At 38.6% G+C, this 576,716-nt stretch overlaps 2 long non-coding RNA genes and 2 pseudogenes across 5 annotated transcripts; 2 read left to right on the top strand and 2 right to left on the bottom strand.

Annotated features, from left to right (window-relative positions):
* The first annotated feature begins 22,013 nt into the window (after positions 1 to 22,013).
* LOC100356352 (GPN-loop GTPase 1 pseudogene) lies at positions 22,014 to 22,902 on the top strand (annotated as a pseudogene).
* A 99,657-nt stretch (positions 22,903 to 122,559) lies between these two features.
* LOC149127691 (uncharacterized) lies at positions 122,560 to 528,431 on the bottom strand. 3 transcript variants are annotated; one of them, XR_016229786.1, is made up of 6 exons: positions 528,132 to 528,431; positions 459,608 to 459,715; positions 227,287 to 227,383; positions 218,337 to 218,380; positions 200,596 to 200,719; positions 122,560 to 122,709 (listed from the first exon to the last, which is right to left on the bottom strand). It is a non-coding gene; the product is annotated as an uncharacterized LOC149127691 (long non-coding RNA). The 3 variants fall into 3 exon arrangements; XR_016229785.1 differs by lacking the exon at positions 459,608 to 459,715 and having other exon boundaries at positions 528,132 to 528,423; XR_016229787.1 differs by lacking the exons at positions 122,560 to 122,709; positions 200,596 to 200,719; positions 459,608 to 459,715 and adding an exon at positions 208,979 to 209,101 and having other exon boundaries at positions 528,132 to 528,423.
* LOC149127693 (GTPase NRas pseudogene) lies at positions 293,895 to 344,944 on the bottom strand (annotated as a pseudogene).
* On the top strand, positions 345,155 to 355,876 carry LOC149127692 (uncharacterized). 2 transcript variants are annotated; one of them, XR_016229577.1, is made up of 3 exons: positions 345,155 to 345,552; positions 349,264 to 349,355; positions 351,216 to 351,855. It is a non-coding gene; the product is annotated as an uncharacterized LOC149127692 (long non-coding RNA). The 2 variants fall into 2 exon arrangements; XR_016229576.1 differs by lacking the exon at positions 351,216 to 351,855 and adding an exon at positions 354,350 to 355,876 and having other exon boundaries at positions 345,158 to 345,552.
* Positions 528,432 to 576,716: the final 48,285 nt, after the last annotated feature.

The raw sequence follows: 576,716 nt of genomic DNA, 5'->3' as shown, positions 1-576,716 counted from the left end.
TTATAAAGTCAATCCCATAAAATAAATAGTTTTATACATTGATATAGAGTTGTCCCTTGTGGTTATTGGGAGATTGGTTTCAGGATCCCAGAATCCCATGGATGCATCCTAAAGATGCTCAATACAGTATACAAGAAATAATGTAATGTTTTCATATGACCTATACACATAATTATGCATTCTTAAAATCATCCCTAGATTATTTATAATACCTAATACCATGAGGAGGCCTTTCAAATACTTGTTAAAAGAAATAATGGCAAGTAAAAAAGCTTATACATAGATACATAGTACACACAAATTTTTTCATTTTTAAAATTTTGTTTAAGGAGTACAACTTCATGCATTTAATATATAAAAGTTTGGGAACATGGTGATTCTTATCCCTTCCCTCCATCCCACTCATACTCCCACCTTTCCACCTCCTCCCTCTTCCTTTCCCATTCTTATTTTTCACAGAGATCTATTTTCAGTTAATTTTATACTCATAAGATTAACCCTATACTAAGTAGAGGGTTCACCAAATAGTATGAAGAAAAAAAGAAAAAGAGAAAAACAAAAAAAGAAAAATATTGTCCCTCCACAGTCAAGGCAAGGGCTCTTCAAAATCATTGCATTTCAAGGTGTCAGTTCAGATTGCATTTTACGCACTGCATTAGTTACCACAGATCAAAGGGACCATGTGTATTTCTTTTTGTGACTGACTTATTTCAATAAGTATGATAGTTTCCAGGTGAACCCATTTTCTTGCAAATGAAAGGATTTCTTTTTTTTTTTTTTTTTTTTTTACTGCTGTGTAGTATTCCATAGAATATACAGACCATAATTTCTTTATCCAGTATGGGTTGATTTCATATCTTAGCTATTGTAAACTGAGCTAAAATAAACCTGGGGGAACAGATCACAATTTCATATGTTGATTTCATTTCCTTCAGATAAATTCTTGAGAGTGGGATGGCTGGGTCATACTGGTACATCAATTTCATTTATTTTTTTTTTCAAAAGAATAGCTCTTCACTTCACTGATCTTTTGTATTTTTTGTTTCAATTTTGCTTATTTCTTCCTTAATTTTAATTATTTCTTTCTTCTTACCAATTTGGGTGTTGGTTGGTTGTTTCTTTTCTAGGTTTTTGACAAGCATTGAAAGCTCATTTACTTGGTGACTTTCCAGGTTCTTGATTTATGCACAAATTACTATAAACATCCCTCTTAACACTGCTTTTGCTATATTCCATAAGTTTTGATATCAAATATTGTCACTTTTATTCATTTCCATAAATTTATTGATTTTTTATTTATTCTGTGAACCACTATTCATTTAGGAGCATGTTGCTCAGTCTCCATGTGTTTGCATATGTTCTTGAGATTCTTGAATTGTTGGTTTTGAGCTTCAATCCATTGTGATCAGAGAAGGTTCATGGCATGATTTTGACTTTTTTGAATTTGCTGCAACTTACTTTGTGACCTAGTATATGGTCTATCCTAGAGAAAGTTCCATGTACTGCTAAGAAGAATGTGTATTCTGCAAATGTGGGGAGAAAAGTCCTATAAATATCAGATAGGTCCATTAGATCCACAGTGTCGATTAGCTCTGTTGTTTCTTTGTTGATTTTTTTCTCTAGTCTATCCACTAATGAAAATGAAGTCTTGAAGTCCCACATTACTATTGTATTGGAGTCTATTTCTCTCTTTAGATCCATTAACAGTTCTTTTAACTAGCAAGGACCCTGTAATTGGGTGCATATGCATTTATTTTAATCACATCTGTACATTGTATTGATCTTTTAATCATTACATAGTGTCCTTCTCTATCTCTTTTAACAGTTTGTGTGTTAAAGTCTATTTTATCTGTTATTAGGATGGCTACATCTGCCCTTATTTCTTTCCATTAGAATGGAACATCTTTTTCCATCCTTTCAATTTCAGTCGGTGGGTATCTTTGTGGGTGAAGTGTGTTTCTTGTAGGCAGAAAATAGATGGGTTTTATGTTTTAATCCAATCTGCCAGCAGTATCTTTTAATTGGAGAGTTGAGGCGATTTACGGTCAAGGAAACTATTGATAAGTAACTACCTGGCCCTGCCATTTTTCTGTGAATATTCCTCTCATTTATTTTGGCTTTGTTTTGACTTTTACTGGGAGATTTTCTGTCTTCATTCTTTCATGATGATGGCTTTCTTTATGTATTCTTGTGTGTAGCATATCCTTTAGAATCTTTTGTAAGACTGGTGAAGTGGTGAGAAATTCTTTCAATTTCTGTTTGTTATGGAAGGTCTTTATTTCACCTTCATTCATAAATGAGAGCTTTGCAGGGTACAGTATTCTGGATTGACAGTATTTTTTTTTTCTTTAGTGTCTTAGCCTGTATCTCTCCATTCCCTTTTATCCTGGAAGGTTTCTAATGAGAACTCAGAAGTCAGCTGGGAGTCTAATTGGAGATCCTCTGAAAGGAATCTGATGTTTCTCTTGTGTACATTTTAGAATCTTTATTATGTTTTACTGTGGAATGTTTGATTACAACGTGTTGGCGTGAAGATCTTCTCTGGTCATATCTGTTTGGAGTCATAGCGTCTTCCTTATTCTTGTTTCTTGAATTTCTGCATTTATTTTTAAGCACTTGTAGAATTTTTTTTTCTTTGATGGCTTTTATCTTTGAGCTATGCCTCTGGGGCTTAGTGGAATGCCTGCCCTTTCAGTTAATACCAAGAGGTGGGTGGTGGGTGTGGCCAGAGAGATATGGTCAGTGCTCCAGGATGGAGTGAGTATCCAGGACAACACCCACGTTGGGCATGGTAGCTCTCCCATGGTAACTGGATGGAGAAGACTGGTCACCTCTGTTGTGATCACCCTTCTCCTCCAAGCTGAGGAATGCCAAGGTGTTAGCCCCAGTGTGTGCAACACTCATCTGCACCGCCATATGAACTGCACATACAATCTGCACAGTCCTTCCTGTGAGCATCATTCTCTCTGTTATGAGCTGCTCTCGGTAACCAAGAGCTCTGAGAGCACGCAGTAGCACTCTGTGATTGCCCAGTACACAACTATACCCTGCCTCTTCTCACACAGTCACAGTGTTTTATCTGTCTCAGCACCCAAGGATCTCAGGGTCAAGGAGTGCCAGTGGGGCCCCTCCATCCCACTAGCCCATCCTTTCTGCAGGGAGAATAAGGTGTTCCCAGAGCCACTGTCTGTGTGTGTTCCAGCCCACTGGATTGAGTCCGGTCCTCCCAACCAGATTCAAAATCTCTGGGAAATGGAGGTTTTCCTCTCTGGTAAGATCTCTGAGTCACAGGCATGCACAATACCTGCCAGTAGCAGCACTACTTGCTTCACAATTGTACTGGGTGTGTATGACAGTCTCCCAGACAGCACTTCCCTTTGTAAGGATGGCTCCCCTTCCCCACCCATTGCCCGGCGCAGTGGCGTGGTAGAGAACATCCCCATCAGTTGCTCTTGAACTGCTATGGTTGCCCATGCTGACTGGGTGGAGGATGACCCTGACAGTTGCTAAGTACATGCAGAAGAGCTGGAGCAGCTGCTACCTGCTTATGCCCAAAAATGGCACCAACCCCCCTGCTGGTGGCTGCAGGTCACTGTTATAGGGGCTAGAAGGGGAGAGAGAGAGATGCACCACTTTTTTTTCCCTCCTTCTCTGAGTGGGCAGTTGCCCCACTGTCCTGAAGACTCCGGGCTGGACTCAAAAACAGTGCAGTTCACTAAGTTCTCCCTACAGCTGCACCAACAGTGTTGCAGGCCCATGCTGTCCGATCTCACCTGGTTTGTCAGGGCTGGCGTTTCTTCCCCCACATCCAAGCTGCTGGGTTCTTTGTTGTTTGGTTGTTTCTTGCTGCATGTCTGCACCTTCCACATGGGTCTGGGCCATTTTACTGTTTTCGCAGAACCTCCCACAGCAGTTTCCCCTCCAGTTTTACCCTGAGAGTGCACTTCCTCCAGTTTTTTAATATTAATTTTGCTTAGCCTAGATCAAACCCCCCTGTCTCTATTCTGCTATCTTGGAACCCCTCTTCAAAATATTATTGATTCATGGCTTATTGAATCCACAGATGCAGAACTAATGGATATAGAGAGATAATTGTATTTGAAAGTTTCCTCTGAAGAACCTTGAAAACCCTGACTGATAGTGAAGACAAAAAGTAATTTTTCAATCCAATCAATGAGTTTTAGTTATAGTTTAAAGAATATTTTTGGTGATAAGGATGAAAATAAGTTGCCAGATTACAGGTTAATTTGTAAGATAAAATCAATAATATTTAGCAATGGATGAGATGTGGAGGGAGCTTCTGGAAAAGTCTATGTCAAAATAAGTTCTGATTTGCTATCAGAGATTCCTCCAAGAATTTCAAAAGGAGAAGTGATGTAGATGCTAGGTTAGATTATATCAGCTCGGAATTCAGAGGAAAAGTGCATTTAATTCATGTGTCATCTGGATACAGCCAAGATTCAAGCTGTTGTTGAAAAAGAGGCAGCCGGGCAGGGAGAAGGGAAAGGGCCCAGGATCAAGCTGAGAAACTTTTCGTCAATGAGAGCTCTTGAATCCTATGCCCATCAGGATCCAAAGGTGGGCAGTCCAAACTCCCAAGACTCTTTCCAAGACTTCTTGTTAAGGTCCATGCACATTAGCTATGAAAGAGAACTGTTTGTTAGACAAATTGGACATCTTTGACCAATTTCATCAAGTTTCCAACAAGCCGTTCTCCTCAAATAATCTGCATAACTAAAAGAAAGCACAAGGCTTTCCTCTCCCAGGAAGCCCTTATTGAGCATTTCTATTGCTGGAATTCTCATTCTTAGAGCGCACATTTCTATTTCAAAAGTTACAAATTTCTAGCTCCCTTTCCCAGCAGATGTTTTATATGCTAAGGTCATGACTATAGGACATTTATTTCCATATCCCCATTCTTCATGTGGCATTTACAGGATTCTCAGAACTATTATAAATACATGAAATCTTAGGAATGTACTATTTATTTTGCCATAACTTTTATAACTAGTTGTATCAGAGAATAAATATTTAGGCAGCTCTTAAAAACTCACTTGCAAACTTTCTATCTAAAAGGCATGCTGGACAAAACATGAACGGTCATAAACCTACATTCACCCTATGTATTTTTCTTCCATAATGTGTTTCCATCAATGATAACATTTTAATCAGTATTTTATGGATCCCTCCAAGAAAGTCATTTTCTCCTGATCTCAGCAATCTATTTCCTTTACATCAAGAGACTTCATGCAATGGCCCGAGTACATCAAAAGCCAGAAGCCAGGAGTATGAAAATGATAATAGAAAAGATGGTGTACACTTAGCTCCATGCTAAGCTATTACTATCCAAGTAGAGAAAGTAATCTGTAGGCCTTTATTCTGGTCCTGGTCCCCGAGGTCAACATTAAACATTTTATAGAATTGCCCCAAAGTGACCTCCTCTAACAACTTTTCCTAAAACTGTCAGGTTCTATGTTGTTCAAAATAAGAATTGTGTATGCTACATCTCTACTCAAGGTTATTGAAAATCCGCTTTTGAAAGGACATCAATGGTTTTAAAAATACACATAGAGAGAAAACTGAAACATGCATTTTCTAAGAAAAACAAAATTAAAGAGCATCTTCCTTTTTTTTTTTTTTTTTAAGCTAGAATCAGCTTTGATGTAATGGGTGCACTGAACATGTCAGGCAGAATGTTATCAAAAGAAGTAGTTTGAAGCCGTTCCTGGGGGAATATATATTTTGATGTCCGACTGTCCTTGTCTTACATGAAAGTATTTAGTTTAGAGGAAAATTTGCTTTGACCCAGAAATGACAAACACACACAATTAATTTAAAAACAACAAATCTAGGCCTTGGAATAGGGGGCTTTGAACCTTTTGATTAAAGTTGGTTCAAACAACCTGACCATACACTGCCTGCTTAAGAAATCCCAATTTGTAAGCTGGGAATAAAGTTGTTTCACTAGATCCTCTGAGAGAATGCAGGACTGGAGGCTGATGCTTGAGCATTGTTCTGGTCCCTAGAAGTCCACTAAAACCCATTGCTTCAACAAAGGTAAAGAATATTCCTATCTCTAGACCAAAATTTTTAAGCAGTTAAAAAATGAGTAAATTCTCCCACCCTTTCCTTTTAACAAAGCAATTGACAAGAAAATAACGGTAAAACAATTCTTGTTAGGAACCTGAGATAATTGGCAATCCAGAGCTGCTTTTTTCCCCATTTTTTCTGTTTTGCCTGAAGCTAATTTGAACTGTGAGCTAAGGGCATCCAGTGCATGCTAATGAAACCCAATCCTTTCTGATCATCATCAAACAAAAATGACTTTTCATATGTGAGATTTTAGTAACTACTGGGTGACGAATGTACACTTAGAGGAGTGAAAGCATTTGAATCTCAGCACGTTTTCTATCCTACTCACTGTCCATCTGATGCAGCCCTGTGGCTCTGCCCTGGGAACTTGGAACTTGAGCTGTTTGCCCAAAGGAGAAACATTGCCAAAAGAAAACTTTTCCTCCCCCATCTTTTTATTGTTAAAAGCAAATTCCTGCAGGCCTCTGTTCAGCCTGGAGGCACTTGTCTTACAAGTGGAAGGGCATCCTCAGAAGGATGAGGAGGGAAAGGAAACTGTCCCCCTTGCATTGGAGAACGCTAGCAGCTCTGGGCACAGAGAAAGGAGGAAATGAGTTGCTCTCTGTGTGCACAGTCCTTTGATAACCTCCGACAGGCTAAACAGAGCCACTTTAGAGGATGAGTTAGAGAAGTGTGGTAGCTGCAACCAGGGGACCTGTGCGGAGTAAAAGAGAGCTGAGCTGTGGGGTCAGGGAAGCGGAAGCTGCAGCCACTTCCCATTATGTTTCTCTTTAAGAAAAAACAGAGGGCATCTAGGAAAGGGGGCACTACCTAGGGTGAGGAGTCCCACCCCCGCTTCATTCTATGTTTAGGTTGTACCCATATATCCCAATATAGTGCAGGGAGTCGGTGTTAGCTATGGAGTAGCTCAGGGCTCTGGCCTCCCCAGAAAGGAGCGCTGGAAAAAGGAGACAGGAGACAGAGACCGATTTCAACAGAGACAGTTTGCTTTATCTGAAGCAAAGAGGTTGGCGACAGTCTGTTCTTGAGAAGACCTAAGAGACTGCATGCGGGGTGGGTTTAGAACTAAGTGTTTGATCCGGTTAAGGAAGGAATTTGCCACTGGGGAGGGAGGTGTAGAAGGCAGCTGGCAGAAGAGTAGGGGGCTCTTTGAAGCCTCAGGGAACTTCCCTCTTATCTGTTTCACAAGATGCCCTGGGTAGCTTATCTGCTTTGCCATTTGCATTGCAAGGAGTCCAGAAGGTCTGGTTGGCACCAAGGATCTCAACAAAAGGGAGGAGGAGGGGCGGAGAGGAAAAGGAGAGGAAAGGGAAGAAGGGAAAATTGAGACAAGTCCTTTGGTGAGCTCACCTGCATTTTTGAATTCCCAGCTCCATCAAGCCCAACTCAACAGAAACTACACTAGGGCTCTCACCGACCTGAAAAGTCCAAGACATTTGCATTTGACAAAGCTCCTATTGTACTATACAATGGACAAGTTACAGATGGAGTCTTTAAAATAGTGTTCCGATTTCAATGTTCACATTGAAAAACCCATGGAATAGAATGAGGAACTTCTCCCTATACCACTTAGTACATATTGGCTACCCAAGTAAATGTATATAGAACTTCATTTGCAGATGCTGTCCAAGCAGAGAAAATGTGACTTGGTCAAATTAGTCTTTCTGCTCCAGGGGCACAAAACTTACCTCCTGTCACTCCTCACTTTCCTATAGGGCCCTAAGCTAGGTACCAGGAAGTCTCAACCAGATGAATTAAAGATGCCTCTGTAGTGGCCAGTGTACTAGGGTCTTCTCAGTCTCCCTAGATGATGAGTTGGTGAGTGATAGCCTTCAATTTTGCTTCATGCCACAGAGAACCCACCTCTCATCTTCTTAGAGGAAAAGTTAAAGGGTCAAATTCTGAAGCCAGATGCCCAGGTACCACATTCCACTCTATCATTTACTGTTTATATTTGAGTATTTTGTGTCTCCATTGTCTCATCTGTAACATAGATAATTATTACAGTGGACTGATTGGGGTTGTCAAGAGGACTAAATCACTTAGTTCCTAAAAAGATATCTAGGAAAGTGCCAGGTGTATAATGAGCATCTATACAGCATTAGCTGCTAATACTACAGATTTACTCCTCATTATGGCTTTAGGCTCTATCTACTGTTATTCCATTTTAGAGAGATAATCAAGGCTTAAGCCATTTGGAGGTTGCCTAGGTTAAAAGATGTTTAGAAATGCTGGTAGAGGTTCAAACTAATTTGTCCCTCTTAGAGTGTTTACTGTATTGATAATCTTACTTTTTCATTGTTGACTCAGAGAAAAAGTTGGAATGGATGCAAAAAGTGAAGTCTGCAAAAACTGAAGTCAGTCACCTCTCTTAGAAGACAGAAAAATAGAAACCCTAACAGCTTATTTTACTTTCTCATCAGCTTCCTCTTTGTCTCCTCTGTTTCTTTATATTTCACTCCTCCTCTCTCTCTTCCTCTCCATAATGATAAAATGATCTGACATAACACAAAATGCAAATTAGGTGCTATTGCTTTAAATTGTTCCTGTTCATTTAGCTCACCATGAGCATTCATTACAGCTAATTATTGTAACAGATTTTTATTATTCATAATTATTTTTTCATGTTGTAATGATCATAAATTTTAAAATTCTGGTCATCATGAGTCACCATTCATGCTTGTCAGGGACGTTTTTCTCTCTTTTTCTTACAGAACATTTAGGTGCTCATTATCATCAATGTATTTGTAGGTTGTTATTATTCATAGCCAATAAAGTCCTTTTGGGGTAGTGGAGTGACTTCAAAATGCAGTAATTTTGAAGCCTAATGACAAACTGATGCTCTGCTCAATTTTAGAAAATCAAATTAGCTACCTCTGATTAAGTGTATGGAGGATTTCAGCATGTTAACTGTGTCTGGCTCATGACTGCAGGCAGAGAAAAATGATTTCTCAATTCACCACTATGCAAAAAATATTTTTTCTTAGAGATCACTCTCCAAAACTGTTACACTAGGTAAAGGCAAATACTCCCTATTAAGGGGAAAATGAGAGCAAACCCCCTCTTTCTGTTAGTCAGAGAAGTGTATTTATAAATCAGCCATTGGAACTAGGATATTCCTAGTGTAAGTCACCAGCCACATGAAACAAATTGTGTTTCATTGTTTTCTTTGGGTCCTTAGTCTCGGATAATCACTTCATTCCTTCTCTAGCTCATGGAAATTTCAGATACTCTTGACTTTTTTTTTTATTTTATTGCAAATTCTTCTTATTTCTCTTCATTTTATTTGAAGGCAGAAACACAGAGTGACCTTCCATCCCAACCAGTGATGGGCCAAGCTAAAGCTAGGAACCTAGAATGTGGCTCTCTCCCACATGGATAGCAGGGACCCAAGTACTTGAGTCACTACTGCTTCATCCATGGCGCATATTAGAAAAACCTGGGTCAGAAGTAGAGGAGCTGACACTGAAACCAGGCACTCAAATATGGAATGTGGGTGTTCCAAGCAGCAAATTAACACTGCGCCAAATGCCCCCCACTGGACATATTCCTAAAGTGTCACAGTCACTTGAATGCAACATTCTAATCATTGAGACTGTGCAATGAATGGGGATATATTCAATGCCAAGGTATCAGGTGGGCATCTGACACCTTGTAAGTACCAATCTGCCTCTGATGTAGGCAGGCAAATAGGATAAAATTGCTTAGGTCTGTAACCTGGAGACCACAGCCTCCACCATACCTCCTGTGTGATCTCATACCCCTACCTGATCTCACGTGAATGCCCACCTGCCCATCAGACTATGCAGCCACTCCCCTTTGGAAAGCATATAAAGGCAAGGACACCCCACAACCTCTCTCTGCACCATCACTTCGCCACTCATGCTAAGCTACTTGTGGCTGCTTGTAATCAAATGCTTCTCCATGTTGGTGGCTCCTGGCCTGCTCTTTGCTTGGCATGGACCCCAACTTAGCCTCCAGACTTTTCCTTCTCCACTAGATAAAGCCCTCACTCTCCTATACATTTCTCTCACTGAATACAATCCTTAAAAACTTACCATGTTGTCTGGTCTATTTGAGCCAGTATTCAGAATTCTTCTTTGAATATGTGGCAAGAACCCAAAAGGCTTATTGATATTGAAAAAATATTTATAAGCAAAATAGCATCACCTCTACAGCTAAACCTACTGCATTCAATTCTCCTCTGCCAATGTGCAGGAACAATATGAGATGTAATCCCCTCTTTTATATTCTGATTTTTTAAAGATTTATTTTATTTATTTGAAAAGTAGAGTTACAGACAGAGAGAGGGAGAGACAGAGAGAGAGGTCTTCCATCTTCTGGTTCACTTCCCAAATGGGCACAATGGCCCACAGCTGGGCCAGGCCAAAGCCGGAAGCCAAGAGATTCTGACAGTCTCCCACATGAATGCAAGGGCCCAAGTACTTGGGCCATCTTACATTGCTTTCCAAGTGCACTAGCAGAAAGATGGATCGGAAGTGGATCAGCCCAGACTTGAACCAATGCCCTTAGGGGGTGCCCATGTCACAGGTGATGGCTTTACCTTCTATGTCACTACACCAGCCCCTATATTCTCATTTTAAGAGATCTTCTCCCATTGCAAAGCATTAAGGAATATCCAATAATCAAGATTCCTAATTGCACCTCACAAGCCGTGAGTTACTCCTTCAGTCTCAGACTGTCCTTGATATCTTCTCTTATGTGCCTAATCTACATTCTGAAGTCTTTATGCCTCAACCAGAATAGCGATAAGCTGCCCTAAACCTGCTCCTCTAGAGTTTTCCCATTTCTACAAATGGTGCCTCCAGCCACTCACTCATTACCTTCAGTCTGAGTTCTCCTTCGTAATTTTCTTCCTCTCCTACTCCTCTGCAACCTCTGAGCAAACTGTATCAGCAGTATCTTCTGGAAATGGCCTGCATATGACCACTTCTCACCATTATCACAGCTAAAACTCAAGTTCATGCCCCATCACCTAACACCTGGACTACAGCAATTAACATCTTGACTCATGTCCCTTACAATCCATTCTCTCTGAAGGCAGACAGAGATTTCTAAGGTGTTATTCAGATCATGTCACACTTCTGCTTCAACCTAAGACTATGATCTGATCCCTGACTTCATCACTACTCTACCTCGTCATCCCTCTCCCTCATCCAGTCTTCATCCTCACCAGCCTTCTTCCTGTTGTTAAATAGAGATTATTTATAGGACTGTTCATGTTTGCTGGAACAGGTGTTACAATAACATACTCTACATGTATTTTTCCATTTAATCTTTATAACAGATTTCAAAATTCATTACAAGTCTTAAGCTATTTTACAAATGAAAAAACAAGATGGAGTCCTAGAAAGCATATGTTCTTATGAGGCAGATCAAGTGAGAGAGATACAAGAAGGGAAAAAAAAATGACACAATGCCTGGCACCCTGGCACTATTTCTTCTGAGGCTAGCACTCACAAAATAGATGCATCCCCCACACAGCAAAGCATTTTATCACAAGTGGTCACTCCTCCAACACATCTGGCTCCATCACAGTTACACTTCTCAAAGACAGCCATCACTTTCAACCAATTAAAAATTGCCAAGAGATTAAGGCAAAGAAAGAGTGTCTTTGAATCTGAGTATATTCTACTGTCTCTCTTGCCCCTGGCCAATTAAAACAACTGAAATTTCCATTAATAGAAGAATGGGTATATGCATTAGGCTTCTTCTTTATTAGTGGTTTTCAAATTCTCAAGAAAGGATAATTTTGTATCTGAGGGGACATTTGGTAATGTCTACAGGTGTTTTGGCTATCATATCTGAAGGGTAAGGAACTCTACTGGGTAGAGTCCTGGGAGGCAGTTAAAATTCTCAATGTACAGGACAGACATCCATAACAAATAGTTACCCAGCTCAAAATTTAAATAGTGCTATTGTTTTGAAATCTTGCTCATTATGCTGGGATTTTTTTTTACCTTAATAACAATGAGATTATTTGAAAAATGTGTATCATTACATGAGTTCAAACACTAAAGATACAAAATTATAGATGAAAAAATGAAAACTAAGTTTGTATACACTTTATGCTTTCAATAAAAATACACATCATACAAGTCTCTACTATAGAATAAGGAGATGTACAGAGATAGAGCCAAATAACCCCAATAGTTTTCTGTGAGTATTAGCATAGCAATTATAATTGTATTCTTTTGTTATTTTCCTTGTATTTCCGTACATAAACATATCAACTTTGCAAATGAGTAAATTCTTCTTTTCTTTTAAATATTTCTGAATCTTTATTTCTAGCCTTGTTCAGGGGTAACTGAGAACTACTCCATAGTGTCCTCCTAAACCTTCAGTTAATCTAGGAAATATCAGGAATAGAATAGTATTGAAATTAGAGACTAGATCATGGACTTATTTGTGTATTCTTTGAGCATTTCATCAAGGGTCACTAAATAGTACAGGCATTTTAATCAGCACTGGAAATACAAAATTGTATGACTGTAGACATGTTTTTGGATCATTGAGAAAGAAGAACACCTAATTCAGCCAGGCTTTTGTGCATGGATTATACTTTATACCAATCCACTTGAAGAGTTTACATTAAAATGCAGGGAAAGTAAGTGATATTACTAAATTATACCTAAAAAATGTTGACTGCCAAAGGTTGCTGAGCTTACACATTTTTTTTGTGGAAAGAGAGCCACAAGTATTACAGGAGTGTTAAAATGGCTTACTTTGAACTCCAACTGTCTCTAATCAAGGAGATTGAATGAGAATTGAAAAGTGAATTCTCATTTCCATGTCACTCAATGTTGTATAAAGCCCAATTATCTAACTTACTACCTAAAAATCAACCCCTGTTCCCCCACCAATAATTCAATGGGAAAAATCTATTCCAATCCAGGCCTTCTCAATTTTTAAAATACATTAAGATTATGTGACAATCTTATGAGAATGAGGATTTTCATTTGTAGGTTTGTGTAGATCATGGACTTTCACATATCTAATATCCTCCCAGCTGATCTTCAGGCCATTTTTAAGAGGACCACACTATGAGTAGCAAATCTGAAGATATTTTCATATCAGTCGGAGTAAATGACAAAGTTGAAAAAACTTGTTTAAGGTAATTTATTCAATAAGAAAAAGGAGATGAAGTTTACCTCACAGGCCTCTGTACATTGCTGCTCTCTAAGTCTACTCTTCACAAGACACAGTGTGGTCACAACCCCTCCAGGTTGGCAAGTAGCACTGCTTAGAGTCTGGGGGAATCTGGGGAAGTCTGGGAAGCCCCCTTGGGTCAAGTGTTTCATCAATAGAGTAATTGGCTGATCAGCACTAACCCCCAATGGCAGCTGATTATATTGGTTAGGTATCTATTAAACCTACACAAGCGTACATTTCACTCTGAAGGATGCCCACCTGGACAGCACAGCAGAGCTCAGCAGAAACTGACAAATTTCCTCACAGAGGGACCCCCGCTATTGGTACCCTCATTATGTTCTGCCTAAAAAGAATCCTAATGAAAGCAACTCTGACAATCCTAACTGTCCTGTCCCCATAAAAATGTGTGTTTTTCAGATCATCCCCGCCTGTCAATTTGACCTTGTTTAATTTATTAACCATAGTCTAGTTTAGTGCATATTCACCACACATCCCTTTACAGTATTCATTCAATGTTAAGCTCTTAGGATATGCCCTGGGCAGAAGAATTTTAAAAATGGAGGCAACCAGTTTCATAAGGGATGCTCTCTTATTTGCTTTTATGATAAAAGCATCAGTCACAGTCACAGCACTGGGTCCACACTGCATGCAGTCAGCCATATCTGACATACTCTGCCAAAAAGAGAAAGAAAAGACAGTTCAAGCCTCCAAGTACATGAGTCATAACATTGGTCACTTAATTAGGCTGATGATTTGCCTCTTCATGTCCTGGAGTCAAGGCCTTGGGCACAGACATGGCCCAGGGCAGTTATCACGGTCTCCGTTTCTCCAAGTTTAGAGTTCATTTGTCATCTCCCTATGCTCAGAAAATGTCCAAAAAAAAAAAAAAAAAAGCCATCTGATCTCGTCAGGCAAACTGCCAGTCAGCTCAGTGTAAAATAATCAGCAAAACTGACTGACCAGGTGTTTGGTAGTTTTTTTTTTTTTTTTTCTTCTCTGAATTGACAGATCAACTCAGTTGAAAGAAATTATCAGCCTCAGGGTGGCAAAGCCTTAAATTCTGTCTCCCCTGTACCCTTTCAAGGGAAGGTCCAAATATTCCAACACAAAACACAGCTAAACTCAGACTCCAGAGAGGTAGGGGGAAAGCCGTTTTATTTAGCAAATAAGTAGAGTTACTATGCATCAAGCACTTTCCTTAAACGTTGTACAAAATTGACTAGTTGAACCCTTTTAACAACCAAAGAAGTACACTATTAATCCCATTTTACTGATGAAGAAACTGATACAGAGAACTGTGTCTCTGACACAAAATGAGACAGACAATTGCTCTGGAGCCAGATATCACTCAAGGCCACCTGACTACTATTCTTGATACACTTCTGCTCTCAGAGACTACAACTTAGTATTTGCTTTCAACATTGACAGGTCTGAAAATACTAACAAGCTGGAGGTCTTGAACCCAGCAGGAGCCAAGACAGTGAAAAGAAATGGCAGAAGAGACCTGGTGGGGTCACAGTTTTCCTCTTCAAAGATCAACATGCTCAATACTCAGAAAATGTACATAATTATTCTGTTTCTCCAGTAGGCTAAACTGCAGTGAATGAAACGAGATGGATATGTTGTTTCATTCATTCTTCTTGCTTACTTTTTTCTTCCTCCCTTCAACACCATTGTGAGTAGAATGAAATAGTTAGAGCATGATCATTATGGTCAACTAAAAGTGGCTGTGGATGGCTCTGTGCTGTGAGGTTTTGTAGCAGCATGTGTAGTTGCCCTGGGGATATCATACTCTCTTAGTCTTGTTTCCTGGTCTCTAAAATGGGCCTGTACTGTACTTACCTCATAGAATAGTGGAGATTAAATAAAATAGGACAGGCAATGTGCTGACTCTAGTGCCTGACTTTATAAAATTAATTTTTATTAGCATTGCTTTTCTATACATCTGAGAGAAGATGAGATAAACAAGACATGTCATTGTCATTAGGCAGATGAACATTTCAGTACTGAACACCATGATGAGGAATGCACAGTTCTATGGGAACACAGAAATCAATAACTCTAACAGTGCAGAATGTTCCACCAACGTGGTCACATCTTTCAGGTATCAAAAAATAAATAGGTGACTTGTAGATAAGGGAAATATACATAGCAGAAATATTTTATGAAAATTCAGCTACACATACTTGTTTAAAGATAGATTTGGATAGTTGTGGTAGAAATATAGAATTTGGGTCAGATCCAATAGTTGGAGAACACACTGGGTTGGACATTTCTAACACATTGAGTCCCTCAGCAGTGGAGTAGACAGGCTTCTGCCAGGTCCAATATCCAAGGTATTAAACAAAGGCTGATGTCATCTCCCTCTCAAAGATTTGATTTTGCACAGATCACTTAACCACTTTGCATTTTAAGCTTCTCTGCAGTAAAAAGAGGATAAAACTCTTAAGAGGTGAATGTTGGCATCTCATGTAACTGAATGTGTAGACATACCTAGAATTATTTATCTACTCCACTCAGCAGCGGTTCACTGTCTACTACACTCCAACAACTATTCTAGCCACTGGGATGTGAGAGTAGACAGAATACTATCCTCGCACCCACAGGGCTTATCCTCCAATAATGGAAAGTAAAGACAATAAATGCAGATGTAAATACATGTGTTTTAGGGTAATAAGTGCTATGGGATAAGGAAGCCTCCTAACAGGGAGCATGGTGACAGGGTTGCTGTTTTATATATGGCAATGTGGGGAAGATCTCTAAAAAATTAGCAGTTGGCTTCAGTCCATGAAATGATGAGCTGGAGACAAAACAGCCAGAGATACTAGGAGTCAGCAAGAGTATGTTCCCCAGGAGCCATGGGTAGGCAAGGGGGCAAAGAAGAGTCAATAATTTGTTTTGTTAATGTTGCTAAGACATGGACTAAAATGACAATTAAAATAGTGAACGCTGAAATTGACCATGAGAAAGTAACAACTGTGGATCAGTTGTGATGGATTGTATTAGAAGGATGATGTGGATGGAAATCTGATGGGGGTGAATTTAAGAAGGCACAGGAGGGAGGTAATGAATATAATATAAATATAAATGAATATAAATAACTCGCTATGATTTGCTGTAAGAGGAGCAGAGAAATGGGGCTGTAGCTAAAGAGGAATGTGAGGTCAAGGGATGGATTTTTTTCATAATTATTTTTCTTTCCTTTTTTTAGATTTCAGGTATTGCAGCATATTATTTGCTGATATGAATAACTCAGAAAATGAGAAATAATTAAAAGTGCAGGAAGGAGATGAGTGGGTTGTAGTATCATTCCTTTAAGCAGAGGAGAGGGAGCAGGATCCAGTGCATAAAGGGTGGAATTGGCCCCAGAGAGAAGCAGGGGTATTTCATCTCCAGTAATAACAGGGAATGCAGAGTAAAACGGGCACTCAGCCAAGCAGGATGGAAGTCGTGATTCTTCCTGTTTGCTTTTTATGTTTTAATAAAACAGAGAGCAAGCTTAAAAGCAAGGAGATGGCATGGGGTGGGCAGTAACAGAAGGTTTAAGAAAAAAACGATTTAAAAAATAGGCCTCTAGGAGAATAGAAGACTGGCTGATTTTAAGCACACTCATCAAACTACAGCTGTGAGCCATGTCCAGCCCACTGCCTGTTTTTGTAAATAGTTTTATTGGATGGCAGCCACGCCCATTCATTTGTGCACTGTCCATAGCTGCTTTCCTGCCATGACAGCCGAATGGTGACGGAAACCGTATGGTCCCTGAAGCTTAAAACACTTACCATCTGACCCGTTACAGAAAAACATTTGCCAACTGCTGATCTGGAGAGTTTGACCCAGTGTTAGGAGCACAAGTTTAGCAGTCATAAATTTGAAGAAAAACTAGCAAGTTTGGGTGTGCCTCTGTGTGTATTCATGAGAGTTGAAGGAGAAGGAGGTCAGTTCTCTTTGGAAACGTGTGGCTGTTCAATTATGAAAGTGAAGAAAGAAGAAATTAGGAATTAATCATTGTTGGTGTTCAGCAAGGAAAATACAATAAAGGGAGAAAACGGTAGAAGATGAAAGGGGTTGAGAAACATATCCTGGAATCAATGCTATGTGGAGTCAGGACACTAAAACGAAGTCCCAAAAGACTCTAAATTTTGGTGGGCTTCAGGATATGTTAAATTGGGTTATTAAATGGAACAAGGACTAAAAGTATGAAGAAAGAGAAGATAATTGAAATTAAAATTGTGGAGGAGTTGCCATTTAGGATAATGGAAAAATAAGCGAATCATTACAGTGATTATAATGATCTGAAGATAAAATGATGCAAGGAGTATGCACTATTCAGAAGGAATATCTCACATAAACCTAAGAGGTCATTTCTAGTCTCTTCAATGTAATTTTTGTACCCCGTATAGCACTTCAACTTGTGGGACAGATTTTAAAAAGTGTGAGAAGTGAAGAGCTTTTCTTGTTTGTGAGTTTCTAAGAGATCAGTGAAATTGCATTAGGAAGAGGGAAAATCAAAAACAGATAGGGAAACCATATCAACTTTCATTGTACTTCTTATTAATAACACCATCTCCCCAGGGAAATGGCTCCAAATGAAAGACACTACCCAGAATTACTATCCCTGGAATGGCTTACATGACAGACAGAAAGCAGGAACTGCAGATTTCATTATTTCTCCCACACTGTTGATGAAACGGAGCACAGGCTGAGTTATGTGAGGTTTTTCAGGTCTTTCCAAACTAAACACAGTTTGTCAGTTTTTGAAATCATAAAGCATAACCCATCTTCCTACCCTTACCCTTGACCCGAGTCAGATAGCTTTCTCTTTTTTAATCATTTTGTCTCTTCCATCAAACACTCTCAATGGAAAGCATGCTGGTCTTAGCTGACTCTGTCCATGCGTGCCATCCTTCCTGATCCACCTTCAAAGTTATGGATGCATTCCAAACTGATTAAATGGGTCGCAGCCTTTTGGAGAGGCCAAAGGCAGATGGTTCGAGTCAATTGTGTTCCTTCCAATTGGCACACGATAAATGGAGGGGTTTTTTTCCCTCAGGAGGTTGACCCCACAGTTGGTGATTGATGACTTGATATTATTCCTCTTGGGCCAAAGAAACATCTCACTCTCAGCCAGAGTTCATGAATCTAAATGCTTAGCTTAGCCCATCTGCCCACCAAAAAATATGGATTATATATTTATCTGAATATTCATTTATCCATTCAAGCATCCATTTACCCATTTATTTTTCCAACTTATGCATGAATGGATTGGTCTATCTGTATTAATTTTATAGAAAGGCATAATATTCATATCAGTCTATCAGGCTGCAAAGGAGTAGAAATCAAATGGACAATCTTTCGTCCAAAGATCTAACAGGGCACTGTGAACACAGAAAAACATACAATAAAAACTTAAGTGTGATAAGTCATTGGATAAAAACAATCGGGAGGAAACTAAAAGAGGGGCATCTGACTTAGCCTGCAGGAGGGTTTCCAACTTCAGTACTATGGCCATTCCCAACTATATGATTCTTTGTAACCATGGTTGTTCTAGGCAGTAAAGAGCATTTAGTATCATCTCTGACCTCTAGTTACTGGATGCTAGCAGCAATCACCCAAATAGCGATAACCAAAAATGTCTCCAGACATTATCAAATGTCCCTGAAGGAGAAAGGAGACAAAATTGCACCCAACTGAGGATCACTAGGTTAAAGTACTGGCAAGTATCCCTGCAGGATGTGATGCTATAGCTGGGTCTTTAAGTATATGTAGTCATTTGTCTAATAAACTGTGAAATATGATACATGAAATATGCCATTGCAGGCATTTGGAGAGTGAACCAGTGGATGGAAGACTTTTTTCTTTCTCTCTCTGCCTCTCTATAACTTTTCCTTGAAATAAAAACAAATAAAAATCTTTAAAATATATTTAAAATAATAATAATGACAATTTGGAGAATTCAAATAGCCCAGGAGTGTGTTTATGTGACACATGAGCAACAATTTGCTATAAAAAGTGTTGCTCTATTTGACAGATGTGAAAACTGAGATGCTGAGTGAGAATGTCTATGATCTCATAGATAATAAGCAACAGACTCCAAATGAAATCTCTCATTATCCAACATTCTATTCCTTGCTCCTGATCATTGTGATTCAATCTTAATTATAAGAAGGATACTTATTCAAGCCCCAGTCATAGCTCTTCACAGATTCAATCATAAAATGTCTGACTCAATTTCTCCATCTTTATGTTAAAAACACCAATATATAATTTACCAGGCATTTTGGACTCACTGAGATCAAGCCTGAGAAAAGCACTCTATTCTGCAAATCATGATTATGTAAATTTCAGCCAACATGGTAGAATGTTTTGTTTACTGAGAAATCTAATGCAAAACAAATGAAAAAAAAATCTCCATTGCAAACTGTACAAAATTTTTGAAAATATTAAAAAAATTATGTTTGTGACACTAACCATATTAATGAATCCTAAAAGGAATGGACAGACAAAAAATGAACAAAAGTTCATGTTCAGGTTGGTGTTTGGGATAGGAAATAAGAAGCTGATTTCTAGATTTATCCATCAGAATTCTCCAGAGTAATAGGCAACACTGGAGGCCACCTGAGGATTGACTAGAACCATGGCCATGGCCGAAATGAGCTAGGTGTCTAATGCAGTAGAGAACTGGCCTCACACAAGAAAATAGCCAAGTCATAGGCAACCTCTGGTGCAAATCTTTGATAAGCCAATGGAGAAGTACACTGAGCTGCATTTGTAAAACCTGATGTGATGAGTGGAAGACAGAAGAGACCATTCCAAACTTGCTCTCCATGAGAATGCATGCATGGAAAATAAAAGAAGGGAAACTTCAGCCAGAATGAACTGCTACAGATAATATTGTATTAGAAAGATCAGCCACATCCGAAGATCTATCAGAGTCTTCAAGGTCCAGCTCAACAAAATATCCTCTCCACCACATTCCATCCTATTCAGAGTTAAGAACAGCACACTCTAGTCAGGAGCCTACTCTTTGGAGAGACCACCGATGTTTGAAATAACTGCTCTACTCTAGAACTTGGTGAAGTTACTTAAATATTGCCTCAATTGCTAAAATATTGCATTTCTGAAATGGACATGATAATAGTAACTACAATGACTAGTTGTCCAGAATACATGAATTATGTAACACACTGAGAACAGGACTAGGCTCATCGAGCCTCTCAATAGACAAATGTTAGTTTCACTTTGCAAAGCTGTCCATATAAAAATACACTGTCATTATAAAACAGGAGAGTGCTTCAAAAAATTAATGGAAAATGGAATTAAAGATAAGTTTACTTTGATATAAAAAATCAAAATTCATGCATAAGAATAGCTTTCAAGAAGTGTTATGAAAAACTATGCATAGATTTCAAAAACCTTTTACTCCAAAATAAACATATATTTTAATTTCACTTTTCCATGAATTTTCTAAGTACAGTCTTAGAATTGTGTTTCTGTCAAAAACAGATCTTACAAGTATAGGAATATCCCTAAATTATCTCTAAGCTGAAATTGTCTTACAGAAAGGTTAAACACATAGTGCAGTGATTCTGACTTGAAGTAATTAAAGACAATTATTGATGAAAATAGAAAAAGATATTATGATGGTCTATAAAAAGCACTGGATGAAGAGAAAGACCTTTTCCCCAATTCTTGACCTGATAAACTGTATGATATTAGATAAGTCATTCTTCTACTTTGAGACTGCACTTTCTCATTGGTGATAGGGTCACAGTAGTCTATGAGACTGCTAAGATCCCATCTATTGCTACAGTTTTGTGAATCTGTGTGTTCTGCATCTAAATTGATGCACTCAGTAACTTTGCAGTGGGTTATGTCACTCTTACATAAAACCTTAGTGATGACAGAAAAAAATCACATGTAATGTTGGGGTCAGGAATTTCTATATTTAACTCTAAGGGGAAAATAATATAATCATGTTGTGGCATATCTTATGTTTATACTTGGATTTTATCTACATATGTTTGAAAGATGGTGAAAAGGACAGAAAGTTTTTATGCTTTCATGCAGCTTACAATTTACTTGCAGCAAAAGAAATAAAACAATTAATAAAATAATTTTGTATGTGACATACGGTGTGAATGAAACAGGCACTGAAGTCAAACACCACAGTGCTGTGTTCAGAGATGTGTGAGGTGGTGAGTTAACAGGAAAGCCAGTTTTGAATTGTTGACATTCACCTGAGACAAAAAAAACCTGAAGGGTAAAAAGACCAAGAAAATAGATATTCAGGCAATAAAAACTGCCAACTCTTAAACCATGAGCTAAAAAGAAGTCAGCATATTGAAGCTTCTAGAAAGAATTCAGCTGACCAGTGAAAAGGAATGAGATACACAGAGGCAGAAAATGAGTCTGTTGGGAGCCATAGTGTTGGAGTCCATTGTATAATATTTAATTTCACTGATAAGAGTTTTGTAAGCAGAAAAATTATATTAAATATTAATTGAGTTGTTAGAACTTGTGAGATGTTTTCCTTTATGTGCTTCATATACTGATTTATTTAATGCTTGTAACACCCTATGAAATGGGAATGGTTATTACTCCATTTTACAGATTTTAATCTAGACAAAGAAAGCTTAGTTTAATTGCTGAAGATTGCACAGCCAGGAAGTTTCAAAACCAGATTCATACTTGGGCAGCCCAGTTACAGTCTGTGCTATTAAACAAGCTGTAAAATGGCTTCACGAAAGATGGCAGCGCTCACAGCTGCAGTGGATCTTCAGGCTTCCAGGGTCCTCGGCAATCAGTGTGTCTGTTGCTGTTGGGGATGGTGGCATCCGGGCAAACCACTTTTGTACAGCTGTGTCTTGACTGACACACCTGGACAGAAAGTCCAGAAATACCTGGAAGTATTCACCTGGTCAGCCTCTGGGACAATCATATCTGAGGCCCTAACATCCTCATATCCAACTGTTGTTGTCTACATAATAGACACATCAGTAAGCATCAACCCAAGGATCTTCATGTCTAATATGCTCTGTGCAGGCAACATCTTATACAAAACCAAGTAGCCTTTCATTGTGCTCATGGATAAAATGGACATCATTTATCACAACTTCGCAGTGGAGTGGATGCACGATTTTGAGGCTTTCCAAGATGCCTTGAATCAAGAGACTATATATGTCAATAACATGACTGGTTCAATGAACCTGGTGCTAGATGAGTTTTACAGCTCACTCCAGGTGGTGGGCATGTCCTCTCTTCTGAGAACTGACTTGGATGAACTCTTGGTGTACGTACCAGTGCTGCAGAGGAATATGAGAGGAAGTATCATCCTGAATATGAGCATCTAAAGAAATCATTGGACAGTGCCTAGAGCCAGCATCAAAAGGAAAAGCTGGAATGCTTTCAGAGACATATGGGCTTTGTGGCCTTGGACAGACAGTCTGTCTCCTGTGCTGGAGCCTTCTGACTTGATTCTGACTTGAGGAACATTGGATGAAAAGGATGAGGAAGCTGACAGTGATACTGATGACACTGACCACAGAGTTACAGAACAAAAGTCATGAAGAGCCAGCATTCTAGAATTTTATGCAAGAATTAAAGGCGACTGAGCAAAAATGGCAGATTAGGGAGTGACACACATCAAAGGGCTAGGAATATACAGTGAGGAGAAAAGTGTGGGAGGTACATACACTATGGGCAGAGAATTAGAGAGAAAACCACCTGGGAAGCCCCACAGGAGGAGATGAAATGGCAAGAACCTGCGTGGTGAGTGCTGACATGCAGCTACACAGCTGTACCATTAGAGAACCAGAGCCAGAAGCACTTTAGAGACAGAGATGCCAGACTGCACCAATCCATGTTGATGGAGCCAGGGAGAGAGTGTGGCATGCATATGGAATGGAGCCCTGGTGGCTGGCAACACTGCAGTCCCAGTGGAAGTGGAGGGGGATGTTCAATTCAAACCGATCTCTCCAAAACAGAACGCATGATCCAGCTGAGAGAGGGTAGGAACCATTTTGCAATGGGGCAACAACTACGGAAGCCAGTAGGTGTGCACATAACAGCTCACTGAGACAGGTCACCTGAACACAGTGCTGGGAGCAGTTGTGGGCAGGTGTTTGGGCCAGTGGCTCTAGAGTGCATGTGTGATTAAGAGCTACCAGTGGAGCGAGCAGCCCACAACCCCCTCTGACCCAGAGCTTGGCTGGGAGGTGGCTGGGCAGCTATGAGGGACAAAGAGGTACTTGTGCAAGAATCACCCTCTGGACTTGGTGATTGGGTGAGCCTTTTGTACTGAGACCTTGGGGACTCCATGGCTATATGAGAAGGTATAGGGTGTAGCTGCGTATTGAGCTCTACCACATCCAACTTGGGTGTTACCTGGAAAGTTGCTCCACCCTAGAGCATTGGCCAGAACCCCTGGCCACACCCACCACATACCTCCTGGTATTCAATGTAAGAGCAGACATTCCACTAAGCCACAGAAGCATATCCCCAAAGATAAAGTCATCAGAAGAAAAAGTTAAAAATCAACTCCACAAATGTCAAAAAACAAGAGCCAAAATTCAATAAACAAGAATAAGGAAGATACCATGACCCCTCCAGAGGAACACAACATTTCAATATTAGAATGTGAAGATGAAGGGATCAAGGAAAAGCCAGAAATGGAATTTAGAAAATTGATCATAGGATTACTCAAAAAAAAATAAGAAGCAAAGTCATGAACCCCCCCAAAAAATACATGACATGAACAAAAATTTTTATCAGGAAATTAAGAATTTAAAGAGAAATCAAAATGAAATATTAGAAATGAAGAAGTAAATGGCTCAAATAAAAAGTGTTCTGGAAAGCTTTAACAGCAGACCTGATGAGGTAGAAGAAAGAATATCCAAACTAGAAGACAGATCTTCAGAAATCATACAATTGGTCAAAAAGGGGAAAAAAGAAGAAGAAAAAAATAGAAAGCTTAAAAACAGTATTAGAGATGTATAGGATACTATCAAACAATCCATCATATGAGTATTAGGAATTCCTGAAGGAGTGGAACGAGAGAAGGGAACAGAAAGCCTATTTAGAGAAATAATTACAGAAAACTTCCCCAGTTTAGAGAAAGAAAGGGATGTTCAAGGAGAGGAAGCACAGAGAACTCCTAACAGGCATTACCAGAAAAAAATCTTCACCAAGACACATTGTATGCAAACTTTCCACAGTAAAACATAAAGAAAGGAAGCTAAATGTGCATGAGAGAAATGCCAGATTACATTCAGAGGATCAACAATTAGCCTCACAGCTGACTTTTCATGAGAAATCCTACAGGAAATGGTAAGATGTAGTTCAAGTCTTAAAAGAAAAAAAACTGTCAACCACATTACTGTACCCTGAAAAGCTGGCATTTATGAGTGGAGGTAAAATAAACACCATCCATAACAAACAGAAATTGAAGAATTTGTTGACCCTCATCCAGCCTTATAAAGGATGCTTAAAGATGTGCTACAGAAACACGGAAACACAGAAAGGTAGCCATCATTAAGAAAAAATGGGAAGGCAGAACCCATTCCCTCAGTAGAAGTACAAAATTCCAGAGTGAAAAATAGAAATATTTATGGAAAGATGGCAGGGCCAACTTGTTGTTTATCAATAGTCACCTTGAATGGAAATGGCCTCAATTCTCTAGTTAAAAGATACAGACTGGCTGAATGGATTGAAAAACAAGACCCATCTATTTTCTGCTTACAAGAAATATATCTTACCAACAAAGATACATCCAGACTGAAAGTGAAAAGACACAAAAAGATAGTCCATTGCAGGCTCAGAGTGTGAGGCCCACACTGTCGGGATGGTGGTGTGATGGCATTCTTCGAAAAGAAGCACCAGAGACAAGTTTTGGTGAAGATGTCTGTTTATTAACAACCAAGCATAAGCTGTTAAAGGGCAGGCAGAGGGGGCATAACTAATTCAGGGCATCACTAATTCTATAGGATAACGAGAATATTGGCACTGCTATGCTTATCCAATCAGCCTGAAGATCACATAGCCTTCATAGTCTTCCAGGTGGTGCTTATGGGTCTGGCCAAACCGGAGAGCTGTTTACCTGATTGGCAATTACAATGGCCTTCAACAGCATGCGGGGGAAGGGCGAAATGTGCCTGGGGTTCCTGCCGCCTGCCAGCAGTCAGGACATAAGGTCCTTCCCGGGAGGCATGGTGTGCCACGCCCTGTTAACCTCCTGCATGGGCTAGGCAGGCAGTCTCCTAGCCAGGCACAGAATCATTCACAGTCCATGCTAACAGAAGCCAAAAAAGAGTGGTGTTGCAATCCTAATATCACACAAAATATACTTTAACATAAAAACTGTTAAAAAAGATGAAGAAGGGCACTGTGTGATGATTAAGGGATCAATCCAACAGGAAGAGGTGACTAAAATAAATGTACATGCTCCCAATTACGGGGTGCCTGACTACTTTTAAGAAATATAAATGGACTTAAAGAGAGACACAGACTCCAATACAATAGTAATGGGGGACTTCAATACCCCACTTTCAGTAATGGACAGATAAACCATAAAGAAAATCAGAAAGGAACAATAGTCAATCAACACTATAGGCCAAATAGACCTAACAGGTCTCTACCAAACTTTTCATCCCTTGGGGCCAGCGAGCACTGTGATATAGCAGGTAAAGCCACTGCCTGCCGTGCTGGCGTCCCATATGATCACTGGTTTCGAGACCCAGCTGCTGCACTTCCAATCCACCTCTCTGCTATGGCCTGGGAAAGCAGTAGAAGATGTCCCAAGTCCTTGGGCCCCTGCACCTCTGTGCATGACCCAAAGAAGCTCCTGGCTCCTGGCTTCAGATAGGCCCAGCTCTGGCTGTTGCAATCACCTGGGGAGTGAACCAGCAGATGGAAGGTATTCCTCTCTCTGCCTCTGCCACTCTATAACTCTGCCTTTCAAATAAATAAATCTTTAAAAAAATTTTTATCCCACTTTCCTGATACATTTATAGAGACGGGCCATGGCTGAGAAATCAACCTTCTCTGCAGTACATCAAGTTAGGCACCAACATCCTGTGTTCCCACAGACTTTCTTCTGCCACCAGAGCCCTTTCCAGAACCAACCAACAGACACCTGACAGCCTTGATGATCTGCGCAGCTCATATTTGCCCTTGAGTTGCTTCTAGCATGTGTGATACAAGAGTAGCTAAATGTCAGTAACACGTAGGTGCCCACACAGAGAATTAGAGCCACTAAGATCCAAAGGCGTAAACACACCTGCTTTGTTTTAATAACACCTCAAGTATACCCATTATGTACAAAGTATATCACAAAGACTGCCATTCCTCATAATTATACCTCTTTCATATACCATTGTGTAAATGTTTGAGGGTAGAGGATATCTCTTATTTCAGAAAATTTTTCAATTCTTTTTTCAGTAGGAAAGATGTAATTAAAGATACTTTTAAGATCCTCTCGCTTTTTGTGCCTTCTCTATGAAGCATCATATGAGAAATGTTTGGGGTTTTTTTTTAGATAATTGCTGAGAAAACTTCAATTTTATGTGTTCTTCTGTGGAAAATAAAAAAAAAATAATATAATTGGCCATCTTTGTGCATTGATTACCACTTTTTGAGGTCACTAGAGAATTCAAGGCCAATTCATTCCATCTTTTTTTCTCTTCTTTTCATTCTCTTATCTAGCCTGGGGAAAAATCATTGCATTAAGTATTTTGTGACAATGAATAATTGGGGTGGATACCACAGCTATAGTCTAAAATCCTGTGCTAAGTATCTTAAAACAATTTTCACTGATGAGTAATAGCAAGACTAAAGGAGAGAATAAGGGTTTTTTTTTTTTTAACACAAATTCATCTGTAAAATTGTAAGTAAACTTAGTGCTTATAGTGTCATAATAGTTTTTCCTGCAAACAGGAAACATATTCACCTGTTTTTAGTAAATACATAGTAAGGTTAAATACTTAATTTTTAGAAAAAAAAATCACATGACTTTGGCAAACCATTTAACCAAGAGAGCATGTCTAGTCAATTACAAGTTAAAGTGGATATACAACACTCTTTGGTAAAAATCCTGCATATATTTGCACACCAAATACATACCTTTCATAATAAATATCTGATGATATGTGTTCAATACCTGCTATTCTCTGAGGTAAACAACTATTGTTTGACATTGTTGTTTCCTGGGAAACAGACTTTGTTCTTACAGAATTAGTTTGATTTGAATGAAAATAGTACCAACTGCAGCCTGAATCCATGCACAGGAAATTTGACTTTGGCCCAGTCAATTGTAATAGCCCACTTTACTAACTGGACAAAGACAAATGAACCAGGTCCTCCCCATCAGTCTTCTGGTTTATTCAGTTTGGAGATGGAAGTAAATATATCATGAAAATAAAATAGTACAAAGTCATTTCCTCCACTGTGTAGAAAAGAGTGACAAGTGTAGTATCAGAGAGAGAGAAAGAGAGAGAGAGATGAAAAAGGTAGAGCAGGAGAAAGACAAGAAGGAATGGAACAAAGAATGAAGAAAGGAAAAGGAGGAGGAAGAGAGGAGGAGGCAGAAAGAAGGGAGAAGATGAAGAAGAGAAGAGGTGGAAATCAAGTATTCATGGATAGATCTAATGATTTATAAATCATTTCTCCTATTCATACTTGAAATGGCTTTACTTCTGGACTCAGACTGAACTGAATTCCAATACATTAACTGTGGATGAGCTAACAATTCCCCTTAGCATTCATTCTCCAGCCATACTAAGCCATTGAACTACTCACTATTCCTAGGCTAACAAGGGCTTTTCTACACCTCTGCACATTGAACATATACCCTCTGCTTTGATTGCACATTGCTATGTAACAATGGCTACATACGGCTTCTAAGAGAAAATCATCCCAAAACATGGTGACTGAGTGTTTATTTTGGTTATACTTTTGAGTATCATTAATTTTGAGAGCCATTAGCTTCAACCAAGTTAGCTGTAGATGGAGGACATTCTTCTTTAGAATCTATTTTTAGCTATTTGAAAGATGGGGAAAAGGAGAGAAATAGAAAGAGGCCTTACATCTGCTGGTTTACCAAAATGACCAAATGGCCAGGGCTGGGTCAGGGTAAAGCCAGGAGCCTGGACGTGCCCCCCACATCCTCCAACATATACAAACTGTCACTTACATGAGAGGCAGGGCCCAAGTACTTGGACCATCTTCCACTGCGTACCCAAGTGTGTTAGCAAGAAGCTGGATTGAAAGTGGGGCAGCCAGTACTTGAACTCACACTCATACAGGACACTAGGGTTGCAGTCAGCAGCTTTATCAGCTGCACCACAAAAGCTGGCCTTGGAAGACATCTTTAAGCATATGTCTAGTGCCTTGATGTGAGGCTGTTGGCCTCTCCTTCTCAGTGTGAGGCCTCCTCCCTAACCCACATGGTTCAGGCCTCTCATGGCATGAGGAATCCAACTACATGGACTTCTGAGACGGCTTCTAAGAGAAAACACCATGAAAGAAGTGCTCTAAGAGGCCCAGCCTTAAGTGTAACACAACAGCAGTTCTGCCACATTCTGTTAAACAACAGTTAAACAAAGACCCTAGATTCAAGGCTTTGGAACTGCACAAGGGCAGGAATGCAATGAGATGGCTCACAGAGGAGAACTGAGATCCTTAGGGACCAGATACTATCTACCCACTCTCTAGAATAAAATGCCCTTGTTTTCCTGGTAACTCCTACACATCCCTCAGTTCTTAACATGAATATTTCCTTCTATACGAAGTATTTCCTTATGTGGGCAAAGCCCCTGTACATAGACCTGTCATAGCATGTGCTATATCCCTCTTAGCATGATTTACAAGTCTGCCTCTATGCTAGACACAGGACACCTTGAGGGGATTAAGAATGTCTTAATTTATCTTTGTATCTGAGATCTTAATAACTGGTGCTCAGTCGATGTTAGCCGGATGAGCAAGCTCATATGTGTCAACACATTTATTTCTAAGGATGAGAAAAATAGCAGTAGATGGAACAAGTGAAATTGTTGTTCCCAGGGAACTTTTTGGGTCATGAGTATGTCAGTTTGTGGACTATTACCCCCCATGATGTATTCCCATATGATGTCAACTAATATCAGGGTATAACAAATAGACTTGGCCTGAAGTAGCCAAAACAACTGATGTCAAAATGTTTCAGGATCCTGTCAGCCCAACAAATCTAATGCCCTGTCTTTTTCACACACTTCAAGAAAACTTACAAGTCATAACATTTATCTTCACAGTTAGGTTACAAAATCCAGGGGGCAGGACAAAATACGACTGATAATTAGTCAAAGGGAAATTATTTTTAAATGATTTCTCAGTTTGATACCTTATTATGCTGAGTATCTATTTCACTGGGAACTATATAGATGCTGCCTTTCCTAAAGGTACATTGTACAGCTTCCTGCAGATGAAAAATATAGACCCTTGCATTTGAGGCAAAATAACCATAGGGATGATATCCTCAATTCAATCACTGCAATGGAAAATTGGATTACTCCAAGCTTCTTTTCCTTTTCCTGACTGAGTTTAAACATATATGAGCTTAAAATTTTGGTTTTTTTCTATAATGCTCTGCTTCTTGTTCATAAAGATTAAGAGAGTTATCCAGCAATGAAACCAAGAAAAGCCATAAAAAGAATAGAAAGGAAATAATTGAATGCTGAAGTCAGTGAAAATAACCAATCCTAAGAAACAAAAGCAATAGAAAACCTAATTCGGAATATAGCAATGGGTTGAGGGATAACCCTTAAATGTCTTGGAAAAACTTTTTGTTACTGACTTTTTCAGAAATTCTGGTTTGACTCACTCCTATCACTCAACTAAGTTAACATCAATGTACACCCCACGATGCCATTAGACTTAATGAAGTAAGGTGATGGATGGACAGAAGTATTCAGAGAATACAATGAAGAACAAGCTGGGAGTGAATGACAGGGGGTGAGTTTGCTTCAGGATTTATTTTATCTATTTGAAAGGCAGAGTTTTAAAGTGAGGGACACACACACACACACACACACACACATACAGTGTTCTTCCATCTGCTGGTTTACTCCCAAAATGGCTGCAATGGCCTAGGGTGGTTCACAGCATAGACAGAAGCCTGGAATTTCATTTGTGCCTTCCACTGGAGTTGCGCCATCTTCCACTGCTTTCCAGGCACATTATCAGGAAATTGGACGGAAAGTGAAACAGCCAGGACTTGAACTGTAGCTCACAAGGGATGCTAGATTGCACAAGACCATCTCCCATGACACTATTTGATAATTAATAAGATGTTCCAGGCACAAAGCAAGACATACAGTGTAACCTACTGCATGCTTTTAAATTGGACCTGTGGCAAGCAAGAAACTGTGTGTTTCTAGAACTGCTGATTCTGAAACAACTTCCTTGTTGCTTCTTAGAAATGACATTAATACTTCCCACCAAATCTCTTCTTGAACACTAGAAATGAGTCATATGTTAAATGATTGTGCAAAATATAAGCCAGAGTTGTTGCCTCCAAAACATGATATTAAAGAGTGTGGATGTCGGTCAGGATATACTTTCTGTAAAAAGCCACTTTGTAAATATTTTAAGCTTTGTCACAACTACTTGACTGTCTACTAGCAGTAAAACAGTCAACAAAGTGGTATGCCTGAGTTCCAATAGTTTTATGTATGATTGTGGATATTTGAATTTCATTTTACTTCCACCTATTACAGTGTGCTATTCCAAATTTTAAAGACAAAAGAACATACAAAACAGGTGATAGGCTAGATTTGGTCCATGGTCTGTGGTTGTTGATCGCTAGTACAGATTAAATTTTATTAAGGAAGAATTAAGATTTAATTCTCTAAGTGTATATGCATATTTCATGTGTTGTTTTACCTAAATCTATCTTACTTTGACTTTATTTTTTGAAAGATTTATTTTATTTATTTGAAATACAGAGTTACAGAGAGAGGCAGAGACAGAGAGGTCTTCCATCTGCTGGTTCACTCCACAGATGGCTGCAATGGCTGGAGCTGCACTGATCCATAGCCAGGAGCCATAAGCTTCTTCTGGGTCTCCTACATGGGTACAGGGGCCCAAGGACTTGGACCATCTTCTACTTCTTTCTCAGGCCATAGCAGAGAGCTGGATGGGAAGAGAAGCAGCTAGAATTAGAACCAGTGCCCACATGGGATGCTGGCGCTTCAGGCCAGGGCACTTTGACTTTAGATATAACTGTTTTGTACCACTATTCTACAAGGTAGAAAGACAAGGACCTAAGTCTCCTCTCTCCTCCACTTCAGGTCTATCTCCACCTTTCTCCATTACACATTTGCCATCTTGCTTTTCTCTCCATCCATCCCTGAGTCATCATCCTTTTATAAAGTAGTACAATTTATCAATAACTTTTTCTGACATGAATTTGTAAATGGAGGAGGGGAAATGTTAAGAGAAGAATATATGATGACAAACAAATTATTTTAAGTTCAAATTTCTATAATAATAGTAATCAAATGTTTTTGGATTTCAACCATGCCAATGTATTTAGCTACTGTCCATGTCATGTCTTCTAACACATGCAATGTAATGTTGGCTTAGCTAAATGTTAATAACTGATGTAAAATAATAGTAATTAATATTAATTGTGTTTGTTTTATGCCAGTGTTCTGAGTGATTTACACATGATTATACATATGTAGAAAATAGTACTTACTTCCTAGAATGACTTAAAAACCTGCATTTAAAATAGTCTACATTTCAAAAATACAATCGTGTTTACTTTTATCAAGCTATACACAAAGCTATTGAGTTGATGTGGCATTTTGTCACAAACGATTATTTATTTTTTCCTTCTGATGTGAAATGAAAAATATTTTCAAAATAGCTACCTTTAAAACATATAGGCAAACCACATAGCTAACATGTCATTTTTGAGAATTAGCTGCCACAATTACAATTCATATTTTACAAATTAAGAAGGCTCAGCTTAGATTTGGTAGTTCAGGTCCTCTAAGAAATGCAAGATGGAATTATACAAGTGAGAGAGAAGAAAATGCCTGAGAAAAATCGGGAGGTAAAGGAAAGGCTAGGGCAGCCAGCAGAACATGTTGGAGGTCTCAGTCCTATGATGGAGAGAGAACAGAAGACTAGATAAGAAAAGTCTCAGACTGAGCAGTTCTAGAAGGTTTCAGTAGACTCCATAGGGTGACCTTGAGTCAAAGTTGCCCATCAAAACAATCACAGGGCTCCCAGACACATGCCTATCTCTGCATCCCTCCCACACTCAGTAATAGGCTTGGGCCATCATAGAAGTCTGGCCCCAGTATGAACATGGTGATATACTTCAGAGTATATCAATTAGACCATTGATAACTAGGCTTCTGCAGCAGGGATTTGGAGACTGCGTTATCTTTTCTACTACATTAAGGATGTTGAGCTTCTTCCCATGATCTATGAGCTCCTTAGACAAGACTGAAACCACAAGTTCCATTCCATGCCTTTTTACCCAGTGATATGCCCCATATTTAGTTTCTCATCAGTGTACTTATTAAGCATCTGTAATAGTTGTGGTCAGCTCTGCTGTAGCAGTAAAAATGATCAGGTATTAATAGGGGAAAATCTTGAAGCATAAAATAATCTAATTTGTAAATGTCTGCTATGAGTCAATTTCTAGAACACAGAAGAAATTACAACAAACCAACTGAAAAGGAATTATATTTACTGTATGTGAGAGTAACAGGTGTTTAATTTTATGCCTGGAATAATCTTTTCTTATTCTTGAAGTAACTTGCTTATTATCATCATTCCTAGTTAAGAAGAGCCATTTTCCAAACTGAATACTTTATCCAGGTTGCTTAGCAAAGAATATGGATCAGTATGCTTCACTGGAGTTTGAATTCCAAGGTAAAGAGAACAAGTGTGAGGCCTGGAGGAAGGGTAGATTGGATCATACATAAGATCCTACCAGTATCCTTGACCCTTTTCTTAATTTAGAGACCTAGGAACTACTGCCTGTTACTGTTTATATCCTCTAATACTATTTTTAATTTTTGTCTCTTTCAGGATGAGTGTCAGGCATTGCTTTGGTTTCTGTCTTTCCCACCTTATCATGTTTGTTCAGACAACATCTCCAGTTCTAGATTCAACCATATTGGATTTATGAGGAGAACTCTGGCTTCTGCAGATGCTATTCACGTGAACTGAACAACACTACACAGAGTGTGTGGGATTTACAGTTCTTGGGCCAATAACCAAAAGGAAATGGGAGATGTAGACCATCCAATAACCCTCTTTCTTCCTTACAGCCTGTTTCAAAGCACAGTTGTTCATATGACTTCTCTCAGTACACACTGTCCATATTATATAAGTAATCACAATGCTTGCTGGGGGTTGATAGGTAGGTTTGTAAGGTACCACTTTAGTTTCTTTTATTTTTTAACCATACTTCTACTATCTCACTCTGGCTGGAAAGTAAAATCTGAGCACATAAAGTTGACTTCAAATTCTAATTTTTATGAAGCCCAAGCTAAGATAGAAAGCAAGCAAAACAATGTCATCTGATAAAACCTGGCTTCAAAGTTAAATAGGATCAAGTATTTCACCACACATAATATCTTTAATACTAGACTGTCCTAAGTTCAAGTCCAAGCCCCAACTTATAAATAGAACTAAATCTAAATAATTTCTAAGCTACATATACATAACAAACTTTAATGAGGACTTTTTAAAAAAAATACCTAAAGAGAATGAATTCAGTCATCTGTTGATTAAATCACTTGCCCAACATTTAAAACTCTTAAATACACAGTTGAGGTTCAAATTTAACTTGGATTCCAGAACATTTTTTTTCTCCTACAAATCATATTTTGTACTTTTCTAAAGGGTCTGTAATTTTGTTTTCTTTTGTAGGCAAATCTCTGTAGGTAGTTCTAGAAACAATCAGGATAGAGATTGATTTCATCAGAGTAAACTATCTGGAGGGCCAGTGCTATGGCGCAGTGGGTTAATCCTCTGTCTGTGGTGCTGTCATTCCATATGGGTGCCAGTTCTAGTCCCAGCTGCTCCTCTTCCAATCCAGCTCTCTGCTGTGGTCTGGGAAAGCAGTAGAAAATGGCCCAAGGGCTTGGGCCCCTGCACCTGTATGGGAGACCAGGAAGAAGCATCTGGCTCATGGCTTCAGTCCAGCACAGTTCTGGCTGTTGCAGCCATTTGTGGGGTGAGCCAATGGAAGGAAGACCTTTCTCTCTGTCTCTCATTCTCACTATCTGTAACTCTACCTCTCAAATAAAATCTTTAAAAAAAGAGTAAAATATCTGAAATGAAAACTGTCTCAGAGAAATTAAATGAATTTCAAAAGAATCCTGAAGCTTCTCCATGCATTGTTACAGGAAGTAAAAGTGGGTGTAGATTGAGAAAAGTATAATAACATTTTTACTATTTTTTTAACTATAGAAAAGTAAGGATCATCAAACAGCTTTAGAAATGACAAGACAGACACTGAAACATGAATGAGTAGGCAGAGCTCTGGCTCTCAAGAAAACCACAGATCCCAGAATGGATGAGTTCATCTTCCTGGTTCCTTAGTGAGGGAGGCAGCACCCCATTTTCTATACTCTCCCCTGCAGGGCGAGAGAGCCCCTTCCTTCTCCTATTTAATGTAGTGTAATAGCCAGTCTGGAAGCTCCCGTTAGCAAACAAAACAAAATGATGAACTGACCAAAAGAGGTCAGCACTTAGGAAGTAAAATCAAGCAGAATGATGAAAATACTGGCCCAGTGAAAGATGAAAACAAGAGTGAAATGTAAGAGCACTTTAAAGAAAAATATATTCCAAAATACAAGTTGAAGTTTAAACCAAAAAAAAAGAATCACGACTTTTTCCATTAAGCCATCAGTAAACATTGAAAGCAGTGTTGCTGTTTGAGAAGAACAAGTGAGAAAAGTACCAATGAGCATAGGGGAAAATGTAAAAACCTGAAACAATGAAGAAAAATGTAAGATATTTAAAGTCTAGATTCCCGTGATGTGAAATTCAGATGGACCACATTGCCCCAGCTGTATGGCCCTTCAGGTTTGCTTCAGAGTTTGATCCAGGGTTGTCTACATCTGATGACTGGTCAGTAGTAGGCTATGAAGGCCTACCCATTTTGGTTTAGCTTTGGACAACTCTGCTGGCTATGGATGCTCCTGGGCTCAGTAGGATTTGTAGGGCTGTTTTCACTATTCAACCTCTCCCCTTCCCTCATCTAAAATTTTCTTTCCTTGTCTTCTAAAGGTGTTGATTTCTAGTAAATACTCTGAAGGCCAAATGCCATCCTAAAGGCCAATCTACTACAACTGATGCTGAGAGTGACCAGAGAAAACAGGTGCAATGAGAGATTTGGGAGGTGGATCACTCGCTCGTCAGCTAGCAACGGGACACCTTCACTGTGGTAGGAAGAACATCGTCTGCCCCTGGCAACATGTAGGCACACATTCATCAGGAGACAGAGCAACAGTACCCTGAAACTAATAGCCATAGCAGCTGCCTGGGTAATCAGCATCTTTGTACCCAGGTGTGGGGAGCAACTCGGACTAGACTAAGTTACTGGAATTAAGACTTATTCTATGCATCTGCTCTCCCACAATATGGCGCTGGGAGAGGAGAAAACAGCTTCTACACAGCTGCCTCCAGTTCAGCCAATAAACTGTAGGACTTGCTCCTGATTGGAGGAGAGCAGCGTACTCGGTGTGTGGGCAGCCGAGTTGGGATTGGCGGAGGAGGACTATAAAGGAGGAGAGAGACGGCATGCACCAGGAACATCTAAGAGGAACATCTAAGGGGAACACCTGTGCAGCCCCCGAGAGAGCTGGCCGGCGGTGTGCCGCTCCCCTGCGGAAGTGGGGAAAGTGGCCAGGGGGAACCGCCCTTCCACGGAGGTGGAAGGGACAGTAGCCAACCCGGGAAGAACCAGCAGCAAACCCGGGAAGGGCCGAGCAGACAAAAGAACAGCGCAGGGTTTAGTGTTGCTCCTCCACGAAGAGGGGGAGCGACACCCAGGGACCAACAGTGATCAAAAGGATTCACCATCTTGCAGAGATCATTGTCTCGGATTGTCAAGGAGATGTTATATTGATGCTACATTATGGAGGCAGAGAGGAATAGATGTGAGACTCGGGATACCTACGCAGACACATTTTCATGAAAAACTGTGACTTTTCAAATGTGATTTCACAATTTAAAAAAAATGAAACAACATATCAATTTTATTGCAGAAAAAAAAGCTACAATTCAAGTCTTATCTCCAGCTCAGATAATAAGTGTATATACAATAGCAGGGAAGAATCAGAAAATTTAACTTTTAAATTGACATAACTTATACAAAAATAGAAATAATTCTTTAAGAATTTGTTTTTCTTACCATGAGATATCATTTTAGCATACTAAAGTTGTTAAGAATGAAGATTCAATAGTACTATTGGGGAGGATATGTCTGAAGTTCATTTTGAAGTCACATCTTGAGGTTTATTAATTTGAAATTATTGAAGTAGTTATTATAGTTCTAGTTATTATTATTTAAGAGGCAGACAGACAGACAAATAAAGCTTCTGAATCTACTAATTCACTTGCCCCAGTGATAGGTCAGGGCTAGACCAAAACCAGAAGACAGAACTTCAATCTAGGTCTCCAGTAAGAGTTTCAGGAACCCAGTAACTTGAGTCATCAACTCTGTATCCTATCCCATGGTCTGCATTAGCAGGAAGCAGTAATGGGAGCCCAGGACTCTGACCCATGCATCCCAATATGGTACACAGGCAGGTTAATTAGCATCTTAACTTATAGGCCAAACAGTTGTTGAAATCTCTGGTTCTTTTATATATGATATATAACATTTGTATTTGAGATACCAGACTATTTTTTCTATAGTTGCTAAAATCACTAATAAATACAGAGAAAATTATGCCACAAGAAAAATATTCTCAATTCCATTTTCTGTGTTAAATTGCTAGATGCTGTTTTCCCTATATTCAGAGTACACTTATTCAAATATTTTGACAATAACCTTAATCAAATAATTTCCCTATTCATATTTAATGTTGCAAAATCAGAGCCGTAAAATTAAGCCTCATCAATTTCATTTTATTCTTTTCTTAAATACAAATTTAGCAGAGTACCAATGCCTTTTTTTAAGAAAGGTGTTTCAAAGCACAAAGAGGGAATTTCAAATTATACTTTATACAATATTTGAGCACTCTAATTTGTTCAGTTCCTGCTTTGATTTTGTTGTGGTAAAAGTCAAGGGCTTTCCATTTGCAAGCTTTGTTTGCAATAATTAAATTCAATAAAAGTGCCAACATTTAAAGTTCTAAGGAATCCTATTCATTAAGTATTTATTGAAAGTATTCAAATGGATTTTAATTTTAAAAAAGCGATTAGAATTTAAAAGATTCCATGACAGTAAGTAAAGTTGAATGCAATAAATTCAATATAGCTCACATATATTGACTTAAGTACTTGTTCTAAGGATCTTTTATAAAATCTGATTCATATCTTGGGAAAGAACAAACAGCTGTAGAATATTTTAGATTTATTTCATTTTCATTTTGAGGTTGATTAGTTTATTTTGAAAGTAAGAGTAACAGAGAGAGAGAGAAAGAGAGAGAGAGAGAGAGATCTTCCATTCACTGGTTCATTTCCCAGATAGCCACAACCACCAGCACTGAGCCCAGCCAAAGCTAGGAGCCAGGAGCTCCATCTGGTCTCCCAAGTGGGTGACAGGGACCCAAGCATGTATGCCATCTTCCACTGATTTTCCTAGGCCATTAGCAGGGAACTGGAGCAGCCAGGACAGGAACCTAGTGCCCCAATTGGATTCTGGAATCACAGGAGGCGGCTTTGCTAGGACATTATGCCATGACAGAGTAGCCCCTCAGATTTATTTTTAATTGTGATAAAATACATATATTGTTGCAGTAAAATGGATGCACCTGGAAACCATTATGCTTAGTGAAATAAGACAGTCCCAAAAAGACAGATACCATATGTTTGCCCTGATCCGAGGTAACTAATAGAGTACCTAAAATGTAATGTATTGGAGTGAAATGGACATTTGAGTTTGATGATTGTTTACAGCCCTTGTCTCTTCTGTTGAGGAACCTTTTTTTTTTCCTTCATACTATTTGTTGAACTCTTTTACTTAGTGTAATGTTAACTTCAAGATCATTAAGCAAACAAAGTAGATCTTTGAAAAATGTAGAGTGGGAACAACGTGAGAGGGAAGAGTAATAAAGGTTGAAGTATGGGTGGGAGGGAGTGTAGGGTGGAAAGTATCCCTATGTTCCTAAATCTGTATATACGAAATACATGAAACTTGTATAACTTAAACAAATTTTTTAAAAATGAAAAAAATAAAAAATACATACATTGTTAGGTTTACCATCTTAACTGTTTTGGAATGAATAATACATTTACATGTTGTCCAACCAATCTACAAAACTGAAACTCTTCATCTTACAGAACTGAAACTCCAATTAAACAAAAAAATCTCATTTTCAACTGCCCCAACCCTGACAAACGCTATTCTATTTACTCCCTGCCAATTTTAGTACTGGAGGTACTCCATATAAGTTAAATCATACAGTCGATGTCTTTCTGTGACTGGCTCATTTCATTAACATATTATCTTCAAGGTTCATCTGTATAAGATACATCAGAATGGATGTTATTTATTTAAGAGTTCCTGGATTTGAAACATGAAAACACTGCCTTTTTATTAAAGATTTATTTATTTATTATAAAGCCAGAGTTAGAGAGAAAGGGAGAGAGAGAGTGATAAAGAGACTTTCCATTTTCTGGCTTACTCCCCAGATGGCTGCAGCATCCAGAACTAGGCCAGACTGAAGCTAGGAAACAGGAAGTTTTCCCAGGTCTTCCATGTGGGTAGCCAGGGCCCAAGCACTTGGGCCATCCTCAGCTAATTTTTCCCAGGCCATTAGCACGGAGCTGGATCAGAAGTGGAGCAGCCGGGACTCAAACCGACACCCATATGAGATGCCTGCAGCTTAACCCACTATGCCACAGCACTGTCACACCTTCTTTTAAAAGCTAAATAATGGTCCATGATCATGTATATATCAGATCTTTTTTATTCTGTTCATCTGTTGATAGATATTTGGTTTGCTTTCACCTTTTACTATTATAAATAATGCTGCTATGAATATGAGTGTGTAAAAATGTCTTTGAGGTTCTGTGATCAATTATTTTGGATATGCAGCCAGAGGTATGACTCTGGGTTAAATAATGGTTCTATTTCTTCTTCAACACTGGTTATTTTCTGTTTTGTTTTGTATTTTACAGTAGTCATCCTAATGAGTGCAACATCTCATTATGGTTTTAATTTTCATTCCCCTAATAATTAGTGATGTTGAGCTTCTTTACATGTGATTGTTGGCCCTTTCTGTATCCTCACTGCAAAGATGTTTATTCAAGTCATTTACCATTTAAAAAATAATGTGAGAGGGAGGGAGGAAGGCAAGAGAGAAAGAAAGATTGCATTCTCATCCACTGGTCTGCTCCCCAGATGCCCACAGTATCTTACGGGGGCCAGAGCAAAGCCAGGAGCTGGGAACACAGAATAGATCTCCAGTATGAGAGGCAGAAACCAAATTACTTGAGCTTTTACTTGCTGCTTCTCAGGGTCTGCATCGGTAGGAAGTTAGAGTCATGAGCCAGAGCCAGGAATTAAATTAAGGCACACCAACATGGGACCCAGCAGTCTTAGCCTCTAGGCCAAATGCCCTCCCCTACATTGTCCATTTTTTTAAGACTTATGCAACATGTGATACACACACACACATACACACACACACACTATGGATTACTACTCAGCCATAAAAAATGAATAAAATCCTTTTTGCAACAAAATGGATGCAACTGGACATCATTATACTTAGTGAAATAAGCCGGTCCCCAAAATATTATATGTTTTCCCTGATTTGTGGTAATTAATATACAGAGCACAAAAATGTAATGTATGTGAGTGAAGTTGACATTTTGAGATTTAATTATTGTTTACAGTTCTTATTTATACTCTTGAGAAACAGTTTTTTTTTCTTACTACTTGAATTATTTTTTTGGTGCAGGGTTAAGCTTGTGATTATAAAATAAACTGAAAGTGTGTCATTGTAAAAAACAGTAGAAAAAAAAGAAAGGAAGAAGGAGGGATGGTGGGAGCATTGGGAAGAGGGAGGATAGGGTGGAAAGTATCATGCTCATAAATCTATATATATATGGGGCTGGCGCTGTGGCACAGAAGGTTAAAGCCCTGGCCTGAAGCGCCAGCATCCCATATGGGCACGGTTCTAGTCCCAGCTGCTCCTCTTCTGATCCACCTCCTGCTATGGCCTAGGAAAGTAGTAGAAGACGGCCCAAGTCCTTGGGCCACTGCACCCATATGGGAGACACGGAAGATGCTCTTGGCTTCAGATTGTAGCAGCTCCAGCTGCTGCGGCCATCTGGGGAGTGAACCAGCGGATGGAAGACCTCTCTCTCTGTCTCTACTTCTCTCTGTAACTCTGTCTTTCAAACAAATAAAATAAATCTTTAAAAAAATCTGTATGTATGAAATATATAAAACTTACTTAGTGTAAATAAAAAACTTTAAAATAAAAAGCAATAAAAATGATTTATGTATTTATATATTTGAAAGGCAGAGTTAGAGAGAGAGAGAGAGAGGGAGAGACAGAGAGAGAAGTTTTTCATTCACTGGTTCACTCCCCAAATGGCTACAATGGCTGGGGCTGGGCCAGGCAGAAGCCAGGAGCCAGAAGCTTCTTCTAGCTCTCCCACTTGGGTGCGAGGCCCAAGTTCTTGGGTTTTCTGCTGCTTTCCCAGGTGCATTAGCAGAGAGAACCAGGGATTTGAATAAGAGCCTATATGGGATGCCAGTGTTACAGGTAACAGCAATGGCAGTCCCTACTTGGTACATTTTTAATCTGAGTGTTTTCTGTTATTGTGGAGTTGAAGGAGTTAATGATATATACTGGACATTGATTCTTTATAAGATATATTATTGGAAAATATTTTCTCCTACTCTTTGGGAACCCAAAATAAGATCAGGAACTAAGGAGAGACAATGGATCTGAGATTGCTTGAATGGACTCAGAAATTCTTAGAAATGAGATTATGCATATGTATTAAAAGAGCCTGATAAATTATGGGATTTAAGTATTGCACCTGAAATGGCAAGGAGGCTACAGAATAGTAAATTATGAAGGAATAAATATTTTGCTTTCTGTTTATATTCCCAAGTGCAACAATTTCAATATATTATAAGTAGATAGGTGAACACACTGAAATATACCTAAGATACACTGTCAACATTTATGTTTTTAAGCCTGAGTTTAGGTCATTTCAGCTTTTTTTCTATCTAAATAATCAGAAGGATCCTTTGTATTAAATGTAGATACTACCATATTCATCAAAATAATTTGTAAGTTAACTTCCTCTTAAATACTGTCTTATAAATGATACCTTCTGAAAAGTGATATGATGCTTACAGTCTTCATTGACATATAGGTTGTCTTAAGATCTTGGTTACTGTGAACAATGCTGCAATTGACCTAGAAGTTCAAATATTTTTTAACGATATTGATTTGAATTCTTTTAAAATATTTACTTATATATTTGAAAAGCAGATAGAGTGAGAGACAGAGAGACAGACATTCACTCTCCAAATGCCTACAAGCCCCAGACTTGGCCAGGCTGAAATCAGAATCATGGACCCAAATGCTTCTGCCATCACCGACTTTCTTTTATGGTGTACACTGGTAGGAAGCTTAAATTCGGATCAAAGCTCAGATTTAAATGCAACCACTCCTATGTGAAATACACACATTCCAAGCTGTGCCAAATGCCCAATCCTCAATTCTTTTTGATATATGCCTAGAAGTGGAATTTCTGGATGCTATGATAATTATACATTTAAGGCTTTGAGGAGCATAAATGCTGTTTTCCACAGAGAATGCACCATTTTACATCATCAACAATAGTTTAAGGGGTTCCAATTTCTCCAGATCTTTCTCACCTTTCTCACACTTATTTGGGGTATGTGTGTGTGTGTGTGTGTAGTAGTCATCCTAATAGACAAGGTATTATCTCATTGTGGTTTTATGGTTTTCATTTCCATTTTCCTGATAATACTTGTCAGCCATTTGTAAAGCTTCTTTAGGAATCATCTATTTCAGTTCTTTGCCCATTTTTAAACTGAGTTATTTGTTAGCTTGAAATTGAGTTATATCAATATATATTTGGCTATTAACTTATCAAATATACAGTTAATGTATATTTTCTTCCACGGCACAGGTTTCTTTTCACTAGGTTCAAATTGCTTCTTTGATAAGCAGAAGTATTTAGTTTAATGTATTCCCACTGAGTGAATAGATAAAGAAAATGTGATTTATTCATACAATAGAGTATTATTCAGCCTTTAAAAAGAAGGAAATCTTGCCATAAGTGACAAGATGGATGAACTTGAATATGCTGCACTGAATGAAGTAAATCAGTTGGGACAAGTATTTCATGAGCCCTCTCTCATGAAGTACCTACAATAGTCAAACCTGTAGAAGCATAGGATACACTGTTGGCTAGCAGAGGCTAGAGAGGGGGAAATGGGCATTTTTTTAAATGGATATTGAACTCATTTTGCAAGATAAAGAGTTCGGTAGATTAGTTGTGCAACAATGTGAATATAATTATTATAACTGCTGAACTGTACACTTAAAATGGTTGATAATTAATTTTACATTATGTGTATATTTTATCATGATTAAAAAGTCTAAATATTATTTAGCAGTGTGCATGCTTTCTCCTTCTTGTCCACCATCAACTATATTTTAGAAAAAAAATGAGCTTCAGAACAATTTTGGTCAGCTCCTTGAGTACTGGTTGTTTATAGCAAGATTAACTGATCTTTCATCTATTCTCTTATGTTAACTTCACTGTAGTGAAGATGATCCTACAGAGACCTGGTCAGCAGTTGTGATAAACACTTGAAATTCTTTAGTGCAGAATACACTGCATGTGTGAGTAAACCTCAGGTTTGAATGATATATGATGAGAGTACTATTTATTTTTTATTTTTATTTTTTGACAGGCAGAGTGGACAGTGAGAGAGAGACAGAGAGAAAGGTCTTCCTTTTTTCTGTTGGTTCACCCCCTCAATGGCCGCTGTAGCTGGCACACCGCACTGATCCGAAGCCAGGAGCCAGGTGCTTCCTCCTGGTCTCCCATGCGGGTGCAGGGCCCAAGGACTTGGGCCACCCTCCACTGCACTCCTGGAACACAGCAGAGAACTGGAATGGAAGAGGGGCAACCGGGACAGAATCTGACGCCCTGACTGGGACTAGAACCCCATGTGCCAGCACCACAGGAGGAGAATTAGCCTATTGCGCCATGATAGTACTATTTATTAATAAGCACAGGAGGCAATTGTGGGCATAACTTACACTGGATCTTGTGGTGATGATAAATACCTTTTAGTTTTATTCTCATTTGGCTCACATGTTTTGTTTGAGAACATGTAAAAGTGCATGCACTTTAGTTTACAAAAGAAGTGTGGCATTTCCCTATTTGATGTGGACACATTTATTAATGTTTGAATGGGGCTTTCAACAGTCAAGCAGATTTAATTTGAAATATGAATAAAATATTCGCACAGATTATATTTTTCTCTAAGGCACCTGTATATTTTCTTTATTGATCATTATGTTGCACGACAAAGTTGTGCTAATTCTTTGTGTCACTATTTTGATTAATGTTTTCATTCAGAGATACCCCACAGTCTCTATGCATGGGTCAGAACTCTGAACTCTTTTTTCTTCAGCATGCTGTACTTTTTAGATAGGACTTGCATACAAATGAGAAGAAAATCCTTTCAGTTTCAAGTCATTTAAATGAATTATTTTAGGTTGATTTAGTAGAAAATATATAAAAACTTAATCACAACCCAGATTGAGATTCAAGACCACCCAATATTTTATAACAGGATCAGTTTCACAATTTTTAAAGCTTTGTCACATAGGAGCTATAAAATGTTGAGATACTACACATTTTGGAGGAATTTCAGAAAAGACCTTTTGGATTATAAAAGTCCAACTATCTCCAAGAGAAGGAAGGAGAATTCCTAAACCTCTCCTAAAACCTAGGCTTCAAATGGATACTCAATATGTTTACTATTTGTCTTGGAATCTTGAAAAATGATGTGGGTTCACCTCTGTCTCTTGCCTGAAAAGTTTAAAGTAAAAGGGAGACCGACTGAAGAGGCATTTCAATAGCATCACAGAAATAACAGCTTGGCAAGTTTGCCTATGAAGAGGCGCCCAAGTGCCTGGTTCCCATGAGCTACTAAAAGACCATGATGAAGTAAAAGGGAATGAGAGTTAGATTCTCTCATGGATGCACAGGTGAGGAATCTTGATGATGGTGATAATGATCATGATAATGATGATGATGAAGAAAATTCTTTCACCCAAAAGCTTAAGAAAAAGTCATGCCAATTCTTTCACCTAAAAAGCTTAAGAAAAGACATACCAATCAGATAATGATGCTGACACATTTGTCCACTTAGAGAATTCGTTGAGAGAAATCCCACTAATAGAAAGGGGTCTTGCGAGAATCCAGAAAGCTTATTGTTGAATGCATTAGTCAACCTCAAACACCTTCCCTACCTCATATTTGGTGCATAATTGTTCTTAATAGTTTCTAATGACGCTTTGTATATCTGTGGCATTAGATGTATTATCTTAACTTCCAATTTTATTTTATTTATTTGGAAGGCATATAGTCAAAGACATACACGCACACACACATACACACACACACACAGAGAGAGAGAGAGAGAGAGAGAGAGAGGGAGAGAGAGAGAGAAAGTGTCGGGGACCACGCAGCATGTGACCTCTTAGTTGAGAGACAGGGCTGGACAGGCCAGACCTGATAGTACTGATAACACAACCTTGTGTGACCTTGTGCCTTAAGGCCTTGTAACCTTTCCCCTACTTGCACTAGCATTGCAGCTACAAGATAAGCCCCCCCTCCTTCCCCCTCCCGATACCCTGCCTCGATGATATATAAGTGTGTGGTTGAAAAATAAAGTCGCAGCTTGATCGGCACCTGTCTTGCTGCCATCTTTGTGTCTCCTGTCCCTTTCATTTCTCCTTCTAGGTGCTCGGCCCCAGTTGCTGTCCCGCGGGATGGGACAAGAAAGGAGAGAGATGTCCTATCTGCTGATTCACTCCCCAAAATGTCCATAAAATCTAGGGAGGAGTCAAGCTAAAGCCAAGAGTTAGAAACTCAGTCTTGATCTTCTACATGGGTATTAGAAGATCCAACTACTTGAACTATCTCTTGTTGCCTCCCAGGGTGTTCGACAGGAAGCTGGGATGGTGAGTGGAGCTGAGACTCTAAATTAGATACTCAGAGATGGGGTGCAGGCATCATAAGCAGTGGTCTACATATTGTGCCAAATGCCTACTCCTCCAAATACATTTTTAATTTTATTTATTTGAGTGTTTTCTCTTTTTTTCTACAAAATCTAGCTAAGAATTTGCTGATTTTGTTTATGTTTTCCAAAAAAGGCTGTTTTACTTATTTTTCAAATATTTTTATCTGTATTTCATGTATTTCTGCTTTGATATTTTGTTTCCTTTTTTAAAACTGCCTTTAAGCTTATTTTGTTCTTTTTGTAGTTCCTTGAGGAGTAATATCAAGCTGTACATTTGAAATTTTTCTTCTTTCTTATGTATGTTTTGCTATAAATTTTCCTCTTAGGACTGTTTTTGGCATGTTGCATCTTCATTTTCATTTGTCTCAAGATATTTTTATATTTCCTGTTTCATTTTTTCTGAGATTCATTGGTTGCTTAAGGCCATGTAAATTTTCATATATTTATGAATTTTTCAAGATTTTTCCTGTTACTGATTTCTAGTTTAATACTACTGTAATTAGAAAATATACCTGAAAGCATTTCAGTATTTTAAATCTGTTGATGTTTGTTTTGTGGCCTAATACATAATCTGTGCTAAAGAATTTTTCTGTGTATATTTGTGTACACATTTTTTGTACATTTTGTATACATTTCAGAACAAAGCCTATTTTGTTTCTATTGGATGGAATATTCTGGGTATGTCTACTAGGACCATCTGACATAAGGGTTGTTCAAGTTTAATGTTTCTTTAGTGAATTTAGTCTACATATTTTGCCCATTATTGAAAGTGCAGGGTAGAGTTTTCCTACTATTATTGTATTCTAATATCTCTCGCTCTTAAGATTACATAATAATTGATTTACACACATGTTCTCCCATGTTGGGTGCATGCATATTTGCAATTGTTATGTCCTGTTGATGAATTAATTCCTTTTTTTAAAGATTTATTTATTTATTTGAAACTGAGTTACACATAGAGAGAAGGGGAGACAGAAGAGAAAGAGAGAGAAGTCTTTCATCCACTAGTTTACTCCCCAATTGACTGCAGTGGCCAAAACTGTGCCAATCCAAACCCAGGAACCAGGAGCTTCTCTGGGTCTCCCACATGGGTGCAGGGGCCCAAGGACTTGGGCCATCTTCTATTGCTTTCCCAGGTCATAGCAGAGAGCTGGATCAGAAGTGGAGCAGCCAGGATTCGAACCAGCGCCCATAAGGAATGCCGATACTACAGGCAGCAGGCAGTTTTACCTGTTGCACCACAGCACTGGCCCCTCATCCCTTCTCTTTCAAACTCTATATATTCCTACTAATGAAGTGATTCCCTTGTAGGCAATATAGGATGGGATTTGTTTCTTGTTTTTCAAGGCAGCCATTTCACACCTTTATACTGGGGCATTAATCTGGATACATTCAAGTAAATTATTGACAGATAAGAAGTTACTTCTCCAATTTTGTTGTCTATTTTCTGGATGTTCAGTACATCATTTGTTTCTTTCATCCTCTATTTCTTTTATTAAAGATTTACTTATTTTTTAAAGGCAAAGTTAGAGAAGGGAGGTGAGAGAGAGAGAGAGAGAGAAATAGAAAGAGATCTATCTGCTAGTTCACTCCCCAAAAAGACCACAGTAGCCAGGGCTAGGCCAGCTGAAGGCAGGAGCTAAGAGCTAGGAGCTTCATCTGCATCTCCCACATGTAGGGGCCCAAATACCTGGTCCATCTTCTGTTGCTTCCCGTGGCACCTTAGCAGGGAGCTGGATGGTACGTGGAGCAGGCAGGAACAGGCACCACAAGGGATGCCAGTGTTGCAGGCAGCAGCTTAACCCACTACACCACAACACTAGCTCCCTTTATTTCTCTGTGGTTTGGTAGTTTTCTGTGCTAGTCTTTTTTAAGTCACTTTTTATGCTTTGTGCACCTGCTAGGTGTTTTTGCTTTGTGTTTATCATGAAGCTAATATAAAATATTTTAAACTTAGACTGTTTTAAGATATTAACAACTTAAATTTCATTTGCAAACAAAACTCTAAACTTCATTTCTTTTTCCCAAATTTTATGCTTTGATGTTAAAATTAAGCTTCTGTGTAATCTATATCCCTTAACAATTCACTGTACTTAAAATTGTTTTGAGTGCTTTTGTGGTTTTAATCCTAATAGTAGAGGCAAAAATTGCTTAAAACATCATAGTTGCAGTTTCAAAGTATTCTGCTTATGACTATGTACTATTTATATTATTGATCTTTGTATAATTTTTATGTTGTGCATTATTAAAATTTTGTTTCAAAATAAAGAACTCCCTTAAAAAATTTTTGTAGAGTGGGTCTGATGAGGCCCTTAGCTTTCATTTGTCTCGAGAAAGTTTCTATTTCTCTTTTATTTTAGAATCACAGCTTTGTCATGTATATTATTTTAGTTGGTAGTATTTTTTCTTCAGCACTTTTGACAAATACCATATGTTCTCCCTGATCGGTGACAACTGACTGAACACCAAAAAGGAAACCTCCTGAAGTGAAATGGACACTATGGGAAACGGTGACTTGATCAGCATAGCCCTGACTGTTAATGAACAACTTAATACATTATCCCTCTTAGTAGCTTTTTTGTCTGTTCTACTTAATATGACTGGTTTAATTCTGTAATTAATACACAGTTATTCTTAAGTGTTAAAAATTAACTGAAATGTGATCCCTGTTAAACATAAGAGTGGGAATAAGAGAGGGAAGAGATGTATAATTTGGGACATGCTCAAGCTGACTTGCCCCAAATGGTAGAGTTAAAAACATACCAGGGGATTCCAATTCAATCCCATCAAGGTGGCATGTACCAATGCCATCTCACTATTCCAAGTGATCAATTTCGGTTCACAATTGATCATAATGAAAGGACTAAGAGTCAAAGGGAGCACATAAACAAGTCTAGTACCTGCTAACACTAACCGATGGAATAAATAAAGGGGAGAGTGATCCAACATGGGAAGTGAGATACTCAGCAGACTCATAGAATGGCAGATGTCCTAAATAGCACTCTGGCCTCAGAATCAGCCCTAAAGGCATTCGGATCTGGCTGAAAAGCCCATGAGAGTATTTCAGGCATGGAAAGCCAAGACACTCTGGCAAAAGATCTCTGCGAGTGAGATCCCAGTGGAAAGAACAGGTCTTCAAAGAAGGAGGTACCTTTCTCTGAAGGGAGGAGAGAACCTCCACTTTGACTATGACCTTGTCTAAACAAGATAAGAGTCGGAGAACTCAGAGGGCTTCCATAGCCTTGGAAACTCATGACTGGAGCATAGGGAGACTACTGATGTCATAGACAGGAGTGTCAATTGGTAAAGTCAACAACAGGAGTCACTGTGCACTTACTCCTCATGTAGGATCTCTGTCCTTAATGTGCTGTGTATTGAGATTTAATGCTATAACGAGTACTCAAACAATATATTTCACTTTGTGTTTCTATGGGGGTGCAAACTGTTGAAATCTTTACTTAATGTATACTAAACTGATCCTCTGTAAAAAAAAAAAAAGAAAAGAAATTATCAACTCCCAACTTGACTCTCACTGGGATTAAACATGACAATAGGTCTGCTCTGATTTCATCATCATTTAAAAAAATCATCTATTATTTTTCACTTTATGTTTCTGTGTGGGAGCAAACTGTTGAAATCCTTACTTAATGTATACTAAGCTGATCTTCTGTATATAAAGAGAATCGAAAATGAATCTTGATGTGAATGGAAGGGGAGAGGGAGTGGGAAAGGGGAGGGTAGTGGGTGGGAGGGACGGTATGTGGGGGAAGCCATTGTAATCCATAAATCGTACTTTGGAAATTTATATTCATTAAATAAAAGTTAAAAAAAAAGGAAAAAAAATATTTCATTTTTTGGCACTTCCTTAAATGCAACACATTTCTCAACTCTTGCTACTTTCAATATCTTTCTTGTCTTAGATTTTTGATAATTTGTTGTGCTTTATCTTGAGAATTTGCTGTGAATCTGATCGGAGACTTCTGAGATTCCTGCACCTGAGTGTTGTCATCTTTCCCCACATTTGGGAATATTTCAGCCATCATTACCTTAAGTGTGCTTCTATGTGCTTGTTTTTATTTTTTAATTACATATTTTTTAACTTTTATTTAATGAATATAAATTTCCAAAGTACAGCTTATGGATTACAATGGCTCCCCCACCCCCATAACTTCCCTCCCACCCGCAACCCTCCCCTTTCCTGCTTCCTCTCCCCTTCCATTCACATCAGGATTCATTTTCAATTCTGTTTATATATAGAAGATCAGTTTAGCATATATTAAGTAAAGATTTCAACAGTTTGCACCCACATAGAAACACAAAGTGAAAAATAATGTTTTGAGTACTAGTTATAGCATTAAATTACAATGCACAGCACATATGTGCTTTTATATTTCTTCTCCTGCAGAAATTCCTGTTATTCAGAGGACAGTTCTTTTGGTGGTATGCTATAGTTCCTGCATGTCTTCTTCATTCTTTTTCTCCTTCTTTTGTTTCTATTATATAATTTCTAATGTCCTAGCTTCCAGTTCAGTTATACATTCTTCTGTTTATCAAGTCTACTGTTGCAGCTTTTTACAATATTTTTTACTTTCACACTCTGGTTTCTCTTCAGATCGTATAAATCTTTTGCCTTTTACAATATTTTTTACTTTCATTATCCCATTTTTATCTCTAAGATATCTTTTTGATGCTTGTTTTCCTATTAACCACTTTTCATTTTGTTCATATATTGCTTTACAGATTTCACTGAATTTTCTACTCATATTTCCTTATAGTTTCCTGAACTTATAAATTCATTTTCTGTCATTTCATAGATCTCCATTTTTTCATACCCTGCTATTAAAACTTTATTTGTTTCTTTGAGAGGTGTCATACGTTTTTGATTTTCAGGTTTGTGCATCTTTGCATTGTTGTATTCCATCTGAGTAAATAGCCTGTTGTTCTTAACTAGTTAGTCTAGCCTTGGGTTCTGGTTCATTTGGTGGATACCCTGAAAAGGTGGACCTTACTGTAGTATTTTTCATCTGAGCTGGGCAGTTATCTGTGCTTTACAGTTGAGTAGAACTACTGGTTATGCCCTGCCATTCAGGAGACCCCATGTTAGAGTCAGCAAAAAGGCAGAGCTGATGGCTGGGCTCTGCAGGAACTAACTACTCAGTTGGCAGTGTTTTCGTAGTTTGTCTACCTGACTAACTAGTACAGCAGTTTGGAACCTGTAGTTGGACAGTGGACAGGTTGCCATGTTGGCCTACAAAGTTGAATGATGTCTGGAATTACGACTAAAGCACTCAGAATGTGTAGGGCCAAAGGCTATGCTCAAGAACTGTACAAGGAAATGAGCTTCACTCCAATGCTAGGGCAAACTCAAGCAGGGCATTACGTTTTAGTGGATTGCCATAAGTCTACAAGGCCAGAATAAGGCCATGTGCTCCTTCCATGAATACTTAATGATCTACTCTGGCCACACAGTCACAGGAAAGTTAAGGAGTGTACTAAGGCTGAGTGTGGAAGCCAGCCAGGGATTTAGGAGATCTGTCTACCAAGCTTGCTGCAAAAATCATGCTGCTGACAAGCTCCTTTGGTTGTACCAGTTTGCTGGGTAGAACTAAGAGAAATCACAAAGATCCCTGCACTGGTATCTGTGATCACCACCCCATTTATTTGTTTCTAATTGATCCTAGGTTGCCTAGTGCTACTTATACCCCATTGTTTCTCAGTGGCTGAGACAAGAACGTGCTCCGGCAAAGGTCCCAGCAAGGTAGGGAAGCCAAATATTGGTTTCAGACTCTGTCCTCTTTGTAAAAACTGCAGGTCCTAGGCAATCCCTTTTGTATGTCACTATGTCAGGTTGTAAGTGTGATACTGTGCTAAAGGTGAAACTGTTACTCTTATTCTTTGCATACAACTATTTTAAGTTCTATGGCCCAAGGGGTATCTCAGCTCCAATTCTGAGTTCTGGGATGTTTATGAGGATATTCTATTTTGTGGATAGGTATTTGGATTTCCATAGGAAGGAATGGAGGTAGAGAATTACTGTGTGACCACCTTCTCAAGTACTTAAATTTTAATATAGAGAAATATAATTATTATAATGATTTTTATTCAACTTTGGTAAACCTACATGTTAATTTCAGTAGCTTTCCTGTAGATTCCTTTAATTTTTCACAATAGATAGTCATGTTGCATGAAAATAAAGACAGTTTTACATCTTACATTTCTGGATATTGATTGTATGTATTTTTTCTTGCCTCAAAGAACTAATTAGAATATAGAGCATGATATTCACCGGAGTGACAAGAGTGCACATATGTATCTGGTACTCTGTCTTAGTAAGCAAGCTTAGTTTTCCACCATTAAGAACTTGAGGCCAGCGTCGCGGCTCAATAGGCTAATCCTCCGCCTTGTGGCGCCGGCACACCGGGTTCTAGCCCGGTCGGGGTGCCAGATTCTGTCCCGGTTGCCCCTCTTCCAGGCCAGCTCTCTGCTGTGGCCAGGGAGTGCAGTGGAGGATGGCCCAAGTACTTGGGCCCTGCACCCCATGGGAGACCAGGAGAAGTACCTGGCTCCTGCCATCGGATCAGTGTCGTGCACCGGCCACAGTGCACTGGCCACGGCAGCCATTGGAGGAGGGTGAACCAATGGCAAAGGAAGACCTTTCTCTCTGTCTCTCTCTCTCACTGTCCACTCTGCCTGTCAAAAAAAAAAAAAACAAAAAAAAACAAAAAAAACCAAAACTTGTTTATCTATTGTGAAAATTAAAAGAAAAATAATAAAGTAGGGAGGAGGGAGTGTGGGAGTTAGGGAGGGATAGAGGTTAGGGTGAGAAGATTCATTATGCTCTTTTTTTTTTAAATGTCTTTTTTTTTTAAATTTATTTGACAGATAGAGTTAGACAGTGAGAGAGAGAGAGAGAGAAAGTTCTTCCTTCCATTGGTTCACCCCCCAAATGACTGCTACGGCCATAGCTACACCTATCCAAAGCCAGGAGCCAGGTGCTTCCTCCTGGTCTCCCATGTGGGTGCAGGGCCCTAAGTACTTGGGCCATCCTCCACTGCTCTTCCGGGCCACAACAGAGAGCTGGACTGGAAGAGGAGCAACCGGGACTAGAACCCAGAGCCCATAGGGGATATCAGTGCTGCAGGCGGAGGATTGACCAAGTGAGCCATGGCGCCGGCCCTCATTATGCTCTTAAAACTGCATATATGAAATACAAGAAATTTGTTTCCCTTACATTAATAAAAATAATAATAATGTAAACAAATTAAGAAGTTGACTATCTTTTTATGTATCAGATTGGGAAAGTTTGTTTTTGCCGTTGGTTCACCCTCCAATGGCCACCACGACCGGCACGCTACAACCAGCACATCGCGCTGATCCGAAGCCAGGAGCCAGGAGCTTCCCCTGGTCTCCCACGCGGGTGCAGGGCCCAAAGACTTGGGCCATCCTCCACTGCACTTCTGGGCCATAGCAGAGAGCAGGACAGGAAGAGGGGCAACCGGGACAGAATCCGGTGCCCTGACCGGGACTAGAACCCAGTGTGCCGGCGCCGCAAGGCGGAGGATTAGCCTAGTGAGCCGCAGCGCCGGCCAAGTTTCTTTCTATTTCTAGTTTAATGAGTATTTTCATCATGAATACATGTTGAATTTTGTTAGTCATTTTTTCTGTATTTTGAAGAAATTGGATATTTTTATCTTTTAGATTGTTGGTATTATATATTATACTGATTAAAGTTCATATACGGATTAAAGTTCACATTCTTAAATTTAATTGCAGGGTCTGGTGCTGTGGCACAGCAGGTTAACGCCCTGGCCTGAAGCACTGGCATCCCATATGTGCACTGGTTCTAGTCCCAGCTGCTCCACTTCCGATCCAGCTCTCTGCTATGGCCTGGGAAAGCAGTAAAAAATGGCCCAAGTCCTTGGGCCCCTGCACCCTTGTGGGAGACCCGGAAGAAGCTCCTGACTCCTGGCTTTGAATCGGAGCAGCTCCAGCTGTTGCAGCCAATTGGGAAGTAAACCATCGGATGGAAGACCTCTCTCTCTCTGCCTCTCCTCTCTCTGTGTAACTCTGACTTTCAAGTAAATAAATACATCGTTATTTATTTATTTATTTATTTTTGACAGGCAGAGTGGATGGTGAGAGACAGAGAGACAGAGAGAAAGGTCTTCCTTTACCGTTGGTTCATACTCCAATGGCCGCCATAGCCGGTGCGCTGCGGCCCGAGCACTGGGCTGATCCGAAGCCAGGAGCCAGGTACTTATCCTGGTCTCCCATGGGGTGCAGGGCCCAAGCACTTGGGCCATCCTTCACTGCACTCCCGGGCCACAGCAGAGAGCTGGACTGGAAGAGGAACAACTGGGACAGAATCTGGCGCCCTGACTGGGAGTAGAAACAGGTGTGCCAATGCCACATGTGGAGGATTAGCCTAGTGAGCCGCGGCGCCAGCCTAAATACATCTTTAAAAAATAAATTTAATTGCACATTATCATGAGTTATTAAACATGTATATTTTACAAATATAATATATTTAGTTTTTAAAAATCAAGTTCTCAACCTGGAAATATTTGCCATCGGACAGCCTATTCTGTCCAACATTTGAATCTGTGATAAAAACAAATAAACAAATGGTAAAGTGACCAGTGCTAATGACAAGTAGCCAAATGTAGAATGTTGCTAAAGTAATGGATAGAGATTGTGTAACATTCTATGTGAAAGTAAAAAACAAACAGCATAATTGTCATACATTTTTTTTTTTCTAAAGAAACTATTCTGGAATGTTCTTGTTACATTTAAGTTAATACACAATGATAAGTTATAAACTCTAACTTAAGACTTTGATAGTCTTATGCTACATTAATAGAAGCACAATTATTGAAAATATTAGAAGCTGAAGTTTTGTTTTGTGGCACTCAGAACACATCTCTCTTCCATTCAGAGCACAATAATGTGTAAATATATTTGCATGTATAGACACATACACAAATATATATATATATATATATATATACACTAAGAATTTAAAACTTTATTCAGTTTGGGAAAATTTAAATGGATTGAAAACTTTATGGATTTTATATATTTCATTAATGGAAAATTTTTAGATTTAATCATTAATAATTAACTTAAGGGTGGTAGTTGTGCTGCAAAGGCCTAACCTACTGCTTAGAACACCCACATCCCATGTTGAACACCAGTTCAAATCCTAGCCACTGTACATGCAATGCAGCTTCTCCCATTGCATCCTGGGAGGCAATAGATACTAGCTCAAGTGCTTAGGCCCTTGCCACCTACAGGGAAAGCCTATGTGGAGCTGCAGACTCCTGGCTTCAGCTTGGCTCAGCCCTGGCTGTTATAGGCATTTGGGAAGTGAATCATGGATTGAAAATTCTCTTCCTTCCTTCCTCCCTCCCTCCCTCCCTCCCTCCTTTCTCTCTCTCTCTCTCTCTCTCTCTCTCTCTCTCTCTTTCTTTCTTTCTTTTTGTCTCACTCTCATCTTAAAGTACAAGAGAAAAGGAATTTAATTAACACAAAAATATACATAAAATATGTGAAATGTAGGAAGACTTAAGACGGAAAATATTCAGAGTAGAGTAAAAGGAGCTTAAAGAGAAAAATAAATAATGTAAAAAAGAAGTAGGAAGGAATTGGTAGCATTTTCCCAATACTAAATGATTTTTAGTTTAAAAGAAGATTAGGTTTGTGCTTAGAGTTAAAAGTCAAAATATTTACAGGTAGGGCCAGCGCCACGGCTCACTAGGCTAATCCTCTGCCTGCAGCGCCTGTACTCCGGGTTCTAGTCCCGGTCAGGGCACCAGATTCTGTCCCTGTTGCCCCTCTTCCTGTCCAGCTCTCTGCTATGGCCCAGAAGTGCAGTGGAGGATGGCCCAGATGCTTGGGCCCTGCACCCGTATGAGAGACCAGGAGAAGTGCCTGGCTCCTGGCTTCGGATCAGTGCGGTGCGCCGTCCGAAGTGCACCGGTCACAGCAGCCATTGGGGGGTGAACCAACGGCAAAGGAAGACCTTTCTCTCTGTCTCTCTCTCTCAGTGTCCACTCTGCCTGTCAAAAAAAAAAAAAAAATTTACAGGTAGGGAATGTTCACGTTTGGAAGTGTAAATTCCTAATCATTACAGTTATTAATGCTTAGAATATGGACCTTTCCTGATGGTGCTGTAGACACAACAGAGAACAGAATTGAGAGAATGGAGGCAGTGAAGGACATCATCACACAAATGACCTGCAGGATAGATTTCATCTTTCCCATCTGGAGAAGTGCCTAAAAAGGACAATAATATTTAACCAGTTATCGTCTATACTCTCGATTTCCATTCAACGGTGAACTCAGTATGCGTCCCAAGATTATAATTGTTAGTATATTTTCCAATATGAAGTTTAGTGGTATCGCAAGGACTAAAGTGGGCCAAAAATTCCCCAACAGATATGAACTTTTCCCTGATCTGTATGATAGTTTAGGAAGAGGATCTAGGGTCAAACGAACCAAAGAGAATGGTGTCACAACTAGCATATGTCTGACCTTTTTATAAAGTCAGAATTGAGAATTAGTTCCATGATCCTCTTCCGTTCCTTTCAAGAGCAGAGCCCGTGTTGAACCAAAGAGCATGAATAGACTGAAGATGGCTGGAGAAGCTGAATGAGTCTCTTCAATGAGATTTTTGGCTGTGAAAAACAAGATGGCACATGTGCTAGGAGATAACCATAGATTACCTTGGAGCCACATGAAGAATCAAAACTTCTGGTCATATGTTTCAGAAACAGATTTATCATAGCACCACATGCCCTAGGGCATTGTCTGGGTCTAATGCTTTCCTACTTTTGTTGTGTTATTTCTCCCAATGAATTTCTTCTGAACTATTTACATAGGATTTTTAACTTGTATTCCTGCTTAAAGTTGAAGACTTTTAAGAGTTGCCCCTCATCACAGAGATACCTAAAAACGGACTGTGACTTTATGATAACCAAGCTTTTCTTATGTCTGGTTGGTTTATACAAACAGATGGGAGAGAAGGAAGAGGGAAAGTGTTATGTTGTGTTTTACCTTATAAAGTTTCTTGTTTCCTTTTGGATAACAGGAAAATAGACACTTGTAAAGCTTGAGCCTTGCTCTAGGCTTCATGTTTAATGAGGTAAAGGATATTCAATAGTTTTTCAAAGTATAGCAACACAGCTAGAATAAAATAACACAAGTATTAGCAATTTGCATGCTCTATATACAATTGATGATATTTGTACTGAGCATTTAAACAATGCACTTGAGCCGTAAGGCAAACACACAGACATAAAGACATACTCTGTGGTTGCTAAGTGTTTCTTGCTCCTCACAGTGATCCATACAAACCTTCTAACAAGACAGATCTCCTATTTGACTGAACTGCTTCATTTCAGCAAAGACATCATATAGCTCTATAGCCTTAAAGACTTTGATACAATTCCTTTCTTTCCTCCCATTATATCTAAAACACAAAAATCTTCCATTGTGATTTAATCTCTTTTTTTAAAAGACTTTTTTATTTATTTGAAAGGCAGAGTTAAACGGAGAGATAGAGATAAACAAAGACAAAGAGAGAGGGAGAGAGCAACAGAGAGAGAGGTCTTCCACCCTCTGGTTCACTTGCCAAAAGGCCACAGTGGCCAGGGCTTGGCTAGGCCAAATCCAGGATCCTGGAACTCAATCCAGGTCCCATGTGTTGGTGGCAGGGCCCAAGCACTTGGGCCATCCTTTTCTGCTTTTCCAGGCACATTAGCAGGAAGCTAGACAGAAAGTGAAGACATTGAAGCTCATCAAATCTGTGTGGGATGCCAGCATTGCAGGCAGCAGCTTCACCCACTGGGCCACAATGCTGGCCCAAATTTCCATCTTACAATCAATTCACTTAAGCAAACATTGTGCTTGATGCCATATGAATTGCATTTTGAGGCCCACTTTCAAGGAAATCACACTACTTTAGAGATGAAGAAATTACACAAATAATTACTACAAGCTGATTAAGTAACCCTAGAAAAGGGAGGGTTGTATCCATTTGACTTTGAAATTATAGAAAATTTCAGAGAAGAGTTATGTCTGACTTGGATTTGTGAAGGATGAATGAAAATGCCTGCTGGTGGAAAAGTAAGGATGCTGCAGCTAGAAAGATGGTAGCCTGGCATGTTCAAGAATCTACTAGTAGCTCAGCTTGGGGGCCAGATTAACAAAGTATTACTTTGAGGGTTGGAGTGAGTCATAGATGCAGAGAATACTCACAATGGATAAGGGACACACCAGGAAGCTCCTAAGGATCAAGAGTAAGAAGCTTGACCTTTACTCTTTAGCTGATGGATAGCTTTTGTTGGATTTTAATCAGAGGAACATTAATCAGATCTAATATAAAAAGAAGAGACTATGATCACATGAAATTGAGGCATGACTGGAGACTGGTGGATCACTCAATACATCATTTAAAATTGGGTAGAAATAATCAGGGTTTGGAACTAAAATGCAGGGGAAATGATAGGGGTAAACTGAAGAGATATTTATGTTGGGGATAGACTACAAAAACTCTGACTGGAAATTGTCAAAGAGGAAGTGAAGGCACAGAGTTTTCGTGTAAAATGAGAGAAAGGGCCAAGGAAGAGTTTAACACTTCAGGAATTTCCTAGTTTGATTCTGATGAAACAAAGACATAGCCATAACCATTCTCCCTCACTGCCAAAAAGATAGATAACAATGGAATTTATTCCTTGCCCTTGAATTTGAATTGGGTCTCACACACCCTATTGCCTTTACACCCCACCCCTGCATTCTCCCCCAGTTTAGGAGGCCACTTGAAAGACCAGTTCCAGGAATTCACCTCCCTGCTGCCCACTACTCCCACACCCTTCACAAGTTCTTCTAAGATATAAAAAGGCCCAGCGCCTGGGGTCAGGGCCTCCTGCCGCCTGTTCCATCAATGTGCACACTGGCTATTGGTCACCTACCTCTGTGGATTTATTTTCTCTGAATAAATTCAGTCTGGTTGTAGGTTCCTATACTGCCTCCTCTCTGTTCTGCGTCTCTTTCCCTAAAAGATTCTTCTCTGTAGAAACACTGTGCTTCCCATCCTTGCTATTCTAAGTAGAGTCCATGCATAAACTGGAAGCCCTGGTATGACAAAGAAGTATAATGGAAGTACAAGCTATTGGCTTCTTTCAGAGAACTTCTGGGGAATGATCCAAGAATCAATCGTACTCTCTAGGCCATTTTTATGCGAGCTAAAACATCAAAGAAATGCTTGAGAAACATTATTGTGTGTGATTAAAACTAATATTCTGTACATCCACCCCATAAAAACTCTTCTTTTTTTCCAAGTCATCTCTGACATCTCTATTTCTCATTTTGTTTCTGCCTGTAAGATAAATAAAAGTAGCCTGTAAGAGTGGTATCAAAATTTGGAAGTGAGCATCCTTTTTCCAATACCAAATTTAAGGCTCATTAAATTGTCGAGATGTTTCACGCTCCACTTTGTGCAGTTCCAATATGGTATGTGCCTGCTTGTTATTTCATTAGACAAAAACACTTAGAAAGAATGGACACAGAAGTACTTGAACTTATGTCTATTTTCTCTCTACAGTTCTCATTTTGATACTACCAATGACGGCAGCGTCCTACTGTGATACTCTTTATTATAAATGCCTCCATTGTAAATAGAGCAGAAAAGAGAAGTTGAACTTACAATGCAATAGTGAAAGGATGGAAAACCTTGTTCCTAATTAGGCTCTTGAGTTTGAAAAACTCCATTCTTTTCATGAGAGGAAATACTTCAGACTGAGCATCAGGAAAAGAGATGGGACATAAGAATTGAGAATAGGAGATTGACAGACTAAAGGGAATATCCAATTTGTTGCATTTCTGAATAGAGGTTTTCAGTGTTCTATCCTAGATTGTTTCACACTACCTACCATTCTGTCTCTTGCTTTCTCTCCCCTACAATTGCAGTTTTTGGAGTTATAGCTTTCTCAATTCACGGCCCTCCTCTCAATTTATTAATCTCTCTCTCCTCAATGCTCTGAATGAGATATACTTTTAAAGGATTATACTTTCTTTTTTCAAAGAAACATCCTAACAAAATAAAAATGAAGATGTCTTCAGAAAGAAATGAAAGAGGAAAAAAACAAGAATGGCAACACACAAAAAAAATAGATAATGAAAGTCCCCTGTTGGGCTCCTACACAACTTAATAGGAGCTAGGCAGTGCTAAGAATGCAACAGACAATAAAGACAGCAATAACCTCCACTTAGCATCTTTGAAAGAAGAGAAAAATCATACTTCTTTTGATCCCGTGAAGGAACAACAGGACCAACCAAGAAACATAGAAACAGATGGGTCTTCCGTTTTCTTTCACCAGGAAAAAAAATAGCCATTGCAAAAATGTCTTCCAAAATACATCAAAGGCAATATGCTAAAACTGTTTCTAAGTGTGGCTTTTGGAAGCTCTCCATGGAAATGAGTGATGTTTCTTTCTAATCAGGTGCTGGAAGTATAAACTTACTCCAAAGCTTCTGCCAATGACTGACACACCTTGGTTTACCTGCCATGAGGTTGTGTTCAGGATAATATTTGCTCTTTCTTGTTCTGCAGGATCGTGGTCTGTTTGGGGGAGTGGGTTATGTTTATTTTGCTTATTTTATTCTTACTGGATGTTACAATGATGTGTCATGCAGATTCCATGGTTGAATTCTGAGTATCTGAACCTGAGAAAACTCTCCTAGATCCAGATCATAACTTGTTGACACTCACAGAATCAGAGGCAAAAATCAAAGCTGAATTTACCAGTGATGATTGCCAGCTGAGCTCCCTGTGTTTTGATTCCAAATCCAGAAGCTTATTTACGGTATGTACAGGCTCCATGACTCAGCACCAGTCTTCCCTGACTAGCCAAGCACCTCTGACATTGTTACCCAGTCAGTACTCCCAGTCATATGCAAATTGGATTTCAAACAAGGAACAGGCAGAATATGTCTACCTACTTTCAAGGAAACAAATCCAAGATATTTGGTAGCAAAATACTTCTGGTTCACTATTGTGTTTTTAAGCCCATCTCCATTCTTCTTTCAGAAGGTAAATTCTTACTAGATCCTATAAAAATGCTGATCATTACTCCTCAGTTTTGCTAGGAATGTCTTTTTTGGTAATTATGGAAATACACAGAAGCTCTGTACATCAGAGCTTTTTTCTTTTCTTATGCTAAGATATAACAAATATATTTGTTATTACAAACTAGATCAACCTAAATATTTTTCAGCCTTTTTTTTTCGGTTTTGGGACTGAGCAAAATAGAAATAGCATACATTTTTAATTGTTTTAATTTGCTTTTTATTTTTATTGACAGACTATTTTATTTATTTTTGAGAAAGCATATTTTTAATTTACATTATCATCAAAGGCTTAATGCTCTGAATTAGGCAGGTGTACAATAGTAGACCAGACCTTCAAGATGAGCCCCTGGAAAATCCAGATGCTGAATGGTTTACTGATGGCAGCAGCTATCAGAAGGAAGGAGTTAGAAAGGCAGACAATAGAAGCCCAAGCATTACCACACAATACTTTAGCCCAAAAGACAGAGCTTATTGCATTGACTAGGGCTTTACAACTGGGAAAAGGCCAGCGAGTTTATATATATATATATATATATATATATATATATATATATATATGCAGATAGATAGATAGATAGATAGATTCCAGATATGCTTTCCTTGTGTTGCATGCACACGCAGCAATCTGGAAAGAGAGGGGCTTAGTGACTGCAAAGAGTTCCCCTGTTAAATATGGAGAAGAGATACTGGCTCTACTTCGGGCAGTACTGGAACCTTTAGAAGTGGCCGTCATCCACTGCAAGGGACATCAGAAGGGAGATAATTATATTAACCAGGGAAATGCATTAACAGATAGAGCAGCTACATAGGAAAGTTTGGAAATGACCCTTATACGTCAATCTGTGGAAGTAGCTAAGGAATCTCACTATACAGAGCCTGAGAATGAATGGGCCCAACAGCGAGTCTATACTAAAAAAGCAAATGGATGGTAGATGCTAAATCACAGAATTATGCTACCAATGGCCACTTAATGGAAAATTACACAGCTCTACCCACTTGGGAAAGAGATGCCTTAGTACAACTGGTCTCCCGAGCTTTTGGAGGAAAGGGACCAAATATGGTCATAAAGGAAATGACTCGCTCTTGGCCTCTATGTTTACCAATATGCTCCCTACAAGTAATTATAGGTACCTTCTAGTCTTTATTGACACTTTTACAAGATGGATAGAGGCCTTTTCGACCCAAATGGAGAAAGCACACAAGGTGCTTAGAGCATTGTTGAAAGACATCGTGCCATGCTATGGACTCCCACGGTCACTCCAGAGTGAAAATGGACCTTCATTTGTACCTAAAATAACCCAGCAGAACCCAGCAGCTTCTGAGAATAATGATGACCATGCAGGAGAAACTGAGGATGGCAGTGACTGAAAGAAATCCAGCTCTGAAGTGAACTCATTACATGAGATAGGCAGAGACTCCAGACCGAGAACAGGCAGGGTCTGCGCCCCTAATCAGCAGGAAGTAGCTACAGAAGATGGAGACTCGACGCCCATCAACATCCCCTTAAGATTAAGGTCTGGAGTCTCTGGGGGGGGGAATGAAGTAGGCAGGCAAACAGGTTAAAATTGAGCAGATTTGTGAACTGGAAGACCACGCCCCTGTGTGACCTCATGCTCCTACCTGGTGCCTTTGCCATGCCCCTGTGTGGCCTCATTCCCCTACCTGGCCACACCGGGGTGCCCACCAGCCAATCAGGTTAATTAACCACTCCCCTTTGGAGTGGGTTAAAAGCCTAGGGCACAGTGTGCCTGGCCCCTGCTCTTCTTCCCTGGCCTCTCGCCAGGACAGGGCTTGCTGTAGCTCTGCCCCTTCAGGGCACATGGCCTTCGGGCCATGTGCTCTAGGCTTCCTGGCCTAGATGCTCATCCACGTGGCTGGTTCCTGGTGCTCGGTATGAACCCCCATTCACCTCTCTCCCCCAAATAAAGCTCTCACCCTTCTATGCATCTTTCTCCCTAAATAAAAGCTTAAAATGTACCATGCTGCCTCATTTATCTGTGCCGGTATTTAGAATTCTTCTCTAAATATTAAGCAAGAACCCTCTTGGGCTTATTAATATCGGGGATTTAGTAATAAGCCTGTGGTGAAATCGTAAGGCACTCCAAATTCCGGTAGCGCATGTGGCACCCTGGATAGCATTTCTAGGGAACTTTTAAGGGACCACATTTCAGGGTAAATTTTAGGGGGTCTTTTCTGATTTCAGCTACACTAAATAAAGAGTTCAGTAAATGAAAGGTAAAAATTCAGTGGAGCATTAAGCCTTTGACTATAATGTAAATTAAAAATATGTTATATCAAAGAGAAAACAATACTTTACATGTGTGAAGTTGAAAATCTTCTCCAAATGATTATTTATAACCTGTGCCTGTTTTTCTGCTGAAATATGGTCTTTTATTATTTTTTTACTTTTGTATTTGTTTGCTTTCACTTTTGTTGAATCCTCCTTTGGTTGTGACAGCCAACTTAACAAAGAGGATATTTCTATAAGCTGAGAACTACCATGGAGGCTATTTTATGTGGACAAGAAAGCTGCCTCACTTGCCTGTTTCTGGTAGCCTCATTCAAGCTGAGAGAATGATGTGGCTGCATCCTGTACTTGTAAGAGGCATGCATATCCCAGCACTCACCACCCTGGGACGGGGAACCAGCGCTGCCCTGGGCCTGAAGAGAGTTTAGAAGAGTTTAGGCATGGTTGTTAATTGGGCAAGTAATTCAGGATACTCTCAGAAGTCAGAACCATATAGACAGGGGTACAGAAAAACTTAACAGCAGGTCCTATTCAGAAAAACATAAAAGTTGTTGAAATTTGCTATTTAAATGGCAGGGGTTTGTGTACCAAACACAGTATGTGAATTTCAAGTGCTGGTACAAACTGTAAAGACTTAGACTAACAATTTAACTGTGAACTGATTTATCCACTTTATCAGTTCTGATAGCTTAAAAGTAGAATCTCATTCTCTATTTAATCAAATAATTAGATAATTAAATAAAGAATTAATTAAAGTAAATTAAATTAAGAATCTGCCAGATTGGGGCCTTAAAGAACTATCCTAATTATTATGAAATGGACTAAATTTTGAAAACTTTGTGCTATATGTTGCAATGTTTTAAAACACTGGAAGAGTCAATATGTTGCTTTTCATGTTACCTTAAAAATTGGATAAGCTTTATGCTAACTTTAAATAATGTGAGATCTACTAAATATCTAAGATATATTAAATATGCTAAGTTTAAATAATGTAAGATATACTAAATAACAGACTATGGGATGGCTATAAAAATAATATATATGTTAATTTATTTTAAGTATATATTCTTAAAACTGTTTCTAAACTGAACATTCTAATTTCTTGCTTCCAGTCTCCTCATTTCAGACAAATAGATCAGTGGACTTTAACTTAAAATGGAGTCAATTTTCTGATTGCTATCAATTAGATTTATATGCTTCAGATACAAAATTCTTCCTGTTTCCTAGCCTGTGCCCCCAGGTTTAGTCAGGTTTTAATATAAAACTCCTCCCTAATAGATATTGATTTTTCCACGCCCTCATTTTAGTCCAGATTATTATTACATTATACCTGCAAAGCTTTTTAGCTGCTTATAGCAGCTCTAAAATTCCACACTTCCATCGTTACAACTAATTTTTAAGAAACATACATTACACTGAATCTGATAAAATAGGAAACTGATATGGGTTATAAAAATGTGGAGAAAGACAAAGTATTCTCATTTGTAGACACTATGATTATACTCCTGAAAACTCAGAAGGCATCATTGTTAATCTATTACAACTAATAAATGAGGTCATAAATTACCCAGTAAAAGAGCAAATACACAGAAATCAATAGTATGCCCTACATAATAGAAAAAAGATGTTGAAAGAGATAATAAAAGAATGTTATTCACAAAAAAAGGTTGCCAAAGTAGTGCAAAGATTGTTTTCTGAAGGGTGAATGATCTATTCTCTGAACCCATGAGGAAATATAGTATGTCAGTCCCAGAACCACATTTTTGAGGTCAAATCCCAACCATCAGTAAGTCAGCTTTGACCTTAAGGAGGTTGAATAAGCCTAATGCTTGAGTTTCCTTATTTCTCAACTAAAATGATTTTTATTTTAAAAACCTAATCAGGGTGTTATTGTGAGGTCTATAAGGGTTTATATGGATTACTACAGGTTATAACTTTATGACTGTATACACTGTATATTTTAGGTTATGACTACATTATATGGCTTATCAATAATTCACATGGGATGGTGTCTTGCACAAATGGGAAACACTGAATAAAATTTCACAGTGATAATGTGCTACATGATTTGCCAGAATGGCACCCATTTTATGCTAGCAGTTGATTGCATAGGCTAACATCAGAAATACCTGGATTAGTCCTGGTACCTTTTTTTATTTTTTTTCTCTATTTGACAGGTAGAGTTGTAGACAGTGAGAGAGAGAGAGAAAAAGTCTTCCTTCCGTTGGGTCACTCCCCAAATGGCCGCCACTGCTGGCGCTGTGCCGATCTGAAGCCAGGAGCCAGGTGCTTCCTCCTCGTCTCTGATGCGGGTTCAGGGGCCCAAGCATCTGGGCCATCCTCCACTGCCCTCCCGGGCCACAGCAGAGAGCTGGACTGGAAGAGGAGTACCGGGACTAGAACCTGGTGCCCAGAAGGGATGCCATTGCTGCAGGCAGAGGATTAACCAAGTGAGACATGGCGCTGGCCCCTGTCCTGGTACCACTTATGATCCCTTCCAATCTTCAGATTTTTATGGTTAATTGAGATTTCAACGTGAAAATGGTATTTCTTATCTTCGTTGTGGTTTCTATGAGCTTGAACACCAGAGGCTTGGTATATATGTGTTCTTGTTCGTTCATCTAAAACAAATTAAAATTTAACATGTAGTGGAACAGTTTCAGCTGAGGATTCTGTTTTCCTTTCACCTGTAGAACAAATTGAAAATTATGAAAGGGATGATTGACAGACAGAAACTAAAGGAGAGCTGGGGATCTATGCCTCTGAAAGGATGGGCTGAGCCAGTCTGGTCTAAGAGGAATGTACAAAGGCAGGGTATTAAAAGCACAAAATGTGGGTCTAGTGCCAAACAGCCATTGTTTCAACCTGAGCTCTTCCATTTCCTATGGGGGGGGGGGGTTAGTACACTTAAATTCCTAGCCTAATTATTTTCACTCCTAAAAAAGAAACCAAATGGGAATCTGAGTCACAAAACTGAGTAAAATGGGAGTTGGGCAAAAATAATGTCCTATGGATATCAAGAGTTAGAGGTCTATTAAACAAGTAGCTCTTGATTTTCTGAAATGCAGAGACCCTTGTCCTATCCGTTTTGTGCTGCTACAACAGACTAATACCACAGTAATTTTTTTTTTTTTTGACAGGCAGAGTGGACAGTGAGAGAGAGACACAGAGAGAAAGGTCTTCCTTTGCCGTTGGTTCACCCTCCAATGGCCACTGTGGCCAGCGTGCTGTGGCCAGCGCACCGCACTGATCCGATGGCAGGAGCCAGGTACTTATCCTGGTCTCCCATGGGGTGCAGGGCCCAAGTACCTGGGCAATCCTCCACTGCACTCCCGGGCCACAGCAGAGAGCTGGCCTGGAAGAGGGGCAACTGGGACAGAATCCGGCACCCCGACCGGGACTAGAACCCAGTGTGCTGGCGCCGCAAGGCAGCGGATTAGCCTAGTGAGCCGCAACGCCGGCATCCACAGTAATTTTAAAAGAACAGAAATGTATTTTTCTTGCAGTTTTGGAGTCTGGAAAGTCCAAGAACATGGTGAAGGCATCCAATACAGGCCTTCTTGCTGAGCCCTCCCAGGGAGAAAGGTGCAAGGAACAAACAGGGACAAATTGTGTGTCCTCACTCAGTAGAAAAGCAGGAGAGAAAAAACCCACTCCCACAAACCCTTTATTTTATATTGGCGTTAATCCGTTCACAACGACAGAGACCTCACAACCTGAGTAGCTCCCAAAAGCACACCCTCCCAGTCCTGTTATGTTGGAAATTGGGTTTCAACATGAAATTTGGAGGGAAAAAAACCTTTGAAACTATACCACCTAAACAAGCGTCAGAAACAGTTAACACCATATCATTAAGGAATCTGGGAGGAGAGGGGAACGAATCATCTCTTTCACTTATTAAATCTCTTCAGGCCGGCACCACGGCTCAATAGGCTAATCCTCCGCCGGCGGCGCCAGCACACCGGGTTCTAGTCCCGGTCAGGGCGCCGGATTCTGTCCCGGTTGCCCCTCTTCCAGGCCAACTCTCTGCTGTGGCCCAGGATGGCAGTGGAGGATGGCCCAAATCCTCGGGCCCTGCAACCGCATGGGAGACCAGGAGAAGCACCTGGCTCCTGGCTTCCGATCAGCGCGGTGCACCCGCCACAGCGCGCTGGCCGCGGTGGCCATTGGAGTGTGTACCAATGGTAAAGGAAGACCTTTCTCCCTGTCTCTCTCTCTAACTGTCCACTCTGCCTGTCAAAAAATAAAAAAATAAAAAAAAATCTCTTCCACTGGGTAAAGGGAAAACCATGAACCATGTGAACTCTGAGCCCTTGTACTAAGAAAGGATTCTCAGTGCCCATTTCTATCCATAAATATGGAAAAAGTGGGTGAAGAAACATGATTTATAACTTTATATGAATTATCTATACCTGTGTTTGTGACTGAACTATATATAGTGACCTCTCCCCAGATTCCACTTCAGTGAAATTCTTTCATGTGGTGACTTATATTTGAATAATACAACTGTGAGGATAATCATAAGTCATGGGGTTAAATTAACTAATTGAAGAATCAAAAATTTTAGGCATTAAATCATCAAATGACTGGTCAGAATGAAAGATAAAGGCTTTGTGCATAGAAATCACCACAAAACAAAATAATTTATATGCAGATATCTCTTTCCATCTGTACAGTAAAAGCATCCTGAAGAAGCAGGGTCCTTTCTGCCTGTTTCTGACTACTCACTAATCCCCAAACTTGAAAATTCAGCATCTTACATATCTATTGTCCAAAGCCATCTCACTGACATTGTTACAGAAACATCCTGAAACTTGTTCAAGGACTGAAAGATGAAAATGAAAATTAATTCACATTTTTGCTGTTCCAAATGTGTAAAGGAATAGTGGACTTTTTATTTAATACACTACCAGATTTATTTATTTATTTGAAAGACAGTGTTACTAAGAGAGGGAAGAATAGACAAATCTAGCAACACCATTAGAAGAGTATGGTTAATATACAGAATTCCAACTCACACACTTGCATTTTATTTAGCGTTAATGAAGAATGGTGATTTGCTACTTCAATTGCCAAGGCTCCTCAAATTTCCCTACACTTGAGAGAATCGTCCACAAGAAATTAATTTTTGGAATAAAATAAATATTGCTTGTTTATCATATTACTTCTTCCATGCCAAGCCCTTCACCCAGACTTGAAGAATCAAAAGAAAGAATCTGTTTAGACATAAGGTAAAAGATTAGAAGTTATGCTTTACCTTTCTAACAATTCCAGCATCTAGCTGAAAGATACTTAGTTGATTACTGACAAGTAGCTGTCTAAGATAATTTTTTTTCTATTGAGTCAATAGAAGCTGTGACTGAATGGACAAAATTTTTGATGGTAAAGGACATAATTAAATAAAATCTTTGAATTTCTAATGCTAGCTCTTCAAATGATATGGCTACCAGAGGTTTTTGAGGACAAAGGTGAAGAGCAGGGAATTGGAAACATATGTTCTGATAGAATTCTTTATGTTTGATTCTGAGAAATGTAGTACAGAAATAAGAATAGAAAAGTTGATCAGTCCACAGAGGACTCAACTCACTCCTAGATAATTTTATGTTTTTACTGGTAGATTTCAATGATTGCTATTCATCAGCTTCAAGTATGAGGAATTGCAATATACAGAAAAGGGTAAGGGCTTTGGAACCAAAGAGTCTAAACCCCAAACAGGGCTGCTTTAGTGTTAGGTCTATAATCCTTGTAAGTTATTTAATGTGCTGAATGTCATGTTCCCTAGTAGTATGCTGTGGCTCTCTGAAGAAATACAAAGTTAAAAGAAGTTGGGAATTATGTGACATGAACTAAGAATTGCTGAATAAAGGATAGCTGGAGTGAAATTTTTCTCACAATAATAATAAAATTATACCATAAGGGGCTGAATTTTGATCCTGATTTTACCTGGTATAAAAATAGGACCTGGCCTGGCCTATGCATCTAAAGGATGCTCTTCATTTGACCTTATTTCAGGTACAGAATACAAATAGTTCTTGAATTCAACAAGAATGAAATTCTTGTCTTAAATATAACTAATTGGATTTCAAAAAGTTTTGTCTTGTTTGCGAGGGAGAGAGAGAAAGAAAGTGAGAGCACAAGAGCTCTTGTCCAGTGGTTCACTCCCAAATGCCTGCAATGACTGGGGATGGACCAGCCCCAAGCCAGGAGCTGGGAAACAATCCAAGTCTTCCACAATGGTAGAGGGACTCAACTACTTGAACCGTTACCTACTGCTGTCCAGAGTCTATATTAGAATAAAGTCAGATTTGGTAGTGGAGCAAGGATGCAAACCCAGACATAAAAATACAGGCTGTGGGTTTCCCAGTTGGTGTCTTAACCACAGTGCCAAATGCCTGCCCCTACACATTCTGGTAGTGGTCAATTGGGGAATACCCAGTAAGCCAATCAGAACTACAACACAGTACAACTTTATTAATAATAACACTGATTGAAAAATGGGGCATGGCCTGCTATTTCCCTCTCAGAGTCTAGAATGGAGGCCCAGAAATATCAAGACTTGTCTACTGAGTTGCAAGAGAAGTAATAGTAGGAGAAAATATATACATATGTGAACTGCTATTCATACAGGACAGGTGACTTTGCTCTACTCCCTGTGAGCACTGAATTTGATCTTTGACAAGTAAAAACATGACTTACAGGTGTCAGCACTCCCCAACTTTCCAGCTCAAATGCTACTCTTCCTCAAATTGATGCCCATGTGAATCAACTTTGCAGATCCCTGACCTTCTCTCTTACTGCCCTGGATCTCATTCACATCATTCTAAACACAGTAGTTCTTTATATTTACTTACTTAATTACTTGAAAGACAGACAAATAGGCAGAGATAGGTATCTGCCAAACTCAGGTTTATTTCCCAAGTGCTTGCATCAGGCAAGGCTGGGTCAATTCAAAGCCGGAATCTTAGAATCAAATCCAGGTTTCCCACTTGTATGACCACAACCCACGTCCCTAAGCCATCACTTGTTACCTCCCAGGGTGTGCGTAACAGGAACCTGGATTTGGAAGCAAAGCCAGGACTGGAACTCCAGGCACTCTGACAGGGAATACAGGCATTCCACCCAAATGGCATCTTAACTGCTTTGCCTAATGCCCACCCACCACAGCCATTCTTGATCAGTCCTTTATAGTTGCTGGTCCTGCTTCCAGAAGCAATAATGCCACTATGGTTCTTGCCATGATTCACAGTTTCTTGTCATTCTTATCTCAGTTCAAACATCACCATCTTGGAAAGACATTCAATAACCACACAAAATATGAAGTTGTTCCCTGATGTCTTTCTATTAATCACAGTACCTGAATTTATCTTGTTTGTTTATTTACCTGTTTGATGAATGTCTCATCCTGCTAGATCAGGGATCCAAAAACATTTTCTGTAAAGGTCTTGATACTGAATATTGTAGATCCATAGGATCTCTGTTTTAACTACTTAAGTCTATCATTTTAATACAAAAGCAGCTATTGGCAAAAACAGAAATAAATTACCACAACTACATTCTAATAAAACTTCATTTTCAGAAAGAAGAGCAAGCCAGATTTGGACTGGAGCCAGAGTTTGTTAACATCTGCATCAGATCCATGAAAAGAGAATTTGACTGCCATGCTCACTAATGCCTCCTCTTCACACAGAATAGTACCTCGAACATGACAGGTTTTAGAGAAATACAGTTTCATGGATAAATGCGTCCACGCTGAGGTCTGTTAAAAACCTCCTTGTGGATAAACAAGAAGGGAGCAAGAGACAGATTTTTCCCAAAAGTCAAATGTATTTTTTTAACTTTTCTCCATAAATATGCTTGAAATTAATTAATTTGAATTTTTGTTTTTATCTTCATATAAACTTCCTTCTATATCTCACAAACCGAAAAAAAATCACTGAATCAGAGATTTTGTTTCAAAATATTAATTCGTGTTGAAAACTAAGCCAAAGTGATTTAAGGCTTTTGCGGGATTAGTCAAATTGGATGACTAAAACAGCTAAGATTGGTTTTATAGCCATTCTTGCTAGAATGTAATTGTTAAGGAAAGGAAAGAATAATCAGGCTCAAAACCTAAATCCATTCACAGCTCTATCGTTAATTATTTCTGAGATTTCCAGGTCAGTTATTTTAATCTGAGTCTCACTTTTCTCCTCTGTAAAAATATTGGACTATCTCGCAATAATAAGAGCCCCATACATTAAGCAGTTACATTACACTAGGCACTGTTTTATGAGTGTGTTATACATATCTCACTAACTCTGTGAAGTTAGAACTTCATCCATCACATGAGGCTACTGAGGCAGAGAGAACTTGAGCTCCTGAAAAGTGGAAGACCCAAGAAACAGACGAGTTTTGTGACTCCAGTTCCATGTCCTTACCTTTCACTAGTCTACCTTGTCTCTAAGTCCATAGGGAAATGAACATAGCCTGTGCGTCTGCAGTGAATGTAAAATTTTAGCATTTTCTTGTTTTCCTTAAAATGTCTTTTAGGCATCCTATAAGGTCATCTTCATGTTGACTAATGTTTTGAGCTGCAGCAACAACAGCCAGCAGAACGTAAAAACTACCACAGTAAGAGGAAGTGCTACACAGCGTGTGGCAGTGAAAGTGCTGCTTTAGGACAACATGAGGTTTATTCCACCGCAAAGTAGCTTTTGGATTTTCTTTAAACTGATTGTGAAATTTGGGGACTTGAGGAGACCATTTACATCTTGTGTGCATTTTACAGGTAAATAAAAGCGAAGACTCTGAAAGGAGAACTGATTTGCCCGACTTCTCACATGGGGAGTCCCAGAATGAGATCTAGAGCTCCAACAGCTGAACTTTCAGATTAGGGTCAAATTCCAAATCTAAGATGGGATGAAATGGGGGCACCCATCCAGCAATATGATTTTGGTATTAATAAGAGAAACAGAGAGACAGAGACAAAGAGAGACTTCGTGTTGAGACTGATTTGTGCGCTGGGGACTGTGTTAGGCATTTTACATAAGTCACTCCATCTCTGTCTCTGTAATGATGCCATGACTACGTATTATCATCATTACAATGGTTTCACAAATGAAGAAACCAAACCCAAGAGACATCTGGTAATTTGGCGAAAGACACATAGTTGTAATTGTGGAAAAGTAATTTTAACTCAGGCAAAATGACTCTGGAACAGACTTTCTTTTTTCCATAGCAGTTGGCACACTTTAATATTCAAGAAAAATTAAATTCATTGTACACATTATAAGTATAGGAAAATTCATGTAAAGTTGAAGCTTCCAACTTAGCCTTTGTGGCAATTTTATAATTATATATATATATATATATGTAACACATATATAATTATATATATAGAGAGAGAGAGCACACAAGAGTATATTTCACCATTCCCTAAATTTGCAATTTTACACTATAATTTGTACCTACATGAATAAATTTTAAGTTCATTGCAAGGGAGAAAAACTTAAAATAATTATTTTGCTTTTTTTTGAAAAAAGAGATAGCAGCTTTAAGGAAGAATAATTATGAGGAATATTATTTAAGGAAAGGAATGTATGTATGCAGTTTTGGGAATAATTTAGAGATACTTTCATTCTAGTATTTTTTTTAAGATTTATTTATTTATTTGAAAGGCAGAGTTACAGAGTGGCAGAGGCAGAGGGGAGAGAGAGAGAGAAAGAGAGAGAGAGAGAGAGAGGTCTTCCATCCACTGGTTCACTCCCCAAAAGGCAAATTCATCCCCTGGAGCTGGGCCGATGCAAAGCCAGGAGCCAGGAGCTTCTTCCAGGTCTCTCACACAGGTGCAGGGACCCAAGCATTTGGGCCATCTTCTACTGCTGTCCCAGGCCTTAGCAGAGAGCTGGATCAGAAGTGGAGCAGCCGGGACTAGAACTGATACCCATATGGAATGTCAGCACTGCAGGCAGTGGATTTACCTGCTATGCCACAGAGCCAGTATTCATTTTTATAGCTTGTAACAAAACAGGTGATCTTTGCTTTTCTCATAGAGGCAAAACAGGTTGACACCAATAGATTTGCTTTATTACCTATTGTTTTCTTTTTTGTTGTAGGCTTTATTCTTCAATAATGTCATATATTTCTAAATTACATTTTATATTCTAGTTCTGAAAACAATTATTTTACTTGGTTTTAAAATTTTTATTATGACTATTTCTAAGTGTTCTACACATATCTGCATCATGTCTTTTCTTACAGGTTTTACAGTTAATGCATCATAAACCTGTATGCATAATATCAATCAATAATAAGAGTTATTACTGGAACCAATATATTTTTTTTTTTTGACAGGCAGAGTGGACACTGAGAGAGAGAGACAGAGAGAAAGGTCTTCCTTTTGCCGTTGGTTCACCCTCCAATGGCTGCCGCGGCTGGCGCACCGCGCTGATCCGATGGCAGGAGCCAGGAGCCAGGTGCTTTTCCTGGTCTCCCATGGGGTGCAGGGCCCAAGCACCTGAGCCATCCTCCACTGCACTCCCTGGCCACAGCAGAGAGCTGGCCTGGAAGAGGGGCAACCGGGACAGAATCCGGCGCCCCGACCGGGACTAGAACCCAGTGTGCCGGCGCCGCTAGGCGGAGGATTAGCCTAGTGAGCCGCGGCGCCGGCCGGAACCAATATTTTTAACATAAATCCCAAAAAGTGATGAGTCTTTCCTTTTGAAACAGTGCTATTGTCTGAGGTTCTTATCATGGACGCTAACTTGTTGGATCACAGACTAATCTAGAAAAACTTTCTGTGTGGAGAATCATGCCATGATGAAAAATTTTATTTTGTTGCCTAGACAGAGACTATAAGTAAATTCTTCAATATGCCTTGTGATTAATACATTTGGGAAATACTGACTTAAAGTGAACTACACATGTTTTATTGGTTTGCTTGTGAAAATTCTAATAAAATCAAATACTCTAAAGACCTTGTGAAGTTGAAAGAAGAGACTTAATACACTGTATTTCAGAATTTTATCTGCCCATGGAGCATTCCTTTACTGTATTTTGGAAAACATCTATTAATATCTGCCTGAAATAACAGTTTATATTAATTCATTTTTAGTAGTTTAAGATGTGTAGAAAATGAAGAGAGACTTTTACTTGGCCTAGCACTTAAGATCCCTGTGTCCCAGGGCCAGCACTGTGGCATAGTGGGAAAAGCTGCCTGCTGCAGTGCTGGCATCCCATATGGGCACCAGTTCGAGTCCCGGATGCCCCCGTTCCTATACAGCTCTCTGCTATGGCCCAGGAAAGCAGTAAAAGATAGACAAAGTCCTTGGGCCCCAGTACCTGTGTGGGAGACTTGGAAGAAGCTCCTGGTTCCTGGCTTCAGATCTGTGCAGCTCTGGCCTCTGTGGCAAACTGGGGAGTGAACCAGCGGATGGAAGACATCTCTCTCTCTCTCTAGCTTCTCCTTCTTTCTGTGTAACTCTGATTTTCAAATAAATAAATAAATCTTTTTTTTAAAAAAAAAAGAAAGATCCCTGTGTCCCACGCCAGTGTGCAATTTGTGGGTTCCTGGCTCTGGCTCCTTATTCCAGCTTCCTGCTAATGCAGCAGATGACAGCTCAAGTGAGTCCTTGCCACCTATGTGGAAAATCTGAATTGAGTTTCCAGCTGTTATGAGCATTTGGGGAGTGAACCAGAAGTAGTTGGGCACCCTATCACCTCTATCCAAGTTTCGTTTCCTTCCTTCCTTCCTTCCTTCCTTCCTTCCTTCCTTCCTTCCTCTTTTCTTTCTTTTCTTTGCATTTCTTTTTTCCCTTCCTTCCTTCCTTTGTTCTTTCTTTCTCTTTCCTTTCTTTCTCTTTCTCTATCTATCTATCATCATCATCATCAACTACATCTATTATTTGTAAAGAGTGAAGATCTAGATCTATCATAATGACACTCCTAATTTTATATAATCCTGGAAATTGATACCCAAGACATGGGAGTTGGATAAGAAAAAAAAAAGGCAGATAAAAGAAGCTTGAAATTGGAGGTGCAGTTGGTGATTAGAGATTATATAATTCTGTGAAAATATTGCACCCTGCATGTGTGCTGTGGTTTGGATGTGGTTTGCCCCTAGGGTTCATGTGTTAGAAATCTGGCTCCCAGTGCAGTACTGCTGAGAAGTTGGTGGTACCCTTAAGAAGACTGTTCTTGTGAGAAAGAGTTAGGTCACTGGGGATGCTGCCCTTGGAAGAGGTTAAGTAGTTCTTGTGAGCCCATGTTAGCTTCCCCAAGGACAAGTTGTAAAAGAGTAAGTCTGATCCCATCTTGCTCTCTGAATTCTTGTCTCACCCCACTGGGTCCATCTCACACATCCTTCTACCATGATACTCCCAAGCATTATGTTCTCATCAGAGTCTACATCAATAAGGCCACTAAACCTTGGATTTTCAACCTCCCAAGCTATCACCTTTACAAAGCACCCAGACTCATTTGACTATAGAGCAATGGAAAACTGACTAATACAACACATTAGGCAAAGGAGAGGCAGAGAAAGGGATTATGAGGGCATCAAACAAGCAGGGAAATGCAATGCCTCCAGAATCTCTTTTTATTTAATGCAATGCACTATAACCTCTCCTAGTTATAACCACATTTCAATCAATGAATAAAAATAATTTTACTCAACTGGTGATACTTACTATTAGGTGGCCTCTATCATATTTGTCTTACTGGATAAGGAGAGCAAGGTGAGAACCAGTTATACCATTGTAATAAGCTGAATATCTTCCCTCAAAAAGATACCTTCTAGTCCTAACTCCTGGTACCTGTGAATATAATCTTATTTGAAAATAGGGACTTTGATTATGTAAACAAGTTAAAATGAAGTCACAGTGGGTTAGGGTGTCTCCTGATCCAGTATGACTAATGCCCTTATAAGAAGGATGTGTAGACAAAGAGACATATATGGAAAAGGCCATGTGTTGGTGCAGGCAGATACTGCAGTGATGTAGCTATAACCCAAACAATGTCAGACACTGCTAGCCACTACTAGAAGGTAGGGAGATGAAAGGAGGGCTCTTTTCCTAGACACAGTATGGCTCTGCCAACATCTTGGTTTCAGACTTCTTCATCCTGAGCATTGGGTGAATAAATTTCTATTGTTAAGGCACAAAGTGTGCTGTTTTGGTAAAGCAGGCTTCGAAAAAGAATACAAACACAACATGAATTGTGGACATAAGGCAGATCAAAATTTTTCAAGTGGCAACAGAAATTAGCATATATGGAAAAAAGTTTTGCTTCTTGCAAATATAAGATTATAAAGTCTGCACAGTAAAACTGTACTTTTGGCACACATAGTGATATAGGTTGAAAAGTAAACATATTTATGAGGACAATTACATCTCCCAAAGTATTGCTAAAGTTGTCACCACTTTGATTATTGTGGACAGAAAATAAGATTGGGATAATTGAAAAAGGGTATCAGATATAACTCTAGGACTATAACCTTCCAAAACAAGAGTAAAAATAAGTCTATAAAGAGGTAAGATGTATGGCTCACAGTCAAAGCCCATCAGAAATCTATGGCAAAATGGAGACCATGGTGTGACATAAGTATATACAATGTCAATTTAAAAAATGAAAAATAATAAAGAAATAAATGGATATCAACAAATATGCCATCTTCAAGGTTATAATGTGATACGGGAGGTTGACCCAATGGAGTGTACCTATGAGTAATGAATAGGGAATATTAAATTCTCATTTTTATTAGTTATTGTAGGTAGGATTTCCTGGGAAACACACTGAAACTAAAATTTGCATCAGCTAGTGCTGGTGAAAACGCCAGAGATGTACCAGTGAAAACCGGGACTGCTGAAAACATTAGAGGACAACACCTGTGAGGGTGGAACAACTAGGTTTGGGCTGAGGGGAGAAACACGAGCTACTGTGCACTTGTTCTGGAATGTTCGGCACCATTCTCCTTCTCAAGAAAAAGGAGCTGGGTCTTTCCATCTCTGCTTCTATCGATGAGTGTTACATGTGGCCTGGCCTAGGAGTAAGAACATACCCTTGGACAAGGAGGCTCTTTCTGGCTAATATCCACAGCAGGTCTCGGCTGAGAACGAATGACTACCACCACTCCAACAGCTGAGGAAAAATGATGTGTCATGTCCTATCCTTGTCAGAGAGGAGTAAACCAACGAATTTCTCAGAAGAAACAAAACTTTATTCAGTAATAAATGATAAAGTAAAACCTGCATCTAAAAGAATGCATTGTAGAAGAATGGCACAATGGAATTACACCCAGAATATCACTTTACACAATTGCAGAAGATACAACATGGTGTTTTATATAATCATTTCTTATAAATATTCAGTGTAAAGATGGAACTGTAGAACTCAATAAAACTCCTCTTTCCCACAAAGTGCCAGATTAATTTGGTTCTGAAGCAAGTTCTAAGACTAGATCTTAAAAAAAGGTAGTCTCATAAATGGTGCTCTTTATAAGATTATTGAACAATAACTTCTTGTTAGCAAAAAGTTACATGGGGGCAGGTTCCTTAAACTTTTTAACCCTATACCCCCAGTAGTGAGAACAGCAGCTGATCCATAGTAGACAGTCCAAAATTCATTGCAGAAAAGAAGAGACAACAGATTCCTCTCTCACTGATGCACAGACAGTTTAAGGAGTTGTGTGTGTGTAGATGTGTGTATTATGAGAAAATATGTAGCTTCAAAAGTGATTTCAATACCCATTGGAATCTAGACACGTAGATGACAGAGTAATGAGAAATAATTTTAGACAGAACAAAATTATGGAAAACCTTGAAAAACAGTCAAAAGGAGTTAGATGTGAAGGCATAAGAAACAGGGAGCCAGTGAAGTTTCTAAGCAGGGCATCAGATAAAAGCATTGTTTAAAATAAATGATCTTGGCACTGGAAATGGGAAAAACAAATTTTTTCATCAAGCAAGTTGTTCCCAACATGGACTATTTAACTTAACATTTTATTTTTAACCCAAATTTAGTTGAACTACTTTTTCCTGTGGACATGCATAATTTTAGAGAATACTTTTCATAACTATAAAAATTAATTTGGAAGCATGAAAATGTAAAAAGCAGAACATAGTTACAACTCACTCCCATAGTAATTATTGTTAACATCCTTCCCACCTTTTCTCTGTGATTTACATACTTGAGCTCAGACTGTAGAGATAAGTTTCTTGTCTTATTCTTGTTTCAATTATATTTTATTCTTCATGTTGTTGAAAATTCTTCCTAAGTATAATTTTAACATTCTATAATATTCATTTTAAGGAAACATCCATAATCCACTTGACCTTTTCTCTGTTGTTGAGTATTTAAGGAATTTCAATCTTCCAGTAAGTATGCTATGTATAAATCATTTAGGATATTTCATATTACTTCCTTAACAAAATATTCCTAGAAGGCGGGCCTTATAGATCATATAATATTAATATTTAAAAATATATTTCCAAATTGTTTTCAAGAAAGTTTACATTAGTTTTTACTCCCTCTACCTGTTCAGAGTTTAACAGACTTCTACAATAGTCCTAGATATTTCTGTTTGAAAGGCAACCATTGATTTGACAGGTAAGAAATTGCTTTTCATTATGGTTTTCATATAAATTTATTTTTCCCCTAATGAGTTTGAATATTTTCCTCAAATAGTTATTAAACATGTGTATTTGCGTGCACTCATGTGCAAGTCTCATTCCTGGCTGACTTTAACTTCTACTTCCTAAGATGCCGAGAAAGCATTTAATAAAATACAACACCCGTTCATGATGAAAACTCTAAGCAAACTGGGTTTGGAAGGAACATTCTTCAATACAATCAAAGCAATCTATGAAAAACCCACAGCCAACATCCTATTGAATGGGGAAAAGTTGGAAGCATTTCCACTGAGATCTGGTAACAGACAGGGATGCCCACTCTCACCACTGCTATTCAATATAATTCTGGAAGTTCTAGCCAGAGCTATTAGGCAAGAAAAAGAAATTAAAGGGATACAAATTAGGAAGGAAGAACTCAAACCATAACTCTTTGCAGATGATATGATTCTTTATTTAGGGGACCCAAAGAACTCTACCAAGAGACTATTGGAACTCATAGAAGAGTTTGGTAAAGTAGCAGGGTATAAAATCAATGCACAAAAATCAACAGCCTTTGTATACACAGACAATGCCATGGCTGAGGAAGAACTTCTAAGATCAATCCCATTCACAATAGCTACAAAAACAATCAAATACCTTGGAATAAACTTAACCAAGGACGTTAAAGATCTCTACGATGAAAATTACAAAACCTTAAAGAAAGAAATAGAAGAGGATACCAAGAAATGGAAAAATCTTCCATGCTCATGGATTGGAAGAATCAATATCACCAAAATGTCCATTCTCCCAAAAGCAATTTATAGATTCAATGCAATACCAATCAAGATACCAAAGACATTCTTCTCAGATCTGGAAAAAATGGTGCTGAAATTCATATGGAGGCACAGGAGACCTCAAATAGCTAAAGCAATCTTGTACAACAAAAACAAAGCCGGAGGCATCACAATACCAGATTTCAGGACATACTACAGGGCAGTTGTCATCAAAACAGCATGGTACTGGTACAGAAACAGATGGATAGACCAATGGAACAGAATAGAAACACCAGAAATCAATCCAAACATCTACAGCCAACTCATATTTGATCAAGGATCCAAAACCAATCATGAAGCAAGACCCTAAACTTACACCTTACACAAAAATTCACTCAACATGGATTAAAGACTTAAATCTATGACCTGACACCATCAAATTAGTAGAGAGCATTGGAAAAACCCTGCAAGATATAGGTACCGGCAATGACTTCTTGGAAAACACCCCAGAAGCACAGGCAGTCAAAGCCAAAATTAACATTTGGGATTGCATCAAATTGAGAAGTTTCTGTACTGCAAAAGAAACAGTCAGGAAAGTGAAGAGACAACCGACAGAATGGGAAAATATATTTGCAAACTACGCAACTGATAAAGGGTTGATCACCAGAATCTACAAAGAAATCAAGAAACTCCACAAAAACAAAACAAACAACCCACTTAAGAGATGGGCCAAGGACCTCAATAGACATTTTTCAAAAGAGGAAATCTAAATGGCCAACAGACACATGAAAAAATGTTCAAGATCACTAGCAATCAGGGAAATGCAAATCAAAACCACAATGAGGTTCCACCTCACCCCAGTTAGAATGGCTCACATTCAGAAATCTACCAACAACAAATGCTGGTGAGGATGTGGGGAAAAATGGACACTAACCCACTGTTGGTGGGAATGCAAATTGGTTAAGCCACCGTGGAAGTCAGTCTGGAGATTCCTCAGAAACCTGAATATAACCCTACCATTCAACCCAGCCATCCCACTCCTTGAAATTTACCCAAAGGAAATGAAATTGGCAAACAAACAAGCTGTCTGCACATTAATGTTTATTGCAGCTCAAATCACAATAGCTAAGACCTGGAACCAACCCAAATGCCCATCAACAGTAGACTGGATAAAGAAATTATGGGACATGTACTCTATCGAATACTATACAGCAGGCAAAAAAAAAAAAAAAAAAAAAAACAACCGGGTCATTTGCAACAAGATGGAGGAATTTGGAAAACATCATGCTGAGTGAATTAAGCCAGTCCCAAAGGGACAAATATCATATGTTCTCCCTGATCGGCGACAACTAACTGAGCACCAAAGGGGAAACTTGTTGAAATGAAATGGACACTCTGAGAAACAGTGACTTGATCAGCTCTTGTCCTGACAGTTGATGTACAATGTACTACTTTATCCATTTTAGTATTTTTTTTTTTTTGTTCTAGTACCGTTGGTTGAACTCTGTAATTAACAAACAATTATTCTTAGGTGTTTAAATTTTAACTGAAAAGTGATCCCTGTTAGGAATTTGGTAAACATTATGCTGAGTGAAATAAGCCAATCCCAAAGGGACAAATACCACTTGTTCTCCTTGATAGGTGACAACTAACTGAGCACCAAAAAGGAAACCTGTTAAAGTGAAATGAACACTATGAGAAATGGTGACTTGATCAGCCCTCACCCTGACTGTTGATGAGCAACTTGATATGTTATCCCTCTTAGTATTTTTTTTGTTTGTTCTACTTAATACTTTTGGTTGAATACTGTAATCAATACACAATTCTTCTTAAGTGCTGAAACTTAACTGAAAAGTGATTGCTGTTAAATTTAAGAGTGGGAATAAGAGAGGGAAGAGATGTGCAATTTGGGACATGCTCAAGCTGACTTACCTCAAACGGTAGAGTTAGAAACATACCAGGGGATTCCAATTCAATCCCATCAAGGTGGCATGTACCAATGCCATCTCACTAGTCCCAGTGATCAATTTCTGTTCACAATTGATCATAATGATAGGACTAAGAACCAAAGGGATCACATAAACAAGAATAATGTCTGCAAATACTAGCTGATAGAATCAAAAAGGGAGAGAATGATCCAACATGGGAAGTGAGATACACAGCAGACCCATAGAATGGCAGATGTCCTACACAGCACTCTGGCCTCAGAATCAGCCCTTAAGGCATGTGGATCCGGCTGAAAAGCCCATGAGAGTATTTCAGGGATGGAAACCCAAGACACTCTGGGGAAAAAAAAAAAAAAAAAACCTAAATGAAAGATCTCCACAAGTGAGATCCCAGTGGAAAGAATGGGTCATCAAAGAAGGAGGTACCTTTCTCTGAAGGGAGGAAAGAACTTCCACTTTGACTATGGCCTTGTCTAAATATGATCAGAGTCAGTGAACTCAGGGGGCTTCCATAGCCTTGGCAGCTCATGACAAGGCCTAGGTTGATTACTGATGCCATAAACAAGAGTGTCAATTTGTTAAGTCAACAACAGGAGTCACTGTGCACTTACTCCTCATGTAGGATCTTTGTCCTTAGTGTGCTGTACATTGAGATTTAATGCTATAACTAATACTCAAACGGTATTTTTCACTTTATGTTTCTGTGTGGGAGCAAACTGTTGAAATCTTTACTTAATGTAAGCTAAACTGATCTTCTGTATATAAAGAGAATCGAAAATGAATCTTGATGTGAATGGAAGGGGAGAGGGAGTGGGAGAGGGGAGGGTTGCGGGTGGGAGGGACGTTATGGGGGGGAAGCCATTGTAATCCATAAGCTTTACTTTGGAAATTTATATTCATTAAATGAAAGTTTAAAAAAAAATAAAAAGAAAAAAGAAAAAGAAATGTTCCAGGTTCCGACTAACTAAAAACTGTATCCAAATCATCAAGCTACATCAGTACATGTGGTAACTTAACATTTGGAATTTCCTTATAAATGTTCTTTTCTCAACCCTTTGCTTTCAACCCGAACTTTTCATTAACTTAATCATTTGTTGTCATAGGTCTTAAGAGAGTTTGTTATATAATAAAGAAATCAATCTGCTTTATGCTGTATTTGTTGATTACTCATAGAAAATAATTTAAATTTCATGTTATTCAATTTTTAGTTAATATGCTTTTTCCTTCCAAGACTAGTTGCAATTCACTTTTCTGTACTTGCATTAAAAATCTAATTTTTAAAATGTGAGTCTTTAATCCATCTAAAATATCTTTTGATTTAATGAACAAAATTATATATCATATGGAAACCCTGATTGGAAACACTAGAAATTAGATGTCCCTGCCAATATCCTTAGGAAAAAAGCTAATCTAGGCAGTACCTACTTACATAGTAACTTATGACCTGATTCTCAAAATTGTAGGTGTCATTTTTGAAGCCCTGGTCATATGCCTCAGTCCAACTTCAAAGAAGACTGGAGGATAGTCCCAAATGCTCACTTATGAGAGGCAAAATTTAGAATGTGGGAAATTTTCCAAATGTTACATGGGTGTTCAAAAGATGTTCAATTCTTAAATAGTTCCTATAGGTGAGAAAATACATTGACCATTGTTGTAACAACTTATTGAATGTGATTATGTAAGTTATATAGTAAAGTTTCATTTATCCATGAATGAGTTGTACTTTCACTGAAACATGTTCAATTATTTCATGTGGTATGTTAAATTGATGGTTTGGGCGCAATTTTTGAATTAGTAGTATCCTGAGCATTTGAGAATTTTAATATAAGGGCAACACGAGTTAAGATTGAAACATTTGGTGCCAGTGCTGTGGCATAGCAGATAAAAGCCCCAGCCTGCAGCGCTGGCATCCTATGTGCGTGCCAGTTCAAGTCCCGGCTGCCCCTCTTCCTATCCAGCTCTCTGCTATGGCCTGGGAAAGCAGTATAAGATGGCCCAAGTCCTTGGGTCCCTGCACCTCCGTAGGAGACCCGGAAGAAGCTCCTGGTTTTAGATCAGCTCAGCTCTGGCCATTGTGGTCATTTGAGGAGTGAACCAACAAAATAGAAGACTTCTCTCTCTCTGGCTCTACCTCTCTCTCTGTAACTCTGTCTTTCATATAAATAAAAAAAAAATCTTAAAAAAAAAGGAAAAGAAAATGACTGAAACATTTGCATGCGTGCGCACACACACACACACACACACACACACACACCAGGAGATATAACTTCTTGCAAACCAGTATTACAACAGTGACTTTCATATGTATGCATCTTGTAACATTGAAAGTGTCTCTACCTCTACTGTTGAGTTATTTAGTATCTCTTAATCCTCAAATAATTAAAACTAATTATGGAAACCACAGCCCATGCTTTTAAACACCAATGTCAGTGCTATCTCCAACTTACAAATGATGAAAGCAAAGAAAAATCTGATCTAACTAATGTTGTAGATATGTGAACTAATATCCACAAATGGGAAATTCTTGCAGTGCTGAAGACAAGCATGCATGAACTTTGATAATAAATAACTCTTCTCCCCAAGGAAGTTTACATTCCTGTTCATTCAGGACATAGAACAATCATTCTGATGATTACTAAATCACTTAACACATTTCTTCAATTTCCATCAAGATCACATAATCAGAAAAAATCTTCAGCTCTCAAAAAATATAGAGAGGTGTTTTTCTTTTCTTTTTTTCTGCAAGTATTTTTTGGTAATGTTTTATTGAGTTCCATATTTTAGACTTGGGAGTGTAAACCTGACATGTAAGTTCCTTTATGGTTCTAATTAGAGGGTTTATGGAGGAAAAGAGCGTTCAAAGAAGAAATTAATGATTGTGTATTATATAAGGTTTTGAAAGAGACACATTAGCTGGCTATCTTTAGTTTGGGAATTACAGGCTACTTTGTCCAAATTTCATGGCTATGCAGTGGAAGCACTGTCTTAAGTTCTTTTCAACCCTGAAGGGTACAGATTTTTATCCCAGGTTTTGAAGATAAGGAAGTAGTTGGAGTAGTTTGTTGTTGGATTGTCTGTTTGTCTTGTTCCAATCCAGCTGTATATCTTCAAAGTCCACACACTTTCTGTAACTGCATCTCAAAGAAGCCAACGTTCTAACACATCTGCATCTCGTTTCTCTCCCTATATCCATGAACGCTCTGGTAGGTTCACAGTGTGAATCCGTGCAGAAGGTAGGCTTTTTTGTATGGTCTCATACACTAGGAAAGAACAATTGTTTAGGACTGCTGTACTAAAATTTTATTTTTATTAGTTTTATTGTTAGAAGTGGATATTCCAGGGATTTATAAGTTCATTAGAAATGTAGGATTTTGGGGTCGGTGCTGTGGTGCAGCAAGTTAAAGCCCTTGGCCTGAAGTGCCGGCATCCCATATGGGAGCCACTTCTAGTCCCAGCTGCTCATCTTCTGATCCAGCTCTGTGCTATGGCCTGGCAAAGCAGTGGAAGATGGCCCAAGTTCTTGGGCCCCTGCGCCCATGTGGGAAACCCAGAAGAAGCTCCTGGCTCCTGGCTTTGGATTGGTGCAGCTCTGGCTGTTGCGACCATCTGGGGAGTGAACCAGTGGATGGAAGACCTCTCTCTGTCTCTACCTTTCTCTGTAACTCTTTCAAATAAATAAAATAAATCTTAAAAAAAAAAAAGAAAAGAAATGTAGGATTTAATCAGAAAAAATTAGCAATATTTTCTCAAAATTCTTATAATTTTGGCCTCCTATAATGGGCCTCTGTTGTGGCCTAGCGGGTAAAGCCACAGCCTTTGATCCTGGCATCCTGTATGGTGCCAGTTCAACAAGAACAAGCTGCTCCATTTCCCATCCATTGCCCTGCTTATTTGTCTGAAAAGCAGTGGAGAATGTCCCAAATTCTGGGGCCTCTGCACCCATGTGGGAGACCCAGAAGAAGCTCTTGGCTCCTGGCATCAGCCTGGTCCAACCCCAGCCATTGAGGCCATTTGGAGAGGGAACCAGTGAATGGAAGATCTCTCTCTCTTTTTTTTTTTTTTCTTTTTCTCTTCCTCTCTCTACCTCTGACTTTCAAATAAATAAATAAATATTTTTTAAAATTCCTATAATTTTTCTGATTATTTTCCAAACTTATTAATTGTATGGACTTAAAAGGAATAAATTAAAATTATTATTTTGGAAATGGGTCACTAGTAACCAATGTGTGTCACTGGGCTATGTCTTGTTGGTGCTCCAACTACTTCCATCTCAACCACAAATAACATCTCACAGGCACCTGATAAGAGGAAAAGATGAACAACCATGAACAGGACAGAATTTTCACCATCTGAAAAGATCATGGGTGTAAATTGAAGAAATTGAAATGATGCATAAAGTCACTGACACTCCAGGGACTACACCGTATATCTTTCTCAGTTCACATAACTTCTCTTCTTTCCCTAAGTCCTGAGGTAGGCCACAATATTTTCATGCCATGTGGAGGTGAGGGTGACATGCTGTAGAAGTAAAAAGGAAGAGATAAAGACCCAGGAATCTACAGATGCAGGAACATAGGAGACAAAGGAGACTTCCAAAGAGTGGCTTTAGACGAAGTCCATGATGTCCTGAAATACCTGACAGCTATGACTCCAGATTAATCTGTGGTTATGTCAAGCTGCTTTAAAGATAATACCATTTTGGTGACAGGACAGTCTTGAAGTCCCATGTCTTTGTAAACACAAAGGGTAAAGTTAACTTCATACTTGGTTTATTAGATATTTATGAATTTTTAAAAAGATAGATTAGCAAAAATACAAACAGAATCCCTAAGATTTACAAATTTGCTATTGTTATTATTATTTTCAGGAGTTCTTGACCTGCATAAAAATTTTAAAGCTGAATAATAGTCATTATGGTTCTACATATTCTGACCAAGTTATTTATTTCATTTTAAAATATAATATGAAATGTTTAAGTTAAATTTTTAATAAAATTAATATTCAAATTAATAATGAACTATTTATAATGTGTACATTTTAAATACATGATCAGTTTCCTTGCTAAATGCAAGCTCAATAAAGGTTTAAAAATAATTTGAAATCAATAATTACTCATTAGCCAGCTTGCTATGATCATACCAATTTTTGTAGTGAAAGTGGTTTATAAAGGCTACCTATAATTCTCATATCAATATCAGTTTAAATTATAATAATCTCTCATTATCTTACTATTATGGACTGAATTATGTATCCCATCAAATTCATACATTGAAATTCTGACCTCCATATTAAAATTACCCATATTAGACATATGAATCATTAAGAGGTAGGTCATAAAACCTTCATATATGTGATAAGTGCCTCTGAGTGGTGAATGCTATAATCAAAACTGACAGGACTAAGGAAAGAAAGCTGATAAAACATGATTTCTGGAGTGTCTTTGACAAGGATTTTTCAGAAGGGACTGGCATTTGTTTCAGTGGACTTAGTAAAGATTTCTCTCATTAACTTGGGGGACATTATCCAATCTGTTGAAGTCCTGAGTAGAGCAGAAAGACAGGGGAAAGACATAAAGGAGAGGAATTCCCATCTTCTTGAGCTGGGATATTTGTCTTCTGATCTTGGATATTGACGTAGCTGTACTCTTGGCTCTTGGACTCCAGGGCCTACTGTAGAGCACCAGCACTTTCACCAGCACTCCCACCACGGTTCTTGGGTCACCCTAGGCTCTAGTCATGAGTTGCCAAGGCTATAGAAGCCTTTTGAGTTCACCGACTTCGATCTTATTCAGACAGGGTCATAGTCAAAGTGGAAGTTCTCTCCTCCCTTCAGAGAAAGGTACCTCCTTCTTTGATGGCCCCGTTCTTTCCACTGGGATCTCACTCGCAGAGATCTTCCATTTAGGGTTTTTTTTTTTTTTTTTTTTTCCCCAGGGCGTCTTGGCTTTCCATGCCTAAAATACTCTCATGGGCTCTTCAGCCAGATCTGAATGCCTTAAGGGCTGATCCTGAGGCCAGAGAAGAAACATAATTTTTAAAGGTACTTTTATATACAAGTGCATATTTTTCTTTTGTGTGTCTTTAGGTGATGTATAGATTCCTTTAGTTAAAAAATTTTTATCCCATTTATTGGAAAGGTCATAAGTTTTCAAGAAAATCAACAGCTTCAAGTTATGGGTTGACTCTTTCTGAATCAGGCTTCATGAAGCTACCTGAGCCGATTCACATCTCTGATATGTTGTGTGTTACTGTTGGCTATGAAAGACAAAAATGTTGCACCAATTTTGATATGATGGATGAGAGAAGTCACAGGCATTTAAAATATTCTGACACTCCAATCTTAAATAAAGTTTTCAAACTTATAGCAGTAAGTACAAGTAATATATCCTGGGATATAAATCATCTGTTAACACAGGAGAACTAAGAGAATTAAAAACCTTAGTTTAAATGAAATAAAATAGTAAGTATAGAAAATTCCCTGCCTGATCATGAGCTGAGAATGTGACTTGGATTTTTGAATTCCCCAAACTTGATTGTGCAGAGGCACCTGTTGAAACAGAGCTAGAAATAAAACTATTTCCCCATGAAAATAGGTAAGCCCATATTAAATAAATATCCATTGAGTGCCTTTGCCAGTCACTGTGCTACGGTGTTAATATAGGAGGGTGGAAGAAATAAACAAGGCCTTTGCCCTCATGAATTTGCAATCCAGTAGGGAAGGACACATAAAAGTGAAATTACAGTGGAGTTATATTATGAAAGGATTTCTGGGTCACAACTAGGTCCCTGGACTTTGAAAACTGCATCATTGTCAATAAATGTGTTTTTTCCCAATTATGTTGCTGCCCAAGATTGAGTCTATGGTAGTCAAACTCAACAGAAACACCCAAAGTAACTGAGAAATGTCACACATTATGTGTAGGGAAGTAATGAAGAATTTTTACAATTCATTTCACCTCTTTTCTACTTCAGTCAAGTTTTAAAGAAATGCATAGTGAGCATGTAATACAGCACAATGATAGATAACAAAGGGGAGAGTAAACAATATGAATTATAGGAAATCAAATATGTTCGACTCTTTTGATGTTACAGGACTTACTTGAGAGAAACAAGTGAAGGACTAAGCCTTGTATTTTTACAGAAATAATCTTTGGGGATAGTATACAAACCACAGAAGCAGCTAAGAATATTTAAGAAGCAGGTTTTTATAAGATACACAGGCTTTAGGGAAGACCATCTTTATGGGAGAGTTTGCTAGAACTTTCAATATGCAGGTGATACTGTGAATTTCAAAGAAATTATATAGCATGCAAAGTATCCCAAAAGTTTGTCTAAAAGAAAACCAATGTTGATAGCTTATCAAGGGTCATGAAACTTCAGGAAAGTTGAGTCGAAGTCAAGCTAGGAAATACTATTAAGTAAAGGTGTTTTGCAATGAAGGAGATAGCCTTACTCTAACCTTTTTCTATTTTAAAACATCACATAAAAGCATAAACTGTTTTCTTGCCAAAACTTGGAAGAAATTCCTTAGCCTGGGAGATTTTCCTCTCAAATAGGAAAAAATATGTGTTAGCTATTTTTGAGTAGTAGGAATGTAAAAAAAAAATGTATATTTTGAGGATTTAAGATTTTTTTGTCCTTGAATAACTCAAAACTGCTTTGTTCTTCTGAATCAAATTTAGCAAGTAATTAGTGCATAATCAGAGGCAGTTGTAGCATCAAACTCTATTTAGTTAAAGTACATTTAAAAATACATAAGAAGACAGATAATCTGAATTTTCTTTCTAATGATGCTAACTTCATGAAGTACTCTATTTGAAGAATGTAGGATTGGCTGAAAATCTGCTTTATTGACTTCCAGAAAGCTGTTGGTAATTTGTTTTTCTTGTCAAGTCTATTACAACAATATACCTGCTCCCATGGAATGGAATTTTGGTGTGTGTCAGTACTGGCCTTGGCCAGGCCTGGCAGGAATCCTGGGACATCACAGGGCCTGGTGACCAAGGTATGACCAGCCTAAAGCTAGTGTGAGCAGTCCAGGGGGCTGCCTCTACTACTCCCTTTATCAGACAGGAAGGCGCTGCAGGACTGTGTCTTGGGACTCAGAGCTGGGTTGGTAAAGAACAAGATTTGGCAAAGCTAAAGAATTTTGTCCCATGGCTGGTGCCGCGGCTTAATAGGCTAATCCTCTGCCTGCGGTGCCAGCACACCGGGTTCTAGTCCCAGTAGGGGCATCGGATTCTGTCCCAGTTGCTCCTCTTCCTGTCCAGCTCTCTGCTGTGGCCCGGGAGTGCAGTGGAGGATGGCCCGAGTCCTTGGGCCTGCACCCGCATGGGAGACCAGGAAAAGCACCTGGCTTCTGGCTTCGGATTAGCACAGTGCGCTGGCCACAGCAGCCATTGCAGGGTGAACCAATGGAAAAGGAAGACCTTTCTCTTTGTCTCTTTCACTGTCCACTCTGCCTGTCAAAAAAAAAAAAAAATTTGTCCCTAAATAGGTGCCCACAGACAGTCCCTGGACTTGTCCCAGTAGCAGATAGAAACCTATGCCTTCATAGAATGAACTTGTTTTAGCCTGAAACCACCAACTTCACCTGAAACTGGTATCTATACTCAAGACTGTACAGGTCCTGGTGATTGTGAGACCTAGGTGTGACCTAGCAAGTGCCTGCCTGAATAGTGGAAAGGCTGCCTCTAGAATCCTTCCTCTAACCTTGGGTAGATAGCAGGCAATTATTGGGCTGTTTTGATACCAAGTGCTAGGCTGATGTATCCCAGCACTGAGGAGTCCTAATAGTCTCTGTCTTCCAGGCTAATGCCTACAGACAGAGCCCGCAGAACTGCCTCAGCGCCCTTTGGAGTTCTGTGATTCCAACTGAGCAGCTTTATACTCAAGCCAAAATCAACAGCCACTGGTAGGTGTGGCACTGGGTAGTGAACTCACCTCCACAGCAGACAGACCACAGCAAGTGAGCTATACTCCTTCTTCCAGGATGAACTGGTCTTGGTGGACTGCGAATACCAGGTCTGATATAGCATTGTGGCATTTGTTGACAGAGGACAAGGAGTCTGAACCTACAACAGGCCCAGGAAGAAGCCTGTAAGGGTGAACCAACCCCTTTCAAGCACTGTCCCATTTCATACTGAATATACAGCTACTGTAGATTTGGGGCAAAAAAAAAAAAAAGATGCTAAAATTCAAATGGAAACAAAAGAGACCCCAAATAGCTAAGACAATCTTAAACAACAAAAACAAAGCTGGAGGCACCACAATACCAGATTTCAAGACATTATACCTGGCAGTTAGAACCAAAACAGCCTGGTACTGGCACAAAAATAGACATGTGGACAAATGGAACAGAATAGAAACCTCAATAACCAACCTATGCATCTACAACTAAAATTGACAAAGGAGATAAAAATCAATCCCTGGAGCAAGGACAGTCTCTTCAACAAATGATGCTGGGAAAATTGGATCTCCATAGCATAACAAGACCCGTACATTACACCTTACAAAAAAATTCTCTCAAAATGGGTGATGGATCTAAATCTATAACGAGATACCACCAAATTATTAGAGGAGAACATTATGGACATTCTGCAAGACATTTGCATAGGCAAAGACTTCTCTGAAAAGACCTCAGAAGCACAGGCAATCAAAACAAAATTAACAAATGGATTACACCAAACTAAGGAACTTCTGCACTGCAAAGGAAACACTTAGCAAAGTCAAGAGGTTACCAACAGAATGGGATGAAATAGTTGCAAACTCTGAAATTGATAAAGGATTAATATCCAGAATCTATAAAGAGCTCAAGAAACTCAACGACAACAAAGCAAACAATCCAGTTAAGAAATGGGCAAAGGATTTGAACAGGTATTTTTTCAAAAGAGGAAATTCAAATGCCAAAAGATACATGAAAACAAATCCTCAAGATAACTAGCCATCGGAGAAATTCAAATCAAAACCACCATGAGGTTTTACCTCACTCCAGTTAGAATAGTTCTCATGCAGAAATCAACAACCAATAAATGCTGCCAGGGATCTTAGGGAAAGGTACCCTAATGCACTGTGTGGGAATGTAAATAGTGCAGCCATTCTGGAAGACAGTTTGGAGACTCCTCGTAAACATGAAAATAGATCTCCCATTTGGCCCAGCCATCACTTCCTGGGAATTTACCCAAATGCAATGAAATCAGTACATGAAAGTGTGATCTGTACCCCCATGTTTATTACAGCTGAATTCACAACAGCGAAGGTATGGAATCAACCCAGTTGTCCATCAAATGTTGGCTGGATAAAGAAATATAGTATATAGTATGCACACACACACACACACACACACACTCTGGAGCACTACTCAGCCATAAAAAATGAAATCCTGTCTTTCCCACCAAAGTGAATGCAACTGGAAACAATTATACTTGGTGAAATAAGCCAGTCACAAAAAAGACAGATACGATATGTTTTTACCTGATCTGTGGTAACTAATAGAGAACAAATTGTGTATTGTACGGAAGTGAGACTGACATTTCGAGAATCAATTATTGTTTACAGACCTTGTCTCTACTGTTGAGGAGCGGTTTTCTTTTTCTTACTATTTGTTGAGTTCTTTACTTAGTGGATGTTTAAGCTTATGATTATAAAATAGCTAAAATATGTCATTGTAAAAAATAAAAGAATAAGAAAGGAAAGAGAAGGAAGGGTGGGAATGCGGATGAGTGGGAGGGGAGGGTGGGAAGTATTACTATGCTCCTAAAACTGAATATATGAAATCATGAAATTTGTTCAGCTTATATAAATTTTAAAGATTGGAAAAATAAAGTCCCTAGAAGCTATTGCCTCTCCTGACCCTCACATCTGCTGAATTGACCTCAGGAGCTACCTAGTCCTAACAAAAGTGTCACAGCTTCTGTTCTTTTCCACCTTCTAAAAATCATGCAGCAGCATTTATTAGAAAAAAAAAAAACAAGCTAGAAAACAAATCTGAGAATTGTAGTTCCTGATCTTCTAGTCCCTGAGATATAGGAAAGGTTATAAAGACACTGGAGTGTTCCTGAGGACTCTCCCAATCCTGGCTCATCCTGGCTCATGAGATTTTCCCAGTGTAAGACACTATGCAGCAACTTCTATCAGTAAACATTTTCAAATAATGTAGTAAAAATATTTACCTTTGCTTGCTCTTATGATTCTGAGAATATCCATGTTCTACATCTCCATAGCACATTTGGGGTCTTCCAGAGGAGAGAGGTGTTCCTTTTCCCCCTCTATAACTACCTCTGGAAATGCAACCATCACATAACCAAAAACAGACTGTGAAACAGATGTGGGAGAGCCATACAAAAACTTGCAACACAGAATGCAATGCTGCCAACTTCAATGAAAGACACATCATGCCCATGCCCTACACTCATTCTCACACAGATATATTTTGTACTAATCAGGATGAACATGGCTCTAAACTTAATTCTTACCCTCAGTAACATAAAGGTGTTACAGTTTAACCTGCAAAAACAAATCAATAAAAGCTCTATGGAAACTCTTGGTTTAATCCTGATAAAGTTTTAGCAAATCTTTTCAGTGAAGCAACTATTTTAAAGCCTGTGTTCAGCATGGTTTCCCACTGAGGTATAAGCCATTTTAGTTATGTGACTATAAGAATAAAGTGGATGTGAAAAACAATTAAGCACCTCTTGTATTTGTGATCCTGCTATCTCCATTCTCCCATGTCCCCTCACCTCCAATCAACTTCTCATCCTGGCATAGAGGTTGAATGTTTATAAAACTTATATTTTATTGTGTCCATAAATTACACAAATCACTTCAAAAAACTCTCCCATTTTTAAACATCAAGTCTCTCTAATAACATCTACCTGCTTCTTAGAGTCAAGTCCCTGTCAATCTCTGTAGCCAAAATTCTTAGACATGCTTTTCAACTTCTACTATAAATGGCTCTCTATGACCCTAGCTATAAATATTTTCAGGAAGGCTCAATGAGACAATGTAGGTAAGGCACATGGATGGTACCTGACATGTGGTAGGTTTTTAATAAGTCATTTTCAAACTAACCCTTAAAATACAGTTATATAGGTATTTCCATATATATATGAGGGGGTCATTAAACATTTAGGGACATAATGTATTATTAAAAATTTATGTATGGATTTTAAAATATTTTAACTGAAATACATTTATCTTTTCTCTCCATTTTTCCATGAACTTATTAAAGTACTCTAGTCATGTCCTTCAGCATTCATAGTCATCATTTTAGGAAAGTGACTATGATTTTTAACATCTCCATTTTGTTCATAAATAATCTGAGTCTCAGGAAGTTTATTTAGCTTTCTGTAAGTGCTACCATTGGTACATGGAAGAGCTACAGAGAAAGAGGAAGAGACAGAGAGAAAGAGAGAGATCTTCTATCTGCTGGTTCACTCCCCATATGACTACAATGGCCAGAGCTGGGCCTGACTGAAGCCAGGAACCTCATCCAAGTCTCTCATGTGGGTAGCAGTGGATCAAACACTTGGACCATCTCCTGATGCTTTTCCAAGTCCATCAGCAGGGAGCTGAATAGGAAATGGAGCAGCCAGGACTCCAACTAGCGTCCATATAGAATGCCACCATTGTAGGCAGCAGCTACACCCACTACACCACAAGGATGGATCTCATTAATCTACTTCTAAATAAAAGTGCATGGCCACTACACTATATTCATTTACTAGAAATATGTGAAAGTTACATTTAAGTAGATGCTGTTTTCCTTTGTCCCACTACCATGGTTCTGGACCAGTTATTTGCTCATTTTCTCTCAGATCAACTCCAAATTTACAGTGGGGTAATCCTAAAGATGTTTATCAAGCTCCTTTGTCAACAGGCATCTGGATATGTGCAGAGAAGGAGACAATGATGGGAGATTGAAGGCAGGAGAGAGAAAAATCTAGACTATTCTTTGCTGCCTCTCTTTTGTGTCTGGTTGCAGGTGTATCTTATCTATGGAGGCAGCATCTTCCAAGAAACCTCCAGTCCTCATATACAAGCTCTTGGTGGGCATCTCTAGCTCCTGGATGTTTTCAAACATCATTTTACCAATTCTAGGTGGCAGGCGATTGTTCCTCTAATTAGTAGTAACTTTGGCTACAATTTAGTCCTCAGTTTGGCCTTTTACCTTTTCTAAAATCTCTGTCAATTATCTCAGATTGATCCTTACTATATTTCCCATAGGATTCATTAGTTTATAAAGCCCAATATAGAATTTAAATATTCCAATCCAAGCTGGAATTACTATCTTCATTTAAATTAACTTATCTCATTAAATGAGTAAGTGTCTTTAGCGTCTGTCTCCACTTTTTCTGTCTTAACATTGATATGGGACTACATCAACAAAGAAAATTTTCATTTCCCAAGTTTTGTAACTGGAAGCATGTATGTGATTGAATTATGGTTAGTGAGATATAAGCATAGTTGTTGATAGAGCATTGGGGAAAGTGTGTGAAAATTACTTCACTTCAATCCCATATGATTGCATTCACCTTTCCAACCTCTTGCTGCCTGGAATACCAAAATGATGGCTAGAGCTATGCTTTAAACTTGTGATCACAAAAATATTTGGATGATATCATTCTTTAAGGATAAATAACAAAAATGAAAAGAAGCCTGGGTCACTGGAGACACATATGAAACACAGGTACTAGTATGGAACCACATATTGCATCATGTGACCAGGCTGGGTCCCAGGACAACCCTGGAGATTTCTCCAAATGCACATTAACTGAACTGGACCCTGGAACCAGCCCCTCAAGGATGTGGTGAGGCAGCTGATAGAGAGGACTAAGAGGGCCCTTGGACTGGTCACTATGGTAGCTGGTATGGCCGTAGCCAAGTCTCCCTTGTCCAACCGTGTGCCCCCAGTGTGGTGTTCACTACACAGCTGTTTGTGTCACTTGGACTGGGAAACTTGATATTGTAACTTATCATCCTGTATCAGGGGCCTTTGGGATGGGGAGTTTTCTCATGCATTCTTCGATTTAACCCAAAGCTTAATGTCACCTGCATTTCTATCCTGAGGTTGTCACCTTTACACAGGAACTGATCTGGGACTAGTAGACTGGGACAGGTCGATTACTGGTAGGGACTGGTAGACTGGGACAGGTCAATTACTGGTGTGGACTGGTGAAATTTGGTTCCATCCATATGCATTGATTATTGCAGTAGTAGTTATTGCAAGTTGCAGCTTATTGGTCTGTTTTTTTCCAGGCCATGCTAAACAGGGTCACATCTGCCGAGTGAAAGGCTGCTCTACTGGATGGGATTTTGGCCATAGAGATAGTCTGCCCTAAAACAGAGAGGGGAGATGTAGATGATCCTGTGCCCTGGTGGGAGACTGCCTGCCTAGCCCATGCAGGAGGTTAAGGGGCACTGGCACACCATGCCTCCCAGGAAGGACCCTATGACCTGATTGCTGGCAGGCAGCAGGAGCCCCAGGCACATTTCCCTACCCCCACTTCTTGTTGAAGGGCCTTGTAATTGTCAACCAGGAAAACAGCTCTTGTGGCCCAAACACATAAAAACTACCTGGAAGGCTACATAGGCTACATGACCTTCAAGCTGATTGGAAAAGCATAGAGGCACCAGTATCAGCTTTATCCTATAGATTTAGTGTTGCCCTGAACTAGCTACTCCCTCTTTGCCCACCTTTTAAAAGCTTGTACCTGATTATTAATAAATGGACATGTTCACCTAAACTTGTCTCTGGAGCTTCTTGTTGCGGAATGCTGTCCCCCCACCATTCTGACAATGTGGGCACAGCAGGACAAAACCACATAAAACCAACATATATTTGACCAAGGAGCTACATGCTCCCGAATGAAGAGTGGGTCATAGAAGATATCCAAAGAGAAATGAAAAAAATTTCTGGAAACAAATGAAGATGACAATACAACATATCAAAACTGATGGGACTCAGCAAAAGCAGTGTTAAGAAGAAAGTTTATAGCAATTGGTACCTAGATCAAGAAATTGGAAAGGCACCAAAAAAAATGAGCTATCAATGCATCTCAAGAATCTAGAAAAACTGCAGCAAACCAGACTCAAAACTAGTAGAAAAAAAGAAATAATTAAAATTAGAGAAGAAATCAACAAAATTGAAAGCAAAAAAAAAATACAAAAGATCAGCAAAACAAAGAGCTGGTTTTATGTAAAAATAAATTGACACACCATTGGCCCAACTAACCAAAAAATGGAGAGAGAAGACAAATCAATAAAATCAAAGATTTAAAAGAAATGTAACAACAAAAACCACAGAAATAAAAAGAATCATTAAATTACTACACAGAGCTGTATGCCAACAAATTGGGAAACTTAAATATGTGAATTTTTAAATATATCAATTATATATCAATAAAATATTTAAAGATAAAATAGTACTTTCATTTAAAAAACAAGATGAAGTGCTTTAGAAATACAATCCCATTCTTATATCAATCCTGTAGTGAAGCTCTGTTCATCTAATAAATAGGGAAATTGAGGTTTAGATATTTAAATAAATTGATCACAAGCTGATAAATGATAATGCCAAATTCATCTATCATTTGTCTTCACTCTGTTGATTGTTTCCTTTGTAATGTAGATGTTTTGTTAGTTTCAAGTAATCTCATTTTATCTATATTTGTTTTTGTTGCTGTTATTTGAGGGGTCTTATCCAAAAATATCATTGTCTATTCCAATGCCTTGAAGTGTTTTCCCTATTTTACTTCCCATATTTTCATAGTTTCGTGTCTTATATTTAGATCATTGTTTCACTCTGAGTTGATTTCTGCATGGCATAAAAACTCTGAGTGGGTTTCAGGCTTCCATATTCTATAAGTATATATCCAGTTTTCTCAGCACCAGTTCTTCAATAGATTGTATTTTCTCCAGGCTGTGTTTTCTGAGCTATTGTTAAAGTTGACTGTACGAAAGGAAACAGAAGCAAATGGATTCACAGAAACCAAAGGAGCAAAACAAGAGAGATGTCAACTGTGAGGATGCGTAATAAATCTTCTACCAAGCCCATAGTTTGGAAGGTCATTGCAGCCCTGCTCTAGCTGTTTCAGAGAAAAGTAAGGAAACTGTCTAAGCCAGAGACCTGTGACTATAGCAAATGTCTTCATAAGTTTGGCTGGGTTGTATAGAAAGTAGATATAAAATTCTTCTTCTAATCCATACCATTTTAAATCTAAGTGGAACACCTCTGATTGACTTTATTTAGAAGCAGAAAAAGAGATAATGATACTTAGAGTATGGATGCACCCGGATAATTCAGAGATACATTGAGCAAAGAGGCACAGTGAGCACAAAGGATGATAGGGAAATGTATAGATCCATAGGGAGACCTAATTTAATAATATAGCTAATGCTTGATATCCTTCTGATTTTTAAAACAAAGAAATGGATAAACTAATATGATTTTGTTTCCTTATTCACATTCCAAAAGGATAGGATGTTCTTTTTGTATTTTTCTCTGCCAAAAATCCTAAGCATACTATAAATGCCCATTTAAAACTCAACAAAGGAAATGTTGGCAAATAAATAAATATGAAATATTTCATGTTTTGATTATGCTCCAAATCAGGATCACCTGCAATCTCGATTTCTCAACGTTTCTCAAAAAGCTATTTCATTTGTCAGACTATGCTCTTTATTCATGTGACTTGAATATCTTTTTCACCAGAGTATTCTTCTAAATTATTTTCAGAATTATTAATGGAAACTGAAATCCTCACCCATATCTGTGTACTCTTCCTCTTGATAGACACATTACTAATTGTGGCATCATGTGATCAGGTCAAAGATGATGATATGTGGGCAGAAGTGAAGTCTACTATGTCTGAGACTGATCTTCAAAACTATGTACATAATTTCCATTATGGATCTCTTTCCTTCACATAGTAATGAGATACACAGGATCATGTAAAGGTCTCAGTGCTTCAGAATATGGATGTGAGAAGACTGGCTCATTGAACCACTTCACAGAGCAATGCTTTCCTGCTAATCAGCATTGCAACTGTGATATGATCAAGAAATGCACTTAGTTATTGGGGCTTGTGCTGTGGCACAGTGGGTTAACCTCCTGGCCTGAAGAGCCAGCATTCCATCTGGGTGTCGGTTCAAGACCCGGCTGCTTCACTTCTGATCCAGCTCTCTGCTATGGCCTGGAAAAGCAATAGAAGATGGCCCAAGTCCTTGGGCCCCTGCACCCATGTAGGAGATCCAGAAGAAGCTCCTGGCTTCTGGCTTCAGACTGTCACAGGTCTAGCCATTGCAGCCAATTGGGGAGTGAACCAGTGGATGGAAAACCTCTCTCTCTCTTTCTCTCTTTTCTCTCTCACTCTGCATCTCCTCTCTGTGTACATAAATAAATCTTTTTAAAAAAGGAATGCACCTACACTATGCTTTGCCATTGAGATATAGAAACTGTTCATTACAAACATTGTTATTCAGCCTAATACTCATATAATAACCTGACAAGGTTATCATTCTCTCTGCCATTCAATAAATAAATCAATTTTCAAAGAACATTGAAAAAAAAGGCTCTTTCCAGTGAACTTTTGCATTATTATATGTATAACTCCACACAAAAACATAACTTGTTCTTTTTTTTCTGATAAAATTGTATTTTAAAGTTTTTTTTTTTTTTTTTTTTTTTTTCAGGGAACATCACCCAAGAGTAGATAATAAGGTTGGCATTTATAAATTTAGTTTCATGAGAAAATATGTTTGGGAAACAATGGATTAAGCAAATTTGAATAAATACATGTGAATACAAATATATTTAATTGTAGAAATCTCTATACATTTTAATTTGTAGAAATTAAATTAATTTTAATGAGCTAAAGAGCTTTGTGAATTTATAAGGGTAATTAGACTACATAGTATTTCTAAAGTTCTTTAACCAAAGAATCCTTTTCCAAGGCACATTTATTAATGACTCTTTCTAGTATAGAAGTTCCCAAGTAATATGCTCTGAGATTTATAAGATATGCTTTAGTAATGACTATGATTCTACAAATCTAGTTCTATCTCACACTTATTTCCATGGTCACAGTAGATAGCGCATTAATAGACATACTATAATTACTTCTTAATATATACACATTATTCAATAAATAGTTTTCCTTTTCACACCACACTGATCTTTAAAACAATATTTAGCCTTGCATCTTCCCTCAAAACATATCTTGATTTCAAATTAATCATGAGAAGTGCAGACTTATTGAGGTTTACTAATTAGTGGAGTTTTCAGCATCTACCCATCTCTCTAGGCAGGATGTTTATACTAGAAAAAGAATTTGTCTGTCTCATTCCATATTTGTATTCTTTACTCATATTGTTCTTATAAAAATAGTTTTATTGTTTATTTTCTAATATCTCTCAACCAAATACAAAGAAAATTTTACTAATATTCATTAAAATTTGTATCATTATTTTGTGTATCTTGCCTTCTCTGAAAATGTATAGTAGAATTGCAATACATTTAAACTATATAATAGTTTGGGAATATATATAATATATTATACATAATATAATATATATATAATAGATTGGGAATGTGAATAGTCTAAGTAATTAAAAATATATACTATAGTTCTTGAGAAATTCATGCTAATAAAAGAAGAAAAATAAGAGAAGAAAAATGAGACAAAGGGAGAAGAAGGAGGAGTGTAAGAAAAAGACAAAGAGGACAGAGATAAAAGAAAAAACGACAAAAGAAGGCAAAGAAAGAGAAGCAGGAGTAAAAGAAGGAAGGGATAAAGGAAGAAGAGGAGGAGGAGAAGGAAAGATGAAAGTGAAGATGAAGATGAGCAGGAGGAAAGTGGTTTACTTGATAACTTTATATGAAGCTATAGTAATCAAGTTAATATGGTATTAGTAAGAGTAGACAAATATGTCAATGGGACATAATTGAGAGCCAAGAAATAGAGCCACATAAATATAATCAATGAATGTCTACCGAAAGAAACAAGGCAGTATAACAGAGAACTGTCTTTTCAACAGTGCTGGAAATATGGATATCCATAGGCAAAAAGAAAATATTTTTTAAAGATTTATTTATTTACTTGAAAGTCAGAGTTACACAGAGAGAGGAGAGGTAGAGAGAGAGGTCGTCTATCCGTTGGTTCACTCCCCAATTGGCCGCAATGGCTAGAGCTGAGCTGATCTGAAGCCAGGAGCCAGGAGCTTCTTCCGGGTCTCCCACGTGGGTGCAGGGGCCCAACATCTTGGATCATCTTCTGCTAACTCCGGCCATAGCAGAGAGCTGGATTGGCAGTGGAGCAGCCTGGTCTCAAACCAGTGCCCATATGGGATGCTGGCGCTTCAGGCCCAGGCATTAACCTACTGAGCCACAGCACCAGCCCCAAGAAAATATTTCTAAACATGGACTTTACATACTTTCCCAAAAAGAGTGATTTAAGATACATCATATATTTTAAAAGAAAATGCAAAACTACTAGAAGATAACGGTCAGATGTCCTTGAGTATAAAGATTACTTCAGATATAACACTAATGATACAAGCCATGAAAAAAAATTGCTAAACTAGGATTCATTAAAATTAAAACTACTTTGTGAGACACACTGTTAATGAGAAAACAAGCCACAGACATGGAAAAAAACATTCATAGAAAACATAGTTGATAAAGGATGGTTATCAAAAATATACAAATGGCTCCAAAAACTCCAAAATAACTCCAAAATAAGAAAAATGAACATCCTGCTTAAAACCTGAGCCAAAAGTTGAACAGCCACTTCAGCAAAAAAGATAGACATGTAGCACACAACCTTCCCAAAAGATGCACATCATATGTCACTGTAGAACTGCAAATTAGAACAACAATGACATGCTACTCCACATCTGTTAAACTGACAAAAATCCAGAACAATGATGATCTGGTGAGGATGTGGAACAACAGCAACTGTCATTCATTGTTGATGGGAATGCAAAATGGCATTGCCACTTTTAATGAGTTTGACAGTTTCTTGCAAAACTAAGTATTCTTTACTATGTGCTGCAGCCATCATGCTCCTTATTTACCCAAATGAGATGAAAACTGATGTCGACACAAAAGCCTACATGTGAATGATTGTGGCAGTTTTCCTCATAATTGTCAGAGGTTGGAAACAATCAGTATGCCCTTCAGTAGTTGAATGTGTCCATCTAAAATATGTTAGCACAAAGGAATGATTACGAAGCCATGAAAAGGCATGGATAAAACTCACATGCATATTTAAATGGCAGAAGCTAATGTGAAGAGACTACATACTGCATGATTCCAAATCTATAACATTCAGGAAAAGAAAAAAAAAACTATATAGAGACAGTACAATGATCAGTGGTTGCCAGTTGTTAGGGGGAAAGGATGAATACTTTATAGAGAAGTTTTTGGAGTAGTAAATATATTCTTTAGAATAATATAAGGATGGATATATATCATTATGCATTTGTTAATACCCAGTGAAAGTACAAAATCATAAGTCAACTATAAAGCAAATTATGCACTTTGAGTGATAATGGTCTCTCACTTAGGCTCAATAGTTGTGAAAAACATACCACTCTGTTGTTAAATATTGACAGAGAGGCTGTGCATGTGTAAGGTCAGAGGCCATATGGAAACTGTATTTTCTGCTCAATTTTGCTATGAACTTAAAACTAAAAGAAAAGTCTATTTTTTATATAGGCTACATACATCAATGTGACAACAGGAGGTATGGTCTATAATCTGTGAATACTAAAGAACTGTAGTATCCAAAATGATATAAAAAATCAGTCACAGGCACCAGACATTGCATTGACAGGGAACCCAATTTAAGAATTCTTGCCCTCTCAATTATTTATTACCAGCAAGGTATCAAGAATACTGCAATATTGACAGGCATTGTGGTGCAGTGTGTTAAACTGCCGCTTGCAATACAGGCATGTGATAATGGATCTCTGGTTCTAGTTCCAGCTGCTGTGCTTCAAATCCATCTGCCTGCTAACGTGCCTGAGAAAGCAGAAAAGATGGTCCATGTACCATTCCCCCCTGCCAGGCATATGAGAGACCCAGCTGGAATTCCATGCTCCAGGCTTTAGCCTGACCCTATCCTGACTGTTGCAGCCATTTGGGGAGTGAACTAGTAGATGGAAGATTTCTCTCTCTCTCTCTTTTCCTCTCTCTCTACCATCATTCTGCCTCCTGTCAAATAAATAAATAATTGTTTTCTTTTTTTAAAATTTGATTTATTATACAAGCTTCATATATTTCATATATATAGATTTAGGAACATAGTGATACTTCCTACCCTACGGTTCCACCCACCAAAGCTCTAACCCTACTTCCTCCCTCACCAATTCTCACTCCTAATTTTTTACAAAGATCTACTTTGAGTTTACTTAATGATTGCAGGGTTAACTGTACAGTAAGAACAAAGAGTTCAACAAGTACTATAAAAAATACACTGTTCCTCAACAGTAGAGACAAGGGCTATAAATAATAATCGAATATCAAAATTTTTATTTCACTCCAATATGTTATATTTAGGTACTAAATTAGTTGCCTCATATCAGGGAAAACATATGATATCTGTGTTTTGGAACTGGCTTATTTCACTAGATACCATGGTTTCTAGTTACATCCATTTTGTTGCAAAAGACAGAATTTCAACTTATTATAGGTGAGTAGTATACCATAGTCAATAAATACCATAATTTATTTATCCAGTCAATAGTTGATGGACATCTGGGTTGATTCCATATCTTTGCTATTGTGAATTGTGCTGCAAAGAACATGAGGTTACAGATAATTCTTTCATATTACTTCTTTTGGTTTGAGTAAATTCCCAGGAGTGGGATGACTGGATCATATGGTAGGTCAGCTTTCTAGAGTATCTCCATACTGTATTCCAGAGTGGCAGCACTAAGTACCATTCCCAGTACAGTGGATTAGGGTACCTTTTTCCCCACATCCTTGCTAGCATTTGTTGCTTGTTGATTTATGTATGAGAGCCATTCTAACAGGGGTGAGGTAAAACCTGATTGTGGTTTTGATTTGCATTTCCCTGATGGCTACTGATTTCTAACATTTTTTTTTAGGTATCTGTAGGTCATTTGAAATTCCTCTCTTGAAAACTGTTTCTTCAAGTCTTTTGCCCATTTCTTAACTGGATTGTTTATTTTGTTACTTTTGAATTTATTGAGCTCTTTATAGATTCTGGATATTAATCCTTTAACCGTCACATAGTTTGTAAATATTTTCTCCCATTCTTTTGGTTGCCATTCATTTTGCTAAGTGTTTCTTTTGTATTACAGAAGCTCCTCAGCTGGAAGTAATCCCATTTGTCAATTTTGGTTTTGATTGCCTGTGACTCAGGGGTCTTTTCCCAGTTTTGCCTATGCCAATGTGTTGCAGGGTTTTTTCAATGGCCTGTAATAATATAATGGTATTGGGTAGTAGATTTAGGTCTTTGATCCATTATGAGTAGATTTCTGTATAATGTGTAATGTAGGGGTGTAGTTTCATACTTTTGCATGTGGAGATCCAGATTTCCCAGCACCATTTATTGAAGAGACTGTCTATTGCATTAGTCTACGTATCTGTTTTTGCACCAGTACCAGGCTGTTTTGATTATAACTCCCCTGTAGTATGTCTTGAAATCTGGTATTGTGATGGCTCAAGCATTGTTTTTGTTTTATAAAATTGCTTTAGTTATTTGGGGTCTCTTATGTTTCCATATGAATTTTAGCATCATATTTTCTGAATCTGAGAAAAATATCCTTGATATTTTGATGGGGATCACATTGAATCCATACATTACTTTCAGTATATAGACATTTGATGATATTGATTCAATCATTGAACATGGAACACTTTTTTTAACTTTTTTGTGTCTTCTTCTATTTCATTTTTTAGTGTTTTGTTAATATTCATCATAGAGATCTTTGATGTCCTTGGTTAAATTTATTCCAAGGTATTTAATTCTTTTTGTAGATATTGTGAATGATTGTAAAAGTTCTTTCTCAGCTATGGCATTGTCTTGTACACAAAAGCTATTGACTTTTGTGTGTTGATTTTATATCCTGCCACTTTACTAAACTCTTTTACGAGTTCCAATATTCTCTCAGTGCAGATTTTTAGATCCCCTATATTTAGAATCATGTTATCTGCAAATAGGGATAGTTTGACTTCCTCCTTTTCAATTGGTATACCTTAAATTTCTTTTTCTTGCCTAATAGCTCTGAATAAAATAGGCTATATTAGATGGTAATGATGAGACAGCACATCTTTGGTTCCGGATCTTAGGAGAATGCTTCCAGCTCTTCCTCATTCAATAAGATATTGGTCGTGGGCTTGTCATAAATTGCCTTGATTGTGTTGAGCAATGTTCTTACTATACCTAATTTGCTTAAGGTTTTCATCATGAAAATATGTTGTATTTTATCAAATGCTTTCTCTGCAGCTATTGACATAATCATATGGTCTTAGTTCTTCAGTTTGCTAATGCAATGTATCACGTTTATTAATTTGTGAATGTTGAAATAATCCCTGCATATCAGAGATAAATCCCACTTGGTCTGCATGAATGATCTTTCTGATGTGTTGTTGGATTCAATTAGCTAATGTCTTGTTGAAGATTTTTGCATGTATATTCATCAAGGGTATTGTTCTATAGTTCTCATTCTCTGTTGTATCTTCTTCTGGTTTAGGAATTAAGGCAATGCAGTCTCCATAGAAGGAGTTGGGAGATTCCCTCCCTTTCAATTGTTTTGAATAGCTTAAGAAGAATTCAAATTAGATCTTTAAATGTCTGGTAGAATTCAGCAGTGAAGCCATCTTGTCATGGGCTTTTCTTTGTTGGGTGGGTCTTTATTTTTGATTCAAGTTTTGTCTTGGTTATTGATCTGTTTAGGTTTTCTATGTCTTCATGACTCAATTTTGGTAGAATGTATGTGTTCAGGAATCTACCCATTTCTTCTAGGTTTCCTGATTTGTTTACATACAGCTCTTTATAGTAATATTTCTGATGATTTTTTTTCTTTCTGTGGTATCTGTTGTTACAATTCCTTTTTCATCTCTGATTTTATTGATATGGATCTTTTTTTTGGTTAGTTCTGCTAAAGGTGTATAAATTTTGTTTTTTTTTTTTCAAAAAAATCTGTTCTTCATTTCACTGATATTTTGTATTAATTTTTGATTTTCAATTTTGTTTATTTCTTCTCTACTTTTAATTATTTCTTTCCTCATAGTAATTTCAGGCTTGGTTTATTGTTTTTCTGGGTCTTGGGAAGCACTGATAGCTCATTTATTTGGTAACTTTTCATTTTTTCGTGTAGTCACCATTTGCTATAAACTTCCCTCTTCACACTGCTTTTGCTGTATCCCAAAAGTCTTTTTTTAAATATTTATTTATTTATTTGAAAGTCATAGCTACAGAGAGGGAGGGAGAGAGAGAGAGAGAGAGAGGGAGGGAGGGAGAGAGAGGTCCTCCATCTGCTGGTTCACTCCTCAGATGGCCGTAACAGCTGGAACTGAGATGATCAGAAGCCAGGATTCAGGAGCCTCCTCCAGATCTCTCATGTGGGTGTAGGGGCCCAAGGATCTGGGCCATCCTTCATGGCTTCCCCAGGCCATAGCAGAGAGCTGGATTCAAAGTGGAGCAGCTGGGACTCTAACCAGTGCCTATATGGGATGCTGGCACTGCAGGCAGCGGCCTCACCTGCTGCGCCACAGTGCTGACCCCACCCATGTTTTGATGTGAGGTATTGTCATATTCATTCATTTCCAGAGATTTTTTGATTTCCCTTTAGATTTGTTCTATGACCCACTTCTCATTCAGGAGCATATTGTTCAGTATCCATGTGTGTGCATATGATTTAGAGATCCTTGAGTTGTTTATTTCCAGCTTCATCCCATTATGGTTCAGAAGATGCATGGTATGATTTTGAATTTGCTGAAACTTGCTTTATGTCCTAAAATAAGGTCTATCCTAAAAAAAGTTCCATGCACTGATGAGAATAATAATGTGTATTCTGCCATTTTGTGATGAAAGCACTATAGATAACATTAGGTCCATTTTGTCCACAGTATCGATTTGCTCAGTAGTTTCTTTGCTTATTTTCTTTCCAGTTGATCTGTCCATTGATGAAGGCAGGGTGTTGAAGTCCCCCATTACTATTGTATTGGAATCTATGTCTCCCTTTGGATCCATTAACATTTCTTTTAAATAGCCAGGCACCATAAATTGGGTGAATATACATTTACTATAATCACATCTTTTTTTTCTTTTTTTTCTTTACTTTTTATTTAGTAAATATAAATTTTCAAAGTATAGTTAATGGATTACAATGGCTTCCCCTCCCATAATTTCCCTCCCACTCACACCCCTCCCATCTCCCGATCCCTCTCCCATTCCATTCACGTCAAGATTCATTTTCAATTATCTCTATATACAGAAGATCAATTCAGTATATATTAAGTAAAGATTTCATCAGTTTGCACCCACACAGAAACACAAAGTGAAAAATACTGTTTCAGTACTAGTTACAGCATTACTTCACATTGGACAACACACTAAGGACAGATCCCACATGAGAAGTAAGTACACAGTGACTCCTGTTGTTGACTTAACAATTTGACACTCTTCTTTATGGCATCAGTAATCTCCCTATGCTCTAGTCATGAGTTGCCAAGGCTTTGGAAGCCTTTTGAGTTCACCGACTTTGATCTTATTCCGACAGGGTCATAGTCAAAGTGGAAGTTCTCTCCTCCTTCAGAGAAAGGTATCTCCTTCTTTGATGGCCCCGTTCTTTCCACTGGGATCTCACTCGCAGAGATCTTCCATTTAGGTCTTCTTCTTTTTTTTTTTTTTTTTGTTCTACTTAATACTATTGGTTGAACTCTGTAATTAATACACAATTATTCTTAAGTGTTGAAAATTAACTGAAAAGTGATCCCTGTTAAATATAAGAGTGGGAATAAGAGAGAGAGGGGAGGAGATGTACAATTTGGGACATGCTCAATTGGACTTGCCCCAAATGGTGGAGTTAGAATCATGCCAGGGGATCCCAATACAATCCCATCAAGGTGGCATGTACCAATGCCATCTCACTAGTCCAAGTGATCAATCTCAGTTCACAATTGATCACACTGATAGGTCTAAGAGTCAAAGGGATCACATAAACAAGTCTAGTGTCTGCTAATACTAGCTGATAGAATCAAAAAAGGGAGAGAACGATCCATCATGGGAAGCAGGATATACAGTGGACTCATAGAATGGCAGATGTCCTAAATAGCACTCTGGCCTCAGAATCAGCCCTTAAGGCATTCAGATATGGCTGAAGGGCCCATGAGAGTATTTTAGGCATGGAAAGCCAAGACACCCTGAAAAAAAAAAAAAAAAAAAAAAAAAAAGAAGACCTAATCACATCTTTCTGTTGAACTGATCCCTTAATCATTACATAGTGTCCTTCCTCTTTTAACACTTTTGGTGTCAAAGTCCATTTTGTTTGATATTAGGATGTCTACACCTGCCCTTTTCTGCTTCCATTAATATGGAATATCTTTTTTCATTCTTTCACTTTCAGTCTCCATATATCTTTGTTGATGAGATGTGTTTCTTCTAGGCAGTCAATATATGAGCCTTGTTTTCTTAAAATCCATTCAGTCAGTCTGTATTTTATGATAAGTAATGATGTGGCCCTGCCATTTTCCCATAAATATTCATATTATTTACTTTGGATTACTTTTGTCCTTTTACTGGAAAATTTTCTTTTGTCACATTCTTTCATTATGCTGGTTCTTTCTGTGTCTCTGTGTGTAGTACATCTTTAGCCATCTTTTTAAGGCTGGACGTGTGGAGAAATTCAATTTCTATTTGTTACTGAAAGTTTTTAGTTCATCTTCTTTCATAAATGAGAGCTTTGGTGCTCACTTCGGCAGCACATATACTAAAATTGGAGAGCTTTGCAGGGTACACTATTCTGGGTTGACAGTTTTTTTTTTCTTTTCAGACTCAGACTATATCTTACCAATCTCTCCTAGCCTTAGAGTTTCTGATGAGAAGTCAGCTGTAAATCTAATTGGAAAGTAATCTGGCATTTCTCTCATGCTCATTTTAGACTCTTTATCTTTTACTATTGATAGTTTGAGTACAATATGTGACAGTGAAGATCTTTTGGTCATGTGTATTACAAGTTTTATGTGCTTCCTGTATTTGAACATCCCTTTCATTCTCCAAATTGGGGCAATTTTCTATAATAATTATACTAAACCCTGCAATATAAGTGGATGTTTAGCTTGTGACATCAGCATCCCATATCTGAGTAACTATGTTTGAGTCCCAGCTCTGTACCAAATTCCAGTTTCTTGATAATGTGCACCCTGCCAAGCAACAGGTAATGCTCTAGTACATATATTCTAAAGCAGAGAATCCAGGAAAGCTATACCCAGACTCTTGCTTAAAAATACTTTGAGAACATAAATATGTGCTATTTTTAAGACCTCATATTTGGGTAATTTTATGTAGAAACAGGTATCAAATAGAAGGAGTTGTCAATTTTCTGTGCCAACACTCAACAATAATGTTGTACTTTGGATGACAGTATGAGTATTATTTTGTGTTGGTGAAGCTTAGCCAAATACTTAGCTTTACAAACCATTTTTAAGCATAACATGCATGTGAAATTACCAAGTAGTTTAGTGAGAAACATTCTTTGATTAAGCACATAGTGATGATAATAAAACACCTAATGTCTAGATCATTGAAATTAATAATATCTAATAATATACACTATCTTATTCAAAAGGTTTGATGTTACACTGTATTATTGTTAGTTTCTATTGTTAGCAATAAACTTTTCTTAATTAGTAGCTATTACTAACAACTATGAGGTATTAGATTATATAATTTCTCTGAATTCCAGTTTCTTTGCCCTTTAAATGGATATATAATGAGGATTATATGAGCTAAAATATGAAAACATTTAATGTATTCAAAAAACCACAAAAGCATTTAGCAAATGTGAATTATTCCTATTGTAGAAATTACAGAAGAAATTCTAGTTACCTATTAAACTGATTTGTACCAGTGGACATCTTAAGAGTCTAGACCCAAGATAGCTTTCCCATAACATTGTCCTCATATAATTTATTGAATATTGCTTGTTGTATTCTAATGAAGTAGGAAATCTTATAGCTTACAAAAATAATTTTCCAAGTATCTGTGATTAAGACTCCACAGAAATATCCAAATGGTCTTCAGAGATATCTCTTAAAAATGGAAGCTCTAGGAAGAAAGAGAAAAGCTGGTCTTGGGCATCTTTGTCTACTAATTAAATGTATATTATTGGGGCCAGCACTATGAAGCAGCAAGTTAATGCCCCGGCCTGAAGAACCAGCATCCTGTATGGTCGCCGGTTAGAGACCTGGCTGCTCCACTGCCAATCCAGCTCTCTGCAATGGCCTGGGAAAGCAGTAGAAGATGGCCCCAGTCCTTGGACCCCTGCACCCACGTGGGAGACCCAAAAGAAGCTCCTGGTTCCTGGCTTTGGATTGGCACAGCTCTGGCCATTGCGGCCATCTGGGGATGAAACATCGGATGGAAGACCTCTCTCTCTATGCCTCTCCTCTCTCTGTGTAACTCTGACTTTCAAATAAATAAATAAATAAATCTTTTAAAATGTATATAATTGACACCACAGAATTAAGGCAAAATAGTGTCAAAGAGATTTTTCTTTCTTTTGGAATAACCCTGGTCCCCAATCCTAAACAAAATAGACACTGTGAGGAACTCAATAAAATGAGAAATCATGAATAATTTTCCATTGCACATGGTCCTTGGAACTCAAAAGGAAGAAACCTCATTTCTCTTCTGTATGGAACCCAATAAAAGCACTCTTGATCCAATCAGGAAAGTGCAGAGGTATAATTATTGTTTAGCCACGGTGCACTGTCTTTCCTTACTTAAATTATTGCCTTTATGATCACCTCATTAAATAATGACTGAACATCTTTTCTAAATAAACACCTAACAAAAATTCTTGGAAGTATATTAATACAGAATATCCCAGAATAATGTCTTGCTAAAAAGTTGTTTATGAGAAACATGTACTTAGAGAAACAAAAGAAGCAGATGAAATTCAAAAAGAAAAATCCATTTCAGTTCATTTAAATATACCAGCAAAAATAAAAACACCATCTATCACACCTATCTATATCAAGGACTTTATTAGGTTACATTTCATTTTTGAGTTTATCCCGTAAAGATTCTTGCAAAGTAGATGTTATTTATATTTTATTTTTACAGGCTTGAAAATACTCCCCTTGAAATTATTTTATTTACTAAGATATGTGAGAATGTAGATTTAAGTTTTCTTCATACTTATGTCATAATATTTTCATGGGATTTCCAAAAATTACAGCTCTATTTATCTAGACCATTGATAAAAACAAGTGGTTTCTAAAATTATAGAAAAACAAATTTCTAGAAAGGATTATTTCACTTCAAACCACATATCTATGGTAAAACCAAACATTAAAGACATCAAAACGGAGATTTGAGACCACATACTCCACTGCAGCCCTAGCTTCAACTTCCTATCATCCAATTGAAGAAGTCTGATCAGAGAAAGGAATAGTTACATAAACACTTTGACTAACTTTAACTTTTTAGCTTATTGTGTTTTATTGATCACTTGTTTTACGGATCAAAAAGTTTATACAGAATCACGGCAGCATTCTGTCAGTAATTTCTCAGCAATAATAAGCACAAGGATTTTCCAGGGAGCACATAGGATGGGACTCTGGGTCTCCAGCTGAGCAAGTTACCAAGTGTGGGGAGGATTGTGAAAGCCATGGTGGTGCAGGGTGGATCATTCTCAGAAAGTACAACTTCCTGTGAACTGATGGCAACTAAATGGTCTGCAGTACAAATATCATATTCATTCAGTATACCTGGGCTCAGGCCCTCCTGTCAGTATTTGAGAAAACTTCTTATGATGTTTAAGACTCACAGATTTGAAGTTGTGTAATATTTCTACACTCACCATAAAAATTGCCATCAACTTAATGACTTAAAACTATAAAATTTATCTCTCATTCCTAAAGACAAGAAATCTGACATCAAGATACTATCAGGGCAACATGCCCTCCAAAGCCAATAGGAATGAATCCTTCCTTGCTTCTTCTAGCTTAAGGGACTCCAGTGTTCCTTGACTTAGAGCTATATGATGCCAATATCTGGTTTGGTCTTTACCTGGCCTTTTCTCTTGTGTGTCTGGGTGTTCTCTGCTTATTGCAAAGATGAGTGCCATCAGATCTGGGGTCAATCTTAAATCCAGTATGACCTTAATTCAAGATGCTTCACTTACTTATATTCTTGAAGACCTTTTTCCAAATGACACCAAAATTCAGAAGATTGAAGGGTTAGAACATCACTTTTGGGGATGCACTGCAGAAGCCTGCAGCTCAAATCCTCAAATTAAGGAGTTAGTTGCATATCTGACATTCACCCTCCAACTAAATGATCAGGAGCACTTGTCATCTAAAAAAATCTAGAGGAGGTGGGGAACCTGGTTTAGATACTGAGCATGGCTAAGACACCCACATCCCATATTGGAGTGCCAGAGGCCAAGCCTTGGTTCTGCTCCTGATTACTACTTCCTTCTAATGTGCACCTTGGGAAGCAGCAGGTGATGGTCCAGTTAACTGAGTCAATGCTACCCATGTGGGAGACCTTGATTGAGTCCCCAGCTCCCACTTTTGGGCTGGCCCAGGACTGGCCATTCTGGGAATTTGGGTCGTGAATCAGAAGAGGGAACTTCCTCTCCATCTGTCTATACATCTCTCTCTCTTTCTTGCTCTCAAATGAACACATACATAATGTAGGGGAAAATATAAGCAATTAGTTGAAAAAACACAATAAGGACAAAAAGTTGCATAGCAAAGGAAAATATATTCTATTGTTACTAATTATGTTCTCTATAGCTTACATTATTAGAGATGACTGCGTCTTATATAGATAAGAATAGGCTATCATCCAGTCAGTGAATATCTGAGATGTTTTATCATTGGCCTTTTGCTCTAATTTGAGCTAACTTTCTAAGATAGAATCTCTTAGCTAAAACAAAAATTAATGATCCCTAGGCTAATTCTCCTGAGTCTACTTGGCATTAAAAATAATGCTCAGATGGGGCCGGTGCTTTGACCTAGTGGGTAAAGCCGCCACCTGCAGTGTTGGCATTCCATATAGGTGCCGGATCGAGTCCCGGCTGCTCCACTTCTGATCCAACTCTCTGCTATGGCCTGAGAAAACAGTAGAAAATGACCCAAGTTCCTGCGCTCCCGCACCCATGTGGGAAGACCCAGAAGAAGCTCCTGGCTCCTGGCTCCTGGCTTCGGATTGGTGCAGCTCTGGCCATTGTGGCCCATTGAGGAGTGATCCAGTGGATGAAAGACCTCTCCCTCTCTCTCTCTCTCTCTCTCTCTCTCTCTCTCTCTCTGCCTCTCCTTCTCTCTGTGTGTAACTCTGACTTTCAAATAAATAAATAAATCTTTAAAAAATAATGCTCAGAAAGGCAGCATTTCTACCCATAAATATACATAAAATTGGGTGCAAAAAACCCAAAAACTAAAACTCACATTTTACTTCTGCACAGGATTACTTGTAGAAGAATTATTGACTTAAAAATAAAATTTTCCATTTTAGATTGTTTATTACAAACTGATTTTATGAGATTGTGAATTTTACATTACTGGATCACAGAGTACGCAGAAATTTTGTTAAACAGAATTTTGACCTTTCTTGATGATTCTGATTGTGTCTGTGAAGGTGTTTTTGGATAATATTAACATTTGATTCAGTAAACTTAGTACAGCAAAGATTGTCCTCTCCAGTGTGAGCTAATTCCTACCTTCTCTCATATTCCTTCTCTCTCTCTCTCAAAACTAGCACTTCCCCTGTGTAGAAAAATGGTAAACCAAAAGTAATAACAATTCTTGGAATTCACAGAGATTAGTGGCCCTATTAAAGACTTATATGTGATAATTCCCACCACATGCTCTTTTAATTTGTGTATTTTGTCTGATTTTAAGAAACATGGGTCTTGGAGAATGACAATGGGTTATGGTAAATTTAATGAAGTGATGACTACATCCATAGTTGCCATACCAGATGTGATTTAATGGATTGAGTGAATTAACACTCTCTCTGTTGTTTGATATGTAACTATTGAGATGGCAAGTACTTTTTTATCCATCCCTTTTAATAAGGACATTAGTAACTTGCTTTCACTGGTAAGGACAGCAATAAACCTTCATTGTTCTACCTCTCTTACCTTTCCACTTTCTACCATAGGATGACTCAAGAAGACCCTAACCTGATATCAACCCTTTTACCTAAGAATTCAGTTCCAAGCTTCTGGAACTGTAAGAAATGTATTTCTGTTTTAGTAAATGACCCAGTCTCAGGTATTCTGCTATAGCAGCAAAAATGAACTAAGACAGAAAATCAGAGTGGGGTGCTACTATAAAAAATACCTGAAAATGTTGAATCAGCTTTAGAACTGGGTAATGGGTAGAGTCTGAAAGAATTTGAATAGCAGGCTTGGGAAAGTCTGTATTGTTGTAAGAAGAGACTTGAGGGTGATTCTGAAGAAAGCTCAGAAAAAGAAACATTTAGGGAAAATCTGAAAATTCTTAGATATTTCTTAGGTGGTTGTGACCAGAATGATGATAGAAATATTGGCATTAAAGGGACAAATATAATATGTTCTCCCTGATCAGTGACAACTAACCGAGCACCAAAAAGGAAACCTGTTAAAGTGAAATGGACAGTATGAGAAACAGTGACTTGATCAGCCCTTGTCCTGACTGTTGATGAACAATTTAATACTTTATCCCTTTTAGTATTTTTTTGTTTATTCTACTTAATACTATTGGTTGAACTCTGTAATTAATACACAATTCTTCTTAAGTGTTGAAAAGTAACTGAAAAGTGATCCCTGTTAAATATAAGAGTGGGAATAAGAGAGAGAAGAGATGTACAGTTTGGGACATGCTCAATCGGACTTGCCCCAGATGATAGAGTTAGAAACATGCCAGGGGATCCCAATACAATCCCATCAAGATGGCATGTACCTATGCCATCTTACTAGTCCAAGTGATCAATCTCAGTTCACAATTGATCACAATGATAGGACTAAGAGTCAAAGGGATCACATAAACAAAGCTAGTGTCTGCAAATACTAACTGATAGAATAAAAAAGGGAGAGAACAATTCAACATGGGAAGCAGGATACACAGTGGACTCAAAGAATGGCAGATGTCCTAAATAGCACTCTGGCCTCAGAATCAGCCCTTAAGGCATTCAGATCTGGCTGAAGAGCCCATGAGAGTATTTCAGGCATGGAAAGCCAAGACACTCTGGAAAAAAAAAATGACCTAAATGAAAGATCTCTGAGAGTGAGATCCCAGTAGAAAGAACAGGTCATCAAAGAAGGAGGTACTTTTTCTGAAGGGAGGAGAGAAATTCCACTTTGACTATGACCTTGTCTAAATAAGATCGAAGTTGGCGAACTCAAAAGGCTTTCCTAGCCTTGGCAACTCATGACTAGAGCCTAGGGTGATTACTGACGCCATAAACAAGAGTGTCAATTTGTTAAGTCAACAAAAGGAGTCACTGTGCACTTACTCTTCAAGTAGGATCTCTGTCCTTAATGTGCTGTACATTGTGATTTAATGCTATAACTAGTACTTAAACAGTATTTTTCACTTTGTGTTTCTGTGTGGGTGCAAACTATTGAAAGCTTTACTTAATATATGCTAAATTGATTTCTGTATATAAAGATAATTGAAAATGAATCTTGATGTGAATGGAAAGTGAGAGGGAGCGGGAGAGGGGAGGGTTGTGGGTGGGAGGGAAGTTATGAGGGGGGAGAAGCCACTGTAATCCATAAGCTGTACTTTGGAAATTTATATTCATTAAAAAAGTTTTAAAAACAGAAATATTGGCATTAACGGCATCATGGATGAGGGCTTAAACATAAATAAGGAACAAGATTTTGGAAATTGTAGTAGACTGGACTGAATTGTGTCCATGGCCTAGGATGTTAAAGTGCAGAATTTCTGAGTGATGAACTAGGGTCTCTGGCTAAAAGAAATCTCTAAGCAGGAAAGAAATCAAAGTGATATGTGGTTTCTTTTAATGGCAGATGGTAAAATATAAGAGGAGATAAATGATCTGAAATTGGGATATAAAAAGGCAAATCAAACATAAAAAGATTTACAAAATTTTCAGTCTGCTCATTTAAAGAATATATAGAGTATGCTTAGATCAGAAAACCAAGGTGCTGGCCAAGCAACCATTTAATAAGGAGATCAGTATGCAAAGAAGGAAGCCAGATGCTGTTCATCCAGACAATGAGAAAACAACTCTGAAAACATTTAGGTGAGTACGGGCTTGAGGTCAAAGGTTCCATAGAGGCACCCATGGGACTTCAGGCTTTGCTGTTTCACACTACCTCAAGGGTCTGCTCTCGGCAATCTGGTACAGTATGTCTCTATCACCTCAGTTGGGGCTCAAGTGGTCCTGCCTATGGCTTCAGCTACTACTTCAGAAGGTACAGCCTGTCAACCTTGGCTGTGTAAAAGTGATGCTCTTTTTACAGGTGCACAGAGTGCAGGGACCGTAAAGACATTATTTCCTCCACTTAAATTTCAAAGGATGTAACAGACAGCCTGTGTGCCAAGCAGAAACCTGCTGCAGGGACACAGCCACTTCAGAAAGTTTCATTTAGGACGAGACCTAGTGGAGCTGCAATTGTGGAAATCCCCAAGACCTCATGACTGTCGAGATACCAGAGTGCAACTCTAGGCTGGGAAAACTGCAGGTATGACATTACAACCCAGAAGAACTCCCATACATGCTGCACATGGAAAAACATGGGCCTTAGGAACCCAACCCCAATCCCATTCGGTCTAGGAGGTGGGACATTTTTAAAAGTTTATTTATGTATTTATTTGAAAGGCAGATTGACATAGGGATGATGAGACAAAAAGAGAGGGATCTTCTATCCACTGGTTCAGTTCCTAAATGTCCACAACCACCAAATCTGGCTAGGCAGAAGCTAGGAGCCAGAAATTCCATTCTCATCTCCTACATCTGCTACTGCTTTTGCATGCATATTAGCAAGAAGCTGGATTAACAGCAAAGTAGCAGGTTCTCACACCAGCCCTCCAATATGGATCACAAGTGGTGGCTTAACTGGCTGTGTAAAAATGACAGCCCCACGGAAGCTTATTTCCATGTTCTGTGGTCAAGGTCAGTGGGAAGTTATAAGAAAGCACTATCAATGATCAATTACTTTACTAATGATTCCCTTCCAGGTAAAGAAACACAACCTGCTGGCATGCTTACTGAATTCAAAATTGCTACAGGAAGAATATGATTTTAAATGTCAGCTAGACCCAAATAAACAGTTACAGAAACAAAGACTATAATTGTGAATATTCATATATGTATGTGTGTGTGTGTGTGTGTATACCATAGAATGTATTCATGTTACACCATAGCCATTTAACTGTGATTAACTTTACAGCACAATTTTTTCAGTACAAAATACTAAAAAGAAAGATCACTCAGGGATTTCACTTCTTCTTCTGGAAGGGACTGGTGCTTTTTATCTGTGTACAGGACAGTTGAGTCATGTTTAGGGAAATTATGACCCCACAATTGTCTTTTTTTTTTTTTTTTTTTTTTTTTTTTGACAGGCAGAGTGGACAGTGAGAGAGAGAGACAGAGAGAGAAAGGTCTTCCTTTTGCCGTTGGTTCACCCTCCAATGGCCGCCGCTGCAGCCGGCGCACCGCGCTGATCCTGGCAGGAGCCAGGAGCCAGGTGCTTTTCCTGGTCTCCCATGGGGTGCAGGGCCCAAGCACCTGGGCCATCCTCCACTGCACTCCCTGGCCATAGCAGAGAGCTGGCCTGGAAGAGGGGCAACCGGGACAGAATCCGGCGCCCCAACCGGGACTAGAACCCGGTGTGCCGGCGCCGCAAGGTGGAGGATTAGCCTATTCCACAATTGTCTTATAAGAGATGTATATGGGTTCAAAGTCGACAAGGGATAGACTTGTGATGATTATTTTATTTGTCACCTTCACTGGATCATGGGATACCCAGGTATTTAAACATTATTCTGGGTGTGTCTATGAGGGCATTTCTGGAGAAATTAGTATTTCAATCAACAAATTGAGAAGAGCCAGCCATCCTTTGTGTGTGTTGGCTTCATCCAATTTGTTGAAAGCCTAAATAAAATAAAAATCTGGGTAAGGGAGAATTCATTCTCTCTGCATAACGGTCTTGGGACAATACATTGGTCTCCTCCTGCTTTCAAACATGGATTGCAGCTCACAACACTGGCTCCCCTGGTCCTCGGGCCTTTGGACCACAGATCCTGGGGACTTTTCAGCCTTCACACTTACATGAGTCAACTCCTTACAGAAAGTCTCTCTCTCTCTCTCTCTCTCACACACACACACACACACTCAGTTCCTATGTATGAACCCTGTCAAATTCACTAGTTTGGATGTTTTTATTCACAAATGACTTCTATATAATTCCTTTTTGCATTTGTCTCATCCCTCTTCTAGAGTACATGTTTCTCAAGAACTGAAAATATGTTCTTCCACAAGTTATGCTCCTAAGAGCAGTCTACTGTACTGACCATGCATAGCACAGGGCCAGGTATATTATGCATTCCAAATAATCAACTCTTGAAGGAGTTAATATTTCTCCATCATTCAGTTAAATATGTAGAGGACCTCACTGTTCAAAAACTCTATTTTTTAACATCCGCACAGAGTGCTATACATAGTTAACATTCAAACATCTCTATAGAATACGTAACAACTGTTAGAATGTTGTGAACCAGTAATTTGATTTCTTCCAAATAGAGGTATGATTAACTTCATCTCAGATGATCTTGATAGTTCTAAAGACACTTACATGCAAGTTGGTAAACTTTATTTCCAGCATTAAGGATAATATACCAGACGTGGGTACTAAAAATGAATTATGACACTAGTTTATTGGTTGGAAGTAATTTAGGGGCTATGCCAAAACTCTCTAAAATAGTCCATCTAGCCTGCTATGGGGAAGGGTCTATTGTGATCTATGGGACTTTTGAGTTAATGGAACCACTACAGCAGGCGCAAATACCAAGTGTGTGCCATTTAGCTAGCTGATACTGATTCGTGGACCCAGTACTGGATTTGACTCAGTAAAGCATTTATAATAGGACAGCTCCAGGCAGAGCAATAATGCTGGAGAGGAAAGTCACACTGCTCTTCAGGCCAGGATACCAAGGTATAAAATTTACATTCACCTTAATGGGAATGCTGATGAAATACAGTTTAATATAAAAAAAGAAAAGAGATAGTTGGCAAAACAGTGTTAAAAGTTTGGAGATGCTATAACAAAGCATCACAAGCTGAATAGATCAGAGGACAGAAATGTATTCACTCACATTCTGGATACTAAAAGTCCAAGGTCAAAGAGTTGGCAGGACTTTGTACCCTCTGAAGTTGTTACAGAAGAATCTGCATAGAGCTCTTACGTCCAAATTTCCACTTATATTATAAATTTGTCTTTATGAAGGACAACTATAGCAAAACTATTACCAAATAAGGAGGCATTATGAAGTAGCAAACTCTGGATTTTAACATCAAGGTGGTGGAGGTTAGGATTTCAACATTTTTAGGGAGGAATGCAATTCAACCCGTAACACAGAGTAAGAGAAGAAATAAAAGAAAGGTGCCAACCAACAAGGCACAATTTTTGCACATGCTCTCATTTCAGGCACTGACAGCATAGTGTGCAGGTAAGCTGAACTGGCTGGAAAGCTGAACGTAGTTTTTAATCCACTTTTTTGATGGCTCAGTCTTTCCTTTCACACCAGTGGCAGCCTGTTGAATGGTAATGGAGACTTAGGGCAATCAAACCAAATGTGAAAATGCAGGCACAGATTCAAGTTCTGGGCTTATCACCTGGACAATTTGACTGATGTAAAGAGCAGGTTATGATGGATGCCAAAGAGCAGTTGGCAAATGAGCCTGCTGGGATATTAGCCTGACAGTTTTTGGAGGGAAGACATCATTCTACCTCTCTCTTGCTCTGATTTTCAGACACTCCAACACTTTGCATTTTCATCTCTTTGAAGTAAAGCACTTAGCAAGAGATTGCATGTTGTTTAAAACTGAAAGAGACGTGGGCTGCTTTCCCACCCTACCTTGAATCAACGTGGCTATTTTCCAATATTAATAAAAAGTTCTGTTTCTGCAAAAATAACCTCAAATTCCATTCTCTCTCTTGAGTTCCAGGAGTTTGATGACAAACTTGGCACACTAAGTTTTAGAGATCCAAATCAATGTTGAACACAAAAGAAAGCCCAATGCCCTATGGTAACACAAGAATATGATTATTTTTGGACTGAAACCACTTAACACAAGCACAGCTGTGAAGGTCTTGTCCCATTTCCAGAGATTGTCTACATATTCCAAAGAGTATCCAAAAGTCAGAAACCAGGCTCAGACAGCATTATTAATATGAAATAACGTTATATCACACTTGGTTTTCAAAGATAGTAAATCTCCTAACACCAGTAAGATTAAACAAATATCTGAAGTCTGAAATTAATATCTACGAGAGAGCCAGGAAAGAAGAAAAATTTCAAAATCTGGTTCAGAAAAAAAAGTCTTTTTCATTTGCTTTCCTTCTCTATTAATTGCTGAAATGATGTTTAAATTGAAGTTGTTAAGGATATATACACTGCCCTATGAAATCGAATGTACAGTGGAGTGACAAGCTGGCATAATGGGTCTTTGGGCACACCCAACATGATCGTGTCACTTCTCTCATAAACATTTTACTGATGTCCCGCTGAATTCACAGTGTATTCCAGAGAGCCTTTCAGAATCTGTCCTTTGAATCCACTAATCATCCTCCTCTCAAAACTCCAATTATCTCCACTTCCTCAACATGCATCTAACAGCATTTTCCCCCGACACAATTCTTGTGTATTTTCATTCCAAGGCTTGATATTTCATGGAAGAAGAAGCCACAATGGGTTAGGTGCTCCTTTTATGTGCTAGTCTCTGTTCATCCATCTTGTGGCTATTGTTTAATGTCTTATACTTGAAGTTCACCAAAAATATCTTCTTTACCATTTCTATTGTCCTTGACAGCAGGAACTGAAACAACGGTATGTTATTTGATCATTACATGTCCAACAAATGATTTTTGAATGAATGCATGAAAATTATTGTAAGACATTGGTGGGCCTCATCTCACAACTGATGTAATAATTTAACACGGTTGCTAAAATAATTAAACCATCCATAAAAAACCATGTTAAATATGATTCTATTCAGTATGTGTTCTATTCTCATTGGATCAGTGATTTTTCTAGGAGATTTGATTTGATTTTTGACACGGTATTGTTTAAAGACTTTAATGTTTCCAAAAAGTGATAAGGCCATTTAAGAAATTCTGGGAAAATCTAATCAAATCATTATTTGAAATACCTAATTCCCTTGTATCAACAAATAACATTTGTTGATTCTTTGTGTCAGTTTTCTAATCTTTAAAAATTTTAAAGAAAATCAGCATCCAAAGGAGATGGTGACAAATTAGACTGTATCAGTGTAGTGTTTGCACTACACTGTGTTTGCTCAGTGTTGTTGTAAAGACTCAAGAAACAATTACCAATATAAAAGAGAGAAAGATGGCTAATGCTGAAGAAGCACAATGACTGTCTCTATTTGGAGCTCACCATTCTGAAGATAAATTAAGTTCAAGTCTACACGTCTTTTATGGATAGAACTAGTAGCAAAGAGTAAAAGTGGTTGCTGTAGTTCTGCCTAATATAAGAAATACAATTTTACAGCCAGGGATTTGTAAAAATCCAAGTAGCTTCCTCTTCAGGAAGTGTATGTCTTTTACCTAGAGGTAATTCAACTGAAGCTAGCTGTCTATTTGTTGACAATGTTAGTGAAGTGATTCATCTATCAAATTAATCCTGGAGATGACCTCTCAGCTTCTCCCAAATACAAAGTTTAATAATTCTGTAACCATAGACATTATAAATTCATTATTCAGAATGAATGACCCTCTTTTATAACTGGTAAGATATAATATATTAAGTGAAGATAATTTATTGTACAGAGACTCTCTATTATACATATATGCATATATTATATTTTCCATATTCAAAAAGAATTAGAAATATATATGTGCATTTGTGTGTGTGTATATTCAGCAACAAAAATACATTAGAATATCCATTGAATGATATAATTTCCCTAATCTGGAAATTATCCCAGAATGTTTTCAAAGTAGAATAAAAGTAAATATATGTTTACTAATGAAAAACTTCACAACCACAAGAAAGAATAATTTACCTCTCTATAAATCAAGCTTCAGGTTGGTCAAAAGGCACAAAAGAATAAATAAAATCATACAAAAAGTGTATAATGTCAGAAGTGAGGGTAGGGTTGACTTTGTGAGAGATTTTTAACCTAAAAATAGAACAGAGAGTCTTCCATAATTGTTTATGATTTTCTATTTCATGATGTAAGGGTTGAATTTATGAGAGTATATTGAGTTGGACACATTATATATGCATTTTTCTCTACATAGGTCTTATTTTGGTCCAGAGTTTTTAAAATGATCATTATATCCTTTAGTTTCTTATATTCAACACTGTAGGAAAAAACAAGTGGCAAAGTTATAAGATTTTTATTTTAAATAATTCAAAATTTGGAGACCTTCATTTATTACAATCATCTAAATAATGTGAAATGTTTAAATTATCTAAAACATGAACAAATATAGGTGCTTTGGAGAGAAATGTTGGCAATGATCTCTTGTCACCTTCATATATTTCATCTAATTTATCCTGAAATTCACAAGAAGAAACAACTAATTATAGATTTCTTTTAAGTGTGTTTGTATGCTACTTTATAATCATGTTATTTTATCTGTATCAGAAACTCAGGCATTATTTAAACTTGTTAAAATTTTTAAGTGTTTTCTCTCATGAATAAAAATATGTAGTCATATCATTGTGTTTTCAAAAAATCTTGTACTTGCTCAGTAAAACAGGTGTACTGATTTAAGGCACAGCCAGTCACACAGATAATCTCCATTCAAACAGCCCACTGCCAGCTTCTTTGTGTTTCAAAGCCAACAAAATGGTCTGGATATTATTCCTGGAAAAAAAAAAACATAATACTGTATTGTGTAATTGATATTTTTTTTAAAATTTTAACCATATAAAAAGAACAGATTTTATACATTCCATAGGTATAGTTCCAAGAAGACAGCCACACTTCCCTCACATCTCTCAAATACTGGCACCCTCATTCTATGGCAAAAGTGAGGCAAAAGAGATAGCAGATATTTTGGATCTGCAGGCCATACAGTCCATGTCACAACTATTCAGTATTACTCTTGCAGTGTGGAAGTAGCCATAAACATGTAAATAAATGAGTCTGACTGTTTTCCAATAAAATTTTGTTTAAATAGTCCTTGATTGGGCTAGATTTGTACTATAGACCATAGTTTTTCAAACTCCAGTTGAGGAAGAACAAAAAAAGCACTTTGATTTGTTTTGTTTTCTTGTGTGGCCATCCAACCAGTAGAATAGCTATTGTCATTACCCAGAGATTCCTAATCTGGGATAATCAAATCTGTGTATGCCTTAAGCTCTCCTAAGTATTAAAACTTGATGAAAACAAAAGACTTATCTATTGTGCACAGACTGACAGATGGGTCAGCTTCCCATGCTTTTCACTGGAAGCCCCCCTAAGCTGTTCCGTTTTGGATATTTGTCCAGGCTTTTCTCTCCCTGGTTAATTACTAGCCCCCCTCCAATTTAGCTTAAAATTGACAGCATTCCAGAAGTCCCTCCTGATGTCCCTGCATCACGTCCCCTCACATGACACTCATGTTTTGTCCTTGACACCATTTATTATAGTTGAGAGCGCTTGTTCATCTCTCAGAATCTAAAACCAGATTGCCTGGCTTAAATCTCAGCTCTGAATTTACCATCTCTGCAATCTTTGACAAGTTGTCAATCTCTCTCCTAATCACCAGGCTATGTCCTGGTCTTTAAAAAAAGAAATAATATGTAATATCGTTAGCAGTTAGTAATGGCACAGGATAGTTGTATGGATTAAATAATTATATGTATATAAAACACTTATATCAATGTCTGCATACAATTAACATTATGTGTTTTTTGTAATAGTTAAGTAATTGAATGTCCATACACTCATTAAAAAAGAAAAATAAACAAAAAATTAAGTGGCTAGAACTGTGGTGCACTGCTTGCAATTCTTACATTGCATATCAGAGCACCATGTTAAGTCTTGCCTATTCTGCTTCCAATCCAGCTTCCTGCTAATGTGTCAGAGAAGGCATCAGAGAATGGTACTTGGGCCCCTGCGGAAGACCATGAAGGAATTCTTGGCTCTTTTCTTCAGCCTGACCCAGACCTGGCTATTGCAGTCATTTGGGGAGTAAACCAGCAGATGGAAGTAAATCAGTAGATGGAAGTAAACCAGAAGATTGAAGACACCTCCCTCCCTCCCTCCTTCCCTCCCTCCATCCCTCTCTCTCCATATATAGATGTAGATATAGATATAGATATAGATAGATATGTCTGCTACTCTGCCTTTTAAATAAATATTATGAAAAATTACATATCCTTCACTATAATACAAATTTCATAAACAGAAAATTCATAAACTATGTTCCCATGGTTTTTTTATTTCTGATTAATACTGTTATAGATTTAATGACTTATAATAACTCCCATATATTGACTTCTAGTTCTATAGGTCACAAGGAACTGATATCTAGGCTTAGGATATCACCAGACACACAACAACATGTTGGTTGGACTAGCCTTTTGTCTGGGGTCTATGAGAAATAATCCACTTCCAACCTTATTTGTCCTCAATCCTGTCATTAGCAGTATACAGTCCCTCAAGTTTTGGCTTTGCCTTAGTACATACAAGCTGATGGTAATAACAGAATCTATCTTTAATGATTGAAGATATTCGTTGTGTTAAAGGCATCACTCTTCTGAGCACTGATTCTTATTATTCAAGACTATAGAGGTGTAAGATTGGGATGCTGAGCACAAAACATGACCTCAATGAAGATTTTCCATCCTAAATCATCAATATTGGTTTGTTGTCTTGTCACTGACTTCATCCTCAAGTGCTCAAATACACCTGTTTTTGATTACTTGTGCCTGTTTGAAATTACAATGAAATAGCACATCCCTTAAATTATTATATCTTAGAGGCATCAAATGCAAATAAATACTAAACTGACAAAACATAAAGAAGATTAACAAAGTGATGTTGCATAGGGTAATTATAACTCCCTAACCACTTAAACTCAAACTGGATCTTCATTTTAATGTGTCTGTGAAATATGAGTGAGCATGAGATAGCTCTCATTCATGAAAAACTGGCATCCCAGCAAGTTCTTCACATCACTGTCCTCTTCTCCTTCGGTGAATGTACACAGAGAGATTGCTTTGTAAACCAGGATCTCAGAGTATAGAAAATATGCAACAATCCATTTGAGATCCACTTGTAACAAGAATGAGAAATAATCATCAAATTCTGTATTTTTTTTCAATGGCATAACTCAGTGGCTGGCACATGTAATTATAGTAATTCTATTGAACAGATCCTCTCTCTCTCACTCTCTCTCTCTCTGGCACTTTTTTAAGATTTATTTGTTTGAAAGTCAGAGTTATGGGGGAAGGGGAAGAAAGAGAGAATCTTACATCTGCTGGTTCACTCCCCAGATGACTGCAATGACCAGGAGTTTCATCTGGAGCTCCCACGTGGGTGGCAACAGCCCAAGTACTTGGGACATCTTCTGTTGCTTTCTCAGACTTTAGCAGAAAGCTGGATAGGAGGAGCAGCAAGTATAGGAACTAGTGCCCATATGGGAAGCTGGGACCCCATGCAGCAGCTTTACCCTCTACACTACAATGCCAGCCATACTCATAGACACTTCAGATAAAGAAATAAAAGTAATGTCTATCCCTAAGGAGATTATAGTGTAGTGGGATGAATTGAATTTCATGAACCCAGTTAACCAGGTGGGCATGCTTTCTTCTATCTAACTATACCTGGGTCATAGCTGCAAATAGGAGCAGATTCCATGTCCAGTTGTAGTTGAGAAGCCATAAAGAATTGTCAGGAATTTCCCTTCTCTCTCAACGTCATAGGGAAAAAATAGAACCCATTCTGCAACCAATATGCTACCAGCTCTCAAAAGAAGACATGATTCTCAGTAATTTGTGCTGCCAGCTTCCCCACGTAGTACTGCTCTCCACAAAAATCAAACCCTATTGTGTATCACAGGACATGGGAGGCCTGGAAAAGGAACACCACAGAAATGCACAAAGACCACTTTATTATTTGGCTGTGGCATGCTTTTGGTTTTCCAAGAAGTTTGATGTATGGAAGTCAAGCAATTGAAGCCAGTATGATTGGTTCTGATGGCCATCCTCTTCTCCCCCCTAGCAAGAGTAGGGAACATTTTATAGGCCTCATAAACCCTTTTATGAGGGTTTGATGGGAAGTTGGCAGCCTCAGCTGCCTACAGTGACCTGATGGAAAACAGCTCTTCTCTGCACCTTCCTGGAGAGTTTATGGCCTCAGTTGTTTATTCAGAGCCAAGACAGAGCAGGGCCACTGGACTTAAAGAGATGACACTCAGAAGTGAAGGTGGAGGAGAGGCTTTAACTCTCCCTTATCACAATTTAGGTCATCCGTCTCCAGCAGGAATCCTGCGGATTCTGAGATTTGTGGTGTCTAGGAAGCTGTCTGCTAAGCACGCTGATCAATGACTTCCCTCCAACTTTACCAAATGACCACTTCTTCCTCTTCATCCTACTTCAGGTCAGGATACCTCTAGCTTGAGGACAGGAGCATCAGCTTTGAAGACAAGTGCCTGACTTCAAATTCTCTCCTTATAACTCACCGAAAGTGTGACTTTCAGTAAGACATTCACATCTCTGACACTGTTTCCTACTCCTACTTAACAGCAATTAAATGAGGTTATTTTTACACAGTTATTGAAACAATATCTGCTACTCAATGACATTTGGAAATTATGGCTATTCACCAAAATATCTGAGTTTGAAATTTAGGCAGGTCAGTTAACGTAACCTATCCTAAGATTCCTCTCTGAAAACAAAGAGGGTGTGAGAGGGAAACATAGGGTTACATTAAGATGATTATATGTGAATGTGGTTTGTAAATTTTAAAGTGAAATGCAAATTTTAAAGGGATCGTGCAACCCTGTATAGTAGACTCTTGTGTAATAACAATAATCAAACATTAATATAAGTGACAAAGACTGCTCTAAATGCTACATGCACTAACGCATAGTACTGCTTACGTTTCTCTAAACTACCTTGTCTATTATCTCTATTCTATAAGATGGAGGAAATTGAGACAGAGGAAGGTAAAAAACTTATGTAAGGTAAAGCAAATGTTAAAACTAAGGCAGTCATACTCTTTTTACCTTTACTGGATCAATCTCTTCTAATTTATATTTAAATATATATTTCAAAAGTGAAACATATATATTCAAATTGTAAGACAAGCAGATTTCTCTTTGATATGCCTTGGTATGTATATATTAAGCGTAGCTATAGTTAATGCCAGGAAATAAAGCATGTATCCTATAAAGTTTATATATCTTTCTCTCATTGATTCCAGAAATATTGACTAAACTGTAGTTTCTATGTCTCCTTATATAAAAACTATAAAACCTAAAAATATATATTTAATTTTAAAAAGATTTCCACAATCATGATTTCCAATCAAGATCATATTTCTCAACCTGCCTTCTGCCACAATCACTATAATTAACTATATTCTCAAACATCACATCTGATTCCTTACAATGTGTGTGTTGTGTGTGTGCATATGTGGATATACACTGTGTTTCCATCATCCCAGTGGCATTCAAACTCTTTGTTTACCACCTTTGATTAAAATCCCCTATTAGGAGAGGGAGTGGGAAAGGGGAGGGTTGTGGGTGGGAGGGACGGTATGGGGGGAAAGCCATTGTAACACATGAGTCGTACTTTGGAAATTTATATTCATTAAATAAAAGATTAAAAAAAATAAAATAAAATAAAATAAAATCCCCTATTAGCTCATTTAATAGCACATCCCTCCATCCAAGGAAGTGGTTTTCATGGACTCATTTTCTTCCCTTTGCCTCTCTGCATGGAATATTCAATGACTCCCAACTGCTGCATAACCAAATTCTATACTCCAATACTCTCTCTTCTTCAAAATCAGCCCTTTTCTCTAGGTTTACCTCTTACTACCTCCTTCATACATAAAACCCTCCAAGAAAATTAATTCCTCATGTCTTTATTATTTGTTCTATCTCTGATGCTCCCTTAATTTTTTATCTGCATCATCAGTGTTGCGTCAAGGCTTTCTCCTCTCTTCAATCTGTGACCCAGTCAGAAGTATCTTTCCCTTGACTGTACCCTAGTGGTAATTTACTGTGTCTCTTTCATGTCTCCCTCAAGACACTTAATGTTTCTTACCTTGAGCTGCAGCCCATTTACTGATTGTCTTTTAGCCCCCAGTAGGCCTTAAACATTTTAATGGCATGTACTGGATCTGTTCCATGATGTTTCTTCTTAAGCTTGGCACAGTTTTGTTCTCATGGTAAATATTCAACAAGTGTTATTGGGTTGGTGGCTGGATGACCAATGGTTCATGTAACTGATATGCTAATCTTCCTACTAAGGCATCGGTTTTGTGACATTTGGGACAAGAATTAATATGCAAATACTTTTTAAAATATTCATTTCTATAATTAGAAGAATGACAGCAAAAAACTTTAAAATGAAAAAGAGTGTTGCTGGTAGCACAAGAAAGAAACCTCTTGGAATCTCCATATTATACATTGGTGACCGTCTGGACATCTCCAGTGTCTTTGCTTGCAGGGTCTCTAGTTCCTCTGAACCCTGGAAGGAACTAAACAGGGATTCTCTAAGAATCTTTCAGCTATTTTTAGGTCTACCTTGCATCCTTCCACAGATGGATTCGATTCAACATGTTGCATTCCTTTAAAGAAAGATTAAGAATCAATCCCAGAACACACTATTCACATAGTCATTTGCCAATATGGTTGGGAATGAAGCAGAGCTTGTTACTACCAGGGGAGGAAATTTTGGAAGGATATTCAGGAAAGAAAAGCATGTAGGCTTCCAATATTCTCTCAAAAGTCTAAAACTCTAGAATTGTGTGTGAGACCATATATTATATTAAGAAGTGGGTTTCAGAATATATAAATATATATACACACCTGTAAACACACATATGCCCTTATGTACATGTGTATATATTTACATATATATACACATATATGCCTTGATAGAAAATATATGTGCATATACATGAATAAGCCTTTAAGGAGCAAAAAGAATAATAGAAACGTTGGAAGAGATATGGAAGAAGTAGGAATAACTGCCTTCAGATGACATATAACAGTTTTCTATGTATTTGCTGAAAAGACAAATAAGTGGATGCCAAAGATATTTATCAATACTCTGCTGGTGAAGTCTTCACTCATACTTGTCAGCAAGGAGTATGGAGAAAAGCTGTGATGGATTAGCGAAAATGTGCTTGCTGCTATGTTCATTATTCTATCAGTTTTTTCTAGCCTTAAATTCCGCCTAAATAGAAGAAAAATCAAATAATAAGAAATAAAAGTAAAATAGTTTGTTTTTCTTATAAAGGCATGTGCTAGGGATGTATGCCAGTATGTGATATTCAGAGACTTTTGGCCTCCTCTCCATTTGTTAAGTCAATGTGGAAAGAAAGAAAGAATGAGTGAGAGGCATCCCACGATTTATCAAGATTTGAATGCAGGTACTTCATTTTAAAACAACGAAGTAACAACAACAAACAGAAAAACCATTACAGCAAGGATCAAAAGCAAGTTAAGGAAAAAAAAAAAAAGGCAAGTTAAAGGAATTAAGAATGGGAAGTCAGAATGTGTTCAACTCATTTTTCCAAAACAAAATATGCTTGATTTGTTTGAAGTTAGAGGCATGGTTGAAGGGGAGTGTTTTAGAATTGCTACTATTTGAGTGTTTGTCATATGCATTTTTTACAAATGTCACCCCACAGATTCCTCCTAACAATAATGTAAGGCAAATCCTTTCTTCCTTCTTATGTAAAGGGCTATGGAAAGCTGAGCTCTACAAGCAATCATCCTCAAGTTATCTGGTTAATAATTGATAGAGACACAAGATGGGCCAGTGCGGCAGCCCCAGAGTCCTGAGCTTCATAATAACCTGTGCTTCATCTATGACTGTACCTTTCATTTTAATGTGTTTTATTTTAGTTATCTAATTATTTTTCACTTTGAAACATATGAGCGATAAGGCTGAGGCATTATATCTTTAGTTGCATAACTAGACATACTCAGTTTAAATTATTTGCCCAAACTCACTTGTTAAATGTGGTGCTTATTTCTGACTCTAGTCAGTTATTTCTGCAGTAGAACCTTTTGCATCTCACCAAATATTATCAAGACAAAACATCACACAACATTTTATTCCTTAACATGTTTCTCCATTTTGAAATAACCAAATTACACACACACACACACACACACACACTATAGAATTACTGTATCATACATTCTGTAATGAAACATGTAATTTTTCATTAGCATCAAGAACCCCAGCCAAATTCTTTTAACATAGAATGGCTGAATAAAAAATAGCAGAGACTCCTCCAGCCAAAGAAAATTGCATAAACTAAAAAAAAAAAATACTAATAGCTGTCTCTGTAATAGCAAGAGATGCTAGAGCTTGTCCTTGCTAGATTGGACTAAAACAGCATATTTTTAAATGAAATAACCTTCATTTGACATTTAGCTATTATTTCACAGAATCATGTTTCATTATAAAATGAGAGCCATTCTTAGCAAAGATTACAACACTAGTTATAAAAATGCTTCTTAGTTTATTCTCCTATCTATACTCTCCAAATCCTATTGTAGGATTTATTTTCCTGTTTCTGCTTTGAAGGAAGAGTAAAAAAGATTCAAAGAAATTCCCAAAAGACATTATTCTGGGAAAGATTATTGCTTTACAATCCCCAAAGGGTAGCCACATAAATTAGCACAATTTAAACTTGTAGCTACTAGTTATGGATAGGTATTATTTTCCTTAAGTGAAAGACAAATTGAAGTCAAATTGTGTCTAGTGCCTTTCCCAAATTTACATAGCTAATGTGTGGCCAAAATGAGAACCACGATCTAAATATAGTTATGTCTTGTCCACTGTGTCACATCTGTATGTGGGCACTAGTTTGACTTAGATCTAGAAAATGTTGAAAAATTTAATCAATATCAGGTAGGGCATATGTCCAACAGGTTTCTTTTAAAACTCAATCCAGTGTGTTGCTAACCTGAAAATACATATTTTTTGTCTGAGTTCATTGGAGTTGGGAAAAACCACAGAGGATATCCTTGAGGAAATATTATTTATCCTATTGTGTCCCAGAGACCACGCTAAGTCCTAGAGATAGAAAGGTGGATAAGATACAACCCATGACTCAACATGATAAATTACAATACTAATTATTTCTACATGAAAAGGAAAGTATTATAGATACTGAGGAAGAGGTGTGTGCAAGGAAGAGGTAAGCATAAGGAAGAGGATACATAGCTGCTTCTAGGCCACAGGAAAAGAAGGGATTCCCAGAGAAGGTCAAAGGAAATTTTTAGTACACAGATGTTTATGAGAGTGGAAGGGATGGGAAAGAGGTGGTGGTGAATGGGGAGCTAGAGTAATTAAAGGTTTTATGGTTTAGGGGGAACAGCCAATAGTTACACACGCCATGAGATTCAGTGTGTACATGAATCCCATGACTGAGAGAGAGAAAAATTTACAGTCACTCTCTCCTAGGCCATGCCCCCAACATGGTAGCCTTGAAATGGAGAATGCAAAAGAGAAGACAAGAAATATGACTAAAGAGGAAGATGAGGCCATGCAGTGTCTGAATGGTAAACTTCGTTCCATGTAATGTGAAGCCAGTAAAAGGTTTGACAGAGAAACAAAATTAGAAGCACAAAGAGGGCTGAAGATATCAGCAATCATAATGATTTAAAGTTAATTAACCATTCCTCATCAGTAATTGATTTCATATTGTCATGTCTTCATTCCTATGGAAAGAAAAAATGTTCATTAAAGATAGTGTAGCCTCTTCTAATAAAACTTTCTTATCAATTTAGGCTCAAATTATTCTGGATTTGTTTTGCTTTTCCTTAGCTATAGTTAGGATATTAGTTTGGATATTACTGAAAAATCCATCTGTTAAAGGCTTGGTTCCCAAAGTCTTATGTTAATAATATAACAGGATAGCCATTTATACTACCTAGTCACTGGGTATGAAGTGATAATGTCCACTGATATGCATTGGATCTTATCTCCTTCTTTGAGATACTTTTGTAGCATTGATTGATGATTAATTTGAAAGGCAGAGTGATAGAGAAGGAGAGACACAGAGAGAGAGATTCCATCCACTAATTCATTCCAAATGCCCAGAAGAGCTGGAGCTGCGCCAGGCTCAGCCTGCAACCCATCCAGGTCTTCTATGTGAGTGGCAAGGACACAGGTACTTGAGTAATCATCTGCTGCCTTTCCAGGCTCCTCAGTAGGAAGCTGTATAGGAAGCAGAGTAGCAGGAACTCACCTGGCACTCTGATATGGTATGTAGGCATCCCAAGTTGTGGCTTAACATGCTGCACCACCACACCTGACCCTCTTTTTGGTATCTTATCTCACCTATTTGTTCATTAAATTTTGAAAGGATACCAACTATCTACCCAGTAATTTCTAGGTTCTAGAAATACACAATAACCAACAAGAACAAAAAAAAAAAACTATTTAATGTTCACATTCTATTTACTCATTTTTAAATAAAAAAGCCTTTTATTTATTTATTACAAAGTCAGATTTACAGGCCGGCGCCACGGCTCACTAGGCTAATCCTCCGCCTTGCGGCGCCGGCACACGGGGTTCTAGTCCCACTTGGGGCATCGGATTCTGTCCCGGTTGCCCCTCTTCCAGGCCAGCTCTCTGCTGTGGCCTGGGATGGCAGTGGAGGATGGCCCAAGTCCTTGGGCCCTGCACCCCATGGGAGACCAGGATAAGTACCTGGCTCCTGCCATTGGATCAGCACGGTGCGCCGGCCGCAGCGTGCTGGCCACGGTGGCCATTGGAGGGTGAACCAACGACAAAAGGAAGACCTTTCTCTCTGTCTCTCTCTCTCTCACTGTCCACTCTGCCTGTCCAAAAAAAAAAAAAAAAAAAAAAAAAAAAAAAAAAAAGTTAGAGTTACAGAGAGAGGGGGTGAGACAGAGAGAGAGATCTTCCATTCAGTAGTTTACTCCCCAAATGGCCTAAACAGCCAGGGCTAGGTCAGGTGAAAGCAGGAGCCAGGAGCTTCTTCCAGGTCTCCCACATGAGCTACAGGGACACAAGCATTCAGTCCATCTTCTGTGGCTTTTTCCAGGCCATTAGCAGGGAGCTGGATCAGAAATGGAGCATCCGGGACGTGAACCAGTGCCCATAGGGGATGTCAGCATTGCAGGCAGTGGCTTTACCATGCACCACAATGCCCAGTCCCACATTCAATTTACTTTTAGCATCTATGTCTTGGCTTTTAGATATGGGTTCCCAAAGCCTCTGTCCCTATGACCTCCTCATCCCAACTCCAGGCCTCTTTTGGTACACTCATTCTTTCATAATTTCTGTACTTTTCTATATCACCTTAGGTTTAAAGGCTTTGGGAGCTTACTAAACCCATCTTGATACCTTCTTTAGTCATGTAGAAAGTACATTCCATGCATCACAAGAATACACTGTGTCTTGCTAAATGCAGAGTTTGAATTTCTCCAATCGATGACATAAAGAGCCAAGGGTATGCTTTGCCAAAAAAGGATGAGTGGGAACCACTGACTGCTTGCTCTCCAGTTCTCCTTTCTCTAGCTGACATCCAACCCAAAGCGAGCGCTCTACATTCCCCTTTTCTGTATTCCATTTTCTTATTTCATGTCCCTCTCATTTCTTCCTTCAATCAAGCCTTAGCAGTGAAACAGTTCAGGTATTCAAAGGGAAAATATGTCAAGAAGTATCATTCAAACATTGTCGCAAACAATGATCCAATTTTAAGTTAATCAGAGCCAATCTAACACAACTGTCATGAATGGAATTAGGGAAAATGGTACCATGGACTTGTGTAGTAGAAAACATATAGCTATAACACCAACGATGGTATAGAGATCTTGTTTTTGAGTAACTCGTGGTAGGTTGGCATTATTCACAGCCACAGGAACACAGAAAACCTGTCAAGATGCTGGACTCATGTTTGCATGCTGGCCTTGAGATACTTGAGGAAATACTTCAATGAGGATAGCCATCAATATTTCAAAAACTGGACTGAGGATCCACATATGCAAATTGTCAGCTCAGCAGTGGTATTTGAAACCTTGAAGAGATTATCACATCCAAGCTTCCCACTCCACTGCCACCAACTCACTTCAAAGTGTCCAGATCTGAGGTACACGGATATTAATCAGTGACACCAGCATTGTCTGGTGGCTATTTTTTGGCAGTGTCAACCTAAAGTTTCCTTCACTTCCAGTCCAAAAAATGAAGCCCATGATAAATTGGGAGACAATGTTTCCGAAACAAAGAAACACAAAAGGAAACCAAATCTACACATTCCATCCAAAATATTAGGCTCAGAGGTATTACACATGTGAGAGAATTTTAAAGCTAAACTGTCCCTGGATGAACTGCTATATGTGCTTCCTGAAACACCTGCCACGTTTAGTTGTCATCAAAGTGAATTCATTAAAAAGCAGAACGGCCCCCAGAGCAAGAGATTTTTTGCATAAATTAGGTGTGAGGGATGAAAAGCACATTAGAGATGTCTCCATAGGAGAGCATAGAAATATTAGTTTGCTTCAGAATTGAATAACTTCCTACAACAAACTCTTTAGAGGCTGTGGTTCTGTTTCAGTAACATGAAGAGAAATGGCTGCCCACAGGAAGAGCAGCAATACTGCGGGGAATATGAGGTTACACCTTCATTGGTTAACAAACATCTAAGCAGGCACTTCTTCTGAAAATCAGGCTCCCAAGTAAACCCTGTGGCTTCTCCTTCGGATTGATTGATGAAAGCACAGTTGGGAGCAGTTGTGATATCCTGACAATTCAGAATATTCACCCCACAGAGGCATAGACTGGCTCTTACTTTCTATTGTTTTAACATAATCACTTCTTCACTCAATTATGTCAAAATGTCAATGAGGAAACATGATTCTGTAATTTTAAGAACGTTTCAATTAAGGGAAGTGGAGATGTTCAGTGTATCATGGAGTGACTAGACGAATGTGTTCTGTTCCCCTAACTAGACAACACTCATTACAGTCTTATCGTTATGCCCCAGCCTAATGTCTAAATACCTCATGCTCTCAAAGCAAAGTCCAAATAGACATGATGACAAAAAAAAAAATCTGGAAAACAAGTTACAGAATGATAAATGATAATATACTAAATTATGGCTTCAGTTTTAAAATATGATCTTCTACTCTGTGAAATAGCACAAAATTTCCTCCATTATAAAAATAAATATGTGAAAACAAGGAAAGTTATACCAAATATACTCCCAAACCCCACTGCCCAGGTAAACCTGGAAAAGAATCTGTTTCTTATTTATTCAATTATTCATGTAATAAAGAGTGTTGGTTTCAAATCCCAGCTACACAATTGGTCATATGGTGTGTTCCAGATACTCTACCAGACTGTAAAGGGAAATACCATTGAAAAACTTAAACTGTGCCCTCAAGCAGTAGAGCCCAGTGTGGACCTATACATTCAAATAAATAATTTCCATATAAGTTAATGGATGATGATGATGGTAACAATGATGTTGATGGCAGATGTAGGCCCAAAGGATTCCAGGAGAAGGAGTGGGTCGATGAAAAAAGGAATTCCAGAGAAGCAGAAATTTGACAGGGACTCCAAAGTGTGGGAACAGGAGATTGCCCCTCCCTTGTAAAAAGGAAAGTATTCCACTAAATTGTCTGTCTCGTCATCAAGAACTGATTGACAGTAAAATTATAAGGGAGATAGTCTCCGGCTGCAGTTTGATTATTTTGCCATTGTCTTTCACAGCTCAGACTACTACAACAAGGTACGAAAGACTGTGTGGTTCAAAAGCAATGAAAATTTATGCTTACAGCTTGTGGGGCTGAAGACTGAGATCTCAGTGTCAGCATAGCTGGGTTCTGGTGGGAACTCTCTTTTGAGGTATACACTGCCAATCTCTCACTGTATCCAAACAATGATGAAAAGAGGAAGAGAAAGCTTTTGGGGGTATCATTTTTTAAAATACTTAGTTATTTTCATTTCATTTGAAACCCAGAGAAGCAATAAGAGAGAGAGCTTCCATCTGATGGTTTGCTCTCCAAATGACTGCAATAGTCAGGGCTGGCTCAGGCCAAAGCCAGAAGCCTGGAACTCAATGCAGATCTCCTCCACGTGGGTGACAGGGCCCTGAGTAGTTGAGCCATCACTACTCCTCCCAGAATGTGCATTAGCAGGAAGCTGACATTGGGGACTTGAACCAAGCACTCTGGTTTGGAAGGTGGGCACCCCCAAGTGGCAACTTAAGCACTGTACCAAATGCCCATCCATATGGGATATCTTTTATAAAGGCATTAATTTCATTCTGTAAGTTTCCACCCTTATAATCTAGTCACCTCCCAAAAGCCCAGTCTCCTGATATCATTATACTGAGAGTCAGAATTTTAATATGAATTTGATGAGAACACAAACATTCAGTCTGTCACAACCATAACCCCTTCAGTTATGTCCTTCATTCTCAAAACCCCTACTATAATCTCCAACCTAAGACTGTGCTGAAAATGTACTCTCATTGCCTGGCCTTCCTCATTCTTAGCCCAGATTCTAACACTTGTTCACCAAAGACATGAATTAAAGTAGACTGTAAGATGACTTAAGAGTTTCTTGTGCTGTATTTCATAATATATAAGGGTAAATTTTTGGCAAATTTGATATTATAAATTTTTATAGATACACTTATAATGAACAAATATTTACTTGCAGAAATTAAATTATAATGTTATATTCATGTAAAAGACTGCCTACAGAAAGTAATATCTGGGGGCCGGAGCTGTGGCACAGTGGATTGATCCTCCACCTGCGATGCTGGCATCACATACGGGTGCTGGTTCTAGTCCTGGCAGTTCCTCTTCTGCTGCAGCTCTGCTGTGGCCTGGGAAAGCAGTAGAAGATGGCCCAAGTGCATGGGCTCCTGCACCCACATGGGAGACATGGAAGAAGCTCTTGGCTTTGATTGGCGTATCTCTGGCCAAGGCAGCCATTTGGGGAGTGAACCAGCAGATATAAGACCTTTCTCTCTGTCTCTCCCTCTCACTATCTGTAACTATACCTTTCAAATAAATAAATAAAAATCTTTAAAAATATTTTAAAAAGAAAGTAGTATATGAACTTTAAAAATTGCTTCTCATTTCCTAACTTGTGCCTCTATTTTACCCTGATTGTTCATATGTATATTCAACATCAGGGCTTCATTATCACTGAAGACAGCTTTCAAGTCATCGAACACCAATATTCAGAGCACAGCATTCTCACTTATTTGATATATGACACATTTCATGTCATAACTTTGAGTTTGCATGATGCTGTCTCTGGAATTTTATCACCATGTGCAGGTGCCCATTTGCCTCTCTGATTGTGCTATTAAAAATATCCAAAAGTTTAGTCCAGCTGTGTAGAAATAAATCAAAATTAAGAACTCAAAAATGACAAAATTAAGTTTAGACATGAAGGATCAGAAGAAGGAAGGAAGTAGGAGGACTGGGAGCGAGGGAGGAAAGAAGCATAGAAAAGGAAGAAAATTAGGAAGTGATGGAGCACAGAGAGAAAGACAACGTGAGGCAGGAAATATAGGAAGGACAGGAAGGAAAAAAGGAAGAGAAAGAGAAAGAGCAAGAAAGGAAGGAAGGAAGGAAGAAAAATGATCACGAAGGAGGGAAGAATGAAGAGGAGTGAAAACAAAAAGTTACATCGAAAATGTTAACATGATATAAGATCATTACAATATAAAATTAAATATGAACAAAATAAACAAAATTAAAATATGTAATTTAATAATAATAAAGCTAAACTTCAGCTTTTAAATTATCATTGTAAAGAGGTAGTGGGGCAATGACCCAAGAAGAAACAAAATTAGCATAAAATATGCATATTACCCATAGATCATCAGATATGTTTTTGTTTCAATCATAAATAGGCATTCACATATTCAAAGGAAACTATGTCTGCTTTTAAAACAGAGAGTAATCTTACCCTGCCTCATTTCCCTTTCTCCAAAAGCAGTCACTCTTAATGCCTCAAGCCGAATAGTCTTATTTATCTTCAATTTCATAGCACGTTTTTACTGCTATGGCTTGCTTTTTCCAGTTTCGAACTTATGTATTGACTTCTCTGTGGAAAATGAGTATCTGTTTCTATTCCCAGTGTCATGATCTAAGACATGCATAGAATCACATACACACATATATTTGTATTATCTTTCTCAACATGGTTAAACATATATACATTATTATAACCATGAAAATGCTATTTATATATTATAATAGACTGGGTAATAATGAGTAGCTATTCTTGCTTTCCAAATGTTAATTTTTGGAATAAGACTCTTTCAGAATGAGAAGCTCTAATTGAAATTGATTGTAGCCTACACTGGTTCACAATGCTCAATACAGTCTATAAGAGGTATTGCCTGACAGAACAGGCATGTGATAGCATGAAGCCTAGTCCCTGTAACAGCAGTTTATCTGAGAATATAACAAGTACCCTTCTTCACCACTTTCTAATCAGCTCTCTAAATTTCCATCACTCTACATCATAATTTTGGCAAATTTTGGTGGCATAATTCAAAGGTATGACCCAAATCTTCAAACTGTTCTGAACAATTGATAGTTATACTCTTCTCAGTTCAAGATTTTTGTACACATCCATTTTTATTTAGAAAGAAGCAAAGGAGCAAATGGAGTCATCCCTGTAGATCATCTGGATTTCATATATGTGAGGGTGCTTCAGAAAGCTCTTAAAAATGGAATTAAAACGTAAGTTTACGTTGATGGGCCGGCGCCGCGGCTCACTAGGCTAATCCTCCACCTAGCAGCGCCGGCACACCGGGTTCTAGTCCCAGTCGGGGCGCCGGATTCTGTCCCAGTTGCCCCTCTTCCAGGCCAGCTCTCTGCTGTGGCCAGGGAGTGCAGTGGAGGATGGCCCAGGTGCTTGGGCCCTGCACCCCATGGGAGACCAGGAAAAGCACCTGGCTCCTGGCTCCTGCCATGGGATCAGCGCGGTGCGCCGGCCGCAGCGCGCCGGCCGCAGCGGCCATTGGAGGGTGAACCAACGGCAAAAGGAAGACCTTTCTCTCTGTCTCTCTCTCTCACTGTCCACTCTGCCTGTCAAAAAAAAAAACAAAAAAAAAAAAACAAAAAAAAACACGTAAGTTTACGTTGATAAAAAAATGTTGAAACCAACGCATAGTGTGTTCATAATACACATTTTCCACAAACATTTCTTCCCCTTCAGTTTTGTGAAGATGCAGCCCTTCTCATTCCTACTGATCAGAGCCAATTGCTTATGACAATATGGCAACTCCTGTTTTTGTCTGCTGGTCCCTGGGAACAAAGAAACCAAAGTGCCCTGGTAGCCACTATAAACTAATTCAATGGAACCCTCACTATGTCTTAGTCCTCCTTCAGATCGGGAATTCCATCCAACTCCATCCCTGGTTGAGATGACAGTGTCCCCTAGTGGTTCACTGGGTGTGGTGGTAAATAGAACCACTCCTGTTTCCACACTTTGGCTCTTGGACCCCTGTTCCTGTTCTTGTGTGGACATAGAAACATAAAAATAGTCTCTGAACAGATGCAGTGCCTCCTATTCTGTAGATCCCCATATCTTGGAGTGTTTTCTCTGTCCTAGTACTTCAGTGATGCAGCTAGGGAGCTGTTGCAGTCAGTGTTTATATAGTACATATTATATATAACCGGTGCACTCACTTTACTTCAGAGTCCCAGGGATTTGTGATGCAATTCTTTCATTGGAGTTTATCATAAACTTTAAACCAGATCCCAGCCCACTACTGACATTTCAACACCATAGGGTTAAAAAAAAAAAAAAAACACCATAGGGTTGAGAAAGTTACAAGGCCCAAAAACAAAGCTCATTGTGTCACACCTGGACCTGTTACATAGTACTCTGCCCTGAACTAGACCCCACTCCAAGATGGTAGCACTCCATGCCATTCAATCTATGACTAGATCAATTTCAAAAGCAGGAAAGGGGCTGGTTCTTGTTTTATTCTGCTGGGTTCGATAGCAAAATACAACAAGAAGACTTAAGCAACAGAAGGTTATTTTCTTCTGTGTTTAGAGAATGGAAAGTCCTTGATCAAGTTCTGGTAAGGGCCCTCTTCCTGGTTCAGAAGGCTACCTTCTCACCATGTCATCACATGGCCTTAGCTTGGTATGTGCACGTGGAGAGACAAGTCACCTGAGTGGACAGCAAGGGCTTCTCACTATAGCTGAATAAAAGCCAAAAGAAGAGACCTCAAAAGGAATTCAATTTGCTAGTACCTTGATATTAAACTATGAGAAATAAAATTCTGTGGTGTAAGGAGCCCAACCTGTGGCATTTTGTTATTGCAGCCCAAACAGACTAAATTATTTGTGCTGTGTTGTGCTTACTTTGTTTATGGAGAGGGGTGTTGTGTTAATTCCCCAAGGAAGCTAACAATGCACAAAAAACTGAATGACTTAAAGCAACAGAAACTTCTTGTCTCATAGTGCTGGAAGCTAGATGTCAGAAATCAAGGTTTTATCAGTCATGCCCCCTTTAAAGTCATCGAAGAAGGATCTTTCCTATGCCTTTGTCCTACTTCCTGGTAGCCTCAGCAATTCCTTGGCTTGTAAAAGTTACATAACTCCAGTCCTCCATTCCTCCATCTTCACGTTGTGTTCGGTGTCTTCACTGACCGCCCATGGGTGCAGGTCTGTCTTTTTTGTCCAGATTTCTCCTTTTTACCAAATACATCAATCATGTTTAATTTAGGTGCACCCTGATGACTTCATTTTAACTTGATTCCCTTTGTAAAGACCCTATTTCCAGATAAAGTCAGAACTTTAACATTATCTTTTAGATAGATCTCCTTTGTGGGTAGGAAGCACAATTTGATCCATAATGAACCACAGATGCAGCAAGCTGTCTCTTGCTTTGGAGGCAATATACTAACAATTATCTAATCACTCAACTCACGTGGAACAGAAGTGCTCAACCAATAACCAGGACCAACTTGTTGTCCAGGCAAGAAACCACCTTGGAAGTGTATCTTCCAGCCCCAGTTAAGCATTCAGAAGACAATAGCCCTGACCAACTTCTGACCACAACCTCAAGAGATACATAGAAGAGAGGCTCTCAGGCAAGCTACCCCTGCACTGCTGGCCCTCAGAAACCATGAGAAATAAGAATTATTTGCTTTTGTCTTAATCTACTGTTTTAGGTGACTTGTTATACAGAATCAGATAAGCAATACAAACTATAGCACTGTTTATTTAGAGGGCCTTTTCAAGAGGTAGAGTGATTTGTTTCATGTTTTTTTGTGGATAATTTCCTAGATGCTGTTTCTCTATTCTCTTTCTGAAATCCCTATTCTTCCATTTTTTTAAAAAATTATGTAAGGGGAGCAAATTTTATGTACTTCATATACACCCTTTTAAGAGCATAATGTTACTACCTATCCTACATTCCCTCCCTCCTTGACTCTCACCCTTCCTATGTTTCCTTTCTTATTTTTATTTTAATTTGTATAGTGACATATTTCAATTTACTTTATAATCACAAGCTTAACCTTCCACTAAGGAAAGAATTCAATAAGTAATAAGTAGAAAAATCATTGTTCCCCAAGGATATAGACAAGGATATTATTCCAATTTTTAACCCATCAGATTAAAAAAACCCTCATATTCTTTCTACTACTTTTCATTCCTGTAGAGAGAATGCCTCAATTTTTTCTGTTGTACCTCTAGGAAGTTTTGCACTTTTAATTCAATAACAATTTCCAAAACCTCATTTCTGTTATCTAATGTATTTTTACAATACTTTCTTCTCCCCACAGGTCTAATATCTTCTATTAGTTCCATAAGATTATTAATGATAGATTTCATTAAAAGGTTTTTTTTTTCTGAAGTCTTTACATTTATGTTATTTTTGTCTATTTTATTTGGATGTTTACCTTTAGATTCTCATAATTCTGGCTTCTCTGCTCATACACTAAGGAGGGTGATGAGGACACATTGTGGAAGCAACACAAGTTGGTTTGAATCTATGGGAAGGTATACTATTCTACTGGCTAAAATAACCCATAAATTTATCATGCTTTCAATAAAAGTACAGATCAAATTTGTTTCTGGAACTGGGCAAGCAGACTCTAAAGTTTAAGTGAAAAAAAACAAAGATAGTTAGAAAACCTATGATAAGTATGAAGAATGAAGAGAGATTAGTCATAATAAATATTAAACTACATTAAAAAGAAAATCAGAATAGTTCAGTGTTAATACATTCATATGCACACATATCAATCAGTGCATCAGAATATAAGTCCATATATAGCACAAAATACATATGGGAATTTAATGTATGATAGATTTGGTATTTCCAGTAAGATAAAAATATGCATTATTAATAAATTGTGTTGAAGAAACTAGATAACCATCTGGAAGGAAATCAAGTCAGATCCATACCTCACACTTCATATCAAAAAAATTCTACATGAATTGAAGTTTTCAATATAGAGAAAAAACATTCAAGACTCAGAACAAAGGATGATACTTTTTAAAAAAATATATATTAGAGCTTCAAAGACCTTTTAGATGTATCTAAAATACAATAGCTATAAAAACATCTAATAGCTTTGAATACAGAAGAAATAATCCATTTGGAAAAAGTCACTATAAGTAAGAATCAAAAGGAAAATAATAAAGTGTGAATGAATATTGTGTGCAATTCCTATCACAGGTAAGATAATAATATGCATTTCATTTGAGACAATAAAAGAATGATATCCCAGTAGAAAATATGACCAGAGGCTATAAACCCACTTTATTCATAGAAATAGAATTGCAAGTATCTCTTAAATAAAAAACATTGACTTCACTCATACTAAGAAAAAATTAAATAACAATTACAGTTAAATCTGATTTTTAACTGTAGTTAGAAAAAATCAAATATAGTAATTTGATAACATTGATTCTCTACAGAAACATAAGTACTCATACACAACTCCTGAGAACATAAATTGGAACAACTTTATGGAGAGCGATTTGACTGTATCTATAAAAGTTAATACTGTACCTCCCCTTTGTCCCAGATTATACTTTAACATGTTTTTTCTTTTTAACATGTTTTTTTCTTTTTTAACATATTTTTCCTTCTGCATGTACCCTGGCATGTATACAAAAGGACATATATGCAAGCAAACTCAGTGTCACATTTTGTAGTACCATGATACTGTTGGGAAACGTGCAAGGAGTGCCCAAATCTAACAACAGAAGGCCGGACAAATCAATACTGGTTCAATATTACAAGCTAACACTGTGTAGCAATAGAAATGAGTGAAATAACATTCTATGTACAGACATAAAATGATTGGAAGGCACATTTTTATGTGCCAGAGAAGTTCCTGATGAAACATAGAATAAAATCTCATTTGTCTAATAAATGGAATCCTAAAAATATACATTTATACAATTACAATATGTTTACACTTAAAGTATTTCTGCTAAACATATATAAAATTGATTTAGCATCTGAGAAAGGCAAATGTGTGACTGAGGGGCAAATATTAGAAGAAAATTCATTTTTTCTTTCATGCTTTTGTGTTTCATTTTGCCTATCCAAATCAATAATGAGAAAAGAAACTATAGTAAGTGAGATAATAAGATACACATAAAATATTCAGAAACAGTTCTTTAAAGATGGCATATAATAGATAGGTGCCTATAAAGTTTAACCATAGAAATAGAGAAAAACATGAACATGTGAAATGAAAATGCACTATTAAAGCAGAAGTGACTAGAAATAATAAAAATTAAATATTCGTTCTTTGTGAAGTGCTTGAAAATCACAATTAAATAAATATTTCTCTATAAAAGTAGTAAAGAAACAATTATCTCAGAATACATAGAGATTCCGACTAAATATTAGTCAAGGTAATTCCATAAAAGCCTAGCTATATAAAACATATTTTATCAATAAACTTAGAAATCTTTAGAAGAAAAATATAAATCCACTTTTATTGTTATACATATTTCATAATCCTAGTAATTAATTTGACAAAAGTAGCACAAGAAATTGTTACATATAAAATTCTCTTAAGAATGAATGTATGGGGCAGGTATATGGCATAGAGATTAGCATGCCAGTTGAGATATATATATATATATATATATATGTGATACAAGAGTGCATGAGTTTGAGTCCCAACTCCACTGGCAATTTGATCTTCCTGCTAATAGGCACCTGAGAGGCAGCAGGTGAGTAGTTGCATGCCTGCCACCCATGTGGAAGACCTGGATTTGGTTCCTGGCTTCTAGCTTTGGTCTGGCCAACAACCTACCACTGTAGGCATTTTGGAGAGTGATAGCAAATGGGAGCTCTGTCTGTATTTCTTTAACTAGGTCCCTGGCTCCCAGCTTTGGTCTGGCCCAATTCAGCTATTGTGGACATTTGGGGAATGAATAAGCAGATGGAAGATCTTTCTGTATCTCTGTCTCTCAGCCTTACAAACAAAAGTTCAAAAATTAAAATAAAGAATGAATGTATAAACATCCTCAGCAGAATATTAGCCCATTAGAGCAGACTTGGCTGGTATTCACCAACATTCATCTCATCCCTCTTTCTTGCACATGGAAGGATTTTATTTTCATGCCTGCTTGAAATTAGTCATGATCTGGGACAGGTGCTGTGGCGTAATAGGTTAAGTACCTGTGGTGCTGGCAACCATATGGGTGTGGGATCTTCTCCTGACTGTTCCTGTTCCAATCCAGCTCTCTGCTATGGCCTGGGAAAGCAGTGGAATATGGCCCAAGTGCTTGGGCCCCTGCATCCTCATGGGAGAAGCTATTGGCTCCTTGCTTCAGATCAGCTCAGCTCCGGCTGTTCCAGCGATTTGGGGAGTGAACCAACAAATGGAAGGCCTTTCTCTTGTCTCTTCCTCCCTCTGTACCTCTGAGTTACAGAGTTTCTCCCTCTCTCTGTAATTCTGAGTTACAGGTAGAATTTGTAACTCTACCTCTCAAATAACTAAATAAAATCTTTAAAATAATAGAAATAAGTCATGGTCATGTGACTTTCATATAGCCAATAAAATGTGAGCAGGAAGTAACATGATTCTTGGAATGCAGCAATTGATTACAAGTGCTTGATTTTTTGGTCTCTGCCTTCTCTTGCCTGGTCAGTGTGGCAGCTGCATCCATGGAGAGATATAGCAGTGACTCAGCAGGTGGACAGCAGCTGCTCTAGAAACTTATACAGAACAAACAGACTGAAATAGAAATAGTCTTTATTATTTGAAGTCATTGATTCTTGAGATTGCTTTTAACCATAAAATCATCTAGTCTATACTGACAGATACACCAGTCAATTTCAATGGAATATTACAAAGAATACCAGGTAAGAGCCAGTTAAGGTCTATCCAGAATAAGAAACAATGCATCAACATCCAGAAGTGTAGTAGCTCACAGGAGCAAAGAAATATATGTGTTCTGAAAACAACTTCATAATTCCACTTAAAAACAAAAACCTTCAGTAAAGTGAGAGTTCTTCCTTAAGGTGATAAATATTAAGCAGTTACAATCGACTTCCTATTTACTGGTAAACCAACAGAGACATTAAAATATAGCCCATCAAAATTAAGACTAAGGTGGCTATGCCTGTGCTAAGAAATGAAGGTTAGTATCTTCCCCCAAATTAAGCTGTTGACGTCTAATCCCCAGTGTGCAGATTTAAGAAGTGGATGTTAATGAGGCCATGAGGGTAGCCCCTCGGGATGGGATTAGTGTCCTTGTTTATAATAGGTCTGAGGGGGCTTGTTTGACCCTTTGGCCATGTGAGGACCAGCAAGAAGTTACAACCTATGAGGAACAATCCTTCAGCAGAAGGCCTGGATCCTGGCCTTCTGAGCTTCAGGAACTGTGAGCAATAAATTTATTTTGTTATTAGTTACCTAGTTTAAGGGATTTTGTTATAGCAGCCCAAATGAAATAAGACAACCTGCTATAAAAATAAGACTGAACATCTTCTCAACACCTTAGAAAAAGAAGACATGAAACACTTTTGTGAAAGAGAACATAAGATTATTCACAAATAGTTCTATACTAATCAACTGAAAAACTATTGAAAGTATTAGAAAGTATACAAGAATTGATAACATAACTATTAGAAGTAATAAAACCTCAGTTAGCTGCCATTAATATTTATTGTGTATTGATCTTATGTTTGGATGTTTGCTAAGTAGTTCCACAGAAAATGCATTTCATTGTTACCTAAGAAAATTGCATGATAGATACAAGTCACACCAAATAACAGGTGTGAATTCCAGATCCAATGAGGTTAATTGTCATGCTGAGGACCACCCAGCTAGCAAGTTATTGCTTCAATAATACCTAATTTAGTAAATGCATCAGGTATAATCAACATTATGTGCAAGCTCCTTCCATCACACCCACACTTCATTGCACAGGAAGGAAAAGGAAAGAACTACATACAACACTTACCTTTTCTTTTTTTGTTGTTGTAATTTTATTTTTTAAAACTTTTATTTAGTAAATATAATTTTCCAAAGTACAGTTTATGGATTACAATGGCTTTTTCCCCCCCATAACTTCCCTCCCACTCGCACCCCTCCCATCTCCCGCTCCCTCTCTCATTCCATTCACATCAAGATTAATTTTCTTTTTTTTCTTTTCTTTTTTTTTTACAGGCAGAGTGGACAGTGAGAGAGAGAGAGACAGAGAGAGAAAGGTCTTCCTTTTGCGGTTGGTTCACCCTCCAAAGGCCGGCAGCACACTGCAGCTGGCGCACCGCGCCTATCCAAAGGCAGGAGCCAAGAGCCAGGTGCTTCTCCTGGTCTCCCATGGGGTGCAGGGCCCAAGTACTTGGGCCATCCTCCACTGCCATCCCGGGCCACAGCAGAGAGCTGGCCTGGAAGAGGGGCAACCAGGACAGAATCTGGTGCCCCAGCCGGGACTAGAACCTGGTGTGACGGCGCCGCTAGTCAGAGGATTAGCCTACTGAGCCACAGTGCCGGCCTAAGATTCATTTTTCAATTCTCTTTATATACAGAAGATCGATTTAGTATATATGAAGTAAAGATTTCATCTGTTTGCACTCACACAGAACATAAAGTGTAAAATACTGTTTCAGTACTAGTTATAGCATTAATTCACATTGGACAACACATTAAGGACAGAGATCCCACATAAGGAGTAAGCACACAGTGACTCCTGTTGTTGACTTAACAATTTGACACTCCTGTTTATGGCATTAGAAATCTCCCTAGGCTCTTGTCATGAGTTTCCAAGGCCATGGAAGCCTCTTGAGTTCGCTGACTTTGATCTTATTTAGACAAGGTCATAGTCAAAGTGGAAGTTCTCTCCTCCCTCAGAGAAAGGTCCCTTTCCTTTTCTTAATGCTTAGTTTTGAATTTTATTTTCATGTGTTTGAAAGGAAGAGTGACAGAACAAAAGAGTGGGCATGCATCTTCCATTCTCCGATTCACTCTCAAAATACCCTCAATGCCCAGAGCTGAGAAAGGACCCAGAACTCCAACTGGGTCTCCCATGTAGGTTGCAGGAGCCTGTGCACTTGAGGGATCATCTGCTGCTTCCAGGATACATTATCAAAAAGCTTGACTGGAAGTAGAAGTGCCAGGTCTCAAACCGGCACTCCACCACGGAATGTGGTGGTCTAACCCACCATACTGCAACAGCTCTCTCCTTTGAAGGGCATGGTGTTCTTGCACATGCCACATCCCATCCTCCTACCACTTGCCTGAATCCAATCACATGATCACATGTCCTAGCCGTGTGGCCTGCTGAAATTTCTCATCTTATAGAAGAAAATGAATGTTCCTGGGGTAAGAACTAATAGTTTATACCATAACATAGTGTGGATAGATCAGATTAATTGAAAAGTGAATGGAAACTGCTTTTCAAGGAGAGGTAGTATTGTTTCTAAGAGAGAAAAAGACTTGAAAAAAATCCTCTCCTACTGAAATTGAACCCCTAAAAAGTAAAAGCAGTACCCAACCTCTTATCTGTCATCCTTAGCCCCTGATGTCACCGACTTGATGGAATAATCTAGCCGGCCTTACAGTGTTCTTCTAATTACTGGACTCAAGGAGTCATTTGCTTCTCCAATAGATAAGAATCTTGCTGGTCAGTGTTGTGCTGGGGTGATTTGTGTAGGGGAATTCCAGCTCCTGGTAGAATGCAGCTGTCACCTTCATGTAACCCCCAGACCGAATTGGAGCCTACCTGGCCATCATAAATTCTCCTATACAGTACAGCATCACCAACCAATCAAAAGAATGTCATGAGCACCACTAACCAACCAGGAACTTGGACATGAACTGATCACATACATCTAAACACCAATTTCAATCTATTGAACCTTCTCTCCCAACTCCTTGGGGAGCCTGAAAATAAGGCAATAGCAGCACAACACCTTGCTCTGTGCCTTGCAATAAACAACTACTTTCTTCCATGATCTCTGTGCTTTCTCCTGCCTACCACACCAATGTCAATGACTGGCTTTCTGTGTGTCAGGTGAGTGGACACAGTTTGCCTCCAACCAGTTTGGGATGTTCTTCAGCAACACTACCAAATTATAGAGTCTAGAAGGAGAAGTTGTAACAGCTTGTATAATTCTCAAAGACTCCTGGTAAAAGTAAAGTCATGCTTGATGCCAGAAGCCATCATCTTAAAAATCTGCAGGAATATTTTTGGGGGTCAGGGAAAGAGAACCATATAGGATAATCTCAGATAAATTATTTAGCCATGAAGGAATTAAGGCACTTCCTTTTCAAATCCCCATTCTCTACCTGTTTCTCGTTGCTGGGTCTCAGAAATGCTTCTGTAGATCTAGAGTAAACTAGAACTATTGCTCTGCCCTTTCATTTAGATCTACGAGACTCAGAGAGGAAACCTCACTGAAAGGACTCTTTTCAATCCACTCAATCTCACAAAACTTGAAGGGTTTTCTCTTTGTACAGTTGAGCAAACAGAAAATTTCAGACATATGAAAGATACTGTGCTTCAAAAGACAGATTATTCTGATTTGTGAATACTTGTCTGTGAGATAGATTGACAGAAAGAATAACACTTTTGAAAAAAATCTAAATTTTCTCCTTAACCATGAGAAGACATACGTTACAGAATAGGCAGTCACGAAGAGATAACTACCTAAGATCAGGAAAGAAAATTTAGGGATTACACAGCCAGTTGCTGAATTAAAATCTACAATATAGATAAAAACTAAATATATAGAAGAACAAATCAGTGAAGAAAAGAACTATCCTAATAAATTATCCTAGATGTCAGAGTAAAAGAATAGAGACAAAAATTGTGAGAAAAAAGACTAGCGTAGACACAAAGCTGTAAATGTGTGTAGCATGTGCTGAACATGATACCTCCCATCACAAGGAAAATTCAGTAAAAAGAGATGTAATCTCAACCAGCTACTCAGTAACATTTTTTACATTCAAAAATAAAGGAGAGGGAGAAAAAAAATCACTGTGGGTACCGCTCAAAATAAGGAGAAAGAGAAGAGAGGGAATGAGTAAATAGCCTAGTAGACAGTAGGTGCTCCAATAAACAAGTCAAATAAATTAAATTTCAGTGTTTTAAGTCAAAAATGTTTGACTCCAAAATTCTAGAGCGAACCACCAAAATTTGACTGCAAACCACATTGTTCTAAGATAGACTACAGAAAGATAACCTCATAACACAAATTTAGAAAGTATACTTTGCTTACACATCCTCCAAGGAAAAAGTTCTTAAATTCGTACAAATGACCAAGTAGTGAATAAAAATATAGACATTTCATTTTCTTATAATGGATGTTAACCACAAATACACACACATATAGAAAGAGAGAGAGAGGCAGGGAAAGAGTGAGAGAGAAAGACAGACAGGAAAAGTAAGATCTTCTCTTCATGGCTTCACTACCCAAATGCACATAAAGGCTGGTTGGGGCTGGGCCAGGCCAAAGTCAGGAGCTTGAACTCTGTCCGGGTCTCCCATGTGGGTGGTAGGGACCCAAGCACCTAAGCCATCACCTGCTTCCTCCCAGAATGGGCATTAGCAGGAAGCTAGAATTAGATGCAGAACTGGGACTCTTACCCAGTCATTCTGATGTGGGAGGCTGGTATCCCAGGTGGTATTCTAACTGCTGTGCCAAGCGTCTGCCCCAGGCATCAATTTTAAGGGCATTGAAGCATCATTAAAGTGAATTGAGAAAGTCGTACCAATTTTCTATAGTTTCTGCCCATGATTCTTTACATAATTGAGGAAATAAAAATCGGGTTCACTCTGCCAAAATAAGTCTAAGTAAAAATTTTTTAAATTAAAATAAGTTTTTTTCAAAAACAAATATGTAATTAGTAACAAAAAGATATAGATATCAAGACACAGATGCACTACATTATTACAAACAAGTGGTAAGGAGCAAAAGAAATGTACAGCAAATCTAAATAGTTATCATTAAGTTTATACACTTAAATAGATGACAAAATGCTTATGCAAATAATTACAAAACATATAAATCATCATTCATCTGTAATATTAATAATATAATTACAAAACATAAAGCACATTTTTCTTATAAATCTGAGTTTTGAATCTCATATTTCATCCACAAAAATTGGGATTTGGTTTGGAAACAGTAGAATAAAATCATGTAGAAGTTTCCATCTTGTTAAAAAAGACTATGGTGGGGCCACCACTGTGGCATAGTGGGTAAAAGCTGCCACCTGCAGTGCTGGCATCCCATATGGGCACTGGTTTGAGTCCTGCCTGCTCTGCTTCCTATCCAGCTCCCTGCTGTGGCCAGGGGAAGCAGTAGAAGACGGCCCAGGTCATTGGGCCCCTGCAACCGTGTGTGAGATCTGGAAGAAGCTCCTGGCTCCTGGCTTCAGATCAGCGCAGCTGCGGCCATTGTCACCACTTGGGGAGTGAATCAGTGGATGGAAGACTTCTGTTTGTCTCTCTCTGCCTATCTGTAACTCTGCCTTTCAAATAAATAAATAAATATTTTTTTTAAAAAAAGACTATGGTATTTTACTTGATGATAATAACTTTTAACAGGTTATGTAAGATTTACTTAGAAGAAACAAAGTGAAAGGGTGTGGATTGACTGCCTAGGATTTCACTTGCTTGAGCTTAGGTCCAGATGCTGGGCCCCACATCCATCTGAGCACTGTCTCACCCCTGTCCTGGCTTCTTCCAGATGCCTGGCTTTTTGCTGTTGGCTTAACCAAGGGATTTAATATTATCCTTGAAGGTCACCAGGAATTTAAAAGATTGGACTGCCTTCCTTGAAATTTGTGTACCTTTGCCACTAGCCATGCACTTACAGGGCTGCCAAGTCTGCCCTGACCAGTGCAGTCCTAGAGCCCTGCTTCCAAGTCACCTGGCCGCTGACCCACTTCCTCCATCCATCCCGAGCACCTCAGGCTCCTAGGCTCAGCCTCCAGCTTAATGCAAGCCCAGGGCCATCAGCAGCTGCTCTGCAGGGCCTTCAAAATGCAAGATGTTATTAAAGGCCCCTTTGCAGCTACTTCTCTGTTGTCGTTTTGACTTATTTGAACCTCAAATGACCCATATGGAGATTTCTGTCCAGACTTCCATCATTGCCAGCCTGCGTTTGCAAACACAGAAAGAAATCCTCTTCCCGGAAGTGTGCAGGGATTATCCCATCAGGAGTAATTATAGAACTAAGGGAACTTGCAGCTCAGACATTCCAGTTGGTGGCTGTTAATCTGAGAGTACTCTCTTGTGTTTAAAGGCACTTTCATGTGCAAACGGGAATGCAGGGGGTTCCAGGAATTCATAAGGCTTCACATCTCACAACAAAGCCACCCTGTGAAGGACCAGCTCAGCAGGACCCAGAAATGGATCCCCAGTCTCCATCCTGCCCCCTGCTCAGAATTCTCACTCTCTGAATCACTAAGCCTGAGCAGCACTGGAGCCCTGCTAAAAAGCCACTGTATTTGCTTTCCTCTGTTTGCTTTCACACCTTTCTTGCTTTGGAGGAGGTGATCTGGCTTCAAGGTTGAAAAGCAGCCGGCTTCCCGCTTCTGAGCACCGGGCTCCACCAGCGAGTGAAAGTAAACAGGAAGAGAGAAGGCTCCCAGAAGTCTTTCTAACCTAGATGTTAAACTATGTCAACAGGATGCTGCGAACAAGATCTGCCGAAGAAATTCCACAACTAAATGATGAAAACTCCCTGATACCTGAGTGGGAGAGACCTTAGAAGCCACTTGCTTTCATCTAACCACGGACTTGTGAGGGAGCTTGGAAGGAGAGAGTTTAGAAACAAAGGAAAAAACTTAACATCAAACAATCTGTGGCAGTATGGCCGAGGGGGCAGCTAGCCTTGGCTTCTACCTTGGAGGGTGAAATCAAGTCACCGCTTCAGAGAAACTGACTTGCTTTTGATTCAGACTTTCCTTTGATTGTGTAGCTTGTGCAAAGAGCGTTAGTTTGTCCCCAGTGTTTAGAGTTTCTTTCCTTTTAATTCTCTGAAAAGCGGACCAACTTCTATCTCAGAGAAGCATATTAACTTGGGTTAATGAAGAGATATGAAGGGCATATCTCCTCGTTTCTGTTCACCTACTCTGAGGAGCACATTCCCATGTGGGAATGCTTAAACTTCCCCCACGATCTTTCCCAGAGACATCAAAGAACACTGAACTAGGTTTAATAGTTTGCAATTGGAATTTGTCTTTATGAAAACGTCTGGCTGTGTAATTTATGGAAATTAAGCATGCATGCATCTCTATTGTGCTGGGATGCATTATGATACAGTAGGATTAGGGACCTCATGATGTATTAAAATACTTTGTGTCTACATAGTGCCCAGAGGCTGGGGAGGGCTTTTAAAACCCTACTGTCCATCACAAAGGGTGGTTGGTGGGGGTGGGCTGGGGGCTGGGAGGGAGCCTCAAGTATAACCTAGCCCCATCGTTGCTATGGATGTTTCGGGGAGGGAGGGAGGATAGCTTTCTTGTGTGCTTGTTTCATTCTTTACCCCAAGACCCTGTGACGTATCATTTTGTTTCATGTTAAGAGGGATTCTTTTCAGAGAGTTGTGTCACTTCACAAATAGAAGGAAGGAAGGAGGAAGGAAGGACTCTCCTTCAAATAACTCTGCCTTGGGATAATTTTAATTGGTTTAAGATAGAAAGTCTAGCAATTTCTGGTAAATGCTGAAAATGAGAAAATCTGAAATATTCAGACAACTCTGGCTGATTCCTCGTTCTCTTTTAACAAAGTGTTACGCAGTATGAACTTTGCAAATGGAAAATTTTCTTTTGGTTAAAACAACAAATCTGCTCTTGGGTTTAAAGGAAGTAGATTTCTTTTCTTTGACTCTTAAGTTTCTTGGAAGGCACTGCTCTGAAAATTTCAGAAATAAAAAGGTCAGCAATAATAATAATCAAGATAACTGGTAATGATAAAAATAACTTTGCTCCTATGTATGCCTTTTTTTGTTTGTTTGTTTGTTTCTTTATACAATGACTGACCACACATACTTAAAGCACCTTCACGTGTCTGGAAATTCATTTCAATTTACCTTTATAATTTCTGGGCTCAGCCGGTCACAACTGGCCAGAGTAATGGAATTTAGCCAGTGTTACTTTGGGTTTTTGGAACTGAAAAGAAACTCCAGATATGTTCACTCTTGCACTTGCTGACGACTTGGAGGAAGTGTATTCAACAATAATACACTTCTTAATGAATAGCCCCATAATATTTTCAGCTAATGACACTGTGGACATGCAATGTCTGATTATAAAGCTGAAATCAGGATTAACTTTGATTATTTGGAAAGAATGTTGCTATATATCAAATAACTTCCTCAATCTGTCTGAAAAAAAAAACTAGCTGATAATCACTTAAAAACACGGAACCTAGTGGAAAACCAGATCACATGTGCCATATTTATATCTGTACAAATAAACATTTCAAATTCTGTTTGTTGGAAGCTCTTCTATTTTGAAACAAGGTAGCGCTCCCTTTGGAATGGGAACCCTGCCATCTAGTGGGCATTTTGGGTATCACATCTCAGGTCATTCTGAGCAGAAATGTTCCAGAAGCAGGCAATAATACTATGATGTGTTTTCAAACTTCACTGAATCTTGGACTTTTGAGTTTTCTAAATAGCAATTGAATTTTTCATTTGAAAATCAAGGCACTATATGTGCATTGAAATAATTCACATAAATCTGTATTTTAAAAGAAAACTAACAATTGGTGTAGAAATATCACTTCACTAGTGGGAACCAAACGATTGAGAAAAAAATTTTGATATCATATAATAAAGCATTGATTTCAAGTAATAAGAACTCACCTTTCCTTCTAATTATTTGAAAAATGAGCTGCCAGGGCTGCACTGCACCAAAGCTGGAAGCTTGGTGGAACTCATTCCACGTCTGCACTGCTACCAGCCCTCCTACATCCCATGTACTGAGACCACACTACTGCCTCCCAGGGTGTACGCTAGCAGGAGGCTGGGACTCAATCGGGACAGAAGCTGGGATGCAAACCCAGGCCCTCCTGTATGCGATGCAGGCGCCCTGAAGGAGCCTTAGTCCATGTGCCAAACACCTCACTTTCCCTTTCAACAAATGCTCTTTGAGTCCCACCTTGGTGTCTGGCCCTGGAGACATGACCAAAAAAAAAAAAAAGGAATAGTTTTTTCGTTTCCAGGACAGGGAAACACAAATAATTCATCCCGTGTGTCAAGGAGGCTCTCACAGAAGCACACATGTGATTCCCAGTAGGCATCCATCCTTTCTGCTGTGACACAGGCCAGGGAGGTTTAGCACAGGAAAAGAGATCCTTGGGCAGAAGCCTCCCAAGTTGGTGAGGGGGAGAAGGTCAGAATTGTGAGGATTCTGGGCGTGGTCAGAGGAGGAAAAGCTCAGAGGCCCATGGAGTGTGTTCAGAGAGGACACAGCCAGTAGGAGAAAGGAGTGGTCGCAGGCAGATCACGAGCAGCCTGGTCCTTAATAGCATTTCAGGATCAGCCCCGCTCAGGCCATTGTGGCTGTAGGACCCCAAAAGCGGTGTCCTCTTGTGACGACCCCAGAAACACAGACTCCGGACCAGACGATGCAATAGAACAGGAGGTAATTTTATTTCATTTGCGCAAATGGGCCCTCTACTGCTGCAAGCAGCAAGCAAGCGAGAGGAGCCCCGAGCAGCTATCTCACACAGCTTTTAAAGGGCAAAACCACAAAATTAACATATTATAGGCTGGCGTAAGTTCATTGGATAATTTTCAGTAGCGGGCCTTGTATGGCAGTCTAAAAGTGGTAATGTCGGTGGAAAAGTACTAGGTCAAAGGGATACATTAGGGGAGGGGGTCTCTAGGAGAGAGGAATAGGTTGCTACGTGCCTTGCAGCTTTCTTTGTTAACCTTGAGTAAGCGTAGGGAAGGGGCTTATCTACAAGGCAGGTGTTCTGTGTATCTCTGGTTAGTAGCTGACTGCTTTCTCTGTGAACCGGTTTACTCCCCATTTCCCAAGGCCGTCTCTGGAACGGTTTGTCTCAGGAGCCCCATTTTTTTATGGTGGCTCTTGGCTCCTTTTAGTGGCCATCTGGGGAGTGAACCAGGAGACAGAAGACCTCTCTCTCTCTTTCTGCCTCTGCCTCTCTCTAACTCTGCCTTTCAAATAAATAAGTAAATCTTTTAAAATAAATAAATAAATTAGCATGTCATGGACCAAGAATAATTTAAATCACCTTCTGGTCACCATCATGCCAAAGGTGTTTATCTCTCCAGGCCTAGAAGAGGCAAAACACCACAGTGAAATGGCAAGAACATGGGCTATAAGGCCAAGGAAACAGGTTGGATTTGGTTAAGCCAAACTAGTGAATATTGCCTTGTTCCCTTTTTCTATCAAGGGCAAATCTCCTACAAGACATTATTTTATAAGTAGCCTGCCAAAAAAAAAAAAAAGTTATCTTAGTTAAATGCTCTTCTTAATGAAACATAATGTACATTTAGAAAAATATTTCTAGGGGCCTGGCATTGTCACAGAGGTTAAGCCTCTGACTACAGTGCCGGCATCCTTTAGGGGAGCCAGTTCAAGTCCTGGCTCCTCCACTTCCCATCCAGCTCCCTGCTAATGTGCTTTGGGCCCCTGAATTCAGGTGGAAGACCAGAAGCAGCTCCTTCCGCCTGGCTTCAGACTGGCCCAGCCCCAGATGTTGTGGCCATTTGGGAAATGAACTTGTGGATGGAAGATCTTTCTCCTCCGCTTCTCCCATTCTCTCTCTGTTAACTCTGCCTTTCAAATAAAGAAAATGAATGTTAAAAAACCTTTAAAAAAAGAAAAATGTTTCTAAGGGAATAAAATTTTTGAAAGATTTTAATAAACAAGCATACCCACATAACAAGCACCCATCAAAATACAAAATAGTAGGCTTATGCCACACAGCTCCTAGAGTTTTGTTTATTTTTGAATTTTATGTAAGTGTGATCTTTCTAGTATGCCCACTGTTAGGTTGATGCACTTGTAACGTTCATTTCTTGGTCCTGCAAGGCTTCTCTTTAGTGAAGGCTGAGATACCATGCTCCCCAGGTGAGGACACTTAACCTGAAAATCAAACCACTCTTCCCTGGATGCCCAGGCAGCAAGCCGTGCCTATGTCAGGGACTGATTCCAGCACCCATGTTCTGCTTTCTAAGCCGGTGGTTGGCAAACTTTTCTGTAAAGACCCTGATGATAAACATGTGAAGTATTGCACATCATGAGTGGTCTCTGTTTCTCCTCCTCCTCTTTCTTCTTCATCATTCCTAACAATGTAAAAGCCATCCTGAGTTCACCAGTCTTATGAAACAGGCCTCAGGCAATATTAGACCCATAGTTAGCCACAGTCTGCCATCTACATCTGAAATGAATTTGGCATGATTTCTAAATCAGCCACACATTAAAAATACTCTCTTCCCTATCACAAGAAAGAAACTGGGTTTTAGATTTTTATTTATTTGTTTATTTATTTTTTGCTGAGGTACAGAAACAGAGAGAAAAACAGAGACACAAATTGAGAGACAGGCAGAAAGATCTACCCTCACTCCCCAAATGCTCACTGTGGCCGGCCATATCTGGGCCAGGCTGAAGCCAGGATCCAGGAAATTAATCCAGGTCTCCCAGGTGGGTGGCAGGGACCCAGTGATTTGAGTCACCACCTGCTGCCTCCCAGGGTACACATTTCCAAGGAACTGGAAATGTGAGGGCAGTGAGACTCCAATCCAAGCAGTGCAATGTGCCACATGGATTTCTCAAATGGCATTCTAGCTACTAAGCCAAACATCCATCCCAGAAACTGCTCTGTCCAGTTCAAAAAGAAGCCATCCACTGGTGGCTCTTTGGTCCTCTTTTGCAAGCACAAGGGACGTCTTGGCAGGCTCTCCTGTGCGTTCAGATTAGGCCAATGGCTATGTCTCATGACCATCTCTTGGCAGAGGCTGCAAAGTAACAGCTGATGTTTGGCTGGGCTCCTGCCAGTGCCAGCCCCTTTACAGCTTAATTTTTTCAACTAAAGTGAAGCACCAAGAACCCTTATCTGTTCCAGGAAGGAGAGTCCACTTCCACTCCTGAACAGAGCCATGATTGTCCAGAAAGGAAGTGGGAATGGGCAGGTGTTTTCCTGTCGATTGGGCTGTCAGGAGTGCAGGTGGCTTGCTGTGTGGAGCTCACAGCCAAAAATCACTGTGCACAGCCCTGAGGGGGAATCTTCCTCCCCAAGCTGAGTCCTTCTTGAAGCTCTGGGAAGATCCCAAGGGCATGAGGCAGGTTAACGTGGGATGGGAAGAGTTCTTGCCTTAATGTAGTAGGCCAATTTCATCTTTGTTTTGGGTATGAACCTGGGTAGCCCAGAAATGTAGAAGGTGTGATGATTAACAGTGCTGTGTATGTGAGTCCAATCCTCTTAGCCATGGCATTCAGATGATTTATCCAATGCTATTCAGACGTTGATGTGAAGGTGTCTTTGAAATGTGATTGACATGGGAAGCAGAGGATTTTGAGCAAAGCAGTTCACTCCACAGTGTGTGTGGTTTCCTTCCAATTACTAGACAGTCCTTTGGACTCAAGACTGCACCATTTCCTCAAAAATGCTTATACACACGTGAGCCATTGCCTCTCTTTCTCTGGAAATCCCCTGACTTTCCAGAGGGGCCCTGCGGCCACTGCTCCTATTGCAGCCATCTGCCCTGGGGCCCTTGGGTGACTTCTGGTCTTCAGGTCTCTTCTCCCAGGGACATTTTTCTCACATTTCAAGGTCTTATCTGAAACTATTGTTTCTTCAAGTTGAGCAAATCTATTCCTATTCCAAGGACAAGAGGCAAGTGACCATCACCACTGCCATGCTGTCCTCTCAAAGTCTCTGCCCAGGACTCTCTGGGTTATCTGTTCTGTTTCACTCCAATTCCCTTCCTTCTCTGCACACTTGATTTCCTTCCAGGTGTGGCCTCTTTATTACCTTTTTACTGCCCTTTTGGTGTAGTGATGACTCTTGATGATTTTCTCTCTCCCTCACTCTCTTTCTCTCTCTGGGTGTGTGTGTGTGTGTGTGTGTGTGTTTCCCTCCCTCCCTTCTCCTTCTCCCTCTGGTTTTCTGTCATAAGTAGCATTTTCTTGCTCTGTTTGGAGCCTCTAAGGACACATGCATAACACCATGGCACTTCATCACTAGAATGAGAGTAAAAATGCACTTCATAAAAGCTTTCAGTGAGAATGAAATGACATATAACCTGTAAAATATATGGAAAGTACAAAAGTCAAAAGAGCTGGCATTATTTTACTGTCATTAGGAGGCTTTGACAGGACAGAAAGAAAGGCTAAAGTGGCTGTACATTTAAGAACCTGAAATATCCTAGCCTCAGTCCTTCTCTGCCTGATAAGAGTTCTGGTGACAGCCTCACAGTTCGTTCCCCATCATAGATCCTTCCTGTAATTGGCAACAGAAATTGTTCATGAACCCTGACTTCTAATGTGATGACTGCTTATCCAAAAATGATATTCAAATAGCACTTGGGATTTTCCCACCACATTCCAAAAAAATGGACATATTATCTGAACATAAGTAACTGTAGACTTGAAGTAAATACCATTTTTTTAACATGCAGCTTTCATCAGTCTTTCCCCAAACATGAGTCTTACATGGCTTTCAAAATTCTATAAGAAAAACATCAGTTTTTAGCTGGCCATTCAAGCCCATCTATATCCTGGTCTCCATTTCTCTTTCTAGACTGTTTCCCTTGATTATCTACATGAACTTTGTTGTTTGCACAACTTGATCTACTCAGTCATTTTAAACATGCCTCCCCTGATAGATTTGTGCCTTTAACTTAACAAAAGGGCAACTTCCTCATTGCCTGATGACTGATCATATCATATCTATTTGCCAAAGAACATGGTGAGTCCCATCAATTCTCTGAAGCCATGACAGAACCCACACGGATCTCTGAGGTTCCAAGTAATTATTTTTTTTTATCTGGAACATCTCAGTCATTGAGAAATCCAATTTATTCTGAGGCAATGATGTGGTAGAACTATAATAAGTTCTGAGAACATACACACCAGTAAGTTGTAAAACCTGTCTACTCTCAAATCAGGGACCAGACATTTAACAAAAATACTGGCTTAGAAAATAAACACAGGCATGAGTTTTCTAGAAAATTAACATTCAGTTAGCCAAAAACTGGAAATAATCCATATGCTCTTCAATAGGTAAATAGTAAAACAAACTATGGTGTATCAATCCATGAATTCCAAGCAATAATTAAAGTACAAAACTTGATTCACACAAAAATATAGATGAATCCCAAAGGAATTATGCTAAGTGAAAAAAGCCAGTCTCAGAAGGTCATATAATGTAGGATTCCATCTATATGGCATCTCTGAAATCAGATAATTATAGAGATAGAGAACAGATTCATGGTTGCCAGGAATTAAGGTTGTCTTGGAACAACTTGCCCTATTTCAAGTAGGTGATCAGAGGAATGCAGGAAGGAAATTGACAATAAAAATAAATAAATAAAAGCTATAGCTTACATTATGTGTTTAATGATATGCCTACTTTATAGGTTTGCTTGAAAATATGGGGATGAATTAGTCACTAGTCCATGGAAAACTCATTAATTAAAATAAAGACAGTCATAAATGCCAAGTAAAAAGTTTTAAGTTCTGACATATAAAATTTGACCTACCTGTGAATATTTACATAATAAATATTGTGATATTTATAAACCATTCATGACACTTATATGATAATGTGAACAATAAGTAGTGATGTCACTTGCATTTGGCATATTAATATTGAATAAATAAGAGAAGTGGTTGGGAAAATGATGAGGATAAGGAAAAGTTTTATGAAAACTAAACCTTTATGACAGAAAGAATAAATATGATCTCAAAAAGATAGCAAACAGTGTTTAAACATGCTATTAAATGATAGAACCATAAATATTATATAAAAACAACAAAAATTTGAAAGCTGCTGCCTCTAAAGATAAGAAAATAGGTTTATTTTTACCTTTAAACCTCTGTCCTATTTGAAAGACAGAGTTACAGAGAGATATAGAGACAAAGAGAGAGATCCTCCATCAGCTGGTTTACTCCCCAGAAGGCTGCAACGGCCGGAGCTGCGCCAATCTGAAGCCAGGAGCCAGGAGCTTCTTCCGGGTCTCTCATGTTGGTGCAGGGGCCCACAGACTTGGGTCATCTTCCCCTGCTTTCCCAGTCCATAGCAGAGAGGTGGATCGGAAGAGGAGCAGCCGCGACTCGAACCGGCGCCCATATGGGATGCTGGCGCTTCAAGCCAGGGCGTTAACACACTGCCACAGCGCTGGCCCCTTCTAGTCCTATTTCAATCATACCTCCATTAAAATTATGAGCAGGTACTAATATACAGGTAAAAATAATTATTTAATTTCATTACCAGTAATGGTAATTTTACAACTTAGACAAAATAAAGAGGAATACTAGTTCATAAAATGCTTCTAACACAGTTAATAATAATCCATAAATATCAGGGCTAATGTAAATGTTTACAAGTAAGTGGAGGGTTAAGTAAATGATAGTACATCCATAACTTTGAAAACCATGAAGCCAATAAAATATTTCCAAAGAATATTAATAGCTTAGAAAAAAGTACATGTTTTGTTAATAGTAAGAAAAAAAAGGTACAAATTATCAAGATCTAGTAGAAACACAAGCATGATGTAATTTTACAGATTGAGAGAGAGATTTGAAGGGAATAACTAAGAGTTTAACAGTTGGCAAAACTGTATGGTGATTTTTTCAGTATTATTTTGGAATTTTGAAAAATTTCCTAATCTATCTTTTATAATCATAAAAATAATTTTTTAAGATTTATTTTATTTATTTGAAAGAGTTACAGAGAGAGGTAGTGACAAAGAGGTCTTCCATCCGCTGGTTCACTCCCCAGATGGCTGCAATGGCTCGCTCTTCCGGGTCTCCCACATGGGTGCAGGTGTCCAAGGACTTGGGCCGTCTTCTACTGCTTTCCCAGGCCATAGCAGAGAGCTGAATCAGAAGAGGAGCAGCCGGGACTAGAACCTGCTGCCCATATGGGATGCTGGCACTTCAGGCCAGGGCTTTAACCCACTGCGCCACAGCGTCGGCCCTGAGGTATAGGATTTGAATTCAGTTCATTTTGATTTGATGGGGCTTTCACCAGCTTATGGGCAAGAATTCTGTTGGAGTCTTATACCTGCAGCAGGGCCACCATAGCAGATATTGAGTGACTATTCGTTAAACCCAATTCAGAAGCCCTTCTATGTGCAAATTTCTTAAAAAGCATGAGGCTTGGGGGTCACAACTCCCAGAATCAGCCCTTTGTACATAGCCCATGCTATAACTTCACTGTAAGAGAATATTACATCCTACACAAGAGTTAAATACAATTCTTCATCTATTCTTTTTAAATAGTTTTCAAATTAAACTTACTCATTTGTGCTGAAGCTTAGAGCAGCTCGGATCAGACTGCCTAACACCCACAGGAAATTGTTTTGGCAGTGTGTTAATTTGCTGATCATGTATAACATCAATTGTGTGTGATAGAGCAAGACAAGTTTGGATACTAAAAAGCTCCAGGAAAAATGTAATCAAAGAAAAGTGACAGCACACTTGACCTACTCTAGAACAAAGCAATGAATAGCAAGCTTGCTGAGGGGTACATACACAGGCAGCCTAATTACCCAAAGGAATGTGATCTATTTTCAAAACTGAAATCAGAGACCATGACACTTTCCTAAATTTTTGAGTCATAATTGTGCTTTGATTGGCATGGAGAAAGCACATGCACACAGTAATCGTGGTACTTGGCAGTCGAAGGCAGATATGATCCCTTCTTAAGAACATGGCCAGGGCCAAATCTACTGATTTAATGGAAACCTTCAACTGTGATTGGGAACTGACTGAAAAGAACCCAATTTTGTGCCTCTTTACCTGTATCACACACAGACATGTAAATATTTTTATGATCATGCACCATATTTTGGAAAACTTTCTTTGTTTTTGTCACTATAAATGAATCTGTTTCTATAACAATTGCCTGATAGCCGTTCTTTCAATTTTCTATAGATTGAGGCTAGCCTTTTCCCCCTAACACAGATTATCATGCCAATGATAAATCTAACAGAATAAACTAAAATACTAATGCCTAAATTGTTTAAAAATAAAATATTGGAGGCAGTGCTGTGGCATAGCGGGTAAAACCATGCCTGCAGCACAGGCATCCCATATGGGCGCCAGTTCGAGTCCAGGCTGCTCCACTTCCAATATAGCTCTCTGCTATGGCCTGGGAAAGCAGTGGAAAATGGCCCAAGTGCTTGCACCCCTGCACCCGCATGGGAGACCCAGAAGAAACTCCAGGCTATTGGCTTCGGATCGCCACAGCTCCGGCCATTGCAGCCAATTAGGAAGTGAACCATCGGATGGAAGACCGCTCTCTCATTCTCTCTGCCTCTCCTTCTCTCTCTGTGTAACTCTTTCAAATAAATAAATAAATCTTTTTTTAAAAAAAATAAACTATTAAGTAAATATTTAATGCATCTATAAACATATTGGACAATTTGAGAGAAACTGTCATACAGATGTTAATGTAACTTGTGGATTCAAACTTCAGAGCTCCCACTTATCAGATGTACCCAATTTATTTTGCCCTGACACTTGATTTAACCCCAAGTAGGACAAAAACATAACATGTCATACAAAGATAGGCTTTTAAAATATTATTTGAAATATAGTGGCCAGTGTCGCAGCTCACTAGGCTAATCCTCCGCCTTGCGGCGCCAGCACACTGGGTTCTAGTCCCGGTCGGGGTGCCAGATTCTGTCCCGGTTGCCCCTCTTCCAGGCCAGCTCTCTGCTGTGGCCCGGGAGTGCAGTGGAGGATGGCCCAAGTGCTTGGGCCCTGCACCCCATGGGAGACCAGGAGAAGCACCTGGCTCCTGCCATTGGATCAGTGCGGTGCGACAGCCACAGCGCACCGGCCTCGGCGGCCATTGGAGGGTGAACCAACAGCAAAGGAAGACCTTTCTCTCTGTCTCTCTCTCACTGTCCACTCTGCCTGTCAAAAAAAAAAAAAAAAAAAAAAAAAAAAAAAAAAAAAAAAAAGAAAAGAAAGAAAGAAATATAGTGACATAGATCTTTTTTCCTTTGGTTCACACCCCAAAATTTCCACAACAGCCAGGGCTGGGTCTAGGTGAAACCAGGAGCTAGGAACTCTAACCAGACTTCCCACGTGGGTAGCAAGGACTCAAGTATTTGAACTATCACACCTGCTGCCTCCCAAGGTGGGCCTTAGCAGGAAAGTGGCCCTGGAATCCATCTGGGCTGGATCCTAGGCACTCTGAAATGGCACTCAGCTGTCTCAAGCAACTGTATCACAATGCCTCTCCCTAAAGACAGACACTTTTTAACAGTGAATGGGCACTGGTGCCTACCAAAACAATAGAGTGAGGGTCTGTTTTTAGAAACCAGAGTATGTGTTCCCACAACCTGTAAGACTGGATTTTTTTTCCTCCGGGAAGGAAGAAGAAATATTGATTACCCTGATTTAACAAATATACAATGTAAGTATGTATTGAAATTTCACACTTTAGTCCATAAATATTTATAATTTATAATTACATATAATATATATAACATAATTATGTTATAAATGTTAAGTAAAATACATGGATTATTTAAAAAAAACTAACAATGCTTTTAAAAAATGAAAGAAATAGCCACATGCCTAAAAGTGATAGGGGAGCTTTATGAAGAATCCAGTGTAGTATTAGGAAAATAGCAGTCTCTCAGTGACTAGTAGCTATTCTCTTCATCTATCATTTCTTTTCCCTGCCACAAATTAGTGTTTACAGAGCAGCAGAGAAAACTCTTAAAATAAAATCCATTTCATAATCTTGGTCTATAAGGCCCCTTTTTTTTTTCAGTTTTGTCCCAATATGCTTTTCCAGATTCAGTTCTCATCAAATCTTACCAGTTTCCCAAACTTGCATAACCATGCATGCATAACACACACACACGTGCACATGCATATTCACATGCTTTGTATATTCTACATCATACAACCCATGTAATCCCCATCTACTGGACTTCTCACTCTCGTAGAACAAAACAAGCCCATTCCTGAATCTGAACCTGTTTGTACAACTCTTGCCCTGTCTTGCATCCTTATACCTTCTTCTTTATCTGGCAATCTCTTCTTTATTTTTAAGGAGACAGAGAGAGAAACAGAGAAAGGGAGAGAGAGAGGTTGTCCATCCACTGATTTACTCCCCAGACAGCCATAACAGCCAGGGCTGGGCCAGGCCGAAGCCAAGAGCTAGAAGCTTCACTGGGTCTCCCAGGTGAGTGAAGGGGCCCAAACACTAGGGCCATCTTCTACTGTTTTTTCACAGGCCATTAGCAGAGAGTTGGAAGGGAACAACCAGCACATGAACTGGTGTCCATATGGGACGCCAGTGTCACAGGCAGTGGTTTTACCTGCTATGCCATAATGTTAGTCCCAAATCATGACATCTTTTTCAAACCAAAGGTTAAGAATATTATTGTTTCAATGACCTGTGATTACTTTAAAATTTACTGTATTTAGGTGAAATGGTCATTTTTTTTTGTTCTATTGTTTAAAAACCTTGTCTATATTCCCAGTAAACTAGGGTCTTTGCTTTTCACTTGTGAAACTTCTTTGGTGAAGTATTAAGCCTTTGATTGTAATGAAATTTAAAATATATTATTTCAAAAATTATACAAGGAAACAAAGAAATGAAACAAGAAAAAGAAAAAGAAAGAAAAAGAAAGAAAGGAAGGAAGGAAGGAAGGAAGGAAGGAAGGAAGGAAGGAAGGAAGAGAGAGTAGGAGGGAGAGAGGGGGTGAGAAGGAGGGAAAAAGGGGATATTATTATATTCTTAGAATTGTATCTACAAAATACATTGAATCTGTCAAAAACTAAGTAAAATAAAAATAATACAACAAAATTTTTAAACAAAAAAATAAAGAATCATGACCTCAGTATTTCTGCCCAATGGTGGAAATTTGTATTCATCTCAAAGCCTAATCAAAAAGTATAATTAAGGCAGGCAGCTAGCCTCACAGCTAAGACTGGTTAAGATGCCTGCAATCCATACTGGAGTGACTGGGATCTGTTCCCAGTTGTGGCTGCTCAGCTACAACCCCAGATTCTAGCTTCCTGCTATGGTGATGGCTGAAGTAATTGGACTCCTGCCCTCCATGTGGGAGACCTGAATTCCAGTCCCCATTCCTGGCTTCAGTGCTTACACAGCCCCAGTGTTTGTGGTTGTTGAGGGAGTGGACCAGTAGATATGAGTGTTATCTTCCTCTCTCTCTCTTTCCTTCTCATTCTTTCTTTCAAATAAATAAACATTTTAAAAGGAGAAATTACTACACAACAATAGTTACAACAATAGCATTTGGTTCATCCATAGGAAATTGTTAATATGTAACCAGTTAGCCTAGAAAAAATGGCAATTTTCATGGTTCAACCTAATAGCAATGAAGTTATGTGAGGGTATCGTCAGTAAGCCTGAGAGAACAAGGAGTATTTATTTTAAGCAACAAAATTAATAGGCTGAATAAAATAAGAAACAGGCTCATTATAAAAGTAAATGGTGAAATCTTTTAGGTCTACACTGATAAAAATATATTCCTGGTGATACTCTTGCCTATAGATTGAGAACATTTACAATTCATAGAAAAGATCCTAATACCCTTACACATCAGTAGTAACAGAGAATGCGAAGAAGTTAGTAGGTGTTATGTACTGGATATAACTTTAGATGTTGACTCTCCCCCAAAGGCCCATATGTTAAAAGTTTATTGCTAAAATCTTACACTAATGGTACTAAAAGGGTGAAAACTTAACCCAGCTACCATATTTGAAGGTCAAGCATTTGAGAGGTGGTTGGTTCGGATTGTGTCATTATGATGGAGCTCCCATGACTGACTCTTGGTGACTTTGTTAGAGACCCTATGGACATTCTTCCTGTTGGCATGTGATGCTTTGTGCCACCTGAGGACTTTGTTTAGCAAGAATGCCCTCACCAGATGCACAAACAATGGGACAATCTGGTCTTGAGATTAAGGGCCTCCATAATTGTGAGCCTAAATAAATTTTCCTCTTTACAAAAGTATCTTATGTCATATATTTTGTTGTAGTAACAAAAACTGACTAATAGAATAGACAAATGTCTATCACAACAAGATAGGAAGACATGGAATGCCAAACCTCTGATTGAACCACGGCTCAATACAGTATTTTCTGAGAACCATGTCCTACATTATGCTTGTGAGCAAAACTTGCTCAGAGAATGATGGGAGGCAATAGACTTACCCTGAGAAGGGGAGCTCATGATGAAACAGTGCAAAAACTTTAATTATACATGCAGAGGCTACCTGAATATTGTTATCAATTCTGCAACTCTGGAGCATTCTTCCAAAAGGTAGAAATATCTACCGCTTTCCTCAAAGATGAATATGTAAGAGGTTAGACCAGGGACGGAGAGCAACATAAATGATGGTTTAGTTCACTGTGGCTTGAGTGGGAATTGCTTAGTTGAAGTTTCCAGAAGTGCTCCCTCAGTCTTCTGAATGATGGCAACTTATGTGTGTTTACTACTGATTTGCAGTACCTCATGTGTCTTCCCTTGCTTAATTCCCTCAACACGGTTTGAGTAGATACTGTTATCACCATTTGACATATCTAGGGCAAATTGATGCTTAGAATCCTTGAATAACTTGCTCAAAGTCACATAATGAGAGATTTAACCCAGGACATGGGCTTATAGCCATTCTTTTACTTTTTTATTTTTAATTTACTCTGTGCTTTTTCTAGCAATAGAAATTTTTGGTTTTAATTTTTAAACTTTGTTTTATTTTCCCCTACTAGACACCAATTCATCTTTATATCTTGAGCAATTAAAAAAAAGATTTTAAATATTGTAGATATTTAATAGCTATCATGGAATGAATAAACATTTTAAAGCAAGATTTAGAAAACTATGACTTCTAAATCAAATCCAGATTTTTTCCTATTTCTGTGAGTATTTTTTTCACAGCACACCCACTCCTGCTCATTTATCAATTTTCTATAGCAGTTTTCACACAAGAGTAGCATTTCACAGTTGCAACAGAAACCAGAAAATCCTAAAATATTTACTCTTTGACTCTGTACAGACGAAGTTTGTAGCATCTTAGATCTTTTTCTAAGGGAAAGAAAAGGAAGACATTAAAACTCTGATATAGTGAGTATTCCCATTCTGTTATTAGTAGAAAACTTTTTAAGACATGAAATTCTAGTGTCAAATGCACATATGCTAATTAACTGTGATTATCTTGTTTTTCCATTCTTTTAGTATCTTAATTTTCATTGGCAAGAACTGTGTGTAGAGGGGGCTGTGTTTATTTTTTTTTCCATTGAACCCTCATGGGATCCAGTAAATGCAGCATATCATCTCTGTTTTGTTAATAAAGGAAGTAGAAATCAAAGAGATTAAGTCATTGTCCCAAGCGGAGGAAATGGATCTGGAACATGGCTGTCTTAGATTCCAATCCCTAAAGTCTATTGTCCCTCTGTAGCTTAAATCCATCCTCATGTAGCAAAAACACACTGATTAATGACTTCTGAATGTATAGTGCCCTTTATTTTAAAATATCAGCAATCATTTCTCATTATCACATAAATGGGAACATCTCATTAACACTTGAAAAATGTCAAGCCCTAAGAGGTCAGATGACTTGTGCTCCTACCCATGAAGTGATTTACAGGAGAAGGCAGAGTGAGGCCACACACCTGCCATTGGAGGCATTACTTCTCAGGGTTCCTGTGAGCTTTGTGACCTGAGTGTCACAGAATCTTAGAGTTGGGCAGTTACTTAAAGATCATTTCTTCTAACCCCGTTGAATTTATCCTTAGTATCTCAGGGCGGTAGGCAATTGGGCTCACATTAATGGTGCATTTAGTCTGGTCCAGATACTGTGATAGATGTTTAATATGCTTCGCCCCATTTAATCTTCACAGCACCTCTGGGAGATAGGTATTAATTTCCTAAGATAAGGAAACTCGGCATCAGTAAGATAAAGCCATTTGCCCAAGGTCACATAACTGCTAAGTGGAGAAATTAAGAATGAGAGTCACACTGTCAACACTAAAACCCATTCTGTCCTCTTCATCATACTCCCCCTTCAGCAGATCCTAACGCTGAGGAATTGATGGACAGCCCAACAAGGCTCACCCTAAACGCTGAAAGGCAATGAGATCATAAGGGTGAATATTATTGATTTTCCTGGTGAGTAACAGTGAGTGCATTTTCTATAAAAGCAAATATGCACTTGGGAAATTCTCATAATATAGAAGTCATAAAAGAACATATAACTTCTCAACCACTAGTTTATTACAAGTGGTCAGCCTTGACTGGTCATTTGTTTAATGGAAAAAACACTCTATCCATGACTTTGGGCAAAACCAACCAGCTTCAGTGCAAGGCTCTATACTGTCCACTTCTATGTTGGTTACAATCCTGCCATTTGTGTCCACCTTATATACCTTCATATAAGTAGGAAAATATTGAATAGATACTACCTTTTGGTACCCCTTCATAACAGCTCTCCCAACTCCTCTCTCTCTCTCCCTTTCTCTCCCTCCCTGCTAACCTCATCACACCATCATATCAACACAATTTTTTCTACCTAAAGAAATATGGGGTACAAAAAATAACATACTTGCAAACCTTGGGTTTAAGGAAATGAACACGTATATACAAAATGAAAGTTGGTAGGTAAAGAAATATACACGTGTTGACAATCACCACATACTAACTTGAAAGTCGCTGTGCTAAGTGCTGCATACCCATTTATTCCACTTAAGAACTTGGTGAAATAGCACTTTCATTGTCCCCAATTATGATGAAAAGAGTAAGCTTTAGGATTAACCCATTGAAGTTTACAAGGTACTATGATTTGGATTCTGTAAGCACTATCAGAAGAAATTATAAAAATAAAAGAGGTTAAATTAAAATGTACACACACACACACACACACACACACAGAGAGAGAGAGACATGTATCCACAGCCATACATAAAAAGGCACACAGAAACTTAAAGGGAAGGCTCTCATACTGCCAGACAGAACCAGTGCCTCCTTCTGTGGCCTTCCAAGGAAATTACACTTTATAGGCACTCCTGGGCCTCCTGGTTCATTTCTAACATATCCCCACCTTCCCTCCAGACTTTTTGGCCTGGGATCAGGATCTCCTGGCCCTCTGCATTTGCAGCACTTCCCATTGCAGTTCAATCTCATAACTTGTTTTATCTTTGGGGAATTCAAGTACTTTTTTCTGGCCATCCTACAGGGCCACTCCTGCCCCTTCTCCATACATTTTACAATGTCAATTCAGTACACTACTTCATGGCTTTCTTGAGCTTCCTTGGTGAAAATAGCATACACACAGAGGATTCTTACGTGGATAAGAGGTGACAAACGTAAATTGTAGATTACAAACAACAAGTATATGTCATTAAAAACTCAAGCAGAGTTTTTTTTTTTTTTTCCAGCACGAATAAGGTTATATTTTACTTTAATTGTTGAGAAAACCCTAGGTTGGTATTTTCAATTGGATGTGGTCATCCAAGGAGGCAATTTTATAGCCTTAAGTATTCATTGAGTCAAAAATTATTATGTCTGCATTTTTTGTAAAGGCTGAATAACTTTATTGCTCTCAATGAGATTGGTAGCTGAGGAAGCTGAGGCAATGATGAAATAATTAAATCATGTGCTTCGGGGCACAAAGCAATCAACTGCAGATGAATAGAAAGAAATTTTGCATTCCTCCCCGATCCTTTTGACCTCCTTCTACCTCCCCCTTTTCCCCCCACTCTCTGCCCCAGAACCTGATGTAACAACTGGCAGAGAATACGGAGCAACTGTGTCCTTCCTCAACAACTGAATGAGCTGTGGTGGGCACAGCCAAATAGGATGGGGTCCAGGCAGCCAGATGACAAGTTTCTGCCAGAGAAAGCTGTATTTCTTTGTCTCTGCTTCTCCCTTAGCTGACTGTGTGAGGACTTCTAGTAGCATTATTTATTATAATTAATTGTTTCACTTCACTGATCAAAAGCTGCTTCCAAATCTGATCCAAGGACAAGTACAGTCCCTGAAATTCATGGATCTTGACATTATAAGCCCCATAAACCTTCAATAAGGAAAGCCTGGACTTGTGTGCAGAAATGACCTTGCTGCACTTTGGCAAACCATAATCAGCTCTCTGTGCAGAGCAGGGGAAGTCTCTGGCCACATCTACATTTAGGAGACTTTGATGTCTTCTCTTGCCTTGGAGTTTTCAAGTCAGACAAGTCTCTTCTGCCTTAAACTGTGGCTATCTCTATAAATAGGTTTTCAGAGAATGGCTTCCTTATAATTTTCAGTGCATACCACATAGCTCATTTCTAGATGATTAAAAAGAGCAAACCTAATTCTCCCATGACATCAAATGGATGATGTCACGCTATATGAAGGCTTTGGGAAATTTTACTTCAATATTCACATTCTTAACATATCATATTTAGACTTTTACCTGCTCTACTCTTACAAAAAGAGAAAAAGAAAAAATAAGCATCATAATTAAGGTAACTTACTAAGCTGTATGGAAGAGAAGCTTACTGTATTATGCTTTCAAAAGAATGATTCCAAAGATATACTTTCTGGATAGCTTATCATTTGCTAGTGTTCAGCACTGTTAAATACCTTGAAGGGGATTTACGTTACCTAAGTGTTTCCTTTGTCTTCACAAATGCATGACTCTACCAAAATCTAATATCCAATAAACAATCACTGATTGATTTGCTGACTTGTAAATTAGAGCTCCCCTTTAACTTCAAGTTCCTTAAACCTTTGTAATGTTAGTTTGGTAACAAGCAGCAGCATTCCAGCTCTGCTAGCCTGAGCTCTTCCAGTCTTCTTCACTGTTCTAAAATAGAAGAAGCAGATAGGAAGAAAATGAGCAGATTTAACCAAAGTGGGGAGTGTATGTTTAGCAGATAGGAGGAATCAGCATAGACTATCCAGTTAGCACACTGCTATCATTGAAAACGTTGGCTGTTCACTGTGCCTTTCTATCATGGAACTTCTGCAATGCCCCTTAGCCTCCTCCCATGCAATCTCAAATGAAATATTCCTGGAAGAAAACTTGGAATGGGCATCACTCTAACACTTACATATCTTTTCTTTTTCCATTGAGAAGTGGTTTCCTGAGAAAGGAAATTGGGAGAAAGGAAACAGCTGTGGGGCTGTTAGGGATTAGTCATTAATCCTTGAATTTATAAAATACAGGGATACATTATGGATTATGATATAGAATAGGATTTCATTTAATTTATCGGTAACTTTTTTTTTTGACAGGCAGGGTGGAGAGTGAGAGAGCGAGACAGAGAGAAAGGTCTTCCTTTACCATTGGTTCACCCCTCAATGGCTGCTGCAGCCTGCACACCATGCTGATCCGAAGCCAGGAGCCAGGTGCTTCTCCTGGTCTCCCATGAGGGTGCAGGGCCCAAGGACTTGGGCCATCCTCCACTGCACTCCCGGGCCACAGCAGAGAGCTGGCCTGGAAGAGGGGCAACCAGGACAGAATCCGGCACCCTGACCAGGACTAGAACCTGGGGTGCCGACACCGCAGGCGGAGGATTAGCCTATTGAGCCATGGTGCCGGCCAATTTATCGGTAACTTTTTGAGACTCATAATTCAGAAAAAAAAGTATTATTTATTTAGAGATGTCAAATATTTTTATATTTTTCCATGAAATATAATACAGATATAAAGAACTTTATTCACTTTTTAACTTATAGTTTTGATTTAAATTTCTCAGTAAAAGGGGACACTTCAAATTGCCAGAAGTCACCATCTGTTTTCATACAAAGTTTAGAAATGAACACTGAAATCCTTCAGCAATCTCTATGGGAGAAAATAAACCCAACTCTCAATGGATTAGATGATTATTCATTGAGTTTCTAACATACATGGGGAAGACTGCTTACAGCATGGGAAGATGAGAAATTATAAGGAAAGTTTTAGATATTCTTGTTGTCTCCAAAGAGCTCTAACTGCATGAGAACAGAATACATAAATGTAGAAACTTACAGATTCTAACAAGTGTGCTTCCAGCATTCTCATTCTTAACAAATTCCAACAACACAGACATAGCAACCCAAGACAGGCTCCTTTGTCTCTTTGATTCCCCCAGGACTACCTAGTCTTCAAAATTCTATAGCTTCTACATCCTTAATAACTCTAAGTTAATCTCATCGACAATGTCTTTCTGCCATAGTTCAGGCTTCATCCCTTTTTACCTTAATTCATAGAATAGCCTCCTAAGTTATCTTTATGGGTCAAATTTTGAAGAATTCCACTGCTGGCATCCATCCTCTGCATTGCAATCAGGTTGATCTTTCTTAAACAAAGCTTAATTGACCTTATAAGTCCTATTTCTGCAGGATAATATGTTTAAAATTAATATAAAAAATCCTCTCATAATTTGGTCTGTGCCTAATTTTCTAGTCATTTCCTAGTAAACTCCAAGGTATAAGGAAAAACGTTTTTCTTGTTCACCTTTGCATTTCTCAGGGTCTGCCAAAGGATGCTGTACATAACTAGTAATCACGATTTGGAATAAATGGACTTTCAGTTCCAAGAAAACTAATCTATTTGTTATCTCTTGAATGGCCCATGCCAGTCCTGTTTTTCAGTCTTCAGCCCTGCTTTTTCTTCTGGTGATACTCTTATTAAGAACAAATTCAACTTTCTCTAGAAAATCTTCCTTGTTCCTCTTGGCTGGTTCAGGTGCCCCCCTCCCTGATGCTCCAGCACCCTTCCAGGTTAGCTCTGTTACAGAATTTGCTATAGCTTCCGTGACAACATTAATTTATCTCCAAGTTCCCTTGGCCTGAATGTTCCTTGACAGCAGTGCCCTGGTCTTATTTGGTTTTCTATACCCAAGTGTCACCACTGTCCTTCACTTAAAGTCAGCACTTGATGAATGTTTGGTGAACATATAAATGAGTTGTGTGACTAGACAAATGCAGAAGAGGGAGAAAATAAATTAATGACTAGGTAAACTGAACCCAACAGCTCTGCAGGGTAAAATGTGCTATTAAATTCAGGCATGCGGAGAAGCACACACGCTCCCAGAAGGAACATCTCTCCCTCAATTAACTCTTTGGGAGTGGCTCTCCCTTGAACATCTGGGTGACATTGGGCTACTCTTTCCTAAGTTAAATGTATTAATTATTATGTAGATAGCATTCTCCATTCACATGCTTACATATAACTATAACTCAAACACATATAGATTTAACAACCTGAATATCCCCCCAAATTCAAGTTGATTACAGATTTCTCAAGCCAAAATTTTCATAAATGCTCTAAAAACCCTAACAAACAAACATAAAATAGAATAATAAACACAAAATAATCTGCATATTTCCAATGGAATAATAAAATTAATTTTTTGTATTCACATTTTATCTCAGGTTTGTATTTATTCCCAGCAACAGAGTTTTTTCTCCTAACCTAGACAGGCATATGACCTCGGCCCAGTTAAAGTTCCTGGTGAGGTCTGAGACTGGGAACATGTTACTTGGATCTGTTGGCAAAGGCGATTCATTCCTACATATGATTGTATAGGCTTCCTCTAATAATTTTAGTTTGGGAATTACATTACAAAGTGTGCACATTAATTTATATGAAAAAATACTTCTCTGTTGTTGTTGTAAGAAGTTTTCACTCACAGTTAAAATAGACCCTGATGGATATCTATTTTCAAATCCATTCCGAATTTCTTTATATTATAATACACATACACTGCTACCTTCTCCTTCTCCGCCTCCTCTCCCTCCTTCTCTTCCCCCTCCTCCTCCTCCTTCTTCTTCCCATCCTCTCTTCCTCCTTCTCCTCCTCCTCTCCTTCTCCCTCTCCTTCCTCATCTACTCTACCTTTCTTCCTCCTCCCTCTTTCATCCCTCCCCCTTTCTTCCCTCCCTGCCTTCCCTCCTGCCTTCCTTTCTTCCTCCCTTCCTCCTCCTACTCCTCCTCCTTCTCTCTCTCCTTCTCCCTCTCTTTGTAACTCGCCTTTCATATAAATAAAAATAAATCTTAAAAAATTACTGAGTCTGACCTTAAAAGGATGGCCCTCCCCTTCCCTCTCTAGCCCCAACTAGGAACACAATCTATCTATTCATGTTAACTTCCTGCTCTGTAAGTACCCACACTCTACAGCGCTGCACATAAGCCTTCACAGTAGTGCTAATGTCTCTGCAGGGATAATGTTCCCAGGCTCAGCCTGGCTAATCCCTGTAATTATTCAACTCTCAACTAAACACCATCTCTCAGCTAGGCTTCTTTGATTCATGATCATTCTCTCCTATGATCCCCTGACATGCCCTTCAACACTTGTTTTATATATATACACACATGCGCACACACACACACACACAAACACATATGCAGTTCGTTTGTTTGCTTTGCTATTTACCATCTCTCTCCACCAATGCTCAATCTAAGCTCTCTGAGGGAAGCAATGATATCTTATATGTTTAGCTCTATGACCTAATACATTGTTTGTATGCAGTCAGAAGTCAAGAAATACCATTGAATAATTAAGAGTTTTTGTTTAATATCTCTAAACTCCATGCAGGCTCTCACACTCATGTACATATTCCTGATGTGTAGAAGATACAAATAGTTGGTGACTGTGTAAATAAATGAACAAAAAATCCCAAATATCTTTCTATTTAAAGATTACAAAATTTAGTATTATTCCCAAAAGGAAAATTACAAACTCTTTTCATTTTTTATCTGGGCCAATTGTTAGATGTTTCCCTGCAGGATTGGGGATGATAATGATGTTTTCTCACAGGGTTTTTGCAGTGTTTGTAATAGAGCAATACTTCAATTTGTAGATTGAATTCAAAGCTACCCTGTCACCTTACTTCTGGGAGGAGGAGCTATAACAGAAAACAGGCCCAACTGCATCTGGGAGCCCAGGGTTATGCAGGAGAAATCTGGAGATTTCACTCTGAACAGAAAAAGTTAAAGGCTCTTTAACTTCTGAATTTCTTTTTGAATAGATTCTCTCTCTGTTTTTCTTCAGCCTGTACATATACCTGGTGTAAGGTGTGAAGGGGTACCAGTGGCTATCTAACACCCAAGTCAAGGCCTTATATAAGAAATGAATGGGAGAGGCCGGTGCCGTGGCTCACTTGGCTAATTCTCTGCCTGCGGCGCCGGCACCCTGGGTTCTAGTCCCGGTTGAGGCGCCGGGTACTAGTCCTGGTTGCTCCTCTTCCAGTCCAGCTCTCTGCTGTGGCCTGGGAGGGCAGTGGAGGATGGCCCAGGTCCTTGGGCCCTGCACCCGCATGGGAGACCAGGAGGAAGCACCCGGCTCCTGACTTCTGATCGGAGCAGCGCCGGCCATGGCAGTCATTAGGAGAGTGAACTAACAGAAGGAAGACCTTTCTCTCTGTCTCTCTCTCACTGTCTATTGTCGCTCCCCCTCTTCGTGGAGGAGCAACACAGGACCCTGCGCTGTTCTTTCGTCTGCTCGGCCCTCCCCGGGTTTGCTGCTGGTTCTTCCCGGGTTGGCTACTATCCCTTCCACCTCCGTGGAAGGGCAGTTCCCCCTGGCCGCATTCCCCACTTCCGCAGGGGAGCGGCACACCGCCGGCCAGTTCTCTCGGGGGCTGCACAGGTGTTCCTTCAGCTAGATGTTCCCCATAGATGTTTCTGGTGCATGCCGTCTCTCTCCTCCTTTATAGTCCTCCTCCGCCAATCCTAACTCGGCTGAGTAAGCTGCTCTCCAATCAGGAGCAAGTCCTACAGTTAATTGGTTGAACTGGAGGCAGCTGTGCGGAAGCTGTTTACTTCTCTCCCAGCGCCATATTGTGGGAGAGCAGATGCATAGAATAAGTCCTAATTCGAGTAACTTAGTCCAGTCCGGATTGCTCCCCACAGTCTATAACTCTACCCGGCAAAAAAAAAAAAAAAAAAAAAAAAAAAAAAAGAATTGAATGAGAGCTTGAAACAACCCACTTAAGCCTTCCTCTTCAATTGCACTGAAATTAGAAAAACATGGGAATTTCAGTGGTTTCCATGGTGTTCAACCCAGTCCACCAGGACTTGAAAACAGCCTGGAATGTGAAAAAGAACCACGGAGGAAATATAAGTAACTATTTCCCTGTTTTCTTCTCATTACCTATAATTTCTTTAGGGATCTTGAAAGGGCAGCTTAAGCCATTATGGATGGATGGCTATTTAATAGTTTTTTTTTTTTTTTTTTTTTTTTTTTTTTTTTTAAGATTTACTTATTTATTTGAAAGAGTTACACAGAGAGAGGAGAGGCAGGGGGATGGTGTGGTGGGAGAGTCTTCCATCCGCTGGTTTACTCCCCAGTTGACCACAACAGCTTAGAGCTGCACCAATTTGAAGTCAGGAGCCAGGAGCTTACTCCGGGTTTTTTCACGTGGGTGCAGGAGCCCAAGAACTTGGGCCATCTTCTACTGCTTTCCCAGGCCATAGCAGAGAGCTGGATTGGAAGTGCAGCAGCCAGAACGTGAACAGGTGCTCATATGGAATTCCAGCATTGTAGCCAGCGGCTTTACCCATTACACCACAGTGCTGGCCCCATCAATAGTATTCTAAAACATTTCTCCTCATTGCCTTCTGAACCATTGTCCACACTACTGTCAACAGGATTGTGCAAAAAGATGACACTTAGGACACTAATCATCCACTTAAAGCTTTTAGTGTCTTCTCCTTGGTCATAAAATAGAATCCATGACTCGTATCAAAGCCTGCAGAGTCTCTCCTTTCTCACCACCTTCACTTTGCCTCGTGTTCCAATAGGCATCTTTTCATTCTCAAAAATATGTCTATAGGCTTTTACCCCGAAATTCCTTACCATGTCATATTCACACTCGCTCTTTCCTCTGCCTGGTCATTCTCTTCCTTGTTCTCCTTGTATTCACATTTCAGGATAATATCACTTCTATGAAACCTCTCATGACCACCCACCATCAGGACGTCTCACATTCTCTGTCTGGCATATGCTCTCTTAGCACTCTATATATCTGCTCTATGGTACTTCCCATTAATGTTACCAAATGCCAACTTTGTAGTTGGTTGACTAATGTCTGTCTCCATTGAAACTAAAATCCATGGGTTCAGATGATAAATGCTCATTCAACCCCAGATGCCCTAGTTGTTATGTAGGGCATATATTCAATAATTATTTATTATTTACTTATTAAATAATTATTTATTGAAAGTCTAACTGAATGAATGGATCTGACTGCTAGCATTAACTGCTCTCTGGTATTGAGCTAAAGACCAGTGTTCACATTTATGCATTTTGTAATGCTTTTATATTTTAATTGTCCACTGTTCACATTTAAACATGTTACTCAGTGTCATCACTTAGGCCTCAGGGCTATGGTGTGAATGCTCTACACAATTTCTCTGTTGAAGCTCAATCTCCATTTTAACTGTATTAATAAGTATGGCCTTTGGGGAAGTGATGATGCCATGAAGACTCTGTCCTCATGGATGGGATAAGTGACTTACTAAAGGGATGGAAGGAGGTCCCTTTTCCCTTCAGTCTCTTCCACCATGTAAAGACCAAGGTTTGTCTCCTCTGGAGGACACAGCAATCAGACACAAACTTGAAAGCATGGAATAGGACTTCAGACACTAAACTTGCTTGCCATGATTTTGGACTTGTCAGCCTTTAAAAATGGGTGGGGGTGGGGGATTTCTGTTCCTATAAATTACTCAGTCTCAGCTATTTTTTGTTTTAATGGCAGGCATGGATTGATATACTTACCAATTATTTTAGAAAAGAACAGTGGATGTTTGATTCAGCAGTTAAAATACCACTTAGGATGCTTGCTTCCCGTATCAGAGTGCCTAGGTTCAGGGACCTAACTCCAATTCCAGTTCCAGTTTCCTGCTAATGCATACCCTGGGAGGCAGCAGGTGATGGCTCAATTGGGGCCCTGCCATTCACATGGGAGATGTAGTTTGAGTTCTGGCCTCCTGGCTTTGGCTTGTCCCAGCACCATCTGTTGTAGGCATTTGGGGAGTGAATCAGCAGATAGAATACCTTGTCTTGTCTCTGCCTCTGCCTCTGTCTCTTTTTCTCTGTCTCTCAGTCTCTTCTTAGTCTCTCTCTTTCTCTCCCTCCCACCTCCCTTCCTCTCTCTCTCTCTCTCCCCCTTTATGTGTATATGTGTATGTGTCTGCCTTTCAAATAAGTAAAAATAAATTTTCAAGAAGCTCATCACCCAAATAGCTGACTTAACTATCCTCAGTACCAAGTCACTGTAAATTTTGATTTAAAACCAGTGATTACAATGATAGGCAACTACAGTGATGGGCAATCTAATTTTTGCAACTCACGCATTTTCTCATCTTTCTTTGTTCTGAGTGAAATATTCTCCACTTTCTTCAGCCTTCCATTAAAATACATGTATTGGGTTTCGAATCCCTTTGATCTGTCAGTCACTCTCTTAAGGACATATGGCATAGAACACTGAACACAAACCTAATCGTCATCTGATCCCTTGCGCAGCTCAGGCCTAAGACACTGTAACTCCAGCAGTTAAACCTGAGGACTCATTAGTTAAGTGACAAATTACTCGGTGTATTCAGTGACTATCCACATTTTAGTTATTACAGTTTTCAGAACCTACTCTTTGGCTTTAATTTAGGAATAGATGAAGTTTAAGGAACCAACAACAAAATGGCAACTTTAGAAAAGAAAAATCCCCCAGTATCTATCCAATACCATTAGACCAAGATATTCCTAAATTCCTATCATCATTTTTAGAACTATTTTACCTTCCAGAGTATAACTTAGCTATTTTACTTTTTCCTTAAAAGAAATGTAAATACTTTCTTTAGAAAAAGGGAAAGAAAATTACACTCATTCTGTTTGTTATGCAAAGCTAGAGACACTTAGTGGCTTACCAAATCAAAGTCATAGACAAGCCTTCATCTTTGTAAGCTTCAAGATGCAATAGTTTTTATAATTGAAGTGCTCAAATGGAGAGAAGAAAGGAGAAGGAAACACACACACACACACACACACACACACAGCTATGAGTATAAAAAAAGCTAAAGTTGCCATCATTTCACCAATGACAACATTTTCTAAAGATTCTTAGCATCTTTAGTTATCTGTCTAGCAAAGTTAGATATTTTGACTTCAATAAAGACAACACTTTGCAATTTTCCCTAATATGTAAAGGAAATCATGTATTTCTCTTGTGGTAGAGGAGATATCTGCACAGTGTGCGCATGTGTATGCAAATTACATGCATGGGGTAATTCAGATGCCGTATTTCACTGGTGGTATATTATTTGCTATGTCTTTTGCCTGAATCTAGACGCCTATAAAAAGGTGTGTGAATAAAGTCTTCCATGATGCAAAAATTGTGACATTTTATAGTATAAAAAGCAGAGTCATTTGTCAATAGAGACACAGCTCTCTAGAGCCAAAGCTTTATTAAAGTCATCACAGGTTATCCCTCAAATTATAAAGTCTTTCTTATCTTATCCCGTTTACTTTTTTATTCTATCTTCTCACTTCCTACCTACCTAAACTTTGTCTTTCTATATGTATGCGGTAAAATCCAAGAATGATTAAATAAACTAAAGCTTATTGTGTTCTACCTCTCAGCTTAGAAGATGGCTCAATAGTAGCATTAATGGGTGTTCATTCCGAGAGAAATCAGAATGCAATGTTTATGGAAGTATTATTTTTCTCATGACATAGTCCCACTAAATATGCCCCATCACCCTCAGCCACATTACAATGGTGACACAAGGGTTTTTCAAAAAGCATATGGAAAATTAACTAAAAGATAAATTTATTTTGGTGCTAAAGCTTTTGAAATCCTTGTGTAATTTTATTCCTAATATATGTTACATGAAGTTTTTGAAGGCCACTCATGCATTTTGAAAAATCTTTGCACCATAATACACTTGTCTTCTAATTCCATTTTCCATGAACGTTTTACAGTACATTGCAACATTTGTCATCTGCACATACCAAGCACAGCTCCAGGACAGTGTGTGCTTTCTCATTTCTCTGAGCCCCTATATTGTTTGTCAAAAGGCATAAAGACAAGAAACTTCAAAGCTAATTCTTTCTCAGATCAGCTCAGTGGGAGGTTGATAGGGGCAAGAAACAAGCTCCTGATTAGTATTTATTGAGCACCAAGGATTTCCTAAACACTGTTCAATACACAGAGAAAAACATGGTCCCTGCTGCATGGAGCTACCATCTAAATAGGACAGATGAGGTGATGCATAATTGGCCGAATTCTTACTCTGTGTTGATGACTTCTCTATGGGAACCCCAATAGTCTTCTGCGGTGACTGAAGCTATTCACCAAACATTAACAACTGTGTTATGCCTTCTGAGAGCCTGGCTCACGCCATCAGGAGGGAGAATTCTGTTTGTTGTCATAGCCACATCCTATTCAGCCTCCTTCTCCAAACACAAACTTCAATGTCCGTGGCAGCAGTAGAAAGTCAATAGACAGTTTTGTGGATGATCCGGAAGAATCAGGAAGATCTGCAGCCTGCAGATAAAACTCAGCCCAATACATCTAGAACTGCTCTCCTGCCTTCTGTTTTTAATACAGTACTTCAGAGGTCACAACTCCTCAGTGGCTCCTTTGTTGCTTATTGCATCAGATGGAGACTTGTGACTGGTGCCACAGACTTGATAATCCCCTTCAGACGGCAAGACTGTGCCCAGTGGCAAACTCAGAGGCAATCATCCTGCATATCCTAACCAAGGTGCATCACAAGCCAGGGGAATCCTTTCTCCTTATGAAACAGCTTTCTCTTTCAAAAAATTATATCCTGGAATGGGTGTTTGGAGGAATGGTTAAGACACCAGTATCTCACATTGGGGTGGGTTTAATTCCTGGCAGGGACTCCTCATTCAAGCTTCCTACTAATGTGGACCCTGATAGGCAGTAAAAGTAAATGGATCCCTGCCAACCATATGGAGACCTGTGTTGAGTTCCCAGTTTCTGCCTTTGGCATCATTAAGCACCTATGAACACCTATGATCACCTCGAATGCTATTCTGGCCATTTGAGACAAATACTAGCAGATTAGAGTGTTCTCTCTTCCTTTCCCCATTGCTTGGATAAACATTTTTAAAACATTTTAAAAACTGTATCCTGAAAAATAATTAACCTAGTTCATGTCATCTCTTTGGTCCACCATATCATAACCCAGTTTTATCATTTCTAAATAGTGATCTATATATAGCTTTTTTATGATTTTTTTTTATTTATTAGGCAGAGTTACAGAGAACGCGAGGCAGAGAGAGAGAGAGAGAGAGAGAGAGAGAGAGAATCTTCCATCCTCTGTTTCACTCCTCAAATGCTCACAATGGCTAGAGCTGAGCCAATCTGAAGCCAGGAACCAGGAGCTTCTTCTGGGTTTCCCACATGGTACAGGGACCCAAGCACTTGGGCCATCTTCCACTGCTTTTGCAGGAGTGTTAGCAGGGAGCTGGATCACAAGTGGAGCAGCTGGAACTCGAACTGGTGTCCATATGGGATGCTGGCTCTGCAGGCGGCAGCTTTATCCATTATGCCACTGTGTCAGCCACTTGCTTTTCATTTTGTCATGAAAGTATTTGAGATTATGTGTGTCTGTGTGTCTGATGAGTGCATAAATATAGCAAAGTGATAAAATGCCCTCACAGCAGAATCCAGAAACTATTTTCTGAACACTTCTAACAGATCCTTATATATAAGTTATATAGTTTAGAAAAAACTAAGAGTTCATTTTTGTTACCATTGTTGTTTAACCTCCAAGTATGCCATTATCTTCTGTGACTTTTATTGATGTCTAAGTTCAACTGAGGTTGAGGTAAGAGCCAAGGGTTAATGTAGGCAGTGAGGGGATAAGCACCCACACTTTCAAGCCCTGTAAGTACTAGAGCCTCTAAAGTTGTCCAATTTTGGGTGACTCAATGGCCAAAGCTACTAAAAATGTGACCAATGAGTTTGTCTTGTGTCATAACAATAGGCTGTATGCTTGATTAATCAATACATTAAGTAATGAACTGGATAAAACTACAAAAAGAAAGACCTATAAAATCAGCAAATGCTAACTGAAAGAATTAAAAAGGAGAGAACGATCCAACATGGGAAGCAGGATGCACAGCAGACTCATAGAATGGCAGGTGTCCTAAACAGCACTCTGGCCTCAGAATCAGCCCTTAAGACATTCAGATCTGGCTGAAGATCCCATGAGAGTATTTTACGCATGGAAAGCCAAGACACTCTGGCAAAGAAAAAAAAAAAACAACAACAACAACAACAAAACACCAAATGAAAGATCTCTGCAAGTGAGATCCCAGTGGAAAGAACGGGCCATCAAAGAAGGAGGTATCTTTCTCTGAAGGGAGGAGAGAACTTCCACATTGACTATGGCCTTGTCTAAATAAGATTGGAGTTAGTGAACTCAAAAGGCTACCATAGCCTTGGCAACTCATGACAAGAGCCTAGGGTGATTACTGATGCCATAAACAAGAGTGTCAATTGTTAAGTCAACAACAGGAGTCACTGTGCACTTACTCCCCATGTAGGATCTCTGTCCTTAATGTGTTGTACAATGTGAATTAATGCTATAACTAGTACTCAAACAGTATTTTACACTTTGTGTTTCTGTGTGGGTACAAACTGTTGAAATCTTTACTTAATATATATTAAATTGATCTTCTGTATATAAAGATAATTGAAAATGAATCTTGATGTGAATGGGATGGGAGAGGGAGCAGGACATGGGAGGGTTGTGGGTGGGAGGGAAGTTATGGGGTGGGGGAAGCCATTGTAATCCAAAAGCTGTAATTTGGAAATTTATATTTATTAAATAAAAGCTAGAAAAAAAGGAAAATACATTGATTTAAAAAAGTCAGGAAATGACACAGAATTGAAGGGATTCATGTAACCCCTTAAAAATGTATACTGGTGGTACCTGTGCTGTGGCGTAGAGGTAAAGCTGTCGCCTGCAGTGCTGGCATCCCATATGGGCAACGGTTCAAATCCTGGCTCTGCACTTCCAAACCAGCTCTCTGCTATGGCTTGGGAAATCAGTAGAAGATGGCCCAAGTTCTTGGGCCCTTGCACCTGTGTGGGAGACCCAGAAAAGGCTCCTGGCTCCTGACTTCTGATCAGTGAAGCTCTGGCCATTGCGGCCATCAGGGGACTGAACCAACAGATGGAAGTCCTTTCTGTCTGCCTCTGGCTCTTTGTAACTCTTTCAAATGAATAAATAAATCTATAAAAAAAAAAACAAAAATAACATGGAAATCTCAGAAAAAAGTTTTAAAAACAAAAATGTATACTGAGAAACAAACGTTTTCTAAACACAACGCCAGGTGCTTTGGATTTCTGGTGAGCAGTCATCAGCCATTATCTCTACTCTTAGGTGCCATACTGTAGAAGGGAAGATAAAACTCACTACACAAACAACTCTAAAATCACACCTCTATTAGATTGTGAACATGAGAAGATAGCATTAGAAGCATTGAAGAAGGATTTTAATTTTCTAAGGATGTTGTGGAAGATTTCTCTGGGAAAGAGATGTCTCAGTTTAGATTTGAAGGCAGTATGGCATTAACTAGGCAAAGAGTAGAAAGAGGAACCCGCCATGCAAGGACGGCATATGTCATGGGCAGAGGTTCCACTCCATTAAGGAAGAGGGAAGTAGTGATAACTTTTAGGAGTCAGCCTCTTTTTATCCCCAAATGGCATGTTCCAGACCATTCATCCTCTTGTTCCTGCTTTGTATTCCTCTTGTGGCACTTGAACTTGCCACCTTATATCATAAGACAATACAATTCTTATGATGCATTCCTCAAGGCTGAGATCGGTGTTGTTCTCTAAAATCTGTACAGTATCTGGAATAGTGCTTGAGTATTATTATCAGGTGAAACAGGGGAGAAAGAATTAAAATTGAAAGGATATTGAAATGCAAATATTTCTAAGTATGTTTCTTGAGAATGGAGCAGACACATCTTGAAAAAACCTCATCTTATAAAGTCATACAATATTCAAGGAGAAGAAATATTCAAGATTCAAAATCAGCCCGGAAGGGCGGCACGGTGGTGTAGCAGATAAAACTACCACCTATGCCAGCATCCCATATGGGTGCCGGTTCCAGTCCTGGCTGTTCCACCACCAATGCAGCTCTCTGCCAATGGACTGGAAAAACAACTTGGCCCCCTGTGTGCCTGAGTGGGAGATCTGGAATAAGCTCCTGGCTCCTGGATTTGGATCAGTCCAGCCCCAGCACAGCCATTTGAGGAGTGAATCAGTGGATGGAAGACCGTTCCCTCTCTCTCTTCCTCTGCCTCTCTGTAAATTTGCCTTTCAAATAAATGAATAAATCTTAAAAAAAAAAAAAAAAGAAGTGAAACAAGAATGGTACAGGAATAATGTTAACACATACATCCAGGAGGTGTTGGCTGATTTCAGAGGCCTAAGGGTTAGGGGTTTACTGTCACAGGAGAGGACCATGGCCTGGGCAAGGTAAGAAGTTAGACTGGACATGCCATTGTAAAGTCTGGAACTTCTAAGTGTTATACTGACCAAAGAAGATGACAAAAACATTTGTTTATCTTGGCTTTGGCGCTGGAAGGAAAATTACTAACCATTGTAATTGTATGTGAGGTCTGCCTTCATGTATAATTACTCTACTCTTTGGTCTAGAAAACCCAAGCCAAAAAATTACTTCATAGGGTCCAAGAATAGTGACACCTCTAATTTCTTGGCAGCAGGAAAGGTATATTCTCTATAAAGGAGTTTGTCCATAACTCAGAACCACATAGATTCTGCAGATTAAATTCACACAAATAAAAGTTTATAAGCTAATATTTAACAATTTTTAAGGAAAAAAGAAGTACCTTGAGTAGAGAAATAAATCACAGAAACAGACTTTTAGGATTACAAATAGTATAATGATCAGATCCAGAACATAAAGTAGCTATGGTTGAAATGTTTGCAGAAATAACAGATGGAATTGAAAATATGAATAAGAAACATGAGTCTATAAGAATATAATGAGGCAGATATTTTAAATTAACTTTTCTAAAGTTTAAAATGTGAGCCCTGTGGTTAAAAGTGTAATACCCAGCTTACATAAGGGCTCTGATACAGCTGCAGAAGTATTGAAGTGAAAGACATACCTAGAGAAAATGTTCAGTCTGCAATGTGGAAAGGAGAATTTAACATATCTTGTATCCAAATGTCCTTAATAATTTATAGATCAAGAAGGCAAAAATATGTATACAGTTTATTTGGGAAAAAAAAGAATGAAAATATGTAGGACTGTTCCCATAAGAGAATATTTATATATTTCTGAAGTGTGAATAAGACATCTACACAATTGATCACATCTAAAGTATGAAAAGGTACATTTCAATATACTTCAAAGGAATACATATGTGTAGACCATGTTCTCTGTCTAAAAGGTAAGTTAGGAATCTACAACAAAGGGCTAATGGGAAAAGAACCCACACCTTTCAATGAGCTTTACCATTACTCACTTTGACTTGCCTGTGGCTGGAGGAAACTAGAGTGTAGAGATCTATGATAATTGTATTTCATAACAACCCTTGAAGAATTTTTTTTTTTTTTGACAGGCAGAGTGGACAGTGAGAGAGAGAGAGAGAAAGGTCTTCCTTTGCCGTTGGTTCACCCTCCAATGGCCGCCGCGGCCGGCGCGCTGCGGCCGGCACACTGCACTGATCCGATGGCAGGAGCCAGGTACTTATCCTGGTCTCCCATGGGGTGCAGGGCCCAAGCACCTGGGCCATCCTCCACAGCACTCCCTGGCCACAGCAGAGAGCTGGCCTGGAGGAGGGGCAACCGGGACAGAATCTGGCGCCCCGACCGGGACTAGACCGCTGTGTGCCGGCGCCGCAAGGCGGAGGATTAGCCTCGTGAGCCACAGCGCCGGCCGACAAATGCATATAAATCTTTAACACAACTATATTCTTAATGAGTTGCACTTCTTTAGTTCACCTTTTTTTGCCAAAATACATTTCCTATCAGCCATGTGTGTATTTACTGTATTTACAATATTTTCCTTTTAGTATGTCATAAAACGTAATCAAATCATCTATAGCCTTTTGTTCCTTGCTTCTTTCATTTCCATGCATTCAAGATTGTTTTTGGTTAATTTCTATATCAATATTATTTCCTTTCTTAATGCTGGGTCATTTTCCAGTGTATGAAATGCCACAATTTGCTGCTACATATACTGTTTGATATGCAGTTAAGTTGTTTCCAGTTTTTGGTGATTATGAATGAAGCTACTATAAAAATTTGCAAATAGGTTTTTGTGTGGCAATTGCCTGAATTTCTCTCCAGTAAATGCCTAGAGATACAATGGCTGGTTCTTGAGATAAATACATATTAAATTTTGTGAGAAACTGATAAATTGCTTTCCCAAGTGGTAACATGCTTTTGTATCTCACCAGTGATGGACAGGAAGTCTAAATGTTCTGAAACTTTGGCTTTGCATAATATCTCCATATCTATTTTTATAATTATTTTTAGCTATGCTAAGTGGTATGTCTTCTTTGATTTTTCACAGCATTATTTGCTTATTTCAGTCTAGAAATCTTTCACTTACTTTGTTAGGTTTATCCCTAAGTTTTTCAAGTGTCTAGGATTATTGTAAATAGTGTCTTTATTTCAATTTCCAGCTGTTCAAGGTTGGTTCTGTACATTGACCTTGTATTCTACATCTTAATTCACTTATTCTTCTAGCTTTTGAAAAATAGATTCTTTGGTATTATTTTGTAGACAATATGCCATGCAGTTATGGATCCTAAATTCTTTGTCTCATTGTATATAGCAATTGCCAAGAGCCCAACGTGCCATGCATCCAATGTTTATCAGGAGCTTATAGTACAATAGAAGGGAGACATTGTGGCTGGAAGAGTTTCTGCCAGCCAGCTGTCCATCAGGAGCTCAATAGATACTACCATGGGGTTGGGAACGCATGGTGATTTCTCCTCCACATACAGCACTTCTCTCTATGGGCCTACAATTGTGATTTATCCTCCTTGGTAGACTTTGGTTTGCACTGGCTGGGTGTTCTGCAAAGATGTGGTTGGTTGCCTACTACTGCCACCCCTGGAAAATCACAAATCAGTCACATTGAGTTATTCTGGGCATATGGGCAGATTGAGAAGTCCCAACAAGTTAGATGGGCTCATTTGTGGTTAGGGTCAAGATGTTCCTTGTGCCTGATTGACTTAGAGGTGGAAATGGATACATGTCAGGTCAGGAAGAGCTTAATTTAGTGAGTCTTTCTTCTCTCCTTTTTCTGTCTTTATACAAAAACTGTTTTTTCCTGTTGTTTGTTTCCAAGTGGCTATTTTTCTTTCCTTATTATACTGAATAGGATTTAGAGGGAATGTTTTAAAATCCAAGCCACCTCACCTGAGACATAGCAAAGCACTCTCATGCCTGTAATTTCTTCCATTGAAACTGTGTTTTGAGGTGAAATAGATTGATATCAATAGATTCACCCTCCTCATCTTTCCCTCCAGTAACCCTGACTGCAAGGTGAGGTGCTTGCCCTGGGATGTTTGCCAGAGCTGGGTGGGTGTTTCAGATGTGTGATGGCCTGTGCTTTCTTCTCTGCTGACTAGGAATTGGTAGTGACTGAAGGATGATCTTCAAACTTCATCATCATGTCAACATTCTAGAACTGATCTCTTTACTGCACAAACACAAACACACACAACACCTACAGATGCCTCCCATTACGTTTCTCTTCTCAGCAAATAACAGCACACAACAGTTTAAAAAATATCCTTAATTTTCTTCTTCCTCTTATTTATGTGTTTGTACTCCCAGCACATATTGCTGCCAACTCTTCTCTACCTCTACTAACTCGATCTATTACATAAATGGGCTAGACTATTTCATGCTGTTTCCAACCTCAAAGCAGACTAGGACCTCTAGGCCAAAGCACACTGGTGAGAAATTCAAATTCTTAGGTACTCAAGTTGCTTTATATATGTATATCCCACAAATTCCCAGTCTCAGCCATTTAGAGCCAATCTGTTTTACATACTCCATAAAGCTGTACCTAGCATCTGCTAACCATAAGTAAGACAACCCTGGAGCTATAAAGACCCTGAACTGCTGCCCTTCACAACTCTCGACTTGTAGACTCCCCACCTTGGTGCTGAGTGACATCACCTAGACATGCAGGCCCCTTCTGGGTTTCCCTTCCTTTCCCTGGGACCTCCCTTGCCTGTTTCCTTCTGTGCAGTGGCCCCAGGCTGCTGCCTCTGGGAGTTTTCTTGCTAGGAGCATCCCTATCTCATGCAACCCTATCCTAGCACTGCCCACATTAAGCTTGCATATCACTGCCTCCCTTGGCGCCGTCTCTCAAATCCCTGAATTTACACAGCATCTTATTCTGCCTCACTAACCTGGCTTCTGGGAATGCTCCCCCAACCACCATCCCCAACCAATCTATTCTCTACACAGTGGCCAGATTGGTCTTTCTTAAATGTGAATTAAATGGTATTACTGCCCTGCTTAAAGCTGGTCTCATGTGCAATCAAGTTAGCTCTCACATTTTTAGAATAAAAGAAAATCATCTTAGCATGTACATCACCACCTTGTAGGATCCAGATCTTTTCTATTGCTTTGAGCATCTCTTGTGCAATTCTCCACATTGTGCGTTACCCTCAAACCTCTCTTATGAGCTAAATTGAGTCTTAATTTGAGATCTGTCCATTACGCAGGTATTTGCATGAATTTTTCCTTTTTGTTAGTCAGGTTTGAGATCTGTTTCATCTCCTCAGATCCAACTAAAAAAATGTTTTGCGGGACTTATATACTTTCTTGTTACTTTTTTCTTTCTTCACACAGTGAATCACACTTGTATTTCTATCAGAGCAGAGATCTGGTCTATTTAATTCAGGACTGTAATCTCACACCAAGTAGTAGCTTAATAAATAATTGCTGGATGAATGAATGAGTGACAGGGACATCAACCCAAACATGGATGAACAGTGGTCCGATCTTGGAATCAGGATATTCAGACCATGAAAAGTGATAGAACTCCAACACTGGACTCAACATTATGATCTAATCATATCAAGCAAGCATTAGTTTCTACACTTCTGAGCTCAGGCACATCTCCCTTTCTATGTAGTTAGCTAATTCTTCCTCACTTTGAACTACCTGCTCATCAAAATAAATCCCACCTGTCGCTCCCCCATTAGCGGAGGAACAACACTGGACCCTGCGCTGTTCTTTTGTCTGCTCGGCCCTTCCCGGGTTTGCTGCTGGTCTTTCCTGGGTTGGCTGCTGACCCCTCCACCTCCGTGGAGGGGTGGCTCCCCCTGCCACTTCCCCCACTTCCGCGGAGGAGTGGCACACCGCCGGCCGGCTCTCTCGGGGGCTGCTCAGATGTTATCCGGATGTTCCTGGTGCATGTTGTCTCTCTCCTCCTTTATAGTCCTCTTCCACCAATCCCAACTCTGCTACCCACACACCGAGCACGCTGCTCTCCTCCAATCAGGAGCAGGATCAGCTCCTGCAGCTTATCAGTCAAGTTGGCGAGAGGCAGCTGCGTAGAAGTTGTTTTGTCTCTTTCTCTCAGCACCATATTGTGGGAGAGCAGATGCATAGAATAAGTCTTAATTCCAGTAACTTAGTCTAGTCCGAGTTGCTCCCCACACCCACCCATCCCCCAACATATAGTAAGAACCTTCTTAAACAACCTATGCTCACTTCCTATATGTGTTATCACAACATACTGTCATTTCCTATTCTCACATATCTTTTCCATGGGAACCCATACTTGTTTGTCTTTTCTCAACTATCTACCATGTATCTGGCTATTGTGTGCTTGTAATGCCTTTTGTAGTTTTCATTGAATGAATCCATTTTACGTTTTATCTCAGAGCAGATTTAGTCATTCCAGAAACCATGCACTTTATTTTAAAAAGAAAAATCGACAAAACAAGAGGTGAGAGCTCAGAAACCATATCATTTGAGAAAATCTTGGGAGAATTAGAGGCATTCAACCACGAGGGAGACAACCCCAGGGGAAACATGAAGTGACTTTTCAAATTTCTGAAGGTACCTTTTGAGAGAACCTGACAGTTGTGATGGTATAGGAAAAAGACACAGTATCAGAAGGCTCCAGTTAAGTCCACATGAAGTTAATCACTTGTTATACTGAACTATGAGTATTCAAATTATAACTATATGACATTATTTCACATCCTAGTTTCATCCCATTTCCTAATAAAGTTTTGTTAAAAGAATGAGTAAAGGAATGAATGAGTTTTGCAAGCCATATAAAGGAAGTAAAAAGATATGCCATCTAAGAATAAATGTGAATAAACAGACTATTTAGTATGAATATTTTTGAGTAGAAAGTGGTTTAAATTCTTAGAAGTTAACTTATTGGCTGATGAGTAAATGCAGAAGAGAGAGAAATGCACTAAACATCATTATAGAGCAATCAGCCAAGTCTAGTTTGAGAAAAAATAGACCCAGTCTCTTCAGCAAAACAGTGACATGAAAAAGCAAATTGAGTCTAGGGACTACAATTACAAAACCCAAAAAATTAAAAGTTGAAGCAAAGCCAGTACAATAAGTAATTCATATTTAGGTCCTGATTATTCAAAAAACTTCTTTGAGAACACTGAGAAAAATTTAATATGAATTACGTATCCTTAAATATGAAAGACTTATTAAGTTTGTTAGTTCTAGTCAAACAGTGCCTCTAAGTTAAAGGTTCATGCTGGGGGTTGGTGTCATGGTATAGTGGGTGGAACCACCACCTCTGATGCTGGCATTCTATAAGGGTGCTGGTTGGTGTTCCAAGTGCTCCACTTCCAATCTAGCTTGCTGCTAATGGCCTGGGAAATGTAGCAGAAACGGCCCAAGTGCTTGTGTCCCTGTCACCCTTTTGGGAGAACAGATGAAGCTCCTAGCTCCTGGCTTCAACCCTGGTCATTGCAGCCATTTGGGGAAAGAGCCATTGGATGGACAACTTCTCCCACCTCACCCCACCCCACACCCATAACTCTGACTTTCAAATAAATAAATAAATCTTTTTTTATTGACAGGCAGAGTTAGACAGTGAGAGAGAGAGACAGAGAGAAAGGTATTCCTTCCATTGGTTCACCCCCCAAATGGCCACCATGGCCGGCGCACTGCACCGATTCAAAGCCAGCTGCCAGGTGCTTCCTCCTGGTCTCCCATGGGGTGCAGGGCCCAAGCACTTGGGCCATCCTCCACTGCACTCCTGGGCCACAGCAGAGAGCTGGACTGGAAGAGGAGCAACCGGGATAGAATCTGGCGCCCCGACCGGGACTAGAACCCGGGGTGCCGGCGCTGCAGGCGGAGGATTAGCCAAGTGAGCTACGGTGCCGGCCAAATAAATAAATCTTTAAAAAGAGAGATATGCTCGTGCTGAAGTATTTATGAATGAAATGACTGTGCCCCAGCTTTGCCTTTTAAAAACTTTCCCACACGAAAAGATAAAGGAGGGGTAGAGGTGGCATGTTACATAAGCTTGGTAACATGCTGATAGCTGTTGAATCTGAAAAAAAGGACACAGGAGATTTCCTGTACTATCTTTCCTAATTTTATATCTACTTTAATTTTCCTTAATAAAGTATTAAAAATGTAAAGCTCAAATTACATTAGAGAAAACAAAAAGGAGAACTCATAACACTCTTGTGACATACTCCTGGACCTAGTTCTGAATGTAGTGTGTGTGGATATTGTGTGTATATGCACATGTGTATATGTAGTTTATGTCAATATTTGGCACAATTTTAGTGTCTCTGCTTCATTTCATACTCACTTTTCATTTTTCACTTTTCTATCATTTCACAAAAGGACACATACATTTGTCTGTTTCTGCTATCCTGTTTGCCATCAGTTAGATTTAATTATTGGAAATTAGAAGCAACTCTAGGAAAAAAGAGGTAATTTCTGGTGTTATCTAAAAGAATGAAAGAACAATTAGTTCTTGGGATAACTGAGGATTCTTGTTTCATGTGACCAAGGAAGATTGCCAGCTCTCTGAAGGAGTGACTTTGAAGAGTTCTCTAAGGAAGAGTTTCTTAATCGACTTGAAAATGCTGATTTTTATAATGGAGGCCTGAGTGGGGCCAGGATGTTGCATTCCTTATCACACCACAGAGAATCAGATGTTTCCAGTCCATGGCTTTGAGTAGCAAGGTTCTATTGACTCATAATAAATTTCCATAGGATATAAAACTCCCAGTTGAGATCTTTTAGAAAACACATTTGTCATTGACATCAGACCACCCATTTAATCCCCTGCTTTTTCAGGAACTCTAAAACATGATACCAAAGTCCTGACTTGATTGATCCCAAGCCCCTCCAATAAGAACTTGCCTCACCAGCATTTCTGTATAATACCTCCCTCCTACCATGCCCATGAATACTTTCCCTGAGCCAGTAAACATAGAGGCAGATTTGAGTTATTTCTCCTTCTTCCTTATTGGTCAGTAACAAAACCTTTTGCTTATCGAAAGACCAGCTTAATTCAGTGTTACTGGGAGATACAGGCAGCACATCTCCCTCATTCAGCATCATCATCAACTCACATGTTATTTCTGCTGCACTTGGTCTGGGATACACACATGAGATATTTGACTAAGAAGGACTTTTCTCTCTGAAGTGGCTGACTGATACTCCTCTAGCTCCATCTACCACCCCCAAACTTGTGTTACAAAGTCCTGAAATGACTCTATTTCCAAGTAATCCCTAGTTTATATAGGCCAAATGATTCAAGTTAAATAAGTAAGGCCATGAAATAATACTAAATAACACATAGCCTATCAAATTTTAAATTATTACATGATACATTTAAGTCCAAGATTAACTCATACTTGCAAACATAACAGTTCGTTTATAATAGAGTTCAAGAAGCCACAATGTATTAGTAATAAAGATGCAGTAAGTCACCAAAAATGACTTAGCAAAGACTTTTGAATTCATTTTCCTGGGGCCAGTGCTGTGGTATAGAGGCCGCCTGCAGTGCCGGCAGCCCATATGGGCAAAATTCATTGTCCTTTAAATAATGAAAGAGTAAGAGAGTGCTATGGCAAATTTTGTTCCACAAAGCAGTATATATAGACATACTGATAGATACACATATACATATAAGTATATACACACATTTATGTATATGTATGCACATATGAATTGTTTCATAGACCTACTATATACTTTTACACATAGATGTGTATCTCTGAGTGTAGTGTATTTCATGAAAAGGAATTTATATCCTCTTGCCAAATCTAGTTTCTTGCACTTTTTTTTTTTGTATTCTGAACATCTGTGAATGGAATGAGTTCTCTTAAACATCCTGGCTACTTTGGGTGCAGGACACAGGATGGATGACTGTGTTACTGTACTTCCTTGATCACAGAAGCCACTCTGCTCTCACCCGAGAGCTGCCCTTAAAAGACATCCTACAGGGATGGCAATGCCATCTGTTTCCCATTTCATACAGCTCATAGTGCAGGTTTCTATTTCAGTTTTTGTGCCCTGGATCCAGTTGATGGCATTTGAGGTAGCTGCGACCCATAGTGATGAGGATCGCAGAAGATGATGGGCTCGTTAAGCACATCTCATTTTAGACAAACTGCAAGTGGCATTTTGTTTATATGGTTCATTTCGCCAACAAATTAGATTTCAAATTGATTGCTTTCCAAAATGGCTTTGTTCATCAATTCTGAGACCAGGCAATTACAATCAGAATCCTAGTAATTAATGGTCTCCTATTTTTAAAATGTTTTTTAAACAGCAGGGAAGTCATGAACTTCAATAGGATGTAAAGTCAATTCTTGACTTTTCCTCTCCGTCAAGCACTGCCCAGTGTAGGCATGAAATAAAGGTCTTTGCACAAATTTACTTTGAAGGAAAATATTCAACAGCTCAGGAAAAAAAAAAAAAAAACCACGCTGTATGAGGGACTTAAATCCTATTATCTTGGAGTAACTAAAAGCCCAGCACAACATAAATAAAAAGCTGAACATGCTGGACCAGTGGACTCCTGGTGTAAGATTGTGAATGAATATTTCACTCAAAAAAGCAGCTTATACCATATGGTGTTTCTTTTTCTTTTTTTGAATTAGTACACAAAGTACTTAATTTAGTTGAGTTGTTGCTCATTATTCAATTTCATATTTAAAAATAGGACTGTCTTTTTGGGTGCCTCTGTGATATCGAATTAAAAACTGATGAAGAGTAATAGGGAACCTCCAGGGTTTTCTCCTTTAGTTGGCCCAAGTTTTTAGTATTAATCGGCAGATTTTTACTGCCAAATGTGGCAGAATGGTTTTGAGACTTTGTAGTATTGTGACTGGGGTCAAATTCTACCCACACTACTAATATCCTGATGAGTTTTGGATAATTTTCACAATCTTTTACTTTAAATAAAACATAGATGAAGATAACCATGTAAATCAAATATATAATTATCATATTATTTCTGTAAATCACCTAGAACAAGATGTGATCTTTCCTACCTTATCCAAAAGGGCCCTTTCATGGATCTCACTCGACCATAGCCTCCCCTAAGAACCATACTTCTGATTTTAGAGCAAGTATTCTCTTCCTCATACCTTAAAAAAAATAGTTGTCATCTAAATGAGTATCTCTAGACTTGGTATCAGCCATTTCTGTAGGAATTGGGAAAGTTGGTTCACTCCTCTACATTCTACATTAGTTATCTGTAATGGTCAGATGGTTCAGCTCCCGGGGTGTTGGTAGGACTATGGACATAGCTCAGCACAGGGAACATGGTCAGCCATGTCTTTCCATCCCTGTGCCCTTACCTGGAAAGGCTAGATGGCCTGCAGAGAGGGCAGCAGGGCAAAGCTCAGACCCTACGGTTTTCATAAAATCTTGCATAACAGAGCAACACAATCCAACCTTGATTGTCACACTGTGAAGAAAAAGTCATGAAGGAGATCTCATCCATCTGTCCAGCCATGAGAATGCTAGGAACACAAGACTTTTAAGCTCTCTAGAGGCACCCCACTCAGCCTCTAGGCACCTGAGCTTGGGTTTGTTGTCTCAACTCTGTATCTACAGGATGGTGTGACATCTGGTAAACTACTTTAAGATTTGGGATTTTGGATCTGAAACAAAGAATAAATCATTGAACTCAAACCTCTGCTACACTGGAAAGATTCAAACTCAAAAAGAAAAAAGGACAATTTTCTTTAGAACAAATTAAAGAAATTCAGACCTCTTGATTCCATTTCCAATTGTTTTAACCAACCCAAGTAGGTTCTTTTTAGAAATATTTCACAGATTCTGTTACTTTGCTGACCCAAAAGCTTGCCGTGGTTTCTAATGCCTACTGAACAAGCTCAACAGTCTCCACCAGGCCTGCTTATCCAGCACTAACCCTCTGATGTTGCTTGGTAGTGAGACATTTTCCACCACAAGCTGCTTCTTCAAAAGGGATAAATGTTTTATAGCCTCCTCCCCACTAAATGAGGAGAGTTCCTCATGGAGATGAGCAATGAGTGTGAGCAGGAAACCATAAGCATGTTGGAACTTTAGGTGGAGGCAGGATGTGGGGATCTGTGGGGAGCCAGATGGTGAAACCAGTGCTGCCTGAGCTGTAGGGGCCGATCCTGAGAGGAGTGGGAAGCAGAAAGAGATGGAAGAGAATGACAGTTGTCTCAAAGAACAGTCCATGAAGTTTGGGCACAAGGAATGCCATGGACCTTTCTGGTGTCTCCCAGACATCTTCAGAAAACATCTATTTCTTGCTTATGTCTTACGAGGATGTGTGCTTTGAGAGTGTATGAGAGATAGAGTGTTGTTTCAAATTTGGCCTGAATGCAGAAGCTTTTCATATGGGTATAAACAGTCATTGCCACACAGGACCCATTTTATTCACTGCTTAAAAGTGTTCCTTTTCCTTTTTGATATTTAAAAATCTTTATTTACTTATTTTCATCTACTTGAAGGCCAGAATGAGAGAGAGAGAGAGAGAGAGAGAGAGAGAGAGAGATTAAAGAGAGGGAGATGATCCAATCACTGGTTCACAACCCAAATGCCTGGAACAGTCAGGGCTGGGCCAGGCAAAACTCAGCAACTTGAAAACTCCATCCAGGTCTCGCACATGTATGTGGCAGGGACACAAACACTTACTTGATTATTTGCTGCTTTCAAGGATGTGAAGGAAATAGGGTTAGAATCTGTACTCTAATACATATATGTGGGATTCCCAAGAGGTGGCTTAATCCATTGCCCCACAAGCCCTGTCCCATTCTTTTTGATTTTAATTGATCCACAATTAAACATCTTTATGGGGGTAAAATGTAATGTGTTGATACATGTATACAATGTGTAATGATGACATCATTAGTATAATCAGCATATTCACTACATTAAATATGTAACCACTACACTGCCTTGACTCCTTAATATCTGTTCTCTGATATATATCAACCCATTATCCTTCCATGTAAATAGAACACATCTACTCTTTATGATGAGGAGATTCAAAATCTCACTTCTAGCTCCTTGAAATATAAAAGAAATTTTTGATGATCATAGTCACAATAAAAGAAAGAGCCAGTAATCTGTGTTGATACTTTGAAATAAGAAAGAAAATATTAGAATAAACAGTTACGGAGTTGAAATCTCTGAGTTTTGATTCAGGGACATTGGGGTTGCTTTAATTGAATAAGAGACTATTGCTTTTCAAATCCTAAATCACCAATTTTTCTAATGTATTATAAACAAATCAAAATTTAATAAAAATTTTCATTCCCTTCTATCTTTGAATGGGTATCAAAATTCATGTATTGTACATAATTAATGGGAGCCTGCTATGCAACAACAACTGTTCAAACTTCATAAATGTTCTTTTAATTCTTACAGTACTGTGATTACAGATGAGGCTCAGTGAGATTAAATGGCTTATCTAAGACAAACATCCAGTAAGTGAGAGAGTGAGGATACAAAGTCCATGTCCTTGATCACCACACTGACCCGACTCCTTACAGACCATTATCCTTCCACGTAAACTGAATATATCTGCTCTTCTCAACTTACTGACAAGCCTCCTGAGAATAAACTGTTTGTCATTTTCTCTGTATATCCTCTACAGATCCTTTTGGGCTGTTTTGGTAAAGTGAGGAGTTTGATCAAATTAGTGCCCTGTAAATGTTTTAAACTAGAATAACTCCTCTAACAAATTAAATCTGAGTCCATATGGCAATGCCTAGAATACAGAAAAGCAGAGTTTCTTTGAAATTAAATGAAGTCTCAGTACAAATAACCAAGTTAGTACTAAGGAACTTATCTAAGATACTTTATATTATGAAGCTTTTTTTTTTTTTTTTTTTTTTTTTTTTTTTTTTGGACAGGCAGAGTGGACAGTGAGAGAGAGAGAGAGAGAGAAAGGTATTCCTTTACTGTTGGTTCACCCTCCAACGGCCGCTGTGGCTGGCGCACTGCGCTGATCCAAAGCCAGGAGCCAGGTGCTTCTCCTGGTATCCCATGAGGGTGCAGGACCCAAGGACTTGGGCCATCCTCCACTTCACTCCCGGGCCACAGCAGAGAGCGGAACTGGAAGAGGGGCAACCAGGATAGAATCCGGCACCCCAGCTGGACCTATTGAGCCACGGCGCCGGCCTATTATGAAGCTTCTTAAGCCAGCAGACTTGAAACATCAGAGCAGAAGATTGCATCACCTGACTAGGTAGGATGATGGATTTTTTTAATTATTTCAGTATTATTCACTCAAAAGTGTTTGGAATGTTCCTATGAACTACTTGGAATTTATCACATCTCATAGCAAGTGATACCTCCCTTCACATCTATTTCTTGAACTCGAATGTGAAATCGTGTAAAGAGTACAGCTGTCAATGAGAAAAGCCTGAAATTGGCAAGTGATTGTAAGATGTGAACTTCTGTATGGGATCATGAATTTCTTAATGCTAATGGTTTGAAACAAAAGCATCCAGGTAATAATTCTCTGGAATCAGAGTCAGTATGACTTTGGCAGAGTTTGGCTATAAACACTTTTCCACCCAAATATTAAAGTCTACAATTCTTTAATTTTAGCAGAATGTAAAGAAGAAAACATAGACTAAATAAATGCCATTAGATCGTGACAATTACAAAAACACCCCCAAATAGCACTGTATATAAAATAATACTAAAAACATTATGCACACCTTAGTAATATCATTCATTTAAATTCTGTCTTCCTGTAAGGATACAACAACTCTTCCTATAATTTAAACCCAAATTGACAATATTTGAATATTGTGTTGGAAACCATTTTCTGACAAGTGATTCTTCACTTGTCTCAATAGTACAATCTCAAGTATTTCCTTCATTGCCAACCAAAAAGTGTACTTTCTTTTCAAATTAATGTATCCATTTGTATTCAAGAGACAACCATGTTACATGAGGAAATTAAGTGCTTACAACTTTGAATTGGTTTAATGTCCATTACTGTTCCCTCTATTGGGCTTTTAAGATTTCTAAAAAGGGAATGCAAATTAAATTGTGTGAGAGACAAATATCTCTTTCATTCATGATAAATTAATCTAAAAATCTTACCAATAATCTAAATGTTACATCTGGACTTGGTGCTGTCACATGGAAATTCATTATAGAGAATATTCTGTGTAGATTAAAGTGGCTAATGCAGCGTGTAAACTAAAATTTCTGCTATGACTTACAATTATACTTTCTCATCTAAGTGAAGATTGCTTTGACAGGCATTCATCAGCTAACTCATGTTTTGACATTTGACACAAAATATGTGCAATAAATATTCATGAGGGACCTTCAAAATTTTCATGGAAAATTGGAATTAAAGGATAAGCTCATTGTAGTGCAAAAATTTTTTGAGGTTGATGCATAATTTTTTAAATGTACACTTTAAATGAAATTTTTGTAGATGTCTCATATAAGAAATACCTGTTATGCAAAAGGTGTGTTCATAATGTCAAATAATGTATTTGCCAAATTCATAAAAAATAAACTGTGCTATGGTGTACATGACACTTTGCTATTCAGATACCACATGAAACATTAACCACTAATTTAAGCTTTGGATCCATATCAAACGGCTATGTAACTAATGATCCATCGAAAGCAATGTTATCCAATAGAAATAAATGTGAGTTTCACATGCAGGCCATATATGTAATTCACAGGTAATTGTAAATTTTGCCGCAACATGAAAAACAATTAAAGAAGCAGGTGAAAGTAACTTTAACAAATATTTTATTTAACCTGATATGTGCAAAATATTTTTGTTTCAACATGAGATATGTTACTTTTTTCTTTCTTGGTTTTGGACCAAGTCTTTGAAATCCAGTGTGCATCTATTAACAGCATGTGTCAGTTTGAACCAGCTACATTCAAGGGCTCAGTAAGTTCCTGTGATCCATGGCTGCTTCCAACTCTGGATTCCTCACAAACAGAAACAGAGGTACCCAGCGCCCCAGTGCTATTGTAGTGGAAGGTCTAGCTTTTCTACGTTTCTTCTTAATAGCCATTCCCTAACAGCTTCAGCCTTTTCCTGTTGCAGTTAATTAAAATTAGGTTGTCTCATTGACCCTTGGAAACTGAGAAACAATTCTGCCAAGATATCAGTATCTCCAGGAACAAAAATGAATGGATACAAAATTAGTCCAGGCATCCATGGTCCAAATTCTCAAACTTAAGCAACAGAGCAAGAAAATTTTCCATCTCCCTTAATCTTATAAACTGTGGATAGCTAAGCTGTAAACATAGTCCCTGAATATCCTGTCTTTGGTAGAGTTTTTTATTTTACTTGAGTTTTGTTTGTTTTTGTTTTTTGATCCTGTGAAGGAATAATGGTGGAGCTCAGCTCTGTATTGTAAAGTGCCACCTGCATTTGAGGAAGATTAAAATTCTTACCTAGGTCCAGGCTCCACATTCACTGCCTGATTCTTGCAGCTCTCAAACCCAATTGGAAAGGAGAATCTATTCCAACAGAGGGCGCCCCGTGGTCCAGGAAGCATAGATGATGCTCCATACAAACCTGCACGGTGTTATTTAAACTGAATTAGTTGGCAATATTTTTAAAATTCAAGAGATTTCAAAAGAATTTCATTCACAATTTTTGAGTGTGAAACATTAGATATGCTGACTGAAAGCTCCAATTCTTGCATTGGATCCTGGCTTTATAAACGTATATCCCAACTCATTCTTTTGATTTGAAGCATTGAGTGCTTTGCAGTCATGGGAACCCCTTGCTAGGTGTGTTTGTTTTACTGGATTTGGAGTTCTGAGCACAGCCAGGGCCACAGAAAACCTTTCCTTTTTACTCACCCTGTTCATGACTTAGCAGCAGCTGGCCCCTGCCTCTGAGCTGATACTCTTACAGCAATGGCACTGATGACTTGGCCTGCTATAATTTTTCCATAGTCACCAAAGTGCACATGAAACAAATTCAAGATTAATCTCTGCCACAGAATTTGTTCAAGAATCTATAACCATGTTATTATTGAATTATATGTGAAATGAAGCACTAACTCTATAAAAAGACATATCTTTCTATTAGTATTATATACAAATCCTTATGTATTATATGGTGAATATTGAGTTTGCACCTAGCAATTCGATAATATAGGTCTCAGTAAATTTCCTTGAAAACTGTGCTTCCTGAACCTCAGATTTTGTTTTTAAATCTTAAAATTGCTTCTCTACTGAGGTTGTAGGGAAAAGCTTGACTATTGAGGTCATATCTCCATTTTGAAAGGCTGCCTATATTAATTTTCTAGGGCTGCCATAACAAATTGCCAAAAACTGGGTGTCTTGTAACCATGGTAATTTATTCTCTCTCAGGTCTGGAGGCCAAATGTCTGAAATCAAGGTGTGGGCAGTAACACTTCCTCCAGAAACTCTAAGGGAAATTACATAAATTGCATCTTCCAGTTTATATTATATGCTGTTGAAGATATTTGCATTTAAACATTGGAGTAAAAAGGACTTGGGTTCAAATCCTAACCTTATCATAGACTAGTTGTGTGGTCTTAGGAGTTTCATGTCCCTGAGCTTCAGTTTCTTTCCTGCAAATTAAGTTTAATTGAAGTAATCTCAAAAGCTTGCTTGATGATATAAATGAGGTGAGGTTTATATGCCACTTGGAAAAGAGCCCGTCCCATAGAAAACTCAAACAACTATTCATACTCTTTATTATTGGGGATATAATTTTTAAGTTGTCTTATAGAAAAAAATATAGATCCTTTGGAACTATGTCTATAGTTTGATATCTAATGCCATGCCATGATGTACAAGCAAATGCTTAAATGTATCAAATATTAAATTAATTGAAACTCATGCAATTAGATTTAAACTATAACTATTTTTAGGAATCAATATTAAAAAACTCTTATACGATTATTTTTACCAAACTATTGTTCTTTGTTCTCTATAGGATAAGTATACTGATTTCTAAAAATATCAAAGTCAAAAGAACAAATTAGCTATGCAACTTTGCATGAATGCTCTTTTTACATACTGTATCTTTCTCAATGACATAACTTTAATTCACTTTCCTTAGTAGATATATATCATATAACCATAATCAGTGTGATTCTGCTGCTAAATCCATTAATATCTCACTTGATTTGCAAAATTCACCATATATAACTGTGGCTTGTGACCTATTAGAGGATCATGGAATAAATTCAATGCAAGGCAATAAGAAGTTTTCAAAAAGTGAAATACAGTAGAATAGAATAGAAAAGAGTAGAATACAACACAAATACAATATAATACCATCTACGAAAATGAGTAAGGAAATGTGAGAATAGGTATTGTTTTGTGAATTGCTTGTTTCCATTTTATATGTACATACACATAAATAAATCTGTGTTCTGATGGGCAATGTAAAATCGATCTTTCACAATTATAGGATTCACTGACTAGTACACATTCAGTATAGATATCATATTTGAGGAGTCTTCAAAAAGTTCATGAAAAAGTTATGCATGGATTTCAAAAAATTGTTTTGCTGCAAAATAAACTTATCTTTTAGTTTCATTTTTCATGGACTTTTGAAGTACCCTTAAATTATGTTCCACGTTGAATTTGATGACAACTTTTGACTCTAATTATTTTTATTTTTTTTTACTTTCTTATTTTGAAGAATTTCACACCTACAGAAAATTGAGAAAATGTCATAATGGGCACAATGCTCTTTATATGACATCACCACTTATTTTTGATGCATTTGGATTCTCTCTGTTTCTTCTCTCAAGCACATTATTATTCTTTATTATGAGCCATTGAGAGTAAATGCTCAATATATATCTTCCCAGGATATTCTCTAACTCTAACCACAGAACTATGACCAAATTAAAACACACTTTATCTAGCAAACAGCAAATGCTAAAGTTTTGACAACCTTCCCAATAATGTCCTTTTTTTTCGGTCCAAGATCCAATCCAGAATTATTGAATACATCTAGCTGTCTTGCATGTTTTATCTCCTATAATTCTAGAACAGTTCATTAGTGCGCAGTGCAACACAGCATTTTATAATGCCCTATAAAACTTCACCGAATGGTTTAATTATCCTTGCCTAAATCCATTATTGCTATGGTGGAAGGAAACTTTTTCATACACTCAAATAATACTTACATAAATGCACATATTATGAGGCTTGTGACTTATATGTTTTATTTGTAATCCTTGTAATAGATGTGAATGTCAATTTCTATTATATAAAGTCAATATCTATTATATAACTTAATGAAGTCATTAGTACAGGGCCTTTTAGCTCTGTAAGCTTCAGAGTTTGGGTTTCTACCTTGAGGACTTTCAACTAAATCATTTGTGTTTCTGATAAGCATTGACCTAAAGTCTAATTTATCTAAACAGTTAACCCTGCTCTCCGTTAGTAGTTATTTGAATTGAATATCCTTTTCCATCCTTTTATTTTCAACTTATATGTGTCTAGATCTTAAATGGATCTTCTACAGACAGTGAAGAGTTTAATTATGATTTTTTTTTAGTTTTCTTGTTTTTTTTTTTCAAGATTTATTTTATTTTATTTAAAAGAGTTAGAGAAAGGTAGAGAGACAGAAAGAGAGAGAGAGAAGGAGGAGAGAGAGAAAGAGAAAAAGGGTCTTTCATCTACTGGTTCACTCTCCAACTGGCCACAATGGCTGGAGCTGAGCCGATCTAAAACCAGAAGCCAGGAGCAGGGGTCCAAGGACTTGGGCCATTGCCTGCTGCTTTTCTCAGGCACACTAACAGGGATCTGGATCGGTAGTGGAGCAGCTGGGACTCAAACCAGCTCCTGTACGGGATGCTAGTGTTGCAGGACAGGGCTTTAACACATTCTGCCATATTCTGCCCATCTCTGTCTTTTGATTAGAGTTTAATTCATTTGTGCTTAAAGTAATTACTAATAAGGAGAATCTTCTGTCATTTTACTATGTGTTTTCTATATACTTCACACCTTTTTTTTCCTCTCATTTCCTGCAGTACTGTCTTTTGAAGTTAGTTGATGTTTTGAAGAGAAACATTTAAATTGCTTTCTCATTTCCCTTGTGTTTGTTCTTTAGCTATTTTCTTTGTGCTTGCCATGGGATTATATTTAACTTCCTAAAGTTACAATATTCTAATTTAAATTTATACCAACTTAATTTCATTAATATTCAAAACTTTGCTCTTTCAGCAATTCTATTCTTGCTCTTTTTATTGTGATGTCAAAAAATTACATCTTTATACATTATATGTCCCAAAGCATAAAGGAATATTTTTAATGCATAATTTAAAGCAGTTACAAAAATATTAGCTTCTAGATTAATTATTGTATTTTTGATCTCTTAACCATATAGAAAAGAAAAGGTAGAGTTATAAACCCATTTCACAAAGATACAAGGTTTTGGCCAGCGCCGAGGCTCACTTGGCTAATCCTCCACCTGAGGCGCCAGCACCCCGGGTTCTAGTCCTGATTGGGGTGCCAGATTCTGTCCTGGTTGCTCCTCTTCCAGTCCAGCTCTCTGCTGTGGCCTGGGAAGGCAGTGGAGGATGGCCCAAGTGCTTGGGCCCTGCACCCTCATGGGAGACAAGGAGGAAGCACCTGGCTCCTGGCTTTGGATTGGTGCAGTGCGCTGGCCATGGTGGCCATTTTGGGGGTGAACCAACAGAAGGAAGACCTTTCTCTCTGTCTCTCTCTCTCTCATTGTCTAACGCTGCCTGTCAAAAAATAAAAATTAAAAAAATATAAAAGATACAAAGTTTTATAATTGTCCATATGTTTGCCTTTACTGAGATAATTATTTCTTCATCCAGTTGCAAGTTGCAATCTAGTGTCCTTTCCTTTAAACCTGCAAGACTTCCTCCAGAATTACTTTCAGAGCATACCTTGTAGTAATGAATTTCCTTAGCTTTTGTTTAAGTGGGAGTGCTTTAATTTTTCCCTCACTTTTGAAGGACAGTTTTGCTGGGTACAGGATTCTTGATTAGCAAGTTGTTGTTTGCTTTTAGGAATTTGACTATATGACCCATTGACTTCTGATTTCCAAAGTTTCTGATAAGATATAGAGAATCATTTGTATATAACGAGTCACTTCTCCTTTCCTGCTTTCAAAATTCTCTGTTTCTTCTTTCAACAATGTGATTAAAATAAATCTACTTGTAGGTCTCTGAGTTTATTCTACTTGAAACTCACTGAACTCCTTGGTTGTTGTTATCCTCATTTATCCTCAAATTTGGGAAGTTTTCACCAAATATTTTCAAATACCCTCTCTCTGCCTATTCTCTCTTCTCCTTCTAGGACTCACAGTGTATATAAATGTATATGAGTGAAATTGACATTTTGATATTTAATTTTTGTTTATAGCCCTTAAGGAACATGATTTTTCTACTCACTACTTATTGAATTCTTTATTTGGTGGAGAGTTAAGTTTTCGATTATAAAATAAATTAAAATATGTAATTGTAAAGATTAAAAGAAAAAAGAAGGAGGAAGAAGGGATGGAGTGATACAAGGAGATAGGATAGGGTGGGAAGGGTCATTATGTTCTGATGACTCTATATATGAAATACATGAAATTTGTTCCCTTTATATTAATTTTTTTCAAGAAATACTGTGCATGATGATGTTCCATGAGTACTTTAGGCTCAACTGACTTTTCCCTAATCTTTTTACTCTTCTACTCCATTAATATCTCCCACCTTGTCTTTAAATTCACTGCTTTTTTCTTCCCACCAAAAATTTTCCTTTGAATTTCTCCAGAGTTGTTTTTTCCATTTCAGTCATTACATTTTTCAACTTCAAGATTTCTTTACTGTTTCTTTTTAGGTTTTCTGTCTCCTTAGTTATATATCCATGTGCTTATGCATACTTTTCTTGACTTTTTTCATGTTTTCCTTTAGATTTTTGAACATCTTAAAGGCAGTTGTTTTAAAGTTTTTTTCTAGTATATCTGTCATCAGGTCTTCTTCAGGAACAATTTCTATTGATTATTTTTGTTTCCTGAAATGGTCAGACATTTCTGTTTCTTTTTGTATATTGTGACTTCTGCTGTTGCAAACTGAGCATTGGAATTTAATCATGGGTTAACTATGAAAATCATATTTTCCCCATTTCTCTGTTTTCTGGTTTTTGTTTCTATGTTTCTGTTGTGAGCTGTCTTTGTGCTTACTACCAGCCAAGGTGCAATCTTCAGTCCTTCTCTTTTGAGAAAGGCATTTCTGAGCCTGGGCCTTCCCTAAACATTTGTGGTAAGATTTCTGATTTCTGCCATATGTGTGACTGCTTTTGAATGTCCTAATCTTTAATGTCTGACTTTCAAAATGTAAAAATAGAGCAATAAAGTGGCATTGAGGTGACCACACTTTAAATCTTTGAGCAGTCACTTCAACCAGCAAAAGAGGCACTTGCAACAATGAGAGAGAGGAAAAAAATGTGGCCACAACACCTTTGTCTATTGCTCTGTGATCAGAGGCAACAATCGATGATTAGAACACAGATCCCCAATACTTGGAGGGCAGACTTGTTTGCCCAGGTGCGCATCGTCAATTTACCCCAGAAACTCATGTACAATTGCTTACCACAGAGCTGAGGGGATGGGTAACTACTATTGTGCTAAAAGCTTCTATTAATTAGCATTAACTTCAATTTACTGTTCAAGTCTTCTCCTCTGGATGTTTCAAGACTCACTAGACTCCAGAGTTCCAAGAGTTTCATCAGATTCTGCTCATGTAATTGCTGCCCAGCTGAAGAGAGAGGTTTATGGTGCTTCCTAGTCTGCCATCTTCCCAGAATTCTCCTCTGCCTCAATTTTTCACACTCTCTGTGCTCATATATTTGGCTGTGACTTTAAAATACCTCCCATTAAATTGGTGGAGTATATTTCCCCATCATGAGTTTAGTCATTTGATTTCAGCTGATGACTCAAGCAAATCAGAAGTTATAGAATGCCAATTCTAAGACAAGTTCTTAATATAATTCATGAGTTTCTAATTCAGTTCCTTAAACCTTTGTTCTCACTATCATAACACTACCAGGCTGGTCCCTGGGGGAGATTGGGAAGATGTCATACAAAGTTCAGCTTTCTAGCTATGTCCAGTAGTAATTATCCAACCTCCTAATGGGTTAGTGAGTGCAGCCAAGACCAGCAACTCCTGTAAGCCAAGCCTAGCCTAGAGCACTTAAGCCCTAGTCAACCCGCAAACTCCTGAGTTAAATTAAAGCCCATTATTTTACAACCCTGAGATTTTGTGGTGAATTTTATCATAGCAATATTGTAGCAAAACTAACAAATGTACAGTCTCCTACACATTATTTTGCATAACTTTCTAATGTTTGCAATTTATGATACACTTATTTTTCTTTGTTTCTCCATTGCTATTGTTCTACCAAGCTGATTTTCCATATAGAAATTTGTCCTGCTGTGTTTCTGTAACACTTGTTATAAAAGTGCACTTTCAAATATAGTGCATTGCAACATTGTGTAAGTCTGTCTCTCTCTCTATAATTAATTGCCTCTCTAGACTCCAACTTGGTTATGAGTCATTAGAGCTGGAGAAATATTGTGGCAGATGGTGAATGGCACAGGCTTTGAATTCAGACAGGCCTGGTTATTTGCCTCCTTTAGCTGTAGCAATCAGGTCATATGCTTTAGCCTCTTTGATTCTCTTTCTTTATCTACAAGATGCATATTATAATCAGCTTATAACTTTCATGACTTTTCTGAGTATTAAATAAATTAAGATGGTTTAAGAGTATAGAACATGGTTGGCATTCAATAAATGCCAATTGTTATTAATATATATTATTGATTTTTACAAATATAATATTTTAACAGATTGTAAAATTTTTCAAAATACTGAACTGGAAAATGAGAAAATAGAAAAACAGGGGAAAGAATCTACCATATAATCATGATTCAGACTATTTTAAAAATAATTTCAATGCATTTTAGGGTAAAATAGATTTCTGAATTCTGATTTTAAACACAATGTTACATTTTTATTTTTCCTTTTAAAAACAGGATGATTATTTTTGTTGTGTTGCTTCAGATACAAAGATTGTGAAGATTCAGAGAGAAATAAAAATCTATTGACATAGATTAAAACTCTGGCATTTTTTTTTTAGACAGGCAGAGTTAGAGAGAGAGAGAGATACAGAGAGAAAGCTCTTCCTTCCGTTGGTTCACCCCCAAAATGGCCACCACAGGCGGCACGCTGCAGCCTGCGTACTGTGCCGATCTGAAACCAGGAGCCAGGTGCTTCTTCCTGGTCTCCCATGCAGGTACAGGACCCAAGCACTTGGGCCATCCTCCACTGCCTTCCCGGGCCACAGCAGAGAACTGGACTGGAAGAGGAGCAACCAGGACAGAGTCCGGCGCCCCAAGCGGGACAAGAACCCGGGGTACCAGTACTGCAGGTGGAGGATTAGCCTAGTGAGCTGCGGCAGCGACCATAAAAAATCTTTTTTTACGTAGAAGATTTTTTAAGTTAAATTAGCAGGAAAACATGCTTATAAAATACAGGTTTTCCATGTTTTTTCACTTATTTACTTATGTTTACAGTTTATTAGAAACATGATAAAATTAAAATAGATGCTGTAATAGAAACTTCCTGGGCTCTGACATTAAAGCAACCTGAAGATGAACCCAAGCTACTTCTTTGCTACTTAGTGAATTAGAGACTGATGCGAAACTTTTTGAGACTTGGTTTTCTCAACTCTTACTTATGCATATGTTTTTCTTCCTTGTGTTATTATAACAGAATACCTGGGACTGGGTAATTGTCAGAAAACAGAAATTTATTTTTCAGAATTCTGGAGGCTGGGAAGTCCAAGATTGGACACCAACACATTTGGTGTCTGGAGAGCGCTGCTGTCTTTATCCAAAATGCTTCCTTGCAGCTGCGTTCTCTGGAGGGCACCAGTGCTGGGTCTGGATATAGGGGATTGGACAGAAGGGCAAAAGATGATTGTATGATGTCTGAAGGCTCCTTTACCAAGGGCTTGATTTCATTAATGAGGAGGGAGCCCTTATGATCTAGGCTCATCCTAAGGGCCCCACTCTTCATATGTTTCACTGGAGAATAAGTGTCATTGTGAATTTTGAAGGCACATTAAAACCGCAACAGCACAATTTTGTTTTCTTCACAGAGGATTGCTAAAAGAATTGTCTGAAGTAAAAAAATTAGCACGCCATGTGGCATACTGAATGACTGGCCCCAATCCTTCATCCCCTCACCTTTTCTATACATTTGGCATGTCCTCATCCTGTGTTGAGTGTAAAGGAGCTGAGTGTAAACTGCTAACAGAGTTTGGACTTGGCCACAACTGGCTTTGGTCAAGTGGCATATAGAAAAATGTGACACATGAGCTAGTTCTGAGCCTAGGTCCTTAAGGGCCCGGGTATTTCTGGTTGTACTCTCGTGCTATTGCCTTGTCATGATAGAAGCCTGCTAGTTAAGAAAGAGAAAAGATACATGGAGAAGAATTGCAGCTGATGCTTCATTATTCTTCACCATAAAGTGTGGTTGCCCAGCAGAAACTGGCTTAGGTCAGCAGAACCACCATAATTGACCAGCAGATACATGAAAATAGATGACTGTTCTAGGCCTCTTGGTACTGGGATAGTTCCTTATACAGCTATGGTGTGTTACAGGCCAACCAACACAATGAATCACATTGCAGCTAACACATAATTCTTATTTGATAAATATTAATTCTCTAATAACATAATAGTAGATTTTCAACTTTCTATTTTGTTCACATAAAACACTAGAGAGAAATGCGTTTTTATTTTACATGATTTGTTTAGAAGGACAGCTACTAACAAATTTGTGAAATAAAATACTAAATACAATTTGAAGACAACAAACTTGAGATCAAAGGTCTGATCTAGTCAAGGTCAGTATCCTGCCAATGACCCCTAATCATAATGCTGCTCACTAAGCCATTGGGATATTAAAACATAGTATTTAAATACCATGAACTAAGTATGCAATGAAATTAATTCATACCAATATTTTAAGCCACAATAACTATTAGGAGGGTAGTATATAGTTTCAGGGATTTTGATATAGGTCCCAATATACTCTAAATACACCCTTTAAAATACATCAGCCAGTAAAATATATTCCATTTATTTCCCACCCAAGTGGAATATAAAAACCACAAGTAGCAGGTGATAGATTCGTGTTTCACTAACATAATCCTCCACACAACTCAGTATTCTCAAAAATAATCCTTATAGCTTAAATGCCTGATACCTGAGCACTTGGAGTGCTCTTTTGATTGGCTCTCAGCTTTCTCTCTTCTACCAAGACACACAATGAAAAACTCATGTCAAATCTCTCAGGGTCCCTCTGAGATGCAGAGGAAAACAACTTTTTCATGAACCCTCCCTGGAAGCACTCTTCAATTTGGTGTCTGAAAATGCCTTAGGCAAATATTTCCACTTCAGATCCAGAATGAAAGTCATTGTTTTGCCTTGAATATTTCCTTTAGCAACATAAATATGTACACTTTGACAAATAAAAATCAAAGGAAGCACTTATGTAAAAAAATCTCTGGAAAGTACTCAGCAAAGCTGCATTAAGTTGATTGATTTCCTCTCAGAAAATGTGAACCAAGGGACAGATCTATGACTTTTAAGTGTCCCATGACAGATTTTGCAATTAGATACTTCTTTACCTAATTCTTTCTTTGAAAACTGTCATGCTAATTTATATCTTTATGTATTAGATTTGTTAACTTTAGCATTCAATTTGTGATTGACATGTACTATGTTCTTATAATCAACACTTTTTCTATGTTTTGTGTGTGTGTGTGTGTTTTTTTTTTTTTTTTTTTTTTTTTTTTTTTTTTTTTTTTTTTTTATTTGAAAGAATGGCGAAAAGAGAGAGAAAGAGATGGATCTTCCCTCCACTGGCTCACTCCCCAGATGCCTACAATAGCCATGATTGGACCAGGAGAAAACCAGGAGCCAGGAATTCCATCAGATTCTCCCATGCGGGCAGCAGGAACCCAAGCACTTGAATCATGAATTGTGGCCTTCCAGGCATATTAGCAGAGATCTGGATGGCAAGTGAAAGCAGGACTCATTCCCAGGCACTCACACATGAGATGTGAGTGTTTCAAGCAGTGGCTTAATCTGCCACACTACAACACCTGCCCCGGGATGCACTATTTAAAAAATGTTCACTTGCCTCTCAAATGTTAGGAGGATAGCTGTAAGAAAGATTTAGGGCTGGCGCTGTGGCTCACTAGGCTAATCCTCCGCCTTGCGGTGCTGGCACACGGGGTTCTAGTCCCGGTCGGGGCGCCGGATTCTGTCCCGGTTGCCCCTTTTCCAGGCCAGCTCTCTGCTGTGGCCAGGGAGTGCAGTGGAGGATGGCCCAGGTGCTTGGGCCCTGCACCCCATGGGAGACCAGGTTAAGTACCTGGCTCCTGCCATCGGATCAGCACGGTGCCATTGGAGGGTGAACCAATGGCAAAGGAAGACCTTTCTCTGTCTCTCTCTCTAATTGTCCACTCGCCTGTCCAAAAATAAAAAAAATTAAAAAAAAAAGATTTAGGCACTATCCATTAAACTTTTTTTCTTTTCTCTTACGCACTACAGTACACATTAAATGAATTCATTCATCAGATAAATTTTGTGAAAAGACATCAAGTGTCATGCACTGTGTGAGTTGCTGAGGAACTGACACTCTCAATGGGGAGTTTGACAGTGATCAATAATCAGATAAATTAAATAAATATAAATAATGTATAACAAGCAATATGAAAGAAAGCTTTCTGGGCTAATACAGAGTGATATAATAGGGGGCTGACATAGTTTGGAAGCATGATGAAGGCTTTCATGTGGAAGTGATATTGACTCTGGTAGATCAAAAAAAAAAGGTGGAAATTATCCAGGTAAAAATTTCATCAGGAGAGTATTTCCAGCTGGAGCAAGAAGCATATCCAAATTGAGGTGCTCATTTGAGTCCCTGCATGAGGAAGGCCAGTGTAAATGGGAGAGCATTAGTGATAAGTATGACATGAAACGTGACAGGAGATGAGGCATTGAACTAACAGACTAGGAGGTCCCTGGGCTGGAAGTCTACATGCAGGACGTGTCCCTCTAGGTTGGCGCTATAACCTTCCCATCACACTCTGTACTTAGCACGATGAAACTTCGGAAGTGTTATCAGTAAACTCTCTTGTCCTCCGCCTTCCAGGAGTGTTCAGTTAGAGAGAGGTACCATCAGGAGACTGGGTGATGAAGAAAGAACATAAACTTCTACCTGTTTCCTTGCTACACCCTGGGTTGGTGGCACCTGTCTTCTACTTAGGTCTCTCATGGTGGTACACTTGTTTCTCTCTCTCTCTCTCTCTACCTCTCTCTCTCTCTCCCCTCCAACCCCCATAAACTACCCTTTGCCTCTTCAACTTGAGAAAGTGATAACTTCTTGTTCCTGCCAACTTCAATGCTTTACAATACTTCATCACTTTCCCTTAACCTGGCCTACATCTTTAAATAGTTTTTTCTTCATTAAACCCTTCTTAATTTTTCACTTGATTAGGCTGTCTGTTTTTTCCCAGGCTCTTCACTGTTGGAGTTTTATACATTCGAAATTGGTTTTCCGTCCTAAAATCAATAAAATGGGAGTTTCAAGTTTAAATATACACAAGCTCACAACCATCCACAGGAAGCCAAAAGCTAAGTTGCTACTCAGATTCACATATTAAAATAACTCACTTGGCTGAAAATTGAAATTAGACTGGAAAGGGTAAGAATGGGAGATTTGATATTCTTATAGTTCAAGCAAGACATGACAGTAACTTGGATAGGATAATCATGGTGAAAACATGTTGGTGAGTTCAAGATGAGAAAAAGGGTTTGAAGGGTGGACTGCCACATGTTGCTTTATGCAACTGGATGGAAGGCAATAGCATTGACTGATTTGGAGCTCCTGGAAAATTTCCAGGTTTGCAGATGGCAACCAGGCATTTGCCTGTGGATGTGTTGAATTTGGGGTGGCTTTGAGAGAGCCACATGGAGATGTGAAACAGACAGTTAGTTACACAGATCTGAAACTCTAGGTAAAGGTCAGGTCTTAGAGATTTATATTTAGGAGTTTTTGACATATGGGTATGATTAAAGCTGAGGTTGTGTGTGAGGTTTCCTACAGGGTGAGAATAAGGCCCAGGCCCAGACCTAAGGAACTCCAACATATGCTGACCAGTTAAGGGAAAACAAACGAAGGAGCATAAACAGAAGGAACTGCAGAGACAGAGGAATGTGGTGTCACCGAAGACAAGAAAACACAGTTGGTAATACAGTGAGAATTATATTTACTCTCTATTTGAAAGAGATGTTGAAATACATAAAAATACCCTTCTTACTGTATCACTATAGCCTCTTGCCTTTTTAGGGAAAAATATTGTCTATTAGAGGAAAATGTTTTAGATACCTAATGACAATTTCAAAATCCTTGATTCCTATATAGACCTTTTTTAGTATAAACTGATCTTGGTGATGGACCTAGGTTTTATGTTCTTATCTATAATAAAGTTCAATGCTGTTACTCCTACTTCTGTGTATTATTTCTCATTCCAAGAAAAATTATTAAATTGGATCCAGCACTAGGAATTCAAGTGCCAGATCACTTAAGTTTTATTCTAGTAAGCTTCTTCTCACACATCAAAAAAATGACATGTAGAAGTTAAGTGACTTTTGTAAGGTCACACACTTAGTAAACAGCAGAGTGGGTTTCAAAACTTATGAAAACCATTTCTCATTGTCAACAGTGAAGACTACTTCAAGGTCACCTTGTCTGTGGCTCATGGTATCAGAAGAAACTCATTCTGTTCTGACATCCCTCAAGTTGGGGATAAGCTGTTCACCTACTAAAAACTAAGGTCATAGTTACCAAAAAATAAGCTTATTTTAGTTCCTCTGTTTCAATTAGTTATTTCCAGTTCATCTAAGGATCTGTGATAGCAGCTGGTTTTGCTCTAAGGGAGAGTAGGTGCCACATTAGAACACTCCACTCATAATGTAGAAAGTTTGGACTACTCTAGCCTTAGGCCAACAAATTTACTGCCACAAATTAATCAAATAAACTCATGCTACCTTGAGTTTTCTGCCAGGGTTATGTTCTCAATGATTTTATAGAAGCTAGTTGATAAAATCACTTCATTGACTTAAGGACACTGTTGTACTGAAGGAAGGCTGTGTGGCTTTTATTTCACAAATAAACAAACATTATCAGGATGTGGTGAATTGAAGTTTATCTCAGTTTCTACACTGTTGTAACCTATGTTACACTTAAGTGGAAAATTTTCATCTCATTTTAACTCTTATAACAAGTTAATCCCAGTAGCAGCTATAGTTGGAAACAAAATGAACTAAACAATCAGGAAAATTTTGGCTCGTATTAAAATCCAAGTTAATACATGTAATTGGTGAACCCTGAACTGATAGATAATAGAATGAAAGGCAGATATCCTTGAGTCTTACTACCGTCTACTGGTTGTCATTATTTTAATAGCCTGGTGCCATTGCCAAGTCAAACTAACACTGACCATCGTCTCTCACTTTGCCTTGGAAAATCGTCAAATACCAGGATTTTTCCAAGCCTCCTAGAGTTTAGTGCCCATCTGTTCTTAATCAATAAAAAGACTCAGGAATAGAACGTACCATGAACCTTGAGCAACCCCACCTAGGGGGCTAAGGTCTTGGCCACTTGTCCTGGGATTATTTTTCCTTCATCTGCGAGCATATGGTATTGTTAAATTGTCATGAATACCACATGATAGAGAAGACCTAGAACATCCAAATCTCAACAGCTAATTCATATACATTATAATCAAAGAAAACAAAAGAGATGTATTAAACTCAATAGACTATATAGTGAGAACTGTGAGAATTTTTGAGTGCTTTCTATTTTATAACATTTCTGTAAGAGGAGTGCCCTGATTGTGAAATGAGAAACTCAATTGAAAGTTCTCTCTGTCAAACAAGGAGACAATTCAAATCAGGCAAAAGTAATAGAGACCAGCTTCTGAAATGGGGACAAGCTGATAACTGAGGGGGGGGGGATTTTCCAGGTCTGCTCTGACCATTAATCTGAGCTTCTTATGGCTGACATAACAAAGTCCCTCAAGCTAATTTCTGGAGGCTTTAAGTCCAAAGTCAGGGTACCGACAGGATTGTTTCCTGCTGAGGGGTTTGAGTGAAACTGTTTCATGCCCCTCACCTAGCTCCTGGTGAAGCACATCATTGCTTTTCCCTGATTTGTAGATGTTTCACTTCAATTCTGTCTCTAAGTATCGGTGGCCTTCCTGTGCATCTGTCTCTTCTCTTCCTAACAGGACACCAGTCATCTTTAATTAGAGACACACCCTACTACAGAATTACTTCATCATTACTACTTACATCTACTACAGTCCTACTTCGAAAATAAGATATGATGTTCTGGAGTTTAAGATTTTTTTTTTTTACAGGCAGAATTAGACAGAGAGAGAGAGAGACAGACAGACAGACAGACAGACAAATAAAGGTCTTCCTTTTTCCGTTGGTTCACCCACCAAATGGCCGCTACAACTGGCGTGTTGCGGCTGGTGCACCACATCGATCCGAGTCCAGGAGCCAGGTGCTTCTCCAGGTCTCCCACGCAGGTGCAGGGCCCAAGGACTTGGGCCATCCTCCACTGCACTCCCGGGCCACAGCAGAGAGCTGGACTGGAAGAGGGGCAACTGGGACAGAATCCAGCGCCCCCACTGGAACTAGAACCCGGGGTGCCAGCACCACAGGTGGAGGATTAGCCTAGTGAGCCACAGCACTGGCTTGGAGGTTAAGATTTTAACTTATCTTTTGGGGAGAGGAGATACAACCTATAACTCTACTTAAGCATTTCCAGAATCTTGCCAGAAAATCACTGAGAAACCAAAAATCATATTTTTCACTTACCATTTTCTTAAAGACTTGTGAAATTTGTTTAAAATTTTTATGTAACATCTGATTTAAAAATTGCACATTTTTAAAGATTTATTCATTTGAAAGTCAGAGTTACAGAGAGATAGAGAGACACAAAGAGAGATCTTCCATCTGCTGGTTCCCTCCCCAGATGGCTACAGTGGCCAGCACTGGGCAAGGCCAAAGCCAGGAGCTTCACCCAGGTCTCCTACATGTGTAGCAGGGTCCCAAGCACTTGGCCATCTTGGCTGCTTTTCCCAGGCCATTCACAGGGAGCTGAATCTAAAGTGTAGCAGCCATGACATGAACTGGCACTTGTATAAGAGGCTGGAATGGCAGGCAGTAGCTTTATCTACTATGCCACAACACCAGCCCCAGATTACAGCTTTGACTCACTGCATGTTATAAGGAAACCATTAACTAATTATTTGTAGTCTGACAAGAAGGGAGTCACCCATGATCTTCTTCTAGATATTCTCTAAAATAAATCATTTAACCCTCAGAATTATCTTGCATTACTCATCTCCCATCATGGATCATTATGCTATCCTTTGCAAGTACATCAATCAATGCATCTTAAATATTCTAGACAATCTGATTCCCCCTTAATATGATTGATGTAACTGACAAAGGTAGTTTCTGCAGCTACATGTGGAATTCTTGGAAATCCAGAGATAGCCAATTTAAAGTAATATATAGTGCTCAAGTTTGTATTTAATGAGCCAGATTATTGGGTCTGTTTGATAGAGTCTAGCTGACAGATTAACAAACATGAGTTTAAGTCAAACCACAGAAATATTAGAAAGTGTATCCTGCTCATAAAACAAGCTTGATTCAGTAAAACAAGGCAAAAAGTAGACTAGCATGTCTTTACCTAATATTGAATTACGGGGTACATCGATGTGCTCTATTCATCTTTCAGTACTGGTGCCTAAAGAATCTTGGCAAGGAGCTGAGAGCCTAACACCTTCTGGAACGCTATTCCCCTGTCAGCAGAGGGATTTTTCCTTTGCCAAACTCAGTGCCAAGTGCCCAAACCTAACTAATTGCAGACCTGATGCTCTGTAAGTTAAAGTCAAGGAATCCCTTGACAGTCTTCAAGACCCTGACTCCTCTCCTGAAAAACAAAAGGTCAAAGTGAGACGCATTAGCGGGTCTGGCTGCACTCAGACACCAAGAATAGCAGGATTTGCCTGATTAGAAAGCTTGGGCAGTCTGACTTTTTTGCTCAGATATAGCCAAATGTGCTGGAAAGGGAAGAGGTAGGGCAAACAAGGTCCCCTGTGAATCTCTAGCTGGTCTCTCATCACTTCATGCTTCTCAATCTGCTCACCAGTAAGCCTGAATTTCACCCAGATAACCAAGGTTGACTCACTCTACTTGTCATTTTAGTCCTCCTTATCTCTGAGTTCTTGCACTTTCACTCTCTGCTGCTCCTCATGTCTTATTTTCTGAAAAATGCCAGTATATCCTTCAGAACTTCAGCAAGTATGGTTCTTTTCAAAAATGGTACAGCAGGGGCCAGCACTGTGGCACATAGCAGGTAAAGCCATTGCCTGTGGTACTAGCATTCCATATGGACACTGATTTCGTTCTATGCAATGCTACCTTTAAAGTAAATAAATAAGTCTTTAAAAAATGGTACAATTGCCTCCATCCATGTGCCATGTTCCTTCTCTAAGCTATCAGTGGCTTTCTGTACTTGAATCTCTCTCAGTACTCACCACAGCAGACATTGCAATTAGTTGAACAGCTTATTATTTTCATCATTGGATTTTAATCTTTGAAAACAAGAACCCTGTCTTATTTCCCATGATAGCCGCAGTGTCCAGGTTATTGGCTGTTATATAATGAGTTTTCAGTTTATTGTACATCTATTGAATGAATCATAGAATGGATCCTCATTTTGGAATAGAAGATCAGTAATTTATTTCCCCCTCTACTACTAACAAGCTTTGGTATTTCAATAAATTGTGATCATTTTTGTCCCACTCATGTCCTTAACATTGTCAGCCACCATGAAATACACTATTTCAGACTTCCATTCCATTAGTTTGTAATTTTTTCCTGTCAATTCTAAAATTGGCATAAATACATTTGATTTCATTTCCTAAATGCCGACAACAGCATCAGCTGGGTCAGGACAAAGTCGGGAGCCAAGAACTCAACATAAGTCTCCCATGTGAGTAGGAGGGAACCAAGTACTTACTTGAGTCATCACCTGTTCCTCCCAATGTGTTCATTAGCAGGAACCTGGAATCAAGAATAGAATGAGAATTAAAAACCAGGCATTCCAAAGTGAGATGTGGGCACCCCAGCAGCATCTTTTTTTAAAAGATTTATTCATCACTTTGAAGTCCAGAGTTACACAGAAACGGAGAGGCAGAGAGAGAGAGAGAGAGGTATTCTATCCGTTGGTTCACTCCCCAATTGGCCACAATGGCCAAGCTGTGCTGATCCAAAACCAGGAGCCAGGAGCTTCCTCCAGGTCTTCCCATGCATGTGCAGGGGTCCAAGGACTTGGGCCATCTTCCACTGTTTTCTCAGGTCACAGCAGAGAGCTAGATTGGAAGTGGAGCAGCTGGGTCTCAAACCGGCACCCATGTGAGATGCCAGCACTGCAGGTGGCAGCTTTACCTCCTATGCCACAGCACTGGCCCCATCCAGAAACATCTAAACAACTCCAAACACCAATAACTATTGATCTTTGGAATGACCAAGCATCTGAATATGTAATTATTTTGTGGGAAATGTAGTACATCCGTATCACATGTCATGTCCATACAAAATCTTCCCCTTCCTTTCCTTTCTACCAAGTGTGTGGAACATGATGTAGGTGGACACAGTCAGGGATTACCCACTTTGGTCTAGACATTCATAAGTCTCTTGAAAATTTAAGCTATCTTTGAGATAGCCAGTAGCCTGTTAGTTCCTATACCTAGGACTATTTGGTTGTAGCCAGTTTTTAATTATTGTCTGACTTTACTAAGCAGTTAAATTGAGTATTAGAACATACTCATGTAGGTTTCAATGCAAACATTACTGGATCATCACAACTATATGTTGAGTTTCTGCAAAGATAAAGCTCTTTTTCTTCTCTTCTTATTTGTGCTTGAAGGTCACACAAATTCACTCACAATGGCCCAGTGGTCTATCAATTTCCTCTATGGTTTTGATGTTTGCTCTAGAAAATATTAAGAGCAAAGATTTGTTTCTAGGGGTGCAAATTTGGGGCGATGTTAAATCACCATTTGGGACATGGGTTCCAGAGTGCCTAGATTCTAGTCCCAGGTTTGGTTCCAATTCCAAATTCCTGCTAATGCACATTCTAGGATATAGTAGGTGATGGTTCAAGTGGTCAGGTCCCTGCTACCATATAGAAGATCTGGCTTGAGTGTTGGGCTCCTGGCCTTAATTTGGCCCAGCCCCAGCTGTTGTAGCCATTTGAGGAGTGAACCATTGGATGAAAAATCCACCCCAACTTTCTCAAATAAATAAAATTTAAGAGAGTAGTTGCACAGACAAGTACTGCTAGAAGAAAATCTTTTCTTACACAAGAAAAAGCAAAGTGTGTTTTGGTACATCCTGGTTTTTAACATTAGAGTAAAAGTTATCAAATTTCATCAAATCTAACACTTCCCTAATTGGCAAAGGCAGCACAAAATATGTAATTAAAATATATTTGGTGTCTACTGAACAACCATTCAGGAATATGTAAAATCAGATGAAAAAAATGATAGATGACTTTATCAGTCTCTAGAGTCTGCCCCAATCTATAGTATTGAAGAAAAACTTTAACAATGTGCACTTAACTGTTGATTTATACATATGGGAAATATGCCACAATGAATTAGAGAAATAATCATTACAAATATATGGACATAGAAACTATAGAAGCATGTAAAATCTATTCCCATACAACTAAGAGGGTGACATAGAAAAGAAATTCAGGTCATGTGCCAGGCTAACAAATACACAGATGCATACATGCATGCAGGTACATTTACATACATAGACACAGAGATACATGTGAGCATAGAACCCACAAACACAGATACACAAAAACACATGCACTTGCACTCACATGAGTTCTTGAAATGAAAAGTCAAGAAAATTCCAAATACTTTTTATTATTGCCTGACTCACACTGCCAACAAAAACTTTTCAATGTAATTTGTCCTCACCAACATAGATGACGGATTTAAATAACAGAGTAGCTTTAAGTTGGAAGGCAGGAAAAGCCATATGGTGGAATGGAAAGAGTCTGGCACTGAGATTTAGGAAAGCTGGGTCCTAATCTGGGAATCCATGAAGTGATTTGTGTATCAAACACTGGATTTAACTTACAGTCAAGATTGCAAAGCCTTTCCAGGACCTTGCCTTCCATTGTTTTACTTAGACTTCTTCATTTTTTAAAAATGGAATGTGAAATAGTCTAAGTTTTGTTGGAATACAGATAAGTTAGTCCTTTTGTCTTTCGCCAGAGTCCTGCCTATATCATATAAATGTTTAAGTTTGTGACTCTTGATTTAAATATCTGAGTATAAATTTCGTAACTGTTATATGCTGTAGTGGTGGCATAAAGAAATCAATTCTGATATTCTGAGAGAGAAAAAAAAACTACATTTTTTAGACCAATACCCCAGTCTCTGAGCCAATCAAGAAAATGCAAATAGTTTACAAGTGAACCCTCCTGTTCACTAATTTTGTGATAAAATTCATTCTGAAAGTCATTGAAAGAAAGCAATCTGAAATAAAAATGACAAGCTGATAAAGAATCCCAGTTTCAATACACCAGCAAAACTTCAAGTAAATGTGGTACTATTACTATAAATCACCACATGTTGGCTGTTAAGCGCAACACTGAGATCAACTCTAAAATGAAAGAATATATAAAAATCCAAAAACAGACCTTGGGATGGGCATGAGCACAGTGCTGGGACCATGAGACCTCTATCAACAGTAGGGAAACCATTTCATCTTTGCAGTCTTAACATCTCTCTTTATAAAGTAAGGAATTTGACTATACAATCATTAAATTCTGGCTGCAACAATCTTTAAAAGACTACTGCCAGCAGCAATTTCCTTCAACCTGTGTATTGTTAATCCTGCTTCAAGGAATTTGTCTAAATGAAATCCATGCTTGATTTTCATTCATAAGGAGCTCTATGGTCTACACAGACTCTAATTGGACAATTAGCATTGTTTCAAAAGCACCAGCTTAGTCTCCAAATGAGATGCCCTCAGTATAACATGCATATCTAATTTCTTCTGCGACTGCATAAACTTGGCATGAAAAGCAACCCCAAACGCTCCTCGCAGCTTTTATCACAGGCTGTTCAACAAATGTCTTCTGTCCACTTGTCCGAGGAAGCTGATTAGACAAAACAGTTGGAGGAGATGCAAAAACGAACATTCATGCCTTACCAAGGGAATATAAAAGATTGCTAACATGCATGAATATTGATACAAAAATAGCTCCTGGAAGAATTGATACACATATCTTTAGTTATAACATGGTTAGGAGGGGCCAGCATTGTGGCATAGTGGGTTACACTGCTGCCTGCCATGATAGCATCATATATGGGCACAGGTTCAAAACCTGGCTGCACAACTTCCGATCCAGCTCCCTGCGAATGTGCCTGAGAAAGCAGAAGAGGATGGCCCAAGTGCTTGGGCCCCTGAAACTATGTGGGCATCCCGGGAGAGACTCCTGGCTCCTGGCTTCAACCTGATCCAGCCCCAGTAATTGCAGCAATTTGGGGAGTGAACCAGTGGATAAATCTATCTCTAATTCTGCCTTTCAAATAAATAAATAAAAATACTTTCAAAAACTCATCAGGTTTGTGGCATACAGCAACATAGAGGCTAAATTTCCACTACATTATGGAGATATGTGTAATTTTTCAGTTTTCAGTTAAATATATCTAGTGCAGGCTTTGAATGAATACAAAATTCCTCTCGGTAGATTTCTCAGGAAATTTCTCCAGAGCAGATCTGCTAGAAATATCAGTGACCAGAAATGTCCAGAGGTCTTATGAGCCTCCCATTAGAAAAAATAATCGGCCAGTGTCGCAGCTCACTAGGCTAATCCTCCGCCTACGGCGCCGGCACCCTGGGTTCTAGTCCGGGTCAGGACTAGAACAGCCGGATTCTGTCCTGGTTGCTCCTCTTCCAGTCCAGCTCACTGCTGTGGCCCGGGAAGGCAGTGGAGGATGGCCCAAGTGCTTGGGCCCTGCACCTGTATGGGAGACCAGGAGGAAGCACATGGCTTCCTGGCTTCAGATCAGCACAGCGCACTGGCCATAGCGGCCATTTTGGGGGTGAACCAATGGAAGGAAGACCTTTCTCTCTCTTTCACTGTCTAACTCTGTCTGTCAAGAAAAAAAAAAGAAAAATAATCATATCTTGGAAGCCTTTGGTACTCTGTTACTTATTCTTAGGGTCAATACTTCCCTTAAAATATAGAGCAGGATTTCCTCTTTTGAAAAATGTCTATTGAGGAACCTGGCCAATCTCTTAAGTGGGTTGTTTTGCTGTTGTGGAGTTTCTTGTTCTCTTTGTATATTCTGGTTATTAATCCTTTACCTGTTGCATAGTTTGCAAATATTGTTTCCCATTCTGTCGGTTGCTCTTCACTTTCCTAACTGTTTCTTTTGCAGTACAGAAACTTCTCAATTTGATGCAATCCCAATTGTTAATTTTGGCTTTGATTACCTGTGCCTCTGGGGTCTTTTCCAAGAAGTCTTTGCCTGTGCCTATATCTTGCAGGGTTTCTCCAATGTTTTCTAATAATTTGATGGTGTCGGGTCGTAGATTTAAGTCTTTAATCCATGTTGAGTGCATTTTTGTGTAAGGTGAAAGGTAGGGGTCTTGCTTCAGGCTTCTGCATGTGGATATCCAGTTTTCCCAGCACCATTTATTGAATAGACCATCCTTACTCCAGGGATTGGTTATAGATCCTTGATCAAATATAAATAAGTTGGCTGTAGATGTTTGGATTGATTTCTGGTGTTTCCATTCTGTTCCACTGGTCTATCCATCTGTTTCTGTACCAGTACCATGCTGTTTTGATTGCAACTGCCCTGTATTATCTCCTGAAATTTGGTATTGTGATGCCTCCAGCTTTCTTTTTGTCGTACAAGATTGCTCTAGCTATTCGGGGTCTCCTGTGTCTCCATATGAATTTCAGCATCATTTTTTCCAGATCTACGAAGAAGATTCAACTCACGTTTAATCTATAAATTGCTTTTGGGAGAATAGGCATTTTGATGATATTGATTCTCCCAATCCATGAGCATGGAAGATTTTTCCATTTTTTGGTATCCTCTTCTATTTCTTTCTGTAAGATTTTGTAATTCTCATCATAGAGATCTTTAACATCCTTGGTTAGGTTTATTCCAAGGTATTTGATTGTTTTTGTGGCTATTGTGAATGGGATTGATCTTAGAAGTTCTTTCTCAGCCGTGGCATTGCCTGTGTATACAAAGGCTGTTGATTTTTGTGTATTGATTTTATATCCTGCTACTTTGCCAAACTCTTCTGTGAGTTCCAATAGTCTCTTAGTGGAGTTCTCTGGGTTCCCTAAATAAAGAACCATATCATCTGCATAGAGGGATAGTTTGAGTTCTTCCTTCCCAATTTGTATCCCTTTAATTTCTTTTTCTTGCCTAATGGTTCTGGCTAAAACTTCCAGAACTATATTGAATAGCAGTGGTGAGAGTGGGCATCCCTGTCTGGTACCAGATCTCAGTGGAAATGCTTCCAACTTTTCCCCATTCAATAAGATGCTGGCTGTGGGTTTTTCACAAGAGAGGGAGGAGATGTACAATTTGGGACATGCTCAATTGGACTTGCCCCTAATGGCAGAGTTAGAAACGTGCCAGGGGATTCCAATTCAATCCCATCAAGGTGGCTTTTACCATTGCAATTTCACTAGCCAAAGTGATCAGTTTCAATTCACAATTGATCATAATGATAGGACTAAGAGTCAAAGGGATCACACAAACAAGACTACTGTCTGCTAATACCAACTATAGAATTAAAAAGGAGAGAACCATCCAATATGGGAAGCTGGATACACAGCAGATTCCTAGAATGGCTGATGTCCTAAACAGCACCCGGCCTCAGAATCAGCCCTTAAGGCATTCAGATATGGCTGAAGATCCCATGAGAGTATTTTACGCATGGAAAGCCAAGACACTCTGGCAAAAAACAAACAAACAAACAAACAAACAAACACACACACACCTAACTGAAAGATCTCTGCAAGTGAAATCCCATGGAAAGAATGGGCCATCAAAGAAGGACGTACCTTTCTCTGAAGGGAGGAGAGAACTTCCACTTTGACTATGACCTTGTCTAAATAAGATTGAAGTCGGTGAACTCAAAAGGCTTCCATAGCCTTGGCAACTCATGACAAGAACCTAGGGTGATTATTGATGCCATACACAAGAGTGTCAATTGTTAAGTCAACAACTTTTTATGGCATCATTCTCCAAAACAAAGTTAGCCTAGTCCTCATAAATCTAATGTCTTCATTCATGGTTCTCTATGGTTCATCCTCATTGATCTTTCCAACTTCCTAGTCTTTCTCTTTTGAGGGCTTGCTAAGCCAATATCCCCAAAGTCCCACAAGCTGCTTCATGCCACCATATCACTTTCTTCTATCCTGTAATTCTTTCCACTTTGCATAGTGAAGATTTACTCTTCCCCTATATCTCTGTAAATATGATTTATTTGTGTCTACTTTCCCGGAGGGCTTAGTTAATTCTCTTCACAGTAACATCATTTTTAGGTCTTTAGTAAGGCACCTGTCAGTCCTAATGCATTGTAGTGAGTAATTATAGAAGTCAAATCCCTCTCCTCAGTATATACAAAGTAAGTTTCTTAAAGGAAAACCTTTTTTGATTTGTTTTGGTTGATTTGAAGCCTCACATGGAATCTGTTGTAAAGTAAATGCCTATGAAATTTCTGCAGGGTTGATTAATAACTGACCATCTGAATGAATGAATAAATGAATATATAAATAAAAAGATCCAAGTATTTCATCTGAATCAACTCCTAGGTTGGTCTCCTCCTCCCTCTTTAGATTTCTTGGTCAAGAGGAAATTCTTTGAGACCAACTTGAAAAGGATATTAATATCAAATATTTTAGAAAAGTCAAGGGCCTCATGAACTTGGGGGCATTTTCCAGCCATATGCTTTTCATCTCCTGGTTCAGCTGATATAGTATGGAAGTAATTGAATGGCTACTCTTTTTTAGGATGTCAACATACATTTATCAAATTTTCCAGGCAGTTTCTCCTTTGAAATCTTAAAAGATGTGACTCTTGGCAATGCTGTATAAACATTAGATTATTTTCCTGATTTTTCCTTAAGAACTATCATTTGATTCATCTGCCAAGATAACTTCATTATGTCCTTAGGGCAATTCAATACATCAGCTATTTGTGTCTCTATTTTTCATATTTATGAGTCAGAAACCCTGACTCTTAAAAGAAGCCAGCACAAACCTTTTGGAGGTAGAGTTAGGAGGCATGGCAGAGGGAAAACATTAACCACAGTGAGTTCTCAGAAGATTGATAAAAATGAGATATAATATTTCCATTGTATTAATTTCTTTCTTATTATTTTCATATTTTCTTCCCCCTGTCAATGAAATTTGGATTATTATAATTTTAGTATCAACTGCATTCTTTATACATTAAATATAATTCTTTTTTTAAAGATTTATTTATTTATTTGAAAGTCAGAGTTACACATAGAGGAGAAGCAGAGAGAGAGAGAGAGAGAGGTCTTCCATATGATGGTTCACTCCACAATTGACTGCAAAGGCCAGAGCTGCTCCAGTCCGAAGACAGGAGCCAGGAGTTTCTTCTGGGTCTCCCACGTGGGTGAAGGGGCCCAAGAACTTGGGCCATCTTCTACTTCTTTCCCAGGTCACAGTAAAGAGCTGGATTAGAAGTGGAGCAGCTGGGTCTCCAACTGGCATCCATATGGGATGCTGGCACTGCAGGCCAGGTCATTAACCCGTTGTGCCACAGCACCGGCCCCTAATTGTAATTCTTATTAGTATGCTAGCTTCTATGATAGTGATATACAACATGATGCATCATTGAATATAATGTGTATGCTGTCCTAGCCAAGTCCCACTTCAGCTGCAAGGCACGGGATCTTAAAGACTGGGCTGGCAAAAGAAGGAAAACCCTGGAAACTACTATATTTGGTATAAATAAAACATAGAACAGCAGCTCCAATCACAGTGTCATGGGAAAGAATGAACTCTAAGCCAAGTAAGATTGCTATGGCATTTCTTAGGAGACTGAGCCTCTGAGTTCACATGGACAGAGGCGGTGATCTGAAGAGTCTCAGAGACTGATTAGTCTTTGCAATCCTGAGAGATTGATCTGAGGTGAAGTAGCCTTGCAGTATTTACCCAGATTAAGAAAGTGGTACCAGTCACTGGAGACAGGAGGAAGGAACGGGCTTGTGATAACAGGCCAGGGTGTCAAAGAGACTGAACACTGGGGAGAAGTCATCAATAAAAGTGACAGAAGCAAAAGTCTGTTTGGGAATCCCAAATTGGCTCAGCAAAAGTATAGATGCATTTGTAGAAGATTCACAAACGCATTCAATTAACTCCTGGATACTACTTGGAGTTAATTCAGAAAAATGCTTAGAGCATGAGCTTCTACTCACATGAACTTGAGTTTGAGACTGGTCCTTAATTTACCATATGTCAGACTTTGGAAAAACCATGTAATCTGTTGCATGCATCATGTATGTGTCATTCAGGATGCTTTCAGCAACAAGTAACAAATCAACATACAAAAGAAAAAAAGTTGGTTTGATGTTTAAAGAGAGTGAATACATTGGTTCATCTAATTGGAAGTCCTCCCAAATTATTCATAGTGGCAAAATGTCTGTGGCAGCTTCTGGCTCCATATCTGTTCCATATTAAATTGAGAGAAAAATGGGAGATAAGCTTTTGGGATTGCTCTCTCCTTTCCCAGAAGCCCCTGAGTTTTCTGTCTGAACTGTATAATGTGCCTGTCCTCAATCAATTCCTAGGACCAGACAATGACATGAGCTGAAACATCTTAGGCCTGAGTTCCTAAAGAAATTACTGTCAAGAAATGGAGTTATCAACAAACTACCTGAGACTTCTCTAGAGCTGAAGATGGCCGCAGTTTCCCCATATGGTAGCATTTGATCTGTGTTGAGGAAATGTGAGTATTTGACCAAATCAGGGATCTGAAGGAAAACAAAAATTAGGAAACAGTGCTTAGACAGGCAATTAATAATAACATACATAATATTCCTCACCTGTAAAAGGATACTAATGACCACCTTGGAAAATGTTGGCAGGATTACATAAGTTGATCAATAGCATATGCTTAGCAAAGCTTTAGAACAATAAATGTGGTGGTTGTTGTTTGTGTTATTCTTAGTATATGGTTTTCTCAACTTCCTATCTTCTGTGCAAAGCTGGCTCTATTTGTCAGTCCCATCACTTGTTTTATTCCTATTTTGAATAAGCCCAATCTTTTATAATTCACCTATTTGCTTCTTGACACTTACATTTATTCAAGAAACAAGCACACCACCATCATCATTTAAAGATGAAGGATCATTTTTTTTTAAAGGACAGGGATTTGTCTAGCATCCCATATTCAAGTGCCTGTGTTTAGTCCCAGATCTGTTCCTGATTCAGCTTCTTGCTAGTGCACACCTTGGGTGACAGTAGATGATGGATCAAGTACTTGTTCCCTGTTCCCTGTTCTCTCTCTCTCTCTCTCTCTCTCAATTAAAATTTAAAACTGAAGGTTCAAATTTCATCACAGTCAACAAATACATGATCCTAGAAATAACAATCATGTAAACTAAACCACTGATATCTAATAGGATGATAGTACATGACTTGTGTCCAGTAAATTTGTTGAATTATTGATAGCTAATGAGATTAACATGTGAATAAACAATCAGTATAAAGCAAGCTGTGATTAAGGATAGTGGTAAATATATAAATAAAATGTCTTAAAAGTTGGTAAGAGATAGAAAGAATAATTCAAACTGTGGTATGTTTTGAGATATTTTTTTAAGGATCTGAAATTTGAGCCAGAGAGTGAAGAATTCTAGCACAACTTTACCCCAGTGAATCAATGTGTTCAATTTCACTGCCCGCTGTATTCTTGTATCCCTTCTGTCCAATCTACACATGCAATGATTATAAACAGTTAAACTTCATCAATTGCTTATTTTGGAAAGCTTTCTGATTTTGGTTGGATAAAAAATGATGTTCAGGGAAGTTTTCACTAACTATCACATATTCTGCTGATTGAGTAATAAGTTCTGAAACAGAACACCAGATGAAAGGCATTTGAGAACCAGAATACGAAATTGCTGCCCACCACGTGTGTGTGTAATTTCTTGATGGGGCAGGCAATGTTTGACATAGCTTCTTGTGGTCTTCAGAATTTGCTTTTTCAGCCACACAAACCTGCAATTTATTATTTCATGTTTAGTTTTCCTTCAGTAATGAAAAAAATTTAAAGATAACAAGATGAATACTTGGGGGTTACAAAAAAAAAAACAAAAAAACCTGGCTTCATTTTTGAGCCAGAAATAACTTGTAGCACAAGTTAGAAACTCAAAATAACAGAGTTTATAAGCAGAAAATCAGCAGAGCCCTGTGGTTTTAAATAACTGACCATCGCTGTGAAAACAACATTGCCACCAATTGGTGTAATTTTTATCATTTATTATCATACCTAGCAGAAGGCATATTGTGCAAATATGGACAGCACAGGAAGAGATCCAATTGGTAATTGTATTTCAACATATTATGCATGGCAGTGAAAAACCAAAATGTATCTCAATTCTCCACTCTATATTTGTAGCATATTTGAACAACAAAGACGAGCCTCTAGTTCCAAGCATACCAAGTATGTTTTCATAATTTTTGTCTCAGTGTGTAGTTGTCAATTTTTAAAACACAGTAGGTGGTAAAATAGTCTCTAGCATAGACTAATCTCTGTAATGTTTTGATAACATTTGTCATAAGTGTAATTCATATCATATGAAATACTTAAAATATTATTCTCATTGTATATTAGAGTTAAAATGTTTTAAGCATAAAATAAGAAATATAGTTAAATTCAGGAGATGTATCCATAAGACAAAATCATTGTATTGAGACATCAAATTTGATATTTTCCTTTTGAAATCCAAATCCAGTTCTGAGTTTCTGAGTGATAAAGACAAGTTGACCTGGATTATACAGAACTATAGTAACAATATAAGTCTGTACTTTTTTCATTATTTAAAATAAACTTTGTGTATAATTACTAAGACTGGAAGCTAATCGATAGGAGGTCCCTTTTTTCTCTACATAAGAATACAGAGTTACAAAGCTTTAGAAATTTTTGATAGTTACCATGGTAATCACCCCTCAAAATATGTAAAAGTCATTGAGATCAAAGAGGAAGACATAGAAGGCTGCCATACATATCACCCTGAGCCTTCCATTCTCTGAATAAAAATGTGTGCTAAAATCTGTTGAAGTGTGTGTGCACTTTCCCCCTCTTCCTCTTCCGTCTGTGACACAACACACACACCATCCTGGATGTGAATGCACAGTAACCTGAAGATTCCAAATGAAAATGCATTTGTCCATTCACAAAAAGGCAGCTGGTGAGACCTTAAATTTCAAATGTTAAATATATTATTCCACGTGCTCTATACAGATGCTATTCAACACAAAAACCATTAAATTTAAACAGACTGAGAATAAGCTCTCTCTAGTGGTTAGATTTTATTTCTAGAGCCCAGATTCTCCTGACTGACTCCTTGAACAATCAAGGGTCAGCGAGCTGCATTCAGGGCATAGCACCACAGGATCTTAGGCGTGATTTGGACGTTTTGCCAAAACTTTATAGCTTATTGATTAAAGGCGGTTAGCTCATAAATAGTTACTGAGCACATAAACATTCTTGGTAGTGTTCATGCTTCTAAGGATATTAGTTCTTGAAATAGAATTCTTTGAAGCCTATAGTCTAAAAGGGTGAGTCAGGTAATAAACAACAAAGAAAAAGTAGTATGGTCTTTAAGAAACTGCTTAAAAAGAGAGAGAGAATTATGAGTATCTACCATATTAATAGCTGCTAAAGACATAATGTTTTCATATCTGCCCTTCATACACACTAGGCATGCGTTGGTCCAGATATATGCCTGAGTCAAATTCTACCAAACTCCTGTTTCCTGCGTAACCCTTCCTTGTGGTAGACAACAATCAAACCACAAGATGTAAGTTTAGCTCAATATACATTAACCACTTTTTAATTAAATCATTAAAATTTATTTACATACTTATTTTGCTTGGGAGCATAAATATACTAGAAATGCTCAAATAGGCAGCAGGAAAAAAAGTGAGCCTCTGAAGCTGGAACAAAGGTAATAGCAAAGGTAGTAGGGAAGAGGAGACACATATGTAAATTATTTTTAAAGTGAAAGAATCAGCAATGAAGACGAATTTGTGTAAGAGGATGGTAAAGTTAGTAGCAGAATACTCACAAGTTTACAACATCATCAAATGAGAGTTTAGTGCTCCAGAAAAGGAGAACATTTCCAAGGAGAGTAAAAGGACATGCTACCTGTGAGTAGAGGGTATTATTGAAATTCAGGAGAGATTCCTGTAGTAAGGAGGAAGGGGAGGAAAAATAAGAGGGTGTGGGACAGAGGGAAGGAAGTGGAGGAGAGGAGAGAGGGAGATCAAGAGTGGCAAGTATTGCACAAAAGTAGAAAAGGTCAACTTCATGCATTTAATATATACAATATATTATATTGTATTTTTAATATATTCAATATTCATGTGTTTAATACATACAAATTTGGGAACATAGTGAGTCTTCCCTACCTACCACCCCTATAATCAGGTATTCCAGGTTTCCCCTGCTTGTGGTTGGTATGTTTTATTAGATACTTAAATGGCAAAATGTCTGAACCTACATAATGAAGTAATCACTTAACAAAAAATAAAAAAATAGAAAGTAAAAAGATCAAAAAGAGAAAATAGGCCATGGAGTGAGCAATTAGAAAGACAACAATGGCCTTGTTAGAAGCATTGGCAGGAAGGAGTGACCTGGTAACATTCAGATCAAAGGGACTAAACATAGACAAACGCATATTTTGAAAGAAATACAGTTATGTATATTTTATTCTCCCTTACTTTTCCAGATTCCTTAGCATCCCCTATGGAATTTTCCCTATTTTCATTGCCAGTCCTAAAGTCCTCATTCTCAACAGCTTGATTGCCTAAGAGTTTAGATAATAGTGTGTGTTCTACTTGGCTATTTGATGGATGTTTGCAACTTTCATAAAAAATTTTAAAAATTCAATAACAAAAATGGGAGAAATGGGAGGTCATTTTAACAGATCACAGAAAAAAGAAATTAAGAGTTTATTTTGGTGCAAAAAATTTTTGAAATCCATGTATAGTTTGTTTTACAATATGCATTTTCCATGAACTTGTTGAAGACTCATTATAATTCATTGTACTTTCACATTTTAATCTTGATTCTATTCTTAATGAGCCTTCCTTTATTCAATCCATATGTGGTTCTTCATGTCCTCTTCTTTTCTAAATTGGTGCTACCAATTGCTTTTTTAATTACTTCAAAGAGAGAACTTCTGACTTTATTTCTACTATTGCATATTTTCCTATTTGTAAGTTATCCTATTTTTATGAATTTCTTCTACTTCTATGGACTTTATTTTGTATGTAGTTTCCTAATTTTTTTGGTTAGTCATTTAATTCATTACTTTGGGTTTTTTTTTCTTTTTCTTTGAATGCTATGTATTTCTTTTTATATAATTCTGAAAACATACAACTTTGGAGGTGTAGAATTTCATTTATTGTTCAGTTCTAAATAATAGTAAATATCTAAAAATATTTTTCTATTATAAAGAATATGTCTTAACATTTTTATAATTGAACAGGGATCTCATTGTCTTCTTGTAACTGATTTTAAGTCAACTGCATGGTAGTACATGCAACCTGATCTACATATTTCAAAGTCTTTAAAATTTACTAAGAGTTACTTTGCAATCTAAATCTAGAATATCATTAATTCCTATAAATATCCTGTGTGAAGAATATGTATTCTCTGAGTCTTTAAGCCAGATGCTATAAACATATTTTAGATTAGATATGTTAATTGCATTCATCAGTTCATTGTGTTATCAATTACTGGAGATCTATTAAAAATCTAATAAGGAATTGATTAATTTCTCTCTGTAATACTGTCAATTTTTACTTTATATATCTCAAAATCAGTATATCATCTGTGTCGTTAACAATTGAATTGAACACAAAAATATGTTGTGCTAATTAAACTTATTATAATGTTATTCTTGGAATCATTTCTCCAATCATATACTCCACAAAACATCAAACCTCAGCTGCTCTGCTTATGGGATAGTCATTGTTAAACTCCACTCCTTTTTGTTACAAAGAGGTAGGGACAGCAGCTCAAGGCGAGTGTTGGGATTTTTGCTCCCTCCTGGGCACAAGCTCCTCCCTTAGTATGGGTGTCTTTGCAGTCTACAGCGGATGCTGCTGGTGGATGAAGATCTCTTCTTAATACCTTAAAGCAAATAACCAAAAAGCTGGTGTAGCAGCTGAGAGCACCCAGCAAGATGCAAACATGGGATGCCCCTGGATTTAATGTGCAGCCCTGGCTTACCAACTGTGTGATTCTGGGCAGTTCAACCAAGCTTGCTCCACAGCCTTCACTCTGCACCCCTCTAAACTGAGATGAAAACACTTGGGGCCTGCACTGTGGCGCAGCAGGTTAAGGCCCTGGCCTGAAGCGCTGGCATTCCATATGGGTACCTGTTCAAGACCCAGCTGTTCCACTTCTGATCCAGCTCTCTGCTGTGGCCTGGGGAAGCAGTAGAAGTCCTTGGGACCCTGCACCCCCATGGGAGACCTAGAAGAAATGTTGCTGTTGATTTCTCAACAATGTTGCAGTGGATTAATTTCTGAGAGGAGCAGCGTGGTGGGGGCAAGAGGTGCGGAGTCACCACACAGACCCTGGGAGTTGGGTGAAAGCAGGCTTGAGGCGAGCAGCCCGCAGACTCATTTATTACAGTTGGAACAACATCTTATCTAGCCAAGACCAGCCAATCTAGTCAAGGGGCGGTCTATGCCCCAACCAATCACAGCCTGTTGCCAGGCAGACTCCATTGCCAGGTGGGTTTCAAAGCCATTCCTGAGTAACTGACACTTGCTTGCCAGTGGCTACCTTGGCCATGGCCTTCTCATTCCACCACAAAGAAGCTCTTAGATCCTGGCTTCAGATCGGCGCAGTTCCAGTTGTTGTGGTCAATTGGGGAGTGAAAATTCAGATGGAAGACTTTCTCTCTCTCTTTTTCTCTCTCTCCCTCTCTCTGCCTCTCCTCTCTCTGTGTAAGTCTGACTTTCAAATAAATACATCTTTAAAAAAAAAAAAAAGAAAACACTTAAGTTAAAGGACTTTTTTTACTGTCTGCTAATACTAACTGATAGAATTAAAAAGGAGAGAACCATCCAACATGGGAAGCTGGATACACAGCAGACTCCTAGAATGACAGATGTCCTAAATAGCACCCTGGCCTCAGAATCAGCCCTTACTAAGGCATTCAGATCTGGCTGAAGATCCCATGAGAGTATTTTACGCATGGAAAGCCAAGACACTCTGGCAAAAAAAAAAAAAAAAAAAAAAAACAACTAAATGAAAGATCTCTGCAAGTGAAATCCCAATGGAAAGAACAGGCCATCAAAGAAGGAGGTGAAGGAGGTACCTTTCTCTGAAGGGAGGAGAGAACTTCCACTTTGACTATGACCTTGGCTAAATAAGATTGGAGTTAGCGAACTCAAAAGGCTACCATAGCCTTGGCAACTCATGACAAGAGCCTAGGGTGATTACTGATGCCATAAACAAGAGTGTCAATTGTTAAATCAACAACAGGAGTCACTGTGCACTTACTCCCCATGTAGGATCTCTGTCCTTAATGTGTTGTGCAATGTGAATTAATGCTGTAACTAATACTCAAACAGTACTTTATACTTTGTATTTCTGTGTGGGTGCAAACTGTTGAAATCTTTACTTAATATATACTAAATTGATCTTCTATATGTAAAGATATTTGAAAATGAATCTTGATGTGAATGGAATGGGAGAGAGAGTGGAAGATGGGAAGATTGCAGGTGGGAGGGAAGTTATGGGATGAAAAAGCCACTTTAATCCAATAGTTGTACTTTGGAAATTTATATTTAGTAAATAAAAGTTAAAAAAATAAAGAATTATTGGATAGAAAAGGACTTTTTTTTTACTAAGATAATCACAGAAAACCTTCAGCTGAGTACAAGGAACAAGGCCCTCCATGGGTAGACCTTGGAATTGCTATTCATTTGCCTCTCTGTCAATCATTGTTTTACTTTAATGGCTGAAGTTGGTGGAAAGGGTGTGAAGAAACAAAACATCTACTAGCTCTGACCACAAGACAGAAGTCAAAGTTGTCTTTCAGTGGAACCCTGCTGTATCCTTGGCCTTAGTTCCTCAAGACTGGCTCAGGTTCACTCATAAGTGAAGCCATCTTGCCATTTCGCTCCCACCATAGGAACAGCATGCACTATTCCCATCCATCTGTCCCATGACACACTCAGCCACCCATACAAATAGCACAGTGGTATTTCACCATGAATTTCTCTAGAGAGTTCAACCTCAGGGCTCTATGCCTGATTTCCAGATCTGAACTTTAAAATAGACACATGAAGCTAAGATGGAACTGTATTGTCTGTTTGGGCTGACATAGACAGTAGAAGTTACAGTACAAAATTTTATTTCCCACAGTTCTGGAAGCTAGAAGTCTGAATCAGAGAGCTAGCATGCTTAACTTCTTGGAGGGGGCTGTCTTTCTCTGTTTTGCAGGTGGCTGGCTTCTCCCTGTGTCATCACATGGCATGAAGAATCAGTGTAAGTTCTCAGGTATCTCTTCTTAAAAGGGCACTAATCTTATATCAGGGACTCTGCCCTTATGACTTCATCTGAACCTAATTATCTCTCAAAGGCCTCATCTCCAAATGCCTTCACACACGGTATTAGGACTTCAACATATGAATTTGCGTGGGCTGGGGGACACAATGCAGTCCATTATGCTAACTTAGTGTTACTTCACTTACTCTTTGACCCAAAGAATTCCTACAGACATCTTTGCTTTGCCTGTTACAGACCTGCCAAGAAAAATCACTTAAATCTATTTTTAAAAATCATTTGAACAAACAATATATGCAGGCTAAAGAAGCAGGTTCATTTAAAAATTTGATTCCATGAAAATGTGAAAAAGATTTTGGCATGCATGTAAGTACTCAATGTTCAATTTGAATGTCTTCACAGAATTCCAAAAATATTTGAACTAAAGAAAAATTTTTCTGTACCAGAAAACAATGGAGAAAGGTATTTGCATTCCCAACTTTTAAAATTACATTTGTTCTAAAATCAAACACTTATGGCCATTTGTAAAGCAATATCACTTCAGATCCACATTGTTCTTTACTGATGTGTCTCTGACCTTGATAATACATGCACTTCAACTCATGACAGATTGTGCCAAACCCTGGACAGACAAGGTTTCAGGAAAGTGTAGACTTTACAAGGGAAAGAGAGGAGCCCACTGCATATACTTTTTTCATCTCTGAATTCCTATTGAGACACATCCATTGGATCTTTTCAAGCATGTATCACTTTAGCTGTGATATTGAAGGTATTTGTATGTGGCTGACAATTTCATGACTCAGTAGGTAGAGGAAATGACTATAGGCAAGAGCTTATATTTGACCAAGGAGGAGAAATTGGTCGGTGAAGTGGATGTGACAGGAACCTGAGAAGAAAACGACCCTCTTATATATACACTGTTCTCATTTCTGTGACAATCAATTTCAAACTGTCTGTCTCAACACCCCCAAAATCACATGAGTATTTGTCAGGTTATATTTCTTGATTTGAGTTTCAGGTAATTTGGTTTCAAACTGTGTTCATTTCTTTTCTTTTGTACTAGGGAATCTAATGCAGGGCATTTCTCAGATTTTATCCTCAGTAAATTTGTTTTTGTTAAATAGATCACAAAAATTATATATTAGGAAGAAGTATGTGAATATGAAAATGCCAATATATCTTGCTTTTTCCTCTCAAACAAGTGTACTAAAATAGAAGACTGCAGAGTGTCTGCCTAACTTTATTATCTCCTTTTGCTTCAGACCTATACATAAGGCAACATTATCAATAAATCTCTCTTGAGTAATTACACTGTGTAAGCTAGGGAACAGAGCTAACGTTTTCTAGGCACTGAGTGTTAGGCAACGTATTTTGCATTGTTTGTGCATTGCCTCATTTAGTCTTCAGATTAACTCTACAAACAGGGAACTTATGTTTTTCATGTTATGGAAGAGAAAGCAAAGATTGATAGTCATTAAATAGAGCTAGGATTGGAGACTAAGATTTTCTGACTTCAGAGCACACACACAAATGTTAACAACCTCTAAGCTGATTACCTTTAAAGGATATAAAAGCAATGCTCATCTCTGAAGCCCATATAGCTCTACAGCCTAATTCGTGAGATTCACAGGCATACTTCAGAACTCAAGGCTCTTAGCACACTTTAACCTAGCATGTTTACTACACACATAAGGAAAGCAAAGTGTGGATTCTCATAGTTACTTGCCGGGGGCCACACAGTTAGAAGTGCCAGCATCCAGTAAGAGTGTCAGTTCATATCCAAGCTGCCCCATTTCCAATCAATCTCCCTGCAAATGGGTCTGGGAAAGCAGCGGAAGATGGCCAACTACTTGGGTCCCTGCATCCACACAAGAGACCAGAAAGAAGCTCCTGACTCCTGGCTTCAGAGTCCTGGCCTTTCAGCCATCTGGGGAGTGAACAATGGATAGAGGATCCCTCTCTCCCTCTATATTTCTACCTTTCAAATAAAAAAGGAGTGATGATAGAAGACATTTGGAAAAAAGAAAAAGAAAAAAAAAGATATAGGGCCTTGTGACTCAGAGTTCCAGCAAAATGACATACATTTTTGTATTCCCACGGCATTGGGCATCTCTCATTTGCCTTCTATTAAGATCATGCTGGAAAACAAAGATAGTGGTATATGGCCACACTTGCTTATACTTTAGTAAAGAAGAAAAAAAATCACAATACAATGCTAGAATAGAAGGGAATAGGGAGCTGTATGAATTAGCACATTTTTTTCCAATTCTTAGCTGGTAGAGAGCTTAACTTAGCTTGATTTAGTTGGGCCAAAAGAATTTGTGCTATTCAAAGTAGTTAAATAGGGGCTGGTGCTGTGGCGTGTGTGTGTGTATGTATGTATATTTATGGTTGAGCAATATGGACTCCCTCTATCAAACACTAACACTCAAAAGGACCAGTGTTCTTGAGTCATACTTGTCTCATACACAATAAGCATGAACATTTTCTGAGTGGTGTAAAGGGTAGGCATAGAAAAACAGTGGAGAAAGCTTCTCTAGAGATTCCATCCCAGGGTTGGCACTGTGGCATGGCAGGTAAGGCCGCTGCCTGCAGTGCCAGCATCTCATATGGATGTCGGTTCAAGTCCCAGCTGCTCCACTTCCAATCCAGCTTTCTGCTGTGGCCTGGGAAAGCAGTAGAGGATAGCCCAAGTCCTTGGGCCCCTGCACCCATGTGGGAGACCCAAAGGAAGCTCCTGGCTCCTGGCTTTGGATGAGTGCAGCTCTGGCCCTTGCGGCCATTTGGAGAGTGAACCATCGTCTGGAAGACCTCTCTCTCACTCTCTCTCTCTCTCTCTCTCACTCTCACTCAGCCTCTTTGTAACTCTGCCTTTTAAATAAAATGAATAAATCTAAAAAAAGAACCAAAAAAAAAAAAAACAGTAGTTAAATATCCAGCACAGTAGGAAAACTGATATACATGTGGGTCTCAGGGCTGGCTAGAACTAAGGACATAGACACTGCCAGGATTCTGTTCTTATCTTTTCTTCTTACACATTTATTTCTTTTACCTCTGCCTTTTCTCACTTAAGAATGTCTTCCTGGGGCCGGCACTGTGGCGTAGCGGGTAAAGCTACCACCTGCAGTGCTGGCATCCCGTAAGGGTGCTAGTTCAAGTCCTGGCTGCTCTGCTTCCAATCCAGCTCTCTGCTATGCCCTGGGAAAGCAGTGGAAGATGGCCTAAGTCCTTGAGTCACTGCACCCGTGTGGGAGACCTAGAAGAAGCTCCTGGATCCTGGCTTCAGATCAGCTCAGCTCCTGCCATTAAGGTCATCTGGGGAGTGAATCAGAGGATGGAAGACCTCTCTCTCATTCCCTGTCTCTGCCTTTCAAATAAATAAATAAATCTTTTTTATAAAAAAAATCTTCTCTCCCACTGCAGGACAGATGAATGTGCATGGGCCCAAGAGTGGTCAAATCATCCATCTCATTGGTTGCCATACTGCTTCATGCACCTGTACCCAGACTTGCTGAGAAAATTCAGATTCCAATGTATCACACTGTTTCACTGACCTGAAGACACATCCCTGTTATCCCTTCTACTGTAAACTTTCTACCTCTTGGCCTTGCATCATCCTCCCTTATACTCAGAAATCAGCTTAGGTGTCTCCTTTGTCCCAGGCCCCACAAATCCAGGTTAAACATCCTTCCTTTGATTTCAGAGCATTCTGTACCCACTTTATCATCTAAGAAGGATAGGCATTGTGACACAGCAAGTTAAGTAACTGCTTGGGGCACCTGCATCCCATTTCAGAATGAACGGGATTGAGTCCCACTGTATTTCCAATCCAACTCTCTGCTAACGTAGACCTCTGGGAAGCAACAGATGATGGCTTAAGTCCTAGGGTTTCTGCCACCCACATGTGAGACCTAGTTGGAGTTTCTGGATCCTGACCTTGGTCTGGTCCAGTCCTGGATATTGCAGGAATTTGGGAAGTGAATCAGCCAATGGAATCAATCAATCAATCTCTCTCTCCCCCCCACCCCTGCCTTGTCCATGTGTGTGGGGGTGTGTTGCTCTTTCAAGTAAATAAAGTTTAAAATAAAGTTATTTGCTAGTAAACAATTAGCTCATACAATCTGAAGGAAAGTCAGATATCCAAGTGGAATATTATTACTTGTGGTCATTAACAATGATTCATACTCTTTGTGTATATTATGCCCAGGTATGTTCACTAGTAATAGCAGAATATGAACATGATTTATAAATAAATATCTACAATTAGGTAAATAAATTATAAGCCGATGTAAAGAGCTCTCCCTTTCTCCTTCCACTTCCCATATGCCTATGTATGTGTCTAAATACTGTAAATAATATAAAACAAATGTGTGGAGTAAATCAGAAATGTGCTGGATTACTGCTGTGGGTCGTTTATTTTCATCTGATGATAAGATAATCATAATATCCATATAGGGAGAATATCAGGGACCCTTAGAGAAAGAGAAGTGGAGGGGAAAGAATGTCAGGAGAATGATGATGACACATTTCTCACATCTGCTTCAATCTACCTTTTCATTAGCAGATTTACAGTTTATAATGTGTATCTGTGTAGGGAAATTTTACAGCTTTGGAAAGTCTGTATCTCCTTTTGGGAGCAGGGCAATCAGTAATCTTCATCAGTTAAACATTTTAGTCTTGGGTTTTATTGGTTAATATCTTTTCATCAATTGTATTATTCTCAGCTTATTAAAATGATACAATTGAAATGAAAAAGATAACAATATCATTGAAAATTTCTGATTTTCGGTGATTTTGAAAACAATAATAGTCTAGAAAGAAGTAGTCATGTTGCCTAGATAATCCTACATGGAATTTTTTCGTTAAAGAAAGTGGGCATCTCAGAAAATAAATGAAAGTTTATTGACAAAAAGAATTAAAAGGTAGGTAATCAAGGAGGAGTAGATATTTAACGTGTCTTATAAAAGTGCCAACACTGAACACCTAAATTGAATTAAGTTATTCTCATTAATTTTTTCTTTAACTTTTGTAATCTAGTTGACAAACCAGAAGAAACAATGCATGGGAGGAGGGAAAAACAGAGAGACAGAAATAGAGAGAGACAAGAAAGGTGGGAGAGAAGGAAATAAAATGGAACCTAGCAAGTTTTAGTAGCAATTCATCATGAAAGGGTGTTGTATTTTATCAAATGCTTTCTCTGCATCTATTGAGATAATCATATGGTTTTTCTTCTGTAGTCTGTTAATGTGGTGTATCACATTGATTGTTTTGCACACATTAAATCATCCCTGCATACCAGGGATAAATCCCACTTGGTCTGGGTGGATGATCTTTATGATGTGTTGTTGCATTCTATTGGCGAGAATTTTATTGAGGATTTTTGCATCTATGTTCATCAGGAATATTGGTCTGTAATTCTCTTTCAATGCTGCATCTTTCTCCAAATTAGGAATTAAGGTGATGCTGGCTTCATAAAAAGAATTTGGGAGGATTCCCTCTTCTTGATTGTTCTGAATAGTTTAAGAAGAAGAATTGGAGTTAGTTCTTCTTTAAAAGTCTGGTAGAATTCAGCAGTGAATCCACCTGGTCCTGGGCTTTTCTTTGTTGGGAGGGCCTTTATTGCTGTTTCAATTTCTGTCTCAGTTATGGGTCTGTTTAGGTTTTCAATGTCCTCCTGGTTCAATTTAGGTAGGTTTCCTGTGTCCAGGAATCTATCCATTTCTGATAGATTTCCCTGTTTGCTGGCATACAAGTCCTGATAGCAATTTCTGATGATTTTTTTTATTTCTGTGGCGTCTGTTGTTACATTTCCTTTTTCATCTCTGGTTTTATTGATTTGGGTCTTTTCTTTTTTTTTTCCGTTAATTGGGCAACGGCCAACATCCTATTGAATGGGGAAAAGTTGGAAGCATTTCCACTGAGATCTGGTACCAGACAGGGATGCCCACTGTCACCACTGCTATTCAATATAGTTCTGGAAGTTTAAGCCAGAGCCATCAGGCAAGAAAAAGAAATTAATGGGATACACCTTGGGAATGAATAAATCAAACTATCCCTCTTTGCAGATGATATGATTCTTTATTTAGGGGATCCAAAGAACTCCACTAAGAGACTATTGGAACTCATAGAGGAGTTTGGCAAAGTAGCAGGATATAAAATCAATGCACAAAAATCAACAGCCTTTGTATACACAGGCAATGCCACGGCTGAGAAAGAACTTCTAAGATCAATCCCATTCACAATAGCCACAAAAACAATCAAATACCTTGGAATAAACTTAACAAAGGACGTTAAAGATCTCTAAGATGAGAATTACAAAATCCTCTCCGTCCTTAGTGTGCTATACATTGAGATTTAATGCTATAACTAGTACTCAAACAGTATTTTTCACTTTATGTTTCTGTGTGGGAGCAAACTGTTGAAATATTTACTTAATGCATGCTAAACTGATCTTCTCTATATAAAGAGAATCGAAAATGAATCTTGATGTGAATGGAATGGGAGAGGGAGTGGGAAAGGTGAGGGTTGCAGGTGGGAGGGACGTTATGGGGGGGAAGCCATTGTAATCCATAAGCTGTACTTTGGAAATTTGTATTCATTACATAAAAGCTAAAAAAAAGAAATAGAAGAAGATACCAAAAAATGGAAAAATCTTCCATGCTCATGGATTGGAAGAATCAGTATCATCAAAATGCCCATTCTCCCAAAAGCAATTTATAGATTCAATGCAATACCAATCAAGATACCGAAGACCTTCTTCTCAGATCTGGAAAAAATGGTGCTGAAATTCATATGGAGACACAGGAGACCTCAAATAGCTAAAGCAATCTTGTACAACAAAAACAAAGCTGGAGGCATCACAATACCAGATTTCAGGAGATAATACAGGGCAGTTGTAATCAAAACAGCAAGGTACTGGTACAGAAACAGATGGATAGACCAGTGGAACAGAATAGAAACACCAGAAATCAATCCAAACATCTACAGCCAACTTATTTATATTTGATCAAGGATCTATAACCAATCCCTGGAGTAAGGATAGTCTATTCAATAAATGGTGCTGGGAAAACTGGATTTCCATGTGCAGAAGCAGGAAGGAGGACCCCTACCTTTCACCTTACACAAAAATGCACTCAACATGGATTAAAGACTTAAATCTATGACCCGACACCATCAAGTTATTAGAGAACATTGGAGAAAACCTGCAAGATATAGGCACAGGCAAAGACTTCTTGGAAAAGACCTGGGAGGCACAGACAGTCAAAGCCAAAATTAACATTTGGGATTGCATCAAATTGAGAAGTTTCTGTACTGCAAAAGAAACAGTCAGGAAAGTGAAGAGCAACCAACAGAATGGGAAACAATATTTGCAAACTATGCAACAGATAAAGGATTAATAACTAGAATATACAAAGAGATGAGATCAAGAAACTCCACAACATCAAAACAAACAACCCACTTAAGAGATGGTCCAAGGACCTCAATAGACATTTTTTTTTGAAAGGCAGAGTGGACAGTGAGAAAGAGAGAGACAGAGAGAAAGGTCTTCCTTTTGGCATTGATTCACTCTCCAATGGCCACCACGGCCTGCGCGCTGCGGCCAGTGCACTGCGCTGATCGGAAGGCAGGAGCCAGGTGCTTATCCTGGTTACCCATGGGGTGCAGTGCCCAAGCACTTGGGCCATCCTCCACTGCCTTACCAGGCCACAGCAGAGAGCTGGAATGGAAGAGGGACAACTGGGAAAGAATCCGGCACCCGGACCAGGACTAGAACCTGGTGTGTTGGCGCCGCAGGTGGAGAATAGCCTATTAAGCCACAGCACTGGATCGATAGCAATTTTTCAAAAGAGGAGATCCAAATGGTCAACAGGCACATGAAAAAATGTTCAAGATCACTAGCAATCAGGGAAATACAAATCAAAACCACAATGAAGTTTCACCTCACCCCAGTTAGAATGGCTAACATACAGAAATCTACCAACAACAGATGCTGGAGAGGATGTTGGGAAAAGGGGACACTAACCCACTGTTGGTGGGAATGCAAACTGGTTAAGCCACTATGGAAGTCATTCTGGAGATTCTTCAGAAACCTGAATATAACCTTACCATACAACCTAGCCATCCCACTTCTTGGAATTTACCCAAAGGAAATGAAATTGGCAAACAACCAAGCTGTCTGTACCTTAATGTTTATTGCAGCTCAATTTACAATAACTAAGACCTGGAATCGACCCAAATGCCCATCACCAGTAGACTGGATAAAGAAACGATGGGGAAGATGGCGGAATAGGAAGGGAGCACATTGATAGTCTGGGGAGAGATAGTTTAATAAAAGTGGAGATACTGCAGGTTCAAGGAAGAGTAGGGGAGGAAACAGCAGAAGAAACTCTTCCGGAACGCGTGATTCACAGCGGACCTGCGTGGAGAGCGTGGGAGCCCACAGTTCGGGACATCAGCGGCAGACTCAACACACCAGCGCTGGAATGCGAGGTGAGCCGAACCTCAATAGCCCGAGACACCGGCAGGCAAGCAGAGAGAGGAGACTAGAGGGAACGAGCCCCCCCGGGGGGGGGGGGAGTTCACCAGGCTAACTGGAAGAGAGAGAGAGAGAAAAAAAAAAAAGGTGACTGGTACTGACACGGGTTTCTCTCTCTCCGCTCACCTCTCAAGGGCGAGCAAGACAAAGAGCAGGCGCCATCTTGGACATACATCATAAGCAGAGCGACCTCAGGTCTGCATCGGCCCTGAGCCTAGCAGTAAAACCTGACTCTGGGTGGGGCGAATTAACAGGAGATTAGGACTTAGTAAATTTGTGGTGCTACTGAACTGAGACTATGAAAAAAAAGACGGTGGGGGAGAGAACTCACAGAATTCACGTGAGCACTCTCCAGAGACGCTACAATTCCGCAACTTTGGCAACCCAGTGGGAGACTGAAGGAGAATTTGAGCCCACTCTGAGGGCCGAACAGATTCCCTGTGTGGTCCTTGGGAAAGAGCTTCCGATCTCTGGCTCCTGTGGGTATATCATTTGCCTGCTAACTACCTCCAACTTCGTTCAGCTGTGCAGAATAACTTCCCTTTTGAATCAAAAAAAAAAAAAAAAAAAAAAAAAGAAAGAGAGAGAGAGAGGTTTACCACGCCTAACCTGGGAGTGTCACCTTTGGCACACCAAACAGAGCTCTCAGGCCACACCCATCTCAAGCCCTAAGGCTCCATCAAAAACAGATAGTCCACTTAATCTAGAGTCATAGTATAACAAGAAAAAGCACCACAGTGAAGAAACCAAATATCTCCAATATGACAAATAACAAACGCAAAAACCAAGGTAATAAAAACAAGGAAGTCACCATGACGCCCTCAAATGAAAAAGACACCCCAATTCAAGATTATGAGGATGATGACATAGAAGAAATGCAAGAAGCAGATCTCAAAAAATTGATAAGAACATTAAGAAGTTCTCAAAAACAAATTCTTGAACTACAGAAATCCTTAATGGACAAGATAGAAAATCTCTCTCGTGAAAATGAAATATTAAGGAGGAATCAAAATGAAACGAAACAACTAGTACAACAGGAAACTGGGATAGTGACTGAAGTGAAGAATTCAATAGATCAAATGAAAAACACAATAGAGAGCCTTACAAACAGAATGGGTGAAGCAGAAGAGAGAATATCGGACTTAGAAGACAGAGAACAGGAAAGGATACAGTCAGACCAAAGAAAAGAAGAGGAAATTAGAAATCTAAAACATATTGTCGGGAATCTTCAGGATACTATTAAAAAACCCAACATTCGGGTTCTAGGAGTTCCTGAAGGCATGGAGAGGGAGAAAGGATTAGAAGGCCTTTTTAGTGAGATATTAGCAGAAAATTTCCCAGGTTTGGAGAAGGACAGAGAAATCCTAGTACAGGAAGCCCACAGAACCCCTAATAAACACGACCAAAAGAGATCCTCACCACGACATGTTGTAATTAAACTCTCCACAGTGAAACATAAAGAAAAGATCCTAAAATGTGCAAGAGAGAAACGTCAGATTACTCTCAGAGGATCTCCAATCAGACTCACAGCTGACTTCTCATCAGAAACTCTAAAAGCTAGGAGGGAATGGCGAGATATAGCCCAGGTACTAAGAGAGAAAAACTGCCAGCCCAGAATATTATATCCTGCAAAGCTATCATTTGTGAATGAAGGTGAAATAAAGACTTTTCATAACAAACAGAAATTGAAAGAATATGTCGCCACTCGTCCAGCCCTGCAACAGATGCTTAAAGATGTGTTACACACAGAAACACAGAAACACGGTCATCAATATGAAAGAAGATAAAGGAAGGAAACCTCACAGCAAAAGATCACAGGGAATTCAAAGCATATATTAGAACTTATCTTTGGCAAATGGCAGGGCAAAGTTACCACTTTTCATTAGTCACATTGAATGTTAATGGCCTGAACTGTCCAGTTAAAAGACACCGATTGGCTGATTGGGTTAAGGAACAAAACCCATCTATTTGCTGCTTACAAGAAACACATCTTTCCAACAAAGATCCATACAGACTGAAAGTGAAAGGCTGGAAAAAGATATACCATGCCAACAGAAATGAAAAAAGAGCGGGCGTAGCCATCTTAATATCAGACAACATAAACTTTACCACAAAAACTGTTAAGAGAGACAAAGAGGGGCACTATATAATGATTAAGGGATCAATACAACAAGAAGATATAACAATTATCAATGTATATGCACCTAACTACAGGGCACCAGTTTATCTGAAAGATTTGTTAACGGACTTAAAGGGAGACTTAGACCCCAATACAATAGTACTGGGGGACTTCAATACTCCACTCTCAGAAATAGACAGATCAACAGGACAGAAGATCAACAAGGATACAGTAGATTTAAACAACAGTATAGCCCAAATGGATCTAACAGATATATACAGAACTTTCAATTCTACAGCTAAAGATTTTACATTCTTCTCAGCAGTACATGGAACCTTCTCTAGGATTGACCACATACTAGGCCATAAAGCAAGTCTCAGCACATTCAAAAGAATTAGAATCATACCATGCAGCTTCTCAGACCATAAAGGAATGAAGTTGGAAATTAGCAACTCAGGAATCCCTAGAGCATACACAAACACATGGAGATTGAACAACATGTTCCTGAATGAACAATGGGTCATAGAAGAAATTAAAAGAGAAATTAAAAATTTCTGGAAGTAAATGAGGATAACAGCACAGCATACCAAAACTTATGGGACGCAGCAAAAGCAGTGTTAAGAGGAAAGTTTATATCAATAGGTGCCTACATCAAGAAATTGGAAAGGCACCAAATAGATGAGCTTCAATTCACCTCAAGGATCTAGAAAACCTACAGCAAACCAGACCCAAATCTAGTAGGAGAAGAGAAATAATTAAAATCAGAGAAGAAATCAACAGGATTGAATCAAGAAAAACATTACAAAAAATCAGCCAAATGAGGAGCTGGTTTTTTGAAAAAATAAACAAAATTGACACCCCATTGGCCCAACTAACTAAAAAAAGAAGAGAAAAGACCCAAATCAATAAAATCAGAGATGAAAAAGGAAACGTAACAACAGACACCACAGAAATAAAAAGAATCATCAGAAATTACTACAAGGACCTGTATGCCAGCAAACAGGGAAACCTATCAGAAATGGATAGATTCCTGGACACAGGAAACCTACCTAAATTGAACCAGGAAGACATTGAAAACCTAAACAGACCGATAACTGAGACAGATCTTGAAACAGTAATAAAGGCCCTCCCAACAAAGAAAAGCCCAGGACCAGATGGATTCACTGCTGAATTCTACCAGACATTTAAAGAAGAACTAACTCCAATTCTTCTCAAACTATTCAGAACAATCAAGAAGAGGGAATCCTCCCAAATTCTTTTTATGAAGCCAGCATCACCTTAATTCCTAATTTGGAGAAAGATGCAGCACTGAAAGAGAATTACAGACCAATATCCCTGATGAACATAGATGCAAAAATCCTCAATAAAATTCTCGCCAATAGAATGCAACAACACATCAGAAAGATCATCCACCCAGACCAAGTGGGATTTATCCCTCGTATGCAGGGATGGTTTAATGTGTGTAAGACAATCAATGTGATACACCACATTAACAGACTGCAGAAGAAAAACCATATGATTATCTCAATAGATGCAGAGAAAGCATTTGATAAATTACAACACCCGTTCATGATGAAAACTCTAAGCAAACTGGATTTGGAAGGAACATTCCTCAATACAATCAAAGCAATCTATGAAAAACCCACAGCCAACATCCTATAATGGGGAAAAGTTGGAAGCATTTCCACTGAGATCTGGTACCAGACAGGGATGCCCACTCTCACCACTGCTATTCAATATAGTTCTGGAGGTTCTAGCCAGAGCTATTAGGCAAGAAAAAGAAATTAAAGGGATACAAATTGGGAAGGAAGAACTCAAACTATCCCTCTTTGCAGAAGACATGATTCTTTATTTAGGGGACCCAAAGAACTCTACTAAGAGACTATTGGAACTCATAGAAGAGTTTGGCAAAGTAGCAGGGTATAAAATCAATGCACAAAAATCAACAGCCTTTGTATACACAGAATGCCATGGCTGAGGAAGGACTTCTAAGATCAATCCCATTCACAATAGCTACAAAAACAATCAAATACCTTGGAATTAACCTAGCCAAGGACGTTAAAGATCTCTACGATGAAAATTACAAAACCTTAAAGAAAGAAATAGAAGAGGATACCAAGAAATGGAAAAATCTTCCATGCTCATGGATTGGAAGAATCAATATCATCAAAATGCCCATTCTCCCAAAAGCAATTTATAGATTCAATGCAATACCAATCAAGATACCGAAGACCTTCTCAGATCTGGAAAAATTGGTGCTGAAATTTATATGGAAGCACAAGAGACCTCGAATAGCTAAAGCAATCTTGTACAACAAAAACAAAGCTGGAGGCATCACAATACCAGATTTCAGGAGATAATACAGGGCAGTTGTAATCAAAACAGCATGGTACTGGTACAGAAACAGATGGATAGACCAATGGAACAGAATTGAAACACCAGAAATCAACCCAAACATCTAAAGCCAACTTATATTTGATCAAGATCCAAAACTAATTCCTGGAGCAAAGACAGTCTATTCAATAAATGGTGCTGGGAAAACTGGATTTCCATGTGCAGAATCATGAAGCAAGACCTCTACTTACACCTTACACAAAAATGCACTCAACATGGATTAAAGACCTGAATCTATGACCTGACACCATCAAGTTACTAGAGAACATTGGAGAAACCCTTCAAGATATTGGCACAGGCAAAGAATTTCTGGAAAAGACCCAGGAGGCACAGACAGTCAAAGCCAAAATCAACTATTGGGATTGCATCAAATTGAGAAGTTTCTGTACTGCAAAAGAAACAGTCAGGAGAGTGAAGAGACAACCGACAGAATGGGAAAAAATATTTGCAAACTATGCAACAGATAAAGGGTTAATAACCAGAATCTACAAAGAGATCAAGAAACTCCACAAAAACAAAACCAACAACCCACTTAAGAGATGGGCCAAGGACCTCAATAGACATTTTTCAAAAGAGGAAATCCAAATGGTCAACAGGCACATGAAAAAATGTTCAAGTTCATTAGCAATCAGGGAAATGCAAATCAAAACCACAATGAGGTTCACCTCACCCCGGTTAGAATGGCTCACATTCAGAAATCTACCAACAACAGATGCTGGCGAGGATGTGGGGAAAAAGGGACACTAACCCACTGTTGGTGGGAATGCAAACTGGTCAAGCAACTATGGAAGTCACTCTGGAGATTCCTCAGAAACCAGAAGATAATGCTACCGTTCGACCCAGCCATCCCACTCCTTGGAATTTACCCAAAGGAATTTAAATTGGCAAACAAAAAAGCGGTCTGCACCCTAATATTTATTGCAGCTCAATTCACAATAGCTAAGACCTGGAACCAACCTAAATGCCCATCAATGGTAGACTGGATAAAGAAATTATGGGATATGTACTCTTTAGAATACTATACCGCAGTAAGAAACAACGAAATCCAGTCATTTGCAACAAAATGGAGGAATCTGGAACACATCATGCTGAGTGAAATAAGCCAGTCCCAAAGGGACAAATACCATATGTTCGCCTTGATCGGTGACAACTGACTGAACACCAAAAAGGAAACCTGTTGAAGTGAAATGGACACTATGGGAAATGGTGACTTGATCAGCATAGCCCTGACTGTTAATGAACAACTTAATACATTATCCCTCTTAGTAGTTTTTTTGTCTGTTCTACTTAATATGACTGGTTTAATTCTGTAATTAATACACAGTTATTCTTAAGTGTTGAAATTTTACTGAAATGTGATCCCTGTTAAACATAAGAGTGGGGATAAGAGAAGGAAGAGATGTACAATTTGGGACATGCTCAAGCTGACTTGCCCCAAATGGTAGAGTTAGAAACATACCAGGGGACTCCAATTTAATCCCATCAAGGTGGCATGTACCAATGCCATCTCACCAGTCCAAGTGATCAATTTCAGTTCACAATTGATCATAATGAAAGGACTAAGAGTCAAAGGAAGCACATAAACAAGTCTAGTACCTGCTAATACTAACTGATAGAATAAATAAAGGGGAGAGTGATCCAACATGGGAAGCGAGATACTCAGCAGACTCATAGAATGGTGGATGTCCTAAACAGCACTCTGGCCTCAGAATCAGCCCTAAAGGCATTCAGATCTGGCTGAAAAGCCCATGAGAGTATTTCAGGCATGGAAAGCCAAGACACTCTGGCAAAAAAAAAAAAAACAAAAACAAAAACAAAAAAACCCTAAATGAAAGATCTCTGTGAGTGAGATCCCAGTGGAAAGAACAGGTCTTCAAAGAAGGAGGTACCTTTCTCTGAAGGGAGGAGAGAACCTCCACTTTGAATATGACCTTGTCTAAACAAGATAAGAGTCGGTGAACTCAAAAGGCTTCCATAGCCTTGGAAACTCATGTCTGGTGCATAGGGAGATTACTGATGCCATAAACAGGAGTGTCAATTGGTAAAGTCAACAACAGGAGTCACTGTGCACTTACTCCTCTTGTAGGATCTCTGTCCTTAATGTGCTGTACATTGAGACTTAATGCTATAATGAGTACTCGAACAGTATATTTCGCTTTGTGTTTCTATCGGGGTGCAAACTGTTGAAATCTTTACTTAATGTATACTAAACTGATCTTCTGTAAAAAAAAAAAAAGAAGAAATTATCAATTTCCAACTTGACTCTCACTGGGATTAAACATGACAATAGGTCTGATCTGATTTCATCATCATTTAAAAAATCATCTATTATTTTTCACTTTATGTTTATGTGGGAGCAAACTGCTGAAATCTTTACTTAATGTATGCTAAACTGATCTTCTGTATATAAAGAGAATCAAAAATGAATCCTCATGTGAATGGAAGGGAAGGGGAGGGATGCGGGTGGGAGAGACAATATGGGGGGGGGAAGCCATTGTAATCCATAAGCCGTACTTTGGAAATTTATATTCATTAAATAAAAGTTAAAAAAAAAAAGAAACGATGGGACATGTACTCTATAGAATACTATACAGCAGTCAGAAACAATGAAATCCAGTCATTTGCAACAAAATGGAGGAATCTAGAAAACATCATGCTGAGTGAATTAAGCCAGTCTCAAAGGGACAAATATCATATGTTCTCCCTGATCAGTGACAATTAACCAAGCACCAAAAAGGAAACCTGTTGAAGTAAAATGGACATTATGAGAAACAGTGACTTGATCAGCAATTCATTCCAAATATGGTTTCCTCTGAATTATTTTTGATGTTGATAGCTCAAATACATGGCAAAAAATAAGATAATACTTCACAAACTAGTATCTAATTTGTTACCTCTCTAATTTTTCTTATTTCAGATTAAAATTCACTTATTCATCAATGCAGCTGAAAATACGCTTAGATTTTCATATTATTTTCCAGTTCCTTGATTTTTTTAAAACTAGCTCCATCAAAGTAAAATCCTGCTAGGTTGATAAGTCACTTAGATTATTACTGACTGGAGTCACTGTGAGTTTCTGTAATTGAAACCAAAATTATAAACATACAATTTTCTTCATAGACCCAGCAATTTGACAAATATGGCAGGTAACTAGATTTCCATCGCTACACAGTTTTTGAATGTGGGTGATGCAAATTATAAAAACCATGTCCAGAGATTCCAAGATGGTTAAATAGAGGAAAGATGCACTATTTCTGACCAGGGGATTACAGCAGAAGAAAAGTGGAGAAAGCTCATTCCCAGGGGAGAGTTGGAGAGAAGTCTGCAATCGAAGTTCTACAGAGAGAAGAGGGATGCTTTGGAATAACATGGAAAATGCATATGTGTAGCAGTGAATGGAACACCAGGCACAAAACCCACAGCCACGGGCTGGAGGAGATCCCAGCTTCAGGGAGCAAGGTGAACGCCATCTGTGGCAATCAACGTCCATGGTGATATTGCTTAAGGGAGGACCTTGGGGACCCACTGAGTTTCAGTCCGGCCTAGAGCCCTAGCAGGTGGCAGGGTGCCCACATAATCCAGTGAAGTGAAGAGCACCTTTGTTTCTTCTAATCCCCTACAATTGTGCCAGGTGAACAGTGGAGAGAAAGCAACATCTTGATGCCTGTAAAGGCTGTGGCATGTCTTGCATGCATGCAGCCACGGGATTTTCTCAGAGGTAAAAATTTGTTTTCCCCACTGATTTTGAGGCTGGCTGGGAGGGATGGCAGAGGAGTGGCACCAACTTAGGACTGTGAGGTGCTCCTATAACTCCACTGTATCACAGGCTCTGGGGTTCAAACTGCCAAGGCAGAGCACCCACAGGCAGCTGGCTTTGGGAATGTATCTCCTCTCTCCATAGACAGGGTAGGTTCATGGGGTTGAGAGTGGATCCTCTGTACCCCATGACTTTGGGAGCCTTTTGTCCTGTGACTGTGGGAATTCAGTGACTGCTGGGTCTCTGGGCAATCACTGTCTGGTGTCAAAATTCAGATCTCCCTGACTGCATAAGACTACAGAGGGTTCCATGTTTACACTGAAGACTGCATAGGTCCTTTGTGCAGTTAATGTACCTACATGGGTGGGGATTGTACTGGTGTGGACTAATCCAGGCAATGACCACCATGGGAGAAGAGATGAGGTTGTGATTATGCCATCAGGTATGATCATACCATCTCCCCTGTTGACAATAGAGATCTACCATAAACAACTTGGGTGTCACCCTCTATTCGCTCCCCACAATTGAGTACCTTGTTACCCAAGAAAATGCCTCTTGATATCCACTGAAGGAGCAGACTCTATGACACAGAGGCATAGTTCAAAGGTAAAACTTATCAGAATGGAAAACCAAAAGTATTTCAACAAATGCTTAAAAACAAATGCAGAAATATAAGAAACAAGAACAAGGAAGACAATGTGACTCCCCAAAACTTCAACAATACTTCAATATTACAATGTAAAGAGAGAGATATTGATGAAATGTCTGAAAATGAATTCAAAGGCATAATCACAACATTATTCAGAAATAAATTCATGAGATAAACAAATCCATACAAAATATGAATGAAAAATTTCAATATTAGAAATGAAGAATTCAATATGTCAAATAGAAAATGCAGTGGAAAGCCTCAACATAATACTTGGTGAGGTAGAAGAATATCCATGCTAGAAGAAAAATCCTTAGAAATATCTCAATCACACAAAAAAGAGAATAAAAAATTAGAAAAATTGAAAATAGTGTTTGCTATTTATGGGATAATATCAAATGACCAAACACATGTGCAAGGAATTTCTGAAAGTATCAAAAGTGAGAAAGTATTAGAAGGCCTATTCAGTGAAATAATAGCAGAAAAGTTCCCTAATTTGTAGAAATAAAGGGGCATCTAAATCAGGAACACGTAGAGTTCTTAATAGGCAGCATCAGAAAAGATCTTTACCATAACACACTGTTGTCAACCTTCAACACAAAACAGAAAGAAAGATTCTAAAATGTACACACAAGAAACACCATGTTACCTTCAGAGGATAATCCAATTATACTAACAGCAGATTTCTCATCAAAAACCCTATAGGCTAAGAGAGAATGCAGATAAATAGTTCAAGTCCTAAAAGAAAAAAAGAAACTGTCAATCCAGAATACTGTATCCAGGAAAGCTCTCATTTATAAATGGAGGTGAAACAAAGACCTCCCAGAACAAGCAAAAATTGAAAGAATTTGTCACCACTTGTCCAGCCATAGAAATGATATTTAAGGGGGGCTGTCACTGTGGTTTAGCAGGTAAAGCTGCTGCCTGCAGTGCCAGCTATCCATATGGGTGCCAGTTTGAGACCCAGCTGCTCCACTTACAATCCAGCTCTCTGCTATGGCCTGGGAAAGCAGTAGAAGTTTGCCCAAGAGCTTAGGCCCCTGAACCTGCATGGGAGACCTGGAGGAAGCTCCTGGCTCCTGTCTTTGGATTGGCACAGCTCCAGTCATTGCAGTCAATTGGGGAGTGAACCAGCAGATGAAATACCTCTCTCTCTCTCTCTCTCTCTCTCTCTGCCTCTCCTCCTCTCTCTGTATAATTCTGACTTTCAAAGCAAATAAAGAAATCTTTAAAAAAAAGAAATGATACTTAAGGATATTCTACACAGAGAAACATAGAACAATAGCATCATGGACAAGTATGTGAATGCAGAAACTCTCCTAGTAAAAGTACAAAAGAATTCCAAAGCAAATAGGAATAAGTATGGAAAAATGGTAGGACAAAATCACTTATCAATAATAACCTTGAATGTAAATGGTCTAAATTCTCCAATTAAAAGATGCAGATTGGTTGAATGGATTAAAAAACAAGGCTCATCCATGTGTTTCCTATAAGAAACATACCTAACCAACAAAGATACATGCAAACTGAAAATCAAAAATGGCAAAATATATTCCATGCTAACTGAAAGGAAAAAAGAAGCAGGTGTAGCCATCCTAATATCAGACAAAATGGACTTTAACACAAATGCTGCTCAAAGAGACAAAGAAGGGAACTATGTAAAATGATTAAAGGTCAATTCAAAAGGCAGCTATGACTATAATAATTATATATTTGCACACTATACAAAGGCAGCTGGCTATTTAATACCAATGTTAATGGATCTAAAGGGAGACACAGACTCCAATACAATAGTAATGGGGGATTTCAACATCCTCCTTTCATCAATGGACAGAACAACTAGACAGAAAATTAACAAATACACAACTGAGTTAATCTACACATTGCAACACTATGGATCAAATGGACATTACTGATACCCACAGGACTTTTCATCCTACAGTCATAGTATGCACTTTTTCCTTACCACTTCATGTAAATTTCTCTAGGTTAGAGATAAAGTAGGCCATTAAGCAAGACTCAACAAATTCAAAAAGATTAAAATCATACCATGTAACTGTTCTGACCACAAATTAATGAAGACGGAAATTAACAACCTAAAAGTCTCTAGAAGTTATGTAAATACATGGAGACTGAGCAATACACTCCTGGATGAACACTGGGTCTCAGAAGTAATCAAAAGGGAAATCCAAAAATTCCTTGAAATGAATGAAGGTGACAACACAACATATCAAACTTATGAGATTCACCAAAAGCAGTGCTTAGAAGGAAGTTTATAGGAATTAGTGCCTATATCAAGAAATTGAAAAGATACCAAATAAATGAGCTATCAGTGCATCTCTAGAACATAGAAAAATAACAACAAACAAATCCAAAATTAATAGGAAGGAAGATATAGTTAAAAATAGAGAAGAAGTAAAATTGAAAATAAAAAACATTATAAGAAATAAATGAAATGAAGAGCTGTTTTTCTGAAAAAAATAAAATCTATGCATCATTGCCCCAACTAACCAAAAAAAGAGGGAGTAGCCCAAAATCAATAAAATCAGAGATGAAAAAGGAGCAAGAGCAGATACCACAGAAATAAAAATAATCATCAGGAATTACTATAAACAAGTATATGCCAACAAGTTGGAAAATCTAGAAGAAATGAATGGATTCATGGACACATGTAACATAGCAAAATTGAGTCATCAGACATAGAAACCTTAAACAGACTAATAATCAAGTTAGAGACTGAATTAGTGATAAACATTCTCAACAAAGAAAACCCCAGGACCACAAGGCTTTACTTTGAATTCTATTAAACATTTAAAGAAGAATTAATTATAGTTAATGTCAACCTATTCAAAATAATTCAAAGGGAGGGAATCTTCCCAAATTCCTTCCACAAGGCCGGCATCATCTTGATTCCAAAACCAGAAAAAGATGCAACAAAAAAGAAAATTATAGACCAATATCCCTGAATAAACTTAAATGCACAAAACCTCAACAAAATACTAGCTAATTGAATACAATAACACATCAGAAAGATCATTCACCTGGAATAAATGGATTTATCTCTAGTGTGCAGGGATGTTTCAACAAAAACAGATTGATAAATGTGATATATCGCATTTAAAAACTGAAGAATAAAATCCTTCTGAATATCTCAATAAATGCAGAGAAAGCATTTGATAAAATACAACATTCTTTCAATGATAAAAACCTTTAAAAACTGGATATAGAAGAAACATTTGTCAACACAGTCAAGAAAAATATAGTACAAACCCACAACAAGCATCATATTTTATGGGGGAAAAGTTGGAAGCAATTCCATCAAGATCTAGAATAACACAAGGATGCCCACTTTCACTAATGCTATTCAGTACAGTTCTGAAAGTTTTAGCCACAGCCATCAGGCAAGAAAAGGAAAACAAAGGGATATAACTTAGAATTCAGGAAGTAAAATTATCCTTGCTTGTAGATGACATGATTCTATATATATGGGAATCAAAAGACTCCACTAAGAGACTATGAGAACTCATAAAAGAATTTAGTTAAATTGCAGGCTATAAAACCAACACACAAAAATCAAAACCTCTTGAATACACAGACAATTCCATGCTTCAGAAAGAACTCCTAAAATCAATTCCATTCATAATAGCTACCAAAAATATAAATAACTTGGAATAAATTTAACCAATGACATCAAAGATCTCTATAATGAAAATTACAAGACATTAAAGAAATAGAAGACACAAAAAGTGAAAAAATCCTCCATGTTTATAGATTGGAAGAATTAATATCATCAGAATGTCCACACAGCTGAAAGCAATTACAGATCCCAACCAAAATATCAATGAAATTTTTCTCATATCTAGAAAAAAGGATGCTCAAATTCATATGGAAGCACAAGAAACCCTAGAATAACCAAAAAAATCATAAATAACAAAAACAAAGCCAGAAGCCTCATCACACATGATTTCAAGATATATTACAGGATAGTCACTATCAAAATACCCAGGTACTGGCAGAAAAGTAAATATGTAGACCAACAGAACAGAATAGAAACCTCAGAAATTAATATGTACATCTACAACAAACTATTCTTTGACGAAGGAGCTAAAATCAATCCCTGGTGAAAGGACAGTCTCTTCAACAAATGGTGTTGGGAAAATTGGATCTCCATGTGCAGAAGTATAAAACAAGACCCCTACCTCACACCTTATACAAAAATCCACTCAAAATGGATCAAAGACCTAAATCTACAACCTTACATAATCAATGTTAGAGAACATTGGGGAAGTCCTGCAAGACATTGGCATAGGCAAAGACTTATTGGAAAAGACTGGAGAAGCACAAGCAATCAAAGCTGTAATTGACAAATGGAATTATATTAAGCTGAGCAACTTTACTTAAAAGGAAACAATTAAGAAAGTGAAGCGGTAACCAGTAGACTATTAGAAAACATTTGCAAATTATGCAATTGATAAAAGATCATCATCCTTATCTTTTATAAAAAATCAACTCAGAACTGTTCAGGGATCTAAATTTATAAACTTATTCCATCAAATTAATAGAGGAGAACATTGAGGAAACTTTGAAAGACATGGAACTAGGCAAAGACTTCTTGTAAAAGAACAAAGAAGCACAGGACAGGCAATCAAAGCAACAAGAGGCAAATGGAATTATGTAAAGCTACAAAGTCTGCAAGGCAAAGGAAACATTCAACAAAGTGAAGAGATAACTGGAAGAATGGGAGAAAATATTTGCAAACTGTGTAACTGATAAATGATTAATGTCCAGAATCTATAAAGAGCTCAAGATACTCTACAACACAACAAAAATTTCAGCTAAGAAATGGACAAAGGAATTGAACAGGCATTTTTCAAAAGAAGAAATTCGAGTGGCCAACATGAAAAAATGCTCAGGGTCACTAGCCATCAGGGAAATGCAAATTCAAACCATGATGAGGTTTCACCTCACCCCCAGTGAGAATGGCTCTCATTTTACAGAAATCAAAAAACAACAAATGCTGGCAAAGATGTGGGGAAAATGGTATCTTAATACAGTGTTGGTGGGAATACAAATTAGTACAAATTGTGGAAAACAGTATAGGGATTACTCAGAAAGCTGAAAATAGATCTATCATTATGACCCAGCCATCCCACTCCTGGGAATTTATGCAAATGAAATTAAATCAACAAATAAAATAGTTATCTGTATCTACAAGTTTCCTGCACCTCAATCAATAATAGCTAAGATATGGAATCAACCTAGATGCCTCTAACCCATTAATGGATAAAGAAAATGTTGCATATATACATTATGGAATGCTATTCAGCCATTAAAATTAATGAAGTCCTGTGCTTTGCAACAAAATAGATGTAATTGGAAACCATTATACTCAGTGAAATGTCAGCCCCCACAATTCAAATATATATTTTCCCTGATTTGTAGTAACAATAGAGTAAAAAAATATAATGTATGTGAGTGAAATTAGCCTTGTTTTAATTGTTTACATCCCTTGTTCTAAAGTTAAGGGAGTGCTTTTTTTTCATATTGTAAATTCCTTACTTAGTAGATTGTTAAGCTTATGATTATAAAATAAACTGAAAATAGCCATTGTAAATACTAAATTAAAGTTTTAGAGAGGAAGGAGAAGGCAGGTGGGAACAACAGCAGGAGGGAGGCTCGGGTGGGAAGTATCACTGTGCTCCTAAATCTACATATATGAAATGCATGAAATTTGTTCATCTTATATAAATTTTAAAAAACCATGTCTATTCTTTGAGAAATCTGTTCACCATATTTAGTATTGGTTGAAAATTCTTTGAATTCTCCACAGGAATCTAGGTTAGAAGCTGTTTAATCAATAAAAAGAAAATGAGAACAATATTGTTGAAGCAGAAAATCAGCCAGAGTGTATGTTTGTCTTTCTTCCAGTGTTTTTCCAATAGATATTATTCTTAATATGAGGAATATATGTCTTATGAAGTATGTGATTTTTTTGTAAAGCTCCCAAAAATGGAATAGATTTTTGTTTTAATTTTTCCAGACTGCAGCAGAGTAAATAAATAATAATGGAAACTCATTAGCTCAGTAAATAGAAGCATTGTTCTGAGTACTTAGTATCCTTGGGATAGTATAAATATGTGTCTCTCGGTGTACAAAGGAAAATTTGATGAGATAATCTATTTTCTTTCTTATTGGAAAATCAATCTTTCATACTGGAACAGGTTTTATTTGTTTAGTTGCTTGTTTTTTTTTTTTTAAATGGCCAGTATGTCATGTTTTATATTTGTATTCATATTTGGATAGCTTTTTCTAATTTGTGATTTTCTTGTGCATAAACAAGCTGCTACAAATAATACCTCAATTGAATGGTATGAGATGAAAATAGGAAGTAAAATTAGTTGGACTGCATTTATTTTCTTTTATTGATCAAAAGAATGATTTCTATTTACTCAAGAATATATTATCTATATAGCATTTCTAAGCTAACACTGGAGCAAAGCATCAATCTGTGAAATTCAGAGTCTTGTAGAAGTAGAAGGTACTATAGAGATAAGAAAATACAGCCCCATCACTAAAGTTTCTCCATGAATGACATATGGACTGCTTGTTTCAGAATCAATTGAGATATGGTTACGTTTTATCAGACCTATTATTTCACAGTATATATTACCATAATGCCTCATAACATTTGAAAACAAATCTAATTATCGTTCACATGTCAACTCCTCAAATATTGAAGATGGCTATTGTATAGCTGCTAAAACTTTTCTTTTGAAATCCAGGTATAGCTAAAGATCAGATGGAAAGTGTGCAGATGACCAATACAGCTCAAATCAATTTTAAAATGGGATAAAGAAATTAGCATTAAGATAGTCAGAATTTGTGAGCCCTTATTTGTAAGGGATTAAAAATAGAAGATACTGCATTAATTAATAGATTCAAAGTGTCTGGTAGACAATAAGCATGCCAAAAATCTTGGATGGTAAGTGATAGTAACTTTAGAGGTAATGACATTAAGGGTGTAGATAGGCAGACTCTCTCTCCCTCACTTCCACCCACCCTTTCCTCCATCCTTTCATCTCTCTTTCCCTTCCTTTTTTCTCTTCCTTCCTTCCCTCTTTCCTTCTTCCCTCACTTCCTTCCACCCTTGGTCCTTACTTATTTTTGTAACTTTTTTTAACCATATACACATAAAGTAACTGTCAAAGACAATGAAACAACACAAAATACCTGCAGAAAAAAGCAAAATTGTTTTGCATACTCCAATAAGGGACACCATTTGGTTACACAATGGCATTAATTCTTAGGTTTTTTTAGTACTTTTGATAATTTCTTCTTACATTAAGAATCATGTTAATAATGAACCTCTTTATTTGACAGTTCCTCAATTTGGTGGCTTAGCAACAGGATGATTGAAGTCACATGGGACAAAATAGATAGTTAAAAGGTAGAGAAGTTACACGCTGGAGATTGAGCTGCAGGAAATTTATGATGGGAAACCCAGGAGGCCAACACAGACTGGACAGGTCCATGCTGAAAGAGCAAGTAAGGAGGAGAAACAAAGGAACACAGGAGATGCAGATTGTTGGGGACAGTGGCCACCAGCCCCCAGCAATCCAGGTTAGGTGGAAAATTGGGGGCCTAGGGTGCTGTGAGTAGCAGTGGGAGAGGGATATAGGGGGACTGCTTTTAAAGTTCCACTCAGGAAAAAAAAGAGAAGATATAGAAAAGCAAACAGAGAGGTAGGCACTCCCTGGTCCATTTCCCTTCCCCTAATCTGGACCTGAAGCTGGCCAAGAAAAGTCATCTTGAATGTTTACATTCTGAATCATAGGCCTTTGCCTCCTGAGCACACACCCATCAACTGCCAGAGCCACCCCACAAAAGCCCCACCCAGGAGCAAGGTCCACAACATCTCAGAGTAATTTCTTCTCCACCATGCAAGCCGTGCAACAAGGAAACTCGAGCCCATTCCATCAATCATTGAGAAGCAAGCCGGGTTTCAGTAGACAGGGCTAAGCACACCAAAGCTCATAGCCACCCCCACTATGATTGACAAGTGAGCAGGGCTCCAGTAGAAGGCTCTGTGCTTCCACTTCAAACACACAAACACACAACAGGTTGTAACAGAGAAATCTCACCAGAGAAATTCTCCAGATAAATATTTATACACACAAAATGCAAAAAAAAAAAGCAAAAACCCTAAATGAGAATAAGGAAGACACTATGAGCACCCCAAAAGAACATTACAACTCTTCAAGAATAGAAGGTGGAGATGAAGAGATCGAGGATATGCCAGAAATGGAATTCAGAAAATTAATCCTCAGATTACTTAGAAGCAATCAGAAGCAAATTCATGATCTAAACAAAAAGTGTTCCTAAGAAATCGAGATATTAAAGAGAAATCAGAATGAAATACTAGAAATGAAGAATTCAATAAATCAAATAAAAAATGCAGTGGAAAGCCTTAGCAGCAGAATAGGTGAGACAGAAGAAAGGTTATCATACTTAGAAGACAAATTTCTGAAAATACTACAGACAATAAAAAGAAAGAAGAAATTAAAAATCTTAAAAACATGGTTGGGATTTACAAGATACTATCAAGTAACCCAACATACAGATCCTAGGAGTTACAGAAGGCATGGAAAGAGAGAAAGGATTAGAAGACCTTCTTAATGAAATAATAACAGAAAACTTTCCCAATCTAGAGAAAGAAAGAGACATCCAAGTGCATGAGGTACACACAACTTCCAATAGACATGACCAGAAAAGATCTTGTCCATGACACATTGTAATAAAACTCTCCACAGCAAAACATAAAGAAAAGATCTTAAAAAGTGCACAAGAGAAATTCCAAACCACAGAGAAAATCCAATTAGGCTCACTGAGGACTTCTCCTCAGAAACCCTTCAGGTAAGGAGAGAATGGTTAGATATCTTCCAAGCCTAAAGATAAAAAAATTGTCAACCCAGAATACAGTACCTTACAAAACTCTCACTTATGAATGAAGGAGAAATAAAGATCTTACACAATAAGCAGAAATTGAAAGAATTTTTAACTACTCACCTAGCCCTACAAAAGATGTTTAAGGATTTGCTATACACAGAAAGACAGAAATAGGGACATCACTACAAAAGATGAATTCAGAATATGACTCAGCACAAGTATAAAGGAAATCCAAAATACATAAACAGTACTATTTATGGAAACATGTCAGGGCAAAGTCAGTACTTAACAATAATAACACTGAATGTAAATGGTCTCAACTCCAAGTTAAAAGACAGACGGGCAGAAAGGATTAAAATAGAAAACCCATCTATATGCTACCTACAAGAAACACATCTTACCAAGAAAGATATACACAGACTGAAAGTAAAAGGATGGAAAAAGATAATCCATGCCAACATAAACCAAAAAGGAGCTGATATAGTCTTCCTAATTTCAGACAAAATAGACTTTAAAACAAAAAATATTAAAAGAGACAAAGAAGGGCACTATATAATGATTAAAGACTCATTTCAACCGGGAGATGTGACTATTATAAATGTATTTACAGCTAATTTCAGGACACCTGACTATCTAAAAGAAATGTTAGTGGATTTGAATGGAGACATAGACTCAAATAAAATAGTAATAGGGCTCCAGTTTAATAAACTATTGTCAGCATTAGACGGATCAACCAGACAGAAAATCAACAAACAACAGAGTTAATTGACACTATAGACCAAGTAGACCTAGCAGATATCTACAGAGACTTCCAACAAACAACCACATAATACATATTTTTTCCAGTGCATGGAACTTTCTCTAGGACTGATCATATGGTAGGCCATAAAACAAGTCTCAGCAAATTCAAAAAAAATCAAAATCATGCTATGCATCTTCATGGACCACAATGCAATCAAACTGGAAATCAGCAACTCAGGAATCTTTAGAACACATGCAAACATATGGAGACTCAACAAAATGCTCCTGAATGAACAGTGGGGTATAGAAGAAATCAAAAGAGAAATCAGAAAGTTTCTGGAAATAAATGAAGACAACAATACAACATATCAAAACTTATGCAACACAGCAAAAGCAGTACTAAGAAGAAAGTTTATAGCAATTGCTGCCTACTTCAAGAAACTGGAAAGGCACCAAATAAATGAGCTATCAATACATAACAAGGACCTAGAAAACAACAGCAAACAAAACCCAAAAACAGTAGGGGAAAAGAAATAATTAAAATTAGAGAAGAAATCTATAAAATTGAAACAAAAAATACAAAATATCAGCAAAATGAAGACCTGATTATTGAAAACATAAACAAAATTGACAAACCAGTGGCTATAATCATATTATTTTTCTTTCTATTTCAGAAACTCCTCCCTTTCCTTTCTTCCTTTCCCTTTTCTCCTTCTTCATTCCACTTTTGTGATAACATATCTTTAACTTATATTTAGCTTACATTGCATAATGCTCCAGTAAATAAAAAGTCCAACAAATAAAAAGTCAAAAAACCAAGTTTGGCAGAAATGTATGCAAAGTCTATAAATAATAGTCAAATGTAAATACAAAACCTAAACAGACCAATTACCAAGACAGAAATCAAATCAGTAATAAAGACCTTCTCAAAAGAGAAAAGCACAGGGTAGGATGGCTTTACTGCTGAATTCTACCGGACATTAAAAGAAATAACTCCACTTATTCTCAAGTTATTCAAAACAGTTGAAAGAGGGAATTCTCCCAAATTCTTTCTATGAAACCACCATCACTTGAATTTTAAACCTTGAAAAGAAGCAACAGAGAAAGAGAACTACAGACCAATTTTCCTGACGAACATACGCAAAAATCCTTAACAATATTCTGGGCAATAGAATCCAACAACACATCAGAAAGATCATCCACCCAAACCAAGTGGGATTTATCCCTGGTATGCGTGGATGGTTCAACATTCACAAATTATTCAATGTGATACATCACATCAACAAACTGAAGAACAAAAACTATATGATAACTTCAGTAGATGCAGAGAAAACATTTGATAAAATATGATACTCTTTCATGATGAAAATGCCAAGTAAACTGGATTTAGAAGGAAGATTCCTCAACACAATTAAGGGAATTTATGACAAACCAACATCCAGCATCCTATTGAATGGTGAAAAGTTGGAAGCATTCTCACTGAGATCCAGAACCAGACAAGGATGCCTACACTCACCATTTCTATTCGATATAATCCTGGAAATTCTAGCCAGAGCCATTAGGCAAGAAAAAAAATCAAAGTGGTTCAAATCAGGAAAGAGGAAGTCAAACTATTCCTATTTGCAAATGACAAGATAACCTTATCCTGTATATAAGGGCTCCAAAAGACTCCACCAAGAGACTATTGGAACTCATAGAAGAGTTTGGCAAAGTGTCAGGATATAAAATCAATACACAAAAACAACAGCCTTTGTATACACAGACAATGCCACAGCTGAGAAAGAACTTCTAAGGTCAATCCTTTTCACAATAGCTACAAAAAAAATCAAATACCTTGGAATAGACTTAACCAAGGCAGTCAAAGATCTCTATGATCAGAATTACAAAACACTGAAGAAAGAAATAGAAGCAGACATAAAAAATGGAAAAAACTTTCATGTTCATGAATTGGAAGAATCCATATCATCAAAATGTCCATATTACTGAAAGCAATTTACAGATTCAATGCACTACCAATCAAAATACCAAAGCCATTCTTTTCAGATCTAGAAAAAAATGATGCTGAAATTCATTTGGAAACACAGTATACCCCGAATAGATAAAATAATCTTATACAACAAAAACAAAGCTGTAGGGCATCACAATACCAGATTTCAAGACATACTACAAGGCAGTTATAATAAAAACAGATGGATAGACAATGAAACAGAATAGAAATGCCAGAAATCAATCCAAACATCTATAACCAACTTATATTTGATCAAGGAGCTAAAACCGATCCCTAGAGCAAGGACAATCTCTTCAACAAATGGTGCTAGGAAAACTGGATTTCCACATGCAGAAGTATCAAGCAGGGTGCCTACCTTACACCTTACACAGAAATCCATTCAAAATAGATTGAAGACCTAAACCTATAACCTGAAACTATCAAATTATCAGAGAGCATTGGGGAAACCCTACAAGACACTGTCATAGGCGCCGACTTCTTGAAAAATAACCCAGAGATACAAGCAATCAAAGAAAAAATTAACAAATGGGATTACATCAAATTGAGAAGCTTGTGTACTGGAAAAGAAATAGTCAAGAAAGTGAAGAGGCAACCAAAATAATGGGAGAAATTATTTGCAAACTATGCAACTCATAATGGATTAATAACCAGAATGTACAAAGAGATCAAGAAACTCGAAAACAACAAAGCAAATAACCCAATTACAAAGGGCAAAGGACTTAAACAGATATTTTTCAAAAGAGGAAATCTAAACGGCCAACAGATACTTGAAAAAAATGTTCATGATCATTAACCGTCAGGGAAATGCAAATCAAAACCACAATGAGGTTTTGCCTCACCCCTGTTAGAGTGTCTTTAATACAGAAATCAAAAAATAACAAATGCTGGCAAGGATGGTAGAAAAACATACTATAATCCATTGTTGATTGGAATGTAAACTGGTAAAACCACTATGGAAGACAGTTTGGAGATACCTTAGAAATCTGAATATAGTCCTACCATACAACCCAGCCATCCCACTCCTGAGAATTTATCCAAGGGAATTGAAATCAACAAATAAAAGAGATATCTGTACCCCCATGATTATTGCAGCTCAATTCACAATAGCTAAAACATGGAATCAACCTAAATGCCCATGAACTAAAGACTGGATAAGAAATTATGAAATAAGTACTCCATGAAATACCACACAGTGTAAAAAAAAAAGTGAAATCCAGCCATTTGCAACAAAATGAATGATTCTGGAAGCATCATACTTAGTGAAATAAGCCAATCCCAAAAGAACAAATACCATAAGTTCTCCCTGATCTGTGAGAACTAAGAGAATACCTAAAAGGAAACCTGAAAAAGTGAAACTGATACTTTGAACACTTTGAGAAGCAAAGACCTGAACAGCCCTTGTCATGACTATTGAGGAATTATATATAGAGAGAAAATATATATAATTACAAAAATATAATATATTAATATATTATATATCCACTGGTATATTATTAATATAAAAATATAATGTGTATAATAAATATATAATTCTATATATTATAGAATATATAATATATTAACATTAATATATTATAATATAAAATATTGTATATTATATAATGATGTATATTTATAATATCATAATAATATTGTATTATTAATATATTATTAATATTATTATGTATAGAATATATATTATTATTTATATAGAATTAATTAATTATATAATATTAATATTATATTAATAATAATGCAAACTGGTCAAGCCACTATGGAAATCAGTCTGGAGATTCCTCAGAAACCTGAAGATAACCCTACCGTTCGACCCAGCCATCCCACTCCTTGGAATTTACCCAAAGGAATTTAAATTGGCAAACAAAAAAGCGGTCTGCAGCCTAATGTTTATTGCAGCACAATTCACAATAGCTAAGACCTGGAACCAACCTAAATGCCCATCAACGGTAGACTGGATAAAGAAATTATGGGATATGTACTCTTTAGAATACTATACTGCAGTAAGAAACAATGAAATCCAGTCATTTGCAACAAAATGGAGGAATCTGGAACACATCATGCTGAGTGAAATAAGCCAGTCCCAAAGGGACAAATACCATATGTTCTCCCTGATCGGTGACAACTGACTGAACACCAAAAAGGAAACTTGTTGAAGTGAAAGGGACACTATGGGAAACGGTGACTTGATCAGCATAGCCCTGACTGTTAATGAACAACTTAATACATTATCCCTCTTAGTAGTTTTTTTGTCTGTTCTACTTAATATGACTGATTTAATTCTGTAATTAATACACAGTTATTCTTAAGTGTTGAAATTTAACTGAAATGTGATCCCTGTTAAACATAAGAGTAGGAATAAGAGAGGGAAGAGATATATAATTTGGGACATGCTCAAGCTGACTTGCCCCAAATGGTAGAGTTAGAAACATACCAGGGGACTCCAATTTAATCCCATCAAGGTGGCATGTACCAATGCCATCTCACTAGTCCAAGTGATCAATTTCAGTTCGCAATTGATCATAATGAAAGGACTAAGAGTCAAAGGGAGCACATAAGCAAGTCTAGTACCTGCTAACACTAACCGATAGAATAAATAAAGGGGAGAGTGATCCAACATGGGAAGTGAGATACTCAGCAGACTCATAGAATGGCAGATGCCCTAAATAGCACTCTGGCCTCAGAATCAGCCCTAAAGGCATTCAGATCTGGCTGAAAAGCCCATGAGAGTATTTCAGGCATGGAAAGCCAAGACACTCTGGCAAAAGATCTCTGTGAGTGAGATCTCAGTGGAAAGAACAGGTCTTCAAAGAAGGAGGTACCTTTCTCTGAAGGGAGGAGAGAACCTCCACTTTGACTATGACCTTGTCTAAACAAGATAAGAGTCGGAGAACTCAAGGGGCTTCCATAGCCTTGGAAACTCATGACTGGAGCATAGGGAGATTACTGATGCCATAGACAGGAGTGTCAATTGGTAAAGTCAACAACAGGAGTCACTGTGCACTTACTCCTCATGTAGGATCTCTGTCCTTAATGTGCTGTGCATTGAGATTTAATGCTATAACGAGTACTCAAACAATATATTTCACTTTGTGTTTCTATGGGGGTGCAAACTGTTGAAATCTTTACTTAATGCATACTAAACTGATCCTCTGTAAAAAAAAAAAAAAAAAAAAAAAAAGAAACTATCAACTCCCAACTTGACTCTCACTGGGATTAAACATGACAATAGGTCTGATCTGATTTCATCATCATTAAAAAAAATCATCTATTATTTTTCACTTTATGTTTCTGTGTGGGAGCAAACTGTTGAAATCCTTACTTAATGTATACTAAGCTGATCTTCTGTATATTAAGATAATCGAAAATGAATCTTGATGTGAATGGAAGGGGAGAGGGAGTGGGAAAGGGGAGGGTTGTGGGTGGGAGGGACGGTATGGGGGGGAAGCCATAGTAATCCATTATTCGTACTTTGGAAACGTATATTCATTAAATAAAAGTTAAAAAAAAAAAAAAAGGATATGGTTCAAAAAAAAAAAAAAAAATTGTATATTATATAATGATGTATATTTATAATATCATAATAATATTGTATTATTAATATATTATTAATATTATTATGTATAGAATATATATTATTATTTATATAGAATTAATTAATTATATAATATTAATATTATATTAATAATAAAATATAATGTATAATATAATATATTATATTAATAATAATAATATAATATGATAATTAATAATATATAATTAATATATATTAGTTATATATAGAATTAATTAATTCTATATATAAAGAATTAATCATATGTGCATAAAGTCAATTGCAAAACAGATCTCAGGAAAAAATGAGTGGGAATAAGACAGTGAGGAAGAAGTTTGTAATTGTAAAAGCTCTGTAATTATGCACACATGCCTTTCTTCTAAGTGTACAGTTTAAAAACTTCCCATGGGACCCAAATCCTATTAAGTTGAATGGTAAAAATGCTATCTTGGCCGGCGCTGTGGCTCACTCGGCTAATCCTCCGCCTTATGGCACCGGCACACCGGGTTCTAGTCCCAGTCGGGGCGCCGGATTCTGTCCCAGTTGCTCCTCTTCCAGGCCAGCTCTCTGCTGTGGCCAGGGAGTGCAGTGGAGGATGGCCCAAGTGCTTGGGCCCTGCACCCCATGGGAGACCAGGATAAGTACCTGGCTCCTGCCATTGGATCAGCACGGTGCGCCAGCCGCGGCGGCCATTGGAGGGTGAACCTATGGCAAAAGGAAGACCTTTCTCTCTGTCTCTCTCTCTCACTGTCCACTCTGCCTGTCAAAAAAAAAAAAAAAAATGCTATCTCAAGTTTTAAAGTGTGGGGCTGGTGCTGTAGCGCAGTGGATAAAGCTACTGCCTGCAGTGCTGGCATCCCATATGGGCGCCAGTTCGAGTCCCAGCTGCTCCACTTCCAATCGAGCTCTCTTCTATGGCCCAGGAAAGCAATAGAGGATGGCCCAAGTCTTGGGTCCCTGTACCCATGTGGGAGACCCAGTAGAAGCTCCTGGCTCCTGGCTTCAGATCAGCACATCTCAGGCCGTTGAGGCCAATTGGGGAGTGAACCAGCAGATGGAAGAAGGACCCTCCTCCCACCTCTCCTTCTCTCTCTGTGTAACTCTGACTGCCAAATAAATAAATAAATCTTAAAAAAAAGTGTTAAAGTGACTAAATGAAGTGTTAAAGTGACCATATAGAGAGAACTGTTAAAGAGATTATATAAATATGATCTAGTGTCTAATAATAAGAATAGATAGAAATAAAAAGCACAGAATTTTCCAACATGGGAAGCAGTCCACACAGCAGACTCATAGAATGCCAATTGCTTTAAATAGCACTCTGACTTCAGAATCAGCCCTTAAGCCAAGACACTGTGGCAAAAAAAAAAAAAAAAAAAAAATCCTGCATGAAGGATTTCCATGAATGAGACCACAGTCAAAAATGGGGCCATCAAAGAAGGATGCATTTTTTTTCTGAAGTGAGGAGAGAACTTCCACTTTGCTTTGGCCTTGCCTAAATACTGACAAAGACTGTTGTCTTAAAAGTCTTCCATAGCTCGGGCAACTCATGGCAAGAGCCTCAGGTGATCACTGACGCCATACATAAGAGTGTTAATTTTTAACTTAACAACAGGAGTCATGTACTTACTCCCCATGTAGGACCTCCATCCTATATGAGTCATGCTATGAGGTTTAACTGTAAAACTTGTTCTCAGTTTGTTATATTTAGTGTATGCATATGTGCAAATAGTTAAAATCTCTACTTAGTATAGAGTTGGTCTTCTGTGTATAAAGTTAATTAAAAATGATCTTAATGAAGAAAGAGACTGGATTGGGAAAAAGAGGATGAAAGGGGGAGGTATTAACGGTGGGAGGGTAAATATGGTGGGAAGAATCACTGTATTCCTAAAAATATTCATATGAAATTTATACTCATTAAATAAAGGGTTTAAAAAAACAAGACAAAACAAAACAAAAGATTAAACAGGGGAAAAATAAAAATGTCATTTAGGTTAATATATCATAGGTTTATTACTGTTTTAAAAATAAATTGATAATTATTTTAAAATGTTTTTAAAAATGTACCTCTTGGCCGGCGCCGCGGCTCACTAGGCTAATCCTCCGCCTAGCGGCACCGGCACACCGGGTTCTAGTCCCGGTCGGAGTGCCAGATTCTGTCCCGGTTACCCCTCTTCCAGGCTAGCTCTCTGCTGTGGCCAGGGAGTGCAATGGAGGATGGCCCAAGTGCTTGGGCCCTGCACCCCATGGGAGACCAGGATAAGTACCTGGCTCCTGCCATCGGATCAGCGCGGTGCGCCGGGCGGCCATTGGAGGGTGAACCAACGGCAAAGGAAGACCTTTCTCTCTGTCTCTCTCTCTCTCACTGTCCACTCTGCCTGTCAAAAAAAAAATGTACCTCTTTATTTTTCATCTTTAGAGAGCAATCATGGCTCCATAACATGTTGAATAAACTCCCTAAAATTCTGATCTCTATCTTATTTTCTATATAAATTCCAGTATTTATATTATTTTTAGTTCTTCAAGTGATTACCATTGGAACATTAAATAATGGACCTATGCCTCTATTTCTGTGTTCCACTAATTTTTGATAGAATCACTTTGTTTTCTCCAATATGAAATTAGGATTTTTAGCATCACTTTCTTTGATAAAACAAGGACTAGCAAACTCTTCTGCTTCTATTATCCCTTTTGCTCACACATTCACTTACACAGCTGCATTTTACTCTGTAGCTGCATTCAACTATTCCAAGTGTCGCCCATTAACAAAAAAGATGAAAAACCATGAATAGTCTTTAATTAGTATGATTCATTAAGATTTTATTTGCTTTTCCACAGGTCCTGTATTCTTTGCTTGGATCTATTGAAGAAGAAATGCATGCACGATTTTATTTGTTACCACTTACATATAGACTTGGAATAACATCTGAAGCATATTATGGAAAGTCAGTATTATAGAGGGAAGGAGGACGGGAAGCAAAAAGTCTGAATGCAGCCACTCACACTATGACCTCCACTCTGGGACTGCTGCTTCCGTTTTTGCGGCTACTACTGGTGTTGCAGCGAATCCATTCTCCTTTCATGTACTCCTTCCATGGCTGAAATGCATTGCACATCTCATTTTGCTTCCTACTCTTTTTTGTTTTTTATTTTTTTATTTTCTTTTTTTCAAATTTTGTTTAATAAATATAAATTTCCAAAGTATAAGTTTTGGATTATAGCAGCTTTTCCCCCCATAACCTCCCTCCCACCTGCAACCATCTTATCTCCCACTCCTTCTCCCACCCCATTCTTCATCAAGATCCATTTTCAATTATCTTTATATACAGAAGATCAATTTAGTATATACTAAGTAAAAATTTCAACAGTTTGCACCCACACAGATACACAAAGTATAATTTACTCTTATTGATTTTTAAATTTGAGATACCTTTCCTTTATTCTTGTTCTACTGACTTCACTTTTTTTTCAATATCTCAATCTCACCATCTTTTTTCCCCTAGAAAACTCTTTTTTCTTCCGTTCTTTAATTCAAAGTTTACTTTTTCTGCCCACTGGAGAAGCAGAAACAATTCTCTCCCCGTGGAGGTCTACAATTTCCTGCATAGGTCTGTTTTTCTCTGTTTACTCTACTTGTGTAAGATTTTGTTACAATACATTCTTAAGAAACTTCATGGAGGATCAAAGATGGCTGAATAGGGTGCATCCACATTAAATGCAGTTACTTCGGGATACAAAAAGAAGGACCATGTTTCCAGGGGTCTGGCTGACAGAAATTTTTGGTGGAGAAAGGAAAAAACAACAAAGACTACATGGGAAAAGAGAAGGGAAGACAGAGATGCTGCTCAGTGCTGTGCAGGCTGGGCGTTGCCAATCTTCTCAAGCCAAAGTAGAAAGAAATTGCCTGACGCCACCACCACGGTTTTATCAGAGAGAATTCCATAGTCAACTATTGACTTTTACTCCAGCCTAGGGAGTTGAATGGGGTCTGAGCCATGGCTTGTGTTTGAGAAGGGCAGCTATATTGCCTACATTGCCTTTGTCACCTACACAGAGTGCCAGGCTCCACTGGAAAAAGTCACAAAGCTATTACCAGATGTAATCAGAGTCAGGATCAAGGCAACTTATTTGTTAGAAGACAGATCTCCACTGGCGCCGTGGCTCACTAGGCTAATCCTCCGCCTTACAGCGCCGGCACACCAGGTTCTAGTCCCGGTCGGGGCGCCGGATTCTGTCCCAGTTGCCCCTCTTCCAGGCCAGCTCTCTGCTGTGGCTAGGGAGTGCAGTGGATGATGGCCCAAGTCCTTGGGCTCTGCACCCCGTGGGAGACCAGGATAAGTACCTGGCTCCTGCCATCGGATCAGCGTGGTGTGCCAGCTGCAGCGCGCCGGCCGCGGCGGCCATTGGAGGGTGAACCAACGGCAAAGGAAGACCTTTCTCTCTGTCTCTCTCACTGTCCACTCTGCCTGTCAAAAAAAAAAAAAAAAAAAAAAAAGACAGATCTCCTATATATTGCAACTCCAGGAGCATTTTTCGACATGAGCATCAGAGCTACCCTCACCCTATTTGAGCTGGGGGTTCCCCTTAGCTTCTAGGGGCTAGAACCAGCAGCCGTCCTTCAAAAAATCTGCTCCCACTCTGGAATATCTGGGCAATAACCCCATTATATCCTGTACCAGGACTGTAACAATTGGCTCCATTTTCTTCAGCCCCAGCAAAATCTACCAAGTAGACCTGGAGAAGAACCTACCTGTATTCCACTCCACTGGATGGTTACCTGACAAAGCAAAATTTCCTTTATAAGTTGTAGTCACTCTGTGGGACCAGAGTAGGGTTCAATCCACATTCCCCAGTTCCAATACTAAGACAGTTAGTATTAAAAGCTACAGCACCACCTGTACTCTCATAGCAGGACCTGAGGAAGGGAACATCTGTTTCACACAATTCTAGAGCCACAGCAATTGGTGCTACAACCCCAGCTTCACACAAGCTTGCCAGTGGGACAAGGGTCTGCCACTTGTGTCTTCCTTAGCACCAAGAACAAAGCCCTGGCTGTCACAATTCCCAGTATTACTGACACCAATCTCTCTGTAGACTGAAAATATACACCCTAGGAAACCCACATTCATCTCAAACTACACTTCTGTCTTTCTGAACTGCAGCAAAATAGACCACTGTGTCACCTACAGACAATATTAACATTGATTAAAACAAAGAAATGACTCAGACACTACACTCCTGGGCTCAGCTAGAACCAAAGTCAAATCCAACTGCTTTTTGACAGAAATGCTCAGACCATATATTGGAGTAAAAATAATCTTTTCAACAAATGATGGTGACAAAACTGGATGTATACATGCAGAAGAATGAAACCAGATCCATACCTCTCATCATATATAAAACTCAAGATGGATCAAAAACCCACATTTCAGATCTAAGACTATGAAGCTGATGGAAGAAAATGTAGTGGCAACACCTAAAGACATTGGTGGAAGTGACAATTTCTTGGATAAGACCCCCAAAGCAAAGGTAACAAAAGCGAAACTAAACAAATGGGACTTTATCAAGCAAAGAAGATACTGCACAGCAAAGCCAATGATCAACCAAGTGAAGAGACAGCCAACAGAATGGGAAAAATACTTGTGAGCTATTTTCCATGAAAGGATAAATATCTAGAATATATCAGCAACTTAAAAAACCTAACAACCAAAAAAAAAAAAAAAAAAAAAAAAAAAAAAAAAAAGAAGCAATCCAGTTAAGAAATGGGCAAAGAACCTCAAAAGACAGTTCTCAAAAGAAGAAATACAAATGGCCAACAAATATAGGGGAAAAATTATCAACATCACTAGCTGTCAGGGAACTGCAAATCAAAAGCAGCTGAGATATCAACTCAGAACCATCAGAATGGCTAAAATCCCAAAGACAAACTGTTAAAAACACTCATGAGAATGTGGGGAAAGAGGAACTCTAAAACACTCTTGGTGGGAATGTAATTTAATACAGCCTCTGTGGAAAACTTAAAAACTAGAAGTAAATCTGTAATATGTTCCAGGAATCCCATTTCTGGGTATATACTCAAAAGACAGGACCATGTTGTATCAAAGAGATACTTGCACCACTATGTTTATAGCAGCACTATTTACAATAGCCAAAATACGGAATCAACCAAGGTGGCCATCATCAGATGAATTGATAAAGAAAATATAGCATATATATATACAATGTAATATTATTCAGCTATTAAAAAGATTGAGATTCTACATTTGCAGCAAAATGGATGCAACTGGAGGACATCATGTGAGTGAAATAAGCTGATCCAAAAAGACAAATACTTTATGTTCTCCTTTTTATGTGGCGACTAAACTTAAAAAAGAAAATAAAGAAAACAAAAAAGAAAGAAATGAAATGCTTGTGTGTATCAGCATTGTTGCAAATACAGTTTTGTCAAACTTTGTTTTATACCTTTGTCAAACTAATGGTTTAAAATGTTATACAGTTCTAACCATGATCTGTGATTACTTTGAAATTTACCATATATGGGTGAAATACTCATTTTTCCATTTGATCATTGTTTATAGACTTTGCCTACATTTCTGCAAAACTAGGATCTTTTTGCTTTTATTTGTTGGACTCTTTATTTACTGGAGCATTATGCAATTTAAGTTAAATGTAAGTTAAAGATATGTTATCTCAGAAGTGAAGGGAAGAAGGGGAAAAGGCAAAGGAAAAAAGGGAGGGAGGGAGTTAGGGAAAGTGAAAGAAAAATAATATTACAGTCTTAGAACTGTATTTATGAACTATATTGAACTTGTTAAAGTGTAAAAAATAAAGTCAAATGTTTTAATAAAATAAAAAACTTCTTAGGAGAAATGGGTGTTTTATAAACCTCCATGAAAGTTTTAGAATATGAGACTTTATTTTCCAGAAACAAAATTCCAGGAACTTCTAGGAACTGTATTATCCTTATTATGCTTACATTTTACAGTGATGTAACAAAATATGAGTTTTGAGCTTCACACAGTTTGTTGTTTTTGATCCTCACCATGTTCTGTTAATCTAAAAATCTATCACCTTTTACTCCTTAAGAATTTTTCTTTTATATTTTGATGAGTTTCTTTGTTCCATTTATTTTGCACCTGGCATTGGAGCAGTCTGAAATTGGCCCTCTGAACTGCTCCTCCAGGTTCTCCTTTTTCCCTTACATTCTCCTATCACTTTAAATCCTGAGAGAATACTTTGACTATATTTGTTAAGCCTGTAAATAGAAATATTTATTTATTTATTTATTTATTTTTGAGATTATTTATTTTAAAGGCAGAGTTATACAGAGAGAGGAGAGGCAGAGAGAGAGAGAGAGAGAGAGAGAGAGGTCTTCCACTCACTGGTTCACCTCCCAATTGGCCACAATGGCCAAAGCTGTGCCAATACCAAAACAAGGAGCCAGAAGCTTCCTACGGGTTCTCCCACATGGGTGCAGGGGCCCACGGACTTGGGCCCTCTTCTACTGATTTCCCAGGCCATAGCAGAATGCTATTAGAAAGTGGAGTAGCCAGGACTTGAACCATCACCCACAAAGGATGCCTGCACTAAAGGCAGTGGTACTCCATGACAGTGGGAGCCTTGTGTGCTGGAACTGTGGAAATGTTGTGTCTGTGTGGGAGGGTGCAGGGTGTGGCTGGGTCTCTGGGAAGTTGCTATAGATGGCTCCACATACTTGGGGTTCCCTGACTACAAGGGGAGGCCAGTGTTGTGGGATCTCTACTCACACTGAGGACTGTGTGGATCTTTTGTGTGGTTCCTGTGGCACTATGGATGAATATTGCCCCTGCTTAGGCTTGTGTCTGGGAATTGGTTGCTTTGGAGTAGAAGAGGTAAATATGGAACTGTACCAATAGAGCTGATTAAATCCTCTTCTCCGTTAAAAAAATTTTACCATTCCAAAATTGGGTGTCACCTGGGACACTCCCCTCACCCTGGAGCACTGAACAGACCTCCCTGGCAACACTCAGCACACACCTCTGGGTATTAACTGAAAGAGCAGACACTCCATTAAGTCACAGAGGCATAGTCCAAAGAGAAAAACCATCAGAGGGAAAAAAAAACACCAACAAGCATCTCCACAAATGCCTAAAAATAAATGCAGAAATGCAAGAAATGAGAATAAAGAAGATAGCCCCCAAAAGATGGAGAGATTGATGAAATGCCAGAAATGGAATTCAGAAAATTAATCATAGGCTTACTCAGAGATAATCAGAAGCAAATCCATGAATTAAAAAAATCAATATATGACATGAATGAAAAATTTTCCCATGATATTGATATTTTAAAGAGAGATAAAAATGACATTAGAAATGAAGAATTCAAAAGATCAAATAAAAATGTGGTGGAATTTGTGAGGCAGAAGAGCATATAACTGAATGAGAAGACAAATTTCTGAGAATTTTACAGTCAGACTAAAAAAGAGAGAGAGAGAGAGAGAGAGAGATCATAAAAATTAAAAACAGCATTGGAGATTTATGGGATACTATCAAACAATCTAACATGGGTCTTAGGAGTTCCTGAAAGCCTGGAAAGAGGGAATGGATTAGAAGGCCTTTTTGGTAAAATAATTACCAAAAAAAAACTTCTTCAATATGAGAAAGGGACATCCAAGCACAGTAAGCACAAAGAACTCCTAATAGACATGACCAGAAAATATCTTCATCACAGCACATTATAGTCAGACTCTCCACAGTAAAACATAAAGAAAAAAATTCTAAAATATGCATGAGAGAAATACCAGGTTACTTTCAGAGGATCTGAAAATAGACTCACAGCTGACTTCTCATTAGAAACCCTACAGATTAGAAGAGAATGGTGGATTATAGTCAAAATCTTAAGAGAAAAAAACTGTCAACCCAGAATACTGGGCCCTTCAATGCTCTCGTTTATGAATGAAAGTGAAATAAAGCCCTTCCATAAAAAACAGAAATTGAAAGAATTTTTAACCTCTCCTCTGGCCTTACAAAAGATGCTTAAACCACTACCACCAGTCTCTTTTGGGGTTTTCCCTCTCTTGGAAGACCCCCTTCATGACACTTAAGATGGAGGTCCTTGATTCGAATAAATACTTATAAATCTCAAAAAAAGGATGCTTAAGGATGTGCTACAAACAAAAACACAGAAACATGGTCATTGTTATGAAAAACTGTGAAGGTGGCAAATACCCCAGTAAAAGTACAAAGAAAATCCAAAGTAAATAATAGGAAGATCTGTGGAAAAACATCAGGGCAAAGTCATTATTTATCAATAGTCACCTTGAATGTAAATAGCCACAACTCTCCTGTTAAAAGATACAGACTGACTAAATGGATTAAAAAAACAAGACCCATCTATTTACTGCATGGAAGAAACACATCTCTCAAAGAAAGATACATGCATACTGAAAGTGAAGGATGGCAAAAGATATTCCATGCTAACAGAAACCAAAAAAGAGCTGGTGTAGCCACTCTAATTTCAGACCAAATAGACTTTAACACAAAAACTGTTAAAGAAAGAAGGGCACTGTGTAATGATTAACAGATAAATTCAACAGAAAAATATGACTATAATATATGTTTATGCACCCAATTATAGGACACCTGGTTATTAAAAAATTTTAATCTAAATTTGATCTAAAGGGAGACATAATACGGTAGTAATGGGGGACTTCAATATCCCACTTTCAGCAATGGACAGATCAACCCAACAGAAAACCAGCATGAAAATAGAGTGAATCAACACAATAGATCAAAAGGACCTAATTGGTATCTACATCAAGAAATTGGAAAGGCACTAAATAAATAAGCTATCAATGCATCCCAAGATCTAGAAAAACAACAAACCAAACTCAAAACTAGTAGGAGAAAAGAAATAACTAAAATTAGAGAAGAAATCAAAAATTTGAAACAAAAAAATACAAAAGATCAGCAAAACAAAGAGCTGGTTTATTGAAAAAATAAAGAAAACTGACACAATATTGGCCTAACTAACCAAAAAAAAATAAGAGAGGAAACACAAATTAATAAAATAGATATGAAAAAGAAAATAGAACGCTAGACACCATAGAAATAAAAAGTATCATCAGAAATACTACAAAGAGCTGTATGCCAAAAAAAAACCGGGAAACCTAGAAGAAATGGATTAATTCCTGTATACATAAACCTACAAAAATTGAGCCATGAAGACATAGAAAACCTATACATATCAATAACTAGTAAGAATTAAAAATTTTTCCCAAATAAACCTTTTATTTAATGAGTACAAATTTCATAAGTACAATTTTAGGAATATAGTGATTCTTCCTCCCATACCCACCCTCCTGTCGCTCCCCCTCTTCACGGGGGAATGACACTAAACCCTGCCTAGGTTTCCTATCCGAGTCATGGCACCATTATGTTGCTCCCCGTCTTCGTGGAGGAACGACACAGGACCCTGCGCTGTTCTTTTGTCTGCTCGGCCCTCCCCAGGTTTGCTGCTGGTTCTTCCCGGGTTGGCTACCGACCCTTCCACCTCCGTGGAAGGGCGGTTCCCCCTGCCACTTTCCCCACTTCTGCGGGGGAGCGGCACACCGCCGGCCGGCTCTCTTGGGGGCTGCTCAGGTGTTTCTTCAGATAGATGTTCCTCTTAGATGTTCCTGGTGCATGTTGTCTCTCTCCTCCTTTATAGTCCTCCTCCACCAATCCCAACTCTGCTACCCACATGCCGAGTACGCTGCTCTCCTGCAATCAGGAGCAGGATCAGCTCCTGCAGGTCATCACTCAAGTTGGCGAGAGGCAGCTGCGTAGAAGTTGTTACTCCCTTCTCAGCGCCATATTGTGGGAGAGCAGATGCATAGAATAAGTCTTAATTCCAGTAACAGTCTAGTCCGAGTTGCTCCCCACACCCTCCCACACCAAATCCCACCCCATCTCCTCTTCTCTCTCCTAATCCCAGTCCCATTCTATATTAAAAAAAAAAAAAAAAACACCAACTTGCTCAACAGTCAAGACAAGCCTTGTTCAAGTCATTGATTCTCAAAGTGTCAATGTAACTTCTACAGATTTCCTTTTAGGTGCTGTATTAGTTATCACAGATTAGGGACAACATATGGTATTTGTACCTTTGGGATTGGCTTATGTTACTAAGTATGCTTTTTAAAATCATCCATTTAGTTGCAAATGACCAGATTTCTTTGTTCTTACCATTGTGTATTCCATAGAGTACATATCCCATAATTTCTTTATCCAGTCTTCGGTTGATGGGCATTTAGATTGATTCCATGTTTTAGCTATTGTGAATTGAAATGCAATAAGTATGGGGGTGCAGATACCTCTTTCATTGGCTGATTTCATTTCCCTTGGATAAGTTCCCAGGAGTGGGATGACTGGGTCATATGGTAGGACTATATTTAGATTTTTGAGGTAACTCCAAACTGTCTTCCATAGTGGTTTTACCAGTTTACTTTCCCAACACAATGGATTAAGGTACCTTTTTCCTCACATACTCATCAGCATTTTTTTGTTTGTTGATTTCTATGTGAGAGCCACTCTAATTGGGGTGAAGGGAACCTCATTGTGGTTTTGATTTGCATTTCTCTGATGGCTAGTGATCCTGAGCATATTTTCAAGTGTCTGTTGGCCATTTGGATTTCTTCCTTTGAGAAATATCTGTTTAATTCCTTTGCCCATTACTTAATTTGGTTGTTTGTTTTGTTGCTGTGGAGCTTCTTGATCTCTTTGTAAATCCTGGTTATTAATCTTTTATCAGTTGCATTGTTTGCAAATAATTTCTTCCATTCTGTTAGTTCCCTTTCTAATTTCCTGAATTTTCCTTTTGCCATACAAAAGCTTCTCAATTTGATATAATCCCATTTGTTAATTTTGGCCTTGATTGTTTTGACTCTGTGGTCATTTTCAAGAAGTCTTTGTCTATGCCAATGTCTTGCAAGATTTCAACAATGTTCTGTAATAATTTTATGGTATCAGGTCATAGATTTAGATCTCTCATCCATTTTTGACGGGTTGTTGTGTAAGATGTAAGGTAGGCACCCTACTTGATACTTCTGCATGTGGAAATCCAGTTTTCCCAGCACCATTTGTTGAAGAAACTATCCTTGCTCCAGGGATTGGATTTAGCTCCTTGGTCAAATATAAGTTGGCTGTAGATGCTTAGATTGATTTATGGTGTTTCTATTGTGTTCCATTGGTCTATCCATCTGTATTTGTCCCAGTAACAGGCTATTGTCTTTTTTTTAAGTGTTACTTCCTATTATTTAGGAGTGATTATTTATTTAGTAAATGAGGTAGGAATGATTGATGCATTATCTGAGGGAAAATAGCTCACTCCCTACCTCACTCCAAGGTAAATTCCAGATGGGCCAGAATTTTATATTTTTAAACTTTTATTTAATAAATATAAATTTCAAAAGTACAACTTTTGGATTATAGCAGTTTTTTCCCCCTATAACCACACTCTCACCCACAAACCATATCATCTCCTACTCCCTGTTCCATCCCATTCTTCATTAAAATTCATTTTCAATTATCTTTACATACAGAAGATAACTTAGTTTATACTAAGTAAATATTTCAAGAGTTTGCACCCACACAGACACACAAAGTGTAAAGTACTGTTTGAATACTAGTTTTACTGTTAATTCACATAGTACAACACATTAAGGACAGAGATCCTACATGGGGAGTAAGTGCACAGTGACTCCTGTTGTTGACTTAACAATTGACACTCTCATTTATGATGTCAGTAATCACCTGAGGCTCTTGTCATGAGCTTCCAAGGCTATGGAAGCCTCTTGATTTCACAAACTCTGACCTTATTTAGACAAGGCATAGTCAAAGTGGAAGTTCTCTCCTCCCTACAGAGAAAGGTAGCTCCTTCTTTGATGGCCCGCTCTTTCTGCTGGGATCTCACTCACAGAGATCTTTCATTTAGGTCATTTTTTTGCCAGAGTGTCTTGGCTTTCCATGCCTGAAATACTCTCATGGGCTTTTTAGCCAGATCCAAATGCCTTAAGGGCTGATTCTGAGGCCAGAGTGCTGTTTAGGACATCTGCCATTATGAGTCTGCTGTATATCTGCTTCCCATGTTGGATTGTTCCCTCCTTTTTAATTCTATTTGTTGTTATTAGCAGACAGCTGTTTTCATTATAACTGTCATGTATTATGTCTTGAAATCTGGTATTGTGATGCCTCTGGCTTTGTTTTTGTTGTATAAAATTTCTCTAGCTATTTGGAATCTCCTGTGTTCCCATATGAATTTAAACATCATTTTTTTCTATATCTGAGAAGAATGTCCTTGGTATTTTGATTGGTAGTGCATTGAATCTGTAAATTGCTTTCAGAAGAATGGAAATTTTGATGATATTGATTCTTCCAACCTATGAACATGGAATACTTTTTCCACTTTTTTGTATCTTGTTCTATTTCTTCCTGTAATGTTTTGCAATTCTCAATGTAGAGATCTTTGACACCCTTGATTAAATTTATTCCAAGGAATTTCATCTTTTTTGTGGCTATTGTGAATGGGATTGACCTTAGAAGTTCTTTTATAGCTGCGCCATCATCTGTGTATACAAAGGCTGTTGATTTTTTTCTGTATTGATTTTATATCCTCCTACTTAGCAAACTCTTCTATGAGTTCCAATAGTCTCTTAGTGGAATCTTTTAGACCCCCTACATATAGAATCATGTCATCTGAAAATAGGGATAATTTGACTTCCTGTTTGCCAACAAAGTGCTTTGATTTCTGTTTCTTACCTATTGGCTCTAGTTAAATCTTCCAGACTGTATTGAATAACAATGGTGAGACTGGGCATCTTTGCTTGGTTCCAGAAATCAGTGGGAATGCTTCCAACTTTTCTCCATTCAATAGGATGTTGGCCATGGATTTTTCATAAGTTGCCTTGATTCTGTTGAGGAATGTTCCTTTTATACCCAATTTTCTTAGATTTTTCATCATGTAAGGGTGTTATATTTTATCAAATGTTTTTGCTGCATCTATTGAGATAATCATGTAGTTTTTGTTCTTCAATTTATTGATGTGATGTATCACATTGATTGATTTGCAAATGTTGAATCATCCTTGCATACCAGGGATAAATAACACTTGGTCAGAGTAAATGATCTTTCTGATGTGTTGTTGGATTCAACTGGTCAGAATTTTGTCGAGTATTTTTGCACCAATGTTCATCAGGGAAATTGGTATGTAGTTCTTTTTATCTATGGCATCTTTTCCAGGTTTAGGAATCAAAGTAATTCTGGCTTCATAGAAAGATTTGGAAGGATTCCCTCCCTTTCCATTGTTTTGAATAACTTGAGAAGAAGTGGAGTTAGTTCTTTAAATCTCTGGTAGAATTCAGCAGTGAAGCCATCTGGTCCTTGGCTTTTCTTTGTAGGTAGGATCATTATTACTGATTCAATTCCTTCCTGGGTAATGGGTCTTTTTAGGTTTTCTATGTCTTCATGGTTGGTTCAATTTAGGTAGGTTGTATGTATCCAGGAATCAATTAATTTCTTCTAAGTTTACCAGTTTGTTGGGATACAGTTCTTTGTAATAATTTCTGATGATTCTTTTTATTTCTGTGGTCTCTATTATTACATTTCCTTTACATCTCTGATTTTACTGATTTGGGTCTTCTCTCTCCTTTTTTTGATTAGTTGGGCCAATTGTGTGTCAGTTTTGTTTAGTTTTCAAAAAACAAACCAGCTCTTTTACTTATCTTTTGTATCTTTTTGTTTCAATTTTTTTAATTTCTTCTCTAATTTTTATTATTTCTTTTCTCCTACTAGCCTTGGGTTTGATTTGTTGTTGTTTTTCTAGATCTTTGAGATGCATTGATAGTTCATTTATTTGGTGTCTTTCCAATTTCTTGATCTAGGCACCAATTGCTATAAACTTTCCTCTTAACACTGCTTTTGTGGTATCCCATAAGTTTTGATATGTTAAATTGCCATCTTCATTTATGCCCAGAAATTTTTTCATTTTTCTTTTGATATCTTCTATGACCCATTGTTCATTCAGGAGCATGCAGTGAAATTTCAGCTTGCATATGTTCTAGATATTCCTGAGTTGCTGATTTCTAGCTTCATTCCGTTGTGTTCAGAGAATATGCATGGTATGATTTTTATTTTTTTGAATTTACTGAGACTTGTTTGATGGCCTAGCATTTTTCTCAAGCTATTCAAAACAATTGAAAGTGAGGGAATCCTCCAAACTCCTTCTATAAAACCTGCATCACCTTTATTCCTAAACCTGAATAAGATACAACAGAGAAAGAGAACTACAGACCAGTTTCTCTGATGAACATAGATGTAAAAATCCTCGACAAAATGCTAACCAATCAAATCCAACAAAACAAAAGAAAGATCATTAACCTGGACCAAATAGGATTCATCCCTAGTACACAGGGATTTTTCAACATTCTCAAATCAATTAATGTGATACATCACATTAATAAACTGAAGGACAAAAACCATATGATTATCTCAATAGATGCAGATAAAGCATTTGATAAAATACAACATCAATTCATGATGAAAACCTTAAGAAAAATGGGTATAGAAGGAACATTCCTCAAGACAATGAAGGCAATTTATGACAAACCCACGATCAGCATCTTATTGAAATTGAAAAAGTTGGAAGCATTCCCATTAAGATCTGGAGACAGACAAGCATTCCCACTATCACCATTGCTATTCAGTACAGTCCTGGTTGTTTTAGCCAAAGCCATTAGGCAAGAAAAAGAAATCACAGGATACAAACTGGAAATCAGGAAGTCATCTATCCCTATTTGCAGATGACATGATAATATATAGCAAATCCAACAGACTCCACTAGCACTATTGGAAATCATAGAGGAGTTTGGTAAGTAGCAAGATATAATATTGACATAAAAATCAACAATCATTGTATACACAGACAATGCCATGGCTTAGAAACAACTTATAAGATCAATACCAATCACAATAGCTACAAAAAAGTAAATGCCTTGGAATATATGTAATCAAAGATGAAAAAAATCTAGACAATAAAATTATAAAAGATTAAATAAATAGAAGACACAAAAAATGGAAAAATATTCCTTGGACATGGATTGGTAGAATTGATGTCATCAAAATGTCCATACTCTCGAAAACAATTAACAGTTTCAATGTGATACCAATCAAAACACAAAGAACATTCTCTCATATATAGAAAAAATGATGCTGAAATTCATATGGAAACGTAAGAGGCTTAGAAAAGATAAAACAATCATATACAACAAGAACAAAGCTGGAAGCAACATAATACATGATTTCAAGACATACTACAAGGCAGTTATAATCATAACAGACTGGTATTGGCAAAAAACAGATGGGTAGACCGATGGAACAGAACAGTAACTACAGAAATCAATCCATGCATCTACAATCAAAAAATATTTGGCAAAGGAGCTAAAATCAATCCTTGGAGCAAGGACAGTCTTCTTCAATAAATGGGTATTGGGAAAACTGGATTTCCACATGCAGAAGTAAGAATCAAGACCCCCACTTCACACCTTACAGAAAAATTCACTCAAAATGAATCAAAGACTTAAACTACAACCCTATACCATCAAATATTAGAGAACACTGGGGACATTGCAAGACACTGGCATAGGCAAAGACTTATTGGAAAAGACAAGAGAAGCATAAGCAATCAAATCCAAAATTGACAAATGGAATTGTCTTAAGCTAAGGAGATTCTGCATTGCAAAGGAAACAACTAATAAAGTAATGAGGTAACTGACAGAATGTGAGAAAATATTTGCAAACTATACCACTGATAAGAGATTAATATCCAGAATCCATAAGGAGCTCAAAAAATTCAACAACAAAACAAACAACCCAGTTAAGAAATAGGCAAAGGACTTCAACAGGCATTTTTCAAAAGAGGAAATTCAAATGGCCAACAGACACATGAAAATATGTTCAGAATCACTAGCCATCAGGGAAATGTAAACCAAAACCAGAATGAGGTTTCACCTCACCCCAGTTAGAATGGCTCTCATACAGAAATCAATAAGCAACAACTTCTGGCAAGGATGTAGGGAAAGAATTACCCTAATCCACTGTTGGTAGGATATAGACTGGTACAGCCACTGTGGAAGACAGTATGAAATAACTCAGAGATTTGAATATAGACCTAGCATATGACCCAGCCATCCCACTCCTGGAAATTTACCCAAAGGAAAGGAAATCAGCACATGAAAGAGTTATCTATACCCCATGTTTATCACAGCTCGATTCATAATAGCTAAGATACAGAATCAACCCAGATGTCCATCAACTGAAGACTGGATAAGGAAATTATGGAACATGTACACCATGGAAAACTACACAGCAGTAAAAAAAAAAAAAAAAAAAAAGAAATCCTGTTGTTTGCAACAAAATGGATGCAACTGGATATCACTATACTTAGTGGAGTAAGCTAGTCCCAAAAAGACAAATACCATATATTCTTCCTGATCTGTGGTAAGTAAGAGTATCTAAATGTAATCTATAGGAGTGAAACTGACACTTGGAGATGCAATGATTTTGAACTGCCCTTCTCTCAATCGTTGAGGAAAATTTTTTTCATATTGTTCATTGAATTATTTACTTATTGTAAAGTTAGTCTTATGTGTATAAAGTTAATTGAAAATAGATGTTATTTAAAAACAAGATTTAGTTTCTAGAGAGGGAGGAGAAAGATGGATAAAAGTGCATTTGGAAAGAAGGGTAGGATGGGAAGAATCACTATGGCCTAAATTTGTATTTATGAAATACATGAAGATTGTATACCTTAAATAAAAGTTTTCTAGGTAAAACAAAAAATAAAAAGGAGGGGCTTCTTCTAACAAGGACCTGTAGTGGGGATTCTGAGGAGTTCTTTGTGGGGCAGGGGAAGACAGGCTAATAACTGTGAGTCTCACATTAGGAAAGCAAGTAGAGGTGGGCTCTGAAGCCTTGTGGGAGGACTTTATTCTGAAGTACTGAAGTTCACACTAGAAGAGTTCGTTTTCCCCAGATATTTGCTTTATTTTGATAATATCAAAGTCTCCTGGTCTTCTTTAAGGTAATATTTGCTGCCAATTCATGCTCAGTATTCACAGGCTATGGTATCACCAGCTGGGTGCAAATTTCCTATAAGTGGATCCTGCAAATTTCAGCCCTATCTATCCTCTTGGTAATCCCTAAGAATTAGCCAAGCACTTCTTGGAGCTCCACTAGGATATACTAAACCCTTCCATTCTGAAGTCGCCTATGTTATTAGTGGTCAGAACAGGTTCATGACGTGGGGTGTCACCAAATAATCAGACTTAAACTTGAGCTGTTCAGAGGACAGCTTTATTTACTTGTGTCATGTAAAAGAGGCAAAAGGAAGAGACAATTATGAAACAGAAGTTGCCTCACAGAGAAGCAATTTTCTAGGACGATTATAGCAAAGGTTAGGGGAGTCCTCAGCATATATGAAGAAGGAGAGGAAAAGCTCTTCCCGCTCATACCATGTAAGCAACATACAACTTCATACACTGTATGTTCAAAACATGATAGCAATCTCCACCTCTGTGAGGAGAATTTAGAATTATAATGAGCTTAATTTTTAAGATCTGACTCAAATATGTTCCATATTTTTAATGTGTATTGATTCATTTTTATTTATTTGAAAGAGAGAGAAAATTTCCATCTGCTTGTAGACGCCTCAAATATCCTGCAACTACCAGAGCTGGGCTAAGCCAAAGACAAGAGCCAGGAACTCCATCTGATCTCCCAAGTGGATAGCATAGACTCCAGTGTTTGAGTCACCATCCGCTGCCTTCCAGATACATTAGCAGGAAACTGGAAGGGAAGTGGAAACGGGACTTCATCCTAAGTAGTAGCTTAACCTGTGTCACCACAATGACCGCCTCCTCAAAATGGATTCTTACTACTTTCACATTTCCTTGTTTTTGGTGGTCTGGAGCCTTCTGGGTACAATGCTGTAAGATAAAGTGAGCTGGAACATTCTCTGAAAAACAAGCCCAGAGAACAAAGCACTTGGCAGACTATTCCCCTGCTCCTTTTTTGGGCAAATCCCACATTCATGGTTACAATATGGGCTCTGTCCAGAGCTCTGCCCCTTGTGCCCGCTCTTTCCTCCAAATATGACACGAAACTCATTGTTCATTGTTGATACCCATGTCCATACACATATCCTAGTTTTCCTTAATATTACTAGGAAGCATTTAAAAGGAATGAGAACCTCTCTTCTGAACAGTTTACATAATGTTAACTCTCTCCCAGGGGTATCAGGAGTTGACCTCTGATTTTGATCCAGTCCTAAGACATGCTGACTTTCTTTCATATCATGTTTTTGTTTTTGTTTTTGTTTTTTAAACAGGCAGAGTAGACAGTGAGAGAGACAGAGAGAAAGGTCTTCCTTTACCGTTGGTTCACCCGCCAATGGCCGCCGCGGCCGGCACGCTGCGGCCAGCACACTGCGCTGAACCGAAGCCAGGAGCCAGGTGCTTCTCCTGGTCTCCCATGGGGTGCAGGGCCCAAGCACTTGGGCCATCCTCCACTGCCCTCCTGGGCCACAGCAGAGAGCTGGCCTGGAAGAGGGGCAACCGGGACAGAATCTGGTGCCCCGACCAGGACTAGAACCCAGTGTGCTGGCGCGGCAGGCAGAGGATTAGCCTATTGAGCCGCGGTGCCAGCCCCATACCATGTTTTCAGCAAATCCCTCCCTTGGATTATTTTTGTCACTTTCTAAGAGCCTGGAAAAAAATCTTTCTTTAGGCAAAAAATTATCTTCTAGTCTTTGTATTCTTGTCACTGTAAACAGTTGTCGTAACCAGATTTTTAAAAGAAGAGAAATACTGTTTTTATGCCAACAAATCTTTTCTAATATACACAAATGGATTCTCTGACTACTAGACAAATAACTGCTAAATTTTTTGCCAGACTCAAAATGAGCTGAAAATGGAAGTTTCCAAGTGATATTTCACTTGTAGCTACCATGCTCCATTTTTTACAAAGACTTCAAACTGCATAAATATACTTTAAAAGTAGTTGCTGCAGTTGCATCCTTTCAACACAGGATGCCTAAGTGTACAAACCACAAAATTGACAATTCTCTTGGTAGTTCCTGACTCTATCAAAGCTGAAAGGCACAATTTTTTTTTTCCTTGAAAAGCATGTTTCTTGTCAAGGTCTCAGATCTCAGAACTTTGGAGCCGAGTTAGAATCATGTGTCATGTTCTGAATCAAGCAAATATTGTCTCCAATGCAGTTGTGCTTTTCAGCTCCGATGCTGGTTTTGAAATTACATGATCAAGTCATTTCATTTCAGTCTTTTACAGTTGACTTTACAAATCACTCTGACTTTACAATTCACTCTCACAGAAGTCAGCAGTTTTTTCTACTTGTGATTTAATGAAGGCAAATGATGGAGAAAGGCCAGAAACTGGACCACTGTTAAACTAAGAATCATGGTACTGAAGCTAATATTTACAGAGCTTAATGAACATCAGGTACAACATTAACCTCTTTGTATAAATTTTACCATTTTATTTATATGAAAACCCTATCAATTGAAGGAGGAATAAAAGGAGGGAAAAAAGAAAGGAAAGGAGGGGGAAATAGAGGGAAGGATGAAGGCAGAGAGAGAGGCTAGATAGGAAAAAAGGGACAGAGGGAGGAAGAGAAAGACCAAGCCCATTTAGCTTAACATCACATCCTGCTGGGCGAAAACCTCTGTCACTTTGTGAAATATTTCACTCCAAGGAATTTCCACAAAGGGAACTGTGTTTATAAAGCCCAGAGATCACAGAGAGCTTGGATAAAACAGATTTCCCTAACTCTGCATATCTCCAGTTGGGAACCTGTACAATTTTGAGATGTACATTTTATTTGCATATATTTATATATACATGTAGATAAGGCTTGCAATTCATAATTCAAAAGTTAATAAAGATGACAAAAATATTTCTTGAGAAAGCTTAGAGCTAAGTTCTGAGAAAGGAACCATACACCATTTATATATTATGGACAAGGAGTTAGGAAAGACAACCAGGGGATTACAGAGACTCCCTGCTCCCTTCACATGTGGAAACTGGAGATACTCCCTAACTTATCATGTGTGGGATTGGAGGAGGGTAGAAACATTATATTGGCCATAAAGACAAGTCCTCTCAGGAGCATCTCATGTTGCATTTGCCTTGGTCAAGGAATGTACTTTCTGTACAAAGGTTTATTACTATGTCGTAATTCATTTTAAAAATTTGCTCAAAATAGACCGGCGCCATGGCTCATTTGGCTAATCCTCTGCCTGTGGCGCCAGCACCCCGGGTTCTAGTCCTGGTTGCTCCTCTTCCAGTCCAGCTCTCTGCTGTGGCCTGGGAGGGCAGCGGAGGATGGTCCAAGTGCTTGGGTCCCTGCACCCGCATGGGAGACTGGGAGGAAGCACCCAGCTCCTGGCTTCAGATCGGCACAGCACCATCCGTAGCGGCCCTTAGGGGAATGAACCAATGGAAGGAATTCCTTTCTCTCTGTCTCTCTCTCACTGTCTATAATTCTCTCTCTCTGTCTCTCTCTGTCTAACTCTGCCTGGCCAAAAAAAAAAAAAATGCTCAAAATTCTTTTTTTAAAGAAGGTATGCTGCATTATATTCTTTTAAAGATTCATTTTGTTTGTTTGAAAATCATAGTTACAGAAAGAGAGGAAAAGACAGAGAGAGATCTTCCATCCACTGGTTCACTCCCCAGATGGCTGTAACTGTCAGGGCTGGGTCAGGCCAAATTCAGGAGCCAGGAACTTCTTCCATGTCTCCCATGTGAGTGGCAGTGGCCCAAGCACCTTGACTATATTTTGCTGTTTTTCCTAGGCTATTAGCAGGGAGCTGAATGAGAAGTGGAACAGTGGGGATATGAACTGGAACACATAAGGGATGCTGGCTTCACCCACTATACCACAACACTGGCCCCTTGCTCAAAATATTTTCTATTTGACCCCCATCAGAATTGTAGTTTCCCTAGTCTGATGGTATCTCTATGCATTCAATCGATATTTATTATTCCTAATCATCTATATGATGAATACTTTTCAAATATTGATCCTGGCTTAAATATTGCCAGAGAAAATTAGGGTGCATAATGGAGACACATACTATCCTTCATGAGTGAGGTATAAAATAAGCAGAAAATTACCACATTTGCATAGTGATAATGAATTACAGAGCATGTTGAAGTTACAATATGTTTCAAAGGAGGGGAGAGTATAGACAAGCCACAGATGTCAGAGAGGGAGCAAAGATCTGGCTATAAAACTGCCTGCATCCGGAGTGGCCACAGCAGTCATTGGAGGGAGTAGTTAGTATTAAAAGTGATGAGTTAGGCAGGGGCACAACCTCAAAGGGACTTGTAAACCATCATACAAAATTTGAGGCTTCTTCCTTGATGGCACTAATAACTTGGTAAAGGACTTTAAGGGGAGAAGTAGCATGAGCCTAAATGTTTTAGGAAGACCTCACTGGCTGTGGCATTCCACATGAATGAGAGAGGAAGGGGTTTGAGTACAAACGGGACACTCAGGAGGCTCTGACAGGACTCTGCTCCCTTGTAGCTGACAGCGTGGTTCTCGGACCAGCAGCAGCGGCATCAGCCAGGAGCTCTGCAGAGGTGTAGGACCTCAGACTGCGTCTAGAATTACTGAATCACAAGTCCCAGGTGATGCGTGCCTGCATTGATGTTTCAGAGGTACTGCAACACACAGTGGATTCTCATATTTGGGGACTCACTGGTATGTGTATTTGAGAAGTTTTAGCCTAGCTCTCAACAAATATTCTCTCCTTGTTTCGGTGTTCTATTGTACAGTAGCATGATCATAGATAATAATGCACTGTATGCTTTTAAAAAACTAGAACAAAGAATTTCAAATATTTTCATTATTGAAGAGATGATAAACATTTGAAATAGATGTTTACCCTGATTTGAATTTTGGACACTACACAAATATGTATATGTATTGAGACAACACATTGTATCCCATAAATACATATACTTGTTACTTGTCAGTTAAAAATAATAACAAATTAATAAAAGATTCTCTCTTTGATCAAACTCTAGCCAACCTCCTCTGAGTCTTTTCTTGACTAGGAATCAATCTTTGTCAATCTTTGTCTACCATAGTTTCTAAAAGCTCAAGGCTACATCCCTACAATGACCCTAGAGTCCCTTAAAGATCCCACATGAGAAAACTTAAAGCTTCCAAGAGAATTAATTGGTTTGGGAATACCAGAAGACACAAGACTTCCCAGAGGGTAGGAGTCTATCTTTGATGAGTGCCACTTAGCAAACCCAGATGGGCTTCCCATAGACCAACACACACCCTTCCATGCTTTGTACATTTTCATTTCTCTGACCCTAATAAGTCCACCTCACCCACTTCCTACTCCCTCAATTTCCATTAAAACACCAAGTCACCTCTAAAAATCAGAGTTGAGTTCAGCTCATAGTGAGCTTTTATCTAATGCAATAGTTCTTACTGATTAAAATCTGAAATTACCACTTTAACTAGGGCCTGATTTTGTTTCTTTGGCAGTCTTACCATGAGATTCTGATATATGGGTTCTCAAATTTTTTAATGCATTAGAATCACTTGAGGAAATTTTAAGGCTACTGATGCCAAATCTGTACCTCAGATCAATTAAAAGTAGACCTGAAACATATTTCTACCCCAGAAGAGGATGGCAGAGAGAGAAGACTATCAGAACATGGTGACTGATTATATTTGGAAAACAGCACAGAGAATCCAATGATGCAGTCTGGACATGAAATGAGAAGCATGATGTCCAGCAGTCATCCTGCCTCAGCAAACACTGTCTCCACTATGTACCCTGGGCAGCTGAATTGTCTCAAGAAATCCAGTTTTTATCTGTATTGTGGCGATGAGAAAGGGCTTTTGAATATCTGTTGCTGGGGGAGGAGGGTCCTTGCAAAGAATCAGTGTTGTAAACAAAGATCCCCCCCCTAATATACAGAAGAATCTGTCTACATTTTCTGTACAGAGTAATTAACTATTCTTGCAGAATCAGCTGAGCTATACCAAGAAATTGATCACATTGGTTTCTACTCATTTGTTTGCTTATAATTCCATTATCAAACTATGAGTTCCTTAAGGATATGGCATCTTTGTATCCCCCAAGCCACTCATTATGCATAGTAGGTGTTCTTTAATGTTATTTGAACATAGGCATTATTGTTCAATGAATAGCATTTAATTCCCCAAAAATAACAATCAATCTTTGATGGAGCTGTTTTAAAAATACTTTTTTTCTTCCTAAGTTACTGGAACTTTGATTTTATCCACAGCTTCCCCCAGAAAGCTTGCAAGCAGTCATTGTCAATTAATGCTAGGCACATTCATTGGTCCACAGGGATATTTCTGATTAACAATTAAGACACTTTGTCATGAAGCTGTCGATGTCAATTGGTTTAAATCAAACTGAAATGTCATACCACTTAGCATACACTTACCCATGTCTGATGCTGAAAGCAAGGATGAAATAATCAAAGTCTTCCTAGGGGGGAAGCAGTCCCAGATACGCCAAATTGTAGGGCATTTAAAAGACCAAACCATGTCTGAAAACACATAAAGTCATCAACTTGGACTTTGCAACATGCACCCTTTCCTAAGGATCTGGATGTAAAAATAAGTTAAAGGGAGCAGGAACCATAACTGCTTTGTTTCTCAGGCCCTTCCTAGGAGACCACAACAGCACCTGTTGCATGGTGAGTACGCAGTCAATACTGGCTAAATGAAAAGACAGACACAGTTATTTGCAAGAGCAAAAGCAGCCTGGACACCTCCCCAGATGCCATTATCAGTCATGCGTTTGTAATGATGTTTGCTTCACAAATGCAGTAAGTCCTTAAAGGACAAGTCCTCAGATATTAAGAGGAAACAAGGAAAAGATCTAAACCGTAATTGTGAGGAAATTATGAATGTTACCTCTGCAAATATGAACATCAGAACTTATACCATAGGCCTCCTCAGTTCTTGTGTGAATCCAAGCTTCCCATTAATGCAGTTACATTAGTCCTTGTAGAGAGTCACCTTGGACCTACCAGCAAATGACTTACAAGGAATCTTTCAGAAACTGGCTGTTCATTTAAAGTAAAAGAGCATCTATAACAGGGCTTTAGCCATGAAAATAATGTTATATATTTAACAAAAATAATAGCATTTAATTAATTTTTTTCCATGTGCCAGGCAAGGTTTCAAGTTAGCATTCTCTACTAACTCACTTATAGATAAGATATTTATGAGGTTTCACTCTATCCCTAATTTACAGATCAGAAAACTGAGTTAGGAAAAAGTTAAGCAGCTTTTCAAAAGTCATATGACCTCAAAGTGTTAGTGAAAACGCTCTGTATGATACTATAATGATGGATATATATAATTCTATATTTGACCAAACTCTTCAAATATGAAACACCAAGAGTGAATTCTGACATAGACTATGGATTTTGGGTAATAATGATGTATCACTGTAGGCTTCTCAACTGTGACAAATATAACAGTAATGTATGACATTTCTCTAAAAACTAACATAGTTCCAAGTTTAATAGTAAAAAGAAAAATCACCAGCAATTGCTACATTAGAGCCCAATATTATTTTCAACAGAATTTAATGTCTACAGTTTGGTTCTGTTTCAGAGCATAAATTGCTTTTCAGATGAAAAACCTTGGTGGCAGAGGTGTGTTTGTGTGGACTGGGGGAGAACCCAGTGCAGAACAATACCGGGGAATAACAAGAGGTGCATTTCTCTGGTCAGACAACCAAGTGAGGAGGTAATAATTCTGAGAACTTCTCAGACAGAGAATATTGTGCTGATTACTATGAGTTGGGGAGGTAGCACGAGCTTCTCTGCGAGAGTGAAGACAGCAACAGGAATGCTTCTCCTCCAGGAGTCAGGACCAGGTTGTCCGTGCAGCTTGAAAGCGGCTCTTTTCTGATGACAGAATTTGCAATGCTTGTTACATCACCAAACAGGGCAGCCCCATACAACCCTGAGCCCCATCATCACTTCTGTTGAGCTTTTTCATTCAGTACTGGCATGTTTCCCTTACCAGTGTGTACAAGGCATCTTCAACACCCTGTCTGGCCTTGGCAGAGGTTTCACTGAATGGAATCCAGTAACTCTTGGCCAGTTCATGGGCTTATTTTGTGTCAACGGTCCTTGTCGGCATATCAAACTTGTTTCCTACCAGCACCATAGGTATATCATCTGAGTCTTTCACTCACTTAATCTGCTCCCTGTAGAGGTTAATATCTGTGAATGATTTGCTATTATTGATGGCAAACACACAGAGGAAGCCTCCGCCTGTCCTCATGTATTGGTCTCTCATGGCACTGTATTCCTCTTGTCCAGCTGTACCCAGAATGTCCAACAGGTTTCACCATCTATAACCATCTGTTTTTGGTAAGAATCCTCTATGGTGGGATCATATTCATCCACAAAGTGGTTCTGGATTAGCTGGATTGTCAGTGCGCTTTTCTCAACACCACCTGCTCCAATCACCACCAGTTTGTACTGTCATTTCCTACCAGCAAGAACCTCAAGCTCCGCTGCCTGCACCTGGAACAAATTCAGCACTACAACCAGGGAAAATGCTAGAGACCCCGGAACCACCATGAATAGCCCCCACCAGAGAGTGGCACTTCCCTCTTTGAAACTTTCTGTGTATTCTTCCATAAACAGTGGCTGGGGGGTGGGAAGAAAGGGTTTCTCTATACTTTCAAAGCCAATTTGTTCTTAGGTATCCAGCAGGACACAGCCCTGATCCTTCACCCTGCAAAGAGCTCTATGTGTGATGTGTAGATGTGAGTTGGTTGTTCATTATATTAGACTTAAGGAGGTTCTATTCAGTGTAATGTGATCTCTATAAATGCCAATCCGAGAAGAACTGTACAGAATTTTTGTGTGAAACATTCTTTTAATGGAGGAACAAGCTACAGAAAAAACATGGACATGCTCTCACTTGAGATGCTGAGGGGAGGGAGGGATGGTGAGTTTTCCTTGTAAATTATTCACTATCTCAAACTAAGTTATTCAGAAAATTCATTTTTATAGGTTACAGTAAAGCCAACAGGATCAGCAGGTGGAGCACCTAATCAAATTGCCACCTGCCACAAAGAAGCTAATACTGTATTTTCCAGCTAAAGATATTCAACTTTGTATTTCTCAGGGCTAAGGGTAGTTCTGGCTCCTGGCTTCATTATAATTCATTGCAAATGATGCATGGATTTGTAGTCATTATTTATTTACTTTGAAGTGAATCTGTGATCTGTGAACAACCCTGATACTAGTTAATAGTAGGAGAGGGTTGCTTGTTTCTGGAATGAAAGAAGGATAAGATCTAAGGATATAATATGCTTGACAGTCATAGTCTTCAAAATCTCTCCCCAAAAAGTGCATGTCAATAACATTCCCAATGAGATAAGGAAAGTAAGATTATTATCAATATATGAGAGATGAAGCAATAGGAGCCTTCAGATAGAACTAGTCTAATTTTACATATGAAGTTATTGAAAAAGTTGAAGCCAGGACACAGGAATTCTAACTCTTAGCCAAACATAATTTCTGCTGTAGGGAGTCTTTGAGTAGATATTCAAACATTTAGTAATTATGCAAACAAAGACAAGTATGGCATTTTAGACTTTAAGAAAGTAATTTTACAATTGTCTTAACCCAGTTAAAATGGGAATATTGTGTATTATTTACAGCACTTCTTCAGAACAAGAAACTATGTACCCAGGAAATTTTTAAGGATTTTCTTCAAGTCCTCTTTTCTCCCCTCCCTGGATGACAGGATTCAATTAACAATACTTTGGCTTGAAAAATCCCACTTTGGTCCCATCAACTTTATATCATCATTACATGTATAATTCAAAGGCATTTAAGGCATATATTACTGTATCTCCCTTACCTCATAAAATAGGGATTTTTCAATCTTTTTCCCCCAGAGAGGAGACCTCAAATTCTGAATTTTAAAACAATAGTCACGTTGCCCTACTGGGAGAAAGAGCTGTCAGCCTTTCACATCAGATGGACTTAGCCTCCTTATGCAAAAACTTAAGTATTCTATCAACGATCATGGTGGTTTTTCCTGTGAACCAAGAAGTTTGCTTTTGTTTTGTATAAAGGTTTGGGAGAGATTTTCTAAATTTAACCACATGGGGGCAGTATGACCATGCAGTAAAAGGCTCAACCCCAGTACTTTAGGACTAGTGCATCAACAATTAACTCAGGAAAACATCCTTTTGTGTTCTCTGACTTAGAGATAACTGAAAAACATAGCAAATTTTGTGGTCCCTGAATAGAGATCTTTGCTTCTTCCATCCAGTTAACTGGAGGGGAGTGGGTTCAGGGAGAGAGCAATTCTACATCCTAGTAAGTCAGATACATTGAGTGGCACAAATACTCCTACAGATATGGAAACAAAAGCTTCCATATGAGAAAGAAACCAATGCAGGACACATTTTTAGACACATCACAAGTTTAAAAGGTGCTCCTGCATTTAAAATTTCTTCTACTGTCTTCTTGTTTGACTTTCCAACAAGGAAGACAGAAATACTCGGATAAACACTTTCTATTCTTATGGGTGACTTCTAATTTATACATCTTCCATTTTCCTAACAGAAATTAGACAGTGCAGCCAGCTGCAAATTTATGCTTTCAAAATATGTCATCTTGCCTTGCTCACATACAACTTTATTTTGGAAGAAACTGGTTCTTTCTCATATACATATTCTTCATGCACTGAAAGAACCATCTCATTTAGTCCTTAAAGTAAGTGCTTTTGAATAGGTATCATTATTTTAACATACAGATAGGAAAACTAAAGTTAAAAAAAGACTAACTTAATTGACTCAAGTCCCCATGCAAAATAAATAAAAGCAGAAATTGATTTCTTTGATGCACAAACCAACAATTTTCCTTCTCAACACAATCATTTCATACTCAGGATCATTGCTTTCCATTTCAAAATTAGCCTTTGTTTTTTTCACTTGGTTATAATTCAAATGTATCTTGAAAATTTTACCTAGAGAAGTATCAAAACATAAGAGAAATAACTGACAAACTTACTGTCCAAATGAATCCTGATATCTTTGATGATCTTTCTATATTTGTGCAGGCAGGCTGACCTTTTATACATAAAGAATATTTCATAGGAAGGGTGCATCATAATTAATTTAACAGGCACCAGTGGTTTATTTCCTTCCCTATAATCCTAACTAAGAAGTATGCATTGGTTGTTTTTCTTTTATTTAAAAATCACATAGCAACAATAGAATGAATACAGTTAAAGAGTGATTGAATTACAAAGGAACTAGTAAAATGAGGAAAAACATTATTTTTATGGCTTCAAAAATGATCACATAACTGTGTTACTGATCACCTTGAGGCTGCAACAAGCAGCACTGGGGTGGCAAAGGACAGAGGCCAGGTGATATCACTGGCCAGGTCATCCTGCCCCTGGGACTAGAAAGCTCCTCCTGGCTGATGCTCTCCAGTGGGCACTTACATAAGAGAAAATGATCCGTTTGCTTCATACCTATGGCCATGGCTTTATTCCCTACCAGCTCTTGTAAGAATTTCCAATAATGTTTCTTTCATCCTACCAGCCAAATCATTTGCCATATGTGTCTATATCTCGGGTCATCAATTTCTGCCTCCACAGCCAGCTGGACCAGGTGTATGAAGCTCTACAGAGTCAAAAGATTTCCTTTCACCATTGCTCTTTAGTGCCACCCCTAAGCAGTGCTATAACTGAGCAGTAGTGCATTTTTAGCTAGCAACAACTTGTACCAATCCTTTGTGAACCAAGCCTGGATCCTGTCCCTAGATGTCACTAAGTCATGGATACCTCAGCAGGCCACAGGTAGATGCTGAGAGAGAGGTATCAGAACAATATGGGAATGGGTCTAGGCCACCTTTTCCTGTCTTTTCTGTATCTGCATGAGCCCAGTCCCTAATATGTAATTTCCAGTAACTGAGGGATTATTGCTTCACCCATCGAACTTTACATAGTTTGGTGTATTAGGTAATATTCAGTTTATGAAAGACAATTTGGGCCAGCGCCGCGGCTCAACAGGCTAATCCTCCACCTATGGAGCCGGCACGCCAGGTTCTAGTCCTGGTCGGGGCTCCAGATTCTGTCGGTTGCCCCTCTTCCAGGCCAGCTCTCTGCTGTGGCCCGGGAGTGCAGTGGAGGATGGCCCAAGTCCTTGGGCCCTGTACCTGCATGGATGACCAGGAGAAGCACCTGGCTCCTGGCTTCAGATCAGCACGGTGCAGCCATTGGAGAGTGAACCAGTGGCAAAAGGAAGACCTTTCTCTCTGTCTCTCTCTCTCTCTCACTGTCCACTCTGCCTGTCAAAAAATAAAAAAAGAAAGAAAGAAAGACAATTTGATTGTGAGATGTCATCAGTACAGTGGACCATATGAACATCTGGTAATACCAAGGTGACTGAGATTCCATAGGCAGTGTTATAACAGAGTGTAGGAAAGTTATTAACAAAGAACTAGGGAAAGAGAGTAAATGGTATTGCTATTCTGCCCCATGAAGGTGAACAATTTTGATTTTCTGATCACAGATGAGATAAAAGAGACCACATTTTCCAACTTCAAATATTCATTTCAAGTGCTAGAGACTCTTTTGATCAACTCTAGTAACATCCCACATCCATTCCAATGGCTATGTTTAGACTATAATTAACCATATGGTAACCCATTGTTACCTCCCATTGTATTTCCCAGGCATGTATTAGTAGAAGTGGCAATCATCAAGACAATCCCAGAATCTTTTATATGTCTGAGAGTGGCAATGTTGCTTTTGATTCACTATCTCAACAGGGTAGAGATCAGTTTCATGAGATTCTGCTCAGTCTTATCCACCATGATAGGCTTGACATCACAGTTCAGGGAACCAACATGAACATTCTAAATCCAGCAGCCAATCCTATCTATCCCGACTGGGTCCTGAATAATTCTCCTAACAATAAGAACAATTTAAGCCTGTCTGTTGACTCCAAGTCTACCTATTGACTCCAACTCCAGCTGGAAGGCTGCTAATCTCACAGCAACAACCTGAGTTTTCCCCTTTTTCCAATGCAATTACTCTCAAAATAACTCCAGGCCACTTTAGGGAAGGAACAGAAGGCTATTTACTATATAAACCACTTATGCAGAGGCTTTCCTCAAGGAAATCTGTCATTCTCTTCTCTCAGTAGGTTCTGAATCTTAGAACTGGTAATAGATCTGGAAAACAGGGTGAGAGACCATGATTTCTCATTATGATTGCTGACATCAGACAGCATCCCACCAGATCTCAACCTTCCTTAGTAATATGAGATGAGAAACACCTGATTGATTCTCTCAACTCCCTCTTCCAAGGAATGCCGAGATTTAATAGCTATCACCACCTATCTTTGTTCAACAAGATGCCCTGATTGCCATTTGGCCTTGATGCATATTATAATAATTATTTCCCTCCTGCAACTGACCTTTAGATGCTGCCATATGGCTTCTGCATTTCTCCAGATCCATCATGCACATGTAGGAGAGCTCAGTTTCATGCAGTTTCTCCCTCTTTCAAACCAGACCTATGTAAACAGACACGACTGACCTGTTAAAAAAGCCAGTACATCCCTAACCTGTGCACTATTTCCTTTGTAAAGGGGGGTGCTCCCTGGCCTCTCCTGGGAAACAGAGCCAGCTGATGCCCTCCTAAATCTTATATAGGAAAGTCATTCAAACATTTCTGCCTATTGAACTCTTCTGATCTGTTACTCAACACACTTTCAAGGAGATTTTAGCTTCTTTACCCCATTCCCTGTAGTCTATGTTCAAACTTTCAGATGCCAAGTTAGAAAACTCCAGGTATCTTTCCCAAACCATAAATGCAGAATCATAGTTAAGAGTCTCAACAACAACAGTCTTGCCACATCTAGATGTATAATCCATTCTGTCTGCTCCAAAACCCTCACATTTCATTCCCATAAATGTCCTCCCCAGTTCTTACCAGGGCACATTAGTCAAGTTCTGCAGTTCCTTGGAATATCTGCTATTTTTTTTACTGGACCAATACAATACTTCTCCACTCAGTAAGTGATAAGAATGTGACCATGGTTCTAGGTCTGGAGAAGCTGAGATGTGTAGAGGTAGACTCAGAGAACAGGATAGCACTGTGAGGACCTGTCTCTCAAGACAGATCCCCGCATGGTCTCCAAGCAAGGAGAGGCAACTTTCCTCCACAAGAGGGAGAGGTTTTCTTTTTGGTGCTGGAAATTCAAGGGAATTTACAGATTTCCAATCCTTAAATTTGTCTATTTAAATGTCCCCTATCCATTTCTCTGGTACCCATTCTTTTTACCAAGGTGCTAATAAAGGCAAGATGTGGTGGTCGTGCATTTAGTCTTCTCTTCGGAACTGCCACTCTGATTTTTCTATAATCTGCACCATAAATACAAAATATATCATTGCTTTTCCAAGCAGACACAAAGCACCTCTGACTGGCACAGCATGGTTTCTGTTGACAACACACTGCTCTAAATCTATTTTTTTTCTTTTATGAAGGATTGTAATTCAATTAATCCATTCCAATAACCTCACAATCATCACTTTCCCCATACTGTTTATTCAGCTCAGCCTCTAACAAAATAATGATTCCTCTACTCCTTGCCCTCAGACTATAAGCAATCCAGCCCCAAAACAGGTCCTTGGGATCTGCTTCCTAGAGACTTTCCTGGTCTCAACTTTCAGAATCTACAATTCCCAAGAAGCAGAATTTGATGCAGAAGGCTTCTGCTATTAATAACAGGATATAGTGACAGAGGTCACTACGTTATTAACGGGATATAGTGATAGAAAAAGAGATGGTTAAGCAGATAGATACAAGATAGTAGTATAAATTCTGTAACATATATTGGAACAAGATCTATTCTACAACCCTTCTAAGGAGGTGATTAATGGTACCTGAGGTATCTTGTGGAAAACTAATATTAACACACATTGCTACATAATGTAGCAATATTTATCCAGCACTCACTCTGCATCAGTATGTAAGCAAAGTCCTTTATGTTTAATGCTGTAAAATATCCCATGATGTAGGAAGATCTACAGACTTATTTTAGAGATGAGACTACTCATTCAAGCTTAGTGAATTCCCACAGGTGCTGATTGGTAGGTAGTGCCTGAGTTCATGTTTTCAAGCACTACGGTATACGGTATACTTTTACCTGCAAGACTTGGTAGTGGCTTGATTTTTAGGAAATAAGATGTTTTTATCTCAATCATAGAAGGAAAAAAATGTAACCAAGGTAAAACATTCAATAAATTTTAATGCAAAGAAATATAGGTAGAATAATAAGATATTTAAATATAGGATAATAAATTCAAATCTAGAGGATTACAAAAGAGAATAAAATGATGAAGAATCGATGAGAAAATATAGACTGTGAAACCAATTGTGGGTTTTTCAACAGTCCCAACAGAAGGTCATGAAACTCCAAAAATACATTATGAAACTGGATATGAATAAAGGGACTACAAAGCTTGTTCATCACTGCTTTCTTTACCTGTCTCCTCCCTGGATCTAAGCACAGATACCCCAATTATTGCTATATGGCTTTGGGAAAAATCTTTCAATCTAACTGCCCTCAATTTCTCTAGATATAAAAGAGAAATACAACATCTGCTACCTATATTGTAGGATTGTCATAAAGATTACATGAGTTAATGCAAGTATAGTACCCAACACGCACATGGAACTTATATGAATTCAACTGTAAGCTCTTGTCCAGAGACAGATAACAGAAAGCAAGAGAAAAATAACAGTTCAACAGTGTGTGAAATTCCACTTTCAATAATTGGTAGCTTGCCTTAGTGAGAAGGGAGGTGTGAATCTGCTGTTCCCATATTTAGTTCCAGTTTCTCCCAGCCTCTCAGAGTGAGCATCTCACAGAATAGATGTCATTTGTGCTTGAAGCCACAACTTAGTTCAATGAATGGCACACAATATGCATTCAATGAATATTCAACAAATGTTTGTTGATATCTTTGTTATTATTATTCTTCTCTACTATTTTTCATGCTATTTAATCAGCAGTACTTCAACTAAAATCATGATCTCATTCTCATCACTTTTCATGGCTCTCATTTTGTAATATGGCATTAAACCCCACTAGAATTTCACCCAGTTCCTGAAGGCAAAGGAAATACACCTGTGCCAGATTAGCCATTTGTAAAGACCATTCAACCATTGGTCCTACTAGAAAGAAGGTGTACTTACATAATATGTTACATAGATACAACTGTATTTCTTTCAAATATTTTTGCTTATTCTCATTTTAGAAGTGTGCAGTGGAGGGTTTGGGGAGATGAAGTGCCTCATGGCAGTCCCAGAGGAAGTGAGTAGAAGGAGGTTGTGGAACCTAGCCCCATGCTCCTTCGTCCTACTCTGCCTCCAGAGGCGGGTAACACAAAAACAAGAGCTGTTGGAGCTACCCACTGGAGTTGAAACCTCACCCCCACCAGCTGTGAAGCACCACCTCAGCATCTAGCACACAGTAAAAGCCAGTTAAATGGCAGTTTTTATTATTATCATTAATGCAAACTTTGATGATTTGTCATCACATTACAGATGTTGAATTTATGAAAATCATGGCAGACCATCCTCTGACTAGCTCCCAATGTTACCTGTAATTTTTCCATGTCTGAAGGGAGAAAAATTTCCTTATCAAATGCCTCAGTGGGAAAATTGAAAGCATGAGTTACTGGTGAATGTTCAATGATTAATTTTCCACACATTATTCATAAGATTTCTTCATTCATAGTAAAATGGAACTTTCCTGTGCTCATTGAGGGGATAATATTAGATTACTGTCATGGAATTGCTAAGTTTGATTAGTTTTAGAATCTAATTTAGGTTGAAATCCTTAAAAGTTACAGTAGAAACTTCCCAATAGGTTAAGGAGATATGATTACTGTGAATGAGTAAGAAAATGCACAAATTAATATAAAATTTCAAATCTCAAAGGGTTTGAAAAATCCTTGCCTTAAGTTGAAGGGTGAATGAAGGGACAATTCCCTCTGTTATGTGACTAGTTGTCTCATCATTGTCAAAAGGACATAAATGTCTCATAAATGTCTAATAAATGTCAAAGGACAGAACTGTACAGAAAATACCATCCAAATAGACATGGTTAAAATCAATGTTTTCAGACCCAGTTATAAGTTTGTTTGCGGTCACTGCAAAGTTTTATTATGAAAACTTAATTTCTTTTGGTTTAATCTAGTAAGACCAAATGAGGTTGCTTTTTAAATTAAAAAACACACACCTGATAATTTTTAAAATTCTTATAATGTGTTCTCAATTTTATGTGTGATACTGCAGTTGAAAGAACAATACAGGGAAAAAAAGTCATGCTTCTCTTCGGGAAGGAGCAATTATTTTATCAAGTTAATTGGTGATAATATTACTTCTGAGACAAAGGCTCTCCTCAAATTTTTCAAGAGAAAACTTCAGAAGAGAGAGATGTTACAGGAAAGGAAATAACATTTGGTGAATATCTACTTCATGCCAAGTACTATGCATGATGCTAAACATGTGTGAGCTTTGGTGACTCCTCACAAAACCCTTGGAACACATTTTCTTTCTCTACACAAAGGGCCCCTAGGTCTCAGAGAAACTGAGCAAAGTGTTTATTATTTCACGTATAAAATGTACTGCTGAGATTTATTTAGAAAATGGGTTGGGATTAAAATAAAAACCTTCAGAGCTCATGCCTAGAGCTATCATAATTCAATCATTCATACACAATTTTAATATTGGGCACAGAGTTTCTGTCAGAGATTATTTGGTTACATAGATAGAGCATCATTCCCAGACTGTCTTGAGGTTGTATGGCCACATTAATAAAATCTAGCCAAAGGAATGTAGTGGTTTGTAATGGCTACTACTCTCATAGTTGGCCCTTCAGAACTCCTTGAACAATTCTCCAGGCTCTCCTCTCATAGCATCCATTAGCATATTCAGATGATCTAATGGAGAACCAGGAGACCCAGTGGATTTTGGAGAAACAAATTGGAAAGAGCCAGGGTCCTCAGTAACTATACGGAGCAGAGCAATGATGCCAACTCACAATGGCTTGTGACATGCATTCAATTCCTTAGTAACTGAGTCTCAGAGGTTCAGAGGTTGTTCACTACTACAGTCGGTCTTGCCTGACAAATACAGCTTGAACCATTTATACTGGATAATTTATTTGAATGAACATTTTTCTCAAATTTATTTATAATGGCATTGATTGTTTAATAGATTTCATGTGTTGGCTGATATTTTTCTATTACATGAAATAAAGTCAAAATTATTTTTAAAAGTTTATTGCAGAATAATCTTGTGTGCCTTATTTTGAGATAATGTGCTACTCTAATACCTTTCCTTTTCTTGACCAGATATGTGGCCCCCTTACTCAGCCTGAACATCTCAAGTCAATGTCTGTTAAGGATACGCCTTCAGAGGAGTGGCATCATGGCATGCCAACAATTCTTCAAGTGCAGAGGACCTCTTCAAAAGGATAGAATTGCACAGAAACTCCAGAGCTGTTCTGGCTTAAGAGGCAGCAGAAACCTCATGGCGAGAGAAAGAATAACTGTGGCCATAGACTGCTTACTGCTAATTGCTCTGACCTCAGACAGTGCTTGCTGTGGGCCTCTGGGAACCACTGAGGACTGATTAAGCCATGCTCTTCCTACATCACTTCTGCTTTTGGAAAACTGAGTTTTGTTCTCTCTCCTCTGAGTTTCTCAGCCCCTGGACGTGGCCTACAAAGCATGCAGCCAGAACACATAAGCGTCTTCTGCAGAACACCTTTTGTCTGTCCTCAAAACTCAAGACTCAATTTTAAAAAGAAGCCACAAAACTAGGAGCTCCTGAAGAACAACAGCCATAGCCTAGTCATCGCTGAGTCTCTGGAAACTTCAAGGACACAGAACAGTCACTAAATGAGCACTTGTAAGTGAAGTAAAACTTTGCAATGTTCAGATGGGGGAAATTTTTTTTTCATGTCACTTTAAAGTGATTCATGTCATAAAAGAGAATTGCTTAAGAATTCCATGAAAACATACAAGACAATCTCAGTAAGCATGAAAATAATGACCACGTTTTCCTTCCTAGAAAAAAACATAAAGCTGTTTTTGAAACCTTGCTGATGATTGCTAAGTCTGACATAATTAAGGCAGAGTCGACATTTACAAGAGTGAGCTGCTACTGAAATTCAACTGCAATTCAATGCACACACATGCACACACTCCACACTGCCGCTTCATTAAATCAGTTAAATCTGCCAGTGTTTGGTGATGATGTTTGGAACTGGAAAATGTGGAAAATCAGGCCACTTCCCCAAAACACAGAGAGGGAGCATGCACACTTTTAATACCACATGTAATTAACATAAAACCTGGTAACTCTTCTGACTGGTGAAACATTAAGTAATTATTTTGGCCCAGACATCCTTTCAATAGTTTTATGCACTCTTTCACTCTGTTATTTATGAAAAGCTGGGAGATGGGGAGGGGGTGAACTCTTACCATGGCAACCCTTGTGGAACATGTTAACACATAATGCTGTCTGTCACTGCTTGGATAGGGAGCAGTGACACAGTAAGGAAGGAAGATGCATTTGGTTTGAATTTACGAGTATAAAAAAGCACTCACTTTTATCCCTCAAGGTTTGAAACAAAGCTCTAAGGCTTACCTTCTCTTTAACAAAATCCCCATCTCCATTGTGGGTATATTTGTATAAATGCTTTTTAGTGTCTTCATGTGATGACCAAATTATACCATTGTACTGCAGTGGAAGAAGCTGAGTTTCTATGTTACTATTTATTTCAAGTGTTTTCCATTCAAAATGAGAAGTTTCCTTCCCCAGAAGTAGTTTCCTCCTAGGCGTCTGCTCCCATGAGTAAATGAAGACTATGCACTGTACTTGGAATCATATAGTCATTGCTGTCACTGGACCAATTTCCCTTCAGCCTCACTCACCTTGCTCAACCTTATGTCCTGTCTGTGGCCTTGGAGCCTTCCAGAGTCAATCAAACATCTTTAAACTTTCTGCTAGTTTTGCTTTTAGTTTCTTCCCCTTGCTTCTCTGTTCCTCCATTTTTGAGAAGCCTCCTCTAAATTGTCTATGAATTATTAACACTGTCATGGTACAGGAACTTTAAAATGAAATTAAGGTCAATGGGGTGGCATTACTTTTAAGCTATGATGTAAGGTAGGCAAAAAATAAGTTTTGATTTCTGGCCATCGTTATATATTGGAATACGCAAATTGTTCTTGCCTCCAAGATAAAAAAGAGTGCTGTGGTTTCAAGCACCAGTGTATTCAGACAGAAAGCCTTTGCAAGGTGCTCTATAAGGTATCTGTAGTCTGATAGTTGATAGTTTTATAGATCCAATCAGAAAGCATTCTTGTGACCATGTACTTGGTGGCTGTGCTGGGACATAATAATGTGAATTAATTTTTGTAATCCCAGTGCAGACTTTGATTCTTAAAGGAAACATTGTCTAACATTCAAGATGGGACCATATATCCTCCTCTGTGTTTCCCTGTCACCCCAAGTTTAATCATAAGACAATATTAATTGTTTTGTAATTCTTCTTATGCTTTTTAGTAGCCACAATAGGCTAAGATAAGCTTCAAGAGCAAAGAAACCCCCAAATTTCAGTACCTTAACAGAGCCGTATGAGAATTTCTCACATACATTGGCAATCATTGTGGATTGGGTGGCGGCCCTATAGTGATGCTTCTAGGAACTGATTAAGGAATGTGGGGATGGGTGTCCTAGTTCAGCAGGTTAAGCTGCTGCTTGGGATGCCCACATTCCATATCAGAGTGCTTGAGATTGAGTTCTGCCTCCACTTTTGATCTAGCCTCATGCTAGTATGATCCTAGGGAGCAGCAGATGAGGGCTCAAAGTGGTTGAGTTCCTGCCACCCCTGTGGAGGCTGGGATAGATTCTGGGCTCCTGGGTTAGGCTTGCCCAGGCCCCTGCTGGTGTGGATTATTGGAGAGTAAACCAGCAGAAGGAAGATATGTGTCTCTTCTCTCTGTCACTGTCTTTCAAATAGGTAAGTATTTTTTTTAAAAGGAGTGAATCCAGACTGCTTCTATCTTCAATTCTTCTATTCAGAATATTTTGTTTCCATCTAAATGTAGAGAGGAGAGGGAAGTGAGGCAGAAGTGAGAAGGGATGGGGGGAGAGAGCATACAAATGCCACACTAGAAGAGCTGTAAACTATTGATATTGATCCCACTCAGATTAAGAATGGGAAATGTGGAGGAACTTAGAGATATTCACTGAAATGTCTCACTCTGCCATTGTTCCTGTAAACTCTAAACTCTTTGTAAACAGGAACTAGTCATATGAGGGTATATGATAGCATTGTAGCATTTTTGTACCTAAGAGGAACTGACCATTAGATAGAGAGAATGAATGAGGAATATCTTTGAATAGGCAGGATGAAAGAAGATCAGGGAAACACATGAAAAGTTTGGTCCCTGACAGACTCAAATAATTCATTCATTGAACAGGAGACTAGACTGTTTACACAGGTACAGGTAAAATGGTGAAAGGAAGTTTGATAATGGAAGTATGAGAAAATGATCCTCCCATTTTTTTCCATTTTCTCAGTAAAAGAATGGCAACTTGTTAAGGTGGAAGGGAAGAGTAGTTTTAAAGTTACACATCTACCTTATGGCTTAGCAATGCCACACTAGGAATTTGTCTCAAAGAAAGACAAACATATACCAACAATGAGAATTGCATGATTCTCTTAGGAGATTTGCTCACAATAGGTGAAAATTGGAAATAATCCAAATGTCTATCAATAGGGAAACACATAAATGTGTTGTTTTATAGTCATATAATAGAGTATTACACAACAATAGAGTCAAATGAAATGCTGCTTTTGTAACAACATGAAAGAGACTCCCAATCATGTTAACTGAAAGAGGCCTATCATTCAAGTTATATGAAGTACAAGAATAGACAAAACAAATAACAGATGTCAAGACAGTATTTGTCTTGGTGATCATGGAAAACTTGAGAGAGAATTGTCACACAAAACTGTCTGGTTTGGTGAAAATTATATATATCTTGTTTGGGGTATATAAAGGTTTATGTGATTACCAAAACTTCTTCAGCTAACCACTTAAAATTACTTGTCTTACTTTATTTAAATAATTCTTCAGACACAGCCATTTGGTCCAGCAGTTAAGTCACCACTTTGGATGCCCACATCCTGTATCAGAATGCTTGGTTTGCATCCTGGCTACTCTGGTTCCAATCCAGCTTCCTACTAATGTGTTTCCTGAAGGTGGCAGATGATGCCTCAATCACTTGGATTCCTGCCACTCATGTGGGAGGCCCAGATGGTGTTCCAGGCTCCTGGCTTCAGTCTGGCCCAGGTCTAACTATTATAGCTATTTGGGACTTCAACAGGCAGATATAAAATAGTCTCTCTCTCTTTCCAACCCCTCTCTTTCTCTTTCTGCCTTTCAAATAAAATGAAAATAAATAAATATAAAGCAGTAAAACATGAAGCCCACAATAAAAATCAAATAGAATAAAATGAAACAAAATAAAAAATAAGTAAATAAATATTTCAATATGACAACAAGAAAAGAAAACCTGGAATAAATTTTCAGAGATATTCAAAGATGTCAAATATTATTGAAAAACATTAATGAAAACATAGACCATATTCATGGAGAGGGAGTTTCAGTCTTATTAGTGTATTAATTATGTCAAAGAAATAGGCATATTCTCTGCAATTGTATTCAAAATTTCAATACTTGTGTTTGCATGAGTGGGTGTGTATATGTCTGGATGGTCACACTGACAGATTATTATAAAATTTATATAGAAGAATACAGAGCTCAGACTAGCCATGATAATCTTGAAGGATGATCACACTAAGAGGATGAGTAGAAAAAAGGTGCAGGGTAGAAGGATTTATTTTACTCTATAGATGCAATGTTTGAAACAGTGTAGAATGGGGCAAACATAATAAATAGGCTACTGGATAGGAAAACGAATCTTCATTAAAGGCATATCAAACCAGTTCTCTCCTTCCTGCATAATCATAATTTCTCTCTGTACTGAATAATTCATACTTCTATGCAAATATGTTTTTAATTATCATATATATATTTATAGTTGGACTCATTCAGCTCTATCATATTTGTTGCCTTCATGTGAACCAAAACTCTCTGAAAAATAGTTGTCTGGAATCGCCATCTCCAGTTTCTTTCTTCCCACTCTCTAGTAAGCCCATTCTAATCAAATCTTCATTCAGACCATACCACTGGAAATGCACACCAAGGGCAACAATGACCTCAGAATTGATTTCAGCAGGGAGTTCTGTCTTTATTTTACCTGCATTTTAATACAGCTTACCATTTCCATCTCCCTGATAAATTTTCTTGGCTTCCTAGTAAACATAATCCTTTCTTTCCGTCTTTTCTTGTTGATCACTCCTTATCAGTCTGCTCTGAATTTTTGCTCTTGCCCTTGACTTCTTAATTTTTAAACACCCCAAGGCACAATTATTTTGGCAATTTTCTACTTATATTAAACACTGAGTGGTCATATCCAGCCCCACAGCTTTATGTGTCAGCTCCAGCAGAGACATTTCTCTCAAATTTGACACATATTCCTACATACAACTGTATATTCCACAAATTTACTGAGGTAATAGATTTATAAAACTCCTCAAGTCACAAATAAATAAATGAACTCTATAACATTCACTAAACTGCTGCATATGGAGTTTCTGATTTCAGTTGACAGCCCCATTCTTGCAATTTTTCAATAAAAATACATGAAGTCATTCTGTATACCCTTCCTTCCCTTATATTACAAACCCAGAAAAATTTACCTTCTCACTACCTGCATTGTTGCAGCACAGGGATGAGACAGTAATTCATTTCTTTCTGAAGTACTGGCAATTGCTTTTTAACAGATTGCATTGATCAAATATGCTAAGTGCCTATAAGAAATAGTACCGGCCGGCACGTGGCTCACTAGACTAATCCTCAGCCTGCGGTGCTGGCAACCCGGGTTCTAGTCCCGTTTGGGGTGCCAGATTCTGTCCCACTTGCTCCTCTTCCAGTCCAGCTCTCTGCTGTGGCCCGGGAAGGCAGTGCAGGATGGCCCAAGTGCTTGGGCCCTGCACCCATGTGGGAAACCACGAGGAAGCACCTGGCTCCTTGCTTTTGATTGGCCCCATTTGGGGGGTGGTGAACCAACGGAAGGAAGACCTTTCTCTCTGTCTCTCTCACTGTCTAACTCTGCCTGACATAAAAAAAAGAAAGAAGTAGTACCAAAATATGAGTGGCTTAACACAATAAAAGATTATGATTATGATATACAAAGCTCAAAGTAGATATCCTGGGGCTGGTGCTGTGGCGTAGTGGGTAATGTAGCCACCTGCAGTTCCAGCATCCGATATGGGCGCCTGTTTGAGACCTGGTTGCTCCTCTTCTGATCAAGCTCCTTGCTATGGCCTTGGAAGGCAGTGGAAGATGGCCTGAGTGCTTAGGCACTTGCACCAGCATGGGAGACCCAGAGGAAGCTCCTGGCTTCAGATCGACACAGCTCCAGCCATTGCAGCCATTTAGGGAGTGAACAAGTGGATGGAATACTGACTCTCTCTTTCTCTCTCTCTCTCTCTCTCTTTCTCTCTCTGCCTCTGCCTCTCTGTAACTCTACCTTTCAAATAAACAACAAATATTTTTTAAAAAGCTGATGTCCCAAGTGTGGTGATTTTTCTTGGGATGCTCTCCTCTAAGCTGTCTGGTAGGAACCCAGATCTGTTCTGCAACATGGCTCTAATTGATTCCTGGGACTTCAGGGAGTCTACAGAAAGTGATATAACCACTTTTGCTGTGGTATACTGAGCTCATAAGGTAAAATTACTGAAAAGGAATCCTGAGAAATGTGAAGAAATGTGTAGTACAACATGTCTACCATAGGTCTTTCTACTTCTATACTTATCCCAATGCATCTATTCACAACACAGCCAAAAACAAAAACAAAAACAAAAAACCTGTTCTAAAATGTGAATTACATCATGTCACCTCTCCACACCTCTCCATTTAAATCCCACAGGATAGTCCAGTGTACTCAGACTGGAAGCCAAATCCCTATTAGATGTCCACAGAGTCCTGAAATATCACAAACACCTCATTATCCCTCTTAACTTTTCTTCCTAACTCCTGTTGTGTGCAAGCCACACTAGATTATTGCTGACCCTCAGATACATTATGCATGGTCCCAGTCTAAGGCTTTCATCTATTTGGATCTTTTGCCTGGGAGGTTTTTCTCTAGTAATATGCATGGATAGCTCCCTCATTTCTTTGAAGTCCTTGCTCATGTATCTCATGCTACTGAGGCCAACTCTGAATACAAAAATTAATGCTGCAAAATGCCCGCCCCACTTCCTTGAACTCTCAGCTGCTCTCCCTTCCAAATCCCTCTTCTCCCTGGTTGGCATTGCCAGATAATGACATCTTCTTCCCCCTTGTTTTCTCTTTTAATATAACAGAAGGTAAACACCAAGGCAGGGATACCTTTGGTTTGGTTCCTACAATAGGGGCTGGATTATAACAGAAGCTCAATCAGTACTTTAAAAAATGAACTAATTTTCATTATCACCAAATTTCATAGACATAATTATTGTTATCCCATTTTACAAGTGAGAAACTGAGGTACAGAGAGATTCAACAATGTGCTAAGATTTACATGCTAGCAAACATCTAGGAAGTAGGGGTGCTGAACTTGAAACCCTGTGGTCTGACTATAGTGTCCATGTGCATAGCCACTAAATTAATCTGAGTCTTTATTCACTATTCCTGGTAGTGTTATTATCCATATTGCGACCTTGAAATAGATACTCTTAGTAGATACTTCTACTTGACAGATCAGGAAGTGGAGGCTAGAGTTAGAACAACTTTCTAAGTGCCACACAGTTAATAAGGGATGGAGATAAGTTTGATTGAAATATTTTATCCCTACAACTTCCGCTTCTAACTGCTATGCATTTCTGCTTTCTAAAAATGCTAATGCATAAAACTGCCCCAGAAATCATAAATCTCTCCTTCATTGTTATTTAAAAAAAGCACCCGAGTTCCTTCTGGGCTTTTTAAAAAGTGCTTCAAGTATTATTTTACTGAGTGAATGCTCAACCACATCAGATTGCACTGCCCACCCGTGACCATTTAATTACTCAGGGCTCACAAACCCAGGCCAGCTGACCTGAACCCTGTGGTCTTTTCTCTCCATGTGGTAAGTTCTTAATTGAATGCTAAATTCTGTTTAATTCAATGTTTTTTACTGACTTGAACCATTTCCTAGCCAAGCTCACCCAAATACCACTGAGGATTGTCATTTGACCAGGTTCAGTCTAATTTGTATGTGTGTGGTCCTTTCAGTAAAGTTATTTACTGTCTGATAGTGCGAAACATAAAATTTTTTGCTATGGGGGCTGGCATTGTGGTGTAGCATGTGAAGCTGCCACTTACAATGCCAGCATCCCATATGGGGACTGGTTCAAGCCCCAGCTACTCCATTTCCAATCCAGCTCCCTGCTATTGGCCTGGGAAAATATCAGAAGATGGCCCAGGTGTTTGGGCCACTGCCATCCTCTGTGGGAGACCTGGTTGAAACCCTTGGCTTCAGCCTAATCAAGTACTGGCTGTTGTGGCCATCTAGGGAGTGAACCAGCAGCTGGAGGAGCTCTCCCTGTGTGCCTCCCCCTCTTCTGTAATTTTAATTATCAAAATAAATAAACCTTTTTAAAAAATCACTGCTATGAGTCAGCCTGTAGGTTCCAGGTCTATCCAGCAACAGTGGTGCTTAAGGATTTGTCAAGAAGAGTAGAAGAATGGTTCTGCTCTTTACAGCTCATTCTCAAGAGTAGACTCTGATTAGTATTCTCTTTTCTCAGTGATTTAAAGCATTTAGTCAGCAAAGCATGTACAAGTTCATCTGTACTTCCTGTAGATCTTCAGTTGGATCTAGAGTCATTGGGTTAATAATGGATCCTCTGTCATTTGCTTGCTTTGCACAGAGACATCTAATTTTTCCATGTCAGAAAAGAGAAGCTGCATCAATGGACCCTCTGGGTATTGCTTAAGATTTCTGATGAATTCTGATGGAAGTCCAAGTATTACAATCACTGTATGAAACCCCTGGGGTATACAACTTGTCCACATCTTTTGATCTGCTTTTCTATCATTCTTTTCTGCCTGCTTCTATCTTTATCTGGAAAACTCTTTCAACCATTTTTACATGATTATGGTAGTTTTCTATAGCATACTGCCCTGTAACACCCATTGCTTGTCAGAGTACTCAAAACCTGGACACAAGATGATCATGCAACACAAGCAAAATGTGAAGATGAAAGAATAAGTGAGGAATGAAAAAGATTTTACAATGTGTATCAACTTGTCTGTTGCTATAAAACACATCATCTCAAAACTTAGCATGCATCTCATAGCTTCCGTATTTCAGAGATTTGAGAACAAATTGGTAGTGTCATTCTGCTTAAAGTTTCAAAATGTTCCACTCCAATCATCTCAAGACACAAATTAAGGAATATACAAGTACGCTTCTAAACTCTCTCAGTAGCTAATGGCAGGGGGTTGTGAGCTAAGGTACTTAACTTCTTTCAAGCCGCCTTCAGTTCCTTGTTACTATGTTCTCTCCATATGGAAGTTGGTTTCTCCAGAGTGAACAAGAGAAAGATCAAGAGAGGTGGTACCAGTAAGGGAGACAGGGAGAGGGAGCGGGGTGGGGTGGGGGGAATGAAAGTTACAGTCTTTTTGGAACAAAATCAAGGAAGTCATAGTTCATCACTTTAAGCACATTCTACACAAGCAAGCTACTAGATCTAGTCCATACGTAAGGGGACTGTATAATAATACAGGGCCATGCTGAAGAAGAGATGAGTATCATCTGGAGTCATTTTAGAAAGCTAGATCCTGCAGTGATGCCTCTATATATGTATATCCCAAGCTGACAGACACTAAATCATTTGCAGTATACAAATTAGAAAAAAGATCCACCTCCCATATGCAGATGCAGCCCAGATGTATCCATGCCACCAAAAAAGCATCCTTCCTTGGAGAATGCAACCATGAAACCACGAGTAAAACTCTATGGCTGGGTCCACAGGAACTACCATTTTAGAGCATTGCACATACTATGAAAACTGAGAATAGAAGCTCCATGTTTTCTGTAAAAGAACATTTTGTTTAGTAATGCTACTTTGAAAGCAAGAACAAATTTGTTTCAAAAGAGTAAAGGATTTGATAGAAAATATAATCAAAGTAATATTCCTTCAGTGAAATAATACAAATGACATTCCTAATACTGAATTGCTAACTGTGTATTTTTAATTTTTTGTTTATTTATTTGAGCAAAGCAAGATTTATTCAAGCCATAAACCTCCTTCCTCAGCAGCCAGGAGGAGGGTTCCAAGAGAGGAAGACCGATGAGACTGGCTGAAGTAGAGTCTTTTAAGCACAATTTGGGAAACAATCAATCAAAGGCCAGGGACAACATCTATCAGATGGCCCAAGACAAAAGTGCCAATCCCACCCTTCTGATTCTCTAGTCCTATCATGAGAATAGAAAGAAGAAGTTGCATATATCACCCTTCTGATGGCTTTTATTTTTATCAAAAGCAGGCTAGATAGGATTACAATTCATTTATTTTAAAGTGACAAGGATTGAGGCAGAGACACAGAGACAAAGGGAGACAGAAATACAGAGACAGACAGATATTCTATCTGTTGGTTCACTTCTCAAATGCCCAGAAAAGTCGGGACTGGCCCAGGCCAACCACGTGGGTGGCAGGTACCCAATTACTAGAGCCATCACTGTTGCCTCCAAGGGTGGGTATTAGCAGGAAGCTGGAATTGGAATCAGAGCCAGGACTTGAACCTACTGCTCTGATATGGGTTGTGAGCATCCCATGTTGCATCTCAACCATTGGGGTAAATACCCACATAGGGTTGCTAGCCTTAAAGAATTTAGAAAATATAAGGAATTATGACATTTTACTAATATGATGAATTCAATCAACTAATCTCGCCTAACCAGAATTTCATTTGAAGTATTTAATAATTAACCTCAAATTACCATACCACTTTTATTCAGCAAAATTTTGTTGACTAAAATTTTTTTATCAGGTACTTTCTTTTTCTTTTTTTTTTTTTTTTCTTTTTGACAGGCAGAGTTAGACAGTGAGAGAGAGAAACAGAGAGAAAGGTCTTCCTTCTGTTGGTTCACCCCACAAATGGCTACTACAGCCAGCTAGCTGCGCAGATCTGAAGCCAGGAGCCAGGTACTTCCTCCTGGTTTCCCATGCGGGTGCAAGGCCAAACACTTGGGCCATCCTGCACTGCCTTCTCGGGCCACAGCAGAGAGCTGGACTGGAAGAGGAGCAACCGGGACAGAACCCTCACCCCAACAGGGACTGGAACCCAGAGTACCAGCACCGCTGGCAGAGGATTAGCCTAGTGAGTCGCAGCACCGGCCTCTTATCAGGTACTTTCAAGAATATGGGAATCATGATGCTAAACAAAACCAATAGTGTCAGATATGGCTTAGCCTTTTATACAGACACCCACATGGAATCAAATATTCCATTTCTCTTACTTCAAATCATCTTGCTCTCATTTTTCATTGTACCTGAAACTCCCACAGGAAGAGAGTTAAGTCTCAGTGCCTACACTGTGATATACACTATAATACGTAGTTTATTCCTATCTGTTGAGAAAACGAATAAGAAATTGTAGATAAACTAAGAAGGTAACCTTCCAGGGCAACTTTTTTTTCATGCCATGCTTAGTATCCAGGATACTTTCATCTTGAGGCTCCACCTATCAACATAAGACCTCCTTAAGGCTACACACAGGAAAGAGATATTGCAAATTTGTTTAGTAGATTTTCACTGCCTTCACTTTTAAGTGATCTGTGTCACTTCCACCCTCACCCCATTATCTAAAATTCTTCATCTGTCCTGACCAGTCTCTAATGGGGATGAGAAAAAATGGTTTTCTGTGTGCCCAAAAGGATATGCTAAACTCTAGTAACATACAGATTCTGTCTTTTTGAATGTTGCTTCTGGGTTTTAGCAAATGTAAGCAACCTCTCCAAGGCAATTCAGCCAAACCTGTTTGGTTCCAAACTATATGCTTTGTTTTATTCCGCACCATAGCAAACTACCATTCAGGGGAAGCCATTCTTTTGGGGATTGCTTACTAAGATATTTATTTTCAAATGGCAAGCATTAAAAAGGTAATTCTTAGAGATTCCAAGATGGCAAATTAGGGAGCAACATGCTAAGATGGGCTAAGGATAAACAATAAAGAGAAAAGTATATGGGGTGCACTTTCAGGGGAGAATTGGAGAGAAAACCACACTGGAAGTCCAATAGGAGGAGGACAAATGGCACGGACCTGTGTGGAGGGAGCAGACTCACAGTGTAGGCACAAGCACAACTGCAGAGACTGAGAGCCAGAGAGGTAGCAGTTTGTAGATGGAGGTGAGACTGGACTGCAGCAGCCCATGGAAACAGAGCCAGAGAGAGAGCGTGGCCTGGGTCTGAACTGAAGCTCTCGTGGCTGTCGGTTGCTGGAGGTTGCCCGCAGACACAGTGGAAGTGGAGGGGGATGTTTGTTTCCCCTCAGCTGCTCCAAAATAGTGACTGCTGTCTGGCTGAAAGAGGGCAGACACCATTTTGGGTTGGGGGATGGTTACAGAAGTCTTTGTGTGAGTGTGCAGCAGCTGACTGAGACAGGATGCCTAATTGGCAGTGCCATCCCAGTGGCTCACGTGCACATGTGTGATCCAGAGATTCTCGTGAAGGGAACCGTCTTCAGTCTTCACGGACTTCGAGCCAGGCTGGGAGGTGGCTGGTCAGCCAGGAGGGATGGTGGGGCTCCCCTAACCTCACAGGGTCAAACCTCCAAGGCAGAATTCTTAGGGTGCATATGCCTCTCTGTTGATTGAACAGGCTAGCAGGCAGAGAGAAACCTCTGGACCTGGAGACTGTAGGATCTTTGTGTGCTGAGACTGTGGGGACTCAGTGGTTACATGAGAAGGTCCAAGGTATAGATGGATATTGAGATCTACCATGCCCAACTTAGGTGTTACCTTGGATACTCACCCCACCCTGGAGCATTGACCAGAGCTCTCTGGCCACACCTACCACATACCTCTTGGTATTCACTAAAAGTTCAGACATTCTACTTAGCCACAGAGGGACAGCTCAAACATAAATGCCATCAGAAGAAAAAACAAAAATCAATTCCACAAATGTCTAAAAACAAATGCAAAAATTCAAGAAACAAGAATAAGGAAGACATAATGAATCCCACCTCCTTGAAGCAACTCAACATTTCAACACCCTTAAGGCATGCGGATCCGGCTGAAATGCCCATGAGAGTATTTCAGGCATGGAAAGCCAAGACACTCTGGGGGTAAAAAAAAAAACCTAAATGAAAGATCTCCACGAGTGAGATCCCAGTGGAAAGAATGGGTCATCAAAGAAGGAGGTACCTTTCTCTGAAGGGAGGAGAGAATTTCCACTTTGACCATGGCCTTGTCTAAAAATGATCAGAGTCAGTGAACTCAGGGGGCTTCCATAGCCTTGGCAACTCATGCCAAGAGCCTAGGGTGATTACTGATGCCATAAACAAGAGTGTTAATTTGTTAAGTCAACAACAGGATTCACTGTGCACTTACTCCTCATGTAGGATCTTTGTCCTTAGTGTGCTGTCCATTGAGATCTAATGTTATAACTAGTACTCAAACAGTATTTTTCACTTTATGTTTCTGTGTGGGAGCAAACTGTTGAAATCTTTACTTAATGTATGCTAAACTGATCTTCTGTATATAAAGAGAATCGAAAATGAATCTTGATATGAATGGAAGGGGAGAGGGAGTGGATAAGGGGAGGGTTGCGGGTTGGAGGGACGTTATGGGGGGGAAGCCATTGTAATCAATATTCTGTACTTTGGAAATTTATATTCATTAAATAAAAGTTAAAAAAAAGAGGGATCCTTCCAAAGGATGCCTCATATTTATAACCAAAAAAAAAAAAAAATTGAGGAAATGCTGGAAATGGAATTAAAAAAATTAATCATAGTATTAATCAGAAGCGAATCAAATAACTATAGGAAACCATACATACATGAATGAAAAATTTTCCCATTAAATTGAGATTTTTAAAAAGAAATCTAAATGAAATATTAGAATTGAAGAATTAAATAGATCAAATAAAAGATGCAATGGAAAGCCGTAACAGCAGACTTGGAGAGGCAGAAGAAAGAATATCCAAACAAGAAGACAAATCTTTGACAATCTTACAGCCATCCCCACTCCCCCACCCCCCAAAAAACAAAAAGAAGATAGAAAACTTAAAAACAGTGTTGGAGAACTATGGGATACTATCAAATGAAACAACATACAGGTCTTAGGAGTTCTGGAAGGTGTAGAAAGAGAGAATGTATTAAAAGGCCTATTTAGTGAAATAATTAAAGAAAATTTTACCAATTTGGGGAAATAAAGAGACATCAAGTTGAGGAAGTACATAGAACTCCTAAAAGACAGGACCAGAGATAATCTTCACCATGATACATTTTGTAAAACTTTCCACAGTAAAACATAAAGAAAAGATTCTAAAATGTGCGTGAGAGAAATGTCAGATTACTTTCAGATGATTTCCTGTTAGACTCACAGCTGAATTCTCATCAGAAACCCCATGGGCTAAAAGGGAAAGGCAAGATACAGTCCAAGACTTAAAAGGAAAAAAAAAAAAACTGTCAACATGGAATACTGTACCCTACAAATCTCTCATTTATGAAAGAAGATGAAATAAAGAACTTCCATAAAACAGTAATTGAAAGACTTTGTCTCCACTCATCCACCCTTAAAAAAGATGCTTAAGGATGCACTATACACAAAAACACAGAAATATTGCCATCATTATGAAAGAGGGAGAAGGTAGAAAATCCCTTAGTAGAAGTACAAAAGAAATCCAAAGTAAACAAGAGGAATTATTTGTGGAAAAATGGCAGGGCCACGTTGTTACTTAGCAATTGTCACTTGCAGGTAAATGGCCTCAACTCTCTAGTTAAAAGATACAGACTCGTTGAATGGATTAAAAAGCAAAATCCATCAAATTTCTGCCTACAAGAAACACACCTCACCAACAAAGATTTATACAAACTGAAAGTGAAAGGATGGGAAAAGATAGTCCATGCTAACAGAAACTGAAAAAGAGTTGATGTTGCCATCCTAATATCAGACAAAATAGACTTTAACACAAAAACTATTAAAAGAGACAAAGAAAGGCATTATGTAATGATAAAATGATCAATTCAACAGGAATACATTACTATAATAAATATATCTGCACCCAATTATAGAGTGCCTGGCTATTTAAAGAAATATGAATGGACCTAAAGGGAGACACACACTCCAATACAATAATAATGAGGGACTTCAATACTCCACTTTCAGCAATGGACAGATCAAACAGACAGGAAATCAGCAAGGAAATAACAGAGTTAATCAACATGATAGATCAAGTGGGCCTAATACATATCTACAGAACATTCCACACCACAGAAGCAGAATATACATTCTTCTCCTCAGTGCATGAAAGTCTCAGCAAATTCAAAAAAATTGAAATCATAGCATGCATCTTCTTGGACAGCAATTTAATGAAGCTGGAAATCAATAACTAAAGAATCTCTAGATCATATGTGAACACATGGAGACTGAACAACATGCTACCGAATGAACAGTGGATCATAGAAGAAATCAAAAGAGTTATAAAAATTTTCCTAAAATGATGAAGATGACAATACATCATATCAAAACTTATGGCATACTGCAAAAGCTATATTATGAGGAAAGTTTATAGCAATCGATGCCTACATGAAAAAATTGGAAAGGTACTAAATGAATGAGATATCAATGCATATCAAGAACCTAGAAAAACGACAAGCCAAACCCCAAAGCTAGTAGGAGGAAAGAAATAATTAAAATTAGAGAAGAAATTAAATTGAAACCAAAACCAAAAACAAAAAATAGTGAAATGAAGAGCTTGTTATTTGAAAAAAAAAAAAAATAAACTGAAACACCATTGTTACAACTAACCAAAAAAGGGGAGAAGACCCATAACAATAAAATCATGGAAGGATGAACAGATGAAAAAGAAAATGTAACAACACAAACCACAGAAATAAAAAGAATCACCAGAAATTACTACAAAGAGAGGCCGGCATTGTGGCATAGCAGATAAGGCCGTTGCCTGCAGTGATGGCATCCCATATGGGCACCAGTTCGAAAACCAGCTGCTCCACTTCCAATCCAACTCTCTGTTTTAGCCTGGGAAAGCAGTGGAAGATGGCCCAAGTGCTTGGGCCCCTGAACCTGTGTGGGAGATCCAGAAGAAGCTCCTGGCTCCTGGCTTCAGATCAGTTAGCTCTGGCTGTTGCAGCCCTCTGGGGAGTGACCCAGGGGATAGAAGAGAAGACACCCCTCTCTCTCTGTCTTTCTCTCTCTCTCTGCCTGTGTCTCTCTGTAACTCTGCCTTTGAAATAAATAAATAAATCTTTAAAAAAAGAAATAAATTAATACAAAGAGTTGTATGCCAACAAATTGAAAACCTAGAAGAAATGGATAGATTCTTAGAAACATAGTGCACCAAAATTGAGTCATGAAGACTTAGAAAACCTAAATAGACCAATAAACAAGATGGAAATTGAATCAGTAATTGAGACCCTCCCAACAAAGAAATGCCCAAGAACAGGTGGCTTCACTGTTGTACTCTACCAGACATTTAAAGCAAAAATGATTCTAATTCTTCTCAAGCTATTCAAAACAATGGGAAGGGAGGGAATTCTCCCAAACTCCTTTTATGAAGTCTGCATCACCTTAATACCCAAAGCTGAAAAAGATGCAACAGAGAAAGAGTCCAAAATCCCTGATGAAAATAGATGAAAATATCCTCAACAAATTATTACCTAATTGAATCCAATAACACATCAGAAAGATCATTCATCTGGACAAAGCTGGAATAATACCTGGTTTACAGAGATGGTGCAACATTCACAAATCAATCATTGTGATACATCACATTAACAAACTGAAGAATAACAATCAATAGATACAGAGAAAGCATTTGACAAAATACAAAATTTTTTCATGATGAAAACCTTAAGCAAATTGGGGATAGCAGGACCATTCCTCAAACCAATCAAGGCAATTTATTTCAAACCCATGGCCAGCATCCTGTTGAATGGAGAAAACTAGAAACATTCTCCCTAAGATCTAGGATATCCACTCTCAGCATTGTTATTCAATATAATCCTGGAAGTTTTAGCCAGAGCCATTAGGCAAGAAAAAGAAATAAAAGGCATACAAATTGGGAAAGGAGCAAGTCAAACTATTCCTATTTGCAGATGACATGATCGTATATATAGGGGTCCAAAAGACTTCACTGAGAGAATGTTGGAACTCATAAAATGAGTTTGGTAAAGTGGCAGGATACAAAATCAACATGGAAAAATCAATAGCCTTTGTATACACAGAAAATGTAATGGCTGAAAAAGATCTTTTTAAGATGAATCCCATTCATAATAGCTCCAAAAGAATCAAAGAATAAATTTGAGTAAAGATGTCAATCTCAATGATGAAAATTACAAACCTCTAAAGAAAGAAATTGAAGATATTAAAAAACAGTCAACCTTCCATGTTCATGGATTGGAAGAATAAACATCATCAAAATGTCCATACTACCTACAGTAATTTACAGATTCAGTGTGATCCCAATCAAAATACCAACAGCATTCTTCACAGTTCTAGAAAAATTGATGCTAAAATTCACATGGAAACATAAGAGAACCTGAATAGCTAAAGCAATCTTATAAAAAAAATAAAGCCAGAGGCATCACAATACCTGATTTCAAGACGTACTACAGGGTAGTTGTATCAAAACAGCCTGATTCAGGCAATCAAAACCAAAATTGATATTGGGATTACATCAAGATGAGAAGCTTCTGCATTGCAAAGAAATGCTCAGCAAAGTAAAAAGGCAACCAAAAGTAGGAGAAAATATTTGCAAGTTATGCAACTGATAAAGGTTAACTTCCAGAATCTATAAAGAGCTCAAGAAATTCAACAACAACAAAACAAACAACCTAGTTAAGAAGTGGGCAAAGGACTTGAACAGGCACTTTTCAAGAGAGGAAAGAAATTCAAGTGGTCAAAAAACACTTGAAAAAATGCTCAGGATCACTAGCCATCAGGGAAATGAAAATAAAAACCACAAGGAGGTTCCACCTCACTCCAGTTAGCATAGCTCACATACATAAATCAGCAAACAACAAATGCTCATGAGGATGTGGGGGAAAATGTACCCTGATCCACTGTTGGTAGGAATGTTAACTCCTGCAATCACTGTGGAAGACAGTATGGAGATACGTCAGAAATCTGAATATTGACTTATATCATAAGATGAATCCATCACACTCCTAGGAATTCACCCAATCAAAATAAATAAATATATGAAAGAATTATCTGTAGCCCCATGTTCACTGCAGCACAATTCACAATAGCTAAGATATGGAATCAACCCAGATATCCATCAACTGTTGACTAAAGAAATTATGGTATAAATATACTATGGAGTACTACTCAGCTGTGAAAATAAATGAAATCCTGTCTTTTGCAGCAAGATGATCGCAACTGCAAACCATTATAGTTAGTAAAATAAATCAATCCTAAAAAGACAGTTATCATATATATTTTTCCCTGATCTGAAGTAACTAATGGAATACCTGAAATGTAATGTATTGCACTGAAATAGACATTTTGAGACTCGATGATTGTTTATAGCCTTTGTCTCCTCCATTGAGGAACAGTGTTTTGTTTTGTTTTCTTTCTCTTTGTACTATTTGATAAACTCTTTTACTTAGAGTAGGGCTAACTACACAATCATTAAGTATACTGAAAATAGGTCATTGTAAAAGTTAAGACTGGGTATCCTAGAGTAAGGGGGAGGAAGGGTTGGAGTATGGGCCAGAGGAAAATTGGAAGGGGAAGTGCTACTAAGTTCCTAAATCTGTATATATGAATTATATGAAACTTGTTTAACCTAAATTTAAAAAACTAGTTAAGAAAAAGTAATTCTTTTTTTTTTCCTGTATTTGATTTCTTTTTTTTTTTAACTTTTATTTAATGCATATAATTTTCCAAAGTACGACTTATGGATTACAATGGCTTCCCCCCCATACCGTCCCTCCCACCCACAACCCTCCCCTTTCCCACTCCCTCTCCCCTTCCATTCACATCAAGATTCATTTTCGATTATCTCAATATACAGAAGATCAGCTTAGTATACATTAAGTAAAGATTTCAACAGTTTGCTCCCACACAGAAACATAAAGTGAAAAATAATAGATGATTTTTTTTAAATGATGATGAAATCAGAGCAGACCTATTGTCATGTTTAATCCCAGTGAGAGTCAAGTTGGGAATTGATAATTTCTTTTTTTTTTTTTTTTTTTTTTTTTTTTTTTTACAGAGGATCAGTTTAGTATGCATTAAGTAAGGATTTCAACAGTTTGCACCCCCATAGAAACACAAAGTGAAATATATTGTTTGAGTACTCGTTATAGCATTAAATCTCAATGTACAGCACATTAAGGATAGAGATCCTACATGAGGAGTAAGTGCACAGTGACTCCTGTTGTTGACTTTACCAATTGACACTCCTGTTTATGGCATCAGTAATCTCCCTATGCACCAGTCATGAGTTTCCAAGGCTATGGAAGCCCTCTGAGTTCTCCGACTCTTATCTTGTTTAAACAAGGTCAAAGTCAAAGTGGAGGTTCTCTCCTCCCTTCAGAGAAAGGTACCTCCTTCTTTGATGACCTGTTCTTTCCACTGGGATCTCACTCACAGAGATCTTTTGCCAGAGTGTCTTGGCTTTCCATGCCTGAAATACTCTCATGAGCTTTTCAGCCAGCTCCGAATGCCTTTAGGGCTGATTCTGAGGCCAGAGTGCTATTTAGGACATCTGCCATTCTATGAGTCTGCTGAGTATCTCACTTCCCATGTTGGATCACTCTCCCCTTTATTTACTCCATCAGTTAGCGTTAGCAGGTACTAGACTTGTCTATGTGCTCCCTTTGACTCCCAGTCCCTTCACCATGACCAACTGTGAACTGAAACTGATCACCTGGAACAGTGAGATGGCATTGGTACATGCCACCTCGATGGGATTGAATTGGAATCCCCTGGTATGCTTCCAACTCCACCACTTGGGGCAAGTCAGCCTGAGCATGTCCCAAATTATACATCTCTTCCCTCTCCCATTCCCACCACCATGTTCAACAGGGATCACATTTCAGTTAATTTTCAACACTTAAGAATAACTGTGCATCAATTACAGATCTAAACCAGTCATATTAAGTAGAACAGATAAAAAAACTACTAAGAGGGATAATGTATTAAGTTGTTCATTAACAGTCAGGGCTATGCTGATCAAGCCACCATTTCCCATAGTGTCCACCTCACTCCAACAGGTTTCCCTCTTGGTGTTCAGTCAGTCGTCACCGATCAGGGAGAACATATGGTATTTGTCCCTTTGGGACTGGCTTAGTTCACTCAGCATGATGTGTTCCAGATTCCTCCATTTTGTTGCAAATGACTGGATTTCGTTGTTTCTTACTGCGGTATAGTATTCTAAAGAGTACATATTCCATAATTTCTTTATCCAGTCTATCGTTGATGGGCATTTAGGTTGGTTCCAGGTCTTAGCTATTGTGAATTGAGCTGCAATAAACATTAGGGTGCAGACCTCTTTTTTATTTGCCAATTTAAATTCCTTTGGGTAAATTCCAAGGAGTGGGATGGCTGGGTCGAACGGTAGGGTTATCTTCAGGTTTCTGAGGAATCTCCAGACTGACTTCCATAGTGGCTTGACCAGCTTGCATTCCCACCAACAGTGGGTTAGTGTCCCTTTTTCCCCACATCCTCGCCAGCATCTGTTGTTGGTAGATTTCTGCATGTGAGCCATTTTAACCGGGGTGAGGTGAAACCTCATTGTGGTTTTGATTTGCATTTCCCTGATTGCTAATGACCTTGAACATTTTTTCATGTGCCTGTTGGCCATTTGGATTTCCTCTTTTGAAAAATGTCTATTGAGGTCCTTGGCCCATCTCTTAAGTGGGTTGTTGGTTTTGTTTTTGTGGAGTTTCTTGATCTCTTTGTAGATTCTGGTTATTAACCCTTTATCTGTTGCATAGTTTGCAAATATTTATGATTAAGGGATCAATTCAACAGGAAGATATAACAATTATCAATGTATATGCACCTAACTACAGGGCACCAGTTTATCTAAAAGATTTATTAACAGACTTAAAGGGAGACTTAGACCCCAATACAGTAGTACTGGGGGACTTCAATACTCCACTCTCAGAAATAGACAGATCATCCGGTCAGAAGATCAACAAGGATACAGTAGATTTAAACGACACTATAGCCCAAATGGATCTAACAGATATATACAGAACTTTCAATCCTACAGCTAAAGATTTTACATTCTTCTCAGCAGTACATGGAAGCTTCTCTAGGATTGACCACATACTAGGCCATAAAGCAAGTCTCAGCAAATTCAAAAGAATTAGAATCATACCATGCAGCTTCTCAGACCATAAAGGAATGAAGTTGGAAATTAGCAACTCAGGAATCCCTAGAGCATACGCAAACACATGGAGATTGAACAACATGCTCCTGAATGAACAATGGGTCATAGAAGAAATCAAAAGAGAAATCAAAAACTTTCTGGAAGTAAATGAGGATAACAGCACAACATACCAAAACTTATTGGACACAGCAAAAGCAGTGTTAAGAGGAAAGTTTATATCAATAGGTGCCTACATCAAGAAATTGGAAAGGCACCAAATAGATGAGCTTTCAATTCACCTCAAGGATCTAGAAAACCTACAGCAAACCAGACCCAAATCTAGTAGGAGAAGAGAAATAATTAAAATCAGAGAAGAAATCAACAGGATTGAATCAAGAAAAACATTACAAAAAATCAGCCAAACGAAGAGCTGGTTTTTTGAAAAAATAAACAAAATTGACACCCCATTGGCCCAACTAACTAAAAAAAGAAGAGAAAAGACCCAAATCAATAAAATCAGAGATGAAAAAGGAAATGTAACAACAGACACCACAGAAATAAAAAGAATCATCAGAAATTACTACAAGGACCTGTATGCCAGCAAACAGGGAAACCTATCAGAAATGGAGAGATTCCTGGACACATGCAACCTACCTAAATTGAACCAGGAAGACATAGAAAACCTAAACAGACCCATAACTGAGACAGAAATTGAAACAGTAATAAAGGCCCTCCCAACAAAGAAAAGCCCAGGACCAGATGGATTCACTGCTGAATTCTACCAGACGTTTAAAGAAGAACTAACTCCAATTCTTCTCAAACTATTCAGAACAATCGAAGAAGAGGGAATCCTCCCAAATTCTTTCTATGAAGCCAGCATCACCTTAATTCCTAAGCCAGAGAAAGATGCAGCACTGAAAGAGAATTATAGACCAATATCCCTGATGAACATAGATGCAAAAATCCTCAATAAAATTCTCGCCAATAGAATGCAACAACACATCAGAAAGATCATCCACCCAGACCAAGTGGGATTTATCCCTGGTATGCAGGGATGGTTTAATGTGCGCAAGACAATCAATGTGATACACCACATTAACAGACTGCAGAAGAAAAACCATATGATTATCTCAATAGATGCCGAGAAAGCATTTGATAAAATACAACACCCGTTCATGATGAAAACTCTAAGCAAACTGGGTTTGGAAGGAACATTCCTCAATACAATCAAAGCAATCTATGAAAAACCCACAGCCAACATCCTATTGAATGGGGAAAAGTTGGAAGCATTTCCACTGAGATCTGGAACCAGACAGGGATGCCCACTCTCACCACTGCTATTCAATATAGTTCTGGAGGTTCTAGCCAGAGCTATTAGGCAAGAAAAAGAAATTAAAGGGATACAAATTGGGAAGGAAGAACTCAAACTATCCCTCTTTGCAGATGACATGATTCTGTATTTAGGGGACCGAAAGAACTCTACTAAGAGACTATTGGAACTCATAGAAGAGTTTGGCAAAGTAGCAGGGTATAAAATCAATGCACAAAAATCAACAGCCTTTGTATACACAGTCAATGCCATGGCTGAGGAAGAACTTCTAAGATCAATCCCATTCACAATAGCTACAAAAACAATCAAATACCTTGGAATAAACTTAACCAAAGACGTTAAAGATCTCTATGATGAAAATTACAAAACCTTAAAGAAAGAAATAGAAGAGGATACCAAGAAATGGAAAAATCTTCCATGCTCATGGATTGGAAGAATCAATATCATCAAAATGTCCATTCTCCCAAAAGCAATTTACAGATTCAATGCAATACCAATCAAGATACAGAAGACCTTCTTCTCAGATCTGGAAAAATTGGTGCTGAAATTTATATGGAGGCACAAGAGACCTCGAATAGCTAAAGCAATCTTGTACAACAAAAACAAAGCCGGAGGCATCACAATACCAGATTTCAGGACATACTACAGGGCAGTTGTAATTAAAACAGCATGGTACTGGTACAGAAACAGATGGATAGACCAATGGAACAGAATTGAAACACCAGAAATCAACCCAAACATCTACAGCCAACTTATATTTGATCAAGGATCTAAAACTAATTCCTGGAGCAAGGACAGTCTATTCAATAAATGGTGCTGGGAAAACTGGATTTCCACGTGCAGAAGCATGAAGCAAGACCCCTACCTTACACCTTACACAAAAATCCACTCAACATGGATTAAAGACCTAAATCTACGACCTGACACCATCAAGTTACTAGAGAACATTGGAGAAACCCTTCAAGATATTGGCACAGGCAAAGAATTTCTGGAAAAGACCCGGGAGGCACAGGCAGTCAAAGCCAAAATCAACTATTGGGATTGCATCAAATTGAGAAGTTTCTGTACTGCAAAAGAAACAGCCAGGAGAGTGAAGAGACAACCGACAGAATGGGAAAATATTTGCAAACTATGCAAAAGTAATTCTTAATGCCTCACTCCAACCAAAACTAAAAGACTGACCTCTTTCCTGTATCTGAGTAACTCTGACTTAGCTTTACCTTTCATGTTATTTGGAATCCTGTGCAAATCCACAGACTATCTGCAAATTCTCTGTGTATCTCTAAAACTACATTCAGGGGTTACTAGAAAGAGTCACATTTTTTATCCTCCCTTTAATCAGTTTCTGTTTTCAGGAAAGGCTACCACATCCATCCAATGTCACTACAGTAAAAAAAAAAAATCAACATATTCTACTTCCCAAGCGTCCTCTCCTTCCTCCATTACACACCTCTACAAAGCCACCTGGAGGAGAAAAGCACCATCTGAGAAGGAAGTAGCTTGACTGGTGGCAAGTGTCTGATACCATTCCTGAAATACCATGACACCACAGATCTGACTTTCTTTTCCTCTCACTATCTACAGACCTTCTAGGTTTGACTTCAGAAACAAAACAAAACAAAAACCTTAGTACAAAACCATATAAACACAAAGAAAAAAGAACTGAAGACTGAGTTGTCAGAGTAGCAGCATGAAAACTTGCTGGGCTAGCCAAAAAAGAGGTATGAAAAGTGCCTATTGGTGTAAAACTTTTAATCTCCTAGAGGAGAAAAGCCCTGTGGAAAATCATAGCTAGAAAGAAGCTTTGTCATGAGACAAGACCAATCAAACACATTAGAATGCGCAGAGAAGAGATCAGCCCTGTGGTGGTGATCAATAAAGACTACATGGTGAAATTAACATTTGGGATTGCATCAAATTGAGAAGTTTCTGTACTGCAAAAGAAACAGGAAAGTGAAGAGGCAACCGACAGAATGGGAAAAAAAAAATTTGCAAACTATGCAACAGATAAAGGGTTGATAGCCAGAATCTACAAAGAAATCAAGAAACTCCACAAAAACAAAACCAACAACCCACTTAAGAGATGGGCCAAGGACCTCAATAGACATTTTTCAAAAGAAGAAATCCAAATGGCCAACAGGCACATGAACAAATGTTCAGGATCACTAGCAATCAGGGAAATGCAAATCAAAACTACAATGAAGTTTCACTTCACCCCGGTTAGAATGGTTCATATTCAGAAATCTACCAACAACAGATGCTGGAGAGGATGTGGGGAAAAAGGGACACTAACCCACTGTTGGTGGGAATGCAAGCTGGTCAAGCCACAATGGAAGTCAGTCTGGAGATGCCTCAGAAATCTGAATATAAGCCTACCATACAGCCCAGCCATCCCACTCCTTGGAATTTACCCAAAGGAATTAAATTGGCAAACAAAAAAGCTGTCTGCACCTTAATGTTTATTGCAGATCAATTCACAATAGCGAAGACCTGGAACCAACCCAAATGCCCATCAACATTAGTAGACTGGATAAAGAAATTATGGGACATGTACTCAATAGAATACTATACAGAAGTCAGAAACAATGAAACCCGGTCATTTGCAACAAGATGGAGGAATCTGGAAAACATCATGCTGAGTGAATTAAGCCAGTCCCAAAGGGACAAATATCACATGTTCTTCCTGATCAGTGACAACTAACTGAGCACCAAAGGGGAAACCTGTTGAAGTGAAATGGAAACTGTGAGAAACAGTGACTTGATCAGCTCTTGTCCTGACTGTTGATGTACAATGTAATACTCTATCCATTTTAATATTTTTTTGTTCTAGTACTATTGGTTGAACTCTGTAATTAACACACTATTATTCTTAGGTGTTTATATTTTAACTGGAAAGTGATCCCTGTTAGGAATTTGGAAAACATTGTGCTGGGTGAAATAAGCCAATCCCAAAGGGACAAATATCATATGCTCTCCCTGATCAGAGACAACTAACTGAGCGCCAAAAAGGAAACCTGTTGAAGTGAAATGAATACTGTGAGAAATGGTGACTTGATCAGCCCTTGCCCCAACTTTTGATGAACAACTTAATACGTTATCCCTGTTAGTATTTTTGTTTGTTTGTTCTACTTAATACTTTTGGTTGAATACTGTAATCAATACACAGTTATTCTTAAGTGTTGAAACTTAACTGAAAAGTGATCCCTGTTAAATATAAGAGTGGGAATAAGAGAGGGAAGAGATATGCAATTTGGGACATGCTCAAGTTGACTTACCCCAAATGGTAGAGTTAGAAACATACCAGGGGATTCCAATTCAATCCCATCAAGGTGGCATGTACCAATGCCATCTCACTAGCCCCAGTGATCATTTTCTGTTCACAATTGATCATAATGATAGGTCTAAGAGTCAAAGGGATCACACAAACAAGTCTAGTGTCTGCTAATACTAGCTGATAGAATAAAAAAGGGAGAGAATGATCCAACATGGGAAGCGGAATACACAGCAGACTCATAGAATGGCAGATGTCCTAAACAGCACCCTGGCCTCAGAATCAGCCCTTAAGGCATGCAGATCCAGCTGAAAAGCCCATGAGAATATTTCAGGCATGGAAAGCCAAGACACTCTGGCAAAAAAAAAAAAAATGACCTAAATGAAAGATCTCTGTGAGTGAGATCCCAGTGGAAAGAACAGGTCATCAGAGAAGGAGGTACCTTTTTCTGAAGGGAGGAGAGAACTTCCACTTTGACTACGACCTTGTCTAAATATGATCAGAGTCGCTGAACTCAAAAGGCTTCCATAGCCTTGGCAACTCATGACAAGAGCCTAGGGTGATTACTGATGCCATAAACAAGAGTGTCAATTTGTTCAGTCAACAACAGGAGTCACTGTGCACTTACTCCTCACGTAGGATCTCTGTCCTTGGTGCGCTGTACATTGAGATTTAATGCTCTAACTAGTACTCAAACAGTATTTTTCACTTTGTGTTTCTATGTGGGTGCAAACTGTTGAAATCTTTACTTAATATATGCTAAACTCATCTTCTTCTGTATATAAAGAGAATTGAAAATGTATCTTGGTGAAAGGGGAGAGGGAGCGGGAAAAGGGAGGGTTGCGGGTGGGAGGGAAGTTATGGGGGGCGTGAAGCCATTGTAATCCATATGCTGTACTTTGGAAATTTATATTCATTAAACAAAAGTTAAAAATAAATAAATAAATAAATAAAATAAAAATGAAGACTGCATAGTGGAAGTGGCATTTGATAATAAAAGCAATAAGGACAAAAATGGAATAAAGGCCAAGTTAACATTAATTGAACATTTAATCAGATCAGGAATTTTACTAAAAACTTTAAATTTACTAATTTATTTAGTCCCTACACTAATTCTAGGAGACATTCATTTACTCATTCAATACTTATTTACTGAATCTGTATTCTGTGGTAGGCAGATGTCTAGCAGCTGAAATTTCAGAACAGAGCAAGACAAAAATAGTGGTGCTCCCAGAAAAGTTACTGCCTACTGAGTGCCACCACTGCAATTTCCATTTTCTAGGTGAAGCAGTTAAGTATTCCGCCAGAGGTCACACAAACTTCCAGTATTCAAGCAAGGATTCGATTGTGGCCAGTAAGGTGAAAAGCATGCTTAATCATGTGCTCTTCCAACATGGGATGGCAGGTGATAATTAAAGAAATAACAGCAATACCAGATAACATTTAGTGAGCATGCATCATATGACAAGTGCTATAAAACTTTACTTGGGTGATTTCATTTGTTCCTCAAAACAGTCCTGGGAGTGCAATAAATGGAATAGTTTTATAAGATGGTAAAATCATGTACTTTTAAATCAGATCACTGTATTTTAATCCTAGCACTTCCTGATACTTTAGCATGAGAAATGGGCAAGTTTCTCAGTTTGCTCACCAGCAAACTTAGTTCACAATCAACCAGTATAAAAGGAAACAGAGGAGTTTTGCAATGATATCTTTACGTGTCTCTGTCTCCTATATTATTAAGAGGTTTTTGTTGTTGTTGTTGTTGTTTTTTGACAGGCAGAGTTAGACAGTGAGAGAGAGAGAGACAGAGAGAAAGGTCTTCAGTTTCCGTTGGTTCACTCCCCAAATGGCTGCTAACGGCCGGTGCACTGTGCCTATCTGAAGCCAGGAGCCAGGTGCTTCCTCCAGGTTTCCCATACGGGTGCAGGGCCCAAGCACTTGGGCCATCCTGCACTGCCTTCCCGGGCCACAGCAGAGAGCTAGACTGGAAGAGGAGCAGCCGGGACAGAATCCAGAGCCCCAGCCAGGACTAGAACCTGGTGTGCCGGCACCGCAGGCAGAGGATTAGCCAAATAAGCAGTGGCGCTGGCCAATTATTAAGAGTTTTTAAGTCCATGGCATGTCTGAATACTTTCTGTATCCTGGTGCCTGACACATGGGAGCTGCTCAATAATTATTTGATAGATGAGTGCAAAAGTGATAGGCCAAGCGACCTTATTCTCGTTAAAAATAATTTCATGAATCAAAGCATCAAAGCATATGGTAAGAACTATACGACTTCAAGAACTTCACAGCACTCCAGAATCCATTCCAGAAATCACCACACATTGGGAGGATAATTTTTGACCAATATGGGAAACACCATAAGCCAAGATAAACACCAATAACTGCATGCAATGTTTTGTATATCCAAGCAAGATAGCTGTGTAGTTCAGGCCAAGTTAGGCTTCCCCCTACCCCAACATTTTCCTGTTTAACTAGAGTTTGGGCTCAGTTACAAATAAATTGTGTCAAAAAGTCACTTCAAGGTGTATAATTTTTCCTAATATAAGAAAGAATGCCTTAAATCAGATATTCAGCCATACACTACATTTCTGCAAGATGATGCAAACTATATCCTGATGTTCTAAACATATTATCGAATCATCTGCAGTTACAGGAATCCATTTTTAAGCATTGCAGCCAGGCCATTTTCAAAGTTGGCATGAAACAGAGAAGTGATGAACTCAAGCTCCATCCATTTTCTTTTCCACTAATGAATACTCCCTTTGTTCCAAAGTCTCCCAAGTGACTCCCCTGACAATACAGGTAATTAATGGACCATTCTTGATTCTGATACTGTTGAAAATGTGAGGGGAATTGATAATTGAATAGGCATCCAAACTTTCCCATTATCTAAGTGACTAATAAGTTCACATTGAATTACTAACAATAATTTTTTCTAGGAAATTCTTTATAGCTTATGGATAATGCTCATTTGGCAAGAGAGAAAATGTAGATAACAAGGTTGTGCCAAATAAGATTGGAGTAGGAATTTTCCTTGATTTCTTTGCAGATGAAACTTGAGATTAGAATTCATGCAAGTTAGAAAGGTCTAGGGCCCATAATTAGACTCTCAAAAAGACAGAAAAAAGCAATCAAGTAGTATAAGTTGAAGATTTTTAACTTTTTAATGATTTAAGCCTAAAGTTTTTTTTAAATATTTAAAATAAAACATTTGGAGCAGGGTAGCTATCAGTAACAGCAATCAGATTAAATATTTCTGAGATTATTTCATTTAAGAAAGACTGTCAAAATTTATCACTTTCAGAATATCTCAACAATAGAGATTAAAATGAGTTTGGCTTTGACTTTTTTTTGAGTGAGTATAAAATGAAAGTCTAGAACTCACAATGTGGAAACCAAATATAAATCCACCTTCTATGGAATTGGTTTTTATGAATATTTGATTGAGTTTCTTCTCCTTTTCTCAAAGATGGTTCTGCCCTGACTCCAAGAGCACAAGCTGAATAAGAGCAAATTTAGCAGATACTATAATTTAAGTGTCCTTCAAATAAAAATTTCTTGTAGATGTGGGAGCCAGTGGAATTTTATTGTACCCAAGACAATGTGCAATACACAAAGAAAAGCCAGTCAGAGTTTATAATTTTTCAAACTATAATATTGCAATTAATCAGTTAGGAATAGACAAAATGACAAACAAATAATTGCACACAAATATCTGTTGCCATTTTTTGTTTTTTTTTTTCATAATAATATGGACGACATATGTGACAAAGAAGTAGCCAAAAATTGTTTTTGATTAAGCTTTACTAGGAATCAAAGAGAAGTTCTGCTTCATAGAATAAAGAAAAGAGAATTGAAAATAATAAAAAGAAGGCATGTATCAGTATATAAGAATTCAACAATTGTGGAAAAATGAGAAGGAATCTAAGTACCTTCTGAGGACTCAATGTAGTGTTGCTCTCCTTCAACAGCAGTGTCCCACGGCATTAACTGACACTCCACAGAAACATAATTTTGTAGTTAACTAAACTTGAGAAATGGCAAATGCTAATCTACCACCTGGAAATTCAGATTAAAATGTACATGTTAAAGGCAAACTTTGGAAGAAATATATTAACACTGTTCAAGCTAGCATTTTCTGACTCATGTTATCCTGGAAAATGCCTCTCTTCTGACATGGGTGCACTTGAACACACACTGCATTTCTCTCCCTTTTTTTTCCTCTCCTTCACTTATCTTTCATAAATACCCATTAACATTCACTACTGGCTGGCGCTGCAGCTCACTAGGCTAATCCTCTGCCTTGAGGCGCCGGCACACCGGGTTCTAGTCCTGGTCCGGGCGCCGGATTCTGTCCCGGTTGCCCCTCTTCCAGGCCAGCTCTCTGCTGTGGCCCGGGAGTGCAGTGGAGGATGGCCCAGGTCCTTGGGCCCTGCACCCCATGGGAGACCAGGATAAGTACCTGGCTCCTACCATTGGATCAGCGTGGTGCGCCTGCCGCAGCGTGCAGGCCGCGGCGGCCATTGGAGGGTGAACCAACGGCAAAAGGAAGACCTTTCTCTCTGTCTCTCTCTCTCACTGTCCACTCTGCCTGTCAAAAAAAAAAAAAAATCCACTACTATTCACAAATGTGAGCTATTGCAGTTTTTTTTTAAAGACTATTTATTTATTCATTCATTTATTTGAAATGGATAGTGACATAGAAAGGGGGAGAGTGGGGATAGGGGAGAGAGTAGAGAGAGCAGAGAGGAAGAGAGGGAGAGAGAGAGACAGAGACAGAGAGACAGAGAGACAGAGAGACAGAGAGAGAGAGATCTGCTATCATAATGTTTGCATCCAGAGTACTACACGAATGGTAGGTTTGAGTGCTTGAGACAAGAAGCAGACAAGTTGCAAAAATTCAAAGCCCAATATTTTTTAATTAGAATGACATTTGAATATTTGTCCAGTCACTTGAAATTCTCCACAACTGGACAAAACCAAATCATCTTTAGTCTGAGCTGGAGGTCTTTCCCTTCCATGAAGCTTTTCCCATTCCTCTTCACCATTACTAAAATCAAAATCAACAACTTCGTTTTCAGAACTATAACACTTCTCTACTACCCCAGTTGGAGCATGGCATACACTATACTATTACTATTTTATGTATTTCCTCCAATTAAATTATGTGTTCCTTCAATATAGAGATCTGGGCTTATTTATTATCATTACTTCTCACACTTCACCCTCTTTCCCTGGTTCCTGGAAACAAACAATTGGACATATATACTATGAAATGTATCAAAGCAGGAGTAAAAGAATGAATACATGTGTGAATGAATAAATACCTGTACTCACTGACTATATAAGGAATTAATTGGTCCACCTCGGTTTTTACAGTTTGCTGTTTGGGAAATCTCAGAAGTCAAGAATTCTGAAGCACCTCATGTGGGATTTTAGGTAATTAAAAACAATTAGCACTCACTGAGGTGCAGGGAGGCCCCACCTATTTCACTGTATCAATACAGACATATCTATTGATTTTCTGTAAGAAAACTGAACATGTTTTAAATGAAGAAATTGGTGGGGGGAGAGTTGTTTACTCAGTAATAGCTTTTTCTCAGAACATCACACAGAATGTGGAAAGGCCAAAATCAGGGGAAAATGTCAGACACCAGCAAGAAAAATGTTATGAAGGCTGATTATGTAAACCCTGTCTTGTTTGAAGGGTAAAGACTATAATCCACAGCTCATGTTCAAATTTCCTGTTTAAATATTGCTAGTTTGAATGGTAATCTGAGTTTCATGTTTGATTGTTCAGATAGGGGCTGAAAATATTGATTACCAAAAAATGAAAGCAGAGATTCATTTCTGAAAAAGCATCTAAGGAACATATTACATGATCCCAAGTAATAAATAATGCTGTGGAATTCTAACTCATTCCCAGACAAAAATATGATTATTTCTTCTTCCATACTACTTCTTAGCCTCCTTTCAATTGACTTAATGAACATCCTATATCAGGACAAATGAATAAAAGTCAAAACAAACAATCCAAGTAGCCAAACAGAACCATATTTGACACCACTATCTCACAAAGAAGACTATCCAGAGATTTCAGAACTACCACAAAATCCCCTGCTTCATCCTACCAGTATGAAGCCTCACTTTCCTAATGAACCACACAGAATCATTGCTTCATGCCATGTGTCCCAATAATTACCAAACCCAAGATGTGGTGGACAGAAGAGAATACTCACGGCCAAGAATCTCCAATTGAGGAAAACCTGCTATGGTGGACATGGTTTGCTTTGTGAACAATCAGGAAGATCAGGTCATAGTAGGAAGAATCAATCTTGCAAAAAGTTAACAAGCTAAATATTTCATAATGTGAAAGATGCCAACAGAGCTCCCCCTAATGTTACTGTTCCTTCAATAAATATATTTATATTATACTTAGAAATTTTCATGTTATTATTATTTTTTTAAGATTTCATTAATTTATTTGAAAGGCTGAGTTACAGAGAAGCAGAGGCAGAGAGAGAGAGAGAGAGAGAGAGAGAGAGAGAGATCTTCCATCTGATGGTTCACTCCCCAATGGCTGCAATGGTCGGAGCTGTACCAATCTGAACCCAGGAGCCAGGAGCTTCCTCCATATCTCCCACGTGGGTGCAGGGGCCCAAACATTTGGGCCATCTTCTACTGCTTTCCCAAGCCATAGCAGAGAGCTGGATTGAAAGTGGAGGAGCTGGGACTCGAATGGATGCCCAAATGGGATGCCAACACCACAGACGGCAGCTTTACCTGCTACAGCATAGTATTAGCCCCTCATGTATTATTGAGACACCAAACTTGACAGTATATGGAGAATTGAGGCAAAATTTTTGACATATATTTTTGATATAGAAAAATAATCTCATGTAAACATAAAAACAAAATTCAGATCAAAGTAAAAGCTGATACTTTCTTTGAAGCATTCAAGTTCCTTAAATTCTCCTGTTTGTTTTGTCTATATGCAAAGATCCCAAATGTTTTATGTACATAGTGGAAGTGTACAGTTCAGCTTAGCAACCAGTTCACTCAGCTATCTGGAATAAAACCCAGTATATCCACTTTAATGGGTATGAAATTCCAGTGAGTGGGCAAGGAAAATTATCTTCATTCACTCCAGGTTAAAGTAGCATAAAATCACAATAGTAAAGTAAGATTAAAAAAAAAAAAACCTAAATGTCTATCTTAATTCTAAAATTGCATCCTTTATTATTTGCATAATAATATCTTTTATGTCATAAAAGTAGGAGCAAATAGTATTATGGCTTTGTTTGTTTTAATATTTGTTGATTTTACTTGGAAAAATAAAAATAAATTTTATGACAAATCCCTTAAGTAAAAGCATATGTTATTTTATAAAATAAAAATATAGAAATATATGGAGGAGAATAATATGGCAAACACTCATGTTCCTCAAACTTTAAAGTCATTTTTATACAAAATGTATCATTTGGTATAATAATAAGCATTTTACATAATTAATCAGCTCAGATACTGCCAGAGTCCTCTTTTGCTTCTAGCTTTAGTGACCTATAATTCTAGGTGGCAGGAATAGGACAAGATTGTTGACTTTCACTATGCCACGTTACTCTTTGTAATCAACAACTTTGGGACAGTGGTAAAGGATGCTCTGATTAAACGTTCACACATGTGTTTTCTGTAAAATGCAAAATGACTGAAAAAGATATGAAACAATAAGAATCAATATTGAACACTTACATCATTAAAGTCTCTGTGTGAGCAGGGTCTTAAAGTTCCAAGACCATCCTCTTGAGCAGGTGAAGCTCAATAAACCACTTTTCACATTTCTATTATCCTGTCCCTGAGGAAACATCATTTTTGATTACCACAGTTTAAATATGTGGGAGTCTAAGAATCCATCAGAGAATTTAAAGCACAACTTTGGATCAAAATATCAAAGAATAATTGCATTAGTGAAGGTAAGATCAGTTTCATTTTAATTTAGGCACAGTTCAGAGCCAAGAGGCTCCTATAGCTTTCAATCTTTGTCAAAGGGAACATTGAAAACGCATTGAATGAGCACTCAGTTCAATCAGCCACGTGGAATACTTTCATGTATGTCCATTTCTTTCTTGTCCTACCACAATACTGAGATTCAAAACAGTTGAGCAGTTGGAAGATGTTAGGAGAAGAAGAGACACAACAATTCATACTAATTACTCTATTGACCCCATCAAGAAGCTCACTCATAACCACTTAGTCCATCTCGCTATGAACATCCCCTAATGGATCCACAGGCATTCCAAGTACCCCATGAACTTCACACATCCCCAGCCATTCCTGTGATCCCAGCCTCATGGATAGCAAATCTGAGCATCTCTTGCAGACAACCAGTTTGACTCTGGGGGATAGAGAAAAAGCAGGTAAACTCAAGAATTTCAGGGAATCATCATAAGGGAAAAAACAGTAGGTTCTTAGCATCCAACCTGGCACAGCAGTATCTAGAGAAGGCATATATCTTAAGAAATTCCCTTAAGACAGAACAAAGGGTGTGGAGCAACTGAATTCACTGAAAAAGTCTGAGAGAGACTCAGAATCCCTAGCTGTCCTTGTCTGATGAATGCATTTTTCTAATGATGTAGCTCAGCAAAGACTATAGGAGACAACTACTTTTTCAAATGTAAGAGCAGCAATGCAAGACTTCAGAAATATGAAAAATCAAGGAAACATGATACCACCGAAGGACAAAACAATATTCTATTAGCTGATCCCAAAGAAATGGAGATCTATGGATTGCCTGACAATTTAAGGAAGCTCAGTGATTTCAAAAAGATTTCAAAAGATGACAGAAATACAGCAATAGCAGAAAAATGAGATGTTAACAAAAGGATAATTTTTAAAAAGTTATAAATCATAAAAAATAACCAAATTCTGGAACTGGAGAGTGCAAAGAAAAAAACAAAAAATGCAATAAAAAGCAGCAACAGATTTGCTTAAGCCAAAAATATCTGAACTAAATACATATCATTTGAACATATCCAATCAGAGAATAAAGTAAAATAATAGGATTTTGTATGTTTTCATTACAAATACAAATCAAATATTTGAAGAGATAAATATTTGCCCTAATTGAACATTGCACAATATATACACATAAGGAAACATCACATAGTATGCCATAAATAAATAAAATTTTATGTCTGTTTTCAATAGATTTTCAAATCATAAAATCTGCACAAAATTTATAGAATATTTTCATATTTATCAAAAATACAGACCGTGCTGGGTCATAAAAATTCAGAATGATTACTTCTCTGAAGGAAACGCTAGAGAATTTTTGTAAACATCCAAATATATGATATTTATTTTCTAGAAATATTCCAAAAGAAAGAACAGGTCATCAAAGAAGGAGGTACCTTTCTCCGAAGGGAGGAGAGAACTTCCACTTTGACTATGACCTTGTGTAAATATGATCAGAGTCGGTGAACTCAAAAGGCTTCCATAGCCTAGGGTGATTACTGATGCCATAAACAAGAGTGTCAATTTGTTAAGTCAACAACAGGAGTCACTGTGCACTTACTCCTCATGTAGGATCTCTGTCCTTAATGTGCTGTACATTGTGATTTAATACTGTTTGAGTACTAGTTAGTACTCAAACAGTATTTTTCACTTTGTGTTTCTATGTGGGTGCAAACTGTTGAAATCTTTACTTAATATATGCTCAACTGACCTTCTGTATATAAAGAGAATTGAAAATGAATCCTGATGTGAATGGAAGGTTAGAGAGAGAGGGAAAGGGGAGGATTGCGGGTTGGAGGGAAGTTATGGGGGGGGGGGGTGAAGCCATTGTAATCCATAAGATGTACTTTGGAAATTTATACTCATTAAATAAAAGTTAAAAAAAGAAATATTCCAAAAGAAGCAACCAGGTCATGGTAAAATGTCACATGTACTTGTTGGACCCATACATTCCTCTGATATTCTTCTGGATATTAGAAATACTACAATGTCCAGGTACATTGGAAGATGCTTGAATCACTAGTTATGAACATGCAAATTAAATCCAGAGAAAAATACAAATAAGTTTTTGTAAAATATTGAAGAAAATATTCTTGGGAAATTAATGATACATCTGATGGGAAGATTGAAATATGGGTGGAGAATTCATTTACAGATATTTGGTTTCTCCTCTATGCAACCCAAATCCTGAGGCCATGGAGCCATGAATAATTGCTCAATTTTATGACCATCACCTAACGGATGTCACTGTCTCTCACCTATTTCCTTGGCTGCTCATGAGAAATAACTGCTGGCAAAGTCAGCTACAAGCAATGTATTGGTTGGGCTACCTTTGCTTGACATGAGCTTTAGAACTCATAGACTTAAGATTCCATTTTTCTTTTCTGCAACTCCTTGTTACATTTTGAATAGTTTTTATTACCTAAAGAGAACACATTTCAAGTAGTTCATAGATAGAATTCTAAGAACATAATTATACTTTCCTCCTTCCTTTCTATTTTTCATTTTGAATTTTTTGTGATAACATATTTTCATTTAGTCACAGGCTTAATGTTCCATTAAATAAATAGCTCAACAAGTAAACAGTCTCCTATCCAAGTACTAACCAGGCCGAATCCTGCTTAGCTTCTGAGATCAGACGAGATCGGGCGTGTTCAGGGTGGTATGACCATAAGAGAGTCAAAGCCAAAATTAACTATTGGGATTGCATTAAACTGAGAAGTTTCTGTACTGCAAAAGAAAGAGTAAAGTGAAGAAGCAACCACAGAATGGGAAAAAATATTTGCAAACTATACAACAGATAAGGGGTTAATAACCAGAATCTACAAAGAGATCAAGAAACTCCAAAAAAAAAAAAAAAAAAAAAAAAAAAAACCGCTTAAGAGATCAGCCAAGGACCTCAATAGATATTTTTCAAAAGAGGAAATCCAAATGGCCAACAGGCACATGAAAAAATGTTCAGAATCACTAGCAATCAGGGAAATGCAAATCAAAACCACAATGAGGTTTCACCTAACCCGGTTAGAACGGTTCACATTCAGAAATCTACCAACAAAAGATGCTGGAGAGGATGTGGGGAAAAGGGGACACTAACTCACTGTTGGTGGGACTGCAAACTGGCAAAGCCACTATGGAAGTCAGTCAGGAGATTCCTCAGAAACCTGAATATAACCCTACCACACAATCCAGTCATCCCATTCCTTGAAATTTACCCCAAGGAAATTAAATTGGCAAACAAAAAACCAGTCTGCACATTAATGTTTATTGCAGTTCAATTCACAATAGCTAAGACATGGAATCAACCTAAATGCCCATCAACAGTAGACTGGATAAAGAAATGATGGGACATGTACTCTATAGAATACTATACAGCAGTCAAAAACAATGAAATCAGGTCATTTACAACAAAATGGAGGAATCTGGAACACATCATGCTGAGTGAAATAAGCCAGTCCCAAAGGGACAAATATCATATGTTCTCCCTGATCAGTGACAACTAACTGAGCACCAAAAAGGAAACCTGTTGAAGTGAAATTGACACTATGAGAAACGGTGACTTGATCAGCCCTTGCCCTGATTGTTGATGAACAATTTAATACTTTATCCCTTTTAGTATTTTTAAGTTCTACTTAATCCTATTGGTTGAACTCTGTAATTAATACACAATTATTCTTAAGTGTTGAAATTTAACTGAAAAGTGATTGCTGTTCAATATAAGAGTGGGAATAAGAGAGGGAAGAGATGTGCAATTTGGGACATGCTCAATCGGACTTGCCCCAAATGGTAGAGTTAGAAACGTGCCAGGGGATTCCAATACAATCCCATCAAGGTGGCATGTACCAATGCCATCTCACTAGTCCACGTGATTAATGTCTGTTCACAACTGATCATAATGATAGGACTAAGAGTCAAAGGGATCACATAAACAAGACTAGTGTCAAAAAATACTAACTGATAGAATAAAAAAGGGAGAGAATGATCCAACATGGGAAGTGGAATACACAGCAGACTCATAGAATGGCAGATATCCTAAACAGCACTCTGGCCTCAGAATCAGCCCTTAAGGCATTCAGGTATGGCTGAAGAGCCCATGAGAGTATTTTAGGCATGGAAAGCCAAGACACTCTGGCAAAAAAAAAAAAAAAAAAAAAATTAAATGACCTAAATGAAGGATCTCTGCGAGTGAGGTCCCAGTGGAAAGAACAGGTCATCAAAGAAGGAGGTATCTTTCTCTGAAGGGAGGAGAGAACTTCCACTTTGACTATGACCTTGTCTAAATATCATCAGAGTTGGCGAACTCAAAAGGCTTCCATAGCCTTGGCAACTCATGACAAGAGCCTAGGGAAATTACTGATGCCATAAACAAGAGTGTCAATTTGTTAAGTCAACAACAGGAGTCACTGTGTACTTACTCTTTATGTAGGATCTCTGTCCTTAATGTGCTGTACATTGTGATTTAATGCTATAACTAGTACTCAAACAGTATTTTTCACTTTGTGTTTCTATGTGGGTGCAAACTGTTGAACTCTTTACTTAATATATGCTAAACTGATCTTCTGTATATAAAGAGAATTGAAAATGAATCTTGATGTGAATGGAAGGGGAGAGGGAGCGGGAAAGGGGAGGATTGCAGGTGGGAGGGAAGTTATGGGGGGGAAGCCATTGTAATCATAAGCTGTATTTTGGAAATTTATATTCATTAAATAAAAGTTAAAAAAAAGAAAGCAATACAAAAAAGTGTTCATCAGAGAAGAAAATTCTCTTTAAGTGTTCATGATATTAATAATTTTAACATGAAAATATATGAAAGTAAAATATCCATTGATCCATTGATAAAGGTAAATAAATAGTCAAATTTGAATACCTAGGGGCAGGCATTTGGCCTTGTGGTTGACATGTCTGTGTTCCATATCAGAGTGCCTGGGTTTGATTCCTGACTCTAACTTCCAATTCCAGCTTCCTACTTATGTAGACTGTGGGAGACAGCAGTACTTATTCAAGTAGTTGCATCCCTCCCACTCATGTGCAAGCTCTGCGTTGTATTCCTGGCACCAGGCTTTTGGGGAGTGAACCAAAAGGCAGAATCAATCAATCAATCAATTAACCTCTCTCTCTCCCTCTCTCGTGTGTGTGTGTGTACACGCGCGTGTGTGTGTGCGCCTCTTTAATAAGAAAAGAAATATATATTACTACAATGATATTTTAACTCTAGCATAAAGATTTTAAAATAAAAGCATCCAAATAATTGTAGCTATAATTTTAATGGCCATGCAGCATACATAAATATAAATTTTTGCATCAGGAAAACAAAATAGGGGCCAGCAGTGTGACAGAGAATGTTAAGTTGCTGCTTGTGATGTTACCATCCCATATCAGAACACTGATTCAAATCACAGCTGCTCTGTTTTGATCCAGCTTCCTGCTAATCAGCCTAGGAAAGCAGTGGAAGGAAGCCACCCATTAGGGAGACCAGGATGGAGTTCCCGACTCCTGGCCTTAGCTCTGTCCAGTCCTGGCTGTTGTGGTCATTTGAGAAATGAACCAGTAGATGAAAGATCTCTTTCTCTATATGTCTCCCTCTCTCTGTCACTCAGCTTTTCAAATAAAAAAAAGAAACAAATCTTTAAAAAAACATAGAGGAAGTTAAAACTGCAGACTTTTAATGTGCTATTGAATTCAGTAATTACCAGCTTAAAATAGACTGTTAAAAATATGAGATGTGGGGCCAGTGCTGTGGTTTAGTGGGTAAAGCGAGCACCTGTAGTGCTGGCATCCCATATGGGCACCGTTCAAGTCCCAGCTGCTCCACTTCTGATATGGCTCTATGCTATGGCCTGGGAAAGCAGTAGAACATGGCCCAAGTCCCTGGGCCTCTGCACCCACATGGGAGACCCAAAGAAGCTCCTGGCTCCTGCCTTTGAAATGGCCCAGCTCCGGCCAGTTGGGCCATCTGGGGAGTGAACTAGCAGATAGAATCAGAAGAATCAATATTGCCAAATGTTTATAATATCTGGTATGATTTGGATATAGTCTACACCCCAAGAGTTCCTGGTATGGTTCCTCGTATGGAGGTGTGTAGAGTTGGTGAGACCTTTAACAGATGATGTAGGAGGGGAGTAAACCTGGTCACTGGGAGTATCACCAATGTAATTCTTGCAGGGTGAACTACTCATGTTCCCACAAGAACGACTTATTTTGAGAGCCTGGGGCCGGCGCCGCGGCTCACTAGGCTAATCCTCCGCCTAGTGGTGCCGGCACACCGGGTTCTAGTCCCGGTTGGGACGCCGGATTCTGTCCCGGTTGCCCCTCTTCCAGGCCAGCTCTCTGCTGTGGCCAGGGAGTGCAGTGGAGGATGGCCCAGGTGCTTGGGCCCTGCACCCCATGGGAGACCAGGAAAAGCACCTGGCTCCTGGCTCCTGCCATCGGATCAGCGCGGTGCGCCGGCCGCAGTGCGCCTGCCGCGGCGGCCATTGGAGGGTGAACCAATGGCAAAGGAAGACCTTTCTCTCTGTCTCTCTCTCTCACTGTCCACTCTACCTGTCAAAAAAAAAAAAAAAAAAAAGAGAGAGCCTGGCCACTCTTTTGAATCCTTCATGCCATTACCTCTCCTTCTGTTCCTCTATCATGCTGTCAGATAGCCAAAGAAACTCTCACCAAAGGCCAAGCAGACAGTGCTTACCAATGATGGACTTTTAGCCTCCAAACTTACACCTAAGAAGCTTCTTGTCTTTATAAGGTGTGGGGAGCAACCCGGACTAGACTGAGTTACTGGAATTAAGACTTATTCTATGCATCTGCTCTCCCACAATATGGCGCTGGGAGAGGAGAAAACAGCTTCTACGCAGCTGCCTCCAGTTCAACCAATAAACTGTAGGACCTACTCCTGATTAGAGGAGAGCAGCGTACTCGGCATGTGGGCAGCCGAGTTAGGATTGGCGGAGGAGGACTATAAAGGAGGAGAGAGACGGCATTCACCAGGAACATCTACGAGGAACATCTAAGGGGAACATCTAAGGGGAACACCTGTGCAGCCCCGAGAAGAGCCGGCCGGCGGTGTGCCGCTCCCCTGCGGAAGTGGGGAATGTGGCCAGGGGGAACTGCCCTTCCACGGAGGTGGAAGGGATAGTAGCCAACCCGGGAAGAACCAGCAGCAAACCCGGGGAGGGCCGAGCAGACGAAAGAACAGCGCAGGGTCCTGTGTCGTTCCTCCACGAAGACGGGGAGCGACAATAAGGTACCAATAATTTCATCTTTTGTTTTAATAATAGATAAATAGGACAATATTCTACTCAAAATGATCTCTAAGTTAAATGAAATCACTAGCAAAATTCTAATGGCATTTTTATAAAGGTAGAAAAAGCAACCCTAAAGTGTTTGAAACAACAAAGATAACAAATAGCTAAGGTAATCTTGAGAAAGAATAACAAAGCTGGAGGTGTCACACTTCTTGATTTCAAGTTATTTTTCAAAGCTATAGTAATAAAAATACTATGATACTGGCATACAAATAGACAAATAAATCATTGAAGCAGAATAGAAATCCCAGAAATGAACCCATGTTCATACAGGCAACCTTTCTCCTGGAAAGTTGCCAAGAATATGCAATGGGAAAAAGAAAGTCTCTTCAATAAATGGTGGTGGGGAAAAATGACAGCTTAATGAGAAAAAATAAAATTAAATCTTTATCTCATGTCATATTCAAAAATCAAAATGAATTAAAGGTTTAAACATAAGACCTAAACCTATAAAAATACTACCAGAAAACAAATTGACACTACTCTTGGAAATAATTTTTGGATATGACAACCAAAATTCCACCAATAAAAGTAAAAGTCAACCAATGAGATCACTTCAAAGGGAAAGTTTTCAGCACAGCAAAGGAAACAATCAACAAATTAAAAGACAAATTATGAAACAAAAAAAAAAGTTTGGCAGCCATATATCCAATAAGGAGTAAATATCAAAATTAAAAGTAAATCATACAACTCAATAGCAAAAATCAAGTAGCCTGATTTTTAAAAGATTTAGTTATTTAAAAAACAGAATTACAGAGAGAGGGAGAGAAAGACAAAGAAAGAGATATTCCATCTGCTGATTCATCCCCCAAATGGCTGCAAAGGCGAGAGCTGAGACAGAACAAAGCCAAGAGCCAGGAGCTTCATCTGGGTCTTTTTATGGGTAATAGGGACCCAAGTACTTTGGGCATCCTCCGCTGCCTTCCCAGGTCATTATCATGGAGCTGGATTGAGAGTAGAGGAACCAGGACAAGAACCAGAGCCCATCTGGAATGCCAGCATTGCAGGTAGTGGTTTAACAAGCAAGACCACAATACTGGTCCCAAATAATCTGATTTTAAAAATGGGCATAGGGGCTGAACAGTCATTTTCCCAAAGAAAACAAACAATGGCCAACAAGTGTATTAAAATGTTCTCAACATCACTAATTATCAGGAAAATGAAGGTCAAAATCACATTTAGATACTGCTTCACAGCTGTGAAGATGAAGATGGCTATTATCAAGATAACAAATGATAGCAAGTGTTGATGAGGATGTGGACAAAAAGGAACCCTTGTATAACTCTGGTGGGAATGCAAGCTGCTATGACATTTATGGAAAATAATGTGAAATTTTTTAACAAAATAAAAACAGAATTACTGTATAATCCAGCAATCCCAGTACTAAGATTTATATCCAAAGGATATGTGAGTAATGTTTTGAAGAGATACCTGTACTTCCAGGTTCACTTCAGCATTTTTTACAATAGCAAAGATATGAGAATCAGCTAACTGGACAAATTACAAGATGAAGAAAATGTGGCATATATACACAAAGCTAAGTATGTACACAAAGTCTTTTAAAATCCTATTGTTTGTGACATCATAGATGGACTTGGAGGATAACATACAAGTGAAATAAGCCAGATGTAAAGACAAATACTGTATGATATAACTTATTTGTAGAATATAAAAAGATAGAACTCATACAAACAGAGAATCAGATAGTAGAAAATGTCAGATGTTGGTCAATTGGTACAGACTTCTACTTGTAAGATAAAAGTCTGGAGACCTGATAGATAGACTGGTGGGTATATTTAGGATAATTTAGTATATGCTCAAATTTTGCTAAGAGAATAGGTCCTAAGTATTCTTACTGCACACTTACACAAAGCTACATTAGGTTATGGACATGTTGAATAGCTTACTATGGTAATCATTCATACTGTGTATATATATCAAAACATCACATTATACATATTAAATATATACAAGTTTTGCTTGTTAATTATATCTCACTAAAATTGGAAAGATTAAATTTATGGTTGAAGGATTAAATGAGATAACATAGGTAAAGCATTTTGCCTAGTGCTCAATAAATACTTCTAATCATTTCTGTTATTATGAGTTTATCTTCCACAGAGGAATTATACTAAGTCTAAAAGTTTTTGAATCTGAAACTTATGTCTTTGGACTGCTAAGTACATTTTCCTTGTTACCATCAAGGCTTTGAAATTTCCCCTCTCAACACAAAAAGTTTATTTTATCTAACAACTTTTAAATGTTTGCAATCTTACACCCAAAAATATGTAATTTGCATTTATTGCAGATTATTCTCTCTAAGACCTCCTTGGCAAATCAGGGCCTAAGCAATCTAATATATCATTTAAGAAACAAAGTTATAAATACCCAATATATGAGACACAATACAAAAGTATGAGGCAAATCTCAGAAAGTATTATGTGTCAACGGTCACAGAAATGTTACAAGCAATATGTTTTGTTTTCTACATGATAATAAAAATTATGCAGGCTGAAGGACTGTAAAGAAATCTGTAGTAGAAAAGAGTATAAAGTTGGGCCACTAGGGATGGGTAGGATTATCTTTGGCCAAGATGCAACTCGTTAAATGGGTAAAACCAATGAATAGAAAACAGAGTAAATCAGGAAAACTGGAGCAGTACAAAGTGATAAGAAATCTTGATTTTTACATAAACTAGTTCCCAGAAGTAGAGCTGTCAAAGTTCCCAAACATCCAGTACTTCTGGGAAGGCATCAGTCGGCAGAAATTTCCTCAACTCTGCCTGGTAAAATATTTCACTATATTTTTACTAGTTCTCTTTGGTACAATGGAACTATTCTTTACCAAATTTCTAGATTTTGAAATTTCATTTGGATTTAGAATTTAGATTTAGAATTTCTCTTCTTTTCTTGACTTCTCATAGTTTGTCACTTTTTTTCTTTCATGTTTCAGCGTTTAAGCTGCCTCCTCCTTTCTCCCCATACAGTATCTCTTCATCCTGTTTGCCCTGTGCCCAGTAAGAAACCACTTCATCCTTTCTAGATGCAGAGAAGACCAGTAATCAGTCTGTCTCTGATACCACAAAATCTGTTTGCAGGACTATTTGAGAGTCTGTACATGCCTGCCATAAAAATGGGGGGTTTATTCTCCAGTGAGAGGAGAGCAATTGAATGTGGAGGAAGAAGAGGATTGTGTTGAAAAACAGTTACAGGTTGAAAATCCCTAATCTGAAAATCCAAAACCCAAAATGCTTCATGATCTTAAACTTTTTAATGCCAATGTGACACCACAAATATAAAACTCTACACCAGATCTCTTGTGACAGGTTGTAGTCAAAACACAAGGGAATTTAAATTATACAAAATATCTTTAGGAAATGTGGATAAGTGTGCTAGGGTTTGAATGTAACTTGTTCCCTATGGGTTCACATACTGGAAGTTTCATCCCTAATATGCTGATGTGGGAGGTAAGGGAACCTTAAAAGAGGGCCTATGGGGAGGTCCTTGGGTCACCATGGGCATTGCCCTTGGAAAGGAGTGCTGGTCTCTTGGGGTGAATTCTTGAAGGAGAAAGTTGTTATGGAAGCCTGAGACTTCCTTCAGATCCCTTCTTGGATTCTTATCTGGTCCTATGATCTCTGCCTCTTGCAGATGCTCCCACATGACATCATCTACCATTATACCCCAACTTGGGGCCAAACCAGTGGAATTGCCTGATCTTGGATTTTTCAGCCACCCAAACTGTGAGTTCAACAAACCTCTTTTCTTCAAAGTACCCATCTTCAGATATTTCACTATAGTAAGGAAAAATTGACTAATAAAAAGTATACATAGGGCTGGCGCCGTGGCTCACTTGGCTAATCCTCCGCCTGTGGCTCCAGAATCCCATGTGGGCCCCGGGTTCTAGTCCCAGTTGCTCCTCTTCCAGTCCAGCTCTCTGCTGTGGCCCAGGAAGGAGTTGGAGGATGGCCCAAGTGTGTGGGCACCTGCACCCTCGTGGGAGACCAGGAAGAAGCGCCTGGCTCCTGGCTTCAGATCGGCGTAGCTCCGGCCTTAGCAGCCATTTGGGGGGTGAACCAACGGATTCGGGAGGTGAACCAATGGAAGGAAACATTTCTCTCTGTCTCTCTCATTGTCTGTAACTCTACCTGTCAAATAAATAAATAAATTTTATTTAAAATAATCTTTTTAAAAAAAATGTACATAAAACACAAATGAATTTGTTTACCCTTGGGTCTCTTTTTTTTTTTTTTTTTTTTTTTTTTTGGACAGGTAGAGTGGACAGTGAGAGAGAGAGACAGAGAGAAAGGTCTTCCTTTGCCGTTGGTTCACCCTCTAATGGCTGCCGCGCTGCGGCCGGCGCACTGCATTGATCCGATGGCAGGAGCCAGGTGCTTCTCCTGGTCTCCCATGTGGGTGCAGGGCCCAAGCACTTGGGCCATCCTCCACTGCACTCCCTGGCCATAGCAGAGAGCTGGCCTGGAAGAGGGGCAACCGGGACAGAATCCCGCTCCCTGACCGGGACTAGAACCCGGTGTGCCATGGCCGCAAGGCAGAGGATTAGCCTAGTGAGCCACGGCGCCGGCCTTGGGTCTCATTTTTAAGATATATAAACATGTATTTGAAGTATTTAAAATCAAAAAATATGAAAATTGAAAAACTTCTAGTCCCAAGCCTTTAGACAAAGAATATTCAACCTGTGTTAATCTTTTTGTAGTTGCAGAATTTCAAATGCTAGAATTTGGCCACCCACTAGAGAAACCAAAGAATTCAAAGCACTATTAACCAAAGCAGCAAAAATTGAACTCAATTATTGCCTCAGTCTGCGAGTCTCTGTTGGTGCCTAACAATCATTGTGTGTCATTCTCTGTTGCTGCATTCTATTCATTCACTCACCACTTAGTGCTCCAGGATTTTTTAAGGTGCAAAGGGTGTTTTCTGTTTCAATCAGACTTTCATATACTTGTAAGGTGAAACTCTCATAAACTTTTAACTTGGAGCTAATTGGAAGTTATGATTCTCACCTACAGCAATTGTCCCTACTGAACCATGAAGTCCACTCAGGTGTATTTCCTGTAAACACAGAAAGACAGTGCTCTGAAACAGACTGCACAGGGACCGTGAGAATCTATGGTAAACACTCTTGAAGTCTGGCAGCACACCTATGAATGTTTGAGACTCATGCATGAGCCTTGACACTCCAGGGGTCAGGTGCTGGCACAGAATCTTGAAAGCAAACCTATAATTCACACGTGAGTCCTACCAAGAACAATGTCAATATTATTCAGGCTCTAGATACTTTCTCACAAATCATAGTTGAGAAATTCAATTTGTAAAAAGTTCCTTCTTTAATGACTCAAAGTTAGCATTCCTTTATTGTCTACTGGTCCTAATCTTGTTTTCTGAGATTAGGAGAATACCATTTCCAGAATGGTAAATTATAAAGCTTCACAGAAATGATAACAAGGATATCAGCACATGAGGATGGAGACCAAGTGTCCACCACGTACGTCCACCATGTACACACCCCCACTTCCATATAAGAACCCTTCACGCCATTGTCAATAATTCTCACTTCTTCATAGTGTTTTTTCTTTCTCTAGGGTTGTTGACAAACCAAGCCTGTACCCTGCCCTCGTGAGACCTGAGTAATCCTGAATTGTTGCTACTCGGTCATCTTTAGAAGTGGTACTTTATCAAGGTTCACATGGGTCTGGGATAAAAGCAAAAGCTCAAGTATTGTGCAGTCAATTCTGCAATCCTCCATTGTCAGCCACAGACAGAACAGATAGTAGCAAAAGATTTGTAGACAGGCCCATTGGCCAGGCCACACTGCCCGGAGAATCATTTCCCTGGCCTAGACTTTGGATTGGTTTCACTTGGAAACTTCAAGTCCTAGCTACAGCAATTTTCAACTGAATCATGTTTATGAAAACAGCAACTTGGAGCTTGAGGGGATTATGACACCAAAAATTATTGCAAGTTTAGAGGCTGAAAAGTACATTTCTAGCCTTTGGAAAAGGTCACCCTTCCTGTTTTCAGGTTTATAAGCCACGATGTTTGTGGTGGCTCTGTTTCAACTCTTGTTTCTTTCTCCTGAGGGCATTTCTGTGTAAATGTCACTTTCTCTGTCTAGTGCATAGCAGGGTGGTTTGAGGAGGCTTTGTCCGTAGATATCTGAGGCTCTGCTGGCCTGGTAAATTTTGGGTTTTGTTTAGTTTCTTTATTTTAATTGATCTTGCTTCTATTTGCAAATAAATCTGTAATCATAAAAAGATTTTTATAATACGATACTCCCCCCCCCCAAAAAAAAAAAAACTAACCAACATAAAACAGTCTCACACCACCATTCCTACAAAGAGACAATGCCTCAAACTCGGGTTTGTGGACTAGTAACCAATCAGCTTTTCCTGATAAAATTTGGAAGCCATTAGGGACAGACACAGGAGTCACAAGCACAGAACAATCTGTCTGCTTCAAGAAAGGCAATAAGATCTGTGTGGCTTAAACTCATGGACAACCAGATTCTGCTTTCTCCTTCAACAGCTTAGCAGGACTGTGTCTGACATCTCGAGCAAGGACATTTCCTGTAGAAATATTTTGTGGGCTGGAAAGGAAGAGAGAGAAATGAAAACAGGGGGCCAGAACACTATGATTTAGAAAGTTATATCTCAGTGATCGATAAGTTACTTACACTTAACCATGGTCTCCCACTCATAAAATGAGTATTGTAAGAGATTTAAATGACATTACACAGGTAATATGTTTTGTATAGTAAGTACTCCATAAAGAGTAGCTTCCATTATTGAAAATATTAACATCATCATCCATCAATATCCATGGGGGATTGGCTCCAGGAACTCCCACGGATACCAAAATCCTCAGGTATTCAAGTCCTTTATATAAAATGAAGTAGCATTTCCACAAAATGTCCATATCCTCCCACTCTAGATTACATGTAAAGCCTAATACATTATAAATTCTAGGTAAATAATTGCTATGCTATATACTACAGTGAATAATGACAGGGAAAAGCTAGTATATTAGTTTAGTATGGACATTTAGTATTTTCAATCCTTGTTGGTTGAATCCACAGATGAAGAATCCACACTACAGACAGTTGATTGCAATTTATTACCATATTTAGATTACAGAATCTTAGGACCCAAGAGCTTCTTGCTCATACTTAGGCCATCAAGGGCCTAAAGAAAGGATCAGATGCAGATAGCAGCCTCAATTCTAGCATTATCCAAAAAATGTTCTTGACATCACTTGATAATGCAATATCTAAACAGCATCCGCCTTCTACTAAGCACAGTATTAGGAACAAAAAACAAATGGACTTTTGAATGAGATTTTCCATAGAAAAGTGGTTATAATTCGGGGAAAGATTGGGGCAGAAAGGTAGTAAGTAGTTTCTCAATACTGTTGATAACATTGTTTATGGAGCAAAATATCATATTCTAAACAGCAAATAAGCAAACAAAATTTTAGGTCAGGGAGCATCCTATGTTTACAGAATATGAACAATGCCAGCACAAAATATGCCAGCACAACAGAATTACACATTTCCACATGAAATTCAAAGTATTAGTGACTTACTTCATTTTATTCATATTATAACACAAGTTTCAAAGTCTCTAGTTCATGAAAGTAATTCTGCACCTTTCTAATACCCTCAGGAAGGGAATAACCTCATCTTTCATGTCATTAGTCTTTCCTAAAGTCAGCAAACTGGATGGAGGGGCATAGTACACAATGATCCCACACATTCTTCCTTAAGAAGCTGATTATGAATTAGTGGTTGTCAGCAGTAAAATCTTCAAGAGGAGGACAGAACACAAAATACAAAACTTCTAATCAAAAAAGCCTTTACATTCTGCAAAGATTAGATTTAAATACACTTCTTAACATTAACTTCTACTTAACAGTCAAATGAGTCCTTTCCATCATGACAAATATAAGCGCATTAAATTGGAGCCTCTTTTGTCTGTTGTGTTTTACATAATTAAAAGAGAAGAGGTGATGTGAAAATATTTTAATTCCACTAATTAGGAGTCCAATAATTAACACAGATAAAGTTTGTAATGCATCCATGTCTTTATGAAATCTAAAAGAACTATATTTCACAAGGGGATATCCACCTGAAAAGTAAACATACTCAACAAATTAAGTAGAAGTATATATTAAGTAATCAGCTTCTATAGGGGACACTTAACAGGCTGTGTAGGTATTTGACAACTTAATCTTAAATCAAACTTAGAAATATCATTAATTATGTTTTTCATTTAATGTACACACCCATTATAGAAACATCAATTGAACACCAACAATGTGCCAATTGTTTGAGAAACAGATGTGATCAAAACAGACAGAATCTCTTCTAATCAAGTAGTAAGCATAGCTTTAATTCCAAACGTGAAATTCAGAATTCTTATAAGCAGAAAAATTAGTACTTTTTACCTTACCTGAGAGTCATTTAACATATATGTAGATACCACTAACTGCTAACTTATTAATCTTCATAATATGCATAAATGTCTGTTTTCCTAACCATAAGCATATTTTAAGAAGATCAGAAATTCCCATCTTTGTTCAAAAATTTATAACCAGTAACAGTACTTGCTACCATTCATTAAATTCTTTCTTCTTGACAAGTCCTATGAATGCTCTATGTATGTTAATATAGTTAATTCTCACAGAAATCATATGTACCATTCTCATCTCCGTTTCTCAGATGAGGAAGCTATGACACAAGAAGGTGCTGTCATTTGTCAAGAACACTCTTCCTTTAAGAAGCAGAGAAGGGCCTTGCATTGGAAACCAAAGTTGTGAACACACCAACACACTCACTTCATGATCGAGGACTCCCTCTCAATACACCACAGGTTTTCTGCTTTAACAAACCTTGATGGATGCATTGTGGAACTTTATACGATTATAGGATATTTTGGTGGTAATTGTTGTGTCTAGTTTTCCTTGAAATAGGAAGTACTTTGAGTCTAAACAACATCCAAGTGGAATGAACGCATTGCCTAATGTTACGTGGCAGTATTTCTTTATCCTGATAGAAAACTGTAGTTCTTTGTAAATTAACTGGTGCAGAAAAACCAGGGATAATACTTAAGTCAGATTTTCCTATTAAAACTATCATTTGGTGAGGAAAACAATTTCTATCCTACTCATAAAGAACAGATTTACTTCATTCATATATTATTCTATTTTAAAGCAGAACTAAAGTAAATAAAATGTCTCTATCCCAGAAAAGCTTAAGGGAAAAAGGACACAATTTCATAACCTTCTCTGTGCAGACCTGGGTCATCTGAATCATCGATGTTTGTGTTGAGTAATATGGAAACACTTGGAACTTAGAGTCAGAAAAACTAAGTAAGAGATTTAGCACCACAACTTAAAAACTTTCTGACCTTGGGAAAATGAGTGACTAAATTGCTGTAATCATCAGTGTGTCTGTTAATTAAGATACTCTCAATGCTGCCAAGCACACAGAGGATTGTTAGAAGAGTAAAATTGGATGACGAATATGAAGGTGCTCTATGAACTCTACACCAGTTCAATTTAATTCAATTCACAAGCATTTGTTGATGTTGTCTGTAATAAGAACTATGGAAAGCCTCAAGATTTCAAGATCAATGGGATCTAGTCCAAAGCTTTGTAGAATTATTATTGTTAGTATGTTAGTTTCAAGTCCTATTTCTAGTAGAATAGAGTTGTATTTTATATGTAATATATATGTAATTTATGGTAAACTTGGGCCTCTTGTTTCATATTTACTGTGAAGTTCAGTTTCTAGGATATAAAGCATACTTCATACTTTAAATCATTGCTGTGGTTTTATGTTTTTCTGACATACTAATCACCATTTCTGTGATTTGTTTGTTGACAAATTCTTAGTTGAAAATATGTGTCAATTATAATGCTATTTCCATAAAAATCAGTTGCCTCTTTATAACATGTGTCTTTAAGAATACATTGCACTCTAATTTGGAGCCTGCCTGTATTTCAGATCAAGGCACTAGGACTCTGACAGTTTCCTTCTCTGATAAAATGAATTGTGATATTTGCAAAACTAAAATGTGATATTTGCAAAAAATAAGATCACTGAATATTCTTCAGTTCCATAGACCATGGTTCTGAGGTTGTGGTTATTATGATCAAATTATCTCCTGTATCATTCACTTATCATTCATTTACCAAGCAGTTATTGCACAGTCACTATGTTCTAGGCATTGTTTTGTATGCCCTAGGGACATGAACAATAATAAAAATATTGAACAAATTAATGATATAATCTCTTCCCTTGAAGATCTCTTAGAAATAAATATTCCTTGGCTCAGTTATAATGCTAAGCATATCTCATCAAATAAACAGAGAGAGATTACTCTCTAGCCTTGGAATGTGAACTTCCAGACAATACACTTAAGTAGAAAAATAGAATTCCTGATCAGTTTGAATCATTTTGGGTAAATTCCTGTTATTTAGAGCTAAATGTAATTCCTAAAACATACAAATCTCTCATTCATAAGGGCCTAAAGAAGGAATCTTGCCTCCTATACTACTCTGGACAGAAGCAAATGTAGAAGAAAGATGCCAGAAGCAAAACATAAGATGGTGAGAAATAATATGCAGGATCTTCAAAAAACTAAAAAAAACTCCAACATATGATCCAGTGATCCCCCTATTAGGTATACTCATTTTTCCAAAGGATATTAAATCAGTATGTTAAAAAAGATACCTGAACTCCCATGTTCATTGCAAAACTATCCACAAGTGTCAAGAAATGGAATCAACCTAAATTTCCATAATGGATGAATGGATAAAGAAAATGTGGTGTGTAAACACATTAGAATACCATTCAGCATTAATCAGACGGTAGAAGGAAATCCTGTTATTTGCAACAACATAGATGAACCTGGGAGACATATGTTGGGTGAAAGAAGCCTGCCAGAGGAAGACAAATCCACTTGATTTCACTTATGTATTAACCTAAAAATATCAGAACTCATAGAAGCAGAAAGAAGAAGGGTTACCAGAGTCTGGGAAAGGGGACATGGGATTGAAGAATACAGAATTTCAGTTAGGAGGAAATTCAGGAGATCTATTGTACAACATGGTAGCTGTGGTCAATAAGAATGTATTATATACTTGACAATTGCTAACAGTAGGCTTTAAGTTTTTACCACCAAAAATTCAGTGCAAAAAATAACTAATGTATTAACTAGCTTGACTTAGCCATTATGCAGTGTACTCATATATATTTCAAAACAATATATGTACACTATAAATGCATACATTTTTTGATTTGCAAAATAAGTAAGAAGCCAGGAAATGTTTCAGAAAGCATTGGAAACTTTTAAAGTATAAGTTATAAGGCTGGCGCCTCGGCTCACTAGGCTAATCCTCTGTCTTGCGGCGCCGGCACACCGGGTTCTAGTCCCGGTCGGGGCACCAGATTCTGTCCCGGTTGCCCCTCTTCCAGGCCAGCTCTCTGCTGTGGCCAGGGAGTGCAGTGGAGGATGGCCCAAGTGCTTGGGCCCTGCACCCCGTGGGAGACCAAGATAAGTACCTGGCTCTTGCCATCGGATCAGCGCGGTGCGCCGGCCGCAGCGCGCTGGCTGCGCCGGCCATTGGAGGGTGAACCAACAACAAAAGGAAGACCTTTCTTTCTCTCTCTCTCACTGTCCACTCTGCCTGTCAAAAAATAAAAATAAATAAATAAAAATAAATAAAGTATAAGTTATAAAGATGCTCATGGCCTGTCTAGAAGGCAACTGAAGAGAAAACACCTCAGGCAAAGCAAAAATGTGGAAGCATGAGAGAGAAAGACATATTCAAGAGCAAGAAGTTTCCATGATGTGGCTGAGATTCAAGAATTACAAGAGGAGTCAGGATGCATAAACAGTAGAGAGCTTATGAGTGACCTAGAACGCCATGCTAAGGAGTTCAGCCCCAGTGGGGAATTCCAGGTGCTTCAATGCAGTCCATTAAACCATGTTGTGTCCACCCTTGTTGATGCTAACAGAAGTTTCTCTATAGCTAGAGATACTTGATCACTGAGAAAAAGGGAAAGCTTGGATGGTGGCTACAGAAATGCTTGCTAAGACATGGCACAAGTCCTGCCAAATGGAAAAGGCAGTGCCTTCCCTGCAGTTGCAGAAGCAGGCCTCCCAGAGGCTGAGCGTGACACTGCACTTTTATGTCTCTAGTTTTCAGAACGTGGTGTAAATCAGACTCATGGATCACTCCCTAGGGATCGCCTCTGCTCCATCATGAGATCAACGTCATCATCTAAAAAAAATGAAGTCCTCAGAAATTTTTTCTTCTACTTTCTTTTCACTGTATTTTATTTTCATGTGGAGATTTCTATCAATCTCTTTTAATTAAAAACTAAATTCACAAATATCTCTTGAGTTCCTATTGTGTGTCAATTACTGTGCTAAGAATGCAGTGGATTCAAGTTTACAATCTAAAGGAGGACATGACGTTTAGGACAGTATGGCATGAGGTAACATAACTTAGGTTGCCAGATTTAGTACACGCAAACACAGGATGCCCAGATAACATTGAATTTCAGATTTCACACATATTTAATATAAAAGATTATTCATTGTTTAGCTGAATAAATTCAAATTTAATTATATGTTTAGTGTTTCATCTGGCAACACCAACAATAAAGGATCTATATGGAGAAAAGGATGCTACAAAACAAAAGATATTTTGATCCCTATAAAGTACTTTAAAATGTGCCATGATAATACTTTTCCTTACAGAGTTTTTATTCAGTGAGTACTCCCAGGTATGGTCGAACTGATTGTTCATATTCAGTACACACTCTGACTTGGAGAGCTCATACAACATACACCATGAAATATATGGAATGACACCCTCTGCTTTACCTTTTCCATACGTTGCCTAGTTCTCTACAAGGACATCTTCAAAGGCAAATTGATCCACTCAGCAGTATATATCTTAACATTGTAAAAATGTTTATGAAATCCAGATTACAAGCCAAGTTGGGCCTTTTCCAACCTTATTGTTTTGTTTGGAGATATATTTGGTTGTAACCCAGTGAATGTACCAGAGAAGATAAGCCAGAGCTTGGAACAGTTCAAAGAGTAAGAAATGGACAGAGACAGGCATGCCAGACAAGGAGGCAAGACAAAACAAGGCAGAGATCCCTGGCAGGGTCCACTGAGAATCAGCAAAGGAAGAGCTGATGGAAACCCTAGGGTCCATTCTTCTGGGGGAGGGAATGTGAGGAGCCAGATGGGTTAGTAGGCAGTCAGGTTGATCCCAGTGGAAATTTAAGGTGCAAAATGCTTGATTTCCCCAAAAGTTATCTTTAGCAAGATCAAAAGTACCTGCCCCACTTCCTTAGGAATCCCCAGTCTTAAGGTAAGAATAGCAAGGGAGTGGTGACTCCACCATTCTGAGCTCCCAGTTTACTGTAAAACATATTAGGTATCCCACCCTTCAGATAGCTCTTTTTGTTGTATCGTGAGCAAGCAGACAGGATAAATGATTGCAAATCAGAGGCTGGGCAAAAATCATATTGGAAAAGTGGAGAAAGTACATTCTCAGTGTGAAGCTGCAGGGGAACTGTGGTAGGAGATCCTGAGAAAACAGTAGAAATGGCCCGGACAAATGCAGAAAGAGCAGACATGCAGCAAAGACCCAGCAGCTTGGATCCAGCGGGGGAGTGAGTGTAGTACCCGCCCTGGAAAACCAGGTGAGATCAGACTCCCCAGGCCCATGCCACTATTGACACAGTGGGAGGAAGAGCTTGGTAAACTGCACCTTTCTGAGTCCCACCTGAATCCCTCAGGACAGCAGGGCAACTGCTCACTCAGAAATGGGGGAAAAAAAGCAGCCTGTCTCCCTCCCTTCCCCACTCCCTGCTACATGAGACCTGCAGCCAGTAGTGGGAGGGCTGGCAGGTAGTGGCCCCTCAGCAAACCCAGCAATTATTGGTATCACCGTCTACCCAGTCGGTGGAGGCAACCATAGCAGTCCAAGAAAAACCAGGGGAGATGGTCTCCACCAAGCCAGCTGTACCCACCCAGCAACAGGAGGGGAAGGGGAGCCATCACTATGAAAGGGAAGTGCCCTCTATGGGACTCCCATATATGCCCAGCACAATTGTGAAGCAAGTGGGGCTGCAGCTGGTGGATGTTTTGCATGCCTGCAAACAATAGACCTTGCAAGAGAGAAAACCTGCATTCCCCACTGACACTGAATCTAATTGAGAGGACTGGACTCAATCCAGCAGGCTGGAAAATGCACACACAGTGGCTCTGGGAACATCTTGGTTTCCTTGCAGATGGGATGGGCTAGCAGCACAGAGTCGCCCCACTGGCACTTCTTGACCCTTAAAGTCCTAGGAGCTGAGACAGAAAACACTGTGACTGCATGAGAGGAGGCAAAGTGTAGCTATGTTCTGGGCAACCATAGAAAGCTTCTTCACACTCTCATAGCTCTTTGATTGCCCAGATCAGCTCATAGCAAAGGGAAACATGCTAACAGGAAGGACTCCGAAGATCATATGTGCAGTTCATACAGTGGTGTGGATGAGTGTTGAGCACACTGGGCAATAACACCTGGGCATTCCTCAGCTTGGAAAAGAAAGGAGGTGGGTCACACCAACTGTGGGGAGCAACCTGGACTGGACTGAGTTACTGGAATTAAGACTTATTCTATGCATCTGCTCTCCCACAATATGGCGCTGGGAGAGGAGAAAACAGCTTCTACGCAGCTGCCTCCAGTTCAGCCAATAAACTGTAGGACTTGCTCCTGATTGGAGGAGAGCAGCGTGCTCGGCGTGTGGGCAGCCGAGTTAGGATTGGCGGAGGAGGACTATAAAGGAGGAGAGAGACGGCATGCACCAGGAACATCTATGGGGAACATCTAAGGGAACCCGTGCAGCCCCCGAGAAAGCCGGCCGGCGGTGTGCCGCTCCCCTGCGGAAGTGGGGAATGTGGCCAGGGGGAACCGCCCTTCCACGGAGGTGGAAGGGACAGTAGCCAACCCGGGAAGAACCAGCAGCAAACCCGGGGAGGGCCGAGCAGACGAAAGAACAGCGCAGGGTCCTGTGTCGTTCCCCCACGAAGACGGGGAGCGACATAATGGTGCCGTGACTCGGATATGAAGCCTAGGCAGGGTTTAGTGTCGTTCCCCCATGAAGACGGGGAGCGACACCAACAGAGGTGACCATTCCTCTCCATCCAGTTAACCAGAGGAGAGCTATCACGCCCAACTTGGGTGTTACCCTGGATACTCACCCCATCCTAAAGCACTAAACAGAATTCCCTGGCCACACACATCTCACACCTCTTAGTATTCACTGAAAGTGTAGTTGTTCCACTAAGCCACAGAAGCACAGATCATGGATGAAAGCCATCAGATGCAAAAACAAAACAAAACAAAACAAAAATTTACAAATGTCTAAAAATAAATGCATATTCAAGAAACAAGAATAAGGAGGACACTATGACCACACAAAGGAACCCTAGAAAATTTCAATATTAGAATGTGAAGATGAAGAGACTGAGGAAATATCAGCAATGGAGTTCAAAACATTAATCATTGGATTACTCAAAAGCAATCAGACTAAAATCCATGAACAAAAGAAAACTATATATGCTATGAATGAAAACTTTTTCCAAGAAATTGAGATATTTTCCAACATGGGAAGTGGGATACACAGCAGACTCATAGAATGGCAGATGTCCTAAACAGCACCCTGGCCTCAGAATCAGCCCTTAAGGCATTCAGGTATGGCTGAAGAGCCCATGAGAGTATTTCAGGCATGGAAAGCCAAGACACTCTGGCAAAAAAAAAAAAAAAAAACAACAACAACAAAAAACAAACAAAACCACACACCTAAATGGAAGACCTCCACAAGTGAGATCACAGTGGAAAGAACAGGTCATCAAAGAAGGAGGTATCTTTCTCTAAAAGGAGGAGAGAACTTCCACTTTCACTATGACCTTGTTTAAATATGATCAGAGTCGCTGAACTCAAAAGGCTTCCATAGCCTTGGCAACTCATGACAAGAGCCTAGGGTGATTACTGATGCCATAAGCAAGACTGTCAATTTGTTAAGTCAACAACAGGAGTCACTGCACTTACTCCTCATGTAGGATCTCTGTCCTTAATGTGCTGTACATTGAGATTTAATGCTATAACTAGTACTGAAACAGTATTTTTCACTTTGTGTGCCTATGTGGGTGCAAACTGCTGAAATCTTACTTAATATATACTAAACTGATCTTCTGTATATAAAGAGAATTGAAAATGTATCTTCATGTGAATGGAAGGGGAGAGGGAGTGGGAAAGGGGAGGGTTGCGGGTGGGAGGGAAGCTATGGTGGGGGAAGCCATTGTAATCCATAAAGCTGTACTCTGGAAATTTATATTCATTAAATAAAAGTTAAAAAAGAAATAAAATAAAATAAAAAGAAATTGAGATCTTAAAGAAAAATAAAAATGAAATACTAGAAATAAAGAATTCAACAGATCAATTTAAAAAATGCAGTGGAAAGCCTTAACAAGAGTTTGTAAGGCAGAAGGAACAATAGTTGAGCTAGAAGACAAATCTCTGGAAATTTTACAGTCAGACCAAAAATAAGAACAAATTAGAATACTTAATTAAAAATAGTGGTGGAGATATATGGGATACTATCAAATGACCTGACATTTAGGTCTTAGGAGTACCTGAAGGTGTAGGATGAGAGAAGGATCTAGGAGGTCTACTTAGTGAAATAATTACAGAAAACTTCTCTATCATGGAGAAAGAAAGGAATGTCTGAGTACAGGAAGCCCATAGAACTCCAAACAGATATAATCAGAAAATATCTTCACCACAACACATTGAAATCAAACTTTCCACAGTAAAGAAGATATGTTAAAATGTGCACAAGAGAAATGCCAAGATTACTTTCAAAGGATCTCCAACTAGGCTCACAGCTAACTTCTCGACAGAAAAGTTATAGGCTAGAAGACAATGACAAGATATAGTCCAATTCTTAAAAGAACCCAGAATACTGTACCCTACAAAGCTCTCATTTATGAAAGAAGGTGAAATAAAGACCCTCCATAACAAACAGAAATTGAAAGAATTTATCACCACTTGTCTAGCCTTATAAAAGACAGTTAAGGATGTCCTACACACAGAAACAGAAAGAAAGCCATCATTATGAAAGAATGCAAAGAAGGAAAATACCCCAGTAAAAGTACAAAAGAAATCCAAAGCAAGTGATAGGAACATTCACAGAAAAATGGCAAAGCCAAGTAGTTATTTATCAGTAGTTACCTTGAGTGTAAATGGCCTCAACTGTCAGTTAAAAGATACAGACTGGCTGAATAGATTAAAAAAAGAAGCATCTATGTGCTTCCTTCAAGAAGTGTACCTCACCAACAAATATACATGTAGACTGAAAGTGAAAGGTTGGAAAAAGATATTCAATGCTAATGGGAAAAAAACTGGGGCAGGGTAGCCATCCTAATATTAGACAAAATAGACATTAACACAAAAATTGTTAAGATAATCGAAAATGAATCTTGATGTGAATGGAAGGGGAGAGGGAGTGGGAAAGGGGAGGTGTCGCTCCCCCTCTTCGTGGAGGAACGACACAGAACCCTGCGCTGTTCTTTCATCTGCTCGGCCCTCCCCGGGTTTGCTGCTGGTTCTTCCCGGGTTGGCTACTATCCCTTCCACCTCCGTGGAAGGGCAGTTCCCCCTGGCCGCATTCCCCACTTCCGCAGGGGAGCGGCACACCGCCGGCCGGCTCTTTCGGGGGCTGCACGGGTTCCCTTTAGATGTTCCCCATAGATGTTCCTGGTGCATGCCGTCTCTCTCCTCCTTTATAGTCCTCCTCCGCCAATCCCAACTCGGCTGAGTACGCTGCTCTCCAATCAGGAGCAAGTCCTACAGTTAATTGGTTGAACTGGAGGCAGCTGTGCGGAAGCTGTTTACTTCTCTCCCAGCGCCATATTGTGGGAGAGCAGATGCATAGAATAAGTCCTAATTCGAGCAACTTAGTCTAGTCCGGATTGCTCCCCACAGATCCCCCTTTCTTTTTATTTTTTGGCGTTGATACGCGCCTGTCTTCGGTGTCCCGCAGCACACACTCTGCTGTACTTGCTAGAGTTGCCACAGGCTCTTACAAGTCCTATCAATCAGGAAAACCGAATCCGGGTCCTCTCTTCGCCATTGTGAGGAGGTTTTTAGGCGCTGATGCGTGCCTGTGTTCGGTGCCCTGCAGCGCATGCTCTGCTCTGCCCGCAGGGGCTTACAAAACCTATCAGGCAAACCGAATCCAAGCCTTCTCATTGCCGTATTGTGGGGGAGACTTATTAGTGTTGGTTCGTGCCTATCTTCGGTGACCTGCAGCTCATACTCTGGTCGAGCTTTGCTGGCGCTTACCGCCTTAAATCAGGCAGACCGAATCCAAGCCTTCTAATTGGCATGTTGAGGGGAGGCCTTATTTTTCTCTATTTCTCTATCTCCGGGCATTTCTATTTCTCCCATTTTACTTCTGTCTGCCAGCATTCCTATTTCTCTCACTTTACTTCTAAAACTTCTGTTTCTCTTATCCCCGCAGCTTTCCGGCACCTCGCCCCGCCGGCGGGTTCCCGGCTCTGCGCCGCTTCAGCCCGCGCGCCTCTCTCATCTGCGCAGCTTCCCGGCTTTGCGCGGCTCCGCGGTCTCCACGCTTAACCCTTTCGCGTCTGAACCACGGCCTACGCCAGCGTTCCCTATCTATTCACGCCCCGTGCTCTCTCTGCACGCGGCGGCTTCCGCGAGTAACACAGCGTAGCTTGCGTCTCCACCACTAGCATTCAATCCAAGTTCCCCGGGCTAGCCTGGCGAATTCAACCCAGCGTACGTCTCCGCCCCACGGTTTGGCTTCCCGTCCTTTGCTCCCCGGGCTAATCAGACGGATCCCAATCTGGCTTGCGTCTCAGCTTCTGGTTTTAACTTTTCGCCCCCTATTCCCGGGCTAACTTGAGAACCCCAAAGTGGCTTTCGTTTCCGCCTCGGCCTGCCCCCCGCGGCTTCAATTTCCCTAACAGTTTTCTCTACCCGGTATGTTTCCCCAAGCTTTCTTCCAACAATACTCCTCCCTCATTTCTCCTGGCCTCTCCCCACAGTCTGCATCCGAGTCTGTTTGTTCTAGCTTTCACTTTCGCTTTCGACCCTAACTTCTTTCCCACAGTCCGTATCCGAATCTATGCCTAGGCTTTCAATAACTTCTTCCGGCTCCTTTTTCGTCCGGCTTTTCCCTAGGCTGTTTGCTAGTCTCTTTCCGATATTTTCCCTAGGTTGTTTGCTAGTCTCTCTCTCCGATATTTTCCCAGTTCTTCCCGTTTCTTCCCTCCTAAGTTTCATATCCGTCCTAGGTTTCCTAATCCGAGTCACGTTTCTTCCCTCCTAAGTTTTCTATCCGTCCTAGGTTTCCTATCCGAGTCACGGCACCATTATGTCGCTCCCCCTCTTCGTGGAGGAACGACACTAAGCCCTGCCTAGGCTTCATATCCGAGTCACGGCACCATTATGTCGCTCCCCCTCTTCGTGGAGGAACGACACAGAACCCTGCGCTGTTCTTTCATCTGCTCGGCCCTCCCCGGGTTTGCTGCTGGTTCTTCCCGGGTTGGCTACTATCCCTTCCACCTCCGTGGAAGGGCAGTTCCCCCTGGCCGCATTCCCCACTTCCGCAGGGGAGCGGCACACCGCCGGCCGGCTCTTTCGGGGGCTGCACGGGTTCCCTTTAGATGTTCCCCATAGATGTTCCTGGTGCATGCCGTCTCTCTCCTCCTTTATAGTCCTCCTCCGCCAATCCCAACTCGGCTGAGTACGCTGCTCTCCAATCAGGAGCAAGTCCTACAGTTAATTGGTTGAACTGGAGGCAGCTGTGCGGAAGCTGTTTACTTCTCTCCCAGCGCCATATTGTGGGAGAGCAGATGCATAGAATAAGTCCTAATTCGAGCAACTTAGTCTAGTCCGGATTGCTCCCCACAGGAGGGTTGTGGGTGGGAGGGACGGTATGGGGGAGAAGCCATAGTAATCCATTATTCGTACTTTGGAAACGTATATTCATTAAATAAAAGTTAAAAAAAAATTGTTAAGACAAAGAAAGACACACTATGTAATGATTAAGGGATCAATACAACAGGAAGACATAACAATAATAAATGTATATGCACCTAACAACAGAGTACCTGGCTATCTAACAATAGGGTGCCTGGCTATCTAAAAGAACTATTAACAGGTTTAAAGACATGGTTTCCAATACAAGAATAACAGGGGACTTCAACACCCTACTTTCACACTGCATAGATAAACCAGACAGAAAACCAACAAAGAAACAACATGCCTCATCAACACTATGGACCAAATGGACCTAACTGATATCTACAGAATGTTTCAGCCCACAGTATCAGAATTCACATTCTTCTCAGCAATTCACAGAATTTTCTTTAGGATATACCATATATGAGGCTAAAAAGGAAGTCTCAGCAAATTGAAAAAAATCAAAATCATACCATGCAACTTCTCTGATCATAATGGATGAAGCTCAAAACCAACAACTCACGATTCTCAAGAACACATGCAAATACATGGAGACTGAACAATATACTGCTAAATGAAGAGTCAGTCATAAAAGAAATCAAAAGAGAGAAAAAAATTTCTGGAAATGAATGAAGATGACAACACCTCATATTAAAACTTATGGGATAAAGAAAAAGCAGTATTAAAAATGAAGTATATAGCAATTAGTGCCTACACCAAGAAATTGGAAAGTCACCAAATAAATGAGCTAATATGAATCTCAAGGACCTAGAAAAATAGCAACAAACCAAACCCCAAATTAGTAGGAGGAAATAAATAATTAAAATTAAGAAAAAATAAAAAAATTGAAAACAATACAAATGCTAAATGAAATGAAAAACTGGTTTTTCAAAAAAATAAATAAAATTGACACACCATTGGCCCAAGTAACCAAAAAAGAGGGAGAAAACCCAAATTAATAAAATCTGAGAAAAAAGAATTGTAACAACAGATACCAAAGTAATAAAAAGAATTATCAGGAATTACTACAAAAAAATTGTATGCCAAAAGTAGGGAAACATTTAAGAATTGGATAGATTCCTGGACACATACATCCTACCAAAATTGAATCATGAAGAAATAGAACACCTAATAGACTAATAATCAAGTGAAATGGACACTATGAGAAACAGTGACTTGATCAGCTCTTGTCCTGACTGTTGATGTACAATGTAATACTTTATCCATTTTAGTATTTCCTCTTTGTTTTGTTCTAGTACTATTGGTTGAACTCTGTGATTAACACACAATTATTCTTAGGTGTTTAAATTTTAACTGAAAGGTGATCCCTGTTAAATATAAGAGTGCGAATAAGAGAGGGAGAAGATGTACAATTTGGGGCATGCTCAATCGAACTTGCCCCAAATGGTGGAGTTAGAATCATGCCAGGGGATCCCAATACAATCCCATCAAGGTGGCATGTACTAATGCCATCTCACTAGTCCAAGTGATCAATTTCAGTTCACAATTGATCACACTGATAGGTCTAAGAGTCAAAGGGATCACACAAACAAGTCTAGTGTCTGCTAATACTAGCTGATAGAATCAAAAAGGGAGAGAACGATCCATCATGGGAAGCAGGATACACAGCAGACTCATAGAATGGCAGATGTCCTAAATAGCACTCTGGCCTCAGAATCAGTCCTTAAGGCATTCAGATATGGCTGAAGAGCCCATGAGAGTATTTTAGGCATGGAAAGCCAAGACACTGGCAAAAAAAAAAAAAAAAAAAGGAAGACCTAAATGGAAGATCTCCGCGAGTGAGATCCCAGTGGAAAGAACGGGGCCATCAAAGAAGGAGGTACCTTTCTCTGAAGGGAGGAAAGAACTTCCACTTTGACTATGACCCTGTAGGAATAAGATTGAAGTCGGTGAACTCAAAAGGCTTCCATAGCCTTGGCAACTCATGACTAGAGCCTAGGGAGACTATTGACACCATAAACAAGAGTGTCAAATTGTTAAGTCAACAACAGGAGTCACTGTGTACTTACTCCTCATGTGGGATCTGTCCTTACTGTGTTGTAATGCTATAACTAGTACTGAAACAGTATTTTACACTTTGTGTTTCTGTGTGGATGCAAACTGATGAAATCTTTACTTAATATATACTGAATTGATCTTCTGTATATAAAGATAATTGAAAATGAATCTTGATGTGAATGGAATGGGAGAGGGAGCGGGAGATGGGAGGGGTGTGAGTGGGAGGAAAATTATGGGGGGAAGCCATTGTAATCCATTAACTGTACTTTGAAAATTTATATTTAGTAAATAAAAAATAATAAAAAAGAATTAACATAAAAAAGACAGAAATTAAATCAGTAATGAAGACCCTCCCAAAAAAGAAAAGCTCAGTTCCCAGTGGCTTCACTGTTGAATTTTACCAGACATTTAAAGAAGAACTAATCCCAATTCTTCTCAAGCTATTCAAATTAATGAAAAGGGAGGGAATCTTTCCAAACTCCTTTTACAAAGCCTGCATCACCTTAAATCCTAAGCCAGAAAAAGATACGACAGAGGAAGAGGCCAACAGACCAATATCCCTGATGGACATAGATGCAAAAATCTTCAAGAAAATACTAATGAATAGAATCCAACAACACATTAGAAAGATCATTCACCTAGATCAAGTGGGATTTGTCTCTGGTATGCAGGGGTGGCTTATCATCTGAAAACCAATAGATTTGATAAAGCACATTAACAAACTGAAGACCAAAAACCATATAATTATCTCAATAGATGCAGAGAGAGCATTTGACAAAATTCAACACCTTTTTATGATGAAAATCTTATGCAAACTTGGGATAAAAGGGACATTCCTAAATGTAACCAAAGCAAATTTTAACAAACCCACAGCCAGTATCCTATTGACTGGAGAAAAATTGGAAGCATTCCCATTAAGAGCTGGAATCAGACAAGGATGCCCACTCTCACCATCACTATTTAATATAGTCCTGGAAGTTTGAACCAGAGCCATCAGGCAAGGAAAATAAATCAAAGCAATACAAATAGGGGAGGAAGAAATCAAACTATCTCTATTTGCTGATAACATAATTCTATATATAGGGAACTCAAAAGACTTTACTGAGAGACTATTGGAACTCATAAAAGAGTTTGGTAAAGTAGCAGGATATAAAATCAACACACAAAAATCAATAGCCTTTATATACACAGACAATTTCATAGCTGACAAAGACCTTCAAAGATCAATTCCATTCAGGATAACTACAAAAAATTTTAAATACCTTGGATAAACTTAACCAAGGACGACAAAGATCTCTACAATGAAAATTTCAAAACATTTAAGAAATAAATAGAAGAAGACATAAACAAATGGAAAAAAATTTCCATGTTCATGGATTGGAAGAATCATCATTATCAAAATGTCCATATTACTGAAAGCAATTTATAGATTCAATGTTATCATCAAAATACCAAAAACATTCTTCTCAGATATAGAAAAAATGATGCTAAAATTCATATGGAAACACAAGGGACTCCAAATAACTAAAGCAATCTTAAACAATAAAAACAAAGCCAAGGAATCACAATACCATATTTCAAGACCTACTACAGGGCATTGTAATCAAAACAGCCTGGTACTGGTACAAAAGCAGACGTGTACACCAATGGAACAGAATAGAAATTCAAGAAATTAAACCACACATCTACAACCAACTTATTTTTGACAAAGGAGCAAAATAAACCCCTGGAGCCAAGACAGTCTCTTCAATAAATAGTGCCGGGAAATCTGGATCTCCACATGCAGAAGCATGAAACAAGACCCCTACCTTACACCTTACACAAAAATCCACTCAAAATGGATCAGACATAAATCTACCACCTGATACCATCAAATTACTAAAGAACTTTGGGGAAACCCTACCAGACGTTGGCATAGGGAAAGACTTCTAGGAAAAGATCCCAGAAGCACAAGCAAAATGAAGCCAAAATTAAGAAGTACATCATACTGGGAAGCTTCTGAACTGCAAAAAACAAACAAACAAACAAACAAACAAACAAAAAAACACTCAGTAAAGTGAAGTGGCAACTGACAGAATGGGATAAAATATTTGCAAACTATGAATATGACAAAGGATTAACTTCCAGAATCTATAAAGATCTCAGGGAACTAACAACTAAAAACAAACAACCTAGTCAAGAAATGGGCAAAGGACCCAAACATTTTTCAAGAGAGGAATTTCAAATGGCCAATAGAGACATGAAAAATATAAAGTATTTACATCATGGAAATGTAAATCAAAGCCACAGTAAGGTTTTGCCTCACCCCCTTTAAAATGGCCTTCATATAGAAATCAACAATCATCAAATGCTGGCAAGGATGTGGGGAGAAGGATACTTTAATCCACTGCTGGTGGAAGTGTAAACTGGCAGTCACTCTGAAGGACAGTATGGAGATATCTCAGAAAGCTGAATATAGACGTACCATAAGACCCAGCCATCCCACACCTGGGAATTTATCCAAAGGAAATGAAATTAGCATATGAAAGAGTGATCTGTACCCCCATGTTTATTGCAGCTCAATTTACAATAACTAAGATATGGAATCAACCCAGATGTTCATCAAGTGAAGGCTGGGTAAGAAATTATGGTACACATACATATACTATGAAATACTACATAGAGGTTAAAAAAATGAAATCCTGTCATTTTCAAGAAAACAGATGCAACTGGAAACCACTATACTTAGTTAAAATAAGCCAGTAAGAAAAAGACAAATACCATATATTTTCTCTGATCTGGGATAACTAACAGAGTACCCAAAATGTAATCTATAGGAGCAAAATGACACTTTGAGATACAATAATTTTGAACGGCTGTTGCCTTGACTGTTGAGGAACCATATTTTATTTGGTTGGTTGTTTTTTTTTTTTCTTCATTTTTTTTCTTCATACTAATCAGTGAACTCTCTACTTAGTGTAGGGTTAATCTTATGAGTATAAAAATTAACTAAAAATTGATCTCTGTGAAAATTAAGAATGAGAAAGGAAGGGGAAAGAGGAAGAAAGATTGGAGTTTGGGTGGGAGGAAGGTGGGGGAAAGAATCATCATGTTCCCAAATCTGAATGTATTAAATGCATGAAGTTTTATTCCTTTAACAAAATTAAAAAAAAAAAAAAAGATTGCAAATCAGGTCTTTTAATTGGTTTTGTTCCCACCTTGTAACTGAATGTCAATGTGACTGTCAAGGTTGTTTTTCTCCAAAATTGTGCTTAAAATCCCCATTTCCACCAGTCCCTTCAGGTTTTGCCTCTCTTGGTTTTGCCCACTCCATGCCACTCTGGCTGGAGGTCTCTAATAAATCTTGTTTTTAAATCTAAATCTAAATCTAAATCTAAATCTAAATCTATATGTAGTGTAAGGAATAGACTCCAGTTCCTGGGATTTGTATGAGAGATTCTAGGTTTAGAGGACCCTGCCATAATAAATACATGAAAAAAAGTTTTGACAGAAACTGATGCTTTGAAAGAGAGGGAAACAGGAGAGAAAGGGGAGAAGGAGAGAGGGACAGAGGGAGAACTACAGACAGGGAGAGAGAGAGAATTATGGGAGAGAGAGTAAACAGGAAGGAAGAAGAGGGAGGGAGGGAAGGAAGGAGATAAAAATGGATATTGATATGAAATCTAAGATTATGTTTTGAATTAAAAATACATATATTCAATTGCAAAATGGTTGTTGAGTTATCTATGGGCAATGATAGATAATGTGAGATGCAATGAGAACTTATTAACAGTAATAAATTAATAATAACCAGTAATTCTTTTTTTGAAGAAGAGTAATGTATTTTTTTATTTAATGAATACAAATTTTATATGTACAACTTTTAGGGATATAGCGTTTCCTCTCATCATTCCTGCCCTTCCACTCCTACTTCCATCCCACCTCCTTCTCCCTCTCCCATTCTATTTTCCATTAATATTCATCTTTAATCAACTTTATATGCAGAAGACCAACTCTATACTAAGTAGAGATTTCAACTGTTTGCATCACACACACACACACACACACACAAAGTATAAAGTACAGTTTGAAGACAAATTTTATCATTAATTCTCATAGTACATCTCATTAAGGACAGAGATCCAATATGGGGAGTAAGTACACAGTGACTCCTCTTGTTGATTTAACAATTAACACTCTTATTTTTGATGTCAGTGATAACTCGAGGCTCTTGATAAGAGCTGCTAAGGCTATGGAAGCCTTCTGAGTCCATAAAATCTGTTGATATTCAGACAAAGCTATATGCAAAGTGGAAGTTCTCTCCTCCCTTCAGAGAAAAGTACATCCTTCTTTGATGCCCCCCCCTTTTTTTTGACACGCAGAGTTAGACAATAAGAGAGAGAGAGAGAGAGAGAAAGGTCTTCCTTCCATTGGTTCACCCCCCAGCCGGCGTGCTATGCCGATCCGAAGCCAGGAGCCAAGTGCTTCCCCCTGGTCTCCCATGTGGGTGCAGGGCCCAAGCACTTGGGCCATCCTCCACTGCCTTCCCGGGCCACAGCAGAGAGCTGGACTGGAAGAGAAGCAACCAGGACAGAACTGGAGCCCCAACCGGGACTAGAACCCGGAGTGCCGGCACCACAGGCGGAGGATTAGCGTAGGATGAGCCACGGCGCCAGCCTTGATGGCCCCTTCTTTTCACTGGGGTCTCACTCACAGAGATCTTTAATGCAGAACTTTTTGTCACTATGTCTTGGCTTTCCATGCCTGAAATGGTCTCATAGGATCTTCAGTCAGATCTGAATGCCTTAAGTGCTGATTCTGAGGTCAGAGTGCTGTTTATGGCATTTGTTGTTCTAAGTGTGGACTGCTTCCTATGTTGAAACTTTCTCTCCTTTGTAATTCTATATATTATAACCAGTAATTCTTGAATGTTTATAATATGTCAAGTTATTTTTCAATGAGTTTTTGCACATTTCTTTTTTTTCTTTTTTTTTTAACTTTTATTTAATGAATATAAATTTCCAAAGTACGGCTTATGGATTACAATGGCTTCCCCCCCATATCGTCTCTCCCACCTGCATCCCTCCCCTTTCCCACTCATTTATTATCATAATAGTCCCATGAAGTAATTACTCTTTTATTAAAAAATTTATTTATTTACTTCTAAGGCAGAGTTACAGAGAGGCAGAGAGAGAGAGAGAGAGAGAGAGAACGACCTATCCACTGGTTCACTTCCCAGATGGCTGCAATGGCAGGAGCTATGACAATTTGAAGCCAGGAGCTTCTTCCAGGTCTCCCACACAGGTGCAGGGGCCCAAGGACATGGGCCATTTTCTACTGCTTTCCCAGGTTATAACAGTGAGCTAGATCAGAAGTGGAATAGCTGGAACTCAGACTGGTGCCCATATGGGATGCTGGCACAGCAGTCTGTGGCTTTATCTGCTATGCCACAGTGCCAGCCCAGTAATTACTCTTACTATGCATAATTGCCTTATCAGGAAACAAACTATTAGTGGTACCCTGTGACTTACTTATAGTTACTCAGAGAGTTAGGAAATCAAAATTTAAATTTAGGAAGTGTGGCTGCAGAACTGATACTTATAAACTACTTCACCAGAGAGCCTTTTTAAAGATCCACCAGACTTATCCCTTTGCTCATTTAACTGACTTTCTAGAGAAGAAAAGTGAGGGCATACACTTGGCAACAACTAACATAGCTCACTCATTTCACCCAGACCATTTGATAGCAAACATAAGAGGTCTTGGTAATCCTGAGAAGGAAACCAATCACTAGAGGTCCATGGATGTTTCTCAAAGGAGAAAATATTTTTAGCTGGAAGCTGGATATGGAATAAAGATAGCTGGACTTTTGTTATGTGGAGAACAGAGTTTTCTAGATAGAAAATGGAATGATACAGATTTCTGGAAGGAGTACTCAGGGAAGAAAAAGTTATTCCATGATTAAGGAAGCATAGGCCACACTTGGAAAAGTATAAGGTGATGAGCATGGATATGTAGAGGTCATCTTGTTGCTGAGTGCTACAATAGGACAAGGACCCCATAAGGTGGTTTTGGAGAGTTATTGTACTCGTTATCAGTAAATTATACAATAATGTCCCAGAACAGTGAGGAAAATGAATTGAGTTTTGGGGAAAAGAGGATTTTGATGACTGTCCCCAGAATGTGAATGGAGAGTTACTGAAGCATATTGTGTCTCAGGAAGGCATCCCATGACAGTCACAGATCTCCAAGAGGCAGGAATAGAATTGGAGTCAGGCTGCGCTGAAACACAATACCGATGACAACAGAAAATCCTTTCATATGGCATTCATGAATGGCCAGGTAGAGCTCTAAGAGATTTCCAGCTATTAACACTTTAAAGTCTTATAGCATCTCCATTCTACAGATAAGAAATCAAGACATTGAATAATCTATCCAAGATCATATAGATAATTATCTGTGGAAACTGTAGTAGTCAGTGTCCTCCAGAGAAACAGAATCAATAGGAGATGGATGATGATAAAGATGAGGAGAAGGAGGAGAGGGGAAAGAGAGACAGAGAGAAAGACAAAAGAAAGACAGAAAGACAAAAGCAAGAGAAAGAAAGAGGGGAGAGAGGGAGAGAGAGAGAGAGAGAGAGAGAGAGAGAGAAAGGAAGACAGATCGTTAGTTGATAGATTCACTCCAAGGAAATGGCTCACACAATCACAGAGTGTGAGAAGTTCCACAATCTACCATTTGCAAGCTGGAGGACAGAAAAGCCAGGGGTATAGTTCTACTTCAAGTTCAAAAGCTCAAAAACCAGGGTAGTGAATGTTGTAGATACAGTCTGATTCCTGAGATGTTAACATAGAGGAGCCAATTTCCACAGGTGGGAAAAATGGATGGCCCATCTAAAGCACAGAGAATAGCTTTGCCCTTCTTCACTCTTTCTGTTTAATTTGGACCCCAACAGACTGTATGATGCCCACCAACTTTGGCGAGGATAGTCTCCTTTACCAAGTCTACCAATTCATTCTCTTTTAGGACAGATTCACAGACTGATTCAGAAATGTTTGCTATTCAAGCACACCTTACTTAGGCCATTCAGGTTGACACCAAACTTAGCTCTGAACTCAAGTAGCATAACATCAGTGTTTAGACTACTAGCTAGTACACCCTACTGTTTATTGTGCCTCCAACACAGAATGGGAAACACATATGTAATTTGAATCATTAGAAAGTTATGTCCTTAACATGTTATGATGAGGATTCCAGTTAAACAAGCTTCTCTAGTGTTGAGATATGCAGGAAAAAAAACATAATCTTGGGGCCAGCACCATGGTGTGGTGGGCTAAGCCTCTGCCTGCAGCGCCAGCATCACATATGGGCACCAGTTCTAGTCCTGGCTGCTTCTCTTCAGATCCAGCTTTATGCATTGGCCTGGGAAAGCAGTAGAGGATGGCCCAAGAGCTTGGATCCCTGCACCCACTTGGGAGACCCAGAAGTAGTACCTGACTCCTGGCTTCAGATAGCCAAACTCCAGCCATTGAGGCCATCTGGGGAGTGAACAAGCAGATGGATGCCCTTTCTCTCTGTTATTCTCTCTGTCTGTAACTCTACCTCTCAAATAAATAAATATTGAACAAAATAGTTTCTTTTTGTCCTCTTGATGGAAATGACACGGTCTTGTAATTGTGGTCTCTCTGTAAACAGGAGTTGGCCAAAGAATCTGATCTCAGGACCTATGAAGATTTATGTTCAATTTTTTTCTCCACTATTATGAAACTGTGAGATAGTTTTTTCTTCTTTTTTTAAAAAATGTGAGTCTTTTTTTTTCTCTTCTACAAAATTTGGATGATTTTTTTTAAAGAATGTTAACAAGTCATACGTAAAGAGCATTCAGACCAGGGCAAGCTCTCAATGAATGGTAGTATTTTGCAATGGTAATAAGGAGAAAGATTTGAGTTCCCTGTCTCTGTTCCCTGTGAAGTAGAAAATGAATGGGCATTATAAATGCTTAATATTAAATAGAGTCTTAGGAGACACAGAACTGTCTTTCTAATTTGTGGATCTCAGATTCACTCTAAAATGTGGCCAAAGCCACAAAATGGTTGGTGATATTTCATGAAGTTAAGTTCAGAAAAAATTACTAGAACTCTATAAATTCAATGTGGAAATTTAAGGGAGAATAAATTATCTTGAACACTTCTAACATTGAATTGCCAACAACTTATCTCCATAATCTAAGTTCCCAACATTTAATTTCATCAAATATTAACAGCAAAGTCCACTGAGGAAAGTGTTCCCAAAAGAAACAAACATCTCATATTATTGATTTGGTCAAGCCGGCGCCGTGGCTCACTAGGCTAATCCTCCTCCTTGCGGTGCTGGCACACGGGGTTCTAGTCCCAGTCGGGGCGCCGGATTCTGTCCCGGTTGCCCCTCTTCCAGGCCAGCTCTCTGCTGTGGCCCGTGAGTGCAGTGGAGGATGGCCCACGTGCTTGGGCCCTGCACCCCATGGGAAACCAGGATAAGTACCTGACTCCTGCCTTCGGATCAGCGCGGTGCGCCGGCCGCAGCGCGCCGGCCACGGCAGCCATTGGAGGGTGAACCAACGGCAAAGGAAGACCTTTCTCTCTGTCTCTCTCTCTCACTGTCCACTCTGCCTGTCAAAAAAAATTTAAAATTAAAAAAAAAAAGAAAAAAATTATTGATTTGGTCAATTAGCAAGCTAAAATCAGTGTTTTAGGCAATAATTCATTGCATTTAGGAATGAATTCCTTTTAGCATCTGAAGCATAGCACTGTTTACATGTATTGGCACTGAGCTAGAAAGTCAAGTTAGGCCACATGAATTAAGTTTAAATAAGCTTACAAGACTTGTATGTACATATTTTCTTTTAATATGTTTTTGTTTAGCTTTTTTTTTTTTTTTTGACAAGCAGAGATGACAATGAGAGAGAGAGACAGAGAGAAAGGTCTTCCTTTGCCATTGGTTCACCCTCCAATGGCCGCCGCGGCCGGCGCGCTGCGGCCGGCGCACCGCGCTGATCCGAAGGCAGGAGTCAGGTACTTATCCTGGTCTCCCATGGGGTGCAGGGCCCAAGCACTTGGGCCATCCTCCACTGCACTCAGGGGCCACAGCAGAGAGCTGGCCTGGAAGAGGGGCAACCAGGACAGAATCCAGCGCCCTGACCGGGACTAGAACCTGGTGTGCCAGTGCCGCAGGCAGAGGATTAGCCTATTGAGCCTTGGCGCCGGCCTTCTTTAGCTTTTTTTTTCAATGTGTATGCTTCTTTAATTAAAAAAAAAATTAATTTGTAGTTTTGCTTTAAAGATCCACAAAGACAAGTTAAATCCTTGCAATATATGTGACCTAAAGAAAAAGTTTTTAGAAATTGGTTGAAAGGGGGCTGGCATTGTGGCATAGTAGATGAAGCCTCCACCTGCAAAGCTGCATCCCATCTGGGCACCAGTTTGAGTCCTGCTTCCTCTACTTCCAATCAAGTTCCCTGTTAATGCACCTGGAAAAGCAATGGAGGATGGCCTAAGTCTTTGGGCCCTACACCCATGTGAGAGATCTTAATGAAGCTTCCGGATCCTGGCTTTGGCCTGGTCCAGTTCTAGCCATTTCAGCCATTTGGGGAATGAACCAGTAGATTGAAAATCTGTTTTCCTTCCTCATCCCCACTCCCTCATTTGTAACTGTGCCTTTCAAATGAATAAAAATAAAACTTTAAAAAAAAATTAGTTGAAAAACATTATGTACTGCAAACAAAGTCCCTTATCACATTACAAGGCTTTAAGTCTATCCAAGAGCTTGAAGGGAGGCCTAGACTTCCTCATGGTGGTACTGGAAGGTCCTCCTACCTTCTGAAACTGGAAAATGGAATGCAGAGAGATCAGCATTTTTGTCCTAGACTTGGTACTCATTTCTTTTATGAATTGTGAAAGTCATTGACCACTGGGGCATCAAGTTCTTTATTTGCAAATTGGAGTCATTGTACTTCATGATTTCTAGAACTTGCAGGTATAGTGAATAGAGAAAGAAACATTCTAACTACATAACATGCTTCCTTATTGGTCAAGGACAGGGGCTCTAGAGCCATACTACCCAAGGTCACATTCTAATGCTGACTTAGTTGTAGTTGGATCTTGGCTTAATTACTTGTGTGTCATTTACACACTTTGTAGAGCTGGAATATGATGGGCATGTTTACCAGGAGATGTTAACATTTTAGCACAAAGGAGTTCTTAGTGCAGAGGTAGCCTCACCATGAAATCCTCATAAAAATTACACCCCTTGGCAACAATTGTGCTGAATCCTTTACTTAAATCCCAAGCCCAAGCCTCACAGCCTTCCTTCAAAACTGATGCTATTTTTTATTTATTTGATGGGTAGAGATATAGACAGTGAGAGAGAGAGACAGATAGAAAGGTCTTCCTTCCATTGGTTCACTCCCAAAATGGCCACTACGGCCGGTGCTGCGCCAATCCGAAGCCAGGAGCCAGGTGCTTCTTCCTGGTCTCCCATGCCGGTGCAGGGACCCAAGCACTTGGACCATCCTTCACCGCCCTCCTGGGCCACAGCAGAGAGCTGGAATGGAAGAGGAGCAACCAGGAGTAGAACCCTGTGCCCATATGGGATGCCTGCGCCACAGGCAGAGGATTAACCAAGTGAGCCATGGTGCCGGCCCCAAAGCTGATGTTCTTATCTCTGAAAATCTGTTATCCTGCTTAGTGCTACCCAGCTAGTGTGGCCAAGGTGGTATTTCAACCACGAAACCAAGAGTTCCCCAAATCCTTGTATTTTTGATGACATCACATTGTCTCTGTCTTTTCTTTCTGTTCTTCCTGGCACTTTAAGTATGCACACCTGGGATTTACCAAGTAAAATCCAGCAAGGAAATGCTGTGTTTAAAGTTACATTTATGAAGACTTAAAAGTATCAAAAATGGATAACCTTATATAACTATGACAACTCAAAGTAGCTCCAGGCTTATTTTAGTTAATAGCATCACCTGCCACAAAGTCTCTCTCAAGCTAGATTTGTAAGATGGGGTTGATGTTATAGAATTGAGAGCTATAACCATGAGAAGAGATAAGACCACATAATAATCAGAAAAGAAGTTCAATGTGATTATAATATAGATGTCAAAGTGGCACTTGTGCAATTGAATATACACTACAAAAATATTTTAAAATACAGCATGATAAATAGTGCTGACCAAAACTAATCATCACATTTAATCAGGGCTCACACTTGAATGACAGAACTGATAAAATCAAGTAAAAGAAAACAGAATCATTTTCTTCATGACTCTGTAAAATTTCTTGCATAGAACATCTGAACAATGCTACAGGATATGAACCTGGTATAATAGGTATTACTATGGCAAATGGTGAGATAAAATTTTAATTACTACATGTCTCTAAATCTCAATAAATGGACTTACAGACTTGTAGATTTATAATAAAGAAAATTTTAATAAAATAGATGAATACAAAGAAATATTCAAAATTGAATAACATTGTTTGATATATTAGAAATGTTACAGCTATAGCCTCTTATTGATCTGCTCCCTCTTTTTCATAACCCCTCCAATCTATTTTCCACAGAGTAGCCATAATTACACCTTTATTTTATTTTATTTTGTTAAAGATTTATTTTATTTATTTGAAAGGTAGAGTTACAGAGAGGCAGAGGCAGGGAGAGAGAGAGAGAAGACTTCCATCCAGTGATTCATCCTCTAGGTGGCCACAATGGCTGGAGCTGTGCTGATATGAAGCCAGGAGCCAGGAGTTTCTTCTGGTTCCCCCAAGTGAGTGCAGGGGCCCAAAGGCTTGAACCATCTTCTACTGCTTTCCCAGGCCATAGCAGAGAGCTGCATTGGAAGTAGAGTAGCCGGGACTTGAATTAGTGTCCATGTGGGATGCTGGCACTGCTGGCAGTGGCTTTACCTGCTATGCCACAGAATTATCACTTTAAAAGAAAGTGATCACGCCACTATCCAGTTCAAAGTGGCTTCCACTGCATTTTAAGTAGAATGCAGACCCCTAATTCTGGCCTTGCCATCCTGCATCACCTGTTTCTTTGATCCTTGTGATATTCGAATCTCTTCCATTGTTTAGACTTCTCAGACATTCTCAGGTAGTCCCACCTCAGGAGCTTTGCACCCTATGTTCTTATTGCTTTCCATGTCCTTGTTTCTTGACTTTTAGGTGACTGGGTTCTTTTCATTTTATAGATCTTGCTTTAAAAGACCTCCCTCCAGATGAGTCTTCCTTGAAAATTCATAGTTTAGCAGATTCTCCATCCATATTCCAAATTTCACATGTGCTTATCCTCCATCACCAAATCTCCATTCCTTTCAATGCCTAAAATCATAGTTTTATCCCTGCATTTTATATTTACTGCCTCTCTACCTTTGCATATTACCCTTGTGCGTCATGGGTACCTATACTGTTTTCATGCAGTTCTAATAAAAATTACAATGAAGATTCTGGGGAAAATTGACAAAACTTTTCTGACATTTATGAAAATTGTAAATAGACAAGAGTGGCAATGATAATCTTGTAAATAAAGGAAAATTATAAAGAAGCATGCCTTGTAACATATAAACAAAATTGCAAAGCTATAATCAATAATGTAACCTAATGGAATAAGCCTGAAATGATTGCTACTAACTATTGTATTTATTCTACAGGTAGAGGATAGATTATTCAATAAATATCATTAAATAAACTGTCTTGTGGAATTTCTTTTAGAATCCACCAGATAGTAGAGCAAAGTTCAAATTAATTTCTCAGCCAAGCATAGAAAAAAAAAAAAAAACTCTTTATTGCAAACATAGTCATGTAAAACTCTCAATAAAAATCACTTATCAGAAAAATTATTTATAAGAAATATTCTGATGATAGAATGCTATTCTTAATCTTTGAATAATGTTTATAAATAAATAAAAAGCCATGCATATCCTAAAACAAAAATAGGATAAGTTCATTAGTATATAATTCACACAAGTAAGATGACAAATGTAGATATGCGCAAAAAATGATCAATCTGTCTCAAACAAAATCAAATGTAATGAACCAATATTTTCTAAGTATTAAAGTAGCAAACATTTTTTAAAGATATCCCTACTGTTTGAAAGAATGCTTTAGACAGGTATCCATTTATTATGACAAGGAAAGGTAAATTGGTAAAACCCAATTGAAATGCAGAAGAGGGTTCCAAGATGGCGGAATAGGGAGGGAGCTTATTGATCTAGTCAGGAGAAGATAGTTTAATAAAATTAGAGATAGTGTAGTCTCAGGGAAGAGTTAAAGAAAAGAAACAGCAGAGGAAAGTTCCGGAATTAGAGAGACAGGGTGAACCTATGTGGAGGGCACAGGTGCCCACAGCTCAGGACTCAAGCTGCCGAGAGCCTCCACTCCAGCGCTGGAAAGTTAGGTGAGATGAGACCACAGAAGCCCAAAACACTGCTGGAAAAGTGGCAAGAAAAGCCTAGAGGGAACAAGGCTTGAAGCACCGTTGGGGAAAGTACACCAGCCTAACTAGAGGAGAGAAAAAATAAAAGGGATGGTACGGACATGATTCTCTCTCTCCAATCACCTCACAAAGGTGAACAAGCCTATAGAGTAGGTGCCATTTTGGACATACATAACAGATGTTCCAGCTCAGGACTGTGCCCAGCAATTAGCCAAGCAGAGAAACCTGACTCTGGTGGGGAGTAATAACAGGAGATTAAGACTTAGTGAATGTGTGGAGCTTCTGAACTGGGGCTGTGAAAAAAAAAAAAAAAAACTGAGGGTGTGTGGGAGAACTCAGGGTGTGGCTGAGACTTTGAGTAACCTCAATGGGAGATGCCGCAAGCTCTGGAGGCCCTGGCTACCCAGTGCAGACAATGCAGGGGAATCTGAACTTATACTGAGGACTACACAGATCCTTGGTGTGGTCCTTGGGACAGAGCAGATGAATATTATACCCACTAGGGCTAGCACTCAGGCACTGATTGCTGTCAAGGAGAAGAGCTCAGCTGAGTGAGAATACTTCTATTCTGACTAAACAAGAGAGACAGAGAGAGAGAAAATTTACCTTACCAAACCTGGGTGTGTCACCTTAGACACACCCTTAACCCTGAAGAACTGAACAGAGCTCTCTGACCACACCCACCACAAGCCTCTAGAGATTCATTGAAAGCAGACAGTCCACTTATCTACAGAGTCACAGTACAATGAAAAAAAGCTGCCACAGTGGAAAAAAAAAAAAGAAGAAGAAACAAATGAGTATCTCCACAAATGCCAAACAAAAAACACAACAACCCAATAAACAAGAATAAGGAAGACAATATGACGCTCCCAAAAGAACATGACACTTCAATACAAGATTATGAAGACAATGAGATAGAAGAAATTGATGACAAGAATACTTAAAATAATCAAAAACAAACACATGAACTACTGAAATCCATGGAGGACATGGAATAAAATCTCTCCCATGAAAATAAACTCTTAAGGAGGATCAAAATGAAATGAAGAATTCAATAGAACAAGTAAAAAATGCAGTTGAGAGCATTAAAAACAGAATCAGTGAGGCATAAGAAAGAATATCGGACTTAGAAGACAGAACACACGAAAGTATACAGTCAAACCAAAGACCAGGAGAGGAAATTAGAAATCTAAAACATATTGTCGGGAATCTTCAAGATACTATTAAAAAAACCAATATTCGGGTTCTAGGAGTTCCTGAAGGCATGGAGAGAGAAAGGATTAGAAGGTCTTTTTAGTGAGATACTAGCAGAAAACTTCCCGGGTTTGGAGAAGGAAACAGACCTCCAAGAACAGGAAGCACACAGAACTCCCAACAGACATGACCAGAAAAGATCCTCACCACAACACATTGTAATCAAACTCACCACAGTGAAACATAAAGAAAATATTCTAAAATGTGCAAGAGAGAAGAGCCAGATTACTCTCAGAGGATCTCCAGTCAGACTCACAGCAGACTTCTCCTCAGAAACCCTACAGGCTAGGAGGGAATGGTGAGATATAGCACAAGTACTAAGAGAGAAAAACTGCCAGCCCAGAATATTCTGCTAAGCTCTCATTTGTGAATGAAGGTGAAATAAAGACCTTTCATAGCAAACAGAAATTGAAAGAACTTGTCACCACTAATCCAGCCCTGCAAAAGATGCTTAAAGATGTGTTACACACAGAAACACAGAAACATGGTCATCAATACAAAATAAGGTAAAGGAAGAAAATATTTCAGTAAAAGATCACAGGAAGTTCAAATGATATATTATAAATATTTTTGGAAAATGGCAGGGCAAAGTCACTACTTATCAATAGTCATATTGAATGTAAATAGTATTAACTCTCCAGTTAAAAGACACAGACTGGCTGAATGGATTAAAAAAGAAAATATATCTATTTTCTGCTTACAAGAAACACATCTTTCAAAAAAAATTTTTAGGGCCGGCGCCGCGGCTCACTAGGCTAATCCTCCGCCTAGCGGCGCCGGCACACCGGGTTCTAGTCCCGGTTGGGGCGCCGGATTCTGTCCCGGTTGTCCCTCTTCCAGGCCAGCTCTCTGCTGTGGCCAGGGAGTGCAGTGGAGGATGGCCCAGGTGCTTGGGCCCTGCACCCCATGGGAGACCAGGAAAAGCACCTGGCTCCTGGCTCCTGCCATCGGATCAGCGCGGTGTGCCGGCCGCGGCGGCCATTGGAGGGTGAACCAACGGCAAAGGAAGACCTTTCTCTCTGTCTCTCTCTCTCACTGTCCACTCTGCCTGTCCAAAAAAAAAAAAAAAAAAAAAAACACCAAGAAAACACATCTTTCAAACAAAGGTGCATGCAGACTGAAAGTGAAAGGTTGCAAAAAGATATTCCATGCCAATAGAAACCAAAAAAAGAGCTGGTGTAGCCATCTTAATGTCAGACAAAATAGACTTTAACACAAAAACTGTTAAAAGGGACAAAGGGAGCACTATATAGTGATTAAGGGATGAATTCGACTGGAAGATATAACTATTCTAAACGTATATGCACCTAATTACAGGGCAATGGGCTATTTAAAAAGATATGTTAAGGGAACTGAAGAGAGACTTAGACTCCAATACAAATAGCATTGGGGGACTTCAATACTCCACTTTCAGCAATGGACAGATCAACAAGACAGAAAATCAACAAGGAAACAGCAGATTTAATCAACACTATAGACCAAGTGGATCTAACAGATATCTGCAGAACTTTTCATCTTACACTTTAAGAATATACGTTCTTCTCAGCAGTGCACAGAACTTTCTCTAGGATTGACCACATACTAGGCCATAAAGCAAGTCCTGGCAAATTCAAAAGAATCAAAATCATACCATGCATTTTCTCAGACCACAATGGAATGAAGCTGGAAATTAGCAACTCAGGAATTCCTAGAGAATATGCAAACACAAGGAGATTAAACAACATGCTCTTGAATGAACAGTGGGTCATAGAAGAAAAGAAAAGAGAAATCAAAAACTTTCTGGAAGCAAAGAAAGATAATAACACAACATATCAAAACTTATGGGATACAGCAAAAGCGGTGTTAAGAGGAAAGCTTATAGCAATAGGTGCCTACATCCAAGAAATTTGAAAGGCACCAAATAAATGAGCTTTCAATGTATCTCAAGGATCTAGAAAAAATATAACCAAACCTAAAACTAGTAGGAGAAGAGAAACAATTAAAATTAGAGAAGAAATCAACAAAATTGAATCCAAAAAAAATTTCCAAATGTCAGCAAAATGATGAGCAGGTTTTTTGCAAAAATAAACAAAATTAACAGACCACTGGCCCACTGGCCCATCTAAGCAGAAAAAGGGGGAGAGAAGACCCAAATCAATAAAATCAGAGATGAAAATGGGAATTTAACAACAGACACCACAGAAATAAAGAGTCATCAGAAATTACTTCAAAGAGTTGTATGCCAACAAACTGGGAAATCCATCAGAAATGGATAGACTTCTGGACACATACAACCTACCTAAATTGAACCAGGAAGACACAGAAAACCTAAACAGACCACAACTGAGAGAAATTAAATCAGTAATAAAGGCCCTCCCAACAACAAAAAGCCCAGGACAGGATGGGTTCACTACTGAATTCTACCAGATATTTAAAGAAGAACAAACTCCAATTTTCAAACTATTTGAAACAACTGAAAGAGAGGGAATCCTTCCAAAGACTTTCTATGAATCCAGCATCACCTTAATTCCTAAACCTGAAAAAAATGCAGCAGAGAAAGAGAATTACAGACCATTTTCCCTGATGAACATAGATACAAAAATCCTCAATAAAATTCTGGCCAATAGAATTCAACAACACATCAGAGATAACCCACCTGGACCAAGTAGGATTTATCCCTGGTATGCATGGATGGGTCAATGTTCGCGAATCAATCAATGTGATCCACCACATTAACAAATTGCAGAAGAAAAACCATATGATTATCTCAATAGATGCAGAGAAAGCATTTGATAAAATACAGCACCCTTTCATGATGAAAACTCTAAGCAAATTGAAGATAGAAGGTACATTCCTAAACACAATCAAGGTAATTCATGAAAAACCCATAGCCAGTATTGTATTAGATGGGGAAAAGTTGGAAGCATTTCCACTGAGATCCAGTACCAGACAGGGATACCCACTCTCACCATTGCTATTCAATATAACACTGGAAATTTTAGCCAGAACCATTAGGCAAGAAAAAAAAATTAAATGGATACAAATTGGGAAGGAAGAAGTCAAACTATCCCTCTTCGCAGATGATATGATTCTTTATTTAGAGGAGAGACTACTGGAACTCATAGAAGAGTTTGGAAAAGTAGCAGGATATAAAATCAATACACAAAAATCAACAGCCTTTGTATACAGAGGCAATGCCATGGCTGAGAAAGAATTGCTAAGATCAATCCCAATCACAATAGCTACAAAACAATCAAATACCTTGAAATAAATTTAACCAAGGACATCAAAGATCTCTACGATGAGAATTACAAAATCTTAAAAAAGAAATAGAAGAGGATAGCAAAAAATGGAAAAATCTTCCATGTTCATGGATTGGAAGAATCAATATCATCAAAATTACAACCAACTTATATTTGATCAAGGATTTAAAACCAATTCCTGAAGCAAGGACAGTCTATTCAACAAATGGTAATGGGAAAACTGGACTTCCATGTGCAGAAGCAGGAAGCAAGACCACTACCTTACACCTTACACAAAAATCCACTCAACATGGATTAAAGATTTAATCTTTGACCTGACACCATTAATTAGAGAACATTGGCGAAACTGTGCAAGGTAAACGTACAGGCAAAGATTTCTTGGAAAAATCACGGGCAGTCAAAGCCAAAATTAACATTTGGGATTGCATCAAATTGAGAAGTTTCTGTACTGCAAAAGAAACAATCAGGAAAGTGAATAGGCATTCAACAGAATGGGAGAAAATATTTGCAAACTATGCAACTGATAAAAGGTTAATAACCAGAATCTACAAAGAGATCAAGAAACTCCACAACAACAAAACAAACAACCCTTTTAAGAGATGAACCAAGGACCTCAATAGACATTTTTCAAAAGAGGACATCCAAACGGCCAACAGACACATGAAAAAATGTTCAGGATGATTAGACATCAGGGAAATGCAAACAAAACCACAATGAGGTTTCACCTCACCCCAGATAGAATGACTTACATATAGAAATCTACTAACAACAGATGCTGGCAAGGATGTGAGGCAAAGGACACACTAATCTACTGTTGGTAGGAATGCAAACTGGTAAAGCCATTATGGAAGACAGTTTGGAGATTCCTCAGAAACCTGATTATAACCCTACCATACAACCCAGCCATCCCACTTCTTGGAATTTGCCCAAAGGAAATTAAATTGGCAAACAGAAAAGCTGTCTGCACCTCAATATTTATTGCAGTTCAATGTACAATAGCTAAGACACGGAATCAACCTAAATGCCCATCAACAGTAGACTGGAATAAGAAATTATGGGATATGTATTCTATAGAATACAACACAGCAGTAATAAAAAATGAAATCTGATCATTTGCAACAAAATGGAGGGATCTGGAAAACATCATGCTGAGTGAAATAAGCTAATCCCAAAGGGACAAATAGCATATGTTCTCCCTGATTGGTGACAACTAACCAAGTACCTAAAAGTAAACCTGTAGAAGTGAAACTGACACTATGAGAAACAGTGACTTGATCAGCCCTTGTCCTGAATGTCGAGGAACAGCTTACTATTTTATTCTTTTTAGCATTTACTTTTTTCTACTTAATACCATTGGTTGAACTCTTTAATTAACACACAATTATTCTTAGGTATTAAAATTTAACTGAATATTGATCCCTGTTAAAAATAAGAGTGTGAATAAGAGAGGAAGGAGATGTACAGTTTGGCACACGCTCACTCGGACTTACCCCTAATGGTAGAGCTAGAAATGTTCCACGGACTCCAAATCTCACTAAGCTGGCACGTACCAATGCCATCTCACTAGTCAAAGTGATCAGTTTCAGTTCATAATTGATCATAAAGATAGGAGTGAGTGTCAAAGGGATCACATAAACCAGACCAATGTCTGCTAATAATAATTGATAGCATTCAAAAGGAGAGAATGATCCAACATGGGAAGCAGGATACACAGGAGACTTATAGAATGGCAAATGCCCCAAACAGAACTCTCTGGCCTCAGAATCAGCCCTTAAGGCATTCGGAGCTGGCTAAAAAGCCCATGAGAGTTTCTCAGGCGTGGAAAGCCAAGACACTGTGGCAAAAAATTAAATGACCTAACTGAAAGATCTCTGTGAGTGAAATCCCAACAGAAAGAACAAGCCATCGAAGAAGGAGGTACCTTTCTCTGAAGGGATTACAGAACTTTCACTTTGCATATGGCCTTGTCTAAATAAGGTCAGAGTTTGTGAACTCAAGAGGCTTCCATAACCTCGGAAGCTCATGTTAAGAGCCTTGGGTGATTACTGACACCGTAAGTAAGAGTGTCAGTTGTTAAATCAGGAACAGGAATCACTGTGCACTTACTCCCCATGTAGGATCTCTGTCCTTAATGTGTTGTATTATGCAAATTAACAGTAAAACCTGTATTCAAACAGTACTTTATACTTTGTGTGTCTGTGTGGGTGCAGTCTGTTCAAATCTTTACTTAGTATATACTAAGTTGATCTTCTGTATATAAAGATAATTAAAAATGAATCTTAATGAAGAATGGGATGGGAGAAGGAGTAGGAGATGGAATGGTTTGTGGGTAGGGGGGTGGTTATTGGGGGGAAAACTGCTATATCCAAAAATTGTACTTTTTAAATTTATATTTATTAAATAAAAGTTTAAAAAATTAATTAATTAAAAAAGAAATGCAATTTGACAACATGAATTGAGAAATGTCTGAGTTCTTGTCTATGAAGTCAGTAATCTTCAAGAGATATATCCTGAATACATGAATACACAGGTGTGTGCAGAAGGAAACTCAATGTGATATTAACTATAATGGAAGGAAAATGTGTCTGGCCTAACTTTTTAACAAGGAAATGGTAAATATGTAACAGAGTAGCTCTTTTTGGGGATATAGTTTGATCATTTCAATTAATATTTTCAAAATCTAAGGAATCAGAAAAAGCTGTCATGTCAAGTGAAAAAATTAGAACACTAAACTACATTCAATACCATCCCAATTGTAATCTATTAGACAATAAAATTTTATGTCTTGTAACTTTTAGCTATGCTTGCCATCAGTACATTATTACCTTCTGCAAATTTAATACAGTAAGTTATTCTTAAAATTTAGGACATTGTTGAAATGAGAAAATCAAGACTAGCAAATAAGTTAAAAAATGTAAAGAAGTTTCATTTTAGAAAAGTTGAAACTTGGTTTTCATCTGTAGGCTAAAATGATAAAGTGGTTAGAGATCAAGCAATGAAGATCAGTATAAAATACAATCAAAAACATATATAGAAATAGTTTAACTCCATCAATAGGTAAAGTATGCAAATTAAATAAACAGTGAAGTCATTTTTTTTTACTTTGTAAATACCTAGGACATTAGTGAGTATGGGTATACAGTAGAGGGAGAAGAAAAATTTTAAATACTCCCATGGTCAACATTACACAACATTACACAGTTTACTGCTAGTTTTGACATATACTAGAAGCAACCTTTTAGGAAATCAGTTTTCTAATCTATAAAAGCCGTAAAACTACACAGTTTTTCACTTTATGTTTCTGTGTGGGAGCAAACTGTTGAAATCTTTACTTAATATATGCTAAACTTATCTTCTGTATATAAAGAGAATAGAAAATGAATCATGATGTGAATGGAAGGGGAGAGGGAGTGGGAAAGGGGAGGGTTGCAGGTGGGAGGGACGTTATGGGGGGGAAGCCATTGTAATCCAGTTTTGTACTTTGGAAATTTATATTCATCAAATAAAAGTTAAAAAAAACTACACAGTTCCTTTGACTTAGCATGGAATTAATATTGAATTAAAAAGAAACTCATATGTGGATAAAAGTAAATATTTATTAAGACAAAATGGTTTTCAGTATAGGTCACACACTGAACCCAACTCTATGCTATCTGTAAGAGATTCGCAGCGTTAGTTAAATAAGAATTCTACATAGCACTGTGTCTATGTTGTATAGGTACACTCTCTTGGTGAAGAGGCCAACATGTGCATGTACATGATAGCAAGTAAGTGAAAATACCTACACATATTGACAAAAACAAAGTTTTCATAGAATGCAGGATTCTATTTTTTCCATAATTCTGATCTGATTCATTTTGTTTTCAAAGAGACAATGAAGGAGAAATAAATGATTTAAGTGAATCAGGCTACTAGAAGAGAAATAAATGGATGAATCAAACAAACAGGCAGGAAGTAATGACATTCAGAATGTTCTCCTGCACACCATCATTTAAATACACTAGTGCATTTATTCCAAAAAAAAAATCACTATGAGTGGACCGAGTTGTGTCCACTCCACAATTCCTATGTTGATGCTCTGACCACAGTATCTCAGAAAATGACAGAATTTGGAAGTGACCAAATAGGAAATTTAAAGAAGTGATTAAAATGACTTCATTAAAATGAGTTCTTAACCACTCTGTTATTGTTATAAGAAGAGTAAAATTTGGACACAGAAAAAGACACCAGGAGGCTCAGAGCAAATGATACATGAGAACACAGAAAGAAGGTGGCCACTGTGGTTGTCACAATTCAAACGTCCCAGAGTCACACAATGGGTAAGATGAGTCTAGATTGAAACCTAGAGATCTTTTGCTCCAAAATCTAGCTTTAGCTACCATACCTGTTCAAAAACTCAACTTGTTCCTGCAGAGGAGTGGGAACAGGAACTGAGCTCAGATTTTATCTGCAATGTTGTTTGTCCTAGAGCTGTTTGCAGTAGGGAAAAAATAGCAACAACCTAAACCTATAATAGTAAGGACTGGTTAAATAAATTAAGATATTTCCATTTGTGAGAGTCCATTTTATAACATAAAAATAAAAACGATTACAGATGAGTATGTGTAACATAAATCTTTATCATCAGATGCCATTAAGCCTCAAAAATATTTGAAAAAACAGACATAAAAATAAATCTCTCAGACTGATAGAAACACACTAAATACAGTGTGGTTTTTTTTGTATGCTTCACTGTATATTCCAAATTTTCCAAAATGAACTCACACCCCTAATTTAAACAAAAGCAGAACAATGAATAGTGTATGATTTGTAAGTGTTCAAAAATAGTTGCCATTCATTGGAATAAGGAAAATTATATTCTTTGAACATGAGCCTGAATTTTCTGAGGTTTAGAAGAAGAAAAAGAAAAATCATTAAACTGAAAGAAGCTTCCTTTCTGACAGGGGTTGCCAACTTCATTACTCTCAGCCAAAGAGAAGCAGTAAGATCTTAGCTCTCAGAAAGGAAACCAGCTTCTCTTCCAAACGCACTAAGGTTCCTAGCTGGATTTCCTTTTTCTACTCCATCATGTCAAATAGCCATTTTCCTTGTCTCAGTTAAGAACAGTGCAACTCTGAATTCTCCCTGTAATTGTACACAAATGGTCTTAAAATCAACATACAAAACGTCTCTGCCTTTCTCAGGCTTTCTTCAGTTCTGTGTGGGAGAGTAGTTTTCCATAATATATTTGTGTGCATGTGCAGTGTGTGTATGTGTGTGTGTTTATATGTATATATAAGAATTAAAGAATGAAAACTGTGAAGTGTTCCAAGAGCTTTCAAGAAAGCCTTTTAATCCATAAGTACTTCAATGTGAAGCATATGTAAATTGGGGAAAAGAGCAGTTTTGCAATGGATCCAAGCAGTAAAAACATCTACTGCTCTTCTTCCACAGTTAGGCTATCTTCCACTTCACATATGTTTTTTAGAATTCCCAGCCCTCTGAAAAACTGCCCATACAACATTTTCCTATAGTCCAGGCTGCATCTGCCAAAGCAATACGCAAAATATATCAATAACATTGGCACTACAGTGCCACTTAACACAAAAGTCCTAAATCCTCTCACCTCATTCTATTATATTGAATATGCATGGTGAATGTGGACACACTTGTCTGGTTCTAGATCTGAGGGGAAATACTTTCAGCTTTTCCACATTCAGTATGATATTCCATTTTTGAAACATTCTCTGCTGTCTTTTCTCTGTAGCACAAATGTTTATGAATCTTAAGTATCTTTATAAATGTTCTTTTAATACTTATTTGCTAATTGCTTCATCTCTGTTATTTATGGATCTATTTCTATTATCAGTTTTCCTGGTATGGGTTACAGTTTTTGATTCTTCACATGTCTAGCACTTTCTGATTGGATGCTAGACACTGTGAATAATACATAATGGTGTACTGAATTTTGTTGTCTTTAAGAGAGTTTTTGCCTTCGTTACAGAAACACATTAATTTATTTGTTCAATAATTTGTTCCTTTTGAGAATTGCTCTCATACTATTTTAAGGATAGTCTAAGGCAGGTTTACTTATAGAGCAATGTAGTACCACTATTAAGACCTTACTCTTCTGTGGCTTCTAATAATTATCTCATCTATTTAACAAGTTTTCTTTATTCTGAGGGTGAAAAGTCAAATGATTTCCTGTTCTATTTGAATATGGGAATTATTTAGCTTACAACTTTTAGGTAATTTTTCTCACCACAAAAGTTATTGTATTTCCATATTTATAGAATATGTATAGAATTTATAGAATATTTTATGTCTATATTTATAGAATTTAATGTCCACATTTATAGAATTTGTCACCCAATACAAAAACATACTCACCTTTAAGAAAGGGCTCATGAAGGCTCCTATGTCTGTTTTTGAAACTCTTTCTAGTCAAGCTTACATCTCTCCAGGATTCTTCCCTGCAAATTCTGTTCATTTTAGCACACCAATCTCCACATATCTGCATTCTCAGCTCAATAATTCCATGGTGCTCTGCTTGAGTTCCTCTTGCCTGTATTACATATTGGAAATTCCCTCTAGGAGGAGGTAGATTTCATCTTATGTGTTTCTCTTTTCTCTGGGATACAATTCCTATGAGGCCTGTTGTTCAGTGTCTTCAAAAACTATTTTACATTTTTGTTCAGTTTCTCTAGTCTAAGTATAAACCCTGTTACTCTCTTGCATACAGACAGAGGCAGAGATAGCAAATAGAAATAGAGGTAGGAAAAAAATTATTTATTTTTTGAAGATCCATCATATTTATTTTTTTACTAAGTTAATATTTGCACATTTATTTTAAAGGTTTTATTGAAATATATAGTTTACATATCAAGAACTACACATAATTGTACAGATAAATGGGTATTTCATACTCTGATCACAATCATAATCAGCACCAGCCCCTCCATCATATTTTTTTTAATTTTTTGGCTATAAATTTCTTTTTTTTTATTTTTGGCAATTTTTTAAACTTTTATTTAATGAATATAAATTTCCAAAGTACAGCTTATGGATTACAATGGCTTCCCCCCATAACGTCCCTCCCACCCGCAGCCCTCCCCTTTCCCACTCCCTCTCCCCTTCCATTCACATCAAGATTCATTTTCAACTCTCTTTATATACAGAAAATCAGTTTAGCATACATTAAGTAAAGATTTCAACAGATTGCTCACACATAACATAAAGTGAAAAATACTGTTTGAGTACTAGTTATAGCATTAAATCTCAATGTACAGCACACTAAGGACAAAGATCCTACATGAGGAGTAAGTACACAGTGACTCCTGTTGTTGACTTAACAAATTGACACTCTTGTTTATGGCATCAGTAATCACCCTAGGCTCTTGTCATGAGCTGCCAAGGCTATGGAAGCCCCCTGAGTTCACCGACTCTGATCATATTTAGACAAGGCCATGGTCAAAGTGGAAGTTCTCTCCTCCCTTCAGAGAAAGGTACCTCCTTCTCTGATGACCTGTTCTTTCCACTGGGATCTCACTTGCGGAGATCTTTCTTTTAGGTGTTTTTTTTGTTTATTTTGTTTGTTTGTTTGTTTGTTTTTTGCCAGAGTGTCTTGGCTTTCCATGCCTGAAATACTCTCATGGGCTTTTCAGCCAGATCTGCATGCCTTAAGGGCTGATTCTGAGGCCAGAGTGCTGTTTAGGACATCTGCCTTCCTATGGGTCTGCTGTGTATCTCACTTCCCATGTTGGATCATTCTCTCCCTTTTTTATTCTATCAGCTAGTATTTGCAGACACTAGTCTTGTTTATGTGATCCCTTTGGTTCTTAGTCCTATCATTATGATCAATTGTGAACAAAAATTGATCACTGGGACTAGTGAGATGGCATTGGTACATGCCACCTTGATGGGATTGAATTGGAATCCCCTGGTATGTTTCTAACTCTACCGTTTGAGGTAAGTCAGCTTGAGCATGTCCCGAATTGCACATCTCTTCCCTCTCTTATTCCTACTCTTATATTTAACAGCGATCACTTTTCATTTCAGTTTCAGCACTTAAGAATAATTGTGTATTGATTACAGTATTCAACCAAAAGTATTAAGTAGAACAAACAAACAAAAATACTAAGAGGGATAACATATTAAGCTGCTCATCAACAGTCAGGGTGAGGGCTGATCAAGTCACCATTTCTCATAGTGTTCATTTCACTTTAACAGGTTTCCTTTTTGGTGCTCAGTTAGTTGTCACCTATGAGGGAGAACATGTGGTATTTGTCCCTTTGGGATTGGCTTATTTCACTCAGCATAATGTTTTCCAAATTCCTAACATTAATTATTTTTAATGTAGTTTGTCAGTGGCAGAAAACATTTGGATGCATAAATAATGTGACCAGAAGCCAAACATTCTTTGACCATCCCAGCAATTGTAGACATGAGAGGGACAGAAGAATCAAGAACAAACAAGATAGTACATTGTAGTAGATGCCATATGTGGATAGATGCCAACATAAATGAAACTCCTTCATGTACTCTTTCCCTTTTTTTCTTTTTAAATTTTTATATAAGGTAAAGAAATTTCACATATTTCATATATAAAGATTTAGGAGCTTAGTGATATATCCCACCCTATCTCCATCACACCCACACTGTCTCCATCCTTCTTCCTTCTGGTGTTATTCTCTTTCTTAATTTTTACCATGATCTACTTTCAGCTTACTTTCAATGCTATGATGTTGCAAAATTCCTGTTACTTAGATCTGCTATAACTTACAAGCAGGAAGGAAATAATATAGAGAAAGGCCCCAGTGTAAATGAGAAGATGTAGAATAGATGGGAAACCCAAGGATTTTGCTATTAGATGATATAAATTCTGTCCAGTTGTCATATAGAAAAATAACACACCCCTCCTACTTCCACCCCACAACCCAGGAGCCTCTCCTGCAAATGTTATAACATCACTTATAATTCCTCTGACATCCATTGTCTTCAGATTACTTTAGGTAAGCTCCCCTTGCACCCTTCAGGTGAAAATTTTTTTCTTTCTATATTCTTTTTTTGATACTCCACACCCTGTAGTAGAGAACTTAGATCATAGGAAATGTTTAATGAGCATATGTGACATTACCTGCAAATTATCTGCATGAGTCTCTCCATGATTCTTCCACAAAGTTGCCTCGGAGCTTAAAATTAGCTCTTATTTCATCTCAAGTAAAAAGAGAACACCTTACTCATGATATTTTTCTGGGCAACTGTCATTGCAAACATTTTCTCCTATTGCCACACAATGCTATAATTTTTCCTAATGTTTTGCTCAAGAAAAAAAAATCTGATCATTGCATTTTAATTCGTTATAAGAATAAGAATCTTTCAAATTTGGGGAGTCTTTTTTAAATTACAGCTTTACATATAACTACTACATGAATCTCTCACTAGATAAGCATGAGATAACTTGTCAAGTGAAAAGTGAGAAAAGGCAGTTTAAAAATAAATTCCCATTTTCTTTCTCAAAAAAAAAAATGAAGGCAAAAATATACTCAATTGTGTTGTGCAGCATTGAAAATACACAGACTTTTCTGATTGTTTGGACAAAGATATGCCAACTCGGCAACTCATGGTGAGAAAATGAATTCATGTGAAATACAGCATTATATTTTATTTTTCTCAATTGCATACAAAAATTGTGCCAGTAGGGTTCCTCCAAGAGAAAACAGAGTGAAAGAAAAATCTATTGGCAGGGGAGCTAAGTGTTGAGGGAAGAAGATAACTCAAAGCTGCTTGATTTAGATTGGCAACAATCAACAGATGTTGCATAAGTGATTAAACTTTTAAAAATATTAATTGCTGATCATCGGTAAGCCGACTTTGCTGTAAAATAAACTTTAAAAAGCATCTATATTTTTGTTTTTCAGCTACATGGTCAAAAGAAGGGGTAGGCAGTATTTTAAAGTCAATAGTTGCCATAGAAACATTTATAAGTTGATCTTTCTATGCTGAGAAGTGCTTTGCACTCAGGTCATCTAAGGTGAGGCAAATCCTCCAGGGACAGACTGAGGCAATGCCAATTAATTAGGACAGTGCAGATGAATCAGAAGAAAAAGAAGGAGGGAGAGTAGAAAAAATGGCTATTGAATTATGGATAAGTTAGTTTCAGATATTTACAAAAGGCATTATTTTATCCATCTTGTGGACTCAGGTCTGTGTTCACTACACAAAATGTTGGTTTGCCAACTTTGGGGTCCTACAGGTCATTTACTGGGTGTTTGCATGGACATCAGATCTGATTTCTCTGATATTTATTTTTTCATTTTGTGGAGATCTCAAAGCCAGCTCTGCAGATTATTAGGACATTTAAATGGGAAAACATATGCAAAATATTTAGTTTATTTCCCAGAGTATCTCCAAAGTGTTCAAAAGACGTTCATTTCTTTCCTATCTCATTGAAATACCCTAAAACTTTGTTTACTCCTAAGGGAGATGATGTGTGGTCAATCTCCATGCTCCATTTTTGTTTGTAAATCTCTATTAAATACCCATAAAACTATTTAAACTTATTTGTTGTTCTGTGGCCTCAGCTACTAAAATAGATTATTTAAATCATCATAAAGAGATGGTAATTGTTGAGAAACAGGATATCCTACTTAATGAAATATCATTATATACAGAGGAAGTTTTCCAAATAATTTTATTCAAAAAACATATCAATTACTAAAATATAGGTTGAGTATAATTGAATCTCTTTGATGATTCAGAGGTTACTTAGCTTCTTTTAGGGCTTAGATTCAGTGCTATCCATTTCAGAGTAGAGTTCAAATGCCAATTAACCAAATTGTTTTGATGAGGAAGATGGGAGGTGAACTTAATAATAGCTTTTGAGAACTTGTGTTTCATAAATGTGCTGCTGTATCCCTATCAGGCAATTTGTGAGATGCTGGGAATAGGAAAATAAATCATGCTCCTCTGAGTCAGGATAAGCTCATTAGAGTGAATAAGGGAACACAAAATGGATATCAACCCCCCAAAATTGCTGGTACAATTGTAGCCAGAAGGTTAGAAAATTTAATCACAGAAAAAGGGACATCTTAACCCAGCTTATTGTGCCATCAGAAAATGCTAGATTGAACTCCCTAAGGAATAGTTTGGAAAACAATATGATGAACCTTTTCAATGAGTCTTCATGATCCAGGAAGGAAATGATAATCTTTGGCCTGACATGTAAATTTTGCCACTTCGTAATCAAGATACCAGGTACTCTGTCAACACTTTTTTTTTCCCTTTGACATCTTTAAAAGAACTCTCCATATTGCCTGTCCAAAAAAAAAAAAAACTCTCCATAAATGTTGTGCAAGCTTATCTAATACTCCCAATAAAATGTATCAGGCTCCCTGACAACCAAACTTTCTATAATACCACCTCTTACCTTTGCTAAGCACACAAATATAATGGATTTAGATAGAGGCAGTAGCTATTTAGCAGGGGTAGGATCAGATAGTAGGAACCAAATCTCAAGTGTCTCCATCATTGTCTTAACAAGCTAAAATGGGGATTCTCTTCCTTTATATCCTTTGGTAGAGAAGGACACATCAGATTTTATGAACTTATGGCTCTGGCATTGAGTCTCCCAGCTCATTATCTCATTATGTCATGCTCCTCAACTAACCCTTACTGATAGGATTTCCCTTAAATGACCAGGAAATTATTATGGCAGAGACAATGTTTTTTACATTTCTCATTGCACATGCCTACATTTTTCATACCTTCATTGCAGCTATATTGAGGTGATATATGATTTCAGGCCAATGGGGTATGGGCAATAATGACATAAGCCAGACTTAGCTATTTACAAGTGTCCTGAAATCCTCTAACACTCTCAGGGCTGCATGTGCAAGATTGGAGGCCACATGTTCCAAATAGCATAGTTATAGGATGGAGGAGGGCTAGTTAACTAATAGTGACTTGCTAGGAGTAAAAAGCAAACAAATCAAGTCACTGTATCAGCTAGTGTTAAGTATCCCATTAAGCACAGCCAGCCAATGTACCTGTTCCCTGCCCAACTTTAAAATTTCTGCTTCTGTTTTTTACTTATGGTATGTTTTATCTTCTTTGTTATAGAAGACTTAGTTCAATCCTCATTAATTTACTAAGCCTTCTGCGCTTAAGCAAAATTTTTTTCCAAATTTACTGTATGTGTTATACATTTAGGATTACTGCATCTAAAAGATAATGTAGTACATCGCTTTCCAAATTATTTCACATCATGGCACATATAGGATATGAAAATATGTGTGTGGAGCAATACTGTAAGTGAATGAGACTATTTTGGAATGATGATGGCCACCCAGGGAATGTTGGTACCCTTACCCTTATGACACTCTTAGCTCCCTAGAGATAGAGGATTGAGATTTCAGGATATCTGCTATCCATTCATATTACATGAATATGCAATATTACATTGCCTGGAAAGTTTGGAATGAAAAAGTCCTACTCAAGCCAAGTTTCTGTGGTAGAATTGTCTTGGTCTTATTACTGTGCTTCAGTATGTGAGCCTCAATCTTTCTTAGGTTCTTTTTACAATGGTAGTAAATCACCATGTGCAAAGAATGTATTGTATATGTCATGTACCACAGTGTCTCAACCCTCACCACATTGAACAGCAGCCTTAAATATTTGCACTTGGATGAGGAAACTGAAGCTCAGAAAGACTGAATGATCTTTATTCATTCATAGCTTTCAGAACTCTTCATTAGAACTCAAATGGGTCCAGGTCAAAGCCACACTACCTTAGTTAAGATGTTTCTCTCTGTCATCAAACCCAGAAGGATTATACCAAACAAGCTTAACAGAAGGTGATATATAAAGCAGAAAACAGAATTCTGTTTTTAGAAAGAGAAATTTTATTGACAAATTAAAATATTGGTTTCAACTTCTCATTGCATTCTTTCTTATCTAACTTCTCAGAAAATAAAAATCTTGAGTCATTGAGACCTAGTTGAGAATTAATAATCTAAAGACCTGAGTTGAAGTATAGTGTATAAGTGCCAGTGATTACACACATTACCTACTTCCAAGATACAATAGTATGACAGATACAGGGTACATATTTCCACTCCAAAAAGGAGAAACAAGAAATTAGAAAGAATTGGACCAAAGCAACACCAAAACCCAGCAGGATAAAGCATTAAATCCTAAAATTCCGTGTTTGGCATCCTGGGTACCCTGTATGCAGGCAATACCACCTCATGACTTTGCCAGTCATGGTGCCTGCTTTGGTTCTTAGAGGTTGGAATGTCATCATGACAACTCCAGTAGGCACTCTTTGCAGTGACACTGTTTCCATGACTAATTTACATCTGAGTCTCAAATGTTCCCAAAACACTCTTTGAGATCTAGGCAGAAGCCTGCAGTATGTACATTGATATCTGCTTCTCTCCCAGTCTGGCCTGCTACACTCCTTGCTGCTTTTCTCAGCAGCTATTTCAAATTTACAGCTCTCTACTTTTCCGGGGTCACTGGGAGTTCTATTCTCACAAATTGATTAAGCAAAGCTCCATACAGGGGCTCCAACTTGCCTCACACTCTTTCTTTACCTCACAGGCTTTCCTCTGAAATCTTGGTAGAAGCTACCATGACCCCATAACTCACAAGTCGGCATACCTGCAAAACCAGTGCTGCGTGGAAAATGCCAAGGGCTGCAATGCCTGGACCCAGCTAACAGAATCTGGAACTGTCTCGGAAAGAGAAGGCACCACAGGGCTCTTTCGTGAAATATTTTTTCTGGGAAGATGTTTGAAATCAATTTTCACTTTTAGCCCTCTGGTGACACTGTGATAGATAGGGCTGACTCAAAATCTCTGAAATGCCTTTCAGGTCTTTCCCCAGTGTTTTGCCCATTAACACATGGCCCTGTTTTAGCTGCACTAATATCTTTAACAAGCAGTTTCTCACTGTAGTCCCCTATTGCAAACACACCACTTTCTCTTTATTTTCTCCTTGGATACGCTCCAAATGATCAGCATCTTTCTGTTCTCTTTTGCTCCTGATTCTCACTGTAAAACTTGTTAACCCCAGCCGATAACACCCATGGTGTGGCCTGAAAGGCTGGTGGACTTGAAGTCTCAAAACTAGTCCACCATCTTTAAGGACAACCTCACACAGAATCTCAGGACAGGGAAACAAAAAGCGAGGCTCTTTGCCACCCTGTAACAAGAACATCCTTCAGTCTAATTCCCAACAGAATCCTCATTTGCATCTGAAACATAATCAGCATGGCCCTTTTGGTTCATATTTCTACCAACATTCTAAATCAAACCAACCCCAGAACTATTGCCAAGAAGCTTTACCATCCCCTCCTTCCCCGTTTGACTAAACCTTAATCACATTTCTGTTTGACTATAGGCTCCAAACTCCCTTTTCTTCTAAATTACTTTTCTTATATCTTCAGATGTAAATTTTTCTCCATACTCTCACCAGGTTTATTATGTAAAACTCTTTCTCAAAAACCCAGGAGTCATCCCTTCAAATTGCAAGCAAGAGGAACAATGCTTATGCTCTTATTGCCCAGCCTCAGGAAGGGTAGGAACCTAGATTCAATAGGAACAATCAGCAAACTCAAATGAACCAATTACATTGACCAGTCTTCCCCATAAGGTCTGGCGGCACTTTTCTATGAGCTGAATCCATAGTTTAAAAATCCACTTTTTGATTCAGAAAGAATTAAATTAACTCTCTTGTCGCTGTCATAAAAATCCTAAACATTTCTTAAACATTCCCTTACCAGTTTTACTGTGGCACACTTTTTTACCTTTAGCTGTATATCATGCCAGTACTTCTTTCTTGGTAAAAAAAAAAAAAATGTATTCCTTTATTTTCCAGTTGGGTCACGTTTTTGCATTACTTACAACTAAAAATATAACTGATATAAAAATTGCTGCTGTTTCTTTGCAAAACCAACAGATTTTAAAGGGTTTGACGCTCTTCCCTCTGTATCATTTTATTAGACTTTTGTGCCTAATTCTACTTTCATTTTCATGCCCCAGGGATTTAGAGTAGCTTCTTATCAGAGCCTTTTTGCTTACTCTGTGCATTTGCCAGTGTTTCCTGATATAAGAGCCATATGCCATATATTTGCTCTAATGATTATAATCAAAAGTGTTGCTATTGCCTCTAACTCCTTTGACTTCTTCTGCTGCCTCTTTAATCAAAAGAGAGAGAGAGAGAGAGCAGGAGAAAAAAAGGTAAAGAGGCAGAGGAAGAAGAAAGAGGGGAAAAGGAGTAGGAGGAAGTTGTGAAGGCAAAGAAGAAATGAAGGAAATCAGGAAGAAGAATGCTATCCTATGAGTGTGTCAACATAGCAGTATATTGAACTCCCTTACCCTTCTTTTAATCAGTTCTCAAAGGAAAGAGGAGCACTCCACTGTAGAATGAATGATGGCTTTATGTAGGATAAGGGACAAACCCATAATATTGTCTCAAATTTGGCTATACACAATGCACCTAATGAAGAAAGCAAAGCTTTCTAAGAAATGCCTTTGGAGACAAGTATGAACCCCTAAGAACATTATTCAAGCTCCTGTAAAAACTGAGCTGTAGCCTAAACCCACCTTCAGAGCCTTGGCGGCTCCCTTATGCCAGAGTTTGCTTTGCCCTGCTAATAAATCCAAATCCAAGTCCACATTTTCTAAGATCTCTATTTCACAGCATTTCTCTCCTCAGATCCCCCAATACCTCTCTCCCGTTATTGTCTCTGAAAAAGTTACAAATTTTACACAGAAAAAACAAAATCAAAATACTAACAAACATATCCTTCATTTTTTCCCTCCATTTTTCCTTCTGAATCTGTATCCAAAACTCTTCCTTCCTATTAGAATAAGGAAAACATCCTCACTCCTATTAAATCCCCTTCTCAGAGTGCCCTGGATCCAACCCCCTTTCATAATTTCTAAGTCTTTATTTTTACAATCACCTCCCACTCTCCAACATTATTGATTTCTTCCTTTACAGGGACTCATTCTCAGAACATACTCATGCCTTTCAAATCTATCATCAAAAAAACTTTAGTTTTCTCTGTATTTCTTCCCAACTACTATCTCATTATCTTATTTATTATTATCTTATTATAATAAAGCTGTTAAAGGGAATATTTACAGTGTCTATACTCTCTGCCTATCATTTTCTCCTCAATTTATTCAGACTTTAATCTCCATTAGCCTACTGGAGTGATTTTTATCAATGATAATTTTGGTGCATGTCTTGCCATAATCAATGGCCAAGTCACTGATTTCATCTTATTTCAACTGTCAGGGGCATATTTCATGGTTGATCTCATCTCTATGGAATACTTTCTTTTCTGGGGTCCTATTATAGTCAGAATTATGTAGCCTCCAAAATTCATAGGTTGAAGGCCTAACTAACTTTTAATGGAATTATAATTGGAAATAGAGGATTTAAGAATGCAATTAAAGTTAAATGAGATCATATTGATGGGACCTTAATCCAATAGGACTATTGTTCTTATAAAAAAAGAGATACCAGAGTGCTCCCCTCCCCATCCCCGATCATCTCACACCATGTGTGAACAGAGAAAAGGCCGTGTAAGGGTACAGCAAAAGACAGCTATCTGCCTGCCAAAAATAAGAACCTCAGGAAAAATCTGCTAACACCTTAACCTTGGATTTTCAGCCTCTGGCACTGTGAGAAATAAATGTCTGTATTTAAACCAGTCAGTCTATAGTACATTGTTACAGTGGTCCTAACAGACAAATACAAGTTCCATAAAACCACAGTTGGTTTGGGTTTCCTTCTTTGTCACCCCTTAATCCTCCCCTTCTGATTTGAGACTTGCCCTCCTCCATCAGACTTACAAATGTCCTTTCCTCTTCTCTGCCCTCAGTCTTTTATCCTTATGTGATCTCATCCTATTCTCTGTATATGTGATATCAGTAACATGATATTTTTGTAAGTGTGTTTTTTTAAGATTTATTTTATTTATTTAAAAGGCACAGTTACACACACACACACACACACACACACAGAGATTACAATGGCCAGGACTGGGCCAGACCAAAGCCAGGAGCCAGGAATTTCTTCTGAGTCTTCAACATGGGTTCAGGGGTACAAGGACATGGCCATCTTTTGCTGCTTTCCCAGGCACATTAGTTGGGAGCTTTGTTGGAAGTGGAGTAGCCAGGACTTGAACTGGGACCCATATAGGATGCCAGCATTGTAGGCGGTGGATTTATCTGCTATGCCAAAATGTCAGCCTCAAGAGTTTTTAACACTTAGAGATACATAGTAAAAAGTATGGGTGAGATGATATATGATTTGAAATTTTCTTCAAGATAACAATATGGGAGATGCAAATGGCCTAAGAAGGGTCCTAGGATGACGTCCGTTAGTTATTAATGATGGGTCCATGAAGGTTCTTTACACTAGTTGTTAGGGCCCGTATAATGTACCCAACAAGTTCCTCTACAAATGTCCCAAACTCCAGCACTACAGAAGGTGGTTGTATTTGGAGTTAGAGCATTAAAAGAGTAACTGAAGTAAAACAATGTGATATGTCTGGCTTAATCCAATATGACTGGTGCCCCCCATAAAAACAGATTCGGCCACAGATGTGCTTGCACACAGAGGATCAATGATGTGAAGGCACAGCAAGGTGGATACCTACAAGCCTCAGGAAAAAATAACAAACTGTTACCACCAGGATCTTGAACTTCTAGCTTCAAGAGCTGTGAATAAATTGATTTCTATTGTCTGATCACCCAGTCTGTGGTACTGTTTTTACTGGCAGCCTTGGAAAGGGAATACACTAATGTCTTTAGTGTATATCTGAGATTAAAATTCTTAATTGCAAATAAGTTTTTAGAACTATTCCGTATAAATAAATGACTGTCAAATATCTATAGGTTATATACTTTTCGTGGGAGCTCTGAACTCTCATATACAATTCTCTCAACTTCTCCTGTTAGATATATACCAAGCATATCAAATAAATGTTACCAACACAGAACAATACTAGTTCCTCAAAATTAACTTCCTGCCTTTTCTGTCTTAGACTGTATTGTGACCACCCACTAAATCACTTAAACCAAACCCCAGAGAGGTATCTTTGGTACCCTTTTCACTCACTACCCACATTTTGTATAATAGGAACTCTTCTGACTCATCTTCCAAAAATCTATTTCTTTTCATCTGTACTGCATACCCAAGCCTGGGCTACAGCATTGACATTTTAACTGCCCTTATTCCCACCATTTTGTTAACCTATAAAAGAACTTTCAAATAGAAGGTAGACCTAGAGTATACTCTAAAGTAGCACTCAGATTGTATCGCTCACACCATAAAATCCACCAGTGGGTTTTAATAATGTTCCAAATTCCTTATCTTATAATATCTACCATGATGTAGCCTCCTCCTTCCTTTCTAGAGGTAAAATTGTGTTGTTACAAGCCTTTATTATTTGAGGAATCTTTGTTGCCAAAACATAGCCTTCCTTACACTGACAAAATACTTGTTAGTGTTTAATTTTATTATGTACTTTTTCTTGGAGTGCTGGTTTCTCCTCTGACTAGAACATAGCTTCCTCAAGGATAAGTACTCTTTCTATTCACTAGTATATCCCCTGCACCTCTAACACAGTCTATCACTTATTAAGCAACCAAATGTTTATTGATTCTCTGGTTTATTAAACAGTGTTAAAGAATCTGGCTTTATCTTGAGACCAAAGTGAGACTTCCTTTTTTCTCTTCCAAATCTCAGACTTTCCAACCCAGTCCCAGGCCTTCACAGATGAAGAACATAGGTGTGCTGTACATACTCTGCCACATTTAAGTCAGAAAAAGCTATTTAGAAAACCAGATACAGGAGCTGAGAATATTGACCAGACTGAGTAAGGACAGAATGTGATGGAGAGGAATCCGATGCACTCAGAGAGATAATCTGAAGAGCTGCTGGGGACAGTACACCTCCTACACATAAAAGAGGTAGTCAAAGGAGAAGAAAATACCTGGCTCATTGTAATCCATATTCTGTACTTTGGAAATTTATATTCATTAAATAAAAGTTTTAAAAAAAGATAAAAAAAAAAACTTCACTGGCAGCAACTAAGGAGAGAGTCCCAAAATCCAACTGACTAAAAGAATTAGCTGATTTTTATTCTTATGAATGAAAAAAAAAAAGTGAACCAGAAGTATTCCTACTAATCCTCTTCCATAAGGAGGATGCAGCAGTGGCATCCTCTCTAGCCCGCCATCAAGATGTATAGATTGAGGGGAGAGAATCCATGACCATCTTCAACATCAAGGTATTGGGTCAAGCTGGGTTCTCTCATTCCAGTTTCCCTGGAATGCCTGGGTATAATCCTCATGATGGTAGAATAGTGGGTATAACTACAGTATTGACAAGAAAAAAAGGTGAATAAAAAATGAGAATGTGGCTTCAAGACTGAGTTTATGTGGAGTCTATTTTAGAGTGATTCATTCACTTTCCATTTGCATTAGTTCGTCATAGGACTGATAAAACATGAAATCAGAAAGCACATAAACATGAAAGGAGAGCTTCTGTTGAGATCCCATTTTAATGTTTCTTCATCTTTTTTGGACAAAATAAAAATTAACACATGAGGCAAAACAAAGAAGTAAGCTCTTTAAATACTGCATCTAGGAAAAGGAATTCTCCATAGCGCCACACACCCCCTTGAAAGTTGACATGCCATTTTAGAGTAAGCTTGCTTTGTTGAAGCTAGAATTTGCGTCTTAGTAGAAGCTCACAAGCATGTAACCTGTGAAGGGATGGTTGCCATGACAACATTAATGAGCCTGTCCTATGACCAGAGATATCTTAAAGAAAGAATGTTTGTGCTTCCACTTATTATCATGTTGGTCTCTGCTTTCTGGACAAGAAGAGATGAAAAATCACTCTAATGGAGAAAAATATTTATTATTGATCTCACAGTAAAGCATTTTTGACTTTGAATAAGAGGAGAATTTTATAACATTTAAAAAAAAAACCTGAAAACTCCAACTAAAAATCATTTAGACTAAAAATGTGCTGTGTATATAATAGGTTACTGCAATGAATCTGGGTGCTGTTTTCTAATAAATTATGTTTTTACCATTAATCTTGTTTGGCCATATTACAGATGCCTATACATACATACAGTCTTCCTCACTGAACGGTTTCAAATCCTTTTCCCTTCATAAAGAAATTGGTGAGAGGGGCCAATATTGCAATGCCAACATTCCATATGGGCACCAGTTCATATCCTGGATGCTCAGCTTTCCAATTAGCTCCCTGATAATGGCCTGTGAAAAGCAGAAGATGGTCCAAGTGCTTAGGCACCTGCACCCATGTGGGAGACCAGGAAGCCTCTGGCTTTGGCCTGGCCCAGCCCTGGCTATTGGTGGCCACCCAGCTAGAGAACCAGCAGACAGAAGCTCGCTCTCTCTCTCTCTCTCACTCTCTCTTGCTCTCTCTGTAACTCTTCCAAATAAATAAATATTAAAAAAATAAATTGGTGAATTTTCATATGTCTCTTAAACAGTAAATATTTCCTTGGAACTAAGTATTTGACACATATTGTGTCCCTGTACCACACAGGCTGTTTACATATAGCACAGCTTTTCAGTCTTAGACCAAAATAGGGAAACTATTTTTTGACAGCACATCAGTCAATAGTACTCCATGCTCTCTAAGCTGTCACACCTTTCCCAAAAACAGCAGTCTCCACCTGCATCACGGTATTCATAATACATGAGTTCTCTAAAAGTAAATATTGCAAAAAGGGCACAAGAAAGTTCCTCTCCTCAGGGAGCTTTAAATCTAGTCAGATAAGATTTATAACTCATTTAGAGAAAATGTAATCGGGTTATGAGTCTCAAGTCCAGGATTCATGACATCAACTTGATGGATAGTCTTAGAATAGACATACACTATTATTGAGCTTTAGTTTCCAGAAGCTACTACCTAATAAAATCTGAGTTAATACTTAGACTAGAGTGCTCTGGAAATGGATCAGGCTACCTCAAAACAGTAGTGAATGTCCTGTCAGAAAAAGTATTTAACTCTTGTTAAATCTGAATGACCACAAAATCAATCATTCTACACCAAACATCAGAATGAAATAAAGCAGGCTGTGGAATTTTTATAATTTTTAAAGACAAAAATGGAAAGGTATTTGTTAAATTTTCAGTTATGACTGTGTATTTTTCTATTCTTTTAATCACAGTAATTTTGCTTCATAGTTTAAATCTATATTTTTTAAAGATTTGTTTATTTATTTGAAAGTCAGAGTTACACACAGAAGGAGAGGCAGAGAGAGAGAGAGGTCTTCCATCTGCTGGTTCACTCCACAACTGGCTGCAATGGCCGGAGTGAAGCCTGTGAAGCCAGGAGCCAAGAGCTTCTTTCGGGACTCCCACAAGAGTGCAGGGGCCCAAGGACTTGGGCCATCTTCTACTGCTGTCCCAGGCCTCAGAAGAGTGCTGGATTGGAAATGGAGCACCCAGAACTCAAACCAGCGCCCATATGGGATGCTGGCACTGCAGGCAATGGCCTTACCCACTATGCCACAGCGCCAGCCCCTAAATCTAAATTACTCATCTATGTAGATTTTTATACTGATATTTGTTTGATGGACTTCTTTTTTATTTTGAAATATTCTTATCTCTAGTAGTGACTCTCACCACAAGTTTAATACTTTTACAGCTAACCTAACTTTCATTTGGTTAATGTTTATGTATTCTTTTTTACAAGATTTACTTACTTATTTTGAAAGTCAGAGTTTCAGAGAAAGAGAGAGAGAGAGAGAATACTTCCTTCTGAGGGTTCACTCCACAGTTGGCCACAACAACCAGTGCTGGACCAGGCTGAAGCCAGGAGCCAGGAACCAGGAACTGCATCTGGGTCTCCCATGCGCATGCAGAGGCCCAGACACTTGGGCCATCTTCCAATGCTTTTCTCAGGCCATTGGCAGGGAGCTGGATCAGAAGTGGAACAGTTGGGACACAAATTGGCACCCACATGGGATGCCAGCTTCACAGGCAGTGGCTTTATCAACTAAACCAAAATGCCAGCCTCTATCTTCTTTTTCCCTAACTACTTTCTATATTTTTGTGTCTCTAGAAATAAAATTCTTTCTTAACCTTTCACGCACACACACATACACACACACACCCTAGAGGCCACCAAAAAGTTAGTAGATGATGTACATTGTTTTGCATTACATTTGCCACTTTCTGGAGTAGCTTCATATGCATTCCTATATACAGTCAGTACTCTATAGTCATGAATTCCATATCCATAGATTCAACAAACTATAGATCAAATATATTCAGAAAAAATTGCATCTGGAATGAATATGTACAGACTTTTTTCTTTTCCTCTTTACCTAAGCATCACAGTAAAACAAATATTTACCTAAACTTTATATTGTAGTAGATATTAAAGATAATCTAGAGATGGTTTATAGTGAATGAGAGGATATACTGTAAGTTGTATGCAAATACTAGGCCATTTTATACAAGAACATATATATATACACATATGGTATCACCGGCTTGTTATCTAAGAGGACTCTGGGGTCAATTCCCTGTAGTTACTAAGGGACATGGTTCCCATCATTACCTATCTCTCATGTTCCACAAACAAGTCAAAGAAATAATTCTGCTCTTTAGAGTTTTTTAAGAAAACTTTTACTTAATAAATATAAATTTTGAAAGTACAACTTTTTGATTATAGTGGTTTTTCCCCCAATCATCACCCTCCTACCCACAAACCATCCCATTTCCTACTCCCTCTCCCATTCAATTCTTCATTAAGATTAATTTTTAATTATCTTTATATACAGAAGATCAACATAGTATACACTAAGTAAAGATTTCAACAGTTTGGACCCACACAGGCACACAAAGTATAAAGTACTGTTTGAATACAGGTTTTACTGTTAATTCGCATAGTACAACATCTTAAGGACAGAGATCCTACATGGGGAGTAAGTGCACAGTGACTCCTGTTGTTGATTTAACAATTGACACTCTTATTTATGAATTTAGTAATCACCTGAGGCTCTTGTCATGAGCTGCCAAGGCTTTGGAAGCCTCTTGAGTTGACAAACTCCAACCTTATTTAGACAAGGCCATAATCAAAGTGGAAGTTCTTTAGAGGTTTTAAATTACCTCATCAAGGAACTCTTAATGGGAGACTAGTTACATATTTGGGTAGGATACTTCCTAAGCACTACATTATTATGGAAATTTCATTCTGGTTTTGCACACTTGGGCCTTGTCTCTATCCCCCATTGCCCTAGCTGTCCACATAGCCCTACAAGTCAATAGATGTCCCAGGACCATTTCATTGCTCCTGTCCTACATGACCCGAAAGCTTGATTATTTTCTCTTCACCCTAACAATATTTCCTCTGCCTGGCCAAGCCTAGTGTGTCTCACACATCCAGAATTCATGCGGCAGCGGAAAAATGTGTCTTGTCACATTGGAATAATTATCTCCCTCTTGAATTGTGGTTCATATACTTCTTGATTCTTTCCTTGTTCCCTGATGCCTTTCAAGTTCTATTTTTGGAAAAATTTAAATAATTTTGGGCTTTTCCCAGTTGATACCTTGGGGACATAGGGCTTCCACCACTCACTGGATCCTACACTGAAATGGAAATACACACATACAAAATGGGCACATCTGAAGAGCTTGACATCAATCTCTGGATGACCAGGTCTGTGCTTCTCCGGAGTGGTCCTCTGACCACCGGAGCACTTGCTGAAGCTGATGTGTTCTATGGCCCCTTCCATTCCATCCATTTCAAGTAGATGACATCTGTGTTTTTCATGAACTTCTCAAGTGATTCTTCTGCTCTATCATATCCCCAGTCTCAGTTGCCAATGCAGCACAGACCCTTAAGTGAACTCAGAAGATGGATTTTTTTTCCTTTCATAGTATTTTCACAATTTCTGACGCATTTAAAATACATTTTTAGTGTTAGTTTAATTAACAATAATACTTTCCACTGGATTACTAACTACATTTCAGACATTTTGTTAAGTTCTTTACAGATATGAACCCATTTGAGATTCCTAATACTCTATGAGATAGGTTCTATCAAAAGTTCTCAATTTCCACATAAGAAAACTGAGGAGCAGACAGAGTAATCTACTTCCACCAAGCTTGTGGGCTCAACCTGCGAGCCCCGCGCACTGTAGTAGTGGTGGGGTGACAACGTTCTTCAGCAAGAAGCACCAGAGGCAATTTTCAGTGAACATGTCTGCTTTATTAACGACCATGCATACTTTTTATAGAGCAGGCAGAAAGGGCATAACTAATTCAGTGCAACACTAATTCTATAGGATAGAACAGATGTTGGTGCTGCTATGCTTCTCGAATCAGCTTGAAAGTCACATAGGCTATCGTAGCTTTCGTGATGGGCCTGGGCCACACCCGGGAGCAGTTTACCTGATTGACAGAAAGTGGGGGTTGGGGGAAATGTGCCTGGGGCTTCTGCCACCGGCCAGCAGTCAGGCTAGCCTTCTGCATGGGCTAGGCAGGCAGACTGACGGGATCACCCACTGTCGCTCCCCCTCTTCGCGGAGGAACGACACAGGACCCTGCACTGTTCTTTTGTCTGCTCGGCCCTCCCTGGGTTTGCTGCTGGTTCTTCCCGGGTTGGCTGCCGTCCCTCCACCTCCGTGGAGGGGCGGGCCCCCCTGCCACTTTCCCCACTTCCGCGGGGGAGCAGCAACACCGCCAGCCGGCTCTCTCGGGGGCTGCTCAGGTGTTCCTTCAGATAGATGTTCCCGGTGCATGTTGTCGCTCTCCTCCTTTATAGTCCTCTTCCACCAATCCCAACTCTGCTACCCACACGCTGAGTACGCTGCTCTCCTCCAATCAGGAGCAGGATCAGCTCCTGCAGGTTACTGCTCGAACTGGAGGCAGCTGTGTAAAAGTTGTTTACTCCTCTCCCAGCGCCATATTGTGGGAGAGCAGATGCATAGAATAAGTCTTAATTCCAGTAACTTAGTCTAGTCCGAGTTGCTCCCCACAACCCACACAAGCTCAGTAATTCAGTAGGAAAATAAAATATAAATTGAAGCTATCTAGTTATGCTGGAAATATAAGATTCATTTCAATGGAATATTTTCTGGAATAAATATTAAATTAATCTAATTCTGTCACTTAAAATATACCTTAAAAACCTATGTCTCTATCCTTCATGCCTTTTAAATTTTCTTAAAATGATTAAATTATAGGATGTGGGGGATGATTGAATTCATATCAGTGACAGTATGGAAGCTTTCTAAAGAGACAACCATTTAATTGACACCAGATACAGCAATGATACTCCTCATTTCCTCCATAAACTATCCCCTCACACATAGTCAGTACTGTATTCTCCAGTACCCCTGTATAATTCTCCCATCTCCTAGGAGTTAATATGAAGCAACCAAAATACAATTTCCCATTTCTAAGACAAACGCCTCTACATGAAACAATTTACTATAACAAAGCACATTTCAGTACAGCTGTATTTAGAGCCCCATTAAATTATCTCAAAAATTATTTTATTTCCAGTTGAAGAGTATGCAAAGCAGAGGAGGGGAAAACAGGACTAAATATTCCATGAGGGTCCTACAAGCCGAGGGTAGCCATTAATCCCCACAGGAATTCCCCCAGGAAGGTCTTTGTGGCCTGTCTCATTTCACATGTAAGGAAACCAAAGCCCACAAAAGAAACTGGTCTAAAAGCCAGATCCCTCAAACTTCAGAATCCATGCTCTTCCTGTAACCTCATGTTATCTTTTGTTGAAATGCAAAAAAATAGAGTGCATTTGATGTCACAGTTGACAGACTGTCCCTTTATAGCCCTCTCTCCCTTTCTAAATAAACAAATAAATAAATAAGCATTGTTTTAAAAAAATATATAAATCCACAGGATTAAGGAATGGCTATTATAGAACCACATTTCTTTATTATATAAAAGATTTTTTTAAATTTTATTTAATAAATATAAATTTCCAAAGTACAGCTTTTGGATTACAGAGCTTTCCTCCCCCATAACTTCCCTCCCACCCGCAACCTTCCAATCTCCCATTCCCTCGCCCATCCTACTCACATTGATTCATTTTCAATTATCTTTATATACAGAAGATCAACATAGTATACACTAAGTAAAGATTTCAACAGTTTGCACCCTCACAGAAACACAAAGTATAAAGTACTGTTTGAGTACTAGTTATATCGTTAATTCACATTGTACAACACATTAAGGACAGAGATCCTACATGGGGAGTAAGTGCACAGTGACTCCTGTTGTTGACTTAACAATTGACATTCTTGTTTATGGCATCAGTAATCACCCTAGGCTCTTGTCATGAGTTGCCAAGGCTATGGATGCCTTTTGAGTTCACCAACTCTGATCATATTTAGACAAGGTCATAGTCAAAGTGGAAGTTCTCTCCTCCCTTCAGAGAAAGGTACCTCCTTCTTTGATGACCCCATTCTTTCCACTGGGATCTCACTCACAGAGATCTTTCATTTAGTTTTTGGTATGTTGTTGTTGTGTTTTTTGTTTTTTTTTTTTTTTTTTTTTTGCCAGAGTGTCTTGGCTTTCCATGCCTGAAATATTCTCATGGGCTCTTCAGCCAGATCCGAATGCCTTAAGGGCTGATTCTGAGGCCGGAGTGCTATTTAGGACATCTGCCTTTCTATGAGTCTGCTGTGTATCCCGCTTTCCATGTTGGATCGTTCTCACCTTTTTAATTCTATCAGTTAGTATTAGCAGACACTAGTCTTGTTTATGTGATCCCTTTGACACTTAATCCTATCATTATGATCAATTGTGAACAGACATTAATCACTTGGACTAGTGAGATGGCATTGGTACATGCCACCTTAATGGGGTTGAATTGGAATCCCCTGGCACATTTCAAACTCTATCATTAGGGGCAAGTCAGATTGAGCATGTCCCAAATTGTGCATCTCCTCCCTCTCTTAGTCCCACTCTTTTATTTAATGGGGATCATTTTCAGTTAAATTTAAACACCTAAGAATAATTGTGTGTTAATTACAGAGTTCAACCAATAGTATTAAGTAGAACAAAAAAAATTACTAAAAGGGATAAAGTATTACGTTGTTCATCAACAGGACAAGGGCTGATCAAGTCACTGTTTCTCATAGTGTCCATTTCACTTCAACAGGTTTCCTTTTTGGTACTTGGTTAATTGTCACCAATCAGGGAGAACGTATTATATTTGTCCCTTTGGGACTTGCTTAGTTCACTCAGCATGATGTTTCCCAGATGCCTCCCTTTTATTGCAAATGACCAAATTTCATTGTGTTTTACTGCTGTATAGTATTCTATAGAGTACATATCCCATAATTTCTTTATCCAGTTTACTGTTGATGGACATTTAGGTGATTCCAGGTCTTAGCTATTGTAAATTGAACTGCAATAAACATTAAGGTGAAGACCGCTTTTTTGTTTGCAAATTTAATTTCCTTTGGGTAAATTCCAAAGAGTAGGATGGCTGGGTTGTATGGTAGGGTTACATTCAGGTTCCTGAGGAATCTCCAGACTGACTTCCATAGTGGCTTGACCAGTTTGCATTCCCACCAACAGTGAGTTAGTGTCCCTTTTTCCCCACATCCTCGCCAGCATCTGTTGTTGGTAGATTTCTGAATGTGAGCCATTCTGATCGGGGTGAGGTGAAACCTCATTGTAGTTTTGATTTGCATTTCCCTGATTGCTAGTGATCTTGAACATTTGTTCATGTGTCTGTTGGCCATTAGGATTTCCTCTTTTGAAAAATGTCTATTGTGGTCCTTGGCCCATCTCTTAAGTGGGTTGTTTGTTTTGTTTTTTGTGGAGTTTCTTGATCTCTTTGTAGATTTGGGTTATTAATCATTTATCTGTTGCATAGTTTGCAAATATTTTTTCCCATTCTGTTGGTTGCCTCTTCACTTTCTTGACTGTTTCTTTTGCAGTACAGAAACTTCTCAATTTGATGTAATCCCAATTGTTAATTTTGGCTTTGACTACTTATACCTCCAGGGTCTTTTCCAAGAAGTCTTTGCCTGTGCCTATATCTTTCAGGGTTTCTCCAATGTTCTCTGATAATTTGATGGTGTTGAGTCATAGATTTAAGTCTTTTTTTTATATATATATTTTTTTAAACTTTTATTTAATGCATATAAATTTCCAAAGTACGACTTATGGATTACAATGGCTTCCCCCCCATACCGTCCCTCCCACCCACAACCCTCCCCTTTCCCACTCCCTCTCCCCTTCCATTCACATCAAGATTCATTTTTGATTATCTTAATATACAGAAGATCAGCTTAGTATACATTAAGTATGGATTTCAACAGTTTGCTCCCACACAGAAACATAAAGTGAAAAATAATAGATGATTTATTTTAAATGATGATGAAATCAGAGCAGACCTATTGTCATGTTTAATCCCAGTGAGAGTCAAGTTGGGAATTGATAATTTCTTTCTTTTTTTTTTTTTTTCAGAGGATCAGTTTAGTATGCATTAAGTAAGGATTTCAACAGTTTGCACCCCCATAGAAACACAAAGTGAAATATATTGTTTGAGTACTCGTTATAGCATTAAATCTGAATGTACAGCACATTAAGGATAGAGATCCTACATGAGGAGTAAATGCACAGTGACTCCTGTTGTTGACTTTACCAATTGACACTCCTGTCTATGGCATCAGTAATCTCCCTATGCTCCAGTCATGAGTTTCCAAGGCTATGGAAGCCCTCTGAGTTCTCCGACTCTTATCTTGTTTAGACAAGGTCATAGTCAAAGTGGAGGTTCTCTCCTCCCTTCAGAGAAAGGTACCTCCTTCTTTGATGACCTGTTCTTTCCACTGGGATCTCACTCGCAGAGATCTTTTGCCAGAGTGTCTTGGCTTTCCATGCCTGAAATACTCTCATGAGCTTTTCAGCCAGCTCCGAATGCCTTTAGGGCTGATTCTGAGGCCAGAGTGCTATTTAGGACATCTGCCATTCTATGAGTCTGCTGAGTATCTCACTTCCCATGTTGGATCACTCTCCCCTTTATTTACTCCATCAGTTAGCGTTAGCAGGTACTAGACTTGTCTATGTGCTCCCTTTGACTCCCAGTCCCTTCACCATGACCAACTGTGAACTGAAACTGATCACCTGGAACAGTGAGATGGCATTGGTACATGCCACCTCGATGGGATTGAATTGGAATCCCCTGGTATGCTTCCAACTCCACCACTTGGGGCAAGTCAGCCTGAGCATGTCCCAAATTATACATCTCTTCCCTCTCCCATTCCCACCACCATGTTCAACAGGGATCACATTTCAGTTAATTTTCAACACTTAAGAATAACTGTGCATCAATTACAGATCTAAACCAGTCATATTAAGTAGAACAGATAAAAAAACTACTAAGAGGGATAATGTATTAAGTTGTTCATTAACAGTCAGGGCTATGCTGATCAAGCCACCATTTCCCATAGTGTCCACCTCACTCCAACAGGTTTCCCTCTTGGTGTTCAGTCAGTCGTCACTGATCAGGGAGAACATATGGTATTTGTCCCTTTGGGACTGGCTTATTTCACTCAGCATGATGTGTTCCAGATTCCTCCATTTTGTTGCAAATGACTGGATTTTGTTGTTTCTTACTGCGGTATAGTATTCTAAAGAGTACATATTCCATAATTTCTTTATCCAGTCTATCGTTGATGGGCATTTAGGTTGGTTCCAGGTCTTAGCTATTGTGAATTGAGCTGCAATAAACATTAGGCTGCAGACCGCTTTTTTGTTTGCCAATTTAAATTCCTTTGGGTAAATTCCAAGGAGTGGGATGGCTGGGTCGAACGGTAGGGTTATCGTCAGGTTTCTGAGGAATCTCCAGACTGACTTCCATAGTGGCTTGACCAGTTTGCATTCCCACCAACAGTGGGTTAGTGTCCCTTTTTCCCCACATCCTCGCCAGCATCTGTTGTTGGTAGATTTCTGCATGTGAGCCATTCTAACCGGGGTGAGGTGAAACCTCATTGTGGTTTTGATTTGCATTTCCCTGATTGCCAATGACCTTGAACATTTTTTCATGTGCCTGTTGGCCATTTGGATTTCCTCTTTTGAAAAATGTCTATTGAGGTCCTTGGCCCATCTCTTAAGTGGGTTGTTGGTTTTGTTTTTGTGGAGTTTCTTGATCTCTTTGTAGATTCTGGTTAAGTCTTTAATCCATGTTGAGTTGATTTTTGTGTAAGGTGAAAGGTAGGGGTCTTGCTCCATGCTTCTGCACGTGGAAATCCAGCTTTTCCAGCACCATTATTATTATTAATTATTATTATTAATTCAGTTTCACAAATCTTTAGACCACTTGTGATTCATTCACTAATTGAACAATGCTTCTTGAGCAATGAGGATATACTTGGAAATAGAGATAAAAGAAACATTCCTGATTTCATGATATTTTCATTCTAGAGAGAAAAAAGCAATAAGCAATGGTATATAAGCAAATAAAAATACATGTAGCTTTTTGGAAAATAAGTTAAAGAGACTTTTTTAGATGAAGTGAACATAAATAGTCTCTGTAATAACATGATAGATAAACTTGAACATAAAGTGTTCAAGGCAAGTGCAAAAACTCTCAGAAAAGTAAGATTGTTGTGTATTTAGGAATTGTGGGAAAACTATAAAGTTTGAGCAGAATGAGTTAAGTGAAAAGGGGTTGAAATGATGTTAGAGAGAGGATTATGTAAGAACAGGAAGGCCATAATGAGGCTATGGATTTTATTATTGCAATATGCAATGTGTCTATCTGTTTGGGGAAATAGTATTTTCACAGAGCAACCAGAAAGATGATAGAATAGACTTGATAATGCATGCTGAAAACAAGAGGAAACACCAAAACCAAATGAAATTGTGGTGAACAATAGATTTCAACAGATTCTTACATAGAACCTTTATTCCTTGAGCTCACAAAATGTAAAAATAATGCACCCAGAGGTAACACTGAACCTACATAATTAAGAGGGGAGAGCAGAACTTTACATCAAAACAGACAATTGCTCGGGATCTTAGGGGGAACACCTCTAATTTTTCCCCCTTCAATAAGATGTGGGCTGTGGGTTTGTCACAGATTGCTTTGATTGTGTTGAGGAATGTTCCTATTATACCCAATTTGCTTAGAGTTGATGCTATATTTTATCAAATGCTTTCTCTGCATTTATTGAGAATATCATATGGCTTTTGTTTTTCAGTTTGTTAATATGTTGGATCATATTGATTGATTTGCAAATGTTGAACCATCCTTGCATACCAGGGATAAACCCTACCTGGCCTGGGTGAATCATCTTTCTGATGTGCTGTTGATTCAGTTAACAAGTATTTTGTTGAGGATTTTTGGATTTATGTTCATCAGGGATATTGGTTTATAGTTCTCTTTTTCTGTTGTTTCTTTTTCTGATTTAGGAATTAAAGTGATGCCGACTTTATAGAAGGTGTATGAGAGGATTACCTCTCTTTAAATTGTTTTGGATAGCTTCAGAATTGAAATTAGTTCTTCTTTAAATGTCTGGTAGAATTTAGCAGTGAAGCCATAGCGTCCTGGGCTTTCTTTGTTGGGAGCTCCTTTATTATTAATTCAATCTATGTCTTGGTAATTGGTCTTTTAGGTGTTCTATGTTTTAATTACTCAATTTTGACAGGTTTCATGTGTCCAGGAATCTGTGCATTTCTTCTAGGTTTCCCAATTTGTTGCCATACAGTTCTTTGTAGTAATTGCTGATGACTCTTTTTATGTCTATGGTATCTGTTCTTAAATTTCCTTTTTCATCTCTGATTTTATTAAGTTGGGTCTTTACTATTTTTAGTTAGTTGGGTCAATGATGTGTCAATTTTGTTTATTTTTTCAAAAAATAAGTTCTTCATTTCACTTATCTTTTGTATTGTATTTTTTTGTTTCAGTTGGGTTTATTGTTCTCTAATTTGAATTATTCCTTTCCTTCTAATAATCTGGAGTTTGGTTTGTTGTTTTTCTAGGACAAGGATGCCCATTCTCACCATTGCTATTCAACATAGTCCTGAAAGTTGTAGCCAGAGCCAATTGGCAAGAAAAAGAAACAAAGGGATACAAATTGGGAAGAAGGAAGTCAAACTACCCTATTTGCAGATGACATGATACTACATATATAAGAACCAAAAGACTGCATCACGAAACTATTGGAACTCATAAAAGAGTTTGATAAAATGGCAGGATATAAAATGAACACACAAAAATCAATACTGTTTGTATACACAGACAATGCCATAGTTGAGAAAGAACTTCTAAAATTAATCACATTCATAGTAGCTATAAAAATTGTAAATATCTTGGAATAAATTTAACCAAGGAGGTCAAAGATTTCTACAATGAAAATTACAAAACAATAAAGGAATAAAAGAAGACACAAAACAAAATGGAAAAATCTTCCATGTTCATGGATTTGAAGAATCAATATCATCAAAATGTCCTTACTACAGAAAGCAATCTACAGATTATGGTGATCCCAATCAAAATACCAATGCCATTCTTCTCAGATTAGAAAAAAATGATGCTAACATTCACATGTAATTACAATAGAACCTAGATAGCTAAAGTAATCTTATATAATACAAACAAAGCAGGAGGCATCACAATACAAGATTTCAAGACATACTGCAGGGCAGTTATTATCAAAAAAGCCTGGTACTGGCAAAAAATAAACATGTATACCAGTTGAACAGAATAGAAACTCCAGAAAACAATCCACACATCTACAACTGACTTATCTTTGACAAAGGAGCTAAAATAAATCATTGGAGCAAGGATAGTCTCTTTAACAAATGGTGCTGGAGAAACTGGATCTCCTCATACTGAAGTATGAAATAAGACCCCTACCTTACACCTTACATGAAAATCCACTCAAAATGGATCAGACATAAATCTACAACCTGATACCATCAAATTACTAGAGAACACTGGGGAAACCCTATAAGACATTGGCATAGGCAAAGACTTCTTTGAAAAGGCCCTAAAAGCACAGGCAATTAAAACCAACATTTACAATCGGATTATATCAAGCTACTCTGCAAAAGAAACACTCAGCAAAGTAAAGAGGCAATCAACAGAATGAGAAAAAACATTTGCAAACTTTGCAATTGATAAATGATTAATATCCAGATTCTATAAAGAGCTCTAGAAACTGAACAACAAGAAAATAAACAATCCATTTAAGAAATGGGCAAATCTTGTACAACAAAAACAAAGCTGGAGGCATCACAATACCAGATTTCAGGACATACTACAGGGCAGTTGTAATCAAAACAGCATGGTACTGGTACAGAAACAGATGGATAGACCAATGGAACAGAATTGAAACACCAGAAATCAATGCAAACATTTACAGCCAACTCATATTTGATCAAGGATCCAAAACCAATCCCTGGAGTAAGGACAGTCTATTCAATAAATGGTGCTGGGAAAATTGGATTTCCACGTGCAGAATCATGAAGCAAGACCCCTACCTTTCAACTTACACAAAAATCCACTCAACATGGATTAAAGACTTAAATCTACGACCTGACACCATCAAATTATTAGAGAGCATTGGAAAAACCCTGCAAGATATAGGTACCGGCAAGGACTTCATGGAAAATACCCCAGAGGCACAGGCAGTCAAAGCCAAAATTAACATTTGGGATTGCATCAAATTGAGAAGTTTCTGTACTGCAAAAGAAACAGTCAAGAAAGTGAAGAGACAACCGACAGAATGGGAAAATATACTTGCAAACTATGCAACTGATAAAGGGTTGATCACCAGAATCTACAAAGAAATCAAGAAACTCCACAAGATCAAAACAAACAACCCACTTAAGAGATGGGCCAAGGACCACAATAGACATTTTTCAAAAGAGGAAATCCTAATGGCCAACAGACACATGAAAAAATGTTCAAGATCACTAGCAATCAGGGAAATGCAAATCAAAACCACAATGAGGTTTCACCTCACCCCGGTTAGAATGGCTCACATGCAGAAATCTACCAACAACAGATGCTGGCGAGGATGTGGGGAAAAAGGGACACTAACCCACTGTTGGTGGGAATGCAAACTGGTTAAGCCACTGTGGAAGTCAGTCTGGAGATTCCTCAGAAACCTGAATATAACCCTACCATTCAACCCAGCCATCCCACTACTTGGAATTTACCCAAAGGAAATTAAATTGGCAAACAAACAAGCTGTCTGCACATTAATGTTTATTGCAGCTCAATTCACAAATGCCCATCAACAGTAGACTGGATAAAGAAATTATGGGACATGTACTCTATAGAATACCATACAGCAGTCAAAAACAACGAAACCCAGTCATTTGCAGCAAGATGGAGGAATTTGGAAAACATTATGCTGAGTGAATTAAGCCAGTCCCAAAGGGACAAATATCATTTGTTCTCCCTGATTGGTGACAACTAACTGAGCACCAAAGGGGAAACTTGTTGAAGTGAAATGGACACTATGAGAAACAGTGACTTGATCTGCTCTTGTCCTGACAGTTGATGTAAATGTAATACTTTATCCATTTTAGTATTTTTTTTTGTTCTAGTACCATTGGTTGAACTCTGTAATTAACACACAATTATTCTTAGGTGTTTAAATTTTAACTGAAAAGTGATCCCTGTTAGGAATTTGGAAAACATTATGTTGAGTGAAATAAACCAATCCCATAGGGACAAATACCACTTGTTCTCCTTGATAGGTGACAACTAACTGAGCACCAAAAAGGAAACCTGTTAAAGCGAAATGAACACTATGAGAAACGGTGACTTGATCAGCCCACACCCTGACTGTTGATGAGCAGTTTAATATGTTATCCCTCTTAGTATTTTTGTTTGTTCTACTTAATACTTTTGGTTGAATACTGTAATCAATACACAATTCTTCTTAAGTGCTGAACTTAAATGAAAAGTGATTGCTGTAAAATATTAGAGTGGGAATAAGAGTGGGAAGAGATGTGCAATTCGGGACATGCTCAAGCTGACTTACCTCAAACGGTAGAGTTAGAAACATACCAGGGGATTCCAATTCAATCCCATCAAGGTGGCATGTACCAATGCCATCTCACTAGTCCCAGTGATCAATTTCTGTTCACAATTGATCGTAATGATAGGACTAAGAACCAAAGGGATCACATAAACAAGAATAGTGTCTGCAAATACTAGCTGATAGAATAAAAAAGGGAGAGAATGATCCAACATGGGAAGTGAGATACACAGCAGACCCATAGAATGGCAAATGTCCTAACAGCACTCTGGCCTCAGAATCAGCCCTTAAGGCATGCGGATCTGGCTGAAATGCCCATGAGAGTATTTCAGGCATGGAAAGCCAAGACACTCTGGGGGGGGGAACCTAAATGAAAGATCTCCACGAGTGAGATCCCAGTGGAAAGAATGGGTCTTCAAAGAAGGAGGTACCTTTCTCTGAAGGGAGGAGAGAACTTCCACTTTGACCATGGCCTTGTCTAAATATGATCACAGTCAGTGAACTCAGGGGGCTTCCATAGCCTTGGCAGCTCATGACAAGAGCCTAGGGTGATTACTGATGCCATAAAGAAGAGTGTCAATTTGTTAAGTCAACAACAGGAGTCACTGTGCACTTACTCCTCATGTAGGATCTTTGTCCTTAGTGTGCTGTACATTGAGATTTAATGCTAACTAGTACTCAAACAGTATTTTTCACTTTATGTTTCTGTGTGGGAGCAATCTGTTGAAATCTTTACTTAATGTATGCTAAACTGATCGTCTGTATATAAAGAGAATCGAAAATGAATCTTGATGTTAATGGAAGGGGAGAGGGAGTGGATAAGGGGAGGGTTGCGGGTTGGAGGGACGTTATGGGGGGAAGCCATTGTAATCCATATTCTGTACTTTGGAAATTTATATTCATTAAATAAAAATTAAAAAAAAGAAATGGGCAAAGGACTCGTACAGGCATTTTTTTTTTTTTTGACAGGCAAAGTGGTCAGTGAGAGAGAGAGACAGAGAGAAAGGTCTTCCTTTACTGTTGTTTCACCCTCCAATGGCCGCCGCTCCTGGCGCGCTGCTGCCGGTGCACCACGCTGATCCGAAGCCAAGAGCCAGGTACTTATCCTGGTCTCCCATGAGGTGCAGGGCCCAAGCACCTGGGCCATCCTCCACTGCACTCCCTGGCCACAGCAGAGAGCTGGCCTGGAAGAGGGGCAACTGGGACAGAATCCGGTGCCCCGACCAGGACTAGAACCCGGTGTTCCGGCGCCACAAGGCAGAGGATTAGCCTAGTGAGCTGCGGCGCTGGCAGTACAGGCATTTTTCAAGAGAAGAAATGCAAATGGTCAACAGGCACATGATAAAATGCTCAGGATCACAAGCCATCAGAAATGCAAATCAAAAGCACAGTGAGGTTTCACCTTACCCCAGTTAGAGTGGTTCTCATACAGAAATCAACAAACAATAAATGCTGGCAAGGATGTAGAGGAAAATATACCCTAATCCACTGCTGATTGGATTGTAAACTTGTACAGCCACTTTTGGAGACAGTATGGAGATTAATTCAGAAATCCGAATATAGACCTACAATATCCCAGCCATCGTACTCCTTGGAGTTTTCCCAAACATAAAGAAATCAATATATTAAAGAGTGATCTGTAACCCATGTTTATTGCAGCTAAATTCACAACAGCTAAGATATGGAATCAAATGAGATGTCCATAAATTGATGACTGAATGAGGAAATTATGGTATATATACTCTATGGAATACTACATAGCAATAGGAAAAAATGAAGTACTGTAATTTGTTAGAAAATGGATGCAACTGGAAACCATTATACATAGTGAATTAAGCCAGTCCCCAAAATACAAATACCATATGTTCTCTCTGATTTGTGCTAATAGAGAATCTAAAAGGTAATCAATAGAAGTGAAATTGACACTTTGAGATGTGATAATTTTGAATAGCCTTTGTCTTGACTATTTAGGAACTGTGCTTATATTTTTTTTCACACAATTTGTTGAAAGCTTTACTTAGTGTTGGGCTAACTGTATGAGTACAAAATTAACTGAAAATATATATTTTAAAAATAATAATGGTAATAGCAGAGGGAGGAGGAAGATGAGTAGGAGACAGGTGCATGGGAGTGCAGGGTGGAAAGAATCACTATGCTCCTAATTTGTATATATGAAATACATCAAGCTTGTGTTCCTTTCTTTTTCAAAAAAGGAAATAATGTATGACAAAGCAACCTCACTGCTGTATGTGTATCCAAAAGAAATAAAATCAGAATCTCATAAAGAAACAAAAAAGCAGACAACTGTGATTACAGTGTCAAACCAGATCAACACACATTCAAAACTGATTAAGGAAAGAAAATGAAAAAAAAAAAAAAAGCAGTACAGAAAGAGTACAAGTAGCTATATGTGTTTTGGAGACAGAGATAAGGAGAAAAGCAGTTTTCAATGATCACTGTTTTGTTTTAGAATATTCAATTTTTAAAATTTTATTTTAAAGGAAGATTTATGGAGAGAGAAAGGGAGAGAGAGAGAGATAGGGAGACAGAGATAAATCTTCCATCTGCTGTTCATTCCCCAAATGGTGCAACAGCTGGGGCTGGACCAGACCAAAGTGAGGATCCAGGAGCTTCATCCAGGTCACTAATGTGGATTCAGGAGCCCAAGAACTTGGGCCATTTTCTGTTTTTCACAGGTGCATTAGCAAGGAACTTTCTCAAAAGCAGGGGAGCCAGGACTCGAATCAGTGCTCTTATGTGATGCAAGCACTGCACGAGGCTTCTTAAGCCACTGCACTGCAATGCCCACTTCTCAATATCATAATTTCTACATAAAATGCAAATAAAAATGGAAAACTCCTAAACGTCTTTCAAGTTTGTGAATAAAGCTACAGTGTCAAATATGGCACTACTAGTCACATGTATTTAAATTTAAATTATTAAAATTAAATTAAATGTAACATTCAGTTCCTCATTCATACAACTAATTTTCAAGTGCCTAATATCCACTTATCTAGTGGCAGTCACACTGAATTGCACAGGTCAATAGATACACAGATTTACAACAAGGTGGAAAATTGCAATGTAGAGACTTCTCACAAAATTGGGTCAACTATGAAACTTTAAAACCTAGCCTAAACTTTCATATACTTCAGCTTCTCAGTATTTTTGTACCTCTGTAATAATTTGTACTCAGAATAAATAGGAGAGATACGGGGGAATTTATTTGTAGGAAGCAAGTATCTGTTGTTGAGAGGTTAGTAAATCTATTTCTAATTTAGACTGCATGTCAATGGATTTGATAAAAATCTTTTTCTTCCTGATTTCTCAATTTCTGGTATTTGTAGAATGTGATTATTGCTTCTGTGTGATTCATGTGATTTAGAACTTCTCTTACTTTGAGAATAAAGCTAAAACATGTGAAGACCCATGTATTCAGCTACTTGCCTTTGCTACTTGAATCAAGGATGAAAGGCATGTTCTTTCTACAGAAAGACCATGGGACATTTGGGATATTTGTCTTCTATGTGGCATCAGGCACATCTGTAATCCGTTTCCCCTCCCCCTGGCCACCTTACAGCATTATTGTGAAAAACAAATATGTGACAACGCTTTGAATACCATAATGTCCATATTTTTTAAATTATTAGTATAATTTTTATGGACGCAGTCAAGTTGCCTGTTTGTTAACTGTTAGAAGCTGATATGGTTCAAAATATTAAAAACCTCTCCCAGGCTAATAATTAACTTACATATCCTGTTTGCTTATCAAATTGAAACACCTGTCTCTTCTGTTAATGTTTAAAATCATTGGTAAGATGTCATTTATGTTTGTTTGGTTTTGATGAAAACACAGGAGACTGAGATCATTATCCTTTCCCCCATCACCTGCTCCTGTCTCTTCCTGCCTCTACTTGAGTCTCAAAATTACGTTTTTCATTACCCTGCCACATCTTTCAGAACAATCAAGGTTTGAGTCAGATGAAGAAAACCATATGTATGCAAAAGAAAATGTCATTTTTAAAGGATTTGACAAAGAAAAATAGTAAGAGATTTTATTATTGCTTTTATAACATTCAAACCCAATATTATTATTTGATGGACTTATTGTCATTACTAGCCTGCCTGAATTATTCTATTTAGGTTCCATATTGACACATTTAAATGTTTACATTTAAATTTCAAATTAATCTTATTGTTTTTATTTTCAAAGCAGTTAACTAAGCATTTTCACATTTGTTATCTCATCTGAATCTTTCATTTACCTCCTGAGTTTGATCAGACATATACTTCAACCTTGATTTTTTCTTAGACTCAGAGAGGAAGTGATTTGCCTAAAATCACATAGCTGATAAATGACAGAGTTGAGACTCATATTTGTATTTATACTATCCAAGGACAATAAATTACTTGCTATCAGGAAACAAATGCACATGGCTGCTATTTGCCTTAAATTTTCCATGTTATTTGTTGATTAAGTCTTTGTGAACAATATTTACTACCACAAATCTTACAAAGTTATTGAACACTCAACTTCTGAAAGTTTTTCTTTTAAGTGTTTCCTCAAGATCACCTCTCTCCATGCTAACCTTGGGTTGTAAAATAGACTTCAAATGCCAAGTAGGAATGGGAATTTCACAGCAGCCCCTTCAAAACAGAGGGGAAAATCTTTCATAGAAACCTGGAATCAAACTAAGCTCTAGTGCGAGGGTGTGTTTTGCAAGGACAAAAAAAATTTTATCTATTCAGGCTAAAAAGATCAAAATACTACAGACAAGATAAATTTTCAGGAAATGGAACTAAGGTCATCTACTGACACTGCACAGAGATGCCGAGAGCCCCAAAGGCACACATACAAAATGGAATTATTCATAAGTCTGACTTTTCAAACACCTTATTATTGATTTTTGTAGGAAAACAGCCCTTCAGCCACCACAAATAAGACCACAAACAAGCTAGTTTGAGGAGGAGTGTGCTCTGACCAAATTCCCTTTGCCTTTAGTAGCTCCCCAAAGATGGAATGCTAGAAGTGGGCAGAACTCCTACTCATGTATGATGTAAGACAATGTGGCAAGTGGGCAGAGTATGGGAGTTGGAGTCAGAAGAATTGCTCCTTCTAATAAGTAAAAATGTAACTGCTTTACTACTTGTACAGAATCAAGTATAGTTATACAAAAGGGCACACAGACAAAAGAAACAATCCTCCCCAAAGCTATATCCTGACTCTTTTCCTGTGATGACTAAAATTATCATTCCAATTCAAACAAAACAGTTTGCAATCTGAGAGATAAAACAGCTTAGCTCAACAACTATTAGCAACGATGAGTTTGGTCATCAAATTTCCTCTGGAAGAATTTTTTTTTATGATTTTGCTACCCAGGAAGGTGTTTTTCTATGACTAAAAATAAAGAACAATTTTGTAGTTTATTTAACATGATTTGAAGGATATCCCCAAGGTTTCCTCAAGCTCTTATTGAGGCTAGAGTTGTCTCCTTATTAATGTCTTTGGTCCTGTTTGTTGCACACGAACACTTATTTTAAAAACTATGGGACTGATTTTCGGAGGCCTGGCTATGAAAACTAGTCCTGAAATTAACTGTCCCTACACTATTTTGTCCATATAGGCAAACTAGCAACTAAGAACAGAAATGAGAGTAGATTCCTTTGTAGGCTTTGGTGACCCCAAACTGGGATGACTTTAAAGATTGCCACAATGCCACCACTGTGATTGGAATTAAGTCACAGAACAAACAACGGCCTCTTTTTCTCCTTTTCAAAGTTGGATCACTGCCATAGTCGACCCACATTCAGAATTTCTTCACTCCTCCCACTTCATACAATTCCTCTCAGTAATTTTGGATTCATTCACCACCTCCAATAAAATTGTAAATTTGTGTGTAGACAGGGAAGGCAAAACTGTATTCCTCTCTACCTATATACATTTCAGAGATTAATACTGTCCCTGGTTAATAGCATCTGTATTAAGTATTCAATAAATAAACAAATGAAAAGACATAATGCTGTGACTTTAGCTAGCTCAACCTCCTCCTCCATGCTTCAGTTTTCCCACACATTGAAATAAATGCATACACAGGATTGGAGAGGTGGAATACAATGATTAAGAGTGTGAAATCTGGGGCCAGCTCATGGCATAGCAGGTAAAGCCCCCACTTGCAATGCAGGCATCTTATACTGGCGCCAGTTCATGTCCCAGCTGCTCTATTTCCATTACACTCCCTGTTAATGCACCTGGGAAAAGCAGTAGAAGATGCTCTAGGTGTTTCAGCCCCCGTTACCCTTGTGCAAGACCTGCAAGAAACTCCTGGTTCTTGGCTTCAGCCTGGTCCAGTGCTGGCTGTTATGAGTGAACCAACATCCAAAAGATCTCTCTATCTTTCTCTCCCTGTCTCTCCCTTTCACTATTTTTTTTAAGATTTTATTTATTTGAAAACAGAGTTACAGAGAGAGGTAGAGACAGAGAGAGAGAGAGGTCTGGTTCACTCCCCAGATGGCCGCAACGGCCGGAGTTGTGCCAATCCAAAACCAAGAGCTTCTTCCAGGTCTCCCATGCAGGTGCAGGAGCCCAAGGACTTGGACCATCTTCTATTGCTTTCCCAGGCCACAGCAGAGAGCTGGATCGGAAGAAGAGCATCCAGGACTAGAACTGGCACCCATAGGGGATGCCGGCAATTCAGGCCATGACATTAACCCACTACACCACAGCACCGGCCCCATCTCTCCCCCTCACTCTTTAACTTTTTCAAGTAAATAAATAGATCTTTAAAAAATGTGAAATATGAAGTTGCTGGCATTGTGCCATAGTGGGTGAAACCATCACCTGTGATGCTGGCATCACATTTGGGTGCAGGTTCATGTTCTGGCTGCTCCATTTATGATCCAGCTCCCTCCTAAGGGCCTGGGAAAAGCAGCCCAAGATGCTCAAGTGCTTGGACTCCTGCCATGTATTTGGGAGACCTGGAAGAAACTCCTGGACCCTGCCTTCAGCCTGGCCCAGCACTGGCCATTGTGGCCATCTGGGGAGTAAATCAGTGGATGGATGATTTCTCTCTTTCTCTCCTTTTCTTTCTGCAACCCTTACTTTCAGAAAATAAATAAATCTTTTTAAAAAGAGTGTGAAATTTATGGAATTAGGGAGAGTTGTTTTGCATGTTACATCTACACTATGATCTTGGGCAAATTAATGCCTGTGAGCCTCAATATACTCATCAGTAAAATGAGAGTTATAATACCTCATCAAATCATCAAAGGACTAAAAGTGAACAATGTATGTACAATGTATTGTATAAGTAGCTTGTCAACAAATGGCTGCAATAACCATGGTAAAAATTCTCCCTGACTCTAACATACTATAAAACTATGTTTCCTTTGAGGGGTTTCTCTAATTAAAATTAAGAATACAAGGAAAACATCACAAAACATCTTTCTGCTCGTTAAGTCCTTGAATGTCTTGTCGTAGCCCCACTAAGAGGAAGGAGATATGAGAAAAATGGTCTTTACTATATTACCCTGTAGCTAAAATGAAATGGAGGCGGTGGAGGGAGAGGTAGAGGCCAGAGAGAGAGAGAGGCAATTACTGTTAATTAAATACAGTAACTTTGAAAGGGAGAATACAATTCATGACCCCATTATAGTAGAACAATATCATTAGACAATTAGCTTTCATATTCAGGGGCCTGGCATTGAGAGCTAGTCCTGAAATTAACTGCCCCTATACTATTTTGCCCACACAGGCAAACTAGCAACTAAGAACAGAAATGAGAGTAGACCCTTTTGTCTATTGGCTTCACTGACCTCAAACTGGGATGGCTTTAAAGATTGCCACAATGCCACCACTGTGATTGGAATTAAGTCATAGAACAAATGACAGCCTCTTTTTATCCTTTTCAACGTTGGATCATCACCATATTTAACCCACATTTATCTACCTTATTGGCAGTCCAACCCCAGCTATGGTCTTGTACAACTAGCACACCAGGGAGAACATTTTTGATGAGAGAGAACACAGACACCCAAGCAGCATATTCAATCACCAACAAATGCACATGGCTAGTCAGACAGTTAACACATTTGAAATAAAAGTAGATACTCGCGAATAAGAATAGAGCCAGTTAAATACCAAAGTCATAGTAACCAAGAATCCACAAATTAATTTAATACCAAATCTTTTGACTTTGTATTCTTAACACTGAATACTAAGGTGCCAGCGTTGTGGTGTAGTGGGTAAAGGCTCTGCCTGTGACACCAACATCCCACACAGGCACCTCATGTCCAGCTGCCCCGCTTTCAATACAGCTCCCTGTTCATGGACTAGGAAAAGCAGCAAAATTTGGGTCAATTGGTTGGGCCCCTGTTACCTACACAGAAGACCTAACTGAAGCTTTTGGCTCCTGATTTCTCTCTGGCCCAACCCTAGCCATTGTGACCATCTGTGAAGTGAACGAGTGAGTGGAAGATATTCTCTCCCTTTCTCTCTCTCCATCAATTAAATAAATATTTTTTTTAAAAAACCTGAATATTGAATATAGGCTTATTTGGGAACATCCAACATAAGAGCATTTTTTGCTTCTTGTACATTTTTCATACATGTTAGCATAGTTGCTTTTATTTTAAGTCACTAAGCTTTAATCAAATAAATTGAAAGACATATGTTTCTTGAAAATTCCTATTTTCCTTTTAGCTCTCATCAACAATTTTTTGGTTTGCTACATCTACATACTCCATTGCTTCTGAGGAGATGGTTACTTCAGTTCTGCAATCCATTAATTATTCAGGAAATAGTTGATAAAGATTTCTTATTTGACAAGTATTGTACTATATCCATAGAGCAGATGTCATACTAGGGAGGAGAAAGTCAACAATAAGTAAAAAGCTAATAGGTAACCATATAAATAGATAATAATTCCATTTTAGATGGTGATAACTGCTATAAAGAAGCTGCATGAGTTTGTTCTAGAATTTGTATAGTTTCAGTTTTTATATTTAGCTTTTATGATGCATTTTAGTATATGTTGTGACTTATTTTTATCAAAGTTTATTTTTATGTGATTGTCCAATTTTTTTAGTTCTATTTGTTGAAAAGACCTTCTTTCCAAAACTGAGCTGCCTTTGAAAATATGTCAAAAATTTGTTGTCTATGTAGGTGCAACAGTCAATTCTTGAATTCTCTTCTTTGTTTAATGATTTGACGTTCCTAGTTTGATGCCATACTATATTGTCTTTATTACTGTAACTTCATAGTAAGTCTTAAGGTAAGCTACAGTTGGATTTCCAATTTGTTCAGAATAGAACAAATACAAATATATGAAATAATTAAAATTATACTTTGATTCTTATATTATAAAATAATGTAGTAGATATGGTCTTTCTTTACCCAACATCCTTCACTTCTTTATTCTAGTAAACTACCATTTCAGTGAATCCAGACTCTGACCAAGTGATTCAGGTATGTGAATTTTTATTCAGTTAAGAGACACAGACATTTCCCTGAGATTTTTTTCTGGCTTTACAGCATCAGTGCTGAACCCTCACAACTGCCTGTAGCCATTTGGGAAAGAAAGTCTATATGCTACAGGAGAGAATGACACTGATTTAGTGACAGAAATAGAGATGATAGATGATAGAGATGGACATAGGGATGGGAGGGAGATAGGGGAGGGGAGAAGAGGAGAGGTTCGAGAGGAGAGGTTAGGAGAGGAAAGCATAAGAACAGGTGTCACAGAGCAGCTCTCACTAGTTCAAGTGGGATCCGGTCAATCTTGAGCTTGATTCCATCTTCGCTTCCCACCTCTTTTTTTAATAGAAAGTTTTTATTTAATAAATATAAATTTCCAAAGTACAACTTTTGGATTATAGTGGTTCTTCCCCCATACCCGCCCTCCCACCCGCAAACCATCCCATCTCTTACTCCCTCTCCCATCCCATTCTTCATTAAGATTCATTTTTAATTATCTTTATATACAGAAGATCAACTCTATACTAAGTAAAGATTTCACCATTTTGCACACACAAAGTATAAAGCACTGTTTGAAGACTAGTTTTACCGTTAATTCTCAAGGTACAACACTTTAAGGACAGAGGTCCTACATGGGGAGCTAGTGCACAGAGACTCCTGTTGCTGATTTAACAATTGACACTCTTATTTATGACATCAGTAATCACCTGAGGCGCTTGACATGAGCCGTCAAGACTATGGAAGCCTCCTGAGTCCACAAACTTCGACATTATTTAGACAAGGCCATAATGAAAGTGGAAGTTTCCTCCTCCCTGCAGAAAAAGGTACCTCCTTCTTTGATGGCCCCTTCTTTCCACCTGGATCTCACTCAGAGATCTTTCATTTATGCTATTTTTTTGCCACAGTGTCTTGACTTTCCATGCCTGAAATGCTTTCATGGGATTTATTTTAGCCAGCTCCAAATGCCTTAAGAGCTGATTCTGAGGCCAGAGTGCTGTGTAGGACATTCGTCATTCTATGAGTCTGCTGTGTGCCCTGCTTCCCATGTTGAATCATTCTCTCCTTTTTAATTATATCTATTGTTATTAGCAGACACTTAGTTTTATTTATGTGATCCCTTTGACACTTATTCCTATCTTTATGATCAGTTATGAACTTAAACTGAACACTTTAACTGGTAAGATAGCATTGGTACCTGACAACTTAATGAAATTTGGAGTCCCATGGCAAGTTTTTAGCTTTACTTTTATGGTTAAGTCCAAGCAAATGTGTGCTGAACTGTACAATTCCTCCCTCTCTTATTTTTAACAGGGATCAATTTTCAATTGGATTTAAACAACTTAGACTAATTCTGTGTTAAGTAAAGAGTTCAACCAATGGTATTAAGTAGAAAAAGAAAATACTAAAAAGAATAAAATAGTGAGCTGTTTCTCGACAGTTAGGACAAGGGCTGATCAGGTCATTCTCATAGTGTCAGTTTCACTTCTACAGGTTTCCTTTTAGGTGCTCAGTCATAGATCAGGGAGAACATATATTTGTCCCTTTGGGACTGGCTTATTTCACTCAGCATGATGTTTTCCAGATTCCTCCACCTCTTTTTTTGATTGAGTATATTTTGTTTAAGTTTATAATCAAAAGAGTCTGGCTCAAATATAAGAAAAAAATCATTTAAAAATATTATAGTTGAGGAAATTTAGATTTAAAACTTGTAGGCATATGTAAAATTTTAAAAAACATGAATGCTTCTACATTGATAGAGAATATAAAGAAAAACAGATAATAGTCATTAGAAGAAAAAATACCAAAAAGAATTCAGAACGAGAAGAAAAAAAAATCTGGAAACTATAAAAGGCAAAAAGAGCTATAAAATATAACAGGAGGAAGATTGGTTAGACCATATATAAATATAAATGTAAATGTTACAGGAAAAACAGCACAAAAAGATAAAGAAAAGCTCTAAATAAATAATGGATAGAAATAGCATAAGTAGCAACGTCATCTTCTATCATTAGAATCCAGATCAAAAGGCACAAAAAAATAAAGGTATATATTCTGAGACTCAACAGAAATAAATGATCAACATAGGTATCGAAAAGATTCTGCTAATGTTTTAAACATTTCATAGCCTGGTGCAGAAAATAGTTATCTCAATAAATATTTTTAATGTAAAGTGCAAAGCAAAAATATAAGTTGATATTTTTGTAGCATAGAAGAAGGACTGATGTAAGAAGAAATGACATTTGAGCAGAAAATTAAAAGAAATATAAGAAAATTATGCTTCCAGGAAGATAATGTAGATATTTTTCCCTATTCTCCTGCGAAATCCAACTAAAAGATCTAGACATTATTTCTAAAATTCACAAAAGTTCAAGAGAGGAAGCTAATCCAGGCAGAGACATCGAAATAAAGGAAATCACCATGAATTCCCTGGGGTTTTTGTTTGTTTGTTTGATGCTATATTTTGTCTCATGCCTCTCTGACTTGAATATTAACTAATCAGCAGCCAAGAAAAGAAAAGTACACCAACATATGCAGATAAGAAAAAAATCCTCAACAAATGCAGCCTCTCAGTGAAAGAATCAGGAAATATGGAACTAAAAATCATGCCAGCAAGACAGGAACTCATAGAGTTTATACTCTACCTTAGGCAAACACCACAGAAAAAAAGTATGGACACAGCCATTCTCACACAAATCCAGTAGGAACCTCTATTTCCATCGATAGATTGTACCAAGATGCACTAACCAACCTGTAGTGGTGATATTAGAGAAGGCCAGGTGGAGAACACGGATTTTGAGTTGTTAAATCCCTCAAACTAAGGAGCATCAGTGAAAATTCAGTACTTCCATTCCCACCCCCACAGTAATAAGCACATTTCTTTATTCCTGCTGGAGTTTTATTTTAGTGAACAGAGAGGATTTTCACCACAATTCAGACATGAGGTCACCTACGGAGTAACTATGGATCCCTCTTACCCATTCCAGCCAGGGAGGCATCAGTGAAGGTCCACTAGAGAGTCAGAACTCTCATCCAACCCAGCAGCTATGAGGAGCATCCACCTTCAGGTGTGCCAGATAAAGAATCTGAACCTGGGATTCTCCTCACTTCAGTAAGGCAGGTCTTTTTATTTTTTTGCCTGTTAATTGTCGTACGACGTCAGCTAAAACAGAGGCTTAAATAGGATCCAGAATTTCTGAACATAATATACAAAAAATCAAAATTTCAATTTAAAATCTTTCATATCAAAAAGACCTCAAAATGAAAAAAGACAGTAAATGCTAACAGTGAGAGGACAGAGATGTCAGCATCACCTATTACTTTAAAACAACAATGTTCACATGCTTCAATAACCAGTGATGAACATCCTCTGACAAGCAAAAAGGCAGCTCAGCAAAGTGGAAGACAAAAAAGAAAAACTAGATGTAAATTTTAGATCTATAAAATATAATAAACAATATAAAAATTTCAGTTTGTGAGATCAACAATCAGGGGTCAGGAAAGAATCAATGAACCTGAACATAGTACAAAGGAAAATAAATATCCTTTTGAATAACAGAAGAGGGGAACCTGAGCAGATTCTAAAGTAATATGAAAAAAGGTCTAATATTTGTATTATTGCAGTTCCAAAAATAAAGGAGAAAGGGAATAAGACTGAAAAAAAGAGTGAAAAAGATTTTGAGAAAAATGATCACATAATACATCATACAATATAGTAACCACTAAATGAACTATATAAAGAGACAGCACTCAAAAACATGGCAGATACAATAAAATTCTCAAAATTGTCCCAAATAATTCACAAGACACCAGAAAAAAGAAAAATAAGCAGACAGTAAAACTCAAATGGCACATCAAAAGCCTTGTAATATCAGTAACTACAATAATTTTAAATGACTTAAATACTATAATTAAAGGACAGAAATTTATAGGATAGATTTGTCTTTTTTTAGTTTTTATTTACTTGAGAGGCACAAGAGGAGGAGGAGGAAAAGGAGGAGGAGGAGGAGAGAGGGAGGGAAGGAGGGAGGGAGAGGGGGAGAGGGAGAGAGAGAGAGAGAGAAACAGAGATTTTCCCATCTGTTGGTTTATTCCTCAAGTGCCCAAAATGGCCATGACTGGGTCAGGCCAAAGCTGACAGATGGGAATTCAATCCAGGTTTCCCACTTGGGTGGGAATCCAATTACTTGAGCCATAACCACTGCTTCCAAGAGTCAGCATTAGTAGTAAGCTAGGATCAGCAGCCAGAGCTATATAAAGAACACAGGTACTGCGATATGGAACACATGCTTCCTAAATGATATTTTAGACATTCGGCTAAAAATCTGCTCCAGAAGAGAAGAATATAATGCATGTCTAAGCTCACTTCAAATGTAATTACACAGGAATAATGAAATTAAAATCATGGAAAAATAGAGCAAGCAAATGTGAACGAAAAGAAGGAAACAATATATTAAAACCCTGTAAGACATATTAAAAATCAAGTGAAATAACCAGAAAAAGAGATTTTGTATAATGATAAAGGGTCAACATACCAAGAAGAAATAACAGCATTTGTTTGCTAAAAACTACAAAATATTGAGGGAAAAAATAAAAGAATATATAAATAAACAGATAATATTACATTTGGTCTACTGGAAGACTCAATATAGTAAAGATATCAATTCTTCCTAGATTGATATATAAATTTAATGTAATTCTTATCAAAACTCCATAAAGCTTTTTTTGTAGAAAGGCAAAGAAACTAGAATATCTAAAACAATTTTGGAAAACAGTAAAGTGAAGAAATTCTCTGGTTCAGTCTCAAGGATTATTGCCTAGCCACAGCAGTCTAGACTGTGTGACAGTGGTAGAGAAGTAAAACAGTGCAAAACACAGAAATCAGTCCAACTGATTTGATAAGGGGACAAAAGCACTTCAAAGAGGAAAGATAACTTTTTCAACTAATGATGTAACCAGACACCCATAGGCCAAAATCAGAAACCTCAACCTAAGCACCATACCTTACATAAAATTTACCTCTAAGCGGATTAAAAAATCAAATGTTCCACACATTTCCACCTTCAGCATTCCTATAACACTGTTTCTCCAACACTTTCCAACTGACACTCGCTTACCTTTAAATACTATTGCTGCAGAGAGACTTCACCAATCTATTTAATGAACCTTTCACCCCATTGTAATTGATTTCTATCATGACATCTTCTTGATTTTACTTATATCCCTTATCTCTTAATTTGCTATCATGCAGTTTTATTAAATGCATTTATTGTTTATTATTTGACTCTCTCACAGGGTATAATTTTCACACATGCAAAAACCATGCTATTCTGTTAAGGAATGTATCCTCATTAACTAACAAGACCTTAGGAACATAACGGATGCTCCAAGAAAATATGTGTAGTGAAAATAATTGAATCTGTCTCAGAAGGCTGAAAAGGACTTTATGAAACAGGATACCCAGGTCTATACGTTAGGAAAGAATTCTGGAATTTTTTTCTTACCTGGATCTTTCTTCTAATAATTCAGTTAGCTAGAGTAAGTAAATTATTTAAACTTTCTGATTCTCCAAGTGTTAGTGTAGGTTTAAATGAAATCATAAAATTTGCATAGTATGCATTAGATAAAATGTTGACTCTCTTCTTGAGATGAATTTACTTCTTTTGACCCCTAAGTACAACAGAATGAACATCTAAGCATAACTCTTTAAATTCCTACATTCATTTGAAATCTACATAACAGTTTCATTTAAGAACATCTGGTTATTTGCAATGGAAAATTATTAGTCCCAAAACAGATCTAAAAGGAATAATTTTGCCTAAATTGCATGATACTTCATATGAATAAAGAAGATGAAAATTTTAAATGACCCACTTCTGTCCAAATTGCACACATTTTTGTCTTCAGCAAAGCAGTTCCTAATTTCACATGTCTATACTGGGGAGACTGATGACCTAGGTCAGGGAAGGAAGATACTGCCCAACAAAACCAGATTCCACCTGCTCTCCACAAAAAAAAAAAAAAAAAAAAAAGTTTAATAAGAGCAAACTTTAACTTTGAACGTTCTTTATAGGCTTCATAATCCTTCATAACTCCTTACTAGGATTTCATTCCTTCTGGACGATTCCATTCTAAGAGATTAACAATGATCTTTGAAACTCACTCAGAAAGGGTTTTTATGAATCCTTTAATTGTTACAAAGAAGGAAACTTTACTTAGCAAATTTAAGAAGAGGGTGATTTCTATTTGTTCAGTTCCATATACCTAGAAATTTAGGAAAGTATCAACAATTTGGTAGGTGATTTATTGAGGGTAGGCATTTAGTGCAATGGTTTAAACCCAGGTTAAGACACCCACATCACATATTGGAGGGCCCGAGTTTGAGACCTGACTCCACTCCTGACTCCAGCTTCGTGCTAATGGAATGCAATAGGAGATGAGTAAAGTAACAACATCCCTGCAACCCAGGTGGGAGACCTGGATTGGATTTTCAGATGTAGACTTCGGCTTGACCAATTCCTAGCTATTGTGGGCATTTGGGAAGTGAATCCACCAGAGGATGGGAGTTCTCTTGTTCCCTCTCTGTGTCCAAATCACAAATAAAAAAAAATTCTAAAACTTGTTTTAATTTGTTGAATGAATAAATGAGTGAATGAAACATCAACTTGAACTTTAGAAGCAGATCATCAACTCAGTAGAGATAAGAATATCACAGAGGGAAGAGGTTACACAAAAAGACTGTTTAAACCTTAAACATTCCAGCTACTCTTGGATACATAATGGGCTAAACTGAGACTCTGTTTAAAATCTTTACAGATATAAGAAGTCAGCTTCAGGCTGCCCATTTCTTTTGCATCACAAATATATGTCACATTTATTTTCCCCATTATTAATGTTGTATGTTTAGTAAGTACATTCATTACAATTAATGAACCAATATTAATAAGTTGTTATTAATCAAAATTTATGCTCTATCTGTATTTCATCATATTTTTTCCTAATATGGAGAGGAGGATGGGGAAAGTTTGATTTATGGGTACTAGGTTACAACTAGATAGCAGTAAGAAATTCTGTGGTTTTATTGAACAGTAGGGTGACTACAGATAATGAACTGTGTATTTCTATTTTAGGAAAAAACCTATAAGATAGGAATTTAAATGCTTTCACATTAAAGAAATGTTTAATTAAGGAAAGGATAAATTTTTCTACTCTGATTGAATATTAAACAGTGTATACATTTAATAAAATATAACATTGTATCCCCTAAATATACACAATTTCATTTCTCTAAAAATTTTTATAAAAGTGCAGAAATCACAAATTTAACCTAGCAACACAACAAAAAGTTCATTTGTCTTGAACAAGTGGGATTTATCTCAAACATGAAGGAATATTTAAATACATCACATCAACACCAAGAAGGATAAAAACCATATGATCATTTCAATTGGTGCAGAGAAAGCATTTGACAAAGTAGAACACCCATTAATGATAAGAAAATTTAAACAACCTAGGTATAGAGAAAACATACTTCAACGCAATAAAGGCTGTATATTGCATGCTCACAACCAACATCCTACTGAGTGGGAAAGACCTAGAAATGTTGACAGTAAGATCTGGAACCGGCTGGCGCTGTGGCTCACTAGGCTAATCCTCCGCCTTGCGGCGCCAGCACACCGGGTTCTAGTCCCGGTCAGGGCACCGGATTCTGTCCCGGTTGCCCCTCTTCCAGGCCAGCTCTCTGCTGTGGCCCAGGAATGCAGCGGAGGATGGTCCAAGTCCTTGGGCCCTGCACCCCATGGGAGACCAGGATAAGTACCTGGCTCCTGCCATCAGATCAGCGTGGTGTGCCGGCCGCAGCGCGCCGGCCGTGGCGGCCATTGGAGGGTGAACCAACGGCAAAGGAAGACCTTTCTCTCTCTCTCTCTCACTGTCCACTCTGCCTGTCAAAAAAAAAAAAAAGAAAGAAAAAAGATCTGGAACCAGAAAATAATATCTACTCTCACCACATAATATAGGTATAGAAATTTTAGCTAGAAGCAATAGCTTAAAAAATAATAAAATATACAAAAAGTAAACAGAGTAAGGGAGGAAGTCAAATTATCCTTCTTCCCAGATGACCAGTTGTTTTTAAATCTATCTTGATGATGAGGGGAGGATTGTCTAGATGAAGAGGGTTGGCATGCTTGAACCAGTTAGCCTCTGGAGCACTAATCATCCTTAGAGCTGGATGGACGTGCAATGATCCTGGATTAATTTTATAACCAGATAATTGTGACCTTATAACAGAGACTTACTGATATGGCCAGTAGGCTGGCATAGAGCTCCCTTGCTCTATCATCAGGGAATATCTAGCTCAAACCACTGAAAATGTAATGGTTTTCATGCTATCAAATGATAAAAAAGGATATTTTCTCATCTTAATTTTTAAAAACATTTAAAAAATTGTTTATTTTTATTTATTTGAAAAGTAGAGAGATGGGCAAACAAAGATTTTACATATGCTAGTTCACATTTCAAGTGCCCACAATTGCTGCAGTTGGACCAAATTGAAGCCAGGAACCCAGAATAAAATCTGGATCTCTCATGTACTTGAGTGTTCACCTCCTGCCTCTCAAGATGCACATTAGCAGGGAGCTGAAACTGGAAGCAGAGCTGGGTCTTGAACCTAGGAACACTGAGTTGAGATGGAGGCATCTCAAGGTGCAGCTTAACTCTTCTGCCAAACACTTCCCACTCTCCCGTAATCTTTTTAAATAAATAAGGCACTAGCTTTAAAGAATAAATTCAGAATTTAGTTCTTTGAAAATATCAGTAAGTAGGTAAAAACTTTAAAATACAGGAAAATTCACAAACTAGAATTAATAATGAGAATGAATGGGAAATAAGATGATCCTTAGCAACTATCTAAACACCATGGGTATGTATTCCTGCTAATACCCATCCTGGGAGGCAGCAGCTGGTAACTAAGTAGTTGGGTCTTCAGCCGCTGGCTTTGGCCTTACCCAGCCCTGGTGATGTGGGCATTTGGGCTGTGAATCAGCACACAGAAGGTCTTGCACTCTCTCTCTCTCTCTCTCTCTCTCTCTCTCTCTCTCTTTTTCTCTATCCCGCCTCTTCCTCTCTTGCTCTTTCTCCCCCTCTGCTTTCAAGTAAATCAAATAAACAAATTTTATTTTTAATATTTATGCCTGCTCACCTTTTAAAAAATTTTATTTAAGGTACAAATTTCATGTAATTAATATATACAAGTTTGGGAACATAACGATATTTCCCACCCAACCTTTCAGCCTACCCAGGCTCCCACCCTTCTTTCTTCTCCCTCTCTTACTCCCATTCTTAATTCTTACAAAGATCTATTTTCAATTTACTTTATACTCATAAGATTAACTCTACACTAAGGAAAGAGTTCAACAAATTGTATGGAGAAAAAAAAAAAAACAGTCTTCCTCAACAGGAGAATCAAGGGCTATAAATATTCGTCAAATCTCAAAATGTCAATTTCTTTCCTTCCAATACATTATATTTCAGGTACTCTATTAGTTACCACAAATCAGGGAAAACATATGGTATCTGTATTTTGGAGACTGGCTTATTTCACTAGTCAACCTAGTTGTCCATCAACTGATGACTGGGTAAAGAAATTATGATATATATACACTATGGAATAATACTCTGATTAAAAAAAAGAAATACTGTCTTTTACAGCAAAATGGGTACAACTAGAAATAATTATACTTAGTGAAATAAGCTAAACTCCCCTAATTTTTATGACAGCTTGAATTGGCCCTTAAGTATTTGAGATGTGTTCGCAGTAGAGCTGACAAATCCAAAGGAATAATGACAGAGTTCAGAATCAGTTTTCAAATTCTTAAAACATAAAAGTACTGTGGATTGGTTGTAAAACACAAAATTGAGCTAGTCTCAGTTGACAATATATTATCACTCACTTTTCTTTACAAGAGCACTCATTGGGGCCGGCTCTGTGGCACAGTGGGTAAAGCCACCACCTGCAGTGCCAGCATCCCATATGGACACCACTTCTAGTCCCAGTTGCTCCGCTTCTGATCCAGCTCTCTGCTATGGCCTGGGAAAGCAGTAGAAGATGGCACAAGTACTTGGGGCCCTAAATCCACGTGGGAGACCTGGAAGAAACTCCTGGTCCCCTGGCTTCGGATAAGCACAGGTCTGACCATTGCGGCCAATTGGGGAGTGAAACAGCAAATGGAAGACTCTCTCTCTTTCTGCCTCTCCTTCTCTCTCTGTAATTTTTTCAAATAAATAAATAAATCTTTAAAAAAAAGAGCACTCTTTTATTAATTGTCCTCACTCCCTACTCTTACTCCCATTCCTTCCCTTCTTTAGAACTCATGAATATGTTAGTAAAAAAAAAAAAAAAAATTACTTTCTCTCCCCTGAAGCTTCAACGTTTGAGTCTATGAAACAGACAATAGACAGATTAACAGGGGAAAAGGTAAACCAATTTATTACATGCATAGAGACATCACAAGAAAGAAGAGTGAATCCTCCAAATCCTAGAGATCTAGGCCACCCTCTTAATTGGGAAAGTGGAGGTATAACGTAGGCAAATTAATGAAAGTAAATGATTTTGGGGGAGCAATGAATGGCCCTTCAAATAATAGGCAATAACACAAAACAAAGACCTTCTGGATACAATGTCAACCTTCAGTCCCTTCTGCAATGCAATCAATTTTCCCTGGTTGATGAAATTCCTGGGCAGGGACTTAATGACAACTGTATTCTTACCTCATTTAATTAAATAAGGAAAGTTCAGAGAAAGCTTCTTCCTGTACTTTATGGAAGAAATAGACAGGAGGGCAGGAAAAGTTTAGAGAGCTGTTAGTTCTGAGGTTGCTGCCGAGGTCTTCTAATGTCCTTTAGTTCAAAGTACTCAGCAGGCCAAAACATCATACTTTGCAGTTCCATTTTCTGAGCCCCCAAATTATATTGATTTTTTTAAATTTATTGAGACCATTTTGTTTAGTTCATATTGTGAGACCCTGATGTACTTGATAACAAATTTAAATAAGTTTCCGTGGATATCGGTCAAAAGTCATTTTCCACCACTTTATTATTGTCTTCTTGTAGCAAATGTCACTGTTGAAGACTGATATCATTGCTCACTTTGCAGGTGTCTGGCTTTTCCTCTCTGGAATGTGTCTCACTTCCTCAAATATCACTGCCAGGGTCTAGGAGTGGTTTTCTTCATATCAATTCTGTCAGACTCTATGATCATTTCTTCCTAAAGACATTTTTTCCTGTTTCCTCTGTTACTCGTTCCCCTTCCCTGTCCTTTCAGTTCTACTTCTCCTCACCATACCCATTAGTCTGTCTTCATTATTTCCATTTACTTCTCATTTCTTAATGTTTTCCCAGAGAGCTAGCTTCTCAACCTAATATCCAGCTCACTTATTGGTTCTTTAGCTTCATGAATTCTGTGTTTCGATACTCCATGTGATGATTTAGGTTAACATTATTTTTCAGTTCTAATGCCTCCAGCAATTTACTCATAATTTTCTGATCTACTTCATGTTTTTAGTATTCTGAAAGTGAGATGTATAGTAATCTCTGTAATAACAAAGAATACATCTATTTTAAAGTTTTGGTCTATGTGTTCCATTAACTATTTATTTATTTATTTAGAAAGGCAAGTAGAGAGAGAATAAGACACAGAGACACAAAGAGAAACAGTACCCATTTGCTGGTTAACCTACCCTAGTACCTACAATGGCCAAGCCTGGGCCAGGCCAAAGCTAAGAGCCAGGATCTCCTACTTGAGTGGCAGAAGCTTGACTACTTGAGTCATCAGCAGTTGCCTGACATGCTATACATTAGCAAGAAACTTGACCCAGGAGTGGAACCAGGACCAAAACCCAGCTACTCTGATACAGGATATGGGTGTCTCAATAGGTGGCTTACCGGCTAGGCCAAACATCCACTCCTGTTTCCTTAGTTCTACATCCTCTTATAAATGTGTTCTATATGTGCCTTTTCTTGCTATGTATGTTTTTGCATGATGTTGTTCTTTTTAAAGATATGTTTTCTTAAATCTTTTTGTTATTTCTCTGGACTAAGGTATGCTTTTGCCAATAACATCTCATGAGACATGGGGTGAGATTCCAGACACTAGATTGAAACTCAGGTGAGAGATCCTCTAATACTCCACTTACTAATGAACTTCTTACTCTTCATTTTCTCATGTGATAAAATCTGGGCATCTATTCTAGGAATGAGAGTTTGCCTTACAAATATCATAGCCGAATGATGTCACTGGAAAGACCTGCATAATAAATTAACACTAGAAATAACCACTTTCCCAATTTTGGGAAATCAAGTGAACTCATTTCTTATTCATATTACTTTATTTGAGGTCCAAATCACAGAAATTGTCTTCCAATGAATGTAGTCTAGAAATCCTAGCAGAATACACCAGACTGCAGCAAAATTTAATTTGATTTGGTTATAAATAGGTTTGTCTTAGATATGAGACTTATTTTCCTAAATATTTTCCATAGGCATTCCTAGTTTTCAGAAGAAAAGAGAAAAACATCTTTCATTAATTAATAATAGGAAACACTCTAAAAGGTTGTCTAATGGTGAAAAAAATCTATTAGCTAAAACAAAATGTATAGGCTACAATAATCTATGAAAATTGGTTACCTGCCATGATATAGCTTTCATAGAGAGAGGAAATGGAAAGATAGTTATGCAATTATGAATATTAGATATCTGTCTAGGACAACTTCAGTACTCAATTTCCTGTCAGTAAAGCAATAGTACTATTTGATCTACATATGCCCCCATATTAATGGTAAAATAGCCACTTTAAAAGGGAGTAAATTTCATGGGCATTTATAACCTAATGGTTAAGGGAAGAGGCTTGTCAGTGAGATAAAATTTTAAAGCTGACACTTCCCAAAGCTATATGGCCTTAGACAAGTGACTTCATCCTCCTATGCTTTTATTTTCTTGACTATAAAACAGAATTGACATTAGCATATATACGCCTGTAGGAACGTTGTAGAAATTCAAGCAGAAAGTTTATGTAAAATACTTGGCACATAGTCACAATTTTAAAACATTGCTATTATTGTGAGTGAACAAGACTATGAACTGAGATATATAAATTTCTTTTTAATACTGTGGCTACCAGTCAAATATTATTATGGGTTCAAGCAACTCAAAGAAACATTTTCTTTCCTTTAAGCAATTCAGTAAATATTTTAACTCACAGTCAGTGGACCGAATGCAGTTCAAAGTCAATGTAGAGCACTGAGCAGAGTAACAACGTAGTAAAAGTGAGTACACACAAATAGGCATAATTTGAAAAGCAAAACCTCAACGACTATAATCATTAGAAAAAATTTGATAGCATAAGCCAGGAAGCATCTTTGGAATGTTTGATTTTTTAATATGCTTTGAGATAAAACTTAACCTGGAATTTATTCTTATAATCTCAAATCTATGATACCATAGAGAGAAAGCAATCTAGATTTTCTACAACAATGTGTAATCCCTGACAGGGACCAGTTTAGGTAAACCACAATGATATCCATCCAGAATAATAATCTAAGGGTGCTGAGACCAGAAAAAAGCAGGAATTTATTTGGTTAAGAGTTCCATTCATATTTTAAAATTAAGAACTAGTTCATGAAATTAATAATTTTGTGAAATAACAAGAAATATATATTTTAGTCTTTGTCCTCAGTTCCTGGCTAGAGTTCCACTCCCTTGCAATATCCTAAGTGATAAGTCCAAAAGGACTATCGTAATATTTGGGTATTTCTCACAGTTCCTGAGATAGTTCTAGAGGCCTGACAGTGAAGGGGGCATCTGTTGTCTCTGGTTATTTATAAGAATTCCATTCAACCACATCTTATTTGTACAATATGATGGCTTTTGGAAAGCCCCCTCAGATAATGAGTCAGTAGCCAGGAGAACCAACCATGTAATTAAAGGCCTGGAATGTTCAGCTCCTGCTCCAAACTTCTTGGGAAATGGAGAGGGGCTAGAGATTGGCATAATACCAATAACCAACAATTTAATCAATCAAGATTGTGTAATGAAGCCACCTTTAAAATCCAAAAGAATGAGATTTGAAGAGTTTTTGTGTTGCTGAAGACATCAATGTATTGGAAAGGTGGAGAATGAAGAAGCTCCATGCACTGCCCCCCATACTTTGCCCTATGCATCGCTTCTATCTGGCTATTCTTACATTGTATATTTTATGATAAACTAGTAGGGGCTAGAGCTGTGGTGTAGTAAGCTAACCTCTGCCTTTGGCACCGGCATCCCATATGGGTGCCATTTCGTGTCTCAGCTGCTCTTCTTCCGATCCACCTCTTTGCTATGGCCTGGGAAAGGAGTAGAAGATGGTCCAAGTGCTTGGGCCTTTGAACCTGCATGGGAGACCTAGAATAAATTCCGGGTTCCTGGCTTCAAATCAGCTCAGCTCCAGTTGTTGCAGCCATTTGGGGAGTGAGCCAGTAGATGGAAGACCTTTTACTCTCTCTCTCCCTCTCTCTGTACTCTACCTCTCATATAAATTTAAAAAATATTTTAAAAACTAAATAAAAACTAAACTGCTAAATATAAGTAAATATCTCCCTGAGCTTTGTAAGCCATTCTAGCAGTCAAACCCAAATGGGAGAGAAGGGGAACCTCGGGTGAGTGAGATATTAGAAAAGAGGATTAGACTTGAGGTTGGCAGCTAAAGGAGGGCTAATTTTATCAGAATGAGCCCTTAACTTCTGTGATCTATGCTAACTCCAGATAGGCGCTGTCAGAATTGAATTGAATCGTGGTTGATGTTCACGGAGAAGTGGTGTGGAAAAAACCCACCCATGTATTGTCAGAAGCATTGTGTATAAAAGTAGTAAAGTAGGATTTATTTTTAAAAAATAATTTTAGTAGTTAGGTGAGAAAGAGGTAAACAATGAGTGAATCAGTGTGTGCATGTGTATGTGTGCACTGTAGGAAGAATAATGGCTCTCAAAAGTGTCCATGTGCTAATTCTCATATTTGTGAGCATGTTGTTGCATAGATTTTTAACATAATTCCATTTTTGAGTTAGAATTAATATGACTAACTGAATGGCCATTGTAAGGGCAAGTTTATCCTTTAATATTTGTGAAGGGTTGGAGGGTGTCCCGGGTTGGAGGGTATCCCATCAAGTCATATGAGCCTTAAAATCAAAGAAAAATTTCATTGTGAATCAAAGAGATATAACTTAAATAGGTATTAACCTGCTGCTGTAGGCTTTGAAAATAAGGAAAGGGAGTCAAGGTCAAGAAATGTGTTGATCACCGTCAGTTAACAACCAGCAAAAAAATGAGACTCTAGTTGCATGATTATAAGGAGTAGAATTCTGGCTGCAAGCCAAATAAGCAATGAAACAGGTTCACCCCTGGAGCCTCCAGAAAGGAACTCAGCCCTGTCACATTAATTTTAGCAAAGAAATACCCATATTGGACTTCTGATCTCCAGAACTAGAAGATAATGAATTTGTTTCATTTCAATCACTAAGTTGGTGATGAGTTATTAATGAAGCAATATAAGAATGAAATTACTAGAATGAAAAACAGAGGGAAAATTTTAAAATATAACTGCAAAAACATGAAACTCTCAAATTTTATATGTATAAAATTGGTCAAAATGATATAGAGCTGTGTGCTGTCAGTAACCTCAAAATAAATGCCCTTCTGTTTTTAAAGGCAGGCCATTGCCCTTCATGAACATCATCAAGGTATTTATCAGTGCAGGAGAAATTCCTGTAAACAAATGTTAAGGATGTAGGTTGTATCGTGAACATAGGAACACAAATGGAGAAGAATAGCACATGAGAAAGGAATGAAGATGTTAGGCATACAAGACCATGTGCCACTCACTAAATAGACTTCTCTCTTGGCCAAAACAAACCAAATGCGAAATGTTTGCATTTCCACATGTCCCAAATATCAACTGAACTGCAACTTCTACTTGATTTGCATCCAAGTACTAGACTGGCCATTCTTACTATACCGTGTGGCATGCAGAGAATTTTCTCCATCCTCACAGCTCTAGGCTGGGACAGAATTGGCTCAATTTCAAGAACCTCTCCCAAACCCTAGGTTACAGTTATTGTCTCATGGGTTGACAAGAATTTCACATCTAATATAAAAAGTCCTAATAATGGAAGCAATCTAGATCATGGTGCCCCAAAGTTTGTCCTGAAAACACTGGGATGTAGACTTTTCTTCTACTGTGTGTTGTGGTCTGAGGCTTGTTCTAGAATACCCAGTCCTGAATTCTAATATGAACACGGCCACTTGAGGACAAAGCTGCAGGAGCTGGAGCTCAAAGCCTAGTATCACACAAAAATGCAGAGCTGTGGAGCCTGGTATTATTCAGAAAGGCTGGGGTTTAGCAAGCAATGAGAACCATAAATGCTGCCAGTGGTCAGATCAACCTCTGCATTATTCAATTACATGAACCAGTAAATTTAAATTTCCTTTTTATGTTTGAACCATTTAGGTTCAGTGTTCTCCATTTGCAAATATGTCTCTACATGGTACTCTACTTTAGACTAGTGCACATGGAAGGTTACAACTTTCTGCAGAAATGATAGAGGATTACCATCAAATGGCTTTCCAGTTTGGGGCCAACAGCATTGCATTATATTGTATTAAGCTGTACCAATGACCCCAACATCCTAAATGGGCATCAATTCTTGTCTCAGCTGCTCCACTTTCAATCCAGCTCCTTGCTAATGTGCCTAGGAAAGCAATAGAAGATGGCAAGTGTTTGGGCCCCTACCCTGACTTCTGGTTTCATCCTGGTCCATCCCAGGCTGTTGTGATCCCTTGAAGAGTAAACTAGTATATGGAAGATCTCTCTCTCTCTCCCTCTCTCTAAATCTGCCTTTCAAATAAATTATACAGTAAATCTTTGAAAAAAACGACTCCCCAGTGAGGAAAGATGCATTCTATACAAGACAATATTGCTGCCATTAGTGTATGTTACTTAGGGTTGAATACATATAAACATATTTTTCTATGCATGAATTTTCATATTATTAATATACTTATTTATAATGTTCTATATAAATATAATTATTTATAAAGCCATTTATAAAGTTTGTAGAGTTATACAAAGCTGTAGTCTCACCAGTTATTTTGAAGCAGGGTGTACCTTATCTTTATAAATTTTGAGTTTGAGAATCTCTTGCCTCTACTACTCATCATAATGGAATGGATCCCATGTACATTGGCAGCAAAGTACATGGTGCTCACAAAGTACAGACTTGAGAAATAGCCCTCTTCCAAACCAAACTCCATTCTATGGCAGATGGTGGAATTACGAAAGTCCTATGGAACCAGAATTCTCAAAGAAATGCTGCTCATCTGTTTGGCATATCCTGGGTAATAGAATTGCGGGGACTAAAATCAGGGAAGGATCACTCAGTTCAGATTGGAATACAGTCACTTCTCTCTCAGGAGAAGGATATTTAAATCAATCTGAAAGTTAAAAATTATACCTGAATAATTTATTAAATTGCTAATAAATGTGTATAGATAAATGTAGAAAGTAGTTAATAAAGTGCTCTATGTACAAAATATGTGTTAATAATATCACCTCATAGGATTTCTCTATTTTAACAAACATATTTGAAGGAGAGTATGTGTTACTATCCACAGCATATTCATGTGTACACACATTCATCCGCATAGTATGTATAGGGGTTACGTGGTTAAGGAATAGGCTATCCCCACATCCTATGTGCAAGTAAATTCTTTCTGCCTTCAAGTAAGTATTTTCATCACTTTTGCTGCTGTTATCATTATCTCTCATCTGAGTGATCACAATGGTCTACATTCTTCTTTCCCTGTTTCATCCTTGGCTCCCTTAAGTCTATTCTAAACACAGTCACTCCCCTTTCAGCCACTCAGGAGGGAGGGTGGTAGGAAATATTGGTCAAAGGATATATTATCAGTTGGATAGAAGAAACAAGTTCCAGAGATCTATAGCTTCTTCTTTTTTTTTTTTTTTTTTTTTTTTTTTTGACAGGCAGAGTGGATAGTGAGAGAGAGAGACAGAGAGAAAGGTCTTCCTTTGCCGTTGGTTCACCCTCCAATGGCCACCACGGCCAGTACACTAAGGCCGGCACACCGCGCTGATCCGAAAGCAGGAACCAGGTGCTTCTCCTGGTCTCCCATGGGGTGCGGGGCCCAAGCACTTGGGCCATCCTCCACTGCACTCCCGGGCCATAGCAGAGAGCTGGCCTGGACGAGGGGCAAGCAGGACAGAATCAGACGCCCCAACTGGGACTAGAACCTTGTATGCCAGCGCTGCAAGGCGGAGGATTAGCCTGTTTTTCTGCGGCGCCAGCCTATAGCTTCTTAATGTTTACATTATGTCCCCTGCTACTGTTCCCCTCAGGAAATACGTAATAAGTTTGCCAAAAACAAACAAGAAAAATATCAAAATCAAGGACAAAAAGGTGTAGAATCTATGGATTTCTTCAAGACCCTCCATTCCTCAAGTAGTTAAGAACAAAGTTCCCAAGAAATTCACCCTGGTGTTAGGTACAAAAAGAGCAACACAAACAAGATTTGCATTAAAGCAACCCATTTCCTCAGTCTCCTTAAATATCTTGCTGTGAATCTAAGTAGAAAGGCAAGTGTGGAATGGGACAACAATAATGAATGCTTGAGCATTCCCAGGGTTCCCTTCCAAGTTAGTTAAATGGGTATCTGCCTCCTTCTGATTAAATTCCTTCTATCTCCACCTTCTGAGGAAGATCACTTTTTGACAGGAAGATGCTCTTGAATTATATTCTGAATGATCAAGTAGGAAGGTATAGGGCAAGGAATAAATGAAGGCTGAACAGAATTCCTCGGGAAAGCTTAGAGGATACAGGGGGCCAATGTAGCTGGTCTAAGTAAGGACAAACAGATGAAAGAAAGACAAAAATATACAGAGAGTTATTCCTGTCTCTGTATGAGGGTTGAGAATTGCAACTAGGAATCAGAGTTTCTTTGGTAAGTTTTCAATAATTGTGGAATTCTTCTTCTTCTTCTTTTTTTATCATAGTACCGCTCTGAGATTGTACCATATAACTATGATCCTTTATGAGTTACCCAGAAGTTTGGCTAAAGGAATCTTAAATTAATAAGTAGTTGGGGCCTGTGCTGTGGTGCAGCAGGTTAAAGCCCTGGCCTGAAGTGCTGGCATCCCATATGGGTGCTGGTTCTAGTCCTGGCTGCTCTTCTTCCAATCCAGCTCTCTGCTATGGCCTGGGAAAGAAGTACAAGATGGTCCAAGCCCTTGGGCCCCTGCATCCACACGGGAGACCCAGAGGAAGCTGCTGGCTCCTGGTTCTGGATCAGCACTGCTCTGGCTGTTGCGGCCATCTGGGGAGTGAACTATCAAATGGAAGACCTTTTTTCTCTCTCTCTGCCTCTCCTCTCTCTGTGTAATTCTGATTTTCAAATAAATAAATAAAATAAATCCTTAAAAAATTAATAAGTACTCAAGTTTAATCTATTGATTAGAATCTCTGTGAGATGGACACTTTTTTCTTTTTCTTTCTTTCTTTTTTTTGGTGTGCTGCATTTTAGAGATAGTCTTTGAAAGAAGTTAATATAGTTAAGGTTAATTCATATTCAATGTTCAAGCCATGTCCTGGATTCAGATGAAATTGTGCCTCTTTCCTTTGGGATGGCACTTGGAAAGGATTGCATAACAAGTTTCGCACAGGGTGTGACCCTATCCAGAGGCACGTGGCCACAGGACCACTATGCAGAAGGAAGGAAAGGGAACTCCCAAGGAAGAAGAGGATGGTTCATTCAGGCAGTGCAAACAGCGCAGCAGCACAGCAGGGATTCTGTGGCTCAGAGGGTTTCACCTTTGCAGGAGTTGTAGTTTGGAGCCTTTGAATCATCTCGAATACCCAGAGTCTATTATTTCTGCTTAAAGATAAGGTAATTGAGGCAGAGAGCCCAAAGTTAGACTGCTAGCAAGTGATGGAGACAGAATGTGTTCAGATGGTAGACACAGAATCATAAAATCTGGAGACCAAAGGAAGAACATTGGACAAATTCTGTAAAGGTTCATGAGAGAGCAGAAATAAGAGCATAGAGCATCTGAGGCAGAATCCTGATTTTTCCACTCAACATCTGTGAAGTCACCATCAAGTTCTTTGATCTCTCTGTGCCCAATATCCCTCAAATATTTCATAGTATTTACCAGAGCATTATTTTAAGTTTGTTAACTATTTCAAGTTTACTGTTAGCAGGATTAAAAGAGTAAATGCCCAGTGCTCTGTACTTAGCAAGGCATCCGACAACCCCCACTGAGGAACCAAATGCTCTTCAGATGCTTTCTGGAATTGATCTTACTGCTTCTCCTGGCAAACAACTCTTGTGTGTGTGAAAATAAAGTGTTCCAGGTAAAACAATATGTGCTGTGTTACAGATCACCCAACACAAGGCTATGTGTCGTAACCATGGAGATAGTTTTATATTTTATCTTTAGGAGATACAGTTTTTAAAAAAACATCCCATGAGGTCTATATCCTTGACTAGCACCAACAGTAGCTCTCCTGTTTATTCAATGAAATACAACAGTTTTTATTTGCACCATGTGCTGCCCTTCTGCTAGTTTAAGCTCTCATTGTTTCCAAAGCAAATTTTTTTGCACCCTCCTACTTCATTTCACTTCCTCTGTCACTAATCTCCTAAATTCATTCCATAAATCCAAAATTCATCACCTTTCACACTGCTGCCAATGATACCATTTTTGTAAGTAAAATCCAGCCTGATGAAATACTTCTTCAAAATAGCTCCTCGCAGTTCCCACAATGAACTCTCTTGCTTTCTTCTCTAGCCTCATCTTGAACATTTTCTTCACCTCCAGGTTTGTGTCTGCGGCCCCCTTCCTCCTTGCATCTTTGAACGTCTGTGCTTTGCGTATGTACTCACATCTTTAAAGGATGCTCTTTTTTGCTGTTGCTCCCTTAAGACATCACTGTGCCTCTTAAATTTGTGTAACTTCTGGCACATTAAGACTCATCATCAACACTGACGACTCCAGGAAGGCTTTGTTGATGACCTCCCCAACTCCATTGAGTTTGTTTTCTAAATATGCCAGATTCTCATGTGCTAGCCTCACTCTTCCTTATCTATGTTGAACTGCGACAACTTTGAAGACAGAAATCTTGTTTTTCATCTCTGTGCTTCTTGAATCTGCTTGACACATAACAGGTATTAAATTCACCTAGCTGAATGAGTATAAAAATGAACTTAACTCTTTGAAACAAATAAGTTCACACACAAACTCATAAAGTAACCCACATGTGCATCCTGTAAAAAGTAGGAAGCATAACTTTGTACTTTTTTACTAAAAAATAAAGAAAAATAGTTAAGTTTTATTGATCATCAAAATATTTGTAAGCCTACATTTGTCAAATGCCAGTGGTTCCAGTGGTAGAAAGAGTGTTAGTCCCATTCACAAACTAATGTCATAGGAGACTGAGCAACTCAAAACCTATTTCTCTCAACTTGTAATATTAGAAAGAACCTGCTGGAAAATTAAATGTTTCTTAGGGAATTTGAATGTCAATAATTTTATTTTAAAAGCTAATCTGGATTGAAGAAATGAATTTATAGATTTCTAAGTCTTAATAATTTTTATACTATTATTGATCTTTGATTTGTATTACCTTCCCCACCTCCATGTTTTGAGTACTTCACAAAGCAGGAATAAATATCATGCCCATGATAGCATGTGTGCTGCTGAATGTAACATTGGGGAAAGGTGAAAGAGGAACTTTAAAGATGATCAATTTATCATTTTTAGAATTTTCCAGTATATGAATCCTGCCACCTCATTTTTCAACACTCATAAAAAGCATGCCTATGAAGCTATATCTGTAAGTGCTAAGGGAACAACAAATAAAGGATTGAACATGATGGAGTGAATTATCTGTTCTCAGTTGTGATGTCTTATCTGAAATGGAACAGACTGGGGCAAGGAATGGGAATGCAGAGGACAGGCAATAGTAGAAGGCTGGAGAATGTCCATACTGAAGCCAATCCCCGTGAGACTTCCTCCACATTCTCATTGAGTTTCACTGTTCAAATCCAGCTGGGCTTTGGACAAGCTCCAGGCTTAGTCCCTTTCATTACTATTTCTCAAAAACTACTGACCTGACTTCAGGAGTCTTTTCCCTTTCTTCCTTGTCACAGTCTTTGAAATCTGAAACCTTGTTTGCGAATACACAAAATATGTCAAGGATATCTCTATGCCCCATGTTAATTTCATTAAGGGTTTTAATGAAGCAGAAAATTAATCAAAAGGTTGTCAGAAGAATATGTCAAAATCAGTCATTACCAATTTCAACATACTGTTTCACAATCTTCAGCTGTTTCTGGCACCTTCATTATGAAAATACTGAAACAGACTGGAACAGAAACAGAAAACTTCAGAAAAGGACAAAAGGGAGTCTACTTTTTTTGTCTGTAAAATAGTAGTAGAATATTTACTTTCTTTCAAGCTAATCATGAAGAAGGAGCCATGCATATTAAAGAACTAGAAGACATGGAAGGATTTATAATAAATGCAAAATGTGCTAGGTGCCTTCTAGTTATCTAGAAAGCCTTATGGGAAATCCATTCTCGTGTTTCTTGAGAGGGTTGAATACCTGTTTTCTGCTTCTCATGTGATACCCCACTTGTAACAGAGAATGATCATAGTTATGGTATTTGTTTCTCCCTCTTAAGAAAGAAGAAATAGATTTCATAATATGTTCACGGGTGGGCATTTGACACAGTAGTTAAAATGCCTCTTGAGATGTCCATATTCCATGTGGAAGCACCTAGGTTCAAGTCCCAGCTGCACTTCCATTTCCAGCGTACTGCAAATGTTCACCCTAGGAGGCAGCAAGTGATGGCTCTAATGGTTGGCTGTCTGCCACTCCCACTCCATGTGAGAGACCCAGATTGGGTTATGGGGCCCTGACTTTGACATAGCCCAGCCCTGGGTGCGGTGGGCATTTGGGGAATGGAAGATCACTCTCTATCTCAGTTGTTTTATTGATTATTTTTTCTGATTCCATTTTTTCCTCTTTGTTGGAATAAGCATTATGTGGGTTGTTTTTAATTAGTTACATCCTTGTTTTTAGTATACCAAATTAATTTCTCACAATGTGCCTTTCAATAATACTATGACAACTTCACATAGAGTATTGGAAGCACAGTACTTCTATTTCTCTTCAACTTTTCAATTTTGTAAATGTGTCATAAGTTTCATTTTTTGCAATTGTTGTACAACCCCAAATAAATTGTAATAACTTTTTTTTTCAAAAGGCCAATTATATTTTAGAGTAAATCCAAATATAGGAAGAAAATATATTTCCCCACATATTTAAATTTCTAGAACTCAAAGCAAAACTATGTTGATATTTTCCTTCTGCTTGAAAGATTTTCTTTTATATTTATTATCATACAAACTACTGGTGATGAATTATTTTAATTTTATATATCTAAAAAACTTAATTTCTTCTCTTTTGAAAGACACTTTCTTTTTTTTTTTCAGACCTATTGTCATGTTTAATCCCAGTGAGAGTCAAGTTGGGAATTGATAATTTCTTATTTTTTTTTTAACAGAAGATCAGTTTAGTATACATTAAGTAAAGATTTCAACAGTTTGCACCCCCATAGAAACACAAAGCGAAATATACTGTTTGAGTACTCATTATAGCATTAAGTCTCAATGTACAGCACATTAAGGACAGAGATCCTACATGAGGAGTAAGTGCACAGTGACTCCTGTTGTTGACTTTACAAATTGACACTCCTGTTTATGGCATCAGTAATCTCCCTTTGCACCAGTCATGAGTTTCCACGGCTATGGAAGCCTTTTGAGTTCACCGACTCTTATCTTGTTTAGACAAGGTCATAGTCAAAGTGGAGGTTCTCTCCTCCCTTCAGAGAAAGGTACCTCCTTCTTTGAAGACCTGTTCTGAAAGACACTTTCTTTGAGTAATAATTCTGTTTCCACAGTTTTTTTTTTTTAAGTTGCTAAAGCTGTCATTCCATTGCCTTCATACTTGTATTATTCCATTGTGACATCTGCTGCTCATCCCTATAGTTGTTCTGCACACATTGGACCTTTTTCTGCATGACAGCTTTAAAACTATCTCTTTATCATGGGTTTCAGTTCTATTACAATGTATCTTGGTGTGGTTTTGCTTCAGATTCATTAAGATTATTATATCCATGAGTTATATTCATCACATTTAGAACCATTTCAGGCTTTTAAAAATATTTTTTTCTAAAACAAAACATATATTTTCTTCCTTGTGCTATCTTTCCTCTTTTTTTCAAGGGATAAAAATATAGACTTAAAATTTTCCCTCAGCTCACTGATGTTCTATTAATTCTTATTCAATCTCTTTTCACTTTGTGTTTTATCTTGATACTTTATATTACTATGGCTCTAAGTTCAACATTTTTCCTGTCATTATTAATCTTTCATTAGCTCCATCAAGTGTATTTTTCACCACAAACATCACTTTATTACCTCTAGAAATTTTTTGTGTTTTTAATACCTTACATGTCTCTCCTGGCATGAAGAGGATTTTTCTACCTTCTTGAGCATAAGGATATAGTTATAATCATCTTAGTGCCATTGTTAAATAATCTTGTCACCCATATAACTTTGGGGTAAGTTTAGGTTTATGGATGGTTTTTTACCTTTATTATTGTTTGCATTTCCTACTTCTTTGCATGCCATGTAATTATTAAATGTCAGACTTTGTGAATTTTGCATTGCTAAGTAATGAATTTTTTTCTTTCTTTTCTTTTTTAAAGTCTTGAGGTTTGTTCTGGGACACAGTTCAGTTATACTGAAATCCTTTGATTCTTTCACTGCTTGTTCTAAATTTTCTCTAGCTTTAGGGCTAATTTTGTCCCACTTAAGTTTGCAAAAATTTTCTTAGAACTGAGTGCAATGTTGAGCTGTTTCTAATCTGGCTGGTGGTCAATCTATTCTTGACCTTGTGATCTCTCCACTTATTCTCTGAACTGCATTCTTTCTTTTTTTAAAAAAGATTTATTTTATTTATTGGAAAGAATTACAGAGAGAGGTAGAGACAGAGAGAGAGGTCTTCCATCTGCTGGTTCACTCCCCAGATGGCCACAATGGCCGGAGCTGCACCAATCCGAAGCCAGGAGCCAGGAGCATCTTCCAGATCTCCCATGGGGGTGCAAGGGCCTAAGGACCTGGGCTATCTTCTACTGCTTTCCCAGGCTGTAGCAGAGAGCTGGATTGGAAGAGGAGCAGCTGGGACTAGAACAGGCACCCATGTGGGATGCAGGCATTTCAGGCCAGGGCTTTAACCCACTGTGCCTCAGTACAGTGCCAGCCCTATCAACTGCAGTCTTTCTTTCAAAGTTACACTGCAGGTGGGTTTCCTCTCCCTGTTCCATGGCCATAAAACTCCAGTGAACTTGGGTCATTTCATGCCTCATATTGGTTGTTTATTTTCTCTCAAGTGTCATTGTCCTGAACTTCCCACTCTCTAATGTCTGAAAACTGTTGATTTATTAACTTTTTAACAGTGTTTTAACTGGCTAAGTTGGAAAGGTAAATCTGGTCTCTGCTTCATCTTCCTTGAAAGCAGAAATTAATCAATGAGTTTTAAGCAAAGGATGAATAAATAAATATACTCTGAAAATTTTTAAAAATGGGAATAAACAGTACTGGTAATTTATGAGAGGGAATTTGTGAAATAATACCACATGTGTAAAGTATCTAGCACCATTCCCACCATATAGTCCATTGAGCAAGTGTTGGTTAAATGCATTCACTCTATCTAACTGAGTACTTAGTATTCTTAGCATATATCTGTTTTTGTCTCAAGTGAAGTAGAAAATACTATCAACATGTGTAAACTCATGCTAGGAAGCCTCAAGGGAACTCAAGCATTTTATTCTTCATATTATTTTATACTTTGTCCCAGAAATTAGCTAAAATAAGAAGAAAAGTCATAAGATGAAATTGGAAGATGAAACAAAGGCTATTTCAATGGATTTGGTACAAGATGTAATGTATTTGGCAGGTTTACCATGATGATGGCATAATGTATATGGTAACTGAAAAACTATAGCCCATGGGCCAAATCCCATCAAGCCCAACTGTTTTTATATTGTCTATGGTAACTTTCACATTGCAACATCAGCTTTGAGTAGGTGAGATATAAAACATATGTCCTCCAAGACTGAAAATACCGACTACTTGGCCACTTACAGGAAAGGTATCTTATTTCTGAGTAGACTAAGACAAAATCTTCACTCTAAATCCTCAACCATCTCTACTGATAGGTTCCTCACTGTGGTCATACCAACATTCTATATCGGCAGCTGGGACCATGGCTCACTTGGTTAATCCTCCTCCTGCGGCACCAGCATCCCATATGGGCACTGGGTTCTAGTCCTGGGTGCTCCTCTTCCAGTCCAGCTCTCTGCTGTGGCCCAGGAAGGCAGTGGAGGATGGCCCAGGTACTTAGATGCCTGCACCTACGTGGGAGACCAGGAAGAAGCACCTGACTCCTGGCTTCAGATCAGCGTAGCTCCGGCCGTAGTGGCCATTTGAGGGGTGAGCCAATGGAAGGAAGACCTTTCTCTCTGTCTCCCCCTCTCTCTCTCACTGTCTAACTCTATCTGTCAAATAAATTTTAAAAAAATCCTATACCCATATTTCAGTTAATGTGCTTTCCTAAGTATTAAAAATCCTTCCAATGTTTTAACTTACTCAGTGCTACGTGTCCACATCTCACATCAGGCACCATCTCCCACTATCAGCCTTCTCTGGTCTACCAAGATGAGCTGAGGGCTGCCATCAATAACTGCTTCTGAAATAACATCTACTATATTATCTTGAAATTGTGTGTCTACATTTCCATCTCCTTGAAAGGTTCAAATCCTTGTGGGAGGAATGCTGATGTTATCATGGTGCAATGCTAGGTAGGCATCCAACAGAGATTTTAGGATTTGTGCTAAAAAGTCTTACTGAAAATAAGTTTTAAGATATGTGCATAAACTCACAAGAGTTCATTACGTGTTATTTCATAGGGTGTGTCCACTCCTTTTGAGGGGTGCACTGATGTACCTCAGTTAAGCTTTGCCTTCTCTTTTTGTACTTAAATATCCAGGATCTGTCCAGAGCCCCATATACTGAGATTTTTCCTCATTCTGTAATCAAAGAAGCACGATGACAGAATAAATTAAATTTATACAGAAACTGAAGCATTAATTGAAGCACCCAAAGCAAAGATTCTACTCTTCAAATGAGGAAGCTTTCCCTGGTCTGTTCCCTGGGCTGTGATGCTAGGATGCATTTAGAAATTCAGCCACCATTTTTGAGATTTCACACAACCTTCCTAGTAGCACTATCCATGGTCCACCAGCATTCACACTTTAGGGGATTGGATCTATAAAGTTCCATTTTCTGAATCACCATACTTCCTTTTCCCTTCCTAAATCTTGTTGATACTTCATGACTCAATCCTTCTTTCTCATAGACCTTTGAGAGACCCCTCTCTCAAAGGAGTCACTGTACTATCCCAGCCATCTTTATGGTCCATCAGAGAGAAAATAAAAATGTACCTGCTCTCTGTAAAGCTAAAGAGGGGCCAGAATCTAGCGAAGCATGAATCATGCCACAGTTAGAGAGTGACTGTTTTCATTTTTACATAATTCCACCAAAGTAAAAAGTATTTGGTGGATCTAATTGATCCAATATATAACAGATTCATACTCCAAAGAAATGTCACCGGGGAACACAGGGAAGTTACTCAACTTTTGTTTAGTATTACATAATTAGAAGTAGAAAAATCTAAAATTTAACCCTTGATTGACAAGCTCTTCTCCTGCCATCTATCAATACCTATTCTCAACTACTTTACCCTATGATACTTGCAGAACACTCATTCCACTCTATGAGTTCTATTCATCTATACTCAATAGTTTCTTTTGATGTACATAAATTGTCATGGAGAAGTTGTATCATGATATGACTGATGACTGTTGCAAGATAGATTTTTGTCATTTATAAGCACTATATACAGGTGCACAAAGTAGGCCTGGTATATAAGAAGCATGTCAATTTATTTAATTCTTACAAATGTGCTATCATATGGCCATTGCTATTGTTATTTTTATTCCCATTTTAAAGATGAGCAACTTAAGGCTTCAAGAAGCTTAAGAAACTCGCCCAAGATTATACAGCTGAAATTAATGGTGCTAGGAAGCAAAACCCACTCAGAAAGTTTCCAGAGATCCTAATCACAAAGCTAGAATCCTTCACACATAGAAATGTGTATTTAATGTCAATTTTTTTTTCTGCAGATGACTTTACAGGAACACCCATCTCATAGAAAAATTTGCAAGTAACAGTAGCCAGGACAATAATAGTGCCATACTTTAGGGTCATACTTTCCTGCTCACAAAACATTTCCTTTTATTGTTCTGTTTCCTAACAATTTGAAGCCCCAAGGGACTACTGAGATTTTTTTTTTCCCTGTAGAGTCTAACATCTTGCTTCTCCTTTCAGATAGAGAGAAAGGAAGTGGGGGGGGGTGAGAGAAAGAGAGAGAGAGAGAGACAGGATATTATTGCAATGTGGTTCTTAAATCAAACCAAGTGAACATGAAGAGTAGATCTCAGCATAAGGTTCTAGTGGCCCAGATAAATATTTCTTAAAAAAAAAAAAAAGACTAATGCCACAAGGAGGAATGCAGTAAATAGCAAAGTAAGATTTTCATTCTACGCATTCCCTCTTTTTCTTTAAGACGATGTGGAATGTAATTTAAATTGCTCACTATCACACATCTTAATTGACAGACCTCTTCCTTATGTTTTGTTCTCAAGAATTAATGTTTGTATTTAATATTATACTGTCATTATCTTGTTTCCTCTACACTGAATGGGGTTGTCTGTTATTTGCAGGTGTAGAGGGGCAGCTGGAAACACAATTCCCTTCTCTCCTTCCCTCCTCCCTCTGATCACTGGTTATTACACATAATTACAAGGAAGCATGTATTAGACTTTATTATAATGCATGACAGTGTGCTTTAAGTAAATTAGAAATTTGCATATCAATTCAGGGAAAAAAAAACTAAAATGCCATTCAGGACCTTTTATTTACATCCAGAGGATTTCTAGTTTTTAGGGAATTGTTTTTCTTCTCAGGTTGGTAATCAGAGTCTAAAATATGAAAGCATAATGAAGTCAGGGGGAGGAGCGGAGGAGCTCTGCATCCTGCACTGGTTTTCTTCCTCCTTTTCCTCCTCCCTGTCTTAGTAACCAGCTGGGCAAGAGTTCCTTAGTAACCAGGCAGATCATGCATTGGCTACCTGGGGCACTTAGCATTTACCTTATAACCTTTCAGTCTCCTGGAACCAAAAGGTAGCTTGCTGGTGGTGTCAATACTTCTACAGCCAGATGAAATCAGGACCATCCAAAGCAGGCACAGCCCTGTTCCCTGGAGTGTCAAGGAATAAGGAGTCACAATGAGCTCCGCAATTAACCCCATCCTGGCCCCGTCACTTTTTGTACTGTGTCCCTTCCTTGACCCTAGAGAGAGTTGAGCCACACTCAAGAATTGCTTGTCCAAAGGTAAGAGCACTGGAGGTTTTCAGGTCTGAGCAGGAAGAAGAGAAGGGATCCTGTTTCCCCCCAAATTATCTCTGTGGTTATTAAATCATTCCTGATAGAAATCCTTGTAAAAGTACAGTGTAATTTTCCTCAATAAATTTCCTCACATTTCTTTTTTGCAGATATCGAATGCAGTATGCGCTCATTTATGGATTCAAAAATCCAAGGACCAGAAAATTTTTTCGATTTTTCACCTTGGAAAGGATGAATTTTTAAAAATTATATCACTTTCATACCAATAATAAATATTTTCCTTAATATAAAATATCATCTACCAATTTTTATAAATGGAAATATGTGGCTAAGGAGAAATTTCATGAGTTTTAAGACCAAAGATTTCTCTTTTGTAACCAAAATAGAAACTGCTGCTGTTGGGTTGAACTAATAAGAATTGCCTATATTCAACCTTTTTGACCCACAAAAGCAGTAACATCATATGGTTCAACCTATGACATCTAACCAGTCAATAATGTTTTTACTTTAACAACATAGAAAGGCAGTCTTTCTTCTTTCTGTTTGTACTTTCATCTTATTCTGTACAAGACTTTGACATTTATAATTGTTTTCTCTCTCATGATTAAAATTCACAACAGCTAGGAAGAAAATGCAATCCGCATTCTTTTGTTGTTATTGATTTGCTTTGCTTTTTTTTCTATTCTCACTCATGCAAGTGTCTTTAGAATCACTAGAGTGTTCAGAATTGTTCTATCTGATAAAATATACTAGGGTGGTTTAGAAGGGGCACAGCTGCCCAGCACCATGGAAGGATTTGTGGTAGCACAAATCAAGTCTCAGCAGGAGTTCTACCTGGTGACACATAACATCTGTCCCAACACAAAGACCCACAACCAACTGAAATAGCAAGAAATAGGAGACAGCGAGAGTGCAATTAAACAGGTGACGATTCCCCAGGAACAATAAAGTTAATAAGCCTGGGTGTTCCAAAGTGCCATGAACTCTGACACTTCACATATTTAAGAACACACATCCCAATTCTTCCAGGCTTCATACTCCAACAGAAAGTGAAAAGTAGAACACAACAGTCCTGGAAACTAGAAAAATGAGCCTGTTCTTTGGGATGAAAAGTTGACTCCCAGTTTCAAAAGGACAGTGATGTCCCACCTTCATTCTGTCAGCATTTCAACTTCCACATGAGGTATAATTCTTTTCATAAGAGAAAAGAATGTGAAAACTGAAAAACAATAATCAGGTCACTCTTCGCTAATGTGGTTGTAGGTATACTTCTTTTATTTCTACAGAAACGGGTTTTAAAATTATATATCATTATAATTAGATATGAGTGCATGCTATACCACATGCATTACACCAAATAAAAACAACTGAATCAAAATAATCACCTTGAAGAATGAAGTAAGCATCATGGCCGAAGTTGTAAATTAGCCTCTGGTATCCATTCTCCTTCTCTTTCCTCGTAACAGAAGGGTAAATTTTTAGCTAGATATGAGTTCACAATAACTTTTTTCTAGTCTCCCTTTCATCTGGCTGGAAGTTTTAAGACTGATTTCTGGCCAGTGAAATATCAGCAGGAGGAGTTAGTGAGAGTCCTAGGAAGTTTGCTAGCAAAGAGAGCATGTATCTTTCTTAGTCTCTTGCAAACATGTTGACCAAAAACTTGGTGGCCATTTTGGACCCATCAGCAACCTCTTCCGTATTTCAGGGAAACATGATAGAAGGAGCCTGGGTTCCTGATAACCAGGGTGCCCCCACACCATTCCTATTTATATCCCATCCTCTTTAACTTAGAAAGAAACTTCTTTTTTAATTAAGCCTCTAATTTTCATGTTTTTCTATGCTATGCAGTCAAGGCTAATCCTAACTAATATAAATATACTCGAAGTATATAATCTAAAAGACATTAGAACATTTTAATTAACATGACTTCATGGCAGAAAAAGATTGACTTAACCTACGATTTGTTTTAACCTTCAGGGATTGAAACATTAATCAAATTTTATATTATACTTCTAATCTCATTCCAACCCCCTAAGCATAATGAATGTCTAAAGCCTGACAAGTATCCAGGGCAAACATTTTCACTGGAAGCAGGCAGACAAAAGTTCATTATTTTCCTTTCTAAATCTCCATTTAAAAGCATCACAATCCTAATTATGTGATTTGTCTATTTGCTAATCAGATGCATGGAGAGAGATATAAAGTAGATGTTTTAAATACTTTGTAGGTTTAGGTAATTTTTGTGTGTGTGGGCACCCAAAGCCCCTTATATAGAGGAAGCTAAAAAGTATCTGTATAATATGTAATCAAGAAGTATAATAGCAGGATAAGCATTTGGCCTAGCAGTTAAGATAATATTAAGATGCTCACATCCTGGGCCGGTGCTGTGGCGCACTGGGTTAACGCCTTGGCCTGAAGCGCCGGCATCCCATATGGGTGCCGGTTCGAGTCCCAGGTGCTCCTCTTGCGATCCAGCTCTCTGCTATGGCCTGGGAAAGCACTACAAGATGGTCCAAGTCCTTGGGCCCCTGTGCCATGTGGGAGACCTGGCTCCTGGCTTCGGATGGGCACAGCTCTGGCCGTTGCAGCCATCTGGGGAGTGAACCATCAGACAGAAGACCTCTCTCTCTCTCTCTCTGCCTCTCCTCTCTCTGTGTAACTCTGACTTTCAAATAAACAAATAAATCTTTAAAAAAAAAGATGCTTTCTTGCTAATGCAGACCCTTGGAGGCAACAGTGATGGCTCTTTCTTCCTAACACCCACATGGGAGACAGCAATGAGTTTCTAGCTCACAGCTTTAGCCTCTGCCCAATCCTAAACTGTTGTGGGCATTTGGAAAGTGAACCAGTGCAACCGTATTCATTTTCTCTCTATTTCTCTCTCCCTCTCTCTCTCACTCTCATTCTCTCTCTCTCAAAAGGGAAAAAAAGAAGAAGAAAAAGAAATACAATTTCAAGGAAAAAGAAATGTCATCCATGACTCATTCTTGTCTGTTCTGGCTGTTCCCCTCTGACACTCATGATTGTCCAATCTGTTCATTCTTCTCTTCAGGATTAACAGCTATGCTCTGAATCTTTAGCTGCAAAATTAATATCTCATATGAGGACCAGATAATATAAGCTAATTACAATATAAGTAATAATAATTTTACTTTTCCAATGTGCTTTTACATAGAAAGCTCCAAGTGCCTTATAAATTATATATACAAGGACCACTTAATCCTCTACTAAAAGACTGCTACTCTTAAAGGGAATCCACTTCAGTGCTGTACAACAGAAAAAAAGTGTGAACATACAATTGCTGGAGGCGTTTTAGGTAAGTAAAGTACAATTCCCCATTCAGAAGCACTAAAAGGTCTGAACAATCCCTTTAGAAAATCATCAAGGGGGCTTTTAATCACCAGAAGTAGTCAACTCTTTGTTTTGGGTTTCATCCAATCAAAGCAGAAACTTCAGTCATAGAACAGCATGCCAAACCATCAGGGGTTATGAAGTCAGCTCTACTTCATTAGCAGAAGTCTCTTTTCCAATTACATTGAGTAAGGAAAATGGAAAAGACGACCAGACGGCAAACAAAAACGTTATGCCTGAAGTTGATAAGCCCTGGATTGTGAAGGATGCACGAGTGTTTGCATTGTGCAGACTTCTGCTCCCTGTTTCCAGTTCTTTAGCCCAGACCCAAGATTTAAGAACTTAAACTTGAGTCCAGACACACAGCACAGAAGGCACTGGCTGAGACTATTCCTTATACTCCTTGGACAGCTGTCAACATTCCTCAGCCTTTGGAGACCGTGATCTAGCTGAATGCTGTCTCTATAAAGCCTCTTGCCTGTGGCTCCTCCAGAGATTATCAATCCCTTCTTTGAATAACCCCAGCTCATTTTTCATGCTGCTAATACAGTATGTGTCAATCTTACAAGAGATGTTTCTGAATTTTTCTCTGTACTAAATAATTTGTTCTTTATGTGTAGTAAATTCCTTATCATACTTTAATTCCTAGCAAAAGACCTGCACACAATAGGTGCTGAGTGTTTTGTTAATGACAGAATAATCTATCCACACTGGTCTAGACAATTGCAACTCCTAAGGGACCTCTTTGTGACCATACTTACCCTTCCCTCATCCATTGTGAATACAGCAAAAAGAAAGAACATCTAAAACTAAGAGAAATCCATGAATGCTTCCCTATTGCATCTCCCTCTTATTCCCCATCTTTATCATTATGTTGACTTGAAATCCCCCATTGGCTTTCCATTACTCTGAAAAACAGGTCTAAACCCTTGAACCTGCCATGGCCCACAGACCAGAATTTTTCTCTAAAACTTCATTTCCTGCCTCTCTTCTTCTTACTCACTATATTCCTGTCCTGCTGGCTCCTTCTAATACTCTTCAAATACTCCAGGTTCTCTCACTTCAGGTGATCTTTATATATGCTAATCCCTTCAGTTGGAATGCCATTCCCACATGATGCTTTTAGCATCCAGATCTCAGATTCCATGTTACCTCTTCTGAGAAGCTACCAGGGTCCACTGCATTAGATAAAAGTTTGTTATCTCCCATCAGACTTTAGCTTGGACCTTTACTTTTCCTTTGTATTTTATTGAAATTTAAAACTTTTTAATTTATCAGTTTACTTGTTCATTGATGGATTCCTTGCATAGAATGTAACTTCCATTTGGGCAGAGACAGTGTCAGTATAATTCTCTTTTTTATTTGCAATAAGTTGCCCAATATTTGGCATTTTTAAATACTCAGCAACTATGTGTTAAGTGAATAGAAAACACAACTTGGACTCTTCCGCTAAAGACCTGTGCCATACAAAGCCAGTTTCACCAGACTAGAAAGCATCTCCAAAGCAGATCAAATGTGAACAATGGGACATTCAGAAAGAAAAAGCAATTATAATGAATATCTGTGGCTATTTGTGAAATAAGAAAAATCAGAAAGTGAGGTTTCTTAGTATGTACATTATTTTCTAGTGTATATAAATAATTATACAACTTGTATATGTCTCTTAACAGGGGCCCTCACATGTTTCTCAGGATAACTCAATGCAGATGTTATCACCCTCTGGGGTAAGGTACCCTTTTCATGTGCTCTAGAGATATCTGGTGTATCCCTCCAAGAGCAGCGTAGTGGCACAAGATGTGGGTGTAAAACGACAGATTGTGCAAGTCTTTATGTTACATGCTAAGAATTTGGAATTTATCTTATGAACAAGAAAATGACTGAAAGCATGGTAAGATTTATAGTTTGAGGAAAATGTACCTGATCGACACATGAGTGGAGTGGATTCAAGTAAAGGAAAACTGGAAGAGGTGGTTGAAAGGCCACCCCAGGAGTCTACACACAAATGATGAGGATTTGAGATAGGCAAATGGTAAAAGGAATTTGGAAAATGATTATACATTCAGGAATGATTGGATTATACAACACTAGCAATCATGTCATACAAATGAGCTCCAGAAATAAGTGACTGCTCAATAAAAGGTACTAAATTTTACTAGGGAAAAGTGGAGTTTGAATGCTGGGAGATATACAAGTAAACCTGTTTAGTGGACAATTATAGACTCATACTCAGAAAATTCAAGTAAGCTAGAAATACAGATTGGGAAGTCACAGGTGATAAAATGGTTCACCTGTAGATGATCCCTACATTACAATGAAAAATGCCAGATGTAGTGATTCAGAAGTTGGTCAAAATATGCTCCAGAGAAATCTATAAAAAATGGTATCCTAGGGGGCAGGCATTTGACATGGCAGTTAACAAGCCTCTTGGGATGCCTGCATCCCATATCATAGTGCCTAGGTTTGAAGTCCCAGATCCACCCCTGATTCCAGCTTCCTGTTAATGTGCATCCTGGAATGCAGCAGGTGATGGCTCAAATAGTTGAGCCACCCATGAGGGAGACACAGATTGAGTTCCTGGCTTCCACATGGCCCAGTCCTAGCTGTCATAGGTATATGAGGAGGTGATTCATCTCTCCTCTTCTTTCCTTTCCTCTCCATTTACAATAAAATATTTTTTTTTAAAAAATAAACACAACTTGGGGTAGGCGTTTGGCAAAGCAGCTAGGGTCCTACTAGATATACCTGCCTCCCATGTTGAAGGGCCTGATTCACTTCTGTCCTTCTGCCTTTGGTAGACAGCTGGTGATGGCTCAAGTACGGTGTCCCTGCTACTGATGTGGGAAACCTGGGATGGGTTCTGGGCTCCTGGCTTGACCTGGACCAGCCTTGCCTATTGAGAGCATTTGGAGAATGAGATAGTGAATGGAAGATTTCTCTCCCTCTCCATCCCTCTCTCTCTTCCTCCTTCCCCTCTCTCCCCTCCATCTCTATCTCCTATCTCTATATCTCTCTATCTCTATGTCTCACTGTGTGTGTGTGTGTCTTGAATAAAATGGAAAGTAGTTTTTTTCAAATTTTTAAATAAAGAAAAATGACCTCCTGATCATGAAAAATAATCTACATACTATATACTCAATAACTAAATGATACTCACTTAATTTTATATAAATGGCCAAAATAGAAACAGAACTGAGTTTATTAAATTCTGTTTGTTGTTCATAATTTCTAATACTTGATCATCCCCTTGAGGCGTCCAAGAGAAGACTTTCTGACGCTAGAGAATCAAATATAAAATTCTGGAAGTTCACTGAAAGATACCACACACTAATTTACTAATGTATTCTAAAAGTGTGTTTGGCATCTATTGTGCAATAATGAAAATAAGTTAGCTTGTATATTTTGTTTCTTTTGCTGAAAATGATGTCAATACAAGTTTTAGAAAGCATGCTGTTACATTCTTTGCATCCACCCAAGTATGGTAAAGAAGTTTAGATGTTTACAATATCTGACAATATTGTGATTGATCTCAAATAACTGAAAGAAAAGTGCATTCAAAGGAAATTAAGAGTTCACTAGAATGGAATTTGTAATAACTTACTATAACATCGGGTCTGTTTATTCACTTGTTTGTTCCTTAAAATGATCACAAGAGACATTAACATTATCCTAATTTTACACTTCCCCTCTGTCAAAATTAAAGCACAGACAAGATATTAACTTTTCAGGTTGAAAGAGCTTGAAACTGGTAAACCTGAGCTTCAAACTCTACACCTGCCCCTTTCTGAAATTTCTCAAATTCTTTCTTTTCAAGAAACTGAAAATTTTAATGACTCTTCCCAGCAACTCAGAGTTGTAGTTAGCAATTAAATGTTGACTTGATGCATTAATAAATAATATAGAGATCTTATTATATTGTTTATAACACTCCAAAATTCCACTGAACTGAAATTTCAGCAAATCTCCCAACCTCAACCTTATTTCTTATTGTCCATTCTGTTCTAAACACCTACATGACTCATCATTTCAACACTGCCATCAGCAGCATTGGCTTACATCTAAAACTTCAGTTGGACCAACTGAAGTGGGTTAGGTCTAGAGCTCATGGTACCTATTTCCTACAGCAGAAGCTCTCACTGGGTGAAGACTTATGCAGGTGCACAAGCCTCAAGCTCAGAAGGGCCCCATGCTTGGTTTCATGGTCTGCTGCTATTGTTGTGAAGTTCTTAATAAATTTTGAGGAAGGCAATATGCCCTATAAGTTTTACTAACTGTCCTGATCTCATATAAATTCTAACTTCTCTATTGACTTTCTCTTGATTTCTCATTACAATGACTTACTTCACTAGGAGTAAAATAAAAAGAGAAATAAGGGTGTTATGGAAGAGAAAATTAAACTAACCAGGTAGGTTAAAGAATCCTTATTTTTTTAAAAAATTCATTTATTTATTTATTTGAAAAGCCTGGGTTACAGAAAGAGAGAAAGAGAGAGAGGGAGAGAGAGAGAGAGAGAATTTTCCATCCACTGGTTCACTCCCCAGATGACTGCAATGGCCAAGAAGCCAGGAACCAGGAGCTTCCTCCAGGTCTCCCACATGGGTAGCAGGGCCCAAACATTCAGCCATCCTCTGTTGCTTTTCCCAGGCAATTATTAGGGAGCTGGATTGGAAGTGGTGCAGCTGGGATGCCAGCATCGCAGGTGGTAACTTAACAAACTACATTACAATGCTTGCCCCTTGGGATTCCCTCTTAAGAAAATCCAATTGGTGGCAGAAGGCATCTGATCATTACATATCAGAGTCCGTGGATTCAAATATTGGCTGAACACCCAATTTAGTGCATGTTTATGGAGGCAGCAATGATGGTTAAAGTTGTTAGGTCCGGGGGCCGGCGCCGTGGCTCACTTGGTTAATCCTCCGTCTGCGGCGCTGGCATCCCTTATGGGCACCAGGTTCTAGTCCCGGTTGCTCCTCTTCCAGTCCAGCTCTCTGCTGTGGCTTGGGAGGGCAGTGGAGGATGGCCCAAGTGCTTGGGCGCCTGCACCTGCATGGGAGACCAGGAAGGGGCACCTGGCTCCTGGTTTCGGATCGGCGCAGCGGCCATTTGGGGAGTGAACCAACAGAAGGAAACCTTTCTCTCTGTCTCTTTCTCTTCTCTTTCTCTCACTGTCTAACTCTGCCTGTCAAATAAAAAAAAAAAAAAAAAAAAGAAAAAAAGTTGTTAGGTCCCTGACATCCATGTGGGAGACGTGAATTGAGTTTCAGCTTCTGGCTGGTTCAGGCTTTTGGGAACTGAACAAGAAGATGGGAACTCTGTCTCTTTTTTGTCTCGCTACCTTTCCAATAAACAAAAATTATTTAAATCCTATCTTTTGGGTTCTGAAGAATGAGTAGATACTAACTAGGCCAAGATCTGGAAGAAGCATATCCTAGGGAAAGCCCTAAACCCTGAACCATAGTCTGAGTGAGGAGATCCGACAAAAGCATTTAACAATGTGGAGACCTCCAAGAAGGCAGAACAGATCATGGAGGGCCTGTGCTCCATGTTAAGAATTTTTATCTTCACTCCACAACTTTAAAATGGTTTTGTATTTACTTGAGCTTTGCCTTCTCTTCTTTTCTCTGAAGACGTTCCTCCTTCATTTCTTCTCAGGCTAATTCTTCCACTGATGCTCTTAACAGTCCCCTTCTCTATGCCAACTGGACCTCACTCCCCATCCAATGGGACAGGGTAATCAAAAAATCTTCTTTTTCTGGCAGCTGAGACTTCACTCTTTCCAACATCTCTCACCCAATGTTGTCAATGAAGGCAGGAGAATCTCATTCTCTTGAATGACCTTTTTTTTTTTTCCTTTAAAACTAAGTTCTTAATGTATCAATCTAAAGTTGCCATCTTCACTATAACTTCACCATTTAGTATCTTTTGCCTGTGTACAACTTCAAATATAGACTTGTGTGATTGTCTTTATGGAATCAAGTAAAAGTATCTTAAAATGGTTTCTTAGTGTGATCTATTGCCTCAGTGTGGCAAGATCTTTTGGAAACTTTAATTTGACAGCCCACAGATTCCTTTTCCTTCCAACTATGGAGATTTGGATTTTGCAAAATATGATAATGATCTGGTGTGTGAATGTATATGGGTGAAAAACACAATTTAACATTAATTCATGATACAGCCTATTCTATTACAAAAACTGATATGTAACTGTGAATGTAACTGATGTAGTTACATTCAAATTTCCACATAATGAATGGAAGGTTAAATTATTGCTATCATTTCTGGTGCCATAAATATTAGCAAAAAATCTACTTCAATCACATTATTCTTAAAATAATAAGAAATTTATGGGGTACACATTTGAACAAGAACATAGAAATAGTAAGCGGAAGAGGAAAAATGTTTTCATGGTTGAAAAATCTCACTAAACACAAAAGCACAAGTGTCTTGTGTCCCATCTGACAGTCTTCATCTTAGGCAACAATAGTTTTCCCAGCATGCTACAGGACATTATTACAGGTTCTCATGCTGCCTTGTCTCATCAAAGCAGCAAGTGCAACCAGAGTTGGCCCATTTGTGTATAAAGGTTGCCCTAACAGTCAAATGAGAGGGGTGTAAATGAGAGAGTATTGAGATTTTAATTCTTATTCAACCTTTTGTTTTTTGAAAATTCTACAGGCCTAAAACTAGGCAGCAATAGTAACTAATAACCTTGCCTCATAATTAGGGTAATCTTTAACAAAGCATTATATCTGATTTCAATAACTACATAGCAATTAGGTGATTATTGGTGCCCAATAGAAATATACCATTAAGCATTAAGGAAAAAATACAGATGAATAGTAATCACACTGTATTTTACATGGAGCTGTAACCTGAAGCATAATAATTACTGTATGTTATAGTCTCCAGAGAATAAATAACATTGTAAAGATAATTTGAGAGAAGGAAAAAAAAAACTCAATCTAGACCAACTAGGAAGTATATGCCAGATAAAAGAACTATGGACACTGGAAAAAGAAAATAATGAAATGTTGTGAGGGGTCCAGCGCTAGCGAAGCAGGTAAAGCCTCCACCTGCAGTGCCGGCATCCCATGTGGGTGCTAGTTCAAGTCCTGGCTGCTCCACTTTCAATCCAGCTCTCTGCTATGGCCTGGGAAAACAGTAGAAGATGGCCCAAGTCCTTAGGCCCTGCACCCATGTGGGAGAACTGGAAGAAGTTCCTGGCTCCTGGCTTCAGATCAGCACAGCTCTGGCCATTGTGGCCAACTGGGGAGTGAACCAGTGGATGGAGGACCTCTCTCTCTCTCTCTCTCTCTCTCTCTCTCTCTCTCTGCCTCTCCTCTCTCTGTATAACTCTGAATTTCAAATGAATAAATAAATCTTTAAAAAAATAAAAAAAGAAATGTTGTGAGAGCACAAATGTGATTCCTACCACCAACTACTGTGGACTCTATCTCTTAGATCTATCATAGATGTTACTGCACTAGCTAAAGTCATTGATGTGCCTTGCTCTGACTGGTATAGCACTCTGGTACTGACAGCACAGTCTCTTCATTTCTGGCATCTGTCTTCTCCTGTCTATTTTCCATCCTGCCCCTAGAATCTTCTTTCTGACTCCCCACTGTTTATAGAACAAAGGTCAGATTCCTTAGCCCAATGATGAAAGTCCCTCTCTGATAGCCCTCCCTAACCTCTTCAGTATGAACTTTATGCAATCACCACCATCTTTGACCCACCTCTGCCCTCCATCACACATTCCAATCATGGACATGTAGTTCATCCACTGCCCTACTCTTGATGGTTTCTCATGCTGCACAGGTGACTTTTTAGGAGCATACAATCTGGAGTCTAAGTGCTTAGATTCAACCTTGGTTGTGCATCTTAGTTGCATGACCTTAGAGAAGCTATTTAGGCCGGCACAGTGGCTCAATACGTTAATCCTCCACCTGCGGCACTGGCACACAGGGTTCTAGTCCCGGTGGGGGAACCGGTTTCTGTCCCAGTTGCCCCTCTTCCTATCCAGCTCTCTGCTGTAGCCCGGGAGTGCAGTGGAGGATGGCCCAAGTCCTTGGGCCCTACACCCGCATGGAAGACCAGGAAAAGCACCTGGCTCCTGGCTTCGGATCAGCGCGGTGTGCCAGCTGCAGCGGCCATTGGAGGGTGAACCAACGGTAAAGGAAGACCTTTCTCTCTGTCTCTCTCTCTCTCACTGTCCACTCTGCTTGTCAAAAAAAAATAAAATAAAGGAGCTATTTAATTGTCTTGATCAGTCTTCTCATCTTCAAAATGGGAAGATTATTAAAATGCCTACCACACCGCATTTTGAAGGGCTTCTTAAGCCCTACTTAAGGCTATCAGAGGTGCAATGCTTATAACATAGTAAGTTATTTAGTGAGTATTTGTTTCTATTATTATCACTGAATTTTGCCATCGCTTCTCCATTTGGAAATTCATAGTGATCCTTTAACACTCTGGTGAGATGACATTTTAAAATAAGATGTATGAGGCATTTTATTTTTTCTTCTCCCATAGCAATGATAGGGATATAATGACATGCAAGACATAAAACATGTTCTTAAAATTTAAAATCTAGTATCAGAACCACATGAGTAAGTTAATATCATTTGGTAGGGCACTTGCTATGATAGAATTTAAGGGAAAACTGTGCTATTCAACTGAGGGATAAACAAGTCTGGCTTAAAGAAGTGACATTTGAATTGGGTCCTGAAGCATGAATAAAAGTTTTACATGAGCCAAATAAAGGATTCTTTCAGACAAGGGGAGCATATGCAGATATATGATTATATAAAACATTATAGCATATTTCTGGAAAAGAAAACATTGGAATAGCTTCCAAGAAGAAAATGTCTGGACAAAGGACTGGCAAGGTCCAGAGGGTGTACAATGAAAGTAAGAAATGCATATTTACTTATTTGTTTATTTGAAAGGTAAAGTTACAGAGAGGCAGAGGCAGAGAGAGAGGACTTCCAGCTGATGGTTCACACCCCAATGGTCACAACAGCTGGAAGTGTGCCAATCCAAAGCAAGGAGCCAGGAGCTTCTTTCAGGTCTCTCATGTGGACGCAGGGGCCGAAACACTTGGGCCATCTTCTATTGCTTCCCCATGCTGTAGTAGAGAACTGGATTGGAAGTGGAGCAGCCGGGACTCAAACTGGCACTCATATGGGATGCCAGCACTGCAGGTGGCAGCTTTACCTGCTACACCACAGGATAGGCCCCACATAAATCTTGATACTTCAATCTGTAGATTGTGGAGTCACTGAGGCTTTTGAACAGGGAAGTAACATCATCAAATTTGCCTCCAATCAAGAGTAAATTTGAAAATGGATTGAAGAAGTTAAGACTGAAGATCATATTAGGAGATGATGACAATGATCACTAGAGAAAAGATGGTAGCCTGAAATATGATTAAGTGACAAAGGAGGCCATCACTGTGGCTCACTAAGCTAATCCTCCACCTGCAGCACAGGCACCCTGGGTTCTAGTCCTGGTCGGGGCGCCGGATTCTGTCCTGGTTGCTCCTCTTCTAGTCCAGCTCTCTGCTGTGGCCCAGGAGGGCAGTGGAGGATGGCCCAGGTCCTTGGGCCCTGCACCTGCATGGGAGACCAGGAGGAAATACTTGGCTCCTGGCTTCGGATGAGCGCAGCACGCCGGCTGTAACGCGCTGGTCATAGTGGCCACTTAGGGGGTGAACCAACGGAAAAAGCAAGACCTTTCTCTCTGTCTCTCTCTCTCACTGTCTAACTCTGCCTGTCCAAAAAAAAAAAAAAAGTTACAAAGGAAATAGCAGAAGGTATGGAACAGATAATATTTCAGAGACAGAACAAATATGATGTAACAACCATTTAGATAAGGTACAGATGTTGAAAAAACAATGGCTGACAAAGGGAGGTGGATAAGGATGACAATTAGTTTCAGGATTGACATACTAAATGAGTAGTAGGCACAGCACTAACCAGGACAGAACAAGTTCTGTCTTAGAGAAAGATGATGACATAGAGAAGTGCAAGTTGAAGTGAAATAGAAATGCTACACAGAGGAAGCAATCCATTTGTGCTTTGGACAACACCAATACATCAGATAAATTTGCTATCTGCTCACATCTACTATTTACTTTGTGCTTCTTTGGAAATAAAAGAGCAATCAATCTTGACTTGTACAGTAGTCCTCAGGTTTGGCTATCCCTCCTACCTGAGATATTCTTCACAAAAAGTGGTACAATTAGAATAAGTCAATCAATTTGTGTCTTTCAAGTTAACATCTCTGTAGGAAGTTCATTGACCCTGCTTCTGACACAAGTCCAAATAACAGCTGAGGAGCCAGGGAAGATGGAACATGGATGGCAGTTCATGACACAAACATTGTGGGGTTTCCTTCCCTCTAGAAATGGATTTTCTGGACATCAGTAACCTATGCAACAAATATTTTGGTAAGGTCTGAGAGCTGGGTAGTGTCTCATGGTGAAGAGAGTGAGTTTACAGCCACAGCTGTTATGACAACTGCAGGGAAGAAACTAGACTAATATAAGGACAGGCATAAAATCGAAGGGATACCCTCTCTTGGCCTTAGGAGAAAAGAAGATAACAGAACCAGATGGAGCACGGACTCTACTCTCTGAGCCTGTCAGATTTCCACATGTGGCCACAGGTGAACCAAGGAAGCCTTCAGGGTTTATTCTCTGTAATGTGGCAAAAGCATTCAGTTGTCATGCTAAGAGCTACCTTCATTTCTGACTTCATAGATAAATTGCTTAAGCACTCTGAAATTAGTTAACTCCTCATTTAGAAAAACTTCCTAACAAGTGGATAACCTAGGGCAAGTTAACAGGTCTTTCAACACTTTAGTTCTCTGATTAGTAAAATGAGCTGATAACTTCCTACTTTACAAGATTATTCTGATGAACAAAGTAAATGACTTAAAGGAAAGCATATGAAAGAGTGATTGTTGTTAAAAGAACTTTGGTTTGAGGAGATCTTGGAACATTAATGTAAAGACAAAAGTTCTCATCTCAGCTGTAGTGTGTACTAAATTTAGGATTTATCAAGGCATTTTTCCACAACTCAAGATACCTTGCCAATAGTGTGGCAAGGGAAAAAAAGTCCCTTGACTTATACATAGTACATTCACCTCGATCCTTTTTATAGTGTCTGTATTGTAGTGAGCACTCCTGATGTTCGACCTTTGTTCTGGCTGTATTCTCCAGGGACATCAGAGAAAGAGATAGAAAATTCAAGACAAACACATTTTCCCTTCAGTGCATGTTTGTCTGTAAGAAAACAGTAGTGATGACTACTTTCATCTAATTCAGTACTCTAGGACATAGTAAATTCTTAGACTTGGTAAACTGAGTTCCTCTTTCCTTAGTTTTTACTATCTATAAAATGAGTGGAGTATAAAGACATGAATACATGGATAGATCAATTTCCTGAAGTGAAACTACCTTTAACTTCCCTAGCTGTCCCCTAAGGTTGCAGGATTCACTCAGTTCAACTCTTTTGTTCCAAGTCTTTGAATACTGATGACAAGTGGCATTAATGTGTGTTCCTCAATTCTAGAGGAAGAGGAATCTAATATTTCCTGAATATCTGTAATGGCCTCAGACACTGTGCTAGGCACTTAACAGTCTATATCTCATTTGAGATAGGTGAAGATATAATCCTCTGATGGGAATCAGAGAAGTTAAATGAGCCAAAGTCAAATAGTTAACAAATTGTAGTGCTTATTTCTACTCACTTGTTATTTCATTGTTGGTTTTTAATCTGAATTTGAAGTCTGCTTAAGGCTAGACTGTCTGACACTAAATAGATATTGAATTGTATATAGTCTCTTCTTTCAGAAGAATTCTCAACGTTCTCACTCATCTTGATGGCAAACCCATTAGAGAGGTAAAGTACTGAGAAAGTAGATGAAGCTTTGAGATAAAGGGCTCAACTTTATGGAGAGAAATCCAAAGTGTCATTCTGTTATTTGCCATCTTTCCAGAATTATGATGACAGCGAACAAATTCTCTTTAATGAACACGTTGGATCCCTATGGAACTATACTTCCAGTATGATAAAATACCCTCCTAGCCATCACCACCACTTGTGTATCCTGCAAGAAAAAGCAAGAGGGGCTGGCTCTGTGGCATAGCCAGTAAGGCTACCACCTGCAGTGCCGGCATCCCATATGGGCACTGGTTTGAGACCCAGTTGCTCCACTTCTGATCCAGCTCTCCACTACGGCCTGGGAAGGCAGTGGAAGATGGCCCAAGTCCTTGGGCCTCTGCACCCTCATGAGAAGACCTGAAGGAGCCTCCTGGCTCCTGGCTTTGGATCGGTACAGCTCTCGCCATTGCAGCTAATTGGGGGAGTGAACCAGAGGATGGAAGATCTCTTTCTCTCTATGTCTCTCTTTCTCTGTATAACTCTGACTTTTAAATAAATAAATAAATCTTAAAAAAAGAAAAAGAAAAAGCTAGGAGCCTGAAATCTGGGTCTTTTTCTATTGTCAGAAAACAATAGTGTCTAGACAACAAGAACAAGTATATTGGAGCCACAGAGACCTTGGTATAAATCTGGCTTCATTGCATAATAATGGTGGAAGCTTAGACCACTTTCCCAACCAAAACATTTGCTCAGGATTGTAGAAATCATGTCTGTCTTGCGTGCTCCTCTGTAATATTGTTATTCATTCTTGACTCACTTGACATGATTTGATGAATGCAATAAACACTAAATAAATAGGATTCAGCATTTATGGAGAACTCTGACCTTAGAGTTAGCACAAAGTTGACATGATATTATTAGAAGTGGAGAATTTGGATATCATGACTCTTTGTACCTGAAGACACTATAGGCCAGCACATGACTTGCCCCAACTAACCTAGCTAGGATTTGAATCTGGAATTCCTGATATGTTTTTAGCTTTGCTCAGTGTTATTTTAATATAAACCCACAGAACCTTAGACATAGTTGTTTTAATAGTAAAACAAAAACTGGCACAAAGTCTTTCATAGGACATTCAAGTGATCACAGACTAATTAAACATCTGGAGAGAAAACTAAATATAAAGTATGAGTATCCACAGTAACACAGAAAATCTCCAGGTTGTGGTGAGCACCATAAAACCAGTGCTAGATTTGGATCCACAGGCCCCAGGTAAAAGGTTACCCTTCAGAACCGATTGGAAAACGATGACCTGCAGACAGCCACTTGAGTACATCTTAGTGAAGAAAGGAAGTTTCTTTGTCAGCAGCTGTGCTGTCCTAAGGATCTAACTTGCAAGGAGAAGGAAACAGTGGGATCCTGAGCAGTATGTGTACATGGTGCCTGTATTTGATTTAATTGCAAACAGAAAGAAATGTCATGGAAGAAATAAAAATATCTTTTGCACAAAGAAGTAGAGCAATGAGAGAAAAATGTTGATAGCAAACCTCGGCCACATGATTGATATTCAGTTTTGTTACTACTTCCTCGGTAAGGTGGATGCTGTGGTCTAGTTAATGCAAATTGTGGTCTTTTGCTAGCCATAGTGCAAACCTTTGGAGAGCTCATAACAGCTCAATTGCAATACCTCTGCCCAACAGAAAGCCCAGCCTAGGGACTTGGTTATGCTCACCACAGCTAGTAGATTTTCCAAGCTAAACACGTACCTGTTTTTCTTTCTCATAATACTTGTTGAGCATTAATAAATACACAAAATCTTCATTCATAGCTCTGCAGAAATCACTATTTCTTATTTCAAGCATGTTTAAAATATCCTTAGAAGGGGCTGGTGCTGTGGCGCGCGGGTTGAAGCCCTGGCCTGAAGTGCCGGCATCCCATATGGGTGCTGATTCTAGTCCTGGCTACTCCTCTTCCAATCCAGCTCTTTGCTATGGCCTGGGAAAACAGTGGAGGATGGCCCAAGTGCTTGGGACCCTGCACCCACGTGGGAGACTTGGAAGAAGCTCCTGGTTCCTCGCTTCAGATTGGTGCTGCTCCGACCACTGCGGCCACTCGGGGGTGAAACAGTGGATGGAAGACCTCTCTCTCTGTCTCTATCTCTCTCTGTAACTCTGTCTTTCAAATGAATAAAATAAAATATTTAAAAATATGTCCTTAGAAAATAGCTTTGCCTATGCACCTCTTCAACAGGTACCTGCCCTCAAAATATCAAAATGAAGTGTAAGATGATTGACTCAAAGTTTCAACAATAGTACTACTGCCATTTCTTGTGAGTGGTATCACAGTCTAGCCTCTGAGAATCAGTCTGCCTCCTCCAATTACCTTCTAATTAGAATAAGCAAATACACTATTTATTTAGACCTTTATAAAGCAAGGAAGTCAGCAAAAGTCACTTGCATTTGGCAGAAATTCAAAAACAGGCAAAAGAGTAGGAGGCTTTGTAGTGGGAAAAAAACAAAAACAAAAACAAAAACAAAAAAACGAAGATTCCACGTGTGTCCTGATTGGCAGCTATTGGCATTGGGAAGCTGTAAGCAGGCTAACTAAAAGCAGGGCATCCTATGTGACTGGTTAGGAAGGGGTGCATATTTAGAAGTAGGGTCAAAAGTTAGGTATCTTTCAGTTATTAATGAAGTTCTGACCATTTGGGTCTGATTGCTACAGGAGTTGTTTTCACTGTCTAAGCTGGGTGCACCAAATTGTGAGTCAGAATTCTAATTTAATATATAGTTATATATTGTCCATTTGCACAGGCAGTCTCATTTTCTTGCTAAAGCAAGTCACAAAATTAGATTCCACAAAAAAAATTCCACGTTTTGATAGGAGAAGCTACAAATCCACATGGAGATGTATACATGGACATTATTAACTAAAACAATTAAGGCTATCAACCTGCAACAAACTTTCAGGATGTGATAAGAGTCTGGATGTGACTTACAAAAAAGAGAAGATTCAGGGATGATTTCAAGTATAGAACTCACTGGAAGTAACTGGAAGAATACCATTGTAAGATATAGTCAACAGGGAGTGGAATTAACAGTTCCTTTTTGGATTTGGGAGCTTGGAAGATTATTAGATACCCAAGAGGGAATAGCAACCTTGGATACATAAGTCATGGGGTAGTAAGGGTAGAAATAGTAATTTGTGAGGGAGTGATTCAATGATAGGAAATAAGTCTTGAAGATCAGAGAGACACATCACAATCTAACTAAGAAGTAGACAGCACATCAGAGGGATCCAAGAAGTAATAGAAAATATCCTTAGTGGGCATAAAGGTTGAGTCTAGGCTGTCTTTTACTTCATTTTTACTCTCAAAACCTAGGAGACTAATATCACCTCTGCTGGAAGATCATAGTAGACTTAACAACTGGACGTCCCCCATGTATCTTTGCAATCTTCCCAATCACTGCCCACAGTGCAGAACACCAAGTCCTAGTGGCAGCCACCCTGTTTAAATCCCTGTAACAGCTTCACAGGGCTCCTACAACAAAAGCTGAGCCTAATAATTTGTACACACATCACTCCTGCTTCTTCAGTCCTCTTACTTTACTCTGGACATGCTACCCTTCTCTTACTTTCTAGAGTGCAATCCGTCATCCTGTTAGGTAGGAAGTCAGGTATGAGCTTATGTGTGTGTGACAAAGGCCTAAAGAGAAGATGTCTATGCTCAGCATATGCATCTCAAAGTCATCCCAATATCCTTATCTACATCCTGCCTTGCCCCTCCTACCCAATAACCTGCCAGGTGGGGGTCCCTGCCCCTTCTGTCTGATAATCTTTCAGGTGCAGCCCAGTATCTGCATTTCAAATATGCATCCTGCCCTGCCCCTTCCACCGGATAACCATCCTTCCTCTAAGGCTCCTCTAAGTTGGGGTGATGCCAGCCAGGCTTCCTCCTGTCTGATAACTTCAGGGGGAAAACTCAGATAGAATTTTTCATATTTACATCCAAAAAGTCCTTTGTTCCAAGAGGAGCAGAGGTGGGGCGGCAAGACCCATCCCCTTAAAAACCCCCAGCCTCCACCGGATGGTGCGCTCAGCCCTCTGCCTCACTGCTGAGCTGCCCGCCTGGCCTGCCCAGGTGAACTCTCTCCAATCAACCATGTAACCTTGCTCTCCCCCAGTCTGAGTGACTGGGCACTCTCTCTCAGGTTCTGTCTGGAGAGGTGCCCATCCATTCTTACGGATGTCCCTTCCCTAATAAACCTTGCTATTTTACTTTCCACTACTCTCTGTCTCATGCCTGAATTCTTTCTTGCATGAAGACAAGAACCCTGCCATTCACCAATAACAATCCCACCAAAAATTCTTGGCTTCTGTCATTCCCTCTCCCTGAAACATTCTGCTTCCCTTATCCCAACATACTAACTATGTGCATGTAAGCATCTATATACATGCATGTGCATTGCAAAGTCACATCTACTACTGCTTAAAGGGAAAGTAGTCCTCTAAGCACCCTCTTCTGCAATTTCCCCACATCCCGCATACTCTGAATTTGAGATTGGTAGAGCTTTTCAAAATTATTCTTTTTGCTTATTTGTTTAATATCTATATCTCTGTCCTATCTGTGGCCTTCTTGAAGGTTACCTCATCTTCTGATTGAAACTAGGGGATTTATTAGTATATTTTGAATAAATTAGTGACTCTCAGATGAACTCTATGATATATACAATACTGTCCCTTTTTGTAAAAGAGGAAACTGAGACTCAGAGAAGTCAAGACCTTGTTCCAGGAACTTAGCCTAAGTCTGTCTCGCTCCTACTCCTTAACTCTTCTTAAGTGTGTGTGTGTTTACCATTAAGAAAAGGACAGCATTTATAGCTTATTCATCTCTGGCTTAAAGCCTATCTCTGGGTTGTTGATATCCATCTCAAAAATATTGATTGCATTGGATGTAGATAATTGAATTTCATAGATTTGAAATACACTGAGCAAACAAGCAAATACTGTTAAAAATGCTTAGGTTTATCTTAGGAATTTTCTATTCAGTTGATAACAGCAGTTTCTCCCATCCCCTCCTACTTTCATTGCTATGGTTTCCTTTTTCAGGGAAGTATTTTGCATCCACACTTGCAGCTAGTTGATTCTGGCAAAGTTTACCTCCTGCCCTTTCTTGCCCACTTCAAGCACTATTTGTGTTTGTCTGATGGAGAGAGAATTCAGCCCATTATGAAGCAATAGAAATTATGTGAATGCTTTCAGCTTAAGAGTCAGTGCACTCATGGGAAGCAGGGCTCTCAGCTCCTGCAGGCTGCAGACAACTTTGGAGAAACAGATGATGGCCACGAACCACCAAAAGCCCTCATCCCACTTGGGACTGCCCCAGATGAAAACCACACCCTAGGAAATGGAAAAGACTGGGATCCTTCCTGATGGGCTGCAGACGAGACAGTGCCTTCATTTATTAAATATCATAAACAAATAATTTAATAACACCAGAAACCAAACCATAGATGCTATCACATAATAAATAAGCATTAATGCCACAGCCCACAGATCACCTGGCTCTCCAACTGCGGATTATCATGTAGTCCCCAACAAGACATCAAGAATACCCTAATTAAGGTGGTAACAATATTGCTGAAAATAATAAATACAGCAATATTAACAATAACTTTGAATACTGCAATAAAATTTATAAAGTAGCTCTCATTCGCTCTGTGAGAGCTACACAATAAGACTATCAGGAAATATGAGGGATTTTATTTATGACCATTTCATCACAGGTACGAACTCAAAAGAAATGAGTGCTAGGTCAGATATTTCTGGGTCATGAAGTGAAAAGTCAGGACTCAAACCTGGAACTTCCAACTCTCAATACCACTAAAGGATAAATCACCAAGACACACCTACATGGCCATTTTCCTGTTTAGGCTTGTGGTAGACTAAATTATTGCTCCAAATTTTTATCTTTTTTTTAAGTCTTACATTGTCCCATTTATTATAAGCTTTTTCACAATTTAATAAAGCTAAAACTAAACAAGTGATTTTTGAGGTATTCACGATTAAAGCTAAAACCAGAAACATTTGAATTAACATAAAGATTTCATATTCAAAGAAGCCACAGTATCTTAAAAAAAGGAAATTAATAAACTTTCCGTAAGTATATAAAATACAGAATGATTACTGAATCCTTTTAGCAACCTACCCCTTTATAGATGTGCAAATGTAAAAGAATAGAATCAGCTGTTTCCAGGGGATATTGAACTTTATATGCTAATGATGTCTCAGCTTAAATGCTTTTCTTTCATCTTTTTTTTTTTAATTTTAAAAGCTTTTTTCCATTTTTAAAAAACTTTTGAGATAACATATATAATTGTGCATTTGAATATTTTGTTATATAAATTTAAAGCTCTTTCCAATATGAACGGGCTACAATCCCTTGTTTCCATAAGTTTCGGTGTCCCTGTGACATCCTTTGGCCAATGAAATGTCAATGAACATTACGTCAACAGTATCTTTAAAGAGTATGTGTGGCTTGGTGTGGTCTCTACTGTTCCTAACACTCCTAATACTTGATGCATAATATAAGGAGATTGAAAAGACATTTTGAATAAACCTAAGTCCAATCTGCATGGTGGAACCAAAGCCTGCAGAATCCAGCCAGTTATAGCTGAGGTAAGCCAAATACTAGCCAAATTACAGACCCATAAGAAAAATAAATGCATTTTGCTGTAAGACATGCAATTTGAGGTTGTTATACAACACTATTATATCAGTAGCTGAAAAATACAGGGACCATGTCTCATTTTATAAAAGGGAATCGGTCAAAGAGAGTTGGAGCTGTAGCAATGTGCAGAGAAAGGAGCATAGGCTTCGCACTCACCGTGCTAAGAATTATCACTCAGATTTTAGTTCTGCCATGTCCTAATTGTGTGGCTTTGCAAAATTTCTCTAACTTTCTCTCTTATTTCTGTACTAATATGAATAAAGATCTCTGTTTTATGAATTAAATATTTTATGTCAGCAACTGGAAAAATATAAGCACCATAATTCCTTGTAATTATTAGTTCCTTTCTCATGTCTGAGTAAAAAACTGCTGCAGTTTTTTAGTGTCATTATTTGTTGTCTTCATAAAATGCTAGGTTGTATCGAGCTTGAAGTCAAGAAAAGTTTCTTTAGCACAACATGTAACTTTCTGCACACTAGAATTTAATCAGTGCCTTTCAATGTTAGAGAGAGAGAGAAGGAAAAGGAAGGGAGTGAGGGAATGAAAAAGAAAAGGAGGAAGGCAAAAAGGGAAAGAAGGGAGAGACATAGAAGGGATAAGAGGAGGTGATGTTTAAAATGCAACTTATTTCCAGAATTCACAGGGGGGAAAAGAGCTCTCGCATGTCATTCTCAGTATTTTCCTCCCAGCTCAGCTGCTAAGATATAAAAACTTAACCCAAATGACTAAGCGTAGGGTGCTGAAGTGTGAGAAACAAAAATAAACTGAATGCTTTCCTGGTGATCAGTATCATGTTAATCATCAACTAACCTGTAGCAGGAAGCACCTGGCTCTTGGGGCTGCTTACTTGCGCCTTGCATGTACACATGGCTCATTGGCTGGAGCTCAGTCATGACTTTATATGCTGACTGAGTTCACTTAGGATAATGTTGTAGACTCCCTAGCCAGAAACTCTCATTCCCTATCCTGTTCTAGATTTATTATGGCAGTAATTCTAGATTATGTTCTAGATTATGTCAGTAAAGGAAACTGTGGGGAGCAATCCGGACTGGACTGAGTTACTGGAATTAAGACTTATTCTATGCATCTGCTCTCCCACAATATGGCGCTGGGAGAGAAGTAGACAGCTTCCGCACAGCTGCCTCCAGTTCAGCTAATAAACTGTAGGACTTGCTCCTGATTGGAGAGCAGCGTACTCGGCGTGTGGGCAGCTGAGTTAGGATTGGCAGAGGAGGACTATAAAGGAGGAGAGAGACGGCATGCACCAGGAACATCTATGGGGAACATCTAAGGGAACCCGTGCAGCCCCCGAGAAAGCCGGCCGGCGGTGTGCCGCTCCCCTGCGGAAGTGGGGAAAGTGGCCAGGGGGAACTGCCCTTCCACGGAGGTGGAAGGGATAGTAGCCAACCCGGGAAGAACCAGCAGCAAACCCGGGGAGGGCCGAGCAGACGAAAGAACAGCGCAGGGTCCTGTGTCGTTCCTCCACGAAGAGGGGGAGCGACAGAAACTGCAACAATAAACACCACAACAGGTGGTTCATGTTGAGTATTACAACAGCATAACTGTTTTTGTTTTGGGCACAGATTATTATTTCAATAATATGTAATATAATATAGGCATCACATCATCATATAATTATATGGTCATAATCCACAGAATTTGACCTCTCACTTTTCAATATTAATAGCTGAAAATTTTATTTTGGACAGTTCTTTTGATGTCTTTCTCTTCCCTAAAAATATTCATTGATGGAGCCAGGACTGTGGTGTAGCCTCCACCTGCAACACCAACATCCCACATGGGCACTGACTCGAGTCCCAGTTGCTTCTCTTCCAATCCAGCTCTCTGTTTATGGGCTGATAAAGCAATGGAAGATGGCCCAAATGCTTGGGTCCCTATAGCTACATAGCAGATCTGGAAAAAGCTCCTCCCTCCTGATTTTAGATTGGTCCAACTCCGGCTGTTGCAGCCAACTGAGGAGTGAACCAGGGGATGGAAGACCTTTATCTCTGTCTCTCCCTCTTCTACCTCTCAAATAAACAAAAATCTATAAAAAAGATCGTTGGCTTTCTAGTTATGATACTTTTCTAGGCACTAAAGATGCAGAAACGAGCTTTCTAGTTATGATACTTTTCTAGGCACTAAAGATGCAGAAACGAAAATAACACGTCCTTTCTATGATCTCCATTCAATCAAGTTCTTAAAAAACAAGCAATTTTCCCTGATTATGCTTCACAATTTCCTTTTCTTCTAGTGAGCTTGGCAAGCCTTTGGAAATATTTATAAATATCCCAATTTTTTACTCTCCACTTGCGCCTAAATTCCTCCTTGTGTAATAAATTACCAATTTGGGTATACTGAGCAGCTGTCAATTTGTTTTCCCAAGGTCAGCACTGTGGTATGGTGGGTTACACCATCATCTACAGTGCCAGAATCTCATATGGGCACTGGTTTGAGTCCTGGCTGCTCCACTTCCAGTCCAGCTCTCTGCTAATGTGTCTAAGACAACATGGAAAATGGCCCAAATTCTTGGGGCCCTGCATCCATGTTAGAGACCCAGAGGAAGCTCCTTGCTCTGGGATTTGGTCTGGCCCTAGCCATTGGGGGGTGATCCAGTGGATGAAAGATTTCTCCTCTCTCTGTCTCTCTCTCTCCCTCTCTCTCCCTCCCTCCCTCCTTTTCTCCCTCCCCCTCTGTCTTCCCCTCCCCCTGTCTCTCTTTCATTATAACTCTGACTTTAAAGTAAAATAAATAAATCTTATCTATTTCCCTTTTAGCCATGCTATTGGCCCCCTGGTCATAGCTGAATGGTTCAGAAGTGTAACACAAGAGTTAAGCAAAATCAAACAGTCTCATATTCAAGAAATTGAAATTTGAATCAAGAGACATGAAGATGCTATATCGGTTGGCTATTTCTATATAATAAACACCCACAGCATTTACTTAAAGAAACAATTTGTTATTTCTTTGGTGATTTTTACTGATACGAGCAAGATTTTGTGGCACTCACTCATATGTCTGCAGTCAGCTGCTGGTTGGATAGGCAGGTCTCAGGTGGGTTTTCTGTCATAGCAGGGGACTCAGCTCAGACACAGCTGTGATAACTCAGCTCTGCTCCATGTGCCTCAATGTCTGTTAGTCTCAGGCATATTCTCAAGGCAAAGACAAGAGCAAGCAAGGAAGCAGAAATCTGCAAGTACTTATTCAAGTTTCTACTCATATCATATTCACTACTATTCCATGGCCAATTTCTGATTCAAAGTGGGAGGGGACTATGAAGTTACAGAGTAAATGGTTTGGATACGATGAATTCTTTAATTGGAATCATTAATGGAATTAATCAACCACAAACTGGAAGTCAACACCCTAATGGCAACACCCTAGAGAGAAGATAGATGGAGGCTCACTGCTGAAATCCTTGGAGATAGTCTGATTTCTACTTTCCTAACATTTGAATATTTAGTCCCTTCTGCAATTACGAGCTATCCTAAACTTCTAATAAATCCCTTTTTTTCTGCTTATGTTCACCAGTAATTTCTGTTACCTACCACCAAAAATCATCTATAAAGTCTTTTAAGATACACCATGTAATGTCAATTATATATCCCCAAATGTCTTACATATATCTTTCATGCCACTCTTACAGTTACTGTCTCAATTTGGATTTTCATCTTCTCTAGACTGAACAACTGCGATAGGATTTCTGATCCAGAATATTAAGCCACTGGACCTGAACCCCACTGTAATTGACTTCTGGTCGTTAGTATTCCTCAGTTACACTATTTGTTTAGTTATTGCTTTAGGCAATTTCCAACTATCAGATAACCCATACTTTCCATAAGAAAACAAGTTGCTTATTTTTTATGGCATTGAGTGGGTTAAAATACTAAGGGGTTTTTTTTTTTTTTTCACATTTTCAAATACTTACATTGTCTGTTCTGAAGAAATATTTTCCCTCTTTTTCAGTTAGCATTTGGTTTGGACCTTCCCATTCTGTATCTCTATTGCATGCAACAAATAAATAAATCACAAAGAAAACTTCCCTTTAAAAATGTATCATCCATGTTTTCAGTAGAGAAAACGGTATTATAGTTTTATATTATCTCTCTGGTTTTACATTATTAAAATCATTCCAACAATGTGAGGATCTATATATGTGTGTCAATTTAAGAGTTCCATTAAAATTTAGTCAATGCACTAACCCACTGTTGGTGGGAATGCAAACTGGTTAAGCTACTATGGAAGTCAGTCTGGAGATTCCTCAGAAACCTGAATATAACCCTACCATACAACCCAGCCATACCACTCCTTGGAATTTACCCAAAGGAAATTAAATTGGCAAACAAAAAAGCTGTCTGCACATTAATGCTTATTGCACCTCAATTCACAATAGCTAAGACCTGGAACCAACCCAAATGCCCATCAACAATAGACTGGATAAAGGAATTATGTGACATGTACTCCATAGAATACTATACAGCAGTCAGAAACAATGAAACCCAGTCATTTGCAACAAGATGGAGGAATCTGGAAAATATTAGGCTGAGTGAATTAAGCCAGTCCCAAAGGGACAAATATCATATGTTCTCCCTGATCAGTGACAACTAACTGAGCACCAAAGGGGAAACCTGTTGAAGTGAAATGGACACTATGAGAAACAGTGACTTGATCAGCTCTTGTGCTGACTGTTGATATACAATGTAATACTTTATCCCTTTTAGTATTTTCTCTTTGTTTTGTTCTAATACTATTGGTTGAACTCTGTAATTAACACACAATTATTCTTAGGTGTTTGAATTTTAACTGAAAAGTGATCCCTGTTAAATATAACAGTGGGAATAAGAGAGGGAGGAAATGCACAATTTGTGACATGCTCAATCGGACTTGCCCCAAATGGTGGAGTTAGAATCATGCCAGGGGATCCCAATACAATCCCATCAAGGTGGCATGTACCAATGCCATCTCACTAGTCCCAGTGATCAATTTCTGTACACAATTGATCACACTGATAGGTCTAAGAGTCAAAGGGATCACACAAACAAGACTAGTGTCTGCTAGTACTAGCTGATAGAATCAAAAAGGGAGAGAACGATCCATCATGGGAAGTGGGATACACAACAGACTCATAGAATGGCAGATGTCCTAAACAGCACTCTGGCCTCAGAATCAGCCCTTAAGGCATTCGGATATGGCTGAAGAGCCCATGAGAGTATTTTAGGCATGGAAAGCCAAGACACTCTGGAAAAAAAAAAAAAAAAAAAAAAAAAACAAGAAGAAGACCTAAATGAAAGATCTCTGTGAGTGAGATCCCAGTGGAAAGAACAGGGCCATCAAAGAAGGAGGTACCTTTCTCTGAAGGGAGAAGGGAACTTCCACTTTGGCTATGACCCTGTCTGAATAAGATCAAAGTTGGCGAACTCAAAAGGCTTCCATAGCCTTGGCAACTCATGACCAGAGCCTAGGGAGATTACTGATGCCATAAACAAGAGTGTCAAATTGTTAAGTCAACAACAGGAGTCACTGTGTACTTACTTCTCATGTGGGATCTGCCCTCAATGTGTTGTCCAATGTGAAGTAATGCTATAACTAACACTGAAACAGTATTTTACACTTTGTGTTTCTGTGTGGGTGCAAACTGTTGAAATCTTTACTTAATATATACTAAATTGATCTTCTGTATATAAAGATAATTGAAAATGAATCTTGATGTGAATGGAATGGGAAAGGGAGTTGGAGATGGGAGGGGCGCGAGTGGGAGGGAAATTATGGGGGGGGGGAGCCATTGTAATCCATAAACTGTACTTTGGAAATTTATATTTACTAAATAAAAAAATAAAATAAAATAAAATATTTAGTCAATGACTGGGAAAGAAGGGAGTTTGTTTTCTGTTGCTATATTTTATAAAAAACAGGAATTTATTAGCTCATGGCTCTAGAGGCTGGGACATCCAAGAACATGGTGCTGGTACCCATTCAGCATCTTCTTGCTGCCTCTTAACATGGTGGAGAGTGAAATGTGGGGAGATCAGTAAGGGTATCAGAGCTAACTTTTTATGATAAAATCACTCCCCCAAAGTTCTTTACTCCAACCATTAACTCATGAATAGTTTAATCCATTCATGAAAACAGAGCCCTCATGAACCAATCACCTCCCAAAATTCCACCACACAATGCTAGTGCATTGGGAATCAAATTTCCAGCACATGAAATTAGGGGGATACATTGAAACCATAGCAGTCACCCAAATGGTAAGAGTTGTGTGTGTCACAGAATGCTTTGACCCAATCTTCTGTCTTTTGTGGTTAACTTTGCTGCCATACTTGATACTCAGCCTCTCCATGTTTAAAGAAGGGTTTGGCTACATTTCAGGAGTTGACAGAGTTGTACAACTGATAGTTACACAATATATGAAATAGCCTTCCCCAAAAAACACTAGAGAGAAAGATGGGGAGTGGATGATGCTCTTTGAAACTGCAATATCCATGCAACATTGTACTCTTATTTCTTTTTTTTTTTTTTTATGCTGAGACTATATAGATTGAAACCGTGGTTAGCAAACTAGGCTTACAGACTAAATCTCACCTAGTGCCTGTTTTTGTAAATATAGTTATTGTAACACAGCAGTGCCATTTCTTTACATATTCTCAGTGGCAGGTTTTACTCTACCTCAGCACTTTGAGAAGTTGCAACAGACACAACATGACCCACAAAGCCTAGAATAGTTACTCTTTCCCCAGATATTTGCTGACCCTACTCTCAAGGAAAGAGGGTCATATTGGGGTAATCAGATGCAGGTTGGAAGCCAAAGTTTGCTTATATTAAAGGTACAATATTGGGCAAACTCATAATCTTCTCTGAGCCTGGCTTTTTTTCTTGTTAAAATCAGCATCATGGAAATATTAGGAGGATTAAACAAATATGCACATAGCTTGGCACAGAGTAGATCTCACAAAAATAAATCATTCCATCCTTTATTCCCTCACCCACCATGTAAAATCCATTTCCCTTCTTTTGAGCTATGAATTTCCACTCTACAAAAAAAATTAAGTCAAAAAGTTCACTGACATATGAAGGAGAAAAATAGCCTTTCTACAATTCCCAAATGGTATAATTTCCCATTGTTCTCTTCCCTTAACTTTATCCTGATGCACTTCAAAAAGAATGGAGCCAACAGAACATATCCCACTTCAGGTTAAGACATTGCCTTATAATGTGAGAGGAGATCAGCACATTAAGAATGCAGGTGTGGTTCCAAGTTATTTAAAATCAATACAGTTTAAGGTCCACAAAATACTTCCGCTGCAGTTAACAATGGGCCCAAGGTTTAGCATTCATAAATTTGTGTTAATGCTTGACAATCCAATTATAAATTTTACCTCCCACAGATACTGTCTTTTAAAAGTGCCTAATTCCCTAGTCACAGAGTTCTATTGATCCTTGAGCTCTCTTTGTCATCACTTTCAAAGGTCTTTTTGTGCGTTTGTGATTGTGAAACAGATGTTCAAGAAGTTCACCACAATATTCAAGTCAAGTTCCTACAGTCTGAAACCACACCCTCACCTCTACAAGCAGGTTCTATGTCTCCTAAGCCCAACTCATACTATTCCGTTAATGATCTCTGACTGTACCTTCCAGTTAATACAAAAAGGTAAGCTGGAACTCCAGGATGGGGAAAAGCATGCCAGAAATCAGGCCAAACTTGCTTGTGCCCACATAGATGTGGTTGTTAAAGATATATTGTCCAGCTGGAGCAAAAGCAAGCCATGGTTAAGTAGATTGCTTGATAATGCAAAAAGAAGCAAGACAGAGGTATTCAGTATAACAATTCTACTGGAGAAATAATAATAATGATAACTGCCTTTTTCCTGTATACATCCTTTGCACTGGTCAGTGGGGTAACTATGATTATAAAGGTCATTCACTGCAGAGCACTGACCATGATGTAAATGGCATTCCCCTAGAGCCATACCATGTCCAGCCTACACAGCCATTCATAGCAGGCCTATATAAATATGATACAGTTGTATTATTGCATTGAATATTTTATATATACTTTACTTAATTCAGCCCCTGCAACAAGCTTCTAAGGTAGATTATGTTATCCTCATTGATCAACTTATATCCAGATCTGAAAACTGACTATCAGAGAGGTTAACAAATTCAGGTCTACAAAGTTACTAAGCAGTGGAGCCAAGATTCCACTGCGTGTTAGCCGTGCTTCATATTTTTTCCACCATTCCACTTTGTTCCTTAATTTTTTATTGTTAGTGGATTTCTTTAAGAACAGAGGCAGGGTAGAAGGTATTGTCATTCGTAGTATTCCACCAGGGCAGAAGCAGTTTTCTGGGAATGAGACAGGAACTTGTAGAGGGAAACAGAACTCTTGGAGGTTGTGGGGTAACATTTAGTAAACTTTTGGATGATTCTCTGAAATTGAAAAGACAATGATCAAGTCTGAAATAAGAGCAGTGTGAACAGGTCTAACATCCTCCCTAAAGATCCTCTTCTCAGCTTCCTTGAGAAGAGAGGTACTGGTATAGGAACAAGCCAGTCAATCATTAACTTTGCTTCTAATAAGCATTTATTTCCTAGCATGATTTGTCAGAAATCAGTGGTTCTACTTTTAATGATCAACCCACGTTCGGTCAACCTCTTCATCTTATCATAAGGCTTTATTTAGATTTGAACATAACCATAATAATTAACAAAGAACTCAAATAAAAAACTACCCAGTTAAGTATTGACTATGAAAAGCAAGTTTCTCCTAAAGTGACTTAGAAGAGAGATTATAAAGTTAGAGCTATGAACCAGAAAGAGAATCAACAAAGACTTATAAAAATTATACCTATAAAATGTAGCCAACCCTTGCCAACTTCAATTCATTCTTAGAGGGAGCTTGACCTAGGAAGAAAATCAGACATTGGATCCAAAAGACTTAAGATTAAGTGTTGTTGCTTCCACTCACTTACTACATGACCATGTACAATCACTTAACTTCAATTTCTTCCTCTTTAAAGCAGAATGATATTCATCTCTGTTGATGTAATATAAAATATTCCTAAAGGCCCGATAGAATGTGAATGGCAGATTGTGAGTATTCCATAAAAGTGTGTTCTCTTCCCTCCATCTTCAGGTGCCTGTGATCTCATCTTAGAATCTCAATGCACATAACCAAAGGGAACTGCCCTCAAATTGCCAACAATTTGATTTTCTAAAAAAAGAAGTAATTTTATTTGAAAAGTGGAGAGACAGAGACAAATAGAGATCTCCCAACCACTGGTGCACTCTCCAAATGCCTTAGACCAGAATGAAGCTGGGAGCCAGCAATATAACTCAAGATTTCATGTGGTGGGAGGCACTCAATTAGTTGAGCCTAATGCCTCCCAGGACGCTGAAATTAGAAGCAGAGCTGGGACTTGAAACTAGTGCTTCAACATAGGAGGCAGGTACTCCAAGCAGCATATTAACCACTACACCAATTGCACAATCCAAAAACCAGGTTAGAACAGGTTAACGGAATCTTTTCCTATGAAATACAGGAAGGCCTCAGTGTTCTTTTGTCTTATCTGTTCCAAATTATTTCTAAAAATCTCTTACAATTTTGTCTTAGATATTAAGCTTGAAAACTCAACTGAATGGAATATTCTCTCCCCTAACCACCATGCATATTCTTATCAAATATTTACTTGCTAACCAAACGATTGCTGAGTGTCTGTTACGTAAATAGTTGAATCACTGGGGCTGTCATGATGTTCCACACTATTCGGAAAGATGATATTAAATTGCTTTTCTGAAGGACTGTGTCACTGCCATTTAAGTTGGTGCTAGGAATGGCTAATGTGCTGAAGATGACTATCAATTCCTGCTTTGTACTCTCTGAGGCAGAACTTCTTATGACCACCTGACGTCATCTTTGACCCTGCCAATAGTCATCAATAATTAGATTATGGAAATATATCAACTGAGGAATCAGAATATCTGGGTAAACTAGCTGCAGGCTCTGAAATTCAAAGGTTGAGGCTGCCATTTTGGACTGCTCAATTTTAGGGTCACCAAAACTGCTACAAAATACGTGGAGAAGGCTTAGTTGTAGGGGATAAAAAGATTCGACCAAATGTACAAACAAACATAGACGGCAGACCACTTGTTTATAAAGAGAGCTAGAGAAGAGCTACCTAGTCTACGGAAATCTTCCAATCCTCAACTTGCAGAGTTATTAAAGTTCTACTGTACTTCAGATCTTAGGTTCTATTAAAATTCCTTGATTCTTTATAATAAATTCCCATTTACTGGAGCCAAACCAAGTAGGTGTCTATTTAATATAAAAAATTTATCTCTGTGGTCACTGTTAGTCTTGTAGACTTACATTATAAAATATTGATGCACAGTTATTCTTAAGTGTTGAAAATTAACTGAAATGTGATCCCTGTTGAACATGGTGGTGGGAATGGGAGAGGGAAGAGATGTATAATTTGGGACATGCTCAGGCTGACTTGCCCCAAGTGGTGGAGTTGGAAGCATACCAGGGGATTCCAATTCAATCCCATCGAGGTGGCATGTACCAATGCCATCTCACTGTTCCAGGTGATCAGTTTCAGTTCACAGTTGGTCATGGTGGAGGGACTGGGAGTCAAAGGGAGCACATAGACAAGTCTAGTACCTGCTAACGCTAACCGATGGAGTAAATAAAGGGGAGAGTGATCCAACATGGGAAGTGAGATACTCAGCAGACTCATAGAATGGCAGATGTCCCAAATAGCACTCTGGCCTCAGAATCAGCCCTAAAGGCATTCGGAGCTGGCTGAAAAGCTCATGAGAGTATTTCAGGCATGGAAAGCCAAGACACTCTGGCAAAAGATCTCTGCGAGTGAGATCCCAGTGGAAAGAACAGGTCATCAAAGAAGGAGGTACCTTTCTCTGAAGGGAGGAGAGAACCTCCACTTTGACTATGACCTTGTCTAAACAAGATAAGAGTCGGAGAACTCAGAGGGCTTCCATAGCCTTGGAAACTCATGACTGGAGCATAGGGAGATTACTGATGCCATAGACAGGAGTGTCAATTGGTAAAGTCAACAACAGGAGTCACTGTGCACTTACTCCTCATGTAGGATCTCTATCCTTAATGTGCTGTACATTCAGATTTAATGCTATAACGAGTACTCAAACAATATATTTCACTTTGTGTTTCTATGGGGGTGCAAACTGTTGAAATCCTTACTTAATGCATACTAAACTGATCCTCTGTAAAAAAAAAAAAAAAAAAAGAAATTATCAATTCCCAACTTGACTCTCACTGGGATTAAACATGACAATAGGTCTGCTCGGATTTCATCATCATTTAAAAAAAATCATCTATTATTTTTCACTTTATGTTTCTGTGTGGGAGCAAACTGTTGAAATCCATACTTGATGTATACTAAGCTGATCTTCTGTATATTAAGATAATCAAAAATGAATCTTGATGTGAATGGAAGGGGAGAGGGAGTGGGAAAGGGGAGGGTTGTGGGTGGGAGGGACGGTATGGGGGGGAAGCCATTGTAATCCATAAGTCGTACTTTGGAAATTTATATGCATTAAATAAAAGTTTAAAAAAATATATAAACCCATTATTTTTGAACCTCGAATTCTGCACACTAATCAGGATTGTACTCCCTGGTCCTTCTGTGATCAGGTGGGGCCACGTGACTAGTGCCACTTCCAGACCAAAAATTCAATTATTTGGTAAGAAATTATTTTAGGCTGTTTCCCAGGGCTACAGGGGGTAAAATGAAGCAGTGAGTATGAGAAAAATAGTAAGACCAAGAACAACCAACACCAGCACAAGAGAAGTTCTAGGTACTACAAATAGGATGGAACAAACACAGGCTAGAGACATTTAAGAAATAACAGAGGTTACTAAGAAGCACAGAAATAGATGGAGAAATTGATTGAAAAGGGTAATAGGATTAAATATGTTTATCACTGCCACTATTGAGGTCCAGCATAGGGGATGCATTGAACTGTGTTTGTAAGTTTGTTCATCAGCTGAAGGGAAAGAAATCAACAATTATCAGCTCTAAGAAATGTGGACAAGGCACATATTCTATATTCAAAAGAATATAGAAGCTATTGAGCATAAAATCAATCATTAAGAGTTATGAAATGAGGGGCTGGTGCTATGACACAGCAGGTTAAAGCCCCAGCCTGCAGCGCCAGCATCCCATATGGGTGTCGGTTTGAGTCCCAAAAGCTCCACTTCAGATCCAGCTCTCTGCTATGGCCTAAGAATGTAGTAGAAGATGGACCAAGTCCTTGGGCCCCTGCACCCATGTGGGAGACCCAAAGGAAACTCCTGGCTCCTAGCTTCAGCTAGCTTCAGCATGGCCCAGCTCTGGCCACTGTGGCCATTTGGGGGAGTGAATCAGCAGATTGAAGATCTCTATCTCTCTTTCTCTCTTTCTTTCTACCTCTATCTCTTCCTCTCTGTAACTCTGCCTTTCAAATAAATAAATAAATCTTTTTTAAAAGAGTTATGAAATGAAAAACTTTAGTTCAGTAGAGATGGGAAATTTATAAATGTTCAAAAGATGGAATTGGTACCTCAAATAAAGTGAATTGCCAGCCAAGGGAAGAGGTCAAGGAGGCCTTCATCTGCCTGGAACATGGGAAGGCTGTTGCGGAACTATATCTAGCTATAAAGTCTATTCAAGTTCTGAGCATCTATGTCTCTGCAGAGTTGAGCATACATGTCTCTTCAGAGTTTTATACAATCATTCATATAACAAATGGAGATTGAGCACCTACTCTGGCCCAAACACTACAGGCTGGATGCTGGAGATAAAGGAATTATAATAGAAAAATGGTCCTTATCCTCAATGAAGTAAGAGACCAGAGGAAAACAAACATGAAACAAAAATGATACAATGATTCATTCACTGGCTAGAAATGGAAACATAAAAAGTACGAATGATTCATTCACTGACTAGAGAAGAAAAAATACAAACAAAAACATGGAGAATGAAACACAAAGTCACTGATTGACTAATTTTGACTAGATGAGGTCAGAATAGCTTCTCAAATAAATTAGGAATTAGCTGAATTCAGAAAAAAGTGTGGGAGTTTATCCAGTTGAATTAAATGGCTGGGGGAAGGACATTCCAGAAGGAGGAAACAATGATAAGCTAGGTAGTGAAAATTTTCAAGGCCTAGGAATAGGCATTTGGTGAAGTGTTTAAGATGCTGCCTGAGATGGCCAAATCCCACATATGATGGCTCAAATACTTGGGGCCTTGGCACTCATGTGGGAGTTCTGGAATGAGTTCCAGGCTCTTAGCTTTACAAGATCCAGCTTAAGGCTGTTACAGGCATTTGGAGAGTGAAGTGAACAAGTGAATGGGAGATGTATCCATTCGTTTTTTTTCTCTCTCTCTCTCTCTCTCACTATCCCTTCCACTCCACTCCCCTCCACTCCCCTCCCCTCCCCTCTCCTCCTCTCTTCCTTCCTCCATCCCCTCCCCTGTATCTGTCTGTCTCTCTCCTTCCCTCTGCCTTTCTAATAAATAAGTAAATAGAAATTATTTTTTAAAAAATTCATCATGGAGTACCTTGATATTTAAAAGAGGAAAAATAAGGTTTCTGAAAGAGAGATAAATAGTGGAAGACAAAAGGAGTGAAAGACCCAGATTATGCATGGCTTTGGAAACCAGATTAATATTGATTTAAATGGCATTAATCCCTCTCCATAAAATATATGAAATTTTCAGATACCTGCCTTGGAAAGGTAGAATTTCATAGGGTAAAAATAAGAATTTTGCTCCTACAGGCAACCAGTGTCATGGATGAGCACCTATGAATTCATGTCCCAAGCATAGGAGTTTCAATTTCAGAGCCCCTATATTATTCAGTTAGAATAGTCTTGTTTTATAGCAGAGATACTGTGGTGCAGTGGTTTAAAAAGCTGCTTGGAACATCTGCATGTCACAAGGGAGTGAGTGGCTCAACTCCCAGCTACCCCATTTCTAATACAACTTCCTGATAATGTACACGCTGGGAGGCAGCAGATGATGGCTCAGGTGCTTGATCCTTGTCACTTACAGGGAAGACTCAGATTGAGGTTTTCAACTCCTGGCTTTGGTCTGACGCAGCCCCTGGCTGTTGCAGGCATTTGGGAATGGAACCAGTAAATGGAAGATCTCTCTCTCTCTTTTATAAAACTTTTTTAAAAAATCTTTTTATATTCTACCATTAGCAAATTCAATATATTGTGTCTTGTATTTTCAATAAAAATATAATAATACCAGTAAAAAGGTTATAATAAGTCAAACACTAGTTACATGTTTTAACACTAGTTAAAATGCAAGTATATCTGCTTTCAGTGTTAGTGTACACAGTGGTATTATCCCTAAATTTATTGAAGGAAATGAAGGGCTTTCAGGAACATGTTTGTGGTTTCAAAGAGCCATTACTTCACAAATGTATCCTGCATATGATGGAAGAGTATGGAGCTACTGCTCCTTCGACTGAGCCTTCTAGTTTCATGGAGGAGAAGGTGGAGAGGGAGACTCTGGAAAAAGCAACACTCAGTGTCACTACCCCAAAGGGAAACATCAGATAACCATTGTTATCAGGACTCCAAAGAGCGCTAACCCACAAGTCAGAGTCAGAGAGAGGAAGAATAATTACCAGGCTACAATAGGTCTCAAAAGGATTCCTGGGTGCCACATCTGTGTGATAAATTACATCATTGGCTCCAGTGCCCTGTCCTTTCCAACTCCCATGTCCTTTGCCATGTAGCTTTGTATGCCTTCACCACATGTGAGGGAACACCTTGCTCCTTGACTTTAGACTCAATCATGTAATTTGCTTGAACAGAAGGAAATGGAAGTGAGGTGTGTCAGTGCTGCACCCAAGTCCTAAGAAGTACCATGTGCTTCCACCTGTTCTGTGGTGCCTCTTCCATTGTCATGTTAGGAACATGCCTGGGTCACTCTGATGGTGCTAACAGGAAGATGAAAGATACATGGAGCACAGCCATGCAGCCAAGCCCAGGCTAGATCCACAGAATATGAAAAATAACAAATTAGTATCGTCTGAAGTTGATCCAATATTTAATTGATGTACTCCCTACTTCTATATGTTTTGCTCACAATAAAATAAGTGGTATAATAAGGTCCAACAAAAGTAATACCAAATAAAATCCAAGCCAGGAAATAAAAGGGAAATGTGTAGAAAATGATATGCAGATTATGAATTTTTCTCTGGGTCAAAACTCCTAATCATTACAAATATAGAAGATGAAAAGTAGCAAAGAGACCACAGCCCTCTGACATTTCCCATAGCCCAGAAAGCATTCCCCTGACTTGTGGGCACAATGAAAGCACCAGATACCTTAGAAGGAGAAATTATGTTCTCAATTGCTATGTAAATGTCCCAAGCTCTTTCTCCTTTTCAGCTAAAAGAGAAAAATGGTGTTCATTTTCTTATAGAGTAGGTGTGAGGATTGTAAACAATAGCATAATAGATGAGAGAATTACCTGATAAATTGCCAATGAAAGATAGATACTAGTATTAGTAATACTCCTAGTAAGGATAGGCTAAATCTTCTGGTCTCCAAATTCTGCCTTTTTTCCTTGATCTGGTTATTTTATTCCTGGATGCCCAGATCCTTTGTCTTGCTTCTGATCTGGGGAACTAACACCTGGATCTTAGACTTCTGTCTCTGACAATGCCAGATACAGTGACAGTGTCAGAGTAATTTTAAAAATAATGACAGTTAATGTATTGAAGGCCTTTCCACACATGCTGCTAAGTACTTCATTTACATTATTCTTTCCATGTTTTACCATTACTTCTGTTTTACAGATGAGAACACTGAGAAGCAGAGAAATGAATAAACTTTTCCAACTATTGCTGTCAACAGTGAAAGGATTTAAGGGACTTAAATCTGTGGCTTGATGGAGTCCAAGATGGCCCTTTCCATAGCTCTACCACTTTACCTCCCACACTTTCAAAACTTGTTCATCCTGGATGGGTAATGACTCAATATCTCAATACCCTGTTACACCAACTTCAAACAGGTCAGATGTGTCAGATGGGTTGACGTAGATGCTCTCACTCATTGACCAGTCTGATGACAATCTCAACTCTGCTGAAGGGGGCTAGCATGTACCCTGTATCTGTTCCCAGGAAAGAGACTGAGAAATAATTCCCAACCTCCCACTGGTGTCTCCATCTCCGAAGGAGAGGCACTGCAGAGATGAGTATACTAGTGCTGCATCCAGGCATGCACCTGCTGCATGCATGCACCTCCACCCTCTTGCTTCAATTAGGCAGATGGCAGTGCAACAACTGTCAGTGTGCTCCAAGAAGGCACACTTCAGGAAGACTAAAACAATGAATTAAAATTTCAGTTTAGAACCATAATAGCCCAATCAATAATTTAGGGAGAAAAGAGAACATTTTCTGGGAAAGCATTAGCTTTCAGTTTTAAACTGAAAAGTATCTACTCACCCCACAGAAATGCCATAATTTTAACAAGGGTGAGGTTGAGAAAGCAAAGACTGACAACTTTCAAATTCATTCTTTCACCACCTCCACTTCTTGTTTCTCTTGTTTCCTCTCTCCTACCCACTATCCCCTGTTCTCCTCAATACTACTGGTACTACTATTTGGCAATTTTCTCCTCTTTCTGAAATATTGAGCTTTCTGTTATAATAACTAATTAGAACTGTAACAAATCTGTTACTATAAATATTTTTTTTCTTGGAAGCAGATCAAAACTATATCCACTAATGTTGTTTAATTCCATTTTGAAGTATTAGTCCCACTGAAAATTAAAGAGTTGCCATAAAGGAATTGCTATGATTTCAATCAAAATTGTATTTTTCAAATGGGCTTGGCTGACTAAAAATGTTTAATTTGAAAACATAAAAATAGACAAGATTCTAAGCATTCCAAAGCTGTTTTTAAGAACTCACATGGATGTTAATAATATATAACTCGCTAAAACCTTTGAACTGATTTCCAAGAAACTACTTCAAAATGCATTATTTTCCTCTCTCTCTGGTTGCTGCTGATTGCAAGTACACTAAGAAATCCATTTCATTTGGAACAAACAAGACTTCAAAGTAACCTGACAAGGACTTTTGACTGGGGTAAATCTGTGTACTAAGTTATGGCCTCAGGATCCAAATGTACAACACTTTTCCAGCAGCCTCAACAATGAAACAAATAATGCAAAGCTATAACAGGAATTTTAAGACTCTGAACAAAAGTTAGAGCTGAGACTGCCCCTAATAAGAACATGGAGTACAGAAAGCTCACAAATATCAAATGACAGAGGATTTGTCCTTTCTTGGCCTAAAGGAAATAAGGCATCTGGGTAGATAAGTGATGGCAATCCTAAGAACATCCTCACATTTCATTCTTCACCCATGGCAGACATCTGTCAATCCCTCCAAAGCCTGTGTATCCAGAAAAAAAATCTCCAGTTAAAATTCTAGGACTAGTCTTTAAAATGGAATTATTTCCTTGAGTTCTGGTGGCAAAGGTAATGGCTGATTTATAGATCAGTTCATGTTACATACTACCCCTCCAGGTCCTACTTGTGATATTACCATGGCATGTTGTCCAGGCACATGCAGGTATGTCTGCTGTGGGCACTACCCTGGGAGGCCACTCCACTTCTATGAAAATTCCCTGGTCAGTCCTCCATCCACTCCCTAGACTGTGGATGTCCTAATCAAGCCACCTCAAAATCACTTGAATGCCTGTTGAAACACAATTGCTCAGCTCTACCAGATTCAGCTGTTTTGGTAGATGCCTAATAATTTGCATTTCTAACATGTGTTTTGAAACGATCCTGTATGAGACTCTTTCACTTCTGTACAACTTGGAAGCAGAAGAACTATCTTCCTGTTTTCTGGACTACTTTTTTAAGATGTTTTCATAGCAAATGGCCTCGGATGATAGTAAAATGCCAGGTTTATTTACTGTCCTTTATAATAAAGATAATAATGTCTCTGTCTAGGACAAAGGCAGGCAGGCTTACTGCCCATTAAAAAGATTAGGGTTCCCTAAGTTAATAATTCTTCTCTCTAAGGCAATTCTAATGTGTTCCTGAGTTCCAGAATTCCAATTGTGTCCATTCCTTTTTTCACTCCAAGCACTTCAAACAAAGTCAAGTATGGCATAGGAATTCAACAGACATTTGAATAAATGCATAACAAAAATAGGCAATTCAATAAGTTTAGTACAACCCTGCTCTATTTTATAGTAGGGAAGCAGAGGCTTAAAGAGCTTGGAGAACATGACCAAAAACCCAGAGCTAGGAAGTTTTAAGGCTGGGATTTGAACATGACTCCTCACTCTCCCACCTAAGCTATAACCTCAACATTCTACTTCCCCTCCAAAGTGTACAAGCATATCTGTGAAGATAATCAGAACAGCTACCAGTATGTGGGTAGTGGTTACTTGGTAATTCTGGTGATTCTTTTCTTCTTTCTGAATACCAACACATTGAAAACTCTTTTCTACAAAAAAAAGAAAAGAATGCACACACATACGAACATATATACACACATATATGTATGAAAATATACATAAGTATAGATGCATATGTCTAAATATATACATTTTATAATAAAAATAATTCTATATTCTAGAAATCTGTTTGTTAACATTATTTCAGTGATACAAGATGAAGAAATCTGGAAAACATTATGCTGACTGAATTAAGCCAGTCCCAAAGGGACAAATATCATATGTTCTCCCTGATCGGCAACAACTGAGCACCAAAGGGGAAACTTGCTAAAGTGAAATGGACACTATGAGAAACGGTGACTTGATCAGCTCTTATGCTGACTGTTGATATACAATGTAATACTTTATCCCTTTTAGTATTTTCTCTTTGTTTTTTTCTAGTACTATTGGTTGAACTCTGTGATTAACACACAATTATTCTTAGGTGTTTAAATTTTAACTGAAAAGTGATCCCTGTTGAATATAACAGTTAGAATAAGAGAGGGAGGAGATGTACAATTTGGGGCATGCTCAATCGGACTTGCCCCAAATGGTGGAGTTAGAATCATGCCAGGGGATCCCAATACAATCCCATCAAGGTGGCATGTACCAATGCCATCTCACTAGTCCAAGTGATCAATTTCAGTTCACAATTGATCACACTGATAGGTCTAAGAGTCAAAGGGATCACACAAACAAGACTGGTGTCTGCTAATACTAGCTGATAGAATCAAAAAGGGAGAGAACGATCCATCATGGGAAGCAGGATACACAGCAGACTCATAGAATGGCAGAGTCCCAAATAGCACTCTGGCCTCAGAATCAGCCCTTAAGGCATTCGGATCTGGCTGAAGAGCCCATGAGAGTATTTTAGGCATGGAAAGCCAGGACACCCTGGAAAAAAAAAAAAAAAAAGACCTAAATGGAAGATCTCTGTGAGTGAGATGCCAGTGGAAAGAACGGGGCCATCAAAGAAGGAGGTACCTTTCTCTGAAGGGAGGAGAGAACTTCCACTTTGACTATGACCCTGTCAGAGTAAGATCGAAGTTGGCGAACTCAAAAGGCTCCCATAGCCTTGGTAACTCATGACTAGAGCCTAGGGAGATTACTGATGCCATAAACAAGAGTGTCAAATTGTTAAGTCAACAACAGGAGTCACTGTGTACTTACTTCTCATGTGGGATCTGTCCTTAGTGTGTTGTCCAAAGTGAAGTAATGCTGTAACTACTACTGAAACAGTATTTTATACTTTGTGTTTCTGTGTGAGTGCAAACTGATGAAATCTTTCCTTAATACATACTAAATTGATCTTCTGTATATAAAGATAATTGAAAATGAATCTTGATGTGAATGGAATGAGAGAGGGAGTGGGAGATGGGAGGGGTGTGAGTGGGAGGGAAAATAAAAAAATACACAATTACTCTTAGGTGTTTAATTAACTATAACTAGTACTCAAATAGTATTTTACACTTTGTGTTTCTGTGTAGGTGCAAACTGGAAATCTTTACTTAATATATGCTAAATTGATCTTCTGTATATAAAGATAATTGAAAATTAATCTTGATGTGAATGGAAGGGGAGAGGGAGTGGGAGAGGGAAGTGTTGTGGGTGGGAGGGAAGTTATGAGGGGGGGAAGCTATTGTAATCCATAAGCTGTACTTTGGAAATTTATGTTCATTATATAAAATAAAATTTAAAAAAATGAAAAAACAATGATACTATCACCAAAAATATGTTGAACATTTCTTCTGGCACTGCTTTCCAAGAACAAGGCACACAAGAAAATGATCCTCAATACTTTGTCACATTTAATTTTGACTGAAAATATTCTCACTCTCCACTCACCCTCTCATTTAATTTATGAGACCCAATCTGAGTCCAAAAATTTTTAATTTTTTTCCAGAATCAAGTTGTCCCCTATGGAAAAAGATTTGCAACTGCGGAAGACGATAAAGGAAGTTGATATAAACTCTAAGGTCAATCCCTGGCTTAATCGCTAGAGACCATTAATTTAATTTAAACATGACTGACATTTATTTCCTTATATAAGCTTTAAAAGCCAATATCCTTAAATCAAGGTCATAGCTCTGTTTTTTCTTTATTATATTTCTTTGAAAAGTGGTTGTCCTTGTGTCTGGCAACTCTGTCAGCCAGTTAGCAAAAATCATCTTCACACCCGCATCCCCTCACTACAACAGCTCAATAACCAGAGAAGGTGCTGTGTCTTCCCCATCACATTTGCACCCATGTCATTTAGATTTGCTAAAATAATCAGTGTTTGATCATTTAGAGAACACAGTAATGTTAACAGTATTTAAGCATTTGGGACATTTTTCTTTGTTCATTATACCCAATTAGAAATTTGAATTTAAGTTTCCATTAAGCAAACATTGATCTATTTTCCCATGTTTATTTAGGAACAGAAGCCAACAAAACTCTTTAATTTCTTTCCAACTTTTGTATATGAATTGAATTGTTGGGAATGGGGTTTAGTGATAGAATTGTTCTCCCTCTGTTGCATTTGGGCCTTTTAGACGAGAGAGAGCCACTCAATCAAAACTCTGAATACCACAATAAGTTTTCAATTTTATTGCCTGAGCATTTGTAGGATTTTGTGAAAATCAAAATATGCATTCTGTATACTGACTTCATTAATAATCTTATGGGATGGTGAAAAAAACCTCCACTTTAGGAATGGAGAAATCTGAATCTATGGCTCCATTCAGTTTACTCACTGGAGCACTTAGGGGAAGTTATTGAACTTCTTTAAGTTGAGGTTTTCTGACAATTAAAAAATTTGCATTTACAACACCAGTACTAATTGCCTCATAGAATCATTATCAATATAAAATGAGGTAATATATACATGAAAATGCTGATAATGTTTATTGAGAGTTAACAGTCACATAATCAAATTTCATTGAAGGTAATCCTCAAAGACCTCCCTAATTTATAATTTGACTCTCCAGAAATGCTTCATTATAATGTCACATTGGAACATTTAATCTATCAACAAAGAGCATAATAGGAGGACAGTTTCTATTTAATCATGCAAGAATAATTGTAATAGGAAGGTTACACTTGAAAAATCTGCTCCAGGGGGTGGCGAATGGGGATGTATTGTGCCCCAGCTTTCAAATTCACAGAAATGGATCCTCTGCTCTTGTGTGGCATTTCACAATGTTTTTGTCCAGGGAAAGGGGTGGGGCAGGGGCTGCAGAAAGAGGGACAAATTGGAAAGGTCTCATTTCTTTTCAATTACTACAGCCAGACTCCAAGGACATCATTCACAATGGGTAGTACACGGAGATGCTCCCTCCAGAAAACACTTTAATTATGGGCTGCTGGCGAGTGTCCAGGAGGGAGCTGGCTATGGAGGCTGGGAGGCTGAATACACAGGGGGGACCACAAAGTAATTACCATCATCAAGAGCAATTGCAACAATACTGGAGTTGGGCTCTGTTGTTCACAAACAGGCAATTCCTTTTGTGCAGACATTTGTGTTGACCCCTCACAGAGGAGCTCCAGGAGGAAAAAAAAGCAGGGTATAACCTTTTCCTTCTTAATCATCCACATTTAGCAGGGTAAATGTCATCTGCTGTCTGACTTTTCATTAACCATATAAAATCCTGGGAAACCATCCCTGCACTTAGAGACATGCTTTAAGGAAAAAGAAAACACGATGATTTCTCTGACTGCTTTCTGTTTTGTTTTAAAAACCAACTATTTCATTCTCATGACACCCGGTGGAGATTGCTGGGGGTGCCACCCTTCAACCTCCTCATCAGAAGTTTCTTAAGGCGAAATTGTTGGAAGCAAATTGGGTAACTGTGCTAACAAGGAGACTCAATTTAACTGTCATAGGGAAATTATAAAATAGCTTATCAAAGATTGAATGTGAAGGAAAGACCCTGAGGATTGTCATTTAAGAAGCAGTAGGTTAAACTGTGTAGGGAAGATTTCCTTTAGCTCATTAGTGCTTGAAGTCAAAAGCATTTACGGATCTAAGTCCTACCCAGGGAACAAACCTGCCTTCAGTTCTCCTGCTGGAAAATGATTAGCCAGAATTAACAAGACCATCAGTAGGGATTTCTTCCCAGTTTGAGTCAGACAACAGAGTTACCTTGACAGGGAGATCTTTGGGAACTGTTAACCTGGTTTTGCAGCCCTGCATGCATGCCATAGGAATGTGTACATCTGGCATTTTTTTCTCTGCAGAGAAGGATGTCACTGGGAAATTACTGAGATAAAAACACAGCCACACTGCACCTGTCACAAAATCATGTCGTGATGAGAAAATTTATCCAGTGATGCCTGGTTCAGTGGATGTCTCCATTTTATTCCCCAGCCTGCCACTCACTCATTTGTAGCTCCTTGAGCAAATTCCCTTAGGCAGGGTTAATGGTTGGGGGAAGGGGAGGGGAACCCACCAGGCAGCTATTAGTTTCAGCAAGGATTCACCAGTCTGATTCATTCTGTCTAAGCTGACAGAGTTGTGCAGTGTGGAACAAGCACCACATCGAAACCCCAATTCTAGGGGCTCCTCATCTGAGTCTGGGGCAACATCTTCATAATGTCATAGACCAACTCCTCTGTACAGGATATTAAAGAAGCTGGGTCTGCATGAATTATCCTGCTGAGCTAATTCAGTGTGTTTGAAAATAAAATATAATAGAATTAAATATAGGTTTATTATGATCTTGATTTTACAGAGTCCCACAGTTGTCATTAAAACATTACTAGAAAGTGTTAGGATTTGCCATCAGGAAATCTGGGTTTGAATCCTGGCTCCACCACAAGCTGCACAACCCTGGGCTCGTCACATACACTGGAAACTCATCTCTAAATACAGGATGATCAGGAGAGCATTTGCTTCACAGGGTTAGGTAAGAATTCTATGTAGTATATTTCCAAACACACTGAACCTCATCTCTAAATATGGGTTGATCAGGAGGATATTTGCTGCACAAAGTTAGGATAACAACCAGTCTGTGTACTGTATTTTCAAACACACTGGAAAATATCAAGCAGAATGCAAGTGCTCATAATTACTACTGCCAAAGGAAGGCAGAATTGGCTGAATAGTCACTCAAACCAAGATGATCCTGATGGTAGTTCTATTAAAGAGAATAATAATAATCAAATAAAATAATTATGTAAAATCATGGAATAAAAATTTTGTGTCCCTGGTCAATAATTTCTCCAAAATAAAGTAGACTACAAGGAGGAGAAAAAGACATTTTGATTCATTAAATGTCCCTATCTTGTGGGCTGTAGTTTATACATAATACCATTGTAAGTACAGTGTATCTATCAGTATTCTTGGCTGCAAGTAAGAGAAAGCAATTGTTTATCTTCAAAGGAAAAAGATATATTGGAAGTTTATCAACGAAACACAGAATTGAAAAGAGATTTAAAAACCAATTCAAAAGTGGCAGGAAAAGGAAGCTGCCCAGGGCCAAGAAAATCTTTTCTAAAACAAGAATTGTCTACTCACCCATTATGGGCACCACCACCCTACCTTGGGTGTCTCCCAAACTCTTGGTCTTTGTAGCTCTTGCTTTCAATTCAAAGTCCTGATCAGAAGCAACAAATTGGCTTATACAGGATACCTGTGCAAGCCCTTGCTCCAGGTGGTAGAAAGATGGATGATTTTTCTGTCTCCACGGAGAGAGATGGAGATATGGTATAATATTTCCCAATAAAGAAAGAAGGTTAGATGACAACCATCACTGTGACTAGCTATGGGGTGAGGCCCATGTGCCAGATAATTCTCATATCGCATTTCTCTCAATTCTCACAAGCATCTGGGTAGGAATGTCATCATGCCCGTGTTTCAGATGAGGAAGCCAGGGTTCAGATAAGTTCAGTGCCTCTTCAAGCATTACATATCTGGCAAACAGTAAGACTCAGGTCTGTACCATTCAGCTGACTCAAATTGGTTTAAGCATTGGGCCCAGGGCTGAATAGTGAATCAGAAAAGAACCTTGTGAACCAACAACAGGAGAAAGTGATAATAAGTACAATCAGAGTCCTCTTTCTCCACTGTAAATACAAGGCAAGGTGTCTCCTCTGCTTGTCTTGCCCCACGCAGAGGAAAATGCAGGTAACAGGGTTGTTGACCACTGTCCTACAGACTCTGGCAGCTCATCGTCTGCTGCAGCAGAAGCTGTACCCTGCACTTCAAACAAGAGCCTCTGCATTATCATCCCTGTGTTGTGTGAACCTCACTGCCCAGAGACACTGAAGCTCCCAGTGCCATGAATATTTATGAATCCTATTTGCTAAGCGCCAATGAAAATCAGTTTAACCCAAGGATGATGCCAATCAGAAAAGATTCAGTCCCCTCCCTGTAGATTTTTCCTTCCTGGCAAACTGATGACACTCAAAAAGATGGAAATTACTGGTTGTGTGTTTTATTTCCTAATATTTTAACCATTTCTATTCATATGGGACTGAGTAATGAAGTGAATAACAATAGTCTGAATTCCAAAGTCTTACACAATTATAAATGTCTTATTTCCAATTCTGTGGCAAGGTAGAATGGTAAAGTATAAAGATTCTGAATTAAAGCTGGGCTAGAATCTTTGCTCAGCTACCTATTAATAGATTACCTTGGAGAAAATCACTTAATCTGTCTGAACCTCAGTTTCTCCATCTGTAAAGTGGAGACAATAATATCATGACATAAGGCTATTGTGAGAACTTCACACAGTACCTGGCATGTAGTAAGCATTAAATAAAAAAAAAGTTATTATTACCCTCATTTTACAAAAGAGAATTTGGAGGAATTAAGTCATCCACCAAAATCACAGATAGCAACAAAGATGAAAACCTGCCTTACCAATCCAATACAGGACATTTTCCATTTTTACACTGTCCACCCAACAGCTCCTACTGGCCTTTTCACACACAATTTTGCTGACTCATTGATTCCTGCGCCCACTATATCAGTAATGAGGTGACAAGTTCTGCTCTTGGCCAACAGATTTACAGTCTCTGAGCATAACTGTCATTTTCCTTTGTGAGCCACACTTTGCCTGTCACATCTCCAGCATGTATCCTATCACTTAGAGTTCTGCCAAGCACATTGTTCCCCCTTGTCTACATTCAAGAATTTACCAAATTTATATTTTTGTATGGTATTGTAAATGACACTCCTAACATTCTCTCTACACTGTGTGAAATAGGATTTCCTTGACTGTGAGGCACTGTCACTCAGTATAAGATTTCTTACCCAAGCACAAAGCATAACTATGACCTGTACAATAATAAAAGTAACTTAGAGAAAAAAGCTCTGGGAACAGATACAAATGCAACTACTAAGAACAGAAGATGCTTATGCCTTTATAACCAACAAAGTCCCAAAATATGAGCTAATTCTAGCCAGTAATAGAAAGGATTTAGAAATAAATGGAATGAAATAGTACTCTCCATTTGTACATCACATCACAATCTAATTGTACTCACAGTGAGCCCTAAGAAAACTAGGTGATTTTTATCAAATTGTCAAGTGTTAGACAATTAATCTAATTTTTAATATGTATGTAAAATAAATTTGTGATGAGGTAAACATACATTTTCTTTAAAATGCTCCCACAGAATATTGTAGAAATGTCCTATCATGATGAACTGATGCTTGGTACAGATGGTAATAACCCTATTCCACACACTTTTTTGCTTTATGAGGCTAAATGATGTCATGGGAAGTGCTTGGGCCTTGAGATCAGACAGACCTAGGTTTGAATCCTGACTCAGCCATTTCTTATGCTACAAGTTACTTTTCCTTCCTGACCCTCAGTTTAGCTGTCTCTACAAGGGATATAACACCTACCTCAAAATTTAATAAGGGGATGGCGCCACAGCTCAATAGGCTAATCCTCTGCGTGTGGCGCTAGCACCCCGGGTTCTAGTCCTGGTCGGGGCGCCGGATTCTGTCCAGGTTGCCCCGCTTCCAGGCCAGCTCTCTGCTGTGGCCTGGGAGTACAGCGAAGGATGGCCCAGGTCCTTGGGCACCTGCACCCACATGGGAGACCAGGGAGGAAACTTGGCTCCTGGCTTAGATCAGCATGATGCGCCGGCTGCAGCACACCGGCCGCAGCAGCCATTGGAGGGTGAACCAACGGAAAGGGAAGACCTTTCTCTCCGTCTCTCTCTCTCACTGTCCACTCTGCCTGCCCCCCCACCAAAAAAAAGATTGAATAAGGACAATGAGTGTAAGATCAACTCTGAGCCAATGAGTGTTAGTTTCATTCTAAATATTAGAATTTGCAGTAGGTGTATTTTATATTTATAAAGTGCATTATTTTTTCCCAATCCTTTAATTCTTATTTTGCTTTATCCTCATAACCCAGTGAAGTAGATAAAGTAAAGTTAATTCTACTTAATATATGTTTAACTATGGCAGAGTCACTTAGATCTGCCCACTCTCACAAGGCAGTTGAGCTACACTCAAGTCATTTGCTACTTTGTATATTTCCTTTTGGCATCTTACAGTTCTCTGTGATACTGCACTTCAAACTGTTTCTACCAGGATGCCTCCCTGGGGACTCATGTCCCACTTCTCTGCCATCTTCCTCTATTCATTCATAACAACTTGGTTTGGCTTTCTGCATATATTACCTCCTGTTATTAAAGGGAAGTGATTAACACAAGTGCTAAATGAATTTCTATTTCCCTTCAAAATATCTTCTATCTCACAATTCCTTCCAAGGAATGTTTTGAGTATTAAAAACATGTATAACTAGACAACCATATGTTAAAAGGTATTTATCAGTATTTTGGCATTGGTCTGAACTCACATTTATTTCAAGCTGAAAAATTTTAGGTGTTAAAAAAAACCTTGATGAGGCCAATTACTAAGCACATGTATCTAACATTTTATATATACTTTGGATTTAGTCAAAATAGAGATAAAAGTGATTAACTCTACTGAGTATAAAGTAAAACTCCTTCAAGCTTCAGGGAATATTAAAAAGGTAACTTTCTAATCATGTTGTTAAGCCCCCAGATGGACATGGAGCAAAATATTCTCTCCCTCCCTCCTGTTCTCCCTTCGGAGCTCCTTCTCTCCCTCTCCCTCTCCCTCTCTCCCTCTCTCCCTCCTCTGTGTGTGTGTGTAAAATCTAAAACTGTTAATAAAGTTGAACAAGATGCCCCATTTATTAAGATGAAGAGTTATAAGGAAAATAAGGTGACAATAATAATACTGTTTACCATGCAGATAAAGTTTATCAAAGGCTCGCTATCTGTTTTGTGTACTATCAAAGACTTTAAAGTCACTGTTCCTTTTAAATTGCATAATAACATTATTTTCATGCCCAAAGCACAAAGTTGTTGGCTGAAGGTGCAGGTACCATTTTAGGTAAGTAGCTGAGTGCAGTACTCAACCCCATGAATATCTAACTATTTTTAAAAGTACATATTCAAAAATTTCATCCTCAGGTATTTATTGAATGTCGCTCCCCCTCTTCGCGGAGGAACGACACAGGACCCTGCGCTGTTCTTTTGTCTGCTCGGCCCTTCCCCGGTTTGCTGCTGGTCCTTCCTGGGTGGGCTGCCGATCCTTCCACCTCCGTGGAAGGGCGGCTCCCCCTGCCACTTTCCCCACTTCCGCGGGGGAGCGGCACACCGCCGGCCGGCTCTCTCGGGGGCTGCTCAGATGTTATTCGGATGTGCCCCTTAGATGTTCCCTGTGCATGTTGTCTCTCTCCTCCTTTATAGTCCTCTTCCACCAATCCCAACTCTGCTACCCACATGCCGAGTACGCTGCTCTCCTCCAATCAGGAGCAGGATCCGCTCCTGCAGGTTACTGCTTGAACTGGAGGCAGCTGTGTAAAAGTTGTTTACTCCTCTCCCAGCGCCATATTGTGGGAGAGCAGATGCATAGAATAAGTCTTAATTCCAGTAACTTAGTCTAGTCCGAGTTGCTCCCCACAATTGAAGATCTCTGAGTGCTAGGTGGAGTTCAAGATTCTGCAGATACAGGACTAAGCAAGCCAGGTGCAACCTCTGCCCTCCTCAAATATTCTGTTGGGAGCAGATAGAGAATCCATACGTGAACTATGAGCAAGAGCATTGCAGATGGTGATAAGTGCTTTGAAGAAAATAAATAATAAATACATACATAAATACATGATGATGAGGAAAAGAGTGAAAGAGAAAGGGAGTAGAAAATTTCTATGCCTAGTTGTGCTGGCCTCCCCTAGGAAGTAACATTAGAACTAGGTTTTAGAAGGCAAGAAGTCATTTGTCACTAGCATCCTAGAAGCAGAATCTTCTGAAAAGCCTCTCCCAGGGCACCAGCTGGGAATTCTGAGGAACAAAAGGAAGTTCAGAGTGGCTAGAGCTTAGTACAAGAAGGAGGATGAGTGAGGTAAGGGCTGATGTTTGAGGCAGGCAGACAGAACCTTCTGACAATGGGGGAAAGTAAAATTCGTGAACATAAAAAACTCACTAGACTAACTCAAACACCATTAAAAAATGCATAATAATATGCATGACACAAAATTTACCTCAAGCTTCTTGTAAGGAAAAATTTTAGCCAGAATATAAATTTAGCATGGTTGTTACTTTTTTTATATTTGATAGGGAAAATTCACTTTAGATATTGAAAATTAGTTTTAGTTTTGGCTATGAGATATGCAGAGGCTATTAAAAATTTAAAATAAGCATCATCTGACTTTAATTTACAAATTCAATGAATGAATACTTTTTAATATTACTATATAAAAACACAATTGCTGGTGCATCAATATTTACCAAGTCTTTTGATGAATTAACAAAATAGAAGCACACAGTTTTACATTGTTTGATTTTATCTTTGTCATTTCCAAGCACCCAATAAAAGCATTCACTTATCCTTAAAAAATTTACCCTTGAAGAGGGTGGTCAGCCTTGCAGTTAAAATTCCATTCCATATGGAAGTATCTGGGTTTGATTCCCGGCTCTGGTGCCTGACTTCAGCTTTCTGTTAATGGAGACCCTGAAGACAACAGTGATGGCTCGTAGGAGACTTGGATTGATTCTCATCTCCTGGATTCGGCACCACTCATTGTGGGCACCTGCACATTAAACCATATTTGGAGATGCTTTCTCTGTTTCTTTTTCTTTCTTTCTCCATCTCACCCTTTCTTCTCAAATAAATATTTTTAAAACAATCACTCTTTTAAAGTGTACAATTCAATATTTTTTCATTATTTTCTAAAACTGTATAGCCATTATCCATCTAATTCCAGAATATTCTCATCACACACAAAAAGAAACTATACCCATTAGCAATCACTCCCTATTTTTCCTAACTTGAATTCCTGAAAGCCATTAATATAATTAGTGTTTTATGGATTCACCTTTTCAGAACATTTCCTATTAATGGTATCATTCAATACATGACCTTTGGTACCTAGCTTCTTTCACTCAACATGAAATTTTCAAGGTTTGCCCATGCTGTAACATGTATCAACACTTCAGTTCTTTTCAAGGTTGAATAACATTCTTTCAAATGGGCATGTCACATTTTGCTTATCTTTGCATTAGCTAATAGCCTTTTGGCTTGTTTTCACCTTTGGGCTGTTATGAACTATTCATGCACAAGTTTTGTGTGAGTATATGTTTTTATTTCTCTTGAATACATAGCTAGTTGTGGAATTATCAGACCATATGGTAACTCTATATTTAACATTTGCCAAAATCTTTTCCAAGTTGGCTGCACCATTTTATATTTCCATGAGCCACATACAAGGCCTCCAGTTTCCCACACATTCTTACCAATGCTTGCTATTGCCCACCTTCTGCTTGTAGCCATCCTAGTGGATGTGAAGTGGTATCTCATTTTGATTTTGATTTACATTTATATGCTGACTAAAGATGTTAAACACCTTTTAATGTACTTATGGGTAATACCTATTTTATTTTTATTTTATTTTTTTATTTTTTTTAACTTTTATTTAATGAATATAAATTTCCAAAGTACAGCTTATGGATTACAATGGCTTCCCCCCATAACGTCCCTCCCACCCGCAACCCTCCCCTTTCCCACTCCCTCTCCCCTTCCATTCACATCAAGATTCATTTTCTATTCTCTTTATATACAGAAGATCAGTTTAGCATATTTTAAGTAAAGATTTCAACAGTTTGCTCCCACACAGAAACATAAAGTGAAAAATACTGTTTGAGTACTAGTTATAGCATTAAATCTCAATGTACAGCACACTAAGGACAAAGATCCTACATGAGGAGTAAGTGCACAGTGACTCCTGTTGTTGACTTAACAAATTGACACTCTTGTTTATGGCCTCAGTAATCACCCTAGGCTCTTGTCATGAGCTGCCAAGGCTATGGAAGCCCCCTGAGTTCACCGACTCTGATCATATTTAGACAAGGCCATGGTCAAATATTTTACTAGTTTGTAGTGATTTGTGGTTTTATGGCTGTCAAGTCTTCAAACTGTGAGTACTTTAAGAGTAGACATGATGTCATTTTTCTTTGCATCTCCAGAAACTGAAGTGAATGAGTGAATGAATGAATTAATGAAAAAGCTAACCAAAAACTTGAGTTGAGAAATCCCCAAATCCCATCCTGCTAAGAAAAAAAAAAAGCAAGCATTTAAAAATAAGTAAATACAAGGAAATGTAAAGAAAGAAAAAATAATAAAAATAGGTGGCACAATGATAAGAATTCAGACAGAGGAAGGAAAGCTCTGTCAAGTTTGGACCATTTAAAGAGTGAGATTTTAATAACTTTAAAAGTCAATCAAGCCACACACAGGGAGAAAGAGCTACTTCCTCCAGGCAGAGGAAAGAGTCTGTAAAAATTCCTCAACCCATCATCACAAAGAGGATGATGAAGGGAGATGAAATCCAAGTCAAACCCAACTTTGTGGACTATGATAATGACTTTATTTGTAGTAGGGTTAAGAAAATTTTTTATTCTCTTATTCAGTGAGATGTGATATGACAGCAATCCTCTATGCAAGTGAGGCCATGTTATCTGCTTTGATCAAAAAACATTGAGAAGCCAAAGATATGGGTCACTTCCAGGTAAAAGCTGAAAAAGTCATCATGGAATAAACCCCATCTGTTTACCTTGCCTCTGTGATCATGGCAGCATTGGCCCAAGTGAAACCTCCATCAACAGAGGTCCCTGAGAGCTGATGAGAACTAGAGCGCCCAGGCAGATCTACATCAGAGAGCAGCATTCAGGAAAAGACACTTTTTTCTGAGAAACTTAATCCATCCTGCCTGATACAACATTTTATTCTGAGTATTTTGAAAAGATATTGGGGGATTTAATCAAGACTGATACAACTTATGCTTTAAAATGCATGTAAGTAAATTGAAAATACAAGGCAGAGAAACAGGAAGAAAGGGCTGTTTAAAGAGCAGTGACAGGTGTCCAGGCAAGAGTTAGTGGTAGACTGGACTACAGTGGCAAAATTAGAAACATACAGAAATCATTAGAATTTCAAATAGATTGAATGTGGGTAGTATGAAAAAGAGATAGACAGTTGCTATTCCATGTCCCTTTTAGTACTCCCATCCTCGCAGAGTTTAAGTGAAGACAAAGAAAGCTTACTTATAAAATAATCCCACACATCACACTATTAGAGTTTAGTAAGAATTGGCTTCTGTCCTCTCCCTCTGCTTCCATTAGCATCATTGCCACTGTGTCCAGTGCTGACGTCCACAATTAATTTTCCTCCATCACACTGTAATATTGCGTCATTGTTGTGCATAACCAGAGCAGAAGAACCTGAGTCACTCATAACAAAACTTTGCTTGCCACATATTTCACACTAGGCTGGCTGAAAAATCCAATTTGTGTTTACCTCTCCTCTGACAATGAGCTCTGCCGATGGCTAACAATAAATGATGCATTCTTCATAGTGATGCAGCGCGACAGGGAAGAAAAATCAAATCAATGTGGTTCACAGTGCTTCTGAGGCAACTCCCTTATGACTTATAATTATTCCTGACAACCAGAAATTTGTAGAAAGAGAAGACATTTGGATTTTGTTGTTTCTATTAAGTTTGTGATCATGACTTCAATGAGGTAATTGAATAACCCTTCTCTTTTTAATAACCACAAATATCTTATTTAGAAGAATAAGCTTTTCTTATAAATACTGCTCAGATTGGAATTCTAATTGTCTAAATAGCATAAGGTATCAATAGGGTAGAAAATCATAACATTGCTTTAGCCATGATATATGCAGCAGCTTAGAGAAGCCTTAGGGCAACAGGACTGTCATTGTGAGTGCAGGCATCACACTCCAGCTGATGGCAGGAGCAAGGGAAATATTTCTTGCACAAAATATTTCTGTATTAAATATCTTGCTAATGAAAACATTGCTTTTGGAAGGATTTTGTGCCACTTATTGCTGAATAATCTATCATTTAACACACTCTATGCATTAGAAGAGAAAACATTTCTCACAAGTAACAAGTTCAGGCCATCACAGCAGAGCAAAGCCAGTAGTGCTGTGTATTTGTACATGGAGGGTTGGAGAGGGGATTCCCCAATCTCCTTCAGCACTGTCTGAGATGCAGAGAGCAGTTCTAATGCCCACAGCATCATGAAGTCACCTGAGCTTTTAATTGCCCTGACACCAACTTGAGAGGGAGAAGTGAAAAAGTTCATCTATGAAAGAAAAAAAAAAAAAAACAGTAACAGATAGGAATTCAATGAACATTTCTCAAAAGAGGCTGAGAAAATCTACAGATCATTAGAAATGATTCTTTTGTTAACAGTGGAAAGGAAATTCATAAACAAGATATGGACATTTATAGGCAGTAAAAAAGTTTTTTTTTTTTTTTTGCATCACTGCATTGTGGAATAATATCCCATTCCCAAAGGTGTCCACATGTATCTTTGGATCCGTAGATTGTGTGAATGTTACATGGCAATGAGGAACTATGGTTGCAGATGGCATTAAGGTTGCTAATCATTGCTAATCAACTGTTCTTCAAGTAGGAAATGAACTCGATATTATCCAGGTGGGTCACACACAATCACAAAGGGCCTTACAAATGGCAGAGGCAGTGGAATGCGGAGACAAAGGCTTACGTTGTTTCATTGCTCAAGGACATACAGGTAAAAAATAGGAAAACAGGACTTTCTGTGTCAACATGGGATCTCTCTGCCTTGACTCCACTCTGACTTTCCCGTGGAACCTGATACTTGGCTTGTATTCTTTCTCCTTTGATTACGCCTTGTTTTAAAGTCCTATCCAACGCTGTGTGCAATTTTCCTAGCAGAGGCTTCTGTAGTCTTTCACAAAATATGCAGGAGAGATTCTCATTCAAAACAAATATCAAAAGAGTAGTCTATCTAGAGTAAATGAAGCAAAGAGAAAGGTAAAGAGTGTGTCCGTAGAGGTCACCAACTATACCTGAGGATGCAATGCAAGACACAAGGGCATTTTTTTCCATAGGAGAATTTGGATCTCTCTCTGCTAAAACAAACCCAAGATCTTCCTCTGCTAAGAGATCCAAGCTGATTATTAATACAATGCATGGCAACATCTGTGGTTTGCACATTGTTGAACTAAAAAGGCTCTAATGTGTTGGAGCAGAGGCCAAGCAACCGGTATCCATGGCAACTCCGTGTTTAGTTTCAACTGACAGCGGAGGAGAGTATTCAATCAGATTCTTATATTTGTCTAAATGGCACCCAATAAATATTTTCCATAGCCAACATTTTTGTCTTGGCTTGGAAACAAAGAAAAAATGAGACTTGGGTGGAGGAGGGGGACAGGGGAAGAATTCACCATGAAAGAACTAACTTCAGGAAAGCTAAAATTAGTGTTTCACTTGTCAAGGAACAAAGAATTGAGGACATTGTAATAGGTATAAATATAAGAGGAAAAGCAGGGGACAGAAGCAGGAACAGAAATATAAAATCCTGGTCCTAATTTTAACATTAAAAAAGTGATTTTAGAGCCGGCGCCGTGGCTCAATAGGCTAATCCTCCACCTTGCGGCGCCGGCACACCGGGTTCTAGTCCCGGTTGGGGCGCCGGATTCTGTCCCGGTTGCCCCTCTTCCAGGCCAGCTCTCTGCTATGGCCAGGGAGTGCAGTGGAGGATGGCCCAGGTGCTTGGGCCCTGCAACCCATGGGAGACCAGGAAAAACACCTGGCTCCTGGCTCCTGCCAGGATCAGCGCGGTGCGCCGGCTGCAGCGGCGGCCATTGGAGGGTGAACCAACGGCAAAGGAAGACCTTTCTCTCTGTCTCTCTCTCTCACTGTCCACTCTGCCTGTCAAAAAAAAAAAAAAAAAAAGTGATTTTATAATAAAACTCATGAAATCTGCTTGTGTTTACAAACTAAAAAGTTCCCTATTGTTTATTGGTTTTAAAAATATTTCACTTTGAAATGCTTTTAAATTTACAAAGCAAAATCTGTGAAGTAGCAAAACAAAGAGTTCCCATATATCCTTCAACTTACTTCCTCTGTTATTAACATCTCATATCAGTACATTTAGGTGTTATGCTAGGCACTTTACCAGCACTATCACTAATATTAGCCCCCCAACCTCCACAAAAAAGCCCTTCAGGAAAGCTTTTATGGACTCCATTTCACACTTGAGGGAACTGCAAGAAAATTTAAACAACTTATCTATGGTTACAGATTTTGTCTATGAAAGATTTGGACCTGCTAGCGCTATCTGATTTAAAGGGCTTTGCTTTTTCCAGCACTTCACCTACTGAAGAGACCAAGTAATATTGATTAAAAAGAAACAATACGTCTTGGTTAGAATGAATGTCCTAATAAACTAAATTCAACTCTCAAAATTTTTATCACTGATACAGTCATCAAAATCAAATGGCTCCATCTTTAGAAAATAATTGCAATGTGAATATTGTTCATTTGCATAGTATTTGCATGCATGTATTCTAGTTCAACAAAAGGTAGACACTGACAGGGAACACTGAGCCAGCTAGATGCTAGGAATATGAGAATATTAGTACTTGAAGAGTCCTGGATAGAGACAAGAGCAGAAAATTAGACAGGAGAAGCTACGGCTCCCCATGTAACCATCTAAACCCAAACTTCCCCTCTGGAGCTCGCTGGCATACCCAAATTGAATTCCTGATTTGCATCTTATGTCAATTAAACCTTTTGAAATGCTTGCAACTTTCCATAAGTACTAAGTATAACTCCAAAGGAGTGGACTTTGTACTAATGAATGAAATGTACTAATGAAATGAAATAAAAGTCATCTCTGTGATGCAATGTTCATTGCTTAAGCGAGCAGGAGAAGAAAGCTAACAGCTTTATTTAGATGCAATTAACAAACAATGAACTGCATATGTTTAAAGTTTACAGCAAGATAAGTTTTGACACATGCATACATCTGTGAAATGATCACCGTAATCAAGATAATGAGCATATCCATTTCTCCCAAAATCAGTTTCCTCATGCCGCTTTGAAATACATCCCCCAGTCCTTCCTTGCTCACCCAAGTCCTCGGGCAACCACTGATCTGCTTTCCATCATCAGAAATTAGTTTGCATTTTCTTAAATTGAAGGTATGCTTCTAATATTTCCTCATGGGGAGTTGCAACCATAGGAACCAAATAAAAAAGTCACCATAGCTACCTACTCTTCCAAACCAAAGTCACTCCAAGTGTTAATTTTAGTATCTATTTTGAACTTACTGTCTTATCAACTCCTCTCTGTTTCGCCATAGTGTAATTTTTGGTAACTTCATTTCAGACAAGCTACTGAGTTTGATCTTCACAAGGATACTCCCTCTCATTCTGCTCTTCTCACCTAAAACCCACTTCCATGTCTGCCAGATAAAGGATGCTAGCTGTGTCTCCTGGCCTCCGTTTGTCAGAAAGCAAGACTAGACAGTAATACATAGCAGTTATTTTTAATGGGTAACCCAGCCCAGCTATACGTGGTTCCAGTCACTGTACTTTGTGGCAATGATAGCCTTAGAATCTAGGAAGCTTCAGAGCTGACTGTCCTCACAGGCAATTGACACAGCAAATTTACACTGAACAACTTGATCCATCTCAAGCAAACTGGAATACTGACTATTGTAGGTCAATAACATTCTTAGGTGGCTCAAGTAGTTTTATTGAGTTTTATTTGTTTGTTTTTGTTCCTTAGTCTGAAGTAGTCAATTATCTTTTTTAAAAGATTTGAAAAATAATAGGAAAGGTTGTATTTACTCACATATTTGCAATTTCTGGCAAAATTTATTTTTTTCTGTAGATCCAAATTTCAATTTGTTTTTATTTTCCTTCTGCCTGAGAATTTTTTTCTCACTGAATAATAAGTTAAACAAGTAAAAAAGCAAAAAGACCCTATTTTAGTGGGAATATAGACAGCAGCTACAAACAATAATTGAATGGAAAAATGACCACTTCACTCATATACAGTGAATTTTAAGGTAATTACAGATCATTAAAACTATAGTTATATAACATTGTTGACAATTGGTTTCACAAAGGTATAAAACAAAGTTTTATAAAACTACATTTGCAGAAATACTGATAAAGACATTTTTCTTCTTTTTTACTTTTATTTTTGCTTTTAAAATTTTAGTTCCCACATATAAAAGAGAACATACAGTATTTGTCTTTCTGGATACAGCTTATTTCACTCAACATGATGTCCTCCAGTTGCATCCATTCTGCTGCAAATGGTAGAACTGCATTCTTGTTTTTATAGTTAAATAATATTCTATTGTGTAAATACCACATTTTCTTTAAAATATTAAAGATATTATGATGGAGTATAAAATTCTAGTTGATAGTTTTGTCTTTTAAAAAAAGATTTATTTATTCATTTGAAAGACGGAGTTACAGTGAGAGAGGGAGAGACAGAGAGAGAGGTGAGAGATCTTCCTTCTAATGGTTCACTCCTCAAATGGCCACAATAGCCAGAGCTGGGCCAAGTCAAAGCCAGGAGCCAGGAGGTTCTTCCAGTCTCCCATGCAGGTGCAAGGGCTCGTGCACTTGACCATCCTCCACTGTTTTCCCAGGCACATTAGCAGGGAGCTGGATTGGAAGTGGAGCAGCCAGATCTTGAAGCGGTGCCCATATGGGATGCTGGCACCACAGGCTGAGACTTTAACCCACTGAGCTACAGCACTGATGCCAGTAGTTTCACCATTTAGCGATGTGTGTCTTTGACAAGAAGTTTCGATCATTCCTATCTTTACTCCTCAGTTTGTAATGTATCTTTTTTTCACTTTCCATTCTTTTGAGACCCTTCTTTTTCTCAGTGATTTTCTGTAATTTGAGTTTGATGTCGCTTGGTGATTTTTATGAATTACCACAGGCTATCTGTTGACTAGATAAGACGGAGAAAAACCTGGAGGCTGCAACTTCTTGAAGTGCATCATATTTCAATGTCTTTACATGCCCAGCAATTTTTAGTGAATGCCAAGTACTGCAATTTTACATTATTGAGTGTCATGTTTTGTTGTATTCCTTTTAAGACTTACATTTTATTTTGGCTCCTGTATTAGTTTTCTGTCGCTACTATAACAATTTCACCACAGACATTATGGCTAAAACAAACCTTCATTTTCTTACAATTCTGGAATCCAGAGTAGAAAATGAGCCTTGCAGGGCTAAAGTCAAGATGTTAGCAAATATGGTTCCTTCTGGAACTCTAGAGGAGAATCTATGTCTCTTCTAGCTTCTAGGGGCTTTCAGAACTCCTTTACTTGTGGTCATATTACTTCAGTTTCTGCTTAAATCACTGCACTTAGATCAGTGCAGTGTAGTTTTCTCCATAGACATCACACAGATAATCCAGTGAAACCTTCCCATCACCTTTTTTCACTACCAGGGAACATTTATAGTTTCCAAGGATCAGGACATGGGCTCATTTAGGGGCCTTAAACCTCCCATTGCACTCACTTAAGTAACTCAAAGAGCAAGTTTAACCCTCGCAGTGCTTGCTGACAACTTTTGTAATGGCAGATCCAGAGCAACCTTAATTCTTGGGCTAATTTAACACCACAACTAACTACCTTTCTGTAGACTATCAGATGCCATAGAATAACAAGTTATAGTTGATTGGAATAAAAATTATTCTCAGTCCTGTGTGAGATCAGATTTTTAGCCCACTGCTTTCTAATGGTTCACTTCTCATGCATGCATATATTAGTACTTAGTTGAAAACTAGAAGGAATCCCTCTCTAATTCATAGAAACTTGTTTGCTCTTTCTGTCCCCCACGATGGGTATGTATTATATATGTCACATATATGTGTGTGAAAATTCCACCTCTCAAGTACTCTCAAATTCTAGCTTTCTCAGCAACTCTAAGTCTAAACTCCAACTTCCACCTTCTTAACTCAGGCTTGTCCCACTTGTTGTCTAATGGTTATACACCACTATTTCCTGTACTTTTCCCAGTTATACTTATTTGTGGCAAGATGGATATTCCTGTATCAATTCTTCATGAGGAGAAAGAGAAGCCTCTGGACTTGGATTTGGAAGACTCAAAATTAGAAAAAGAAAGAGAAGCTTGTAAAGTGACCTAAGAGGGTTTCAGGCAACACCTTCCAAGCTTTCAACTCACAGAAGCACTGTAATCAATCATTTACATGAGTAGATAAATCAATATGGCCTAGTATTATTCCAAATTAAAGCATCAAAACTTAGAAAATATTGTTTTGCCCATGTTATGAAAATAAAGTATTATCAAAGCTGATGTTGTTTTCTTGTGCGCTAGACTTGGAAAGTAGTGTTGAGAAGACAATCTAGAGATATTATTTAAATTTTAATAAATATAATTGCATACAGAAAGGTGCATGTCATAAGTATAGCTTTATACATTTTTGCAAACAACACACATGTCTCCAACACTCAGGTAACAAAGCAGTTCATTGCTTACATTCCATACCCTTTTATCCAAGATCTCTTCCCACTTTTCCATCTCCTTCCACAATAGCATCCATAATCTTGACTTCCAGCAACATACATTAGTTTTTCCTGGTTTTGTATTAATTAACAAATTCATAACTATGTGAACTATGTGGGGGTTTATTTTGCTTGTGGGATTCATTTCTATTGTTTTATGTAATTATAAATCCATCATTCTTTTTGCTCAGTAATTGTCCACCATGAGAATGCAATTCAGACTTGTCCTTCCCATTGTTGATAATATTTGGGTAATCTCCAAAAGAAGATTATAAAAAACAGTGCTGCTTGAACATTCTTCTGTATGTCTTTTGGTGAATAGATAAATGTTTCTACTGGGCATTTGACTAAGAATGGAATTGCTGTTCATAGGTTATGCACATTTCTAGCCCTAGAAGATATGGTCACCCAGCTTTCAAGCAAGAGAGAAATAATCCGAGGCTCAGTGACATGGAATGTAGCATATTAATGTCAAGAACCAAAATCCTGAGACATTACAATACCAGATTTCAAGACATACTACAGGGCAGTTATCAAAAAAGCCTGGTACTAGCACAAAAACAGACGTGTAGAAGAATGGAACAGAATAGAAACTGCAGAAATCAAGTCTTGCACCTTCAACAACATACCTTTGACAAAGGAGCTAAAATCAATCCCTGGAGCAAGGAGAGTCTCTTCAACAAATGGTGCTGGAAAAATTGATCTCCAAGTTAAGAAGTATGAAACAAGACCCCTACATTACACCTTACACAAAAATCCACTCAAAATAGACCAAAGACCTAAATACATGACCTGATAAAATCGAGTTACTAGAAAACATTGGAGAAAGTCTGAAGATATTAATATAGGCAAAGACTTCTTGGAAAATACTCCAGAAGCACAGGCAATCAAAGCCAAAATTGACAAATGGGATTACATCAAGCTGAGACGCTTCTACACTACAAAGGAAACACAGCAAAGTGAACAGGCAACCAAAGGAATTGGAAGAAATATTTACTAAGTATGAAACTGACAAAGGATTAATGTCCAGAATCTATAAAGAGCTCAAGAAATTCAACAACAATAAAGGGAACAATAGAGTTAAGAAATGGGAAAAGGACTTGAACAGACATTTTTCGAGAGGAAATTCAAATGGCCAACAGACACTTGAAAAAATGCTCAGGATCAACAGCCATCAGGGAAATGCAGATCAAAACCACAATGAGGTTTCATCTCACCCCAATTAGAATGTCTCTCATACAGAAATCAACAAACAACAAATGCTGGCAAGGATGTGAGAAATAAAAGTACCCTAGTCCACTGTTGGTGGGAATGTAAACTAGTCCAGCCACTGTGGAAGACAGTGGAAATACCTTAGAAATCTGAATTTAGACCTAAAATAAAACCCAGCAATCCCACTCCTGGGAATTTAATGAAACAAAAAGAAACGAGCATGGAAAAAGTTATATGTACCCCATGTTTTTAGCAGTTCAATCCACAATAGCTAAGGTATGGAATCAACCTAGATGTCTATCAACTGATGACTGGATTAAGAAATTATGGTATATGGAGTACTACTCAGCTATAAAAAATACTTTCTTTTGTAACAAAATGGATGCAACTGGAAACCATTATACTTAGTGAAATAAGTCAGTCCCACGAAGACAGATACCATGTTTTCCCTGATCTGGGGTAAATAATAGAGTACCCAAAATGTAATATATTGAAGTGAAATGGACATTTCAAGAGTCAATGATTATTGACAGCCCTTGTTTCTAATGTTGAGGAACAGTGTTTTTTTTTTCTTTATACTATTTGTTGAATGCTTTACTTAGTATAGGGTTAACCTTATGAGTATAAAGTATATTGAAAATAGATACTTGCAAAAATTAAGAGTGAGAATAATAGAGAGAGTAGGAAGAAGTGTTGGAGAATGGGCAGGAGGGAGGGCAGCATGAGAAGTATCACCATGTTCCTAAATCTGTATATATGAAATACATGAAACTTATATACCTTAAACAAAATTTGTAAAAACAGAATTAAAACCAAATTTCTATTTAAACAGCCATGTCCATGTATCACTTCTTCCAAAACTTTAAGTAAAAAGACACATATCATGGTTTCATATCATGGTGTCATGATCCCACAGACCTATGGTAAGTCATAGTAATCACTAATACCTTAAATAAGTTAAAAGGAGACAAATTTAAAATTTTTAAAATATCTAAAACACTAAAGTTTCTTCACTTTTGTTTTGTAGCAGCAGAGTTTTTTTTTTTTTTAAAGATTTTATTTTACTTATTTGAAAGACAGTTTCAGATAGAGTTAGAGACAGAGACAGAGAAAGATAGAGGTCTTCCAATCACTGGTTCACTCCCCAAATGGCCACAATAACTGGAGCTGAGCTGATCTGAAGTCGGGAGCCAATAGTCTCCTCCAGATCCCCCACATGGGTGCAGGGACCCAAGCACTTGGCCATCCTTTGCTGCTTTCCCAGGCACATTAGCAGGGAGCTGGATCAGAAGTGGAGCAATGCGGACTCAAACTGGCACCAATTTGCCAAAGAATCATCATACATAAAACCTATAAAAGAAAGGTAACTTTGAATACCTTAGTTTTAGGAACCATTGGTCTCTGAAAAAATTGAAAACAATGCTATGATCTCCTTTTGTTTTGAATGAGAAAACTCAGGCCCACAGAGGGGGAAAAAAGCAAACACACAAACAAACAAAAATAGAATGCCTTCCCAGGGTCACCCAGTCAGGTAGTGAGAAGGCAGATATTGGAAGTCAATTCCTTCCTGACTCCTAAATGCTGTCTTCATGCACTGGATCTCAAGCTGGGCTCAGATACTAAAATAAACAGATTCCTGCCAAATTCATAACAAATAAAGATTTTAGGAGGACCATATCTATTTAATAACCTTCAATTGTTTATTTTCTCTCAACATTGCTTGACTTAGATAGAAAAATATATTCTACTAAGTAAATCAAACCACTCCATCATGAACAGGAAAATCATGAAAGCTACAACACTCAGATGCTAGTTGTAAGCAAAACATGTTTGTCAAATGCTGAATGTACACATAACACTTATGAGTTACTAAAATCGACTGCAAAATAAGCAATGTGTAAATACGCCATACCAATGTGTGAATCTACTTCCAAATAGCCTACAAAAAGGATTGAACTTTTAAAAAATGACCCAAATACTTTTTTCAAAGTGTTGGGATAATACAATTTGAACTTTGTCCAAGCAATTGACTCTAGGTCTGATTTCTGATGACCTGGAAATCTTGTACATCAAATAGTCCTTTAAAATTTTGCAAAGACTCAAAAGAAGCTGAATTCAATTTTTCTCTAAAGAACATATGGACTTTCAAACAGGCAAGAAAGGAGGTGGCTGGTAAAATATGTTTTCAGTTTTAACACTTTTTTTTCAACAAAATAAAACAAAATCACGTTTGAACTGTCTAGACTCACAAAATCACCATTTCTCCTGTCATTGACCTATGACTACTTAGGTTTTTTATGATTATGTGACAAAAATAACATTCTCTGAGCTAATAGCAATTGAGTAGTTACAGTAAATGGATAGGTATTATAAGGCAAGGCAAGATTCAGCATCTCACAAAATCATGAAATCAATTATTTGAATAAAGGACTATTTCTAGAAACTGACATAGTTCTAGACTAAACAAGATGTTGATTGCTCACTTCATTAGAAAATTTGAACTTAGTGACAGAAGATGATAGTAAAGATGAAAATGAGGATAAAGAAGAGGGAGAGAAGGAAGGGAAGGGGAGGGGACGTGGAATTCCAGCACTATTTCACAAACTCAAAGCATGATGGGAAGGAAGTTTGGAGTCCTGTTATTGAATTCACAGATCTTTCCAAAGTTTATTGGCAATTTTTACTAGAGTATAATTGCATGAGGAAATGTGTCAGAGCCCAAGGACTCAATCACCCAGTTACCATAATTTTTCAAGAATATATTTATCACAACTTTTAAAATAATTATTCCTATTTCCATCATATCTTAATATGTATTTAGCCAATCTCTTCAATGTTTATGAGAGATGCATTAGATCATTAGATCAGGAATCTGCCACCAAGTAGCTAACAAGTATGCTATGCACATGGCAGAAAGCGGGAGCTGAGTCAATACTGGGCAAGAAGGCAGGCATAATTCCTTGTAACTTGCCTGGGGTCCGTGGGCTATCAGGGTTGTCTCACTATGCAAAAGTCTTGCATATTTTTTGTGATGTAGCCCCTATCTTTCTCTAGTCTATTTATCCCCCTCCAAAAGCCTCTGTCCTAACCCAAGAAAAATTCATGCAGAAACCGTTACAGCTCCCTGAATATTCTGCAGTCTTTTATGCCCCTGACTCAGAGATGCCATTTCCTAGTCCTGTTTCTTTCACCCAGACCTGTAATTCCTGGATTAAAGACATCAACTCCTCTCCTCTAGTGTTATCTTAGACATAATTATTCAGTCCCTCCAAACATTATTATTAAGTCATTCTACGGAACATATAGTATTCTAAACATTTTACTTAAAACAATAGGACTTGGGGCCAGCACTATGGCATGGGGGTAAAGATTCTGACTGCAATGCCAGCATCCCATATGGGTACTAGTTCAAGTCCCAGCTGTTCCACTTCTGAGCCAGCTCTCTGCTATGGCCTGGGAAAGCAGTAGATGATGACCCAAATCCTTGGGCCCCTGCACCCATGTGGGGAACTTGGAAGAAGTTCCTGGCTCCTGGCTTCAGATCAGCATTGCTCCAGGTATTACAGCCATCTGGCGGAGAGTGATACAGCAGATGCAAGACCTGTCTCCCTTTCTCTCTCTCTCTCTCCCTTTGCCTCTCTGTAACTCTGCCTTTCAAATAAATAAATCTTTTAAAAAATAGGACTTGATGATGGTCATAGTTGTGATTTTCATTTTATAGATGGGAAACTGTCTTATATTTAATAAAGGAAATGTAAGAAGGAAGGAAGAGACAACTAGATTTAGGAAAAGAGAGTAGCTTCCTATATGGTATGAATTAATTCCCCTCAAGTGAATTCAGTACTAGTTTTTCCACCATTTTATTGACTTTTTTTTTTTATTTTTTATTTTTTTGACAGGCAGGAGTGGACAGTGAGAGAGAGAGACAGAGAGAAAGGTCTTCCTTTTGCCGTTGGTTCACCCTCCAATGGCCGCTGCAGCTGGTGCGCTGCGGCCAGCGCATCCATCGCGCTGATCTGAAGCCAGGAGCCAGGTACTTTTCCTGGTCTCTCACGCGGGTGCAGGGCCCAAGGACTTGGGCCATCCTCCACTGCACTCCCAGGCCATAGCAGAGAGCTGGCCTAGAAGAGGGGCAAGCGGGACAGAATCCAGCGCCCCGACCGGGACTAGAACCCAGTGTGCCGGCACCGCAAGGTGGAGGATTAGCCTAATGAGCCACGGCACCGGCCTTCCACCGTTTTAGCATCCTTCATCCAAAACTTTCTTTCATCAAGTATTTCAATAAAATACAGATACATCAGGTGTGTGGAACAGAGTTCTTAGTTGAACAATAGAATCCATTACAGTTAGCCCAAGAATAAAGTAATTTAGTAAAAGCTACTATGTGTTTCATGGAATCTTTGGAAGATTCAAATGAGCAGATCTAGGCTACACAACCCTGAATTCATGGAGCTATGTAGAAAGCATTCAAAAAACATTCAAGTCTGCCATGGACAACCCTGGAGGGACCATTACTGTTGCTATTGTTTGTGTATCATACTGCACTGAGTGTTAGAAATACCCCACAGCCTCCTTACACACCTCACCAACACAATGTGTTAGAAATGTTGGGCTCTGCATGACATACTGTCCAGACATAAACATGCAAATTGGATGAACCTGGTTCATACCTACACCATAATTACAAAATAGTTAAAGCAATGTCACTTCTGACTTTCCAGGCTCTGTAATAAAGGACAGCAATATTGAGGCAACATACAGTTCGCAATCTTTATTAGTTATGAAGTAAACAAAAATAAAAACTGAGGGCTTCACTGGCTCCTATGGCAGTCAGAGTTGTGTGCTAGCAAACAGTCCTAAAAGAGTAGAGAAAGGTCCAAAGATGATACTATTCTAGAGACAGAAACAAGGTCATTCTGCTAGTGGTACCCTGGGAGAGGAAACGTTGAACCCTGTTGTCTCATTTGGGTTCTCCCATGGTGGTTGGGGGTAAAAAGGCATGGAGTCACTACACAGACGCTAGGAGCCAGGTGAGAGCAGGCTAGAGGCGAGCAGCCCGCAGACTCATTTATTTCAGGAAGTATATGTGCTTATATAGCTGAGGCAGCCAATCAGGTCAGAGGGAGGGCCACGCTGTAACCAATCACTGCCTGTTTTAAGCAGAATTCTTTGCCAGGTGGATCCCGCCACCATTCTCTGTGCAGCTGAGCGCACATCTCGCTTGTTCGCAAGCGCCATCTTGGCTCGGCCTGCTCATTCCACCACATTTCTCCTTTTTGTTTATTTTTGAGCAATGGGAGGTATGATTCATGGCCATTGTTGACCCCGTTTCCATATGGACTCTTCATACATCTGTGCCTGTCTTAGGTTGTCCCCTAGGGGATCCTACCCATCATAGGCTAACCAGCCCGCTAAGAAGACCACAGGTGAGCTTGCTCAACTGGGGGCAGGAATGAGGAGGATGGTAATCAGGAGCAGTAGGCTGTAGGCTGTTCTAGCAGCTGACCGGAGTTGGCAAGGCATAAAACTGTAGCAGATGTGGCTGTGGGCAGTTACTCAGGGGTGGCATTACACCTCCAGGCAGTGTGTGCCTAACACTGGGTCACCATGACTGAGGACCAGGACAAGGACAAGGAAAGGGGCGTAGGAGGGGGTTCTGTGCTCACCCTCAGAGCCGTCAGCACACAAAACACTGAGGGGCTGCTTACCGAATCTTCAGGAGAACACTCTGAGTTCAAAATCCACTCACGGGCGAATCCACGTTGGGCGCCACATGTTGTCTCGTTCGGGTTCTCCCGTGGTGGTTGGAGGTAAGAAGGTGCAGAGTCACAACAGACACTGGGAAAGCACTGGATGAAGGCGAACTAGAGGTGAGCATCCCACAGACTCGTTTTATTTCAGGAAGTACATGTGCTTATATAGCCAAGGCAGCCAATCAGTTCAGAAAGAGGGCCATGCCATAACCAATCACTGCCTGTTGCTAAGCAGACTCCTTTGCCAGGTGGATCCCGGCGCCATTCTCTGCAGCGGAGCGCATGTCTCACTCGTGCCCCAGCACCATCTTGGCGTGGCCTGCTCATTGCACCACAGAACCACTTAAAGAAAGTGAAAGCAGCTATTCCCAGACAGTGTATCTATTCTATTTTATTTTCAGTTTTGCACTGGAGATGCCCAGCTTGTCTCTCTACAAATTATTTTAAGCCTTTCATAGGCAAGTTGAGGCAAATAGGCAAATACAGAACTATATATTGGGAGAAGGAAAAAAAAAAGAACTATAGACTGACTGGCAAATGCTTTGGAAAACAGAAACTCATTCAATCATTTATTCTATTTTTGGCATTGGTGGCATGTATGACAGTTAAAACACAATATTCAGAAATCTGTCATTCTGGGGCTGGCATTGTGATACAGCTGGTTAAGCCACCACTTAAGATGCTAACATCTCATATCAAAGTCCTGGTTCAGGTCCCAGATACTCTACTTCTGATCCATCTTCCTGCTAATGCACCTGGGAAGACAGCAGAAGATAGTCCAAGTACTTGGGTCTATATGGAATACCTGGATGGAGTTCCTGGCTTTATCCTGGTCTAGATCTGGCTATTATAGCTATTTGGGAAATGATGTACCATATGGAAACCCCTCCCTGCCTCCCTCTCTCCCTCTCTCCCTCTCTCCCTCTCTCTCTCCCTCCTCCCCATCTTGCTCTTGCTCTTGCTCTCACTCTCGAGCTCGTTCTCACTCTGCCTTTCAAAAAATTGTTAAAAAAGAGAAACTGTAATTCCAAAATAATACTGCACATTAGGTGATCTTGAAGAAATGCATACGATTGTAAGGCTTATAGGTAGTTAATTAAAACAAATTTTGGCAAATTTTGATATTTTAATACACTGGTCATTTGAAAATTATTTATTCAGTTGTTTTTAGGAATTTGCTGTTAAAAAAATTGCCCTAGAAACCTATCCTCCCTGGACTAGTCCCTCAGTGTTATATAACTCTGCTCTGCCTACTTCACAACACATATCCCTCTTTGTTAATTTATTTTTTTAGAGACATATAATCTCATCTCACCAGAAAGTAAGTTTGATACAAATTATGACAATGTGTTACCCCATCTCTGTATTCTATTTCTACATCAATTTTCAGCATATAGTTGGTACTTAATAAAGGTTGTCCCATGACAGTAGTAAGCACCTCTAGTACTGCCCAAGAAATGTAAACTTATCAATGTGTGTAAACCACCAAGAAGAGTACTTAACACATAGCAAGACCTTGCTAAATGTTATTATCATTTATTTTGAACAGTACTCATATTCTTTGCATTTAACTTTAATGATAAAAGTTCCTCTAAAGATATTTGCCTAACCTATTTTAATTCTCAGTCTGGATTTTGGTGATGGGACTAGTGATAATCCCCAGCAAGTCCGTGTGATTCACAGGCTAGTCTTTACAACATCAATGTTTAATGCAGTGTAATAATATACACTTACATCTGCTACAGATTAATAATTTACATTTGATATTTAATATGAACCAGAATTCAAATCCTTAGTGTGTCTTCAAAAGTGTTACCATCTGGCCCCCCAAATCCTGGGGAACATTTTTCATTTAGAAACCAGAGGTGAAGGGCTTGTGGTCCAAAGGGGGTCCCTCTGTTTCTTTTCCTCTCCCCACCAGCACAAGTGGCCTTGAGAAACAAGTAATTAATAAAGGTTTAAGACTTCAGGAACAGATGGAAATGGCCCCCTAGATGACTTTTCAAACTTATAATTAAATGCTGATTTGTGTCTCTGTCCACAGAATGTCAGAATTCTAGAACATGGACCCTGAAAGGAACTTTGGAAACAACCTGTACTCAGTCCTTCATTTTACAGAAAATCAAGTGAATTGGTGAAAGACATGTAACTTTTAGAAAAGCCAGCACTAGGACTTGGGTTTATTTCTGTGAAAATTCAATTTCCAGCTTCTCTGAGTTTCCCTTTGGATAGGTGTACCTGGGTTTTTAGAGACAGAATTCACAAACACTTATAAAAGGTGTTTGCTCCTTGCACCTCAGAGAATTACTGTCCTATATATGGAGAAGTCAGGTGTCCATCTCTTCTTTCCTCTTCTCTCTTTTGGGCTTTGCTTTTTTATTGTTTGAAATATTTTGTGTGTGTGTTTGCTTTGGTATATTGCATGTTTACTTTTGTTTTCAATTGACATGTAATAAGTATACATATTGTTTCTAAACATGTGTGCACTGTGCAATAATCAAATCAAGATAATTAGCCTATCTGTTTATCATTTCCTTGTGGTGACGACATTCAAAATCCACTCTTCTGGCTATTTTGAAATATTTGAAATATTCAATACAATGGAATATCTACTGTGCAATAGAACACCAGAACTGATTCTTCCTAATTGTAACATTCTACTCTCTCTTTTGGATTTGTGTTTTATGCCATTATCCAAACTCAAAAGCACATCCAAGCAATGAGAAAGAAATCACCATCCATTCAATGGTGAGCCCATCATAAGATTTACTACATTTTTGTGGACTTCAACCAAAGAGTGAAGAATGTTAAACTATTTCCTAAGATGAGAAGGTTTAATTATCCATTGGGTTCACACATGTGAGGAAGAAAGGATATTGCAGTGGACAAGTGTTGCTTCTTTCAAAGTTAGGCAGAGCTGAGAGTAGATTCCTACTCTAGTGTGATTGCCAGTTTAAGTCACTAGAAGTTTTGGGGGATGACCTGTTTCCAGACAGCTCTTTAAGAAACGGAGCAGAGGAACACAGAAGGCAGAGGAAGAGTGAAAGAAATCCCGACCACAGGCAGAATGAGAGACGATAATTGGTCATTCCTTCATAGTAGCAAGAATCGTCAAAATTAGCAACAATCGCCGTGGCAAATCAGTTCCTCTTGGGGGAATTTGAAATATAAATATGCATAGCAGGTAGAGAGAGAAAGAGACAGAGAGAAGAAAAAGGAAGATGTGATGGAGAAGGAGAGAGAGGAGGAAGACAAGAAGAAAAGAGGAAAGAATGGAGGGCTGAATGAAGAATTCATTTTTTCTATCTTCTCCAAGTGTTTTATTCTATGGATTTCCCAAACCATTAGGCAAATTCTTATATCTCACTCCAGTTCAATTAAATCAGAAACTATTGTGTGGGACCCGGAAATCACTGTGTGTGTGTGTACACACACATGCTAAAACCATGAGATGGGAAGTATGCATTTAGCCTTAACAGTTAAGATGACGGCATTCCCATATTCAGAAGTGTCTGGGTTCAATTCTTGGCTCTGCTCCTGTCTCTAGCTTCCTGTCAATGCAGAACCTGGGTGACCGTGGTGATGGCTTAACTAATAGGATTCATGGCCGGAGGCATATTGTTACCCCAGTTCCTGGCTGTGGTCCCAGCCCCGTCCCAGCTTTTGTAGGCAATTGGGGAGCAAACCAGTGGATGATAGTTCTCTCCTCTCCCTCTCTCCAAACGCTTCTTTGTTTCTCACTCTCTCAAATAAATTTAAAAAAAAGTTTACTTTTTAAATTAAAAAAGCCAAAAAAAAAAAAACAGTTGTACAGAAAGTTTTGGCTCAGTTTGAATCTTAAACAAATCACATCTGTATAACATTTAAAACAATTTGCTAAATACAACAAAGGGGATAATTATTCAAGATTTAAATAAACTGCTAATGATTTGTTTTAATATCTTCATTCTACTTTCTAGGCTGTACACCCTCTGAATAGTAATGGCTATATCCAAATGAATGCAGGATCCTTGTAGACTTTTTGAATTTTAACATTTTAGTATTTCAGAGCTTAATAAATCTTCCCTCTCATACTTTACTGATTGCTTTATATTGCATGTAAAAATAAATTTCTTACAAATTCAAACAGCCTACAAACATTTTGGATATATATACACGTATATATATGTATATATAATTAAACATATAATAAATGCATATGAATGTATTCCTAATTAACCAATACATAAGATTTTATTTATGGAGCTGTTCCTTGCAGTGTACTTTGTGGAACAAATGAGTTGAGATTTTATGAGTGCAGGGGCCTGGCTAGAGCCCATTATTCCTTAAAACCAGGACACATCTTTCATTTTCCTCACCTTTACTTATGTATTTTCCCGTGCCTGAAACATCCTTGCACTCCTTTCAAACTTCCTTCTACCCTGTCCTAGACAGTTTCACGCAACCATCTAAATTGAAAATCCAAGTACTGCACATGATTTTCCTGGGCAGTAAAGCTACCAGAGCTGGGGGTCATAAATGAGCAAGATCTCGATTCTGCAGAAGTCCAGATGGAAAGAGCTGAGCTACAGGGTTGGGGGAGAGGGGTGATATTTATTCTCTGAGCCAGATAAGAGGTAGAGCTCAAGCCCCGAGATGACCCTTGGGACCTAAAAGGTAAATTCTGGAAAACGTCTGACCTTGGGCCCAAGAACTCAAAGGCACAAAGGCAAGGCCTATGTGAGCTTACCTTGGGGACCAGTTTGCCTCTGTCCCTTTGACCTTTAGAAGCCACAGGGAGCTAAAGCTCCAGCACAATGTGTCCTCCGTGCCTCTGAATCTGGGAGAGTAAAATTTGCAGCTCTTACCAGGACAAACTGGGAAGAGAAAAGCTTCACACACAGTGGTCTTAGAATGATCAGGCAGGCCTAAGATCAATGTGACTCCCAGCACTGCAGAGCTATGGTCACTTAAAGTACCCTAGCAGCTGGCTTCAGCCCCAGATAGCAGGCAGAGGATAACAGTGACACTCTCTGGAGTTCAGAGTGGAGGAATGAACAGAACGTGGTACATGAGCAAAACCCAACCAATTAGAACAGTAAGAACAAAGGATTTTAAGGGCTGAAGGACACTGAAGAGATGGAAGTTCAACACCAGCAAGTAGTTTTAGAATGTGAATGTGTATGGCCTGTGGAAAATGTGTATTTATGGAAAGTACTAGAAGAGAGTCTGCACAAAAAAGTAAAATACAGTGCTATGGAGATAGATTTTAAGTGTTTTTTTTTCTTAATCAAATTTTGATTTTTCAAAATATGATAAGGAAAATGGTTTCTCTGTTAGCTTGCTAGGGCTGTATAACTAAACACTGCAGATGGGGTAGGTAGCCTTGGTTTTCTCACGGTTATGGAGGTTAGAAGTCCAAGATCAAGGTGTCTCCAACTTTGGTTTCTTTCTCTTCGACTTGCACAGAGACTCTCTCTTGCTGATTCCTCACGTGGCATTGATAGGTACACATATATCCCTGCCAACATTTCCTCTTCTTTTAAGTTGATTTATTTATTTATTTATTATTTACTTACTTATTTTAAAGGCAGAGTGACAGAGAGAGAGAGAGAGAGAGAAAGATTGATTTTTTAATCTGCCAATCTGTCACCTCATTCCCCAAATGGTTGCATCACCTAGGACTGGGCCAGGCCAAAGCCAGGAGCCCAGAACAACCCATTCCATGGGTGGCAGAGGTCCAAGTACTTGGGCCATCATCTGCTGCTTTCCCAGGTATGTTAGCAGATAGATGGATCATAAGCAGAGCAACCGGGACTTGAACTTACACTATGATACAGCATGTATCACAGATACAAGATACAGCATCATACTGTACCACAGCACACACACCCTTTTCATTTTCTTGTGAGAAATCAGTACTATAGGATTAGGGCCCCAACTTTATGACCTCTTTTAACCTTAATTATCTCCTTAAATGTCCTATCTTCAAACATTAGAGGTTATGGAATCCACATATGAATTCTGGGAGAACACAACTCAGTACTCAACAGTTTCTGAAAATGAAAGAAACTAATATATAAAGAATTATATAAAGTGAAAAATAATAGATGATTTTTTTTTAATGATGATGAAATCAGATCAGACCTATTGTCATGTTTAATCCCAGTGAGAGTCAAGTTGGGAGTTGATAGTTTCTTTTCTTTTCTTTTTTTTTTTTTTTTTTTACAGAGGATCAGTTTAGTATGCATTAAGTAAAGATTTCAACAGTTTGCACCCCCATAGAAACACGAAGTGAAATATATTATTTGAGTACTCGTTATAGTTGAAATCCTTACTTAATGTATACTAAGCTGATCTTCTGTATATTAAGATAATCGAAAATGAATCTTGATGTGAATGGAAGGGGAGAGGGAGTGGGAAAGGGGAGGGTTGTGGGTGGGAGGGACGGTATCGGGGGGGGGAAGCCATAGTAATCCATTATTCGTACTTTGGAAACGTATATTCATTAAATAAAAGTTAAAAAAAAAAAAGAATTATATAGGATATGAAGTACCAGAATTTTATGGTCATGGCATAGAGAAATATCACATGAACAGAGGGGTAAAACAATGGGTTCTCATTTGTCTTTGCTCTTCAGTCTGTGACCTTAAGCAACCCATGTGATTCCTCACTGAAGGAGGAACTTCAAAAAAAGAGTTTCTCAGATTTCCTGTTTCAAAGTTAATTTCAGAAAAAAATTAGTTATCAAAAAAGGGCAAATGACAACAAAGACTAATGTTATTATAGCGAAACGGATTGCTCCACACACTGAGAGACAAAGTATAGCTTGTTTCTTTATTCTAAATTATAGTTAATCTGGTTAAACTGAGGGTCTACTCACCAGGGTGACAAGAAAATCAAGACCACATTTCTCTTCCGTCTTCCCTCATAAAAGTCCACAAAAATCCTAGGGATTTGAGTGGCACCTATAAAATCGACAAGACCTCTGGTCTTCAGTCTGTGCTAGTTGTACCTGAGGTTCTCATGTCTATGCTCTTGTGCTCTGTTTAGGAAGGTGATGGATCTGTTCACTCAACGTGCACTTGAGGCTTCCAAGCATTGGCACCCTGTTTGCAGCCTGCACAGCCTCCTATGTTAGCACTTGTCTGACCACCATCAGAAACTGAATGAGGCACATGGCCCTTTCTAACTGAGAAATCTGCCCAATGAGGATTCTAATGGTCTTGCTCTGAGCAGAGAGAACTTCAAACTCTCCACCTTTAGAACTCCTTCTGCCCTTCATCAAATAATGAACTTGGATTTCTTTTAATGAAAACAAAGTTCTATGAATTCTAAGACCTTTAGAATACAAGATAGAGGGGGGAAGTACAAGGGAAAAGTATAGTCTCTGTTTCATGAGTCTGCTTATGATAATGAATTCCATATGTCAACTTGCCTATGTATTTTGTTAAATATTACAGAGAGTTCTCTTTAGGTGTTATAGGGTGAGATTAACACTGAAATTTGTAGAAAGCAGACGACCCTCTGTAATGTGGGTCAGCCTCATCCCATCTGTTGAAGCCCTTAACAGACAAAGATTGACTTATCCCAAACAAGAAGGAATTCTGCCAGCACATGGCTTTCAGACTCCAACTGCAAGAAAGGCTTTTCCCTGCATCTCCACCCTGCAGTCTTTGGGAAATTGCACCCCATAATCACATGAGAAAGTTCTTTAGATAAAGTGCTCCTTCAATGATAGATGATAGATAGATAGAGCATGTTCACATCCCGTTTGTTCTACTTCTCTGAATAATGCACTGCTACAGCCAGAAGAGCAAGACACAAGCCACATATTAGTAAATCCTGACACCATGCGGAAACTCATTAGAATATTCACACGATGACATTGAAGAGGGGCCAAATAAGGTGCTTACAAGTGCAAGATTCACTCTCAAGACTCACTCAGCGTGCTCAGTCTTTCTGATACTTCTGATAACTGACCCCACAAATATTGTTGAGCCCTGACTACCTGCAAAAACCTCCTCCAAAAACTGTGGTTCTACTGTAAAGAAATTTACAACCTAGATGAAGAAAAAAAGAGTTATATGTATTGAAGTCAGAGATAAATCAAAGAAGGTATTTGATAAATGTCCTAAGAGTGGCACCAACAATTTACACTGATGGATCTGCTGATGCACTTACAGGATCCAGAATAGTACGTGGTAAAGAGCACGGGATGTATTGGCACTGACTGTTATTAATAATGTCACTTTGTAAAGTTTGTTCTCTGTGCCTCAGCTTTGTCATTTGTAAGGAGGGTTAATGGTACAATGAATGAATTGTAATTTTTCCTCAGAGAGCTGTTGGGAGGGTCAGGTTATACTGCAGAGTGTAGATGGACCTAACAGAGTTGGTAATCAACATAAGTGAACTATTACTACTTCTCTTTCCATTATATTTACTAATATCATCACAGTAACTTTAAAGTGAGAAACTTCTCTAAGCTGCATTGACCCAGAGAGACTTCATAAAGGAGGTAAAATCAAGCTTGTCTTCTCTAAATCTGAGTTATCTCTATCCAGAAGTGAATAGACACTTTTAGTAAAGAAAAGCCTGACTTCACTTCCAGTTCAGCCCTGTCTTAGCTCTGACTGCTATAACAAAATACCATAGACAGAATGGCGCAAACAACAGACATTTGTTTCTCACAGTTCTGGGGGCTGGAAATCCAAGATCAAGGTGCTGGCAAATTGGTTCTTGGTAGGGTCCCCTTCCTAGCTTATAGACAACCATCTATCATTGCTCACATGACCTTTCCTTGGTACATATGCATTGACAGAGTGAGCTCCCACTCTCTCCTCTTCTTATAAGGGCACTACTGCCATTATAAAGGGCCTACCTACCCTCATGACCTAGTCTAAACCTAATTACTACCAAAGGCCTCACCTCCACATACCACCATATTAAATGTTGGGGCTTCAGTGAATGAATTTTGGAGGAACAAAAACTTTCAGTCCACAACTAGCCACAATATGCAAAGAGTTTGAAAGTTGTTGCTCTCATACTTACAAGACAAACTGAATAAATTGAAAAATCAGTGATATTTCTAGGGCCTACCAAAGAACTGAGGTTTCACAGAAAATTGCCACTACCAAATCTGATTTAAAAAAAAAAAGGTCATTGTTGGGGCCAGCGCTGTGGTGCAGTAGGTTGATCCTCCGCCTGCAGTGCCGGTATCCCATATGGGGCACTGGTTCTAGTCCCTGTTGTGATCCAGCTCTTTGCTGTGGCCTGGGAAAGCAGTGGAGGATGACCCAAGTCATTGAGCCCTGCACCCTTATGGGAGACCAGAGGAAGCTCCTGGCTCCTGGATTCAGAATGGTGCAGTTCCAGCCATTGCAGCCATTTGGGGAGTGAACCAGTGGATGGAAGACCTTTCTCTCTCTGTTTTTCTTTTAATTTTTATTTATTGATTGATTTTTGACAGACAGAGTGGACAGTGAGAGAGAGAGAGAGACAGAGAGAAAGGTCTTCCTTTGCCGTTGGTTCACCCTCCAATGGCCGCCGCGGCTGGCGCACTGAGGCCGGCGCACTGCGCTGATCCGAAGGCAGGAGCCAGGTCCTTCTCCTGGTCTCCCATGGGGTGCAGGGCCCAAGCACTGGGGCCATCCTCCACTGCACTCCCGGGCCACAGCAGAGAACTGGCCTGGAAGAGGGGCAACCGGGACAGAATCCAGTGCCCAGACCGGGACTAGAACCCAGTGTGCTGGCGCCGCTAGGTGGAGGATTAGCCTGTTGAGCCACGGCACTGGCGGGAAGACCTTTCTCTCTATCTCTACCTCTCACTGTCTGTAACTCTAACTCTCAAATACATAAATAAAATCTTAAAAAAAAAAAAAATAAAAAAAGGTCATTGCAACCCATATGGGAGTCTCCAAGGGAGTTCAGGGCCCCTGACTGTTGTGGCTATTTGAGAAGTGAAACAGAGAATGGAAGATCTCTGTCTCTGTCTCTCCCTTTCCCTGTCATTCTGCTTTCAAGTAAATAAATAAATCTAAAAAGAAATTAAAAAATTATGAAACTAGAGGGGCTGTATCATTGTGGCTCATCAAGGTTAAGTCACTACTTGAGACTCCAGCATCTCATATCAGAGTGCTGGTTACAGAGTCCCAACTGCTCCACTTCAAATCCAGTTTTTCTGCCACTGCAGAGGATCATGGCCTCAGTGCAAGGGCCCCGACCACTTTGTAGGGAACCAGGATGGAGTTCCTGGCTCCTGGCTTTGGCCCAGCCCAGCGATGGTTGTTGTGGCTATTGGAGAGTAAACCAGTAAATGAAAGATTCGCAGTCTCTCTCTCTCTCTCTCTCTCTCCCTCTCTCCCTCTCTCTTGTTCTCTTACTCTCCCACTCTCTCAAATAATAAATGAATAAGTTTAAAGAGGAGAAAGAAATTAGGGCAAACTATAGTCTCCAGTAACTAAAATTATAGTTAGCATTCAACGCAGCCCAACTTCTGGTCAGATAGTATGGATCCTTATGATAAGTCAGGTTTACCTCAAATCCTATTATCTGATACAATGTACTAGCTTTCGACAAAAAATTACCAGAAATGCCAAAGGCAAGTGAAGAGATAATATAAAAATATAAAGAGATAAAAAATCATCATAATCAGATTTATGTATGAAACAGATGCTGAAATTATCAGGTAACATAATCTAAGTATTTAAATATAAATTTAAAAAATATTACTACAATCTAAATAAGTCAGGGCTTGAAATCCTAACCCCAAGGTGATGGTATCAGGAAATGGTCCCTTTGGGAAAGGGTTGTCATTAATCATTGAGGGCAGAACCCTCATGCATGGGATTAGTGCCCTTAACAAGACCCTGGGGAGTTTGCTTGCCCTTTCCACTGTGGGGACACAGAGGGAAGGTACCATATACAAGAGAGAGGATCCTCTCTAGATATCAAATCTGTTGGCACCTTGACCATGGGCTTTCCAGCCCACAGAACTGTGAGAATCAAATGTTTATTGCTTATAAAATATCCAGCATATAATATTTGGTTATAGCAGCCCAAATGAATTAATACAAATTCTTATTAAATAATTATTAAGTATTTAAAATAATTATGGTTAATATGCTAAAAGCACTAATGAAAACAGTAAGTAACATGCAAGAATAGATGTCCAATGTAAACATGAAGAAAACAACTCTTCAAAAAAATCAAAACCACTATAATAGAAATGAAGAATACCTTTGATGGGCTCAATAGTTGATTGGACACAGGCAAGAAAATCAATGCGTTTGAAGATATGTCAATAGGAAGTTTAAAAGTTGAAACACAAAGAGAACAAAAGTGAAAAGAAAGAAAGGAAAAAGAAGAGACATCCAAGAAATATAGATCTTTTAAGGATACAAGAAATGCAAAATCATAATACCAGAATGAAAACAGTTAAAGATATATAGTAAAAATGGTAAAAAGCTTTCCAAAAGCAATGCCAAACACAATGCTACAGACCCAGAAAGTTCTGAGAACACCACATAGGATAAATATGAAACCAAATAAAAAGCTATAGTTAGACATATCATATTCAGCCATCAGGGAAATAAAGACAAAGAAAATTGAAAAAATATAGAGGGTGGGATGACATAAACTGTGCCTATAAATGAACAAAAATAAGAAATAGAGCAGACTTTTTGTCAGAAACCATGAAATCAGTGATTAAATCAATAAAATGGTGTATACGCTTTTAGTATTTCTGATTGAATTAAAATATGATTATGTTAAGCTGATAATGGCAATAATCTATTGATGATTTTTAGTATAAAAGTAAAATAAAATGAAAGATAGCAATGTCATATGGAATAGGAGGAAAGAATTGGAAATAGTGCTATGAGATCTCTGCACTACACATGAAGTGATGTAATGTTATTGGAAGGTACATTTAGATTAGTTTAAAATATACATTGGGAACTCCAGGATAATCACTAAAATAATTATTTAAAAAAACATAATTTATATGTTAAAACAGGAGATAAAATAGTATCATATAAAATGCTCAAAACTAGAGAAAATAGACACAATGGAGGGAGAAACAAAGACCAAACACAACTAGCAAAAACAAACACATGATATGTAGAAGTATACCTATATCAATAATGATTTTCACTGATAAGGGTCTAAATGTATAAAAGACAGAGATCAGGAGCAGGTATTTGGCCTAACAGAAAAGGTGACAATTAGGAGGTCTTCGTCAAATATTGTAGTATGTGGGTTCAGGCCCTGACTCCATCTCTCAGTTCTACCTTTTTGCTAATGTAGACCCTGAGACACAGGCGCATTTGTTAAGTCCTTGCCACCCAAGTAGAAAACTAGGTTTGAGTTCCTAGCTCCTGGCTTTGGCTCAGCCCAGCCAGTCTTGGCTCTTGTGGGCACCTGAGGAGAGAACCAGTGGATAGAAGTTCTCTCTCTCTCCCCAACCCCTCTCATTCTTTCCCTCCCCCTTCAGTTTAGAAGTATGAGCCAACAAATGTCTGTTTACTATAAATTACCCAATCTCATGTTCTGTTATAGTAGCATAAACAAAGACACAGCGCAAAGTATAAAATAAATATCCTTGAGTCCTCACTGATATAAATAAATGTTTAATAAATAAATGAGAAGACATAAGTCTCCCATGAAGAATCTCAAATAATTTCTTTCCCTTTTCAAGAGGTAGAACGTAACTCCCCAATCCTTAAGTATGGGCTCCATGTATAGATATCCTTCCAAAGAAAGTAATATGCACAATGGGAGGAGGAAATATAATTCTTCAGTGGAAAAACATGAGTAATGATACCCCAACTCAGCAATCAACAGAAACAACAAGTTGTGTTGATAGTACATACCCTTGATATGAATGTGGTAAAAATGGCCCTTACCTCTGTTATCTTCTACCCCAAAACATACAACTCCACTCTAGCCATCAGAAAACCACCAATTTTAATTGAGGAACATTCAACAAAATGCCTAACCAGTACCCCTCAAAACTGTGATGAGCCATGGGAGACAAAACAACCCACTATACTGTGGTGTCTTGGATGAGATTCTGTAACAGAAAAAAACATTAGGTAAATCTGAAGGAAATTTGAATAAACCATGGCTATCAGTTAATAACAATGCATCAATATTGGTTCATGGATTCCAACAAATATACCATACCAACAGAAGCTGTTAGTAGAAGAGGAAGCTGGGTCCAAGGTTTATGGGAACTTGCTAAACTATCTTTGTAGCTTTTCTGTAAATCTAAAATGGTCCCAAAATCAAGATAATTTTTAAAGATCAACTACGTACAGTAAGAGTATAAAGAGCATTTTAAAGAAGATCGCGATATCCAAATCATTCTAAGAAAGTAGAAATAGGAAATACTAAAATTTTGAAATAAGAAAAGACACTGGCTTTGAACCTATTTGGAAGCCCTCTGTTGATTCCCTTGATGAAATTAAGCACTTATTTTTGAAGCTTTATTTGTTTACTGGGGTTGAAAACAACAAAGACATTTTGTGTTCTATAGGATCTGGTTTGTTTCCTTGTTTTGTGTTGTTCTGTTTCTTTTTTCCTTTAATTTATGTGCAGAGTTGAAACGGCCAAATTCCTTTCCACGCATAGAACATCGCCATCACTGGTGTCTGATTCATCCCTTGATTATATTTTATTATTATTCATTCCTGTTTATGCACACAACCCACTCATTTTCCCTCACATCCACATAAGCAACCATCCTAACTTATTTTATAAGAATATGGCAGAAGCTCACCATCCTTTACTCCAAAAAGGCAAAAACATGACAATGTAGCCAAGACCATCTTTCCTAACAGTGAAATCCTTATCTGAGATTAAAATCACTTAAATTGGAGCTTCAGGGTGACAAGTGTTATTGAAAGCCTGGATTTTGTTTGAAAGCTGTGGGTTTAATAGGACATTATTAAACCATTTAATCTCTCCTGCAGAGACATTTCATGCTGTCCCCTCAGGGAGCTTTCCCTGCAGGAGGTCCTGGAGCAGCCTGTGGCCAAGTTGGTGACAGTTCAAGAAGTTCATCCTGCTCTAATTTCAACGGAGCAGCAAGAACACTCACAGCAGGAAATTCAAATTTGAAAAATCTCAAGGAAAAATACATACTGCCTTTCATTTCCCACCACCCGGGATATTAAACCCAGATGACCATAGTGAACACAAAGCAAAGACAAATTGCCGAAATAAACACTGCTATTCTAAGTCACTGGATCATTTCAAGTGGTAGCCTATTTGATTTCTAGGGAATGTACTATGCTCCCTAAAGGAAATAGAAAGTCGCCTTGGGAAACTATTCCATCGAGAGAACAGTGACATCTAATGAAACTGATTGTCCTGTAGACATTTAAGTTCACAGTTCCACATGTGATGAATCTTGCAGTGGTGTAGAATCTAACATTGTCAGGTCATTGCAGCAATTTGCAGCAATGAGATCCCAGGAAAATCCAAGTATTGTTTCTCCTGTCTCTGGGACACAACTGTCAACCTTTGTTCTATCATCTGATGAAGAAGCAAATGAGACAAGAGCAGTGGTTTGGTGCAATGGAAACAGGTTCAAAACCCAACTCAGCCCAACTCAGCCCCTACTCCCTGTGTGATCTCGAGGAAATGGTGTAACTTTTCTGGTCATCACTTTCATTTTAGAAGTAGTAAAAACAGTTCTATATGGGTCATGGTCAGTGGCTGGGCTGTAGTCACACTGAAAGGCAAAAGTCAGGTTTGTGTGTGTGTGTGTGTGTGTGTGTGTTAAAAGATCTCTAAGAAGGCTGCTACATCGGAGTCATTGAGCCACTGTATATCTGGTTATATCTAGTAGAGCAGCTTTTCCTCCAATGTTGAAAACATCGCTGTTTTCACTTGAGGACTAGATGAAGGGATTGGCTTACATTTGAGGGTGTGTTGAATGGGAACAATTAAGCTTTAAATGTTAGAGTTGTAGCCACCACAGCTGATGTTCACAAAATGGGAAGCATTGGAAACACACAGAACTAGCTTCATGGGCCCATCTTGAGTCACTCCAAGCTGACACTAATTTGTTAAGGGTGACTCAGAATTGATAGCACAGCGGGTTTGGCTGCTGCCAGCAAGGCCACCATCTATATGAGCACTTGTTTGTGTCATTTATATTCCACTTCCAATCCATCTCCCTGGGAAAGTAGCAGAAGATGACCTGAGTGCTTGGGCCCCTGCCACCCATATGGGAGACCTGGATGCAGCTCCAGTCTCTGGACTTCCAGCCTGGCCCAGCCCCAGCCATTGTGCTGTCAGGGGAGTAAAATCAACAGATGGAAATCTCTCTGTCTCTCCCTCTTTCTCTGTAACTCTGCTTTTCAAATAAATAAATATTTTTAAAATAAAATAATTGAATGCACCCACTTAAATCTATCCTGTGAACAAAATGGTGACATAGTGGGCCCTCATCATATCCACACAAGAACAATAGTTTCACAGTCACTTAGGGACAAAAGTTCCTTTGTGGGAGCTTTGGGATTCAGACAGAAGCCTGGGAAAAGGAAAAAGATCTTTATCTGCCAAAACTTATTTGTAAATTTGAGTTTACTCCTTCAAATGCACAAAGACCAACTCAAGACTATGTGGATAATACTTTCTAACTGTATGACCACTGCAAATAATATCTTCTTTTCTTAAAACAGTGATCCTCATGCCAGGCATTGCATGGCACTGAGACAGGCATTGCCCCCAGATCCATTCCTGCTACCTCCCTGGTTTATGTCAGTCACCCATTCAAAAGTAATCCATCCAATTGCACCTCCAAATATCTTTATCACAGGTACTGAATCAAGGACCAGAGACTGCTCTACATTTGTCCAACTATAATTAGCTCATGAGTTTTTCTCAGTATTTAGGAGTGAAAGGAGCCTCTCTCATACTGAATCTCAGTGAAGAAGTCAGTAGTCTGCATGCTCCTAGCAGTCAATTTCCACTGAAGAAACAACCCTTCCATAATAACAGCACGTACCATGTAACTAGTTAGAGAAAGATCAGTCTCAGTAAAACGACAGCTTCTTCATGTTACACTGGACTCATATGAAAACGAAGTTACGGACACCCACCCTACTTTTTCCTGATGAGTGTCCCGAGATCTCTCTCCTGTCCCAGGGTCTTGAAATCCCATCCTTCTTGGCTGACCACAAACCAGTTCTCAAGGACAGTCCTAGTTTGTACCAGTATATAAAATAACACTTGCATTTCAATGAGTTAAGGGAACCCAGCTACCACCTTGCAATATAATTTAATAAAGCAAGTTCTCATTTTAAATTCTAAATCCACAATCTTATTTCATCAGGATTTCAAAACAACATACTGAAGGCTGAAGAATCAGGAGAAGTACATAGAGAAAGAACTGGAGCCTAAATAAAAGTGACCTGAAATCTGAGTTACTTTTCAGTACCCTAACCAATACATGCTCCTATGTTTGAAGCCAGTTTGACTTAGAACTTCTTTTACTGGCATATAAAGCATCCCAACTACTAACAAAGTTGTTGGAATGGTGTTAAGTTTGTAAAATCCTATATTATGCATTAATTTCACACTTATTGCACCAAAAATTGTTATTTTTAAATTCCAATTTCTACAAACTTTTTGAAGTACTCTCAAATTTAGTAAAATCCCTGGCATAGTATGTGCTATTAATAATAAATGGTGGCCGGTGCCGCAGCTCACTAGGCTAATCCTCCGCCTTGCAGCGCCGGCACACCGGGTTCTAGTCCCGTTCGGGGAGCCAGATTTTGTCCCGGTTGCCCCTCTTCCAGGCCAGTTCTCTGCTGTGGCCAGGGAGTGCAGTGGAGGATGGCCCAAGTGCTTGGGCCCTGCACCCCATGGGAGACCAGGATAAGTACCTGGCTCCTGCCATTGGATCAGCGCAGTGCGCCCGCCGCAGCATGCTGGCCGCGGCGGCCATTGGAGGGTGAACCAACGGCAAAGGAAGACCTTTCTCTCTGTCTCTCTTTCTCACTGTCCACTCTGCCTGTCAAAAAATAATAATAATAATAATAAATGGTAACCAGTGGTTTTTACTTTATGCACTGATACTTCATATTTCTAGTTTTATGTAATAATTTTACTGTCAGATAAGAAAAAAAGAAAAATACCTATCACTGAGAAAAAAGATTGTAGTTGGACAATTACAATCTAAATGTGTTTTCAATGTGGAAGGAAATACAAATATAAAAATTTCATGAATCACTTAAATTTTAATGTATCATTTAATATGTTGGTTTCTGTATGCTTATAATCTAATAAGGAAGATAAATCAGTACATATGTTTATTACTAAGATATATGTACCAAATTAGGTTGTTTCCACACCCTTCCAGATGTTTCTTGCCTCACCCCTCTACTAAATTTGGGCATAAGCCAAAACTCATGATTTGAGTCTCTGCAGTCGTTGTCTCTTTCTCCTCCTCATTCTCCTTTTCCTCCTCCTCCTTTTTCTTCTCCTTCTACTCCTCCTCCTCTTCTTTTCTCTCTCTTTCCGTTTCTCCCTCCACTTTTCTCTCTCTCTCCTCTTTACTCAGTTTTTTTCCCTTTGGCCTCTAAATCTCCTCACCTTCATTTTCACCTTTGCTCATAACTCCAAACTAAACAACTCAAAAAGCATAGCTATCATTTCTCTACTTATCTAAAAATCCATCAATAACTATTGAATGCCAACCTTAGGAAGACAGATACTAAAATAAGACTAATTATTAAATGTTTATTAGATATTTATGTGTTGGATACCAGTCTTGGAACTGGAAATACAGAAGTAAATATAGTCATGATCATCAAATGAAAGTCAGGTATGTAGCATATAATTATAAAGCAATACAACAGTAAAATATTATTTAAGGCTCTAATAAGAACACATAGGAGGGGATATCATAGAGATGATAGAAAGTGACAGTTAAGCCCAGTCATTACCAATGAGTGATGTATCTAAATGAAGACTGCGGAAGAATTCAAAAGAATCTGACTGTGGCAAGTATGTCACTTAACAGTTATGAAACCTGGCACCACACATCAAAGTGCCTGGATTTGAGTCCTGTCTCTGACTCCTGACTCCACCTTGTTGCTAATGCAGTCCAGAGGAAGCAATGGTCATGAGTTCATGCCTGACAGCTTTGGCCTTGGCTATGAAATCAGGAGATGGGAAGTGGATTGTTCTCCCTCTCTCTTTCTCCCCCTCATTCCCACCTCTCAAATAAATAATTTAAAGCAATCAAAATCATTAATTATCCTTTTCTAGTATATCTTCAATGTGTCCTATTCTAAAGGCTTGCTTTCCTTATTCTTTAAAATAACCATATTCTCTATTCAATCCAATCACTATCTAGAGCCATCATTCAGTAGCATCCTTCCCCCACCTACATCCCTTCATTTAATAACCAGCATGTATACCTCACCCAAGTTTAATCAAATTATGACAAGCTTGTTTCAGAGTTTCTAGAGAATGCACATCGCAGAATCAGTTAAAGCTCTCTTTGTACACTTGCCCAGACACTTTACCTCCTTCTCTCCCTGGTGTTCATCAATACTTTAGTTCTGTTAACCTTTGCTTTTCATGTCTCATACTATTCTTGCATATGTATGCATTCATTAAAATTAGAAATTTTAGGTATCAAGTTTTATGTAAATACTGTCTATAATATCGCATTTTTCATTCTGCAGGTTGCTTTTATCAACTATATTACTCTGTTTTTGAGCTGTATCACAAAGAAACATACAATTTCATTCATTTATTTTAACTCTTATAAAGTATCCCTAGTATTTGCATACCACAATTTATTTATCACCTTTTTCCTCATTCAAGTTACTTCTGGTAACTTGTACAATATACAATGTACAATATACAATCCACATACATAACGCTGCTATGAATGTTTCTATGTGTGCCTCCTGGTATACAAAAAGAAAGGATTTCCAATGTATACTTGTAAATGGAATTGCTGGTCCATGGCGTAGGCATGTTCGTGTCCACAAAAATATTTGTCACCATATATTGTGATCTCCTCCATGCCAGGTGTTACAAATGAAATTTAACAGAACACCTGAAACTTTCCTGTGTTGCTAAGCAGAATCTAAAATATCAAGCATAAACACCCTATCTCAACTGCTCTTGATCAGTAACTACATGGTGGGCAGTGGCAAGAAAGGCAAAAACCAACTCTGCCTCCAGTCTAAACCAATCCAGATAGCTCCAGCCTGGAGTCAGGGAAAAGTGACTTCTGTGAGACTTTGCTTGTGATTTCACCATTACTTGCATTGCTCCCTTCTCCTGACCTGCACCCCAGCTCCCTTACCTGTCTCCCCTAAAACCACAAATTCTCAACTCAGGATCAATTTCTCAGGGCCCTGATCAAAGAAAAGACACATTTCAAGTATATCAGATATTGCCATATTAATCTCCAAACTGATTGAACTGGTGGACACTCTCACTGACAATGGTATGGAGTTACCAAGTCTTCACATCAACCGAAACCTTGGTGTTACCCAGCTTTTCTTTGGTTTTTCAGTGTGAGAAGGTATCTCACATTTTACATTTCCCTGACTACAAGTGAGACTGACCTCCTTTTCTGAAACCTGCTGTCCAATCCCATGTCCTATTCTGTGGATAGAATGCTCTTTTCCTTTATCATTATCTTACTGAAGTGCTTGTCATTTCTTACTGGCAGGTAGTTCTTTATTAATTCTGGATGCTAGACCTTTGGAACTCATTTGTTATAAATATTTTCACCTTGTCTATGGCTTGTTTTTCAAATTCATGCTATCTTATATTGACAGTTTTTCATTTTAATACTTAAAAATATATTTCTTGTTTATACTTTGCACTTTCTTTTTATAAAATCTTTTCCTAACTCAGGGTTATAACTACTTTCTACTCTACTTTCTTTTAAATATTTAAGCATTTTGCTTTACTACATTTTTGACTTTAAATATCTTAAGTATAGTGCAGGGTTGAGATTTGATTTTAATTATTTTTCACAATTATTTTTTGCTACTAATTTTAACATAATATATTTTCCAGAACTTCTTGGACTTCTTTTGCAGCATTGGTCCATTTGTCTATCCATTATCCTGAATTATTGTGGTTTTATAATCTTCCCTGATATCCATAAGGCAATCTTGCCATTGATTTTTGCTAAACTCTCGTTTTAACTGCTTTCATTCCTTTCTTCTTCCACACGAATTTTAGAACAAGCTTGTCAAAGTCTATGAAAAATTAGGATTTTAGTTATTTTAGGTTGAATGTTTAGAATAATTTATGGAGAATTGATATATATTTCTTATATAATCTTTCTGTTCATGAACAAATTGTCTGTCTCAGTCTATTCATGTCCATTTTATGACCTTGTAAAACATTTGTAATTTTCTCCATAAAGATCTCAAATGTCTTTTGTTAAATTTACTCTTTGGTATCTTATAATTTAAGATGTCATATATTCCAATTTACTGTCTCTGCTATTTAGTGTAACTATGGATGCTTGTACATTGGTCTCATATTTGATGAGTTTGTCATACAATAACATTTCTAGTAGTTCATAGAATTTACTGGATTTTTAAGGGAAACAATCACATTGTCTTCAAATGGGAATATTTGTTCTTTTCCTTCCAAACTGTAATTTCTCTCTACCTTTTACTTATTGTATCAGTTATGAATTCTAATATAATGATAATAGAAATGAATAATATTTACCCTATTTTCCTTTCCCAACGTTAGAAAGAATGCTTATGAAGTGTTATGATTATGTATGATATTTGCAGTAAATTTGTAATAGAAATTATCAATCCAAGGAAATTGCCATTTATTTCTAATTGATTATTTTTAAATGTATAATATGTAGCATACCATAGCACTAACAATAGGTATTAATATTAATGTACAATATATTTTTACACTGGATCTCAGCCAAAAGGCCAAGAAGTGATACAATATATTTTAAAATATTAAATGTTATATGTAACTGAGTATTGAATTTTACCAATTTTTTCTTGTCTGTGAAGATGATCATATGCTATTTCTTTTTAATCTTTTATAATGAGTCACATGCCTAAATTCCCTCTTATAGAGCTATCCTTACATTGCTGGAATAATCACTACTTGGCATTTATACATAAGAGTATGTATATACCCCCTTCCATTTGTTTATATCATGACTAGAGTTCTGCATCTCTACTCCTAAATGAAATTGCTCAAATTGATCTATAATTTTATCTTTGAATATCAGTATTATAATATAGTCTTAAAATTAGTTAAGTAGGTTTCCCTCTATTTTAGCTATTTGAAGTAGTCTTATAAAATAATAATCTTCTATTATTCAAAAGACTACAATGCTTGTGTCTGGAGTTGGAGTTAACCAGTGGAGAAAGGGAGAATTTTGGTTACCACCAAAACTCCTTTGATGGTTACTTGTGAAGTTCTGTACATCTTCCTGACACAAATTAGTGTTTTAAACACATTTTTTAAAGAAAATTGTTTATCTGTTAGAATTTACTTTTATTAACATAAATGTTTGTAGTATTCCTTATGATGTTTTTAAATTCTTACTTTACTCATAATTGCATACTTATAAAAAATTTTTGTAACATTTCTTTCCTTCATCTGTCTTGTTAGAGATTTATCTATTTTATTATTTGTTATCAAAGAACAATGTTCTGGGTCTCCCATGTGGGAGGCAGGGGCCCAAGTACTTTCACCATATTCTACTGCTTTCTAAGGCAAATTAGCAGGGAGCTGGATTGGAAGTGGAGCAGCAGGGACTTGAACCAGTGCTTTTATGGTATGCTAGCACCACAAGTGGTGGCTTAATCATTATGCAACAGCACCAGCCCCATTGTAATTTTTCTAAACAAATAGGCACCGTTTGTTTCCTCATATCTTATTACTGATGTCTAATTTAATTGCTTTTTTGGTTAAAAAACATAGAATTCATTATATTGATCCCTTAAAATGTATTAAGGTTTTTGTGCCCTAATGTGATCCTTGTGTTAGTATTCCCCATGTATGTAAAAGGCATGTAATATTCTCTACTTTTGTGACTCAATAGTCTATGCTGATAGATTTAGCTTTTTAAATGTGTTACGTAAATGTTTTCTATTCTTACTGATATTCCCAGTTTATTTCCACATCTATTTATCTGATAGGAGTGTATCAAATATCCCATTAAAATGGCCATTTTTTCATATCTCCTTGTATTTTGTTCCATTTTTACTCTTCATTTCCAAAGATATACAATTAGGGACAAATTGACTCTGATTGTTATCTTTCATGGGAGAATTGTTATTTATATAATTGCCCTTTACTATTAATCCTTTAATTCCATTTTTTGTGATAAAAAATGCTAAACCAGGTAGTATATTTTCTCATCTTTTTGTATTTATCCCTTTGTTTGATTTTGCTTTGTGGTAGCCTTTGTCAACAGCATATGAATGGATATAGTTTCTGTATCCATCTAATAAGCTCTTTCTTTGAAGGCTTAGTCTACTTACACTAACTCTAATACCTCACATATTCAGAATTATTTGGTTTTTTATAGAATTGTTAATTTTATTTTATTTTTTTCTTCTCTTTTTTAAATTTTTATTTAATAAATATAAATTTCCAAAGTACAGCTTTTGGATTATAGTGGCTTTTCCACACCCATAACCCCCCTCCCACCCGCAACCATCCCATCTCCCACTCCCTCTCCATCCCTTTCTTCATCAAGATTCATTTTCAATTATCTATATATACAGAAGATCAATTTAGTATATACTAAGTAAAAATTTCAACAGTTTGCACCCACACAGAAACACAAAGTATAAAGTACTGTTTGAGTACTAGTTATAGCATTAATTCACATTGAACAACACATTAAGGACAGAGATCCTACTTGGGGAGTAAGTGCACAGTGACTCCTGTTGTTGATTTAACAATTGACACTCTTATTTATTACGTCAGTAATCACCTGAGGCTTTTGTCATCAGCTGCCAAGGCTATGGAAACCTCTTGAGTTCGACAACTCTGATCTTATCTAGACAAGGCCATAGTCAAAGTGGAAGTTCTCTCCTCCCTTCAGAGAAAGATACCTCCTTCTTTGATGGCCTGTTCTTTCCACTGGGATCTTACTCACAGAGATCTATAATTTAGGTCATTTTTTTGCCACAATGTCTTGGCTTTCCATGCCTGAAATACTCTCATGGGCTCTTCAGCCAGATAACAAATGCCTTAAGGGCTGATTCTGAGGCCAGAGTGTTATTTAGGACATCTGCCATTCTATGAGTCTGCTGTGTATCTCGCTTCCCATGTTGGATTGTTCTCTCTTTTTTAATTCTATCAGTTAGTATTAGCAGACACTAGTCTTGTTTATGTGATCCCTTAGACACTTAGTCCTACCATTATGATCAATTATGAACTGAAACTGATCACTTTGACTAGTGAGATGGCATTGGTACATGCCACCTTGATTGGATTGAATTGGAATCCCGTGGTATGTTTCTAACTCTACCATTAGGGGTAAGTCTGAGTGAGCATGTGCAGTGTGTTCTGTGTCCATTTTTATATTGGAAGTTTAGCAGCCTTTTTTGTTGCTTCTTTATATGTGTTCCTTTTCTTGCATCTATGAGGTGCATTGTCGCTCCCCCTCTTCGTGGAGGAACGACACAGGACCCTGCGCTGTTCTTTCGTCTGCTCGGCCCTCCCCGGGTTTGCTGCTGGTTCTTCCCGGGTTGGCTACTATCCCTTCCACCTCCGTGGAAGGGCAGTTCCCCCTAGCCACATTCCCCACTTCCGCAGGGGAGCAGCACACCGCCGGCCGGCTCTCTCGGGGGCTGCACGGGTTCCCTTAGATGTTCCCCATAGATGTTCCTGGTGCATGCCGTCTCTCTCCTCCTTTATAGTCCTCCTCCGCCAATCCTAACTCGGCTGCCCACACGCCGAGTACGCTGCTCTCCTCCAATCAGGAGCAAGTCCTACAGTTTATTAGTTGAACTGGAGGCAGCTGTGCGGAAGCTGTTTACTTCTCTCCCAGCGCCATATTGTGGGAGAGCAGATGCATAGAATAAGTCTTAATTCCAGTAACTCAGTCTAGTCCGGTTTGCTCCCCACAGATCCCCCTTTCTTTTTATTTTTTGGCGTTGATACGCGCCTGTCTTCGGTGTCCTGCGGCACACACTCTGCTCTACTTGCTAGAGTTGCCACAGGCTCTTACAAGTCCTATCAATCAGGCAAACCGAATCCGGGCCCTCTCTTCGCCATGTTGTGAGGAGGTTTTTAGGCGCTGATGCGTGCCTGTGTTCGGTGCCCTGCAGCGCATGCTCTGGTCGAGCCTGCAGGGGCTTACAAGCCCTATCAGGCAAACCGAATCCAAGCCTTCTCATTGCCTTTTTGTGGGGAGGCCTTACTGATGTTAATTCGTGCCTGTCTTCGGTGACCTGCAGCGCATAAGCTGCTAGCCGCCCAGGTGCTCATCACCTCACTAATCGGGCAGACCGAATCCAAGCCTTCTAATTGTTGTATTGTAGGGAGGCCTTTCTATTTCTCTATTTCTCTATCTCCGGGCATTCCTATTTCTCCCATTTTACTTCTGTCTGCCAACATTCCCATTTCTCTCACTCCACTTCCAAACTTCTGTTTCTCTTATCCCCGCAGCTTCCCGCTGCCCGCCCCGAGGCTACTTCTCGGCGGCTTCCCGGCTGAGCCGCTTCAGCCCGCGCGCCTCTTTCATCTGCGCAGCTTCCCGGCTTTGCGTGGCTTGGCTTCGCGCGCTCCGCGGTCTCCACGCCCTTCGCGTCTGCACCACGGCCTCGCGCCAGCCCCGTTCCCTATCTATTCATGCCCCGTGCTCTCTCTGCACGCGGCGGCTTCCGCGAGTAACACAGCGTAGCTTACGTGTCAGCCACTAGCATTCAATCTAAGTTCCCCGGGCTAGCCTGGCGAATTCAACCCAGCATACGTCTCCGCCCCACGGTTTGGCTTCCCGTCCTTTGCTCCCCGGGCTAATCAGACGGATCCCAATCTGGCTTACGTTTCAGCTTCTGGTTTCAACTTTTCGCCCCCCATTCCCAGGCTAACTTGAGAATCCCAAAGTGGCTTTCGTGTCCGCCTTGGCCTGCCCCCCGCGGCTTCAATTTCCCTAACATTTTTCTCTACCCGGTATGTTTCCCCAAACTTTCCTCCAACGATATTCCTCCCTCATTTCTCCTGGCCTCTCCCCACAGTCCGCGTCCGAGTCTGTTTGTTCTAGCTTTCACTTTCGCTTTCGACCTTAGAGATTTCTCCCAGCTTCCCCCCGTAGTCCGTAGTCCGTATCTGAGTCTATGCCTAGGCTTTCAATAGCTTCTTCTGGCACCCTTTTCGTCCGGCTTTTCCCTAGGCTGTTTGCTAGTCTCTCTCTCCGGTATTTTCCCAGTTCTTCCCGTTTCTTCCCTCCTAAGTTTGCTATCCGTCCTAGGTTTCCCATCCGTTCTAGGTTTCCTATCCGTCCTGGGTTTCCTATCCGAGTCAGGTTTCTTCCCTCCTAAGTTTTCTATCCGTCCTAGGTTTCCTATCCGTTCTAGGTTTCCTATCCGTCCTGGGTTTCCTATCCGAGTCAGGTTTCTTCCCTCCTAAGTTTTCTATCCGTCCTAGGTTTCCTATCCGAGTCACGGCACCATTATGTCGCTCCCCCTCTTCGTGGAGGAACGACACAAAACCCTGCCTAGGCTTCATATCCGAGTCACGGCACCATTATGTCGCTCCCCCTCTTCGTGGAGGAGCAACACAGGACCCTGCGCTGTTCTTTCATCTGCTCGGCCCTCCCTGGGTTTGCTGCTGGTTCTTCCCGGGTTTCGGCACCATTATGTCGCTCCCCCTCTTCGTGGAGGAACGACACAGGACCCTGCGCTGTTCTTTCGTCTGCTCGGCCCTCCCCGGGTTTGCTGCTGGTTCTTCCCGGGTTGGCTACTATCCCTTCCACCTCCGTGGAAGGGCAGTTCCCCCTAGCCACATTCCCCACTTCCGCAGGGGAGCAGCACACCGCCGGCCGGCTCTCTCGGGGGCTGCACGGGTTCCCTTAGATGTTCCCCATAGATGTTCCTGGTGCATGCCATCTCTCTCCTCCTTTATAGTCCTCCTCCGCCAATCCTAACTCGGCTGCCCACACGCCGAGTATGCTGCTCTCCTCCAATCAGGAGCAAGTCCTACAGTTTATTAGTTGAACTGGAGGCAGCTGTGCGGAAGCTGTTTACTTCTCTCCCAGCGCCATATTGTGGGAGAGCAGATGCATAGAATAAGTCTTAATTCCAGTAACTCAGTCTAGTCCGGTTTGCTCCCCACAGTGCATGAAGCTTTTGTATGTATACTTGGTTCCATGTGTGGATTTCACATGGCTTTCATTAACTTTCTAACATTCATTACACATTATTCTAATGTTCTAAAGATTACAGTATTTTTACTCCCTCCTAGAGATTTTAGCATTCTTTATCCACCAAATACTGCCACCCCCACTTAATTTAATCCTTTCATAAAACTTGAAAATATTGGTTTTTTTTTCTTTTACATTAACTATTAATAAAAATTTCCCAACACAGTTGACTAATTTCAGTGCCCTCCACAGTAACTTCATTCCAGTGCTTCCCTCTGTACTAATTTTTCTCCTTTCTGTAGCATGCAGCCTTTAATAATTCTTACACTGATAATCTCTGTATAGTAAACCATTATAATTTCATAACTCTTTTGCCCTCATTCTTAACTATAATTCAACTTAGTTGTTATTTTTAGTTGGCATTTTGTAATTATACTTAGGAATCTTCTAGCTTCTACTTTTGCTGATTGAAATGTCGGTTGTGGGTCTCATTCATTTTTACTTGTTCTTTTAGCTATCATAGTTTTAAGATTTTCTTTCTTCTTGATAACTTGCAGTTTCCTCACAATGAAAAACAGAGTGAATTCCTTAACACTTTCTTCATGCACTAATTTTCACTTAGTATGGAGTTCAGAGATGACTTTGTTAGGGAATAATACATGTTGCTAATTTTTTGTTATGCATGTGGAAGAATGCCCACTAGAAGGTAGCATCTTTTCTTCTCACTCCACACCTTGCTCCTCCACCTGATTGGTAGATAATAACCTTTATGCCACATTGTTTGCTTGGATGAAATCAATTCATTTAAAAGGCTGAAAGTCCTGGGGATTCTGTCTCTTTCTTCATCTGCATTCTGAACAAAAGTGAGGCAGATATTCTGGGCATGACCACCACCGTCCAAATTTTTAATAAGTGGGAATAAGCTAGAAGGAAGCACAGACAGGGGTCATCAGCAAAGTTGTTTGGCACTTGGTTGCGTAGTTTGACCTTGTCCTATAACAAAATTTTTCTATCAATGATAAAATTCACATTTTACCCTTCTGTAATACTGAAATACAACTCAAATACCGCAATATTCACCTCTATAAAGAAGACAATTAATTCAGTTTTTTTATGAATATCCAAAGTCATGCAACCATTATAACTATCTAATTCTAGAACATTTTCATCATTTCAAAAACAAACCTCATATCCATTATCAGTCACACCCTACTCTCACCCCCTGGAAACCACTAAATTACTTCTTCTATCATTGAGGATTTTTCTATTCATGTCCTTTCTTACAAATGGAATCATGTAATTTGTGGCCTTTTGTGATAGGTTTCTCCCACTTAATAAAGTTCACTTTTAATCTCTATCCAGATCCTGACTCTATCTCTCAATTGGTTTCAAATACAGTGGTATAGAGAGGAGTTTGTTTATGGAGCCCATAGAAACTCACATTTTATTTTTTAGTTTCAGCAAATATAATTTTAATGCCCAAGATTTACTTGTATAGCTTTTTGTTTTAATTCCTATCTATTCCTGTCTAGTTTTTTCTCATTTTTCCACATTTTAAAATAAAATTTCTGTACTAAAACACACGCACAGGAAATAGTGTAAACCATACATGTATCTAACTAAAATACTAAACTAAATTAACAAAATATTAGCACCCCAAAGTGGCTCAAATTCCCCCCCATACTGCTTCTTACAATGTGCCCTCTTCATCCTACAAAATAATAACTATGTCTATCTTTACTTATAAACCCCCATAAGTTTTGCCTACTTTTAAACTTTATAAAATGGAAACCATATGGTACGGTTTTTGTGTGTGTTTTAAGTTCACAGTTCTTTATGTGTTCAAGTTCTTTGGCTCATCTTGTTCACTTTAAAAACTTACCTATTTATTTATTTAAGAGGCAGAAAGATACACAGAAAGAATGAGGAAAAGAAAGAAAGTGAGAGAAAGAGTGAGAGTGGGAGCTGGAATGGAGCCAGGCAGAAGCCAGGAACTAAGAACCCAATCCAGGTCGCTCATGAGTTCCAGCAAGAAATCAATGCTCAGGGCATCCCTGCTATACCCCTGGGTCTGCAATAGCAGAAAGCTGGAGTCTGGAGCTTGAGGCAGGCATCAAACCCACCCCTTGTTCATTCTTAGTAGATGTTATATCTTTGAATTTTTCCATTGAATGTCTGAAAAACACTTACTTAATAGTCTTCATCAGAATGTTTCACTCAATAATTTTTTGTTTTGATTTACAAATTTTGATCCAGTGTCCTTTGCAACATTAAGTGTTTAAATCTATTTTAAATTTCTGGGTGTAGCTTTGTTTTGAGTGGATAAGTGGTCTATATTTGTGTGTGTGTGTGTGTGTGTGTGTGTGTGTGTGTTCTTTTGGGGTTTTACACTCACATCCTTCTTCTATGATTCTGTCATTATCTCTAACCTTCAGCCTGGTCTCCCAGTCCAGATCCAAGTCTTCTCTGCTACAGTGAGAATGTCACAGATCTAGTTACAAAGCAACATAGCATCTGGAACAGTTCTTCATGAAGCTGTCTGTCTCACCCTGGAACCCCTGCTCCCATCTCTACTTCCTAAACTCCCTTCCACCTCACAGCCCACAATGTTTTCAAATTAGTCACCAATTATATATCACATGAAATTCTTTATTTCAATCTCATTTTGCAAGTGGTAGAAATTGTGCAGCTTCCTTAGTGTCATGGTCCTTGAGTCATAAGGAGCACATTTGCAGAAACTAAGCTCCCAGATCACCATACTTCAAAATAGAAAGCCCAGAGTGGTATTTGTCTACCCATTAATATGCTGGTTACAACACCTGTGTCTCACATTAGAGTGCATGGGCTTGACTCCTACCTCCAGTTCCTCATTCCAGCTTCCTGACAATGCAGATCCAGATAGGCAATGGTGATCATGCTCAAGTAGTCGGGTTCCACATGCAGGAGGCCTGGATTGAGTTCCCAACTCCTGGCAGTAGCTCAGCTCAGTCCCAGTGGCTGCAAGTATTTGAGGAGTGAATCACTGAATGGGATCTCTCTCTTTCTCTCTCTCTCTCAAATAAATAAATAGAAATTGGAGAAAGTCTATGCTACAGCTGTCATCAACATGCTGTGTTTTCATTGGCCTTGTGTTTAGAACCTCTCAGTAAGTCTTTTATTGCCTTTTTAAAATTTCCTAAAAATCTATTGTGTGTTGTACTTAAAAACAATAAGACATTTACACAGCATGAACTCATTACCCTGTCGTGAGCAGATGTCTCAACTCTTTTCTTAAGCCTTTACAATCTGATTTATGACAACACTTTCCAAAAAGGATTCTTTGAAATGACCATAAATCTCTTTCATATAAGAGATATTTATTTCTCCTGGTCTCTACCCTTGTTGATCGTCCTAGAATATTTTTCACTCAGCAAAACCCCTGATTCCCAAAGCCTCTACCTCATTGTTTTTCTTTGTTACCTTCCTGATTATCTTCCTTCCTCTAGAACTGCTCTTTGCCAGTTCATACCCACTGTTTTTGGAGCTCTTGCTTCCTAAATATGGCTTTCTCCTCCTTTCCTTCCTTTTGACCTTTCATGGCTTCAATATCATTTCTACATGAGTGCTTCCCAAGTCTGCTCATATTGCTGATTCTTCTCCCTAGTTTCCGTTACATTGCCCATTGTTTCCTGACATCTCCACCTTAATATGCTACCAGCTTTTCATATATACTCATCCCAGCTCCCAACATTACCTCCATCAGGCCTGTTTTACCTCCTTGCCATTGCTACTTTCCCGGATACTTGATAAAAACTGCTAAGGTCTGCTATGCCACCCTTCCCTATCCAGCTGCTAATATAAACATGCAGCAGAATTTCTATGAGACTATAACCCCATGATGATCAAACTCTTACTCATCTCTGACTCTTTGATGAAACCTGGCATAATCCCCAGCTTATTGTAGACAACAAGTATTTTCCAATAAAATCAAAGTATTAAAGGCATAGCAGAAGAGAATCCTGATTTGGGTTGTAGGCAAGAATAAATGAGAAAAACATTCTTCTCCCAGATTCAATAATCCTCTGATTCTTAAAGTTGTAAGATGTCAAAATATATTATGATAAAACCTATGGAAATTTCACCTCCAGAATATGTTAATAGCGAACCATGAATCTTTTAGGAAGATTTATACACAGTCATTCTTGGGCCAAAGAATGAGTTAAGAGTATACTTCAAGATTACATCTAACCCAACATAACACTAGTAGTCTTCCATAATCTCCAGACTCGAGGAAAGACTTGGAAAAAGAGAAACACCTTCAGCTCTCCACCTCTCCAGATTGTAGCTCAGTGAAGTGATGATCACACTTGGAAACCACAGCTCAGACTTTGCATCTCCAGTAAGTACTTATCAACTGTTCCTACATCAGCATCAAGAGGAACACTCAGGCACAGCACCTGGCATGGTCTCTGGTGATGCAAGTGGAACACTTGGTGCTAGGTTGAAATGATTAGGTCTTTATCTTACAGGCAAGGAGGAAGAAACTTTCTTATAGTATCATGGAGTGGGTAGAATGAGAGTGTAGTAGAATCAGACCAGAAATTCTAAGCCCTTAAAAATTTGATTTACAATTAATGTCTTTGTACTGTTTTCAGAGTATAACAACACATTTTCAGAAAAAAATCAGAGCAGAATTTGTAAATTTGCCTCTAGCCTTGTAAATGTTATTGCATAATTAATTGATACATAGATTAATGTGACTAAATTCACAAAAAACAACCCCAGTTAAGGACCTGCATCCTGAGAGGTTTTTGTTTTTGTCTTTTAATACAGGCACCCATAGAATTCACTCTTTCAATTCTGTTTTGACATTCAGGATATCCCATCCAGTCTAATGTTAAGACTGCAAGAAGCCACAGGCCCCCCAAAAGAAGGACCTTGAGGCCTTAAAGTCCTTAAAGTGCATTTAAGGAGCATGCTGCCAGAAACAAGCCTCAGCCATCTCTGAGGAACATTCGGGTAACTGTGCTTGCCTGAGTCTGAGGAAGATGATTTCCTGTATTAAATTTTGATCACTGAGGCAGTATTTAAAATGAAACTAACTAGCATGTTCAGAAATCACTGCTTCCTTATGAGGTGTGCTAAAGTTAATAAGCAATCCTTAGAGCCAGCATTGTGATGCAGCAGGTTAAGCCACTGCCTGCAAAGCCAGCATCCCATATGGGCACCTGTTCCAGTGCTGGCTCCTCCACTTCCAATCCAACTCCCTGCTAATGTGCCTAGGAAAGCACCAGAAGATGGCCTAAGTACTTGAGCCCTTGCCACCCACATAAGAGACCTAAGCTCTAGGCTCCTGGCTTTGGCCTGGCCCGCCACAGCCATTGCAGCCATTTGGGGAGTGAACTGGCAGATGGCAGATATCGTTGTCTCACACTCTGTCTCCCCCTACCCCATCCCCCTATAAAGTTACTTTTCAAATAAATAAAGAAACATTTATAAAATACAATTCTTTAACCTCCTAGGTCTAGATAAACCCCCACTAGGCTAAGTGAAAGATTTTTCAACTCATGCTTTGCCTTTAAGTTACCTCATCTTTGAGTCCTGCCTATTATTCTACATCAAAATCCGCCTCCCTGTATAGTTTGGTCTTAAGTGCTATTAAGTTATATTTAGCAAAAGACAAACATACCTATTTAGATACACACATCATGCATGGCATCTCACAAAGTACTCTGTTGGAGACATTATTTTTCATTTTCTCATCAAATAAGTACTTATCTCAGGCAGATAATAGCATTGCTACTAAACCTTTCCTGTGCTCTTGGTTTATGTTTTAGGAGAATAAAACTTCATTGAACTATTCACATGATGGAAAATTTCTATGATGAGTCTATGAAGAGATGAGGGACTAGGGAGAATATAGGAAAGACCAGTGCCTATTAGGATAAAAAGTCTCATTGTGTGTATCCTTTTATTATACCAAGTGCCAAGTCTCTCATCACGATTCTTAAATTAAGTCCTTCAACAATAACTGGAGTCTGAGAATAAGTCTGAGTCCAACTCCAAAAATTTGTTTTTCAAACAATTGATGGGTAATCAAATTTTACCTCTACTATTACTACCATTAGTGCTTACAGTTGCACTTCTTTCTGGTGGGATGTTATGGAAATGGACCCAACTCAAATTAGCTTAACCTAAAAAGGAAGTTGCTGGCTCTTATTTCCTAGAAAGAATATTTTAGAATTCTAAAATATACTATAGGAGCATGGGCAGCAGCAGCCTTGGTGTGGCCAGGACTCTTGATGCCTTTCATCATTGCTGCCTCCTTTGGGCTTCTTCCCTCTCATAGCTGTGCTTCCATTGTGTGGTCAAGGAATATGGCTGTTGGCACCTTGAGGCCTACATCAGAATCACTGAGTAAACCAAACGGGAAAAGATGGTCTAGTTCCTCAGTGTCCACTGTAGACCCCTAGAAAGAAACCTAGGTAAAATGTCCTCCCTCAGATAGGAAACTAATATACCAGCCCTAGGTCACGGCAAAGTTAGATTACCAGAAACAAGCAGACAGACAGAAAGAATAATAGTTTCCAATGTCCAACTGTGGTAATAACGAGTATTTGTGAAACTTCAAGGTTATACAGCAAGGCCCATAAATGAGCAAATGTGTTCTGCTGACCTTTTTGAAAAGTTAAAATAGCATCAACATTTTAGAATCTGAAAGTTGCCCCTCCTAAGAAAAAACGTATTTCAAGGATTTGTTAAAAAATGTATAGAACTAACCAGATTTCCACATTAGCAAATACAAGGAGTTGAGAATGTTCCCCTTACACTGAGGTGTAGCTGCTCCTATCCATTCTGGGAAATTTCATTCATTTATGTCACAAGTAGAGCCCCTTCCAGCATTTGAATAGGATCCTTGACCAGTACAGCCCTTCAGATTCACTGGCACTTTTTCTTTCCACTTTCTCAGCAGTGCTTTGACACTGGTGTTCTTATCCCCACATGGAAGCTGAATCCAGGTGAGTGTCAAGAAAGGTCACGTGGCTGAGACTTGTAATTCATATCTTAAATGTAGAGTTTTAAGTAGAAGCTTTAAACTTTATGTTTAAGTAGTGAAATGCTTTCCATCAAGTGAAATCTTGAGTGGACCACCCACACATCAGATGGAACCTATAGCTGAAGTAGGAGTGAAGGACTGAGAACTGAAGTTAGAGTCCCACCAGGCTCAGGGACTCACCTCTACTTATTCTTAAAGACCAATTATTTTTTATTTGAAAGGCAGAGTGTTAGAGAGGGAGAGAAGAGGAGAGGAGAGGAGGAGAGGGGAGGGGAGGAGAGGGGAGGAGAGAAGGGGGCAAGGGGAGGGCATCCTTGTCATAGTGTAATTAAAGGAACAGTTATTAAACAACATTCTAGAGCTATGGGAAATCACCCTTTCATGGTAGGTAGGATAAAATATGTATAATATAACACCTAATACATTGTATGTTATCACATATATAATTATATAAGATATACTACAGCCCAGGCCAGTGGAGTGGTACAGCAGATTAAGCCACACCCACAGCACCAGCATCCCATATGGGTGCCAATTTGAGTCCTGTCTGCTCCACTTCCAATCCAGTTCCCTGCCTGGGAAAGCAGCAGAAGACGGCCCAAGTGCTTGGGTCCCTGTACCCATGTGAGAGACCTAGAAGAAGCTCTTGGCTTTAACCAAGCCAAGCCTTGTCACTGCAGGCATTTGGGGAGTGAGCCAGCAGATGGAAGATATCTATCTCTCCTCTCTGTAAATCCTCCTATCAAATAAAGCAAACTTTTTTTTAAAAAAAAAAAGGTACACTCTAGCCATACTATAAATGTTAATATTTATGTATGTAGTTTTAAAGGATGTTGAAGGTAAAATAATATATCTGCTTTACTATACATTACTATTCTATGAGACAAAGCCTCCCAGCTTTTTAATAACAAAAGACTCAGGGGAGAGGGAATATATAAGTCAAGGTTCATTAAGGAAATGGGAAGTCACTCTACTATTTCAGTATGAAGCATTTAATGTAGGTGGTAGGGACCCCTACAACCACTTGAAGATCGAGTGGACAGAGATGAGGACAGCTGCCTGAGACACCAAGGAAGAGACATCCAAGGTCAGGTTGGTCAGCAGCTTCACCTCAGCTTGAAGGAGCAGAATGTGCACTGCACAAAACTCCAGAGCTTGTAACGGCCTCCAGGGAGCACTTAACCAGTCCCCTTCTGCCTTTCAAATCTTACATAAATTCCTCTCATTAGCAAATTCTGATCTGCACCAATACAGGGAAGGGAGCATGGCTAAACACAGTTCCTGATTTATCTTCTGCAATGCAGAGAAAACCTTAGCAGGGAGTAATAATGATGCCACTTTGACAAGAATGCACTAGTGTAACTATAGTTTCTTCAGATAAAAAGATGTATGATCATAAAAATTGGCATCATCCTCTCACCAGTCTGTTCTTACTTATTTAACACAAAAATGAACATGCCAGCAAAAAATCTTTCATTTTTAGCTAGGCACGCTGCCACTTAGAGTAAAAACCTCTATGTAGCACCTCCTGGCATCCCTGTGACTCAGTGTTTACAAATGATGCTAAGTAGATGCGTTAGGTAGAATTCCAGAAAAGTGTATATCCTTTCCCCCTTCTTCCTTCGTACTGCCTGGATGGAGCTATGATTGAAATATTTCTTACCAGGTAATGTTAAGAATGAAAGTCAGGGTGGGAGCTGCGGCATAGTGGGTTAAACCGCTGTCTACAGTGCTGACATCCTATGTGGGCACCAGTTTGGGTCACAACTGCTCCACTTTCAATCCAGCTCACAGCTAGTGTGCCTGGAAAAGCAGCAGAGGATGGCCCAAGTGCTTGGGCCCCTGCATTCACATGGGAGACCTTGAAGAAGATCCTGACTCCTGGCTTTGGACTGGTCCAGCTCCAGCCACTGCAGCCATCTGGGAAGTGAACCAGTGGATGGAATCTCTCTCTCTCTCTCTCTCTCTCTCTCTCTCTCTCCCTCCCTCTCTCTCTCTCTCCCCCCATCCTGTAACTCTGCCTTTCAAATACATAAATAAATATTTTTTTAAAAAAATGAAAGTCCTAGGCCAAGGATGGGATGGCACAGGAAAAAAAAAAAAACGGAAGTATTAATCACTGATAAGATTATAAGCCCATCAAACCTCCTTCCAAACATACATGAGAGAGAAATAAGTTTCTATTTATTCAAGTCACTATTGAGAGAAAGGTCTTCATTGTAAATAACCAAATGGAATTCCTAAATGACAGATACTTGAAACTATCAGGAGATGATAGTTGTTTGTAATACAAACAAAGGGGTTGAAACTGCAAACATCTTCAGAGGAACAGTAGTTAACTGGAATACAAAAATGAATGAAGTGAAGGAGAGGCTAAAACATTATAAAGCGGAGAGAATGCCAACAGGTCTAATGTAGAATATTGGTGTCAGTGATTAAGTAAACATTTTTATACCTGCATCCTTAACAACGGGTTATTCTAAGTCACAAATACAATCATCATTGGCTCTGGATAAAGTTCAGATTTCTTTCCATAACCTGCAAGGTTAATTTTCTTTAGCACCTGACTATCTCTCCAGTTGTGTATCTGTCTTCTTCCCCTTCTCCCCATAGTTCAGGCATCTGCAGGTATGTACGCCCACTTTGACCATTTTCGAATGTTCACCCTGTCTCTTTCACCAACTGTGTCTTCTTGTATTTTTTATCAACCCTGTCTTCCCAATGGGAATCCGTGACCATCACTTTCCCAAAAGAATCCAAGGTCATGAGTTCCAAATGAGTCTTCTATGAGCACTATCGATGTTGACAGAATGGAGATGTTGTTTTCAGACACAGGAATTTAAAAATGCTGGTTTTAGAGTTGGCATTTCAGATATGCTTAAGTGATAAGTAAATTTTTCAAAGGTTTAGGTGGAGGAAGGAAAATGTATATATCATAAACACAAACACTATGGGCAAAGGAGGAGAAATGAGAAAGATGCTGTTCTTTGGGAAAGCAGCAAGTCATCTAGCTTGGTTATAATACAGAGTGCACACTTAAGGTAACTTTGTTACAGAGAGTGCCTGATGCTCAACCAGTGACGCATAGTTAACACACATTTAGAAAGAATCTACCGCATGCAGGGCCTTGTGCCATATTCAGTAGTGGTAAAGGCAAAGACATACCCCCTACACTTAAGGAACACAAGCCTACAAGAAGAAACAGACATGTGACAAGTCACTTCAATATGTTTTTGGTAAATGTTATAGTATGGATATGCACAGTATGCTGAAGAAGCTCGAGAGAAGGCTGCTGCTTTCACTTACAGAATGTCTACCACACTAGACTCAATGGACATCATTTCACTTAAGATTCAGAACTGCCCTGGGAGGTAGATATTTTTATAAACAAGTTAAGTGATGGGAAATCTGAGATTCAGAGAATTTAGGCCATGCTATCTAAGGTCACACAGATAAATTTGCAGAATTCTTTCCACTACATCATGCTAAAGGGAATTTACTTAATTTGGTGAGCAATGAGGTGTTGTTGAAGGCTTTTGAGCAGAAAAGTGACATACTCTGAGCCATGCCCTAGTAGGATGAATGTATTAATGTGGTAGTGACATCAAAACAGAAAGGAGGGCAGAGGGCTGTCACAAGTCCAAACTTGAAATGATGATGCTCTGAGTAATGACTAATTTAAAAAGAAAAAAGCTTTAATTATGCTTATAACAGTAGTCATTATTGCTGTTCACCAAATATTCCAATTCTTCCTCTTCTGGGCATTTAGTGGGCTTGCTGTTCCTTTACACCCTCAGATTTAGGTGTGGTCATGTGACTTAACTTGGCCAATGGAATGAGAGTAAAAAAACATCAGACTCCATCTCACTGTTTTTCCCTTCTGTTACAACAACAAAGGTTGACCCAGAGAGTACTAATCCATTAACCTGAGAACCAGGGTGCGATGATGTACAACACAGCTTCCTCTGACCCACAATGCACAAGAAGCAAAGAAAGGTTAGTGAAAACAACCAGGATTTGAGGCACATTGGTTACCATAGCCTGAGTTTACCACAAATGACACTACTGAGACTTTATAATTTCAAGCACCACTTTTCAGACTTGAATGCAGACTTTAATACCTGTGGATCTAGTTAAAATCTAGATTCTGTCTCAGTAGAATAAAAACACTAAATTCCTCTGATCGGCGACAACTAACTGAGCACCAAAGGGGAAACCTGTTGAAGTGAAATGGACACTATGAGAAACAGTGAGTTGATCAGTCCTTGTCCTGACTGTTGATGTACAATGTAATACTTTATCCCTTTTAGTATTTCTTTTTGTTCTAGTACTATTGGTCAAACTCTGTAATTAACACACAATTATTCTTAGGTGTTTAAATTTAACTGAAAAGTGATCCCTGTTGAATATAGGAGTGGGAATAAGAGAGGAAAGAGATGTACAATTTGGGACATGCTCAATTAGACTTGCCCCAAATGGTGGAGTTGGAAACGTGCCAGGGGATTCCAATACAATCCCATCAAGGTGGCATGTACCAATGCCATCTCACTAGTCCAAGTGATCAATTTCTGTTCACAGTTGATCACACTGATAGGTCTAAGAGTCAATGGGATCACACAAGCAAGACTAGTGTCTGCTAATACTAACTGATAGAATCAAAAAGGGAGAGAATGATCTAACAAGGGAAGCGGGATACACAGCAGACTCATAGAATGGCAGATGTCCTAAATTGAACTCTGGCCTCAGAATCAGCCCTTAAGGCATTTGGATCTGGCTAAAGAGCCCATGAGAGTATTTTAGGCATGGAAAGCAAAGACACTCTGGCAAAAAAAAAAAAAAAAAAAAAAAAAACCTAAATGAAAGATCTCTGCGAGTGAGATCCCAGTGGAAAGAACAGGGCCATCAAAGAAGGAGGTACCTTTCTCTGAAGGGAGGAGAGAACTTCCACTTTGACTATGACCCTGTCGGAATAAGATCAAAGTCGGCGAACTCAAAAGGCTTCCATAGCCTTGGCAACTCATGACTAGAGCCTAGGGAGATTACTGACGCCATAAACAAGAGTGTCAAATTGTTAAGTCAACAACAGGAGTCACTGTGTACTTACTTCTCATGTGGGATCTGTCCTTAATGTGTTGTCCAATGTGAAGTAATGCTATAACTAATACTGAAACAGTATTTTACACTTTGTGTTTCTGTGTGGGTGCAAACTGATGAAATCTTTACTTAATATATACTGAATTGATCTTCTGTATATAAAGATAATTGAAAATGAATCTTGATGTGAATGGAATGGGAGAGGGAGTGGGAGATGGGAGGGGTGCGAGTGGGAGGGAAGTTATGGGGGGGAAAGCTATTGTAATCCATAAACTGTACTTTTGAAATTTATATTTACTAAATAAAAGTTTTAAAAAAAACACTAAAAACCTAATAATCTTCCAATCCCAGGAAACGCAGGTGCTGCTGGTACATATTTTCATAGTAGACAAGGGTCTAAATCCACATTGTCCACATGTGGTTATTTTAATGTAAACTAACCAAAGTGGATAAAATTGTAAATAATAGTTTATCAGTCACACTAGCTACATTTCAAGTGATCAAATGCCAGGAGAGGCCAGTGGCTACTATATTCAACAGCCAAGACACAACATACTTTCCTTTCTTTTCTTTCTTTCTCTTTTCTTTCTTTCTTTCTTTCTTTTCTTTTCTTTTTTTTTTTTTTTTTTTTGACAGGTAGGATTATAGACAGTGAGAGAGAGAGAGAGAGAGACAGAGACAGAGAAAAAGGTCTTCCTTCTGTTGGTTCACTCCCCAAATGGCCGCTACAGCCGGCGCTACACCGATCCGAAGCCAGGAGCCAGGTGCTTCCTCCTGGTCTCCCATGCGGGTGCAGCGGCCCAAGCACCTGGGCCATCCTCCACTGCCCTCCTGGGCCACAGCAGAGAGCTGGACTGGAAGAGGAGCAACTGGGACCAGAACCCAGCACCCACATGGGATGCTGGTGCTGCAGACAGAGGATTAACCAAGTGAGCCACGGCACTGGCCCTGACACAACATACTTTCATCAGAAAGATTTACTGGACAGTGCTACTCTAGATCAATGCCCAGAAACATAAAGTGGCAATGTCCCCGAAAACTTTGTCCATAGACTCCAGGCAAGCAAAGCTTTCGCTGGCCAACAGCCACCCACTGAAGAGCAAAGGGGCTTGAGTCCCAGGACACAAAGCTGAGACTGAACAAAGCATGACATTTGATCAGGGTACAGGACAAAGGCCTGCCCTGCCTCGTCACTATATTTCCCCTGTGGGTTGTTGCAGGGTATCCCATTTCAGGGAAGGCATTTCCAGAGAGCCTCTTCTCTCTTTGCCCTGATCTTGTCAGTCTAATTTGGTTAATCTATTTACTTCCCCCAGAAAATACATGACACTGAGTCTAACACTTGTTTTTGATCTATTTCCCCAAGAAATCAATAGCCCTCAGAGAGTGTGCCTGTAAGCAAAGTCAAAAGAGCTATAGAATTGCACAGTACAGTAGGCACGTGGCTGTGATTGGACGACAACTGCTGCCTTCTGCTAGAGATATTCTGTACACCATTACCCACTCACTTCTCTCCCCTCCCTTCCCTACACTGGCAACTCAACAGGACCAAACCTCTGGCTTATTTCATCCTCTCTTCCTTACCTACATTCACCATGAAAACAGCAGACCTCCTATATTAGACTTTGATTTCAGCATAGATTAATAACCTGAGATCCATGGGTACAGGAGAACTGTATGCAAAAGTTTGATGTCTGTTTCACAACCCTGAGACCCACCAAGACTAACAGAGAGGTGGGGAAGATCTACAGCTTGCTCCATCCAGATTCTAGTGACCCAGTCCCTAGGGAAGAAGCCAAAACGATCAAGGAAATTAGCAGAAATAGAAGGAAAGACAGAAGTAAGACATTGCTTATGAGTTGTCTGCTGTAAAAAACACAGAAACTAGATGGAAGGGAGGACAATGTCATCAAGGTTAACAACTCAAATCATATGCTCCACTAAACATGAATTCACTTTCCACCCTTTCCCATATTACTATGGCTCTGTTATATTCCCAGAGAATAACCCTAAATCTGTTGAGATGAAGTTCCCTCATCTGGCAGCCAAGTAGGTTATTAATAAGCATTAATTAAAAGGTATGCTCTTCTACAACAAAGTTGGTAAACAATGCAATTGCAAGTTGACAGGTTTTAGCAGATTCTCAGAATACTTCTTATACTAAAGATCCGTACTGACGCCATAAACAAGAGTGTCAAATTGTTAAGTCAACAACAGGAGTCACTGTGTACTTACTTCTCATGTGGGATCTGTCCTTAATGTGTTGTCCAATGTGAAGTAATGCTATAACTAATACTGAAACAGTATTTTACACTTTATGTTTCTGTGTGGGTGCAAACTGATGAAATCTTTACTTTATATACACTAAATCGATCTTCTGTATATAAAGATAATTAAAAATGAATCTTGATGTGAATGGAATGGGAGAGGGAGCGGGAGATGGGAGGGGTGCGAGTGGGAGGGAAATTATGGGGGGGGGAGCCATTGTAATCCATAAACTGTACTTTGGAAATTTATATTTACTAAATAAAAAAAAGAAAAAAAAAGAAAAAAAAAGAAAAAAAAGGAGCCTTCCTTTAAAAAAAAAAAAAAGATCCATAGCAATGCCCGAGAATCTCTTACAAAGCATCTGTAAGGAGTGACTGGAGCTGGCTGTGTCCTTTAAAGGCCTCCTCTCTCTCTTCCTCCTTCTTGCCTCCAGCACAAACCAAGAGGCTTTATCGGACTATGCCTACCTCACTCTTATCATGGTCACGTTCAGGATTTGATAAACATAATATTTTAGACCTGCTCCAACAATCTACTCAAAGATCTCAAAGTGAAAAAGAGAATTAATTGGCACCTTCCACCTTCTCCACTCCTGGGATCTGGGGCAGAGCCCAAAATTGTCACCCCAAGCTGGTCAAGTTCTTTGAAGTCTGTCTGATCTGTAAGCATTCTGAGCTCTTACTCTATAATGTAAACAAGCTTGTTCGGACATAAAAATTAAGATTTTTATCTTAGATTCTCAAGTACTATCAATATGCAGAAAGTTATATCATGATTAATCTCTGGATTAATGTGAGTCCTTGTCACAGCACCAAACTTGTACCTCTGCATGAAAGCATGATAACATTTTTTTAAATTGTAGGAATATTTTCCATACATATACCATATGCCTAGCCTTTGCCAGGTGCTCATAAGGCAGAAATTTAAAAACCTGACCTCAAGGAATTCACTATCTGTAAGACATTGAGATGTAAACAGTCATAATTCTGCACATGTGTGAACTAGAGCAGAGGAAAGCACAAGGTACAGAAGACCAGCAGAGGACAACACCACCTATTGAATGTACACTAAGGTTAGGTAGACAAAATCTTTATTAACTATTCTTCCCAGAGAAGTAAGTGCCTTTAAAGATGGAAAGAGAACTCCTTGAGTTTTTTTGAGAATCTGAAGGCTCTGCTAACAAAAGACCTCACCTTCTGACATGTAAGCAGAATGTCTGCATGTCTGCACATAGTTCTATCTTGTCTTCTGATTCATGCTGAGATCCTTGCCTGGTCAATCTGTTCTTTAGGTTGTGACTATCATACATACATACTCCATAATGTGAAGGAAGATGGGTGAGGGTGGTTGAAGAACAAGCCCAGTACCTCAGAGGGTAAAGGCAACTTCCTTTTACTAGAAATGCAAGATGGGTTCTTGAGTAGGTCTCTGGTATATTTAGACTTAACAAATTAAAAAAATCCATATTCTGCTCTTTCTGTAATTGACAAGAGGGTGAATATTTCAGGTTTTGCCAGCTTAAAATATTTCTGCCCTATCTATTCAACTCTGCTATTTTAACAGGAAATTGCTCATGCACAATACTTCAACAAATGAGCGTGTCTGCATTCCAATGTATTATTGGACATTGAAATCTGACTTTCATTTAACTTTACTCATCAATAAATTCCATTCTTTTACATTTTTTCAACCATCTAAAATATAAAAACTATTTTTGGAATAAAGTATGTGCAAAAATAGGTGGAGCTTTTCTCATCCCTGTAGTATTAATAAAACTACTGCTATTCGATAGCATCAAGTGAAGTTACAGCTTCCCATCCCATGACTCATCAATATAGAAATTCACATGGCCATGTGGTCATGATGACCAGAAATTTGTGGAGAATATGAAGATTCATGTGTATGTACAGACTATTCCTATTGATTCAGAGCCATCTTTATCATATTGCCCATCAGATACTGCAGGAAGTCTGGTTGCTGGGAAGTAAAGGCAACCTTTATTTTGTCTAATTCCAACAAATAGGAGAAGGACTTGAATGATTTCACCATATCAATAGCACAGCACAAGCAGCAGCATGCACACAGCAACAAATATGACACAGTAATGGAGCCCTAAACCCACAAGAGCAAGGCCAGTGGAGGGGCTGGAACTCCCTGTGCACAACCTCCTGCTTTCTCACCTGTAAGGATGAGCTTGATTCAAAAGCCACTTCCTTACCTGTGGTGTTGTATTCCTGTGAATAAGACAGATCCCCCAGCCATACACACTGCTGATAAACACATCAATTCCAGGAAATGCTATCACCAAATACTACATGCGTCATGAACCACAAGCAAAGCCAGCTGCTCATGAATGGAATTTTCTGGCTATTGAAAGTTCTCAGCAGTACAAAGTGCTGCTGAGTTCCTTGAAGACCCAAATTGGATTTCTTTATTTTTTTCCAACTTCAGGGATCAACTTGGGCATTCATTGAGTGTTTTGTTCAAAGGCTTAAGAAGTAAACGAATTGTTTCTGAACTTTGTGCAGATTCTCTTCCCCCATCCCCACTCCCACCTCTACTATTATTCTACCTACAAAACAGACCCAGTGCTGCTTCAATTCTTTTCATTTCACTTAATACTTATTCAGAGTCAGGTGCCCTATGCTAAGGTAATTGCTGGGGACAAGGCAGTAACCCAGAAAGATTGGTTTGGACTAGTTGCTCAACAGAGAAACAGACATTTCATTAGTAATTCCAGCATAACATACATAACAATAAGAGACATATCACATGAAAAGCATGCAGCTACAAAGGGGAATGTGACCTATTCTTGTGTGTAGAAAAGTCCTTCCTTAGGAAAAGACTCAGAATTAGTGGCTGGGGAAGAGGACAAGATAAGATTTACAGAACATGAAACAATGTATGTGAGGAACCTCAAGTTCAGAAAGAATGTGAACTATTATACTCCAAAAAGCTGGAAGGAAAAGAGCAAGGCCTGAGACTATGTCATGTTCAACGTAGCTCTGGCGCAAGTGTTGAATGATTATTAGGAGGAATACCCAGCACAGCCAGCTCCCTTCTTTCTACCTTCCATACACAATCACCTTCTACACACAACCACATTCCATACACAGCTTTGTTACAGGACCTCTCTCAAGACCTTCATAGACTTTCACTGAAAAGAATCTACCAACAGATTGAATGTGGAGGCAGATCTTCAAATTTTATCAATTTCAATCAAGTCAGACACTAAAGATATGCAAAATATAACACAACATTCTTCACGCTTTATTATTGTGAAAAGTAACATTTTTCATATAAAATATTTATGTTTACATGGAATGATCATCTCAGTAAATTAATAAAAGTTTTTAAGTTTTAATTTCTCGACATCACCTGCAAACTTCAAAAACTGAAGTTCATTAAGATCCTCCAAAATTTTTAAAAGAACATCCTATGGTCAAAATGTTTGAGAACCACCTCTCTACCTTAGGAAGAGGGACTGAAGAACAAATAACTAGTAAATAATAACTCAACAAATAATAAATATAGAATGCCAAAGACTTTATATGTCTAACAATATGTAAACAACTTAATTCATGAAACACAAAAAGCCTTCAAAAAGTTTATGAATAAAGCATATTATGGATTTTAAAAAATTGCACCAAAATAAATTTAATTACATTTTCCATGAACCTTCTAAAGTGCGCTCAAATGCTTATGGAAGGTGGGAAACCAAATCAGTCTTGGGGAGATGTTCAGAGGGTAAAGTCAAGTTTGAGGAAAGATAGCCCATAAGAAGCCTGCACTGAAAGAGAAAATTTTTCCTCATCCTGTATCAGGAGCCCCATGCATGCAACTTGGAATGGCCTCCCACTCAGAGTCAAGCCAGGTGACTTTTGCTATGATAGAATGTTAGCAAACACAATATCAGCAAAATCATAAAAGTGCTTATGCGTTGTAGCTCTTCCTCTCATGCTCGTCTTAGAACCCAAAGACTTTCTGTGAGGATGTTCAGACCAATCTGTAAAAGATAAAAGAAAAATGACATAGGCACCTGTATCACCCAATCATCTGAAGATGAGGTGGGGAAGGATAAAACCTCAGGATTGAAGGGTAGAGTTGAAAGAGCTGCCATGTGGAACAGGAGAAGGCATTGATGAGACATACATAAAGGAAGTGTGAAGTGTGTTCCCAAGTAGATCCGAGGGCCCAGCTACCACTGGAGATCAGGAGTCTGTTGGGCCCCCATCAGTGCCATGATGTGTTTCTCCAAATGGGCTGTATGGACAGGATTCAAAAGCAGAAAAAGCTGAGACTTGATCAGATGCCTGCAGAGAAAAGCAAGGAGTCAAAAGAGCAGAAGCTGCTAAAAGCAAATGGTCAAATTAATAAAGCCTGGAGGTATCTAGGTGGAGAGGGAAGTGAGATGTGCAGAAAAGTAAAATGAAAGTGAAATCTTTTAGGAATATGGGCCCTTCTCACACCCAATCATCTCTTATTTACAGAAATCAACAAACCAGTACATTTTGGATTGAGTGTCCTCAAATGCTACAGAACACACAAATACCATTATTTTTCTCCTCAAGGAGCTTACTGCTTACCTGGGGAATAACAACAAAGCATAACAGATGCATGTTGCACAAAAAGAGTTATACAAAATACAAAAATAGGCATACATTTTGAGCATTTTAGAAACATAAGTGAACTGAAGCATGGTAGTTGGTCAGAGTGCCTGACTCCTTTCTCTTAGGGAGTAACTTACCCAAGACTACCATGACAAGACCCTTGTGGATAGACAGTATAGAGTGTTAGCCTTTTTGTCTTCAGGATCTGGCACAGACACAAAAAATGAGGACTCAATAACTGCTTGAATGACTGAATAAATGAATGAATCTCTAAGAACTTTGAAATTAAGCCTGGTTAAACACCTGAGGCTACACCTGCTTTCCCCACCTCCATTTAAAGAGCCAGAAATGGAGAAGACAACAGAGTGGTCCCATGAAGGATGTACTTAAACAGCAAGCAAATATTGATGTCAACCCCCACTGCACACTCACTCCCATGGAGAATACTCTGTGGATGTAGAATAAACAGAAACATACTTTCCAGCTTATTGGTTTATAATGTAGTTTAGGAAATATGAGCTGCATAAACCCATTGGGTTGGCAGAGAACCATATCAAACATTATGCGGTGTCATGCAAGAGCTGACACTGTCTGTTGCAGTTAGACTTATAGCAAGAGTAAATTAAGCAGGTTCACGTGTGTGTGTGTGTGTGTTTCGACATTAGCACGATAAGATATTGATTGTTCTGCAGCTGATTTTAGTTATATCTACACAGTGTATATTATCAGCTGTACAATCCATGTGATTTCGTTCTTTATCAAAACCTACTAAAGAGCTTTCCAAGTCATAATCAGGGATCCCCACAGAGTCTGATTCAGTAAGTCTGGCATGGGACAAAATAACCTCATTATGTTTAACATTTGCAAAGGTGATTCAGATGATCATCAAATAAGGAGAATCACTTATTTAAATCTGGAAATGGAGAGATTAGCAGTGAATACAGAGAAAATGACTTTAACATCCAGATGAACTGTTTTGATACAACCGGCCCATAATAAAGGAGTGATTTAGCAAATTATGAGATAAAACAAAAAATACATAGGGCTTGCTACATGAAATTATACACATGAAAGGAAAACATGGTAGACACTGTGTGTATTAACAGTAACTATGTTAAAATAAAATGCACTGAAAGAGATTATAGGAAAAACATTCAAACTGTTTTATATTTGTGGAATTTTTTGTTGATAAAATTCCAAAGTCAGTAGTTAAATCTTAAGTAAATGAGACATTTAAAATATAAAATTTAATACTTTGTGTTATGCTGTATAGAGACATTGTTTTTAACAAAATGTTTATAAGCTATTAAATAGTACAACATGGTTGGCTCCTTATTTATTCACAATGTTAGAGTGGGTGCGACTGTGTTCCCAGGGAGTGTCTACAGCAGAAGGATGAAGGCAGATAACAGGAGCTTCAGCCAAGCAGTGGGGCTATTTTGGTCTAGAGAGGTACTTGATACAACTTTGCCACAAGTAGAAAATTGCATTAAGACCATTCACTGTGCATTTCGTGAACTAATTGGGATATATTGATGATGGTTAAAAAAAATTGTCACCACCTGGATAGCTCTTGTTCACAAATATAATAAAGGCAGAAGGGGAATGTGCACACAGATTTGTGAATTCCTACTTAGATAAGACCTAGTCACCAAGAGAAAGGATTTATCTCCTGTAACTATATACACAGGAGACAAACAGGGAATCTTTATCATTATCCATATGGAGCAGATTATTAAATTGTGGTACTGGAAGGATGAAAATATGGAGGCGTTTAAGGAGGTATAAAAGAGGAAGTTAGGCCAAAACTACCTTGCTGTTTAAAGCAACTAATAAAATCCACAAATTCACTGAACAAAAAAGTCTCCTAGGTGCAATGCACTTTGAAAAATAATTCTTATCCTCTTATTTAACTTTTGCCACAACCATTTGAGACTGGATACTATTGTGATCTTCATTTGCAAGCAAGGAAACAGTTATGTTTTTATGGTGCTTCATAGTTTCCAAAGTTACTTCACAAATGCAATTAATTTTTAAGTGTTTTTTTTGTCTGCATTGTTTCAGTTGGCATAATTATGTCATAAATGTATCTATTCTTGGGTGTAAATGTGATGTTTGGTTATAAGGAAGCAAAGTGAAATTAAATGAAGCTAAGCATCATATCTGTCACTTTGATTACTTATCATTAATTTGTGGTAAGACATTTAAAATTTACTCTTCAAGTTATTTTTAAATTAAGTGTGACTATAGTCACTCAGCTGTTCAATAGATCCTGAAACTTCTCTTTTCTCTCTGAAACTTTGAATCCTTCAATCAACAACTCCCCTTCTCCCTCTACACAGCCTGCTAGCCATCATTTGACTCTTCCTGTATGACTCCAACTTTCTTAATATGCCACATACAAGTTAATATTTTTCTTGACAGGCAGAGTGGACAGTGAGAGAGAGAGAGACAGAGAGAAAGGTCTTCCTTTTCCATTGGTTCACCCCCCAATGGCCACTGAGGCAGGTGTGTTGCGGCCGGCGCACTGGCTGATCTGAAGCCAGGAGCCAGGTGTTTCTCCTGGTCTCCCATGTGGGTGCAGGGTCCAACCACTTGAGCCATCCTCCACTGCACTCCCAGGCCATAGCAGAGAGCTGGCCTGGAAGAGGGGCAACTGGGGCCGAATCCAGCGCCCCAACCAGGACTAGAACCCGGTGTGGTATGTAGGTGCCACAGGTGGAGGATTAGCCTATTGAGCCGCGGCGCCATTAATATTTTAAATTATTAGCTACGTTTAATAGAGAAGAAAGCTAATTCCAAAATGTTAAGTGAATTCTCAAACATTTACATGTCTAACCCAAAAATCTCCCTTCTAACTCTTGGATGGATGTTGTTCTGATTTCTTTTATTCAACTTGTGGGGACTCATAATACACAAAGAGTGGTCACATCACTATCAGAGGCTCATGTTGGATCTTTGTGCTTCCCACGCCCTCCTAATTATACTCACCCTCTGAGAACGTAGCTATCTGTGAGGTGAGTTCCACCACTTTCCTGACTCAGTGGGATATTTTTCAATGGAATATGTGTAGTTCACCTTAAGCCAAGGACAGAGCTATCCCTTCAGAATACAGATTCCTTGTGGGGGTCCCAACATCCCACCTGCTCAGCTAGGAGAAATTCCCAAGGATCTGGATCCAGGAAGAGACATTC

The sequence above is a fragment of the Oryctolagus cuniculus genome, chromosome 2, assembly GCF_051225735.1.
Source record: "Oryctolagus cuniculus isolate XC-2025 breed Fujian yellow rabbit chromosome 2, ASM5122573v1, whole genome shotgun sequence".
Classification (NCBI taxonomy): domain Eukaryota; kingdom Metazoa; phylum Chordata; class Mammalia; order Lagomorpha; family Leporidae; genus Oryctolagus; species Oryctolagus cuniculus.
This window is presented reverse-complemented; position numbering and strand designations above follow the sequence as displayed.